Here is a 441,137-nt window from a genome sequence, read left to right on the forward strand (position 1 = left end):
TTGGTGCCCGGCATTTCTATGACACTGGACATGCGGATGACTGTGTGGGGTAAGAGCAATGCACTCCTGTCATTTCCGGGAACCCCGTTTGTACATGACAAAAGGTAGCGAGTTTAAGTACTCATCCTTCTCAGTATCTGCTAATGGGTGAAATTACAAAAGGTGTCCCAGTACAGTTACCTTTATCTAAAATGTGTAGGAATTTGTAGAAATCGGCAATTTGTTTAGGAACTTTGATATCTTGTATGTGTACCTTTCTCTGACTGCACACGGAGAGTAACTCAGCAGGGCCTTCTTACATGGAGGGTGACCAGCAGGCCATGCATCACTAATAGGGAATGTAGATCCGGGCCTTCACAGCAGGCTACATTCTTGTCACTCTCTCCCTTACATCTTAATGCCCACCAGAAATACAATTTTTATTTTCGTTACTTTTATTTACTCTTGCTTTTCCAACTCAGTATTCCACCCTATTGCCACCCTTTAAATCCTCTTAAAGCAGCTGTGGGCAAACTACGGCCCGCGGCTGGATCCGGCCCGTTTGAAATGAATAAAACTAAAAAAAAAAAAAAAAAAAGACAGTACCCTTTTATGTAATGATGTTTACTTTGAATTTATATTAGTTCACACAAACGCTCCATCCATGCTTTTGTTCCGGCCCTCCGGTCCAGTTTAAGAACCCAGTGTGGGCCTCGAGTCAAAAAGTTTGCCCACCTCTGTCTTAAAGTGTATTCAAATATCTGATAGATGTTGATTGTCCTACAACTTGTTCTGTCATTTAACCTTTAACTATTTTGGCCAGATAATAGCACACACACTTAATATTTTTCTATCAGGTTCATACATTAAATGAATTCTCACTAGATTTATATTTATGAATAATGACAGGTTCAGCCAATGTCTTGCTTTTTTGCATATTACAACCTTGTATGAGTGTGTTTGATACACTTTTATTCCCCTTAACTCCCCCTTCATGTCCATCACTGCCTGCAGCTGTGGTGCTGTGCCTGTAGCTATGGTGCAGTGGATCTTCTCCATGTCCCAGTGCACATGTTCTTGATGGTGACAAAGCTCTACCACATTTTCTTGCATGTTACCTTTTAGTTTTGTCCCTTCATATTGGGCTTTCTTTCAGAATTTTGTTGATATTAAATGTTTACTGTCTTGTGTGAGCTGTCTAATTCCTAACTCCTTATATAGTTCTTTAGGCCTTTCATTGTGTCCATACTTTGCTTCTTTTCAAAGGCTTTTGGTTTCTCTATTCATTTATTGGGTCAGGCATTAAAAATTTTAAATCTATATTTCAGTTGCATGTCTTAAATTTTCAACCTAACTACCTTACTTGAATTTTCCCTTTTCTAAAATTAAAATATTTTCAAGAAAACGCCTGTTTTAGTGTAACACCACATTGAAGGGGTTAAGAACACAGATTGGAGTCCAAATACCTGGTTAAAATCCTTGATCCCTGACTTACTGACTAAAACCTTGGTCAGATCACTTAAGCTTTTTGTGCTTCTGTTTCTCCTTTGTGAAATCAGTAATGATGGCATATATTGTGTAAGGTTCTCTGGGGATCAAAAGAATTAATATAGGTTGTCCTCTTGGAACAGTGCCTGCCATGTAGTAAGCACTGGTGAACATTCGCTGTCTCTCTCATTATTGTCTTCATATTTCTGAGTTGTGAGATTGGTTTTTCAATGTAGCTGTCATTACTGAACCCATTATTTTATGTATTTGCTTTTCCAAAGTACATCATGAGGGTTAGATGTACTGTATAACCAAATTTTGAGCTATGTACTGTGTGAGCATCTAATGAATACAATGAAATTAGCAAGAGTCGTAATAATACAGAGTCTAAAATGTTATGAATTGGAATTTAATTGGTACCTCCTTTTGAGTTGTGATTAAAGATGACAAAAATGTTCTTTCCAAGTTCCTGACACAGTCGTTCTTATCTGTTCACTCATAACTTCTCTGTTCAGGGAATGTGTGGAATGTTATTGTGGAGTAACCACACTTCCTTAGGAGTAAGTAGGCCAACACATTTCAGATGTACTTGTGATCAGTTCCGCTTCCCTGAAGGATGATTGCTTTTTCCTCCTGTGTTCTGCCTCCCTGCAAATTTTACCAGGAAAATTGTTCAGAACTGATAGAGGATTTGAACAATTACTTAATCAAAAGTGTTAGCATTTGTTTGTGTAATTTCTTAGCACTATTTTAATATGTAGGAAAAAAAAGATTAGTAAATTGGCTAGACAAAGAAAGATACTGCATTCAATTGATAAAATTATCATTTGTACATTAGGGTAAACTTGTGTTTTGGTTAAGTTCTGTTAGCCACATCAAAATTTAGCATGCTGGTTTAAAATTAAAACTTTTTTAAAATAAAGATTACCAACTCTATTTTAGGAAATTTATTAAGAGGAAGAACATTCAATTACTACTACTAAAATATCTTCATTTCTGTTCTTTAACTTTTATACATGCTCATATTTTTTACAGCTCAGTGCTAATGAACTAAGAATAATATTCTGCTTTTTAACTTAGTCATCCATCATTAATTCTTTTTTATTTATTTATTTATTTATTTATTTTTTAATTAAATCTTTATTGTTCAGATTATTACATTTGTTCCTTTTTTTTCCCCCCCCATAACTCCCCTCCTCCCAGTTCCCGCCCCACCCTCTGCCCTCACTCCCCACCCACTGTCCTCATCCATAGGTGCACGATTTTTGTCCAGTCTCTTCCCGCATCTCCCACACCCCTTTCCCCCCCAAGAATAGTCAGTCCATTCCCTTTCTATGTCCCTGATTCTATTATAATCAACAGTTCATTCTGTTCATCAGATTATTTATTCACTTGATTCTTAGATTCACTTGTTGATAGATGCATATTTGTTGTTCATAATTTGTATCTTTACCTTTTTCTTCCTCTTCCTCTTCTTAAAGGATACCTTTCAGCATTTCATATAATCCTGGTTTGGTGGTGATGAACTCCTTTAGCTTTTCCTTATCTGTGAAGCTCTTTATCTGACCTTCAATTCTGAATGATAGCTTTGCTGGATAAAGTAATCTTGGTTGTAGGTTCTTGGTATTCATCACTTTGAATATTTCTTGCCACTCCCTTCTGGCCTGCAAAGTTTCTGTTGAGAAATCAGCTGACAGTCGTATGGGTATTCCCTTGTAGGTAACTGAGTTTCTTTCTCTTGCTGTTTTTAAGATTCTCTCTTTATCTTTTGCTCTTGGCATTTTAATTATGATGTGTCTTGGTGTGGTCCTCTTTGGATTCCTTTTGTTTGGGGTTCTCCGCGCTTCTTGGACCTGTAAGTCCATTTCTTTCACCAGGTGGGGGAAGTTTTCTGTCATTATTTCTTCAAATAGGTTTTCAATATCTTGCTCTCTCTCATCTTCTGGCACCCCTATAATTCTGATGTTGGTACGCTTGAAGCTGTCCCAGAGGCTCCTTACACTATACTCGCATTTTTGGATTCTTTTTTCATTTTGCTTTTCCGGTTGGATGTTTTTTGCTTCCTCACATTTCAAATCATTGACTTGATTCTTGCGCTCCTCTGGTCTGCTGTCGGGCGTCTGTATAATATTCGTTATTTCAGTCCGTGTGTGCTTAATTTCTAGTTGGTTCCCCAATATAAGATCGAGGGTCTTATTAGTTTTCGTGTAGATCTCATTAAGTTTATTGGCAGCTTCTAAACAGTTCTTGAGAGACCTTAAAAGTGTGGTTCTGAACTCTATTTCTTCCATTGACAATTTTGTCCTGTTTCTTTGTCTCCGCATTTTGTTATGCTTCCTTGGTGCACCCCCTAGTGGTCTTTGTTCACAGTCTTATAGATAAATCTTGATTGTTGTAGCTAATTCCAGGGAGGGTTTGACCTCCAGGCCAAGTGGCTATGAGAATCAGCTATGTCAGCAGTGAGAGAACTTCTGTCCTCTAGGGAGGTGCTAATCTAGCCTTTGCCTGAGGCTATCCGGCAAATGCGTCTGTGCAGGGCTTGGGCGGGGCGGGTCGCACAGGATCAACAGGGTGGGCCGGAGAGAGCAGTTATGGCGGCTCTCAGTCCTGTCCCCAGGGGCTCTGCCTCTCTGAGTCCCAGCACCCGCTGCAAAGCTCGGAGAGAAAGCTGCACTCGCTCTGACCGAAGCCAGACAGTCCCGCCTCTCCCGTTTGAGTCTGGGTCCCTAAAGACTCGCCCGGATCTGGTGCTCAGAGTCTGCGACTCCCTCCCGATTGAAAACAACAACCGCGCCCTCCGCCGCCAGCCCACTCCGCGCACTCCGCACCTCAGAATTTGACTTCAGCACTGCGCCTCCTCTGAGTGTCCGTGTGCGTTTCTCTTTCCTCCTAGTTGTAGGACTTCCACTCAGCCAGCGTTCCTGTGGTTCTGGGTGATGTCCCTTCCGTTTTTTGGTTTCCCTTTTGAAGTAGTTGTTCAAAGCAGCAAACTCCGGCGTTAACCTATGCCGCCATCTTGGTTCTCCGCCCATCATTAATTCTTGTATCCTGAATAGTCTTCCTACTGTTTTTCACAGTTGCCTAAGATTCTGTGGAATTAAAAAAAATATATTATTTTTTAAATATATTTTATTGATTTTTTATAGAGAGGAAGGGAAAGGGATAGAGAGTTAGAAACATCGATCAGCTGCCTCCTGCACACCCCCTACTGGGGATGTGCCCGCAACCAAGGTACATGCCCTTGACTGGAATCGAACCTGGGACCCTTCAGTCCGCAGGCCAACGCTCTATTGACTGAGCCAAACCGGTAAGGGCTTATTTTTATTTTTTATTGATTTCAGAGAGAAAATGGGAGAGAGGGAGAAACATCAATGTGAGAGAGAACCATTGGTTACCTTCTGCACGCACCCCAACTGGGGATCAAACCCAAACCCTGGGTATGTGCCCTGACCTAGAATTGAATCTGCCAACCTTTTGGTGTACAGGAAGACACTCCAACCAACTGAGCCACACCAGCTAGGGCAATTCTAATGTATTTAAATGGAGAACTCAGGCATTTGTTTCTTTTTCCCTTTTTTTACAACAATCCAGTTTAGAACTTGTCGTTGAGCCGTGGATTGACGGGCTCTGGGCTGCCCTCACAAAGCATTTTGTGTCAAGTAAAGGAATAGAAGAGATGAGTGTGGCTCTCACAACAGCATCGACTGCCTCCCAGAAGACGGACCCTGTGAAACCAGAATTAATACACATCGAATCACAAGTTGAACTTCTCAGATTAGATGACTCGGGAAGAAAGGATTCTGAGGTTTTGGAACAAAATGCAGTGAACAGAGATCAATCAAGTGCTTTGATATCAGAGCTTGAGTCCTCACTTACCCGTTCAATACCCCCACTTTCCCAGGCCTCTCTGAATATTCCTGCTTTACCACCGGAATATTTACAGGTGCATTTGCATGAGTCTCCTGGCCAGGTAAGCAGTCTTGCTTCAAGCTATGTATTATCTTACCATAGATGTGGGTTTTTTGTTTGTTTTGTTTTGTTTTGTTTAATTAGATTACAACAGAATTTAACAATCTGTGGCCTGCTGACCAAACATGACCCACCACCTCTCTCGTGGTTTGTAAATAAAGTTTTATTGGAACACAGCCTATCCATTCACAAGCTCACAGCCACACCCATCCATTCACAAGCCTCTGTGGCTACTCGTGCACTGCAGTGGCAGAGTTGAGTATTTACCTCAGAGGCCTGCCCCCATGCACTGTAGAAGCAGTTGTATTATTACATTACTTGTGTCTTTAAAGAAGTAAATGGTTAAGAGCTCAGTTTTTCCAATATTTTGGAGAATTAACTTCTTGGTTTCTTATTTTAGATGTGAGTCAGAGAAAGGCAAGTTGTTGTGGGCAGTCAGGATAGTATCTCAGCAGCTCATCCTAAAGGAATCCTTTAGAGTAAAATCTTTTCCAGTGTGGATTTTGGTATCCTGGATGCTCCATTTTAGGGATTATTATTTTTCTTGATAATATCTTATAAACTTGTTTTTATCTATAATAAGTCTTTTTATTTGTCTAAACTATTTTTTATATCTACTAAATAACTTTAAAGTGGTCTGTAACTTTTTGCACTCACATGGAATAATAGCTAACTTCTCCCCATGGCTGCCAGTATATGGTTTCCTGAAATTTCCTACAGTGTGCTTATGGTAAATTTTCAGTGCAACCAGTTTGTTAATGCAGAGCCAAGTCTGCTTTCTTAAGATGCCTGATTGAAGTTCTACACAGGCTTTCTTACTTAAACCACACCCTCAAAGCTGCAAGAGTGATTTGTAGTTCTTTATTTTCTTTTTCTTTTTAATGAAGAAACACTTAGACATTTGAGAAACAAGTTAAGTACAACTTTCTAATACATTAGAGCTATTTGCAAGCATCTGATGTGATAGCACTTTTTAGCATCATATTTTGGGGGTTGGGGGTTATTGATTTCAGAGAGGAAAGGAGAGGGAGAGAGAGACAGAAACATCAATGATGGGAGAGAATCATTGATTGGCTGCCTCCTGCATGCCCCCCACTGGAGATCGGGCCTACAACCCAGGCATGTGCCTTTGACCAGAATTTAACTTGGGACCTTTCAGTCTGCCGGCCGATGCTCTATCCAGTGAGCCAAACCGGCTAGGGCAGCATCATCTATATATATAAAAGCCTAAGTGACCGGATGACTGGTGGTCACGCACTGACCACCAGGGGGCAGATGCTCAACACAGTAGCGGAAACCACAGGCATGGAAACATGAAACAGACTGATGAATCTCAGAGGGAAGGGGGCTGGGGGGGGCCGGAGGAGATTAACCAAAGATCTTACATGAATACTAGAGGCCCAGTGCACAGATTCATGCACTGAAACCAGCTCTCAGACATCCCCCAAGGGATCCCAGATTGCGAGAGGGTGCAGGCCAGGCCGAGGGACCCCACTGGTGCATGAATCCGTGCACTGGGCCTCTAGTATTTTTGTAGTGTCTTTCTAAAGCAGTCAGATAAACAAGTGTGTTTTTACATAGATAACTATGGGTTATGGTTTTTTTATGCTGCATTATTTTTGTGAATTGTTTAATTAAGTGAAGTAATTATAATAAAGTACATTTTAGTCAGATTTGGAACTAAGGAAAGAGGATTTGGCTCTGCTTTAAAAGATTGGCTGCACTGGAAATTTAACCTGAACATGTAAAAAATTTCAGGGACTAAGTAAATATATGCCTTGACTGGTGGGTGCAGAGTGCACTGACATGGTATAGAGGCCCCATCTCTACTCTACAAGGATGGAGATGTGAGCGTGGCAGCGCGAGCCATGGTTAATCTGACAAATCGCTTCAGGAGGAGGAGGGTCTGCTAAGAGAGTTCCTCTTACAGTAGGTGTCATGAAATAGGCTAGAGTTGTTCATCAGGAATATGGTTAAAAGATTTTTAAATCTCAACTATTTAAGGAAAACTTGTGTAACTCTGCTCTAAGGACACACTTAGAGGGAAAGCAATTGTTAAAGTTTCTCTTATTAAGGCATCCTTTTGGGACCATCACCTAGGGCCGTGGTCGGCAAACCACGGCTTGCGAGCCACATGTGGCTCTTTGGCCCCTTGAGTGTGGCTCTTCCACAAAATACCACATGCGGGCGCGCATGTACAGTGCGATTGAAACTTCGTGGCCTATGCGCAGAAGTCGATATTTTGTGGAACAGCTGGTATTTTGTGGAAGAGCCACACTCAAGGGGCCAAAGAGCCGCATGTGGCTTGTGAGCCGCGGTTTGCTGACCACTGACCTAAGGGAATGGGTCAGGGGAGGAGAGGATGTCCCTGTGCCCCACATAATATCTGCGATTCAGGCTGTCAGCCCTGACCCTCTTCCAGCTTTCCATGCAGCCACTTATCCAAAATGAATTCACTACATTTTGTTAAATGTAAGTTTCTACTTTTTAAAATTTACTGGGTGATTTTGGTTAATAAAATCATATAGTTTCAGGAGTATAGTTCTATAATACATCATTTGCATATTGTACTATGTGTTCACCATCCCAAATAAAGTCTCCCTCCACCACCAGTTATTTCCCCCTTTACACTCTTTTAACAGCTCCTACCCCCATTTCCCTCTTATCATCATACTGTTGTCGGAGTCTATGAGATTTCTTTTGCTTAATCCCTTCACCTTTTTCATCCAGCCTCCAATCCGTTCCCCTCCGATAGGTGTCAGTCTGTTCTCTGTATCCATGAGTCTGTCTCCACTTTGTTTGCTAGTTTATTTTGTACATTCGATTCCAAATATAAGTGAAATCATGTAGTACTTATCTCTGATGGGCCAGGTCCATCCATGCTATCTCAAAAGATAAAGTTTCCTTTTTTTACAGCCAAGTAATATCCCATTGTATAAATGTACCACAGCTTTTTTTATCTACTCATCTACTGATGGGTAATTAGGCTACTTCTAAATCTTGGCTATTATAAAAAACTAGGGGCCTGGTGCACAAAGATTTGTGCACTGGGGGTGGGTCCCTCAGCCCAACCTGCACCCTCTCCAATCTGGGAGCCCTCAGGGGAGCCCTCTCCAATCCAGGAGTTTCTGTCTGTCTTTGCAATCATATGAGCGAATTGCCCGAGACCCAACCCAGTTTGGTTTGTTGCTCACAGAATAATAAAGGCATTTTTTTTTTTTTCTTTGCTTCATTGGTGGAGATTTCCTGGAAGTTTTAAGATATCTTCACTTTAATTTTTCCTAGACACTCTGATTTTACTTATGTCTCTCACCGTTGCTTTCCTTCCATCCCACACCCCAACAGTAACTTGCTCTAGGCTCACTTTGCTCTAGTGCAGGGGTGGGCAAACTTTTTGACTCGAGGGCCACAATGGGTTCTTAAACTGGACCGGAGGGCCGGAACAAAAGCATGGATGGAGTGTTTGTGTGAACTAATATAAATTCAAAGTAAACATGATTACATAAAAGGGTATGGTCTTTTTTTTTTTAGTTTTATTCATTTCAAACGGGCCGGATCCGGCCTGCAGGCCGTAGTTTGCCTACGGCTGGTCTAAGAGATCTGTCTGCCACCAGAACTACAATTCCCAGCATTCCTGATGCTCCCCATGCTCTGGGCTTCCACTTCAGGTCCTGGAGCTGCCACCAGAACTACTATTCCCAGAATTCCTGGTGCTCCCCGCACTCTTGGTTTTCCCTTCCTGCTCTGTCTCTGTCCCACAGCCTCCCACTCTGCCAAGTCCTCCAAGCCGCCAGCTCCCTCTCTGCTCTCCGTCTGGCAGCTTGGGGAGCCAAGATCCCCAAGCCGCTCCACTCTCTGCCAGCTCTCCCGCTCTGCTCTCCACCCGGCGGCTTGGGGGAACATGGCTCCCTCGGTTGCTGGGAGCGACCGAAGGAGCCATGTTCCCCCAAGCCTCTGGCTCTCCTGCTCTGTTCTCTGCCCGGCGGCATGGGGGAGCAACCGGGGGAGCCACGTTCCCCCAAGCTGCCAGATCTCCTGCTCTGCTCTCCGCCCAGTGCCTGTGTATGCAAATTAACCTGCCATCTTTGTTGGGTTAATTTGCATACTCCTGATTAGCTTGTGAGTGTAGCAGAGGGACAGTCCATTTACATGTTTCTCTTTTATTGTATAGGATGCTGCAGTGAATATAGGGGTGCATATATTCTTTTGAATTAATGTTTCTGGTTTCTTCGAATATATTCCCAGAAGTGGAATTTCTGGGTCATAAGGCAATATTCCATTTTTAATTATTTGAGGTAACTCCATACTGTTTTCCACAGTAGCAGCACTAATCTACATTTCCACCAACAGTGTTCAAGGGTTCCCTTTTCTCCACATACTCGCCAACACTTACTTGTTGATTTATTGATGGTACCCATTCTAGTAGGTATGAGGTGATATCTCATTGTGATTTTAATTTGCACTTTTTTGATGATTAGTGACATTGAGCATCTTTTCATATGTCTATTGGCCATCTGTATGTCCTCTTTGGAGATATGTCAATTAAGGTCCTTTGCCTAATTTTTATTAGATTATTTGTTGTTGTTTTAATTAGGACTTGGAAACATCAAGTTGGAAAAGGTGTAAAGATGGTACAGAATTGGATTTCTTTATAGTTTCCCAGGATCTGTGCTGTCTAATACAAGCACCACTAGCATGTGTGGCCACTTAAATGTAAATTCTTGAAAATTAAATAAAATAAAGAATCCAGTTTCTTAATCACACTAGCCGTATTTCCAGTGTTCAGTGGGCACATGGGACTAGCGCTCCTTATTGGCTAGTAGGGAACATTCTTGTTATCGAGAAAGCTCTGTTAAACATCATTGCCCACAACTGAGGGTTCTTTTGACCATCCAGACAGACATCTTCCTGTCTTAAACATCTGTCCTTTCCTTCAGAATCACCTCCCTAAAATATGCATGCATGCCGTTTCCTTCTGCATAGCTTATTAGGAAGACTATTGGACATTTACATGAGGATGCTAGTATCTGGTATCCATATCTCAGAAATTCTAAAGTCTAACAGACAAGGCACTTAAAGTATAGGTGAGCTTCTCTTCTGAAAGATGGAGGAGCATCTGTGTGTAGTCACTTACCTCAAAGAAGAATACGTAAATAGCCTGGATACTTTATAAGATCCTATAGATCTCACCTAGTCACAAAGTGAAGCAGTGGTATTATTGAAAATTGCATTTAGTCATATTTTATCACATTTGTTTCTCAAGGAGGAAAGCCAAGAATCTGTGACTTCAGTGGATCCAGTTTTTCAAGTTCCAGTTTCAAAGGCAGTTCAGCTGACTACAAATGATGCCATAAAAACCACTCTTCTAGTAGAATTGGACATTTCAGTAAGTTGCAGAATTTATTTCTCAGCACAGTTATGTTGTCAAGAAGCGCAGAGAGACTTGTGTGGTGTTCTAGAATGTACACTCAGGAAGAGTGAGTCTGACAGGACACCTGCCTTTTATCCTTAACCCATCATACTTCTTCCCACTCACACCTGTTTTCTCCTCACTCTGGGAGGGCCTAAAGTGAGCAGTGCCTCTGGAGGGGAATCAGATTGGGAATAGTGTTGCTGCCTTACACATTAAGCCAAGAAAGAATCATGGAATCACAACAGTATTTTCCATATGAGAAGAGCCTGAAAGAAAGCTGATTATTACCTGAGATCAGCCAGCTAGCTGGAAATAGAGTTCAGACTATACAGTCATAGAAAAGTTCATTTTTCAGTACTAATTTTCATTCCTTTGAGAATCTGAAGAAAAAAAACAATCACTGACCCCCTTTCCAGAGAAATGATTAAATAAATATTTTCTGCAGTTTCAGGAAGCAACATGTACTTTATCTCTGAACTCCATCCACAAGCCCCTCTTCAATGATCCCCCAATCCATTACTCAAGAAACTGATGGATAATCCTGAGACCTCAATACCTGAGTACTTCTTCCAGTCTTATAACTCAAACCTCTGTTTTGATGAAGGTCCTGGGAAGTGCAGTGGGTTGTGATTTCAGAAAAATTAGGGTGTATCCAGACTTACGTAGATTTCATTGAGTTCCCTAATAGTAAAAAAGAAATACAACAGGCATCAAATTTTTGCTTATTTATTTGTTTTGAAAGTTATTAATATTCCATGTTGTTAAATATTCTGTACTCATCAAATAAAACGTTTTGATGTGTACAGAATATTTAACAACGTGGAATATTAAGAATATTCTGCTGTTCTACACTTTTGTCCTCATAAAGAGTTGGCCAATTGGTGGGTCCAGTCTGTCTCTCTCGCAGGCTAAGGGTGTGAGCCTGTGTGGTCAGAGGCCCCTTGCAGGACCCTGGCCTGTGTAATAGACAGGCAGTGGGAAGTGGCTCCTCTCCAGCCTATGTGTGTTCACAGCCAGATGGTATAACATTGTCAACTAGTGAAGGATAGAATAGTGTTCTCTCCCACTCTATTTCTCCCCAAAGGAAAAGAGTAACAGAAGGAAATTGAAAACTAATACAGACAGCCTGGAATAGTTTCTTTTGTTCATAATGTGTGTGTGTGCCTGTGTATATATGTGTGTATGTTTTCATAGGAGAGTTTTTATACATGGATTACTAACTTACTGAGGTCCCTTACTCTTTAGAAAATGAGGAAGTTCTTCATTTTTATTCTGTAAATACTCAATGATATAAAGCAAAATATTGGATAAATGTGGAATTTCATTTTTAAAATAACTCCTGATAAAGTATGTTCCTTCAGTTTATTGGTCTTGTTAGCTTTTTTACAATTAGAATCATTTTTTTCTACTTTATGTATTAAAATGGTCATTATAATAAAACTATGATTTTGTTGTGCATAACTGAAATCTTTAATTAATTTGAGATTTTTTTGTTGGTTCTTCTCTAGAAAACAGATTTTTCCTACCAGCCTGGGGATGCCTTCAACTTGATCTGTCCCAACAGTGACTCTGAGGTACAAAGCCTCCTCCAAAGATTGCAGCTCACAGACCAAAGGGAACACCTTGTCCTCTTGAAAATTAAGGCTGACACCAAGAAGAAAGGTATGTCCCTGATCTCTTTCTTCAGGTGTCCTTGGGCCAACAAATCAGAGGTGGCAAATGCAAGTGCACCTCTCCCAGGCTCCCATTCAGCACCAGAGGGTCAGCCACATGCCAGGCCCTGGCTGGTGTCACGGGATTCTTGACCTTCACGTCAGTTACAGAGTGAGATGATGGTGCGTTTTATGCTTATTGGACACTTACCAACGTTAAAAGGGGATGTAACTGGTCTTAGAGAAGCAGGTTGGTTAGTTGGGCTGATTTGTTGGTTTGCTTTTTGCAATAAACATTATTTTGGGGACCCTTTCCCCCTCCCCACGTGGGAGTTCGTTCTGTGGGACTCTTCCCCCTCCCTACGTGGGAGTCTGTACTTGTTCTTTAATAAATTTCCACCTTTGCTATAAAAAATAAATAAATAAACATCATTTTGTTTCTAAGTTCACATATTAAAATGTCATACAAGAAAAACTTCTTTATTATATGAACTTTTTAAAAAAAATTGTTTTCCTATTATGTTTATCATGGCATATTATTTAATATAAATAATTGCTTTTATTCATAATTAAAGGAAGTTATTTTTGTTGTTGTTATTTCTTAGTCTTGAACTTGAGCTCAGTCAATTCTACCATTCTTTTTGAGAATCACACACCATGTTAACAGACCACTGCCACAGTTAGCTTTCTGTTCCTTGGTTTTGGGTAATTTTCTTTCCTTTTTTATTTGGCATACCTAGATTTGGTCGTGATAGCTATTGAATTTGTAATTCTTTTATTTTTTTTGGTAAGGTACGTTTTTCTGCTGTATTTATTTTGGGGAAATTTTTTGACTGAATAAACAATGTCGCAAATCCTACTGTAACACTATAATGTAAGGCATTACTGTTACTTATGTTTTTAGAAATGCAAAACATTTTACTGTTTATTTTCTGTGTCACGAATGCCTTCCTGTCTCCCTGAAAAGGAGCAGCCTTGCCCCAGCATATACCCGAGAGATGTTCTCTCCAGTTCATTCTTACCTGGTGCCTCGAAATACGAGCAGTCCCTAAAAAGGTACTTTTCTTTCTTCTTTGGGGAACTGTTTACAAATATGCTTAGCTCTGTGGTTTATTAAATAGACCTGGTAACTGCCCTTTGAAGGCTTAGAAAATAGGATCTTCACAGCATGCTTTCAAAATTAATTCCCAAAGGTGTGTAGAATCTTTACAGTTGTCATAGGCAAATATTTTTATATTGTGATTACATTTAAATTTTATGTTTTCTATTGAAACAAGACTTGTTATATAGAGTTTTTTGTTAGTCTTTTACTGGACATTAACTTGATGTAGCACATTAGTGATGAAAGTGACCCTAGATGATGATCTTGTGTTATCCAACTTCACATTGACAGCTTGTCTCTCTAAAGAGGGCAAGAAACTTAGGAGAGTGTAAGCTCCCCCTCCCCCACCCCAGTTGTCACCTAATTAATGTTGTTAAGCTTCCTTTTATGTAAAACTATGGATATATTTATTGTTAAGTCAGAATTCTTCAGGAAGTATTGAAAGGTTTTGGTAGGCTACATTGATATTTAGATGAATTTGGAGATAGAACTATCCACTAGATGTCAGTGTTAGGCCCAGAGCTATATTTTTAAAAAATGTTGTAACAGTTTTCTTCTAACCATTTCCCTCAAATGATGTTAAGGAGTAAAATTTTACAGCCTGTGCTTTGCCAAACTGGTATGACCAGTGAGCATAAACAGTGCTGTTATTAGGCTAATGGTGCAGTTTTTATTCTGTTTTATTAATGTGTTTATTGCATTTGTCACCTTTGGGAAGCAAGCTACTCTAGAGAAAGGTATAATCCTTGACATGATATGAGCAAATTTAGGATTCACTGTGCTGAAAGCTTTAGAATTTCATAAAGTATGTAAGCCTTTATATATATATTTTTTCTTACTACAAAAGTAATATGCTCATTGTAAACATTCAAGATACAAAAATAGCTAGCTCAGGAAGCAAAAGTCCCTTATAATCAAATCCTCAGAGTTAATGCTTGAATTTTGTTTTATTGAAAAAAAAAATTAGGTCCTATAGTATACATACCATTCTGTAACGTGCGGTTTTTTATCTAAAAAGAAATCAGGAGTTTGTACACCATAACATGGAAAGATTATTAGAGATAAAATAACAGATGACATGGATGCACCATAATTAAATTACTGACTTAATCATGGGCAGTTGGTTCTTTCCAGTTTTTCACTATTAAAAACAAACAAACCAGGTGGCCCTAGTTGGTTTGGCTCAGTGAATAAAGCATCGGCCTGCCAACTGAAGGGTCCCAGGTTGGATTCCAGTCAAGGGCACATGTCCGGGTTGCAGGCTCTATCCCCAGTAAGGAGTGTGCAGGAGGCAGCCGATCAATGATTCTCTCTCATCATTAATGTTTCTATCTCTCTCTCCCTCTCCCTTCCTCTCTGAAATCAATAAAAATATATATATTTTTAAAAACCCCGGTGAACATTCTTTCACTATATTCATCTTTGCCACCTGTTTGAAATATTATTTTACACAAATTTTTTGGAGTAGAATTGCTACTTTAAAAATACTTATATTTTAAATTTTACTAATGTTTGTCAGCTTATTTTCTACAAACAGTGCAGTATATCCTATTTTAGTGCCAATAAAGTTTTTATAATTCTAAAGTGAAAAATAACTTAAAGGATTTACAATTGCCATTGTTTTGCTGTAATTTAGGAATTTCATTGATTTGAGAAATTGATGCAAAGTGTTACAGGTAAATGTTATTACCTTACCATAGATTCCTCCAGAGTCTTGGATGTTTATTCATTCTACTGCATTTCCCGAGTGCTTGTTGTGTGATTGGCATTGTGTCTGGCACTTTGAGAAAGCCATGTGATGTGTTAGTCTCTGGATCATTTAGGCAAGTTCATAACTGAGCCCGTGGAAACCCGTGACCCCACAAGAGCAGCAATCTAGTCTACCCTGTTGAGGGAGTCCAGGACACACAATGTCTGAACCGTGGAATAAAAAGTAGCAGCATCCATTAGCATTTCAGATAGGATTTGATGCAAATAACTTGCTGAAGTGCCTTCATCCTAAATAACCTTGAGTAGTAAGAGCTGTATTTGCCATTGAATGGATAAGCTTGGAATTGTGCGTTGGAATCGTAAGTTGTTATTAGCATATTAGGTCCTTTGCCCAAGTGTTTGGACTTTGGCTTCAAGACTTTGTTTTGCTTTATTTGTTCATATTTTCCTCTTTCTACAATGAATCTGAGTGACTAAGTGTCCACATACTGCAGGGCGTTGGATGTTCTCACCCTCTGTCTCTTCAGCCTCATGTCCACATTCCTCTGCACCCAGATTGAACTGCACGTGGTCCCGTGCCTTCATGTAGCCATGCCATCTGTTTAGCTTTCTTCACTCCCCTGGTTTCATGTGGCCAGCCTTCAGCTCAGGCTTGCATTCTGTGAAGTCCTAACATCCTGTGTGTGCCCCTTTGGGGGAGGTAGCCTCTTGCACGCTAATTACTCCTTGACTTCTGTTGCTCTCACTAGCTGTGAACCCTTCCGGGCTAGATAGGTGTCATTTTGTCCCAGTGCCTATCACATCAAAAGCACTTAACAGTTGCCAAATAAATGTAGAAGTCTAGGTTGTCATCATCAGCTAAGACAAGAACAGTGTTGCGTACTGAGACAAAATGTTGAGTTATGAAACTTCTTGGTCATTTTTACTCAGATACACCTGACATGTAATTTGAGATCATACTTTTGACTGAGGAGGTCAGTTTAGGACATAAGAAAGGTAAACAAAAATAGAACATAAACGTGGGTTTTCTTAACAGGCTGACAAAGCAAATAAGCAAAGTAAATTTTCTTTTTCTGACCACACTTGTAAGTGGCTCTCTCACTTTTCCTTGGATAATCGGGCACATTCCCAGGTAGATGCTAACAGACAGTCTAATAGCCATAACCCCAGAGCACGTGGAAATTTAAGTCTGCTTCCTTTGCTTGGGTCACAGGCATTTCTGCGAGCCCTTGTGGACTGTACCAGTGATGGTGCGGAAAAGCGAAGGCTGCAGGAGCTGTGCAGCCGACAGGGAGCGGCCGATTATAACCGTTTTGTGAGGGATGCCTGTGCCAACTTGTTAGATCTCCTGCTCGCCTTCCCGTCCTGCCAGCCTCCGCTCAGCCTCCTACTCGGTGAGTGGTCACAGTCATGGCCCTGAGCTCCAGGGCAGCACTTGGTGCTAAAGAACAATGGCTGCTGGCATGTGGCTCTTTGAATTCCATGCGGGACACGTCTGAATGATCTGTGAGCAGGAGGTAAACATCTTACAGTTTGTCTTCCAGGCGCCGTGACATCAGAACTGCCTTCTAGAAGTCAGAAAGTATCCCTCTCCCAAGCTTTTTTCTTTCCTTTTTTCTTCTGTTGTCACCATCATTTTCTCTCTTAATATAGCCTCTCTTTTTTATTATTGTCAGTATTATAGACATCCCCTAAATCTTTTTTGCTCAGCATTCGGTGTATTTTTATTTTACTGTTTTTCAGAAAGCATTTTTCTAAATTTTATCTAAAAACGAGCTTTCTAAGAAAAAAATGATTTAAAAAAATAATGAACATTATATTTAATTGATGGCGGTTGGTGAAGTGTGCAGGAAGTGCTTTGTGTGCAGGAAGCAGAAGGAAACATTTTGTGGGCAAGTCCAGATTTAGGGTTCTTTAAGAGCAAAGGGCGGACTCATCATGTCCTCCCAGTACAAGGGGCATTATTTAGGGTGTTTCTAGGTGTTAAGCTGGGGGAGACCTGTCACAGAATATTCACATGTAAGTTGGTCCTGTTTTTTGTTGATACCGTCTATTGGGGTTCTCAAACTCCACAGAAGATTCTCTCTGAGGACCTGGTCCAGGGGAGGAAGGGACTTTCAGTGGAGTCTCGGTGACTCTTATTTCCCTACGCTTACAATTTTGTCATCTGCTCTCTGTACCTGTAGTGATACGTATAAAATCCCCAAAATTTGCATTTATCTTTGGTGGCAGGAAACGTGTATTGTACTTTTTATTGTTGGGCCAGCAAGGTGCCTTTTGATGCCAGTACATTTAAGGACCCTCTCCTGTACAAGTCAGCCCAGCTTTCTTGTTCCTTATATTTCTTAGTATTTTGATCTCTTTCCTCCTCCTCAAAAGTGTTACCAAATGAGGCTGCTCTTCCCTACTTCTCTGTGTTCACACAAATACTCCCGCCTTTTTATTTGCGTTTTTTTAGGCTAATAGAGGGCTTGGGGTAACATTCAGAACACGTGCAGGGAAGTCATATGAAGTCTTGGGAAACTCTCAATCATAGTAAAGTGTATTTCTTTTTATGGATTTCCAACTACCTTTTAAAACTTTTATATATCATTTATTACACCTTATTAATAAAAGCCTAATATGCTAACTGTCCTGTCAGCCGTTCAACCAATCAAAGCGGAATATGTTAATGATATGCTAAGGCCACTCAACCGCTCGCTATGACATGCACTGACCACCAAGGGGCAAACAGTTGACCGGTCGACCAGTCGCTAGGATGTGCACTAACCACCAGGGGGCAGATGCTTTGACCAGTAGGTTAGCTTGTTGCTAGGGTCCAGCTGATCAGAACTGAGCGAGATGGGCCAGACATGCCCTGGAGCCCTCCCGCGGTCCCTCCCCAGCTGTCCACCTCCCATATCCCTCCACAGCCCTGATCATGCACCGGTGGGGTCCCTCGGCCTGGCCTGTGCCCTCTTGCAATCCAGAAGCCCTCGGGGGATGTCAGAGAGCCAGTTTCGGCCCAACCCTGGAACGACTGGTTGGTATGATGCACACTGACCACAAGGGGTCAAACGCTCAACGCAGGAGCTGCCCCCTGGTGATCAGTGTGCTCCCACAGGGGAAGTGCTGCTCAGCCAGAAGCTGGGCTCATGGCTGGTGAGTGCAGCTGTGCTGTCGGGAGCCTCTCCCACCTTCTCAGTAGCACTGAGGATGTCCAACTGACTGCTTAGGCCTGCTCCTCACAGAAGAAGGCACAGGTCGGGCTGAGGGACACCAACCCCCACCCCTCCCCCACCCCAACCCCCCAGTGCACAAATTTTGTGCACCGGGTCTCTAGTAGTTATATAAAAAATTTGAGCCCTGTATGAAACCTTTTTATATTTCTTAAAACTAAGCCATTTTAGAAAGGTCTTTCCAAATGTTTGCTAAGTAACTATAACAAATATGACATTGAAAATTTTTACTATTACCAATATGACTTTGAAAGTTATTACAAAGATAAAATTGAAAAATTCCAAAGCTTGTTAGCACATGATTAGATATTCAAATACTGATTTCTTAACCTTCTTTAAGAGTGCCTATGTATCTTGAAACCACTATGTTTCTGGATAACCTGATATGAAGTGCCTATCCCACCCTCCCCTTTGTTTTGTTTCTTTTACTATCATGTAAATATAAGAAGGAAAAATATTTTAAGCCTCAGTAGTTCCCATAATTTGTAAAATAGTGGTCTTTAATCTTTCTGGGGTCATGATCTTACTTCAAATCTGAAAACTCTGAACACTCCCCTCAGAAAGCTGCACACATACACTCAGAAAATTTAATGGGTTCCTTGACCCTTACCTGCACTCATGGACCCTATTCTGTAACATCCTTTAGTTTTAGAAATCAGCCCTTAGGTAGAAATACTGATTTCAGATTGAGAAAATACAGTAAATCTGGTTTACTTTAGGAATTGGAGAAAAGTATTCAATAGTATTTTATTGTTTCTTTTTTTTTCCTTTCAATAGTATTTTACATTGTGCATTTACATGTGCTTAAAATATTATTTAAAACTAAAACTTTTTTTAATATATTTTTATTGATTTCAGAGAGGAAGGGAGAGAGAGAGAGAGAGAGAGAGAGAAACATCAATGATGAGAGAGAATCACTGACCGGCTGCCTTTCACAGTCCTCCACTGGGGATCAAGCCCACAACTCGGGCATGTGCCCTTGACCGGAATTGAACCTGGGACCCTTCAGTCCTCAGGCTGATGCTCTATCCACTGAACCAAACTGGCTAGGGCTAAAACAAATTATTTTTAATATTCTAAATAAAATAAAAATCAAATGAGAACTTGAATTTTTTTATCCCTTATGTAGCATTTATTTTCAGTAGCTGTGAATTAATGATTGCTTATTTTTCTTTTTTTCTAGAACACCTTCCTAAGCTCCAGCCCAGACCATATTCATGTGCAAGGTACTGATATTTATTAACATGATATATAGTATCTTCCTCCCAAAATGTTATGGAAGTCCAACTTCCAAATCCTTCGCATTTATTCAGTGAAATCTTACCCGATTGTGGTGACAATAGCAGGCATAACGAGGCGTGAAGCTGACCAGTGTCAAGTCTCCCATCCTCCCCGAGGTCACAGAGTAGGGGCTCTTCAGTGGGGCCATGCTCCCACTTCTCTAGGTCCTCCTCCTGCCACCGTTGTTGTGTGCCCAGTGGCCTTCATGGTTCAGTGGATAAGGGTGGGGAGGAGCGTGAAAAGTGTATGATTCTTATCTAGTCTTGAAGGCAAACAGGTTATTAGAAACTTCCCAGAATGTTATCACAAAATGTGGGGGTGGGGGAGGCTTTTAAGTAGCAACAGAATTCTTCTCTCTGAGGAGTCAGAAGGTACATTCGCGCTCAAGGGAATACAGGGAGGAGCAAAAGTAGGTTTACAGTTGTTCATACGGAAATAATACAATAACTTATCAGTAATAACACAAAAATAATTCTGTTTCTTGTACTCACAACTAAACCTACTTTGCCCCTCCCTGTGTTCTCACTGCAATAAAAAAAGCTTAGGCTCTAACCGGTTTGGCTCAGTGGGTAGAGTGTCGGCCTGAGGACTGAAGGGTCCCAGGTTCAATTCCGGTCAAGGGCGTGTACCTTGGTTGTGGGCACATCCCCAGTAGCGGGTATGCAGGAGGCAGCTGATGGAAGTTTCTCTCTCATCAATGTTTCTAACTCTCTATCCCTCTGCCTTCCTCTCTGTAAAAAATCAATAAAATATATTTTTTAAAAAAAAACAACTTAGTTTGGCCTGAATGTTTTAGTCTTAACAGTGTTTAAAAATGTGTGTGTCTTTGCAGCTCAAGTCTGTCTCACCCAGGGAAGCTTCACTTTGTTTTCAACATCGTGGAGTTTCTGTCCAACACCACACCCGTGGTTCTGCGGCGAGGCGTGTGCACAGGCTGGCTGGCCACGTTGGTTGAATCAGTTCTTCAGCCGAACAGGCATGCATCCCATGCAGACGGCGGGAAAGCCGTCACTCCACAGGTGCTAGGAGTGTGACATGTCGTCTCCCTGCATTATCCATTAGATTATGCCATACTTGAATTTTTAAATCGCTGTTGGAAAACATTGCTTTCACTCCCTGTTAAGTGGTCCATGCATTTCATAAATGTGTAAGCATGAATTTTATATGATACAGTCTTTCTCTTTCCTTGTCATATTCATAGAAGACTTCTGTGAATATTCTTGGTAGATTGGCACAGGATGAGTCAGGTGAATATTAAAAACAGCCTCATTTTATGTTTAGGCTGTATCCTGTGTCCCAGATAATTCCTTTTAGGAATAATAATTCCTAAAATAATTCCTCAATTGACAGAGACTGATTTTATGTCCTTCAGTCTGGGTGGTAGGAGTTTCACTTGCCCCTGCCCCTACCTTTTTGTCAGCCGTGGTGTGTAGATTTGGAATTAGTGCTGTTAGTGAGGAAACTGTGGAGGATCACTTTTAAAACCCATAGAGGAAAATTTTATTTGATTTATTAGAAACAAACTGGACATATTTCTATCTAGATGTAGTGACATCTTTTATATTTTGATATAGCACTCAGCAGAATCTCATTCAAGACCACATGCATAGGCAGCAATTTAAAGTTGTCCCTCCAAGTCCATAAGGAAGACTGAAATTTAAAAAACAAAACAAAAAAACTTCAGGCTTTATTGTAAAGTCTTCTTTCTCCATGGCATTGAAGAAATGGCTGTGTCATTTGTAGCATTATCTTATGACTGGTGGTTACTACGTTATTGGAGTTGAAAAGGTCACAGACAGCCCTTAGGGAATTAAGACCTCTGGTATATACTTGATAGTGCCTACAAGAAGCCTGCTGGTTGAAATTGCCCTTTAACTTAGTATTTTCTCAGTCTGCTGCCTGAAACAGAAGTGCTTTACTCATGTGTGTCTGTCTATCTGTCTGTCTCCATCTGTTCCTCTCCTCCCCCCTCCAAACTCCTATATTTATTATGTCACAACAAAATATTGAGAACCTGAGAAAATTCCTTTTTTGAAGAAAAATAGTACTAATGTCAAAGTATTATGTCACTTCATGATCATATAAAAAATAGCTGATAATCTCCAAAGAGTTAAAAAATAAAATATATCCATTATGTATCACAAACACTCATCAGGGGTGCCTTTCCCCTATTCTTTCTTTCCTCCTGCCCTTTTCCCCCTCTGTCTTTCCCTACTTTAAAAGATTTTTATTGACTACCCAGTATGCAGACGCCAGAGGTGCAAGTAGAAAGGATATAATTTAACACTAAGTTTCATGGTGCTTAGTATACCATATGCTATTAGGAAGTGTGGAGAATGTTAAGGGCATGACCCTCCCCCCGCTGGTAGGTGATACAACTGTTCACAGTTATTCCTGCCCACCCGCCCATTAATGTTTAACCTCTGCCATATCCGAGCAGGACCTGGTGGTGTGGTGTGACTTCTTCCCTCAGTCTTCCCTCTGACGTAAGGACAGGATTGTCCAGGCCTGCTCCTTGGGCAAGATCCCAAGTGAAAGAGATCCAGGTAGCAGAGCCTACCTGCAGCCTTTAAAGAGAGCCAGAGTGTGTGGTGCTATGGACCCTCTGAGACTTACTGCAGCAAGAGCCGGCTGCTGCTCTGGTCTCCTCGCAGCACCTAGAACATAGAGAGCAGGCTCTCACTAGCCATCCCTGCCATGCCCATCATGTCCGCCTTATTTTGTTTTGTGAGACTTAATGACTCATTCTAGGGATATGTGTTTGTTGATTGTCTTTTCCACCCACTAGAATGTGAGTCCCATGAAGATGGATTTGGTTTTGCTCCTTTCTCTGCCGGGGTCCAGCCCCAGCGGGTCCAGGGGTTCCCAAAGGCGTAGACGGAGTCGGCGAAGAAGGAATGACATGGAGACAGTGTTCAGTTGGTCAGCAGCCTAGCCAGGATCTCCAGCCAAGTTCTGGTCTTGATCTCCAGAGAGGTTCTGCTTCACATCTCCAGCCAGGTTCAGTCACCAGGTTCTAGTCAGGTTCTCTTGCCATGTTCTATAGTCAGGTTCAGTCCAGGATCTATTGCCATGTTCTCTCCAGTGAAGTTCTTCTGTCTCCAGGCTCCGTGTAGGTTCTGTCTTCTGAATTCTGTCTCATGAGTTCTGTGTCTTGCTGTCTAGTTACATCTGTATTTATACCAGTTGATTCAATCCTATCAATCTCTATTACAAAGGTTAGGGTGTTTCTTATCTCCATTCCAGGGAGTAAAGATTATGTAGCTTAAGCATGATTGTGCATAGTTAAAGTGATTAATTACCCGCCTGGCACTTAGTTGAGGGGTTTTATTCCCTCCCTAACTTCAGGGGAGTCAACCTTTCTCGGAGAGGTGACCTTGGTTAAAACACAGCGCCAAGAAGGTGAGCAAACATATTAAGAACCATATGCCATATATGCCAGGTCCCTTGAAACAGCAAGGATGGACCGGCTCCCGGCATTTCTCTATTCCTCATACTTTTCATACTGAGTACCTTCAATAAAATTGTTGAATGAATCAAATGAATAGACTCATTTGAGGGGTCTTCAAACTACGGCCTGCGGGCCACATGCAAATACAAATATTGTATTTGTTCCTGTTTTGTTTTTTTACTTCAAAATAAGATATGTGCAGTGTGCATAGGAATTTGTTCATAGTTTTTTTTTAAACTATAGTCCGGCCCTCCAACGGTCTGAGGGACAGTGAACTGGCCCCCTCTTTAAAAAGTTTGAGGACCCGTGGACTAAGGTGATATTAATTACAGTCTCATTCCAAAATGAGAACAATGATTTGACACAGCTCTGCCAATTCTTCTCTTAAAAAGTAAGTCCTGTCGATGAATTTCATATGATTTTCCTTGAATTCAAGGTTGAAATATATACAGTAAGCTTGGACTATAGAGTGGATTCCTATGTTTTTAACTCTTAGTGTTCACCCAGCATAACTTGGGCATGTGGCAAAGTGAACCTGGAAAGAACTGATTACCTTGTAAGCGCCCCAGCACATGATTTAGAAGAAAAATAGTGAAAAGATTTTATCTGTCTCCATCACTTATTCTTTTAGTTTTGCACAAACACTAGTAACATTGGACCCAGCATACCATAGCACAATCTCTAAATCTTCAGAGCAAGCTCTTACTTTCCCCTTTAGTTCCTTAATTTTCACTTAAAACTTTTCACCCCATCTTAATATTAATGTTGTGTGTGCAAACTTGAAGAGTCGTGTCTTCATTGTTTCTGCTTATCTCCAAAATGCATGTAATAGGTTGCATGCTAGGAAACAGATCTTATTCATGGAACTAGAAAAAGATTATATAAGTCATGTTCTACCTCAGAAATATCATGCCTATCATTTTTAAAATACCATAGATGTGGATGGAAAATAAAAATGTGTAAGACAGGCTTATTTCTCTGTAGTGACCAATATGTTTGTGGTTTCAGTAAGATGTAATGCTGCTGTTTAATTTTATGATGTTTCTTTTAGGGGAATTTGCACTTTCTCCTTTCTTTAGCAAATATCATGTCGGTTATAGGATTTGTCTAGGTTTTCTTTCATACTTATGACTGTTGGGTTACTGTTGCAGATATTCATCTCTCCTCGCACAGCAAACTCTTTCCACTTGCCAAATGACCCCTCCGTCCCCATCATCATGGTGGGTCCGGGAACTGGCGTAGCGCCCTTCATTGGTTTCCTGCAGCATAGGTAAGCGCTGTCTGGCTGGTGAGCACATGAGCACATGGATGCCGTGTGGTCCTGGGTGGGAATAGAACAGAGAGCATTTTTGTTTCTCCCTTGGTTTTTAGGATAGTATTGGATTTTGCTTATAAAGTTTTTATTTGAAAAATTTATAATCAAATGTGTGATAGCATAACAATTTGTCACCATGGGAAAAGTAAAGATGCTGTCTTCTGGAGATTCACTTTGTGCCGGAGCTTCCCTTCTCACTGCAGCACTTTCCTTTTCTCCCTGGGGGGCACTCGCTGCTGGAGACAGCGTTTCCAGCAGAGCTTCATGCTGTGATGCTGTGCAGGCTGTCCCATCTATTAAGTAGATAAAATTGGTGGTGACAGCACCAATTACACCAGAAGTTTCAAAGTTAAGCCTCAAACATCTATAATATTCAATGGATGATACTAATGGATATAATTTTTTCTGAGAACAGAATTGTTTGTTTGAAATAAAATAAATAAAATGTGTTTCTCTCCCCATGTGTAAAATAATAAACAGCTTTTATGTACTGTTCCCCAGATACGAGAGTAATGCAATTTGGACATAATCTGGACATAATCTTGCTGTCATTTTACTCTTTTACCTTAAGAAAGCGGAAGAGTGATGGCAGACACACTCGGCATGTCTCATTGGTGTGCCCGGCATTTCTGACGCTCCACAACAGAGCGTTCTTCCTTTCGAAGCCCTGTGCCGCTTTCCAGTGTATTAACTAAGTGTTCATTTTGTTCATACGATTGACATTAATATTGAATGTAGAAGTCAGTCTAAGTTTACAATGTGGTGGTTGCATTTTCCGTGTTACCAAGATGTCCTGTAGAGCTCCTAGGTGTCTACAGCTCAGAGACGCTGACTCATTGCAGTGTCTGCTGCAGGGCCGAGGTGCCCTGAGGAGAGTAAAATGTTAAAATGTTATTTCAGTGAGTGAACTTCCAGAGACTTCAAAGGTAGAGTTTACGGACAGTTCTGGGTTGGCTGGTGGAATTTCCTAGCCAAACAGAGAGATTGGTTGTATATACATATTCCTTAAGTTAAACATCTCACCTTTCTCTTTCACGTAGAGAGAAACTCCAAGAACAGCATCCAGACGGACACTATGGGGCGATGTGGTTGTTTTTTGGCTGTAGACATCAGGAGAGGGATTACTTATTCAGGTACTCTACAACTCTAGTATTGTCTGCCTCAACCACAGGGGTGCGATTCCCATTGCAGACTTTTCAACCTTAAATCACAAACCTTCCGGTGTATTTCAGAGAAGAGCTCAGACATTTCCATAAGCATGGAATCCTAACTCACCTGAAGGTTTCCTTCTCAAGAGACTCTCCTGCCGGGGAGGAGCAAGCCCCAGTGAAGTATGTGCAGGACAACATCCAGCTTCACAGCAAGCAGGTGGCAAGGCTCCTCCTTCATGAGAACGGTTACATTTACGTGTGTGGGTAAGCAGCCCTCATGCTCAGGTGCCAGGTAGGGGAGGCAGGCAGTGATATTTACTAAAGGAGCAAGGCACCAATCGGGTAATAACCCAGACACGGAGGGAGGAGAGATTAGATGCTTAAGTACAGGAAGAGAAATATAAGTTCTGAAATGACTTTAACATATATTTTACTGTAAGGGGCAGGTCAGATTCAGTTTCTGAAGTGCTAGTGTCCTGTCCAACACTTCTTTCATTTAACAAATATTCAAGTGCCTACTGAGTATTTGGCATTGTTCAGATGATGAGAGGTATGAAGATAAATGAGATACACTCCCTGCCACCAGACAGGGCATTCCCTGGGTGGGGAGCAGGTGACCAGATGCCTGCAATATAGCAAATGCTCTGCAGGGGACTGCAGGGCATTGGGGAGGGGGCACCTCACTCTTCCTGTAAATGAACAGAGCTGAGACACGTCAAAGCATTGAGAGAAGGGCCAGGCACATGGACGTTCTCAGTAAGTGGGTCTGCCAGTGCGTGTGGGTGGGTGGGTGGGTGGGTGGGTGGGTGGGTGGGTGGGTGGGTGTGTGTGTGCATAGTCACACACACACATATGAAGCCTTAGACCTGTAAAAAATCTTGCCCTTGGGATGCAAGTGCCACTCTGTGACTTGAGAATTGGGGAGGGAATGAGAGGTGAGCAGAAGCCAGATGGGAAGGTCCTTCGACACTTAAGGTTTGGGCCGCTCCCAGGACACGGACATTGAAGGAGAGGAGTGTCAGCTGTGACCAGTGCGTGTTAGAATGGTCACTGTGGGAAGGCCTGGTGTTGGGGGAGTGATGGGACTGGGGCTGGGAGACATCTGGGGACTCTTTCTGGAGAAATGGAGGACTAAAGTGTAGTGATAGGGGCGCCTTAGGTTCATGAATTAAGGAAGATTTGGTAAAAATTCCTGTGTTAAACATTGGTACTATTATTTCTTTTTTCTAGAGATGCTAAGAATATGGCCAGGGATGTAAATGATACCCTTGTGGAAATAATAAGCAAAGAGGTTGGAGTTGATAAACTGGAAGCAATGAAAACTTTGGCTACTTTAAAAGAAGAAAAACGCTATCTTCAGGATATATGGTCATAAAATCAGAAAATGAAGAAAGTTACGGGTTTTTTTTTTTGGCTGAAAGTACTAAAAGACAACTTCACTGAAGTTTGAGACTTTCGATTTTTAAAATTAAAAAAAAAAATTTAACTTTTCTTAGGGAGAGTGGGGAGTGGATCACTTAATAGAATAACTAACTTCCAGTTCAGTTTTCCTTATCCACCCCTAATCCTCCTTCCCTCTCCAAACCAGCCTGTGGCCTGTAGGCCCCCTGAGCTGAGGGGCAGCCCTCACTCCTCCCCAGCACCTCCCTCCTGGGGCCACTTCTACATCCTGGGGAACTTCAGAGAGACCTGACCAGATCGCAGGGAGCCTGTATCTGTGCATGTGGTGGTTTCCCAATGTGGGATGTGGGCACCAGAGTCCCCCAGGCAAATAGTTAAATCTGGGAACTCATGTTGCCAGTTTTATAAATAATGTAAAAATAACTTATCATTCTTATATGAAATGTACCATAAAGAGTATGTGTTAAAATGACACATGTATAGTATATCTGATTATGTTTCTATTACATTATCAAATGTTTATTTTCATTCCCAAAACTATATTTCTGATAACAAATGTTTTAAGGTAATGCTTATAGGGAATTTTTTGTGTGTGATCCTAGAAATGTAAAATATATTTTGAAATTCTACTCTGGCATATGATTTCTTTATCTCAGTTACTTTTTAACATCACTATTCCAGAATTTAGGAAAATTTGCATTCAATTTACAGATGTGAGCAAAAACATATAGTGAAGCTACAACCTCTTTTTCCTCCCTCCCACCCACCCCCCAATCTTTTTATTTCTCCTTTTGGCATGTTTTGTAGTTTTTCCACAGAATTTAACTTACCTCCATGATCACTCAAACTGTATCTTAGGCTTAAAATGTCTACTTAAATTAATGAAAAGGAAAGAAAAAAATGTTTAAATTTTACCATTTTCTTACCATGTTATATCTTCACTATGTTAAAATGCAGAAACTGGAATACAGAATGTCCTGTATATAACTGTCATTCCTTCCTTTTCACTGTTTTTGTTATTTAAAAAAAAAATGCTCTTTCTTCATTGTTTAACTTAGTATAGTGCCTCAGAATCTCCGTGGGTGATGGAGGTTGCTGAAGGGTATTTTCAGTATACTGTCAGATATTCATCAAAATTTGAAGAGGAATTGGTCAGGAAGATTTTGTTGCCTTTAACTTGCAGTTTGGCCACGTGGGTCACAGCATCCCTGGCGAAGCAGTCCGCCAGCTAGGAAAACAGAGAGATCACTCATGGTAGGCATGCGCCTTCCTGAGTCCTCCCATGGGCAGCGTGCGCTAGGACCTGTTTTGGGGACTGAAGATACAGCCAGTGTCATCACCACTCCATTTATTGCAAAGCAGACTGCCCAGCATCTTTAAAATCACATTAAATTGAAGAGAAAATGCATAATGGTACTTCTCTGTGTATGAATTATATGTTAATTTCTGAGCATTCACCCTTTTAAATTTCAATTTTCAGATACATATAACCAAAACTGATCTTTGTTCAAATATTGCCAAGGACAAGTGCAATACTCATTCACAGAAGGCATCTTTTATCCCTCCCCTCAAACCCCCTAACTTCACCCCCTACACACACACACACACACACACACACACACACACACACAATATATGAGGAACCTGGCTTAAAAGTGCTTGAAAACCTTGTGGGTCTTTATGGCTCAAATTCTATTCACAACACCACCACACTTGGGTCTGGGTTTTCTGAAAAGGCCATACACACTCCTCCACCTCCACATGCAAGAGGAGACCTATGGGGCTGTGTCGGGAGACAAGGCCTGTCCAGGAAGACAGAGGCTCTTGTCGCTTGTTCTATTACCCCGCAGGGGCCTGGGATCTCGGGACCGAAAGGCCAGTCCCCAGACACATGGAAATAATTGCTAAGAGATGGGAGCCAAAACAAGTGACTAGGAACACAAAGCAGAGAAGCTTTGCAAAGGGAGCAAGCGGCAAACTGACGAGGGAGTTGAAGTTCTCCAATTTACCTTAATACTAGATGCAGCTATTTTTTTCAGCTTTTAAAATTTAGCCCCGAGGGCAATGCAGTTGGAAATGACAGCAGGATCCCATAATGTTGACTTTGAACCTCAAATGCAGGAATGACTCAGGACTGGGTTCTGTTATAAATGCCCACATAAACCTCACATTTCCAACAGCTGTATTCTCCTCACACCCCCAATCGGTTCTGAACCTGGATGCACAGATTGGGGGCGGGGACCATTCCATGAGATAACGTACATATCAGTGTGGGTATTCATTGCGAAATGGATTGGGGGATACATATTGTAGGAAATGACATGGGCGGTTGTGTGTCTCAGCTCCTTGGTGTTACATGACTGGAAAGATTGTGAACGTGCACATTTAGGCTTTTATTTGAAGAGACATGGGACATAAATTTCCAAATCACAGGGCTGGTTAGTGGGCTGTGGCACCAAGTTGGCAAGGGTTACATCCCTCTGAGGCCCTGGTCCACTTCTGTAGACTGTTTCCTCCTCTGATACACGCTATGGTATTTCTCCTTAGTGTGTGGGTTATGCAAGCTTGAGCTAATATAGACAGAAGAGGGGAGAAACTATCAGCAAATGTTCTGTTGAGACAAAAGATGCATACTATTGTTTTTGAAATTATAAAGTTCTAGGCAAATGCCTGCATTCTTATTGACAATATGCAGTAAGATGGTTTCCATAGCTTAATGACTATGTTTATTTGATCTTAAGAATGAAAGTCTTTCCTTTAATTATTTTAATAATATTGGGGGGGTTTTTTGGTTATGTGATTTTATACAAAAAAGGGGAGTCACTTTCTCTAAGAGATTCTGATATATTTAGGAATATGGAAACCAGTCATGACTTTTATTTTAGAGAAGAAGAGGGTCCTCATGTCTCAGGCTTTTAAAAAAGAACCATAACATCTACTGTATGCCAGCTCGAGGCACAGGGCCCGGCCATCTAAGTCATTCGTACACACCCAGGGTATCATCAGTACCCCAGCGTGAGACAAAGCAAAGGCCAATCTTTGGAAAAATACATTTTAACTCGATTTCTCACTGTTACTTTTACTCCCTTATTTGTAGTGAAAATGGCATTATTCTAGACCAGGGGTGGGCAAACTTTTTGACTCGAGGGCCACAATGGGTTCTTAAACTGGACCGGAGGGCCGGAACAAAAGCATGGATGGAGTGTTTGTGTGAACTATTATAAATTCAAAGTAAACATGATTACATAAAAGGGTACGGTCTTCTTTTTTCTTTTTTTTCTTTTTTTTTTAGTTTTATTTATTTCAAACAGCCGGATCCGGCCCGCGGGCCGTAGTTTGCCTACGGCTGTTCTAGACAGAATTAGTAGCTTTCACCTTTACACCTCAGTAAGATAATAGGGACAGAAATGTAAGAGTGTTTCTTGTCTATTTAACATGATCTACTTTTAATTCTCATTTTCTAAGTGAAAAATCAGGGCAGGGGAGGACAAATTTGTGCACTACTAAAACAGAGGTTTATCCTTGGCTGCTGAAACACAGGTCTGTCTGCTCGTTGGCCTCTTCATTGTGGGTTTCGTGTGTGACCTGGCAAAGCATGCATGAGCTCCAGAAGGAGCTTTACTTGTTCTGGCAACTTCCCTTGAGGCCCCCTGGATTGGTTTTCCTCTGCAGGGGATGGACAGCAGTGACTCTGACACGGAAGAGCTGAGGCAGGAGCACGGCAGATCACAGGCAAGCACTGTCCAGGGTTCCACGGCTGGAAGTGAGCATTTTACCTCAAGCTGGGGATTTCGCTGAGGCTGGTGTTATGGTTTCAACTGGAGGGACAGTGCTGGGCAGCTTCCTCCCACTCCTCAAGGCACTCCTGACCAAAAACAACCCTGTGAAAAGATAAAACACAAAGTGAAAACATCAGCACTACAGACTGTTTATCATATAACAAGTTTCTAAAACGCCAAGTCATACAAAAATAAAGATCTTCGGGTATTTTTAAAGAAGGGCTTTGTCACCCCAAATGCAATGGGCCTAGTGGGTCTGAGGAGCTCTGGGGGTGCTGGGCCAGGCTCAGCGACATGAAGTCACCCAGCTTGGGCGTTTCCTTCCTCATTTGCCCATCCACGTTAGGCATGTTTCTGTGCCACAGCTTCTGAAAATGCACTTGGGCCGCCTGAACTCTCCTCCTTCAGGAACTTTTCACTAAGCCCACTTAAGTAGATTCTGACTAGAATTGGCATTAATACTGGGGAAATAAAGGGGAGTCCTTGTGTGTGTGAGGGGCAGGCAGAGATTCTAAAGAAACTGAAGAGGAATGAGCAGGGAGAGGGCGTGAGGGTGTCCTAGGTGTTGAGAAGCCTTGGTTCTTAGCAAGGGTTAGTTCACCATGATCTGGGACAAGCCAGGGGTCTGGCCCCATTGACTTACGGAGTAATGCCCAAGAGAAAGGAAGTAAATGTAGAAAATGGTCAGAGAAGTAGGAGACCTAAAAAGAAGGGGACCCAGGCACCCCAAGCCGAGTGTTACGGAGGGTCCCAGTGGGGACCCATGATCTGTGTGGGTAGAAAGAACCTTGGACTCGACTGGATCAATTGCTCAGAGTGCAGGGGGATGGTGGTGGGGGGAGGGGGTTTCTGATTTCCTGCAAAATGGTGAAAAAAGTCCTAGGAATCAAAGCCTATGTGACTGTCACCACTGGAGTCTTTAGGAGTTAGTGGGACTAAGGGAACCACGAGGCCACGGTGAAGCTTGGAGATATATATGAGTGGCTTTACAATGTTTCCCTGGTGGGTGCACTATGAAAAGAATTCGAACGGGGATTTGCTTTATTTGTGGTAGCTGTAGGGGCTGAATATTACCTGAAAGAAAATGAGCATCACTGAAAACAGTACCTGAAAGTATCTTAGTGGCTTCTTTTTTTTTTTGGCATCTTAACTATTCTAAAAATAAGACTTCTTCAGTAAAAAAAAAAAAAAAAAAAAAAAAAGGAAGATGATGGTTCCTTTTTGTTTATAGCACACCACCTTGTTACTCTCGTTTCTTGCTCCCCGCACTCCCCACTCCCACCATGAAAACCTAAGCTCAGTGGTAAGATTACAGTGGTGAATGCTCATGCTGGTGAGAAGGCTAACCCCTATTTTTGTAAAAACTACTGTTTGAAATTCTTTGCTATTAGATGATTCTTATTCTGTGAGTCAACTCTGTTATTTTTAGATGGCCCCTTACTCTGTAAATTAACTTTGCTTTCTAGCTACTTGAATAATAGGGAAGATAAACTTGGCTGTCTGACCTTGTAGGCTAGTCATCTGATGTAAGGTCTGGAAAACCCCTTATTTGGGAGACAAAGGGGGTGGAAAGATATAAATAAGGAAAGCTTCCTCCATGTTTTTGCCCAGAAATTTGGGAGACATTTCCCTCTGGGCCCGCTGGTGAATAAACGGTGTAACTCCATTTTTCTGGGCACTGCTTGGTTTTTCTCCAGTCTTTTGTAAGCATCATTTCTTCCATAACACTGGTACTTCATCAACTTTGTTTCAGCCATTAAGTCCCATCAGCCAAAAAACTGATTTCCTCCATCTCATCTTTCTTTTTTAAAATATTTATTGATTTGAGAGAGAGACATCAATTTGTTGTTTCAATTTATTTATGCAGTCATTGGTTACTCCTTGTTTGTGCCCTGACTGGGGATCAAACCCTCCACCTTGGTATATCAGGATGATGTTCTAACCAACTGAGCTACCTGGCCAGGGCCCTTAATCTCATCTTTTTAAATCTTCATTCCAAACCAGGCTCTTGTTTGTAGAATAGAATTTTAGTTCAAATTGCAATGGCTTTTATAGGTTTATTTTTCTGTTGTAAACAAAAAAACCCTATATTTTGAAGCTGTACCATTTGAAACATGCCTGCCAATAAGCAAGCAAACAGACCACCACTGGAAGGGAACTTTCCTCATAAGGAGCAAGGGGGGCATGGCTGTGGTAACTTGAATGGGAGCGTCACAGCCCTTGGGAGTTATGGGTAAGGATGGAAACACATCATAGAATGGCATCGCTCTAAGTGCAGTGGCTTTATTAACATACTAGGGGCCCGGTGCACGAAATTCGTGCACTGGGTGTGGGGTGGGGGGAGTGTCCCTCAGCCCAGTCTGCCCCCTCTCACATACTGGGAGCCCTCAGGCGTTGACCCCCATCACCCTCCAATCGCAGGATCGGCCCCTTGCCCAGGCCTGACGCCTCAGACAGAGGCGTCAGGCCTGGGCAGGGGACCCTCATTTCCCCCCATCACTGGTTCTGCCCCCAGCCCAGGCCTGATGCCTCTGGCCCAGGCGTCAGGCCTGGGCAGGGGACCCCCAGGCCCCTCCGATTGCTGGCTCTGCCCCTTGCCCAGGCCTGATGCCTCGGCCAGAGGCGTAGACCCCCATCACCCTCCGATCGCCTGATTGGCCCCTTGCCCAGGCCTGACGCCTCCGCCAGAGGTGTCAGGCTTGGGCAGGGGACCCCCATCTCCCCCCGATCACTGCCTCTGGCCCCCACCCAGGCCTGAGGCCTCTGGCCCAGGAATCATGCCTGGGCAGGGGACCCCCATCTCCCTCTGATCGCTTGCTCCACCTCCCGCCCAAGCCTGACGCCTCTGACCCAGGCTTCAGGCCTGGGCAAGGGGACCATCATATCCCCCCAATCCCCGGCTCCGCCCCCCACCCAGGCCTGATGCCCCGGCCAGAGGAGTTGACCCTCATCACCCTCCAATCACCAATCACCGGATCAGCCCCTTGACCAGGCCTGAGGCCTCCGGCAGAGGTGTCAGGCCTGGGCAGGGGACCCCCAGCTCCCCGCGGTTGCAGGCTCCGCCCCTGCCCAGGCCTAACGCCTCTGGCTGAGGCGTCCGGCCCGGGCAGCGGGGACCCGCAGCTGCAGCGGCCCCGCGATCGTGGGCTCCGCTTTAGGCCCAGGCAAGGGACCCCTAGCTCCCTGGACTGCCAGCTTCGACCGTGCCCAGTTCCCATCGCTGGCTCCACCAGTACTTCCTGCTATCACTGGCCAGGGCGGCAAAGGCACCTGATTCTCCAATCATGGCTGGGGGGCAGGGCAAAGGCGGCCCCAGGGCCGCCTTTGCCCTGCCCCCCAGCTCTTAGCTCCCCCCTGGGTTTCCAATCACTGTCAGTGGCAGGGGGCTGCTTCCTGCTTTCCCTTTCACCTCCCTGCATTGTGCCTACATATGCAAATTAGCCGCCATCTTGTTGGCAGTTAATTTGCATATAGCCCTGATTAGCCAATGAAAAGGGTATCGTCGTACGCCAATTACCATTTTTCTCTTTTATTAGATAGGATTAGGTAGAATACAATTCAATTATGTAAGGCTCATCCAACAAGGATTTATTTAAATTTAGCTTGTGCCCTTGAAACATCCTGCTAGTCTGGCCTTTGTAAAAGACAAACCTAACCTATTTATTTTCCTCCTCCCTCCCTCAACCCTTGAGACAAATAAATAAAAATAAAACTGGTAGGCCAGACCAGAAGACTGGATATAGCTATGATTCAGACTTGGCTAAATATGTTTGGAGAGACATTTGTGTTTAAGGTCATGAGGGACCAGTTAATACAAGGAGACAAATGTGTCTCCAAGAAGAGGCTGATGGTATAAAGGAGTTAATTGATACTTTAACCTGCTGTATAAAGGAGTTCATTGATACTTTAACCTGCTGTTTCTCCCGAGGGTGGGCATATACAGTTGAAACTTCTTACATTTATGTTATAAGGTTTCCTTTATTTTATTTTAAAAGCATGTATTTATAATCAAGTAGTATTAACTTTACCCAAGGAACTAAAAATAGTAGGGGAACCAAGGAAGGTAAACATATTTCAAGGCCGTCTTTATTAAGAAACTCCTTGGGCAAGCAGAAATGCTTTCCAATTGCTCACATCAAATTCTAGGTCCTAGTTAACTTCAGCTTCTGCTGTTGAATTGTCCTGTAACTGGAGTCTTCTGTTTCCTTAGAGAGTAGCCATACCAGAATTCCTTGGGAGAAGTCACTAATAAACACTCCTTAAAGGCACAAGACAAAGGGAGGCCGAGAGCATGTGAATGTTATGTCATAGGGGGAAATCGGGACATTCACCAGTTCATCTTCAACTTACGACATGGAATCTATCGTATAGAAACACTCGGCACATAGATGTTTGTTGTATAAGGGGTTTATTGTAGTACTGTTGGCATCGTGGACATTTAGGAATAAGTTACATGTCCATCATTATGGAACTGATTCGGTTGTTTGTCCATACTGTGAAATACTTTGCAGCCATTAAAAAGATTGCAATAGCGGCAAATGCCCTGATTCTCAAGGCATATTGTTATGTGGAAAATGCAACTTAATTTTCAAAAGATCATCTGATGCATTCGATTTCTCCTGAAAACAGGAAGTGTTAAATTCGTAAGGATACGTTGAACCCCTTTGTGTGGGTAGCTCTTTGGTGTCTGACTTCATCCCTCCCACCCCTTTCAAGAATTAAAAAACAAGAGAAATAACATCTATGACAACCCCACTAATTCATGCTCAGGTGACTTAACTGGTTTAACCTTTTTGTCCTGCCCTCGCAATTGGAGGGTTTTCTCCCTGTCCCTTGAGAGCATATCTACTTCTTTCCATGACTCCTTAAACCTGATTATTTCCCTTAGCCAGGCTGCTCCCGGCCCATATGTCCACTAGGGACTTAGCTCTTCCTATTTAAAGTTTTATGTCCATAGAATGAGTGTAGGATAAGCTTTCCCTAAATTACTAATTTCTTTTTTTTTAAATATATATTTTACTGATTTTTTTATAGAGAGGAAGGGAGAGGGATAGAGAGTTAGAAATATCGATGAGAGAGAAGCATCGATCAGTTGCCTTCTGCACACCTCCTACTGGGGATGTGCTTGCAACCAAGGTACATGCCCTTGACCGGAATCGAACCTGGGACCCTTCAGTCCCCAGGCTGACGCTCTATCCAGTGAGCCTAAATTACTAATTTCGATGAGGGAAGCTGATGAAGGGTTCAGAGTTCTATTGGCAGTTAACAACTATTTCTTTTGATAACTGGCTTGGTTATTTTACCACAAAATGAGGAAAGTCCCTGGAATCTAACTATAATATACTAGAGGCCCCATGCACAAAATCTGTGCAAGGGGCTCGGCCCTTGCAGCCCCAGCGGCTTTGTCTGGAAGATCATCCGGAAGGATGTCCGGAAGGTCATTCAGCTGTTCAGTCTAATTAGCATATTAGCTCTTTATTATATAGGATACAGACTGTGCTCTAGAGAGGTATGAGCCAAGGAAACTCTTCTTACCCTGTGATTCAGTGATCTATTTTTCACAAATCCATGTTTGCTCCAGTTGAGATGTCCACAGCTGGGACAACTCAACTGGAGGGCTGGAGGATTCACCTTAAAGATGACTCAACCACATGGAGGGGAATTGATGCTGACTGTGAGCTGGGAGCTCAGCAAGGGTTGTGGGCCAGGGGCCTCAGGTTGTTTCTAGGTGGGCCTCTATACAGGATGGTTGGGTTTCCCTACAGTATAGTTACTGGGTTCTAAAAGCAATCATCCCATGAAAACAAAGCAGGAGTGTATTATATTTTACCTAAAGGCCCGGTGCACAAAATTCCTGCACTTGATGGGGGAGTCTCTTAGCCTGGCCTGTGCCCTCTTGCAGTCCAGGAACCATCGGGGGATGTCTGACTGACGGCTTAGGCCTGTGGGGAGAGGCTCCCGCCACCGCCGCTGCACTTGCTAGCCGTGAGCCCAGCTTCTGGCTGAGCGGTGCATTGAGCATCTGCCCCCTGGTGGTCAATGCACGTCATAGCAACCATTCTCACCATGCGGTCAATTTGCATATTAGCCTTTTATTATATAGGATGACCTACCCTTAGAAGTAACGTAGGGTCCATTCCACCATGCCCTATTGGTTGAGGCAGTCTTAAGGCTTACTCAGGGTCAAAAGGAGGGGATATAGACCCCGTCTCTGGATCAGGGGCAGAAGTCGGCCATGGATTGGCCACACCTTGGTTTTAAGAAATAGTACTGACAGAATTGATTATTGGATCTGAGGAAGAATACAATAGCAGTTGAGCAAATGCAAAGACTAAGAAACTGATCTTCCCAGATCATTCTCAACTAGATCTTCTGCAGTTTGGTTGATAATGAATTTCCCAAAACAAAGTAACACTTACCTTCAAATGCAAATGCAAAAGAATAACAATTTTAAAAATTAGCCTAACCAATCAAGCAACTCTTCAAAGAAAAATAAAACAACCCAATTTCAATGTCGGATTTAGGATTATTTATTACTAAAATACATTTGACTTACCTAAGCCTCTTTTTCATAAGAGAAGGAAATAGGGAATTATACCACATCATCTTATTAATTAATTAAAGGATGCAAGGTAAACATTTATTAATATTTTGAGTTAAAGAAGATATAGTCATTATTAAGATTATTATGAACATTACTATGTTACCTACTAAGGTAACTTTTTGCATCCTCATTTTATTTTGGTGGAAAGAAATAATCCAGCCCTAGCTAGTTTTGCTCAGTGGGTAGAGCGCTGGCCTGCAAACTGAAAGGTTCCAGGTTTGATTCTGGTCAAGGGCACATGCTCGGGTTGTGGGCTCGATCCCCAGTGGGGGACTTGCAGGAGGCAGCTGATCGACGATTCTCTCTCATCATGGATGTTTCTATCTCTCTCCCTCTTCCTTACTTTCTGAAATCAATAAAAATATATTTTAAAAAAAGAAATAATCCAGTTGAGATAATTCCTATTTTAGTTGATTAAGTTTTTATTAAAAGTAGTGTTTTTGTATACGAACTCTGTTGCTTTTTTGTGTGTTTTAAACAGAGCAGCTTTCCTTATGCAGATATAAATTCATTTGGAATAGTTTCTGAATTTTGTTAGTGAATTGATAGGGAGGGAATTTGGTGGTGAGAAGGTAATAGGGATAAATATGGAAGGAAAACTGTTGTGGTAAACCTCATGAGGGTATCATAAAAATGCCATGCAGTACAGGAGAGTGAGTATTGTGAGCTTCTAGAAAAGGGGCTGTATAAATGCAAAATACAACAATTTTATCTTTTAAAGGTGGGTAGAGATGGGAAAAGATTATGGCAGATAGACTAGTACCTTGGAAAAGATCCCGTCACCTGTTGGCAGGAGAGGGAGGGAGCTCTCCACTTCAAGAGGGGTCATAGCAGAAAGCTCCTTAGGAAATTTCCTGTCAGCTAGGGACAGTGACATGGACAGTTGGCAGAAAGTCACTCCTTGCTGACGCAGAATGTTCACAGAAATGAAGCTAAATGAAGTATGGTGGCCCTTGGAGAGGAACATGTTTGTACTGGCACTGGGGCAAAGTAAGCAGAGATGACTAGATCTATGCACCAGAGAAGAAAAAAGAGGAACCAAACCCCCACAGAATAGGCAAATAGGCAAGTTTGCCTTAGGCGAGGAGCGAGAGCAAAAGAAATGACTGGGTAGGTGGTTTGGGGCAGCTGAAACAAAGCATGAAGAAGTTCTTAAGTATTGATACAGACAGCTCTTCAATATCAATTAAGTGGGGGGGAAATCGAGATATAAAACAATGTGGACTATGTACTATGATTTGCATAAAAAAGGAAAAATATTATTTTTATATTTGTTTGAATATACATTTAAAAATTCTGGAAGGGTATCTAAGAATGTAATATTAGTTGTTACCTAATTGTGTGTATATGTGCTCAAATATTTTAGTACCGTTACTACACAACAAATGACCTCAAATTTAGCAGCTTAAGACAACAAATACTTATTATCTCACAGTTTTTGTAGCTCAATAATACAGGACTGGCTTAGCTGGGTAGAACTGGCTCAGAATCTTTCATGAGGTTGCAATCAAGATGTTACTAAAAGCTTGACTGGGGCTGGGGGATCCACTTCCAAGATGACTCACTCACATGGCTGTGGGCAGCGGGCTTCTGTTCCTTTCCAACTGGACCACTCCATAACGCTGCTTGCATCTCTTCATGACATGGCTGTTGGCCTCCCTCAGAATGAATGATCTTGAAACCTGGCCAGGTAGCTCATTTGGTTAGAGCGTTGTCCCAATATGCCAAGGATGTGGGTGGGTTTGATCCCTGTTCAGGGCACATGTAAGAAGCAACCAATGATGGCTTCTTGGCCTTTTGGCTAAGACCAAGTGAAGAAGCAACCAATGAATGCATAAATAAGTGAAACAACAAATTGCTGTTTCTCTCTCCCTCTCTAAAATCGATCAACATAACCAGAAAAAAAATATTTTTAAAGGGGGTAAAAAAAGAATGATCTGAGAGAGAGAGAGATGGAGATGGAGAAAGGGAGAGCAAGGAAGAACCTGAAAAGACTTTTATGACCTAGTCTAAGGAGTCACACTCAGTCACACCTGCCATGTTCTATTCATCCGAAGAGAGCCACTGAGTCTGGGGAGGGGAATTAGGTTTCACCTTTTTTTTTTTTTTTTTTAAATATATTTTATTGATTTTTTCAGAGAGGAAGGGAGAGAGATAGAGAGTTAGAAACATCGATGAGAGAGAAACATCGATCAGCCGCCTCCTGCACATCTCCTACTGGGGATGTGCCCGCAACCCAGGTACATGCCCTTGACCGGAATCAAACCTGGGACCTTTCAGTCCACAGGCCGACGCTCTATCCACTGAGCCAAACCGGTTTCGGCGAGGTTTCATCTTTTGAGAGAAGGAGCATCAGAGAATTTGTTGGCATATCTTAAAACCACCAAGGGAGGGGAAGGGGGAACTACTGGGTGAATAAGGGCAGGTCTGGAAGATTTTCACTTGTTAATGTAAAAAACCATTGAAACCTGTAAAGATTTTTTGAGTTTATTTGAGCCAAACTGTCAACATATGCCAGGAAGCAGAACCTCAAGGAACTGAGATAATGCTCGGGAGAATGGCGGGTTACATCTGTATTTGTACATTACAATAAGGGACATAGGTGGGTTACATGAAATCCATTGGTGATAGACTAGAGAGGTGGGAGAAAGCAAAGCAGGGAAACCCCTGGGATTGGATAAAAAGTAAAATGATAGCCACATACTTAGGTGGGTGCAGGAATAATTAACATGATAATAATGAAGGAATTTGTGGTCTCTGTCCTGGTGCCCAGCACATTAGGTTGTGCCCCAAGGGCTCCAGAAAAAGGGAGTTACAAGTTGCCCAAATATTTCAAGGATATGTTATCATAGATGCAAAAGACAGATAGGCTCAATTAAGGTGAAGGTTGACCTGTCAGTGAAGATACCAGCCTAGGATGTAACTACCCACCATAACTGCTTTTAGTTAAACTTTAATCTCAGACCATCCTTTGTGGTTACTCTAGGTCTCTGAGTTTGCAAGACTGCCATGCAGGCCTTCCCTGAGCTTGTCAGGTTAGCACGTGGCACTTTCGTCCACACACTGTGTCTATGTTTATCCTTCAACTACTCATTTGACTATATTAACCAATAAAGAAATTAATTACATTATTTAAAAAGGAAACCTATTTAATCTATTTGGGAAAGAGCTGGGGGATGAAAAAGAAAAAGCTGAACAGGATGTGAGTAGGAGAAATTGTTTGAGGTGAGGTTGACCTTTGTCCAGATAATAGGGAAAATAAAAAGGTCTACTTTGTCCTCACCCTGCCCCTCCTCCCCGCACCTGTGGATTCTGCATTCTGGATTGCCAGGGCTTGGGGTGGTGACAGGTATGATCAGTTTTGGACAATGGTTTTTCGAAGCAGGGAGAGCTCTGTAGTAAGAATATTCTACTGGACGGCTTGACAACTGGCATTTTTCATTTATTACAGCTTAAGTGCTGTTACAACAATATGTTTCTATATAAACCAGTCTGTGGCCACAGCCCGAGGTCATTGTTAGTGTTCAATAATATTGGATGGCATGCAATGCCATTATTAATAGATAATGTTCTACTTACACGCTCCACCCTGCCGGCCTGTCATTCCTCCAGTCTGGTTTGACATTTATTCTTTAACCTAACTTGCATAAATTGTCAAGCACGCCAAGAGGATGTAACCTTGTGATTAAATTGAGGGAAATTTAACGTGAACAAAGACGCATGATACTCAACAGGTTTATTGTCTCTTTAAAGTTCATCAAGGGCGAGTGAACCGCCGTGGGCAGCACGAACTGTCCTCCCGGCGCTCGTGGTCACTTTACGAGGCGGGAGGAGAGGGGAAGTGTTACAAACAGAACTAACTAGTCAATGTGTCCTGACCTCTTCCGTACAGTCACACACCCAGAACACACGAAAAGCCCCTTCACGCCATTAGGTGCGGCTGCTCCTGCAGAAGGGCCAGGGAGTGTGGGCAGAGCGCGCCTGCACTCCCCCCATCCGCGGCGACCCACGTCCTTTCTGGGTCTCGCGGGGACCCCGGGGTTTCAAGCCGGGTCCCCGCAAGCCCGGCCGAGGCCAGCTCCGAGGATGGTGTTGTCCGGGAGCTGAGGGCACAGCTGAAGACAGAGCGGGGTACCCCTCGCTAGGCCACATCCCTCCGACTCCTGGCTCCAGCCCTGGTTTCTTGAGAAGCGAAGGGGTAGGCTGATGGAGGGAGGACGCCAGCGAGTATGGGGAGCGCTGGGCGGAGACCACGACCTGGAGCGGGAGGGGCGTGGCCTGCGGGAGGGGGCGTGGCTCGCGGGCCCCCGCCGCCGCTTCCGGCGCCCTCGGGCCAGCCCCACGCCGGCGTGCCACATCCTCCGGTGACGTCAGCCGGCGCCGCCATATTGGAGAGGCGCCGCCGCCGCCGCCTCGGAGCTCCGGCTGCCTCCCGGCTGCGGCCGCAGGAAGGAAGGAAGCCGCCTCGCGCCGCGCCGACGCCCGGCCGCCCGCCTCGCCCCCGCCGTCTCCCCATGATTGCCCCCGGCCCCGCTGCCGTCGGACGTCGCCCCAGCGCCCGGATTTAACACGGAGGCCCGGGTCGGGGGCCGCTGGGGAGGAGGAGGGAAAGCCGGTCGGTCCCGCGTCCCAGTCGGCCCGGCGCGGCGCCTCGGCCGGAGCCATGACCTCGCTGACCCAGCGCAGCTCGGGCCTGGTGCAGCGCCGCACCGAGGCCTCCCGCAGCGCGGCCGACAAGGAGCGGGCGGCCGGCGGCGGAGGCGGCAGCGGCGAGGACGACGCGCAGAGCCGCCGCGACGAACAGGACGACGACGACAAGGGCGACTCCAAGGAAACGCGGCTGACCCTGATGGAGGAGGTGCTCCTGCTGGGCCTCAAGGACCGAGAGGTGCGCGCAGGGCGGGGTGGCTGGCGGGGCCGGAGCGTCCGCCCTCCGAGCTCCCGCGCCCGGGGACGCCCGGCCGGCCCGGTGCCCCCAGGTCCTCCCCGCACAGATGGCTCGGGTTTTCCCTTCCTCCTTTCACCTCGCTCGGTTGTGTCCGACGCCCCGGCTGTGCATTTCCTCCTCGCCCCGCCCCGTCCGCGCGGTTCATCGCCCTTTGGCCCGTGGACACGCCGGGTTACAGTCCCCACCTGGAGGCGCGAGTTAGAGCGGAGCACCTGGAGCCGCCAGCCCGAACTCCCGGGCTTTGCGGGTTCCAGCACCTGGGAGGGCCGCGCGGGTCTGCCTTTTGGGAGGTTCAAAAGCTTTAAGGTGGACTGTTTGGGATTTTTTTAAAGAAATGTCGGTGAAATGGTAATGGGCAGAGTTGTTTTACTGATAAAGTTAAAAGTCCAACAAAATCCTCATGACACACTTGCTGGAAAATGACTCTCTAGGGAACCTTGTTTTGGGTGGAAGGTTATTTTTAATGTTGCTTTTACATTTTTATCAGTTGGTGTTCTATTCCTCAGACAGTCTGAAGGAAGGGCTTTTTCGTGGGGTGCGTGGCGGCTGGAAGTGCCAGGCTTGTGATCTGATGGAAGGCCTCGCAGCCTTGGGTGGGCTGAAGTTGCCATCGGTGTTTTTGTTCAGACTTTGAAAGATTATATTCACCCAAATATCTTATGAGAGTTTTCACACTTAGAGTTGGGAAAAAAAAACAAACACGCTAGTGTACACCTTATATATTCATCCTCCTGGGTTCTGTCATTCGAATTTTGCTGTATTTGTTTTTTTAATCACATATCCTTCTGTCTACAAAAATGATTATTTTAAGAGGATTCCAGACTGTGGGGGAGATGGTTCGTCTAAATCATATGTGGCAAGGTGGTTTCAGAAGCATGGACACCACAGACATTTTGAGAAGTCAGATACAAAAAGATCTGTTTTTTTTTCTTTTTTAAGAATTTTAAAATTATAGCTGACATACAAACTTATCTTAGTTTCAGGTGTACCTAAGTTTTGATTGTAAGAACGTTTTGTCAATTCACAAAGGTGGGCAAAAATATTTAATCCTTCTGAAACAACTTAGTCTTCACCAAAATGTATCATATATAGGTGAGGTTACATGGACTGTTGGTGGACTCCTGATATTTAGTAGTCAAATGAACTAAAGTTTACCTGGATAGAACTGTCTAGAACAGTGGTTCTCAACCTTCCTAATGCCGCGACCCTTTAATACAGTTCCACATGTTGTGGTGACCTCCAACCATAAAATTATTTTCATTGCTACTTCATAACTGTAATTTTGCTACAAATCGTAATGTAAATATCTGATATGCCGGATGTATTTTCATTGTTACAAATTGAACATAATTAAAGCATAGTGATTAATCACAAAAACAATATGTAATTATATATGTGTTTTCCGATGGTCTTAGGCGACCCCTGTGAAAGGGTCATTCGACCCCCAAAGGGGTCGCGACCCACAGGTTGAGAACCGCTGGTCTAGAGCATTTGCAATATCCAGATTTTCCATTTGCTGAGGTTTTACTAAGATCACATGAGAAAGGTTATGTCCCTCTGGCTGCGAAGTGGGCTAGGCTGTCTGGAATTTTTTTGTTCTTTGGAAAAATAAACTACATGTCTAGTGTCCTAGAAATATGGTTTTTAGAAGGTATTCAACTTGCCTTTTTAGGCTTCACAATTTAGAATCTTGGTAGTAAACATTTTTCTTTGTTTATAATAATCATCTTTTTTCTTTGGGACAAAAGTAACATTTTAGGCAAAGAAAATGAAAAAGGAAGAAAACAAGTCATCCTCATTCCTGAATTTTGGTTTTATAGTTTTTGAGCGATTTCTATGAGGGAATATCTTGATGTAAAACTAAAACTTAAAAATACTAAAACTAGCTTTTGGACTTTTGGGTTACTCAGAGTGAGAAATTATGGTGTTTCAAGTATGTGTTACTCAAAATGTTTAGCATATCAACATGCTATTGTCCTGTGATAGATTTTCATGAAGGTAATATAAACAATTTGTTCGTTGAACTTATGATTCTCTCTCATCATTGATGTTTCCATCTCTCCCTCTCCCTCTCTGAAAATCAATAAAAAATATAATTTAAAAAATAGTATTTAGTGGGAGAGGTGGGGGTGGCTGTGGAGAGGTTAGTTGGGGGGGGGGGAGAAGGAGACCTCTTTAATACTATATATAATACTTTAAACAATAAAGGATTTTAAAAAACATTTCAATATTATTTCAGTATATAATCAGTATAAAAAAATAGTGCTTAGAAAATTTGGACAAGTTAAAGTTCTTTGGTAGCAGATAATTGAAGCCATCAGTTGTGTTTGTGTCAGGAGTCACAAACTTGGCCATGTCTTGCCCAAGGTCCAGACACTAGCTAATTCTGAGTATTTCTTGCTGATTTCAACAACCACCATAGGGAACTTCAAATTATCTGTTGTAGGCAGGTCCCAGGAGTTGAAGGTGGGTGTGGTTGGGATTTTGCACTACTTTAGCTTTAGGTTTTAATGATTAACTTCTGTATTTTTTTCCTGTCCTCATGTCTTTACTTACTAATAACCAGCCCTGTTAACTCATCCATTCATGTATTTCTCCTTTGGAGGTTTCCCCCATGTCTTCAACTTGTATCACTCTTTTTAGAGGGGTAGGAATTACTCTCTTACCCAGAGCCTAGGCATTTATGCTTGTTAGTATTAGATTATAACGTACTAAATTTGATATTAACAAGCTCATAATACAAGGTGGGGCAGAAGTAGGTTTACAAACCTACTGTAAACCTACTTCTGCCCCACCCTGTATATAGTTCAGTGAACTTACTGCTTTAACTTTTTAATTATTTTAACTTAGCATTCATCTTTGTAATATCTGGGTACTTTAAATATATTTAAAAGCTAAATTTTAAGGTTTGGCAGATCATTATGATGGACACATTTTATATATGTAAGCTAATCTTGTTTGAAATAAAAATAAAAAATTGTGAAATGTTTTATTTTGACTTTTTTTTTTTAAATATACTTTATTGATTTTTTACAGAGAGGAAGGGAGAGAGATAGAGAGCCAGAAACATCGATGAGAGAGAAACATTGATCAGCTGCCTCCTGCACATCCCCCACTGGGGATGTGCCTGCAACCCAGGTACATGCCCCTGACCGGAATCGAACCTGGGACCCTTGAGTCCGCAGGCCGACGCTCTATCCACTGAGCCAAACCGGTTTCGGCTATTTTGACTTTCAAAAGGTGAGATTTACAGCTTTTAAAAAATATTTTTGTTGAGCTCTAGCCGGTTGCTCAGTGGATAGAGCGTCGGCCTGTGGACTAAAGGATCCCGGGTTCAGTTCCGGTCAAGAGCACATGCCCAGGTTGTGGGCTTGATCCCCAGTGTGGGCCCTGCAGGAGGTGGCTGATCATTGATTCTCTCTCATCATTGATGTTTCTATCTCTCTCTCCCTCTCCCTTCCTCTCTGAAATCAATGGAAATACGTGTAAAAAAATAAAATAAAACAAATGCCAGAGCCCTTCTGGGAATTCCTGTGCTCAGTCTGGGCGGAGCATCAAAGACATAGGTATGGAAGTAAATCTTCAGAGGCTACAGCAAGGACGGCAGATTGGTTTAAACTTGAATTCAACTTCCAAATAATTGGCACCATTTCTGTATTCTTTCCTGTTTGAGGGGGAGGGGAAGCAAATGAGCCAGGTGTTTTCCTTTCCCCAACTATTTAATTTTCCATAGATGCCTGAGTGTTTTCAGAATGCCTCATTGAGAATTACCTCAAATAACTGGTGTCATGTATTTTTAAAAAAATATATTTTTGTTGATTTCAGAGAGGAAAGAAGGGGGGGGGGAGAGAAACATCAGTGATGAGAGAATCATTGATTGGCTGCCTCCTGCACGCCCCCCATTGTGGATCAAGCCCTCAAGCCAGGCATGTGCCCCTGACCAGAATCCAACCTGGGACCCTTCAGTCCACAGGCCAGCGCTTTATCCACTGAGCCAAACCAGCTAGGGCGGTGTCATGTACTTTCAAATATCTTTGTTGATTGCAAATCTTGGTGATTTAAGATTGGATTTGATTATTTTAAATGATGAGGTGTAATTTAGAGTGAGCCTGAGGAATAGCAGAAGTGGAAAGAGGTGCTGTAGTGCTGGTCTGAAGTATATCCTTTATTTTTACATATTTTAAGCTCTCTGAGCCTTAAAGTTCTCAAATTGGAGAAGTAGTCCTCTCTTATGTTTGTTATGTTTGTTCTGATTGGACTGCTACAGACATTTATTGTTTTACTCTCCACCAAGAATTCCCCCAATTTTTGTCTTGCTTTTAAGGCATTCCCCATTGTGTGTCTAGCCCAAGATGCCCTATTGAAGCATTTACACCTTCCCTTTTTGTGGTGCAACCAGGCCTAGGCTTGTCCTATCAGACATTTCCTCCCTGGACTTTGGCTGTTGAGAGCAAACTAGGCCATGAGGTTTTTTTGGAGAACTATCTTAGTAGTGTCAGTATATGCAAGTTTAATTTGATGAGGTTTTCTGGAGACCTATCCAAGTAATGTCAGTGTGTACAAGTTTAAAATGATGGAACGGACTTTTCATGGCTTTTAAACTGGCTCCAAAGATTGATCCCAAAGATAGATGCATTCCATTTTTGGAATAAGTTTTCCAAGTTCACTACTTCGAAATACAATACTTGTCAAGATGTATAATTTTTTTAAAAAATTCTCCTTTCTATATATGCAGTGATATACACCTTCTCAGCGAATCAGATTTGATGAGTAATTCATTCAACAAATATTCAATATTTCAAGATGTGCTAAGATTTTAGTAACTTAAAGGATAATAAAGGCTTCTGAGTTTTGGATTTTTTTGATTCCTTATAAATACAAATAATCATTCCTTCATAATTTTGAAAGATTTGAAACTTTTTTTTTCATGTATTTAAGAGTAGGCACAAAGTCTGAGAGATACAGAATCTCAAAAATTAGTTTTTGGAGTTTATTGAACCATTTGTACCTTTCAAGTGAGACATTGTACTATCGAAACCATTTTCAGTACCTTGGGTTCTTTCACAATGTGGCCAGAAAACTAATATATGATAATTATTAACTTTAAATTTTCTGAGTTGCCCTGTATGAATCATTTGAGATTATCTTTTAGAATGTTTGAAATTACTTTGTTCAGATTTTGAAATACTTGGAGAATTTTTTTGATATTTAAGAAATAGTTATAGTGTCACCTTCATATGTCTCAAAATACTTTAAAGCAGCGTTCGCCAACCTCGGACCACCTGTTGGCAACGCTGCTCTAAAGACATCATGTTTGTCATGTTAACCTTTTGCCCCAACACTACTTTATTATCCAAGCATACTTTCGCTGCTTTCTATTAGCATACTTTTTCTGCTATTAGAGTAAATGTATCATTCAGAGTTGCTATGGGATTTTATTTTCACAAGAGTCTCCTTTTGAAGCAGCACCTTGAGACTGTGCTTGTCCCCGTGTTTCTTCCATTTAATAAGTGTAGTGACAAGTACCAAAGGTAGGAACCTGGCTTCATTCTGAAATTGATGTACTGAAGTTTTAATTTAGGTATTACAGTGATGTGTAGGAAGTAGGCTGTTTTTCTTTAGATGTTTGGTAAATTTCTGATTTGTAAGAATACAATTAATATTAAGGTACATTACATTACAACAACAACAAAAAAGCTTCTGGTTAAGTATACACTTAAGTTTAAAAACTAATGTTTAGCCCTAACTGGTTTGGCTTAGTGGCTGGAGCGTGGGCCTGTGGACTGGAGGGGTCCCGGGCTCAATTTTGGTCGGCCTGGATTGCTGGTTCAATCCCCAGTAGGGGGCGTGCAGGAGGCAGCTGATCAATAATTCTCTCATCATTGATGTTTCTCTCTCTCCCTCTTCCTTCCTCTCTGAAATAAAAAATATATATGTTTAAAAAAATAATTTTTAAATGAAAAAATATTTTAAAACTAAACTTAATAAACTGCATTTGGTTTACATATTCCTTTTTTTTTTTTAAAATATATTTTTTATTGATTTTTCACAGAGAGGAAGGGAGAGAGAGATAGAGAGTTAGAAACATCGATGAGAGAGAAACATCGATCAGATGCCTCCTGCACATCTCCCACTGGGGATGTGTCCGCAACCCAGGTACATGCCCTTGACCGGAATCGAACCCGGGACCCCTCAGTCCGCAGGCCGACGCTCTATCCACTGAGCCAAACCGGTTTCGACGGTTTACATATTCCTTTAATGAAGAAGTTCTTAAATTGGAGTTTACAGATGGTTTTTACAAACTGAACACTCTGCAATTGTTTTTTGTGTGTTTTCCTAGAGAAAGAGGACATAGCTTTCATCAGATACTCAAAGCATATCGTGAACCAGAAGGTTAAAGATTACTGAATAGGAACTGTTTCTTTGTTTTAGTTTTAAGTTTTTCCATTGTCTTTTTTTCTTCCTGAAAATTGACTAGAAAATTCCAAGTTTTAGGGTTGGCAGTGAGTTGAATTCTGAGTTACTTGAGATCTGAATCCAACATTTCTTTTTTGTGTGTGGTTTAACACAGGAAAGGTTTATTTATCACTCATGAAGATTTTAATACTGGTTGGACAACTCTGCAAGGCAACTACTGATGATTCTTTTTATTCTTATGCTCATTTTTTAAAGCCAACATTTCTGCAGCCTGGCCATCTTGCTAAAGGGCATTCACAAGCTGTGTAACTACCACATCTATAATTCTAACAATTTCCATGCATTCATCAAATATTTATTGAGCCAGGCCCTTCACTAGGTATAAACACTAGGAAGAAGATCTCTATTTTCATTTTAGTTCTGTGGCTCAAAACTCTTACAGTAAAGTACAAAACTAAATTGTGTTGCTATTTTGATAGTAAGTATCTCAGCCTGACATATCGCTACCACTCAATAAATATTAAGTAAATCATGTATTTTCAGTGGTTTCCTTAAGGGAGTGAAAATTGGTTCTGGGGGTGGTGGTGAAAAGTTCTTGCTCTTTTTATGTATAAAGCATAGATAAGCATAAGTATCCAAACACATATACAGGGAACCCATCTTATTAAAATGTAATGGGGGAGAGGTTAGGGAAAAAAATGTCTGAAAAAGCTCCTTTAGGGAGCGATACTAAAAAAAGTTGAGAAACACTGAAATTAATATTGAAAATAAAAAGTTTGTGTATAGCTGAGGTTTAGAAACCTTTTTCACTGATAAGAATTTTTATTGTAATAGAATTTGTCTTTAGTAGTTGGAGGAATAGTTGTAGCATACTGAACTGTAGGAAGTTCTGAGTTAAATTTTTTTGTCAAGATGATTCTTATTGGTTGATAATGTGTAGGTAAACTTTTGTGCTCCCTCACCGATTTCCTTATGGGAGGACTGGAAATTAAAGAACAGCATATAAATTGTTAATGGTTATTTTTTAAAAGCTGTAAGTCTCACCTTTTGAAAAAGTCAAAGTAAAACATTTCGCAATTTTTTATTTTTATTTCAAACAAGATTAGCTTACGTATATATAAATTGTGTCCATCACTAATGACCTGCCTAACCTTAAAATTTAGCTTCTAAATATCTTTAGAGTACCCAGATGTTACAAAGATGAATGCCAAGTTAAAATAATTAAAAAGTTAAAGCGGTAAGTTTACTGAACTATATACAGGGTGGGGCAAAAGTGAGCTGTGGGCTTTTTTCTTATTTAAAATTATTACTTTAAAAATATCTGTTTCAATCATTTGTATTATTTTAAATATATTTTATTTATTTATTTATTTTTTTTTTAACAGAGGAAGGGAGAGCCATAGAGAGTTAGAAACATAAGTGAGAGAGAAACAGCTGCCTCCTGCATACCCCCTACTGGGGATGTGCCCAGCAACCAAGGTACATGCCCTTGACTGGAATCGAACCGGGGACCCTTCAGTCCGCAGGCCGATACTCTATCCACCTGAGCTAAACCAGTTAGGGCTTTTTTTTTTTTTTTTATGTTCATACTAGGGGCCCGGTGCACAAAATTCGTGCACTGGGTGTGGGGGGGGGGTGGGGAGTGTCCCTCAGCCCAGCCTGCCCCCTCTCACATACTGGGAGCCCTCAGGTGTTGACCCCCATCACCCTCCAATCGCAGGATCGGCCCCTTGCCCAGGCCTGACGCCTCTGGCTGAGGCGTCCGGCCGGGCAGCAGGGACCCGCAGCTGCAGCGGCCCCACGATCGTGGGCTTCGCTTTAGGCCCAGGCAAGGGACCCCTAGCTCCTGGGACTGCCAGCTTCGACCGTGCCCAGCTCCCATCGCTGGCTCCACCTCTACTTCCTGCTATCACTGGCCAGGGCGGAAAAGGCACCTGATTCTCCGATCATGGCTGGGGGGCAGGGCAAAGGCGGCCCCAGGGTTTCCAATCACTGTCAGTGCCAGGGGGCTTCTTTCTGCTTTCCCTTTCGACTCCCTGCATTGTGCCTACATATGCAAATTAACCGCCATCTTGTTTGCATATAGCCCTGATTAGCCAATGAAAAGGGTAGCTCGTACGCCAATTACCATTTTTCTCTTTTATTAGTGTTGATTGTCCCACCTTGCCTGCGGGAATTCCTTTGGCTTTAGTGTTCTTTTGATATGACTTATTAATCTTTGATAACTTCTTTCTTCTGGTCAACACCAGCAAAAGTTCCAGGCTCACCTTGTATGTATCCTGCTCCAGACCTGGAATCAGTCATTCCCTCAAGGAGTCCTAGTTTCTTTTAGTGGGGAATGGACCACAGTTTGGTTACTGGGTGTATTCAGTGTTCCTGGGCTCTCATTGCTTCTGGGACTTTCCAGTATATAGATAGAAACAAAAAATATATGAAATAATCAGTGCACATGTTTTGGATTCAACTTTAACATGGATTTTTATTTTAGTTACTGGATTTTACAATTCTGTTCTCTTATTGAAAATATTGGTTCCTAAAATACTAACTTACTTGCATTGGCTTACTACATGTATGAAAATAGTTTTAACCAGTTAACTGCCATGTGTCCAAAATAGAAACCATCCCCACACACCACGATATTTTGAATTTAGTTTAAAAAATCAATTTGCAATGAATATTATAAAAATATATTGCTCACAATTCGGACGTTCTTGAATATTTTCAGTTGAAAATCCTCTGAATATTTTCAGTTGAAAATCCTCATAAAAAAATGATTTTTTAAACACTTATGGTGTACAAAGGGTTGAAATAGTCATGTCAGTATTACTACCAACTGACTATTGAGTTTAATCTAAAATTTCTTTGTAGTACTTTTTTAGTTAAAATAATGCATTCTAAAGCCAGTTAAAATAATTACTTTTTCTGTGTAGTTGTATCATTAAGAAGTATGTACTTAGGTTAGTTCATTTGTTTTCATTAATTAAAATTTTTTTTTCTGTTTGGAATGTGTGTAACTACATTACAAGTTAGAAGTCTGATTTTCTTTTTTCTTTTTTAATATATTTTATTGATTTTTTTACAGAGAGGAAGGGAGAGAGAGAGAGAGTTAGAAACATCGATGATAGAGAAACATCGATCAGCTGCCTCCTGCACACCCACCACTGGGGATGTGCCTGCAACCCAGGTACATGCCCCTGACCGGAATCGAACCTGGGACCTTTCAGTCTGCAGGCCGACACTCTATCCGCCGACACTCTATCCACTGAGCCAAACCGGTTTGGCAGAAGTCTCATTTTCATTGTTGTCCCTTCTACCTTCCCTTATTGGTAATTAAAAAAAAAAAAATGGTTTGGGAAGTGTTTCTTAGCACCTCTCCTCCTTATATAAAAGGTAGCCTACTATATATGTTGCTTGGCATCTTCCTTTTAACTGGAGATTGTTCCACATCATTACCTAGACATCTGTTATGGCCCATTGTATTCCATTATGTATATGCAGTGGAACCTTGGTTCTTGAACTTAATTTGTTCTGGAGGACTGTTCGAAAAGTCATTTGTTCGAAACCTGTATCATTTTTTCCCATTAGAAAATATGTAAATTGAATTAATCTGTTCCAGACTCCCAAATGATTCCATTTTAACCCTTATAAAGGGTGTCCCAAAATTCACACAAGATTTGAATTTTGCGTGAGCATTAACAACAGCAACAACAAAAAATAAAAACCTAATTTTACTTGGTTTATTGAGTCAGATTCTAATATCTGTTGCCCTTTGATTTCAATCCCTTCAATTTGATAAGCATTACCAAGTACCAATTATGGCCCAGTAGCAGGGACAATGAAAACCAATGAAGACCACAGCTTTGCGTATGTTTCAGCAAAGCCGTGGAGGCCATTTACCCAATGTGCTATTCCATACATAACCCTATACTGTATACTTTATGAATCAATAAAAAATTTTACAATTTTTAATTATAAACCTGTGTTTTCTATCAAAATTACTTCTTGGGTGAATTTTGGGACACCCTATATATAGTACATGTCTAATGTAGTCTTTAATATATAAACACACTTATTAAATTTAAGCATCCCCTGCTAGCATTAAATGAATCACTTTCGGCACTCGTTCTAGGGGTGTCTTTGAGGAAGTCAGTATGCAGCATCTTCACTTTTACATACATGGCTACCTCTGAAATGCAGTCACTGGTGGCTGTTTTTCATTCAGCAAAAGCATTCTCTGTTTTGTTGCCTGAGAGATACTTTTTGTCATACTGAGGTATCAGCATAAAAGGGTTGTCAAGTCAAAAGTTTGGTTGACAACAAGAAGTTTGTTTTGACAACATAGACAGTTTTCCGTGAACAACTTGGTCGAGAATTGAATTGTTCAAGATGGGAGACAATTGAGAACTGAGGCTTGACTGTGTATCTTCATCTATTAATTTGTCCCTTATTGATGGGTTTATGGGTTTTCCCCCAAGTTTTTGCTACTTTAGATAATGTCACATTTAATAACTTTATGCATATATTGTTTCATATTTATGGGGATGTTTTTCAGAGTAGAGTCCTAGAACTAGGATTGTCAAGTTAAAGGGTATGTGTGATTATTCTAGATTTCCAAATTCCCTCAGTAGGGGTGATGTCATTTTTGCATTCTCTTTGCAGTATATGTGAGTGCCCATTGCCTTCATTTTGCCACAGAGTATGCTGTCAGAATTTTGAATTTTTGCCAGTCTTGATATGTAAGCATTGTCTCATGTAGTTTTAAAAATTGTGGCAAAGCCCTAACTGGTTTGGCTCAGTGGATAGAGTGTCGGCCTGCGGACTGAAGGGTCCCAGGTTCGATTCTGGTCAAGGGCATGTACCTTGGTTGCGGGCATATCCCCAGTAGGGGGTGTGCAGGAGGTAGCTGATCGATGTTTCTCTCTCATCGATGTTTCTCTCTATCCCTCTCCCTTCCTCTCTGTAAAAAACCAATAAAATAATTTTTAAAAAATTGTGTAAAATATATACATAACAGAATTTATTATTTTAACCATTTTTAAGTGTGTAGTTCAGTGGCGATAAGGACATTCTAATTGTTGTGCAACCATCACCACAATCTATTTTCAGAACTACTATATCCTCCCATACTGAAACTACCCATTAGCTTGCCATTCCCCTTCCACATGCCCCTGTCAACCCACCATTCTGTTTTCTATGAATTTTACTATTGTAGGTACTTCATATAAGTGGAATTATGTAGTGTTTCCCTTTTTGTCCCTGTCTTATTTCACTTAGCATAATGTCCTCCAGGTTCATCAGTGGTATAGCATGTGTCAGAATTTCCTTTCTTTTTAATGTTCTATTGTATGTATGTACTTTGTTTATACATGCATTTTTTGATGGACACTTGTTTTGCCCATTCTTTATTTTTATTTGTGTTTTTTGTTGAGTTCTTAGGTAATTTAAATGTGCATCTTTTTATGGATGTTTGAGTATTCTTTGTTTTTTGTGTGAATTATTCTAGTCACATTTTTTGCCCTTCTAAAAATCGAGTATTGATCTTATTTCATTTAAGTTTTAGGAATAATTGTGTATTACAGATATTAGCCCTTTATCTGTGATATGTTATAAATATATTTTTCTACATTTTCATTTGCTTATGGTTTTTGCCATGCAAACTGGAAAAAAAAAGTGTATTATATAATTTATCAGTCTATTTCTTGTAGATTTTGAATAATAGTTGAGAAGTTTTTTTTCCTTCCCAGGTTATGAAGGTATTCACCCCCATTTCTTCTTAGCACTATTGCTTCATTTTACATTTCAATACATTTGCATTTTATTTTGAAGGTTAATATGAATAATGAATCCAGTTTTTTTTTTCTAAATGGCTCTCTAGTTGTCCCAATACTATTGATTAAAATCTCCATCTTTTCATCTTACACTGATAGGAGATAAAACCTTTATCGTGTACTAGATTTCATTATGTTCTTGGATCTACTTTAAGACTTTCTTCTTTTTTTTTTTTTAATATATACTATTGATTTTTTACAGAGAGGAAGGGAGAGGGATAGAGTTAGAAACATCGATGAGAGAGAAACATAGATCAGCTGTCTCCTGCACACCCCCTACTGGGGGTGTGCCCAGCAACCAAGGTACATGCCCTTGACTGGAATCGAACCTGGGACCCTTGAGTCCACAGGCTGATGCTCTATCCACTGAGCCAAACCAGTTAGGGCAAAATATATTTTATTGATTTTTTTTTTTTTTTTTTTTTTACAGAGAGGAAGGGAGAGGGATAGAGAGAAAGATCGATGAGAGAGAAACATCGATCAGCTGCCTCCTGCATACCTCCCACTGGGATTGTGCCCACAACCAAGGTACATGCCCTTGACCAGAATTGAACCTGGGACCCTTCAGTCCACAGGCCGACACTCTATCCACTGAGCCAAACTGGTTAGGGCTTTCTTCTTCTTTTTTTATAAAAATGTATTGATTTCAAGAGAAGAAGGGAGAGGGAGGGAGAGAGAGAAACATCAGTGATGAGAGAGAATCATTGATCAGCTGCCTCCTGCATGCCCCACACTGGGTATCAAGTCCGCAACTCAGGCATGTGCCCTTATCAGAATCGAACCCGGGACCCTTCAGTCCGCTGGCCAACGCTCTATCCACTGAGCCAAACTGGCTAGGGCAAGACTTTCTTCTTTTGATCTGTTCATGTGCCAGTATCACATCATTTCATTTCTAGAGGCTTTTAAATCTATATTCTTATCTAGTAGGACAGTTTCCACTTCTGTTTCCCAAATATTGCTCCCTCTTCTCCCAAGTTTTCTTGGCTAATCTTTTTTCTTTTTCTTTAGGAACTTTATTTTTAATTTGTATAGCTCCAGCAAAAAAAAACAAAAAAAACAAAAACAAAAAAACACACACACACAAACCACCAGTTATTGTTTTACTATTTTTTTAAATCCTCACCTAAGGATATGTTTTTATGGATTTGATTTTTTCGAGAGACAGAAAAACATCGAAGTGAGAGAGAAACATTGATTGGTTGCCTGTATGTGCCCCAACTGGTCATCAAACTCAAAACATAGCTATGTGCCCTGAATGGGAATCGAACTCACAACCTTTTTGTGTACCACAATGCTCCAACCAGCTGAGCCACCCAACCAGGGAACTAGTTTTATTTTTATTGGGATCATATTAAATTTATATTAACTTAGGAAAAACTGGTAACTTTATAATGCTGAGTCTTTGTATCTAAGAATAAGATGTTTTCCATTGTCCAAGTCTACTTTTTAGTATTTCAAGAGAGTTGAAGTTTCTTTCATGTAGGTTTGCTTAGATATTTTCTTTTTGGGGGGTTACTATTGTAAATGAGGTCTTTGCAAATATTTTTGCCTTTTATATTTTATTGTTTGTATATGAAAGCTATTGATGTCTGTTGATTTTATAATCTTGGTACTTTTCTAAATTCTCTTACTGTTTATAGTAATTTTTCCATTAATTCTTTTTTATTTTTCTGGGTATTCAATTATATCACCTGCAAATATTGATAGTTTTCCAGTTCTTAAGTCATTATTTGCTTTTGTTTAGTCTAGTATTTTTAAATCTGTGTTTAGCTGAAGTCACCTTCATTCTCTTGATCAATTTTTTCCCCAAAACTTTCCCACTCAGTTACTTTGAAATAATTAAAAGTTCATGTAAGATTTCAGAAGTGACTTCACGCAAGGGTTGTTAGCTATCTTTTTGGTAACAGTTTTATTGAAATGTAATTTACATACCATACAGTGCAAAGATCACAGAGTTTTGCAACCATCACCACAATCAGTTTTAGAACATTTTTATCACCACACCCCCCCCAAGGAAAACCCAGACCCTTTAGCCCTCACTTTCCTTTTTCCTCATCACTGTCAGCTCTAGACACCCATTATGATAGTTTTCTTAAGCTGTATAATAAAATTTAGCTTAAAACAGCAAATATATATACTATCTCAGTTTTTGTGGATCAGGAACCAGGCATTGCTTAACTGGGTGCTTTTGGGTGAAGATGCCTCATGAGATTGCAATTAAGTTGTTGGCCAGAGCTTCAGTTTCATCTGAAGGCTCAACTGGAGGAGGATTCTGTTCCTTGCAGGTTGTTGGACTGAGAGCCTCCGTTCCTTGCCTTATGTGTATCTATATAGAACAACTTGCAGCATGGTAGTTGGCAAAGCAAGGGAGAAGAAGGCCCAAGGTGAACATCACAGTCTTTTTGTAGCCTAATTGCTGAGGTGACATCCTATATAATAAATAGGTAATATGCAAATTAACCCTCACACCCTCACAAGATAGCTGCCTATGACCAGGCCGGCGGGGGGGGGGGGGCAGTTGGGGGCAATCAGGCTGGCAAATGGGGGGGGCAGTGCAGTTGGGGGTGACCAGGCCGGCAGGGGGCAGTTGGGGGTGATGAGGCTGGCAGGGGGGGCAGTGAGGGGCGATTAGGCTGGCGGGGGGGCAGTTGGGGGTTGGGGGTGACCTGGCCGGCAGCGGGGGGTAGTTAGGGGCGACCAGGCTGGCAGGGGAGGCAGTTAGGGGCAATCAGGCCGGCAGGGAGTGGGCAGTTGGGGGTGACCTGGCTGGCAGCGGGGGGCAGTTAGGGGCAACCAGGCCAGCATGCAGAGGCAGTGAGGGGCGATCAGGCTGGTGGGGAGCGGGGGGTAGTTGGGGGTGACCTGGCCAGCAGCAGGGGGCAGTTATGGGCAACCAGGCCAGCACACAGAGGCAGTGAGGGACGATCAGGCCAATGGGGGGCTGGGGGTAGTTAGGGGCAACCAGGCAGGCAGGCAGGAAGGTGAGCGATTAGGAGCCAGCGGTCCAGGATTGTGAGAGGGATGTCTGACGGCCGGTTTAGGCCCGATCCCCGGGATTGGGCCTCAACTGGCAGTTGAACATCCCCCGAGGGGTCCCAGATTGGAGAAGGTGCAGGTCTGGTTGAGGGGACCCCCGCTGACCCCCACCCCTCCGTGCACAAATTTCGTGCACCGGGCCTCTAGTACCATCATATTTGCCATATTTTATTTCTTAGAATCAAGTATCCAGGTTTAGTGTGTATTCAAGAGCAGGGGATTGCATGAGGGCATGAATACCAAGAGGCAGGGATCATTGGGAACCATTTTAGAAGTTGCTTCTATACAAGGATAGGATAACTCCTCTTTTTTTTTTTTGAAATCTTTTATTTTTTGGCTTTTTAACCCATATTCTTTTTGATGACAGGCCATCTTCTGTAGGCTTCATTAATTATCTCAGCATACTGGAATGTGGGATTTTTAGGAAATAGTGGTGATTTTTAGGTTTCCATGGAGTCCAGCATCTATCAACCAGAGAGTCTTTAACTTGGATTTTAAAATCTAAATGTATTACACACTTACCATGCCTGTGTAACTATTAAGAGTGTGCCAAGATATTTCCAAATTTTCTTAACAGTTTGATATTTAGAAAGATTTCAGTGTCTAGTGAAAACTTGAACTTTTTCTTGTCCTCTTTAAAATTACATGTAATAGTGCCAAACACCAGTTTTCAGGTACTTCATTATAAGTGCTTATATGTTAACATTCACCAGACTGTTCTTTATATGCTAAAGAGTTTTTAAAATACCCTTGATGATTTGACTTGCAAATGTTTTTTTTGGAAATTAAAATAGGTCATGTATACTGTTTTGCTCTAAGTCACATTTATCCCCTTAGGGAATTCTTAATTGATTAGAGTCATACTTGCTGAGTGCTTGAAGTCTACCTCTGTCATTGTGTAGATGAGAAAATGGAGACTTAAAGAGGATATTAAATGACCACCTTAAAATCCCTTAAGTATTTATGGGGGGGGGGGGGTGGTCAGTGTTCAGGTCTTTCAACATCTGGTCCAGCTACATTCTTCTTATATCTCAGTGACACTCTGTGAAGATTTTTATTACCTAATCAATTTCTCGTTATAGTTTTATTCTGATTTTATATTTCTTGTTGAGCCATTTTTGGTAATTTATGTCTTTTTTTTTCCAGGAACTTGAACATTTTGTCTAGATTGTCTAATTTATTGTCATGAATTGTTTATAATATTCCCTTCTAATTCTTTAATTTCTGTCCTTTTATTTTTTATTTTGGTAATCTTATTCTTTCCCTTTGATTGCTTTGAATTTAGTTCTTTTTCTAAAAATATATATATTTTTATTGATTTCAGAGAGGAAGGGAGAGGGAGAGGGAGATGGAAACATCAGTGATGAGAGAGAATCATTGATTGGTTGCTTCCTACACGCCCCACACTTGGGGATCAAGCCCACAACCCAGGCATGTGCCCTGACAGAAAATCAAACCATGACCTCCTGGTTCATAGGTTGATGCTCAACCACTGAACCATGCCGGCCAGGCAAATCTCCCTCTTCAAAATGATATTTTTGTTTATTTCCTTGTTACTCCCTTAATCTAAATTCTCATTTTCCCAAAGCCTTCATTCTCAGGGGTGGTAACTTCCTTAGGCTAAGTCTTTGTGTCAGTAGTGAAGGCCCAAGGATCCTGATGGTCAGTTATCTTCTGAAATACACAGATTAACAACCACTGTGGCCTGACAAAGTACCGACTTTGAGAAAGTGCCAGAACAAAGGGTCTTAGAGTTTAGGCCTTCTTAATCCTAGGCCCTCCATTCTTGAGAGAATGAATTTGCCTGCTCTTCTTTTTGCCAAGATGTCCCAAGGAGATCCTGGGAAAGTATCTGGGGTGTGTATCTAAGGCATCCCTTGAGATAAACTTTAACTGTGCAGGTGTGGGATGTTCATGTAGTTACTAGCGAAGAGACTACGAAAACAGGACCAGAGGGCAGGCTTAGGACCAACAAAGACCAGAGGCTTTAATTTAAATTTTAAGCGTACGAAAAATAATTCAATTAACTTCCGGAGGAATCACACCACATGAAACATGCAGTTGCAAATCACACAGCTTTTTTATTACACAAATTCCTGAGCTGTGGGTACAAGCTTAGTTAGGGATCCCTGTGGTGCTGTCCTCTAGGGTCCTACTACAACACAAGATTATGCTATCCTGTTCTGACTTTTAACTAGAACCAGTTGTAGCTTCTGCTTCCTCTTCAGAGTTGGGTGCTTTAAGCTGATAGCTGGCAACCTTGCTGGCAAATTCATGGCGTCATAATTTAGACAACTCCCAGTTATTCGCTCTCAAAGAATGCCCCGACTTCATCTAGTTGATTCCTGATAGACTTGAGTAACCCCAGATCCCTAGGTGTCTTATCAATCTCATTGTCTGGCTGTTCTTTCACTTTGGATATAGGCTCTTAAATTTCTCTTTGGAGGCCCATCTGATCGTTTTACTATTTCTCATTCAGAATTTAAGGCATGAGCTCATACATAAATTTTCTAATATAGTCTTCCAAAATTAACTTCGTATTTTCATCGTAGACTGGATTGAATGAATGATACTCTAATTCTTCCTGAGGCCACATTGGGCTAGATGGTTTTTCCTGAGCTGCTTAACTTGCACATAGTATACTGATAATAAACCACTGTAATCTGAGGTTAACTGTGTTGTCGAACCCTGGTCCTTGCAATATGGAAGAGTTTAATAAACACATAACTTAATGAAGAATGAAAGATACTATATATTTAAACCTCTGATTTCTAAAGTTATTCATCTACAGGTAAGGATAAGTAGTGAGAAGACGGTAAACCCCTGAAGATCCTAGATTAGTAATGCATAGTGATTGTATTTTTTTCAATATTGTATTTAAAATTATTATGGCAAGGTATGGGAGGTAAAAGGCACCAAATGGTTAAAAATATTTCTATTTTTGTCTCTGAATTAAAAGTAAATTAGCTATTTTGTTTCCTTTTTTTAAATAGGGTTACACATCATTTTGGAATGACTGTATATCATCTGGATTACGTGGCTGTATGTTAATTGAATTAGCATTAAGAGGAAGGTTACAACTAGAGGCTTGTGGAATGAGACGTAAAAGTCTATTAACAAGAAAGGTAAGAGGAGTGCTAAATAAATACATCTTTATGAAAGAGTTTGTGCTGCCTAAAATGAAGAGTTTTTCTACTAATAGCTTTCAAAAATTAAAGAGGAAGTTGATTTTAAAGTTAAATCTTTATTAAATTATGATTCTGTATCTTTTTTTCATTCTTGGTTTCCTGGTTCTTTGTGTGTAACGAGTAATGTAATTCATTGCTATGATCACTGGTCATTGCTTCTCACATATTCAAAAAGACTCCACACTTTATTTCCTGCTTCTGAAAGCTGTAATTTGGAAAGACTTGACATAACTTTCATTGTGCTTCTTGGGGCCATGGTGTTTCAAAACTTTTTTCTTTAATAGAGTGTCCTAATGAAATCTAAAACGTTTAGGTCAGAATGGAACCTTTCTTATTTATCCTCACCTGAGGATATGTTTCTGTTGATTTTATTATTTTTAATTAAATCTTTATTGTTCAGATTATTACAGTTGTTCCTCTTTCCCCCACACCCCCCCCCCCCATAGCTCCCCTCCACCTGGTCCCCACCCCACCCTCTGCCCTCAGCCCCCCTCCCCCCGTCCTCATCCATAGGTGTATGATTTTTGTCCAGTCTCTTCCTGCACCCCCCCATACCCCTTTCCCTGTGAGAATTGTCAGTCCACTCCCTTTCTATGCCCCTGATTCTGTTATATTCACAGGTTTATTCTGTTCATCAGAATTTTTATTCACTTGATTTTTAGATTCACTTGTTAATAGATATGTACTTGTTCAAAATTTTTATCTTTACCTTTTTCTTCTTCTTCCTCTTCCTAAAGAATACCTTTCAGCATTTCATATAATACTGGTTTGGTGGTGATGAACTCCTTTAGCTTTTTCTTATCTGTGAAGCTCTTTATCTGACCTTCTATTCTGAATGATAGCTTTGCTGGGTAAAGTAATCTTGGTTGTAGGCTCTTGCTCTTCATCACTTTGAATATTTCTTGCCACTCCCTTCTGGCCTGCAAAGTTTCTGTTGAGAAATCAGCTGACAATCTTATGGGTACAACCTTGTAGGTAACTAACTGTTTTTCTCTTGCTGCTTTTAAGATTCTCTCTTTGTCTTTTGCTCTTGGCATTTTAATGATGATGTGTCTTGGTGTGGTCCTTTTTGGGTTCCTTTTGTTTGGGGTTCTCTGCGCTTCCTGGACTTGTAAGTCTATTTCTTTCACCAGGTAGGGGAAGTTTTCTGTCATTATTTCTTCAAATAGGTTTTCAGTATCTTGCTCTCTCTCATCTTCTGGCACCCCCATAATTTGGATGTTGGTACACTTGAAGTTGTCCCAGAGGCTCCTTACACTATCTTCATATTTTTGTATTCTTTTTTCTTTTCCGGTTGGCTGTTTTTTGCTTCTTCGTATTTCAAATCTTTGACTTGATTCTTGCGATCCTCTAGTCTGCTCTTGGATCTCTGTATAATATTCTTTATTTCAGTCAGTGTATGCTTAATTTCTAGTTGGTCCTTTTTCATATCCTCGAGGGTCTCGCTAGATTTATCGAGGGTCTCACTAAATTTATCGGTGGTTTCTAGAAAATTCTTGAAAAACCTTGTAACCGTAGTTTTGAACTCTATATCCAGTAGTTTGCTTTCCTCCATTTCTGTCATTTGTGACCTGTTTCTTTGTCTCCGCATTTTTTATGCTTCCCTGTGTTGATAGAGTGGCTTTCTGTGCCAGGTGTCCTATAGGGCCCAGTGGCTCAGCCTCCCCAGTTACCTGAGGTGGACACTCTTGGTGCACCCCCTTGTGGGCTTTGTGCACAGTCTTGTTGTTAAGTCTTGATTGTTGTTGGTATCACTTGGAGGAATTGACCTCCAGGCCAATTGGCTGTGAGAATCAGCTGTGTCTGCAGTGGGAGAACTTCTGTGCTGGAGACACCCTTCTGGGGCAAGACTTGCTTCAGTGGGGCTTTGGTGCTCACTGAGTCTGCCCCCTGAGTGTGTCCCTTATGGATCCGAGGAGTTGTAATTGGATGGTCCCACTCTGACCACTGGGTACACTGGCTCTTGGATCTCTAAGGAGGTACTAATTTAGCCTCTGCCTGAGGCTACCCAGCAGGAGCTATGGAGAGATCTGCAGATTCCTCTTCTTTGTTTGGGACTGGAGTTAAGAGCTGTCAGGAGCTTGTGTCTCCCTCCTGATTGAAAAAGACAACCTTGTCCTCAGTTGCCAGCCCTTTCCGCGTGTGCCTCCGTAACTCTGCACTTTACTTCTGCACCTCCTCTGAGTCAGTGTGCTTTTATCTTTCCTTCTAGTTGTAGAATTTCCACTCAGCCAGCCTTCCTGTGGTTCTGGGTGATGTCCGTTTTGTCTTTTAGTTGTAGTTTTGTAATTTTGAAGTGGTTGTGCGAGGCAGCAATTTCAGGTGTTTACCTATGCCGCCATCTTGGTTTCTTCCTCTATTGATTTTAAAGAGACAGGAAGGGAAGGTGGGGGGAGGGGGAGAGAGAGATAGATAGATAAAGAGAAACATTGATGTGAGAGAGAACATCGATCAGTTACTCCCTAACCTGGGACTGAACCTGCAACTTAGTATGTTCCCTGACTGGGAATTGAACCCAACCTTTTTGGTGTATGGGTTGATGCTTCAACCAACAGCCACCCAGCAAGGCCCAGAATGGAACATTTTTTTATTGATAATGCGATGGAGATTAATAATCATATAGGAAAGAAAGCCATTAATGATTCTTAAAAGTTTTATACAAAGTAAACATAGTATATATAGCAGAAAAATCTTTTTCATGGGACTTTAAAATTAAATTTAATCTAGGCATTTAAAAGTAAAATGAACTGGCATAGGATTAGTTTTAAAATTACTGTTTTAGCTGGACTGGCATGGCTCAGTGGTTGAGCATCAACCTATGAACCAGGAGGTCATGGTTCAATTCCCAGTCAGGGCACATACCTGGTTGCAGGCTCAACCCTCAGTGTGTGGTGTGCAGGAGGCAGCTAATTGGTGATTCTCTCTCATCGATGTTTATATCTCCTTCTCCCTTCCTCTCTGAAATCAATAAAAATATTAAAAAAAATAAAATTACTGTTTTATATAAATATATCATAAAGCTGAATATAATTTTGTTTCATTTTACTGTGCAGCCATAGAATTATGGGGGGGGGATCTTTAAGAATCTGCTGTTACAGTTATTGGTGAAATATACACAGAGGTTGCTAGTAATTTTAAGTAATTTTGCATTAATGTATGGAGCCCAGACCTGGTTAAAAGATATTGATATGGGTTTTTGTACTGATATTGAAACTTTTTTGTTTGGGAACAAGACCAGTTTTGTGTTAGTTATCAACAACTTATATTTATTTAGTGCTTAAGTCTACCATGTGTTGAGCTAGATCCTGGAGATACAATGGTGATCAGGAGACACATGTTCCCTGCCTGCCTGGGCTTATTGTTTCATTCTACCTGCTTTTGAGATCTTAATTAGGTAGATAATTGATAGGTCTTTTGAAAAAATACTCCAATGTAATTTAATTTACACACTTAAAATAATTAATGATTTTATTAAGGTAATATGTATAGAGTAGTTATAAAGTCAAATTGTACCAAAAGGCTTATAACAAAAAAGCAGTCTTCTTTACCTTTCTTCACTCCTTAGTCCTGCTTCTGGGAGGCAACCAGTTTCTGTCTTCATATTAATTTCCTAGGGCTGCCTTAACAAATTCCACACACTTTGTGATTTAAACCAACAGGTAGTTATTATCTCACAGTTGTGGAGGCCAGAATGTGCTGTGCTCTCATTGAAGGCTCTAAGGGAAATTCTGTTCCTTTCCTCTTCTAGCTTGTGGTGGTTCCAGGCTTTCCTTGGCTTCTGGCCTCATCTCTCCGTACTCTTTTTTTATGTCGCCTTGTCTGTGTGTCCCTCCTTTGTATGCCATTGCAGTTAAGGCCCATCCGGATAATCTAGGACAGTCTCATCTCCAGATCTAATTAACTTAATTTTATCTACAAAAATTTAATGGGGATTAGCTTTGGGGGTTAGGACATGAACACCTTTTAGGGGCAACCATTTAGCTTGCTACAGTTCTCTTATTTATTTTGGCATTTACCTCCATATTTCTAAACTTATACTGCCATTTCTTGGTAAATCAATTGAGATGCTGTTTACTCTCCGAATAGATGCATATTTGGCTCTCTTACATATCACCTCTACGCCCGCCCCCTTTCTAATAGAGTATGTCATAATTGTTGGCACAACAGTAATGACTGTTTTATATCATTACAACTATGTTAATATTGTTTTCTTTAGTTAGTTATATCCTGTGATATTTTCCTTTCTTGTATGGTTTTTTCCCCCCCTAAAGTTAATAATTCTATTTTTAACGTTTTCTATGTAGCTGTCCTTTTTTCTTACATGCTCCATCAGAGAAAACTTAGTAGTATTAATTTTCAAATGTTTAAATTTATAATTCCATTAACTTCTTTAAAATTCACATTTTGCTTCAATCTGAGCCGGTAATACTTTGGTTCTGCTGGAACTTCCTGTCACATTTTTACTGCTTTCAACCCCCTGTTTTCTGGGTCTAATTAATTTTCTTCCATCCTTGTGGGAGGAAACTGTTTTGAGACTTTGTGTACTTGAAGATGCTACTTCAGTTTTATTAGACAGTTTAGTTTTATTTGACTGGCAATAGGATGTTAGGTATAAATTATTTTTCCATAGAATTTTTTTTTAACTTATCTGTAGTGTTACAGATGTTCCCTTTTTATCCCCCTGACCCCTTCTAGCCTGTATTGGCCGCCCCCGCTCACCCCCCATCCCCATCCCAGGCCTTTACCGCACTATTGTCTGTGTCCTTGGGTTCTGCATATAATTTTTGAACATATTTCTCTATTGTCCTCTAGTATACAGAGTTGCCATTAAAGTTTGGTGCCCTTCTAATTTTCATTCTTGGTATGATATCTGCTTTTTCCTTTCTGGAAGCATTTGGTATTGATTATCTATTTATCCCTGGTATTCTGAAATTGTATGATTTGCCTTGATGTGGGTTTTTTAAAGTTCATTATGCACTCCTTCACTGTGAAAAATGTGTGTCTTTTGGTTTTGGAAAGTTTTCTTATATTCTTGTATCTTTTGCCCTCCGTTTTCTTAACTCTGTAAGCTGAATGTGGACCTCTTAGCTACTCTTTTTTATTTTTTTCCTTTCTGATTTTTGTTTACTTCCCAGCATTATTGAGGTATAATTGATGTTCTCTGACCTCTCTTATCTTTAAATATCTGTTGAGGGTGTTTTGTTTTTTGTGTTTTTTAAATCATCACCTTGGCTCATGTTTTTCTTTTCTAGGAGTCCTTTTTTCATTTTTTTAAATCATGGCTTCTCATTCTTGTTTTATGAATGTATTATCTTTAAAATATCTGAGGATATTATGGCTCTTTTGAAAGTTTTCTTTGTGTTATCTATGACTCATCAGAGTTCTTATTTCCTCTCTTTTGGTCTCTTTGCTGCTGAAGGCTTTCCTTCAAATGTCTTGTCATCCTTGGTTAACTGTTCAGGAAGAATGAAATTCCCTCCTCCAAGGGGGAAAAAAAGAACTAAGTAGAAATTATATGTGTGAGCACAGGATATTTGCTAGTGGTCTATATACACTGCTGAATTTTATTATGGAGTTTAGGACATCCTCTATGAGTCGTTGAAGAGTTTTAAGCAGAAACAATGGAATGATAAGATTTGCCTTTTATAAAGATCAGTGAAGAGAATGGATTGAAAATGGCTAAAACTCATTAGGAAACTTAATCCAAGTGAAAGATAACTAGATTAGGTAGACTAGAATAATTGCAATGGTGATGGAGAAAAGTGATCCCTCTGAGACAGATTTAGGGGACAGAATTTAAAAAAAAAAATCTACTTATACCCAGAAGTTGGTGAACGCATGTGGGCATATGGTGGGCATTGAACTTAGATTGTATGGATTTAAGAAGTGATGTGGCATGACCCCAGTTATGTAGACATACAGTTCTTTCTCCCAAGGTTCTTCTTTTTTCTTATTCTCTCAACAGCCCCCTCCCCCCCCACCACACACACACTAAAAGCATGGTCTTGAAGAGCACTGTCCAAAGAACTTTCTGTGATGATGAAAATGTTCTGTATCTGCATTGTCCAATATGATAGCCACTAGCCACATTTGTCTGTGAGCCAGACACTTGAAATGTGGCTAGTGCAAATTGAGACATGCTGTGAATAAAAACAAACGGCATTTTTGAAGATTTACTATGGAAAAAGAAGGATGTAAAATATCTTAATTTAAGAATATTTACTGCATGTTAATATTTTGGCTATAGTGGGTTAAGTCAAGTATATTAAAATTAATTCTACCTGTATCTTTTCCTTTTTTAATGTAACTAAAATGAAAAAAAATAGCTTTGTGGTTCTTTTTTAATTTTTTAATTTATTGATTTTTTAAAGAGAGAAAGGGAGAGAGATAGAGAGCTAGAAACATCGATGAGAGAGAACCATCAATCAGCTGCCTCCTGCACATCTCCCATGGGGGATGTGCCCACAACCCAGGTACATGCCCTTGACTGGAATCGAACCTGGGACCCTTCAGTCCGCAGGCCAACGCTCTATCCACTGAGCCAAACCGGTTTTGGCCTTATTATATTTATATTGGGTCACACTGTCAAATAGATATAGTATATATTTTTTAATCTTTCAAAAGAAGGTTACCTTTTTTGAGCAAAAATGTAAAGGACACATTGTTGAGGACAGATTTTAAGAGGAGGACTGTTATATTTAAAAAATAATACTGTTAAATTTCATAACATTTTAATAGCTAACAGATTCACATTTGATATTATAGAATTTATACTAGAAATTTGTTGTTTAGGCAGCAAGAACATTAATGAAGGCTGTAGAGATCTACTACTTGGCTAAAGCAGTATAGTAATTTTCTGTCTCATTCCCCAACTAGATTTTTCCACTGTTAAGGTGGATTCTATATCCCAATATAGTTTAGAAAAAAAACTGTTGTATTTAAAAATGTTATGTCATTAAGCCTATTGGTATTTTCTTCAAGTTGTAAGAACTTTGAAAAAACCTTTCTCACCTTCACAATTATATTTCATTATTTAAATCTTTATTGTGGTATAAACTCTAAGGAGTCATGTCTTAATTTTTACTGCTAATTTATTAGCCAGTTGTTTTAATAATCACTGACAAATTTATTTCTCTACTGGTGTAAAATGCCACCTTTTTCATATACAGAATTGTTACATATAATTGTTTCTGCAACTAATAAATGTTTAAAAAATGAATTTCTGGGTCAAATAGCCCAAGGTTTAGTAATGAAAGGAATTACAGTTAGTATCTTCTAGCATTTTGCTTTACTAATTAAGATTACTTTCATTCATGATTGTAGCTAATCTGGTTAGGTTAAATACCGGATTTTCTTAATATAGAATTAATTTAAAATCTGAATTTTGCTATTGCAAGTACACTTGGGGCTTTAGCCATAAAGAATTACTTACATAATTACTTAAGTTTTTCATTCAAAGAGATCAAGTCAGAGAAAAGGTATCAGTGGGTCATTTTATTCGTGTTGCTTACATTTTAGGTGATCTGTAAGTCTGATGCCCCAACAGGGGATGTTCTTCTTGATGAAGCTCTAAAGCATGTTAAGGAGACTCAGCCTGCAGAAACAGTCCAGAACTGGATCGAATTACTTAGTGGTGAGTTTCTGTGTATAAACTAGAACTTGAATTATGTTCAAAAGTTTTTTTGTGAAAGTTTAAAATCCTTTCGAATGGAACTTAGACACAATAGCTAAGAGTTTGTTTAGTTATTTAGTCTAAGTTGTAAGTTAGTGACTGAATGGGGAAAATAGTGTTTTTAATAAGTTCATGCCTTTTAACAAGACTGAGCAGCTGTTGAATGAAATGGAATATTATTATTTAGAGCTCCCATCATTCTTTATCAGAATTACCTCATGTCACCTTATTCTGGGTAGGTTAGGTTAAACTGTGGTAACAACCCCAAAACCTTAATGGCTCAGAATAATAGTTTATTTCTCACTCATCTGTTGGTCAGTCACAGGCCACTTCATTCTCACTTTGGCAGGCAGTGGGACTGTCACCATCTTGAGCATTGTCACTGTTGGGAAGGGAAGATGAGCATGGCAGATCTCTCAGGCTCTTCAGTTTCTGCTCAGAAATGACACATGGTTCAGGTTTCATTGGTCAGAGCAAGTCACATGGCCTCCTCTAAGTTTAAGGAGATAGGAAAGTGTGAATGTAGTGGAGAAGAACCTGAAATAATTTGGTTGACAGCATTAATGCTACTATTATATTATTTGTGTATTTGTCTAATCTTCTAGATAGAGAGATCTTTCTGTACAGGATCTAAGTTACCTTGTTCTTCCTCTCTACTACTCTTATATAAAACATATCTTCTGCACACAGTTGACCTTGAACAACATGGGTTTGAACCCTATGGGTCCAATTATATGTGGAATTTTTTTCAATAAATGCTGTAAATGTATTTTTTCTTTCTTAAGACTTTATTTTTTAAAAAAATATATTTTATTGGTTTTTTTACAGAGAGGAAGGGAGAGGGATAGAGAGTTAGAAACATCAATGAGAGAGAAACATCTATCAGCTGCCTCCTGCACTCCCCCTACTGGGGATGTGCCCACAACCAAGGTACATGCCCTTGACCGGAATCGAAACTGGGACCCTTCAGTCCGCAGGCCAACGCTCTATCCACTGAGCCAAACCAGTTAGGACTCTTATGACTTTCTTAATATTTTCTTTTTCTGGCATACTTTATTGTAAGAATACAGTATATAATACATATAACATATGAAATATATGTTAATTGACTTTATGTGTTACAAGTAAGTCATCTGGTCAATTGTAATAAGTGGATTTTAGACTGCTCAGGGTTCAGCACCCCTACCCCATGCATTGTTCAAGGCTCAACTGTACATGTATTGTTATTTCATGTTCAAATGTATTGCTGCTTAAAGTAACTTTTTGTTTTGTTTTGTTTTTAAAGTAACTGTTTTAAACAACATGTGGACTTTGTTAGAGATCAGTAATTAACATGTCATTTCTCTCAGTTTCTCAAATAATAGTCCCTATTATGAGGATATTCTATTAGTAAAAAAATTTGAGTTTTACATGTTTGTTTATTTAAAAATTGAATACACATATTACATTCTTAGCTAAGAGGGCAACAATGGGCACTTTACATTTAGGACAGGGTGCATTCTTTTTTTGTTTGTTAATCCTCACAGTAGAAGGGTGGTGAAGGCCTGGGGTGGGGACTAGCTGGAGGGGATTTATGGGGGGGGGTGTATGTAATACTTCCAACCATTCAGATTAAAAAACAATCCTCACATGAGGTTATTTTTTCCATTGCTTTTCAGAGGGGAAAGGGGGAGAGGGAGGGGAAGAGAGTGAGAGCAATGTGAGAGCAAACCCACAACCCAGGTACTTGCCCTTATCAAACCTGAGGCGTTTAGATGCGTGGGCCGACACTCTGACCATTGAGCAACACTGGCTAGCTAATCAAACTTATTCACAGGTTGTTTTGATAATTTTGAAATTTTGTTTTTGACTGCCTTCTTGTAGATCTGCTGGTAAAGTTTTTTTTTACCTCATTCAGTGAGGAAAAACTTGAATTCTTTCCCTTCTTTGTGCTTTTGATATTGGGGATAATTTATAATTTCTTTTGTAGGGATCTTAAAATTACCTTGCACATTTGATGAGGATTTGTTTGGCTAAAACTAGTTGATATGAACCCACAAATCCACTTACTTAACACATGAAAAAACAGTATAGCACTGTGGCCCACCCATTGCCAACCCTCTCTGGTTAGCCTTCTTCCACTTTTGCCTTTGGGACATCTGACAGACTCACAGAGTTTAACAATAGGGTTCTCTGAAAGTGAAGGAACTCAAAAAGAAGTCCTTGGAGCTTTAGTAGTTGGAGGAGGAAATAGAACTTGGTTTAGGCCTGTGAAGGATCAGAATGAGACAGAAAGAGGGAAGCATTCCTATTCAGAGGGATTACAGGAGTACTAAAATGGGTGGCCCTATCCACTGTCTTTTTGCTACTTGGTTTTCAAAACGATGTATTGATACTTACATAGGTGGTAGGGAAAAGAGAATGAGTAACACGAGTTGGTCTGGTGATTGCTTCTGAGGCAGAGAAGGACACAGGAGGCATCTAAGGTCCTGACAAAGGTTTCTTCTTTACCTGGATAGAGAGATACTCAAGGGTTAATTTTATTATTTACACTACATCATACATGCTAAAACCTACTGATATATTATAAATATTATTTTTATATATCATTAATTTAAAATTTGATAAATATACATATATTTGAGGCAAAGACTTAAAAAGTGTTTTAAAAACTGTTTTTAAGAATAAAAGTTTCTGGCCTGGCCAGTGTTGCTCAGTGGTTGAGTGTTGACACATGCCTGGGTTGCAGGCTTTGTCCTCATTTGGGGGTGTGCAGAAGGCAGCCAGTGAATGATTTTCTCTCATCATTGATGTTTCTATCCCTCTCTCCCTCTCCCTTCCTCTCTCTGAAATTAATAAAAACATTTAAAAATGTAATAAAAGTTTCTGGCTTTTTGAAATCTTAAGACATGTAGTTGATAAATTTGGTCACAAGGTGTCACTAGACTGCCAAATTTCTGAACAGCTGCTTTTAGTTTTGTAATAAGATGTCAAGGAAGAGAGAAGTTTTTTGTAGTGAATTATGTAGGTAGCTGCCAGTATGTCATTTCCACTGAAGTAATTGTTAGGCAGAGGACATACTCTTTGAAGAACTTTGCCTCTCTATATGCTTCTCACAAGTTTGTTTACAAAAAGGTAAATAAATTCTTTAGGGACTGATGAATAATAATATGGATCATAGTAACATCTTTTAATCTAGAATTTTTAGTACTATTTCTTTATCAGGCATTTATTACAAATATTTGAAAGTTATTTAATATTCTGCTTAAATTGAAGCAGCTAAATCTTTAGTAGTTAGTATAGATTAAATCTTATTGTATCTTCCTTTTACTTACACAACTACCCTTCTCCCACCCCAATTTATACTGTTAATCTATGCTAATCTCAGGGGTGACTTTATTTTTTGTATTTAGCTTACTTAATTTGGTTCTTTTATTTATTTATTTATTTTAAAATATATTTTATTGATTTTTTTACAGAGAGGAAGGGAGAGAGATAGAGAGTTAGAAACATTGATGAGAGAGAAACATCGATCAGCTGCCTCCTGCACATCTCCTACTGGGGATGTGCCCACAACCCAGGTATATGCCCTTGACCGGGATCGAACCTGGGACCTTTCAGTCCGCAGGCCAACACTCTATCCACTGAGCCAAACCAGCAAGGGCAAAATGCCTTTTTATTACTTCCTCTGAGGCAGGAGCGATTGCCCATAAGAAGGTCCACTCATAAATGGAGCACCTTATTTGACAGTGGGTCTGTCTGTGTTCAGACTCTTCTCATTTTTAGTAGCAACACTGACTTGTCAGCATATTTTGAAATTGAGAAATTTCTTACAGCAACTTTGTAAGCATTACTTGTTCCATTGGTTGCAATAGATAAGATTTAATTATAGATAAGTTGTAGATAAACCTTAGTATAACTTTAATATAATAGACAGCCATAAACTGCTAATCCCATTTATTTCCCATGAAAAAGAAAAAAGTCATTGTATAGCAGCATTGGTGGTGGTGGTGGTGGTGGTGGTGGGGAGGTTGTTTTGTTTTTCAGGTCTGCCAAAGAGAAATTTAACTTAGGGTTTCTCAGAATAGTCTTATGCACATATCACCCCATGCCTTTGTTTGGGAATAAATGGCCAAGATATTCTCTAAGGCATAGCTAGGAGATGAGCAAGTTGAAATCATATCCACCAGTCTGGCTCCATAACTTGTTATAAGTTAGTATTTCATTTATTATTATATTTTTCTTTTATACAATTAGGTTTTAAAGTCTAATAGGACCCCTAAATACATTTTAGCTCTTTTTTGAAGTTACCAAGGAAATTGAATGCAATGGTTGTTTGCCTTTTGCGGAAGCTAATTTGCTAGGTTTTTTAAATTGGAAAGTGAATGTTTTCTTTAAATGCAGGCAGTAACTTCAATTTACTAATAATTCATGGTACCAACCCTTTATTATTTGATAATTGTTTTCAAGTTCCTAGTTTTACAAAGTTATTCACAAAATGAAAAATCACAATTCAGATCATTTACTCGTTTAAAAAAAAGGTCTTTTCATATTTCCTTTAAGTTATTTAGAAATTTATAATAACCATTTTTTTTAATTCTTTTGAGAATTTTTCCTCCATTAATTTTTCCCCCGTTAATCCTCACCTGAGGATATTTTTCCCATTAATTTTTAGAGAGGGGAGGGAAGGGAGGGACACACACACACACACACACACACACACACACAAATGTGTGAGAGAGATATTGATCCATTGCCTCCATATGTGTCCTGACTGGGCCTGGGATTGCACCTGCAACCTACATACGTGCCCTTGACGGGGAATCCAACCCATGATCTTTTGGTGCTAACTGGTGAGCAACACAGGCCAGGGCTGAATTGTAAATATGCTGCAGTGAACATAGAGGGTGCTTATATCCTTTTTTATTAGTGTTTTAGAGTTCTTTGGATACATACCCAGAAGAGGGATTGTTGGGTTATATGGTAGTTCCATTTTTAATTTCTTGAGGAACCTCCATACTGTTTTCCATAGTGGCTGCACTAATTTACAATTCCACCAACAATGCACAGGGTTCCCTTATCTCTGCATCCTTGCCAACACTGTTGATTTATTGATGGAAACCATACTCACAGGTGTGCGGTAATATCTCATTGTGGTTTTGATTTGCATTTTCCTGATTTGTAATGTGGAGCATCTTTTCATATGTCTATTGGCCATCTGTATGTCCTCTCTGGAGAAATATTGATTCAAGTCCTCTGCCCATTTTTTAGTTGTTGTTTTTGTTTGTTTGTTTGTTTTTTAGGGGGAGGGGTTCTTACATATTTTGGGTTTTAACCCTTATCAAATGTATCATTGGTGAATATCTTCTTCCATTCAGGAGGTTGTTTTCGATTTGTTGATAATTTCCTTCGCTATCCCAAAACTTTTTAGTTTGATGTAGTTCCATTTGTTTATTTTTTCTTTTGTTTCCTGGGAAGACATTTCCAAATAAATGTTACTGAGAGCGATGTCAGAATTTACTGCCTATATTTTCTTTTGTAAGTTTTATGATTTAAGGTCTTACATTTAAGCCTTTTATCCACTTTGAGTTGATTTTTGTATGGTCTAATTTCACTGATTGTGCCCAGCTTGGGGCTGTTGTCTGGTGGAGCTATGAAATTGCAGTTGGTTGCTGCTTGGGAGTGGCTATTCTGCAAACCAAGTCTGCAACTTGTGTGGGGTTTATGGCTGCTTGTTGAGGCTGTGTTCCAAGGCCAGACTGGTCACTGTGTATGCCAGGCCTGGGCTACTTGATGATAGTTACAATGCAAGTTCACACCTATTGCTGCTTGTGCCAGACTTGGGTAGCTTAGCTAGAGGTACAGGAAACACCATGGACAGCCACTGCTTGTTTGGGTTTGTGGACCTGCAGGCTGTTAGATAGGTTAGGGTCTCAGGGAATCACCAGGGCAGGACAATGGTGTTTCCAGGTTAATGGAGAGCTTTGATTTGGTGCCCATCTATGCTAGACTGGCTGGCTGGGTTGGGGGAGGGCTCAACAAAGGACCAATGGTATCTGCCAGCACTCCCTCCCTGGGAGAGAGCTGTCTCAACCCCTGCTCTTCCAGCACTTTCCCTGAAGCTAGTCGATTTAGTTTCTCCCTATATATCCTTGGTACTTTTCTAGCTGCAGCTCCTACACTGGAGCCATGTGAGTGAGTTGGTGAGCTAGTGCGACTGTGCGGCCTCTCAAGAGGAGCGCCCGGGACTCCAGCAGCCCTTGTTCTCACTTGGATGCTGTCCCTGCTGGTTTTCACAGCCAGATGTTATGGGGACTTCTCTTCCCAGCACTGGTGTCTGGGGCTGGGACCCCTTACTCCTTAGTGGGTCCTCCACAGCTTGAGTATTCCTCTGATTCTTAATTGCCACCTCATGGGTGTGGGACCAGCTTAGTTCATGTCTCTGCCTCTCCTACCAGTCCCTTTGTGGCTTCTTCTTTATCTCCTCAGGTATAGCATTTATGTTCAGCTAGTCTTTAGGTGGTTCTCAATGATGTTTGTTTCATAATTTAGTTGCAATTTTGATGTAGTAGTGGGAGGAGGTGAGCACAGCACTTACCTTCTCTTCTATCTTGACTGGAATCCAATACCTACATTTCTAACTTCTGAAATATTTTGTTTAGGTGAAACATGGAATCCATTAAAACTGCATTATCAATTAAGGAATGTACGGGAACGATTAGCTAAAAACCTGGTAGAAAAGGGCGTATTGACAACAGAGAAACAGAACTTCCTACTTTTTGACATGACCACACATCCCCTCACCAACAACAACATTAAGCAGCGCCTCATCAAGAAGGTACAGGAAGCTGTTCTTGACAAATGGGTGAATGACCCTCACCGCATGGACAAGCGCCTGCTGGCCCTCATTTACCTCGCCCACGCCTCGGATGTTCTGGAGAATGCCTTTGCTCCCCTGCTGGATGAGCAGTATGATTTAGCCACCAAGAGAGTGCGGCAGCTCCTCGACTTGGATCCTGAGGTGGAATGTGTGAAGGCCAACGCCAACGAGGTTCTGTGGGCGGTGGTGGCGGCCTTCACCAAGTAACTGCCCAGGGGGAAGCCTCCTCCTCCCTCTCAAGTAAACCAGTAGTTTTTCTGCTATTGACTTCTGGTTTTCTGCAATTTATACTTTCCCACACTATAATTGGCTTTTGTTTTATGAAATGGTAGGTGGCTTTTTTTTTTTTTTTTAATATGTATGCAGGATTCTGCTGGTACGAGAGGCCTTCCTCTTTCTGTTTTAAAAAGTTTTACTGCCATATTGGCATTCCATTCCTTCTGTTGCCATGCTCACTGTTACCTGTTCTGGATTTCTGGTATGCTTTGACTTTCAAAGTAACCTCCAGTCTCCTCACATGCAGACCTTCGGATTACCTCAGTTTGAGTTTTCCCCTATATGCATGTGCATCTCCCATTCTGCCTACAATTCAGACAGAAATCACAAAAAGGCCTTTAACTCACCAAAGGTAAATATCTGTATCTATTAGGATGTTTTATACATAGACCTCAGTTGAGATGTATACTTAGCAAAGTTATTTTTAAATTGAAACAACACAGTAAACAATATAAAATGCCCCTTTGATTTTGTGTCCCATGTAAATCTGTTATACAACTTGTTATAATTTTAACTATTAAATCATAACGGTCCAACTGTTTCACAAAGCCAGTTTGGGATGGGCTGCATTCCAGTTATGCTGTATATAGTTTGAATTATATATAAATTGTCCCTTCTTCTGGCCACACCTGCCTCCATCTTAGTATTTTGCAAGATTTAATTTCTTGTACACCTGGTGTCCTCACTTGCTTCAGTTACTATTATTTGATGGCAAAATAGACCTTTCACCATTGAAGGAGAGAGAAAAGATATGTGTCTGGTCCCAAGATTTTTTGAGCTGTGCCATTCATGGCACTCTTCAGCTGTGCATCTCCTTTTGCAAATACTTTTGTCTTACTGTTTTTACCATTTCTATATGGAAGAGGCTTGTGACCAGTACTAATCTTGAGTACAGTTTTTTTGTTTTTTTGACCACAAGTAAATTAATGTTTGCTCTTAAATGTCATTTATCTACTCACAATTTCTCACAAAGAAATCAAATGTCATTTATAGCAGATGTTGCATGTAAATTGTTATCAAGTAATGACTACAGTTCAGATGATTAAGAATTTTATAACAGAAAGCTCTGCTATGTTTTAATTTTTATGTACAATTATGACAATTAGCACATTATAGAAATATAAACCTTTGCTTTTTACTATTTCTTTATCACTGTTTATCAATAATATCACTATTGGTTTCATAATGTAAATAGTATATATTGAACAAATTAAATGTCAAATTTTTTATTACCATAGTTCATGTTAATAGTGAGGCTTTCAGGTGTCTAGAGTTTTTTTGGTTAACATTCAATGCAAAACTACTAGATGGATTCCCTAATATGTATACTATCTTTTTATCTGAAGAAATAAACTATGATCTTGAAAGTGCCTGAATCAGAGCAAGCATGTCATTTGTACTTTTGTATTTTACCTTAGTTTTCTTTCTAAGGAAGTTTTACTGAGCCTTAGTATAGTGTGGTAATATTTTAATGTAGTTGTTGGAGGGCCTTTTTTTTTTTCTTTCTAATTCTCACCTGAGGATATGTCTTTATTGATTTTAGAGAGAGAGAGGAAGGGAGAAATAGAGAAAGAGAGAGAAAGAGAGAAACATCAATTAGCTGCCTCCTGTGCGTCCCAACTGGGGATTGTACCACAACCTAGGTGTGCCCTGACTGGAAATCAAACCTACAGCCTTTTTGATGTAGAGAATAACACTCCAACCAACTGAACTACCCAGCTGGGGCAGTAGGTTTTTTTCCTAGGGTCAGATAGTAAATATTTTAGGCTTTAGGCCACATATGATGTCTGTTGCAACTACCCAACTCTGCTGAATGAAGGTTGCCATAGATAATGCAGATAAATGGGTGAAGCTGTGTTCTAATAAATTCTTAGTTACAGAAACAGGCAGCTGGCCATGGGCAGTAGTTTCCAGTCCTTTTTTTAACCCATGAGAAAAGACAGATTTTCTGTCCATTAAAATAAACTCCTTACCTCCCAAAATTATACTACTGGTGGAAACTAAGTATAAAAACTATCAATTTATAGTTTCTTCCCATAAAATGCATACTGGAAACTGCTATCAGTATCTTGGCGTTTCTTTTCAAGTGAAGATTTATTATTTTTTTCCCTTGAAAAGATTTTAGAAGTAATGGATATTTTTCATTTCAGCAGCAACTATCTCAGGCAAGGGAAAGGCCTGCCTGAACTTCTGCCAGTGTTTGCTCACACCAGTTCTACCTGTGTGTGGCCCCAACTTCATCACCTGCTTCTGTATTCAGAGAGAAAACATAGTACTACCTGGATGGCAAGCTGATACCTAGAACTCTTTTCTCCTGTAAATTGCTGCTGTTCACAGTCCTCTGTATAGCACAAATGGTGTGGCTCCATGGAAGTAATTACTCTGTGTGGTAGAAGCAGTATTTATGCCACTTTTTAAAAGTCTTCTGATCCAAGAATCAGGCAGTGAATTTTAATAGAAAATTGTAGAAAGATCTATTGTGCAAAGAATTAGATGCTGTGTTTTTTTAAAAATATATTTTTTATTGATTTTTTTACAGAGAGGAAAGGATAGGGATAGAGAGTTAGAAACATCGATGAGAGAGAAACATCAATCAACTGCCTTCTGCACACCCCCTACTGGGGATGTGCCCGCAACCAAGGTATATGCCCTTGACCAGAATCGAACCTGGGACCCTTCAGTCCGCAGGCCGACGCTCTATCCACTGAGCCAAACTGATTAGGGCTGCTGTGGTTTTTTGATTTCATATATTGTTTGAGGTGTATTCCTTAAAATAATCATATCTGGGAAAATGTTCTAACCAAAGGGAGAAAGGAAACAATGTATGTTTTTGTGCCTACTAGTTAAATACTTTATATTTCGTTTGGACCTCCCCAAACCCTAAGAACTGCCTTCATTTATTGAAGAACAGGCCTAGAGAGGATGATTTACCCAATCTTACATTATCTGGTAAGTGTTTGAGCTTTAAGTCCTAAAATGATTGGCAGTAATAGCATTCCACTACAGTTGATCCGTTCTTATTTGGGCACTAGGAGCGGGCTTCTTTTCTCTAACAGACAAAAAAAATAGGCATGCAAAAAATTCTCACACGCAAACTACAATGATAACGGGACATCCCTGCTTTATTACAATATCTTGGTATAACTCACATTTTGGGGGGATGAAAAAGTTGAATAATTCTATATGTTCTTAGGAGAAAAAAGGATTACCAGGTGTCAAATGGCCAAGAAAGTCCCTGGACTGCTGAAGCAGGATTGCCCAGTGGTCTCTTAACACATTCCATCACTCAGTTCTTCCCATTGTTTGTGAATAGATGGGTACAATACTCTTTTTCAGTATAACACACCTTTGAATTTGGTCATCACCCAAAGGAAAGAGAGGCTGGTGTCTGACAGTTAAGTGGCAATATTGGGCCAATAAGTAATGACTACTTTTGCCCCAGGAGCATGGAAACCACCAGTCACAAGTCTGTAAGGTACTTATTTCATGAAATTCAATTCCAACTCTCCATCTTGTATGCACTTACTATATATTGTCAGATAACATTATTCCATTTCACTTTCATTCAGGTCAAGATGACTGACAGTCTAAGGTAAATTCCAGTTCATCACAGCGCATCAGGTCCTCGAATAATATACCTGACTCTTGTAAGTTTTGCACAAATGTCATATATTCTTTAATAGTACCAGTGAGGTAGTATTAATATTCATAACCTTGCAGGCTGTCCTTTAAAGGGGTGTGGATGGTAACATGGTTAAATGTTGATATGTATACAGTACTTTCTCAGTCCAATGCTAGAATTACATGGGTGTTTACTTCTGATAGACCAGTGTTGTGCAATTTTTCCAGTAGCATCATCATATACTGGTGTGCAATTTACTTTTTATACTTATATTTTTATATTGTGGAGAGCTTTCAGAATAAGCACATATCATTCTTTTTAATCATTGTTGGCTTCATTTTATAACTTCATTAAATCTCCCATTAATGGACATTTGGATTAGTCTCATGTTTTTCATTATTGCCAACAGTATTTTAATGTACATATGTCTTTTTATTTGTCTGACTTCTGTAGGAGGAATTAATAGAAAGCCAAATTAATTTGTAAGATTGATGTTAACATACACGCCCACCAGTAATATGAATGCTGGTTTCCCTATATCCTGGCCAGTACTTAGAGGGTTTCATCAATCCTGGTCTTTGCCAAGCTAATAGATAATTGTCAACTTGTTTTAGTTATTGGGGGGTTGGTTATTTACTGTCTTTATTTATAAAACCTTTAAAGATAGTTTGTATTTTTCTCTCTGAATTAACCTGTTTGTGTTCTTTACCCATTGTTCTAATGGGCATCTTTTTAAGTATTGATTCATCAGGACTTTTAATATATTATGGATATTAGCCCAGTGTCTGTGATACTGTTTGTTTCCCCAGCCTTTGGAATTGGTGTATGATAAGTTTTTCTTTCTTTCTTTTTTTTTTTTTTTTTAAACATTCAGTCAAGTGTAAGGTACAGTGTTGAGCATGGAATCTGTGGAGACCTTAATTAGCCTACTAATGACATTTGCCTAGTATTCAGGTTTGTGATATGTATTACTATAAATTTTGGGGGGGTATGATTAAATATTACAAGTATAAAAATCATAAACAATCATAAACTTACGAATACATATGTATATAAGCATTTCATGTACTTTTTATAATTAAAATACAAATGGAAGATCACATAAATAAATGGTAGGCTAATGAATTATTTTAAGGCAAATATGTTTGCGGCCATCACTCAGGTCAGAAGTAGAACTTGTCGGCTTATCCAGAAGCTGCTCAAGGCTTCCTTCCAATTATAATCTTCTGGACCCAACCAGTGTGCATCTCTAATAATTTTGTTCTGTTTAGTTTTGTTTTTCACTTGATAAGTGATTTTAAATTTTTCCTAACTTATAGGTCCCATCCTCCCCCCGCCTCCCAACCCCGTCTTGTTTTTTCCCTTGTAAAATATTTGTTGATGAAATTGGATCACTGTCCTGAGAGTTTCCCAAAGTTTGGATTTTGCTGATTGCATCTACATGTAGTTTAATGTATCTCTGGCTTTTTTTTAAATTTTTTATTTAAAAAATATATTTTATTGATTTTCCACAGAGAGAAAGGGAGAGAGATAGAGAGTCAGAAACATCGATCAGCCGCCTCCTGCACATCTCCCAGTGGGGATGTGCCCGCAACCCAGGCACATGCCCTTGACCGGAATCGAACCCGGGACCCTTCAGTCCGCAGGCCGACGCTCCATCCACTGAGCCAAACCGGTTTCGGCGTATCTCTGGCTTTTGTACTTTCCAAGAATTGGTAATTGGATCTAGAGGCTTCGTCAGATTCAGGTTTGTTTGTGTAGGCAACACAGTTTCATCGGTGATATGTGTTCTTCTATCAGGAAATGTATAGCATCTCTACTTTATATAATATCTCTACTTTTATGATGTTAGCATTCTTGCTGTTCAGTTCTTACTAGATCCTGTTTAATGGGGTTGTTGACTGGTGTTTTAATTCCTGTCATTTCTTCATGAGAGTTTTTCTATAAAGAGAAACCTCACCTTATCTTTATTACCTTTTAGTAGTTTGTAGAGGAAAGGTAGGATACATTATAAATTTTATTTACCAGTTTTCAAAATCAAGTTGGTTTCTCAGCATTCTCCAAAGGTTACTGATTTGGTTTTTTAAGTATTATGATTTTATGGAAATAAACATTGTGTTTTATCATAATCAGTTTTCTTCATGAGAACCAGGATTCTTTATATGGAAAAATGAAGATACAGCTTTAAGATAGAAGATAGAAAACCTTGTAGTTCTAAATTTGAATAGAAAGTATCAATGTAAACTTAAAAGGTACTTCCCCCACCCCCTTTTAATATATATTTTATTGACTTCAGAGAGGAAGGGAGAGAGAGATAGAAACATCAATGATGAGAGAGAATCATCAATTGGCTGCCTCCTACACGCCCCACTAGGGATCGAGCCTGCAACCTGGGCATGTGCCCTGTTTGGGAATTAAACTATGACCCTCCTGGATTATAGGTCAATGCTCAACCACTAAGCCACACCAATCAGGCATCCATTGTTTTTTTAGAGAGAGGAAAACATCGATATGAGAGACACACATCAATTGGTTGCCTCCCGCATGTGCCCTGATCAGGGTCAGCAGTTGAGCCTGCAACCAAGGTATGTGCCCTTGACCCGAATTGAACCTGGGACCCTTCAGTCCACAGGCCTATGCTCTATCCACTGAGCCAAACTGGCTAGGGCTTCTCCCCCTTTTTTATTGTGGTACAATATACATAACATAAAACTTACTGTTTCAACCACTTTTTAGTGTATGATTCAGTGCTGCCACTTTTTGTAATTGTGTTGCACCTGCATTATAAGAACACTGTTTATACAACATAGTCTCTCCCTTTAATTTACCTTAATCTTAACTCTTCAAATAAACACATACTCAATGCTCACCATCATTCCTTATATTATTGTCTATCCAGTCATTTTGGTTGTCTTGCTCATTTGTTAGTTTCTTCAGAAAGGGCTTTTGAGCAAACACTCCTTGCATTTCTGTATAACAACAGTGTATCTGAAGCCTTTTATTTGAAAGTCAGTTTGTCTGGATAAATTTCTTGGGTCACAGTCTTTTTCTTTTTTTTGGCATAAGGTATACTGTCAGAGTCTGATTCAAATATGATTTTCTTTCTCTCATGAATGCCTATTCTTTTTGCTTGAAGCCCACAGGATTTCTCCTCCAATTTTCCCCCGTGCTACTACAGTGTGTTGTTATGGGTTGTTCTGGAATAGGACATGGTATGTTCTTTCAGTATGTCGTGTCAATGTCAAGTCTTTTTTTATTCTCAACTTCAGGAAAATTGAAGCTCTAAGTGTTTGTTCTGTTCCCTTGTTTAAGTGTTCTTCTTTGGGGACTGCTATTATATATCTTCGTTATTTGTCCGTTTTGCTTGGGTTCTTTTCTTTATTACTGATCTTTAAACATTTCACCCTTTAAAAAAACATATTTTATTGATTTTTTACAGAGAGAAAGGAAGAGGGATAGAAGTTCGAAACACCAATGAGAGAGAAACATCAATCAGCTGCCTCCTGCACACCCCCTACTGGGTATGTGCCCGCAACCATGATGCCCCTGACCGGAATCGAACCTGGGAACCCCTCAGTCCGCAGGCCGATGCTCTATCCACTGAGCCAAACCGGTTAGGGCCATTTCACCCTTTTTATCTTAAGAAATTATTGTATTTATTCACTGTGAATAATCTTTTTAATTTAGTATTTTCTGAAATTTTTCCCCTTGAATTTTAATACCCATTTTAAAATGTTTTCTAATTTTTTTATATTATTCATATTTTTATGTCGTTTTCTTGATGTATTTTAATTCATTTTGAGGTATTGTTATAGTTTTCTTTGGTCTCCCAGCATGTGTCTGTGATGCTTTTGTTGTCATAGGGGTGTATTTGTTCCTTATTCTCTTTTTTCTTTGTGTGGGATTTGACCTAGATTATCTTCTATTGCCTATTTTTACATGAAATTGCCTTTCCTGTTCTGTTAGAAAGGACAAGTGGGTCAGGGTAGCTTTTCTAACTATTCTCTGACCTCTCTCTTCTGTCGAGTGTAAAGAAATACGTCAGCTTACTTTCTGAGATCTGGTTCTGCCCTCCTTTATCTGGGCCTTGTTTGTCTGGACCTCTATTGTTCTTGTTCTTCTCAATTTGGATTCTGTTCCTGTAGTTTCTCCTCAGTCTGAGGAACTGGCAGGTTGATTTTGAGTGTGCATAACCTGCACCAGCCCTCGCTACCTTCTTCAGGGACCTCATACACTTGCCTACATTTTTTCACTAGGTTTTGAAAAACTCCAGTTTCAGCTGCTGCCCAGTTGCTCCTCTGAATTCCTGTTGATTATGGGGTGGGGAGTCAGAGTGTCTCAGGACTCTAGATGCCCTGTTGCTTCCTTCTACTTGGCCTTGCACAGATCCTGATACCAAATTTGTCTTTTTGGTAGTTTGTCCCCACCCACTTGTATATTTTGGGGAACTTGGGGGTACTTTCACACTAAGTTCTGTTACAGATGTTTACACCAAGGTTTTTCAGTACTAGTTGCTCTCTGTGTATGTGTGTGGTTTTAACAGTAGGGAGTAGGGAATGGGTGGGATGTGAGATTAAAAACTACATCACTCTTCTGCTCTCTTGCCTGAATCTGCTGGGATAGTGCCCAGTGGTTTGTTAAATTATGAGTCTGTGGTTTTATAGCTTCTGAATTGACCATCATATTCATTTTATAATTAAAACAATATATTTGGCTTTTTAGATTTGTTTTCCTTTCTTTTTTTAAAATATATTTTATTGATTTTTTACAGAGAGAAAGGGAGAGGGATAGAGAGAAACATCGATGAGAGAGAAACATCGATCAGTTCCCTCCTTAACACCCCCTACTGGGGATGTGCCCACAACCAAGGTACATGCCCTTGACTGGAATCGAACCTGGGATCCTTCAGTCTGCAGGCCGATGCTATATCCACTGAGCCAAACCGGTCAGGGCATTTTTTCCTTTCTTGCTTTTAAATCTGTGACTACTCTGCAATTTTGTTATCAGGGATATACTTTGTTGCAAGGATCCAGCTTTCACCTCCACCCAGCCACCCCCAAATAGCTAATTTATCCAAAACCAGTTATTGAATAATCTTATGTTTTCTGCCACCAATTTAGAATGTTACCTTTGAATTTTCTTTGAATTTAGAAATACTATCTATACATATATTTAGCTCTTTTTTCAGGTGGCTTGCATGTCCAGTTCAGAAGAAGAAGAGCACTGTTTTAATTATAGTTCCTGATAATGTTGTGATAATGCTATCTCCTTCCTACAATACTTTCAAATTTCTTCTGGCTATTTTCACATGTTTATCCTACCTAATGGAATTTAGAATAATTTTGTCAGGTTAAAAAAGTCTTTTGAGATTATGGTTGGAGTTACATTTATTTATAGATTAGTCTTGGGAGAACTGAAATCTTTATAGCATTGAGTTATTCTGTTCACGAATAAGCTGTATCTCCCATTTGTTCGAGTTACCTTTTTTTTTTTTTTAATATATGTATGTTATTGATTTCAGAGAGGAAGGGAGAGGGAAAGAGAGAAACATCAATGATGAGAATCATCGATTGACTGCCTCCTGCATGGCCCCTACTGGGGATCGAGCCCACAACCCCAAGCATGTGCCCTTGACTGGAATCGAATTCGGACCCTTCAGTCCATAGGCTGATGCTCTATCCACTGAGCCAAACCAGCTAGGGCTCGAGTTACCTTTTTTAATGTGTCTTAATAGAATATGTTTGTGTTTAGGTTTGCTGGTCTTGGCTAATTAAGGTTAAATATATTTTTCCATTGCTGTTGGAATTAGGTGTTTTTTCCCATATGTTCTGTTGGTTATTTAGGTAAGTTCTTGTTTTGGTGAGTACTTTTTGATAGCCACCTTACTAAATTGTAATATTTTAATCATTTTTACATTGATGTGTTTGAGTTTACATGTACCTCACTATATCATGTACCCCTTTTAAAAATGTTTGTCTAATTGTATTGGCTTGTACTTCCAGAACATTGTTGTTTAACTTAGTGAACATATTTTCTGAGTGTATTCCTGACTTTAATGGGAATAATAATGAGTCAGGGTTTAGAGAAAAAGAACGTGGTCGTTGTGAAGAATGAAAGAAAAAACTGACAAGGAAACTTTAAGAGCCCAGTTGAGGTTGGAAACCATGAATTTATAGCAGCATCATTTGGAGTGATTGTGGTATTTTCTCTAGGAATCGGTGTGTAAGAACCAAGAAGTGGGCTCGTTGGAAGGATCCAGGATTTAGTTGGGGTGAGGGAGCTGAGCCTGTGGGCTGGATGGGGATTGTTGAGCTCACCATGGCGTCTGGTCTGAGTAGATATGGGAATGAAGGGTGGGCTTGTTGAAATTGAAGACAAGAGGCAGTAGTGGGAAGAAGGGTAGTGCAATCTGGAAGGTCAGGAGGTTGTGAACAATTTGGATTGTGTGAGATTCTGAGTGTGGTTGTGGGAAAGAGTGGTTGACTTGAGTTCTGTTGCCTTTGTACCTTTCACCCACTTAGGTAACAATAAACATTTACTATCTTGATAATTTAAAAGGTTATTCTGTAGTTGCAGAACTAGAAAAACAAGTAATAAGCAGAGTGTTTATTTTTTTAAAATCACTTAAAAAAAGTTGTTTACAGAGATGTGGGTTTACATAACTTGGCGACATTTAAAAATGTACAGGCTATTTCATATTATTGCACTTAACTCTTTAATAATATAAGGCATTTTATTTTACATAAATAAAGGATTATGTATATCATACAACAGGTGTGGTGCCAATTAAGTCAACCATAAAATCAAATGAGATGTGTCTGGTAGAACATAAGTGAAACTCAACCTTCACGGTCTATGCTTGCAACTACAATTTACATGTTATAACACATATTTAGCCTCATAGCTTATTGTGAATGACCAGTTAAAAAAAACAATGAAAGTTTTAGTAGGATAATACCATTAGTGTTCACTTCAGGAAGTATGGGAATTTATTAGACTAATTAGAAATACTAATCATGCCCGAACACTGAAGATAAATAAATAGCTCTCTATCTTAGGGTCAAAAACAGTTTTGCTTCCTCCCTTATGTTCCAACCGTTAGCCAGGGAACCATTCTGGCAAGATCTACTAGAAATGGCTGATGACTTTAACGTATTTTAATGAGCCAGAGGTCTACCCTTGCACTCCTCAGATTTGAGTGAGGATCAGGGACTCCCAGGAGGAGACCAGCCCATTGCTCTAGAAATTCCTGTCTGTTCACAAAGGACTGTTTCTTAGGAGGCACAGCTGGAAGAGTAGAGGCAAAAAATAGTTTTCAGTGTTGATTTCAAATAGTTGCATGTCAAGAAAACAGAAACCACAAAACTGACTCCAGAGACTTAAAAACAATCTAGCATGCACCTTGTACTGACTTTCTATAGTATCTTACCTGGAATTGTAGTGAAAGTAGAAGCTAAATTAATTAGATCTTTCTAGCTCATTCCTGATGAGAAATCGGGGCTCACACCAATCAGATATTTCACTCCCATCTGAGAGACCTCTCTGGGCAACTCCATAGAGGTTTACTGGGATTAATCACCCAGAAAAATGATGCACAAAGTGACAGCTCAAGTGCTTCCATGATCCGGGGGTATGATGACTTGTGTTGTTCTCTCTAAGCCATAGACTCAAGCTATAGTTTTTGAAAGAAGCTCCAACATAAAACCTTAGCGTCGTCATGCGCACAGGTACAGTCTCACCTGTATTCCCTGGACTCAGTCAGCTAGTGTGTGCCCCCCCCCAAGGATCTGGGTTGTAACTACATAGTAGTACTGCTCCTTTACCTTGAAAGTGACTCACTTTCCTCCATTTTCCTCCATTTTGGTAAAGGAAGCTGATGACGGTTTGAAGTATGAGGGGAGAAAAGCCAATTTTGTAGCAAGGAACAGCACCTACAAAGTTCATGCTTCGAAAGGAGAGCAGCTGGGACAAGTTTCACTAGCAGCGTGAGTTACAGTGGTCTGCAGGGAAACAGTTTTGACAAAAGGAATAATTTGCAAAACAGAAGCAAAAACTTCAGTCACTGCAGAGATATGTCATAATACCCAGGTCAGGAAAAGTGATCCAATGCTTAGAAACGATACATTTTATAAGCTTGTTGGGAAAGGGAGGGAAAAACAACAAACAGTTCCCTAAGTGGATCATTTTAACACGTTAAGCGCCCAGTCAGTCACACTATACTTTTCGTCCAGAAGACAATACAGGCTGGGCGCTTAACGATCCTCTCTATTTGGATGGTAAATATAATGCCTATGTTTATAAATCCAAGGATACTAAAAAGATATTTGATTTCTAAAAATTTAAATTACTGTTAAGAGTACATAAAATATAGAAATGGAAACCCAGTGACTGATATTTTTGCCTGCTTTTGTGTTGACCAGTCTTGAATTCAAGCACTTACTCAAGATAAGTTCCAAACTAGATACAAGGTGCTTTCCAAGCTGGAACTTTCTGCTCATTGTAAGCAGCAAGTTCATGGCTATTTAGTACAGTTTATCAGAACTGCATTTCTGCAAAACAGCCTTCCGATCGACACTTTTAGACCATAACCAACACTTCACTGTGATCAGTAACTCACTGAGTTGAACTCTGCAGCCATATATTGCACTTTACACTCACTAAAATATACCACTTTCTGTATTTTGTTTTTTCATTTTTGGATAATTCCTGAGCTCAGCCTAACCATTAGGTCATAAATTGATTATTATATTTTAAAGTCTCATTTTCTTTTCAGGGTAACATACAGACCTACAGTTCTGTCCATTGAATGTGCTTAAAGCATTGGTATTTGCTTACAAAATTATAAAAAACTAGAGTCCATTTAGTCATGACATTTGTGTTGTCCCTCAGCCTGTGTAGACTCCCCAGTTGTCCCGATTGGGATGTTGGGAGAGGTGGCCAAGAGAAGCGAAGGATGTTTGAAATGAAAGAAGGCACCCTGCCATGTCTTATATCCCCATTAGTAACAGCGAAAGGTCAGGGACAGATACCGGAACAGAACGAACCCTCCTGGCCTAGGTGATCCAGGGAAGGCTTCCAGAGTCGAGCATCATCTGTTAGTAAAAATGTGGAGATTTTTATAGTCCTTGCCTACACCAGTGTTTCTCTGCTGTTTCGAGACGTCCTTCTGACTTGCTGAAATACGAAGGAAACAGAGAAAAGCAGATTCTTATAAAAAATGTGAGTGTCACTACTCATGCTTATTGCAGGAAGAATTCCTATGCTTTCTAATTACTAACTGCACAGGTCCCTCCGGGACAGACTTCATAATATTCCAGGCATCGAAGTGCATGAGCCCAACCAGGGGTTTCCCATTAATGGCAAGGATTTCATCCCCAGCTTCTATTGTTCCAGCCTGTTCAGCTGCACCACCTGTGAGAGCAAATACAGAATGAGGGCTTGGTACTTCCATGGTATTCACAATGAAGTCTAAGTAAGCTAAAACCATCAGTGAGAAAAATCTCAAAATATGTTTATAGTCTTAGGAGAGAGACCCATAAAAAGAAACCTGACTTTAAAAAATCAAATCTGTAACCTTTTCTGTGAAAAATCTAAGCAGCTGAGAAGATATTTCAAAAGAATAAAAAATAAAGAGAAACTTGAACAAAGGAAATCAATAGCTAAAATCCAAATGGCCAATAAATGCAGGGAAACAGGTTCAACTTCTGTTAACCCTTTGCGGTCGTTTGTCTACTCTCAGCCACCAAAGCTTTTTTACCGTTCCGGTCGTATGTCTGCTCTCAGCCACCACAGCAAGGAACCGTACGAATCTTAACTCTAGTCATTCATGTACCAGTTCATAATTTCTCTGAAAGCTCTTAAGTGTCTAAGCGACCTGGTCACGAACCAAAACATTGCCCCGACAAATCAGAGATATCAAAACTCAATATAAACAAACGTGGTCGTTCCACACTCGCCATGCAAAACATCGTGGCGAGTCAGTTGCCTTTTGAGAGTGAAGAAATCGACAAGCTTTGGAGATACTTCGCAGAATTTCAAATAAAGCTTTACAAATTAGGTTTAACTGTAATTAGGCATTCTCGCTTGTTAAGATATTTCAAAATAATACTCCAAAATGGCAAAAAGAAAGTTACCGAAAGAAATGTACTGCGAATCTGAAAGTAACGATGAAGAGTTTTATTTTGGCACCTTGAATACTGACTCTGACGTAGAAAGTGATAACGTTTGTAGTGATTCTATTAGTAGTGACGTAGTTCCAAAAAAGAATTAATAAATCTTGTTTATCCTTCATAATCTTGCATGTTATGTATCACTGCTCTTTCAATGGAAATTAATTCCGACCAGTACGACACCCATGTCCAAATTTAATACGACCGCAAAGGGTTAAAGTTCCTAGTACTTTTTTAACGTATGGTACTGCGTAAAACATTTTCCTCTATGAAGAGGGACCAAACAAAATTTACATTAAGTATCTAGATTCGCTCCTTTTTCCATGGGCATGAAAAACGAGAACACTCGTGAGCGGTCCTTAACAGATGGCGCGCTGATCACGAGAATTCTCGCTTCATATTACAGTGTTTTACAAAGTATCATACTTTAAAAAGATGTTAGCTTGTAAGAACATGTAATAAGTAACTTCAAAATGCAATGGATATTTTATTTTAAAGCGTGCCTTTAACATTTATGTAAAATGTTTTTTCGTTCAATAGAAACTTATCTGGCCATTGGGTAAAGCTAGCAATAAAACTACTAGTCCACAATGTGTTAAGACTGCAATTTCCAGACTATAAGAAAGTGAAATGGGAGGAAACAGTAGGTCTTTTCATGAACTTGAACTAACAATAATGTGGGTGTGTATATACCATATTTAATATAACACTGATGCTGTTAATATTAAATTTAGTAATAAAACAGCACTAATATTTAATATACTAATTATTAGCATTGTCTTATTAAAAATTAGTATTAGGTTGTGTTATACTAAAGACAGTATCTGCTTCTATCATTAACATAAAATGCTTATGTCCTTGAGTGGGTTGGATTTGAACTTTTCTTCCAGCTATATTTCTATTTTATCAATCGTTATAACCAACTAAAATCATATATATATTGACATCAAATATTTAACAATGATTTTCAGAAATTTAGGATGGAATAGCTATATCTGTTTTTTGAGCCGTAAAATTTCTGAGAAAATTATTTTCATATTTGGGAATTTTTCTTTTTTTCTTTTGGGGGGAATTTTTCTTTCAATGCCCTTTTTTCCATGTTAAGTGCACAGCTATTGTGCACTTCTTCACTACGACTGTGTTAGATGTGTATGTGGAAAGCTTATAAACTTGCTAGACCATACACAAAGCTGCAGTACAGAAATATGTTATAGCTTCTAAGGAGTCGAAGTAATCTCCAGTCACGGCTGGGCATGTAAGCACCCAGTCTCCGAACTTGGATATCGTAACCAACATCTTTAACCCTTTGCGGTCGTATTAAATTTGGACATGGGTGTCGTACTGGTCGGAATTAATTTCCATTGAAAGAGCAGTGATACATAACATGCAAGATTATGAAGGATAAACAAGATTTATTAATTCTTTTTTGGAACTACGTCACTACTAATAGAATCACTACAAACGTTATCACTTTCTACGTCAGAGTCAGTATTCAAGGTGCCAAAATAAAACTCTTCATCGTTACTTTCAGATTCGCAGTACACTTCTTTCGGTAACTTTCTTTTTGCCATTTTGGAGTATTATTTTGAAATATCTTAACAAGCGAGAATGCCTAATTACAGTTAAACCTAATTTGTAAAGCTTTATTTGAAATTCTGCGAAGTATCTCCAAAGCTTGTCGATTTCTTCACTCTCAAAAGGCGACTGACTCGCCACGATGTTTTGCATGGCGAGTGTGGAACGACCACGTTTGTTTATATTGAGTTTTGATATCTCTGATTTGTCGGGGCAATGTTTTGGTTCGTGACCAGGTCGCTTAGACACTTAAGAGCTTTCAGAGAAATTATGAACTGGTACATGAATGACTAGAGTTAAGATTCGTACGGTTCCTTGCTGTGGTGGCTGAGAGCAGACATACGACCGGAACGGTAAAAAAGCTTTGGTGGCTGAGAGTAGACAAACGACCGCAAAGGGTTAATTGTTTGTTTTTGTAAATAAAAATGTTATAATTACTGAAAAACAACACCTAAAGTGCATTATGATGATTTAAATAACGTGCAGTTTGCCCAAAAACGTGCAGTCCCTGGCGTATGTCTTAAGAGATTTCTATGTGGTACGCAATGTGTTAAGTACCCCTGACTGGCTGTTCTGATGTGAACATACCAAGCTAAGTAATGTCATCAGTAATAACTCAGATTAAGAACAGGGAGACAGGAACATGGAGTTAGAGATACAGTGTAGAAGTTAGGGGCACAGACTCTAGAGCCAGGCTACCTGGGTTCACTCTTGGTCTGCTACTTATACCTGTGACCTTAGGTGTGATATAGTACCTTTATGGTAGGATTGTCATGTGGATGACATGAGTGAATATGTGTAAAACACAACAGGGCTAACACACATTAACCCTATCCTCCTATATAATAAAAGGCTAATATACCAGTAGACTGAACGGCAGAACCACCAAACAACTGGTTGCTATGATGTGTCCTGACCACCAGGGGGCGTGTGCAGAACATGGCAGGCGTGGGCTGCGGTGGGATGGTGGAGCAGGTGAGCAGGGGCGCCAGACCCTGTCATTGGGGCGAGACTCTGGTTGTTACTGAAAATTATTTGCTTCCGGGCACCGTAGTCCCACCAAGCACTCGCACCTGTTGCCAGTGCTGGCCCCACTCGCATCCGCTACTGGTGCCCAGCACCAGTCCTGATCGCTCGGCACCATCAGCGGGTGCTGCTGGCCCCGATAGCTCCTGAGGACTTCTCTACCTCCCCCTGCTCCTGAGGGGCGATTGGGGCTCGCACCCACAGCTGGCGCCGGCCCCAATCACTTCATGCCATCAGTGCATGGGAGCAGTGGCGGAGCCAGCAGATTGGACCAGGGGCCGTGGTGGGAGGGGCCGGGCCAAGATCTGCCCCTGTGCCTACCACAGCCTCGCAGCCCACAGTTCCAAGGTGCATGAATTTGTGCACTGGGGCCCTAGTATGTTATAAAGCAGTGATGGCGAACCTATGACACACGTGTCAGAGGTGACACGCGAACTCATTTTTTTGGTTGATTTTTCTTCGTTAAATGGCATTTAAATATATAAAATAAATATCAAAAATATAAGTCTTTGTTTTACTATGGTTGCAAATATCAAAAAATTTCTATATGTGACATGGCACCAGAGTTAAGTTAGGGTTTTTCAAAATGCTGACACGCCGAGCTCAAAAGGTTCGCCATCCCTGTTATAAAGCATGAAAAACACTTCAGATCTTTTAAAACAAATTTGATTTCCAAATGGAAGGGGCACTGCATACACAGAAATTGATAGATAGTGGACGGTGGATTGTGTTTTCTGGGACATTACCTTTGTACACTCTCTTGATGAACAGGGGCCCATCCCCAGACATGGATGATTTTCCTCCATCCAGGCTCAATCCCAGCCCAGCCGAGGTCTTCAGTACTTCAACACACAGAGCGTCCTGTGCAGCTCCTCTTCTCCCTGCAGTGAAGATGGAGACAACAGGGACACTCACTACCTCCTGTCGTGTCCCGTTTACCTTGAAGTGCTGATGACAACATTTGAGACCAGTGTTAGGGTTGGTCTCCCCTCCTGGCTGTGTTCCTGCAGTTCCTGCACCTCTGCTCTTCTAATCAACCCTCTGCAAGGGTGGAGCATGCCTTTATGCCCAAGCAGAAATCTCCAGAGGCCCCCGTGTCGGTGCACGTCTCCGTGAAGACTGAAGTCCCACTTGGGACCCAGCCTGTGCTTCAGAAGCAGTGCCCATTCTGAGTCAGCGCTTAGTGTGGCTTACTGTGGAGCCTGGGACGACAGTGCAGCGACTGTCTTTAAACGCCCTCCTTTCTGGATGTTCCCAGGACAAAACTCAGCCTGGAGCTTCTCTCACCTTTCAGTCTCCCTGAACAAGGGTTTCTTGTTTTACTTACCAACCACTTAAGGCCTAATAGGATGGAAATTCAAAAGGGCTTCCTTAGGACATTGAGAAGCTGTCAAATGGTCATTTACGCCTTCAATAGTATGGCTTTAACTACTGGGTCGTTTTTAATAAGTTATTTGTAACACGGCTTTTGTTTGAAGCATCCACAAACACTAGACTTCACTACATTTAATTTCTCTGACCCAACTAATAAGGTAATGGCCATTATTTTCCTTTGTGTTCAGCCCGAGTCTATGCTGCTCACACCCTGCTGGCTGGTGAGGGGGTTGTCTTACCCATTCCCATTCCAGGCTCCAAGGAGATGGTCTCTCTGGACAGTGAGCCCTTCCCGTTGGCTGTGTGTGGCTCCTGCCGGGTGGAGGGCCTGGGCTGGTCATTTCCTTTCTTGATGACCACGAGGACATCTTTGTGCAGCTGTGCCTGGTGCAGAACCTTCAGGACATCCCCATGGGCCAAGCCAGCCAGTGAGGCACCATTGACTGACAGGAGGAAATCCCCTCGGTTCATAGTCCCTTCTTGAGAAGCTGCCCCCTGAGAAAATACCCTGTGGACCTGGGACAAGGACAGGACAAGCCAAAGTCATTTATGACCTCCAGTAAAAGCCAAGGGTCTGCAGTAAAGGAACCTTCTAATGGCAAATTTCCCAAGTCATGCAAACACTTGGTGTATATCAAAAACACATTCAGTGTGAGGGGTGGAATGACAAACGTCAGTGCCCAGCAGCATGTCTGATAAGTGCCTAACACTCAAGGGGGCAGTAACACTACAAAGAGGAACAGGACCTGACCTTGTCCAGGAAAGGTGGCATCTCCCTAATGATCTCACAGGCTTGAGTGATGCAAAACTTAAAGGTGGTGGTTCTTAAGTAATTTCATAAGCAAAAGCGGGTATGGCCAGTTAATTCTAATGTCTTTCTGAATAAACAAAGTATTGAGGTGAATTCGAGGCTATACATAATTGTGTTTATGTGTATTGGCACCTAATAGGTCACTTAGCCTGTTTATGTGTGAAAAGTCTTATCTTTGTCGATGAAAATATTATGTACTGCTTTTCCTCCTTTTGTTCAGGTGGCCGTGAACAAACTCCAGCAACCTGTGAACTCACTGACGGGAGTTTTGTCCTACTCGAACTCAGAACTGCTTCAGCATGACTTCCCCGAGAGCATCTCCACATCCTCACTCACCACAATTGCATTTGGCTCCTCATCCGTCCCTCCTGCCACACTGAATCCCAGACCCGAGCCTTCTTTTTTGGTCAAGACTATAAAGCAGACATCTTCTTTATTCTATTGAGAAGAAACAGAAGGAAAAAGTATATTCCCTGTGCCAAGAGTAACAGGTGAGTACTGACACAAAGCCCCCTAGAGCTACAGTTTATCCCCAGGAAACCCAGTGGTTCCTCAGGAGCTTTCACAGGGTTTCAACTAGAGGAGCCACGACTCCACTGTGCTGCGCTTCTGGGTGGTGCCTTTACAGGTTTTCGAGGGTCCAGCCTGTAGCTACAGAACCACGGGAAGGAAGGCATGGCTTGAGAAGCCAGTCTAGCCACCAAATGGTGTCCTCCCAAATTTGATCATGAAGGGAATTCCTTATTCTACAGTTATGTCTATAGTTCAGCAGCAAAGGGAGACGCGTAGGTGCCAAGAGCCAGGTAAAAGCACGCTGAGGCTACGTGTTCTATGCCCTCCACCTCCCGTGCTCAGTTCACTGGATTCCACGTGCAGTCAGTGAACCAGTACTCATAAAATACAAAGTATGTTTAAAGGTATAAAGTATGTCACAATATTAGAGTACATTAGAGCTGTCAACTCCTGTATCGGACATTCTTAGTAGTGTTCTAAGGTTAAGAACAAAAGACCGCCCATGTTTCAAGCACTGATCTAAAGATACCTTGATAAGAGATTTTAAAATAAAAATGAGCTGTGCTAATTATACTGAATTTTGAGTTCTTCCACCCACACGCTAGAGATGACTCAAAACATTTTAAAGATCTGCAGGGTTTCCCATCAAGTGATATATAATCCATCAATTTCAGGTGCTCTCAAACAGCGATAGAGGAAGAATTTAATAACCTTTAAGGATTGCTTTGACAAGAGAAAGTGAAAACGTTGGAATAGAAAACCACCTCTGTATTGTGCTGGAAAAGGAACCCAATATTTGAAAAGTGTTGGTTCTATTAGTTAAGTCCTAAGACCTAATCTTAGTCATTTTACATTTCTCTAAAGTTCATTCAAACCAAGGCTCCATATGCTAACAACACAATGTCCTGCAGAACTTTTTGGGGGTTGGGATTTCCACGTTATGGGCAAATTCGACCATATATGTGCTCAGGCACCATTCAATGGAGAGAACGATGATAGCTTAAAAAAACGGGAGATGTGGCCTGCAGATGAGCTCCATGCAGTTGCTCAGAGGTAACGTTTGATGCTGAAATAGGGCTACTTCTATTTAAATGTATTATTGGAGCAAAGAGACAATACTTGAAAATGGGACTCTCCCATGTCCCGGGACACATTATCACCAAAGCTTTAATTTATTCAAATTATTTACAGCATACTGAAAGCTGATCGATCGTCAGGCCGGATTTTGCTTCTGAGAAGCTCAGTACAGCATCAGGAAAGCTAGAATCACCATCAGGGACTCCCCAAGGTTTAGCTCTCCAGAAACCAGAAGACCAGGGCTTGTTTTTTGACTCTAGTCTCTCACAGCGCCCTCAGAAGCCAAAGAAACTGTTCTGAACAGTTCAATTTTCAGCACCCACACACCATACTCATTGAGAAAAAGCAAGGCAGGAAACTTCTGGTCTAAAGATGGCAGAGTGAAGACATCTGTACTCGCCCAGAACCAACTGAAGATAGCTGCATGTTGATGAAAACAAGCATGATCTTCAACACCATGCACAACACCTGCCTGCCTGGTGGTGAATAGGAACTGAGGTGAGGGAGGCCCCAGATGACTCCAGGTGGCGCTTGGCATCCTGTGCACACACAGTCTACTCTGGGGTCCCTCCCTTTTGTGAGGTTGGTTGAGACCATTTTATCCAACATGAGTACAGGTGGCCCCTGGCACAGCGTGATCAGACCTTGACTGGAAATCGCCAAGTGAGTCCACGTGCAAAATGCTTACTGCAACAAGTGGAAGGAGGAAGGAGACAATAGATTAGTCCCTTTAACTAAAAGTGAAAAATGCTAGATGCCTCACGGTATTTCCTGGCTGCACAGACCCAGACCAGCAGGCGGAGAACCAGGAGAGGCCGCTAATGGCCACTGGTCTCATCCCACCCACCTCCTCTCCCTCTGGCTCACTCCTCATTGGAGGCCAGTGTCACAGTCCTTCTAGTGTTAGAATTCTGGATGATATCAGTGACCCAGGTACTCAAGGAAAATTGTTTATACTTGCTTTTTTCTCTAAGTAGAAAATTTTCATTTCTTAGGGTTCGAATCTCTGTGGATAGTCCCGAGAAGTATTCTAGATAGGAACCCCTGGTTTGTTACTGTTACCGTCACATCCAATTTTTTTATGACTATTTAGCTTCTTTGTCTGGAACCCCAGGCTTTAGAAACTCTTACACTTGGAGCCAGGGCAAGGCCACACAGGCATTAACTCATCTGCCCAGCAGGTGGCGACCTTGACAGGTAGTTTGTGCTCATTCTCCACCACAAGTACCTTTGAGGACTCTCTGCAGACAAACTCCAAATGCAGGGTGGGGTGGGGAGGTCAGTAACTAGTCCCCACTGGGGAATTAAATGAGCAACTGCACCAATCTGGCACCTAAAAACGCAAGACAAGGTTTAGCTTCTACGGCAGTCTGCAAGCAAGTGAGATTGGGCTGTGAGCTCACAACAGGAGACCTGGAGAAGGGCTCATGGACCTCTGAGTGCGTGGCCGTACCTGGGTACTGACGTGGCAGCAGTTCTGTGTCCCTGTGTTCCCTGCATTTCACTCACCTCTGATTGTGCTTTCGCTTCCTGCATGAGAGTCAGGATGGTAGATTTCGACCTCGCCAATGACAAAACAGACTGTAATCTTTGCTGGTCCCCCGCTGAGACTAGAAGTTGATCCAAACTAAATAATATAAATACATTAGGAGAACATTAAAGAAAAAACAATTTCTCTATTTTGTAACGGCGCATTTAAAACGATCTCCTTTAGATTGTATTGTAGGTATTTTCAGTGGAAATAACTATGGATTCAGGGATTCCCCAAGGTGTTAGGGGACCAATGTGGTAAACAAATGTTGTTATATTAAAAAATATACAATGTATAGGCTCAAATGAAATGTTTTAAGATGTTATTGATTTCCTGTTTAATTGCAGTCACCTTCACAGATCCCAATTCTTCCCTGAGGCGCAGCCCTGTCCACCACCATCTCTGAGCAGTTCCCTAGTGAGAAGCCTCTCCTGAGCACAACATTAGGACAAACACGCCCCCTGCAGGCACCACGTCTCTGTAATGGTATTGAAAACAAGGGGCTAAATGTGATGTTGCTATCCTGGGCTGGATGCTGGAGCAAAAAAGGACATTTTGGGGATTTATTCAGTGACGTCTGAATCAAGTCTGTAGTAATTGTGTTCCAGTATTAACTTACTTTGATTAATGGATGGTGGTAGTATATGATGCTAACATTAGGAAGAGCTGGGTGAGCGGTGCATGGAAACTGCATTATCTTTGAAACATTTCTATAAATCTTAAAACTAGTGCATAATAATAATCAAAATAAAGGGCAGATACTTACTTAACTGACCAGCTTTTTCCAGAGGGCAGCTCCCGGGTGGTTTCACTCATATTGGCTGAACTGGGTGCCCCAGGCTCACTGGCTTTAGGCCTGCTTCCACCTGGACAGGCCCTGTCTGCCCCCTGCACAGGACACAAAAGGGCAGTGGCCCCATTGAGGCCTCCGGCAGGGGAGCCAGGAGACCTCCTGGGCACGATCTCCAGCTCTGTTTTGAAGAGCACAGCTGTGGGCCCTGCAGGGAAGTCCTCACTGCAGAGCTTGTCAAGGTCGGGCATACTCAAGGCCCTCAGCTCCTGGAGCTTGGAGCGGGATACCGGCGAGGGCTGGGTGTGGCGCACTGAGGACTTGTTCTTCTTGATGGGAGAGGCCGGGGTTACCATTGGGGTGGGGATTCCGGAAGGACCAAGCGATTGCTTCGTGTCGGAATCAGGGCCCTTGTTCCTGGCCTCCACCGGGTGATGCCGGGGGACGGTCAGTGTCATGCTGGACGGGGACTTGGTCATCTGGGGGATGAGGGTGCTGGCTTCGCCCTGGCTTTCGCTGCAGGAACTCAGGCTGCGTCGCAGTGACCTCGCTGCCAGGTCACTGGGATGGCTGAGGCTTCCTGAAACTACACTGCCAGAGGACCGTCTCCCAATGGGAGGCTTGGAGCTCACAGACAAAAAAGCGGAAGCCCCAGACTTGGCCAGGGACCGGTCCGAGTTGGCCAGGTTCTCAAAGGACTTGATCCTCTGCTTCACCGAGAAGAATGAGGTAGATTCGTGGGGCCAGTGCTGCTCCAAGTAGTAGTGTCTTCTGGTGACTCGGATTTTGTCGGTGATGAGGCAGCTCGTGTCCTGCACTGAAAGGACGTCCCCTTCGTCGGTGGTTGGGAGGGCCCGCGACGTCTCCAGCAGGGGCTTCACACTGTAGACGCCCGGTCCGTTAGCCAGGCCGAGACCTCCGCCTCTGCACCCCTTGGCCTCCGGGCCGCTTGTCCCGGGGATCTGGCTGTCCCGGTGGGAGCGCCCTGGGCTGTGCAGGGAAGGCCCTTCCCGTCCAAAATGGCTCGAGAACTGGGCTGGCATGGAGTAGGTCCTGGTTGCCGGCCTTGGCGTGAAATAGGGATGCTCATCCATAGGGGCCGCTGCTGTGCTGTTCTTGGGCATCTCCGGGCAGGCTGGCACCTGGCTCGACTTCCCCGGGGAGGAGGCGGCCAGCTTCGCCACGCTGAAGGAGCGCTGCATTTCCGGCTCCACCGGGGCGGCGCGGGATGCCAGTGCAGGTCCGTGGTTTGGGGACGATTCCACTGGCTGGTGGCAGAGTCTAAGTTCACTCTTCTGACCGTTGCTCGGGGTCACGAACCCTCCCTGTCTACCCCTTTCCGCTGGCGTGTCACCACATGCATTCTTTGGCATTCTTTCAGAAGAAATTTCAACTATTTTCAGCTGGTTGGTTCTTTCTGGGGGATCATTAGCAATTGTGTTGCTTCCTTTGTCACCACCAGTCACCCCAGGTTGGGCTGCTTCGGGTACTGAATACGTGAGCTGCTGGCCCTGCTGGGGAGGTGGGGGTTCCCGCCGGTCCACTGCTGTGGGCGTGCTGCTCCTCGAGGTGGCGGGACCTGTCCCCGAGGCCGCCTTGCTCTCTGGTCCACACTTAGGTCTGGGGGCGGCCGGGCTGCCTCTGTCGGGTCTGGAGTGCACAGACGCGTGGAACCTGTTGCCCGCACCTTGCTCAGGAAGAGCCCTGGGGGAGGTGAGGGGCGAAGCGAGTGGTCTGATGCTCGTGTCGGAGGCTGACAGCCTCAGTGACCCCGAGGCTGCAGGGGGTGGCTTGCTCTCCGGCGCACACTGGGGAGACCTGGCAGTGGCTGCGGCATTTTTGCCAGGTTCCTCGTGGTCAGCTCCGTGGGACCGGTGTGATGTGACCTTGGAGAGCATTTTGTGGGAGGCCTGGGGTGAGACCAGGGACCTCCTGGGGTCCGTCCCTCCGGCCTTAGGCATGTTAGCTGCAGGGCCCTCGGCGCTGCCTTTGCTTTTGCTCTTGCTGCTCAGCCTCTTCAGCTTAGCACCGGACTTGGGTTTCTGACCGTTACTTACAAGGGTCTCCACAGAACTTTTTTTAGGTGGTTCTTTATTTTCAAGATTCAGTTTCAGCGGAGGAGGACTATTCGGCACAGCAACCCCCTTTCTGTGGCTTGTGCTCAGCACCTGACTTTTGGAGTCAGGACTGGTGGCTGGCATGGCGGGTTGCCCCTTGTCAGTCCTGCTCTGCAAATGACCACCTTGGTTGCTTTTATTGATCTCTTTAAACCAGGCCATGATGGGCCTCCTGGAGACCAGTTTTGGTTTCTGTAGCGGGTCCTCCAGGTCTTGGCTTTTGGAGCTGTGCAGGTTTGCCAGGGCACATTCCCCGTTCTCAGGGGCACCTGCACTTTCAGTTGCATTCACACTTGTTTCTTGTTTTTCATCTGTGGTTTCACCATCCAAATCGTGTCCCAAACCATTCACCATGTTGGGAGAGCTGAGGGCAACCGGGGCGCTGTGAAGATGCCTGGCGGCTGCGGAGGGCTTGTGGTTTTCCACAGCTGAGCCAGTGCTGGGGGCCCCCTGGTGCTGTGGAATCTGTGGGTCCACGGGAGGTTCATGCCCCTGAGCACTTCTGCCCCTGAGGGGAGACGGCTGGGCAGAGCTCGGGGTTGGAGGGCACGAGGCTCCCGGCATGAAGTAGGCTCTCTCACGTGGACTTCCCACGGCCTCACCCAGAGCACTGTGCCGCAGGGGCAGGCCTCCGGCTGGCACAGGGCAGGGCGCCTCCTGGGCAGGCATGGGCCCCGCCATCGAGGTTGGGGTGGGGAAACCCCCTGTGGAATAGATTTCAATTTGCTCCTCCTCCGATTCCGTAGTGTCTTCCCTGTGAGAAGACCCACGAGAACGAGTAGGTGACCGGGTGTCCCTGGTGCAAGCTCGCAGGGCATCAGGGAGCGACTCGGGGTCAGAGGATGAGTCCTCGGCGTCCCCGTACATGGAGGAGAGAGACAACTCCATGCTGTCAGCAGTTCCTGACAGGGATGCGCCGTCCTCGTGAAAACTGCTGAGATTTCTAGAATAGTTGCTCAGAAAGTTTTTGTTCACAGTAAAATGTTTGTCAGGATTAACTGAATCCAAAACAGAAGGCTGGGAGGTCCAGGGGGGGTGAGGGGGTTGGCACGCCGCCCAGGCCCTCTTGGGGGTGGGGGCCTGGTTCCCGGTGGCTGGCTCAGCTCGGCGGGCGCATCCTCCTGCAGCTCCTGTGGGCAGCTGACCCTGAGCACTGCCCTCCGGCCTCGCTCGGTGCCCTCTGTCCGGAGACGGAAGTCTTCCTTCCGAGGCATCCTGCTCCTCGAGGCATCTGTCCACATTGGTCACAGGGCAGTGGTGCTCCGAGGCACCACCACACCCCCCTCTGGCCCGGTCAGTGGGTGACGTCCAGGAGTGGCTGGCCTGCGGTGCCCTCCCAGGCTCGGAGTCCGTTCCCTCAAGCCCAGCAGACTTCCAGGAGGGTGCAGGCACGAGGGTCCCTGCCAGAGTTTGGCTGTGGTCGCCTGCAACTCCTCGTGTGTCCTGGCCTGTGAGGAGGGCTGGTGACAGGACAGTGCTGGCTGCAGCCGCTCCTTCTGCCCCAGGCCCTGCTCCCCCAGGGGCAGCTGCCTTGCTGGTGGTGTCGGGCCCGCCGGTGTCCAGGGGATGAGACCCTGCTGTCTTCCCTGGGGAGGTGCTGTGGACCCGGGCAGGGCTGCCTTGACGTCTGTCCTCAGACTTGGGGGCCCTGGGCGGCACTGGCTCTCTGGGGTCCTCAGGCCGCCTCCCATGTCCTGCATCCATGGAGGTCTTGCTGGGGTCCGGGTGAGCAGCCCCTTTTTGCCCTGGGGAAGGGACAAGGTCTGGGGAGCCATCCAGTCCTGTGTCAAGAAGGTAAACAGAAGGTGGAGTGGGAGGGGAGAAGAAAAAGGGGAAATGTGAGAAGAAAAATAAAGTAAAATATGGAAAACTGTAAGCAATCTGTCTTTTTGGTCTTTTCAGAAAGATATTCCACGGGCAGGCAGTCCTTGTGTTCACCACGTGTCTCATGTACTCTAAGGCACACGCCACAAACGGGTGAGGGGTGTCGCCGGGACGGAGAGGCACACTGCCGTGGCGTGAGACGCAGGCAGCTTTTATGTATGGTGAACCTGTGTAAGGGTTTTCCCACCTGTTCAAATTCTCCACACGTAATGATTTTTAGGGGAACTTCTACCCTCCCCTGTAGAAGCATAGCGAATGGTAAACAAATCTTACCCGTCCCAGGGTATTGCCCCTGGTCTGGTCCAGCTTCGGGCAGGCTCTCTGGGAGGCGGCCAGCTCCTGGGTGGGGCCCATGCCCAATGGTCAGCTTCCCCGGAGAGTCCTGGCACAATGACAACAGCAAGTCACTGTCAATAGCTCTCCAAGACGTCATACCCAGAGGAGAGCTGGTTTGGGAAAATTCAGAAATCCCAGACTAGGGGCCGCAGAACGGGACTAGAAACTGCGTGGTCTGGTCACTCTTCCCAAGCCTCAGCTTTTTCAACTGTCCACTGTGGGTGATCAGGGATGTGCAAATCAAAACCACAATGGGATGCCACCTCGTTCGTACCCATTAGGATGGCTATCAAAGAAACAGAGCCCTGGCTGGGTAGCTCCGTTGGTTAGAGCCTTGTCCGGATATGCAGGTTCAGTCCCCGGTTAGGGCACATACAAGAATCAACCAATGAATGCATAAATGAGTGGAACAACAAATCGATATTTCTCCCTCTCTCTCCCTTTCTCCTTTCCTTTCCCCTCCCCCCCCCCCCCATTTTAAAAGAACAAACAAAACCAACCAAACCAGAAATAACAAGTGTTGGTCAGGAGATGAAATTAGAACCTTGTGCACTTGTTGGTAGGAATGTAAATTGGTGCAGCCACTTTGAAGAGTGTGAAGGTTCCTTAAAAAAACTACAATAGAACAATCATGATCCCGCAATCCCACTTCTGGGTATATTCCCAAAATTTGAAAGCAGGGACTTGAAGAGATATTAGTACACCTATGTTCATGGAAGTATTATTCACAGTAGCTAAAATATGGAAGCAATGCAAGTGTCCACTGATAGAATTAAGAAACGTGGTCTACACGTACAATGGAGTATTAGTCTCAAAAAAAGAAAAGGAATTCTGACATGCTACAACATGGATGAGCTTTGAGGACATCATGCTAAAGTGAAATAAACCAGTCACGAAAAGAACTGTATGATTCTACTTACATGAGGTAGGAAAAGGAGTTAAAATCCTAGAGACAAAGTAAGGGTGGTGTGCAGGGACTGGGGAGTTACTGTGTAATGGGCACAGTTCCCATTTTACAAGATGAAGGGTTCTGGAGATGGATGGTGGTGATGGTTTAATAACATTATGATTATTATTACCACTGAACTTTACACTTAAAAATGGTTAACATGGTAAACCATATTATATATATTTTACCACAATTTTAAAAATTGAGGGGAAAAAAGGGGCGCGGGGGGGGTGGGGGGGAATGAGAAGACTTGCCCTAACTCAGGATTTTAAATAAAAGGCAGTATTAAGTTATAAAAACAACATGCATCCTACAAAAGGCTATAGATGGAAGGAATTATCGACATTATATCACATATCGATACCCAAGCCTGTCAACTCAGCTCCTCAGTGTGGTAGTTAGGGGGAGAACTCATCTGGATAAATGACATGGGCATTTAATATTTCAGAATTTCACTTTAGCTTCCTTCCTTCCATCTAGTATCTACTGTAGAAAAATTTTGAAACTAACTTTCTAAAAAGTCAAATCAGATTTACTTTAAATGTACCCTCTGGGATAGAGTCAGAGAGGGGCCCAAAGGTGGCAGCAGAGGAGAGGGGTGAACTGACAGAGGGCTCTCAGCTGCTCTTGTGACATGTCCATCACCTGCTGCAGAACCCTCCGGTCAGGCGTGGCTGCAGTGCAGGATGGCAGAGGGTCCTGGCCTAGACGGGTGGCTGGGCAGCACTCTGCCCCAGTGCCACTGGGTCGTACGCTTTGCAATGGTTACTCTAGGTCATGCGAATCTCCTCTCAATTTAAAAGGCTTTAAAAATGGAAGACAACCCACTGACCAAAAGAGAAAGATATCTTTTCCTAGCTTCCAGTATTTGGAAGTAAATACTGTATGGCAATGCATTCTATTTCCTTTCTCACGTATAAATAAAATCAAATTTTGGAACTTCTTTGGTGCACAAGTTTTAAATGCCATTCAAAGTTCGTATTGGGAATATGAATCCACAATGGCAAAGGCCCTTATTATTATAGATATAAATCGTTATGAATAAAAATGCCAATTTGGCTTTAGATAGTTATCCAGAACTTGTCTGGTACTTTTTAAAAGGAAAGTATCATTTACCCATTAGCTGAACATTACATTTTTAAACACATGTTCTAGTTGGAGGCAGTAATTGTTTAGGAGGGGAAAAATGTGCATTTCCACTCTTTCTGTAGGGTTTGGAAAACCCCTTCTGTTGAGTATAGTTTTTATGACTTTGTATTTTCTGGTCTATTTACACGTATGCTATATAAACCACTTGAATACACATCTTTATAAATATGGCCTTCCAAGTCACCTCAGCTCTGCTCAGACAGAAACCATATAGTTGAGGAGATCTTCAGTAAAATTTTTTCTCTTACTCTCTCCTTGCTAAAGGGAAGGTATTCTGAAATTTTTAAAAATGAGCAATTTGGTAATTTTGGGTCATTCTGACCGAGGTGTAACCAAGTAATAACATAATATTAACTTGCATTTCATGTGGTGGCACGATACGTTTCTTTCATGTGACACAACAAGGCTCCGAGTAGCTTTAATTACACATAATCACTGTAGAAAGTTAAATAAGATAGGGACCATTCAGGAGTTAGTCACTGTTGCCCTATGTTTGATGGTTACCCCAACTCTGTGAGTGGATCAGGGCACACGGCATCCCGACTTCACGGCCAGACAACTGTGGCTCAGAAAGGCGCGGTAACTTCCTCAAGTGGCCACCCAACCAGTCAGCGGAGACACCGGGCCAGACCAGCGTTTTCCTCTACCCGCCTCGCACTGCCCTTCCATCACCGACCACAGGACCCATGCACAGGTAAGAGCGATGATATCTTTTGGCCGAATGATCTATGACTGAACACCTGGCCCTTCCCCTCCCAACCTGCTGACACATTCCGGAGCAGTCAGTGCACTGAAATGAGTGACTGTTGACAAAAGATAATTCTCCAATCATTGTCCTTGCTTTTAGGCACACACCCTGTGCATTATAACACTCTCCACCTTCATTCACACAGCATCCACCTAGATCCCAGGTACCTAGGAGAAACTCAGTTACCTTTTCCACAGCTCCACCTGGTAGGAAGCCAGACATGGTCTCGTGGATGGAAGCGGCCTGGGCCTTAGATTCCAGATCCTGGGGATCATTACCTCCGGCGGTCAGGTTTACTGTCTCGGACGCAGTGGGCCTGGCCGAGGCCTCTGGCCCCTTGCAGTGTGGGCTGACCCTGGCCACTGGCCTGTGCCTGCACCCCAGGCTTTCACTCCTCTGCTGGGGGGCACTGGCGCTGTCCGCACTCACCAGACTCTGGGTATCAGCTTTGTATTCCAATTTGGGTGAACTCCTGGACCCCGGCAGTTCCTTCCTCCTCAGGCAGCCAGAGCCACCCTTGGGGGCCTCTGCAGAAGACAGCGGGTTGGCTGCATGGGGAGGAGTGTCCCCCAAGTCCCCTGGGACACTCTCCAAGCTCAGGGAGCTGCCAAGGAGAGGCACCGAGGAGGCCTTGCTGACCAGTGTTTTCTGGGGATGGTCCTCTCGGTTGTTGACACCCATGACCTTGGGAGAGGTCAAGCCATGCCTAGAGTCGTCCTCTGTCAGAGGCCTGCCGGCACCTGGGAGGCTCCCTGGGAGGGAGATGCAGTCCCCTTCGCCCTCGAACTCCTCCTCATCGCTGGCGTCGTCCGCGTAGCAGCCCACCTTCTTCTGGCGGCGGAGAGGGTTGCGGAGGACCTGCGGGCTCCCGGGCAGACTGGCTTGTCTGGCGACTGTCACCTGCTTGTGGAAGAGCCCAGAGCCCCGCTGGCTTCCTAGACACACAAGGCTGTTGGCCCTGGCTTTTCCTGGTTCCTTGGGAGCTGGTGGGGAGAGAAAGTCAGATGAAATAGCTTCCCATCCGGCCTGATCTTAACAACTTAACCCCTGAGCATTTCCACAGTCACATGGCCCTCTGGTGCCCTCTGGCCACTGGGCACCAGGCTTTAACGATACGGCTTTCTGAGGTCTGCAGGGGCAGAGAGGACAGCCGGGAGTTTTCCTGCTGGCCGCCCTTCTGTGTTTTTATTTTTGTACCTGAACCTCTGAATTGTTGAACTTAAATGTGGGCGCTGCCTAGAGGCAGGAATGCATTGTCACCATCAGGATCTCTAATGCATGGCTGGGCCCAGCCCAGATGCTGCTGCCGCTAATCCTCTTTAGGAGGATGTCAGGGACCAACAAGTGCCCCAGGCCTGGGCCTTCTTACCACCCGAGGTCCTTCATCAGCACAAAGGCGGCGGACTGAGGGCAGGTAAACTCCCAGCCTGTGGGCACAGCTAAGCCTGAGGTTATCATCTACAAATGAGTCCCACCCCCGAGGGGAAGCGAGGCCTGGGCTGCTAAGCAAACTCTACACATCTTGCTAAATAGAGTGAAAAACGACACATGCTTCCACCTTGAAGTGTTCCCATCAGACTAGAGTGAGCTCATCCGCTGCTCCAGACGAGACACAGGGTGATCCTCCCCTGCCTCTCCTAAGACGGGCACTTTCATGTTCACACATCAGAGACAAACTGCAACAGGCCACCACAGCAGCAAGTCTGAGAAATCCCTACCGCTCATGTCAGAGCCTTTTCTCATATTATACTGAGAATCAATGAGACTAAATGTCTGTCTCTTATAAGTTCTGAATCTTCCACTGCTTTCTAAAAATAATTAGTCAGGGTCTCGGGAGGGAAGGGCCTGACATTTGGCTGGTATTCCCCTCAAACGTAGGTCATTGGGGTGCCAAACCCTGGATGCCATACATTTCAAGACTCCGCTATGTACATAGCACCCAAAGGCCACCTTCGCCACGGGGGGTAGAATGCGTGCCCAGCCCATTCACTGCAGAATCAAGTGGCCATTTCAAAAAAACAAACACTCTGGATTTAGTCAGGCTAGAAAGATGGCTTCTGCTCGGCCAGAGGCCTGGCTTCCCTTTCTCTGCATATCACAGCGCTGTGGTATGCGGTAAGCCAGCATGGCAGGGCCGGGGAGCAGTCCCTGCTTACTGGAGGGGCTGCAGCCGCTCCCCACGTGCTCCTCGTCCTCCGAGCCCGCCACCACGAAGTCTGCCAAGGGGCCTGCGACGTCCGGGGCAAAGTACTGGGAGAGGTCGGCTTCAGAGAGCAGGGAGTCCTGTTGAAGAAGACAGTGTTGGACGGTTTGGAAGCGGGATATTCTCAACATTACTTCCTATCTTTCCAAGAACACTTTGTTCTAATCCATGGTCATTCGGAGCAGCTGTGGCGTGAACACCCACTTCCATTTACTTTGGGATGGCTCAATTAAACGTTTAATGAATCAAAAGCCAACGGTTGCTGCCAGACAACATTTTTTAAGGTTCTTTTTTTGTTTTTTGCCAAATGTTTGGCAATGCTGAGAAAAGCCACAGCAGCCATGTATCAACCCTCCCAGGAAAAACAGTGAGGAAGCGATAGGAAAACAGAATGGAATTCCAAGCCACTGGTGCAGCCTGTTGATGAAACAGAACCCAGGGGAGCTTGGATCCTGTGCTCAGACCCACTGGGACGCAGGAACAGCCAGCCGGGAACGATGCCACCGTCTCCTTAAAGACGCAGGCCCCCCCAAATCCAACCAGGGCCCGCCCTCTTCTTATGGAGCATTTAGAAAACTATTTTTCAAATTGCAGTTCGGTTCTTTTATTCTGTTGCTCTATTTCTTTTCCTGAATGAATATTTAACAAAAGAAACACATTCATATTCTTGTTCTCAAATCAGCATTGTTGCTATTTCCTGTGTAAAGTGGCCAAATGACTCACTGGACAGAAATACAGGCTGGGCCCTCACATTTGATTTCTGGGCTCCAGGAATTTGTTCATGGGCTAGTGGAGTGAGGCAGCAGTGCACCCTGACTCACCTTTTTTGCGAGAGAGGGACTCTTCAAGGGGGTACCTGTTGGGGGAAAAATTCACCATGTTGTCAACAAAGCTCCAATCTGTACAAATAGGCTCACATCCTTAACTAGAAAAGGAGGAGCCAAACACACTAAACAAAGCCCTCTCTGCTTGACTAGCACTGATGGGCCAGGTGCACAGGTATCGACATGCATGCGGTCTACCTGAGAACCCGTCCCTATCCCGCCCCACCTCCCGAGATTCTGCTCATGCTTTAGGACTTAACTCAGGTGCTACCATCTCCATGATGATCCCAGTTGGGAGGCACTTCGTCTGAATCTCAAAAGTATTTTATGCTACTCATACACCAATTCCCAGGCACACGGTATAATCAAATTATAAGTAGATTCATCTCATCTCTCTTCCTCGGCTCTTTCACTATGTACAGGGCTGAGACCCTCACTGAGCCGACCCTATGGTGCTCAGCACGGCTCCTGGATAGGAAATGTGTGTTGAGTGGGTTACAGGATGAATGAACAAAGGGACACCACCCAGGAAACTCACACAAGAGCCGGGAAGAGGGATGAATATCTATTTTAGACTTTAGTTGAAGGATGAAAAGACTCAGCATGGAGACTTTAAATTATATGCCATGAGCCAAGAGATCTTGGGCATGAGGATCATGGCTTAATAACATCTTTCATAAATGACCGAGGGGCTCCGCTGGGAGCATGAGAGGGACAGCTTTCAGACAGGCCGGGAGAACGGGCTGGCTGAATAAAGGGCCCATTATGGCTGTGCCATAATTTTAAATATATTAATGATGGATGCAGATAATCAGGGTATTTCATGGTTTCCAAGAATTCCTATGCCTCTCCTTTCCTCTGTCAACCAGCAACTCATGGCTCAGTGCCCTTTCCTCCCATCAATCCTGACGTGAGTAATATCTCAAGTTCAGACATGTTTGCAGTTCCTTTAGGTTCCATTCTATAGGACTCCATGCTTCCTGTTTTAAATTCATATGAAATTCTTACTATCTCGGTCCTCCTCCGCCTGAACTGTTCCACGTGGGAAGGGGAAAGCGTGATTTCTGCAGCCTCTATTGCCTTTCTTAAGTTGAAACTTTTAATTCATGTCAAGAAACCCCAGGTTTTTGGATACTATACTCTGCAGCTAACAACAGACACACCAAACAGCTGATATTTTGGTCTCGCTTCATGTTCAGTGAGCACAGGTCAGATGAGTTGCACATGAAGCCATGAAATGCTGCTAACTCATTTTTGCAAATCATCTTAAAGTGATCTAAGAGGCATGCGTGATTAGAACTCTAATAAAGCAGATTACACAACTGCAGATATCAGAAGCAGCCGCTAAGGGAAAGCATAGCATCTCTACGACAGCAACTTCTGTCCAACGTGATAATCGCAGAGAGTGAACCCAGCCCTACTACACGGGAGTGCCCCTTGGGGCACCTAATGAGACGCTTCCGAAGGCTGAATGAAAATGTGCGGGTACAGTACCTAAGCCAGGAGAGGAACTGGCCTCTTTGCTGTCCTGGTAAGTGCTGCGTGCTATCACTTCATCCATTTCCTGCTCGGAAACCTGGATTTCAGCAGAAAGCACAAGTTAGATGGGTTTATTTACTTATTTTCCCCAACAAAAAGGAGCTAGAAACAGGCAGAAGCTGAGCAGAGGCAAGAGGAGAGAAAACCAGGGGCCAAGGGTCCTGCTCGTCCCCTGAAGCCATCGCTCAGGGCACAGAAGACCCAAACTGGGCTGACTGGCTGCTTGAAACAATATACTCACAAGACCTTCCGTTGGCTCCCAAGTTCGTTAAGCAAAGCAATCAAGTGCAGAGGCTGGTATCTGCCTCTCTTTGGGACACTCACTTCTAACTCTTTTTTCCTAAACTTTATCGAAACAATGTCAAACTTACATCGTGACCCGTCAACTGTACATATTTTATCACGTAGCTCCTAAAAACAAGGACATTCCCTTAAATAACCCTGGTACTATTATTAAATTCAGGGAATTCAATGCTGATACAAATGACTATCTACTATACCTACATTTCGTGTTCCAGTTTAACCAACTGTCCTAGAAGTCTCCTTCAGAAACACCACTCAGACTGGAAGTGGTTCCGGGAAGTTTGATGCTGGCCTGCGATAAGGGTTTTCCTGGAGAATGCAAATCACCGAGGCTTTCCTCAACTACATCTCGCCAGGGAAAAATGTCACCGAGCTAAATGCTGTGCACAGTGACGTAGCATTTACATTCTGTGCAAGCCCCTTATCTGCTGGACTTCAGTGCGCTGTCACTGACAAACGTTTCTGCATAGTTGTACTTCACGGAATTCCTTTTCTTTTTGGCAATCTGGAATTCAGTGCATGATCTAGGGTCATGTCCCTTTGGTCTCCTTTAAGCCAAAGCAATTCAGAGCCCTTCTTTGTCTTTCATGATACTGATATTTTGGAAGAAATGAGACCAATCCAAACCCTCAAAGGATGTGCCTAAATAGTTTCTTCATGCTTAGATTTAGATTATGCATTTTTGGGCAGAAAAACGATAAAACTCGTTTCCTTCTCAGTGCATCACAGCAGCACGCAGGGTCAGTGTGTTTCATAATTGGTGGTAACTTTGATTACGTGATTGGGATGGAGTTCAGCAGATTTCTCCACTGGATTTTTATTTTATTTTAAATTTTTGGTCATTAATGGGTCATCTGTAAGGAGATAGCTTGAAACTATGTCAAATCCTGCTCCCCAGTGTATTTTCACTCAATGGTTTTAGCTTCATTGAGTATTCTTGTCTGAATCAATTCTTATAGTGAAGTTTTCAATATAGTGATTTCACAACTCTTCTTTTCCTTCTGTATTTATTGGTATCACAGTGGGTTCATAGATCTCCACCCCCCACCCCCCGCCCGCCATAAGTTGTTATCCACCCTGTCATCATTCATGAGAAGACTTTTTAAAAGCCTGATACATGCTAAACTTTGAGATGTTTTAAAAGACAATTACGTAAGTAACTTTTTTAAAAAGTAAGGCTTATATTTTAAACTTAGAATGATAATTTTGTATACTAAAATAACATTTAGTCTAAATAATATTTGGCTAAGCATAGCAATCTGTCTTAAGTGTGTGTTTCTATACAGGATTTAGCATTACACTGAACCACAATCACATCATGGCCTTTATGTAATACTTTATAGTAGGATTTTTGGAAATAAAATATGTACACACACATGCACAGTGGCATATACACTTGCTTACACACACACACACACCTTCATAAAGCAAAGCGCAATTTTGTATAAATAAGTCAGGGAAAATGTCAGCTAAAGCAGTGGTTGCAACTTTTTCTTGATATTAGGCCTTCAAGATTTGCAATTGTTTTTCAGAGTGGGGGGAAAAAATGGTTGGGGTTTGAAACGAGTGAAAGATTTCCTGGATAATTCGAATCATGCTTGAGAGCCCAGCACCAGTTAAAAACAGACTTCTACTACCAATACTTTCTTCTACTTAACGTAAGCTAGACGCTGCTGCTGAGCGGGTCCAAATCTCAGCTTGTCTAGACCTGGAGGGTTTGAATATCCCAAGCGGGCAGCCACTGCTCCAGCCGTTAGAGAAACAGAAGAAAAGAAAATCCTTGTGGTATTTCTCTTGGAACAACATGAAAATTAAGGAAGCACATACATTCAGTATCAAACTGTACGATTGGTATGAAATGCTGGGGTAATAAGCAGCACAAAAATACATTAAACATAAAATGGAACCTTGACCAGAAGAAAAATATAGTATGATGTTACAACTGAGCACGCCATGTTTACCTAGGTCCTAGGTGGAAAAGTGAAGTGCAGCCAAACAGTTACTGTGGTTTTGCTGGCCATTATCTCCCGCACCATCAGGAGGGCCATTTCATTGCGGCTGGAAACACGACTCAACCTGCGTGTTCAAGGATCACAGACCACAGTCCCCCTGGATCATCATGCTTTGTACTGAAATGCCATCTTTGTTTGCTTGTCTGACTGGGTTAGCAAATCAGGCAGATGCTTTTGGGCTGAGGTGATGTGGACCGCTGAACAGACCGTGGCCTGCGTTGCAGTGGAATGGACTTGAAGTCAGCCGTGCCCTGAAGCCATCAGACTGCCAAGCACTGAGCACTGAACTTTCTATTGCATTGCTGAGGGATGTGCCAGCTCAGCCACAGCTTAGTGGACTGCTTCCTGAGGTGAGGGGTGGTGTGGCCATGTGGGTGGTGGAACCCAAGAGAGGGCTCTGGAGCAAGGAGCTGAGGCTGGTCAGGCTGTGATGATGAGGCAAAACGATGTTAGAAGCGACCCAGAGCGTCAAGGGGAGAGCGGGGAAATGGAGTAAACAGGTGCCGAGAGAAAGTGTCAGGACTGCAGAACAGAATGGAGAAAAAGGGGAATGACAAGGAAAAACAGGGGAGAGGTAGAAGAACTTGATTTTATACTAATGATTTCCAGGAAGCTTCTATGGAAGACATTTTTGAGAAGGCACGTAGACCAGAGAAAACAATGGCGGGGGCGGGGGGTGGGGGTTGGGGAGGAAGCTGTGGCGCTGACTCTGAATCAGTCTGATGACAGCCTCTGTCCAAGCACCGTGGCTGACATCGCCTCGCAGGCCCAGGATGGAGGCACAGCCGGAAGCACTTACTGGCACTGGGAGAACCAGGGCCACAGTGAACACCAGGGACACTAAGCACGATGCTGTGACGTTAATGCACTAAGGAAATCCCAGGCGTGGCACCTGGGAGGACCCACAGCATCTCTTGGCACAGACTTCTTATTCTTAAAATGGCATACAAGCTCAGCAGCCTGGGACCACTTAGGACATAATCAAATAATCCTGCAAACAATACAAGGGAGGGGCTGGTGGCCACAGGACAGGCAAGGAACGAACTGGCGTGACCAATGAGCATTCTGAGTTGTTAAAAGGAAAGGACTAAATGTTGTAAAATACAACCTGATGACAATGTTAGAGACAAACTAATTTTAAACAATTTGTACATTGAGTGCTCAAAATAACAAAAATTAGCATTCAAGGAGGGTTGAGTTGAACTTGCTGAGGTGTCTTGTGACTAGCTGAAAAAATTAAAAGCAACTGCACATGTTTAGAAGAGATGACCAAATAACAGCAGAGGCCTAGGGGACAGGGGTTACGATAATCTGCAAGTTCAATAGGGGTCAATAGAGTGATATCGGTGCTAAAAAATATTAGTGGGCTCTTAAACCTAATTACAGAAGTATTCTGCTCAAGTCAGGAATGGCCTGGGCAAGTCATCTTGTGTAATGCTCTCAGATACTCTGGATGCAGAAACCCAAGATAGGTTAAGTACCTCACCAGAGATCATCACATGGCCAGCTGGGGTTAACCAGACCTGGTACTGCTACCTTCTACCAAATTTTACATTCACCAATAACACTGTCAGAATTGTCTAATAAATCTTCCTGAGAACATGAAGACGAAGAAGTCCAGATCAATGATTCATTTCCCCCGTGTAGCTGTCACCTGAGCCACTGTGTGGCCTCAGGCCGATTCCCATCGCTAGCCGAGTGCACTGCCCCACCCACCAAAGAGCATGTGTCTCACTGTAATGTGTGTGTCACTGCTCCTGGACAAACAGCCAGGCCGTCTTCCCAAACGCAGAACAGTATGAAGTCCTTCACCTTTGGATTAGGGTGCCGGCCGATGACAAGGCGCACGGGTCCTGGAGGGCATTTGCTCAAGATGGCGTGGACTTTGCTTAAAGCAGCGTGGCGGACGTTGACCGAGTTCACTTCCAGGATCTGATCTCCGCGGCTAAGGAGGCAACATAATCAACACTGTGTTAATAGTCAACTTTTTATAAGGTTTTCTTCTGGGAGAGGTTTCTAACAAGGAAACTCTTCTGAATAAAGAAGTAGTTCATCTTTGCATATATGTAAAAGAGCAACACGTTCATATAAACACACTGGATTTTAAATTGGCAAAAGTCATTATGCTTATCTACCCAAATTTTCAGAAGTAGTAAAAGTAAATAAAACATAGTAAGGACAACACGCAGGCTAACATTTCTTGAGCACGTAGTGTATGCCAGGCACTGTACAAAGCCATCCACAGAAGGGTGCTTGAAGGGGTATTATTAGTCCCATTATGTAGAGAAGACCACAGGTTCAGAGAGGTCAGCTAGAGGTCACACACTGTTGAACTCAGGTCTGTCTACCTCTCAATCATCACGTGATAGCCCCTCGACCACCATCCATTTCTTTCTTCCTACCATCTTGAAATGATTATTGTAATATAATTTAAGGAGGAAATATCTGAAGCTCAAAGGTTACCCAAGAATTTGTAAAAACGTTTCAAATTTGAACAAATGAGAAATTGAAGACAAGATGCCCATTTTTGACTTGAAATTATAGGGAGAGAACTCAGGACAAGAGAACAAAGACTCTTTATATGGGGTTTGAAGAATGTTCATTTGGCAGGCTCCAGACATATGGAACCATTCAAGAAAGAAACATCATCTTGGGATGTCATTAAAGGATTTTTTTTCCTTGGGTTCTAAAAGTATATTTTCTTTAATGTACTTTGGATGATTTGCTAACTTTTTTTTTCATATGGAAATTCACTCTGATGATTAACTAAAAACATAATATAATCTATTAACAGGGCCCCAAGATGGCAACCTCAAGGAATGTCATTTTGATAATTCCTCAACTGCTCAAGGACTTAGAAGCTTAGTGGGAAGAAAGGTGATACTGTTTGCACAGAGTGCTTCGTGCAATACATGTATGTTCTTGTGAAGTTTAGATGGGCACAGACCCATCGCAACTATTATATAACAGAATACCTAGGCATGTCTTGTATAAACAGGATACCCATGCTACCACGCAGCAGCTAGCTGGATCAAGAAATCAGACACGCAGTGACTTCAGACAGTAAGCATCTCGACATCACCACTCAGAAAGGAATGAAACAACAGAAAAGGTTCAAGAGATGATGCTGAGTAATAAAGGCATGATTTGAGGACTCTCTTGTACCCAGTGATCCTGAATCATAATGAGCAAGTCCCAGCATCTCCACTGAATTTCCCATAACTGATTATAGAAGTGAAAGGAAATATTTAGAGGATCACAGTTATCTGTATAGAGTTGTGTTTTGTCATTTCTGAAACTGAACTTCTGTGTCCAAATAGAACAACATCTGAAAAGCCAAGATCCAGAGTTCTCTAATTCAACCAAGTTTCACTTATATTAGCTTTTCACCTTTGGAGATGCTATTAATTATAATCCAGGCTATATTTCTGCAACTAATACAAAGATTTAGAATCACATAAAGGAATGTAACAGGGCAGGTATCTGACGTGTACGTACTCAGAATATTTACGAACATGCCAGGTTTACTACATACCTGAGATTGCTCTCCATCTTGGCCACGGATCCCGGGGCAAGGCTGTGAATGTAGATGCCCGGAGGGCTGTTCTCCAGGGCCAGGCAGCAGGCGCCAATGCCCAATCCAACTCTGGGCTCTGCCAGAGGCATCATTCAAAGAAAACAACAACATCAAAAAACAAGCGTGAGTGATTGGAAACTGCATCAATGGATATTCAGACCAATAGCCATTTATTTCTTGACCAGACTCAGAATGTGAATCCTGCCTTTCTTTGCCCACATTGTCACATTCTGTTCATTAAATCAGTCCTGGCAGAAACATGGCTGAACCGGACTGGGAATTATTCAATGGTCTACTCTGCTTAGTTTGCAAATCTATTTTTTGGAAATAGGCAGAGTCGAGGTAATATATTTTATTTTGGATATACAACTCTAGGTTTTCTTTTACCTCGTTTTAGCACCTAATCCCTTGATATTTAATTGAGCTTCACATTTCTACAGTGGGTGGGGAGGGGGAAAAACAGAGATGAAAAGCAGTCTGATTTGGGGGTCACCCGTGACTTAGTTACTGGTGTTAACTGTATTCTTAACTATGATCTTTTCTTCTTTAAATTTTTATATTAGCCCTGGAATTAAGCCGGTTAGTGGTTTCTTTAAACAGGAGTCTTGGACACACGGCGATTCATCTGGGGAGAGCTCATGGGCCTGTGGGCTCCTGGTAATTTCCCTTCACTTTAGAAAATGACTGACATCTCCACTTTTGATCCCACTGTCCATTTAGAGAATACCATATGTTTTGGGTAGCAGGTCATCCCAAAGAAACGATTCATAGGGAAAGTATAAAAAGTTCACATTGTTATATGTGAGAACGTGTAACGAAGGTGAGCACCAGCTGGCATCACCTTTGTTGAGCGTTACTTCCATGACAATTCTGTCCTTGGGCCCATGGGCCTTCCGACCCAGGGATGAGGAGTTGCTTTCATCCGAGCCCACCGCCGAGGTTCCCCCGCTGGCGTTGAAGCTTGGGGAGCTGGATCTACTCATGTGTGTCGGGGTGGAGCAGGGCGTGAGGCTTGGACTCAGTAACTTCGTGCGTACGGTTAACACAAACAATCCACTCCGGATTTGCTGAGGAAACAAAAAGAAAGTAGGGCTGAAACATTCAGACCGTCCCTATGCCAAAGGGTGAAAAACAACACTCAACCCAAACCCAAACCAGAAGGAGATGAAGAAAAACATCAGAAAATAAAGGAGAGCAATAAGAATGTCGTTACCTTAAAGGTATGAATGGCTTCTTGAAACGTCAAGCCCTTTATTGGTATTCCATTTACATCTAGGATTTCATCCCCTGGTGACCAAATAGGAGAATTACATTAGCGTCAAGCTTTAATTTAGGGGAATCTGTCAGAATGCGAATAGGATACCACAGGGTCCCTGATTTACAACTCTATAAAGTGAATACTTGCATCCACGTTCCTTAGCTGAGCTCCCAGGAATGTCACAAAATGGGGCAATGAATGCATATTTCTCTACAGTAACTCTGTATCTCCACGTTTAATTAAAACAACTATGGGAAGCATCCAAGTCTTATTCTTCAGCCATTGCCAAGTTTAATATCCGATGTCCTATGTTTAGAGATCAAACTGCAAAAACGGAGTCCCAAGTCTTTCCTCATGGTCTTTGTTTAAAAACTTAAACCCACAGGCAGTGAAGCATGAACGCACACATGTGAGAAGCCACTCCCATCTCTGGGCCCAGAGAATCATCACAGAGCAGGGGAAATCGTCTCAATAACAGAGACAAAAAGAAAACAAACAAAACAAAACCTTGTGAGATATTATTTAGGAATGGCAGCCCCACCTCTAGAAATAGTCTAGATGCCCAGCCTTAGTGGTGCTCCAGGTTCTCCATCATTAAGCGGGCACGCTACTATACGCTTCTGTGTCAGAAATATTGTAGGCTAATGTCAAACTGCATTCACAGTCTCCCCCCTCAGTCCCCCATCCCAGACTCATCTTCAACTCCAAGAAGGTATAGTTAGGTCATTTTCAAGCTGTTGATAGTGTCTGCTGGGAATAGAAAAGAACTTGAACATCCTGTTGACTTACCAGAGTTTGTTCTAGTTTGTACTCTTGTAACATAGTCCGTTTTTTTTTTTTAAAAAAAAAAATAACAGTTCATCAAAAACGCTACACAAAGGGACCCCGAGAGAAGAAGAGATGGACCTTGCACAGCAGTGTAGGACGGAAGAGGGACTTCCCTTACCTATGACAGAGTGCAATGCAGCACAAGATCTCTCAGTTCCCCTCCGGGACGGCCAGTCCCAGGAGCACACTGCACCTGATCAAAGGAACCCCATCCCTGAGTGTAAAATGTAGCCACTCCCCATGCGTTTGTTGGTGCCTTCCCTTAATGCAACTGCAGAAGTTGTAAAATAAGTGACAGAATCTGTTTAAAATCTCCTGGCACAGCTGATTACTCAACGAGGTGAGGTTTTGGGTTTGTTCCCACATGGGAAAAGGATGGAAACATTAAAATGATTGCTCAGCCTTTAAAAATCTTCATACAAGATTTAAAGACGACAGACCATTCAACAGGTTGAAAATCCATTTCAACGACTTGTCTTTATTGTAAATGATACAGATGGGGAAAAAGAGTATTAGGAAGACTCGCGTGCTATTAACCTTTCCTAACGATTGATTTCGCCTCCGTTTGCTGCAGTCCACCAGTGCTGCAGGGAGACTGTCAATCAAGTGAACACGGGGCACATCCGCTATGAAAATGCTCTGCTGCTAGAACTTTCCGTTGTTCTGTACACAGACACAGACACCAGCTGGGAGCCAAGGCTTCCTCTAAGAGAGGGAAAGAACTACTCTGCCATCAAAATATGAAGCCTGCTCACGTCTCATCATTAGCATCCAGGCTTCCAGGGTCACGCTGCCTGAACAAGGAGACTCCAACCCACTTTATCAGTTAAAAAACAACAACTGTAAGCTTCATACAGCAGCACCTATTTTCTGGGCCAACTGAAATGAGCAGCCACACTGTTTTTTAAGGTAACTGGAAATATTGTGATTTAATCATCTCATGAAGGAAGTGTGTTCATAAAAAGGAAGAAAAATCAGAATTCATGAACAAGGTCTGAGGATCTAATGTATAGCATGGTGACCACAGTTAACAATGCTAAGTTATATTCCTGAAAATGGCTCAGAGAGTAGGTCTTAAATGTTCTCGCCCTGCACACACAGGTGACGTGAGGTGATGGAGGTGTTAACTAACTTTACTGTGGTAATCATTTCACAACATGTCATGTCATACACCTTAAACTTACACAGTTATCGATCAATTACATCTCTGTAAAGCGGTGTGTGTGGGGAAGCACGTGTTTAGCATGTTTATGTGAGTGGTAAAATGGTAGGTGCTGTGGAGAACGTAAAAGATGTGTACGTATCCAGTCCACAAACTCTCAGAAATCTTCCAAACAAGAAACCTGATCAAGGACCAAGGGAATAAGGTAGATATTTAAAGACCCGAATAAAAATAGCAAGCCACTTTTCACATATCTCATTTAATCCTCACAACAACTCTTCAAGGTTGGTACTAATTCCCCATGTTTTTAAGTGAGGAAAATGAAGCTCAGGTTACAACTGTCCAAGGTCATGATGTGGAAAGTGCTGGATTCAGCAGGCTACTCCGCTCCCAAGCCCACAGCCCCAACTGCTGTGCATTCACCCCACATCTTGCAAAGGGGCAGATTCCCATGGAAGCAGAGCTCACCCCCACTGAGGACACCAAGAGGCTCTCTCCTACCTTCCTTAAGTCTTCCATCCTCGGCAGCTGATCCATTTGGGAAAATGGTCTTGACAAAAATCCCCATCTGTCCTCGAATGCAGTCCCGACCTCCGGCAATGCTAAAGCCAAGGCCCTGCACCCAAAGCAGACGGAGGTCCAGGTTGACACTGCAGTACTTACCTGAGGGCATCCTCCCCATTTCAGTATTTAACTGCAGTGTCTTCCCCAGCCACGCCCATAGTTAAGGCAAAAGGGTGTGACCATCTCACTCAGAGGCCCACAGGAAAGGACACCTGGGAAGCCACTCACATACACATAAGGACACATAATCTATTCCCCTTTAAACGTTTGTTAATTTCATATAAAAACAACAATAATAAAAAGTAACCATTTAGAAAATATATGCTAACTTGCGCCTGAGGGCTACAGCGGGCAGAAGAGCGCTCACCTTGCCCTTCTCTTTGTACAGCCCGATGATGGAGATGACCGACGGCCGGATGAGCCTCCACGGAGACTCCACCTGCGTGGTGCTCAGGGAGCGGGTGGACTTCTTCACAATGTGGTATTCCTACAGTCAGCAGACAGAAGGCCAGAGAGTCCCAGCTACCCTCTGGTCCTCTGGCATCAGATACATTCAGATTCTGAAAACCTCAGCTGTCTTTGGGGTGAGGTGCCCATTCCTCCCTGGTCCAGCGGCTTTAAGAAAGTTTGTTATAAAGAACACTGGAGAGCCCTGGCCAGGTGGCTCAGTTGGTTGGAGGATCGTTCCATACACCAAAAGGCTGCGAGTTTGATTCCTGGTAAGGGCATGTACCTAGGTTGCGGGTTCGTTACCCAGTCAGGGCACGTATGGGAGGTAACCGATCAATGTTTCTCTCTCACAGAGATCTCTCTCTCCCTTCCTCTCTCTCTAAAAACATATCTTCAGATGAGGATTTAAATAAAACAAACAAACAAACAAACAAAACGCTTTAAATAGAAGCAGAGGAATAGATCCTCCTGCAAAATGGCCACACCTTCTTCCTCCACAGAAAGAACGGCTCAGAGGCCGCAGACATCTGTTATTTCTTTCCTTAACTGTACTCCACGGATCCTGCTTCTGGCTTTCTGGAATGGAGTCAGGAACCAGAAACCCAGAGGCCTCAGAGCTGTACGATGACCACCCTGGGTTTAGGGTCCCCCCTGGAAGTCACCCCCTCCCCCCAACCCCCACCCCAAGTTCATAATCATGGTTAGGAATCATTCCCCATTTTAAGCTTAATTCTCTCACTCAAAAACTTAGTAAGCCCTTGTTTCTTATAAAACCCAAACCGCAAACCCAGATAACTGTTATTCTGCATAAAACATCCCGCTGAGCAACTGCAGCAGGTCCAGGTCTAATCCCTCACATGTGCACAATAAAATATTTTCCAGAGCAAATCTCCATCTCAATCCTGTCCACCACTCAGTATATACGTGTGCAAGCAGGGCACACCATTATAACCTAAACAAGAGAGTCTACAAATCTATTGCTAAAACACTTCTGCAGTCTAGCCCCTTGTGATTCTTCTTAGAATAAATTTCTTAAATGACAGATATTCCATTATAAGCAAAAAAAAAGAGACAACTTCATATTTAATATGAGAAAAGAGACATCAGAAATAGTTTGTATCCTTAATGGATGTATTCTACAGTCAAAGGTAGAAATGAGATGTCTGCTAACATTTTTGTATTCCCGGCGGCTTAGAACAATTCTATTTTGCAGTTTTACAAACTATCTGCCAGCTATGTTGGCCTCCCAGACTCTGTCTGATTCAATAAATAAATAAATAAAATAAAAAAAGACGTTGGCTTGGCAAGGTTACCACCCTTTTACTGAAACCACTGTGGAAAAGGCCCACACAGCCCAAGGGTGTTCAACCCCTGAGCACACAGCTGCATGTGTGGGTTCGTAAGGGAACTCTCTCTGATCACCCATCTCCAGCAGCACCAAGTCCATCTCCCCCTGGGGAACCAGTGGGAACCTAGGCCTGTGGTACCTTCTAGACCTGTGCTGTCCAGTATGGCAGTCACCAGCCACCTGTGGCCGTCTATGTTCAAATGAAGATAATTAAAATAAAAGACAGCCCTGTCTTGCCAGCCACTTTTTATGTGCTCAGTAGATACCTGCGGCTACTCTTCGGGGTAGTACAGGTACAAAACATTCCCGTCATCGCAGACAGTTTTAGTGGAGTGCTCTATTCTAGACAATACTTTTTAGTGGAGGAAGAGAGAACAACAAAAAAGAAAGGTGAGAATCCCGAGAGAAAAAGAGAAGGGTAGAAAGTAGAAAGAGAAGACAAGAGAAAGGACAACTCAAAGAGGTTAAAAAAGTATTTTCCCTCAATCTTTACGAGCCATGTTTCCTTGTTCCTTAAAGCCTGGTTAGAAATAGGTATTTAGAGGCTATAAATATGGTCAGGCTTCCTCAGTAGGCCACTATCTCAGGGCTAGACATCCTTGGCCATGACGGCAGCCAACCCTCTCATTTCCACACTAACTGAACCAGCCCGACCACGTGGCTCCTTCACTTTCTGGTCTGATGGTGCCAGGACTCAAAGAACCTTCTACGGGTTCCCCAGAGACTGAGTCTGCTTCCAACTTGGTTATGAGATGTCTACCCAGTTTCCCCTGAGTTGAGGATGATGTAATTGAGGAAGAGTTCCCGTTCAGGGCAGGGGTGAGGACCGTCCATCCTGTGGGCCATATAAGGCCTGCGAAATCATTTGGTCTGGCCCTGCCAAGGCTTTAGGGGTGAGTTAATTCTATGTTTGACCAAATATAGCAGGCTAACTTTTAAGGTGATAATTCTGTATGGCCCACGAATGATGTTGTAAATATCCCAATGGCCCTTGACAGAAAAAAAGGTTCCCCACCCCTGACTTATGGGGGCAGGCCCTGGAATATTAACATCATTGCCCACTTTACCCCTCTCTGCAGCCCCCTCTGACCCTGGCTATTTGAGTCATTACTGTGTAACAGGCAGGATCCCAGCACAGCACAGGCACACACACACCACACACACACACACTTCCCTCTCTCACATGACCCAACGTCCACCCACCCAGTTGTTAAACTGACTCCTGACATGTACACTAAACCAGTGATGGTGGTTCACCAGACCATGAGGTACCATTGTCTCCAGGCAGCTGAAGACAGCTCTTGGTTCTAAAACACACAGTAGGAAGGCGATCAAGATGTCAAGATCCAACAAGGGATTGTTTTCATCTACTGTTTTCAAATAGTAGGCTGACTTCTTTCCAGCCTCCCCAGACAGTGCTCACTCCCTGTATAATAGCTCTAGTCCCAAATACTCCCGGCCCGCATAGACAAGCAGTTCTTCCGAACACAGACGCTCTTGCTGTCTTTGAAAGGATAAAAGAAAGCCTAGAGACACCAGGGTAGAAGCGTACTCTCCCATCCCTGACTGGTCAACTGTGACTGCATGAGAAAGCAAGAGGCTCCATGGCACTGACGACCTGTGATCCCGAAGACTCCAGCAGCTGGGGTAGAGAGTGCTTCCGGCCATCTCGGGACACCTCCAACATCCTGGCCCGGGGGTCCCCGTTTCGCACCATCAGCTCATTATATTCTTCAACAGACTCTAGACGGTGTACACCCCCTGGAAAATACAGGGGAAAGAAGACATGGCTTGATATGGGGTGAAAAGAAGCTTAAGAGCAAACATAGGCACAGATTTGTTGCATTTATACCCACACTCATGGTTTTCAGAAGGTCTGCTGTCCAATTCTTTCAAAGCACCAAGCTCACCACATTCTGCCATCAAGCTCTGCGAAAGTTCAGTATGTGTTGAGGCCATTGATGCCAGATTATTAAAAAAAAGTGCCAGTTTTTAAAGGAACCAGTTAAGGGCAATGTATATATTTCATCCAAGTCAGATGTAGCCATGGTTGATAAGGCAATAAACAACAGTGAGAATGCTTGAGTGGATGGTTTTCTAATGATGGAGGAATATCACTTTGTGGTTGTTATAGTTCCATTGTTGGGGCAGATGGGTGTTTTTCATGTATAATAATGACTTTTAAAATAAACTTAAAAGAATTATAACAACTTACAGAAATGTGCACAAATACGTGTACAGTTCCATGAAATTTCACAAAGTGGATGTACCAATAACCAACACCCAAACCAAGAGACAGAATCTTGCCAGAACCCTGAAGCCCATTTTTGTGCAACTAACCACCCCTCGCCCAAGGTAACCATTAAACCTATTTCTAACATCATAGATCACTTTTGCCTATTTTCAACCTTTATATAAATGAACACAAACAAGATGTACTTTTGTGTGTGTGTGTGTGTGGCTCTTCATTCTTAGCATTTGTTTGTGAAAGTCCACCATGCTGTTGCATACCCAGAGATCATCCATCCCACTTCTGTGTGCTATTTCATTGTATAAACATACACAATTTATTATCTATTCTTCTGCTGATGGACATTTGGTTTACTTCCAGTTTTTAGGTTTAGAACAAGGATCAGCAAGCTTTTTTTATTTTTTTTTTGTAAAGGCTAGATAGTCGATGTTTTAGGCTTTATAGGCCACAAATGGTCTCTGTTGCCTATTATTTACAAAACTTTCTAATAACCCACCAAAAATGTAGAAAGCATTTCTAGCTCATGGGCTATACAAATATAGCTGTGGATGGTAGTTTGCTGACCCTGATCTAGAATATGCTATTACTGAAAAATCTTGTAGATGTCGTGTCTGCTGAATGCAGATCTAGGAGTTGCTGGGTTACAGGTACACATGTACCTTACCAATGTCGTATCCCCAGTGTGCCTGAGTTCTAGTTTCTCTACATCTGTGTCATACTCGGTGGTGGCAATCTTTTTATTTACTTATCTTATTTTATTTATTTATTTATTTATTTTAGTGGTGGCAGTTTTGTAATTTTAGCCACACTGGTGGATATAGAATGGCATTTCATTGTGGTTTTAATTTACATTTCACTGATGACTAATGAGATTGAGCTTCTTTTAAAATATTCATTGGCGGTTTCTCTTTTGTAAAGTTGTCAAGTGCCTTATTAAAGTCTTTTGCTCATTCTTTTATTGGGTTTCTGTCTTTTGTTGTTGATTTATAGACTTTAAATTTTCTTTGTTAATATATTTTGGATATTTGGATAGATCATGGGATCTATGTATTATTGTAAATATCTTCTCTATGTCTGTGACTTGCCTTTTCACTCTCTTAATGTTATTTATTTATTTATTTTGGATGGGCCAAAGTTCATAATTTTAACACAGTACAACAAATAGATTTTTTTCTTTTTGGTTAGTACTGTTGGGTCCTGTTTAAAAAAATTTTTATACTGATTATATTTAAAGACACCCTTGCCATTTAAAAATAAGATAATTTAAGGAACTTAAATCTTAAATCATGTTTAATTACATTGATTACAATAGCCATAATCATATTACAGTGTTCACATTATAGTTGATATCTGCGATTTTCAACTTTTTTCCTTTCATGGCACATATAAACTAATTACTAAGACTCTATGGCATAACAACAAAAAATCGATTTTTGCCAATCTGACAAAAGAATAGGCATAATTTTGATTCATTCACATTGAATGGCTATTGTGTTGGCTGTTGTCATTTTTTGACAATTTAAGGGAAAAGAGGTCAGTTCCCCTGACTAATAGTCAGGTACTGAATGTTTTAAACATTCTTGCGGCACACCAGTTGAAAATTGCTTCACTATATGTTGTGTGTGTGTGTGTGTGTGTGTATGTATCTGTGAATATAACTATACACATATACAGATTCTTTGAAATATCAAGCTATTCTAGACCATGCGATGTTTTATTTGAAGACCTAAAATTTCAATTTACCTAAAAGTTTTCATGGGATAAAACAAGCTGATCCTGTACTCTTTTACAAATAATGTATTGATGAATTTCTAATAGTGATGAAAAAAAAACAACCAGAATAGGACTGACAGTTATTTTAAAATGGACATCAGTAAAGGCCCAGCTTTTCAAAAGCTGAATATTAGCTTTGTTATACAGGTTTTCAAACACCTGAAATCCCTTTGCAGTCAAATAGAATTTTCCATTTAAAAAGATCACAAGCCTAAGGCATGAACATGGATAAATCAAAAACACCAAAATTAAAAGGGAGCCCTGCTGGCAAAAAAGGAAGGCATGAAGTAATGAAAACTCAGGTTAGAATTTCAGAAAAAAAATGTTCCACGAAATTGCTTCAGTCATTTTTGGAGCCAGACTGGGCAAAAATCGTAGTGTAAATGGCTGGAACCTCTTTACAGAACCTCCTTAATAATTCATGACCAGATTAATCTATCTTGGCATGCTTACTCATCTGAAGCAGATTTATTAGAAGAACATTCCTTTGGAGCTGACAGGGAGGCACTTGCCATCCACAGAAGAGAAACCACATACGGTGGTGTCTGTAGATAATGCACTGATATGTGATGACCACAGTGACTCGCTTTAAGAAACTATGAAATAAACACCCAAGTTTACAGGACAGACAAACGAGGAGCTCATCACATTAAAACCTCTGTATTCAAATGTCTGTAGACAGAACATATTTCACAGCACTGAACGCAGACCCAACTCCTTAAGCCTCTTTAACAGGTTTCCAAATTGCTTTTCCAGTCTTATCTCCCACTACCTGGCCGCATGAATTCATTGCTCTAGCCTGCTGAATCTCAAAGGAGAGAATCTGTCCAAAACCGGCATCCTTTCCAAAACTCGGGAGCATATAAATATCACTTGACGCTTTACCCGACTTCGCCAGCACCGCACCTCCCGCCCCAAGCGTCTCCTTTCCCCTAATCGCTCTGACAAGCTCTGCTGGGCAGCGGCCCTTACTGATGAATTACTGGATCTTGCAGATACATGAGGAGGGAAAACAGTCGCCCAGAACGTCTCTTGACCAGTTTTCCCCATTGCCCCTCAGCATTTCTCGTGCATTTTTTCATGCGTCTAGAGACCACCGTTTTCCTTCGCTTCTGCTCTACCAAACCCTGCCAGGGTCCTGGCCCTCCAGGGTGTCCTGCATCCGCTGAATGCCTGAGCGCCACAGCCCACAGGCTTTGCACCTCTGCCTGTGCCGTGGCCTCAAGTGGTTGGGCACCTTTCTGTCTGAACCCCCCAGAGCACCTGCCCTCGAGAGGCAAAGGGAACAGTGACGATGACAAGGATGATGTGACATTAACGACAACGGTGACAGCGGTGGCAGCCACCTCACGGTGCGGCCTACTGCCACCACCCCTCGGGCTGGCACGGCCATGTGCATCCCCTCAACTCAGCCTTACCCAGGGCCTGGTGCTCACACTGATGGGCAGAATAAAGGAAGAAACAGAGAAACAGACATGAAGCCCCCTGTCCCAGGCCACACAGCTAGGAGTGGCAGAGCCGGGCAGTGCTCCTCCCACATTCCTCCACGGCCCTGTCATGGCCCTGAGTGTCTGGGAAGGACACAGGAAGAGAGGGTGGCATCCATTTGTGGCACAGCCAGGCCTGGATTTACTGCTCAGTTGAGTGCGCTGCTCATTCGAAACAGAATAAACAGAGTTAGGGAGCCATGGCTCTGGAAGGTCCTTGGTGAGACCCCCTCCCCACATCTCTATCAGTGAATCCTCAGACTGGGGAACAGGATTCTTTCCAAGATCCTCAGATCCTGTAAAGACAGGTGGGTGAGAAGACCTGTCTGGGAGCAGATCTTCTGGGTGGCACGGAATGAGTGACCTTTGGGATCCCCTTCACTTCTCTGGTCTCACCCATTAAGTGAGGAGCGTGACTGCCCTGGTTTCAAAGGTCCCTCATAATTCCCCAGGGCTCAGTGTCCTCCCCTGGGAACGGTTTCTAAGGTGCTGATCAGCTCTGCCAAGACAGCTGACCTATAGATCTCCTCTCTGCCCTGGTGACTTCCCGCCCCAAACACACGCAGGATTTCCCTCAGTGGTGCCTTGTTCTCTCTCCACGTGAGGAACTTCGGCACCATGTCCCTCCTTAGCCTTACCAGCCTCTGGTCATCACACTGTGCTCGTCACAGACCCACATTCACGCAGATATATCCTGCCTAATTACCCCGAGTTACAAATGCAAAGCAACCCATTTTGTTATTCAAAAAACAACAGGGATGTGTTTCATGGTGCTAGAATAACTCAATAGAAGGCCAGGCAGTGGGGGAGGGGTGCTCTTGGTCAACAGGCATAGATTTGAGTGGTGGGAAGAGGAAATGGACAGTTTTGGATGTTAACATACATGCTTTGTGCTAGCTGCTTTCGTGTGAGTTTATTATTATTTAAAAAAATGGGCTCAACCTTTCAGCATCAGTGTTATCATCAGTGAGGAAGTGGAAGTTCAGGGACATTAAGTAACCAGCCCTAGGTCGTTGGGTAACAAGAGCTGAGGGGCAGACTTGGTTCTGCGGAGCTTCCCAACTCTTCCTCTTCCTGTTCTAACAGCTGTCATGCGCCGACGGGTAGCCGGTGGACTGCTCCACAGGCCACACACACAATGCTGAGGGCCCACACCACGTTCAGGGCCCATAAAAAATGGTTTAATTTCTTTTAAATTCAGAAGAACATAATAGTAATGAATAGCTAACAAGTCCAGCTTGTAACTTTACACCAACACAGTCATAAAACATAATTGTTAGTATACGTTTAAGACAGGAAAGAGCCAGCAAGGCAAAAGTGCCTGGGATCCACGGAAGTCATGGGGTCCCAGCACTAACTTTCCCCCTGAGGACACAGGCCAGCTGCTTTAAGGATGTGCCCAGGAAAAGTCAAATCTGCTTGTTCCAAAAGCGGCAACTCCACCCCTCTCCCCACTTAGTTGAAATGCAGATTTCATATTATATAAATAGCTCTTTGCCCCTGGTTCTGGTGGAACAAGGGCTTGGGAGAGAGGTGTGCTTGCTGAAAAATAGCCATCAGGAATATTCCACAGCAAAAGGGTCACCTGAAGTCCTATGGAAGTAAATGAACCAAACACACAGGAAATTTAAATCTAAGCAGAGACAAACAGAGATGTTGACATTCACTTTATTATGACCCAAAAATATGCACATGGGAAGCCAGGCTGAATGCAGTTTTATGCCTGGGACATGAAGTATCTAAAGGAAAAACAAGCCCTAGCTGGTTTGGCTCAGTGGATAGAGTGTCGGCCTGTGGACTGAAGGGTCCCGGGTTTGATTCCAGTCAGGGGCACATGCCCGGGTTGCGGGCTTGATTCCCAGTAGGAGGAGTGCAGGAGGCGGCGTGCAGGAGGCAGACGATCAATAATTCTCTCTCACCATTGATGGTTCTATCTCTCTCCCTCCACTCTTCCTCTCTGAAATCAATAAAAGTTGTGTGTGTGTGTGTGTGTGTATACATACATATATATATGAAAACACAATTTTGGCTCTGGGAGGGTAGCTCAGTTGGTTAGTGTCATCCTGATGTGCCAAGGTTGGGAGTTTGATCCCCAGTCAGGACACATACATGAATCAACCAAATGCATAAATAAGTGGAAAAAAAAATCAGTGTTTCTCTCTCTCTCTCTCTCTCCCCCTCCCTCCCTCACCCTTCCTCTCTCAAATCAATAAATTTAAACACAGAAAAAGGTAAAACAATTTTGAGAGTTTTAAAAAATACATTTTTATTGATTTCAGAGAGGAAGGGAGAGACAGAAACATCAATGATGAGAGGGAATCAATCATTGATTGGCTTCTTCCTGCACGTTGGACCGAGCCTGCAATCCAGGCATGTACCCCCAACGGAATCAAACCTGGGACCTTTCAGTCCACAGGTCGAGGCTCTATCCACTGAGCCAAACCGGCTAGGGCCAATGTTGAGATTTTTAAGGAAAAAAAAGGGGTCATCCTGCTAATGGTTATATATTCCCATTCCTGAGGCTAGAAGTTCATTTTCAGAAAGATGGTATCAGATAAAGAGCTTCACTTACCCGAAAGACGACTTTTGAGCTTCATTTTACTGTTGCCCTGCTTGGGACTTTCCAGGTTTCCCTTGGAATCCTCAGAGCCACACGAATCACCTGCCCCAGGGATCTGAAATGCAGAGAGCACAGAGCTGATGTGGGAGGTTGGCGCAATCCCTTCTGAGACCTTATCTCAAGGCTCAAGGAGCAGCAATCTAGGTATCACGTGAGAAATTAGGATCAAAGCACAGTCTGCTGATAGCCTGGAATCGCGCTGGCCAGTTCTTCCTCTGCAGGCGCCTCACGGCACAGCACAGAGCCAGGGAGGGTTCACAGTCTGTAGGCCTCTAGGGGGGTCTTTTCATTTCTTGAGAAAACCCGCTGGACAAGATCACCCATGTCGGTACAAAGCCACAACCAGAGCCCAGGTCTCTTGACTTGTGGGCTAGTGCTTCTTCCGACAGTGCAAGTCGCAACAAATATTAAACCAGAAATTGAAGCTTAATTCTAAGGTTCTTAAAATACAGCAAAATCTTGATTTTGTGGCAGCCAAATAATCACACCCCTCAGGTCAACCGGATGTCCCATGTGCTACACTCCTGAGGACTGATTACCTCCCGGAAGCCAGCATTGCCCAGGCTATGGAGGTGTCCACACAAGGTCAGCCCACACATCGGTGAGGTGCATGTCTACACTCTGGACCTCAGAGTGATGCAGGAAGGAGGATCCCAAGGGCCAGTGGGTCCTCCTCCTGAGAAAAGACAATCATGCTTAAAAACAAAACAAAAAACACACACAAACTCTGTTTATTAGAGAGGAGACTTATGCACTGAGAGTTGCTAAAATTTTGGGGGGATAAATTTACATGAACAAAACTCATGAGATACATCAAGCAGGGAGCCTTCCCACTTGAAATTTTATTTTTCTTTGAGGTCCTGGAGGAAATAAAGTCATATCAATTAAAACAGGTAAGACACACGTGAAGGAACATGTGTGCATTTTAAAATGACAGCAGACATCCTTTAACACTTAGCAGTCATTGGAACATCATGTAATTATAATGTAAAAAACCTCTGAATTTTAATGGGTAATAAACATTATACATTGTGTCTAAAATTCTGTATATAAAGATGTATAACTAAGCACTGAGAGTAATTTCCCAGGTAAACGACCTTTTAAGTGGGAATTGTTTATATAGATAATGTATATAATACACACAATTTGGAAGATTTCCTCTTCGCCCTCAAGTTCAAGTATCTTTCTGGATGAGAAACAGAGATTAAAAAGGTCTGAGAATTGAGGCGATGCAGGCAAACTGAGGGAGGGGCTTTAGGAAAAGAAATTATTCCTAATATATAAAACCAAGATAAATTTGGTGAGTTCCTATTACAATGTCAGGGATTGGCAGGTCTCCAGGTTTAAATTATGAAGTAAAGGCAAGAATAGGATCCTGAAGATGATTTTAGAGATTCTCTAGAAAGATGCCTTTCCCAGCCCCAAACCGTGAGATTAATTCATACATTGTGCACACACACACACACACACACACACACACACACACACATCTTGGAGACATGCCAGAGACCTGGGGCACAGAAGGAGACATGCAAATAGAAACAACCTGGGAGAAGCCTGGTTTAAACATGTTATGGAAAGAACCTGTCACCAGACTGTAAACAGCAATTACAGGAGGAGGAGTTAAGTTCCTGGTTCTTGCTGGTTCCACCACCTGACCCTGCGATCAGTCTACAGAGAAAGGTGCTTCTTAGATTTGCAAGTCATTACCTCCTCTGGTGCCCGGTAGGTGGGCAGTTGTGACACAGTGGCCAGGGCCCAACCCATCAGAAAGCCTGTTTGAGAAGCTCATGTTGAGGGAGCTTCTCATCCAGTCTACGGTTTCTGGATTTAGGAAGTTCCCTCCATCCATTCTCCCCTCTGTTTTTCCCCCCAGCAGAGCCCCCGGTTTTCATACATCAGAAGTTCTGAAGGTAACACCAGCACCCATAGGAATAACCAAGAAGAAAAGTGGCCTGCCCACGGTTTCTCAGCTCACCAAAGGTGAAGGCTGTGACTTTGTATTCAGTCTACTGATTTCCAGCATCATGTATTACCAGGGTGTTCTTCCCCTCCATCCTAAAATGCTTTTACATTAATAACTTGGGATGATCAATACTGAACCACACTGTATAATTCCACTCAGCTCTATTTTTCCCCACTTAATTTTTGCAGCAAACATGTGTCCCAAAGTAAATAACATCTCCATTTGACAGATGAGAAAATAAAACTGGGACCCTTGTATATAACTGAGACCCTTTTGTGTATAAGGTAGATCCAGGATCTAGCACAGACTGTGTGTGCATAAAGTCATCCAAAATGAATGGTGCACACAGGCACTGTGTCCAATCTGAGTCTGTGATGCAAACACAAACGCCGTGAACGCTTCTTGATTTTCAGGGAGGTGGTTTAGAAGAATCACAGCCTTAAAGAACAATCTTTTACTTTCTTTTTTAGTCCTCAAATGCACCAGAGAATGAAATGAGACTTGGTTTCTATGATCTATGTAATACCAGTAAGATTTATTATACCAAAGAAATCTCCTGGTAAAGATTGTATGTCATATTACTATGGAAAGCCTGTAGCTCAAACCAATTAAGAGTGGACCAGAGATCTTGCAAAGTGCTGCGGAAAGCGTTGCAAAAGATACACTGGAGAGCTCCAGGCAGGGGTGAAATCTCATTTCAGACCCCTCTCAAAGTGTTGGCATAGGGCTCTGGATTTCAATGAAAGCATGTCCTTCTGTAACCGAAAACTGGCCTGGCATGATTTTAGGTGGCTGGCAACTCAAAAAACAGGAAGTAGGCTGCTTAGATACATTAGTTCCAGGTTACTGTAGGGAGCAGCAACACACGAAGTGCAATTTTGATCACAACATGCCTCTCTTTAGTCTTAGGACTACTGTCTGACAAGGTCCACACTCTAAGAAAGTCCCCTCTTTCTTGTTTGTTTTTTTTTTGTTTGTTTTGTGAAGCACAGAACAAATCGAACTCTTCTGGAAATGATGCCATTTTAGTTGTTCTAAAAAGAAATGTGCAAAAAGTTCCCCTGGAAGGCCTTTGGCTCAGAGAAACAGTTAATACAATCTATTATTCATCAGCGATTTCTAATTCACGTGTCATACAACAAAGCCATTATATTAATGGACTTGGATAGAACTTGCCAATTTCCAATTAGAGCGTCTCTGTTCCCACACCTGTAACCTATGAGGTTTTCTCTCAGTGAATAAGAATGTGTAGCTCCTGGTTTTATTGTGAGGTGGTAGGGCAGAGGGGTTACGAATCCACTTGCCTGGGCACAAATCATTTATTAGCAACTCAGGAACATTAATGTCAACATTTGTGAACTTCAGTGTCCTCTCATCTGAAAAATGAAGCTTGATTTAATAATTAAATGACAAGAAAGAAAGAAACAAACAAAAGAATTAAATGACATAGGCTTCTGATTAAAGATAGGCAGATTTCCATCTTGAAACCATACTAAAATGATAGGGAAGAGATTTTTAAAATGAAAGACATAATCCCCACAAGGACAAAAGGAGTAGACAACAACAGCAGCAAAATTCTAGAAGTCAGTAAGCAGACAAATGTGTGGAAATGGATCCAAGCTGAGAAAGCTGAATCCTAAATTGGAATTGAGGAAGACCCTAAAGCAACTCGGTTTGCACACACAACACATTTGCTGACAGAGGTTCTCTGCAATTGGGAATGAAGGTAAGGCCGGTTGTATAAGAAACAGCTGAAAGCAAATCAGTTTTAACTGATTTTGAGGGAGACTCCCAGGGTCGGGATGACCTAGACAAGCCTTGGTGTTCATCAGAGTCACCTAGAGAGTTAATAAAAGCTCAGGCTTATGGACATGGGACAGGACCTGGGCCTCTGTAACTCACCACTGCCCTAGTCCATGCAGGACTGAGCTGGAACCTCCCCAGTCCTCCCTGCCCTCCCCTGAGCTTACCCGGAGATGGAGAATGGGGGAATGAGGGTCCCAGCTGCACCAAAGTAGCCCACCAGCCAAAATATGAGGGAGAGTTGTTGTCTATTCAGAATATAGGTATTTAACCAGCAAGTGTGGAATCCTCTGTCTCACTCTCTGTATGAAGTGACACATGAAGTGTATGCAGTCTAATGAAATTCACATGTACCTCATAAAATAGGAACAAAAGTACTTATTTCTAAATGGTTAAAATTACCCTGTAATTATCTTACAGGCTTACTATGAAGATTAAACAAGAATGCATGTGAGAGTACTAGGAGAGTACCTAATGTGTATAATGGGGGTATAGTGAAGCTTTAGTTAAAAAATACAAAAATAGCCCTGGCTTGGTGGGTTAATTGGTTGAACATCATCCCATGCACCCAAAGGTCACCAGTTTGATTCCTGGTCAGGGCACATGCACAGGTTGCTGGCTCGATCCCCAGTAGGGATTCTGCAGGAGGTAGCCAGTAGATGGTTCTCTCTCACATGGATGTTTCTCTCTCTCCAAAATTAATAAAAACAAATTTAAAGCAAACAAACAAAAACAAAACCCCAAACCAAAAACCTTAAGCTTTTTCCCTACCAGATCTTAGGGTGCCTCTGGATTTAGTAATTGCATAGACTATGATTATAGCTCTAGACACCATATACATTTCAACTTCATACCTATAGCAGGTAACAGATTTAATTAACAAAGAAAGCAAAAGAAATGGGGGAACAAAAAACACACACACACAAAAAGCCAGCTTCTTGAATTGAAGTTGAAGAAAAAAATTCCATAAAGTTATTGAAAACCTAACAGGTAAGAAGACAGCTTTATTTATTTATTTAAAAAAATAAATAGCTTTAATATATTCCAAGAGTCATAAATAACAACTAGACTGGCTGGCGTGGCTCAGTGGTAGAGCATCAACCTATGAACTAGGAGGTCACGGTTGATTCCTGGGCAGGGCACATGACTGGGATGTGGGCTCGATCCCCAGTAGGGGGCATGCAGGGGGCAGCTGAACAATGATTATTTTTCATCACTGATGTTTCTATCTCTCTCTCTCCCTTTTCCCTTCCTCTCTGAAATCAATAAAAATATATTAAAAAATAACTATACTAAAAAATACTATTCGCTTATATAACCACACTATACAAATTCTATTACTTGACTTAGAGAGTAAAAATGTCCACATAATTATGCTGAAGAATATACATGATGTATACCTATTTGAAGGCATAACGAATTATACTAGGAAGAAGACAGTTTCAAAGGCATGTGCTTAGAGAACTCAGCTTTCAGAAATCAGGGTTGCCAGGACACCACAGAGAATTTGAGGACATGCTCTGGTCTTACAAGCAGAATAGAAGCAGTGCAAGAGAGATAACAAATATTTGATGATTTGCTACAGGAACAGAGCTATTTCCTTAAGAAGATGAGATCTTAGATGACAGACTGGACATATACAAAGGGAAGGTGAGATTGTGAGGTCCAAGGTAGAACAATGTGTAAGGAAAAGGGAGATGTGCCTAACTGTTCTTAAAGTGAGCATTACAAAAGTGGGGAGACACTTAGCCAGTCCTAAGTTAGAGAGCGTGACTGGGACCTAAGGAAATCCAACCGAGGAAGAGAGGCAAAACCACAGAGAACAGAATGCAAAAACTTCCCCACAGGGGTCTCAGGCCTGGAAAACAATGAGAGATGTGATTTATAAACTGCAGATAAAGAGTCCGAGTAAGAGGATTTAGGACAACTATACCCAGAGGGATCAGATTTAAAGGAGAGGAAGACCAGAGAGAGGAAAACAATAAAATAAAAAATTCCTGGATAAATATATATGTATATATTTTTTAACTGATTTCAGAGAGGAAGGGAGAGAGAGAAAGATAGAAACATCAATGATGAGAATCATTGATCAGCTGCCTCCTGTACCCCCTCTCCTGGGGGATCGAGCCTGGAACCCGGGCATGTGCCCTCGACCAGAATCGAGCCCAGGACCCTTCAGTCTGCAGGCCGACGCTCTATCCACTGAGACAAACCGGCTAGGGCCCTGGGTAAATTTTAAAAGGACATAGTTATTTTTGTTGCCCTGATGGAAGTGGCCTGAGAAATGGGAGCCAGGAGGGACATAATAGGCCAGAACTTGATGTTGGTCTGGTGGCAGGCTATTTCCTGAGTGGAATTAACCAAGTCAGAGGTGGTGGTGGTGGAGATACAATTGAACAATGGATATGCTAGTAAAAAGGGGACTCATCGATTCATCTCTTTCACAACGATGGGCCCCACATGACAGAGTCTCGAATAGTTTTTAGAAAAACGTATCTACGTCAGAAAGTAAAGGAATAGCAGAAGTAAGAAAGGCACACAGGCTCGGCCAGGAGGGCGAGGAGAGAAAACAGGGGTCCATCCAAGCTGCAGGTTAAACAGGGACTCGAAGTGAGTCTTCCCAAAAGGAGACAGGTGTGAAACACTAGAGGCATTTCCAATTCCTGCCCAAAAATAGGTAGCAGAAAGCAACGTGGCTTGACCCCTGGAACATTCAAAACCCACGGAAGGGCGACTTGCCGAGGAGTGGTGGCAGAGGCATTCGTCCTCACTAGCTCATTCGGGAAGCACGCCTCAGAGTCACCAACAACGGGTCTGTTCATGAATCCACAGAGGGTGTTTCTCGAGCTGAATAAATAGGGGCGAGAGATCGGCTTCCTCCGAGCTAAGCCCTTCTATGTCCAAAGGCAGTGGACATGGAAAACGTGGCCCAGGACGGAAAATGCCTGCTTCTGAGAATGTGGAAGCTCTCTCCAGGACACCATCCACACCCAACGCGGCACACCACGGTGCCCCATACTTTTGTCTCAAAGTGTGAGTGCAAAGCAAGAAGCTCTTGAGCTCAGCCAGTGTGGCTCAGTGGTTGAGCATCGACCCATGAACCAGGAGGTCACAGTTCTATTCCTGGTCAGGGTACATGCCTGGGTTGTGGGCTAGATCCCTAGAAGAGGGCGTGCAGGAGGCAGCTGATCAATGATCCTCTCTCATCATTGATGTTTCTATCTCTCCCTCTCTCTCTGAAATCAATAAAAACATATTAAAGAAAAAAGAAGAAGAAGAAGCTCTTGAATATAAACGAAAAGCACAGTAAATAGAACCAGGTTGATTCCTCCCCCCAGATTGGGAAGATTCCTGCAAGCTGAGTTTAAATTCATAGTCACAGACTCCAAACAACTGCTATAGACTGACTGGCATCTTTGAGAGAAGAATATTGTCATCACCGACCCTCCTTTGTTTGACATTACTGAGTGTCTGCTGCAGCCTGTGGGGAGACATCTCTCCAGGGTCTCTCCCATTCCTGTGTCTTGTGAACAGAAGCACAGGCTCTTTGTACTGTGGATCGTCTATTATTTCACAGATGTTTGTAGAGTGACAATGTCTCAGGAGAAAGCCGTAGATTTGTATACTGTCCAGAAGGATAAAGATAATGCCCCGCTCTGGAGCAAAGAGCAATCAGGTTTGCTCCCAGCCCATCATAGAAGATTCAGGTTGTCTACGCTCAGGGTTACTCAGCTGTGAAGCAAGTCCACTGTGTGTCCACCCACCTGAGCCCCTCTGCATCACTCCCAAAGGACTTGTGTGTATGCGGGTGGAGGGGGAGGAGGCAAGGGGGAGATTATGCAAACATGAAGCTCTAAACTGGATGGAATCTTAGGCTGGGATTGGAGAAAGCAAAAAACGGCTGTGCCATAACAACGCCATTTGTCTCTGACCCAGGAGTCTCATGTCTCCTGCCAGCATCCATTCATCTGCGGAAAAATTTTAGACATTTTACAATTTTTGACATGGCCTTTGGCAAAATTCAGTAAGTTCCTGGGAACAGAATTTTGCCTGGGACCACTGTCCAGGAGCTGGGGATTGTCTCATTTTTCTAAATGTCAAGGGTATGAGGCCAATGTTTTGATACCATTGTGAGTCTATTTACTCTTTGTCCATTTCCATTTCACTAAACAATAAAGCACACAAGAGACCTGCTGTTTAACAAATTCAACTTTCTTGGAGCTGAAAGAGCCATATTTGTTCCAGGGGCAAACAGCCCAGGCTACAGATGCTGAAAACCACTACCTCTCCCCAGCACCCAACATCAAGAATCTCCTTGGTTAATACATCAGCCAGAGAAAGATACATACTGCACCATATGATTTCACTTACATGTGGAAACTAAAGAACTAAATAAACAACAAAACTGAAAGAGACTCATAGATACACAGAGAGACTGATGGCTGCCAGAGGGGAAAGGGGTTGGGGCCCTGGGTGAAAGAGGTGAAGGGACTAAGAAGCACACACTGGTAGCTACCAAATAGTCACAGGGAAGAAAGCAAAGCATAGGGAATATAATCAATAATATTGATAACTATGTGTGGTGCCAGTCGGGGTACTAGAAATATCAAGGAGAGCACTAAAGTATATGATTGTCTAACCACTAAACTGTATACCCAAAACCAATCTATATATATATAAAACCCTAAGCGACCAGTCGCTATGACATAAACTGCAGGGGGCAGGTCGGCCGGCCAACCTCCCATGGCCCCTCCCTCCCCTCCGGCCCCCCGCACCCTGGGGCGGGCCTAGCTGTACCACACCCGTGCATGAATTCATGCACTGGGCCTCTAGTACATAATAAAATTAAAAAATATATATCCTTAGTTAAGATGGAGCAAAATAAGAAATAGGAGAGATTGAAGGAGGCCATGAAGTGCTTTGGTTTTTAACTCAAAAGGTCAAGGGAATTTAAGCTTGGACGTTAATTACCTTAGATTTTAACGTCTCTGGGTTATAATTTGCAAGGGGATTTGACTTGGTTGGCATTTTAACGACCCGACTGTCTTTACGTTGACATTTTTATCTCAGTGCAGAACCTCTGAAAAGCTGCACTGGACAATGTGGCTGGAAATAATTGTGGACGAGAAACAGCACAGAAATTGAGCTTTAGCTTCTGGCAAATTTTAGGCTTTTGGGGGTGGGGAGCAAACATCATCATCTACTACGAGAGAGGCCCTTTGGTCCACACTGAGAGTCTGGTACTTAGAAATGTGCTGTAACCGCTGTTCAGAGCGCTGATGAGGTCTCCGTGAACACACCGTGACTAACACATTGTCGAACTCCGGGGCGTCGTCTGTCTTTCTCAGCTAACTCTTGAAGCCTTGCAAACAAACCATGCAAAGCGTGGCTTTTATCTCCAACCATTTCCATTGCACAAGCACATCTGATCCCAAGGAAAACAGGAGGAGGACTGGTTGCACCCAGTTTTTATGACTTCTAACACTTGGAAAAAAAATAATCTGCAGATGTGACAGAAGACATCCAGGCTCCAAATCCCTAGGAAGCCGTGTTGGCTCCTTCCCTGGTCAGTATCCTCGGGACAGTGGAGCCTGGTGGTTTCCCTTTCATGCTTCGGCCACACCAGGGTTGTTTGCAGGCTGCCAAAGGAAGCTCGTTTTCCAAGTCCCTGGGGCAGATGTTTGAATGGTCAAAGGAGAACCAGAGGCCGGGGCTGGGAATAAATAACTATTCAGAAAAAGGGAATGAGAACAACCATAAATCGGCCCCAAAGTAGCAAGAAGCCCGCGGGCGGGCTGCAGAAATTAAAACACAAATCTACTGTGACACTAGACGTGATGTTTTCCAACAGAGAGAGTTCAGGACTGAAGAGGAAAACAGTAAAACCGAACAGTCAAACTCGCCAAGCACCAGCATGCTCGGTACACGCAGAGCCTCAGAGGCAGCTGGGTGGAGCGGTGCTGATGTCCACTGAGGCTCTGGGACTGTGGCTTGGCCAATGAAATAAGATTGTCCTTGTTCTAGCTGAGCCCACTTCCGGATTCCTCCCACGTATCATCCCCAAACAATTTGAGCCCACTTTGTGGGTGATTTGGATGATTTTTATTCATGCAAATCAAATAGCTCTCTTGGTCCCTTAGGAAGTCCAGGCAAATAAATCACCTGTAATAACTAGGCATGTGGTCAGTCATTGGTGCTGTTATCCCCTCCTGCGATGGATCTGCATGTGTCACCTTCCCAAGGAGAGGTCAGTGTCCTCAAGTGACTCTCAGTTCTTCAAAAACAATAGGAGAGGCAGATGGCAAGAAGGAGAATCTGTCCCTTCTTGGTACTGATTTCAAATCAAAGCTAATACAGACTCTACGAAGCCGGAATCTCACGCTTGCCATGTTCCCATGAGTTAGTGGGGAAGAACACTGTGGGGCTGGCATTCTCTGGGTTTGTGGGCTGGCTGCTACAGGCAGACCCCTGGTCACTCAGCAGGAGCTGGCTGCTGGCTCTCAGTGCACACAGCTCTGGGAGCAGGACTAGGATATGCCTTTCCCGAAATTCCAGTGATAAAATTTTGTGTGTGTGTGTGTGTGTGTGTGCATCTCAAGATATACAAAAAGTTGAGGGAGGAAGGCTATCGAAAAGGTATGTAAAAGAGACCAAAGAAGTAAACAGAAGGAATGGCAGGAAAGAAAATAAGGGGTGGATGTCAGAGGTGGCCAACTACAGCAGCGGAGTCAACTCCAATTCAGCAGCAACGGTAGACACACGCCAGGTTCTCCCGGGGGTTTTTCTTCTACAAATGTTTCAGAGAAGTTTTACATGATTACGGGGTTTATTGTAAAAGAAAGGGATTGTTTTAATCGGGCACACCACGTAGACAGGTTTCAGATGAAGAGTAACTGGTCCTGTTGCAGACACCGGTTAAATTTTGGGCGGCTGTTGAAGTACCAGGCAGTCTTCCCTATGGCCCTTTGCTGCCTTTTCCAGACCAACTCGAGCTGCACTCTGAATTCTGCCTTTTCCAGGAGTGGTGTCGGGTTCATGCCAATTTGCTGAGAGATATTTCTAAAGGCCTCTAGTTGGTGAGGCAAGTGCCGGGAAGCTGAGATGAGCCTGTGGAGGCCACATGGGCAGCAGTAATAAAAGGCTGTCCCAGGCTCACACATGATCATGGACAGCAGAGATTGGCAAAGGGCTGCCCAGGAGCCAAATCTGGCCCAATACCTGTTTGTGTAAAGTTTTATTAGCACACAGTCATGGCCATTAGTTTACTTATTGCCTGTGGCTGCTTTTGCACTAGGCCCCACATCAGGGAGTTCACAGACACTGTTTGGCCAGGAGAGCCTGAACTGTTTACAATCTGAGCTTTACAGTTGCCAACCTCTCATTTACAGGAATGGCTCATACCCTCATCTACCCATCCCTATCTAAGGTCACTGCAAACAAACGGGAGAGTTTTTAGGAGCCATAATTGAACACGCTGAAGGGAAGGCACTGACAAGTACAGACGTCTTCAAGGAAGCTGCAACCGGAGGGAGGCTTACTGGTCTACCGAGGTATTTCCTCTAAAAACAGCTTTGCCATCCAGGCTTTGAGAATTATACTTTCAATTTCATTTTAAAAAGATACCCATAAGAAACTCATTTGAAAAGACAAGGATTCTCTTTTTAAAATTCACAGATTTTGCTAAGTGTCCTTGCTTTAATCAGATTGATGTACTCACAAATACAGGGCCTGAGAGAAATGGGAAGGATTTTGTTTGTGTTGCGGTCTTTTTGTTGGTGATGGTACAGGGGGGACAGGGGAGAAAATGACTTGGAGAAGAAGAGGCTGCTTGGGAACCCAGAACCTTAGGGGATGGAGAGGCTGTGGATACCACAGCAGGAGTTTAGAACAGTACGAGGGCACTAGGGTCCAGGCAACCTGTGAAGAGGGAAGCCAGCAAGTGAGGAGGAGCAGATAACTGGAGGCTGGAGGGTTCAAAGGAAAATATTGCTTAAGATCAGCCCCGCCTTCTGAATTTAAAAAAAAGTGAGGAGGAAAGTAATTTCCTCCTTCTCTACCACCACAGAGCCCTTGGCTCACCAAGTGGCAAGCCCAAGGCCCAGCACGCCCACTGGCAGTGGGCCATGCTCCCTTCCTCCACTGACCAGTCACAACGCTGCTTCCCACCTTCCCATCTGCATGGCCCCTCTCCCTCTGTCCAGGCTCTGGCTTCTTTTGGGCTAAAGGCTTCCAAACCCACCTCTCCACCTCCAGTGTAGTCTCCGTCTAGCTCACCACTTCAGGGACCTTAAAACAAAAACTGGGGCCCTCAAAAGCTCTGTCACTCAATGTAAAGCCATCAGTGAGTCACAGTACCTGTAAAATATGTCAGAATTCCTTAGTCTGGAACTAAAAGCATGGGCTAAACATTTGCACTTGATAGACTATTTGTTTACTTTTGAACAGGCTTTAAATTTTTCTACTGGTGGACCACTGTACATGTTATTTTTCTGCTCTAGAATGTTACCCATTTTAGTGGGCGTTCCTGTGGAAACCCCATGGAATAGTCAAACACCCCATCCACTGCACCCTCCCTGATCCCTGGAAGGAATAAGATAACCCTCCTTTAGGTTCTATATAGCAGCGGTGGCCAACCTTTCGAACCTCACGGACCACCAGTGGTCCACGGACCACCGGTTGGCGACCGCTGCTATATAGCATATGGCTCCTAAGAATTTATTGCACAGAACAGGGGAATACAAAAAATACAGAAAGAAATGTAATTCATTATGGAATATAACACACTATTACAAGAGAGGAAGACTGTGTTGTGTCTTTGTACCTCCCAAAGCACCTGGCTCACATGGTGGCAAAGTCAAGCTTGCTGAGTTCTGTGTTGATTCATACTGAGCCTGGTTGTGGGTACCTGAATGCCAGCTTATCAACTTCTGAGGGTGTATCTGGTATTAGTGGGAGGAATGTTAGGAAGAATTAGAAATGTTTGCTCTGGTAGCTGAAGGGGGTGGGTGGTCGTGGTGGTGTGTGTGTGTGTGTGAGATGCAGGCCACCTACTTGCCACCACTAGCTTACAAGATAACTTCCCAAATATTCATGAACATACTTGTTTCTAGGGGAAATAAATGTGAAACAACAGTGTTACCAGCACATTTTGAAAAATCTAGCTACCTTACCCATTTATATAAATTAGGAGGTGTCTTTCTGATTTTTAAGTGCTAAAATGGGACGGATGACAGATGAGACTGGCAATCAGAGAAAGTCGAGACGACAGAAGGCTGAGCAATTAGGAAAGTCTCTCTGAGGAGTGAGGGGCTTCCGAGTCCCAGTCAGGAGTGGAGGGAAAGTCATTTCAAGTGAAGAAATCCAAGCAAGAGCCAGAAGGGAGAGGCATGGTTTACCTTTTCTGCCAATGTCATTCACTGAGCGAGTCAGTCACTTATGTAAAAAGCTGAGCAAGGAAAACCAAGCAAACAAACAGCAAACGAAGACCTAGGCAAGCAAACGCTTGGGTGGGGAGAATTCTATTCATTTTAAGCAGCTCTATTTCTTTGAGAAATTTCTGTCCTGGATTCCACAGGGCACCTTCGCTATCTTGCATTTTGCTTTGTTTTTACTTCTCAGCTGCGTGCTACCGTGTTGGGTAAGGTGTGGTGAAAAAGAGAAAGATACCAAAAGCTCCACACCTTCCACTGCTCACGAAGTCTTCAGATGAGGTGTGTGTTGTTTTGTTTTGAGCACTCATTGCCTATTAGTCTACCTGACCTATGCACCATCAGAGGTGACTCCATGCACTGTCAGAGGTGACGCCGTCATCTGCCTTAAAAAAACCAGCACAGTAACTGGAATGGAAACTAAGTGGGGAGATCCTGTTTCTCCTACGAGAGTAAGACTCTGACTGTGTATCAGCGCCATCTCTATTTCAAGTCTCAAGAGACACATACATCTCAACGATTCCTGTTCTCTTAAAGACTGAGCGAAGCTCATGAACGAATTAGCTCTATTACCTCAGATAGAAGTGCATAAATGAGTCACATCTACTGCTTTCCCTGTGTAACTGCCATCATTTTGTCTACGGCAGGAGACATTTTTATTTCAGTTTCATTTCTGAACTGCCACTTTCCTTGAAGTCAATATATCCTACTTTACATTCCTATGTGAGAACTAGAGATTTGAACTCCATCCCCCGCCCCCAAAACACACACAGATAAACTCAATTCGTCGGGGTGATATAGAAGGAGCATTTGTAACAGGGGGCAGTGCTGAAAGGCAACCTGTAATCAGGGGTGGGCAAACTTTTTGACTCAAGGGCCACAATGGGTTCTTAAACTGGACCGGAGGGCCAGAACAAAAGCATGGATGGAGTGTTTATATGAACTAATATAAATTCAAAGTAAACATCATTACATAAAAGGGTACGGTCTTTTTTTTTTTTTTTAGTTTTGTTCATTTCAAACGGGCGGATCCGGCCCGCGGGCCGTAGTTTGCCCACGGCTGCTGTAATGGACAGGAAGTAACTTCCCTGAAGGGAGAGGTCCCTTCGAGACTTCTACGGTATTATTTGCATAAAATAAATTGGAGGGCAAAGAGACTTTTTACATGCTCCAGTAGCCCATGTTTTATTTTCACTGAAATTTGCAGGAATTTTTCAAACCTGAACGACACTAACAAGTTGACTGCACACTCAGGGGATTTCACAACACTCCGCGCTGTGAGGCCAGGAGGCACTCCCGACACAGGGTCATCAATTCAGCCCAGGATTACCGCACTAATGCACACATGCACGATTAAGCACAAAACAATCTCAGAGGAGATGCACATCTCTACTAAGCGCTAGCACTTTCCTCCCACACTCCAAGGGGCCAGCGGGCTCCCCCCACGTGGAAATGGCCATCCGTCCCCAGGGTGCTCACCCCACTTGGAAGACCACTGCCGCACGAGGCTGAAGAACCGCATTTGCTTTTCTACGCAGATCACATGGGCTGTTTACTTCCTTGAGAAACGCAAACTGCTGGGATGAAAATGCAGCACCGAGCCAGGTAGCGAGTTGGAACAGGCCCCGGAAACTGTGCCATGGGAATAAGCCTAATTCAAACTTCAGCAGTTTCCTGGGCAATTCATCCAGGCCAAATAATTATTCTTATCTTATACTAGTATTCCCTCTCCCACCCATCTAAATAATCACTTCATCTCCTTAAATCTGAAACCAAACCAAACCAAACAAAAGCCACCCCACGCGTAAATCTTATTTTCGTTGGCCAGCAGTAATTGCAGCCTGGTCTTTCTTATCTCGCTCTGGCAATGAGACATACGGCACTGAGCTTCAAGCAACATCTTCTATAGGGCCGTGCCCTCGGAAGTGTGGCTCAGGGAATGTCTAAGTGAACTGAGACCTACATGGGGAAGTCTGGGACTTTGAGGGGGACTAGGAGGAAGTTCACAGTTGGGGGCAGTGGAGAGAAAAAGGTACAATTGGGGAATTGGGGTCAAGTATGTGTGTGTGGCTGCCAGCTTCGGGCTAGTGCCGGGATAATACAGCATCTGCATCAACAGCTGCACTCTGTGCACCAGGGTGTCCGACAGGGTAGTGAGAACCTCGATGTGCAAGCAGGTCTGTGTTCACGAAGACCCAGTGTGGCTGGGAGACCTGTGCCTCCAGGTTTCCTGTGCGCACCGCGCACACCTTGGCCTCACACCCCGATCCTAAATTATAGAGAGGAGGGAGGCAGTCGGGAGCCTAAAACCTCCCCTTATCTCAAAACCACGCACATAGAGGTTTTGGCCTCATCCAGTCCTCGGCCAAGAGGAACCCTGTCCCTGCACTGTGTCATGGAAATTGCCATACGGCCAACAGAGGGTGTGCTTGAACCTGCTGCTCCCCCAGCAGCCACCATCTCCCAAAGGTTTGCTTTTCAAAATGTGGGCGAGCATCAGGAGGACCTGTAATGCTTTTGAAAATAGTCTCCTGGGCCCCACCCCACTCAGACCTGCCGAACAGGCCCCTCCAGTGGGAAAGCTGGGGGTCCGATGGTCAGCTACATCATGGGAATGCTTTTCTTGGTGTGTTCACCTTTCCTTTCCCGTCTCTTTTCTGCTTTTCCCTCGTAGCTGACTAGAGCCATAACGTGACTTGTCCGGGGAACAAGCTTGCTACCAGTGGAGCTCAGAGGCCTCTCTCACCACGGATGTCTAGCCTATAAAATGCAAAGTTTGGACCAGCTAATCCCCAAGGACTTGTAGCTCTGGCACTGTAGCTCGATTCGCCAGAACCCACATCTTAGAGATGGGCAGGCCCATGGTCCTTTCCCTGGTGCCTTCTGCCTGGTCTTTTCACTCACATCCCTCTTCACCAGCTCCCTGGGGAAGTTCCTTCCTTGGTCGTTATTGTTGATTTGTTAAAAATCAAGCCCGAAATTCTCTTTGTAGCTGCTCGCAGGTTTCAACATGAAATCTACTCATTTGTTCATGAGGTGCTGCCACAAATGTCCTACTTCAAAGGAAGAGACCCTGTCCTTCCAATTCCATACTCAGAGAAACGATTGCGACATCACTGCTATTTGTGTCTGAGATGAAACGCCCAGAAGGGAAAGGCAGACAGACTTTCTAGTTTTCAGACACAAATAATAAGCACCTACTATGTGTCATGCCTATTTTAAATTCATGGTGTGCTAGGGAAGACGGGCAAGTCAGTGGAAGACAACCAGATCTTATGAGGAGTCTGCAGGTGCATTAGGAATGACAGAAGTTATAGCAACCATCTACCTGTCTGCCCACCTGTCCAACCAACCATCCATCCTATAATGCATGCTGAGAGCTGACAGTGAGCACTTGGGATACAGGAGTGAGCAAAGCTGATGTGGGCGCTATCCCCATGGATCCTCTACTAGTAGAGAAAGATGACATTAACCAAACTGTCACATGAACAAACGTATCACTATAATCTGTGTTAAGAGTCACCTCTTCTAGGAAGTCTTCCCAGATACACACATCCTTCATGCCTAAACCCCATCATGCAATATGTCCTGCCAGTGTCTCTGCATTAGTAGCTTCTCTCTGTGAAGATCAGATTGTCAGTCAGACGCTGGAAGCTTCCTGTTTTAATACTAATGCACATTTGGTGCTCACTGGTCTTTGCATTAAGCTCTAAATTCAATTCACCAGAAAAATCTAGCTCACGCCCACTTCCCATCCAGGGCAGCTTGATTTAACCCAAAATGGTACTTTCAGATGCTGCAATACAAGTTCTCAACACCCAGGCACTTTGGAAACATTTAGAGTGAACACTTGATCAATTATTCAATTCAAACAACACAGGAGCGCCTCTCCTTTCTCTTTGCATCTGGATAGGTATCTGCCCGAGAAGATGCTGACTTCTCCTGAAGACTGTTACCCGGGCTCTCACACCTCTGGATGCTGCCAACAAGCAAAGGCTCAAACCCCAGTGTCAGACTTACAGAGTCGTGAGGTCCAGCTTGCCTCCCCTTTCCTTTTGAGAGACGAGGTCCTTTATTCCTGCTTACGCCCTGATCACCTCAAAGTTTTCCAAGATCTTCCCAAACTAGTGATTCCAACAACGTTAGCACTGCTTCCCTGATGTCGGAGGAAGCCGGAGACAGGTCTGCTGATGGATGTGCTAAGCAAACCCTTCCTCACTGAGCTTTGACAACAGCAGATTTGCAAAGGCAATCAGTACTTATTTTTTTGTTGTTAAAAATATAAAAAGGGAGACAGGCTCCTAATCACTGAAGAGGCATCACCCATTTCACGCTCTGTTACACTGGACCTCTTCTTCTCCTCTTCATTTTAAAAGCAGCCTCTCCCTCAGAAGGCCAGAGCAGGGATCGTTTCCCCCCTGAAAAATCTCATTAAAAAAAGAAAAAAAGAACTATAATCATTTACACTTGAGAAAGGATACCCTTTTTGAGTAGCCAATAAGAACACAAGTGCCACAGCCGTTTTATTGGAGGGCTCTAACATTCTCAAACGTTAGCCCGAGTCTAAACCACCTGGAAGGTTTACTGAGAAGCAGACTGCTGGATGCCACCCTCAGAGTTCTGACTCAGCAGGTCTTGGGTGGGACCTGAGGATTTGTCATGTTTTTTTTTAAAATATATCTTTCTAAAAATTCAAATACCATTCTGAACACTCATGGTCCAAGAACATTTAACTAATAAACAAAAAAAACAACAAAAAAAAGAAAGAGATGTTAAAGATTGATCTTCAAACATTATGCCAGTGATGCCACGCTTGCCTATGATCTCACTGACAGAAAACCACATCCACACCTCAGAGGCCATCAAACCATTCGGAAGAGCTTCCTTAACTGTGAGCTGCTGGATGCTGCCAGTTTGGGCACTGCTATTTTTTTTCAAGCTCTGAGTAGCTGTAGGGATCTCAGCAGGGGTTGGAGGAACCAGCTCCACCTTGGCATAGCGCCCAATGCAGCCAGTTGAAGCTTCGAGGAAGTCACAGCACGGGGTGGGGGGGGGGGTGTCTTTCCTTCGAGGGTACGGACAAACTGGGACACGATTCTAGGATGGAAAGTCTGTGGCCTTGAGCAGCCAGCTGAATGTCACCCCCTCCCCTCTGTAAGGTGAGGATTTGTATTTAACAAGTTTCCAGTTAACACTGCTGCCAGCCCCCCCACAACCCCCCAACCCCCCCCCCCCCAGCCCCGGCGCCAACTGCTGCGAGATGGGTGACAATCACACAGATGACTGGAATTTCACCGCCCATCCCCATTTCCCTTTTGCCTGCCTCCATTCTTCAAACTTGATATTCACCATATGGTTTTATCCGAAGCATGGCTGGGGCTCTCTGAAAGGAAAGTCTCATTTGCTGCGTATTGTAGCCATGAAAAAGAAATCACAGGGGGGCTCCTGGCAGGCCTCGCGGTTGTATTACACGTGCTCAGCCTAAGCGCTTGGAGCGCACCACCACGTACAGGTGCAAAACCAGTCAGTGTCTGAGTGGAATTGGCAGCAGGTTTAATCCCTCTCATCTGTGGAATAAAGGGCTTGGTAACCTAGTTGACTAAACAGCACCAGGTTTCTTTCATTTAAGGTGGTTCATTAGTGCTTAAAAATTCTAAAACAAAGAGCCTTGGATTGTACACATAGAACTAAAAGTATTCATATACATAGTGCCCCTCAAAATGTACACACATACTTTAAATAATTATAAAGGCAGTATTTATTAAAATACATTTCATTTCCAAAATTGAGCTATCAGCCGCTAAAGTGTAGATACGTTATTTTGGGACACCCTGTATATATATATTTTTCAGTAGTTCAGCATCTTTATAAGGTCCTGAGGGCAGCCTGTGACATCAGGAAGATCTGTTCCAGCTGCCCATCTCCTGGTCTTGCAGGCTCTGTCTCAGGCCCGGTTCTCCTGGTGGAAACCGGACCTCAAAAGAATGGCCCGCAAAGGACAGTGTTCAGGCGCAGGGGGTAAGCCAGGGAAGAAGCCTGGTGTCCCCTCCTCTCTGAGTGCTCCACTCCCCTATGGAGCAGAAGCAGAGCGGGGTGAGGTGGCCTCCAAGGTGATTGCGGGTGTGAGACTTAAAGGCCACCTAAAGTTCCCCAAGTAAAGTGTGTTGGGCAGAATGCATTGAAATTCCTTTGGAAAAACCACAATGATCTATAATAATAAAAGCGTAATATGCTAATTAGACCGGTCAGCTGAACGACCTTTTGGACCTCCTTCCGGACAACCTTCTGTACAAAGCCGGGGCTGCGAGGGCTGAGGCAAGCCAGGATTGTGAGGACCGATGCAAGCAGCAGCTGCAAGGGCTAAGCCCCCTTGCACGAATTTCGTGCACCGGGCCTCTAGTAAGCATATAAAACCATATGTGATTGATTGGTAGCTTTTTTAAAAAGAGATAATGACATTGGTGATGATGGGAGCTGGGTACTACCAGAAGTTTATATTAGTATAACCCCCCTGGAGAGAGCCTCTGACCAAGCAATTCTGAGGGGTTCCAGATGGCAGAAAGGGAGCACCCTGCCTGGGGCTGGTTGGATGGGGAATAAGGGCTAACGAGAGTTTAAACAGAAAATGATACAAAGCAGAGACCACGGAGCCACACGGTGGCCACAGTTAACCGAGAGCCCTCCCAACTGTGCCGGGCAGCGCCTAAAGAGTAGACCACATGGGCTCCAGGCTGTGTAAGGAAGAGCTATGCGCCATGAAGAGTTCTGGTTTGATTAAAAATTTAAGACCTATCTATACAACTTTGCATGAACGAGTTATGGTGTTATTTTAACATTCCACTTTCAACCAGGAATCATTCGGTCTCAGTTTAAATTCACAAACAACAGTCCTCAAACACTCTATCAAGAGTAGCAATAAAACCCTTGTATATATATTATTAAGCATCCTACCAATTGATATGCTCACTGAACTTAACACCCAGTTGCTCTCTTATCGTGTTTCCAGTTTCAATGTTTTTTCCTTAAACAAAAAGCCTTGCCCTCATAGGTCTTTCTGGAAGATTCTAACATAAAATAAAGAAAGAAAAAAAAATGCAACCACGGTCCTTTGCCGTCCTGGTCCCTATCACACCATCTCAGGCTTTAATCCCTGGCCCCAGCACTCCATCTCCAGCAGAGCCACCGGGAAACCGCAGGCACTTACAGCTCCCTGGGTGGAGGACGGGCCAGTTCCTTCGTCCTCTTCCCCGTCTGGCTCCTGGTCTTCGTTGTCAGTCCAAGAGGATACGTCCTCCACCGAGCTGGTCAGATCAGGCAAACTCTTAGACGTTAACCTCAGGAGGTCCTCGGCAGAGGTTTCCTATGGGAACACAAAGGTCCATGAATTACACGATGCCACCAGCAGTTCCAGGTCAAGGTCAAAGAAAACCAGCAGAGGCGGCTATGGGTGGTCACATGCTCCCAACCTAAACACTATATGGAACATATGTTCCACACTTCCAGGTTTGCAAGGTTACCTCAAATGTCAGGGGTGTGCACCCAATTTCAACACAAATCATTTTTCCCCCTGAAGAATCTGTTTCTTAGATGAATGTTTCTATGGTTAATCTAAGATCCTTGAACTTGTGATCCTCTGATGCCCTCCCCTGTCTTGCTTTCAGGATACAGTTTAAATCCCTCATTGAAGAGGACAACATCCTAGAGATCTGGCCTCTGCCCAGCTCTCCAAACTCATCTCCCACCATCTTGCCTTCCATTCCAGCCACATTTACTTCCAAATGCCCAGGCTGTCCCTGGCCCTATCACTGCCTTTTCTACCAGCAGCCCTCTCTGCCTAGACCACCCATCCTCTCATGACTAAGGCCTACTTGGGCAAAGTGTGAGTACCCTTTCCCGCAGGCCTTCCTGGATCCCATCAGGAGGCCTTCCATTTCCCCTCTCTTCTCTAATGTCTTTTACTGTTTCTGTTACTGCCTTGCAGTGCATGACTTGTCTATCTCCCCCGCTTATCTGAGAGTTCCCCAAACTGAACACCATTTCTGCTCATCACTGTGGGCCCAGGCCTAGCACAGAACTCAAATACCCACCGTATCCTCCTCTCCCCTCTACTCATCTCACTGGCATATGTTCATGAGAGAGATCAGATTGTTTATTGAATCACAATGTCAAAGTGGAGACGGATGATGTCTTTGCAATAAATGCAGCCCTTGAACAACTTTTCAAGGTCAATGAAAATAAATGGAACCAGACTCCATTAAGGTCAGACCTATAAGGGGGCTTCATTGCCCACTGTTATCTTGCTTTTGCATTCTCAGTTCTATTCATCCTTTGAAGTTGAATGGGAAAAACTTTCCAAATTTTGGGGGGTTTGCTGGTCTCTAGTTTTTAGAGAGTTCTTGTCAGTATTTTCTAAGAAGAAAGAAGGAGAGGTAAAGTTTTTAAAACTCCTCCCTCCCTAGTCACATTTCATAAAACCCCGATGAATTTTGAATATATGAGAGGGCTTAAACATTCCCTAAATATGAATCTGTGGATTCAGTAAATTAACCCCATGGATATATTCCAGCACAGGGAATTTTCTTTTTCTGTTCCTTTTCTTTCACTACAGCCTTGCTCACAGTCCAGGTGTAGCAAGCAAACCTGTTGTTGTTGTTGTTTTTAATTGATTTTTAGAGAGAGGAAGGGAGAGGAATAGAGAGATAGAAACATTGATGAGAGAGAAACATCATTAATCGGCTGCCTCCTGTACACCCCCCCCCCCCCCCCCCGCTTACAGGGGATAGTGCTTGGGGAGGGCTCCAAGTTCACACCACCATCGGAAATATCAAAAAAAGCACAAAATTACCTACCTTGCTGGCCACGACCAGCTGAACCATTCCAGTGGCTGAGCGAAGGATGGCCACAGCTTCCTCGTGGGACAGCCCGACCAGTAGGTGACCATTGATGACCAGCAGCTCATCTCCTAAGGACAGTCTGCCATCCCTGAGGAAACGGAGATGGGAGAAAACTCCCTTAACAAGACATCCTGGGCCTGAGAAGGGACATTGTACTGGAGCCGGGAGGGTGGTGACAAGAAAGTTAAAACCAGGCTAAAAGGAGGCAGGGGCAACCCGAAGCATTGGGATGGGAGTGCTTTATGCTTTGGTCTGGCTCAGTCCAGGTTCCCACTCAGAGGAGTATGCTCCGTCATCTTAGGTGGTCACCTCAAAACAGGCACGTTCGGAAGTCACCACCATGTAGCGTGGGATTAATGCCAATGAAATGTCCCATTTGGGTGGAGACCATGATAGAGGAAGCCAGCCCTGAAGGTTATAGGATAGTCAAGTCATTCTTAATCCTATTTGCCATCCTTCCTCGGACTCAGTCCTTAGTGTTTCATTGAGCTGAGTGCAAAGAGAGCAAAGGCATCCTTCCCTAACCCATGCCCTCTTTCTTCCAGGTGGCATACCCCTGGTCAGATTTCCTCTGTGGCACCTAGGACACCACACTGCATGTGTCTGTCCACCTCCGCCTGCCCACAGGATTGTAGGACCTTGAGGATAAAGTCTCTCAGCTCCTTTTCATCCTGTGTCCCTAGAGCCAAGCTTCATCAGAAGAATGAACACAAAAATGAAGAAAGAAACTAATCTATTGCTGTTGCAGGTATCAGACTGGTTTACAAACGTAGGTGTGCAAATATTCTACGTCTTTCTTTTCTTTCAATTAAATTACAGCTGACTCAGAGCTTTCTTCCCTGGGCTGGCAGGGGCACAGTTGTCATGGGAACTGGCTCCCCTAGGGTGAGTCAAGGGTCTGGGGAGGCATACTCTGCCAGAAGGTTGGGCAGGCCCCTTCATGGTACATCAATAGTCTCGTGGGTTCCAACTGAACCCCCCAAGGGTCTGGTCTCCCATGATCCCAAAGGAGCCAGACATTTTTCATCTTCATTGCTAAATAAGGGACAGGAAATCTTGTGAGGCTGAGAAACTCCCGGATTGACTTAACCACAGCACCACCGAGATCATCCCTATTCCCATCCCCTTATTCGTTTCCCTCTTTCATTCCATCTTGCTCTCCTGTTATTGACCAGAATGCCCACATGTGAACTAAACACCCCAGAAGCAGATAGACAGACAGACACACACACAACTCCCAGCTAAGGGTGAAGAGAAATGAGAAACCCACTATAAACAGCTCACAGAGAAAACAGACAAGAACAGCTCTATGTAAGCTTATCTCTGGGCACAGGAATTTCCTAATTGCCAACTTTCCAAAGACAGACTCGAACCTAAGGCCTAGGATTAGTGGGAAAACGGCTACCCAATGGGAGTTACTTAAAGCATACATCATTTGGGAATTTAATGATGCTCTCCTGGATAAAAACGAGCTTCATTCTTCAATAATTACTGTCACACAGATAAATGACAAGTGTAGTAAATCTTATCTCTACTTTATTAGCCTACTTTCTAGTTAGAGGACTGCTGAGCAGGAAACACTTTGCTAGTCTGTACCCTGGTTCTCTTGTTAGTTTTGCATTCTTTATACTAAATAACCTTCAGCTCCTTCAACTCCACCTCATGAGATCTACTTCTGAGTGCCCTCTTGGCCCTGGACAGGCCAATACTGTTCGGGTTTGTCATATCTCCCTCAGTATCAGGGTACCTGGCTGAACAATATAAATTCCAGAACACTACATTCACCTTCCTCACCGGTGAAACTCTATATGCCTACTGTATACATGTGGGCATGCAACATGCACATACCCCACCGTGTCTTGCAAACAGTAGATGCCTTATGTACAGCAAGTCCTTGAATAACATTTCATTCAACATCGTTTCATTAAAATGTTTACGAGGTGCTGTAGGAACTTAACTCGTGTTTACATCAATTAGCCTATGGTAAAACTGGCTTTGTTATACATTGTTCTGCTTAAAGTTGCAGCACCTATCGATGTTAAGAGAGGATTTACTGTATAAGGTAGCAATGAGCTAGCATGGCAAGGGGACCGCTACATCCCTGTAATTACAACAGGACTTTCTTTTTTTGTATGAGCTCTGCCTAAGCACTGTCCCTCTTCCTATTGCAGATGATTGTTCAGACTGGAAAAGTTTTGAGGTATGAATTTTTTTCAGGTTACAAGGAGAAAGGTTCACATTTACTTTTTCCCCGTCACATTTGCAGGACAGAGATACGAGTATATACGTGTGCGTAGAGTCCTGACACCACATGTGAACTGTGGTCAAATTTAAAACCAATCACTTTCCCAAGTCATTAGCCACTGTCTTCTGGAAATTAGGATGTCAGGATGTGGTATTCTGTTATCTGGCACAGTCTGGATAAGAAACCACATATGACTGGCATCCAAAAGTTAGGATAAGTAACATTCGCTTGGAACACAAAGTGGACTAGAAAGAAATCCCATTTCTCCTTGATGGTTTGGGGAGCCTACAATATCCCCAGCAATTAGCCACTTCCTGTGCTCAGAGGTAGGTTTAAATAGAACCACTCAGGCCTGATGTCCCTCTGTGCTCCAGCATAACCCTTGTGAACTGTAATGGCCAGTGCTTTGACCAAGTGGAAGTCCCAGGGCCCAGGGACAGGGAAGGGAGAGGATAAGGAGGAAGAGAAAGTAAGAGAGTTAACTAGTCACCTGTGAGCGGCACCTCCTTCCTTCACTTGAGTGACAACGATAGCGTGAGGTGAGCGCTTTGATCCTCGGCCTCCACTAACCTGAATTCCCAGCCCATCCGATTCTTTAAGCAGTTCCAGCTTCCATATCCGGCCAACTTCCTCCTTGGAAGAAAAAGTGAGCACGCCATGAAGTACACAGACAGATGCACAGCACTGAGGCAGGAGAGGGGAGCTGTTGGATCATGTCTAATACTCATCACTTTTCAACAGGCATCGCAGGTGACCACAGGAGACAAAATGCTGTGGATTGGAACAAGTCTCGCTGGCAGTGTTGTCCAATAGAATGTTCTCTGATGATGGGAATGGCCTATGTTTGCACCATCCAACTTGGAGTCCCAGCCACAGGTGGCTATTCAGTGCTTGAAGTGTGAGAGGCAACTGACACAATGAATTTTAAACTTCATTTAATTTAAATTAAATAGCCACCTACTTAATTTAATGGCTAGCAGCTATGATACTGGACAGCACAGCAGGACTGATTATTGAATTCCCTGAGCAGGATCCTGCTAAGCGAAGCTGCTTGTGCCTGAAACCCAGATACCACTGTGTACACAGCTAGTAATTAATAAGGGAAGATGAAAGGGAGACAAGCTAGGTCCTGGCGCCATAAGACTTCCACTACACTGAGCCCAGTTCTGCCACTTAGTGCTTCTGAAATCACCTGATGCCTAAAAACATCGGTTTCCTTGCCTCTAAAGTGGGGATAATTATTAATATTTCAGGTTTACTACTAAAGTTAAATGAGATATTTATGGAAATAGGTGGCAATGATCCCAACCCTTAGTTCCCCATTCTAGGTACATAATAAATGTTGACAGGTAATCAAATATTACTTATAGTAGTGAAATCTGCATATATGTTAAAAATATCACATTGAATTGAATCTAAAACTTCCTTAGAACATACACCAGTAAATGAGATCTTTGATAGGAGAAACCAAAACAGTAAATTAGTTGATGAATTTGTTATCAACTTCTACAGACATTGGTATATACACTCTTTCAATACCTTAAAAAATTCTCCAAGTCACAAAAATTTATCCTCTTAAAAAAACGAATAAAGGTCTCTAAGTCCTCTGGACTACTAACCTCTGGAACACCTTTCTCTCTTCCCCATTCAGAAACAGCCTCCCTGGCCCTCAACATCTCACTTACTAGTAGCTCCACTGATTCAAGAAACATCCTTGAGAATCACTTAGCCTTTCTGATTCAGTTCGTTCATTCCCCAGGGACTTCTCATTTCACTCCAAGGACACAAACATATTCCCACTGCAAAGTGTTTGAGTTCCCTCAGCTACTTAGCTATTCCGAGAAAAGAAAGCAAAACCTGCCCCGGTGGTTTATTCTGAGTCTTATTTGGGCTCACACCTACAGTTCTTTTTAGCTCTAGACACATGGGTATGGGTCCCAATGCATTCTTCATCTGCTTTCTTCATCCATCATGAAGGTCCAATGGAACCATTAAGGTCCCCTATGGACAAAGCCATCATCCCCCTAGAAATAGGCAATCTGCCCATTCAAGCTGCTGGCAAAAGAGAAGGAATGTGAAGCATTTAGAAAATCTGAAATACATACTGTCAGAAACTAAAATGAAACTTTATGCAATAGTAAAAAAACAGATGCTAAACGGTCACTGATGTGCAGCAATAGGAATGTCTGGGGAAATTATTACCAGACAGAGACCTGTTGGATCCTAACTTTTTCTAGTGCTGCTCAGTGGGGCTCCATTACCCCGGCAACATGCAAGTGGGTGCCAACTGTCTCCTTCATTGGCTCACCACAGACACACGAAGCCTGTCTGGCCAAATGTAACTTCAGAAGTCACTGGCTTACCACAGCAGTTCATGAACTTGTCAACAATCTCTATATCATCCCATCAGTTCACTTAGGATTCCACAGTTTTTGGTTTGTTGCCTCTGACCTCTGGAACACCTTTCTCTCTTCCTCATTCAGAAACAGCCTCCCTGGCCCTCAACGTCTCACTTAGCTCCAATGATTCAAGAAACATCCTTGAGAATCAGTGCTACCAGAAGGATGGCAACTTTCAACGCTTCCAGGCCATGAGAGCCTGTGGCCTATCAGATGGATGGCCTCAGAGGGAACAAATTCAGGGACACACTGGTTCTCTGTTGTCCTGGCTCACTGGGCATCCCACACCAGCACATGGGGCAGCCTGTGGCTGCCTCCCTGGGCCTCACGACGCAGTTGAGAAGCTAGAGCAGACAGTGACCTGACTTGATTTTTCCTTGGAAGATATGCCAATGGCTTCCGGAGTCTTAGAGGTGTGGGACAGTGCTCTGCCCTCTCCCAGTAGGAAAAGCCATGGAGCTCTTTCCCAAGAGCCACAGGGACCCCTATGAGAGTCTAGAAATTTGAAAACTCATTTGGTTTTAGCCCAAATTAGTAAAAGCCTATCCATCCCCACTAGTTACACCACCATTTCCCCTGCCCTACTGTTCTTTTGTTAACGTGTCCAAGAACACGTTAGGTATGCCTCATAGGTGGTGTGACAATACTAGATTTTTAAATCCTTTCAGAAATAGGACTTGTGATAAGAAACATGCAAAACTATGATAACTGAGAAAGAATAGCCTCATGTATTCTTGACAGAAAGTTAAACACACTTTTTGTCAAAAGCACCCACACACTCACTTCACACCCTCACTTCATACTCCTGCCCCTGCCCCACACGAGTTAAAAGCAAAATAAAATACATGTCTAATAAAAATGGCTTCAGAGGGCAGAAAAGACCAGTCTGTAATATAGTCTTTAGCTATACCAGTCAAGAAACACACCACCCCTCACCCTTTTATCCAATAACATATTTTGTTTATTTTATTTTAAATTATTTTATTTAAATTATTTTATTTTAAAATATTTTATTTTAAAATATTAAAACAATATTTTTATTGATTTCAGAGAGGAAAGGAGAGGGAGAAAGAGAGATAGAAGCATCAATGATGGAGAGCGAATCATTGATCGGCTACCTCCTGCAGGCCCTCCACTGGGCATCGAGCCTGCAACCCGAGCACGTAGCCTTGACCGGAATCGAACCCAGGACCCTTCAGTCCACAGACTGACACTCTATCCACTGAGCAAAAACTGGCGAGGGCTATTTTGTTTTTCAATAATTGAAAGTAGGAACTCTAAGGAGAGAGGTCACAGAAAGCAATGCAAGTTTCCTTGCCTTGGAATTTCTTGGTCATCTAATCAGGAGTTCAGAGGTACACAAAGGAAGGCAGAGACAGGAAGAGGCAGATGTTATCAGTCTCAATTGTACAACTGTCAGTATGGCATTAAATTTATCTGCCTATAGCTGAAAGCAGTGCTCAGTTAAAAATAAAATCAGTGTTTGAAGTTTATTTGGCAAAAGCTGGTACTGGCCAACAACCAACTGGCCAACTTAAATATGATAATACTAAGTATTATTAATATTATTACTGCCTCCTTACAGTTCGTCCTCTTGGGTATCTTATACACACTTCAGTATGGTCAAAACAGGATTCTCCTCCCCCAACTCCTGACTTACCTATCTCAATGGGAAAAATACTAGCATCTCCTCAAGATAAACAGGATACACTACCCAAAAGCCCACGAGTTATCTCTGATTCCTACTTCTACTCCCTAACCCAAACCACGAGCAAGATCTGTAAGCTCTACGAGCAAAATAAACCCACATCCATCTCCTTCTGCCCCTCTTCCCTGCCACCATCCTGTCAAAGCCAGAGCATCTTTACCTTGGGTTATCACAATAGTCTCCAATCTGGTCCTTCTTTTTTAATTCTTCATCTCTACAACCCACTACTCTCCATTACACAACTGGGGTGAACTTTCAAAAAAAAAAGTCATGATGCACTCAGCTTAAACCTTTCAACAGCTCCCTTAGAATGAGGCTAGCTCCTGGTGATGGCATACACCACTCTTTGTAATCTAGCCCTGCCCACATCTCCCGAGCCACCTCCTAGTGCTCTCCGCATCACTCACTGTGCTTCAGTTCCTCTGCTCCTGGAACATTATCATCCTTGCCTTAGGGCAGCTGCATGTGCTGGCTGCTCACTGGGAACATCCTGCTCCCAGATTTCCTGGGCTACCCTTTCTTGACACTCTTCAGCTCAAACACTGCCTCTTTAATGAGGTCTTTGCTAATATCCAGTATCAGTGAGCCCCCCACCCATGACACTGCCCAGCCACCACCTTTCACTTCACCCTGTTTTGTTTCATTTATAGAACTCGTCACCATCTAACTTTCTCATTTGTTTTATTTGCTTATTTATTGCTTGTGGCTCCTTCCATGTGATAAATGCCACGGGAACCTTGTCTCTCATTTACCAATGGGTTCTAACAACTCGAACAGTGCCTCACACATAACAATATGCATAAATGCCATGAAATTAACAGTTCTAAGATGTTTATCCACAAATCTTACAGTTCTCCAGAAGTTATTGAGACTGACATTAAGAGGCTCACTCAGATGCGAGACCTGCGTGTTTGCCAATGTTCAGCGTGTGAACACTGATCCAGCTGTAGACACAATTGAGTTCTGAAACAGATCCTGTCTAGACAGATGGCTCAGGCTGCGGTTCCCTTCACATGGGCTTAAAGGGCAGCGAGACTTTGTCAGTCTGGTGAGAAAAAGCCAAACCACAATACTGGACGCTATGGACTCCTGCATGAATGCCGCCAGAAGTCTACCTATTCTATTAAGCGCCAAGGACTGTGTGAGCATACACGTGCACCTCTTCATGGAGGCAAACAGGGGGTTTGTTTACCAAACAGGTTGGCACATTAAAGGGAGCTGTCTTGGCAGCATTTAAATGACCTCATCTTCTTCTGGAACCCAAAATAAAGTTTTACAACAGCATCTTTGCCCCAAATGTGAGAAGACACATCACCCAACTAGAATTTCACTGCAGTAAAAATTCTGGCTCTGATTATAATCCTATTCTGAGACTGCTTGCTTCTCCCTTCTTATTTAGAATAGTCTGTAAGCTATGAAGAAATGTGTGATCACAATGTCAAAGTGGCCATCCCTTAGTCATCAGACCAAAATGCTGAGGTGAGAAGGTGGAAGCTCAGAGAAAGGACATGGCAGCTGGAGAGCTGGGCTGGAACTCGGGTCCATCTCTCAGGCCTGGTGCTCTTGGGCGCCTTTATTAACTAATTAGAGGCCCGGTTAACGAAATTCGTGCACTGGGGGGCCTGCACCCTCTCCAATCTGGGACCCCAGAGGGATCGGGCCTAAACCGGCAGTTGGACATCCCTCTCACAATCCGGGACTGCAGGCTCCCAACTGCTTGCCTGCCTGCCTGCCTGCCTGATCACCCCCTTAACCACTCCCCTGCCAGGCTGATCAATGCCTAACCACTCCTCTGCCTGCCTGGTCACCCCCAACTGCCCTCCCTTGCAGGCCTGGTCGCCCCCAACTGCCATTCCCTGCAGGCCTGGTCACCCCCAACTGCCCTCCCCTGCAGGCCTGGTCACCCCAACTGCCCTCCCCTGCAGGCCTGGTTGCCCCAAACTACCCCCCCCCCCGCTGGCCTGGTCACCCCTAAATGCCCTCTCCTGCCGGCCATTTTGTGGACACATGGAGGCGGCCATCTTGTGTGAGGACATGATGGTCAATTTGCACATCACCTCTTTATTATATAGGATAGCTACAGAGCACCTACAGGTGCAAGGCACTGAGCTAGGACAGAGAGATAAATAAGGTCTTTGCCCTTAAAGTCTATTGGGAACACATAGCCAAATGGTATTTGGAATACGTGGGATTCATGCATTGATGAAGATAAGCAGGGAGTACTGCAGGAGCCCAGAGAGATGTCTGAAGATGGGGGCAGTTAACAGGGGTGTTATGGACCCTCCTTGAGAGGGTGTTATTGTGCTTGGTTTCCAAGAAAGGTAGAAGCTAAGCTACATTGGGGAAGGGAGAAGACAGTATAGCGAGAGCAGCATCTGCAAAGGCTCACAGTCAAGAGTGAGCATAGCCTTTTGGGAAAACAAAAACTAAAACAACAACAACAATGATAACTCACCCAGCCCAAATCAAGGAGGCAGAGAGTTAAGGAGGGATCAGATAATGCTGGGCCTCACGTACTATGCAAGCCAAGATGCTTGGCTGTTACCCCAAAGGCAAGTAGACCCGTCAGAAGTGTTTAAGTGGTAGTGTACTCGGGCCTGCCAGTGCATGCACAATGAAGTGCCCTCTGGTTGCAGTGGGGACAGTGGATGATGCGATGAGAGTGGGGACAATGAGAGGGGTAGGAGACTACTGTGACCGCCCAGACGAGACATGAAAGCAGCCTGACCCGACCTAAGGTTGTGGGAGTGGAGGAAAGAGAAGTGGGGTGAGCAGGGAGATCCTAAAGGAAGCAGAAGTTGGCAGGGCTCCGTGATTGAGTGGACAAGGTGTCAGAAAGAGGGCAGCATTTCAGCTGACTCCAGGACACCACTGTCCCCAGCTTGGGATAAAGGCATTTTCCAGGACATGGGATTGTCATTGCAAAACCAGGGAAAGTTCTGTGCAAACCAGGATGAGTGGTCACTAGTTGAGGCAGGTTTCTGGTTTGGGCAGCTTGTGGGTGGTGAGACCTGGAACGCCGGGAGCAGACTTAGCGGTGTGGGAAGGGATGCACTGAGGTTTAGGCATGATGTGAAATAACCAAGATAGAGACATCCTGCAGGCAATTGGTAGAAACTCGGGGCTCAGGAGAGAGGTGAAGGTGCAGACACGGACTTAGGAGACACTACCATGTAGCACACAAGTTCACTCAGTGACCATGGGGCTTCCTAGAAGAGGATCATCCAATGCCGCTTCTGCTTGCTGCAAACACCAGGGACCACCCGGGAGACGTCCTGCATGTCCTCTCCTGAGTTTCCCATCCTGCCCTGAAGAGGAAGACCTTCCTGAAGTCTGCTAGAGGCCTAAGGAAGGTGTGGTGCTGTATAGGGCAGGTTACAAGTACTAGGGGAAGACAAAGGTTCCAGGGACACATGCGCCAGCGGTGAATAAACTCACCTGCCTGGCAAAGGGTAGGATCGTTTCTGTTAAGTGACTACCTTTGGTTGTACTGGTTTTTACCATGCAGCATTACAAAAATACACATAGGTCTAAACAGGCTTGCAAAAACCGGCACCTTGGGTGAGTAATGATCTCTACTAGACGGAATAAGTCACTGAACACATTTCTAAAACTGCTTATCTATGTCCTAGGAGATCTTTATGTTTTAGATGATGGGCCCAACTTTTGTATTTTTAAAATATATATTTTATTGATTTTTTACAGAGAGGAAGGGAGAGGGAAAGAGAGTTAGAAACATTAATGAGAGAGAAACATCGATCAGCTGCCTCCTGCACACCCCCTACTGGGAATGTGCCTGCAACCAAGGTACACGCCCTTGACCGGAATCAAACCTGGGACCCTTCAGTCCCCAGGCCAACGCTCTATCCAGTGAGCCAAACCGGCTAGGGCTAACTTTTGTATTTTTAAAAACGAATCTGGTTGCATCCTTATCATTATGTGTTAATTTTTTATAGAACCATATAAAATAGGTTTTTTTTTTGTTAGAGAAAACATTTTCCTACAGCTCTGGGATACAGGATATAAAAGTATATAAAAATCAGTAACAAATAACAGACTATGAAAAAGGAGCACCTGACAATTAAAAGTGGTCTGAATGATCACTATAAGCCTTCTCTGTAATTTATTAAGTCTTTGTAGATATACTAAATCATTAATAAAGCAGAAACGGAACAGTTCTGACATGTTTAATCTCCCATTATTCAAATGGATGGAATTTTCCCCCTGAAAGGCTTAAGAGGCAAATAGCTAGTTTTTGTTTTTTTTCTGGAAATTCCATTTTAGCACGACCTTGGGCTCATTCTGGAGTAAAAAATAAAAATCCACCCAGTCCAAGGACCTAAGTAACCTTCTGTGAAGATCTACTGGTTCCAATGGGTACTATCTGAATGGGGGCGGGGAGGCGCGGGGGGAGCCACTTCTATCAATTTTTGGATAAATGTATCTAATGATGACACTTTTGGGGGTTGAAAAGGGTGCTAAAATATTCGTGTCTAAGAATATTTTGACTTTCCAAGACCAAGAGTCAGTAATAAAGTCTATAGATTATGGACAGGGATGAAGAATGCTAATTCCAGCTGGCAACTCTCTCCTTTCTATAGGCATATGGCTTTAAAAAAAATGCCCCAACAGCAATAGATCAAGTTTGTTTTTCCCCCACCATTTTCTTTGTATTTTCTTGGATATATGACCTTGAGTGCAAACGTCAGGTACGCTGATAGTTGTACTCTTCAAGTAGTCTAATGCAGAAATTCAATTTTATGTTATTTGTCTTTAATTAAGATGAGCAGAGGCCCAGCCAGAGTGGCTCAGTGGTTGCATGTTGACCTAGGAACAAAAAGGTCACGGTTTAAATCCGGGTGAGGGCACATGCCTGGTTTGTGGGCTCGATCCCCAGTGAGAGAGGCAGCCGATCAATGATTCCCCCTCATCATCATTGATGTTTCTATCTCTCTCTCCCTCTCCCTTCCTCTCTCTAAAATCAATAAAAATATATATATTTTTAAAAGATGAGCAGAGGGTGGTACTTTCTGAAAAGTTTTGTGTTTTTCTTTCTTTTAGGAGCATTTCAAATGATTTTCACTTATCCTACAACAAATGAAAGCCTGCTCTTTAAATTGTATGAGAGTCGACCTTAAATTTTTGCTACCTTAAGCCTTCAAAATGATTAAAGATGTCAATACTCTAACTTATTTTTTTCATCTTAGGCTTTCTACATATTTACAATCTAATCATTGGGGGGAAATCCTATCATAATATAGTACATATTGATAAGGAATACACAGGTTGTTCCTAAAACGTGTATACACACTTTAACAGCTGATGGCTCCTTTGTTTCGTTAAGGCCAGACTAAGCTTTGAACAAAGGAAATTCATCCTAAAATGCTACTAGAAGTTTGAAAATGCAGTTGAAGTACAAACACTGCCTTTATGATTATTCAAAGTGTGGATACAAGGGTATGCCCCGCCCCCAAAATGTATACACATTTTAATAGCGGATAACTCATTAAATTTTCACATTTAACTGATTTGAAATAATGGGTGAAGCCAGACTACGCTTTGAACAAAGAAAATTTATCTACTAGATTTTTTTAATGGGGATACATAAAAGATAAAGTTTATCGGACAAAACCGGCAACAGTTGACGAACTGAGGGTGCACAAATACTGAACGAAATGATTCTTGATGTTTGCGATTCCACTGCTACATGGTATCAGCAGTGCCAGGACCAGAACAGGCATCAGTTTGAAAACAGGTGTTGACAAAAAATTATTCATTTCTGTAGATTCTTTTAATTTTTGAAAACGAACTGAATTTATAATCATTCAAAATATGTATACATTTCTGGGGACACCCTGTATTATAACACAGGCGTTACCTGCTTTTTCTAAAGTTCATGTTATGACACTATGCTTTTACAAAAGGCCTACAGCAGACCTGTTTGCACTCACTGAAAGAAATCCAAAGAGAATTTTTGCTTTTATGAAAAAGAGAGAAAATAGTGTCTAGTGCTTGTTTTCCAGGGGCGGTTACAGAGGCAGTGTGCACCCGGAGTAGCGAGAACGGCACTGCTTTTAATATGCTAATGCTATTTTAGATTTTGTGTGTTATTTGTATGATTTGGTAGGTTATTTTGGGGGCCAGGGAATGAAAAAAAAAATGTTTCCATATCAATTAGTAGGAATTGCTACTTTGCTTTAGGCCATTTTGGCTTATAAAAGGTTTATAGGAATACTAGAGGCCCGGTGCATGAAATTCATGTACAGGTAGGGTCCCTAGGCCTGGCCAGCGATCAGGGCTGATAGGGGCCTTTCGGCTGCCAGCTGGGACCTTCCTTCCCCGGCTCCTGGCCAGGGCCTTCATTCCATGCCACCCCCTGGTGATCAGTGCATGTCATAGTGAGTGATCGAACTCCTGGTCTCCCAGTCGAACTCCCCAGGGGACACTTTGCATATTAACCTTTTATATATATAGATTCTACTTTTGGATGGGGGAGGGACTGTATGTTTATTGACCTTAATTTTGGGGGAGGGGCTTATAATATTTTCTTTGCCCTTCATCCTTTTTTGGGAGAGCATAACTTGGTAGAAAAGTCATTGATAGAAACATTGATTTTTCTTCTAATCTGTTTACACATTCCATCCACAAAGATACCTCCCTCGGTGCAAGGCTTTAAGACAATCACCCGGCTCCTCAAATGAAGGAATGTGGTCCATTAAGAGAGGGTTATTTTGATTATTCTCAACCCATTATACAGATTGGCTACAATTGCAGAAATATACATAAAACAGCCTTTAAATTACATTCATTCATAGGGTTCCACATCCCAACAAAGCTGAACTGGATACTTCCCTCTGGGCTCATTTTCCACCTTTCCAACTCTTTCTCCCATCACTAGGGTGCCTCTTTAGTCGGAGAAGACACCAATGAGGAACCACTTAGGATCTTATAGCTTCATTAAGAATCCACAGGAGGAGAACAGTATGGAGCTACCTCAGAAGACTAAAAATGGAACTCCCATTTGACCCAGTGATCCCACTACTAGGAATATATCCCAAGAAACCAGAAACGCCAATCAGAAAGGATATATGCACCCCTATGTTCATAGCAGCACAATTCACCATAGCTAAGATTTGGAAACAGCCTAGGTGCCCATCAGCAGATGAGTGGATTAGAAAACTGTGGTACATCTACACAATGGAATACTATGCTGCGGTAAAAAAAAGGGAACTCTTGCCTTTTGCAACGTCATGGATGGAACTGGAGAGCATTATGCTAAGTGAAATAAGCCAGTCAGAGAAAGATAAATACCACATGATCTCACTCATTTGTGGATTATAGAGAACAACATAGACTGATGAAAAGGGACAGACCCAAAGACTGAGAAACAGCGATCAGGCTATCAATCCCCAGAAGGAAAGTAGGGGAGGGCGGGGGTAAGGGGAAGAGATCCACTGAAGGACTTGTATACATGTATATAAGCCAAACCAATGGACATGGACAACAGGGGGATGGGAGCATGAGTTTGTGTGTGGGGGGGAGGTTGGGGGTTAATGGGGGGGATGAGGACACATTTGTAATACCTTAACTAAAAAATAAATAAATAAAAAAGAATCCACAGGAGCCCTATCCAGTTTGGCTCAATGGTAGAGCATTGGTCTGCGGACTAAAGGGTCCCGGGTTCGATTCCAGTCGGGGGCATGTGCCCAGGTTTCGGGCTCAATCCCCAGTAGAGGGTGTGTAGAAGGCAGCTGATCAATGATTCTCATCATTGATGTTTCTATCTTTCTCTCCCTCTCCCTTCCTCTCTCTGAAATCAATAAAAATATATTTAAAAAAAAAAGAATCCACAGGAGACCTAGCTGGTTTGGCTCAGTGGACAGAGTGTTGACCTTGGAGTGAAGGGTCCCGGGTTTGATTCTAGTCAAGGGCACATGACCAGGTTGCAGGCTCGATCACCAGAAGGGGGTGTACAAGAGGCAGCTGATGAATGATTCTCTATCATCACTGATGTTTCTATCTTTCTCTCCCTCTCCCTTCCTCTCTAAAATCAATAAAAATGTATTAAAAAAAAAATCCACAGGAGTATCTGCCAAGAGGATTCTTGGAAAGAGCATGCTCAGCCTACAGAAATGTAACTTACAAGAGAGAGCTGGATACAACAGGGGAGATCATTTGAGGCTAGAAACAGGCCCTTCAGAATATACCACATCTGCTTTGCCTTTAGGTAGTAAGACCAGCCCTGACCATCACAGCTGGATATCATAGTATCAGAGATGTTTGTGAAGTTCCTAAACTTCGCTGGAATTCGGCAGTGTAATAACACAATCCCATGAAAACGTCACTGGTTCTGAAGTGTTAAAAATAAAAGCAGATGCTTCCCTGCATGCTGGACATCCTTCCTGTGTAATACCGAGGCTCGGATATTTATGCTATCAACTGCCACCAGGAATTCTTGGCCTCGCAGTGGCAATTCTCCTGGTGACAGCAGTGATAAATAATGATGCAGTTCAAGTACTTCATCTGGGCCTCATATGACTCAAATTATTCCACAGAAGGCTTGCATTTTCCACTTAGGATCACTCAACTTGCTCTCTATTTAAGTGGGATGAAATGACTTGGACTTTTGGTTGTTATTGCTATGTCCGCTGATCATTTATCTTAATAAATGTGTTGGCTTCTAAATGTAAGTTCACCTTAGACATATTTTCTAAGCTTTAAAAAAGCAACTTCTAAAAAACATTACTTTTACAATTCAGGTTCTGCAATCAAACCAAACCTTACCTTCGCCAGGCAGTCACTTGATTGGAAGTCCGTTTTCCCTGATTTTGAGAAGTGGCATTTATCATTGCTTGTGGGCAGAGGAGTGTCTGTCTTTGGAACTCTAGGCTCTGTCCCTCTGTCCACTTCAGACCCGTCTAGATGGGATGCAGCCACTTCCTTGAGAGAGTCTGGGCCATTTTCTAGCTGAAAGGCATGGCCATTTCCAAGTTCTGGGTCTGGGCCATTGTCCAGCTCAGAGATGGGGCCATTGTCCAGCTCACAGCCAGTGTGGCTCTTGGATTCTTCAGTGGCCTTGTGGATAGAAGGCCTGGAAATGACTCCAAACTTTCTTGTTCTTTTCCCCTTTTTCACGGTTCGGTCACCCAGCTCCAAAGTCGGTGTCTGTCCTGGCTCCGAGCTGTTGCCACTGTTGCTGCTGTAAGGAGAGTGGACCTTGTGCTTGAAGCGGCGCAGCATGATCAGGTAGAGAAAGCCGCCATTCCAGCACTGCTCAGCCAGGTAACTGCCGCAAACACAAACAAAGGAGTGGTTAGGATCCTCCAAGCGGCCCTCTCAGTGCAGTGGTGGGCACACTCAGTGCCCCACACAGGACCCATGCGATTAAGCAGATGGAGACTTAACACTCGTTTCATTCTTTTAATCTATATAATTGTGGATGCTAAAAAGGACTCCAAAACAAAGCAGAAAAACCAAGTGAACTAGAACTTACTAATGAAAGGACCCTAGGATAGGTAATCAGAGAAGGATGTTCCTATTAACAGAGCCAATCCTAACACACCGTTAAATTAAAAAGGAATCCTCCACTCAGCAATTTCTTGCATCAGAATTATCCCAGCCGCCCATTCATACGGTTCTGATGTAGTAACACTGCAAGCTCCTGGGGTAAAATAGATTGGGGGAAATGCAAAGCTTTGCTCTTACGATCAAAAAATCAACAGCACAACAACAGGAACCTCTGCCTCACAGCAGTTAAAGGAAAAAGAAGGCGGGGGGTGGAGTGGTGTTGGCTGGTATCGAGATGCAACGGGCAATAAGCACTGGCATGTGTGTCCCGCATTAAAGGGGTGTCAGCTCGTTTCTTGGTAATGGTCTAGTCTGGATTGTCCACAGCACACGTGGGCCATCACTCCCAGTCCGGGCCTCGCATGAAAAGGAACACTGATAAAGTGGACAGCACAGACCCAGGGACCAGGACAGAAAGGCTGTGCAAACTGTGTGAACCAGAAATAGTGGGAGGAAAGAGGGACCCTTAGCTTGAAGCAAAGAAGGGCCAGCTCAGTTGCTTTTTCATGTATTTCAGGGCTGCCAAACACAGAGAAGCAGGAAATAATGTAAACGAGACAAAGCACATGAAGCCCAACACACAATATTACTCCAGATCTTAAAGGATAATAAGAAAACAGAACATCAGATGAGATGAGTAATTAGCGGTGATCACACCAAGTCATTGAAGCTTCAGCAAAGAAAATACTTGCTCAAAGTCAGGAAACCAGGCTGGGCTGGACCCTCTACCCGCGCCATCCAAGATAAGGAAGCATGAACCCCAGATGAACCCAGGGACATGCCTTTGCCACTGGAACCTTGCCACATTCTACACATCACCGGTTCCCCTGCAAACAGTGTCAACAGCCAACTCCTTAACGAGTCAGACCTGCTGCTGGTCTTCATGCGCCCACCAAGGAGAGGCCTTCATCTTCAATCAGTGAAAAACAGAACTTTCCCAAGTATACCAACTCAGCTACACTCCTTCTAGGCCTGAAGTCAGCCCTGCGAGCTGGGGCAGTTAGTGCATGGGGAGGGGGCCAGGTGGTAAGGAAAGATGACCAGCTGTGTTTAAAATGGCCAGAGGCATATACTCCCCATACCTAATGCAATGACAGTGACTACCTAACTGAAGAAGAGAATAATTCTGAATTTGCCATGGAGTAAAATGAACAAAATAGAAGGGCCTTTAACCATCAACCGAAGCTAATAGAAACTCTCTTTGATCCTAGGCTATAATCCATGGTAATGAACTTACACATAAAACCCAGGTAGATAAAAGATATCATATAAGACTCAGACTGTTCTGTGACATACAGTGGGAGGAAGAGGTATAAAGACCAGTCCACTGGAGTTTAGTAAAGAAAATGAAACCTGGTTTTCAGCATAAATTTTCTACAGTGTTTAGATTTTATTTCCTTGGATTGTCGTGGTCTCTTTTCTCACATTAGAAAAAATTCTTGTAAAGGTATAAAATCCTAACAGCGGTTGGCCAGCTTGTAAGGGTTTCTTTGAGCAAACCACTACTATGAAAACAATGCATATACTGTACTCAGATGTTATGGAAAAACAGAAGTTAGGCAGTAGTAAAAACAGGACCAGGTTGAGAATTAGATGCCCAAAGTCCTGCCTTTGGCCCAACCGTGTAAAACAATGGTAATTTCCCCCAATTTTTATCAACTGATGAATATATACACAAAATGTGGTACATCCATATAATGGAATATTACTTGGCAATAAAACTAAGAAGTATATGCTACCACTTAGGTGAAGCTTGGAAACATGCTGAGTGAAAGATGCCAGACCACCTATATGATTCCACTAATTGCCCATGTCCAGAATAGGCAAACCCATTAAGATGGAAAGTAGATTAGTGGTTGCCAGGAACTAGGGGGAGGGGAAAATTAGGACTGACTGCTAATAGGCACAGGGGTGTTTTTTTGGGGAGGGCGGGGAGGAGATACTGGGAATGTTCTGGAATTAGGTAGTGGTGAATTAGATATATCCACTTCAAGTAAAGTAGAATTAGATATATCCACTTTAAAATGGCGAATTTTGTATTATTTAAATTATGTTTCAATTAAGAAAACAATAGCAAATAAAATAATATTGGCCAAGTTTTGAGTTCGCTTTTGAGTAGGTAAGCCCTAAGAACTGTTTACAGAAGAAGAGCCTGAGACTCAGAAATATTGATTCACTTGCCCAGGTTCCCATGACTGCTAAGCAGGAGACCCAGGCCTGTCTGATTCCCAAGCCCGTGTGATGTTTGCTGCGCAATTCTGCTTCTTCCACTGTTACCTTCCCAGGCGCTGCAGTCGCCTCATCTGTAAAATGAGGCATTACAATGGGTCACCGAAGTTACTTTCACGTTCTAACAATTGTGGACGCTACTGTCCCAGGAAGAGTTCTGGGGGCTAAAGGAACAAGCCTACCAATAATCCCGTACATGCCAAGGACAAAACACCACCCTGGAAAAACAGAAATGTTCTTCTTGCATCCAAGTTGTCTAGGCCTCTTGGACATTTCCCAACAAACTGAGAGAGATTTCACCTGAGGCGGGGGCGGGGGGGGGGGGCGGTGAGGAAGCAGAGGGGTGGGCAATTCCTTTAAAATTGTTTCTGGGACTCTACCTTTTATACCGAAACTCTGAACAACTTGGTGGGTTGTACATAGGGACCTTCTTTTCAGCATCCAAAAGTCTGGCCCATTGACTCAGAGTATCTTTCCCATCTCTACTCTGCGGGAGCTCTACGAACCTTGGACGGTTTCATGACTGAGAGTATTTTATTCCTTCTGCAGAGTCCACACTCAGCAACATTACAAAGCAAGAGGAGTTTATCTGTAGTTCAGCACCATCTCCCTGTCCTCTCCTGGCTTCCTAGCAATAAATAAGACCCTGACACCTTCAGGGAACTGTATGACAGGTTGTTTTATTTCTTCCTGGACACAGAATTTTCTAAGGTCACCCCAAAGACAAAGTGTAGTGAATGAATTATGGGCACTCTAGCAAGTTGGTCAGAAAGAGATTTTTAGGCAGAGGGTCATTTTCTTACAATTGTTTGAGAATCACCTTAAATACGATGCCCCCACGTTCCCTATTTCCTAACATTTCCAGCACCTTCCTGGCTAATTCATGCTTCCACATCCCCTTTTCTGTTCAGGAGGATTCTTAGCCACTATTAGAATCTGTAAAGTTCCAAGTCAACCTTTGAGAAAGAAGAAATGGAATACAATCACATGACTTAGAAAAAGTCTTGCCCAGGCCAGTATGACTCAGTGGTAGAAACACATCCAGAAATGAGATTCCGAATTCTAGCTTAGAACGTTGTCCCTGGAATGTGTGTGGTTCTTCATTTCAGTCTACCTTTGCAGGCGTCTTTTCAGAACAGATCCCTTCCTTCTCCCTTCCCCTAGAAAAGTGTTCTATACAAAGAAAGTTTTGAGTACCTCCTCTGTTTCTTGAAGCTCTGTCATAATTCCAGAGTCTGGGCTCTCCAGGGATTGACAGGTGAGATTGGTGCTTGGAAAAGCTGAAATCTGGAGTTTGAAGAACATGAAAATGGGGAGGTAGGAGGCAAGAGAGGGAGGTATTGGAAGGCCAAAGACACGCATTATTTATCCATGCCCTGATTCCATCAAAAGAGGGTTTGAGGGAGCTATAAACGTTTGATATCCTGGACTGTTTGGCCAAAGCCCTTGGAAGGAGCAATCTCCAGGTGTCTTTGAAAACCATTTTGGGCATTCAGGCCTCGATTCCTGATGCCTGGCACACAGTGTGAACCCACAAAGGGGTGCTGCCAAGCTGAACCACGAGTATCTATCTGTGTGTAATTGAGAGTAACCTGGCACCACCACCGGGCACTGGCCTGTACCACAATGCCATGAAAACATGGTATAACTCAGAGAACACATAAAAGAATTCTGAACTCGGACTTTTCACCAAAGCACACATTCATCGGACTATGCCAGGTTCCCAGGGGACAGCAGGAGAATGAACACTGACTACAAGAAGATGTTTATAGACAACAATTATGACAGAGCCTGGGTTTTATGGAATGGAACCAGCTGCTCACAGCATCTGGTCTAACACACAGGACAAATGGAGATCAATTTTTCTCGCCTAAGAAGTAATGGGAGGCTGAAAAGCTGTTTGTGGTCCTCTGAAAACCTGCTAAACCTAATTAATCCAGAGGGCTGTCTGAGGTGGTGTGTGAATCTGTTGGTTCCCAGAGAACAATGGTTTGAGAGGAAGTGTTAAATACATAGAGATTACTTTCCCAGTGAAGTCTTGGCTGGGAAACAGAGGAAGGCAAGTATGGACAGCTCTGTAAGAGAGGATGGGACGATGATGATCATTATTTCCTGGAGTCATTAGTAACCACATTCCCCCAGGGCAGTCTCTCTCAGGTGTTGCCTCCCAGCTATGTTGAATCTGGGGCATACTTCTCCCAGATTCCACAACCCTCCTTAGTAAGAGCCAAACTATCTTTGGAAGACTCTGAAAGTGGTGCTGATAAGAGTGAATGATATCCTGGATGCTCATAAGGCCTTTTCTGAAAATCAGTCAATGTACTCCTGGGTGCCTGGGGGCGGTGGCGGCAGCCAGAGAGAAGCAGCCCAGGTCCCAGGTGCCAGAGGGAAGCTGGTGCCGGCAGCCAGGGGAAGGAAGGTCTATTCTTGCACAAATTTTCCTGCATCGGGCCTCTAGTCTATAATAACCTATAATAATAAAAGCGTAACATGCAAATCGACCAAACAGCAGAATAACTGTCCAGATGACCTTCCGGACGACCACACTATGACACACACTGGCGCCAGGCCAGCCAAGGAGGGTGCGATGCAATTAGTTGGGGGAGCCCAGGACATCGCCCCATGGTAGCCCCATAGAGAGAGGCCCAGGCCACCAGCCAGCAATGTGATGGGTATGCGGGGCCAGCCAGCAATTGCCCCTCAGAGGGAGGCCCTGGCCAGCCAAGCAATCGCACCCCATGCCTGTCACCTGCAGAGGGAGGCGACTGGTGGCGGGGCGGGGGGGGGGGAGGGCGTGAGGGGAACAGTGCTGCACAGATGGCAAGCAGTGGCAATGGCGGGGGTGGGGCCAGCTGCTGGCAGCCAGGGGACGGAAAGCCCCGATAGACCCTGATGGCTGGCCAGGCCTAGGGACCCTACCCAAGGGGTCCCGGATTGCAAGAGGGCTCAGGCCAGGCTGAGGGACACCCCCCCCCACACACACACACACGAATTTTGTGCACCAGGCCTCTGGTAGTACAATATTAGCCTTTCAAACCCAAACCAATATCAGCTACCAAAACTTGTTGCCATCACCACACAACAGTGAAATTTAAATCATACCCATATATACACCAGCTCAGAGGTCCACGTTGCCCTCAGGGAGATGGAGCTTGGGGAAATAGCAAGTACAAATAACACTAATACTCTGGCCACTACTATTTCCATGAATAATACGCTGTCTTTTCATCTCTGACCCAAGAATAGTGTGTCTTCTGCCGACATCCATGAAACCATGGCAGGCTAAGCTGTTAGCTTACTAGTAGAGTAAAATCACAGTTCTTGACATATATAGCAGGACAATACACAGAACTGGTTTATAATTGGTCTTGTTCCCCAAAATCAAACTTATAAAAAGAGCTCAATGATATATCATTCTTGACTCTATTCACTTTTAAATAAGTATCACTATGCACCCTAAATCAAACCAATACTGAAAATAAATCTTTAAACAGAGGAATGAAGTGGAGTAAGAAAGAAGGTGGGCGCTCTACCCTTGGATTCCACAAACACTGATCGAATTCAGTGTGTCAGCCTCGCAGGCAGCAGCTACATTTGTGTCCAGCAGCACTAAGCGTACACCCCTCTGGCCTGTCCCTGCTCAGATTCCATCTCCTGCGACCACAGGCTGCACTATCTGTTCTGTGCTGAAGCAGAGCTCTCTCTCTCTGTTTCCTGCTAAGAGCTTCTGGATGGAAAGGGGTGGAGGTGCGGGGAGGACACTGCAGAAAAGCAATGGATAAGAAGCACCTAAATCATATGACCAATGAAAACATTATTTTGATTTCCATGCAAAGAGATGTCACTGATTTTCATGTTTATCTTGAAAGCTCACCTCTCAAACTAACGAGACTGGTTTGGATTCACAGCTCTCATCGCAGAGAATCGCCACTCTAGGATGCACTGTGCACGTGCAACTCCAGGACAGCTTCACAGGAAGGAACCAGAATATCCTGGAGCAGTAAGTTCACATGAACTTTCACTTTCCCTCAAAGGTTTTCCTGCACCTCATTTCTGCATCAATCAATAAAAGCTTTTCTAACAGTACCCACTTCCCTTTTGGAAGCAGGAATTCAGAAGCTAAATTAAGTAAAAATGACTGATCAACAATGAAAACGGACCTCGTAAACCACACTGTGGAGATACTGGCTCTCTAAAGAGAATCCAAGCTTCTACTTGGAAATGATTGCACTTCTGTATTCAATTGCTGTGAGAGAAGCAGGGTTTTTAATAACAATATGAGATCAACCTGCAGTCCATACAGAATCAAGTTAGAACTCCAGCCACATGGATTTGCTAACTCATCCTGGTGATGGTCACATTTTCCCAGGGTAGCGAAGGGAGAGCTGGTCAAGTCAGACTCCTAGGTACACGAGTGAGTCAATCTCACCTCACCGGGGAAATGATGAGCACCAGACTGTACCTGGGAACTCGTTTCACTTTTGTTCTCATGACATAATGCTATTTTCTTGTTTATACAATTACTACTTAGTTTTTTCCAATTCATTCGTTCATTGATTCACTCAACAAATCGTTACTGAATACCTACTAGATGGCAAACACTGTTTTAGGCACTTGGGGTGCAGCAGTGAGCAAAACGGCTCCTGTCCCTGTGGAGCTTGCAATCTAACAGGGGAGACAGACAGTACGCAGCAGACCTGCTAAAATAAGCATCTGACTCTACAGTGCATCAGAGGGCGAGACGTGCTGTGGAAAATAGAACACCTTGAACAGGAAAGAGAGGACTGAGCATGCCAGGAGCTGGAAGAGTCGGGCGGAATCTGAAACACGGTGGCAAAGGCAACAGCCGCGGGAGAGTGCCTGGAGCAGACACTTGAAGATGAAAGAGTTGGCTATGCAGCCGCCTGGAGGAACGTTCCAGACGGAGGGAAAGCCAGTGCAAAAGCGGTCCATTGGAAGCCGGTCTGTGTCTAGTGTGTTTGAGGAAAATCAAGGAGGCTTTGTGGCTGCAGGGGAGTGAAGCAAGGAGGGCAGGAAGATCAGAGGGTAACAGAGACCAGTATATTGTAAGGTCCCATTAGATGTTCCAAGACTTTTGTGCAAAATGGGAGCTGTTGAGTTTTAAGCAGAGGAGTAATGTGATAGACAGTATGTTTTGAAACAACCCTTATGTTCTGTGTTGAGAACTTGGCAAGAGTAGATGGAGGGAGACCAGAGAGACCATCATGTTCGGAAATTCCAGGGAGACACAGCTCAGGTGGAGCAGCCGTGGAGATGGTAAGAAATGGCCCGGATTGTGATCTGCTCTGAAGGTCAAGTCAACAACTCTTGCTTTTGGATCACATACAGGGTGTGAGAGAAAGGGAGAGGTCAAGGACGGTGTCCAGGTGTTTGGCTTCAGCAACTGGAAGGATGGGGTCCTATCACCTAGGCTAGTAGAGCATCTCATCCATCCCTACCCCTCACATTATTCCAGAAAATACCCCATTCCTTCCGGTTGAGGCTATGGATACCCAGGTAGCCCATCTACCTCCAAAGTTCCTCATGTGACCCACTCGGCATTCTTTCCCAGTTGGTCTTCTTGATTCTTCCCACTGGTCCCCTATCATCGAAAACCAATGGCTTCAAAAGGAAGCCTTTCCTCATTAACATCAACCAGGCAACGGTTCCAAATACCAAGTTAAAGTAATAGTGTCATGTAATATGTACTATATGCTAATATATTCAAGGCTCTGTGCATTCATATCGACTGCATTTAATTTTTTATTTTCTCCATGTTGTTTCTGTCTAAAACAGAATACTGGGGTCTGCTGGACCCAAAGTCTGTTCTGTACTTTGCATGGATCGATGCTAATGAAGCTCCATTCCTCCCCTATGTCCTGCTCCCTGGCCGGGCAAAGACACTGACTTCATATCACAGAACTCTTTGCTATGACTTGCCTGAGGCTGAAAAAAGGCCAGGCCCAAACAACAAAAAGCCCAGGTCGGCCCACCACCCTTGCCTGATATCCTGCTGTCCAGTCCTCCCAGGTACATTTCCTAAAGCAATGCCTGTGCTTTCCCACAAATGGCATTTCCCTTGTCCTCCCTGTGGGAGAGGCTACTGTCAATGCTCAAGTATAACTGAAGGCAGACCACATCCCACAGATTATGCTCAATTTGGTTTCTAACCTCAGGGCCACCAAGCCCTGAAAAATGTGTCAAAATGTCTCAGACTGCCCTAGCCGGCTTGGCTCAGTGGATAGAGCATTGGCCTGTGGACTATAGAGTCCCGGGTTCGATTCCAGTCAAGGGCACATGTCCGGGTTGCAGACTCAATCCCTAGTAGGGGGCTTGCAGGAGGCAGCCAATCAATGATTCTCATCATTGATGTTTCTCTCTCTTTCCCTCTCCCTTCCTCTCTGAAATCAGTAAAAATAAAAATAAAAAAGTCTCAGGCCCAGGGACTGAGTTCCACATGGCCCCTGCCACCCCCCCTGGTTTCTCCACAATGAAAGCTGCTGGAAACTATGGGAGTTAACACACACTCTCTCCCTTCATGCTCCCATTTTCCCCAAACCAGCCAAACTTGAGAACTCACAACCAGCCAACAATCCTCAAGCCCTCACACTGCACCATTCAAAAGGCGGCCACCTCCTTCCCTTTCCCAAGAGGGGACTGTAAAGAAGGGAGACAGACTCCAGAGGGTCTGTGGCCCCCAGAACGCACAGGATGCTACTCTCACACTAATTCAAACATCGATGAAATGTCTGTACCCTCCAGCTCCCTCCCCTTTCAAGTGGATCCAGCTCCGTCTTGAAGCAATTTCCCCAGCTCATTTCAATCCTTCCCGGTCTGGCCCATTGGCTTGGCCACAGCACGCCCCCACCTCGTGCCAAGCCTGGTTTCACTTATGTCAAAACAGCTTCCATCAAAATAGTGGGCTTCTTTTCTGAATTTCTTTCACTGTTTTGAAGTCAGCAGAGAAAAGATACTTAAGAAATTGCAAAATGACTACCTCCATCATTGTGTTCTGGCTAATGTCTAACACCGCTTTTCTCCCGAGTCTCTTCTGTACAGTGTACTGAGGATTTTTTAAAATCTGATTTTCCTTTTTCTTTCTTCTCAAAGGCTCTCTGGCAGGCATGGTTGGCTGATCAGGTCTCCTAATCTGTCGAGGTTCATTTCTAAGTTGTGCAACCTTCCTCTCCCAGCAAAGGGTGCTTGCTCCCTAAGAAGCTGGCTCTGTGGGATGTTTTCCCCATGTTCATCCCTCTGCCTGATGCTCTAGGATTCTCATTGGTTTGGAGAACTTCAATTACAAGAAAGCCAGATCAACACAACTCCAGCCTAAGAAAACAGATGAGCCAAGTCCTTACAGATGTGGATAGAACACACTTTATATCTTGGCTTCTAATCAGTGCACTTTTCATGTGTCTGTTGACCAGTTGTGATTGTGACATCATTGAGTATCTCTGTGACCCCTGGTTTAGTTATGTTCAGATGAGAAAAATGCAGAGGCATTTATTTGTCTTTATCTCCCGGGATGTTAAAAATAACTTCAAGCGAAGCATTAAAGAAACTGTAAATTATTGCATGCATAAGCATAAATGTTGATATGGAAATGCAAAGCCTGCTTTTAATGGTGTGTGTATATTAGAAGCTCCAAAAAATAACATGAGTTAAAATAGACAAGGGGGACAGGTACCAATATTGATTAAGCTGGTAACTACATGCTGTGGACTGAGTTAACTGTGCACACACATCATCTCATTTCAATCTAAATCAACCCCATAAAACGTTGACATTATGATCCATCTTTTAGAAATGTGATAACTACTAGTAAGGCTTAGTTAGAGAGATGAACTTGCCCAAGGTCACAGAGCTCCTATGGGTGGAGCTGGGATTGAAATTCCCACCTGCTTGTAAACAACCCTGGCAATGACCCTGGGAGGCACTGTGGTCAAGTCCCGCCCTATTGTTGTTTATTATGACCAGGTTTGGATCCAGAAGGGCTGCAACTTCTCACAGCCAAGAGGCCTCTCCCCACCTTAACACCACTTTAATGTGTGTTAACACCCAAAATATGTCCCACACCCATTAAAAAAAAATAAGGGGGGGCCTTAGGGAAAACCAGAGGTATTTCAGACAGGCACAGAACATAGGTGAGTGTTTGGGAGGGGTGAGGTGGTTTCTAAGGGTGTGGGTGGAAGTGGCCAACTGCCCCATCCATCTCAGCGACGAGCTTGAGACAGCCCTCAACTCTGGAAAAGCAGAGGCAATGCTTGCTCAGATTCCCTAGAATCAGAGGACTAAGGTACCAACTTGGCCGCCAGCCCAGCCAAAGCCAAACAAAATGGCAACAGAAGATGTGCCCCTCCAAGGTTGGCCTTTCCCCTCAAGTGCACTCTCTCCTCCCTCGCCGCACCCCACACAGTGCCCCGACTCCCTAGCAGCGCTTCTCAGGCAGGGCTGTGCACGGGACACCTCTCCCTCCTCAATGAACTGCCTCTCCCGACTGCAGTCAGTCTGCACACCTTCTGGCTATAAGTAAGAGGTGTCTTCATAGGATACCCAGTGTTCCTGTGGATTCCTTTAGAACATAATGTGCTGCCAGGTGGCCATGGGCCAACACAAACCAGAGTAAAGGAGAAGCAGTCAAACCCCTGGGGCTTAAGTGCCATGTAGATGCCCCTTCAAGTAAGGACCTGATGTCCAGTGGTGAGGAGTTAGTAAGCCCATGGCCTCCAGCTGGGAGCCTCATCAGAACTTTCAAGTCAAGGTCGCGCTCTTCTGGAGTGAACCCTGGCCAATGGAGAACAAGACGGGGAGATTGGGCTGGCCATCCCACACCGGGTAGGGGCACATCTCCTGTTAGCCATTTTGTTTGGGCAAGCTTTGCACCAGAGCTCCCCATTGGGCTGCCCCACTTTATCAGGTCAGCAGCACAGAGTGCCAGCTCCCCCTGCCCAGTGCTTTTCCTTTCACAGGTGTTATCCCAACAGACGCTCTGCACTCTGAGCTCTAACGCATATCTGCTTCCTGGAGGACCTCAGGTGAGAGAGGACAATATAATGAGAATAACAAAATATTTCCCAAAAGGAGATGATGGGAAATAACAGTAGCCAAAAAAAGGCCTGGCAGAAATGAATAGGACTCAGCTTCACTGGGCATACAGCAGCCGGCAGAGCATTCTTGAGAAGTCAAGTTGGATGAATTGTGTTCACAAGGAGTTCCTTTGAGTCTGTTGTATGACAGCAGGAAAAACCAATAGCAAAGGCTCAGACTGGGACCCTCTCTACTCAATACCTAAACAGCTTCACCAAAAGTCTCCAAATATATTTGGATATCGTGATACTGAAGTGAGATTACTCCTGGTTCAGGTGTCAGCATTGCCACTTGGTCCCCTTGGGCAGGACACAACTTTAGACTAATCTCTTAGTCTCATGTACTAATGGGGTTGGGAAGGATTAAATGGGATAATGAACTAAACAGGCTGTTTTGCTGGCTGGTTTCCTGTCTGGCACATGGTAATTGCCAATAAACGATCATTCCTTTCAACCCTTTGGAAATTTGCTGGGTAATCATAGGCCAGCTATTGTCCTGGATGGAATCCTGAGAAGGCAAACTTATGGAACAGAGTGGTCAAAGCCAAGTCTGTGGTCAGAACGGGTCAAAGAGAGTCACGGTTAAGGCGGGAAAAAGGAATCTCTGGAAAAAGCGAGTTCAGGCAGAGAGTCAGAAACAGATTCGAAAACTAAAGATGTGGAGAGGTGGGCAAATGTGCCTTCGACACAGCCCGGCCTGTCTGGCCCCTCTGAGAGTCTTGTGGCACTGTGTGTGTGCGCCCATGTGTTGGAGAATTAGGCTAGTGTAGATATTCAGGAGAGGGAGGGGAGGGGAGGGGAGGGGAGGGGAGGGGAGGGGAGGGGAGGGGAGGGAGCTGGGAATCAGGCTAGTGTGGACAACCAGCAGTGTGTGTGTGCTGGAAGGTTAAGGTTAGTGTAGTCGATCAGCACAGACTCTGACCAACGGCAGGCCTTATTGTCTGCCAGAGAGATGAGACAGATGTCTTTCAAAACACAGATCAGCAATGGCCTCCTGTTTCACCTCCATGTCCATCTGGCCAGGGTCGGACTCCCAGCTCCCAGAGCAATTACAAGCTTCAGGCCTGCCCTGAACTCCGGATGGTCCCAGCGGTCCTGGAATGGCCCCAGAACTCAGGGTGGAGTCTGGGAGGCTGCCCATCCCACCAAGCTGTGACACGGGCTGACCCCTGAATATTTTGTAAAATATGTGCGCTGCTCACACTGATATAAGCAACTGCCATGAATAAATCAGATGCACGTGTGTGCGAGGAGAGAGCCTGCCTCTGCCAGCATCCACTTCTCCCTGACCCACCTTTCCTGCATTTATCCAAATATCTGGATGACAAGCCTCCCTTTTGGCTCAGCTATTTCCTTGACAAGGGCGTCTTCCACTTTTCTGAGGCAGGGGTTTCCAAAGCCTGGTTGTTTTAACAGTAAATGTTCCAGCATATTACAGTGCCATGAGATGGTCAACATGATGATGTTTTTTAAATGTCTAGAGAGGGTCTCTGCAGACACACAATTTCAACTCCAGGGGAAAACCCTGCTGGCATGAGTAGTCGGCTCCTCTGCTTTTGCCAGCAGGTGTGGGCACTGGGGTCGCAAGCATGTTTTAGAATATTAGGAACTCACTTCCTTTCAGGAGTTCTCAACAGGAAATAGCTGGCAGACAGCGCACACTAGACTTGGAACTCTCCTACTCAGAGCAAACGGAAAACATCCAAAAACAAAACCAGAGCCATGAGCTGCCTGGAAAAACAAACACCCCAAAAGGTCTTTCTTGAACTGCACACCAGGAAGAGTGTGATCTGCAAACGGGGAGAAACAAGAGCATGGACCCGAGGACCTCCTCAAACCTCTGGGGGGAGAGCACATGCGTTTTCCACGGTGGCACTGCTCCATTTAAACTCAAATATTTCTCACAGATACAGGGACATCTGAGCTCCCCGAGGTGGGTTGCAAACTGCACCCGTTTCACCCCGGCCATGGCTCTATGGGGACAGCAGCAGTCCTGGGTCAGGGGTTGGGCATCGAATTCTCCAGATACTGACGGGCTGCATACGGGCTGCAGGAAAGACCCAGAACATGTGTTGTCAAGAACACAGCAACACCCTATTACTAGGGATTTTTGTTGCTCTTAACGAACACTTTGCATCCTGAGTTCTCTTCCGTGACTTCCTCCTAAGGAGACATATTGCAGTCTTTTAAAAGGAGCTCCTTATAGCCTGCTGAGAGCATCAAGGTGAAATTTATTTATTACCTTCCTGGTCTAACTTCCTCAAAGGATTTATGTATTATTGCCACCACCTGCTCTCAAAAGGGCCTCCTCCCAGTACTTGGAGCAAAAGGAGAGGATCCCAGATAGGAGGTGAGGAGAAAAAGTTAAGTGTGAGGAAGCAGATCTGTCTCAATACGGCTGTTTCTTAAAGAGCCGGATTTAAATGACCAGGCACAAAGCATATCAGGTCCAGTTTCATTCAAAACATCCTAAAAATATATAAATAAATATGTGACTAAGTCCAAAGTGGCCTCTCACTTGGACTGTTTCAAATGGCTGACAAGTTGCAGCTCAAAGAGTCTACAGACCTCGTCTAAAGAAAATGTTGTTTTTCCAAGTTTAAATAACCCCCAGGGGCAGAGGCGAAGGACAGAAGGGTAGAAAGTAACTGGGAGGAAGAATAAATAAGAAAAGTGAATTGTCAGATTTCATTCTTTTCTTAAATCCCAACAGGATCTAATTGAAGCGATATTTTAATGTCCTACCTTGGATTTCACACAACACATAGATGTCCCTCAGACACCAATGAGCCCAGCTACAGACCTCTCGGCAGCTTCCACAGACAGATGTGGGGGCTGAAGAGAGACAGCACTCAACAGCCCCAGCACCCTCACCCCGAAAGGGGAGGTCCCGGGGAGACATTCAATAGCAGATCCAGAAGGGAGTCAGTCAGTCTTGTGCCAAAGAATATTATTTTTCTGAAAATTAAGGAGATAATATAAAGAAATAGGTTCAAAAATAAAGTGCATGCCCTAGCTGGTTTGGCTCAGTGGACAGAGCGTTGGCCTGCGGACTGAAGGGTCCCAGGTTTGATTCCCGCCAAGGGCACATGTCCAAGTTGCAGGCTCGATCTCCAGTAGGGGGCATGCAGGAGGCAGCCAATCAATGATTCGCTCTCATCATTGATGTTTCTATCTCTCTCTCCCTCTCCCTTCCTCTGAAATCAATAAATATATATATTTTAAAAAAATAGAGTGTAGGCATTGGGCTCGGTGCCGACAAAGTGGTAAAGAAGGCAGTTGGTCCCTGCACTCACGGGTTTCACAGTCAATCTGAAATTAGTTTTAAAAATCAATGTCAATTACATAATTAATTATATAAATCATATTATTGAAATAAAATTTTATATAATAAAAAATAGTAATACATAAAATGATACTAAAATTTACTAGGGATTGGGTAAATATTTAATAAAATAATCAATATACTAATACATAAAAATGAAAATACGTAATATAAATTTTTAAAAATGATACCAAATTATATAAAAAATGTTCCAACAGAAGCATATGTTACTTCAGAAGCTTCTAAAAGTGGAACTGGCCTAACCCTCATGCACTGTTGGTGGGCATGCAGATTAGTGTTGCCACTGTGGAAAGCATTATGGGAGATCCTCAAAAAATTAAAAATGGAACTGCTTTATGACCCAGCCATTCCACTTCTGGGTATATATCCAACGAAACCCAAAACAATAATTTGAAAGAATATATGCACCCCTGTGTTCAATGCTGCATTATTTACAATAGCCAATCTATGGAAACAACCCAAGTGCCCATCAATAGATGAGTGGATAAAAAAAGGCCAAGAATTTGACATGGAAAGTCTCTGGGCTTAACAGTGAGTATCCCCCTAAAATTGATGTCTACCTAGAACCTCAGAATGCTACCTTATTTGGAAATAGGGTCTTTGCAGATGTAATAGGTTAAGGATTAAGATGAGATCAACTGGATTAGGGTAAGTCCTAAATCCAATGAAAGTGTCCTTATAAGAGACAGAAACAAACAGACAGAGGCCCAGAGGAGAAGGTGATATGTAGATGAAGGTAGAGACAGGAGTGATGCATCTACAAGACAAGAAGTGCTGGGGATCACCCACAACAAGCTGAGAGAGGCACGGGACACCTTCTCCCTCAGAACGAACCAACGCTGCCTGCAACTTGATTTTGGACTACCAGCCTCCAGAAACACGAGAAAACACATTTCTGTTGTTTTAAGCCAGGAGTGGGGAACGTATAGGTCATAGGTGATATAACGCCTATGAAATCATTTGTATGGCCCTGCCAAGGCATTAGGGGTGGGTTAATTAAATGTTTAACCAAATATAGCAGGCTAATTTTTAAGTTGATAATTCTGTATGGCCTGTAAATGATGTTATAAATATCCAAATGGTCCTTGGCAGAAAAAAGGTTTGCCACCCCTTTTTAAGCCATTGAATTTGTGGTGCTGTGTTCTGGCAGCCCTAGGAAATGAATACAGCCACCTTCCCTCCCCTGAGCTCTTCCAAGACTTTTTGACTCTTTCACAATAAGATGCAATCTTGCAAAATCTCCAAGATCTGCTTAAAATAATTTAATGATATTTTGCATGATTACATAGGCAAGTGATTTTAAATAAATATATTATGTTGATATCCTATCAAAGTACTTTAACACTATCGAGACGAATTTCCCAACCTCACAAGTGATGCACACAGTTCCATTTACTTCAGATTAATCCATTAGAACAAAGATGATGTACCAACTAATACATCATCCAAAAATATTTAAAATATGTATTTTAAAATACAGAGAAAAATTACCTTGTGATACCTTTGGAGTTAATAGAAAAAAACAAACAAAACCCTGCCATCTTAATTCCTGGATGTTAAGAATTTTTGCATTTGAAGCATATAAAATGTCGTATTGTGTTTTTAAAAGTATGATGCCGGGAGCCGGTCCATCCTTGCTGTTTCAAGGGACCTGGCATATATGGCATACAGTTCTTAATATGTTTGCTCACCTTCTTGGCGCTGTGTTTTAACCAAGGTCACCTCTCCGAGAAAGGTTGTTTCTCCAGGTAGGAATTTTTCCCTGAAGTCAGGGAGGGGATGCCTCTCCTAGAAAGGTTGCTTCCCCAGGTAGGAATTTTTCCCTGAAGTCAGGGAGGGGATGAAACTCCTTAACTAAGTGCCAGGCGGGTAGTTAATCACTACAAACAATCATGCTTAAGCTACATAATCTTTACTCCCTGGAATGGAGATAAGAAACGCCCTAGCCTTTGTAATAGAAATTGACAGGATTAGAATCAACTGGTATAAATACAGATGTAACAAGACAGCAAGAGACAGAACTCAGAACACAGAACTAAGGACACAGGGCTTGGAAGACAGTACCAAGAGAGACAGAGCCTAGGCACAGAACCTACACAGAACGTTCTCTAGGGACAGAAGAACTTCGCCAGCGAGAGCATGCTGGAGGATCCTGGACAGGGACTGGCCTCGGAGCCTGGAGGCGGGGCCTGGCGAGAGAGCATGGCAGGGGATCCTGGACTGAACCTGACTGCGGAGATTGGCAGGAGAGCCTGACTAGAACCTGGTGACTGAACCTGACTGGAGTACCTGGACAGAACCTGGCTGGAGATCCTAAGCAGAACCTCTCTGGAGATAAGACCAGAACTTGGCTGGAGATCCTGGCTAGGCTGCTGATCAACTGAACACTGTCTCCGTGTCATTCCTTCTTCGCCGACTCCGTCTACGCCTTTGGGGACCCCTGGACCCGCTGGGGTTGGACCCCGGCAGTATGATGTTAGGAATCTGGATGACAAGATGAGAGATTTGTAGCTGCAACTTTTAATAACGTCTCAAACAATACATTGCAGGGGTGACTACGTAGTCTTTGCTCCAATAAATAGCAGCTACACTGGCTAGAACAAGACACAGCTGCTATTTATGGCTCTTGATTAGATGAGCGGGCTGAGATCTGGTGAAGACCATCTTGAGAAGAACCACCCTTGTCACGTTCCTCATTAATGTGAGTCACGAGTGTCCCCATACTTCTCGTCTTTCATGACTCATTAAAGGCGCAGCAAACAAAGAGATCCCCAGGCAGGGAAGGTGATTTTAGGGCAGAACCACTGCTCACGGAGTCATGAGAACACCAAGTGTTTTCCTATTGTTCAGACCCGCTTGAGATTCTTAAACCATTTTGGAGGGAAAATGCTTAGCAATTATTTTATTTTCTGATTTTCAGCCACACATTTGAAGTTGACTCCATGACCACCTTTGACAACAGCAAAGGAGTTCCATGAACCAGGAACACCTGTGCCAGCTGTTGGAAACTCACAGGCCTGAGATGAGCGACCTCCCGCCTGCAGGTGGGATCTGGTGGTACGGGGAGCTTCACAGAGCTGGAACCACTGGTTGGTTATTTTCCCCTGGGTCAGAGCCAACAGCCATGTCAGCCTCTCTCCTCACTGAACACACTTCAGAGGATTTTTTAAAAAGCAAACAATAAAGATGTCAACGTATGTTATCCATGTTTCACACAGGTTTCTAAAGGACCCTAAAGTTTGGAACAAACTTAGCTTTCCTCTTAGTACTTGCTCCTATCATCTGACAGTTTATCAGGGCTCACGTTCTAACTTGGCGATAACTCCTTCCTCTTCCCACAGCACTGGAGATGGACAGCCATCCTGTCAGCCCATACGGACAGACGTGTCACACAATAGGATAAAAGACTTCTAGACAGGTGGACAAACAAAATGAAACAGAAACTCATAGATACAGAGAACTGACGGTTGCAGGAGGGAAAGGGGGTGGAGGAAGGGGTGGAAAAGGGGAAGGGGATTAAGAAGTACAAACTTCCAGTTATAAAACAAGTCACGGGAAGCTTAGGGAACAGAGTTAATAACATGGTAATAACTATGTACGGTGACAGATGGTTACCAGATTTATTGTATGCCTCAGGTATACAAATATTGAATCACTGTGTTGTACACCTAAAACTAATATAGTACTGTATGTGAATTATAATTACAAATAAGTAGATTAAAAAAAAAAGACAAGTCATTTGCATTGCTCAGACCCCACCTAAAAATTCCTGTGAAGGGAGGAGCCCCCATTCATACCTTCCCTAAGAAATGCCCCCCTTTCTAATGGGTGCCTTCATCTCACAGGGCTATTTTCCCTATTTGCTACTCCGAACATCACTGTGTAAGGATTCACAGCCTCGTATGGAGGGGAGAGGTCAAGAGAGCAGTGCTTGGGAAAGTGAATCTGTGGAGGGATAAAGGCCCTCAGGACTTCGGGGTTAACATTAGACAGGACAGTTTAGTGCCCTGTTACTATTATTAACACTACCTCACTTCGGTATATGTCCTTACGTCTCACGAGGGTCACTATTAGTAGAAGTATGACCACTATATGACCACTGCAAACTTGAGAGGTAGGGAAGGGAGATGTGACTGGCTCCATTGTACAAGGGATAACATTTAGGAATGGAGATGAAGAAGCTTCAGGACCCACCTGGACTCCTTCCACCCCCTCCCCGCCCCAAACCATCGGAGAGGCAGGTCCTCTCTAGAAGTTCCACAGGATACAGGTCTTGGGCATCCTCCAGAACCTGGCCACAGACTGATCACACCTGACTTGGCACTTGGTGATTAGATTAGCCCAGTGGCTCTCAACCTTCTGGCCCTTTAAATACAGTTCCTCATGTTGTGACCCAACCATAAAATTATTTTCGTTGCTACTTCATAACTGTAATGTTGCTACTGTTATGAATCGTAATGTAAATATGTGATATGCAGGATGGTCTTAGGTGAGCCCTGAGGAAGGGTCGTTCGACCACCAAAGTGGTAGCGACCCACAGGTTGAGAACCACTGGATTAGCCAATAGTGGTTTTCATGTGTATGCCATGCCAATCAACAAGACCGTGTGTACCTTAAAGCGGGTTCACAGTCCTTCTGCAACCCCTTGTCCCTGCCTCCCCCATGTTCTACCCCAGAGTGTAGCGTATTTCTAGCCAACAGTCACTATGCATTTAACAACAGAATGGAATCCTGATTTTCAAAACATAAGAGAATTTAAAAAAACAACACACATTTACACATGAAGCCACAATGTGAATCACTGTGAGGAAAGGGTTTAAAAGCAATAGTAGCTACTAGAATTTATATGTGTGTCTGTCATGGCCCACATGCTATGTTAACCACATAGAGAAAACTATGCAATTCGTGACTACATTCTTACAGAAAGCTCGTATGGTGAAGTCTATTGAGTAAACTGTGAAAATCACTTCTTCATACACTTTCAACTTTTACCTGTGTATTGTCTTCTGTAAGTTTACCGTTTCTTTTTCTCCTGACTTCCTGAATTTACAGTGTTGGAGCTTCCCCACCCTAGATAATAGTCTGTTTTCTTTGAATACATTCACAGATTTCAGTTTTATGTTTAGCTCTTTATCCCACCCGAAATATATTTATGTATTTAAGGGCAGGACCTAACTTTATATTCTTCTCTAAAAAGTTTTAGCTATTTTGATAAAATTCACTAAACAGACTGTCATTTATCCTCCAGTTTTGTAATGTCTCCTTTTCATACACCCAATTTCCGGACATGTATGGACCTATTTGGGATTCCCTACTCTGTTCCACTGGTCTACTTGTCAATTCCTGTGCCATACTGGTTGAATTACTATAGCTTTAAAGCACAGTTTGCTAGGTGGTAAACAATGCTCCTCATTGTTCTATTTTTTCCAAAAATCTCTTAGCTATATTTACTCACTTTCATACAAACTTTAGTTCATCTGATCAAGGTTCCAAAATACATTTTTTTCAGATTTTTATGGAAACTGCATTTATTTATAAATAAAGCAGGGCGATACCAGAATCTATTATCTTTAAGGACTGTCTGCAGAGGCCATTTGCTAAGTTCAAGAACTGTGGTTGTGATATAAGCTAAGATCGCCCCCATTAAAATGCAAACAACTAATTCACCTAGCCAGCCCTAGTGGTCAGCTTTGAAATTTGAGAAAAAAATCTCAACACTGTAATCAGTACCCCACAGTTTCAACTGAGGTTATGAAATTCAAGAAGGTTTTATTTGAAAGTTATGTCTTACCAAATCATAAATCAAAGGTGTACAGAGGTTACAAATTCAGACATTCCTATCACGTAATTATTTCAAATCACCCTCTCCTCCATTCCAACCTGTATTTCAGAGTGCAGTGTTTATGAAATAACTATAGATCTCTTGGCATAGCTATCACAAAATTATTACCGTAGACATTTAGTGGAACAAATCCAATTTTAAACTGAAAACAGTACTTTAAAAGAGATTTTAAAATCCTGGCATCCTAGTTTATGTAATAATTACAATTCAATGGAGAAGTCATAATATTAGGACAGTAACAAAGTTCCTTTAGAGATGCTTGACCAGACTTTTCTTTAAAGAAAAAAAACAACAACAAACAAAAAACAAGAAATGTTTAAACTTGTTTCAAAGTGCAATGAGAGACAGAAACAAGACCTGTATTCAAAACAGACAAAAATCTAGTGATGATGCTTGCGGGCAAAAACAAAAAGAAAAAAAAAAGAAAATACACATTTTCTGTGCAAATACTCTACTTTGCATATTTTTTCCAGACTTCATGAGATATAAAGATAGCAACAGAGTATGACTAAAGGGTAGCGATCATACACAAGAGCACCAATTTCTCTGTCCAACAGACGAAAGCCTCTTTCAAGAGATGTTACACAGACCTATAACATCAGATGTAACAGCACATTCAAGGAGTGAATGGAAAAACCAACTGTGCCACATTCATACAATGGAATACTACTCAGCAATGGAAAGGAATGGCCCAGCTGGCGTAGCTCAGTGGTTGAACATCGACCTATGAACCAGGAGGTCACGGTTCAATTCCAGGTCAGGGCATATGCCCAGTTTGCACGCTCGATCCCCACTGTGGGGTGTGCAGGAGGCAGGTGATCAATGATTCTCTCTCATTGATGTTTCTATCTCTCTCTCCCTCTCCCTTCCTCTCTGAGATCACTCTCTCTCCCTCTCCCTTCCTCTCTGAAATCAATAAAAGTATTTTTTAAAAGATGTTTCTATCTCTCTCTCTTCCTCTCCATTCCTATCTGAAATAATAAAAATATTGTTTTAAAAAGAATGGACTATTGATACATGTAATAACATAGGCTTTCAAATGCATTATGCTAAGTGAAAGACGTTAGACTAAAATGGCTACACACAATGTGATTCTATTTATATGCCATCTGGAAAAGGCAAAGCAATAGAACATATCAGTGATTGCCAGAAGCTGGAGGTGAGGGGGTTTGACTACAAAAGAGCACTTTTAAGGGGGATGGAATGGTTCTTCATCTTGAGTACGGTGGTAACTCACATGACTTGTGTTTGTCAGAATTTATAGACTGATACATCTAGAAAGGTCTTTCTTATGTTAGCATAATGTTTCAATTTTGTACTTACAAGTATACTCCCTTTAATCTTTTCTTCTGAAATTGGGGAGAATTTATTATGTTAAAGAGTGTAAGCAAATTATACCTCAATAAACTTATCATCATCATTTAATGATAAAATACCCTTGCAAACCAAACCCTCATCCTGTCTTCCCATACCCTCCTCCATCCATCAATAGGGAAAGAGAAAGATGTGGCCATACGGAAAGATGGTGGAGAAAGAGGGGACCAACTCCACTTCCTTTGCCTGCGTAGAAGGGGAGATGAACGTCTGTGTGGCTATCCAGCACCTGATCATCCTTTGGATTTGGGAGACGCTCCCATTCTATGCGAGGTGGTGAAGAAGGGACATTTATTCTGCCCCCACTCCCAGATACCAGTCCACTGGCATGTGCCTTAGACCTGGCCCACCGGAGGCTCTTGCCTGGTTCTCTGGATCATGAAGAAGTGATGTGAAGACTCAGGGGCAGACAGAGGCTCGTCCCAGGAGTCTAGTAATGGTGGTAGTATGCTAAGGAGACTCTGTACCATGGTCTTGGATGTGTTCTTGGTTCTTGCCCATTCTCTCAAGCTCAGATCTCACTTCCATTGGCTCCGGTGAGCCACCCAATATTATGTCACTAAATTTCTTTTCTGCTTAAATGTGCCAGAATTCTGTTGTTTACCACTTCAAAATCCTGTTAGGATCACACATATTGGGAAATGGAGGTTTTAAGAGCTACTTTGCATTATCTTCTTGTCAAACATGAGGATGAAACTCTTTAAAAATTACACAGTCCCTAATTTTGTATATGGAAAACTGTGTGAGTTTAAAAAAAATAAATAAATTAGGTTCTCTACTCTACTTTTACCCCTACCCTGAGTGCTTCCAAGACTGTGAAAAACTAAGTCAGGGTTGATGGTGGTGGTGATAGAAGCTGGCATTTTTTATTTTTTTAGCCCTGAAGTTTTCTAGGTAACTCTAATGCAGACTCTTAGTCTGACATTTGGGCTCCTAAGCAAATTAAAATGACTTGAACCACTTAGCACAATTTATCTATATTACTAAAGTCTTTTCAATTTCCTCTGTTTCAGACCAAATATGACCAACGTACAAGTATCTACAGGGTAAATCTCACCTCTCGCTCTTCTCTTTGTTGGCACATGGCTCCTCCTACAAAATCCACACAGCCCTGTCACACCCCCATACTTCTACTGTGTACTTTCACCCTCTGGGAATGCTCTTCCCATTCTCTCTGCCTACACAGACCCGACTTATGTATCAAGGTCCAATTTAGGAATGGCCTCTCTCATGAACTCTTTCCCATCCATTCCAGCCTAGGATTTTCATAGAATTGTCTGATCTCAGAGTTCTCTAGTAAACACAAGCCATCTATATCATGTCATTAAATTACATATTTCTTTCATTAGAATTAAGTTCGTATATTTTCTTTCAAATTTCATTGTATTTACACCCTGTCTCTCCAAGTCCATACGTTTTCTTCAAGCAACTCTAGAGAGACATATGTGGTGTTCAATATCATTAGGTTAATTACCATGGACCAAGTTCTCTCATTCTTAAGCAGTGCCATTTCTTGGGGAGAAAAGTGAAGCTCCGTCCATTCTAGGGATATCTCTCTTTTGGAACAGCTGCAGGGACTTTTTACGAATATTAAAATCTGTCTGTGTTAATCTAGTCTGGAACACAAGGTTGGAACTCATCCTCAAAATGACAAATCTTGAAGCACTTTCACTCCTTGGAGCAGCAGGAAAGACAGTCCTTGCCTTCGAGCAGACGGAAGAACATCCTGCGACTTACATGTACCGACGCGCTCACCCAAAAGATTCCTGGCTCTAGAGCACAGCTGGAAAGTGGCCATGAAAAAGGGCATGGGGTGTGAAATGATTCACTAATGGGCCATTAGAGCTACTTTAATCAGGAAATTCAGAAGTGATATATTTCTATGGGAATCCTCATTCTTCCTCCCCTCCTCACCAAAGCAAGCCTTTCATTGGGTTACAACAGAAAAAGGCATTTCTTCTATCTATTTGGCACCACTCAGCAGAAATGTAAAGTCTTTGGGGGCAACAGAAAAATACTGGTGATGAGGAGACCACCTTAAGATCATATAATTCTTTGCATTCCCCCCGCCCCCCCAAGCCGTCCACATATGTTGTTTTGATTTTCACAACAATTTTGTAAGGGAGGTAGCACAGGCAGAATTATCCTCATTTTCCAGATGGGGAAGATGAGGTACTGAAGGATGAAGAGGTCTAATGAAGAGGTGGGGGGGACCCCTGTGCATTCCAGGGGCCTCAACTGTCCTCTGTGGAAGCATCAGGATGGCTTCCACAGGATGACATTTTTAGTGCTAGAACTGGGGACAATGTTTGGGTTAAATGTGGTCCACATCCCACATATCTGGGCATTTGATTACTGTTCCTCTAATGTGATACCCCAGAAACAAGGCCCCTGAGAAGCAGCGGGTCTGTATTGGGTGTGGCCTCCATACAGGAACCCAGATGGCATCCCCTGATGTCAGTTCAGCCATGAAACCTGTTTCCATAAAATGAGGCTCTGGGTCTGAGATAACAGGTCTATAAGGGGGGGGTGGGGAGGGGGGGTTCAGATTTGGCTGAATATAAGGATAATTTGGGAGCCTTTTATTTGAAGAGGAAGAAGAGAGAGACTATTTTGCAAGGTGACACACCATTATTACATACATAATTTAAGCAAAAAAAGGAAAGTATAAATAACAACTAAAACAGGTCCCCAATCACCTCTGCCCACTGGGGACAGGACAGCAGTGACACAAAAGCATTCTGCAGAGGGTGGCGCCCATCAGAGGGATCCCTCAACTCCTGTGGAATGCTGTACATGCACAACGCTAGGCCCTCTCCCGGAACTGGGGCTGGGGGCCCTGCACTCTGCACTTTATGAAATGCCTCTTGGAAACCAGGGGCGTCAGTGATCAGTAGGGAGTCTTCTTGGGGAGACTGGTATGAAACAGCATGTTTTTCAGGAAGAACTCTCCCAGTCCCAAGGTGTCATCTATGTTTCTTCAAAGCTGAGATCACCACGGCTGGGGTTACGGGGAATTGGCCCAGAAAGTAGAAATAGTAAGAAAGAGTTAAAAGAAGAAAAAAAATAATAAAGAGAGTTAGAAATAGTAAGAGAGTCACCCTGTAATGACTTTTCTCCTACAGAAGCCTCATCTGCTACCCCCACCTCCCACAACCCGCCCCACCACACAGTCCCCCCAGAGACAATGCATGAATGGGCAGGTGGGCAAGGAGGCCCGGAAGCACCTGGATCCAGTCCAGGAGGACAGGTGAGGTTTCAGGCTGGAAGGGCCTGGAAATATGGAAGCTGAAACTGAACATCTGGGGGGTCACTTCGGTGGAGGAAGGGATCAGGGAAAAGAAATCGGGGTGAGGGCAGGAATGGTCTTGGGGGGCTCTAGTTAAGGCCAAGCCCAGAGCATGAGGGAATGGCATGAGGGAAAACCCCGAGTCTGGGTGTCTGGAACATTCCTGCGACTTGTTCCATATTGAGTCCTCATACTCAACTACCTCTCTCCTGAGAAGCTCGGGCTAAGATGGCAAAAACAAACAACAAACAAAGATGGCAGTCACATATTTAATCACCGGAAGGGTCCTTCCTTCACTAGGGATTAGTAAACTGGCTTAAAAAAATTTTTTTTATTGATTTCAGAGAGGGAGAGGGAGAGAGACATAGAAACATCAACGATGCGGGGTAATTATTGATTGACTGTCTCCTGCACGTCCCCCACTGGGGATTGAACCTGCAACCCAGGCATGTGCCCGGACCAGGAATCAAACCATGACCTCCTGGTTATAGGTCGATGCTCAACCACTGAGCTATGCAGGTCAGGCAGTAAATGGCTTTTGGATGTCAGTCTCCCGGGAGCAGCACATCAGTCCCCTCTGGTACCTACACAGAATTGGATTTCCGGACCTCTGTGGCGACCCTAGGAAGCCACCAGCTACCTGTGCGGCAGAGGAGGCTGACCAAGGCCCGCAGCACACCCTGCGGAGACAGCAGGTGAGAACTGGGGGCGCTGTGGTCACTGAAGACAGCTGCTTGGGCCTCGGCGGCGCAGTGACGTTTTCCTCTCAGACTCCTGCCAAGGGCCCTTCCTCTAATTTGCAAATGTGCATGGAAGTCTTACAGTGATATACAACTAGCATCATCTAAAGACACCCTTAATAAATCACCCCTGGGGGAAGGAGGGCGCCACACGCTGAGCTCCTCGGAGCAGAGCATGTGGTCACGAGGTGTGTGCAGGGATCAGATGGTGAACCCAGGCGGCGGCAGGCGGGCAGCTGTGCCGCGGCTCCCAGTGCACCTGGCCGCAACCAGGGCTGCAGCTGCAACTGCTTCCTGGCAAGGCATTCCCACGGCAGAGCCACCCCAGAGGCTGTTACCGTGCCCTTCCCCCTGGCAGCCTCTCCCAGGCCTGGCAGTTACTCCGGGCTCTGCAGCACAGGACACTGAAGCAGGTGAGGTTTGCTTGTCTTTTGAGATTCTCTCTCTTTCCCTCTCCTGGGACATCTCTTGCCACTACCAAGCGTTACCATAGTTAAGCCATTTCCTACAAGTAAGATGGATTACAATGACTGGAAGCGAGTTTGGAAAACAGGCATTTACTTGGTTTGCTGTGGGACTACTGCGTGGCCACTGTGAATCTGTTAGAGACACGGAAACCTCAGGCCCCAACCCAGACCCACCGCATAGGAATCTGCATTTTACCAAGATCCCCAGGTGCTGCACAGGTTAGTCTAAACCCTGCTGTCCTGGATAAATATTTTTCTCTTGGTAAATAAAGATGTAAATAAATGTCAAACGGGTAGCCTTGAAGACAGGTTTTCTCTGTTCCTTTGTTGGGTCGAATCATTTCCTTCTCCAAGAGCTACCGCATTTGCCTTTTCGGCTTATGTCAGCTGGCTTCCACACAAGTTCCTACCACAGAGCTAAGCACTTAGATGTTTAATAAGTGCTTCTGATCGAATCCCGAAGGCTGGGGTCTAAGTGTTTTGGAAACAGACACGCCAGGCTACATTCTGAATCCCATCACCAAGAGTAACGAAAACAATCCCATTTCGCAGGAAGCTGACTGCTCTGTGTGCACAGGCACTTCCAGATGAGTGTGGGTTTAATATAAATCACTGACACTGTGTTCTGAAAGGCTCCCTCTGCCCTGCCGGAGTCCGGGGCAGGCTCCCTGCCTCTTGGATCATAAGCACCTTTTCGAGGTAGTTTTCTTGCCAAGAATAAGCAACAGTTCCCACAGCCATGTCAACTGTGGTTCTCAAAATAAGATCCATTTTCAGAAAAATGCCAAAATCGATTTGTCCCTGAATTTCAAAACTGTAGATCCAAGGCCCCCACGCTGCTCTGCGGGCTGTTTTCTCCTCACACTCAACCCAAGTGCCCTGAAGGCACAATGGAATCAAGCACACCAGCCTCGGGAGCTCACCTGGCACCTGGTTTGAACTCTGGCTGCAAAGGGGCTACTACACAGCAAGGCACTCCTCTAACGAAAACAGATCAAGGGAACACGTTCGGGCCACGTGTTTACCAAAGAGAAGAAAGACCTACAAATGTGAGACACAGTGTTACAGAGAGAATTTTGCTCAAAAACAGCCACGTCTCCAGGCCCCTGCGAGCACCGCACATTAATTTCAGCTCGCCACCCTCCTCCCTCACTAACACACGCATTGCTCATGCTTAGCATTTCCTTACCCAGGTGTGCGCATCGGGAAAGGATGTCCGAACCCTGCAGTCTGAACAGCCTGTGATGAGTTAGTTGCATTATCTGTATCTGGTTCTCCACCTATCCCGGTTCAGGGCCTGGTAATCTAAGCCACGATCGCAAGAAAGAAAATAGGCTGGAAGCCCAGGAAACCTCATCGATTCGAGGGTCAATCTGTGGATAGCAAGAGTCTATCACAGCAAATCCTATCAGAGTAAAATTTATTTTAAAAACCAGCACAGTGTTATTCACTATCACTGGCCCTAAAAGGGGGCTGACTATATGGAATGTTTGATAGCTCTGCTTCAAGACTGTGTAGGTTTTAGACGCCAGTTGCTGCTGAAGATGAAGAACCCACAGTAACAAACAAACAAACAAATAAAAACACTAAAACTGATATCGTCGCCTCTCCCTATTCTGAAATCCTAGTGGGAACAATGTCATTAATTAAGTCTTCAGAACACCATAGGGACGACTAACGTTCCTTCTAGTGAGACTGGAAATAACTAACTCCACTCACTGTTAAGGTGAGGTGTTCAATTTTTGTTACGGTAAGAAACTCGTTAAGAATGTGTAATTAGTTATAGACATAAGAATGTCTGATGCCTTGGCATCAGGAAACCAACACGCTGTCCACCACGCAAAGTTTGGCTGGCCACTGGGAACCCAATAAAACCTTCACACACCAGGATGTCTCCAGGTATACCGCTCGGCTCAGCTCTGGCGCTCCATTCTCTTTCACATTCCTTGACTCACTTGAGGGAGAAACTGAAGTCAAGCAAGTTCTAGCCTGTAAAAAGAGTTGTGCAACGGACTCAGCTTTGCAAACCCCAACTGCAGCCCTCATTTCTGCCACTTTCTTCCCTGCAGTGCTCAGAGGTGATTTTCTGTTTCCCTTCCAGGACTGGATTGCTCCCCTGCCAACACTGTCTTGCATCTGTTATAATAAAATACCTGTGATGTTTTCCAAAGCCAGCAGCTTACTGCCAACAGGCAACCCTCTACCCCACAGGCAGCCGTTTGGGAGTTTAAGTCAAAGTGCTGCAAGGTGAAGTTGACAGGGGCTCCTTGGAAGACAGACCCTCTTGCTGGTAGAGCCAGCCAGTAGGAGAAAAGAAAAACACTTTGCCAACGGGGCGGAAACAGCAGCAAAGGCAAATTAAAAAGTTTCTGTCCCATGGAGAGCACCATGATGAGGCCCGAGACTCATGCCTTTCAAATGAAGGGCAGGGATGGTGCATTTGAGTTGCCCTGGCCCCCACCCCCCCACTCAGGGCACTTCCATTTATGTTCTGATTTCGGTGGGAATTCTAAATTGTTCACTGCAGGACCACTTTTTTTTGGAGGGGTAGGGAGGAGAGCTCATAAAAATATATCAGTTTTTATTAAAAGGGCAAGGCCTGGAGAAATATACTAGATAAACATAAGGCCACCTATCTACTCTGTAAGGAAGCAATGTGTAACTGTTGTTTTGCACCGAAGCCTGAGGAGTCTCACTGAAATAGAGGCCTTTTAACGGAACTGATTCTCAAGGGCCCCGGTGGCCCTTTCTCAGACTTGCCCTTCACTGCCAACTTCCAACTTGGTTTCCATTTTCTAATGTAGGGAGAAAAATAGTGTGGAAATGAGAAAGGCAAAAAAAGATGGTCCAAGTGTGTCTTGCTCTAAGCCAACCTGATAGCCTCCAAACCTCAAAATTACAAACAACACAACTGTGGGGGGAGCCTTGTCTTTGACCAAAGGAGTCGCTTTTGGTCCCTCAGAGTGTGGATTCCCTCTGGTGCATGTGAAACATAGGTGGGGCGCTTCTTCAGGAACGGATGATAAAAAGGGAGGCAGACCCAGAGACCCTGGTCAATTGCTGTTCTGGTCTGACTCACTGTAGAGGGACCTTATATCTAAGCCAAGACCATACGCTCACATCGTGCCCTGTGGAGTCATAGTGTGGCTGCACACAACGCACACCTGGATTTCACAAACCAAGGCCACACGGGGCCGATGTGCCCACAGGGACAGCAAAGCCATGGAAACGTCTCCTAGTGGAGCCCAATCAGCTTCTCCTGCTAAGCCGAACAGGTGCATGTCAATGGAGGAGGAATGCTCTCATCTTTTCTAAGGAAGAGACAGAGCTCCACAGGGACCTCCAGCGTGAGAGGGATTTTGTGCAAAAGCCTCTGATCCCACTGCAGGAAATGTATAGAAACCGGGTCTGGAAGTGAGAGGGTGCGTTGCCTACAGAAGTTCTTAAGAGGGGCAGAAGTTATTGACCCTCTTTTATGGAAAAGGTCTCAAGTTTTCTCTTTGTAACTCAGAATCGTAACTTCTTTGTGCTCAGCTGTTCCTCTTCTCTAGGTTTACACACATATGAACACATCTAGCTCAATCTTCTATCCTATTCACCATCAGGACAAAGCTGATACAAGAGGTCAAACTCCAGCCCTATTCAGATAGCCAAAGGGCGGGGGCAGGTGCTCCAACTCTGAGAACACTCTGCCTTCCCAGCATTCTATAAATACGTGGGCTAAGTAAGGGCTAAGTTTACAGCTTGTCTTCCACTTTAGCTCATGATAAGACTTTGCCTGCCTGACTGCTCTGTCTTTTCATGAGCCAGCTTGGGCGCACGCTTCAGAAGTGAACAGGTCCCTCTTGCTACCTTGAAATACCAGGTGGTTCGAGAGTAAGTGCATGCAGAGAAAGCACTTACTCATCCTCTGACCATGGCCTTCTGGGAACCCAACATGACTCTTCACCCCAGAGCCTGCCCATGGAGCCGGGCCACACAGCAGCACCACACCCTCTTGGGCAATCTTGACACATCCCCTCACATGTTGAGATTTCTAACTGCCCATCACTTGCCGAGTCCAGGCCTCCATTGGCTTGGTTTCCAGTTGAGTTCCAGCAGTTACGCAAATCAGGTTTCTGAGGGTGTCTGAAATTCCAGTGCATACAGGAATAGCAGGTTGCTTAATCTCTAAACTCAGAGCCAACCCCCTTTCCAAATACAGACAAAGGTGCTGCCTGGCTCAGGAGGTGGATGAAAGGACCCGCCCTTACAGCTGACATCGACAGGTCAAGTGTGTTGCTGCCATCTTGTTTCCAGGTGCCAGCTCCCATGGGCACCACGCTGAACATAGCTTCACCCCTCCTCACTTGTTTCCATCCGTCAAACTAGGCCCCACCCCCATTCTTCTCCACTGAAAGCATCTAATTTGCAAATACAGGAGGATAGATGACGGAACTGTCCTGTGGGGGAAAAACTATGCCAGCTATTTTATTTTTCTTCTTAAACTGTAATGTTTTTGTGAAAACTTTCCTGTATTTCCGCAACAGACTATAGCTTCTTACAGAAGCCAGCTCCATGTCCAGGCCAGCATACTGTGCTGGCTCGCAGAGAATGACATGTTCTGGGGGAAGGCTGGCGGGTCTACAGTAAGCTTTGTTAGACAGCAATAAAGAAACTGTTCTAAATATGAGAAAACATGATATCCACTTAACACTCTCTCTCTCTTATTTTTTTTCAAAGTGGCAACACCAAACCACGTAAATTGTAGAAGTCTGGCCAGAGACAGTTCTCAAGAGAAAGAAGGAAGTAAATCACTTTTGTGTGAGTTAGCAGAGTGTTGGTCCCCATCAGGTTCTCTCAGCAGGGGACATGGTCAACATGGGTGTGTCTCATAGGTATCTTCATGAGCAGCTGCACCAATGAGGGGGCATGGGGGCGGGGGGGGGGGGTGGGTGAAGATCTAACCATAGACCCAGAGTTCATGTCCATTGTTCAGACCTTGCAGAAAATCTTCAACTTCCTTGCCCCAAAATCTACCCTTCTGGATAATGCTATTTAACACAGACTGAGTAACTAAAATAATTTTCCAAAATAATAGCCCATTCAACTGTGAAGGACTCAATGAGTTGCATCAGCCCACGGATCCCACAGCTCATGAGTGATGTTAACCAGGGGTTGGCAGCTATTTTCTCTAAAGGCTCAGATAGTAAATGTTTTAGGCTTTGCAGGCCATATCTGGCTGTGTCCTGTATTCTTTGTTTCTTCAATGTTTTAAAATGTAAAATGAATTCTTAGCCCTAGATGGTTTGGCTCAATGGATAGAGCGTCAGTCTGCGGACTGAAGGGTTCCAGATTTGATTCCGGTCAGGGGCACATACCCGGGTTGTGGGCTCGATTCCCAGTGGGGGACATGCAGGAGGCAGCCAATCAATGATTCTCTCTCATCATTGATGTTTCTCTCTCTCTTTCCCTCTACCTTCCTCTCTGAAATCAACAAAGATATATTTTAAAAATAATAAAATAAAATAAAATGCATTTTTAGCTCCAAGATCTACAAAAACAGGTTGAGACAACCTGGACTTGGCCCACAGGCCATAGTTTTCTGACTGATTTCAGAGTGGACCCTGGAAAGGAGCCTATCCCCCAGCTCAGCTTAATCCAATGCAAACAGCACCTGGGACAGACAGTGTGAAGGATGGGAGACAAAGGGAACCTACCCAACAGGTGGACAGCAGGTGAGAACAAGAGTTTTTTAAAGACCACAGGAGGTGCTGTTGTTCCCCCCCCACCCCCCCCCCTGCGCACATACACACACAGGAGAGAGATTAGCAATAAAGTACACAGGCCTGCCTTGACTAAGCACAGGCATCTCCCAGCCCTCCAGGCCTAAAAGACAAAGCCACAAGATTTGGCCACCATAGCATGAGGACAACAGCCACCCAATGAGCGCCAAGCAAGCAGCTCTCACCTCTGCCTTCTCAGGCACACCCCTGTGGCAAACAGGCATTCTCAAAAGCTCAAATCCAAGAGCGCCAGTATTCAGGCTGGTCTATTTAACTGAAATCAAGTTCTCTACCTAATTCTGATGTTCCTGTCACTCTGACCACACATGCCATTTCTGACCTAACCCATGTTAGCTCCATTCAACAACACTCTGACCACTTCATTAGGGGGAAACCCATGCAAAATTATTCAGGCGCCGATCAGAAGCCAGGCCTGGAAATGGCTCAGAAACCCAGGCTTGAGATGGTCTTCATTCTGCTCTGCTTCTCTTATTCTGAGCCCCCACCATGGCAAGGATGCTCTGAGACTCAGCTACAACCACAGGAACCACAGGAACCACAGACCAGCCTGAATTATCCTCGCGTGTGGCTGCAATCCATGGCCCTCCTCGTTTATTTTCTACTGCTGAGTATGACGTGTCACTGTGACCATTTCTGACTCTCTGCCCCTCTTTCCCTCCCCACTCCCCATAACAAATATTCAGGACCCACACTTTCCTTGGCAATTCCCTGCCTTAATGGAGAAAACATTAGTCATTCAGGCTTCACCTTGGACCCGTCAGTTCTGGACATTTTACAGCTGCTATACATCTACTTACAAAAGTAGCAGAAATGAGCAAAGCACCGTGCTGGCTCTGAGTAGGAAAATATAGCAATGGTCAAGCCTCAAATCAGTTTCTGGCTGACTACCTTCAAAGTGTTTGCTCTAAAACAATGTCGGCAGTTCCTTTATCACCCCCAAATTTAAAGTCAGTTTCAATTTAAACATGACATGATTTGGGGTGATTTTTTTCTTTTTTTAAAAAGCAACCCCTAGAATGTAACTGTCATTTAGCCAAACTAGTAACAGAACAACTCCTGCTTGGACCGATAGCACAATTCAGGCTAAGTCTGTTTCCTATGTCAATATCATCTACTCGCTTCTCACACACTTCTTGGAAGACAAGTGGTGTTCAGAGAGATGATTCTCTTCGCCTCTCAGGTCTTCTTCCCTCCTACCTGCTTCACGAGCGGGTCAGATGCGTGTTCTCCTCTGTGCTTCACAGCCTCTTCCCTCAGACAGACTCCAAAGTTTGTTGCGGTTCATTTCCCTTCTCCGTTCAGTTCTTTAACGTCCTGGGTTACTAACTATCAACAGCAATGCAAGCCATGCCAGTGTGCGCTCCGACACCCGCCGGCCTCCCATGCTTCTTAACTCGGGAGCCGATTCTCTGTCCCCTCCTCCCGGCTTCACCTCCTGAGCTCGAGGGCCCCACCCACAGCACTCAGATCATTTTTCATTTATGAGTACATCCTGCTAAACTGTGTTTGTAAGAGACTGAGCCAACCCTTGCCTTGCGAGCGGACTGAATCCGTGCTGCTAAAGACGACTTTAATTTTCTGGGAGTATGGGGCCAGGGGGCATTCAGATCATGGCAGAGGTCGTCCGGGGCTTCCTCCTGCAGGCACTGGCAGATCACCTCTTCCATCAGCACAGCACGCACACCTCGGTGATGGACTCACAGTAGTTTCATTATACAGACAACCCTACACCCTCTGAGGTGGACTGAAGACTTCAGGCACAAGAAAACAAAAATATAACAAAATGTGCAATTCACATACATAAAAAATGTGAAGCCAGCGCAGGGAAGGCCTGGGGAGGGGATGGGAGCAGGCGGGGAAGGGTGGGGGAGAGGGGACATCTGTAATACTCTCAACACTGAAGATAAGTTAAAAAAAAAAAGTGAAGCCAGTATGACAGGCCAAGAAACTTTCTACCCCGAGACCTAACACTTCACAATGAATGAAATATTTTGCACGTATTAACCTTTTTCGGTCCAACCTCGAGGCTGACTCGACAGACCAGGCACTAGGAGCAGGTCCAACGTCGAGCAATAAGAACATTAAAAAGTTCAACATTCAATCCCGTCAATTGATTTGGACCAGACTGTTTGAATTCCAAAAATAACATTGGACCGCAAAGGGTTAAAGTGCCAGGTTTTTTTTATTGCATTCAAATGGGAATCAAAATTGAGACTTTAAATAATTTTAAAGAGAAGCTCATTGGTATATAAGGGCTACTTATCATGATGACTCCAACACATCTACCACATTCCCATCTTGCACCCCAGACCACTACTAGCAAACACAGAAGACCAGTCAGCCCTTGAGAACACTTACTCCTGTTAGAATGTCAGCAACAAAAAGATGATTTGATTTTTACTCTCTACAATTTTGTCAGGAAACAGAATTTTTAAAAATAGCCTCCTCCAAACCAACACACACATGCATCGTGACTTCCACTATGTGTAAAACTCATCTTATTTTGCAGCTGGAGCCAAAGGGGTCTTTCATGATCCATCAACCAGAGACAGTCTCCCAAACTCCAAGGCCTTCATGGTAGATGTGAAAATTTACAGAAACTATTTAAATGAGAAAAACATATTGTCATTAACGTACTGACAGTCCCTGAGCAGCTACAATCACCAGGAACAAAAGAGGAGCCGTCGGTCTAAGGCCATGCTCCCCAAAACCGAGGAGGACTGTTAGGTTTTATGATTAATCCTTGTCATTTCTAATCTATTCATTTCTTTTAGAGTTTCATCACATATGGGTTTCCTCCTTCTGTTCCCCATACTGTCATAAGCTGGTCCCAATCACCACGGGAAGTTCTTCAGCCTTCAAATTTGTTTTTTAATTTTTCATACATTTAAAAAAACATGATATATATTTCCACACAGGCTCCAAGTGGATTCTAGTCACTCTAACCTCCCAACACCACATCCTTAGGGAAAAGGACAACAAAAACAGGCAAGTTTTTTTCTTTACAGTTTCCCATTGGCCAGTTTAACAAATGAGGGAAGGGAAAAAAGCCAAATCCCCGCTAGGTACACGGTGTTTCAATGGTGGGCAGAGAAAGAACCGACGGGAGGATTAGTGCCCGGTCTCCAACCCAGCCCAGCAACCAGAGGCCAGTCCAAGTCTTCCTCTGCCATCCAGGGGTCTGAACGTGATCACGCGGGTGACCTCCTGGGACGTAGGCTCCTGGTTTAGGAGAGGGTCTTGCTCTGAGTGTAAGCTAAGGAGAAGGAAGAACTCTGTCCTTTACATTTTTTTTAAAGAAATAAGGGAAGAAGGGGGTTAAAACTTTTCTTGGCCCATGACCAAGCTAGTCTTCATCAGAAGTAAAATTTGCCTATAGAGTGTTTTCTCCAGTTGTCAGTTTGTGACATCTGCCAAAAATCTATGGTGGTGAAACCTGTTATTCCACCTCTCTTTGTCCCATTCTCTCAACAAAGGGTGGATAATATAGATCACATCGTTTTTCTTTAAGGGATATTACGGCTCCATTTACTTATAAAACTAGCCATGCAGCGTGTATCAGAAGGCAGCAAGTATGCAAGCCATTGGTCAAAGCACCCAAGTTCGGAGTCTGGAGCTCTGCTTTCCTCTCACCCACCTTGGTTCCTGGGTTTGGGAGGCCACTGTACCTCCCCCTCTGTAATCTGGCAGGGACCCGACAGATTGCTTAGTTCAACCTTGTCACTGTGGGGATGTGGAAACAGAGGCCCAGAGAGAAGTGAGAAAACTTGCCAAGGTTGGCACATGAGTGGAAGTACTGAGATTAGAACTGAAGTTAGATCTTCCTGGTGCCAACTCCAGGACGGCATTGGGTGGACAAGATGTAAAACCACAGGCAGGGGATCAGTAACGGCTCTCCGGGTGGTCAGGAAGCCCGGCCTAGGGGCACACCTGAGACTCTCCCATGAGCCAAAGCAGAGGAGCAACAAACAAAGGCAGCATCAGAAGGCTGGGGAGATGGCGAGCGGCTCCAGCAATCCCCAACAGAGAGAGGGATCAGCAATGCCACAGAAGCCAGTGGGCACCTCTGGGTCCACACCCAAAGAACGGAAAATGGGGGCATGAACGGGTATTTATAGCAGCGATGGCCCAAAGGTAGAAGCAACCTAAATTGCCCATGAACTGATGGGTAGATAAACAAAATGTGATCTATATATATATATATACACACTGAAATATTATTCAGCCTTAAAAGGTTAGAAAATTCTACACACGTAAAAGAGAAATGAACCTTGAAGACATTGTGTTAAGGGAAAGAAACCGATCACACAAAGATAAATACTGCATGATTCCACTTATGGGAGGCACCTAGAACTGTCAGATTCACAGAGATAGATATCGAATGGTGGTTGCCAGGGGCTGGGAGAGGGGAGAATGGGTAGTTCTTGTTTAATGGGTACAGAGCTTCAGTTTTGCAAGATGAGAAATGTCCTGAGGATGGATTGGGGTGATGGATGCACAACAATGTCAGCAGATTTAATGCTACAGAATTCTATACTTAAAAATGGTTAAAGTGGGCCCTGGCTGGTTTGGCTCAGTGGATAGAGTGCGGCCTACGGACTGCAGGGTCCCAGGTTCGATTCCAGGCACGGGCACATGCCCGGGTTGTGGGCTGGATCCCCAGTAGGGGGCGTGCAAGAGGCAGCCAATCAATGATTCTCTCATCATTGATGTTTCTATCTCTCTCTCCCTCTCCCTTCCTCTCTGAAATCAATTAAAATAGTAATAATAATAATAATACTCAAAATAATTTTTAAAAATGGTTAAAGCGGTAATTTTTACATTTTATGTGTACATACATATATTTCAAAAAGCCAATGCCGTCTGGATTTTGTTTCCCTTTGGCCACTTCTGCGGCTCTCACGCTTCGTACTAATTAAAGAGGCAAAGTGCAGATGACCTCTTGCCGTAAGGTAAAGTTCACAAACGACTTGAGGACAGGAAGCATGAAAGTTCCCTTCTCTCTTTTCCCATCTCCTGGTCAAAAATAACTCCCAGAAGTTACGAAAGCAAACAAGGTGCTCGGTTTGTTTCCATGTGCTGTGATGGGAGATGATGATGTCGATGGCGGTGGGAACCCCTGCAGCCCGTGCACGCTGGGAAAGCCTGGCCTGCAAACTCAGAGAACCGGCTCCCTTCTGACTCCCGATCAACAGGAGGGCTCACACACACCTGCAGAAAGCTCGATGCAGCGGCTGCCTGCTTGTTCCTCTGTAAAGCTCCCTTAGAGCTCACACGTCCCTCACCTCATGCAAATCAGCAGCACAGACTGATGCCAGCATGCCTTTTTGGTCCTCATATGTGCACAGAGCTGTTTCTTAGCTGTTGAATCTGTCCAATTAGACCGTACGGCTAGCTCTCTCAGCCTCCATCCTTGACTTCCCTCCTTCCTCCTGGCTGGCCAGGTGAGACCTGGAGGGGCACGAGCATCTCTCTCTCCCCGTCCTGGCTTTCCCCTCTGCATCCACAGCAACCACCACCAAGAAAGAGCTGCCAACTCCTCCATCTCCATCTCTTCAGAGCTTCAGCCCAACCTCGGCCCGCCTCCTGCCCTGCCCCAGCTGGCTTCCTACCGGCATCTGAACTCAGCATGCCCTAAAATAAACCCATCAGGCTCTCTCTCAAGCCGGTGGCCCCTCCTATATTTCCCCTTTTAATTAATGTCAATTCCCAGTCACTCAAGCACAAATGAGTCACCCGACTCCTCTCTTCCCTTCACATTCGGTGGTTAGGTCCTGTCAACTCTACTCCTTAAATCTTTCACCCGTCCCCTTTCCTGTACTCTGTCACACTCGTGGGCCTTGGATCCAAACTAGTCTCTCTTCCTCAGTTGTTCACTCCAATCCATTCTGCACACGTTGATATCTGATAGCAAAGACATAACAACTGCTTGAAATGTTCTAATAACTTCTTATTGCCCAAAGGATAAAGCTCGTTGTCTGGTACCCGAGACCATTGCTGATCCAGCCCCAATGCCCTTATCACGAAACACACTGATTACTGCTCTTTTTCATGTTGTACCTATGCTTCCACATAAACCAGTGTTTCTCAACTGGGGAAGATTTTACCCCTGTGGGGAGAGAAAGGGCTTGCTCCTAGCATAGTGGGTAGAGGCCAGATGCTGCTAACAATGCTCAAGATAGCCCCTTGCAAAAAAAAGAACAAGCCATATAGGTTCTTAGAGAGCTTGCTTATGCTGTATTTATTATTACCACAATGGCTCCCCATGCCGGGGGCTGCAAACATAAATGTTGTCAGGATGCAGAAAATTAAATGAATGTGAGAAGCAGGTTAGGCAAAAGCAAAGGGTGGTACTGAGGACTGGAGCAGACATGCCCTTCCTAAAGCATTCAGAGCCAAAATTCCAAACACCCTGAGCTGAATCATGCAGCCAGGGGCTGGGTTTGCAGCTTCCATGAGGCTCTTGTGCAGGGTGGAAGTGTTGGATCAATATTTACAGAAAAGTTCCCTCTTGTATTTCCCTCCAGAGCCCTGCCCACTCCTAAGTTCTATTAAATAAATGGAAAGACAGGAAAAAACTTCCTTGTCTCAGGTCCTTGATACAGTTTCAATGTCCATTTAAACTTTCATTCCCCAAATGTTCTTTCTTTGTAATCCTTCTAATGACCCTACTCTAGTTTTTCCAAAAATGCCCTCTGCAAATTACCAGTTTGAGGACATACTTATGGAAGGAGAACTCAAGGTCAAATACGTTTGCCAAGTGTTGCATGCTAGTCCTTCCTGTGACCGGTGTGTCCACATCTTACTTTATAAGCAGTTCGCACCCCTGCCTTTTTATAAGATAGCTTATTTATGGGAAACAAGTGATTTGGGGAAGACTTTTTGGAGCACTGCTAGACATTCTCCTTGGCCATCGGTCTTATCCACCTTCAATTTTTGGTTTAAATTTCCATCTGTGCCCAGCCGGTGTGACTCAGTGGTTGAGCGTCAACCTATGAACCAAGAGGTCACTGTTCAATTCCTGGTGAGGGCACATGCCCGTGTTGTGGGCTCATAATCTCCAGTAGGGGATGTGCAGGAGGAAGTAGATCCATGATTCTCTCTCATCATTGATGTTTCTATCTCTCTCTCCCCCTTCTCTCTCTCTGAAATCAACAGAAATATATTTTTAAAAGAATTTCCATTTGTGTGTAGGGAAGTGCCAGCTCTCCTAACTCAGCCCATCCATCAGGATGGGACCCTTCTCTCCTTACTATTTACATCTACATAGCCTGTCTCCATATCTACATGAAGGTGGGCACCTTGAACTTGGCCATTTTGCTTCAGGAAGTGCCATCCTGGGTAATGATGGCGGAGGCGATGAGAGTCACACCAGGTCAGAGAGTACCTGTCACTGAATAGGAAGTGCACATGGGTGAGCCCCAGGGGCTGGGTCCCGGGCAGGGACATGTGTCTCTTAGGGCCATTGGTCACTTCAGCCAGCTTGTCAAGGCCCATTAATGAGGACTGGATTAATCCATTCAATAAGATGAGCATGTTTCTCCTGGTCACAGATGGAGAAAAGGACCAATCACTTTGGGGCAAGGAAAATCTAAGTTCAGAGGAACAGAAAAACTTTGAGTTTCACCACCAAGTGCCTCTCTCACAGGCTCCGCACAGAAAGCTGAACCGAACACGCCCAGACTTCAAGGCACTGGCGTCCTTGGCCCCCAGCCGGGGACAAACCACAGACCTACCAGCAGCCGTCTTAGTCATGAGTTAAGTGCCGAGCCCCCACCTTTTAGCCTGGCTTGTCAGTCCAATCAACCCTTTGAATTAGAAGTAGTTTCTTTCTCCAACCCCATTACAACTTGAACTCACTCTCGGGGATCCTGCCACAGAGCTGAGCAACCCTGCCGATCGGGCCCTGAGTGTCAGTGGTAACTCACACTCATCTGGGCAGAGGGAACAAATGGTTTCCTTAGCCAATGTCACCAGCCATATGCAGCTTGAGACCTCTCTCGAATGCCTCTCAGGGCCCCGGGCTCTCTAGGAATCAATTTTTGTGAACATCCCTGCAGACCGTTCCCCAAAGCTTCAGTACATGGTCTTGTTGGTGTCAAGACGTTGGCCATCTTTTAAGACCAGACACAGACAAGTAATTAGTGAGTGTCTCCTCTAAGCACAGGTGCTGTGCAAACTCAGGGGACAAGTGGGACCCTGTCCACATGAAAGATTCCCACCTTTGCAGGGCAACGTGCTAAATGGGAAGCAATGGATAAAAGCAGTCAGGGCTCCAGGATTTCCATGGGGAGGTGTCACCATGGGCTGGTAATCAGAAGCAACTTTCCAGGGGAAGTGGGTCTTTAGAGCCTTAAAGGCTGCCTCTAGGTTTTGACATGTCCCACAATTCCACATTTCCCCTTCCCTGGTGGATAAAAGAAAAGCGGGCAACTCCTCACGGTCACTGCACCTCGAGACAATGGCATATAGGCCGATGCACCTGACTTGGCACCGCCACAGTATGCAGAACATGCCAAATGACAGGCTTATTAGCAGACATTCTGGGAAGGACATGAACTGGACAAGCGTGACTCAGGCCACCATCAGGTCCACTAAGACGTCACACAAGGAAACAAAAACAATGGGCCAGGGCTGGGATTGCCAACCCTTTCTACAGTGACACTGTCAGATAATGAAAGTGTTGCCATTCACTTGGTTTTCAGGAACTTATGGTGATATGGATGCTTAACGACCCCACCACGACTCTCATGTGTGACGTGCGTAGATTGTAGAGACACACATCAGAAGCAGGAGGCAGAGCTCCGGGTGTGGTTCCAAGCAGCAGGAGAATAAGCTTGAATTTCAACTCTTGCCGAGGTTTTTTTTTTTTTTTTTTTTTTTTTAATATATTTTATTGATTTTTTTTTTTTTTTACAGAGAGGAAGGGAGAGAGATAGATAGTTAGAAACATCGATGGGAGAGAAACATCGATCAGCTGCCTCCTGCACATCTGGGAGATGTGCCCGCAACCCAGGTACAGGCCCTTTGCCGGAATCGAACCTGGGACCTTTCAGTCCGCAGGCTGACGCTCTATCCACTGAGCCAAACCGGTTTCGGCCTTGCCGAGGTTTTAAGTGACCAAGGGGACCGATCACCCTATGCCGCTCGGTCACCTGACCAGAGTGCACACGCATCGCTCACTGGGCTGCGCTGCAGTGCGTTTCAGAAGGGCTGGTGAAACTTGCGTGAACTGGAAATACGGTTTTCTCAAAGCAGTTTCTGTGACTCACCGCTTCCTTCCCTCCCTGTTTCCTTCTGCTTGCTCGTGCATGTAACAGTGGCAATGGGATTCCCTGCGGCACTCAGAGTCTTCAAGGTTTTCTGCGCCCAGGCTGCAATTTCCAGATCTCAGAATAGTTCCTCTTAAAATTGAAAACAACAAAAACCCACCAAGCTTACCAAGTCTACAATCTGATTAAAAATTATTAGCCTTTCTTATTCAGGTGGGGAAGGGTGGAGTGAACCCTTAGAGGAAGAAATCTATCAAAAACCATACTCTGCTCAATGACACGTGGGCTCGCTGCACTTCTAAGGTGTTTCTCATCTCTACCAGGAAGAATCTTCTCTTGGAATCATGTGTGGTTCTGTGGGGTAGGAAGGCGCCTTACAAAACCTTGGCTTTCAGAAGCATGGGTGAGGAAGCTGGGTCATGTATGGAAATTTCTTTCTATAAGCCTCCAAACAATCAGTTACTTGTTTCCCCTATTTTTTTTTTCCCACCAGAAGAATTTCTCTCAATAACTGGAGGAGATTTCCCATGGGACTCAGGCAATGGTGACTTCCAGGTCTTAAACTTATCTAAAACAGTTTAAAAACAAAAGACACAGGAATGTGCCTGGCTGGCCTGCAACAATGCAAATCCTGGCAGTAAGACCAGCAGCCACAGCACGAGGCTTCTAGGCCTTGCAGGAGGGTGGGCATGAGGGTGAAGTCTCCTCGGTTTTTACTCAACCAACTAAGAATACGGGGTCCTCCCAGCATTGACCAATTCAAATTTGATTTTTAAAACTTATGAAGAAAAGTTTGTGCAGGGTTTTCACCATCTAAGTCGCACACATAATATCAGACTCCATACGAAAATAAACTGGGTTCAAAAGATTCACAAATTTCTGAGATCAGCAGATCAGGCACGATCAGGATGGTACAGTTGCAAGAAGGGTGGGGAACTGGGGGTCTGGGTAAAAGGGTGAAGGAATTGAGAAGCACAGATCGGCAGTCATGGGGATGTAAAGTGCAGCATAGGGAATATCGTCAATAATACTGTAACAACTATGCTTGGTGCCAGGTGGGTACTGGAAATACCAGGGGGACACTTTGTACAGTATATGATTTATCTTAACTACTATGCTACACACCTGAAACTAATACAAAATAATATTAAGTGTAAACTGTAATCTAAAAAAAATTATTTTTAATTTTTAAAGGATTAAAAAAAAGCTTCAAAAATTACTTTAGCCACAACCACTGTGTGTCGTTCACGCACAGAGTTCAGAGCGCCCGCGGAGGGCAAGAGGCCTCCCGGAGCCCTGCAGGTTGATGGCAGAGTGTGGAATCTTAGTTTAAGTAACTTCCCTAAGTCACAGAAGGGGAAGATACTCAGGTCTGTCCGGCCCCAAATCCTAGGTTCTTTTCTCCCAACTCCTATATGTTCTTTCCATTTGTCACAGAGGGTCTAAGCTGGTCCTCGATGAAACCTCTTGGGGGGCAGCATATTTTGTAAAAAGAGAGTGAACTTTGATTAGACAACCATGGATTAAACGCACTGTCCCCCGTTTACTAGCCAGATGAATAGTTCACAGACATTTCTATGCTTCAGCGTCCTCATCTGAAAAAGCACTAGTCACTTACAGAGTTTTTGCTAAAATAGAGAGATGACATGTTTTAGATGGTCCCTGTGCTGGCCACACACTGGGCATTCAATAGATGGTGGTTATAGAGTCTATTTGCTCCTCTGTTTCTTCACTGAAGTTTCCTCTCTGCTCTGTGCCTTGTTTAGCTCACTAACCGAATCCTACATGGCCTGTCTTGGTTCCCTAGTCCGAGGCTTAACTGAAAGTGCCAAAGCGGAAAGTGGGAAGGAGAGCAGCGAGCTCATGAAGGGCAGTGTTAAAAACCCCGGAGTCAGCGCTGTGTGGTCCCCAAAGGGGCTGCCAGCTCCCTTCAGGCCAGTGGCCACTTGACAAGAGGAGGAAAGGGGACCACAGGCCGCCCAGGGTTCTCCCGAGAAGCCACTCGGAACAGCCACCCGGAGTTCCACGGACACCATCTCGGTCATCCTTCAGGGTAACTGCTGTCTTCACCAAGACCAGGGCTTGTAAAGACTATGGCTTCCCTCAAAGGCCGCGGAGAAGCCTGGACCAGCGCCATCAGAGCTGTGCTAGTGAAACAAAGGCTATCCCGGTCCCGGCACCGCGGGAGAGGCTCCTGGAATGCGCCTCGGGGAGACTTCTGCAACACCCCTAGCGTTGTCCACGTGTGATTCCAGATGCTTCTCTCTCTGCTTTAACCTCTCGATCCCAGGAGGGCTGTACACCCACGACTGCTGGTTCCACAGTCCACGCAGAGGCTAACATTTGCAGCTGAACCTTTTACCCAGCTCAACACCCCTGCTTGCCCCGAGGCACGCCCTTTAGCCCCATGGGCACCTCTGCTCTGAGCTCTGGGCAAAGTCTTCCAGAATGTCTCTTTCCTTCTATACATCCTCCAGTGGAAAGGTTCCCTATTTTGATTTCCTTCCTCGCTCTCCTTGACCACAGGTTAACAGTATCCTCCACCCAATCCTGCGACTCTTGAGTTTCTCTGGATCCAATACAAACTCCTGACCGTGGTCACTGAGCCCTGCACCTGACTGACCCCTCTTCCTCGCCACCCCACGCGTCTCCTCTAACCTTCCAAAGGCTGCTGTGCCCCACCTTTGCTCAAGCGGCAGTGCCTGCCTGTCTTCATCAACCTCTTCCTCCCACGCCAGCCACCTCTTTCCCATGTTTGCCAACAGGGCTCTCGAGTTCATAAACTAGTGACACGGACTGTACCACCCATCACGACAATCAGCACAAGGAGCCTCGGTAAAGACCGACTGATATTGGTAGGAGGTCCACACCTCTATCCTATTTCACACTCAAGGAAACGGCCCCATCCTTCCTGGGCCCCCCTCCCTTCCCAGGCATCTGAATTTGTTTTTCCCTCTCTGGCCAAATGAAATGCTCTCACCAAGGAACAGCCGGGCACAAGGCCTCCGAACAGGGATCCTTGAAGGAAACAACCGAACATATGCATGTCAGAGCCTTGCAAAAGTGGTGCTCAAATCAGAGCAAGCCCAGGCTAAAAATAGGCGCCCGTGAATGAGGACATCAGACGGTATCAGAAGGCACAGCGGTGCCACGCCCAGCTCACACGGTCTGCTTGCTGGGCTGGGATGGCCGGAGACCCGGGTTTGAGGCACAGGTGGACTCGCTTACATCTGGCTCAGAGGTACTTAGGGACCCAGTGGGAGCAGAAGTCAGGCCTCCATGCCTGGCTGAGGGCACACAGAGGCCCCTCCCTTCCCACATAACCACAACCCCAGCGGGGAAGCCGACCCTCGGATATGGCCAACTGGCTCTGAAGGACCCCGGAGAGGTGTGCCTGCCCCAGGCAGCAGCCGCCAGCTCAGACACCCATGCCCTGTTCTTGGGATGGACCCATTACAAGAGCTTTTTATTTTGTACACACAGTGCTCTGCATCTAGAAAATATCTGGAAAAAATAAATTCCAGCATGAAAAAAGCCGTTTGCCTTCCAAGGATGCAATGTTGGGTTTCATGAACATCTGTAAGCCACAGGAGCCTATGTGGGGCCTGTGCCCTCTCCCGAGAGGCTCTCCTGCACGTGCCCACGGAGACACCCGCAACCCTTCCAATCCACCTCCCATACAGTCTCCTCAATAGGCTCTGTAGAAAGAGTCCCTGAACAAAGGACTGGTCTGAAGGTGTCCAGTGAAAAAGGAAAATCCCTGCTGACTGTGGAAACAGGACTGTGCCCAGGGAGAGGCCAAGCACTCACTAGCCTGTCTGCAGACTGCTGGCCCTTTCAGCTGCTTTTCAAAAACATGTCTGAGAAGAATAATGTTTGTTTCTACCCAGGGTAAGTGATGAAACAAAAAAACCGAATTAACATATGCACGAGCACACAGGCCAATCACAGCTCCCTTCCCCTCACATCCTCAGCGCCAGGCATGACACGCTCAACCCTGTACACAGATGAGATGGTGTGCTCAGGGGCCTGCAGTGTGTGCTCAGGGGCCTGCAGGGTGCTGCCAGTCAAACCCGAGATGCCCTTCTCTCCCCCCAGGAGTTGTCTGGAGAGTTTGCCTGCCTCTGAGCCGGAATGCCTGGGGATAAGACTCAGACAAAGATGGTTCTCTGGCTAAGCACTGGGAGGACAAGCCGCAGGCTGTGGGAGACCCCGGGCACAGAAGGTCTGTGGCTCGTTAACAGGAGTACAGATGAAATGTAGGGAAGGCCACAAGGTTGAAACTGATCTAGAAAGGGCCACCTGTGCCCAGGATCAGCTTTTCTAGGGAGGACTGGACAGCTGCAATCTAAGAAAACCTGGCAACGTCAACTGAGAGATGTTTGCCCAACTAGAGTGCAGGCAACAGGAGGGCAGGTGCCCAGTCTTCCCAATATGTCTTTGCATTAGTGCACAGTTCTGGAAACATCCACCATGGCTTCCACACCTTCGTTAAATTTATTGGGTTGACACTGTTTAACACAATTCTACAGGTTTCAGGTGCACAATTCCACAACGCATTGCCTGTACACTGTATTGTATGTTCACCACCCCCAGAGTCAATGCCCTCATCCACCCCGGGCAATCACCACACTGTTGTCCTCATCCATGAGTTGTTTTTTTTCTCTTTTTGGGGGGGAGGAGGGTGAGGGGGGAGGGGTTGAGAAAGTAAAGATATCCAGTGAAGCCCCTCCTAGGCCTTTTAAAAGAAATAAAAATGTATAGCGTGGGGCAAAAGTAGGTTTACAGTTGTGAGCATGCGAAAGTGTATTCTTATATTATCAATTATTGTATTATTTTCCATACAAACCTGTAAACCTACTTTTGCCCCACCCTGTATATCTGAAACTTTGCCTCTCCCCCAATGACGACTAGGCATGTTTTCACCACTGAAGTATTTCTCTGTGTCCTACATTTTGCTGAACTCAGCTTCTGCATATGCTCATCCCCGCCAGGCTGACCGTGAATGTTTCATGCCGAGCCCACTTCCCTTACATGCACATGTCAGAATTACTGAGCTCAGGTTTGCCTCCCTGCTTCCTATGTCAATTCCGTGTTATGTACACAGAGCGCCGCCTCGATTTCAACTGAGTTTCTAGCTGGAATAAAGTCAGCCTTTGTCACTGAACTGTTGCCTCAGTTTCTTCACTGAAGAAAAGGGCATCGGCCAGGACACCAGACTGCATTGGGTTACCCTCACATCTGTCCTCCGAAAATGTCAAAGTTGTCCCCTCAGACGTGTCCCGTCCTCTCAGAAAAATTTGTTTCAAAATGTGATCCCTGTGTTAAGAACAGAATCTTTAGCATGAGTCTCTGGGAATGGCACTGCCTGCACCAGTCTTTTCACTAGTGAGTTTAATTTACAAAACTCCAAGGGTTTCACGTTTTGGAGCTGCATGGGCATGTGCCACTGGAACGGAGAATTCTCCTCGCTTTTCAGTTCTGGGATCACGTGGCCTTGGAGAAGCTCATCAAGGCCTTCTGGGGCTGGGTTGGCCCCACTGAAGACTTACGAACATTGATGTGTGTGTCACCAAGATGCAGGGAGTGACATCTGGCACCAGCTCTCAGCAGTAGCGAGAGAGTACTGTGGGCCACCTGTGCCCAGGATCAGCTTTTCTAGGGGGGGGGGAGGGAGACTGGACAGCTGCAATCTAAGAAAACCTGGCGATGTCAACTGAGAGATGTTTGCCCAACTAGAGTGCAGGCAACAGGAGGGCAGGTGCCCAGTCTTCACAATATTGTGAAGAGGGAGAGGGGGAAGGAGAGTGACCCAATTAAAATGCAAATGACTCCTCTTCTTGTTGCTGCCAAATGAGCTTTGAAGGGAAATGAATACATAGGGTGCAAGTCCCTGGCCAAATCAGGACTTCAAGATGACCAGGAAAACGGAAACCAAGATCCTTCCTGCTGACTTTCCCTCGAATCCTAGACACGGGAAGGAGGGAGTTCAAGACGCCCATTTGGTTTCCTTTCCCCAGCCAGCTTGACTTAAACTTTGAACTGCTTATTCACCTGATGACGCAAACGAAGACTGACAGAAACCCATGTGGGCAGCGAGAGCCCTGGAGGGAATGGCCCCACACAGTGGGATTGTGGCTTCTTAAAACTGGAAAACAGTGTGCTAGACGCTATGTCCAGCATCTGAACCTTCACCTGTTACAATTACTCTTAGGGTCTTAGCGTTTGTGTGTTTCCCAATCTTGCGGACTAGGTAAGTAGTCAGAGACATGGATTGCATTTGTCTGAGGTCGCCCAGCGGGGAAGCAGACCATCAGAACTTCCTGGGTTCCTGTTCCTTTCACGTCTACACTATTCCGCCAATCAACACATTTCCGAGTCTCTATTACTGTCAGAACTTGGGCCTCCAAGTGATGCTTTTCTCAGGTGGACACCTGAAGCCTAGAAGAAATACACAATGTATTTCTTTTTCTTTTAATTTAAAATTATTTTTATTGAGTTGTCGTCAAGAAACTCTTATATTTGGACTACAGCTGTTTGACCAGGAGGGAATGGACTGTCATTAAGCTTATTGTAATGAAATATAAAATATGAGGCAAGTCTCTGCACATCACTCATAGTCATATGTCTTTAAGGAGAGCAGAACAGTGCGTTTCTTATCAAGAAGGACGATGCCACCCTTTTCTCATGTTATCATGGTGCTCAGGATGAAGGACCCAGCACACAAAGCCGAGAGGCTCCGGGGATGGAGGTTGGGGATGGAGCTTCAGCTCGTGCCTGAGCACCCCACCACCAGATGATCTCCAATGAGCACCCCGACCCCAGAGGAAAGGCTTCCGCTGTAAAACATGAGTTGGGAAAGTACCGCCATGCTAGATGGACGCCTCCACGGAGCGCTTCCGTTTGGGAGGTGAGTAGTTTTTCTGGAGGACGCGCAGTGTGGCCTCCTGTGGGTTGTACCAGCCACAGTCGGAGCAGCAGAGCAAGGGGAACAAGTCCCAGCGCTAAGAGGAATTTGGGACTGTCACTCGTCAGTCTGATGCAGTGCAGCCAGGGTTGGGCTAGAACTGGGTGAGTTAAGTGCGGTGGACACTGTGCATTGATGCATCAACTCCCAGTGAGTGGAAAATCAGAAAAACATACATTTCTCATCTCCCTCGCATCCGGAGAGCAGACAGGGCAGCTTGTTTTCACCGACCAGATCTGGACGCTGAACTGGGCAGGGCTCGCCCGCTGAGCCCCAGCTGGTGGTGCTCACGGTGGAGGGAGGCACAGTTCGGCGGATTCCCCTTCAAGTCCCGGCCTGAGCAGCGAGCCGAGGAACGTGGTTTTCCGCTAGAACAGTCCCACCGTGTGGTTTGGCTCTTCTCCCGGCTCCACAACATGCGAGTCTGATGCCTGGTCCTTCCCAGAAAGTCTGTGAACCACCTAACATCCTTTAACACGTCCCGCTCTGCTTAAAGGAGCTACAGGAATTTCTGTGGTTTGCAGCCAAAGGCCCTGCTGGCTCAGCAAGGGAGAAAGCAGGGAAAGAAGAGGAAGCTGGAAGGGCGGTGGGAGCCCACTGGCTGGGCAGTGCAGGGCCCACATGTGCCAAGTCAGGGCTTCTATGCCCAGTGCCCTGTGCCCGGAGGCCACCCCGGGTCACCCACAGCCACAGGCTTGAGTTGGTTGGACAGGGTTGAAATCTCACTCCACTGCCCAATCTCTGTACTGTGCTGGGCAATTTCTCATACCCTCTGAGCCTCAGTGTATTCATCCACAAAATGGGATAATGCGCTCTGCCTCACAGGGTTGTAGAGAGACTAAAGCTGGGAAATGTGTGTACGCAGCCTAGCACAGTACCTAGTAACAAGCTGTTCCAGAAAGAATACAGCTACTGCCCCAAGCTTCACCAGCTGACTTGGCTGGCAGGGTAATACACAGAAACATACCAAATACATTTTTTCATCTAAAATTCTCCTCATAAAAGAGGACGTTGTCTTATATTTCCGTCTATATAATTATGTTATGAACCACTCTTTCAACTGCTTTAATTTGGGCGACAAAGCACTATTTGGAGAAGACACAATTATCTCAGACTCAATCAATGTCAATTTTAGATGCTTCTAAACAGAGGTCAGAATTCATTTAAAATAAAGAGGGTAAAGGAATTCACTGGTGAATCTAACAGTTACTCGTGGGGGAAATGACCTCACGGTTAAATGCTGGACTTCCTTGCAGCAGAGCAGCCTGGTGGTTAAACGCATGAACTCCGGTCCGTTACAGCCGAGTTTGAGTCCTGGCTCTGCCTTTTGTGGGCCGTGTGACTTTGAGCAAGATACTTGACCTCTCTGGACCTCAGCCCCCTCAGTACAAGGAACTAGAGGTGTCTTTCTCACAAGGCTTGGAGGAGTGCAGGAATGAATACACGTGGAGCATCTTTGAGCGTTGGGCACCTACTAAGTGCATATATAACTATGAGATCTTCTCAATTACAGGGTGAAGGAGCTGGAAAATTGTGCTGGGGTTATGTGAATGGGCCCCTTTGGCTGTGGATAAAAGCCCCAGTGACAGCACTAACACATGGACATCACATTGCCATCACTCATGACAGAAATGAAGGTGATAAGCCCTGAAATACAGACTTAGATGAGGTAAAATGTGGCTCTGAGTGTGAATAAATTTACTTCACAAACTATATACGTGGGAAAAAGAATATCCAAAATTAATGTTGCATTTAAAATTTAAATGTGTGCAAATTAAATTAATAAAGTTATATTATTTGTACACTGAATAGTATACTTTTAGTAGACAAAATATACTATTCCGTATATATATTTATGTTGGTCAAAAACCTGTTTATAGAAGATCTTGCTTATGTATGGAGCTTGTATTCTATTATATATGGTAAAAAAAAGTTCTTACTCTCTAATCAGCACAGAAATACAAAGTGATATCAAGAAGCATCTTAAAGCACATGTCCCTGCTCCTTTAAATTCATGCTCTTATGACCCCAATTCCTGCTTTCTGCTTAGATTTCAAACAGAAATAAGCAGCATCAACCCAAAATAAAATGGAAGGAATATCTCTTCATGTGTCTTAAATTTATGTATTCTCCAAAATGGATAAGGATGTTACCCAATTGTATGTACCTGGCACCCTCATCATGCCTTCATTTTCTTGGGAGTGGTGTGGGGGTAATAAAATCCAACAAGATTTTCTACATTCACAAAGCATGGACCACAGAAAGTATTATATTTCACAGACTCTTCTTTCATCTCTACTTAGCTGGAAATGGAGGATGAATTCAGCCAGATTTTCCATACCAAGAAGTTTTAGTGGTTCTCTCTTTTTAAAAAATTAATCTTGGAGAGAAGAAGGAGAGAGAGAGGGAGAGAGAGAAGCATCGATGTAAGAGAAAAACATGATCAGTTGCCTCCCCTGGGATCAAACCTGAAACCTGGGTATGTATCCTGACCAGGAATTGAACCCACCACCTTTTGGTGAATGGGATGACGTGCCAACCAACTGAGCAACCTGGCCAGGGTGGTGGTTCTCTTGAAGGCAATGAACAGGAAGGCTGGCGGGCGTGCCAGCTGGAACATCTATGTTTGTGATGTAGGCAGGGTAAGGAACGAGGCCACTGAAAACACTAAAAGGCAATCAGAACTAAAGTGTCAACAGAGACAGTTGTCCATTCTATCAAAATAAGCCCCTGTATGTGGACCTTTTTCTCAGTTCTGTTTATGTGCGATTATAAGCTCATGCTAACCAAGCATTCTTCCCCGAATGATAAAGTTTGTACAGGTCTCAAAACTTATACATAACATTAAATATAATTCCTATTGGATATCAGATTATCCAAATGTGGAAAAGTCCAAAAAAATTTTTTTAATATACTTTCATTGATTTCAGAGAGGAAAAGAGAGGGAGAGAGAGATAGAAACATCAGTGATGAGAGAAAATCATTGATCAGCTGCCTCCTGCACGCCCCCTATTGGGGATTAAGCCCACAACCCAGGCATGTGCCCTTGACCAGAATCAAACCCAAGACCCTTCAGTCCACAATCTGACGCTCTATCCACTGAGCCAAACCAGGTAGGGCAAAAAGTCCAAAATTCAAAGATATTGTAGGCAACTTAATTATTAGATTTATCAAATCATTGATAAAGCCAAACTACATAGATAGCAGTAACACACAGTATGTTTTACTTCTGTGGAATTTCTGTTAAAATTACCCCCATTTCACACTTCGCAACACACACACACACACACACACACACACACACGAAGAGCCCCTGAAATTGGCCCAAGTTTGGGGGTGGGGAGATGCTACTGCCGGCAGAGGAGCCATGTGCTCCGGGCTCTGAACGGGTCGTTCCAAACCTGTCGAGTCACCTGAAATGCTATGAATCAGAGCTGCCAACAGTCAGCCGCATCAGAAGGCATCCATACCCGAACGAAGCTGCTCTGACTCTGGGAAGCTCTCAGTGGGAGGTGTAACTCTGTCTCTAGAAGACACACTGCCGACTAAGAAGAATATTCAGAGAGCCAGCATGAGGTTGTATTTAACAGTGTTTACCTAGGGGTCTGCGGGGTTGGAAAATGCAAGTATCTTTCGATGGTAGACTGAACGCAGCCCCCAAAGGCAGAAAATACAGCCAGAAGCATGCAGACTATTCCATCACCTTCAGTTGCAGTGGTTCTCAACCTTCTGGCCCTTTAAATAGTTCCTCATGTCGTGACCCAACCATAAAGTTATTTTCGTTGCTACTTCATAACTGTAATGTTGCTACTGTTATGAATCGTAATGTAAATATCTGATATGCAGGATGTATTTAGGCGACCCCTGTGAAAGGGTCGTTTGGCCCCCAAAGGGGTCGCGATCCACAGGTTGAGAACCGCTGAGTTAGAGGAAGGAAAGTAACCCCAGCATCCTCGGGATTTAGGCAGACAGGGAAAGAGATGATCAAACCACTTAGGTTTAAGCTTAGGACACCTGCACGATAGTAGAAAGATTTGCTTGCATTCTTTCATCATTTCGAGGAGAAGGGAGACTGATCAGACGTAACCCCTTAGGTAAAAACAGACTCTCGTGTATAATTGTATAGGCCGCTAATTGAAAAGACAGGTAGCTACATTTAGCATGTGCTGCTTCTTTTCTGATACTTAACTGTAAGCCCAGCTTAATTTGGTGTAATGTAGTGTAACTGTGCCCAGAGTTCTTTACCTGTACCTTTTCTAATAATATTCATCCCCAACCTCCTTGAATTAAACTCTTCAGGCTCAAGTCCCACATCTCAGCTACTAGGTGATAATGACAGTATTGACTAGTATTCTTCAGACAACACACTGGCATGTTTACAAATACTGGTTCATTTAAAAGGCCTGAGGAAATTACATTTCCTTGACATCAACCATGACCAAGCCTTGCCCATCGTAAGCACTCCATAAATAAATGTTTGTTAACTGGATGACTGTTGACTAAATAAACTTGTCCTTGATTTTTAACATCTGTGGCTGATTTCATTAACTCTCACCAATTTGTAGTTTATAGAAAGTTAAGGTGCAGTAAGTTCTTATTAATAACTAAGCTTATAAGAAATGACATAAGTCATGAATAGGACTTATTGGTTATTATATTGCTGATTTTTAAATCTGTACTTGGGCTTATTAAAACATACACTCGCAATACACACATTGCTTTAAAATATTCAAAACATATATTTTTAACTTACTGGGGATGACTTTTCCTTTCTTATTCTCTTTTCACCTCTAACTCACATAATAATATTTAAGTTTTATTTTTGAAATGATTTTTTTTCTGAGTACACAGCCCCTTGTCAGATATCTGATATGCAACTATTTTCTCCCATCCTTTTCAGCAACGGTGCTGGAACAACTGGAAATTCACATGCAAAGGAATGAAGTTGGGCCCTTCCTTACACCATACACAAAATTTAACACAAAATGAATCATAGACCTAAATATAAGAGCAGAAACTATTTAAAAAAAACAAAAACAAAAAACTAACGACTGAGCAATAAACATACAATCCAATTGAAAAATAGGCTCAGGGTGTGAACATATGATTCTCCAAAGAAGTTACACAAGTGGACAATAAGCACATGAAAAGATGCTAACATCATCAGTCATGGGGGAAATGCAAATCAAACCCATAATGAGATACCACTTCACATCCACTGGGGTGGCTAATAAAAATGCAGGTAATAACAGGTGTTGGCGAGGATGTGGAGAAATTGAAACCCTGATGCCTTGCTGGTGGGAATAGTGTGGCCATTTTGGAAAAGTTGACCAGTTATTCAAAATGTTAAACATGGGATTATATCACCCAGCAATTCTACTCCTAAGTATATAAAAACATATGCCCACACGAAAACTTGTATATGGATGTTCATAGCAGTATTACTCATAATAAACAACAAGTGGAAACCCAAACACCCATCAAGTGATAAACAATAGGTAACCTGTGGTATAGTCACACATTGGACTACTGGTGATAAAAAGAAGTAAAGTACTAATACAGGCTACAAAATGGATGAATCTTGACAATATTACACTAAGTAAATGAAGCCAGTCACAAAAGACCATATATTGTACTAGAGCAGCCGTGGGCAAACTACAGCCCGCGGGCCGGATGCGGCCAGTTTGAAATGAATAAAACTATTGAAAAAAAAGACCATACCCTTTTATGTAATGATGTTTACTTTGAATTTATATTAGTTCACACAAACACTCCATCCATGCTTTTGTTCTGGCCCTCCGGTCCAATTTAAGAAAAAGTTTGCCCACCCCTGTACTAGAGGCCTGGTGCACAAATTCATGCACAGGTGGGGTCAGGCCAGCCGGTGAGGGTTTGGGTTGGTGGGGGGGGGGGGGGGGGGGAACCACAAGTAGTTGGTGGGCCGGCCCCATCCCCTGGTCGAACTCCCAGTCGAACTCCTGGTCTAACGGACAATTTGCATATTAACCTTTTATTATATAGGATGATTCCATTTATATGAAATGTCCAAAATAGGAAATTTATAGAGATAGAAAGTGCATTAGTAGTTGCCAGGGGCTAGGAAGATTGGGGGAATAGGAAGAGTGACTGCTAATGGGTTCAGGGTTTCTTTTTGGGGTAATAGAATGCTGTAAAATTTAGATGAATATGCTAAAAACCATTTAATTGTACACTTTAAATGGGGGAATTGTATGTATGTTAAAAACAAACAGAGCCTAAGAGGACAGAGGACAGTGCATTCCCTAACACTATACTGTCCCTCACAAAGGCACTGAAGATTGAGGCCAAGCATTAAATTCTCCAATTTTAAACAGGCCAAATCAAGATCAACTAGAACTACCTGGGTAACAAAGTCACCTTTTCTTACAGCAGTTGACCTAAATGCATATTTTAAATGCTTGGCAAGTAGAAAGCTCTTAGAAAAGTCAGCTCTCGCCTCTAATGACCTGTCTGTCCCCTTTCCTAACCTAGCTAATGCTTGGGCAAAATTAGAGAAAATTATCAAACTATTTTAAAATAAGAATAGTAAACATCTGTCTAGGGAGATTTATGAAGACACATTTTAGTAAAAAATTAATGAGTAAAATAATCTCTCTAAGCACTCTTGCTGGGTTTTTTCCATCTCTTCACCCGGCATGCCCTCACAAACTTTGGGACCCAGCAAAAAAGAAAAAAAAGAAAAAAAGAAAGACACTTGGTTCCTACAAGCAAGTCCATTATATAAATAAAGAAACAAAAATTTAGGGAAATAAAACTAGTTATCAAAGTCATAATTAAGAGAGAGCGTCAGTGCTCCTGGAGCTCACATACTCTTCTACCTCTGTCCCCCAAGAAACTACTACAGAGCATTTTACAAGTGAAATCACCTAATTATGGTCTCCAATATCATTTCCTCTTGGCGGGGCCATGCTTCCTCGGGCCAAGGCAGACAGATGCTCAACATCAGGAATACAGTGAAGAGCATGAAAGCGACTAGGCCCCTCTGGAGGCTGTGTCCCTCCTCGCCTTTCTTGGGGAGCAGACCCCACCTCAGAAAACCTGGAGCGGACCCTCCTTCCAGGCCCCATGCCCCTGACCTTTCACCTTCAGGGCAGGGAGGAAGTCTGACCCCAGCAGCAATAAACAGTGAGCTTACAATTCTGTCTCCATGTAGACGGCTTTCTATAGAGGAAGGGAGAGGCAGCACATCCGTGAATGAGTCCAGCTGAGATTGGACATGTTCATGAGCATTTCCTGACTGCCCAATGGAGTCCCGGGAGACCTGCCTGGGAGCTGGAACTGAGAGGAGCTACCAAGGACACACACCACCCATCCCAACTGCTGACCGACTGCCATTCGCAACTACTGGCACCATTTATGACACCCTTTGCTGTGAACCATGTGTCAGCATGCCATCAGCTTCAGGTGTATGCTTTCATTTAAGTCCATCAACAAATCTGCGTGGGAAGCATAGCTATGATTGTCAATCTATACTAATAAAAGGGTAATATGCTAATTAGACTGGATACACTGGACATCTTCTGGACGTCCTTCTGGAAGCTGTGAGGGCTGAGGGCAGGCAGCCACAGTGGTTGCGAGGGTGAAAGGCAGGCAGCTGTGGTGGCTGGCAGTGGCAGCAGCAGCAGGGTGATGGGGGCGGCGCCTTCCCCTGATAGGCCTGGTCGCCTCCCGCAGAGAAGCAGGCCTAAGCCGTCAGTAGGACATCCCCTGAGGGCTCCCGGACTGTTAGAAGAAGCAGGCCAGGCTGAGGGACACCCCCACCAGTGCACGAATTTTCATGCACTGGGCCTCTAGTTTCTATATAAACACACACAGGGAAGCTAAATAACTTGCCCAAGGCTCCATCAGACAAGGCAGAGGAGCGATCACAGAGGGCTGAGAGGGCAGCATGAGCATACAGAGTGGACGGGGAAGGATCACAGAGAGAACCAGAGCCACCGGAGCCGCCCATTGATTCTCCAATGGCAGGAACACGGTTTCCATGTAGGGATGAGGGACACTCGAGACTCATTTTGCCAGGACTATCTTCTGCATCAGCCCAACACGGTCCTGTGGCCCAAGGTGTGAGTTACGCCAGGTAGTATCATCCCAATATGCCAAGGTTGTGGGTGCAATCCCAGGGCAGGGCACATAGTGGTTTAGGTGTTATTACAGTAAGTATTTTAAAATATAAATATGTTTCTGCAGGAGGGCAAATATTTTAACCCTGCATTTTTCACACAGGACTAATGGTTAGGCCCATTTTAAAGAAGAAGAAAGAAATTCTTATCAGAGCCATATATCCTTAGTTTGAGTAATATTGACTTAAAAGATAAAATCTTATTTTAACACTATGTCTTTAATTTGTAAATTATTGCTGCAAAGGGGCATCTTCCCTTAGTAACTGGCAAAAATACTTTTGAAAACATTTTTGTAATAATTTTCTTTAAAAAATTATGCATCTAAGGATTTAGAAACCCTTAAGAATCATAGCTTTGATCTATTTAACAGCCTCTATCCAACTACTGTACAGCCCCAGCACAGGGCTTGGCACATAGATGTTCAAGGAACTTTTTTTGAGCTGGGTAAAGTTCAAAGTGGAAATCACTCCAGGTGGGCAGGCCCAGGCACACACCAAGCTGTGACTCTGGTCAGCTGGGTTTAAGAAAGAACCACAAGAGAACATCAAATAAGAATGTGAGGCATTGGTCAGGTACAGCATCAGCCCTACATGCCAAGGCTGTGGGTGCAATCTCAGGTCAGGGCACATACAAGAATCAACTAATGAATGCATAGATAAGTGGACCAACAATTGATGTTTCTCCCTCTGTCTCTCCTTTCCTCTCTCTTTCTCAAATCAATATATTTTTTAAAAATAAGGCTTTAGAATTGGATAAGATAATCAAGTCACCTGGGATGGGCTAACTCTGCCCCTGGTCCGCACCAGGAAACTAGCTGATGAGCACTAACGAACCCCTTTCTCACCCCACAAATGCCTCTGTGCCTCACCTGGTAGAGTAATTTTTACCTTCTGTCACAGTACCTGGGAGTGTCAGAGAGAGAGAGAGATCAGAGGCTAGCCTGGTCCCATGGGAAAATGACAGGAGATGAGGTCAGCTAGTTTTGGATCCTACCAGTTGCAATGTCTGTGTTCTTGGACACATTTCTTAAATTCCAACTTTTCATCTCCTCATTAGTGCATCGGAACAAACAGCTATGTAGCCGTGTTGCTGGAAGGAGTGCATGCTGTGAATGTCTGTACAAGCTCCTGGCCCATCACTGGTGGGTAAGAAAGCTAGTTCCCTAATAGGAGCAGGAGGAGAGAGCCATCAGCCACGGTAACTAAGAAGGAAAAAATTCAGGACACGAAAAAAGCCTAAGGCCAGGAATAAACACGACAGTCTTTGGGGTGGGCTTGGGAGAAGACTGGGAGCGAGGAGAGGAAAAGGGGAACTGCCTTCTAGGGGGAGGCGGTGTGCTGGTTTCCTGGCTGAGTGAGGAACAGAGGATTTACCACGGGTCCATGGAAGTTCCAGGCAGAATTTAACGTCATTCCATTGGCTCAGAAAAATGAGAGGATCCTCTTTCTGACAAATCTCAACAGAAGACATGTTGGTGAGCAAATAATGACCTGGCAGAGGAAAGAGGGGAGTGTCAGGTACAAAGCATTTGTACTACCAGCAACGTGGACCAAGTTCAGGTGAAGAGGTGGTTTCTGAAAGGCTCCTGCCTGTGCGGTACCCTTTGGTTTGACTCCTGGGATGGTTCCCTCATCTACCTTCAGGGATTCACTCAACTGAGGATAGAGCCACACTCAGGACATTGCCATTCAATACTTCAGGTCACTCCCGCTCATCCCAGACTTAATTTCAGGCTATGGTAAAACCAGAATAAAGTGAAATCAGCGTACACTACAATTATGACTATGTTATTATAAGTATGCATGCAGACAGGGCCTAGAAAGTTTGGAAAAGCAAAATATAGTCCATATGTGCTGGGTGGTAGAATTGAGAAGTTTCCCCTTTAAAATTATTTTTTAAGTTGTTCTGATCTTTTTACTGTAATACTTAAAAGCTGGGAAGGTAAAAAACAAACAAACAAAAAAACACCCCACACATCAAGTCAGGAACAGCCCAATCTCATCCGTGCCACTTAGCCTACGACAGGAGAATTCGGACTGAGACCACTGCTGAAACCATACACAACATCACCCTGGCTTCCAAACCATTCCAAGGGGCCAGGTCAGACACAGCTGCAGCCCATCAAGTCCAGAGCTTCAAACTGAAAGGCTCAAGACTTAATTTCTCTTGGTCAAAACATCAATGCAAATTTCACCCACAGACAGCACCCTTATAATGCACTTTGCTGATCTCAAACTAAACCCAAGAATTTTTGGTAACAAATAACGAAATCAATGTTTTCCCTCCGACTACTCTGAGACTTTTAGTAGTGCCACCGCACACAGACACAGACACACAGACACACAGACATACCCACTTCCCTGAGGAGGAACTAAACAGATCCAGTATAGGGAGGAGACTAGGAGGAGAACCTACACAGCCTGGCTTTGACCTTAAGACAGACTTCAGGACACAGCCAATCACTTTACATTTACTCCACTGCAAAGTCACCTACACCCACTCCAACTCATTACCCACATCTCTGAGGTTTTGGTTACACAAACCAGGTCAGTGTTGGACTAGACAGGAATCTGGGGATAGGATGATATCAAGGATATATATAGGCCTTACAATATGTGCCTCAACCAAGGCCTATACAAATAACCTCAAGGGCAAGCTGCAAGGTTCCCCCCTGGTCAATGGATACATGTTCAATAGTCTCAAGGTTAATTTGACTCTGCTTCCTTCTAAAAAGCCTTTCCTTACCTCCCCTCCAGAACCTCCTCCCACCTCAATACTTTGCTCATACCCCCGTTTCAACATTTATACCGTGGTATTGCATTTCCTCATACGCCTATATCCTGGCCAGACTGCGAGTTCCTTGAGAGAAGAAACCAGATCTTCTTTACCTGTGTGCACCCAACACAAGCGCAGTGCCTGGCACATGGGAGATGCTCCATGTGCCCTGTGTTCCTTGGGGCATCCTGGTTTAGATGATTGTCCCCGTGTAATGCCTAGTGTCACCTTCACCTTCCCAAAGTGCATGGGTGTATATGATAAAGCCTATGACCACCCTGTCAATAAACAGCAGATGAATGCTGGCTACTGGTTTTATGAAATTAATGCTTGTTCAGCTTTAAAATCACCTCCCCATTATTTGCTCTGGTTATTATAGGTAGATAGGCAGATAGATAGGTGGGTGGGTGCAGGAGTAGGAGATAAACAGGCAGCCTGACTGAGAAGCAGGTAACCCATAAATCAGTTTGGTTAAGAACTGGACAGCATGATGATAGCTTTGATTTGCCTTCTAAATAGCTAGCCAATCGTTTGACAACAGTAGAGGGACAGTACTTTTTCTAGCACATTGGCATGGTCTGGGCACTGGGTGAGCTCAGCAGTGGCTAGAGTGTGCTGGTGGTGATGGGCAAAGCCACGCTGGCTTTAAAGCCACACCAGGATGGCAGAGAAGCGACGGTGTTGGCGAGGGTTCACTGCCCCAGGGCCCAGCATCCTGCCCAGGAAGCCACCCCTCTCAACAGGGGCCCCTAAAAATGGAAAAGTCCCTGAGCTTTCCTTACAGTCCTTAAAACTGGACTAGCAAGAACCCTTACAGGCATCTGAGCTGGAACCCGTGAATGGACTCGCAGCAGCAAGGGCCACGTTAACACAGTTGCAGGAAGCACTGGGGAAGTCGGGATTAGCCAAGTGTAGGCCATTGGTCCTGAGGCCTGGCCTTTCACAGCCCAGGAAGGACAGAACCAGCCCCCGGGACTCTCCCCACTTGTAATCGGCACAGACAGAGCCACAGAAAGAAGGCCAGGGAGAGGGAGGACTCCACCTGTCTGGCCCATTTCCTCTGGTAACGGAGACTCTGCTCCTTGGATTTAAGGACCCAGAGAGATTTCCCAACTCTCGCTGCTCATTACGCCTGTTTGATTGTAAAGGAGAAGATTAAATACACAGCCCATGGCCAAGGTCCAGATGTGAAGCAAGGCCTCCTTTGTGGTGGGGTCCCCGCTAAATAGTACTTCTAATTAACATCTAAAGCTGGGCTCCGCGGGGCTGTCAGAGGTGGGAGTCAGGCAGAGGGGCCCTGGCCCAGGCCCAGCTCTGCTCTGTGTAAGTCTGAGCCCCTCCTGTGGCTTTTCTGGGTCTTGGTGTCTTCATTTTTCTGTCCTGGGAGGAGACTGTGCAGCAAACTGCTGAGGTCACAGGGTATTCATTTAGGAGCTCAGGAGCAGCCTAAAGCCTCTGTGCAGCCCGTCCTGTCCAGTGCGAACCCACTCACCACGAGCAGCTACTTGAACTTGAGCTAATGAAAATTTAAAGTTCAATTCTTCGGCCACACTGGCCACAGTCCAAGGGCTCCGGAGCCACATGTGGCCAGTGGCTGCCACGCTGGCCTCTCAGACAGAGGCCACGGCCTTCATCTGGAACGTCCATAAAAACTCTGGAGAGAACACCAACCCTGACACCGCTCAGGAGGCTATGGTCCAGGTGTAGTTCTATGCCTACAAGGAGGAAACTCTTCATACCCACATAGTAGGGCCACAACCAGGCTCCCAACTTCTTCAAAGAAAGCAACAGACCCTCCTCCAAGCCTGCCCCCCTGACCCCCAATCCACCGCCAGGTGCTGGCAATTGAGGGACTTTTCTCCTGAGAGCTCCCCTGTCTGTTCTACACAGATCACCCTTTCTGATCTAATCTATTATTTACACACTCCTACTTTTAAGAAAATGCATTTTCAAATATTCTCTCAACAAGAGTGTTAGGTCCATGCAAACCCAGGGACCAGGGAGACCCAGTCAGTCACTTCCTTCCCCCTGCCTGACAGGCCTTCCCATACAGCACCCAAAAATGGCCCACCCCAACCATTTCACAAAACAGAAGGACACAATCCCCCCCAGGGCCAAGTGTTAAGAGCATTCCAAAAGAAAATGGCCCCAAACAGAAGCTCCTCCCCTCCAATCTGTTCTTCATCGGCCATGGACTTATTGGCTCTAGCAATAAATCAATTGCCGAGAGAAAGTAAAACCATGGCCCCAATGTAAATACGTGTTGGTAACAATCCTTCAGTGTGACACTTCGGATTTCAAGTGGCTGGGTGGCCTGCTCAATGCCTCATTAAATGGCAACTTTATAGCATTAAGAGGAAAAGGCTCTGGGATTTTTCTGTAAAAACGTATAAATCAATCTTTTCAAAGACAAACAATAGAACAATTCACAGAATGTGTACGATTGGGGAAGCGGGGAGGAGGGGCAAGCAAACTGAGGAAGGAGAAATTGAGAAGCAGGGAACGGTTGGTCTCTAGTTTTTCCTGGCAGTAGGTTATCTTGACTCTGGACATTTCCATTCTGCCCAATATTTGTTTATCCAACATCAGATGGGACTGCGCTTCCAAATGGTGAGGTCCAGGCCCTGTGTGCCAGCGTGTGTGTGTGTGTGTGTGTGTGTGTGTGTGTGTGTGTGATCTCAAACTAACAATGTCTTTGTTCATTTTCCTATCCTTCACAATATTTATCATAAAGATTTCCAAGAAGTAGACAATTAAAATCAGCTAAGCTTACTGACTCCTCTCAGTGACAGATTTTGTGTTAAGAAAAGCTGTATCATCAAAGTTGTATGCAAGCCACTATAGTAAAGCTTGGAAAAACACTCACCCTTCTGTCCCCCAAATAATTTAACATGCCTTGTGGAGTGTAAACGAGCAAATGAACAGTTAAGCCCACAAGGACACCACAACCTTGCAAATCCTAGCATTTGGTTTTGACCAACCTAACTCCATGTTGTTATTTATGAAAGTTTCCATGAGCATTATCTGCTCCATCCAAACCCCACTGCTCGAAATGGCCCGAAACAGCTGCACCCTTGCAACCCAGGCTTGGAAAACAGGGTTGTTTCTGGCTGATGTGCCCCAATCACCAGCGCTTGAGGTCAACCCCACTCTCACTGCCCTTCAGCTAAGCAGCCTTTCAAAGCTATGTGTGGCCCCCAGTGGGCAATCCATTTAGCTTAGAAAAGCTAAAAAACAAACAAACAAAAAAACACCCCACAAACAGAACTAAAGGTTAAAACCAAAGAGAGTTCTGAAATATAGCGCACACATGGCCCTCTGCATCAGTGCTGGTGGCAATCTCAACTCTGTCCTCCTAATTAGAAGTTTTCTGTGTAGCTACACTTAATTCTGTCCAATTCTATGGAAAAATCAGCCCCATTGTTCCAAAAGAACAACAGGCAACTGATAATGAGCACAGTGAGACCAAGGAAGAAGACTGCAGATCTCAGGAACGGTGTTTTCTGCTGTTGAACGGGTTTCTCTGGGAAAGGCCGCCATCTTGGTCCCCCTTCTCCATCCTCAGGTCTGTGCTTCTCCACCTCGAAGACCAAATGAAACCGAGTGTGTGGATTCATGAACTGCTCAGATTCCTAATGTGGTCCCTCCACCAACATCCTGAGTCCCTCCTCCAAAGACTGTGTCTGCAGGGCACAAAGTTCGAGGCAAGCATTTTTCAGGCGAGAGTCATTTTCCTAATACAATTCCCACTTTGTCACTGCCTCCGCCTTCACCCCATATATTGTGTGTGGGGGGTGTGTGTATGTGTGTGTGCGCGTGCGTGCGCACACACACACAATGTGCTTCAGACTATTTAGAGTCGAACAAGCCCATATTTACAACATCCACCTTTCCCCGGGCATGTGGAATTGCCAGAACATATCAGAGTGGTCCAAATGCAGAAATCCAAAGTAAGAATGAGTCCAGCTCCTATCAAAACTTTAAGGACTCAGGAACGGAAGGAATGTGCCCATTCAAACACTCACCAGTAGGCATCCAAGAGACTTTGACAGAATCTAATTGGTGCATTAGTACCTCTGGGCTTGTGTGGGAGTCACTTGGTCCTAATGCAAGCATTGAATTCCACCCCGGGCAGGAGCGCCAGGGACGTGGCAAAGGTCCCGGGCCCTGGCCAGAGGCCCACGCCTCACAGCGTCCTTCACAGAAGCAGCTTCCTGCAGGGAGGCTGCTGGTCCCCCGCCAACCCTCAGTTCTCAGAAGGCTGGAAGGGCAAAGGGAGGAATTCTCCAGCTGGCAGACCCTCAACTCGAGAGCAGAGAGGGAGTCCACGCAAGACAGAGGAAGGAGAGTCAGGGAAGGAAGAGACCCACGGGAGGCACGTCAACAACCTGGCGATGGCAGATCCAACCGGAGCAAACCTCAGAGTTACATGACCAGTCTTAGGGTCCATCTACAGCAGGGACACCCTTTAAACAAATGGGCTCTTAATTGCTTAAGATAGACATGCATACATTCTTTCTGCGTGTTACTCAAACTACAGAGATAAACTTTCACCTTCTTAATTCCCCACTCCTCCCCACCAGATAACCACTACTTTCTGGTTTTCATCTAGACCTCTTCTGTTTGCAGTATTTACATAGTGTTATATTCTCCTAGGAAGCAAGTGTGTATCACTTTACGTAAATCGCCATATATTGTACTTACCATTCTACACTGTGCTTTTCTCCCCATTTAACAGGGTTGTTCTGTCTCCACAAAGAGACCCACTTAGTTCTTTGAAACTGCCACAGAGCAGCCTACAGTATGTGGACTTACCATGCTTTATTTACTCACTCTTCTTCTGATGCTTCCTGTTCATTCCCTCCCCCTTTTCAACCAGTTCTGGAATAAATACATGCTCAGATGCAAGTAGGTTACTAGAACACAATTCTAGAAGTAAAATCACTGGGTCAGAAATATGGATAATGTTAACAGATCCTGACAAAATACCCGGGACAAGTTTGACTCCCAATGACAGTATGTGAAGACAATAGACCACCCTTCGCCAAGATTTTGCTTTCCAAGGTTTCAGTTACCGTTCGTTGGTCAACCACCATTGGAAAATATTAAGTGGAAAATTCCAGAAATAAACAATTCCTAAGTTTTCAATTCCACACTGTTGTGAGTAGCACGGTGAAATCTCGCACCGTCCTGCTCCATCCCACCCAGAACGTGAGTCACCCCTCTGAACAGCTTCTCCACACTGTAGATGCTACTCTCCCCTTAGTCACTCAGTAGCCAACTGGATTATCAGACTGAGTGTCGCAGTATCACGGAGCTTGTGCTTAAGTAACCCTTATTTTATTTAATAATGGCCCCAAAGTACAACAGTAGGGATGCTGGCAATTTGAATATGCCAAAAAGAAGCCCTGAAGTGCCTCCTTTCAGTGAGAAGGTATGTATGTACGGGGAAAAACAGATACAGGGTTTGGTACTATCCCAGGGATTCAGGTATCCACTGCGGGGTCTTGGAAAGTATCCCCCACAGAAAAGGGAGGACTAGTGTTCTCATTTCCCTAAGTTTACCCACACCTGACTCTATCATCCTTTTCATTTTTGCCCAAGTCTAACCTTAACCCTCACTGTCCAGACAGGACGGTGGACATAGTAGGAAAACCCTATTGCTTGAATTTGCCTGTTCCTGATTAACTGAGAGATCAAGCATTTGGTCTTACTGGCCATTTGCATTTTCTCTTCTATGGGTTGCCATTTCCTACATTCTGCTCATTTGTCTTTGGGGTCATTTGATTTTTCCCCTCATTAATTTATAGGTTTTTTTAAATATATACTTTTATTGATGTTAGAGAGGAAGGGAGAGGGAGAAAGAGAGATAGAAACATCAATGATGAGAGAAAATCTTTGATCGGCTGCCTCCTGCACACCCCCTACTGGGGATCGAGTCTGCAACCCGGGCACGTGCCCTTGACCAGAATCTAACTCGGGACCCTTCAGTCCACAGGCTGATGCTCTATCCACTGAGCTAAACCAGTTAGGGCAATTTATAGGTTTTAATATGTTCTATTAATCTATTGTTCTGTTTGTCTTGTACATTTATCTCAGTCTTTTTTAAATGTCCAATTACAGGTCTCAATAAATATCTCCAAAACCATTCACTGTAGCTAAAAACAGAGAGTGATCCAATTGGCACTTTCAAAAAACCTCAACTGCATTTATTGATTCTGCTACAATAGCTATCCATCAGTGGGTGGCTTAAAAAGTGGGATGCAGGAAGGAACGCCTGGATAATCCAAATGGAATCCCTGAAAGCAACACCACTGAGCACAATCCCACCCTCCGCCTCCCTCCTCTGTGGAGTCCCCTGGCCTCTGGTTGTCATGCCTGTTTCCAGGACATCCGGCACATGAGGGCCCCTCTGCAAATACGGCACCGACATGGAGGCAGCCGAGTCAGCAGCGCGCTGTCTGAAGTCACTCTCACCTGCTGCAGTGCTGATCGCCACTGTGGGAACTGGAGGAGGTTAGCTGTTGTGGGACCCAAGTTTCAGGTTCCTCCTCTGTGAAGTGGGCACAATAGGAGGCCCTGCACCTCCTAGATTTTCGAGAGGTTTGGGGTGAATGCATGTATGTTGCTTCACACGATGCTACACGGAGCCACTGGAGTTTGCTTTCTCAGTTACTATGCTGTGCAGAGCTGTCAACGGTTACGATGGTTTTTGCATGCTCCTAACAAGGGGACAGAGTCAAACTAAACATTTTTAAATATGTGGAAATGGGAGGAGATGAGCCAGCATTGTTAAAAATACATTCCTGAGAGAACAACACTAATTTACAGAGCAAGTCCAATGCCACCATAATGGCAAACAGAAGACGTAGGTCTTAGAACTCCTGGACCACAGAGGGAAGGACTGATGGAGAGAGAGCCTTCTGTCAACGCCAACCTGCTGATGACAGATCCCAGTCCCAAACCACAGCCAGAAGCCACCTCTCCAGCTCCGAGTCTGAGGTTAGAGGGGCTCTGTTTACTCCACTTGGCTGCAGGGACTTTTACAGCTTCCATCTGCTCCCCAGGCAATCACAAAGAATGCCTTCTGGCCCAGGCCCACCCGCCCGGGAACAATAACCATCTCATACATTGGTATTTAGTTACAGGGCTCTGAATGCCCGATAGCCAATCAAAATAGGATTCCTGCAGATCAGATTTTGATCTTTGTCCATGACGATACTGACTGAAGCCACCCTGGAAAAGCAAAAAAGAGCAAACATTCTGTTCATAGAATTCTGAACACGTCTGCTTCCTATCCGTGCTGAGGCGGTAACTGAAGCAGTGACAGAAGGCACTGGGCCGTCGACCCACAGGCAATCCACGTGCCATGGAGTCTGACACATCCTAAAAGATGTAAATAATGATAGAAAAATCTGTGCCTTCAAATTGGCCAAAGCAGGAAAAACCTTCTGGATTTGAAGATAACGTGTAAATAAAAGCACCCATCATCACTTTGGTCTTTGAAAGTCAAGTGTGGTTGGAGAAAGTGGGAGAAGTCTCCTCAGAACCCCTCCCCTCCCCCATTAGCAGCACTGAAGTCAGACCTGGGATTTATCACACACAGTTCAGCTTGGTCTTTTCATCTTTGGGGTGGGGGGGGGGCAGAGGCGCTTTCTTTATTTGACAAAGATACTGAAGATAAAGAGAAATGCTCATCAGAAAAACCTTTCGAAAATTTGCTTTGAAAGAAAAAATCCCCAATCCTTACAGATCTCTGAATGTTTGCATGCTCAGAACAAGGGGACAGAGTCAAACTAAACATTGTTAAGTATGAGGAAATGGGAGGAGATGAGCCAGCATTGTTAAAAATACATTCCTGAGAGAACAACACTAATTTACAGAGCAAGTCCAATGCCACCATAATGGCAAACAGTAGGCGTAGGTCTTAGAACTCCTGGACCAGAGAGGGAAGGACTGATGGAGAGCCTTCAGTTAATGCCAGAGGGGAGAAGGGAAGGGGATGGCCCCTGAAATGTAGGCATGAAATGCCAACCAGTCGACAAGCCAAGTTTGCCTCTTGCCAAAACAATCTGACATTCTTGAGTTCTGGGCTCTTAATTGCTACAAGAAGAGCCCTAGAAAGAATAACTTTCAGAATAACTCGCGTTGCTCTCAATCCTGCCTTCTATTCTCTTAAAAAAAAAAACAACAGTGTAAGACAACTTCTTGGGCCATATTTGAGGAGAAATTTCCATTCTTAACACCTGCTCAAGCACACCAGCACCGACAGGACAGACTCTACCAATGGTGGCCGTCCCAAGAATGGTCATGTCAATGTCACAGTCCAGCTACTGTCCACCCTCATCACTGCACAGGGTCATGTCTATGCATCTACAGGCAGCCTTTAAACACAGGGTGGACCATTTTCTACCAAATTTCAAAATAAGCTGAAGCCACTTGACCACCAGAGGCCCAGGAACCTTACAGCAGGCTGTGCCATTCAGGGTCTTGAGATTGGCTATGCTCTTCTGAGAGTCAGAAAAAGAGGAAAACAGTGCTTTCCAGCAGAATTCTGGGAAGCCAGGATGGTTGATGGGGACATTGGGAAGAGATGGTGCTAGTTCAGGATTCCCCTTCTCCCCCCCAAATGAACCCGCTGTGGGAGGCATGGACCAGAGACCACTTCCGGAGGATGGAGAAGAGGCCCAGGGAGGCCTCCCAGGCACCTGGGCTGCACACGATTCAGTTCCCACCAGTCCTGAGCGATCTGCATGGGTGAGGTTCTGGGGTGCTTGTTGGGCCCATAAATCAGTCCTAGAATTTTCTCCTCTATCTCATAAAACAAAATGCAAACCACTTCAAATCCCTGGACTCCAGTTTATCCGTCTCTTAGGACAGAGGCTAGAGCCCTAGTTAACATCCTCATTAACAAAAACAGGCCTTTCAGCCAAGTTTGTCAAGCAATTCCTGTGAAACAACTTTCCTTCTGACCTGCCCTGTGATGCTAGGCATGAGCTTATCAGACGCGCTATGATTACAAAGAACAGGGCACAGCATTTTAAAAGAAATCATGAAAGAGAGAAGGTCAACTTTCTGGCAAAGGACGAATAAGTCTAAACTATTAATAATCCTATGCTTCCCATCAGAAACATTTCAAAATACCCGACATTTAAAAATACAGTGATGATATTTCATGACAGTTAACACATACTGAAAGCTTAAATTAGCAGGTGCATACAATACTGCAATGAAGCCTCACAACCCCCACGAATCGGTATTACTATGACCTCCAGTTTTAAAAAACCTGAGGCCCAGATAGAGCCCAAGGTCGTGCGGATGTGATCGTGTGGGAACCTGGGCAGGCTGGCATCAGAAACCAATGGTCTGCTTATACATTGAAAGTTTGTAAGAACTGAATTTGAGGCCATACCTAGCCACCACCCAGAACTGGTGCCCCACTGTCTGTTTTCGTCTTTATCTCCCCTGGCACACAGCCCAACTCCAGAGTCAACGCCCTCTGCATTCCATTACGCTCAGGGCACACTGTGCAATGGTGGATGACAATGTAATTTAACAGTTTATAATTCAAAACATAGTGAAAACCTGCAGTCAGTATTTTATATTTAATTATCAAGACAAACCTCCAAACAATTAGGATTAATAGGAGGATGTTGCAAATTGCTGGAAACCAAAATCCGAATTCAAAGATCAGTAGTGTTCCTTCAACAGCAGGAACCAAGTACAGAGAGAGGCAAAAGTCTAAAAGCAACATCGCCAGGATGTTACAAAGCAACATGGAAGGACACAAAAGGCTTGGAGTAACGGAGTGGCGAAGCTTGTTTATGGACAGGAGAAGACAGCATTTTAAAGCTGTCAGCATTTCCCAATTCATCAACAACTTCAGGGAAGTTTCAAAAAGATATTTTCAAGAATTCTGGAAAACTTGAACAAAGTTCTAATACTTATATGGGAGAGTATAGGACTAAGAATAACCAACACAACTTTCAATAAGAAGTACAGAGGATGGACTCACCTGATCGGATATTAGAACACCATGGCAGTTCAGACAGTGTGATACTGATGTAGGACTAGATAAATGATCAGAATGGAATTAAGAGCCCTGAAACCAGCCCATCTATTTTTGGGGTCTATATGATACTCCGGGGCAAGGGCAATCTAATCACTGGGCCAGGTCTGCAATCCATTTGAAATTTATTTTTAATCCATTTTAATTTGGTTTTCGCTTCTAAATGAGGTAAAGATCAAATTACATGTTTTCTACATAAATGGAAAAAACACCTAACCATGAACAATTAGTGGAAGAAAAATACAGGAGAGAGAATTTTCTTAAGACAAAAAGACAGTTAAAATGACTCCATTAACATTTGTTATGCTCCACAATTTTTCTCAAAAAGTAAAAAAAATATAGAGTATAAAATGTAAGAGGCAATATGATACCATTTATGCCAATTAAAACACACACACAATGCATATCTTTATCTCTAAATAGATGAGAGTATTTAACATCCAGGATATGCACCAAACTGGAGTGAGAGGGAGAGGGGCTGAAGTGAACTTTAGTTAGGACTAATTATTTTTTTGGGTTTAAACAAAACCTTAAAGGCAAAAATGGAAAACCACTAATGGCTATTAATTCTGAGTGGCAGGAATATAAATGTTTGTTAGATTATTTTTGTATTTTCTATATATTTTATGTTTTTAAAGAAAGAATTCTCAATATTCAAATATTAAATCTAGAATTTCTTTGTTAACTTTCTTATCAGCCCAGAGAGGTTTTTTTTTCTTTTTCTTTCTTTCTTTTATTTATTCATGAAAGAGAGAAATACCGATTTGTTGTTCCACTTATTTATGCATTCATTGGTCAATTCTTCTTTTTTTTTTTTTTTTTATTAGTTAAGGTATTACAAATGTGTCCTCATCCCCCCCACATTGGTCAATTCTTGTATAGGCCCTGACTGGGGATCGAACCCCAAACTGTAGTGCACTGGGACCAACAGAGCTCAGAGTAATTTTTTATCTATAATGTTATTTACTTCAAAAACACAGAATATAAACAGTGAAGACAAATAAATGCAGTTGCGGATCCTAACTGTGATGGTTAATTTATGTGTCAACTTGGCTAGACTCTGGTGCCTAGATGTTTTAACACCCAGTCTAGATGTTGCTGTGAAGGTCATCTTCGATGTGATTAACATTTCAATCAGCAGACTTTTTGTGAAGATGACTCTCCATAATGTGGGTGGGCCTCATCCAATCAGGTGAGGCCATAAGAGAAAACTGACTAAATAAGGAGTTGTCCTTAGGAGGGCAACATAGAAACCCTGTCTGAATTCCCAGCCTTCCTGAATTACAGATGTCGGACTTGCTACCCCACAACTGTGTGAGCCAATTTCTTAAAATAAACCCCCCCTCCACACACACACACCTCCAAATACATATATATTTCCCCTCCATTCTGTTTCTCTGGAGAACCCTGACCAATACCAATGTTGCAAGTTTTGGGATAGCCATGATTTCTCAACAACTAAAATGGTGCAGAATTTTTACATTTGAAAGGATAGAAAAGCATGCTTTGGGGGAGGAAGGGGACAATGATAGGCCCGTTCGCACTGACACACAGATTAGACACATCTTGTGTTTCTTTTCTAGGAAAATATATATCCTGGGAAGATCAAGTTCTTTGGCTGGTGGCTTTGTGTTGGAGATGTGTGTGTTTTTCTGAGAGGAAATTTCCCTATTGGCCTATGATTACTTGTTGTCCAGATGCTGTGTGGGGAGGGCACACATCCACACTCCCATGTGGAGGGTGAAGCAGGGCCAGAGGAGTGAGGCCTGGCCTCCTGTGCCTGTGATTTTTCCTGAGAGAAATTCTCCTTGTTTACTTCACCAAAACCACAAGTTGATGGGCTGCCCGGGATGGACGGTGCTCCACAGACTGCTTCTCCCGACCCTATCAGCAGGGTCAAGGGCTCCACTTGGCACAAGAGCCCACACTGCTCTTACTCGGCTCATGCCACCTCCTCATGCCCGTACATTCGGATGTAAGGACCCCTAAATATAAGATCTAAATGTCAGTTTAAATCCCTTCCTGATGGTAGAGAAAATATATTTGAGTCACTTGAATGTCTTGCATTTCGGTTCATTTCACTTTTGGTTTGGCCCTTGCAAACCAGAAAGTTCAAGTAAGAAACAAAAGTGGAGTTACTGAAGCAATGATTCCAGCATTTATTGTATAAATACTTCTTGACATAAGTTTGCATTTTCTATAGAGTTAGAGGTGGGCAAAGGCCATCTCAGCTGGATCACCCAGTGACCTCAAGTATAAGTGACCCCTGACTACCCCAATCAGAGAGAGCTGAAAAGATTGGGGGGAATTTGGTTAGATACATTTAAACGATGTAAATGAAAGAATCTATATCCTTAGATGCAAACTTTCCATCTAAGATACTAAAAATGTAAATTTGAAATATTTACCTTAAGCTATTTAAGATATTAGTATGGCAATATACATACTTGTATGTGCATAAATATTATATACACAAATATTATGTAAACGCCATGTAAGTGAATGTAAGTGAATGCTAACTTCGAAGTATTCCTTGCTTCCTCCCACCCCTGACTTAGGAAAACATTTATTGCCAAGTCCTCAGCGGCGCTGGCACTTTTACACCTGCTCCGGGGATTATGGGTATATTTTGAGTTTTCCAGAACATATCCTCTTCACTTCTACTTTAGTTAGTTGGATAAAGTCCTTAACTTGTTCCATTTTTAAACCGTCTTTAAAAGTCTTGTTTATAAAGAAATCCAACACTTACAACTGTGAGGTCAGACACCCAGGAATATTACTACATTTTTTTAACCTTTTTTTTTAAAATACGATTTCCTCAGTTGACCTCTATACACATCCAAAACCAGGCCTGACTAAGGTCCTTTCGGGCTAATGTGTTCCCTAAGTAATACTTGGAGGTTCAAAATAAAATAATTGTGAGGTCCTCTCACAGCATGAGGCGACTTCCTCATTTCTGATATCTGGGGTTTTTTTTTGGGGGGGGCAGTGGGAGGCTTTGTTTATAACTTTGTTTATTTGGGCATTTGAGGTAAGCTGTGTAACTTCATTTCCCCCTCATCTGCCTTTTTTCCTCAGCAGGTTGCCATGGCAACTCGATACTTAATGACAAGTGGACTTTCTCAGGGTAGAGTTGGGGACTCCATGGGAATCTAAAACGTTGGGTCTAGAGGCCCCAGAAACAGGTGCCTCTGCCACAGGACAGATGGGTGCTGCCACACGAGCCAGGCCCTGGCTTTCTGTCTTGTATGCCTTCCTTCTTCTTCTAAAAATAATTTACGCTGCTGGGAGGTGGTGCCTGTAGTGATGGCAGGAGAGCATCTGCCATAGGGAGGTCCCCCAGATCCCAGCCCAGCTTCTGGAGAGGGTGCAACTCGCCCTCCCTCTTCCCAAAGATGCCCTAGCAACAAGGTTCTGAGCTCAGCTCTGCACTGCTGGGCACTGCCACTGCAAAAGCAGCCAGGGAGGTGCAGGGGGCAGACAGGGAGTTTTCTGGAACGTTCTGAAAAAGGGAGTTTCCCTGATGCCTTACCTATTACGGAAAGGGGCGGGGGGGGGGGGGGGAGGATAAGGATGAATACATACCCACAGTGTGATGCTGTGATTTACAATAAGAAATACATATTTGGTCTTTGTCTACTGCTTCTGGCACAGACCTCCTAAAACCCCTGTAATTCCCTCTAGAAGAGCCATAGGGCATCTTATAATATTTAGTTCCAGAAACAGCTCCAGAGGAATAAAGGTGAAATGGGTATTTTTTTGGTTATTCAATCACATCTGGGTTTATGATAATGTGGTGACTTTCTGGAAAAGCCTTAAGGAGGGGAGCTAGTTGCCAGGGAACCCAGGCACAAGTAGAGGGTGGAACTTTCAATCCCAGCCCTGGACCTCCAGGAAGGGGAGAGGGGCTGGAGAGGGAGCCCCATCACCGGGGGGGGGGGAAGGGGGGGGCGGGCGATGATTTAATCAGCCGCAGCTAAGGGGAAAGCCTCAGGGTTGGTGAACACACGGTGATGCTGTACCCCTCCCCCCACACCTTGCCCCATGCACCTGCCATCTGGCTGTTCTTGAGTTGTATCCTTTCATAATAAACCAGTAATCTAGTAAGTAAATTGTTTTACTGAGCTCTGTGAGCTGCTCTAGCAAATTAATTGAATCTGATTAACAATCCTATTCATTAACAGGAGGAGTCGTGGGAACCTATTTACAGCCAGTCAGTCAGAAGTAGAGGTGACACTTGGACTTTTGCTGGGCATCTGAAGTGTGTTGGGGGGCGGGGGGCGGGCGGTCTTGTGGGACTGAGCCCTCACCTGTGGGATCTGACCTCCTCCAGGCAGGCAGTGTCTGGACCGAACTGAACTGGCGCACACCCAGCTGGTGTCCCACAATTGTTTGGGGTGGAAACCTCCCCCAGCACGCACGCCTGGTGACCAGAAGTGCCACAAGTGAAAGAGGACTTTGAGAGTATTGTCTATAATGAAAACGAAAACAATAAACAGAGCTGGCCTTTACAACAGGGACAGTGAGTCATGAGAGAGGAAAAGCAAGCGGCAGGAACTGAGGGAATGTTGCTGGAACTGGGCTGCATTCAGAAAAGCTACCTCCAGGGCAGCTGCCCAAGTCTGGATTCTCACCAGCAGACCTGAATGGGTTATGTCCTAAAGTAACACACACACACCCAGCACTTGTGAAAGGGTGACAGTTCTCACATGAAAGATGGGAATGGGACTTTCTCCTTGGGTTTTCCTCCATTAAAAAGACTAACCTTTGCCCTGGCCAGGTAGCTCAGTTGGTTAGAGCATCATCCTGATACACCAAGGTTGTGGGTTTGATCCCCGGTCAGGGCACATGCAAAGATCAATGAATGAATGCATAAATAAGTGGACCAACAAATCGATGTTTCTTTCTCTTTCTCGCTCCCTTACACTCTCTAAAATCAATCAATCAATTAATTTTTTTAAAAAGAAAAGAAGACTGGGCTTTAACCCAACCCTTATTTTGTGACTAAGAACAACAACCTAAATAAATTACCAGTTGACAAAGCACAGCCAGAAAGGAGCAGCAGCAAACCCAGCTCTCAGGGTCCAGGAGCTAAATATCATTAGGGCTTATGTGCCCAGCACCTTGAGGAGGACTTTACATGCAATATCTCAGTCCTCACCACTGCCCTATGAGGGAGTGACACGCTATATTCCCATTTTACAGTTGAGAAAACCAAGGCAGAGAAGCTAGTTAACTTTCCCTGGAGTCATTCATGGCAAGAATGTGGACCAGTTGGGTTTGGAACATCATTACTTCATTGACAAGGTTTTGTTTGTGGAGTCAGACAGAACTGAGAGTGTGATCTACCCCCTTATACCAGCTATGCCATTCTGGGTATATCACAGCTCTTCTGAGCCTCAGTTTCCAGTTCTAGTAAAATGGGCATAACATGTAGCTGTCTGGGTGTGAGTACTTTTAGTTAAGCCCCTAGCACCAACCTGACAAACAGCAGGCCCTCAATAAAGATACTATCTCCCCTTCTCACTCCTTAGTCTTCCTGAACCCAAGTCTTACAGGTGAGAGTAACAATTTATCACCACCCCCGCCCCCAGCTGAGGAACACTAATTACTGACATTCACATTATCACATGCAGACCTGGGCCAATCTGCTTTGCTTCCGTTCACTACGGAAAGGCTTTTTCTTGTCCATCTCAAACCAACGTGAAGCTGTGACTTAGAGGAGCCAAAGGTTTTTGGTTTTGTAGGGAACACCTATCCTCGGGTCCCTGTGCTAAATGAACTCATGCAGGCCCATGGTCACAGGAGCAGTGACCATCGTACACCCCCCGGGGCGAGTCTGCAAGCACACCTGGAGATCGACCTGACCTGGAGATCACACCTCTGCAGAAGAGGCTGGAGACTGGCTCCAGTAACTGCAGCACTTAGTTAACTAACTCACCCAACCCCACCCCAACCCCTCACACACCCACATACACCATTGCTCCAAGTTTAAAGATGGTGAAGGGAGAGGTTCAAGAGTGGCTGTGGGTGGGTTGGTCAAGTCATCCCCCATCAGCAATCAACACGTGGGGCTCATGTTGGAGCCGGGGTTAGAATCCACCGTCTGCATCCTATTAGGACCTTTTATGAGCTCAGAGCATGACTATCTGGTTTGCATTTGCAACACAGAGGGAAGCAATAAGGGGCAACAGAGAGGTTTCCTAAACTTTAGGACCTAAAGGATACCTCGTGGAGGTTAGTTTCACCAGAAAGCACCTATGAGACAACCAACCAGTGCAACATGAGGGAGGTGGGGAAAGGACCCCTAGGCAGAGAGTCAGGGCACCAAGTCTGGCATCATTCATACCACCTACTACCTTTGCAGGACAAAGCAATGAACCTTTCTGTCGGAGCAGCACCTAAATGATGAATTTCAATTAGACACGCTCCAAGATTCCTTCTAGCTTGAAAATTCTATTATTTTAGTTCTTAATAAACACCGTTTACAGACTCTGAAAAATCGTTAATGCGAACACCTAGCATATTGTGTAACTGGCATTTGGTAATTGTTTACTGCTTAAATTAATGAACCTATGCTGATAAGCATACAAATAAAGATTATTTTTTAAAATCCAATCACAAATATATCATACCCACATATATTCCACATATACACGTGCCCTCCTAATTTTACGTTATTATCTGACCTCAAGAGTTGCGAATGGCTGTACCTCTGTATGCAAAGCAATGTACAGGCATACCTCATTTTATTGCGCTTCTCTGATATTGTCTTTTTTTTACAAATTGAAGACCCTCGACCAGCAAATAGATTACAAGCTGCTGAAGGCTCAGGTGATGGTTAGCATCTTTCAGCAATAAAATATTTTTAAGGTCTTTACATTGTTCTTTGACATAATACTAGTTATTATACACTTAACAGACAACAGTACAGTGTAAACATACAGTTAGTGTACAGAGCACCTGGAAACCAAAAGCTTCATGTAACTCGCTTTATGGGGATATTTGCTTTACTGCGAATAGATTACTGGTCTGGAACCAAACCTGCAATATCTCCGGGGTACCCTTGTACTAGATGTCGTAGGGAGAGGGCAGAATAATCCACACCCCTGCCTCCCAAGGCTAGTAATTCAACAGGAAAGACAAAAGACATAAGCATATGATGACAACTCTCCGACAGGACGAGACATAATTCGAATGCAGATGTACTAAAGGATACGGAACTGGCCTTTCCGAGCTAGACGTGACCATCAAGATTTTATATGAAGAAGAGATGGATCCACACAACTCCAACCTGGGTCCCAGCAGGAAACAGGGGCACACTCAAAAGGGCTGAACTGAGAGTTTTCTGCAGGGACTATTCCCAGAGGTGCAGGCAGGATGAAGCACCCAGGGGACCGGAAAGTAGTACTTCCACCAGGTCTGAAAGGCCAGGGGAGGAGGCAGTGTGAGTGGGAGCCACGAAAGGGAGCTTAGAAGAAATCGTTCTGGTCAGAACCTTCGCAGGTTCCGGGGACAGTGGAGAGGGGGTAAATGCTCCAACACTGTCTCCTGCCTTGTGACCGGCCTGTGCCTCCCATTGGCTGAAGCCAACCACAACCAGGACAAAGGGAGGCCAGATGTTGTTATTCACAGAAGTCGGTCTCCTAGTACAGAGAAGGAAGAGGACAAATTGGGGAGTAGGAGGAGGAAGGAGGAAAACACACCCACACCCACACTTTAAATTACACATACATGTATATACATTAGAGATGTATTTAGGACAAGCATGTCTTTGACTTTTCAAAAAAGATTATTTGTTCCACAAAAGGGTTTTGTGTTGTTGTTGGGTGTTTCTTTTTGTGTGTTGTTTTTTACCATAGGATTAATAAAAATTTAAATATCAAGGTCATCTAGCATATCCCAGATAATTTAATCTACAAAAGCGGAAACTTCTTAAACTGCAAATAACTTCTACAGAATGATCATATTGTTTGAGGCATGGTGTGTTTGTTGACATAGGGCCTAACAAGTGAAACCACTAAGACAACCGCTGGCCAGACAAAATGGTCTCATAAGAGTTTTCCTTAATCCTCTATCCCCAATTTCCAAAGGTAAAACAAACTCCAAACTTTGCACAGCAACACATTTTTCCATTTATATTTTCTATCAATTGTCAATTAAGACAAGAATCCCAGAGGTCAGCCAAAAGTCTTAAATAACAAATCAAAGAGTCAGATATATTATCTCTGGATGCAAAAGTGCAAAATGCCATGTTATGAGAAACCACCTGGAAAATGGCACTTGGCAGGCGACATTCCAGGGATCCGCATTTCGGACGGCAATTGCTGGCCAACTAATGCTTAACCTTTAACAGGGACCCTTGGAAAAAGTTCCAAAAGTAGTAAAGCCTTCATAACGCCATCTGTTTTTAAGAGTTCTACTGATGGCAACGGGAACCTGAAACTGGATGAGGGTTAGCATGGCCCTTAAGGATGGGCCCAGCGATGGCAGAGAAGGGGATGGAGGAGAGTTATAAAAATATCTCATGGGCATCCCCCAAATAGCGACCACATATGTGAGGTTTCTCCAGGCCGTCCCAGTCTCAGCTAGTCTAGCCCATACTACTTACATGTCCAATCCTAGGGAAATAGTCACACAAATTATGGTTCTTTAACTCAATGGGCAAATACACTGCCATTAAAATTAATGAGTCTGTAATGACATGAAAAATCCCTGTGTTTATTCATTCACAGTAGCATGAGAATCTCTATTGTATACTACAGATGGAGGAAGGGAGTCCAAGCTATGATGATGAATTACATGGCATACATGTCACACAGCACAGAATGGGCTTCCGAACCAGACTGCCAGCACTGGAATCTTCGCTCTGCCACTGAAAAGATGGACAACCGTGAGCAAATTCCCAAATCCTGTGTGCCTCACATGATCGCCACCATCAAACAGAGATAACAAGAGCACCTTCTTCACAGGATCATTATGAGGATGAGATAAACTCAGACATGTGGAGCTTATACCTGGCAAGCAGTAAGCGCTCAATAAATCTCAGCTATGTTACAATTTGAAGTGCCCGTCCTTACCGTCTTGGGTTACAGATACAAACAGGAAAACGATGGTATGATGCTAAGTGCAATCAAGGGCTTCCCTTCAGGCTAACATTTTATTGGGAATGGAAAAAATTAGGAGGCCTTCCCATTCATAAAAATAGAGTGTGTCATTGCTGAGTGAGTTCACCTGGGGAAAACAGGAATGGACAGACTCCTTTCTCCTGCATCCGGTCTTCCTGACACCACGGAGCCCTTCCGGAGTTTATTTCATCTTCAAAGCTCCCCAAAGGCTGGGATGCACCAGGACAAAGGGGGGGACCATGGCGGAAACAATCCCGAGTGTGCAGGCAGACTGGCCAGCCTGCACAATCACAGGAGTGAGAGAGAACCAGCACTTGGCTTTTCACAGGCTGGAATGCAGGTTTCTTCACAGCGCTCGCATGTTAAGAACCATCTTCATTTTCGTGACCACCCGGGATGTTCTCTCACTGGGATGGAACAAAGAAAGGAATCCCCTTTTCCCAGCTCAATGTCTTCTCTTGAAGTTGGAAGAATAAAATTACTTTCATCTGCCTGGAAAATAGGCAGAGTAGGGAGGAACCAGGCAGCCCAGAACTTCTGTAAGGTGAGCCCATGGTCTGCCTTCACTCTCTTTGGGAATGAGACAGGGCATTAATAAACACCCACCTGTATCAGTTTGGTAGGAAATGACACCAAACCCTGATTCAAAATGGCCGAACTGGGAGGAAATTAATCACCTCCTGGGGTGGGAAGTGCCGAGGAAGGGTAGGGCTCCAGCCACGTGTCCCAACTACCGGATGGGCAGCCGAGCAACCCCCCACCCCAAGCTGGCTTCACCCTAAGGCAGGGGGCAAGTACTGCTAAGCTGTTCCCCATGGCAAAGGGCCAAGGAAGCAATGGAGTCATTTCTTTTTTGTGTCTTTTTCTCAGTAACGAGCAAACCTTCCTTAGAAGCTCCACAAGAGACTTTCCTTCACACCTCATTGCCCAGACTTGGCTCACACACTTTCCTACACTTGTCTCTGGGGTGTGGGATGGAGGCACCAGATCCGAGTGGGCTAATCATCTCAGGGAACGGATACTTCTGAGGCCACAGCAGCACGGAAGCACCTGAGGGCTTCGGGTGGGGACCAAAGAAATGAAGGTGAACAGATTTCAATGACGTCAACGTGCTGCACTGTTAGTTATTCTCACAGATAGCATTCTGATAGCGAAGCACCAAACACATTCAGAAACGCCTCTGCCTGACACCCCACACATACAAAGAAGCATAACTAATGACCAGATGGAGAAGACATCAACATACCTCGTATACACGTCCAATAACCACTCTATTCACACCCCGGGGACACTTGTAACGACTTTCCGCTGATGTGACAATACAACCCGGCCCATTGGCATTTCTGCCCCAAGAGGACACTCGCAGGGGTGTAAACACAGAAGAACTGAGAGCAGGGCGAGTTGGGGGCACCAGGCAGGAAGACTCAGTCACCAATACCCAGGATGGAATGAGAGTAAAGGAAAGTTTTAAAGTGTGGGGGAAGGGTTTGCTCAACTCTCAAAGAGAACAGAAGAAACTATGATTGCAACAACATTTTGGAAGCTGGCAAATAGTCAAACCAGTGGTAACTGACTTAGCAGATGAGAGAAAGCTGAAACCCAGCCCAGCAGTGCGGGAAGCAGGCTGGGACTCACACCACAGCGCTCCAGAGAGCCTCTGGAATTGGGGACACGGGCACTGGGGGGCAGAGGGGCCCCCCGAAAGCAGGACTGGCTGAAAGTCTGCACTTGAAGCTGTCACACCCCTCGGCCCCCTCCTCTCTCAATCCTAGCACCAAAGCGACTGCCTGTTCTGCAACCTGTTTGCTTTGCTGATGCAGAGACACCACGTGTGTCTGAGGGGCCCGGTGCAGCTTTACAAAGGGGAATAAGAGAAAGTCTCAGTACCAAATGGACTCCTGTTCTCCTTCCCGCATCCGGCTCGCAGATCCCCGCAGCCCACCGAGTCCCCTCAGTGTGAGGATTTCTCTTCCCCGGGTCAGTTTCTCCTGAAAGGAAAGCCCTTCCACCCACAGGTGGGAGCCCTCCAGGAAAAGCTCTCAGCAGGATAACCCTGCAGCAGGGGTACCCGGGCCAGCTGCACATTCGAATCACCTGGGGAGCTTTTAATGCTCTCTACTGCGTGGGCCCTAGAAAGATCGTGCGCCCTTCATTCTGTTACTCAGCCAATACACGTGCAAAGTTCCCGGGGTGCCAGGCATTGCTCCGGATTCTGAAACCCTGTTCTGGTGTTGTTCTTGGTAAGGAGGAACTATTCCCGGGCACAAGCCCCATGCGTGCATTCAGACCTTCCTGTTAGCTTTCCAGGGACCAGGCCAGGGTCAGCAGACATTTGAGGAGAGACTTTAACATTCAAGATTTAAAAACAAAAATACTAAGAAGGAATCAGGACGAGAACCCACGCGGGGAGTGGAGGGATGCTTCAGAGAAGCAGTCACTCTGCTCCATGGAGGCTGGCAATCTTTTCAGCTGGAAACGGAGGACAGGATGTTATACAAAGAACACTTCAGAGATTTTTCAAGAGTTCTTGACAATTAGAAATTTGATAGTAGACATATGGTTGGAAGGTAAAATGAGGAAATTTCAAAACGAAAAAAAAAAAGAGGAAATTTCCCAGGAAGTGAACATTTTTCTTAAAAAGGAGACAGACTAAGAAAATAAGAAAATTAGAGATTCCATCCAAGAGGGCCGCCCCCTTCTAATTTAACAGGTGTTCCAGAAGAGAAGGAGAAATTTTTCATTCCAAAAAACTGGTCTGAGTTTCCAGATTGAGAAGGTGCACTGAACGCCAAGTAAAATGAATGAAGAAAGACACAGCAAGGTGCATTGAAATGAAATCTCATTACAGAGAGAAAGGGCAGGATAAAGGACAAGGATTCAGAGAGGGGGAAATAACTGTATTTGAAAGCAGCAGGAATTAGTGTGATGTCTGACATCTCAACAGCAATGCTGACCCTGGAAGAGCAGTGCTTTCCAAATTCCGAGGGAAAGGGATTTCCCATGTAGAGTTACCACCCTTTCAAACGATAAGACTTTAAAAGATATGAGAGAGAGAGAGAGAGAGAGAGAGAGAGAGAGAGAGAGAGAGAGAGAGAGAAAGGGAGAGAGAGAGAGAGAAAAGAAAGAGGAAGAAACAAATAAAGAGGAAAATAAGGGGTGTAAAAAACAGGGGATGCCACCTGAGAAGAGACAGCCTGAATCTCAGGGATGACGATGATGAGACAGGATGACGCTGCCCATCAGGCCTCATGAGCAGCAGGCCCAGGGGGAGCAGCAGGCCGAGGGCCTGGGGAGCAGGAAGAACCAGGAAGCACATGGAAACATGTGCGAAGATTTTAAAGTGGTTGTCTCTGGGGCATAGCAGCTGAGGTTGGTGAGGCTTGTGATTGATGTTTCCACTTATAAGCCTGGTGGTACTATCTGATATTTCAATGACGTCCTGTGTATAGTTTTGATAAAGAAGGAAGGGAAGCTCAGGCTATGAGTCAGATTCCAGAATGAGAACCCAAACAAGGATCAGAAGAGGTCCCTGAGTAGTGTCCTGGAGAACCCACTTCCAGAAGTCAGCAAAGGTACTTGGTGAACCCTCTGGGCAACGAAAGAGTTGAAGAAGGTAGGGACTGATTTTCGACAGCATGGATGGACCTAGAGGGTATTATGCTAAGTTAAGTAAGTCAGACAGAGAAAAACAAATACCATATGATTTCACTTATATGTGTAATCTAAAGCAAACAAAATAAAATGAACAAACAAAACAAAACAGAAACAATCTCATAGATACAGAGAACAAATTGACGGTCACCAGATGGGAAGGGTTTGGGGGATGGGCCAAAAAGGTGAAGGGGATTATAAATTGCCAATTATAAAAAGTCACGAGGATGTCAAGTACAGCATAAGGAATATAGTCATTAATACTGTAATAGCTATGGATGGTGCCAGGTGAGTGTACTATATTCATAAGGAATATAAATGTCTAATCACTATGTTGTACCCCTGAAACTAATATTGTATGCCAACTTTAATTAAAAATCAATTTAAAAAACAACAGCAGGGCTGAGCACGTGGCAGAGCAGGTGAGAAGAGAACGCCATGTCCCAGGAAACAGGCCATAATGGGTCACTATTTCCCTTCAAGGAAACAGTTCCTATGTGGGACCTGCACGGAGTTGCAGAAATCAGTAGGAACAGGATAAAAGGAAGCTCCATGCCAGGCATGGACAATTTATGGGGTGAGAAGACAAGCAGGCGAGCAGTTTTGGGAAATGTTCCTTGCTCTTTCCACCGTCTTCCTTTCACTCTAGATTAGGGAGAGGTTGGCTCTGTCTCCTCCATTAACCCAGCAGTGCAGGCTCACACAGCTCAAGGCTGAAAGCCCCACCAAGCCTGAAACCCTGAGTCCACATGGGTTCCCCAGTCACCTTCCTTGGTACATCCTATTTGTTTCTTCCATGTGTGGCCCACTCTGAGAACTTTTTTCTTTCTTTTATTTATTCTTTTAAAAAAAAAAATATATATATATATATATATATATATATATATATATATATTATTGATTTCAGACAGAAAGGGAGAGGGAGAGGGAGAGGGAGAGGGAGAGGGAGAGGGAGAGGGAGAGGGAGAGGGAGAGGGAGAGGGAGAAAGAAACCTCAATGATGAGAGAGTATAACTGATCGACTGTCTCCTGCATGCCCCACAGTGGGGATGGAGCCTGCAGCCTAGACATGTGCCCTGCCTGGGAATTGAACCATGACCTCCGGGTTCATTGGTGAAGGTTCAACCACTGAGCCATGCTGGCCAAGCAGACTTTTTTCCTTTCTTTTCCCAAAGCCCACCCTACCTCAGGGCTACACCCTGGAAGCAAGGGCTTTGACTAGAGCAGGGGTGGGCAACCCCTGGCACACGTGCCAAACATGGCACACCAGTAACTTTTGCTGGCACGCAAAATCCTCTCTTATAATCTTCCATTTACAACTTTTGTCTTAATATCGACTTTTTTATTTTTCAGATAAATTCAGTGTAGGTGCATCTTAGATAAATAAATAATTTTACATAACAAGTTATCTTAAAGACCATAGACATGGATTGACGAGAGAGGGGAAGAGCAATTTCTATGCCTCTGCCTTAACTCTCCCTGCCTTCCTAGATCCGACCAGTGTTTTGGTTTCATCCACATAACGCTTGGGAGTCTTTGTTCTCAGTGATGAATTTTGTTGTCTCGTAATAGGAGTAGCCTGACAGATGAAAGTAGTAGCTCGTGCATATCTCTGAAGGTCACGAAATAGAAACCTGATGTAAAATCTCTGTCATCAGTGATGCAGCAGCAAAAGTCCCATTGATAATATCAAATGGAGTCATAAAGTTTTCTGTCGGACTATCAGTGTACATGTATACATTAAAAAATGTATTTTTCATCATATATACTGTGTTTTTGTCGCTCGAATGAATTTTATTATTTCTTCAAGGTTCTTCACATACGTACACCTTAAGAGATATCAAGTAGGCGTAACGTGTTCTCAAAAAATTAGGGTTGGCACGCAGAAGAATTTTGAGTCAGAGATTTTGCAGGTTTTGGCACGCACTCACAAAAAGGTTGCCCACCCCTGGACTAGAGCTCCTGAAAGCAATTAACTGGGTGGGTCCAGTACCTTTTCAACTTCATTAACACCTCAGGGGGTAAAATAGAGCCACTGTACATCTACAGGTTAGGGAGTATTTTATGGTCAGAGTAACACTGCAGGGTGGGACCATCCCCTTGTACCTTACTTTTCAACTTATATGCAGTGATTTCCAAGTGCAAAGTCAGGAAGTACTGTATTTTTATGTGTATTTAAAGATACTCCTATATTATTTACAGAGGTAATGCCATCGCTCTTTCTTTTAAATTATTATTATTATTTTATTTTTTTATTTTTAAAAAAAATATATTTTATTGATTTTTTACAGAGAGGAAGGGAGAGAGATAGAGAGTTAGAAACATCGATGAGAGAGAAACATCGATCAGCTGCCTCCCGCACATCTCCCACTGGGGATATGCCCGCAACCCAGGTACATGCCCCTGACCGGAATCGAACCTGGGACCCTTCAGTCTGCAGGCCGACGCTCCATCCACTGAGCCAAACCGGTTTCGGCTAAATTATTTTTAATATATATTTTTATTGGCTTCAGAGAGGAAGGGAGAGGTAGAGAGAGAAACATCAATGATGAGAATCATTGATCGGCTGCCTCTTGCACCCCTCAATTTCACCCCTGTATTTATTCACTGCCTACCAGAGAGTAGCAACATGACAGAAAGTATCCTTCTCTTTCCAAACATCTTTCATCTGGAAAATCTTTGATTTGTGGATACTACAAACGAAACACTGTATGAATCAGTGGTGGGGGGAGCTGCCCAAGCACACTGTTTAGTAGCCCGGGGCTAAGATCCCTCCTCCAAGGGGTTCGTGACCTCCGGAGGGGTCATAAACTGTTCCAGCTGCTGGAAGACGCAGCTCTGCTCTTCCCCAGACCCCTTCCTTGCTAGCCAGCCACCTGAGGGGCAGGGGAGAGAGCACCGAAACAGACGCGGGGTTCCTGGAACCGCGCCCCCCCCCCCATTCCCGTCGTGGGCTTCAACAGCACCTCTCATCGGGTGTCTTGGAGAACCGTGGCCCTGGGGCCCCTCCAGACTTGCCCCGTGAGTCCCCCTTCACACACACCCAGGGAGCCTCCTTCGGCTAGTAATTGACAAACCCGTTTCAGCTGGGCTACTCCTCCCAGGGAACACAGACGTCTCCAAACACGCCAACCCAAGTAAAAACAAGGCGCTTACTCGTCAGTGATCTGTGAGATGCACAGCGGAGGCCCTCGGAGGCTGGCTGCTTGCGTTTCCCTGAGGCTGTGGCTCACTTTCCACACTTAGGGATCCAGCCTCAATCTGCAGCCCAGCGCGATGGGATGCGGATGCCCGAGGTTTCTGTTTGTTACGCAGATCCCTACCTCCAGTTTTGAAGTCATCTTCGGGGTGGGGGTGTCCCGTCCGACGCCTTCCGCGGAGCCCGGGCGGGGGCAGCGGCGGGAGTAAATCCTCGGGGCTGGGCGGGCGGGCGCGCTGGGCGATCCTGACCCTAATCACCTGCGCGGGGCGGGCTCTCCGCCCGGGACGCGGGCCCGCCGTGCGCCCCGGGGCTGCCCTCCCGCACCATGGCTCCTGCAGGATTCTCGGAGGCTGCTCCGTCCGCCGCTGCCCGAGAGAGCACCCCTCCTCCCTGCTGCAGGCCCCGTAGGGGAGGTGGTGGAAAGGCTGTAACGGAATCCCAGCCCGGCTCGTCACTCCCCTGCTCACTTGTCAAAACTCCACAGCATTCCAGACCCTTCCTAGCCACTCCCCTCTCGTGGAAGAGGAAACCGCCCCGGGGAGGGTCTCGGAGGGTTTAGGGGTGCAGATGCAAGTGCTCGGAGCTTCCAGCGGTCACTGGGAGCAGGTCTGAAGGAGAAAATGCCCCATCCAAATACCCTCGCGGGTCCCAAGGTCTCCTTCCAGCCGCCGCTAGAAGCTCCGCCCCCACCCCCCGCATCAATTCATTTCTTAACCGCGCGGTTTCACGCGCCGCGGCGGCAGCAGCACGGTTCTTACAGAGGGTGGGGTGGGTGGGGAGGGTGGGGCGAGCCCCAAACTCGAATCACAACCTTCACATTGGCAGGATGTCAGGAAACTTTCCAGAAATCCCCCGTTAGATTCTGCTGGAGTAACCAAATTCACCGCTGCTGAATTACAATCGCCGGTGACTGCACGCCTTAAGCATTTCCATTATACCTTCTCGGCTCCGCGCCCCTCCCGTCTTCTGGGGGTTCAGTCAAGTCATCCCCGGAGAGGCATGAACCGGCTTGGGCTGTGCAGCCATCTCTCCAGCTGCAAACTGATGAGGAAGCCCGACCCATGAGGCTCAATTGTTTACATCACACCCACTGAGGGCTTCCTGTCTTAAATTAATGGGAAGACAAATAAGACAGGAAAAGAATGTTTGCTTTTCTTAAAGCTGGGGTGGGGGCCAGGCAGAGAGAGGAGGAATCGCCCCACATTGCACTGCGCAAAGAGGTTGCTGCAACTGTATTTCATTCCATTTTTCTACTTTACACTTGTTGAAAAGTGAAAGCATTGCTGTGCCAAACCTCAAACCATTAAGGGACTAGGGCTGGAAACATTTTCACCTGGCTTCGGGGAGGGGTCCAGGTTGGAGCTACCAGGGCTGGCTAGAGGTGAGGAGACCTCCTGTGGTGAAATGCACACATTTCTGCCCAAACTGAAGCCCGGAGCCTGCAGGGACCTGGACGGGTGCACACACTCACCACACTCCTTGGGGTTCATACCAGAATCTTGCCTTGTCCCACTCCCCAACTCTATGCCTCTAAGCAAGGGTCCCCCTCCTGGGCAGCCAGCAGCCCCTGAAAGTACATTAGCTTTGCAACCGACAGATCTGGTGGAATTCGAAGCAAGTAATTACAAAGGAGTTGGCAAAAGAAGGCTTCCTTCCCAGTTCCATTACTGCCATTGGAATGGGTAATTCCAAAAAGCCTTGGGAGGGGCCAACCATGTCAAGACCCGCCTGGACATCTGCCCACTCTCAGAAGCAGCCCACAGAGCGCCTGGTAAGTAATCATCGTAATCACCAGTCTGGAATTACCCCCAGTTGCTTCATTCAGGTTGGCACAAGAGCAAAGCGGGAAGCAGGCAGGACTCAAGCCCTGACATCGCCCCTTTGGAAGTACTGAGGGGAAACAAACCCTCGATAAAGTGTATCTCAAGGAGGTATGGGTATCGCAGCCAACGCTGACACGTGGAGTTAGGAGCGCACTACATGTGCCCAGTGAGAACTAGCTTTGCAAGTCTCAAAATATTGCAATTCCTGGGCCAAAGCAAGTTAGGCTGATGATTGTAGAAAAAGCCAAGTGTATCCAAAGTCTCTCACAGAAAGTGTGTGCCTTACGAATATTACAAGGGTCTCAGTGAATGCTAGGTCCTCCCCATCCCCTTGTCCTTTTTTTCTGCTCTGAGGTGGTAGCCCTCACGGATTCATTAACATACTTTTTATGAGTCATCTGGGCGTCTGATAAGTTGTATGGGAGTTAAGTACAAATTGAATGATTTTCTAATAATTTCAGATGTGCTCCTTTTCTTCCTTTCTCGTTGCTTTCTGCACCGATAGTTTCTTCATGCTGTACTTCTAACTTTCTCCTCTTTCAACCTGGTGTGCAATTTATGATGTGCAAACCAATGCTGTTTAAAGTAAATCCATGATCTCAAGCATAATGCAAATAAATATTCCCCCTTCCCCCACCAACTTTGTTGCCTAAGCTCAGTTTAGGGTGTGTATGTGCCGGGAATTAAAATGTAACCACATCTGTAGAAGATCTTAATTTCAGGAAAGCCTTGAATGCATATGACATTCTCATCAGCAAAGGCCAGAAAGATATGATCTGGTCGGTCTTTTCCCTCACGGGGTCTCACTGCTGACTGGAAAAGAGATCAGTGGCTCAGTACACAAAGGGGTGATTAAAATGTGGCCTCCAATTTTAAACTGGGTCTGGTTTAAATAATACTTAAACTTGCTATATGCACAGCCCCAGGGTCTAAAGATAAAATTAATTTGAATGGGAACTGTTGATGTGTTAGGAGAATCCAAAGTGGATCCAACGCATGAAGGAAATGCTTCATTAAAACCAGTTCCGAGTTCAGCATGATTACAAAAGCAGTATCCTGATGGGTGAGGATCAAAATGACAAGCACAAATGGGTTTACTATCTACATTGGAGGAAACCTGACAAAGACATGAGGATCACAGCAGACCATGCAGTTAATATGAGTCTGCGCGTTGTACTGATAAGAAATAGGCTGCAAGACACTGGGGCGAATTCACATGGGTGGGAGTCTGACACAAAAGGGAGGTGCCTTCCCCATAATAAAGAATTTGGCAGCAGCCTCTTCTCAGGGTCGTATGTCCAGTCTGAGGCCCCTTATTTTAGGGGAGATGTAGAGACACTGGAAAGGTTCCAAAGGAGAACCTAAATGATTAAAGAGACAGAAAATAGAACCTATGAGGGAAGGTTAAAGGATTTGGAGTTGTTTAGTCTAGAGTGAAAAAGCGCTTAAAGGCAAATGTAACCGTCTCCCATTTGAAGGGTTATTATAAAGAGGATGCGGACCAGCTGTTCTTCATCTCTACAGAAGACAGAAGAGGTAAGAGACTCAAAAGCAAGATTAAAATTTAGGTCAGACACAAAAGCACACTTGCTTGATATAATAGTAACTGACGACATGGACATCGCTGTGAGGGAGATCTTTACCCATCTGACTCCACCTGAAATGTTAGTCCTGCAGGCTTAGGCAGAAGCCAGGCTAGAGAATTTCTTTCTTTTCCTTCTAGAGCTGCAATGTTCCTCATTTCTCCACTGAACGAGGGAGAGAAGTTCCTGAGTGTCCGGGTTCCCTAGTTCACGACAAGGTGCCAGGAGATTACAAGGCTGCCCACAAACAGATGCCCACATCTCATTGGACCTTTGTTTATGGGGATGGGCATCTCTAAGAGTGTGTCCAACTTCAGACACTGAATAGATGATAAATATATTTTATAGATCACTCCCCTGTAGAGTTTCTATATAGGCAGCATTGCTTTTCATTTAGTGGGCATACAAATATTAGTTGATGATAATGATAATAATGATAGCTCTGAACCTTACTATAATTATGTTGGGCACCGTCCTAACTACTTTATGTAAATTATTTCTCTGCCTTGTTGTTGTTTTGCTGTAACCCTGTGAAGTGGTAATAATTAGTAGCCTGAGTCACAACGAGGTTAAGTAACAGCTAGTAAACGGTGTAATCCCAATTCAAACCCATTTAGTGTGACTCAAAGGATGTGCTTAAACATTACACCACTGCCTCCCATCATTAAGTATTTTTAGCTCTTGGGAGGAAGAAACACTGTAAAAGGAAGCACTGATGCTTGTTGACCCCAAATGATCAAAAACCAAGCCTTCCACGGGTTTATATTGCCCGAGGAATGCAGTAGTTTTTCCCAGCACAACAGAGGAAGGAAGGACTGACTTTGCCTTCTGACCAGAAGCTATCCCCCACAAAGCTGAAGAATCGGATCAGGGTTCACGTGTATTCTATTAATTAGAAACACTTGGCTGCTATAATCTAACCTCTCAGAGAGTAGGCCTTCCATGAATGTTGAATGAATAGAAATGCATTATAATGGTGATGCTTTAAGACAAACTGAACTAAATTGAGTTTTTCCAGCATACTAGTAGTCAAGGCTCTGGTGGGTCATTCATACAGACCTCTTATCAGATGTTCCTAAAATCTTAAATTCCAACTGTTTCCTTTAATTCAGCATCCATGAGAAAGCACATGGATGGGTCACATATTTTCCCAATGTTAACTACTTTCAGATCAAGAAAAGATTTGTAATAGGGTTTATTGAGTGCTGTTGTGTATCAACAATAGATGATTCATGAGAGAAACAGACATCAAAATGATTTTTAGAAAGGCAAACGAACCACACACAAACAAAAAATTAAAAGCCTTGATGCAAATTACTCCAAAGGAAAGATATTTTCCCATTAGGACAATTTATCCTGAGTCTATAAACAGAGAGGGGCATAATTATCCAAGTGTTTGTTAACAGATCTAAACCTTATGTAGCTATAAAAAGCTGGAGAGAGGAAGAAAGAGGAAATTCCCAGGAGATCCCCAACCACATCCAGGGCCTAACAGAGCTCCATAAATACAAAGGCCAGCAGTGATACCAAGGGAAGAAACCTCAGGGTTTTAACCTAAGCCACAGAAATTGTCTTAAATCTAAACAATGACAATTCTATCCAATACACTTCCAGCCCACACATGGGCAGGGTGATGACTTATTGGTGTTCCAGATGTAATGAATAGAAACATGTTGCCCAGAAGAAGAAAAAAGTATTCAATAAACGTTGGTTGAACAAATGGATGAGTGAACCAATGTCTGAACAGATACCCAGGCTGCCTCTTTCTGTCTCTGACTCTGTTGGGAAGATGTCTTTGTTACTTCAAACCCAAAGCTCCCACACAAGGGTTGGACCATTGGATGCTGGTACTCTGGAAACAGTTCATGGAACCAGAGACAGGTTTTCGACCCAAAGATATCAATTTGTGAACTTGCCATAAACACAGGAAGGGGATTGCAGTAACTGTGGACCATCTTTGTAGGCCTGGATTCAAAAGCTTCCATTATTTACAGTACAGATTCTCAACTCTATTTTGTCAGAAGTCTGACAAAATCAAGTACTAAGTAGCAAGCATTATTGAGCACTAACTGGATGCTGGGTCTTGCTCTCAGCCCTTTACATATTAACTCATTATATGCTGATTACAATCTTGCAGACAACACAACTGGGCCAAAAGATTACTCAGTTAGCTCATGGATCTACAACTAGTAAGTAGAGAAGCTGGAACTCAAACTGATTCCATCTGGAACACTTGATCTTAACTGCTACCCAATGCTACCTGTATAAGCCTTACCTCCTACCACTCCTCAACACATAATTACTGTCCCAGTCAAAATATTTACTCACAAATATTGAAAGAACAAGCCAATCTCTGCAGATGTGTTCCCTGACCTCCCTATCCAACTGTTACCTCTCTCTTCTGAGTGCTCATGTCACCTCTTGGCTGATGAACACAACTGTAACTTACTTGGCTCAGATCACATCTCTGCAACTAGATCTTAAGTTCCTTGTGTGTTGGATGGCAGTCTGGGGATGTAGTGGAATAAGAAAGACCTAGATTTAAAGTCTAAATCCCATAATTATTACCCATTGGACTCTGGGTAAGTCATTTAAGATGTCCTACTTTCCTATTCAAACCATATTCCTTAAGATGTAATGAATAGAAACATGCTGCCCAGAATATAAAAGGTATTCAATAAACATTGGTTGAACAAATGGATGAGTGAACGAATGTCTGAACAGATACCCAGGCTGCCTCTTTCTGTCTCTGACTCTCTGTTGGGAAGATGTCTTTGATGCTTCAAACCCAAAGCTCCCACACAAGGGTTGGACCATTGGACACTGGTACTCCGGAAACAGTTCATGGAACCAGAGACAGGTTTTTGACCCAAAGATATCAATCTCTGCAGATGTGTTCCCTGACCTCCTTAATGGAATGAGAAAGTGTAAGTGAAGTGTCTAGGATAGTGATGGCAAACCTATGACACGCGTGTCAGAGGTGACACGTGAACTCATTTTTTGGGTTGATTTTTCTTTGTTAAATGGCATTTAAATATATAAAGTAAATATCAAAAATATAAATCTTTGTTTTACTATGGTTGCAAATATCAAAAAATTTCTATATGTGACACAGCACCAGAGTTAAGTTAGGGTTTTTCAAAATGCTGACACGCCGAGCTCAAAAGGTTCGCCATCACCGGTCTAGGATGATGCCTGATATTGTAGGCCAGTGGTTCTCAACCACCACCTATTATGACCCCAAGGGACATTTGGCAATGTCTGGAGATATTTTTGGTAGACACAACTGTGGGGAGGGGAGCTACCAGCATCTAGTGGGTAGAAGGCCAGCAATTTGGCTAAACATTCTAGAAAGCACAGGACAGGCCCCCACAACAAAGGATTATCCAGTCCAAAATGTCCATAACAATAGTGCTGAGGTTAAGAAACCCTGTTATAATCCATTAGAAATGTATTAAAGCCTGGCCAGTGTGGCTTAGTGGTTGAGCATCAACCCATGAACGAAGAGGTCCCTGGTTCCACTCCCAGTCAGGCACATGCCTGAGTTTTGGGCTCGATCCCCAGCAGGGGGCATGCAGAAGGCAGCTGATAGATGTTTCTCCCTCATCGATGTTTGTATCTTTCTATCCCTCTCCCTCCCTCTCTCTCTAAAATCAATAAAAACACATTTATAAAAATAAAAATTTCCATTTTCTTCCCTTTCCTTATTTTTTACAGTACTGTGCTTATGGTAGGTATCTAGTAAATCTTTGTTGAGTAAATCATTGCACAGATGGGCACATGAATGTATGAGTACTAAAATATTTTGCTAGTAAACACCTGAGATGAGGGTGAAGTCTAGTCAAGGCAGGGGTCTGGGTGGGAGTTAATGAAACTAGAACCAGAACTTTCAAATACCCAGGTCCAATGAAAAGAATTCTGAAATAAATCCAATCTACTACTAGGGGCCTGAACCCAATGGAAGTGATGTCAGAGTTGGTCCTAGGAGAGCTGAAGACCAGAACGGCAGCTCCTCCCCATTTGTCCTCCTCCCATGTGACTTGCTATTTTACTCTGCAATTGTCCCTTCATCTGAATCTAATGCCCACTCCAAAGAATAACACAGTAAAGGAGGCAGAAGGCCATGGAAGAACGTGTTCAATCTCTCCTCTCATGTCTCCCAGTCATCTCTGCAACAATCACATGCAACCTGGGGCCCAGTCAAATCAATTCTCATCAAGAATGCAAATTAAAAAACACAGTGGGAGCAAAAAGGCTGTGCAGTTATTACTTGAAGGTTTAGTAAGATCAGTTGCAAGAATTGGAAACCCAGGAATAAAACGCCTACATTCCTGGAGATAACATTAATTACTTTAACACAAGCCAGAAACAGAGAGATAGAGAACACAATTTCTTCCATCTCCCATTCTCCAGACACGGTGGCAACATCTGCTTCCATTTCCATCCTTTAGAGCAGTGGTTCTCAACCTTCTGGCCCTTTAAATACAGTTCCTCATGTTGTGACCCAACCATAAAATTATTTTCGTTGCTACTTCATAACTGTAATGTTTCCACTGTGACGAATCGTAATGTAAATTTATGATATGCAGGATGGTCTTAGGCGACCCCTGTGAAAGGGTCGTTCGACTGCCGAAAAGGTCGCGATCCACAGGTTGAGAACTGCTGCTTTAGAGTCACAAGAGAGATTTTTGTGTACTTGTATATGAGAAATGTTAAAACTTAACTGTAGTTTCCAGTCATCTTTAAGCACCTGTGGGAGATATCCTGAACTAAATTACCTGCGTAGAACTGTGAGAACAAGGCAGGTTCTTGTTTGCCTTGGGTCCCTGAATACATCTCCCCACCTCTCCACTCTACCCACCTTCACCTGGCTAATCCCTTCTCCCATCTCTGGACTCAGTTTAGAGTCCAGGGATAGGTCATCCCTCTCCAGGGATCCCACTTTGAGCCTCCTCTAGAATATATCCAGGCCCTCCTTGGTGCTACCATCGCATCCCAACTGACCATTCACTAGTCTGCTTACCCTTCCAGACTGTAAAATCTTTTCGGGTGAGGTCATGTGGCCTTGCTTACTATTTTATTCCCAGGGCCTAGAATTGTGCCTGGCATATATGGGTGCCCCATGAGTATTTGTGGAATGAATGAGTATAAATCAGGAGACTTCCAAATGCATATTCCCACAACTACTTATTGAGTGCCTAGTATGAAACAGATATTGGTTTAGGTGCTGGGAAAACAACTCTTACTACCTTGATATTAAGAGGCAACAACAACTGTAAAAGTAATCATAGCTAATGTTTACTGGATATTTACTATGTACCAGGCATTAGGCCAAGCTCTTGTATATATTCTCTTTTAATCCTCCCCCTAAAACCTATGTGGCAGACACTATTTACTATTCCCATTGTACTAATGAAGAAAACACCAAGCCACTCCTATGGGCCTTAATGTGAAAGAATTTCTGACATTGAGGTCCCCTGGGTCCTATTCACATGGGCTTAACTCACAGCAACTAAGAAAAGGTCACCTGTGAATTCACGCATAAACTTTGCTGATAACTATCCCCTTGCCTGGGAAGTCCCTATCCACTCCGCATATTATCTGAAATTTATTGTGAAATATTTTGATTTGGACTATCAAGTGATGACAACTGTTGTCTACACTGTAGAGGCCGTGCGCTAATGTGTGAAGGACACTGAGGGCAGCAGAAATACCACTGTCTCGATCTGCAGCAGAAGGCTCTGAAGTTAGCAATGGAGGGGAGAAATAGTGTTTCATCTGTGGAATAAGAGACTTTTAGGTGGGTTAGAAAGGTTCGTACCTCTGTCTTTGTGGGCTGAGCTGTAAGCATCCAGAGAAGCCAGCTCCCTAACACCTCTGAGTGAAGCTGCAGCTGTGGAAATCCATAGGTCCAGGGCCCCCCCAGTTACTGGAGGATTCTGCCTGACAATAAGGTCAGGTGATTCTCTGCACAAAGGACTGTTGCATAGCCCTTCCGAGTGAACCTTCTGGGAAGGGGCTCATTGGAGCCCCTACAAGAACAAGCAGCAGAGATGCCACCACATTTATAAAAGCAGGCTGCGGGGCTATTCTGTGCCCGCTTGGTAATACCCACTCTATGCATGGCAGGAGGCAAGGACTTGCTTCCATGGTAAACCACTGCTTTGGTAACCTGCAACCATGTCCATCAACAACCTTAATCCCGTTTAAACACATTCCTGTCAAGCACATTTGATTTGATGTTTTCTCTTCAAGGACCCCATACGAGAGTATTATAGACCCATGTCCTTGTCTCTGCCTCTTGGGCCCGTGCCATGTACTCAAGCTCCTGTTCCATCCCCCCAAGTCCCTACCCTGTTCCCTGGACCAGAGGAACTCGTTCCAGCTCACAGAGGTCTTCACGTTGACCTCCCCCTGAGAACTGGGCTTGGCCATTGCAGCCACTGCCCGCCTCTAGGCCTGGCCCACACCTCCGCCCTCCCAGCTGGCTTTACAATAGTGAGCACTATGTTCCCCAGAAGGGCCTTCCGGACTCGAAGGAGAGCTAAAGCAGGTTAGGATCACAGGGACCCTTCCTTTCCCCCAAGGTCTCCATCTACCAGGGGCTGGTGCCCTTCCTTCCACAGGCTTGAACAAACGCTGCCAGAGAAAATACAGGAAACCCAGTTAAATTAGAATTTTAGATTAAAAAAATAATACTTTTTAGCATAAGTATGTCTCAAATATTGCATAGGATTTTTCCCCCTAAATCTCACAACACTAATTTGTACTTGCTACTCCATTTTTAAAAAATCACACCAACATTCATGTAAATAATTATACAGAAAACAAAACATTCATACATTGTTAAAACTTGGAACCCTTGAAAATACCCTTTGTGCTCTGTTTCTCACTCTGATAGACGCCTTCTTACAAGGATAGTATTTTTAGAGAATTTTTATAAAAATGTATTTGAGCCAAACAGAGGATACGCTTGGAAGCAAGATCTTAACAGAATGAGAAAAGTGCTTCCAAGGAGAGGTTTTTAATCATCTTTTTTATAGCTCACTTGGAGTCCTTCACCTCTGCCCAACCTTTCTCACTCGGTTTATAATTCTCCCCTGATCAGTCTTTGCTTCACCTTGACTTGCTGTCTTATGATGATATATCAAAACATCTCCTCTTTACAAGTCAGTGAACCACATTAAAGGAATATCGAATGGCTAGTAAGTCGTTTCCCCAATTCTTCCAAATTAGCCTCAAGAATCAGATTTCCCTTCCTGATTGTCCCATGCTCTCTAACTCTAAGAAAGCCTTCCAGAAGAGCAACACCAGGACTCCAACCCCAGTTTTTATCTGGCCCACCACTGCTGCCCGTCAGGTGGAGAAGGTCCTAATTAGGAAAAGCAAAGAACCAGATAAAGCTCCAAACAAAGTTCTCACAAAGGAAAAGACTGGATTCTTCTCTGGGTCCCAGGGGCCACCTCAACCATATTCTTTACAAAAGCTATGCTACTCTCCAGCCAGCATGGCTCAGTGGTTGAGCATTGAGCTATGAACCAGAAGGTCACGGTTCGATTCCCAGTGGGGGCATATGCCCAGGCTGCAGCTTGATCCCCATTGTGGGGTGTGCAGGAGGCAGCTGATCAATGGTTCTTTCTCATCATTGATGTTCCTATCTCTCTCTCTCCCTCTCCCTACCTCTCTGAAATCAATAAAAAAAATATATATGTTTTAAAAAGCCATGCTATTCTAGAGAGCACACCAACACCACCCCAAGAAGTGGAGAGTTTAACCCATTTATAAATGCATGTCTGGAGGGAAAGGGCATGAAGGGGCACCAGGCCTGGAATTACTTTCAGTTTTCACAGAGAGTAACTGGGGTTGCAAGTAAGACTCAGAGAGGGAAGCAGGGTAGCCAGCAAGATCCGACAAGACATGGATGCTCCCTGGGTGGGCTGGTTAGGAAAAAAGGAAGGACATTAGTGAGATGAGGAAAGAGTTGTTCATGTATCAAGGTGGGGGTAAGGGGCGGGGAGGGACACTTTGAATGACCTGAGTCTCAAGGAACATCATTAAAAACAGCCATGGTGGCCCTGACTGGTTTGGCTCAGTGGATAGAGCGTCAGCCTGTGGACCAAAGGGTCCCAGATTCGATTCCAGTGAAGGGCATGTACCTTGGTTGCGGGCATATCCCTGGTGGGGGGTGTGCAGGAGGCAGCTGATCGATGTTCCTCTCTCATTGATGTTTCTAACTCTCTATCCCTCTCCCTTCCTCTCTGTAAAAAAATCAATAAAATATATTAAAAAAAAAAACAGCCATGGTGGTAGAGAGGTAAGTAATGTCATTACTATTTAAAACTTCCACCATACTATTAGTATTATCATCACTTTCAATGAATTATCACTTCGTTTTCCATGAGGAAGGTAAGATCATTATCATACTCACTCCATAGAGCAAAACATGTGATGAGAAGGATGTAGGAATGTCTAGGGACCCAGGTTTCCGGCCTTCTGGTCTAGGGTACCTTTTTTGCCTAGCTGATAGTTGTTGCTCTATTAGGAACCAAGTGGACCCTGTCCAGGAAGCTGCTTTCAAACTCATCCTGGGACATCCAGAAGGATGTGCTGGGATTTGGAATGGGGCTGTGTTAGGGTGAGCAGGCCAGTGGGAAGAGGGAGGCATGGGATTGGATCTTAGCTCTTCTTTGCCAACCTGGATTCTCTCATCTATAACTGGGGAGGATGACAGTTACCTTGCGGAGGTGCTGTAAGCTGTCAATGAGCTGGCGCATGTAGAGTGCTGGCACAAGACTGCAATAGGCGTAAACGTTATTATTAACAGTGACTCTAATTGCAGGTTCAGGAATCTAAGTTGTGTAGGGGAGCTCAAATATATGCAAATCCCCACTAAAATAGGGATGAAATGAATGAGAACTGGTGGCTTTTCAAAGCTACCAAAAAGCTTGATGAGTTACATGTTTTTTTTAAGTGACTAGGGAGAGTTACAAACTAATAATAGTTCGCATCTGTTGATTGCCTGCAGTGTGCAAGCCGATGTGATAAGCCTTCACTGGCATATACTCATTTAATGTCCTGTCATCTCATGAGTTTAGGGATTGTTCTTCTTTTCTCCATTTTACAGCAAGGGAAACCTTGGCTTAGAGGGATTAAGAAATTGCCCAACATTACACATTTCCTAAGTGGCAGGATCAGGTAGCCCAGCGGTTCTCAACCTGCGGGTCGTGACCCCTTTGGGGGTCGAACGACCCTTTCACAGGGGTCGCCTAAGACCATCGGAAAACACATATATAATTACATATTGTTTTTCTGTGATTAATCACTATGCTTTAATTATGTTCAATTTGTAACAATGAAATTGGGGGTCACCACAACATGAGGAACTGTATTAAAGGGTTGCAGCATTAGGAAGGTTGAGAACCACTGAGGTAGCCCAACCAAACCATTCCTGTAGGGGTGTGTGAGTGTGTGTGTATGTGAGTCTGTGTGTGTATATGTGTGAGTTTTGCATGTGAATTCAGAAAAAAATACACCAAATATGAGCAGTGACCACCTTGGGGTGGTGGGATTACAGGTGATGCTCACTCTCTCCTTTAGGCCTTACTGAATAGATGAGTATGTACTGCTTTATCATTTAAAATATTTTCCACTTTGATAGAAAATACTAGGTTTAAAAAAATAAATGAGGTTTCATATATATAATGAAAATGACCGCTCCTTAGAAGCATTTGGTGGTGTAGGGGGATGCAAATAGCCATGGCATTGTCAAGGTCCACTGCAATTAAACATTCAAGTTTTCATTTCAACCAAAGAAACCTTCAGAATAAAATGAGCATCTTGAAAATAAAATTAGGTTTCATCCTGCCACCTAAAAGGTCAGGTTCCATTAGCTCTGTGTTTTGGGCAGAAGATCTGAGTTCTAAATCTTAAATCTGCTTATGATTTGAACATCGACATTTATCCAAAGATTTTTTTTTCCAATTATTTGCTCTCTAACACCACAATGAGTTCTTAAAATCTGTTTTGTTTTACTCTTTTTCCCCTTTGCACAATTATTTATTACTTGCGAGCAAACTCCTTTCTTCTATGGCCATTAGTAAAGAAGATAAAATGATGAAAGATCACCAAACAAACATTCATCATACTGTTTACTCTGAACTCTGAAGTCTCCTTCAAGGAGAAGAGCGATGATAAATTAAGATTCCCTGTCCCCTGTAAACAGAGTGAGTCTTCAAAGATGACCTCAGTGCGGGGATAACGGAATTGAAAGCAAATAGAAAGAATTAAAAATTGATGGCCTTTCCCTATTTTTCTACCTTAGGTAACAATGCATGAGGAGCATGAGAGAGCTGCCTGCCCTCCAGGACTGGGCCCCTGTGTCTTCCTGGTGAGAGGGGACCCCCAGATCATGGGAACTGGAGTGCAGGAGGGAGCTGTGCTCAGAAACCAACAGGGAGGATGGGGGAGGCAGAGGCCATGCCCTCCCTTCCGTCCCATTAGAGATTTCTCGGAAGAGGAGGTTAAGAGGCTCTCCTGTGAGCAAGTGGTTTGGAGCTCAACTAAGCAAAGGGTCCAGGTTGAGTTCACAGACCTCACCACTTGGGAGGCCCACACCTGGGATTATCTGGCTGGGCTAGATGTGCAGGCTGTAACTTGAAGGTGGCAGGGAGCTCTTATAGCCACATTTACATGGACATGAGATCACTAACTTAATGGAAAACCAAGGACTGGGAAGGCAACAGAGATGCCTTGTTTGCCTTTGTTCTATTTAATTTAATTGCAGAGAGCAATGCCTCCAGGTAAGTTTTAGGAAACTCCCCTGCATAGTCGCATGGTTGTTCACCTGTTGGAATTTTGGTCATTTTCTTTACCAAAGTAGAAAAGTGGGATTTGCTATTAGAGTCTTCCAGTCTGTGGAGACCTGGGATGCTGGCTATTGGAGACACATGCTCACTCACGCCAGGCTCTCTGGGTGGCACTTCCAGTTCCACAGGTTTCCAGTTTAAAATATTCCTGGGGTCCATCAAGTCCGGAAACATGGAGTATCATTTTTACTACTGTTTTGTTTATTTACTGATTGAAGACCTTGACAGAATTTTGTATATTTTACCTAAGTTTCCAGAATTAACAGACACCATATATTCTCACTCATTCTTTCATTTTATTTTTCAGCTCTTCTTTCTACTTCTCCAGCCTCCCTCATTTTATTCTGAGTCACTGTTTCAGTCAGGGGCTGAGCAGAGAAGCAGAACCACTAGGACTAACACATAATGATACACTTGACCTCACACAAGTGGGAGCCAGATAAAGCGTGCACATAGGCTGCTGCTTGTCTGTCTGGGGTGGGGCCCCAGTGTCAGGAAGGCAGGCGACCAGGAAGGAAATACACAAGTGAGGGAGAGCCAGGGCCAGGGAAAGTGTCAGGATGAGCTGGACCCCAAGAGGAAGGACCGGGACCATCTGCCGCCCCAGCTTCCACTTGGATGGTTTTGCTGATCAGCAGCAGGAGCTGACGTCCTTCACCATGGATCTGAACACACTCTGGCCTGAGGGTCAGGGGAGCTGAGGGAGAGCACCCGGGAGGAGCTGGGACGCGAATTACCGGAGAATGATGCCCAGTGCTCTATACCAACCTTCGGAGTCCACGCCATGCGCACACACAGCTGCTGCTTCACTCGCATATTCCAAAGCTTGCAAATCTTGTGCACAGGCTTCCTGCAGCCCATACACACCCAGCACTGTGCAAGGACGACTTGGGAAACGAAGCTCAAACTGAGTTAGTTCCCTCCACCCAAAGGAAGCCCACCACAGCCTCCACCTCACACTCCGGTCCTCGGGGCAGCGGCCCCAGAGAGAGACCCCAGAGCGAGGCTGTGCACATTTGATCTCCAGCATATAGGGCAGGGATCGGCAAACCCGTTCCGTGAAGGATCAGAGGATACGTATTCAGGGTTTGCAGGCTACATATGGCCTCTGCCTCATTCTCTTTATGGCCTTTACAAATGTAAAATCCATTCTCAGTGGGCAGACGGGAATTTGCTGTGTCCTGGGAAGAAGCCCCCAGGCCCAGATGGGGAGGCTCTTTCTGGGGACCTAGAGGGAGTCCCTTCACCTAGGGGCTTGGATCTTCTCACCTGCAGAATGAGTATTTTGGAATAGTTCGGCATCAAGAATGCACACCAAAGACATAGTGAGTCTGAATTCTGAGGGAAAGGGTCCCAGCATTTGTAATTTCAATATAGATTCTTACTGGAATATAGATTACAATAGAGATGATTATTATTACAATATATTCTTCTGATTGAGAATCAACTTAAAGTATACCTCTCCTCTTCTTTCAAAAGTGAGTTAATATACATAATTTATTTTTTAAGAGACTAACACATTGCCCTAACTGGTTTGGCTCAGTGGATAGAGCGTTGGCCTGTGGACTGAAAGGTCCCAGGTTCGATTCCGGTCAAGGGCATGTACCTTGGTTGTGGGCACATCCCCAGTAGGGGGTGTGCAGGAGGCAGCTGATCAATGTTTCTCTCTCATTGATGTTTCTAACTCTCTATCCCTCTCCCTTCTTCTCTGTAAAAAAATCAATTAAAAAATATTTTTTTAAAAAAGAGACTAACACATTAAAAAAAGTTTTTTCCCCTTTATTGATTTTTAGAGAGAGAGGAAGGGAGAGAGATTAGAGAGATAGAAACATTGATGAGAGTGAAACATCATCAATCAGTTGCCTCCCACACATCTCCTACCGGAGATCGAGCCTGAAACCTGGGCATTTGCCCTGACTGGAAATCAAACCAGTGACATCTTAGTTCCTGGGTCAACGCTCAATGGCTGAGCCACACTGGCCGGGTAAGACTAATACACTTTTAAATTGATGAGAGAGAGAGAGGGGGGGGCGGGGGGTGTGGGGAGGGGGGTGTGGGGAGGGGAGAGGGGAGAGGGGAGAGGGGAGAGAGGAGAAAGAAACACCTATCAATTGCTTCCCATACACACCCCTACCTGGGATCGAACCCACAACCTGGGTATGCGCCCTGACTGGGAATCAAACCAGTGAACCTTCAATTCATGGGACAACGCTCAGCCAACTAAGCCACACCAGCCAGGGCCATGATTTATTTTAATAGTCCTGGATAGATGAGATCCTCTTCAAACAGAATTTCTAGAGGTGATCATAAAAGCTTTGTCTCCACCTCCACACTTACCAGTAGAGCACCGCCATGAAAGGAGAGATTTTAAGAGAAAGGATTTAGATTGAGTTGTGAAAATTTGCAAGAATCCTGTTTGTTTGTTCTTGCAAAAGCAATAAACTTATAACTTGTTTATAGATAAAAGACTGAAACAAGCTTACACAAATACCACCAGTTTGCTATTTTTTGTAAGGATCCATTTCAATCTATTTCAAAACATACAAACTATGGTAAATTGGGAAACACCAACACAGACTGTCTTTTTGCAAACACAGCAACTGAAAAAGCATATAACCTATTATACTTCTATTTATTTTTAAGTAGACAGTTATGGAAATTCCAAATCTGGATCCACTGGGGTTGAACACTACATTCTCAATGACTGATGCTTCTGCCAGAAATAATGGGGCTGGTGCAGGACCAGTCACAGAAGATACACAAACCCAAGGCTCTCATTTTAAGAAGGAACATTTATTTTACTCAGCAAACATTTATTGAGCTTTCATTGTGTGTTATGTGCTGTTCTGGTTAGAGATGCCAACCCAACCCGTGACCTCGAGGCTGTTTTTCCCCTGTGCCATGATAAAATGCTAACCATCAGTTCTAGCAATCACTGAGAGGTAAAAGGAGCTACTTTCTGTAACTGTCCCTAGATGAATTCTTCACTCTTGGTCAGCAAGGCAGGGTTCCTGAGGCTAAAAGACAACCTTTTAAAAACTTTAAATAGAGAGAAGCTCATCATGGAGAAGAAAGGTGGAGAAGATAGTTGAGGGATATTAGTATGCAATGGTCTCACATGATAACAATCAAATCAGTGATGCCCACACATCAGTGACCAGCATTCTCCTGCATTGCCCTTGCATTGTGCAAATTAGAAGGAGTCAAGCATAGAAATACTCTGAAATAGCCCGAACCGGTGTGGCTCAGTGGATAGAGCGTCGGCCTGCGGACTGAAGGGTCCCAGGTTCGATTCCGGTCAAGGGCATGTACCTTGGTTGCGGACACATCCCCAGTAGGGGGTGTGCAGGATACAGCTGACGAATGTTTCTCTCTCATTGATGTTTCTGACTCTCTATCTCTCTCCCTTCCTGTCTGTAAGAAATCAATAAAATATATTAAAAAAATAGTAAAAAAAAAAAAAAAAAAAGAAATACTCTGAATTGTCTTGCTCTAGATCATAACATATACAATGTTCTTTGCCTCAAAGAGAGTTTGAGTTCACCTGCCTGGGCTATTACAGTTATGAAATACCAGCTGACATTTCTGAAAAGCAAATATTCTGAAGAGTTCTAGTTTGTTCCCTTTTGACCACTCCTTACTTACAGCAACTAGTAACTGAATGTAATGAATCTCTTAAAGATATATTTCCCAATCACAAAACTTTCTTTTTCTCCACAAGCTGAGGCCACCCACCACCTTTTACATTTTGAATACCAAAATGAAAAAAATCACCACAGATAAGGACCACAAAATGTTCTAGGGACCAGAAAGATATGCACAAAGATGTCATCATTAAGCCACATCTATTTGTTGTTAATCCTCACCTGAGGCTATTTTTCCATTGATTTTTAGAGAGAGTGGAAAGGAGGGGGGAGTGACAGAGAGGGAGAAACATTGATGTGAGAGAAACATTCTCTTTTTTGAAAAAAAATATTTTTATTAATTTCAGAGAGAAAGAAAGAGAGAGAGATAGAAACATCAATGATGAGAGAGAATCATCAATCGGCTGCCTCCTGCATGCCCCCTACTGGGGATCATGCCCGCAATCTGGGCGTGTGCTCTGGGAATCAAACTGACCTCCGAGTTCATAGGTTGACACTCAACCACTGGCCGGGCATGCACTTTTTTACTCACATTCATAAAGAAAAGAGGAGATGTGAAAAAACATGTATGTACATATATTGGTTTGAATTCTGGAAAATTTGACCTCTGTTCTCTTTTAAAGCACTCTTGTATTCTACTATGATGAAAACTTCCTTATAAAGACAGAATTGCTTTTAATCATTTTTATGAGTTATTTCAAGTCCTTTATCTTTGTTCAACCTTTTCTCTCCACTCATAGGTTTTCTCACCCCTTGGTTATTCTTTATACCATTAAATTCAACCACATTGACCCCTTTTCACTTCCCAAGCAATTACTCTTAAATGTTCTTAACACTGTGACTTAGTACATCTTGTTTCAATCTCCATCATAACATCTCCTTTTCCACTGGCTGATGATCCATGACAACGGAAAACACTAAAAGGGAGCTGGGTCCCCACACCTCATAAATTGTCCCAAGGAAGGTCTTCATCCCCCTTGCTTTCCCACTGGGGCAATTCCTCAAGAGGAGCCACTTTGGATATAAATATTGAGTCGGAATTATCTGGAAAAACCTTGGTCAGGAAAAGCAAAGAAATTTGCATGAATAGATAATGCTTCTTTCTCTCAAAGGCCTCTGAGAAACTCCCTCAATCTGTACAAATCATAATGTTTGGATATTGTGCAAAAGTCCCACCTCGTTTTATCCTGAGGAGATTCCAGCTTTCTACGTTTATGTTGATGATCAAGTGTGTCTGCATGTCTTGAAAAAAGGGATAGAGGAGAATTATAGCCAATCCTCCAGGGCCTAGTTTAATGATGGGAGAATGGTTGTGATGATAGAAGAATTTTGGGAGGCAGGAGGAGTTAGACAGAAATAAGTGGGTGCCCTAGATAGGTTAATTAATTTAAAAAGTTAACAATTAAAAACAATAAATCTAACAAGTAAAATAAAGAAAAAATATTAGATTAAACATATAAAGGGAGTGGTTTGGGGGTAAATTTGAATAATTTTAGTCAAACAGAGAGTTGGAAAAAACCATGATGGTTAACTAGACAGTCAAATTATCTTGTAATAATTAATAACACTTTATTTTGATTGAGGTGTGTTAATAACTGGAAAGGTATGAAGGAGGGTTCTTTGGTACTAGTAAAATTCTGTTGCTTGATTTAGGTTATAGTTAATATAAAAATTCACTAGCTGAACACTTATGATTTGTGCCTTTTTCTTTATGTATGTTATACATTTTTTAACCCTCACCTGAGTATGTTTTTATTGATTTTTAGGGAGGAAGGGGGGGGGGAGAGAGAGAGAGAGACATCATCGGTTGTCTCCTGTACACACTCTGACCAGGGATCAAATCCTCCACCTCCATCTGTCCATCTGTGCCCTGATCAGAATCCAACCCAAAACTTTCTAGTATACAGGACAATACTCCAACCAACTGAGCCACCTAGCCAGGGCATATGTATGCTATACTTTTAAAAAATATGTATGTATTTTGTTGTTGTTTTTTACAGAGAGGAAGGGAGAGGAATAGAGAGCTAGAAACATCGATGAGAGAGAAACATCGATCAGCTGCCTCCTGCACACCTCCAACTGGGGATGTGCCCACAACCAAGGGGATGTGCCCACAACTGGGGATGTGCCCTTGACTGGAATCGAACCTGGGACCCTTCAGTTCGCAGGCCGACGCTCCATCCACTGAGCCAAACTGGTTACGGCTGTATGTTATACTTTTTAAAAAGTTTATTGGAAGGGCACTTCTGGAATGATAGAATGAGGGCTTCCAAAAATCCATTCCATCATAAAAGCAACAAGAACACTGGAAAAAAATGACCAAAAGCAACTTTTTCAGAACTCTGGAAATTAACTAAAGGCTTGAAGTAGTCTAAAAAGCACTTATTCAAGAAAAATGGGGAGGGTTGGGTGGTGGTAAGAGATTAACCAAAGGACTTGTATGCATGCATATAAGCATAACCAATGGACACAAGACACTGGGGGGGGGGCAGGGGAGGCTGGGGGAAGGTCAAGGGGGAAAATAAAGGAGACAAATGTACTGCTCTTTGTAATATTTTAAGCAATAAAATGCCGGGGTCCTGCCCCAGCGGGTCCAGGGGTTCCCCAAAGGTGTGGACGGAGTCGGCGAAGAAGGAATGACACGGAGACAGCGTTCAGTTGATCAGCAGCCTAGCCAGGATCTCTAGCCATGTTCTGGTCTCGATCTCCAGAGAGGTTCTGCTTCAGATCTCCAGCCAGGTTCTGTGGCCATATTCCCTCGCTAGGTTCTCCAGCCAGGTTCTGTCTGAGATCTCCAGCCAGGTTCGGTCACCAGGTTCTAGTCAGGTTCTCTTGCCAATTTCTATAGTCAGGTTCAGTCCAGGATCTTTTGCCATGTTCTCTCCAGCGAAGTTCTTCTGTCTGTAGGTTCTGTGTAGGTTCTGTCTTCTTGGCTTTCTTCTAAGTTCTGTCTCTTTCTGTCTTGTTACATCCATATTTATGCCGGGGTCCAACCCCAGCGGGTCCAGGGGTCCCCAAAGGTGTGGACAGAGTCGGCGAAGAAGGAAGGGCACGGAGACAGTGTTCAGTTGATCAGCAGCCTAGCCAGGATCTCTAGCCCGGATCTCCAGCCAAGTTCTGGTCTGGATCTCCAGAGAGGTTCTGCTTAGGATCTCCAGCCAGGTTCTGTCCAGGTTCTCCAGGCAGGTCCAGTCACCAGGTTCTAGTCAGGCTCTCCTGCCAATCTCCGCAGTCAGGTTCAGTCCAGGATCCCCTGCCATGCTCTCTCACCAGGCTCCGCCTCCAGGCTCCGAGGCCAGTCCCTGTCCAGGATCCTCCGGCATGCTCTCTCCAGCGAAGTTCTTCTGTCTCTAGAGAACGTTCTGTGTAGGTTCTGTGCCTAGGCTCTGTCTCTCTTGGTCCTGTCTTCCAAGCCCTGTCTGAGTTCTGTCTCTTGCTGTCTTGTTCTGAGTTCTGAGTCTTTCTGTCTTATGAGTTCTGTCTCCTGAGTTCTGTGTTCTAAGTTCTGTGTGTTTCTGTCTTGTTACAACTGTATTTATACCAGTTGATTCAATCCTATCAATCTCTATTACAAAGGTTAGGGCGTTTCTTATCTCCATTCCAGGGAGAAAAGATTATGTAGGTTAAGCATGATTGGTCATAGTTAAAGGGATTAATTACCCGCCTGGCACTTAGTTGAGGGGTTTTATTCAATCCCTAACTTCAGGGGAAAATCCCTACCTGGGGATTCAACCTTTCTCGGAGAGGTGACCTTGGTTAAAACACAGTGCCAAGAAGGTGAGCAAACATATTAAGAACCGTATGCCATATATGCCAGGTCCCTTGAAACAGCAAGGATGGACCGGCTCCCGGCAATAAAAAAAAATGACTGGAGTTTGGTGTTAACTTACACTATTACTATCCATGTCTCCCCAGCTCCACATGGCCTTGAAAACCAACAGCCTCACAACTAAACAAGCAGCCTAGCTGTCACTGGGTCCAAACAAGTTTGGAGGTTCTCAAAAACCCTACTCCCAGAGAACTCAGTATTTGTCCTGTCTGGTAGCTTTCTGAAAAGCTCCATTTTCAGGACTTATCTTTGTTTGATTTGATTCAGTGCTGACTCTGCAGGAACAGCCCAATCCCTATGTAATTTGTTGAAAACAATCAGTGACAACTGTTTAACTACCTGAGAAAATATTTGCAAATCATATATTCAATAAGGGACTTGTATTTAGAATATATAAAGAACTTTTACAACAACAACAAAAGGAACTGACATAATCTTTAAATGTGTAACACATCTAAGTAGACATTTTCCAAAGATACACAAGTAGCCTGAAGCACATGAAAAGATGCTCAACATCATTGGTCATCAGGACATGCAAATCAAAACCAGAATGAAAAACGTCACATCTACTGGATGGCTGTAATAATAAACAAAGATAATAAGTGTTGGTGAGAATGTAGAGAAATTAGAATCTTCATAAACTGAGGTGGGAAAGTAAAATGATACAGCCCTTTTGGAACATAGTTTGGCAGTTCCTCAAAAAGTTATGTATAGAGTTACCATATGACCATCCGTTCTATTCCTAGGCCTACACCCAAGAGAACTGAAAACATATGTCCACACAAAAACTTGTACACCAATGTTCACATTGCTTGTATTAGTGAAAAAGTGAAGCCCTAGTGTTTGGCTCAGTGGATAGAGCGTCAGCCTGCGGACTGAAAGATTCCGGGTTTGATTCCGGTTGTCAAGGCATATGCCCAGGTTGTGGGCTTGATCCCCAGTAGGGGGCATGCAGGAGGCAGCCGATCAATGATTCTCTCTCATTGTTGATATTTCTATCTTTCTCTCCCTCACCCTTTCTCTCTGAAATCAATAAAATATATTTTTTAAAGTGAAAATGACCCAAATGTCTATCAAATGATGGATGGTTAAACAAATGTGGTATATCCATATTATGGAATACTATTTGGCAATTTCTGAAACATGCTACAACATAGGTAAACACTGAAAGCATTATGCTAAGTAAAAGAAGCCAGTCATAAAAACCTTCATATTGAAATGTCTAGAATGGTCCGATCTAGCCAGTCAGAAAGTAGCTTAGTGGTTGCCAGGGGCTAGGAGAGGGGCAAATGGGGAATGACTGGTGATGGGTATGGGGCTTCTTTCTGGAAGGATGGCCAGGATGGAAGCTGATAGAATTATTCCTGTACACTCCTTACCAGGGAATAGTATGTTGTCTATTTAGGGCAAAGGTGCTCTCTATTGGGACAGACATTCTATTTGTGATATGGTTATGAACTGACAGAGCAGCCTAGCAAAAAGAACTCAGGTCTTGGAGGCAAGTAAACCTGGGCTCAATTCCAGGCTCTGTTCCTTTCGCAGGTGTGATTACTTGATCTTTCTCAGCCTAAATTTCCTCATCTCTAAATGGACATAATATGTACCTTTTACATCATAAGGTTGTTGTAAGAATTAACTGAGAAAGGTATGTAATGCACATGGTTCACATGGATGTTTGGTAAGTAATCTAAATGATCACATCTAATCCATAGGTTTTTCAAATATCTTGTAAAAATATGTAGATGGGCCAGTAGTTGTTTTCAGACCTCTCAGAAGGCCCTGACAAGGTCTGAAACCTCATTCCTACCCTCCCAACTTGGCAGCACTGGGCTGGCTAGAGAAAAGCAATAACTCCTCCCCCTTCCACAGCTCCCACTCCCTAGCAGCCACCAGCCTGACTGGAAACATAATTACCTGGAGTAACAGGTATGAGACAGGAAATACCTCACTGCTAGGAGAGAAGAGGAAAACAAGTAATTTATACCCATGTCAACCAAACACATTTCCCCCTAACATTGCCACATTTAATTGTTTTTTCCAATTTAAAAGGAGTGCATGCCCATAAGACAGTAAATTGTGCCCAAGTACAAAAAGTAGAGAAGGGCTGACGGAATTTGAGCTGGTTCCCATCCCAATGAGCTGTATCCTCATGAAAAGAGGGAAAAAGTAAAAAGCTTTCATTTTGTTTGACATCTGTAGAAGAAACAAGTTACAACGCTAGAGAGTAATCTACAATTGCTGGGGGAAATTTGTGATTAAGACATAATTTATGTAAAGCAATCAGCATAGTGGCTAGAACACTGTTTATTTCAAACATCCTTTTCGTAACACCTCTCTCCCTGCAGTGTGCACTAGTGTGGAATCAACTTAACTGAAGAGTGCCCTCCAGAGGTCACTGGGAGTTCAATTGTGCCGACAGTTGAAAGTCAAAAAAGACCAGAGACACACAATTTAATTTTCTTTTACGTGACGTGAGTCAGCATTCAAATTTGGTGTCCTAGGACTCAGTAGGACCTCACTGATTTGCCACCCACCAGCAGCCTTTGGCCAGCACTTACTTGTTTTTAAAAAATATATATATTTTTATTGATTTCAGAGAGGAAGGGGGGGGGGTTGGTGGGAGGGAGGGAGGGAGAGAGAGAGAGAGAGAGAGAGAGAAACATCAATGAGAGAGAATCACTGATTGGCTGCCTCCTGCACTCCCACTAGTGATCAAGCCCGCAAGCCGGGCATGCACCCTTGATTAGAATCGAAACTGGGACCCTTCAGTCCGCAGGCTGAGACTCAATCCACTGAGCCAAACCGGTCAGGGCTGGCCAGAATGTATTTGTTGGCAAGGGATACTTTACGAGGACATGGAACTCTCAAGGAAACAAGCCCGGTTAGGTGCCGTGGGAACTAGGGCTGGGAACCACGGGCCCCCGAGCCCCTGAAAGCTGTTGTCCGGTCCCTCTGTCTCTTGGGACAGTCTCTCAGCCGCCCTCCTCCCTGCATGTCCTCTCTGTGTTCCTCACGGGACCAGCTTCCTCTTGCTGCCTGCCCTCTGTAACTTCAGGCATGTGGCTCTGGCTCTCTGGACATGATTCCTGACCTTTCAGCTCATCTCAAGCAGCTCCGCAGCCTGGTCTCTCGCTGGCCTGATTCCAAATTCCCAGGAGACAAAACTGATTACCAGTCAAGTCCACTGGCTGGATTTAGTTTATCCATCCCTGGTGGATGGCCGGTGGGTGGAGGTAGAGATGTGTGGGAGTGTGTGAGTGTAGAGGGAGGGAGCTAGGGTCAGGGTCACATGGTACAAATTTAGCACATATAGAACATACAGAACTGCGGGAAGCACGTCAAAGAGTCTGTTTTATTAACAGCAATATTTATAGTTTGCCATGTGCTAGAGAGTTTTATAACCATCATTTCATTTAATCCTCATAGCCCGATTATCATGTCTCACCTTCAGAAGTAACTAACTGCTGATAACAACGGTTGTGTTTCTTCCAGGAATTAATCTGATGCATTTTATTCCCATTTTAAAAATGAGGGAACCAAGATTTAGAGAGGCTGAGCCAAGATTTAAACCTGCCTGTTAACCATCAACCCCTCCCTGACCCAGCGCAGTCCCTGGGGCAAGGTAGGCAATGGTGAGGCAGAAGAAACACCAGATTTGGTCTTGTTTTCAGGGAGTTTATAATCGGATCACAGGAGACAAGATTTCCTGTGAAATGCCTAGTAAGTGACATGAGAAGGACTAATGTGCTAAATTGTATTAGTTTTCTGCTGCTGTGTAACAGATGGCCACCAGTGTAGAGGCTCTGGAGCTTTTAGTTGCTCACAGTTCTGTAGGTCAGATGTACAGCACACCGGGCAGGGCTCACTGCTTAGTGTTTCTTAAGACTGACATCAAGCCTGGCTGGTGTGGCTCAGTGGTTGAGCATCGACTTATGAACCAGATCACAGTTGGATTCCCGGTCAGGGCACATGCCTGGGTTTTGGGCTGGTACTCAATAGGGGGCTTGCCAGAGGCAGCTGATCAATGATTCTCTCTCTTCCTCTCCCTCATATCTGAAATCAATAAAAATACATTTTTAAAAAAAGATTGATATCCAGGGGTTGGCTGGGGCTGGCGGACCTCTTCCAAGCTCACTAGTTGTTGTCAGAGTTCAGTTCTTTGCTGTCTTAGGGCCGAGCTTCCCATTTTCCTGCCAGATGTCAACTAGAGATGGCTCTCAACTCCTGGGGGTGGCAGCTTTCCATCACCAGTTCACAGTGTGGATGCCTGCTTTCCTCCAGGCCAGCTGACTGCCCCTTCTGCTACCAGCCAGAGAAAACAACACTGCCTTTCAAGGGCTCATGTGGTCAGGCCAGGCCCACCCAGACAATCTCCCTTTCTTAAAGTCAACTGTGTCTGATGACATAGCCTGAAACTGGGGGAAATTTGACAAGTTCACAGTCCTGGGGTTATGAGGACCTGTACAAGGTGGGAATCCTGCTGACCACACCCATGGAAATAGATGACATGTGTGTGTGTGTGTGTGTGTGTCAGAGCTGTTCTCAGGAGGGAGAGAAGAAAAGATTTCATGGAAAGGGATTTGAACTGGGCCTTGAAGGACGGACCACACCAGAAAAGACAGTGTTCCCCTGCGATCGCCTCAGGAACTCAACTCCAGGACTCAAGATAATTTGGAAAATTAATGGGTAAGAATTTCAAATAATATTAGAAGAAATTTCAGCGCTGACATGGAGGAGGGAGCTAGTATGATGAGAAGTTGCAACATGATCAAAATACTGATGAGGCACATAAAAATAGACAGAAGAACAAAAACAGAACACCCCGAGATAGAAATGTATGTATGTGTGTATGTATGTATCACAATAAAGCAAGCCTCAAAAATAATTAAGGAAAACTAGTTATTAATAAATGGTGTTTGGATAATTACATAGCAACTTAGTGGGATGGGAGCTAAGAGGGTGAAAATGGGGGACATCTGTAATACTGTCAGCAATACAAAAATTTAGGTATATATTATCCACTATACTACATCAAAGTAAATGCCAGCTACATTAAAATGTTTGAGTTATATAGATCAATTTAAAATATAATCATGGAAATTGGTAGAAAAGTGTTTTTAGGTATGAGAAGATGCCCATAAGTTGGTGACCAATTAAATAAATCATGTTAGAATCCTTGGTGTGCTAAAAAGAATGAGGGAAGTGAAGTATTTTTCTGATTTGAAACAGCCTCTAAGATAGGTTCTTAAGTTATTTTTAAAGTAAAGATGCATAATAGTGTGAATAGTGTGTTCCCATCTGTGTAAAAGAGAAATTACACAGAGAACTTGATAATGCTTAGAGAATCCTTGGAAAGATACCCCTAAACTAGTAGCAGATTGGGGCCCTGCAGTGCAGTTGGTGGTAGTGACTAGAGAATGGGGTCTGAATTGAGGAGACACATCAGTCACTGTCCTTCTTTCATATTCAGATGCTTTGCCACATGCATGCATTACTTTCCAATGAAAATAACTGTTAAGAAAGGTAGCCTAAGATATACATATTGCAGATGAACAAAGATGAGATGAAATTAAACCTGTTGCATTAGTATAGTGGTTTGCATGGTCATAGATTAGATCTTAACATAGAAAAATTAAATTGGGAATTAGTGTAGAACTGCAAGCCATTCTTTCTTTTAAAATGCTATTTTCAGTGTTGTTGTAGTGTTGCCACTGAAATAAATTAAGATTAGTGTGCGGGTTGGGCCTGGGTGCCTGAGGAATAAACTAATAGCTTTATAAAATGTTGCTCTGGAATAAATAAGTGGAAGAATAATGAGCCAAGGAGCGCTCACTAAATGATCCAGGGAGCAGGCAGCTAGTGACAGGAGTGAGAGGAGGGAGCCAATGTGTGTGTCTGGTAGGACGGCCGGGCAGGACACTCCACGGTGGGAACTCGGGGGCCACCTGGAAAACACGTGAGGAGGAACCGAAAGAGCTTAGGAAGAAGGTTCAGCTAGCAGAGCCCAAGGACACCAGCCCTCTGGAGAGCCCGTAGCGGGCACAGGGTTGATGAGAAACATCACACAGAATCTCAAGTGAGACATTTCTTTAGGGAGATAAGGCTAATCTCTGTACCTATTGATGACTACTCTAAAAATGTTAATTTCTCATTCCTCTTAGTAAAAAAAAAAAGTGAGCATGCACCTCCATTATATGTACATTTATTTAATGCCTGCATGCATCATTGCACTATACATTATAAAACATGTGAAAAAGGTATGTAAAATAGCTATACTTAACCTGAAGTGCTTTAATAAAAAATAATATTCAGTGACCATTATTTTTAGGAAAAGCTATGTTGTTAAATATACATCACGGTTTTTAAAAACTTGGTTTACCTGGTAAGACTTTGGGATGTAATACCACATACGTATAATTTAAAGTTCAAAATAAATGGATGTTGGTCTTAAGGGCTGCCACAGCTAAAGACATCTCATAAGGATAGGTGGGTCCAAATGGAAGAAGCATGCCAGTGGCAGCATTCAATCAACCATAATACGCATTTGTTTTCCAACTCCATCCACCCCTTGCGCAAGGTTTTGGTTGAAATTTTGTGTTAACTTTCAACTTGGTTGAGTTTTTCTAGAGAAGGCATTGAAATGTACTGTCTTTTAAAAATGATTTTCAACATAAAAATTCTCAAAAATTCTTTGGAAGATTTAAAAATTGGAAAATTTTGTTCTCAAGGGTCCAAATATTACTGAGAAACTTTTTGTTGGCAAACAGCATATTTGTAAAAAAAAAAAAAAAAAAAAAAAGTCATATACATATAGGAACATTTCCAAAAGTCTGTTTTGAAAATGCTCTTTCCATAGCACGAGTTCCTTTCAAATAGTAATTACCTTCTTATTTGTTGTTACATCATCTTTACCTGGGAGACACAGGTTATGTATACTGTGTTTTTCTTGATGACCTCCAGAAAGCAGGTCACTGAAAATCACTGGTTTTCATACGCAAGGTGGACAAAGGAAACACTTCTCTTTCCGTAGAAGGAAAAAGTGCACTCACCCTCTAAGTTCGATTCCTCTGGTAAGTGCTGGGCTTCAAGATAAACATCAGACCTCCAAACAGTAAAATATTTTCATGATCATGTCCCATCTTATTACATAGTAAAAATTCTACTAATTTTTTTAATCCTTAGCCGAGGGTGTGTTTATTGATTTTAGAGAGAGAGGAAAGGGCAGAGAAAGAGAAACATTGATAGGTTCCTTCCTGTACACATCCTGACCAGGGATCAAACCTGCAACCTAGGTATGTGCCCTGACTGGGGAATCAAACATGAAACCTTTCAGTGTACAGGACGATGCTCCAATCAACTGAGTCACCTGGCCAGGGCTCTACTAATTGTAAAGGCCTTATTTTTATAAAATTAACCATACTGATGACATTCTTTAGTATTTTTGGCATTTCTGTCTTTAGTTTCTTTGCTGTATTATCTTTCATTGGGCCAATACAGTCAATCAATTTCATGTTTGGACTACTTCTGTAAGCTACTCTGAATTCATTTTTATTCTCGTCAAAGCAGCTGTTATCTTGTATAATTTCCCCCTAAAGCATTATTTTAAGTAGCCACGTCACTGACTTTTGAAAATATATCTGTTCTGATATCTCTTTTCTTTAGTGACTCACAAATAGGTAGTTGTTCGGTTGCATTATTGAAACAGAATTAAGCAGTGGCCCTGGCTGACATGAAGTTGTTCTGTAAGGTTTGCTATGAACTAATGACTTAGTGATCAAATTGGGTAGTACTTTGTGAATTATGTGGATTTTAAAAGTTTTTTCTTTTTTTATTATGCATCGTATCAAATCTACCACCGTATTACTGGAAATTGAGACTTTATGTAATTTTTATATGTTGTAATATTTCTTTAAATAAATCGTTCCTATAAATAAATAAAAAATCCTCAGCCTGGCCAGCCAGCGTGGCCCAGTGGTTGAGCATTGACTTATGAACCAGGAAGTCACAGTTTTATTCCTGGTCAGGGCACATGCCTAGGTAGGGGGCTCAATCTCTAGTGTAGGGCATGCAGGAGGAGCCGATCAATGATTCTCTTCTCTCTCATCATTGAGAAGGTTCATCTTCTCTCTCATCTATCTCTCTCTCCCTCTCTGAAATTAAAAACAAAAAGTCCTCAGTGAACGTCATCCACAGGTCCTGGGACTTTAAGCAAAATGATGTGTAACAAAGCCAATTTAACCAGAGGCTAATGGATGTAACAGGAGGTAAGTTGCTCTGGCATCTCATCCATGTTATAATGAAATGACTTTGAAGGAAACAACATTGTTCAAGGACCTGCTGTATATGTTATTTGGAACATGTGAGGAGCAGCAGTACTTTCCTCCAATTTCCTAGCAAACCTCCCACACTGCATGCTGTTTCTTTAAAATTCCAACAATGTTTCTATGCATCTTCTAGCAGAATTTGCCGACAAAATTGGGCATTTTATTTTGTAGCTATAGTTTTCCATGCTTCATTTTAGCTGTTTTCACCACAGCAGGAAGAATGAGTGATTTCCTAATGGGATAAGATTTTTTGCCTTAAGCAATTAAGTAAAAAAATTTCCAAATAGGCTCTTAAATATTCAGTTTAGTAAAATTCTGGCCTAAATTTAGTACTGCATAATTTTAAACATTTGCCAAACATTTACAACAATTTGTATTCATGTTCCAAAAGGTTAGATTTTATTTTTTTTTAATTGATTGATTTTAGAGAGAGAGGAAGGGGGGAGAGAAACATTGCTGTTCCACCTTTATATACATTCATAGGTTGACTCTGTATGTGCCCTGACCCAGAATGAAACCCAAAACCTTGGCATAGCTAGGCTTATGGTAAGGGTTTTCTTTAATGATAGAGGCTGGAAATGCATATTTCACAGTCTCTGCATAGCTTCAAACTTTGTTTTGTCTGATCTCTTTTCAATCTGAAAAGATTGTCATCATCTTACCTCATAATATGGCTGAGCACATACCAGTAGTAACAAAAGGGTCAACCCAGCCATTTTCTTATGGTTTGCTTATCTATAATAATAAAAGTGTAATATGCTAATTAGACCGGATGTCCTTCCGGACCTTCCAGACAAAGCGAGGCTGTGAGGGAAGCCCAGGTCCCGGGTGCCAGAGGGAAGCTGGTGCCGGCAGCCGGGGGAAGGAGGGCCTACTCCTGCACAAATTTCGTGCATCAGGCCTCTAATTACATGTATAATAATGAATTATATACTATTATAATTAACTATCACCAAATAAAAAGATAAAGTTTTTCAGGGGGAAAAAAAAAGAATTGATATATTATTTTATTAATAATACTGGAGGCTCAGTGCACAAATTCGTGCATGGGTGGGGTCCAGCCAACCCTCCCCAATTAGGGCCGATTGGGCCGGACCGGCTGAGGGGAGGGGCCATGGGTGGTTGGCTGGCTGGTCCCGCCCCTGATCTGGGGGGGAGCTGATCGGGGGGAAAGGGCCGTAGGCGGTTGGCTGGCCGACCCCGCCCTCAAACAGGAGGGGGACCAATCCGGGGCAGGGCCAACTGGGAGGAGGGGCCTCAGGAGGTTGGCCAGCCAGCCCTGCCCCCTGGTCGAACTCCCGGTTGAACTCCTGGTCGAGAGGACAATTTGCATATTAGCCTTTTACTATTAACTAGAGACCCGGTGCACAAAACTTGTATACAGGCAGGGTCCCTAGACCTGGCCTGCTATCAGAGCCAATCTTCCCTGGCTGCTGGCAGCTGGCAGCTGGCCCTGCCTCCCCCCGCTGTTGTTGCCGGTCACCCTCTGTGTGTGGGACGACCGGCAGGGCAATCGGGGCCCTGGCACCACCTGTGTCCACTGCCACCCACCCTCGGTTCCCGGTTCCCCACCGGCCGATCAGAGCCTGGGCCTGCAGGCTGGGGGCAGCTCCTGCGCTGAGCATCTGCCCCCTGGTGGTCAGTGCATGTTATAGCCAACCAGTTGTTCCACTGTCCGATTTGAATTTTATGCTTTTATATGTATAGGTAATATATTAATTATATACTATATTATGACTATAAATATACTATATAACAATATATAACAATTCACATATTATAAACACATAATATAACAACATATAATCTATATATATAAAACGCTAATACATAAAAAGGCCAAAACAGCAGAACAACTGAATAACCTAACAACCATGATATGTGCTGACCACCAGGGGGCGCATGCGGAACATGGCTGGCATCAGTAGCAAGTGGCAGAGCAGAGAACATGGCGGGCATTGGCTGTGACAGGATGGTGGAGATGAAAGGGGGTGCCAGACCAAGGCAGGGCGCTAATCATTGTCATCGGGGTGAGCCTCTGGTGGTTACTGAAAATTCTTTGCTCCCATGTGCCACAGTCCTGCCCAGCACTTGCACCTGCTGCTGGCACCAGCCCCGCTCCCACCTGCTGCTGGTGCCGGAGCTTCCACTCGCACCTGCTGCCAGTGCCTGGTGCCGGCCCCAATCGCCCCTCAGGGATTTTTCACCTCCCCCTGCTCCTGAGGGGCGATCGGGGCAGCAGCCACTGCTTGCACCTATTGACAGTGCCAGCCCCAATCTCTCTGAGCCATCAGTGGGTGCAAGCGGGGCTGGCACTGTCAGCACATGGAGCAGTGGCAGCGGGAGCAGGGCTGCTGGCAGACAGGGAACCGGGGGCCACCGCGGGAGGGGCTGGGGGGAGGCATGAAGGATGGGCTGAGACCCACCCCTGACCCACCGCAGCCTCACGGCCCACAGTTACTTTCAAGGTGCACAAATTCGTGCATTGGGCCCCTAGTAAATATATAATTAATACTATTAACACAATAATATATTGATACTCTTTTATTCCCCTCAAGAATTTTAGTTTATCTGTCCATTTGGTAAAGATCAATTTAGTTAAAATGAAAGAATTTAATCCATAAACCTACTTCACTGAGTAAGGCTACATGAAATAAGTAAAAAACAAATGAACGAGTGAGGGGCCTTGGTGGGTCGCCCCTTCTTCCTGTAGGACATGTCACATAGCACACAGGGCATGGGGCACTCTGACATACAGAGTAAGGACACCAGTGTTGATCCATAACTAAAATATTAGTCAAGCTGTCCAGCTGGTGTGGCTCAGTGGTTGAGTGTCAGCCCATGAACCAAGAGGTCACTGGTTAGATTCACTGGTTGCAGGCTCAATCTCCAGTAGAGGGCGTGCAGGAGGCAGCCAATCAATGCTTCTCTCTCACATCAACTTTTCTATCTACCTCTCTCCTTCCCTCTCTCTCTAAAAATAAATAAAAACACATTAAAAATATTAGTCAAACTCAATTTCCTAATTTTTTTTTAAGATTAAAAAAAGTCTTGGATGCTAATAATTTCCCCCCTTACCTTCTGTATCTTTTTGGGCTTCCTACCTGGACAATGAACTTTCTAGAGCAGCAATTTTTAATACGAATATAACAGGAATTTTTTAAACATGCAATACCTGACTGCATAGTCAGGGCCACTGACCTCTTTTCCCTTAGATTGTCAAATAAAAAAAATGACAACAGCCAACACAATAGCCATCCAGTGTGAATGAATCAAAATTATACCTATTTTTTTGTCAGATCAGCAAATACTACAATATATTTTTTGGTGAGCTGCAGAATTTTAGCAATTGGTTTATGTGTGCCATGAGATGGAAAAGGTTGAAAATCACTGTTCTAGAGCATGAACCATTTCCTTTGGCTGCCACTTAAGTCCTCCCTGCCCATTCTGCGGGGTCAGACGAGGACTTCACAGGAATGGAGATCTGGACGAATAAAATCCTCGAGTCAGGGAAAATCCTCAAGACGTGCCATGCAGCTGGACAGAGACCTGTACCTCATGGAGCTTGAATTGTTAAAAAGGACACCACTTCCCTTTGCCCTGTAATAGCTCAGGCCTCCTTCAGGGATATTTGTGAAAATATATCTGTGATCCCCAAATCAAAAAGTTTCTTAATAAACCCCAGCCCATTGAAATGGAATAGCCTTCAAGTCTAGCCTAAAGGGCTGAGCAAACACATTTCAGCTATGGAAATAGCACAGCCCTCCATCTCCGTTCCAGCCCCCAAAAAAGCAATGGCTAAATTAAGTCCAAAAGACATTGTAAGCGATAGAGTCATCCTTTCTCTGGTGAGGAAGGAGCCCTGAATAAGGTAACTGTGGGATGAGTCAACTACTAGACCACCGCTGACCACTCTGCACACAGGTTTCTGTGGCTAAGAGATACAAAAAACCCAGAGATTCACATTTTTGAGTGTTGCTCTGTGCATTTCTACATTGCTAAACCCTGTCATCCAAAAAGCCACTAGTAGTCACACCTCCATTCCCATTTTATATATAGTGTTGCTGAAACTCACACCCTCAAAATCTTTGGAGGAGAATCATATTTCAAAGAAGAGTCCCATGAAGGAATCTATATATAACTCTTTAAAACCCATTGTAAATTGCACGAGAGATATACACGCGTATACATACTTCTGTCCTGAAAATAACAGATTTTATGCCCCTCTAGGAAGAGGCAGCAACCCTTGGTCAAATACCGAAAGACAGAAATTCAAGTATTTTAACCTCTGTGCTTGGCCAACCAGTTCATTGGGGACAGCTGGGCCAGGCGGTGTGGTTATCTGCCTCTGCTTCAGAAGACAGATGGAGTGAGGGCTTGGAACTCAACGGCCTTTTGGGAAAGAAAAACTCAAAAGTCATTTGAGGGCATCTGGTCCTCAAAACAAGAAAGGAAAAATGCTTAGCACTTAATTTAACACCTGGACATAAAAAAATTGAAATACAAATCAAGATTCCTGAAAATGGTCCAGGGGTGCCCCCAGAGAGAAGGGTATGAAGTCAGGCCCATCACGCCATAATCACATTAAGATGCTTTAATCTTTCTTCTTTTAATGGTTTACAACTACAATTCCCAAAAGCAGTGAGAAAAGTTTCAAAGCGAGTGTCTGAAGTGGGATGTTTGGGTTTTGCGTCTATCGAGGCTGGCCAGTCACCCGCGGTGGCTCTGGTGGCAGGACCGGAGGTGAGGCAGGTCACTGGGATGACATTAAAGAGCATCTGTGGATGGACCTCTACAACCTCAACCCCGTTTAAATCCTGGAAAGTGGCTCTTGTCATGTAATCTCTTCCCTCATAGGACGAGTGGACCTTGAGGAGCCACTCTGGAAGTGGCTCTGGACATCGCTTGCAGGCTGGTACTGAGGGTGTGCCAAAGTGGTCAAGTTTCTGAAAGAATGCACCCATTGGCCAGCAAAGGGTTTGCTATTGCTCGGCTACTCACACTTTTTTTTTTTTTTTTTTTTTTTAGAGAGAGAGAGAATGGAAGGTAGGGGAGAGACACAGAGAGAGAAACATTGATGTGAGAGAGACACCTTGATTGGTTGCCTCCCGCATGTGCTCCAACCAGGGCCGGGGATCGGGCCTGCAAACGAGGTACATGCCTTGACTGGGAATCAAACCAGAGATCGTTCAGTCCTCAGGTCAATGCTCTATCCACTGAGCCAAACTGTCTAGGGCAACTCACACTTTCTTAAGGCCTTCTGATTCCGGAGGCCTGAGTTGGACTGAGGCAGTTGGAACTTCCCTCCACCAACCATCACGAAGATCTTAGCCTGGTGGGTTTACCAGACTAACCACTCATCTCTCTATAGGGGACCTGAAGGCTGTGAGCGTCAGGGGAGGATGCCCTTGCGGGGAACCGGGATGGGGCACCTCCTGAGGCCATCATGAGGACACCAGGCACCCAGAGGAGGGGGGTGGTGCCTGAGTGGCTTCCTGCTCAGGGATGGCTCAGGTGTTGCCATTCTATGAGACCTCTGAGGGCAGAAACCGTCATCCTAACAGCACAGTTGAGAAACCCATAGAGCCTAATGGGAGATAAACTCGACTCAAGCTCCCAGCACTTTCCCGAACTGTGCTCTGTTTCAACCACAAGAGGGCAGATGTGGGTGGAAGATCCTCTGAAGAGCTGAGGAGAGCGCAAGCTCCCTCTGTCCATGCCAGGGGCCAATCGGTTCATGTTTAGCTGCTATTAGATAAACTCCTGTGGAGGAGAAACGTTCGAGATGTCATCACCATCCATTTAGAGACTGGCTATAAGAAAATATGTATAGAACATGTAGAAAAATCTTGATTTTCTATTTGTTTTCACTGTCAACAGTTAAGTTGTTAAGAAAACACACAAACTATCCTAATGTCATTGGTTACTGTTTGTAGTGTTGAAGAGAAAGTTTTAAAATTTGAGTCAGAGGCTCTGAATTCTAGTCCCCCCTCTATTCTTAAGAAAGATAACTGGACCCGGGAAACCACCTGCTGGAACCTCCGTTTCCTCCTCAGGACAATGAGAAAACAGGACTGGGATGAATTCTGGGATGCCACCCAGAAACAAAGACATGAAATGAACTCGCAGTGGGGAGAGCAGGCTGAGCAGCATGCAGTGGGCACATGCATAAGGTCTGCACGCTTCATGTGCACAGCACCCTTGGGGAATGGGCTGTTCCACATGACGAGTTTTCCAGATAATTGAATTTTAAATGCTGAAACTGGTTTTCCTTTAACCTTTTGTAATGGAAATCCTCCTAAAGTGTATGACATGCTTCTCTGGCCTCTTAAACATCATTTAACCTTTCCTGACTGATCTCCAGGTCAGCATGATGACCACTTCTTACTACAACTACATGCAAATGACTGGAAATGGGGTAGCCCTTTCACAGCGACAGCAAGACCTTCCCCTGAAGAGAGCGCAGGTGCCTTTGGGCATGTGCAGGTAGGCAGGACCCTCCTGCTAAATGGCCCCAGAGACCATATTAAAAAGCTATAATTGGCAATCCTTCCTTTCTTCCATCTCCTACCTCACCACCTGCAGTCATTTCTCCAAGTAACACCTTCTAGCAGCTTCTTGACACTGGGTTTTAAGTCTGCTATAACCTAGACAGAACTCAAGGTTGCCATGGGTAACCGGGGCCTGAGCTTGTAACAACCCTAAATTTAATTTTACACACAATTTAAAGCCAGTGGGTACTGTGCTGAAGATTGCCTCTGGCCAGGGCTGATCTTCAGCTAGTCCACCCAGTATGCAATGCTTCTAGACCAGTTGGCCAATCACCCTGAGCCCCCAGGCCCTCCAGACAGCCCAGAAACCGGTTCTTGCATGTGCCGACATTCTTTCCAATTGGCTAGTACCCACGCCATATTGGTTGCTCAATATTGGAACATCAGCCTGGTTTCTGGGTTGAAGATTATTCTCTCCTGCTCAGTGAATTGCCAGGGTTGGAAGCTCTTCTCTGTCCCTCAAACTCAAAGGCCTTTTCTCCGTTACATTGCCAATCAGGTTGGGTGTTAAAACCTTTGCCTGGCTGGTGTGGCTCAGTGGTTGAGCATCAACCCATGAACCAGGAGGTCACGGTCTGATTCCAGGCCAGGGCACATACCCGGGTTGCGAGCTTGATCCCCAGTGGGGGACATGCAGGAAGCAGCCAATCAATGATTCTCTCTCATCATTGATATTTCTCTCTCTCTCTTTCTGAAATCAATAAAAACATATATATATATATTTTTTCTTTTCATAAAACATATATTTTTAAAAAGCTACCTTTGATTGAAAACCTACCATGTGCCAGATGCCTAGTCAGTACATTATATAAGTCACCTTATCTCATCCACTAAAGGACCCTGTTGGGGAATAGCATCAGCCTCCGTAGCTGAGAAACCTGCCCCCCACACGGCCAGTAAGTGGGTCTGGGAGCCAGGTCCACCCCTCTGAGGCATGCACTTTGCACTGCCCTCGGCCCGAGTTTATGAACGCACAAGCAAGTCCAGTCAAGGGTCACATCCTGAAAAATATATTTTAAGTGAAACATGGGCCCTTTTACTTTTCAGAAAAGGCTACTTGTTTTTCGTGTGTGGGTTGTTTTAATTAATTCCACATTTTGTTACCAATTTGGAACACTCTGTCCTCTGGGAACAGAGCGGGTGTACTTATAGGAAGCTAGCTGAGGGAGGGAGGGACTAGGCTATAAAGTGTTTGTAGGATCTAATTTAAAAAAGCCTTCCCGGTTCTCCCTGCACCAAACAAAAGTAAACAGAGCATTCTAGAAAGGCCAATCTTCCCCAGGGTAGGGGTGATAGACCCTCAAACAAAAACTTTGCTCTGTGTGTTACCAGCTATGCCTGCAAAACGGAGCATGTGCTATCAAACATAACTAAGATCCCTCCCCCTTCCCAAAAGTTCTCTATAAATTCACTCCAGAGCGATGCAGTTCCCACTCGAAAAATGAGGGGCTCTCAGAGCTACTGGCGGACCTGGAAGCAAACTGCAGACCTCAGGAGTCTCAGCCAGTGACAAGGCAGCAATGGCATCGTCTGTGACTTGGGGGCAGGCACAGATTTAACTTTGGAGCTGGCTCTGGGGTACAGAAGGATGCCAAACCCATGGCTATGAATGCTGTTGTCTCCCCTGGGAAGAATTTTTCAAATTGACCCTAAGCTAATTTTCAAAATAAACAAACCATGACCTCATCTTCCACATTTTGCACCTGCTCCTCCCACAGCTAACACACACACACACACACACACACACACACAACAATTTTCAATGTTCTCTTCCAAAAACATTCACAGGGCTCTAGTTTCCAGAGTAACTCTTATGGGGGCCGGGGGGAGACTGACGGAAAAACTGACCAGCCATAGGTGACAGGGTCAAACATCGGGTGTATTCGTTCCCTAGGGCTGCCATATAAAAGCACCACAAACTGAGTGGTTTAAGCCACAGAAATGTATTGTCTCACCGTTCTGGAAGCGAAAAGTCCAAGATCAAGGTGTTGGTGGAGCCACGCTCCCTCTGGGGGACAGGGAATGATATACTCCGGGCCCTGATCCCAGCTTCCGAGGGTTGCTCGGCTTGTGGCAGTGTAACTCGCATCTTCACACATCTTCTCCTGTGAGCAGGTCTTTGCCCTTTTTATAAGGACACTATCCTACTGAATTAGGGGCCCATCCTACTACCACCTGGCCTCATGTTAAGTAATTAAATCTGCAATGGACTTCTTTCCAAGTAAGGCCATGTGCGGAGGTACCAGGGATTAGGATTTCTTCATATAAGTTTTGGGGCGACACAGTTCAACCCATAACATCATCTAAGATAGTTCTGAACTCAAAATCGAACTCAAGAGAAGGATCAGAATGAATTGCCCAACGGATCACCTTATATTATGATTGTACATAATAGTGTGGATGATTTCTCATGTTGGCAGGATGGGTGGGAAGTTGGTGTGTTGACCCCTGAAATCTGTTAATTGCAAGGGTGAACGGAGGAGAACCGTTGGCTGATGCGGGCTAGTTCCTGCTCACCACATTTCAGGACAACACCTACTAAGGCATGTGCAAACATTTAGCATTGAAGGAAACCCCGCCACTTACCTGGCCCCACTGACATCAACTCCGACCATCAGCTGCCCATTCAGGGAGAGGATCTCATCGCGCAGTCGGACCTTCCCACTCTTCCCTGCCGGGCTGTTCTTCCTCAGCTCCGTCACCCAGATGCAGCCCACGTCCAGCACGGGGCCCTGGTGGGTCTTCCTCTTCTTGCCCCCCCTGCGCTTTTCTCCATAGTCCCCGAAAACGGGGATGTTACCGAAACTGAGGCCCACCGTCTCCGCGTCCCCCAGCTCCTTGGTGAGGTACACGGTACAGATCTCCATCCCCGGGGGGCTGCGGTCAGGGGGGACCGCGCTCTCATCCACGGTGAAGTTCAGCTGGATGTACTCGCGCAGCTTCTGGATGGCCGCCTGGCACAGCCGCTGCTCCGGCCCCTCCCCGCCCTCCCGCAGGCTGTTCTCCAGCCACCGGCAGAGCAGGGGCAGGTGCAGCACCGCGTTGTCCTGGGTGATGGGCATGGCGCTCACTCCCAGACACCAGCATCATGAGAGGACCTGCTCCTGGGGGCCGGACCCCGCGGGGCCCCACGTCCCTTGGGGACCCTGGCTGTCATTGGCTGTGTTCATGTTCAGGCTGGCAGACGAGGGGGGGTGCTGGCTTGAGACGGGGCTGTTTGCCGTGGCAAGAGGAGGACCTGACACACACCGACAGTGGGATGATCGTTGCAACTGGAGTGCTCAGCGAGGGACAGAAGGAAGCCTCCGACAGGTCTTCGCTTGGTTCATATCACTGCAGGGCCCGTGCAAATGGCCCAGAAATGGGATAGCCCTTCATCAGCGACAGCATGGCCTCTGCCGGATTCATTCACACCTGGAAGAGGAAAAAACAAAAAATTCCTTCCAGTCACAACAGTGAGCCTTCTCACACAGAACACAGGGCCTCTTGTATGACTGAAGGCAATGTTTGCTTTCCGAGCCAGAAGCCTTAATGCCGCTCCCCATCCCTCAGCTCGGCTCCCTCTGCGCAGTAAACACAGACACACAGATAGACAGACAGACAGACACACAAACACACACACACACCCCTCCTTCAGACAGACATCTCTGGAACACTGGCTTTCTCCAGGAAGTTTCCCTCACCAGCGGGGACATGAGATGACTTTTGCCAGGACAACCCCCATCAAGCTCACATCCAACAGGAGGCTGTGTGACAAGACATAGAAGATCGCAGAGGGGTTCTGGAAATATTTAAGACCTTACATTCCTAGGAAGCTGAAATCTATCTCCATTTGCCCTGATCTATCCAACAGCGTACACAGGGAGGCTCTCCATTCCAGAACTATGTTCTTACAATGCTACCGAGAGGAGCAATAACAATCAACCGCACAGAGAGACTCCAGGACAGCACCAGTCCTGAGCTCAGCCACTGACTCCACCTTCATCACATAGGTCCACAGGACATCCTGTCCCTTGGCATCCTACAGCTCTTAGTCTCCTTGCTTCCTTTCCGTTGGAAAGCTGTTAATACCAAGCTACCCAAAGCCTTCTCCTCCAGAGAAATGTTCCCCCATGCTTCTGGGTGAGAGGACTCAGCCCCTCCCTGGCTGGCCCTTGAATGCAGGTCTTAGTGCCATGATGCGCTCACCAGCCTGCAGGCCTGGCTGCAGCAGAGGGCTGGGCTGTCCTGTCCCCACTGAATCCTGCACAGTGCGGGGCACATCACTGCTCCGCCGCAACCCCCTCGCCCCAAAGAAAGGTTAATTGAATTTCATCACCAATCCTTCTTCTCCACCAAAGAAAATTTTCACCTTCATCCCCTGTAAATGCAGAAAAATGACCCCTTTCACTCTCTTCTCTGAACCTCACTTTCGCCCGGAGAAAGTCAATATAAACTGTGCCATCAAAGATGGAAAACATTCTTCACCTTCTCAGGAAATGATTTAACAAGAAATAATAATAAATGGGAGAGGTGTCAGAAGCCATGTCAATAATAAATAACCTTATTACTCAGTAACCATAAAGAAATGTCTTGTTGATTTTCCAGAGAACTCGAGGGCCAGCTATTAATGGGTTCCAAGTAAATTAAAAGTTTAGCAAATATCATCTACATAAGCACATGCCTACTAAAAAGAAATGCAAAAATAAAATAAAAGATAATCCATAAATACACAAAAATGGAATGTTCCCTTTGGCCAAAATAAGTAACACCTCTCACTGAAAAGTAATGCCATACTGACATATTAAGATCCTATGAATAAGTCAGAATATTTTCCATCAGGCCTAGCAACCTTTCTAAGTCTCCTTTTCCTCATCTGTAAAATGAGAAAGTTAAGCTAAGTGATCTCTAAGGTCTCTCAAATGCCACAGAGAGATTCTCAAATGCAGTGACCGTGTTGTTTTCAACAACATACTCCCTACCCCGGCACAGTGCCTGTCACCTTGCAGACTCTTGATGACTTCAAACAATTTTTTAAAGATCCTTTACATTCAAATTTTAATGGTCCATCATTCAAAGTGTTAGTCTCAGTTCCAATAGTTCCATACACATGAAAACAGAGTAAATATCTTGGGCAAGATACTCTTTAAGTAAATCTGATTGAAGAAAACCAAACTTAAGAGTAATCGAGAATTTTTTCTTCCTGATGTCAACTTGTATTCACTCAATACATATTTATTGAACATCAATTAAGAACCAGGCCTTGATCTTGGCACTAGGAATATACTGTCAACAAGGCAAATTCGTTGCCCTGAATGAATTCATAGACTAGTGGGGAGATGCATAAAGAAATGGAAACTAGCATGTAATAAGTCTATGACAACCCTTTTAATAGAATCGACAGACGTGCACTCCTACAGCCATGTTCATGTAATCAGCCCCTAGCCCTGGGGTGGGGCCAGAACTGGGTATCTCATGCAGGTGGAATAGAGTATCTGCTCTGAGAACTGAGCCCCAGGGCCTAGAGAACAAGGATCTAGCCAGGGGTGGGCAGACTTTTTGACTCGAGGGCCACAATGGGTTCTTAAACTGGACCCGAGGGCCGGAACAAAAGCATGGATGGAGTGTTTGTGTGAACTAATATAAATTCAAAGTAAACATCATTACATAAAAGGGTACGGTCTTTTTTTTCAATAGTTTTATTCATTTCAAACGGGCTGGATCCGGCCCGCGGGCTGTAGTTTACCCACGGCTGACTAGTCTCAAGTGTGTGGTGAGAACTATAACTTGTGAACTAGGGACTGTGGATGGCAATATCCTACCTGCTGTGTTACTTGAGTAGCAAAAGGGCCATCTTGCCAAGAAATAAAATTGACCAGTAGAAGGCAAAGGTACAAGGCTAGGGAAAGAGGGCGCTCTGGTTCCCCGCAGCCGTCCTGGTCTTAGCTGCAGCCATCCTGATGGGGGATGCAGTGCTGACCCTCAATCTGAAAGACTGTATCAACCCTTGCAATAAATTACATTTTTAAAAGTTAACTACTTAAAAGAAAGAAAAATGGTAAAGAAAAACTGAACTAAAAAAAACCCAACCCATACCTTTTAATGAAAATGAACGCTACGTTGAGTTGTTTTCTATAATTTGAAACTCAAAAGTTGTTAAATGACACATTGGAGGAGCAAAGCTAATTGGCTTAGCTTGGAGCAGTTGTCCATCTGTCGTCCAGCCAGTTATGGCCAAGGGGATGGAGTCATGAGTTTCCCATATGGTGCCAGAAGCCCACCCTCTGGCCTTAAGTATGGTGAGGGCAGGGAAGGAGTTTTCAGAAAAATGAAAAATTATTTCAAGTGTACAGACACCCTCAAGGACCACAGCTTTTACTTTTAAAAAAATATATAAATATATATTTTTATTGATTTCAGAGAGGAAGGGAGAAGGAGAGAGATAGAAACATCAATGATGAGAGAGAATCATTGATCAGCTGTCTCCTGCACCCCCCCTACCGGGCATCGAGCCCACAATCCAGGCATGTGCCCTTGGCCAGAATCAAACCTGGGACCCTTCAATCCTCAGGCCAACGCTCTATCCACTGAGCCAAACTGGTCTTACTTTGATGTTCATGGGCTATACAACTTTTCAACTCCATACCTATAATTGGAAATTTTCCGGTAATCCTTCCAGCCCCCTGTTCTATAAATGGCTTTTCCTGGGATTTTCTATAAACAAGGGAAGTAGAGCTATTCCGATCCATCTCAATAATTTGAGATGACTCAGGGTATAAGAAAAGGTGCACAATTTTTCAACAGTATGTAAAGTCTGGTTCTTCCACAATATCCATGAAACATTCCAGTGAACAAAACGTTGACACAGAGATGATACAGAAGGACAGAACTCTGCAAATGGTTACAGATACCGACATCCCTGTTTGGCTGACCCCGCAACGGTCTCAAAGCCTCTCATCCTGAAGATCAATCCACGTCAACAGCGAGCAGAACTGTGGACGTGGAGGTCCGAGGCCTGGTCCCACTCACTTCTATCATTTATAATTCTCCAGTTAGTCTCATCCCAAGCAAACAGCCATGATAATTTAAATTAATGTTGAGTAGCCTGAAGCTGACAGCCTTAGCATTCAAAATAAATGCTTCTGTTACTAAGGTAATTGATACTGTGTTTAATGTCTACCAACTTTCTTGGATCCCCTTTCAGTTAACTTGTGCACTCACAACAGGGAGACGTTACTCACGAAGGGGGTGGAAACTAGTTCGAGGATGGGGGGGGGGCTGAAAAAGTCTTAGCTATTCTAAAGGTCAGTGCCCCACCTTACAAAGCTCAGTCCTATCTGGGGGGAAAAATCTTACTCCTTAGTATTTAATTTCTGTGTTCAAGAGAATTCAATTTAATTTTTAATTTTAACTTAAATACATTAAAATCTTTTCCCCGGGGTGAAGAGAGGGAGACAAGAATGAAAATGGCCAGGAAACCCTGAACTAAGTAAAACCAATCATCTGCCCAAAGTCACAGGCCGAATCGCCCAAAATGCAGAGGCTAAGCCTTGAACCTGACCGCAGTTATCCAGACCTCACTTCAGTGTCAGATGCACAGTAGGCTGTCTTGTTCGAACTCCCTCTTTCGAAGTGTCCTGGATTCTTGCCGCCTTCCTATGCTGACCTCTGCTAAGTTCCTAGTTCCTAAACCTTCATCTCATCTTCCTCCCTTCTGGACTGGATTCCTCTTTTGACTTTTAGAAAATGCTCCACATTTTAAAAGAAAAAAAGTGTTGATTAAATACCTACTAGTCATTTATTCAACAGAGGTTCATTGAATGAGTGCCCATCACTTGTTGGGCCCTGAACAAAACAGACAGCGTTCCTACAAACCTTCATGAAATAATGATGAATTAGTAAAGGTAAAATGCTACAATGTGGGATGGTAATTTGTACCATGAAGAGAACTGTGACTGTGGTCATGTCAGAAGCTAGTGAGTGACAGGGGATTTGGAGCAGGGGGTGCAGGGGGGGAAAGGCCCCTCTGAAAAGAGACCTGAATAAATGAGACCGAGAGAGTACTTGTGGGAAGGCTGTTCTTTGACAGGGGGCAGAGACTCCAAGGTGAGAGCCTGCTTGGCTGCCTGAGGAGGAGAGATGACGGGTGTGGAAATGCCCCCAGTGAGCTGGATTGGATGCTTCCCCACCATCTTATTCTCTCCTCCAACTCTCACAACCACCTTGTAAAACAAGGGCATCTGACTCCATTTCACCAACACTGGCAGGGCTAAATGTTGTTGATTCACAGCTATTATTGAGCTCCTACTTTGATTTGGGGGCACCAAAAACAGCAATAAAAAAACAACAACACAACAACCCAGGGCACCTGGTTGGCGTGGCTCAATGATTGAGTGTCAACCTATGAACCAGGAGGTCACGGTTCGATTCCCGGTCAGGGCACATGCCCAGGTTTCGGGCTCAGTCCCCAGTAGGGAGCATGTGGGAAGCAGCCAATTGATGATTCTCTCCGATTATTGATGTTTCTAGCTCTCTCCCTCTCCCTTCCTCTCTAAAATCAATTCAAATTATATTTTAAAAACAAATCAGGGCATGTTTCTTAAAGGGCTAAAGGCACACATGAATTCATGCAATGGTTTACTAGTACCATTGTGCAGTCCCAGGTGTTACAGACAAAGCCACCACTGCCTGAGAAAGTGTAAATATGAATGACTGACTCCTTTAGGTTGGCTTATGTTTTGGAAAAGCAAGGCACTGGCTAAGTTTTAACTATCTACATGGCTGACTCTAGACTAACCAGATGGCTGTGCATATGAGACAGAAGAATTTGATCCAGCCTTTATGTCATGCAACAAGGGTTAACTGTGCCAGGCACTGCACTAGGCTGGGGAGGAAAGATGAAGAGCCCATGGGGGCTGGGGAGAGAGAGAGCGTTAACTAAAGTGTGCGAAGGGCGACGATGTGGTACATTTGGGGGCACATGATGAATTCTGGAATATGCAGCTTTCCAATGTCTATGCTGGGATTTTAGGGGATGAGAAAGGTGTTCCCATATAAATTCCAGAAGGTGAGGACCTCGAAGGGACCTCAGGGATTGCTGCATCCAGCCTTCAATTTTACAGACGAGAGAAATGCACAGTGATATAAGACCAAGATCCTTCCATTTCTGGGTCTGATAACCCTTGAAAAACAGGGGGAAAACCTGAACGAAATGAAAAAGGATGATGTGGCAGCTATTTTGAAAATCTAATACTTGAAGATATTGTATTTGCTAAAACATGAATCATCTATCCAGGTAACAAAAATACGGGAATGAGTAGAAATTAAAAAATTCATGAGACATCATGCATGTTCTTTCTCAAGATGAGTGCAAGAAAACAGATGGAGACCAGAACATCAAAATGAAGATTATACACCATTTGTTTCCTACATTTTTGTAAAATACATTTGCTACGGCTTCAGATACGGAAACAAGTTTGCACGTGTGCAGTTTAAGATGGTTTACTCCGGATTTGGCCAGTCCTGGACTAATAAGATTCTTGGACTAATAAGATTCCTGGAGTTTCGGTATCTTAGTTCTAAAGGAACATAATGGTTGGGGAAAGAGGGCATTTATGAGGTACTGTTTATATTGTGAATTTCCAATTTAATACTTTGAAGCAGTTGCTATCTACCGAGTGGGTAATTGGCTGAGACAATCACAGCTTCGGTCAGCAGCAAGATAATCATGAGGGCACCGTGGTTGCCCATTTTAATGTGACCTTCCTGCTCACCTTGTATGGACTGGGCAGCCATGATGCCACCCATCTGTCATCCGCAACCCTAGAGATCACGCCCTCAACATACAGCATGCATTACAATAAGTTCTTCTTTAATTAGACTAGAGTTATTGTTTAAAAAATAGTTATTTTACAATATTTTACAAGTGTTCCTTTCAGAGCAATTGTGCTGTTGAGATGCTTCCGGTGTTTAGGCTTTTGGGTAAATAATCCACTTAACTGTATTTGAATTCTCAGCATGGAACTGCATAGGCTCTGACCTCATCCTTAATTAAGAATGACTCAAATATTTATAATGGCCAGCAGCATACTCTGCTATTACCTAACTGCAGGTCCCCAGGCAAATCATTTAACATCTTTGAGCCTCAGTTTCCTTATCTGCCAAATGAGGTGATTCTACTGTTTCCTTCCAGTTCCAGCATTTTCCTGGACTTTGGAGCTGAGTTAGCAAGTCAGGGAGGGAGTCACTGGCCTCATTAAGAAGCATATACACAACACATGGAAGCTTTAAACTGCAGAAGAGATGGGCCAAGCTGCTTTATCAGATTTTGAGTATCTGCCAAGACAAGGGAGGAAGGGGGCCCCTGGAGTGGTCTTACATTCACGTGCTTAGAACCAGCGTTCAGCTCGTCCAGAGGCAAGAAGAAATATATCTTACAGAATCAAAGGTCTTTGGTGCAGCAGAAAGAACCAAGGTTTCAAGAAGGGAGGAGGAATCAATAGGAAATCCGGTGTTCCCATTGAGGCCCCACAGATGCTCCGATTTGGCAACCGCCTGAATTGTGCAGAGACCGGCCCCCACTCCCTCCCCTCCCCACCACTTGCAGGACCCTGGGCTGGAGCGCCTGGTGCAGAGGGAGTATCCTCAGAGGAAACCAAGGGATCACAGAGCACAAAGGTCCAGCCCTGGGCCTCTCGGAGAAGCATCCCATTTTCCCAGACCTCCCTGTGGGAAAGACCTCAGACAGTGATCCTCAGAAGGCAAGTCCAAGTCCATGGGAGTGAGAGAAAAGAGAATCCTCATCTGACCTCTTCCAGGCAGGAATTCAGAATGAAGGAGAAGGGAAGATGGCGAAGGAGTGCAAGATACCAGTCCCCGCACTCTCAATGGCCTCCACAGCTACTCGTGCTCCATCTTGGTTTTAAAAGGGGTGGGAGAGAAATACAGCAGAGAGAAAGTGAGATGAGATGGCAGAGACGGAAAGGAACTAGGCTGGAAATCATCAAATTGAGATTCAACTCCGGACACTGCCGTGATGCCCTTGGGGAGAGGTCCCCAGATATGAGGAGGTTGGACCCACTATCTTTTAAGACCCTGCTGGCGCTGTGTCAATGTTAATGTGTGGGGACTGTGTGTAGGTAAAAGATGTGGCTGAGGAAGGCCACGGGTAGGTCAAGGAGATGCTACAAGGAGACCCTGATCTTGGTTGACTCCCCACCATCCAGGTCTACAGGCCCCCAGGCTCAGAAACATGAATTCTGCCTGCACATTGAAAGAGCACCTGCCTATCCAGAGTGGATATACTGCTACCAGCAAGAAGGCTCGCTCATTAATTTCCCATTGAAAACACAGTTATTAAGTGGGCAGGATGTTTGCATCGACCTGATCAATGCCTGCTTCTCCTGCAGGCAGGACGCAGAGGAAGGCAAACCTCAGGACAAGGAGAACCAGGTGAGCACAGGAGGGCCCCCGCTGAGGCATAATCTCTGCCTCTGCAGCCTGGGCTTTGCAAAGGACACTGCCACTTAGCCTAGACTCCCCTGCGCTAGACAGCACCCGAAAAGGCATCGCCAACATCTGGTTCCTGGAGCTTTCCCTTCTTGCTCTCTGCACGAACTCCACCCCGCTTCTGTTCCCACCCCTCTCTCCAAACTACGTACCACGGCACCAGTGTGTGTCCATTTCTACTCTCTGAATTACGGGCACAATCACATTTTAGCCCCTCGTCCCTAAGATGACTCTAATTCCAGTTTTGGATTCTATTAGTTTCATGGACAATTTCTTAATTTGGGCATTTCTGGGGCTGACGATTCAGCCACATGTGAGGTATTTCCTAGTTTCATTCTCAACACAGCAATTTGTCTTCTGTGTTTCTAAGTTCAGGGCTGTGGGGAAGGGTCTCACTATTGCCCCCAAGGACCAAGGACACCTTCCCGATTTAACAAAACTGCAGAAACTACAAAGGGCCCGTGTGGAAGGTGTAATGGAGAGACTTGGAGAGCCGTGGGTTGAGCCCCGGGCACGCAGCGGGCCTCTACAGCGCAGCTCACACCTGCTCAGAACAGTTCCCCGGGCAGCGTGCGAGAGGCAGGACAGGAGGGCAGAACCAGAGCCACCAAAGAAAAGCCAGAGGAGTCCATGTTCTCGTGACCACTCTTGGCCCCAGCCCTGCTGAGGAGCCGTATGCCGCTGAAATTGCAGACAGCTCCGGCATTTCCCAGGGCCCTGCGGCCCTGTGACTGCCCCCGCTTCACTGTGACACAGATGGGGGAACAGATTGAGAGGGGCCCCCGATTCAGTCCACAGAGCGCTAGGTGCCCGTGGTGTCAGTCGGCAAAAACTCACTTCAGATTGGAAGCAGGTTCTCATCCAGCAGGCAAAGTCTCTTGCCAGGAAAATAGGAAATTGGAATTTAAAAAACAAAGAAACAAAAAACAAACCTTTAGCGTTCTCTGCATTGGAGATAAGGTAGGCACTAGGGCATGTCTCTATTGGGGGGACACGTAGCCAGTCGGGCCCATTATGGGTTTAAAGCTTTAGGACAGAAATCTAGTCTTTACTTGGCTAAGCCTGCGGAGATAGATGCTGTGGGAAACAGACGCCCCCAGGCACCCTGCTGATCTGGGGAATTACCAACAGGAACAAAAATGGCTATTACCTGCCACCCACCGAGTTCCGAGTTCCGCTGAAGCATTTTCAACAGGCTTTAGGCACCCTGGTCTTTTGCCTGCAGGCTCCACATCACTGCCCCTGGAAGCTGAGCGCCTGGACCGTGCCAAGTCAGGCTCTACAGGAATCCTGCGAAAAGGACTGAAGACCTGCTCTCAACCTGAAATCGTAAGTCTCTTTGCCCGAGGAGGTGATTAAAAACTTGGCCTACCTCCCCGTGCGATGCTCCTGCCCCCTGCCTGGCGGGCCCCAGTGCTGGCCCTGTTCTCTCCTGCTCGTCTAGTCATTCTCAACCCACGGCTCTCCAAGTCTCTCCATTACACCTTCCACACGGGCCCTTTCCCACGCGTCTCATGACCAGAAAAGAAATGGAAAGAGAGGCGCCTGTGCTTCTGGGGTTCCTGGGTTCTACAAGATAAACACTGGTTACGCCCATATGGATTCCTCAGGGAGGAATAATTCATTCATTCACTCATTCGTTCAACAAATATTTATCGAGTACAATAAACAGTGACGTTCTTACCCTCAGGAACTTAAACCCTGAACCAGTCTTCCCAGGCTGAGCAGAGCCTCGGAATCACTGGAGGCCATTCAGACACCCGCCTTTCGGGGAAGGCCGATGTAACAGGGCCTTAGAAACCACTGGCTGGGTGAAGGAGAGGTGCTGGCCACTCTATGACTCAGAATGGAGACCCCAGGGAGAAAGTCAGCTCTCACATCCTCATGCTAAGGAGACCCTTCATTTCCCACCCCTGCAAGGTTGGTAGATTTAACAAATCAGAACACATAGTGTTACATATGAATTTCAGATAAATAATAAGACATGTTTTAGTATAAGTATGTCCCAAATATCGTAGTATGTCTTGGTATGTGTATGTCCCATGCAATATTTGGGATATACTTAGATTAAAATGTTATTGTCTGTGGGGCGCGGTTACGGTGTTTTGGCCAGGTTCAAGCCTCGGACTAATGAAAGGACAGGGTCCTCTCATTGCCACGTGCAAGTCCCAGTTGGAGGGCAGGGCCCTCCCAGCACAATCATAGCCAACGGCTGTGGTTGTAAGCTTGAACCTATGGTCTGAACACGTAGCCCCACGTGCCTTGTGATAGAGTTCGAGTGCATGTAGTTGAGTGAGGTTGAAACTCACGAGAATGCTGTAAACAATGTGATCACGCCCCTACTTTGCCTCGTGGCATCTGCTATAAAATAAAGACACGGCTTGTGGGCGTCGTTGTTGTCTCCTCATCAGGGAGCAGCGTCCCACCGAGACCCAGCTATTATTCTCTTGTCTGTCTTTCCTTAATTCTTTCACCCCCCCACTCGGGATCACCCTTGGTCGTGCTAGCATGGCACAATTGTCTATCTGATATTTATGTTTAACGAGGTGGCCTATATTTTATGTGGCAACCCTACACCTACCCCATCCAAAAATGAAGCCCTGAGAGCGGTTGACCTGCATGCTGTGTCCGCCCTCTGTGGAGTAATCCACCCAGAACCTCTGTCTCTGCCTCAGCAGGCCTCTCACTCCCTCCTGGATGCAACTCTCAGCCGTGGGCCAGGGCACCCACACTCTGCAGGCGGAGAGGGAATGAGTCAGCCCTGGGACAATAGCTCACCAGCCCACTCAGAGGAACTGCTCTTCCCGGCTCCCTGTCATCACAGCCTCTGGTCTCATGTGCCCAAACCTGCTGATCCCAGCCCAGCTGCCTTTCTTGAATGGCCCTGCTTGCCTGGACTCTGTAAATGCTGGTCCTCTCTGGCCGGCTGGCCTCTTGTCCCTCTTAACAGAACTGCGTCATTAGGAAGAAAGGAGATAAGGAAGAGAAAAGTGTTTGACGTGAACACAAGAGGTAATCTCTGGGGATTGTCATACCATGATCCTAGGACTGTATCCTCCTATAGGATTACAAACAAAGCTGTTCTGATTTTATCAGTTTTATTTGTCTGTTCCTTTGGGTAAGATTTTATTTGAACAAAGGTGAGTAGCTGAAACCGATTCAAAATCACTATACAGTTGGCAACCAATTCTACAGCTTATTTTGAGGTGCAGAGGACACTATTGACTGTCTACCCAGCATCCGTTCCCTCTTTTTAACCCCTAACAGAATTCTGATTTTTGTTCAGGGTGGGGCCTAACTCCGTGGTCGGCAAACTGTGGCTTGCGAGCCACATGTGGCTTTTTGGCCCCTTGAGTGTGGCTCTTTCTAAGCCTTAGGAATACCCTAATTAAGTTGATCACAATGTACCTACCTATATAGTTTAAGCTTAAAAAATTTGGCTCTAAAAAGAAATTTCAATCGTTGTACTGTTGATATTTGGCTCTGTTGACTAATGAGTTTGTCGACCACTAGCCTAACTGATCAATGGAAATATCCTTCCCTTGCAAGCAATGGTTTCAGGAGTGGGCAGGTGACCCAACACTGGCCAGTGAGTCATGAGACTTGCCTCCCAGGGCTCTTCTGGAAAATGCTGCCTCACTCCTAAGAGAAACTGCCAAGGCATGATGGTCCCTCTTCTTCCTCTGGATGTCACTCAAAGTCAGATGTCTAGTGTCGCTGCTGCCATCTCGATACCAGCCTGATGGTGCATAATGCTGAGGTGGCACAAGCGGAGAGAAAAATGAAGTTGGGACCTTGATGACATGTGAACATCCTTCTGTTGAAGCCAGTTTGGGTTGGATTTTTATTACTTGCATCCAAAGAACAAGCTGCTATAGATGTGGTTTTGTGCTTGGAGTGCCTATTAAAAGCTAATGTAAAGCAGACATGAAAATTTAAACTTCTGAGACTTGTGGCAATAAAGGTGGACATACCTGCCTCTATTTCTACCTGGGGTGAGGGGGTGGGGTGGGGGGAGAGACATAAATTTGCTCATCCTTATTTCTGTAGAGCTAGTACCCATAGTAGGAGTGAAATTGACTAGCTTCCCTTTTCTACAAGTTTCAATAAAAATAACTCTAGTTTAATGTTTGTTAATAAAGTCTAGGTGACCACTTGGAAGTAGATTGGTGGGGAAGGAAAAATAAGTTTAAAATAAAAATATATGTACTCATCCCTCTGGCAAAATCTTCATATTTAAGCATCCCCAGAACCATAAGAAACAGCGCCTGGTGTCTGATTGCCTGATGCGGTTTATCTGTGAGCAAAAGGCAAAGGTAGAGAGCTGAGTCCCTTGGGCAGTTTTAAACTGCAGACTCTCAGAGCCCTGGGCAGAGCCCTGGTTCAGGCACACCCCACTCTGTCCTCATGCACTTGACTTTTCCTACCCCCTCCCTCCCCAGTGAGTGCTGAGCTAGCCCCCTGGTTTTGAGGGTGGATTCCCACTTTCCACTCACACTGCCTTCTCCTGTTTCAAACATGTTCCTAAAGCTATAAATCAACTCTTCTGAAAAGGGCTGGAGGCCTGACTCTGGCCTGTCGACTGAAAAACTGAGCTCGCTTCTCAGAAAAGCCACCAGAAACTAAGAACATCTTCAACCCACCAGCAAAGGCAAAACTAAAGTCATGGATGGCTCTAGGCCAGAAGCTCTTATTTCAGGACAGCAAGACTGAAACATATAAAGGAGGAAAAGAAAATATAATATGGATGAACCATGGGCACCAACAAAACAAACACGTGAAACTGGCAAGAGGATGAAAACAGACATACCAAATCGAGGCCAATTCATTCCATAAATATTTACTGAGTGCCTACTGCCCCGTGCCAGGCATAACCACGAGTTGCTAAAAATACAAACTGAGTCAGTTCTGTTTCTGTTCTCAAGAGATTCCTAATTTTCCTAGGGATAGACACATAAATAACTTAGGATAAATCTTAAAGAATGGAAGAATTCACAAAGTGGGAATGGTGGGAGATGGGAGTTATTTACACAAGGCACTTTGTACAGAATTCTCAGAGTAAACATGTAGGTAGTGTGTTTATGCAAAGAGAATGAGAGTGGCAAAGAGGGTGTGCAAGGGTGGTCTGTGGGGGCGGGAGATTAGTGTCAAGGGCACATTTAGCCTTCTCTCCTGCTCCAAGGAGTTTGACCTTCCACACGTAGGTCATGGGTTTTAATTGGTGGTGGTTTTATTTACTGAATTATTTAAGCAACCAGATTTGGGATTTCATTTTAGAAAATTATCAATATCAGAAAATGTTCACCATAATATGTGAGGAAGCAGGTTATAAAGTGGTTTTGATTATCAATTGTGTTTAAGAATGAAAATAACCTCTGAAGGATATTCACTGAAATAGCTGATTTCATGTCGGGGAATTAAGGCTATGAACCTTTAAATTTCTGGGTTTCCTAAGTGCTTATTAAAACATATTATTTTGCTGATTTAAAAAAATTGTATGTGTAAGGATACAGATTGAGTGAGACTAGACCACAGGGAGGCCAGTTGGCAGACTGTTCTCATAGCTCAGGTGGGATATAATGACTGCCTGGAACATGGCAGTGGGATGAGGGAAGGAGGTAGCTTCTTGGGCCATTTCTGAGGCAGAGTTGGCCAGTCTAGGTGACCACCTGGAAACAGGTTGGTGGGGAAAGGATAGAGAAGAGAAATCAAAGATGACTCAGGGGATTGGAGAGACTAGGGGGCTTAACCAACTGAGAGGTCCCTTGTTCCTGCTGGCTCTGTCCTTTGCCTCTTACACTCCGGGTGTCTGAACTTGACCTTCTTGTCAGGGATCCAAACCAGATTTCTTGCCACCCTCTGTTCACACTGGACGTGAGTAGAGGGAAAGGCCATGTCTTTCCTTCTTGTTGTGACAATGGATTCCCTACTTCCCTGCGCCCACCCACAGCAACCTGCTTCCCACACCTATGAAGTCTTAGTTGGAAACTCCCTGTCTCCACTCACTGGGCCTGGGAGAGCCAAGTTTGATATCAGAAACTCATAAAGCTCAGCCTCTTTTAAGGCAATTAAAACTCCAGTGTGGGAGACCTTGGCATCCAGCACTTTTTCCACCTAGCCAACTCTTCCCACAGATCCAGCAGTCTACCAGCTTAGGGAGGCCAACACATTACCCCAGAGCCAAGCAGGAGATGACGCCACACACACACACTGCTGCTTAGCGAGTGCAGTTCTCACTCCCCCTTCCCCCTGCAATATCCCAAAGCTCCCATTCAACAAGGAAAACATGGATATGATTAGGAGGTTATTTGTGGGCCAAACAGTTGCAGCCTGATTCTCATCAGACAGACAGGAGGGGGGCCAATTTCCATCAGAAACGCCAGGGGAAATGAGTGACAAGTATAGAAGTGAGCTGGCGGGGCCAGGAGAAGGAGCTGCAAAGGAGAAAATTGCCTCTATTAAGTCAAATCCGTCCTGGGATAATGGACTGCAGACTCAGTTCCTGGCCACCACACTCTTTTGCTTGATCGCATTAATCTGTCTTTTTTTCCAACTACATTTTTATTCCTGCCACCTAATAAAGTATAGGTCCACTCCCTACTCATATAAGGATCTATGGAACATGAGAAACAGATAAATTCAAACTAGAGGGCAATGTTTACAATCACTGGAACAGGCTAAGACCCAATTCTCGATTCCAAAAGGGAAACAATTTTAATTCAAAAAGTAATTTGACAGTCATATACTTTACAAAGGGTCCCCCTTGACCACAATACTGTACACCTAAAACTAAGACAAAATAATGAATGTAAACTCTACTTGAAAAATAATTTTTTAATTAATTTGATAAAGACAACTTTCAAAAGTTTAGGCATAAAGACTTATGCTAGGAGGGAGAAGAGCGAAATAGGATGAAACTTGGTCAGTGGTGTATTGGAGCTGGCTCTCGCTGGTTCCTGATGGCTGATTATCACATTTTCAGGAATTTTGCAAGTTGTTGACACAACGTTGGTAGTTTGAAATCAGCCATGGTGGCAACATTTACACCATGGAAATTGGCAAATGCTGCAAACCAGGACAGCCTCTCCCGTAGTCGTTTGTTAAACACTAACCAGCACACCACTGAGTATGACCTTTTCCTTTAAGGGTCTATTCATATACACAATAATGTGTGTGTGTGTGTGTGTGTGTGTGTAAAAAGTCAGGAAGTAACCCTTTTGATTCTAGGTGGTGAGACTAACAAGTAGTTTTAAATCTTTATTTTTACAGTGAACATGAATTCAATGTATAAAAACCAACCTTCTTTTTCCTTCTGAGCTGTCAGATTCACCCCTGTACCCTCCTTCCTCTTTTTTAATCTCTTCCTGTCCTGGCCTCCTAGGTTTTTATTCTCTGCAGAGGGTGGTGCTGAAATCCCAAACTACTCAGATACCCCCAGGCAGACAAAACTCCTGTTAATAAGAACAGACTCCAGGCTACAGGTGGAGAGAGCCCACATGAGGCTCAGCAGTGGCACTGAGTGGCCGAGAGTCCTCTTCCCTGGGTGCAAAGCTGTTATTACTGGTGGCTTAACAGAGGAGCAATGACCAGCTGGGGATAGCAGGAATTTCAGCCCACGTGATCCCAGGCTCTGTAGAAGGGACAACATCATCTCTCCAGCTGTTCATATCAGGTTTCACTAGCCGCACACTGGCCATTCCTATTGTTTGTAAAACAGGGTGACCACTCTCAACCTTTCACATCTTAGTGAAATATCACTGTATCCTTGCCATAGCTGGGTGTTCTCTCAATTTAACAGACATCAACCCAGCACAGAAAGCCCAACTGACTAGCCCAAAATCACATCGAGCAGAACTGGGACAACAACCCCAGAGCAGAGCTGGGACAACAACCCAGGTATTAATATTGAATTTCAGGGTTTTTCCCGCTCAATTATATTGAACGGTTCGTGGGACCCTAAATTTCTAACAGTATTTATATAATAAAAGCTAAGCCACCAAAACTTCCCCTACCTGGTGAAAGAAATAGACTTACAAGTCCAGGAAGCGCAGAGAACCCCAAGCAAAAGGAATCCAAAGAGGACCACACCAAGACACATCATAATTAAAATGCCAAGAGCAAAAGACAAAGAGAGAATCTTAAAAGCAGCAAGAGAAAAAAAGTCAGTTACCTACAAGGGAGTACCCATATGACTGTCAGCTGATTTCTCAACAGAAACTATGCAGGCCAGAAGAGAGTGACAAGAAATATTCAAAGTGATGAATAGCAAGAACCTACAACCAAGATTACTTTAAGCTATCATTCAGAATTGAAGGTCAGATAAAGAGCTTCACAGATAAGGAAAAGCTAAAGGAGTTCATCACCACCAAACCAGCATTATATGAAATGCTGAAAGGTATTATTTAAGAAGAGGAAGAAGAAAAAGGTAAAGATAAAAATTATGAACAGCAAATACATATCTATCAACAAGTGAATCTAAAAATCAAGTGAATAAAAAATCTGATGAACAGAGTAAACTGGTGACTATAATAGAACCAGAAGCATGGAAAGGGAGTGGGCTGACAATTCTTGGGGGGAAAGGGGTGTGGGGGTGCAGGAAGAGGCTGGACAAAAATCATACACCTATGGATGAGGACAGTGGGAGAGGTAAGGGCAGAGGGTGGGGTGGGAACTGGGTGGAGGAGAGCTATGGGGGGAAAAAAAGAGGAACAACTGTAATAATCTGAACAATAAAGATTTAAAGAAAGAAACAAACAAAAAAAACCTAAGCCACAGTTATGGCAGAAAGACCAGCCGCTATGATATGCTCAACGCAGGAGCTGCCCCCTGGTGGTCTGTGTGCTGTCACAGGGGGAGCGCTACTCACCCAGAAGCCAGGATCATGGCTGGCGAGTGCAGCTGCATTGGCAAGAGCCTCTCTGGCCTCTGTGGCAGTGCGAAGGAGCAGCGAGTTAAGCTGTAAGGAGCGAGTAGGCGGGCTAAAAGGAGCGAGGGATCCCAGACTTCGAGAGGGCACAGGCTGGGCTAAGGGACCACCTCACCCCCAGTGCACAAATTCCATGCACTGGGGCTCTAGTAGTTAGAATAAAAGTCAAGCTCCCATTTTCTCATGAGTAAAGAAATCCAAGAAAGCCTTTTGGAGTAACGGAAAGGGGGCTACTAACTCTAATTTAACTTGGTTTTGGAGCCAGTTTATGGTCTTTACAGGAAGGTAAGATTCCACCAGCTTTCCCTACTTCCCACGTACTGCCTGTACAGGAAACTTTGTGTAAATGCTGAAATTATTGCAGGTGTTGCCTCTTGACCACTTTCAATTCTTCCTAGTAGTTCCACAGACTGTGAATCTAAAGGCCCACCTGCTGCCTGCAAAGTCCCCTGCCTCACGGGAAGACGAGAAGGCTGGTCAGGAAGGGCTGTCTAACATAACACTCCATGGTACCTCCTCAAGCAGACAGTGGACGGCGTGTGTGCCCAGTGTGGTCCAGCTCTGGCCGAGGGGCTCCTTGCTCAGGTTACTCAGCTGGCCTGCAGAAACATCTGGCTGGCCTGTGATTGACAGAGCGGCCTGACCCTGTGCAGATAGGACCCTTCTACAAACAGGAGGGGCTGCCCTCCAGGCAAAAGTATCTGGGAAATCGTGGAGAGCTTTAGAAAAAAGGCAGCTGTTGACCAACCTTTTGAGCTAGAAGAGTTTTAAAATTTTTATCCAATCCAATATCTTTAGATGCTGTTGCCAGGGGGTCAAGGAACCACCTAGATATGTAAGTAGCTGGGGCTCAGGTGCCCAGTCCGGCTCCTCCCCGCAGTCCCCAGTGCTGACTGGAGCACGCCCACTTTTATTTGATTTGCCCATTGTGCTTTCTTATCAAAATTTTGTTTCAAAAAAGAGTTCACAGTTGGGTGTTCTCTCAATTTAACAGACATCAGCCCAGCACAGAAAACCCAAGTGAGTGGCCCAAAGTCACATGGCCAGGAGCAGATGGCCACTACTTAAAAAAAGTAAGTGAGTTACTCATCCTAGCTAACGATGTTATTTAAGAGGTTGAAGAAACTGAGGCCCAAGGAGGAAAAGTTCAGGCAGAAGTGAGTGGAGGAGCCGGGTCATCCCACTACGCCCACATCCCCTCTTGTTTCCACCGTCCTTAAACTTGGCAGGCAGATGACCTTGGCTTCGTGACATACTCCCATTTTTTTGGTCTACCACAGCCCCTGCTTTAACGGTGAGGAAATGATCTAATCGTTTTCAGTTTTGGACCTGGCTCCACTACCTGTACCCGCCTCCTAGTTGACTTAGGTTTCCTGTCCATGGACTCGGGCCAATCCAGCAACAGGCCTGCCAGACCCTGTGCTACCTCCACAGCCTCTGCCTCTCCACACAACGCAGGGCTGTATCGACTTTGGTGGTCCTGGAAACTGCCAAAAAACCCCTATCCACCTGGGGTGTAACACACTGTAATACTTAATGCCCGTGCACAGTCTGTCTGATTCAGTGTGGCTAAAGATGCTGATGAAAAACCTAGGAAGACCAGGTAGCTACACACAAGATAAGCACCAAAGTATACTGCAATATGCACACACACTGAGATCGCCAAGAGTCCTCCATCTTCCCATGAAGAGACAATGCCTATGTCATTCTCTGTGTCCTCTCCTGTCCAACCCAGAGTGGCAGAACTTCGCCTATTGTCATGGAGGTTCCCAACTGGTGAACAGCAAACACATTAGCCTCAAAGTTCATCCCCAAGCAGTTCTATTAAATTGTGCTTATGTGCACAACGAAAAAATTCTTCCCTTTACAAACTGCACCACTGTGGTGTTTCCTTCAACAGCAAGCTTCTCTAATAACCGTACACTCTTCTTTACATACACATACACAAAATGCAGATTTTACAACTTCCGCAAAAAAAAAAAAAAAAAAAAAAAAGGTGCAAATGAAAACTGTAGGTAAACGAAAGTGAAAAAACAGAAGACAAGACCCGGAGCTGAGGCCATTCATGGCTCCTTGACTTTTTTCTGACACTGAGAATCTCAGAAAGCTGGAGCCCCGGGAAACCGCCCTGCATTGGTACTTTGCACAGAAGCCTCCCTCTGCAGGCAAGTGTGTAGAGTGCTCCAAGCCACTCGGTTCCTTTGTGCCAGGCTATTCTGGGGTGGCCACTGCTATTCGCACCTCTCTGGAGGGATCTGGCCTGGTCCATGACATCCCACAGGCCTATAAATCAGCGGAGTTGCTGACTCCTCTGGACCATCTGAGTATCCAGTCCTGTTTCCAATTCCTAACCCGACAGCAGCCAATGCACTGGGATCTGGGAGTGCTGTAGTGTTCCCTGAGGCTGCAACTCTCAGGATGCATCCCCTCACCCAGAGATGCCCCCAAAACACTCTCTTCAAGTCCAAATGCCTGCCATTCAGCTGCAAATCAAATGCTCTGAAGCACACACAAGGGACCCACCCAGCGGGCCTTGGTGCCCCGGCTCACTGAGCCCGCCTGGGGAGACTTTCTTCAAGCCTGTGGGAACCCCAGGGTGTAAAGATGGTGTCAGACCCGAGCCTCTGACACAGATCGGCTGGCTTAAGAAGCTGTGATAAAACTAAATGATCTGACACTTTCTTCTTCATCCTCTTTTCTTTTCCTTTCACAAACAGAACAGGCTGCAAATGTGACCTACTTTCTCTTTCTTTGTGATTATGCAGAACTCACAAAGCTTTTCCTTGAGCCTGACTAATATTTTCAGTGACATGCTTTTCATCTTTCGAGAAAGGAGAGCCCGCCTCGGCCTGCCAGAGCACATGAGTCTTGGTGAAATGACCGACAAGGGCACGGGAGGTACAAAGACTCCGCTGTGGGACTCATGAGAGACTTTCACTGAGCACAAGAAAAAAAAAAAACAATGAAAGAAAAAGCCAGGTCTGGTCCCTGGAAAGGCATTTGCACTCTGTGTGAAAGTTTTCACCAACAGGAATCACGATGTTATTGATGAGCGAAGTGCCTCCCAAGGTCCTCAGCGCAGCCCAGGCCGGGGACCGCAGGCTCCGGGCGGCCTGGAATCTTGCCCGACTCCAAACCCACTCAGGTACATCCAAACTCTGCATTTTTGCACTAAAAATTAATTGCCTTCTTCCAACTCTTCAGTGAATCAGCACACAACAGGGTCTTTTTACGTTAGAAATAAAAACCAAGCACCCAGCGAGGGTGGAAACCTGGCTCTATTATTCAAAATTAAGTTGATATTGACTTCTCCCCGCTCTTTTTACCTTGGAGGCTCTGCACTTTTTCATGTCTGATCTGCTGTCTGTTTCTAAGAGTGAAATTCCAAACTACAACTTATAATTGGTAAACATTTGCTTGGTGACTTTCAAAATGTCGCTGCTGGCCCAACCTCTGGCCCTAGGGTTCTGATCCAAAGCTTCCCTTTCATCCTCAGTGAGGTGAGAAAGTCCGCTCAACACTTACCCAATACATTGTCCAAAACAGAATCAGACTTGCAGCTAGGACCCAACTGTGTTTGCTTCTATCCAGGTTAGTGCAGCTTCAAGCCACATCCAGGCTGTCTGGTCAACACTGACTCAGACATGAGCCGGACTCACGGGGTCCGGAAAGTCACTGTGCCAGAGTATGGAGCACCAGCTGCACGTCCTTCAGCAATGTGAGGGCTGGGTCGGCTCCTGGGTATCACCTCCCGTAATTCCATCTGCACTACTGCTAAATAGTCCTCATTCATTCACTCATTCAGAAAGTAGTTACCAAGCGCCTCTGAGGCAGCACTGTGCTCAGGCAACACAAAGGTGAACAAAACGGCCACTGTCCCACCTTTCAAGAATGTGTGAGAGCCTCTGCCTCTCCCTTCCCCTTACATGTGCCCATGTGATTCCCTCTGGCCCCCCATCCTGGTCCCTGCTCAGCACCATGTGTATTTCTCAGTGCAGTTGTGACATTTAGCAGCAAAAACTGGAGGAGAGCTGCTCAGTGGCAACAATTTATCCTCCTTCCTGTTTAAGTTCTGATCACACTCCTAGTTCTACCCACCAGAGCCTCGTCTATCTCTTGCTAGTTTCAGCATCTGGAATCCCGCTCTGTCTCGCACCCGGGCAGGGATGAGCTGCAAGCTGCCAGCCGGCCCGCCACTGAGTTCCACCAGCCTTTGGAGACTCTGGTGCCAGCTGTTTGTCTGCACCACAGCGTGCTGTTGCTGGTCCCCCTGGATATGAAACCTCACCTGGTGGACAGAGACCTAACTCCAGGTCCAGTTCCATGCAGGTGGCACCACCCATCCTCCTGCCACTGGCTGGCCCGGCCTCTGGATGCAATGACAACTCTGGAAGGAAGAGCTGACCTCACAGGTGAAAAGGTAGACTAGCCAGGAAGAAGGTGTTCCAAAGAGTAGACCTAGTTGTTCCCAATTTATTACTCTGCCTTCAGGTATGCTACCAAAAACTATTTGGCAAAGAATCTCTCTCCTCAAAACTGGACAAAGTGAAAATGGCTAAACAACAGTTGGCATAAGGGACCTGGATAAATCCTCTCAGGAAGAATGCATCAAAAGCAAACAGGAGACAAGCCAGGAGCCATGTCCTCAGGATCGAAGGAGAAGGACCCTGAGCTAGCAGACAGGACTACACTGCCATCCCACACGGCCCTACACTGATTGGCCGGGAGTGAGGTCACCGGCAACTTCTCACTCTCTGAGCCTCGTTTCCTCAGTGTTAAAACAGCAGGTGATATAAGGCTATCTGAAACCTTTATTTTATTTTATTTGGGGTGGGGGGGGCACTTTTCATATATTTTTATTGATTTTAGAGAGGAAGGGAGAGGGAAAAATAGAAACATCAATGATGAGAGAGAATCATCGGTCAGCTGCCTCCTGCATTCCCCACACTGGGGATGGAGCCCACAAGCTGGGCATATGGCCTGACCAGGAATCGAACTGTGAACCTCCGGGTTCATAGGTTATACTCAACCACTGAGCCACGCTAGCTGGGCTGAAATTTTAAATAGTCCTCCTCTTACTTCAAGCTAGCAGATGGATTTTTAAAATAAAACATTGTCAAAATGGGTCAATTTCTTGAAAAAAACCACAAAAACCCAACAAACAAAAACAAAGCACCCCACCCCCAGCACGTAGAAGAGAAATGAATACACAATATTGAGTCATCTAGTGTGAAAAGCCAACTGAGACAGACAAGGCCTTTGACCAGAAGAGCAGGCACTGAGCGGCCACGGTTGTTCTACCATCGACGCCTTCGAGAGCCACCCTCCGGAAAAGGGCTTCCCTGATCACATCCGTGAAAATCACTGTCCATGGCACACTCTTCTTAAAGTCATCATCCCTACTGCCGTCTCTCATGAGTCCTGGACCACTGAAACCTGTTTAAGCTTAACCCAGAGCTGTTAAAACTCATCTGACCAAGGAATGAGTTTTTTATATTTACTTATTATCATCTTTCGGATGTAGATATACGAGTTTCACATTACAGGATATAGTACTATAAAATAAAGTTCGGGCTTTAAAAACACAACAACAACAACATAAAGAAAGTGCCCAGCAAAACCCAAGCGGGCATAATCTTAATTTACCCATTCGACTCTTGAGCAACAGCTCATGGCTGGCTACATATTCAAAGTCACAGCCCACTAGGCCTTCTCTTTCTTACTCACTGACCCTTGGTCACTGCAAAGATACGGTCCAGCTGGGCAAAGTGGTGACCTCAGTCTTGGCCAGCCACTTCTTATGGGGCCTCAGGACACACAGCACGCTGTCAGCAAACCAGCCAGCACAGAACTAAATCACGGTGATGTCTTCCTGCCTGGGGACGCGCCTCTGCCTGCACGGAGACTGCTGGGGACAGCTAATTGCCTCTCAGCTCAGGCTGCACAGCTTTCTCACATCCGCCACTCCCCAGGGTCAGATTTTCTCGAGCTGCATTTTTCAGAGAATAGGGGGGAGGAAGGGGAAAAGAGAGACAGCAGCGGTGGGCAGGAAATTGCTCTTTATCTTCATTATAACTTAAATCACCATCTTCAAAATCCTTCACTTAAAACAATAAAAAGTCCTTTCCCAATTTTCGGTTTAGGGTGTAAGGATGAAGGCTGAAACTCTAAATTAGAGGGGGGGGGGGTTGTTTGGGAGTGAGAAGAGCAGAGTGGCTTCCTCTCTGGGCTCTGACACTCTGGTCCTCATCAGCAGAAGTGTTGAAGAAGTGGACAGCAGGTCCCCGCCCTGGACTTCTGTCACTCGTCTCCCTAATGCCCCTCTCCCTGGAATTCCACGGCCAGACCATCCTCCTTTCAGTGAGGTCTCTGCTGGACCTATTACACGTTGGTGTATATTTTACTATCAGTGGGATGTCTCCTTTCCTATAGGTCCAAATTCTCTGAAGACGGACTGCATGCAGTTGGCTATTTCCAACTTGTAGTCAGTCCCGTGACAGTTTCAATGCGGCTGGTCTCGAGTCACTGGCTTGCAGGAACCTCTTAACTGGATTTCTCACAAAGGACTCCGTCCGCGTACAGTTGTTGAGCCGATGTCCCCTTGGGGACAGGAAGGTCAGAGGCTTCCTAGTCCACCATCACTGACATTACTCCCTCTTGGTCTCCTCAAAGTTTCCATGTTTCTACTTTCAAATTACACTTAAGAGCACACACATGTCATTAACATTCATATGAAGAATTGGCCAGTGGTTGGTTCCCTCTTGGTTCTCTCCCTCCAGGCCAGCTCCTGAACAGCATTCTCTCTGTGGAAAGGGGGTGGTTGTGGAGCTTGGTGAGTTTATTTCTTTTTGGTCTGCTCTAATCAAGAAACTGAATAGTGTAAGGGCAGAGCTCCGTGGCTGAAGTGGATGGCATGCAGCATGCTGGGGACTGGCCTGGAAGGCTGGGGACTGCTTTCCTTGGGACACAGGTCAGCCTGATGGCTGGTGGCAGGGCCGGAGGATGGCTGCGACGCCTGGCATGGGAGGCTCCATGGGGAGGAGCAAGGTCACAGTGATGCGGGCAGGGTTCACCCTGACACTAGGAGTTACTGAGGGCTCTTCTCAGAGCCTCTCAGCTTCCGAGAACACAGATAAAGACGTCTCAGTCACTGCCCTCACAGACCACTAACTCTTATTCAAACGAAAAACACATTTCTGATTTCTCATAACTCCCTAAGTGCTTTAAGAAACCACATTCTTAATTATCCACTCTACTGAGCTCCACCTTGATTTTAAGTCAAATTATTCCCAGTTTGCTCATTGCTGAGGGGAAGTGTGTGGTAGAGGGATAGGGGGCAGCAGGGGGAGGAGGCCTGAAAAATGCCTATAAATGTCAGGCCAAGTTTAAACAGCTGAGGAGAACACCCCAGGTGGGAAGGACACAAGAGAGAGCAGACTGCATTATCTCTCAAGTTCAGGACTCCCTCCCCAATCCTGATATTATTTACTGCTTCCATCTAATGAGCTTTGATTTGTGGCCAATGACGGCACACAGCCAGCTGCATTCAGCAACCACATGACACGTGGCTTCCACGGAAGTTGATACACAACTGTGAACTAGTTCAAGTGTTGAACAGTCACACCACAGGGAGGGAAAAGCCGGCATCAGATGGAGTGACTGTGCAGAAGGCGGATCCCATGTAAGTGTGGAGGTTGTGAATTATAAGTGCAGAGTCATGAATTAAGCTTGAGTAACTGAACTTCATGAAGCTTGCCCTCCTATCAGGCCAACTACCATCATGGTAGTTGTCAGACCAGCATCACAGAGATCTGGGTCTTGAAGACAGTTGAAGGTTGACCCACTGGGGGCAGCCCCTGGTCCTTGAAGAAGCATGTGGCTGTGAAACTCTTACAACAAGAATCAGTCTTGGTCAAACAAACGTTGGTGAAAATGTGGAGAAAATGGAACTCTCTTACATTGCTGGGGGTCATGTAAAATAGTCCATGGCAGTTCCTCAAGAAGTTAAACACAGAGTTATCATATGACCCAGCAATTCCACTCATAGGTATATATCCCAAAGAATGGAAAACAGGTGTGTAAAGAGAACTTGCACACAAATGTTCCTAGCAGCACTGTTCACAACAGCCAAAAGGTAGAAACAATACAAATGCCCATCAACTGATAAATGAATGAACAAAATGCAGAATATCCATACAGTGGAATATTACTCAACCACGAAAAGGAATGATATACAGATACATGGTACAACATGGATGACACTTAAAATGAAAATGCTAAATAAAAGTAGCCAGTTATAAAAAGCCATATATTGCATGATTCCTCTGATATGAAATATCCAGAATATGCAAATCCATTGAGACAAAGAGCAAATTACTGGTGCCAGGGGTTGGAAAGAAAGGGAACTGGGAGGAACTACTTCATAGGTATGGGTTTCCTTTTGGGATGATGAAAAAGTTCTGGAATTAGACAGTGGTGATGGTTGCATTACACTGTCAATGTACTTAATGCCACCGGATTGTATTTTAAAATGACGAATTTTATGCTTCATGTATCTTCTGCACACAAGAGAATCAGTCTTGCTCAATTATGTGCCTGCCTTCCCCCAGCACCCTGCCCTGTCCATATGCCTGCTGGTATTGACTTCTAACTTTGGCCCATGGCCTGGGCTTCTTGGCCTCTATCTGCCAGGTCTCGCTATTATGTCAGTGATTTCCAAGTGCCAGATCCCCAGTCTGGCCCTGACACTCATATTAGGGCCTTCAGATCACCTCTTACCCCAACATACAATCAAGAGAATGTGGTCATCACTTCAGTATGACATTGCTGCTAAATCACTCTGGTCTTTAAAATATATATGTCAGTACAGTCTATTCTATTATTTTGCTCATGACTTTAAAAATTAAAAATCATCGACTCGCATGACAGATATCCAGCAGCTTGTCTGATATCAGTTGGCCAGGGTGCCTCAACACAACTGCCCAGACCTCTCAGTTAACTGTTGGTACCATGAAAAATTACGATGAGTTAACTAATTTCATCCACCTCCAGAAAGTACAAAAGTGCATATTAAGCCAGAATGCATGAATTGATAGACCACTGATATTTAAGTGGGATTTTTCCTGTAACATTGAACTGATTGGCCTGAGATTGGTCAGCAAAAAGACATGGTCTTCAAGGGATCATGTTCATAGAATCCCATCAGATGCCTGTTTGCAATCCAGACGTCCAGGCTCCCAGACATTCTGATTCACAAAGTTTCCATAAGGTCTCTTTGGCTCATATACTTAATCCTTTAATGTCTGCTTCATAGTCTCCAACTTGTGCACAGACTCAGCCTTCCTGCTTTCCCAGAGCTATAGACACCAGCATCCCTCTACTGCCCCTAGTTGAGATAGAATGCCAGAAAGTATCAGGGGCAGTTTTGAGCCCTTAGCTCTCGTTTTTTTCTCTGAGACCTCTCATGCAAACTTCAACATAGCATTTCCAAGTACCTTTAGGACATCTCCAGTGGGAGACTCTGCTGTATCTTCCAACCTAACATATCTAGAAACCACACCGAACTTTGGACTTTTAGGCCTGTCTCCTCCCCCTTTTCCCACTGGGCTTTCTATTGCTCTACAAATCATATTCATCCCATTCTTTGACATCCACCTCTAGTCCCACTTTCTCCCAAATGTCTTCATGATAACCCTAGGCACGTCCAATTTCTCTCTTATTTCAGCTATTCATAGCGCTTACTGCTGGCATCATACTCCTTGACTGCCAATCACATACTGCCTGTGTTGCTCCTGATCATCCCTCCAGGCCTGTTTCATGGAAACTCCTAAAGTTATTTCACAGGAACTGTGTTGGTTCACTATTGTTCAGGCCTAGCATGTTGTCTAAACACTACCTAAGAATTGCAGTGAGTTCACATTAGATGCTCAGTACAAATATTTTTTAATGCAATTGTGCCTGAGTTCAACGTAAGAGCCACTACCCCAGTGGCCATTTTCTCCAGTAAGGGCAACCCTCCTCTACTTCTGGTCTGCTTCCTTAAAAAGATGAAATAATGGCCAAGAAACACCCTCCCCATCCCTCCCCCACCTCCCTCACCTAGAGCAGGGTGCCCTCAAGCCTCTCCCAGGGGATGCTTTGCAAATGCAGAGCCCTAAGGTTGGAAGATGCCATAAACCATATCCCTTTTGGGATTTCATGCCACGTATACTCACTTTTGGTCATTTTTAGGCATGGGAATAAACAACACAGACAGAGTCCCTGCCCTCAGCAAACATAGCCTATGAACGCTCCCGAGAAGTCCCTCAGGAGAGATTTTAGGTTTAACTGTCTTTTCACAAGCTATACTCTCCCTCCCCGCCCTTTTTAAAAAGCACCTAACAGTCCTACGGGCCACAGGTTGGGCATCAGGAGAGGGCCAGCACATCAGGCTACTCCCAACTGTTGGGTGAGGAATAAAGAACTGATCTTTTTATTTCCCTCTAGGAAGCCCCACGCCCCCCTGAAGCCTCCTGGATGAGCCCAGGATGTGTGCACTACCAGCTTTTCAACGCGTCCTTTCTAAAACACATGAGTAGGGTGGTCCCAGTACACATCGATCCTGCAGCAGCTAGTTCAGGCTGTTCCCTCCCAGGCACCCTGAAATAACAGCAGTGAGTAAGAAAGTGGGGAGTGGGTGGGCCCCGACAAAGGGAGGTGGGGGCCATGATTAGAAGAGCTGGCGTGGGGGCTCGCCCATCTCGGGTTGTAAGAGTCGTACTAATGGGGTGAGAACTGGGGCAGAGCTAACAGCAGAAAGGGTGAGAAGCTGCTGAAACACTGATGTGGAGGAGGAGGAGGGGGAGGAGGAGGAGGAAGGAGTGGGGTACATAGGCAGGCAGGACCAGAACACGCTGTAACTAGGGAACACGCGGGAGGGAGAGGTGGGAGGCTGCTGGGGAAGAGCAGAATTCTTTCTCTGATACTTGATGACTCTACCATTTGCTTTTAAGGCAGGGACCACACACACTTACCATACTTTGGGAAGAAATGGGTAGATTCAGAAATGGACACATTTATCCTCCTGGGGGTGCCTTTTCTGCCCTTCTGCCTCTACAGAGAGAAGATGAAGGAGATGGTTAAGATGGGGAGGGGCGGGAGGAAGGAAGACCCTCAACTTGAAGATGACGTGATTATGGGCTTGTACCAAGTAGCCCTGTCCTGGGCACTCCCATCGCCCTCCCATAATGTCCCCGCTCCCCTGTCGGCCCTCCCCAACTCAGGAGTGGTACAACCACACCGATGCCATGCCCAGGTGTGCCCTCTCCTCCGTGGTTCCTATCCAGGCTCCCTGTGTCTGCCCAGCTCTGGGACATCCCCTCACTCAGCACCGTCCTGTGCTGAAGGGCTGTCCAACCCTAACCACTTCTACTGGGAAAAGGTTAAGGTGTTGTGCTTCCCAGCGGTGGCCAGGTGTGGTTTAAGGCAGGTAGTCTTCCAAGGTGCTCGAACTGATTAAACAAAATTTGTTGAGCCCTGCTAAGTGGCAGAGTAGATATAAAATAGTTGGGCATTGTCCCATGTACAGAGAGGTGGCCAGTTTGATTCCCAGTTAGGGCATACGCCCGGATTGCAGGCTTGATCCCGCTGTAGGGGCCTGCAGGAGGCAGCTGATTGATGTTCCACTCTCACATAGATGTTTCTCACTCTTTCTCCCTCTCCCTTCCTTTCTCTCTAAAATCAATCAATCAATCATAATAAGATCTTAAGAAAAAAGAAAAGAAAAAAAGAAGTTGAGGCCCAGGCCCTTGAAAAGTTTAGAATGCAGTGTGATCGAGAGCAGGAGGGGACACCCCCTGGGAGAGGCGCCTGAGAACCTAGAGGGCTCCTGGACAGAGCTGCCAGCAGACTGGCGGACAAGATGCACAAGACAGATGAGCCCCCCACCGGGCAGTCACTGCTGTGGGCAGAGGGACCAGACATGTGGAATGAATTAGGGAGACAGACAGGAGCTGGAATTAACAGAGCAATAAAAACAAGAGCTAATTCCCCCTCAGAAGCCAGAGCACTTTATAGGGCGCAAGGCTGGCTGACAGGCCCCGCTGACCCCCCACCCTGTGTGGGGCCCGCGGAACACAGCCCAGCACAGCTGGCGGCTCAGCGGGAAAGAAAGGGATTGAGAGCTGATGCCGCTGATGGGGAATGGCTGCCTGGACATGACTCTCACCGCGGTGTCCTGGCTTGGGTTGAACCCGCAACAAAACCACCTTGACCACTCGCTTTCACTTGGAGACTTTTCCTTGAGACTGTGCAGTGTCAACAATCCACCAGCAAGCTGTCATAGCCCCTGGGAGCTGCCATTAATATATTCTTAATACCCTATAACCTGCTGGTGCTTGTTGACTCTGATTTGACACAAAATAAAATTCTAAAATATATACAGTGGTGTTTTTATTTCTTCCTTCATGTTTGCTTAATTCACTGGATTATTCATTGCACTAAGGGTTCTTCCAACTCCTGCCTCAGGGGACATTGTGTCTTTGACTTGGCCACCCGGCATGGCCACGCTGCTCCATCCTAGCCACAGCAGGGACTGCCAGGACTCAAGTTCACGAGGGGGTGGAGGCATGGTGCTCTCACCCTGGTCTTTGGATCTTGAGGGAGAATATGGAGATGGAGAGCAGTTTAGCAGGATCCCTCCAGGGGGAAGCACTGAGAGACAGAGCAGCAGGATGAAGGCCTTGGATGCTGACTGGGTGCAGTGTCTCCCAGACTTTCCCTGCTAGTGACCCCGGCTGTCGTCCTCCCATCCACCTTGACTTTCCCTTCCTCAGTTCCCCGTTGGCTCTGTGGAGTACCCAACATCCTTCCAATAAATTATCTTTCTGCTTCAAACATGCAGAGAAACTGTGTTACTCCACCAAGGGGTATTGTGTACCCACGGCTGACCCAGCCATAGCCCTGCAGTGGCGACAGGACTCCGTGTGGGCTTTGAGGGAATGGCTGGTCAGCACTGTGTGAGGTCTTTCCAAGCACCTCTCCCCCTTCCTTTTATTTGATAATCTACCAAATAGGCAATAATAATGATAATACTGGTCGATGGGTGCTGGGATGTATGAGGACAGAACTGGAAACGGTCCTTGCCCGCAGAGAGCGGCCAGCCTTTGGCTCTGTCTCAAGAGTGTATACTGGCCTTTAGAAAAATCCAGAGGTTTTCTCAACCCCACCTTCACTCCAGGCTCCCTGTCAAGACCACACCAATGGGAAGCATGCGGCCACGACCTTGAGCTCGGCACAGACACCTCCCCCAGTCCCCTTCTCTCACCGCTGTCCCTGCCTTCCTCCATCAGAACCAACCTTGTCCCTGCCCCACGCCTAGTGAGTCCCGGGCTCACCTGGAGGTCTAAATCACAGCCATTAACATGTGAGTAGCCAGCAATGTAACAGTCAAGATTTTTGAAGAAATCTGAAGGCCATAGTCTTCTGTCGTCAAACTTAGACCCCAACATTTTGCCCCTAATTCTCAGAACTGGAGTCGATGTGGGCAGTTGTTTCTGACCACGTCTAACTCTAGCGCAGTAATACGCGGCCTCTCTGCTGTAGCCTCCACGACTCATTCTCCTCCCCTCCCTCCCTGCACTGTCACACCCTCTGTCTTCACCAGCTGCTAACACTGACCACATAGAAACTGCTAGTCCATTGCCCCGAGAGATTGGGAGATTGTGGAAAAGGCAGCTCGGTTTCCCTTCCCACGAAATCTATCCTTCCTGTTATGTTCAGTCCTTTTTAAGAATGTGTACTTTGAGCATCAACCTATGAACCAGGAAGTCATAGTTCAATTCCCTGTCAGGGCACATGCCCGGGTTGCGGGCTCGATTGATCTCCAGGGTGGGGTGTGCAGAAGGCAGCCGATCAATGGTTCTCTTTCATCATTGATGTTTCTCTCTCTCTCTCTCTCTCTCTCTCTCTCTCTCTTTTCCTTTCTGAAATCAAATGTATATTTTTAAAAGTGGGGGGGGGGGGGAAGAATGTTTACTTTGAGAGAACAAACCTGTTAACTTCTGTTGTTTATCGCCCCCTGAGAAATATATAGCACCCCACCTAAAGATGGGAAGGTGATCCCCCAAGTGTCCTAAGGAAGGTGATCTAGATAGCCAAAGCCTACCGGTACACGGGCTTGGAGCCTGCTGGAGCAGAGTGCTCGCGGCAGGAGAGAGGGAAGCAAGAATTCAGCTCTCCGATCAGCTCTTTGTAGGTGACATTTGTACAAAATAGGGTGGGTGTCCTCCTTGTGCTGCCTTCAAACTTGGCAAATACCACCTTCCCCCAAACACTGGTCACACGGCCGGCCATCGCAGACTTCCAGGCCCAAAGACACTCCGGGCTCATGTTTCCTCTTTCACCCCCAGGCAATCTTCCCACGTTGTAATTTGCTCCCTGTCTACAACAAAAACAAAAAACCCTCCAGAAACGGTGCTGGGAGCCAAGACAGCCCAGAACCCAGCACAAACGAGGAGCTGCTCGCCATCGATGGTGAACTGACCACAAGGTCTGAGCGTCTGTGGTGTGTCCGCAGGGCGGGCACCAGCGGCGGGGCTGCTGCTACCCTGTCATTGCCTGCGCCGCCTGTAATTTTCCGGCAGGACGCCCCACATCACACAGCACCAGCATCCTTCTCCGCGCTTTTTATAACACAAATGCCGAGTTTCGCTGAACAAGCCCGCCCTTGTCCAAGCCTCAGCTATCTGTTGTCTAACATATGTAGATTGGTATTTTTATTGCCTCCTGAACACACCGGATTTCCCTCAAGGAAGAGCTTGGTGTCACTTCACAGAGACACGTAAATCATCCACTGCAAGCGCTGGCAGGGGCCTTTGTGGTCCTGCCCTCCGACCTCCTCCTCCATCCGCCACGGAAACGAGGCCAGGAGAGGTGAGTCCCCTTTTAAGCTCTTACAGACCATTCCAATGAGAACCCTGGGCCCTTTTCACTTGAAGAAACCAGTGTACGAGGCTGAATCTTTTCAAGACATGCTCTGATGGCCATGGTAAGAGGACAAGAGGAAAAGTTATTTAAAATACAGAAAGAAGCCAGCAGCCTGGTGATAGCCAATGAAGTTAATACATCCTCCCAATTAAACCTTTGAGGCAGAGCCAAGCAGTGGAATTTGAGTTTCTCTGCTGGTCTTCCAACTGAATTCCTGATGAGCTGAGGGGTGACCCAAAGGTGAAGAAGAGAGAAAAGATAACCAAGAGCCTCAAGGGTCCAGCTCAGACCCCTATGCCTGGGCACACAAGGATGCCCATCAGCCTCCCTGTCCCCCAGTGGCCCATGGCGAGGGGGCACAGGACCCCCTCACCTGCGGTCTGTCAGGATGGGGCGGGGGGACTCGGTCCCTAACAGCTTTTCCCTCCTGAGGAGAGTGTGCACATCCACCAGTGACTGGCTGCCAGGGCTGCCGGCAGGGGCTGAAAGGCACCACATTAAGCCCAACATCATTATTATTAAACCTGCAATTTAAAACCAATTATGCTTTGCAGAAGACTGCAGCCTCCATTTAAACCACTCCTGGAGGAAAATGAAAAGCTCGTTGCACAGAGTTCAAGGCAAGCTCCAGAAGCCCTTCTGCCGCATGAAGCTGGGACTGAAGCACAGATTAATAATAGTAACCCCGGGGTTCCCACTCGGATGGAAAGGGCGATGGAAAGCAAATGCCAGAGAAGAAAAACAAGATGCAAACATCTTCCCTTTACCGAAAAGCAGCTAGAGCTGGAGATTTCAAAAGAAATTTACTTACTTCCCTCAGGGAGGGGAACCTAACATGTAAATAAGTGATACCAAACTGGTAGCCAGGCCCTCCTGTGGCTCGTGGGGGAGGGGGGGGGGGCGGCGGCGGGGGGGGGGGGGGATCACTTGCTAACATCTAGAAATCAGAATTTTCCATGCAAAAAGTCTGACTTTGCAGCTCCTGTTGACAAATCAGAATATCCAGAAATAATACCGTGGCAACAATGTTTAGAGCCAAGGCTCGGTTGTCAACTTTAGATGAACGGATGGGCACATGCTCTCTCTTGTTCACCCCAGTCTCCACCACTCCCTACTGCCTCCCCACAGAGAACCTGCTTCCATGCCACTTAGTGTCTTACAAAGGGTTACAAAAAAGTTAAATCTTCCTTAGAATGGTGTCTCTATCGAAAATTTTCTTATGCTTGTCCTACTTCATTTATTTACATTCTCCGTCTGACATATCGGTAGACATTTGATTGATTGATTCCTAACCCTAATCTCTGTTCAAAGACAAGTGTCCTGCAGCTGCTGAAACTATCAGTCATACAGGAAGTCAATTTCAACTTGAGTAATATTTATCAAGTGCCTTCAGGGTTCAAGGGACTGAGGTGGGCCTCGGGGGAAGGACTCAAATAAAATTAAGGCCCATCACTTCCCCATGGGCATTTGGGCTCAAAGGACTGGGTAAAACCCTGGAGACGATGACCTCATATGAAAGGCAGAAACCACTCTGGGGTTCAGAGGGGGCAGAAACCGCCTCTGGCTGGAACATCAGGAAAAGCTGCATACAAGGAAGAAACAGCATTTGGAATGGGCTTCGAGGAAGGGCTGGGCTTTGCTAAGGGCAGAAGGGAAGCAAGAGATCTGCTCGAGAGAGAACAAGGTGGGTATCTGCAAAGGCAGAGAAGATCCAGGGTGTGTGGGGACCAGGAAGGACCCCTCCCCCAAAGATGTCTAAACTCGGAAAGAGAAGGGTTGGGCTGTTGAACGGCTGGGTTTGTTCCCACCTCCTCTCCCGGCCCAACTCCTGCAGTGGCAGAGGCAGCATCTTAACTGCCCTGAGCATCTGTGCCATGCACAGATGGCAACTGAGTGATGCAGGGGGCGACCCTCACGATGTCCTCTGCCCCTGCACTGGGAACACGCAAACCACCTCCAGATGCAGATACCACAGAACGGGGCTATGTCTGTGCTACCACCCGGCAGTGCTGGCTGCTGTGGACTCCATTATTTAATGCAGCGCCCACTGGGACCCAGGCCCTGCCTAGGGGTGTACCCAGTATATGGCGTGGTCCCTGCCCTCATGGAAAGGGAACTGACAAGTAGGAAATTAGCCAAGACGGGGGTTTAGCATCCTCTTTCCACTCAGTTGCTGAGGAATACGTCTTGGAATTCAGGTTTAGCTTCCCACCCTAAAACCCACAGTCTCTACCCTCAAAATTCATCCCGAGGCCAATCTCTTCTCATTATCTGCATTGATGCCATCTTAGCCCAAGTCCCCTCCCTGGACCTCTGCGAGAGCCTCCAGACTAGTCACCCTCCCTCTGCCCTAAACCCTGAGTCTATTCTCCACACTGGAGAAAAGTCCATTTTATCATGATACTCTTCCACCAAACAGCAGCTATTATACTTGGAATAAAATCTGAAGTCCTCACAGTGGCTTTCAAAGTGCTAAGTAACCCTGCGCCTGACTACCTCTTCCCCTCATCTGCCTCCCCTCTCTCCACTCCGGAGAGCTGCTGTCATTCGAATACTTACTGAGTGCCTACCAAGCACCCAGCCTCAGGCCCCTTGCACTGGCTGTCCCTCTCCTGTGCCTCAAGTCCACGTGGATCCCCACACGTGACTCACTCAGGCCTTCCCAAATATCCTGCCGAGAATGGCGGCCCTTGCTATTCGGCGCCTCCTCCGCTTTGGTTGCCTCCTAGCACCCTCCTTAGCAGGAGGGTCTGGGTTATAACTACATTCGTGCATTGTCTTTTCTGCCTGTCTCCTCCACTAGTCGGCTGGCTCCCTGGGCTCAGGGCCTTTGTTTTGTCCGCGGTAGTGTCCCCCACATTGAGATGAGTGCTGGGCACAGCACAACAGCTCACTAACTACTTGCTCGGTGATTGAAATGAGGGCTGATCTGTAGGAGAGCTAGTGGTCCAGAAAAGGAGGAAGCAAGGGTGAGCGGCCCCGGGAGACTCGGGAGGAACGGGCGCCAGAGGCCACCTGTGATGAAGCGACAGGCAGACAGGAGCAGAGACTTCTTCAAGTGGAAGAAAAGCCATGATCCAAAGGGTACAAGTGGGACTTGGCAAGGCAGGGCTGGAGAGGGCAAACTGGCCCACGTAACCCCAACAGTCAGCTCTTGGGGTTTCCTTGCCGAAGATGAAGTTGGATAGGAAGTGCAGGCTTAGCGGCTTTGAACATCACCTGCCCAGGCAGGGCTCATCTACAGAAATCCCGATTTAGGAGGTCTGGGGTGCGAACCAGGAATCTATCTTTAACAGGTTTGGGACCACTACGCAGAGAGGCCTGCAGTCTCAAAGATACACAACATCAGAGCAGGGTGCCAATTTCTTACCGAACATTATCTCTTTATCCCCACTGAGAGCCTCTCTGGAGGGGGAGACAGGGAGAGCCTAGAGGGGGAAGGAGCAATGCTAGGGGTGGGAAGCCTGCCGGGCAGCCCAGGGATGCTTAGGGGAGGGCATGAAGGACTAGGTGGGCACCGAGGGGATGGAGACGTTGGAATCACACTCAATGCCTTTTTAACTCCCGAATCAGCCGGGTACGACGGAGACAGATGTCTACCCCAGACTTACTGCCAACCTAATTACTTAACCCTCAGTGCTTCATTTCTCATTCACTCCCTATCCTACTCATAGAAAACAAACAAAAGTCAGAGGGCCTACTCTGTGTCCCTGATCTGGGCCAAGGCGCACAGATAGAACATCAGTCCTGCCACTCCAGGCACACGTGATTTCACCGGGTAACAGGGCAACAACTTCAAAACAGTAAACCCGATGCCAGAGTTGCTGCAAAGATTTAAGAAGGGAGTAGAAATGAAGGGCCCATATAAAATAGAAAGTCGAGGAAGGCACTTCCATCTTGCTGGCTTGCATAGAGCTGCTCCTAAATGTAGTAAGTGATGACAAGGGACTGGTGCACCCCAAGATTAGTCCCTATGTGCTGCTCCAGGCCTGGGAATCACTGTCCTAGAGGAGAGAGAGAGAGAGAGAGAGAGAGACGAAGACAGTCAACTCATATAAGACACTTGGGCACGGTGAGAGCCCAGCCCCACGGAAATTGCAATGCACGGAGAACCTAAAACCTTCTCTGTGTCTTTGGTTTCAACCTCCACCCCAACCAAGTGTGTGATGAGAGCTGCTGATGGCAGCAAACTGGAGAGATTTAAATTTCATCTTTTAATTCTCCCACCCACCCCCGCCAGGAATGCCTACTTGCAGGAACAGCCTACCCAGAAAGATGGCTAGGAGACAGGCAGCAGGAGCGAAACATCACATCTCCTGCTGGGGGTAGGTGAGGGGGTGTCAGGAAGACCCTGAGGAGGAGCCTGTGGGTAGGAACGGGAGTGAGAGGGAGTGAGAGAAAGCTCTGTGAGCTCCGTGGGGCTTATTTGGGCTTCAATCAGCGCAGCTTCAGCACTCTGTGTTGGGGTTATGTTATGTTTTGATAAAAGGGCATCATTTCTAAAAGTTTGATGGCCAGTGATCTGCTCTACCCACCCACATTACAGATGAAGAATGGGGTGCAGAGATGGGAAGTGACATGTCTACAGTCACACAGATCATTTGTGAGGCAGTCAGGACTGGAATCCAAGTCTCTGACTCCAAACTCTCATCTCATATTGTAGCTGAACACCACCACCACCAAAGCAAAAACTGGCCGCATTGTAGCAGGCCAAGGACATTGCTTGTCAGATCAAATATCTTGAAACTCAGCCTGGGAAATGGGGCCAGCTCTCAGGTGGCTTGTCTGAGCCAGGCCAACAAGCTTAGCAGGAAAACAGACAAGCAGACATTTCCAAGAAGGAGTCTCCGCCATCAGGAGTCAGCTGCCCGTTGCACCAGTTTTAATTTGTGATTTCAGTGCCACACAGCCCGGGTTTATTGATGGCAACCTAGAGAACGAGGGAGGGGAGGAGGGGAGGGGGGGAAACCTTCTTGGAAATAAAAATAGATCCAGAGTTTTAATAAAGAAAAAATGTCTAAATACCTAGGGAATCCCAACTCTCTCATGCACAGTAAACAGACGGCTGCAATCATTCACTCCGGGAGTGTAGGCCATGGTGAGAGCACATGGTGGAGAATGATGGCCAGCAGGTCTCGGGGGCAGGCTCATGGGCTGGGCTTCTGGAAAGCTAGCTCCTTGAGGTCAGGTTGCACAGCCATTCGCACCACAGGGCATGGGGAAGGCAACCCCGGTGCCTGGAAAAATAAAACGCATAGATGGATTTGATGGTCCTGCCCCTGGGGAGCAGAACCAGCACCGAGATGCCCTGGAAGCCAGCCATCATTGGCAGGAGAGTCTCCACGCCATGAGCTCTCTGTGAGCCCCCCTGCACAGTGTGCTGAGGACAAAAGGGGGTGGGTGCTGGAGTCACTCATCGTCATGTTGGGGTGTTAAGACAAACATGCCCCAATCAAAGGGCTCCTTGGAAATCATTTAGAGCACAGTGGGAAGTAAGAGAAAATTTGCCCAAGTGGCTGCTGAAACTCAGGGTGAGGATGTTTCCGGAGAAGGGTTGTTTGCAATGAACAAAGTGACATGGTCTTTGTTTGCTCCTATTGTCCTAGGATCATAGCAACTCTTTTACTCTCAAAAGTATCCTAACTTGATTTAAAAAAAAAAATCATATGATCCCACTAGTCCCAGGGCCCTTTATAACACACTTTCCTAAGGGTGATCATTTACTAGTAAAATACCATTTTTGAGCACAATTTCTTGTCTGTACAAAGGATGACGAACCACTGGCAAACCTGTCCCCTTCCCACTCCCATTCCCATGACAGACATTGTTAATGGATCACAGATCGCTTTCCCACTGATCCTAAACAAAGCCATAGAATCTTCTCAAAACAGCTCCCCAGATAATGAGTTGACTCCTGAGTTGATACTGATTTGCCCTCGCTGGTCTGTATCTCCTGTGGTCAGGAAGCCACTCAAAAGGGCTGCGACTTCCTGAGGCCACGAACACAAAGGCATGAAGGCCTTGCCCCAGATGCACCTAGACATTGGTCTCGGTCAAAGCCACGACTAGGCTCTTGTTTCTTTGGGGACTGGCAGTGACTCCAGCCCAGGATGGCTGGAATCCAACCAACCGTCCCTGACTTTCAAGCAGACCCAACCAGCCGGAGCCCCACGGTTGTAGTTAGAGCCCTATATTTGGTCACGTCGGCTGCCCTGAAGGACAATCTGTTCAGTGGCTTGCTATAATGCAGGCCCTCCACTTGGCTTTATGGATCAAGTTTCACTCGTTTTTGGTTCTTCCTCCCAGATTTTGGTAATGGTAGAGGCACAGTTCAGACAAATGTTGCTACAGTTTAACAGGCTGCCTTGTAGGACATAGCCTGTAGTTCTTGCAGTAGAAAACACACACACACACTCATTCACATAAATTAGGGGACCCCTTACTTCAGAAGTACATGGTGAACACTGAATATTTTCATTTTCACTACGACAGACAGGACACGAGTGTGACTTGAAACAGAAGAAATGTGACCGTACAAGAACTCTTCTCCTCCAAAGACGCAAGACACTAAGACGGACAGGCTGAAGGATAATGGCACCCTCCTCCAGGAGTGGTCAAGATGCTAATGAGTGTGGAAACCTGACAGGTAGGTGCTCAGTGAAAACGCGTGTGAAGGTAGCTTTGGCCGCATGTTTACTGAGACCTCAAAGAGGATGTCTCCCCAGGCGGTGTGTGAGAGCTCCTGGGGGCCAGGAGGGGGTGGGGTGGGAGGGGTGGTGGGGGTGGGGGTAGAGAGACCTTTAACTTCTTGAATCATTTATTTTTTTCAGCAAATTTATTGACCGCCTACTATATATCAGGCACTATTCTAGGTGCTAGAAATAAAATCATAGACAAAACAGACAGAGATAAAAGTTTCCTTGTATCTCCATCTCTAGCTCTTTCTACACACACACACACACACACACACACACACACACACACACACAGCATGAACAGTATTTTCATCTGCATGGTGGGATTATTGTTCTTTATGCCCCTTTTGGGCCAACCATATTTTCTCATTTTTATACAACAAACATGCAACACTTGCTAAAAGAGGCAAAAATGGCCTTTATTGTTATTTTAATTTTTTGAAAATATGTTTTTATTGATTTTAGAGAGAGGAAGGGAGAGGGGTAGAGAGATAGAAACGTCGATTGGCTGCCTCCTGCACACCCCCTACCGGGGATCAAGCCTGCAACCCGTGCATGTGCCCTGACCAGGAATTGAACCCGTGACCTCTGGGTACATGGGTCAACGCTCAACCACTGAGTCACACCAGCCGGGCCCATTTATTTTTTTTTAAGGTGTCTGGAGAGTGAATCCCTCCCCACACAGAACTCAAGATGGCCAGGCCTGAAGGAGAAGCATTCCAGTTGAAAGGGCAGCTGTGGTTTAGAGCTGTGTGGCCCAAATGCCCAAGCGCTGTGTGTCAGGAATATTTTTAGAAAGGGCAGGACCAGACGGTGTGGAGGATCGGGCTGCAGTGTCGTCTCCCCAGGAAGCAGCCACAGCCTTCAGGAGCCGCCCGGGGCCAGCTGTGCTCCCCGCACTGACACACCGCACACCCTCTCCAACAGCATCGAAAGCTCAGCCCAGCAAGAACACGCAGCTGCCCAACAGGCTCCCAAGGATCAGTAAGATTTGCAGTTGCTGCAGGCAAATAATTTCTGTTATCAGACTCTACAGGCAGGAGAAAGTGAGAGGTTAAAGCCGAGGGCTGCACCTGTGGTGAGGTGGACTGTCTTTTTCCAGATCTCTGAAACGCACAGCTTCTGGGGGAAATCCCGTGATCTACAAATAGTTGCAATCTCGCTCACATTCCCAAAGTGTCATTGTCATGCTGTTCTTCAGGTCTGTCGTCTTCCGTTGTGAATGAAGCTTGTGCTTAGGGGTCGGGCGGACCTGGGTGACCCTGAGCAAGTTACTTAACCTCTCTGGACCTGTTTTTTTTTTTTGTCAGAAACATGGGTCAGTGTCTGGGGGTTTTGTGAGAATTAAGCAAAAACAATCCATATAAAGCATTCAGCAGAATACCTGGTCTGTTACATGCTCCGTACGTGCTAATTGTCATACTAGTTGTCACAGGATAGTTCAAAAGCAGACTTATTCAGCTAAAATTATTGGTGCATTTTACTTCTGAAAGCCACTGCTCACTAGCCTCCCCACCAGAGGAAGGGAAAGAAAAGAAATGAAACCTAAAGAGTCACATTTGCATTATGTTAGCTACTCCTACCAGCCACATAATGGGAGGAAGAACTGTAACAAGTGCTAAAAATGAAATTATGAAATGACCTGTGGCTATTTCTGTCCCCACTTAGTATCTGTCAAAGGATATGAAGACACACAAAGGATGTACAAGTGTGAACTCTGCCCAGTGTCAGATTTTCCTCTGATTCTACCCACCCCTCTTCTAACCACAAGCTGGCTTCCCCGAAGCTTCATGAAATAAATGGCCGCGGCTCTCCCAGCTCAGGGTGTGAGGGGGCTTACCTTCAGGTTAGGCAGCACCAGGGCCCTGGAATCCAGCCCCATTCTGCCACTGACTAAACAAGTCACTGCCGCTCTCCAAAATACAAGGCGACTGAACTAGGGATCATCTCTAACCTCTTATTCAGTGACATGAGGGTATGTGGTTCTATTCTCACAAGCAAGGTTAAGGCCTAAACTATCTTTGCCTGTGGATTTTATAAAAGTCTCATCTCTTTTATGGTGCAGTTGTTCACATCAGGATGAGCAAATGAGTCCAATGTCAAGTTGAAACAAGGTTATATGGCTGCCGGCAGACTTGTGAGAGTCAGGGCAAAACGCCTGTATTGGATTAGGTCAAGTCAACAGGTATTTATTGAACAGCTACTCACAGTCAGGCACTGTAGCAGACTCCCATGCAATATCAAGATATCCACCAGCTCCATAGGGGCGTGAGCAGTGATAGGAAGAGAAGCCAAAAGCAAAAAAAGCCTACAGATTATTTTAATGATAGTTCTTTGTTTAATCACAAAGTTAACATAAATCGTTAAATGTTTTATTGAAGAATATTTTCCATCCCATGAATAGCTAAAAATCATAGTATACCTATAGCAAAACACAAACACAGAATCACCTCCATTTTAGATTCTGATTTAGTGAATTCCTCTATACCCAGGTAAAACCATCTTAACAATTTTATTCCTAAAACTGCAACCTTAAATCTCCTTTGTGTACTTTATAATTTGGGATATTTATTTATTTATTTATTTATTTTGTTGCTAATCCTCACCTGTGAATATGTTTCCATTGATTTTTAGAGAGAGAGAAATATCGATGTGAGAGACACATCAATTGATTGTCTTTGCACATGCCCCGACAGGGGATCAAACCTGCAACTGAGGTACATGCCCTTGATCAGAATCGAACCCAGGACCCTTCAGTCCCCAGGCTGATGCTCTTTATACTGAGTCAAACCAGCTAAGCAATTTGGGATATTTTTAAATACAGAGTTTATGTAAATTGGTAATGGAAGGTCATTAGTGGGCCCTTCTTGGTTATCTCCGTAGGCTCCCATCAAGCTATGTGCTCTCATCTCTTCAGCTTCTGTTTCATAGTGAGAAAAAGACACACTATCAGAGCCAAGTGCCAGGAGGATGGCAGGAAGCAGTGAGCCAGGGACTGCACTAAGTACCCCATGCCCTCCCAGATGCGCACACGAGGCAAAAACAGTGAGCGATGCCAACACAACTTCAGAACAAGTCCCCATCCTTCCAACCCAAAAGCAACGTCTAAAGTCCCCCCAGTCTCTCCACCTTCACCCCCCACAGTCTGGAGCTGCCACTGTACCCAAGAGGGCTGGCAGAGGGACGGAATGCTCCATTGGAAAGAGTCAAATTTGGACAAGTATATCTATTGGGTTTGATTGACTCAGAAATGTTTCAATCAGTAAAACCCTTGGAGGAAGGGATGGAAACTCAGCCTGAAGAACAGGGCAGAAAAGGACATTTATCGACACGTATAAATTAAAAATCCACGGGGAACGGAATTAGTTCTCAACATGGCTGCCTCATTCATACCATCACCAGCAATCTTGATTTTCCTGTCTTCAATTTTGCTGGCTTCAATTCCAGTTGGCACTGCATATGGGAGCAAAGACGGCCACCAGCAGTCAAAGCTTATGTCCCACCAGTTTAGAAACCCCAGCTGAGAACATGGAGTCTTTCTTAGGGGTTCCAGCAAATGGACTCTCCTCGTCTGACTTACATCACCCGCCCATCACTTAACAAGACACGAGTTACACAGGTTCCTGGAGTCAGAGGGTGGGCAGACTACTTCGGCACATGGATGCGGGTGACAAGGGCATGCTCCGGAGGAAGACAGGGGGAAGGATGCCAGGAAGACAAACCAAGGATACCCCCCAACCCTTCCACAATCAGGAGGCTTAGCAGTCTGACTGTATTAACCCCAGGATTTTTCTATTCTCAGTTCGGTGCATACTAAATACCATTTGAGGTGCTGTTAAAACATGCAGAGTTGTTCCCAACCAAGAAATGGAATGTGATCAGCACCTTGGGGACCCCCTGTGCTCCCTTCAGGCACTAACCCCCTAATTTTAACCAACATCCCAACTTCTAACACCATAGATACGTTTTACCTGCTATTATACTTCATACAAACAGAATCACATAGGATGTACTGCTTTATGATTGTGCAATTTTCTGTATGTACATTATATACTTCAATCAAAAGTTTCCTTAAAAAAAATTCTTTAAACAACAAAGAATTTAAATTTAAAAAAAAAAAGAGCTGGTTGGATAGTTCTCCTACCGTATCAACATCATAAACTGTAACTTTCAAGGATTTCCTCAGCTTTTCCAGAAATGGCCTTCTCTCCAAACAAAACAATCTCTTTGATAGCAAATTCTCCCAGCATCTGCAGTAAACCACAGGTGGCCAAGGTCACGGGCAGTGGGGCCCATGTGAGGGACGTGCCATGCTCTTCAGCCTCCCACCTCATCTGCACAGCCTTCCAGCCTGGAGTCTGTCCTCTCACATCAGCCTTTGCTGGCCTTTGCCTCTGGACGGCAGAGGTAAGCAGAGAGTAGCTGTCAATCAACCAAGCGAGGGTCTGCCAGCAAACCTTTGAAAGCTCACGGATAGGAGAGAGAGAGATGGCTTTATTGGGTCATTCCAGAACAGTGGTCAGGAGCCCCTTGAAGAGGAATGACAGTTACACACTCTTCCCCTGCCTCTCCACACTGAAGCTCATCTGTGGATAAACCCCAAGAGTCTGGATTCCAGGTGAAAAACTTCTCTATGGGGCAAGCCAACAGGTGGCACTGGCCCAAAATGGTGGCCATCCTCAGAGGTAGATGTGTGTGCACAGCAGACCAGGAGCTACACCATCCAAACCTAGGCTGGTGTTCCTCAAAAAGCTCTTCCCTATAACTGAGCCATCCCACTCAACCAAATATTCACAGCTGCACTATTCGCAACAGCCAAAATGTAGAAGCAAACCAAATGTCCATCAACAGATAAATGTGGTACATCCATGCCATGGAACATAATTCAGCTTTGAAAACGAATCCAGTTCTGATATACGCTACAATAGGAATGAACCTCAAAAACATTATGCTGCCCTGACCAGTGTGGCTCAGTTGTTTGGAGCATCGCCCTGTACATGGAAAGGTGGTGGGTTTGATTGCTGGTCAGGGCACATACCTAGCTTGTAGGTTTGATTCCCAGTCGGGACGCATACGGGAGGCAACTGATCCATCGATGTCTCTCTGTCTCTCTCTCTCAAAATCAAGGAACATGTCCTCAAGTGAGGATTAAAATAAACAGAAACAAACATTAATGTAAGTGGAAGAAGCCAGATATAGAAGGCCACATAGTGAGTGAATGATTCCATTGATATGAAATACCTGGAATAGTTGAATCCACAGAGTGCAGATCACTGGTTGCCAGGGGCTGGGGGGAGGGGTACATGGGGAGTGATTCCTAACGGGTACAGAGTCCTTCAGAGGGGTGATAAAAAAATTTCAGAACTAGAAAGAGATGATGGTTACACAACATTATAAACATATTAAATGTCATCGAATTGCAATTTTATGTTTTGTGAATTTTACCTAATAAAAGATAATAAATAAAACCAATGCTGAGTAATCACCCAGGTTGCCAGGAAAATATGGAGCCCCCTCATTCTAGTTCTATTAATCAGGCATGTCCACCCCACAGCCACCTCCTGGGGTTTGGAAATTTAAAATAAGGCCAAACAACAACAACATCAGCAAAAACACCAGCCACTCTGAATACCACACCTCCAGGCTGGAAACAGGAGAGGCAGATACAATCAACTGCCTGTGTCCAAAGGCCAAGGGCATTCAGCTTGAAAACACCTTGGGAGTTCAAACAGAGGCTGGCAGTAGTGTTTTCCCCTAAACTCAAAACATTGCAAAGGAATTCACCCTAGACCTATTAGGAGACACATGACCTTGAGAAAACCTGGCGGTGCTTGAAGGCCTCAAAATAATCTATTTCATTTAGACAGACCCAGCAATTGGCCTGGCCATGAGAACCATTACCCAAATACCCACCCCCTATTTCTTTCTTTAAACGTTTATTGATTTCAGAGAGAAAGGGAGAGGAAGAGAGTGATAAAAGCACCAATGATGAGAGAATCATTGATTGGCTGCCTCCTACATGCCCCACACTGGGATCCAGCCCACAACCCAGGCATGTGCCCTTGACTGGAATCGAACCTGGGACCCTTCAGTCTGCAGGCCTATGCTCTATCCACTGAGCCAAACCCACCAGGGCTACTCCCTTGTTTCTTTATGCTTCTTTTCCTGTTGAGAGCAAGAACGCATCAGTAGAACCAGATAACCAAGCCATTCTCAGATTTTAGAGTGTTATAAAGTGTAAAAGACTTCATGGTCTACACTATGACAAAGCTGGTGACTTCCCCATTCATTGTGAGACTCGTTCCAGGACACTCCTGAGAACACTGGTCCCCAAGGTCTGTTGTGTGGGAGGGCCCCTTAGCCATTTGCTAGGTAGAGATTTCTTTTTCACCCCAATCCTCCCTCTCTCTCTCTCTCTCTCTCTCTCTCTCTCTCTCTCTCTCTCTCTCTCTCTCTCTCATACACACACACACACACACACACACACACACTTAGTGATGGCTTGGCTTCCTGGAAGTCCCTCCTTTCTTAGATGAATTGTCCTTATGACAGAGGGGAGGTTGTGACCCTCACCTGTGGCCCAGCTGAACAGAGGTGCACTTCGTGTCAGAACCGCGTGCACCCACGACTCAAGGGTAATACAGTTGGGTCCTGCAGGAACCAGAGGGATGTGCGTGCAAAGGGACAACATTACTCAAGCACTCTTGTCAAAGCTGCTCCGCGTGGTGCCCAGAACCAGAGGGCAACAAGAAATACGTCATCCCCCTAGCTAACTGTAAAATAGAAATTCCCATTCCTTAGAGGCAAGAAGAGTTTTCACTCCTCCTCAACTCAGTCTTTGCTAGCAGTGTGGTAGGCAGTTAGCCAGGAGCAGAGCAGGGCAATGGGGCAGGTACAGAAGGCCACCAGGGCAGGAAGCCTGGGTGCCTAGCAAAGGACAAATGCACGGTGGGACCCTGCCCCCAGAGTGGCCTTTCTTCCCCTAGCACGTCGCTAGTCATGCGGTTTGAACCTCTGGCCCCTCCTCCCTATAGATAACATCTAGGCCCAGTTGTATTTCAGCGCCAGGACCAGAAAAGCAGCAAATCCAGGCCAGTGACCCCATGGCTGACCTCAGGGTCAGTTGCATTAGATAATAACCCCCTGCCTGGTGAAATAGCGAAGACCTAGACCCTCAAAGGACACACCTGGAAAGCTGCGGAATATTCCATTGAGATCTTCCCCTAGGACCTCCCCTAAATCTCCACCTTAAAATCCTTAGGACAGCGGGCCCAGTGCACTCTCCCTCCCAGGAGCACCCCCAAGCCTTCCCCTTCTCCCTCTCCCTTGCCCTCCTCTAGGCTCATTACCATTACCTTCCTCACTCCCAAGCTCCTAGGGCCCTTCCTTTGCCTCGATAACATGTTTCCTAAGCCCATTTCTGCTATGAATTATTTCTTTTACCTCTGTGTTTTTCCAAATGAATGTTCTCTTATAGTTTGAGTCTTGGCTCTGAATTCTTTCTGAGCCAGAACGTAACTACTGAGATTGCTGACCTCACTGGTCTAACATAGTCTAACAGCTGGTGCTGTTTGGACGCCCACAAGAAAAGTACATAGGATTTAAGAAAAATCAAACAGTAAGTATTGATGAAACACCAACTCTGAGTATGACACTTGAGATGGGAAGAGTTAGTTACACAACACACTCTTGTTCCTAGAACGTAGACTCACTTTGGGTGGGGAAGCCACATATATTGAAAACAGACATACACATTTTGTCAAAACAACCCTGAGGTAAAGAGATTGTTCTTAACTTGGTGGATGGATGGAAAAAACTGGGGACAGACCTCAAACTCCTAACCTCACATTCCTTCCAGTGTCATGGAAAAAGCAGTCCCTGAAAACAGAACAACCTGAATTTGAATACCATCTTCACCCTCTAGGCTTTGTGACCCTAACAAGATACTAAACCTTCTCAAACCTCACTCTTTCCATCTACAAAATGGGCAGCATGCCACCTGTGTAGGCAGGGTGGTTGTCGGCATCAAATGAGATATAAAGGTAACAGACCACAGAAGCTGTGCATCTTATACTAGTTGCAAATTAAATACCGTGTGACAGATAAATTAGTCCATAATAATTCCTAAAAACAGCTATGGATTGGAGCTGAGAATGCTACATGAACTATCTCAATTAATCTTCCCAACAATCCTGTTATCAGTCATTTTACAAATGAAGTTTAATTTCATGGACTTTGCATTTGTTAAGGCAAACTAATGTTCCAAGAAGCATGCAACTCTTGCCCTGGCCTGTGTTGTTCAATGGTTAGAGTGTTGGTCCCTGCACCAAAGGGCCTTGGGTTCAATTCCCAGGTAAGGCCACCTCCCTGGGTTGCAGGTTCCACTCCCGGGTGCGTGTAGAAGGCAACCAATTGAAGTGTCTCTCTCAAATAAATGTTTCAATGTCTCTCTCTTTTTCTCTCTCTCTCCTCCCTCCCTTCCATTCTTTCTAAAAATAATCAATGGAAAAAATATCCTCAGGTGAAGAGTAACAAAAAAAAACACAACAAAACAAAACAGAAGCATGAGCTCCCCCCGCCGTCTCTCTCAAGTTTTCTTAGGCTTGACAGATGCTGTAAAGCAGCATCCTAGGGGGTGTGATCAATTACACACCCACCCCACCACCTTCAGTACTTGGCCCACCACCATCAGCACTGGACAAGGAGCATCCAAAAACAAGAGCCCTTAGATACCCAGACTGCTAGGTGACCTGCACCAATGCGTTTGTATTTTGTATTTAGCTTACAGTGCATTCCTCTGACGTCTTTATGTCCATCCCGTGCACAGGACAATTACTTCCCTCAAAGAGGGGAAGGGATTCTGCCCCTACAGGTCACTTGGCAATGTCTGGAGATGTGTTTGGCTGTCACAAGTGCATGTGTGGGCAGGGAGGGGTTGTGATGCTACTGGCCTTTGGTGGATAGAGGCCAGAGATGCAGGTGGGTATCCTACACAACCCAGGACAGCCCTCCTCCCTCCACCCCCACAGAGGCATATCTGGCCCAACATGTCAGGGGTGGTGAGGTTGAGAAACCGTGACTTAGGGGCAGAGAGAAAAGATTATTTTATTTCCTTCTAACTATTGCACTTGCCCATAGGTGGTTTGTGACCTTTCCTGGGTGATCTTATAGCAAGAGCCCAGCTTCATGAAGTGCAGGCTTGCACATTTACAGCAGGAGACAGCACTGGAGGGAGAATGAAATGTGGGTCATCCATATTAGGGGAATCACAGGAGAAGCGCAGAGTCTGGGAATCCATCCCCAGGGTGTGCTGCAGGCGGTGGGGGTGGGGCAGCCTGGGCCAAGTCAGAGACAGCCAGTAACAGGAGCAGAGAGAGTGCTCCTCAAAGGTGGAGGGAAGTGGTCTGCAGAGCGCTCGAAGATGCTCTATTCCCTCGTGAAACATGTGCTGAGCACTTCTGGGCCAGACGCTGTGGCTACTGAGTGAACTGGGAGGACCAGAACCCTGCCTCCTCAGAACTCAGATTCTAGGAGAGAGGGATGATAAGCAAACAAATGCACGGTTCAGTGCCAGAAGAGAAATAAACAGGAAGCTGCAAGAAGAAAATGCCAGGTTGGGGAGAGCACCATTTAGACAGAAGATCATGGAAATGCACGTGGAGGAAGTGCCATTTAAGCTCCAGACCTGAAAGATAAGAAATCAGCTCCTTAGAAGGGAGAGTGTGGGAGGGCACGGGTGCAGGGGCATCCTCTCTGTCCAGGCATCGGGCAGGGGTCCCGAGTCAGGAACCTAAGGAATGGCCACTGTGGCTGGCCGACGGCCGAAAGGAGGAGAACGGTGTGGAGTCTAGTCAGGGGCCTTGAATTTGACGTCAGAGCAATGGAAAGCCGGCCCTGGAAAGCTTTATGCAACAGAGAGATATTTCTGCTCTGAAATATCAGTTGGCCACAGGGAGAAGAGGGGCTCGAGCTGACCCAGCCTGGAGCAGAGCGCTGGTCAGCAAGCCTTGGTCCAGGCACGAGGTGGAGGGGCCTTGCTTGGGATGGTGCAGGGCACCTGGAGAGGAGACAAATGGATGGAGAGCCCACAGGGCTTTCTGGTGGAGACTGGTGGCCAGGCTTCTGCACTAAGGCAATGGCCAAGGGCTGCCTAACTTACCGAGAAGGGAAGATGTAGAAGATAAACAGATTTAGGGGTAAGTAGGGTCCCATACTCCAACTCTCTAACCAATGTGTCTTAAAAATATCCTCGTTCTTCTCCTCCTCCTTATTAATAAATACTAATTTGTCAAATACAACATTAAAGCACTGCTACTAAGATTCACTTTTTAAGAAATCTAAGGTACGAAATTTGCAAAGCAGGTGTAATTTGATTGCATTTGAAATGTTATAAAAAACAATCCTATCTAATAAAAGAGAAACATGGTAATTGGCGTATGACCACTACCCTTCCCATTGGCTAATCAGGGCAATATGCAAATTAACTGTCAGCCAAGATGGCGGCCGGCAGCTTGAAACTAACATAAGGCTTGCTTGCTTCAGTGACGGAGGACTCCAACGTTCCCCGCCTGCCCCTGCAGGACTCTGAGCTGCAAGCAACTATGTAACAAACATAGAAGCTAAACAAAACCCCAGAAACCTGCCGGGCTTCAGCCAGCAGGATCGCAACATTGTAAGCAAAGGCCAGAAACCTACTTTCAGCAGCGGAGGCCTAAGAGCTGGAGCCAAGCCTCAAAGCTAAAGCTGGCCCAGAATAAAAAAAGAAAAAATAATAAAAGGAGCGGTTGGGAGCTTCAGTCACCCCCAGCCTGAAAACAGCCCTCAGCTCCTCACCCAGGCTGGCCAGGCACCCCAGTGGGGACCCCCACCCTGAAGGGTGTGTGACCAGCTGCAAACAGCCATCATCCCCTCACCCAGGCTGGCCAGGCACCCCAGTGGGGACCCCCACCCTGATCCAGGACACCCTTCAGGGCAAGCCAGCCGGCACCCACCCATGCACCAGGCCTCTACCTTATATAGTAAAAGGGTAATATGCCTCCTGGCACCAGAATCAGCATGACAGGGGGCAGCACCCAAACCCTCTGATCGCCCTGTGGCTCTGTGTGTGACAGGGTGCGGCATCCCAACCCCCTGATGAGCCCTGCTCTGTGGGTGACAGGGTGCGGCGCCCCAACCCCCCCCCCACGGGCCCTGCTCTGTGTGTGATGGGGTACAGCCATAACCACCCCATCGGCCCTGCCCTGAGTGTGAGAGTGGCGGCACCCCAACCCCCTGATCGGCCCTGCTCTGTGGGTATAGAGGGCGATGCCCCAACCCCCTGATGGACCCTGCTCTGTGAGTGACAGGGGGAAATGCCCCAACCCCCTGATTGGCCCTGCTCTGTGCATGACAGGGGGCACTGCCCCAACTCCCCAATCGGCCCTGCTCTGAGCCCGACCAGGGGCTGCACCTAGGGATTGGGCCTGCCCTCTGCCACCCAGGAGCAGGCCTAAGCCAGCAGGTCGTTATCTCCCGAGGGGTCACAGACTGCGAGAGGGCACAGGCCGGGCTGAGGGACCCCCCCTCCCCCCCGAGTGCACAAATTTTTGTGCACCAGGCCTCTAGTCTATAATAATAAAAGCATAATATGCTAATTAGACTGGACGTCCTTCCGGACGAAGCCAGGGCGGAGGGAGTGAAGCCTGGGTCCCAGGTGCCTGCCGGTGGCCGGTGGCCGGTGGCTGGAGGGAAGCCCAGGTCCTGGGTGCCAGGGGGAAGCCAGTGCCAGTGGCCGGGGGAAGGAAGACCCACTCTTGCATGAATTTCGTGCATCAGGCCTCTAGTATATCAATAAAAATCATAGTTATCATGGGTCTTGTACTTTGTATTTTCATTAATGCTTTTATCATAACATTTTTTAAAGAAAAAAGGTCACTCCTTTGGAGTCAGGCTTTGTAGTTCCCAACAGCCCCCCTGAAAACGCACAGCATGTTTCCTGCTGGAAGCCCTAACCTCTTAGGACATTTGAGGGGAGCAGAATTGGGGGGGAATAGCACACGAGCTGAGTGGATTATGCCAGCCCCATTCAGGATGCCCTGAGCACTTTCCAGCCAGCTCCCCCATCAGTCCTCACTAACAGATTCAGATTCCAATCTGCCTTTTCTTCTTGTTCCATCAGTTTCTGTCTATGAAATCTGGTATACTCACTGCGGAGGCATGCTTAAAGTCAGACAGTGAGGGTCCCTGTTCTTTAGCTCTGAGCTGTTCCTCTTTTGCCTCAACCATCAAGATGAGCTCAGTCATCAATCAACTCCTCCAGGAAGCCTTCCTGGACCACCCCAAGCTGTTAATACCTTTTCTGATCTCTTATCATGCCATAAGCATGTCTTGATTTTAGAACTTGTCCTGCTACAATTTTTAAAATATATTTCTGTTTCCTCCATTAGACTGGGAGCTTAGAGTGGACACCTGCCATACTTTTTGTCTACCCAATGAAAAGTTTCCCATGTTTGCAGAATCTCCCATCCTGTGATCTCATACCTTTAAGGTAGAAGGCAGAAACTTGCTTTCTCAGCTCCCCTTCCCAGCCAGGCATGTGACCTGGACTCTGCCAATAAGACTGAAGGGACACGAAGCTGTGGTTCCTTGTGGAAGCCATTTGGGCAAAGGCAGCTGCAGACACCCAACTTTCAATGACACCAGGAGCAGATGTCTGTGCTCCGTGTCCAGCATTGGTGCCCGGGCACCAATAGGGACAAGGTCTCCACTGGAGCAGGGCTTTGCCTGACTGGCACTTTGCTTCCAAGCCAGTTCTGCCTGCGCTGAAGCTAATGTAATAAATCACCTCTCTGCTTAAACCAGCTGGAGTGGATTCTGTTGTTTGCAGCCAAAATTCTTCACTGATAACTGGGGTCCTCGAGGTAGGGGTGGAATCTCATTCATTTCTCTATCACTGTCCAGCAAAGTGTTATGCACGTCCCCCATCCTCCTGCCAGATTGAATTTAAGCAAGAATATTGATTTAAGCATTATTGAAGGTGCTCCATCAATTATGTTAAATAAATGGACAAATGGAGGGAGAAGCCAGATTGCAGATGGCTAGCCTCTGGAATCACCTTTCTTTCATTAGAATGCGTTCTTTGTCCTCTAAGTCTTGCGACTAATTAGAGAAGACACACAGGAGTGTTGCTTCCCATCTCGATTCTCAACGTTCCCCTGGAATACGGGTGATGCTTCCTTTCCTAAAAGCAAGTAATAGTGAGTTTTTCCCAATACATACAGAAAATGTATTCAATACGTGGAATTTTGCCAGCTTCAAGTTTTCACAAAGTTTTTAAAGCTCTGGCACCTGCTACTGTTTTGTCAGCAAGTACAGTAGATGAAAAAAATGATTGAGCGAGTAAGCAAATATTATCGCAAAAACTCAAAATTGCTCGACTGCTTAGTTCAACAGTTCCTGCTGCCACGTGCCCATTTTATTCACTGGGATTTGAGATTCCACACTTACATAGTATCCTAATTTTCTGCTACCAAAGTTGTCCTTACTTAGTTCATACAATGGAATCTGGCGATTTAGCATGTTACTGAATGGGCACCACTGACTCACAAAATCTTGGCCACCTGACATTTTTGAGAACTGCAGCTCTAGGTCCCCACCACCGTGCAATCCTGTTATGCTGTGTCCTCCCCCCCACCCCCCCGCCGCCCCAGTACTCAGAATGTGACTGTATTTGGAGCTATGGCCTTTGAGGAGGTCACTTAGTTAAAACCAGGCCATCAGAGTGTGGCCCTTATCCTTATAGGAAGAAATATGCCTGGCATCCTCGTGAGAAGAGAATGTGGACACACCAAGAGACACCAGGGGTGTGCACACCCAGAGGGAAGGCCACGCGAGGAGGACACAGACGGAGGACATCCACCTGCCAGCCAAGGGGAGAGGCGTCAGGACAAACTAAACCTGCCGACAGGTTGCTCTTGAACCACTGGCCTCCAGAACTGTGGGAAATAAGTTTCTGTTGTTTAATAAGGTACCTACCCAGTGTATGGTAGGTATCTCATTAGGGCAGGCCTAGCAAACTAATACAGCGTCCTTGTAGCTTCCTAGCCTCAAATCAGACACACCCGGAGCCTGAACTGGTTTATCCCCCACACTCCAGGCTGGGAAGGTGGAGGAACAACTCGTGACTGTGCTGTGGGGCACACACATGGATGTTCTCTGTGAATCACAGACCCCCACCTGCGTTCCCATCAGAAAGTCATCCTCAATGTGCTCTCCCTCCCATCTCTTTTCTAAAAATATATTTTTTAATGATTTCAGAGAGGAAGGGAGGAGAGAGAGACAGAAACATCAATGATGAGAGAGTAAATCATTGATCGGCTGCCTCCTGCACACCCATTAGTGGGGATAGAGCCTGCAACCAGGCATGTGCCCCAACCGGGAATCGAACTGAGACCTCCTGGTTCATAGGTTGATGCTCAACCACTGAACCACACCGGCTGGGCTCTTTTTTTTTTTTCTTAAAATATATTTTTAATTGATTTCAGAGAGGGAAAGAGAGGGAGAGAGAAATAGAAACATCAAATGATGAGAGAGAATCATTGACTGGCTGCCTCCTGCCTGCCCCCCACTGGGGATGGAGCCCACAACCCCAGCATGTGCCCTGACCTCCTGGTTTATAGGTCAACACTCAACCACTGAGCCACGCCAGCTGGGCTTCTTACCATCTCTTTAGAGCACAATTTCATCGGAAGAAGTGACCTTTAAATTCCACTAACGTGACAGTTACCCAGAGGAGCTGACAGCAGCCAGACAGCACTGGCCCCTTGGGAAGGCCCTGAGGCGAATCAGGAGGAGGAAAGACCCACAAGGAGATGGGAAGGGCCTGGGACAAACTGTCTACCTCCCATTGCCTCTGGCATTGTGATGGCTCCAGGCCCCTGCCAGACACACAGTTTCTAGGGATAAGAGAGCATCTTAAAAGGGACTCCGGGTGGCTAAGCCCCTGGGAGGTGAAGAGGCTCCTGCCTCACCCCACCAGGCCCCTCCCAGATGCCCACCAGGGGCTGGTGCACAGCTGCTCTGAATTAGCGCCCAGAGCTCTGCTGTGTAGACAGAAATGGGGGGTCGGGGCGGGGGGGGGCTCTGGCTCTGACTCTAACCAGACTTCCAGGAGGGGCATGAGGGGAAGCCGGGAGGCAGTGGTTTTCCTTCCATGAAACCACATGGCGTCTCCTTGCAGTCAGTGGAAATGAAGAAGAGGCGACAAACTTGGTGATCACTTTGGAAGGTGGAATGAGCAGGACTTGAATGCTGAAGGGTAAGGAGTAAGGAGGTGGGGGCAGGGAGAAGCAAGGATCACACAAGTTCTGGCTTAAATGGCCGGGCACACCAGGAGGTCATCTCTGGCAGAAGGAACTCTAAGAGGAGCAGGTTTGGAGATGACTGTGGCTGTCGGTAATGGCAATCATCGTGTTATAATAAATGTATTTATGTGCTTCTTTCTCTACTAGACTGTGTGCTCCTGAAGCGCAGAGGCGGCATTTCGGGCAATTCCATGGACTCCTGGCACAAGTGTGGAGCATTCCTTCAGCACTTTCAGAACAAACATCAACTGAGGGCCTCCGTACCCAGGCCTGTCTGCAGGACTACGCGAGCTCTAGGTCACAAAGGCCAGACACAGAGCTAGCACTCAGTATGTGTTTATTACCTCTTGGGTAAATACTTTAAAGGATGGTGCCTTCCCTATAATTCCTAATTTGCTCTATCCTTGATGCTCTGGCATCTGGGACTTGCTGACTCTAGAGAGACTCCTCCTCCGAGGGCTACAAAGTGGAAGATAGCAAAACAGCTGGCTTGCACACCTCCCCTTTCATATGCAAACCAACCAATCCAGAGTCCGCACCCACAACCAGCTCCTTCAGGAGCTCTTACAGGCTGTCCCCTGCCCTAATCACCCAGGACCGCATCACTGCAGTTGTACCAGACACCTGGGACAGTCTGACACCTTGGAGCCCTTCATTCAAATTAGTCTCCGCACCTCACCCATGCCTTTCAGCAAAAATCACAATAAAGGCTTGTACCCCCACTTTCCCTTTGCTCTCCTGCTTCCTGCCTTCTGAGCCACCCTGTTGCTTCCCCATGAGGCCCTGTGCCGTGTGGTGTGCCTCCCGTCTCCAGGGTCTGTGCGTATATGCTTTCATCACGACAGTCATTGCCGTGTCTGCATCTCTCATCAGACATCATTAAAACAAATCCGGGTACATTTTTAAACAGATGGCTAAATGTGAATCAGCATTCAGTAACTATAAATTCACAACTGATCCTTTCCAAGCAGCACAAAGTACATCTTCTTCAAAGGACTGGAGAGGTGTTAGCTCTCTCTACCATTATGTCCAAAATGGATGGAAGTGAGAAAGGCAGCGAGTTTGGAGAGATGGACCATATACAGGTAGCCACAGTCTAATGTGAGGTCATGGGTTTAGGGCCAGAATGAAGAATGGCCCCACCACACGCCCTGCAGAGCTCTGCACGGGCTGGGACAACAGAACTCAGGTGATCAGTTAACACCAGCTGCACCATGACCAGGAATCTTCCTTTCCAGGTATGATTTGGTCAGAGCCATGCAAACCCACAAAACAAGATGTGGGAAGCATCCCTTTGATGATATCTCTTTCTTAACAGTGGCATTAGAAACTCCCATTAATCCAGAAAGATGGCATGAGCTCATGAATACATAAAGCTTGCTGCACAACATCTGGTAGCAAGTGAACCCTTGAAAAATTATAGTTGTTATTGCGGTTGTTCTTGGCGATTGCTAAAAGGGATTCTCTAAGTGGCTTTTCTAGTAAACAGTATTTAGATGACCAATTATCACAAAGACAGTAAAGTGAAATTCAACCTTATGACTGGGCTGCACATACTTTCACCTTCCTTTGATGCCTTGATGATTCTGAATGCACTTTAAGATCTGACCCAGCATCCAATATGTTATAAATAACATTAATTGTCTTTGTATCTTAATGATCATAAAATAGGCCCTGGTTATATTTGGATGTACATGAGATAATTCAGTGGGGATGCTGGGGATCACAGAACCACTGGGCCAGGAGGAAGGGTGACTTACCTATGGGGCATATCTGCAGAGCTATGACCTTCCCAGGTATGTCAGGTATGTGTATTAGAGATAAAGTTACATAAATTGTGATGTACGCTTCTTCACATTGGTGTCCAGGGATTTCATATGCCTAGACAGATGAGCTCAGACACAGCAATACACAACTCAAAGGAATTCTGCCAAATCCACTTTCTCAGTTTTGAGCTCCAGATATGGGAGCTGAGTGCCAACACACACAAGCCGTCCAGAGGCAAGAAGGAAGCGGGAGTGGGCGAGGTTGAAAAACAGGGACACTTCATCACTCGTTTCCATTCCCACAAGACCCCCGAGAGCTTCTCCTTTCTCCTCCACCTCACTATTTCCCCTCTAGGGTCTTTAGACATCCCCCTCACCTACCAGAACATTAACTTAAGCATTTTCAGACTGATAATTCAAACCACTGATCCTTTCCAAGCAGTCCAAAGTTCATCTTCTTCAAAAGACAGAAGAGAGGTTTAGTTCTATCTACCATTACATCCAGAATGGATGGAAGTGAGAGAGGCAGCTAGTTTGGGGAGATGGACCAAAGCCATATATAGGTAGCCCCCAGGCTAATGTGAGGTCATGGGTTTGGGGTAGGCATGAAGAACGGCCCCACCACACGCCCTGCAGACCTCTGCACAGGCAACAACAAGGACCATGGGAACCCAGACACATGGAACCCGTGGACACGTTGTCAGGAATTACCTGAGCAGCAGCACAGGCCTCAGCCGGACCTGGCACCTGAGGCTACCTGACCAACAGCTCTGCTTTGGCCCTGGATGGCCACCCCTGATCCAGGCAAACTCCCCTGGCAAAGCCCCCTGAGCCGAGCCTGGGGGTATTAACCCATTTCCACCGCCAATGCCTGCTGGCAGGGAAATAGAGTCAATAGTATATTCAAATCCTCTTATGATGCTCGTCTTAAGTCACTACCATCACAAGACACACCAGCTAAAGGAAGGATACCAAGGTGTATAAGAACCTGACTTGACTTCAATTATCTAACAGCCTCGTTAGGAATAATTAGTATGCCGATGTGAAGATAATGAACAATGTATGGCAGTATCTAATGGAAACAATGCATGACAGTATCTAGAGATAAAACCTCCCTCAGCCTAACTTAGAGAAATCCAGAAACTAGGGCGGCCCAGCAGAGGTTGTGGGAGGAGGCAGGCCTTGAAGGCCAGGCAACCACTGAGAAGGCAATGAGCCCTGCAAATGGGGGCAGGTGGGAAACACATGGCAAATTTAGAGACTAATTAATACACCTGTCTCACTTCCGTTAAGAGCATGGCATCGTCAGACTCCGATTTAGAATAAATCTACTCCTCCGTCCCACACAGATGCGACTAATACACCATGGCGGTTGCAGGATCCTTCTCAACACTGTGCTCTAGGAAGCCGCTAAGAGCCAATCAGAGTTAGCGCTCGTGATAAAAACCATTTCACTCTCCCTGAGAGAGGATGCGGTAAACTTAGCTGGGCGAGGAATTGGGGGACTGGGAGTGTCCAGATCACCGAGTCAGGATGGTTTCCTGGAGGTAAGAGCAAAGAGGGCTCATCATGCTGGTTACATCTCACTCCTGGGACCAGAAGGAGGTGTGATCTTGAGGGACCGTTAGGCTGACACTCTCGCAACCACAAAGGCCGTCTGGGCATCGTTACTGCTGATGTGACCCCAGACTCCAAATCCTTCCAAATTCTGCCAAAGGGGCCTGTAGTTAGTTATTCCCCAAAATAGGCACTTCAGTTCCTTCTGCTCCTGTCGCACAGGCACGCCCCCACTGAGAATGAGTCTCTTCCTCCATCCCTTGCTCCATGACCTCTCTATCAGTGGGATGTGCAGGACATGGCTGTACCGGGTCTGGCCCTAGCCTTTAAGAGGATTAGCAAGTCCCGCCTCCTCTCTCTTGGGGGCTCAGAACCGGAACCTGGCACAATGGCACCTGGAGAGACCAGATTCCTGGACCCTCGGGGCCAGCCCAGCCACTGAATCCCAGTCCATGGGGAGCAGAAATTGCCCAGCTAAATTCTGCCCAAATTCCTGGCCCAAAGAATCACACACAATAATACAATGACTGTTCCCGTAAGCCACTAGGTAGGGAATGGGTTGTACTGCAGCAACAGATAACCAGGGTAATTTGTGCACAGGTTCCCCTTCACAGACAACTGCAAGCGCTTTTGGGGGATCCTGGTTCTCGTACTGATCCCTGCCAGCCCCTGGGCCTTACCGTGTCCAAGACAAGTCAGGGACCTGCCGTCTGAGCAAGATGCCACACTTCTGATCACTCACAGCCTTGGTCTCAGCTCACCGCCCACTTTTCTCCTTTGAGTCGCCAGGTACAATTCCTGAAGAGCTAAAGTTAATCACTGACTTCAAGACTCAAAGGTTCCAAGTGTGGTCTATTAGTTATTCTTTTTCTAAAGGATACAAAGGGCAAACCTCTCCTCCTTCTGAGGCTGGTGCCTTGGAGAGCTGCAGCCGGTGCTTGGCCTGGAGGGGTGGTTCAGATCCACCAGGGAAAGCCTGTGAGCCAGCTACAGATAACCCTCACCTGCTCCAGCCACGTGCAATCGCAGACTGGGGATGCACCTGGCCTACTGCAGCTCAATGTGGCCCGAGAGCTCACAGTGTCCAACCAGCTCATTTGTCAGAGGACGGCACGCAGGCCTGAAGATGGGATGTGGCTTGTTCAGGGTCAAAGACTGTTTCAGCACAGACTATAGCCAGGCCCCCAGGTCATAGCCCAGGAATGACCTATTGCATACCCTCTGGTTCGTGTGTGTGTGTGTGTGTGTGTGTGCGTGTGTGTGTGTGGTCTTTGCACCATCCATCCTTAAAACCACTCTTGTTTTAAGGCGATACACATAGCCAAGCACAGCTTGCTTCTGCTTTCGGGTCTCTCCAAGAGCTCACGGAAAACTGCAACCAAGGCAAGAGCAAAAAGGCCCTCTCTATTTTTTACTCTCCTTCCTACTCCCCAACACACACACACACACACACACACACACACACACACACTATCTCTGGGTATAGTACATTTTCTGGCTTAGTAGTGCGCATGTACATCCTCTGCCCTTTAATTAGGATGGGTTGCATATTCTGGTGCAAAGCCACAAGGGTTGAACCTTGCTGATTCCTGTTTTAGCAAAAAATGCAAATTCAGATAGCTCTACCCAGAATTACCTACTGATGACCATTCTGCATGGACCCTGACACCCGCAAATGCCCTCTGCTGCTCTGACCTCAGCTTGAAGACTGAGGAGTGGGGGCATCCCAGAGGGACTTAGCAGGTAGGTCTCCTCGAACAGCAGTCATTTTCTCAAGGCATCGTTGGAAATTATTGCGACATGTACTTCTGATTACCAACGATGACGTCCTACCTGCCAGACACTCTCTGAGGTGCTTTCCAAATGGGTTATCTCTTTTAATCCCCACAACAAACTGATGAAACGGTAGCCACTAATCTCTTTTCTTTATCTATAAAGCAACTGGGGCTCCAAGAAATTTAGAAACAAGCTCAAGGTGACCAGCAAGTAAGCTGCAGAGATGGAATTTGAACAGAAGTCCAGCCAACTCCAAAATCCATAATCTGAACACCATACTATATTGACTTATGTCAATTTATCTCCATATGGTAAAACCATCACCCATATGACAGTCTCAGAGTGGTCCTGGGATTATAGAAATAGCCCACCAACCAAGTGGAAGTTCAAATAGTTCACTCTTCCAAAAATTGAGATATAATTTCTATTTGCTTTAGAACATAATATTAGTTTCAGGCATACAACATAATGATTTGATATTTGTATATATTGTGAAATACAATTCATGTTCTTTACATGCATTTTTCAAACACCACTGAGGCTTTTCGTAGACCACAGCTACGGCTCCTAAATCTCCCGTTCACCTGTAAACCATCTCCTCCACGTGCTGCTTCTGCACTTCTGTCTCCAAGATTTGCCTCAAAGCTTCCCCAGATCAAAACAGAACTCAGAGGGAGCAGCTGTTTCCTTGTGCACACTCTCCCAAAGTGGCGCGTTTCAACCAGCTTTCAAAGGAACGTTTTGACGTTATGGCTTTGGGAAAGGTACTAGAGCAGTGGTTCTCAACCTTGGCTGCACATTAGAATCACCTGGGAATCTTTTTAAAATCCTGATTTCTGGGCCTCATCCTCCGGAAATTCTGTTTGTTACTAATGTTGTGGCCCCACCCCATAACAAAGAAACAGAATTTCCGGAGGGTGAGGCCCATAAATCAGGATTTTAAAAAGATTCCCAGGTGATTCTAATGTGCAGCCACGGTTGAGAACCACTGTACTAGAGGAAGCTTGATGGAACAGAGGCATGGCGAGGGAGCTTTTCCTAAATGTGTTTCTCAGCCATTCAAGTTATGTTGGCCCCAGGTGTGCATCCTCTGAAGCGAAAACCTGTTCCTGTTCAGACCAACCTGGCTTAGCCCTTACAAAGACCTAACAGAACCAGTCAGGGGAGGCAGGGCCCTCCGAATAGGTGGGCAGGAGAAGAAACGTGTGCCCTCCCTGGGTAGGCAGGGATGCAATGGGAGAGAGGCTGGGAACACAGTCTATTAATACTTTTGTTCTGTCATGTTTCCATCCTGGGTTCGTTTATCTGATTGACTGATTGATTGAGTGACTGTTTCCTTTCCAGAGTCCACAGTGAGAATGCTCTGAAAAGTTCAGGAGGATATAAACACACAGAAGCTTGGCATATGTTTTGTACGCTGGCTTCTCTAAAGGGGAAGATGAAAACATGTAGGCCAGTGGTTCTCCACCTTCTGGCCCTTTAAATACAGTTCCTCACGTTGTGACCCAACCATAAAATTATTTTGGTTGCTACTTCATAACTGTAATGTTGCTACTGTTATGAATCGTAATGTAAATATCTGATATGCAGGATGGTCTTAGGCGACCCCTGTGGAAGGGTCGTTCGACCGCCAAAGGGGTCGCGACCCACAGGTTGAGAACCGCTGATCTAGGCGAAAAAGAGCTGCCGTCCATTTAACAGCAGCCCAAGCTAAGAAATGGTTTTCCATCACAAGGCTTATTTTTTTCCAGTCACTAAATGCTTTCTTTAAAAGCAAGAGTTGGTATATATAAAAGTTAAGAGAATAAATCCTAAGAGTTCCCATCACAAGAAAATATATTTTTCTTTTTGGTATCTATATGACAGTGATGGCGAACCTCTGACACGCGAACTCACTTTTTTGGTTGATTTTTCTTTGTTAAATGGCATTTAAATATATAAAATAAATATAAAAAATATAAGTCTTTGTTTTACTATGGTTGCAAATATCAAAAAATTTCTATATGTGACACGGCACCAGAGTTAGGGTTTTTCAAAATGCTGACACACCGAGCTCAAAAGGTTCGCCATCACTGCTCTATGAGATGACGGATGTTGACTACACATTGTGGTCATCATTTTACAACATACACACGTAAGTGAAATCATTAGGCTGAGCCCCTTAGTGGTATAAGTGCTGCATGTCAATGATATCTCAATAAAAGGTGGGGGGAGCAAAATAGGTAAATTTTTCTTGGTTTTATTACTGCCTACAGGCTCATGATTTTAGACGATAGAATGGAATTAGTACAGTTATTCCTATAGCTTCTTGGAAAACACCGAGAAATCCCTAATTTCATTTGATCAGAATCATTTAGAAATAATTCGTGAAAACGACTAAGGCCATCGGGACTCGAGTTTAGGCAACGAAGGTTGGAAAAAGAAGATCCAAGCTGAAGGCTTTCCTGAATGTCTCATCTAGGAAGCATGAGGTTAGGCCTGAGCCATAGTGACCCCCAAATGACCTTGACCTGCTGTCAGGTGAGAGCCCAGGCGTAGGTGCGCCCAGTGCACAGTTCTCTGGGAGTGACTGGTGCTCCCCTGACTCAATCAATGCACACTCTGTACATGGCAGCCCGACTTTACACATAATGATGTTCAGAGATAGTATTTCCTCTTATGACAAAACAGAAGCAACAATTTTGCCTTAAAAATAGATTTGGGGTCTGCAGAGTCAGTTGAGAAACAATAATCAGAATCCAAGCCCAGAAGAGCCGAAGAAAACCACATGCCCTTGGTCCTGCCACGTGGCCCCTCCCCTAGGACACCAGTTTCCCCTGGGCCGGTTATGGTTTGGACCATATGCCTTAAATGAGGGGTGTGCAATGACTACTGCTGTCCCCCTACCATCTACCCCGTGATGTGCAATTTCAATTCATAATTGTGGGTGAGTTATATCTGTGCTCACAGTGGGGCAGGGAGGGGCCATGGGGGTCAGGGACATAGATAAATAGGTTGCAAAAGATGGAGTGAAAAATGCCAGACCAAAATTGAAGAGATTGAAGTCCATGGGTTCAAACTGTCCCACTGAACATGCCCTTCCCTGCCACCCAGTCTGGGACCATTACATCCCTCAGAACAAGGGCCACCATGAGCCACCTTCACTCCCAGATATGTGAAGTCAAACCGACGATGTTTCATTTCTCTTCTAGCAATGAAAAGCGCTGTGAGGCCTGGGGGTGTAGTAGCCAGCTTCAGGCTGTCGTAACAAAACACCAGACCGGGTGGCTAAAACAACAGAAATGCATTTTCTCAGAGGTCTGGAGGCTGGGAGTCCGAGATCAAGGAAGACGCCTGGCCACAGAAGCCCCTTCTCTCTGTGTCCTCTTGGAGAGGGAGATCTCTGGAGTCTCTTCCTCTGTTTGTAAGGACACCAGTCCTGTCAGATTAGGTTCCCACCCTTCCTACCTCATTTCATCTTAGTCGCCTCTTTCAAGACCCATTTTCCAAGTAGTCACGTCAGGCGTGAGGGCTTCAACATATGAATTTTGGGGGGGGCCATGATTCAGTCTATAACAGAGGGTTTAGTTCTGAAGAGCAAATGATGGGAGTATTTTGCTTTTAAATAAATCTGGCTTCTGCCAGGCTCTTACAGCTCTCTCCTGTGCCCTCTGCAAAATCAGGAAGCTGCTCTTCACACCCCCCTCGTCTACCTGAAGAATATGCCTTGCTGTCACGCCCACTTAGCGGCTGGCCCTTCTACCAGCTGCCCATGGCAGTCCTGCTCCGCTTTTCAAAGACACAGCCTGGTCACATCCTGCCCCACTGCCTGCTAAACCTCTTCTCTATTTATAAATCGAGGCCATTTCTGAATATGTTACCCTACATGTCTACAAGGAAACTCAGAGTCAAAACTCCTTCTCACCACTAGTAACATACACAGGACCATATGGCACACATCTTGCCTAGCCTTTTCATTCATTCATTAATACAAAAAATATTTACTGAGCATCTACTATATGCAGTCATTAACCCAGTTGTATAGAATCCATCAGTAAACAAAACAGACGAAGAATCCATCCTTCATTCATCCTATCCGTATATTTTCCTTTGTCCTGATTTTGCCTGTTTTTAAAACATTTATTACCCTGTGCCTATTTCAATCATATTTTACCTGTACATATTTCCAATCTTATACTATATAAGTCTATAGTCTTATTGTACTGTATATTTTTTGCAAGGGTCCAATTGCTTTAACAAGAAATTGCTAGGGACATAATAAGGAAAAAGTCGATGATATGTACAAAGTCCCAAGCACACTGTAAGAGCTCAATACTATGTAGCCTTCTATCTTTTTAAATCCCAGATACTCTTAAAGATCAACCTCAAATCTCCTCTCTCTCTCCAAAAGTCTTTAATGGTGCCAGAAAAATGTCAGAATTTTCTCTACTTTTACTGTCTCCCCTTAGTACATATTCATCCACTGTATAGTTGGACACCTTGTTATAGTCTTTCATATGTTATTTTCTAGTTCTTTTCTGTATGCAAAAACAGGCTTCCTTGGGAGTAAATTGTAAACTCATTAATGTGTATTCTTAATCCACACAATACAATCTAGGTTTACACAAGAGAATGTTCAGTGTATGAACATTTCTCTCGAACATTCTCTCTTGCCTTCTCACTCTCTATTTTATTTGTAAAATCTGGGCCCTCTTTACAAAACAGGACATGGTTCCTTAATTGGGGTGAGGGGAGTTCTTCTGCTAGAACATCCATCATTTAACGTGGGGGAAAAGCAATACTTCGAACAAAAGAAACGTTCATGTAATTAAGAGGAAAGGACAAGAATGTCGCAGTCTGTTCTATAATAGGAAAAATCTGCAGTCAAAACGTTGGAGGAAGAGAGCACTGGCTAAATCAATTGGGGTGCATCCACTGGAAGGAGAATTAGGCATTCACTTAAAAAAACACATTTGAAGGCTCTTTAATGAAATGGGAAGAAGCGCACAATGTGTGATTGGGTGGAGGGAGAGCAGTATTCAAAACTGTAGCATATTCTATACACATATTCTATATACATATCTACAAACACATAGAAAAAAGACGGAAAAGAAATGTCTCAAAAATGACAGTATCTATATGGACGGTTAAATTCTTGATGGAACTTTATGTTTATACAGATATTTCTTTGAGTAAGGGTTGCCAGCTATCCTGTGTGTGTGGGGTCAGGCCCTTGCCCCTGGTCCTGAGTTCAGAAAATATCCCTTTAAGTAACGAGGGCTGCATTCTTTTAAAGCACCCTGTAATTTAGGCTTCCCAAAAAACCAATGGATGCTCTTCACAACTAAGGAAAATGCTTCTCTGGAAATAAACACTTCCATTCAGAAAGGACGAAGCCCACTGCCATCCCACGTATGGGTGGGGCTGACAAGACCAGCCAGTGGCAGTGGTCATATCCAAAGAGAACAGGGAGGGCCACCCATCTGAAATAAAGTGAATGTGAGGGCACAGGCCACCCTGCCTCCGTTCCTCTTCTCTGTCCCTGTAGCCTGAGAAGAGAATGCATAGCTGCTCTGTGACATCCCGCCTCATTCCCCCAGCCAGCATCTATGTTGGTATTTTTAACAAGGCATAAAACTTGAAATTCTATTAAAAACACATGTCTCTTGTTTCAAAGCATGGTTAGCGACAGCCACTGATATTCAGTAAACACACCATCCACCAGAGGAACATGCTCATTGAACTCCAACTCTCAAACTCCGAGTCTTATAATTTTACAAAGAAACACAGGATCTTCTGGCTGGAATGAGGTTTGAGATAATCTCTTGGGCCTTCTCCAGAAGACTGTACAATCTGCTTGAAAACAGCATTTCTCAAAGAGAAGAGAGAAGTTGAGTAGGGCAGAATTTTGAAGAGTGGGAGAAGGGCAGAAAAGAGATGGCTAATGAACTAGAGTGGAAAAGTGGGATCAGAGAGTTGGGAGGCTAGGTCAGCTCCTAGATTTATTGTCAGCCGACACGTGTCAATGAAAAAGTCCCAATTCAAGCAAGGGTTTTGGATAGACACTGCATGGACTGAATGTTTGTGCCCCCTCAAAATTCACACGTTGAAGCCCTAACCCCCAGGGTGGTATTATTGGAGGTAGGGCCTTTGGGAGGTTATGAAAATTAGGTTAGGTCATGAGGGAAGGGCACTCATGACAGAATTAATGCCCTTATAAAAGGAGGTAGAGGCACAGGGTACCTCTCTCTTTCTCCCCAAATGCACCAAGGAAAGCCATGTGAAGACATAAGGAGAAGATGGCCGTCTGCAACCCAGGAAGAGGGCCCTGACTAGGCACCAAATCCGCAGGTACCTTGATCTTAGACTGCCCAGCCTCCAGAACTGTGAGAAATGAATGCTATGTAAGCCACCCAATTTATGGTGTTTATTTGTTTGTTTGTTTTTTATGGCAGCCTGAGCTTACTAAGACAGACACCTTTAATATAAGGGAAGATTTGAGCCCGGCCAGTGCGGCCCAGTGGTTGAGCATCGACGTCTGATGGTTCAATTCCCAGTCAGGGCACAAGCCCGGGTTGCAACCTCGATCCCCAGTAGGGGGCTTGCAGGAGGCAGCCGATCAATGATTCTCTCTCTCCCTCTCCCTCTCTCTTTCTCTCTGAATCAATAAAAAAATAAATAAATAAAATGAATAAAAGAAGGGAATATTTGAATTTGCTGCATGCTAAGGTTCATTCATTGGTGAAGGCTTGGATCTTGCCATTAGACAAACTTGACTTCCAATCCGTTTCCCCACTGAACAGGGTAACTTGTCTAAGACTTACTTTTCCCATCTGCACAGTAGGGGTAACAGGGATGCCTCCTTCATGGGATTACTTGAAAATTAATGAAACCAGGAATGGGCCACTAAGAGAGGGCTTGGCGGGTAGTACTCCATAACTCCTCCCCTCCTGCTAATGCCCAGTAATGCTGTGATAAAGTTCATGAGAAAGTCAATGTGAAAAACATATAAGCCAAGGCTAGGGTGGGGAGAGACAGACAACCAGCCAGCAAGTCACTGAGAACTGACCGTGTGTCTGAGCTGGAGTTGCTGTAGGAACTCGGGCCATGTGGCTGCTTGGAAGGCAGCTCCGTACACGCAGATTACCAGGCACTTAATTGCTTCCCCAAATCCTGATGCCAGGGAGGGTGGGAGAAAAGGGAGGGAACCTCCTGATCAGATATTTTAGACTCCAGGAAAGGAGACAGAAAGCTTTATTTATCTGGGCTCCCCAGCTTGCTAATTAACTTGGGACTGGAAACTATTCTCATGTGTCAGCGCCCGCACATCTTCCCGTTATTAGAAAAACATCTGCTCATTATCCCCATGGTTTCCAAACGTGAGAGAGGGCGAGAGCTGCGTTCCCAGATGCAAATGGGTGACATCAAAGCTGCCTGAGGCACTGGTGGTCCCGGGGTGGGGAGATCAGAACAGGTACTGGGTTTTTCTAAATAAAGCAGGAAGAAGGCTTTCATCTTTAGGCTTCGGAAGGGATTGTGAGCAGCAGATACCTGTGTGTATACCAGAGGCTGCCATTTAACTGGTGAAGAGGAAGCCCTTGTCCTCAACTCTGCCCCCTTTCTGTGTATACCCCGGGCTGCAGTCACCGGACAAGTATTTAGAGGATCTACTGTGTGCTCAGGACTGGGTCTGCACCACTCATCCAGGGGCCGGGGACACGGGGCTCAGATGGCAAGTGGCTCTGGCATAAGAAGGATATCAATCTCGGAGGCAGCCTGTGTGCAGCCTGGCTCCTGTGTCCAGGTCCTGAGGCACTGAGAGCCTGTGGACCTGTAGCCCCCGCCCTGAAAGATGAGAGCCTAACCGGAGAGCATGTCTCGCTCCTAACACCGTGGGAAGGTTCCCTCCTCTTTCCCCACCCGAACAAAGGTGACCAACCATCTAGGTTTCCCAAGGTCTGGAGTGTTTCCTGGGATGTGGGGCTCCCAGGGCGGGGATGTGGGACAACCCTGGCACACTAGAATGAGGTGATCATCCTGCTCTCGTCCCCTCCCCTTTCCCTTCTCCCCCGCTTGGTTGGGCAATGGGTTCACCCTTCCCTCACTGGGAGACTGATATATAGCAGCTTTAAAAAAATTTTTTTGGTGGTGGTAGTGGTGGGGAGGGATTCGGTTTCCTTATATATAAAATGAAAAGAAAATCCCCCTTCTCAGGGATGCTGGGGGTTTTGTCAGGGCTTTGCAGGGAATGCTGCTACCCTGGCTTACATGAAGGGTGCAGAGGAATGAGGCCAGGGGCCTCCAAATACCAGGCCTGACAGCTGGAGGCAGGGCCGGGGTGGGGGGGGGGGGAAGGGCATAGGAACACAGGGAGGGAGCAAGGGAAGAGGGATCAAAGCAGGGTCTTCAGATCCGAGATTTCCATCCATTGAAAAGCATCTGTTTAACTCATGGGCTTCTCAGCTCTTCTCCTCCCACTGTCTACCCACCCTTTCCTTCCAAACTTGGCCTCCACCTCTCTCTCTGTTTCCGCCTTCCTCCTGAAAGGCCCCACCATCCACCCTGGCCCGAGCCCGACATCAGGCATTATCTTTGCTTTCTCCCTCTCCTCGCCCTGAGAGGAGCTCGTCACCACCTCTTTGTGCGGATTGGAGTCTTCCTCCTGGTCTGCACCTCATCCCCTCCAGTGCAATCCTCTCCTCTGACTTGGGCCAAGTCACTTCCCCCTCCAAGGGACTCTTGTCTCCAGTCTGTCCCTGTCCGACCGGCCTCCACTCAGAAGCCAACATCTGGTCTTCCCAAAGCACAGTGCTGATCCTCAAAAACCTTCCAAGTTGGGGGGATTACATTCAGACTTGTTCATGCATCACCCCCTTTCTAACCTGGCAGCTCTGGGCCCTCTGGATTACATCCTTTTCCCCCTCACTCCTCACCCTCTATTTTAACCACAACGAACCACGTGTGGTTTCCTGGACACTTCGTGCTATGTGATGCCTCCATGCCTTCAAAATTCAGCTCAAAAATGGCTTCCTCTGGGAAGCATCCCTCACCCCCCCCCCTCGTTCTACTGGGCAGCCTTGTGTTTCGATGCTTTCTCTCTGCCCCCGCCCTCTCTACCACTGCTGCTTCCACAGTACAGGCATTGACTTGTCTGCCTCCCCCACCAGAATATAAACCCGCCAAGGGCAGGGACCTCACATCACTTTACTTCCCATCCCTCAGGGCAGGTCGGCACTGGGAGCACACTAGGCACTTATAAAAGCAGTGAATGGAGAATGAAAGCAGCAGCCTCGTGCACACAACACAGTAGCAAAGCCCAGAGCCAAGGGGTGTTCCGGAGCAGGTCTTCCCCATCGAGAGACAGAAACTACTCCAAGCCGAGATAAGCCAGCCTTCTGCCATCGCAGCCTGCACAACCAGGTGGGGGACGAAGGGGATAGCGAGCAGCTTGGGCTTTGGCCCCAGAGGACCCAGGGCTGCTATCTCTGCAGGTGGTCTTTGTGTGACCCTGGGCCACCTGCTTACCCTCCTGAGCCCTGGGTTCCTCCTTTATCACACAGGGATCAAAATAACATTGCCCATGGTTTTTTTGGGGGGGAAGGGGGGTAAATGAAATTTGGCACGTAAAATGGTCAGCACTCGGCAGACACGAGGGCTGACCCGGCCCTTTCAGTGTTACCAAAACAGAGTCTGAGCCTAATAAAATCTGTGTTCCCAACACACACAGACAGCTCCTGCTGGGGAGACACAATCCAAGAAACAGGGAAGGAGGCAAAGGCTCGCTTCCGGACTGTAAACCTGGAGGTGCCGGGCATGGCCCAGAGCACCCCGACACAGGTCAAAGGTCTTCAGGCTCCTTGACTTGGAACACAAGCAGCTCACAGGCTCCATGCCAACGTCCCCCTCCCCTGCCCCCATTGGGTTGGTGCCAGAGGAACAGATTAGAAAGTAAGCCCAGCTGGCATGGCTCAGTGGTTGAGTGTTGACCTAGGAACCAGGAGATCACGGTCAAGGCACACGCCCGGGTTGCGGGCTTGATCCTTAGTTGGGGGCATGCAGGAAGCAGCTGATCAGTGATTCTTTCATCATTGATGTTTCTATCTCTCTCTCTCCTTCTCCCTTCCTCTCTGAAATTAATAAATATATATTTTTTTAAAAGAAAAGAAAACAGGCTCTTCCCTGCCTTCCCCACTTTGAAGATCACCATTTTCTGCAAAGAGAAGCAGAAGAAAGTCTGAAAGAGAACCTGAAGAAATGGAAACAATTACCTCCAGGGACAAGACTCCAGGTGATCATTTTATCTTCTCAATATTCTCTTCTATTTTCCAAACTTTCTACAGTGAATTACTTCTCTAGTCTGCAAACATTGACAATGCCTGTGTTATACTTAATAGAGGACCCATTCCCTGAACCCAGCAGAGTCATGCCCCTGTGAGCACAATCACACTGACACATCCAGTCCTGCTCTGGAACCTCTGAGGCCCGGGTTCAAGGATCCTTCTGACCATCAAGCAGAATCAATCCAGACTTTGAGAGGTGAGCTGAATAAAGAGCTCCCCCAACACAAGATGTAGGCTCACTCAGGACCCACAGTTGTCTCTCTCATCAGTGCTTGTGGGTAAAAGAGCCCAGAACTGGGGACAGATAATGGGAAGGGAGAGGCTGAGGTTAAGACACTTCATAGAACAGGTTTCTAAGGAAAATTTACCCCTTGTTGAAAGAAAGCAGTGAGAGAAACGTTGCAACTTGCCCCCAAGTTTAGTCTTTCGGGCTCAGTTAAGATAAGGTGTGGAAGAACTCTCCTAGTAGAATCTCCTTTCCTGCACCTGGGCTTTGTACATTAACTTGTTTATTCATTTGTTCATTCATTCATTCATTCACTCACTCACTCATTCTTTCATTAGTCACTCACTAAGCCCTTCTAGGTACCAGACACATAGGCATTGTGTCTATGGGGCAGTATGAACAACTAAAACTATCTTCCCATATTCCCACCACCGCCACTCAAGAGGAAATCTTAAGAAGCAATAATAGTAGCTAGGCATTTGTGTTGATCAGGAATGTGGAAATGAAAAGGACAAGGAAAGATAAGGCATCTGGCAGGAGAGAAGAACTCTGGAGAAGAGAATGAGAAGATGTCTATGTAAGATTTTGAAGATAGTAGGTTCCTCTCTCTTCTCCATGAAATCTTCAGTAAAACGCACACCCTTCACCAAATGCTTTTGAAGCTGGATTGTGCAGGATCTCAAGACGGGAGGCAGCTGAAAGCAAAGGGTGACCAAAGAGGTCCAACAAGTCCTTATTGCACCCAAATAGAAAGACACTATCCCTGCCCTCAAAGAGTTCATGGTCCAGTGGGAGGGACCCAGCAGAGACATGGGTACCGTAGGTGATGTATGCTCAGGGAGTCGCCAGGGCCTCCAGCAGGCTCTTCAGGGGCTTAAAAAAACTCAGTAATCAAGACTAATGAAGTGTTTCATAACATCAAAATTAGTGCAAAAATGCATGCTAAGAAAAAAAGTCAAATTTTCAAATAAAGACAAGATCTGTGGACAGGGCTGGGACAGGTGAAGGTGACTGAGGCTGAGTCATGTAAGACAGGGTCGGATTTTGTCTTTACTTCCAAATGTTGATATTTGGTTCAAGGTAGACTTTGTTTCATTACATTTCATTTTTTTAAACGATTGCACTAAAATATCATTTCTCTTGATTACTGCATATGTTGATGCTCCTTTATTTTGTGCCTAAGGCGAGGGCCTGAGGGCCTCCCTGTCCTCACCTTAGCCCGGCCCCAGGGAGCAATAGGGAAGGAGGGAAACAACTTGGCCTGAGAGACCAGAGAATGCTTCTCTGAGAACCCAGCACTCAAGGTGCATTCTGTAAAATAAATGGAATCTAATGTATGCAAAAAAATAAAATAAATAAAGGCACCCTAGCCTGAGGGCACAGCCTACAGGGATGTGAAAGAGCACGGTGTGCTGGAGGGAAGAGCCACCAGCAGCACGTAAGGGAAGTGCCCAGTCTCATTTCATCTCACAGGTACGACAGCAGGCTGAGCAGGCGACCACTGAGTCATTCAGCATTTACGGAGTAAACCCTATGAGTAATTACGAGAAAATGTAAAAGTTATAAGCTCTCCCCTGTAAGAGCTCATGTCAGCCAAGACACCCTATGTAATTTCCGGCTTTTCAAACACACATTGTTTTTGTTTTTGACATTTTAAATGTAACCGTCATTACAAAAGCATGATTTAGGAGTTGCCCACATATTCCCTAAAAACAATATTCAATCTGACAGTGATGTGGTTTCACTTCCGTTTCAAAAAGGGCCTTCACAAGGGAGGGGAAGGTGAAAATAAATGAATGGGACTACATCAAACTAAAAAGCATCGGCACAACAAAAGAAACTGACAACGAAACAAAGAGGCAGCCAACCAGATGGGAGATGATATTTGTAAACAGTAGCTCCAACAAAGGTTAAATTTTCAAAATATATATAGAACTCAACACCAAACAAACAACCCAATCAAAAAGTGGGCAAAAGACCTGAAAATACACCTCTCCCAAGAAGACATATGAATAGCCAATGGATGTATGAAAAGAAGTTCAACCTCACGGCAATTAGGGGAATGGAAATCAAAACGACAATATTACACCTATTACAATGGCCACTATTAATAAGATAGGTAATAACAAGTGTTGGAGAGGTTTTGGAGAAAAGGGAACCTTCATTCACTGCTGGTGGGAATGTAGATTGGTGCAACCACTATGGAAAGCAATCTAGCGATTCCTCAAAAAGTTAAGAATAGAGCTATCATACGACCCGGCAATCCCTCTTCTGGGTATATACCCGAAAAACTCGAAAACATGTATTCACAAAGATATATGCACCCCTATGTTCATTGCAGCATTATTCATAGTGGCCAAGACATGGAAGCAACCAAAGAGTCCTGCAATAAAGGCCTGGATAAAAAAGATGTGGTACAACCTGGCCGGTGTGGCTCAGTGGTTGAGCTTCGACCCATGAAGCAGGAGGTCACAGTTCGATTCCCAGTCAGGGTAAATGCAGGGTTTCCGGCTCGATCCCTGGTAGGGGGTGTGTGAGAGGAAGCTGATCAATGATTCTCTGTCATTGATGTGTCTATCATCTCTCACTCTCTGAAATCAATAACAACAACAACAAAAAGATGTGATACATATACCCAATGGAATACTACTCAGCCATAAGAAAAGATGAAATACTGCCATTTGCAACAACATGGATGGACCTCGAGAATATTGTGCTAAGTGAAATAAGTCAGTCAGAAAAAGCTAAGAACCATATGATTTTACTCACCTGTGGGATACAAAACTGAAACTCGTGAACAGAAACAGCAGTGTGGTGGTTGCCAGCGGGAAGGGAGTGGGGGCAGAAGGAGGCTCTAATATATGATGGCAGGAGAAGATTTGACTTTGGATGGTGGGCACATGATGCAATATACAGATCTTGTAACATAAAAACCCACGCCTGAGACCTAACCTATATGATCATGTTGACCAATGTCACCCCAATAAATTTAATTTTTTAGAAAGGGGGCCTTCACAGGTGATATCTCATTTGCTCCTCTAACTTGGGCAGCATGTTGGGGTTAGTTTTCCACATCTCTCATTTTCCAAAAGGAATCGGAAACTCAGAGCATTTAAGCAACTATCTCAAAGTTTTCTGACCAGAAGGGCAAAAGCGGGACTAGCATCCAGGTCCCCTAAACTCCTGTCCCTTCACTGCTTGTGTAGGAGGAATGAGCCAGCAACCTGAGAGCAATTTCTCTCCAGTTCCAAGCGAACTTTGCTAGGAAAGCAACTCCTGGCTTCGAGCTCTCTGCTGGGGGTTGTAAAAGAATGGCCAGGTCCAAAGCTTCTTCAGTGCAGTAGACAGAAAGAAAACAAAGCAAACGCTTTCCCCACTCTCCCCCACCCCCACCTCCATCTCCAGATTCAACCCTCCCCCCAGCCTCCAGCAACCATTAACTCCACAGCAGGCCCCTGTCACTCGAAGCCTCTCAACAGGGATTTCACCTGCACACCAAGGTCCCTGCCAGATCCAAAGGCTGCCTCTTCCCAGCCTGAAGGTAAGAAACAAACAAGCTGTCAAACCTTAGTCAGGCAGGGCCTGGGGAAACAGCAGCATTTCCGGCTGCAAGGGGTGCCATCCCAGCAGCAGCCTGGGGGAAAGGCCTGGGGGAAACGCTGCCTCCCAGCCTGAACATCTGCGGCATAACCTCAAAAGGCTTGGGGGGGAACCGGTGACTATTTGGATGCAATCACTGGATCCTGCACAGCATCACGGCTCCTCTCAGCCGGGCCTGGATGCCGGCGATGGGCCTGCTGGGCATGTCATCAGCTGAGCCCTCACAGAAGGTCCCGCGCCTCATGGGGGAGGCGGGCCACTGTGAGGAAGGGCAAGGGCCTAATAGACCTGGGGCAGAAGGCCATGGGGGTGTCAGAGCGATGGACCAAGGGGCTGTCCAGAAGGCAGTGAAGGGTAGGAACCAAGTCAGGCCAGAGCCCAGTCCCCTCTTCGGCGCCACCCTAACTGCTCCCCCAAACCCTCAGTCTTGCCTGCACTTCTTTACTGATTTGTATTGTCATTGCCATGATCATCATCATCACCATGGGTCCCATTTACTGAGTGGAGTGGTGGGACTGTGGCTCCCCCCAAAGATATAGCCACATCCTAATCCCAGGAACCTGTGAGTGGGACCTTAGTTGGTAGAACACTGGGTCTTTGCAGGTGTGATGAAGGATCTTGAGAAGATGCACATAGCCTGGGTTATGCAGGCAGGCAGACCCTAAAACACAATCCCACACATCCTTACAATTGAGAGGCAGGGGGAGATTAGAACGGGACACACAGAGGAGAAGGCAGAGGAGAGGAGGAAGCAATGGGACCACGAGGCAGAGACTGGGATGACGCTGCCCAGCCAAGAACGCATCCAGCAGCCAGAGCTACAAGAAGCGAACAAAGATCCTCCCCCAGAGCCTTCCGAGGCAGCCCAGCTCTGCCAAGGCTTTGATTTTGGACATCTGGCCTCCAGAGCTGGGAGAAAATGAGTATCTGTTGTTTTGAGGCACCCAGTTGTTTTGACAGCCCCGGGAGAGGAATCCACTGGGCACCACTCCACCACCGTCATCCCAGGTGGCACTGTACTGCGCACACACCGAGCCTCCACCACCATACTCCAGGCACCGGGCAGTGTGTTAGGCACTTTGCAAGGTGGTCAACAGCTCCATGAGTTATTTCCATTTTACAGATGAGGAAACTGAGGTGTCATGATATTAAGGCACTTGCCAGGGTCGTTGAGGACTCGGCTGAAACCCCATCCCATCTGGACTGCTCTTTCCAGCGAGAAGACCACAAATGCAGAGTCTTACTTCGCTGCAACCACCTCAAGAATTGGCACTTAGGAGTCCAACTCATTTTTTATCCCAAATGATGATATTTTTACCAGAGTTATCTCTGATGCTTGCTCTTTCCAAAAGTCAGGGGATGACTCAGTGTGGGGCCGCGGGACGACGTTTCAAATGACCTGAGCGGCATTCTGATGCGTTTGCCAGCACCTCAATAGCTCCGATGGGCCCACGGGAATTTCCTGTTCTCCTTTCTAAGGATGGACTTTGAGTCCAACACCCCACCAAGAAACGCCTCCGCAATGACTACTGGAACTTCTGTCCTCCTTTGGAAGAGATGAAGATTAACCGCACACACAGGAGAGAACATCAGAACCTTCCAGAAGCCTTCTTGGCCCAGAGAACAGAACACCAGAGAAGATCCCTGAGGCTTCTGCAGCCACGGGGAGCAGAAGGGAGGCGCCCACTCAGCAATGCAATCACCACCACAGGCCTCAGCAGACGCAGTCAGGAGGGCGGGGCTGCAGGACTCAATTTCACAGCATTACCTTTAACTCGTTTAATTAGACGCACCACATGTATGGGAGGACTGGCTGGCCTGGCCCACAGTTTCGCTTGCACAGCAACATACCTCACGCGGGATGTGGCTGCATTTAGAAATGGGTCTCGACAAGTCCATCCTGAACCCCACAGATGCTGGGCCACGCAGCTCCCAGGCCCCGGCCAGTCCACGCAGACAGAGCAGTGGCCTGATGCTTCCAGGACTGCTGCCTGGGTAACCAGAAATGCTAATTACCTCAGGGAGGCTGTACACTCAGTAGAAACTGCTGAGAGAGTGGCTTTGCCTTGCTGTGACCCAGCTAACTACCTCATTCCCTCAAGTAGAGCAAATATTACGCCAGCTTTGCAGTCTATTCATTCAATCTTCATTGAGAAGAAAGGAAGGGAGGGGCCCTGAGAGGTCATTACCACCTTCCACCTCAGAGGGGTTCCCCTGAGGACTCAGGAGTGAGAAGACAGCTGTCAACCCCTGGATGTCCCAGCACACGGTGCCTGTGGCCTGCTCAGCACCCGCCCTTGTCACCTGGTCGGGAAAAGTGGGCCAGAGGCTCAGCACCAATTCCTTGGGATTTGCTACAAGATTGGGGGGGGGGGAGGGGGAGTAGGGTAGTGAGGAGAATAAGGGGCATTAAGAAGCATGGGCTGTTAGCAAGCCTAAGGTTCCGGCATGTTCTATGGAGGTCAACTAAGTCAATGGCAGCCAATCTCATGAGAAGGGGCCAGCACTGCCAATCTCTTTACTGCCTTCCCAGGGGACTTGTTGAGTCTCACCAGGGCCTTTGCTTACATGGGTCCACAGTTCCTATTTGCAACTCCCAAATCCAAAGAACTTGGGCAACTGAGTTTGTTTTGTAAGGCATTCGACAGCAAAACTTTGCTGATCTGAACTGTCTTGAGGCCATTTGGAGTCTGCCTTCATCCTACTCTTGTGATATTCCTACATTTTTCTGCTGAGACATCAATTCATTTGATTTTGAGGGGCTACTCCAAACCCTAAAGGAAATGGTATACAACAGATTATATGCACTGCGTGACCTTTCTAAAGATCCATAACAAAGCTGAGTTCTGAAGCACATCTGGTCTGGGGGTCCCAATGAGGAATTGGACACGCAGGTCCAGGCTGAATGAGCTGCTGTGCTTCTCTCACCCCTGGGAACCCTTTACTGATGAGTCTGACCTTGCTGTGGCCTCCTGTACTCGGAAGGCTTTCTTGAAACTGGGTGACTTAGTGTGGACTTGCTGGTGGACTTCCGGTGCATTGTCAGTGGGCGTGTATGATTTTGTCTATTTTTACGTCTCAAATGAATTCCCAAATGATCTCTGGGATCTAAAAGCCTGTGTGAGTTCCTTTAGCCTCATGCACCATGTCCACAACCCTGGTCTGGCAGGTGTGCGTGGACTCTGAGTGTACAGGCCCTCACAGCCCAGGTTTAAGAGCCCGGCAACTGCAGGCAGGTGACTAGGAAAGTCTGGAAACAGTAAGAAAATTCAACAAGGTGACAGATTGCAGAATTAATACATGAAAATTGTTAGTTTTAATAAATATCAAAATAACTGTTTGAAAAATACAATGGAAACCAATATCCCCATTTTCAATAGAAACTAAGAATGATTTTTTAAACTTTGATATATTGATATTTAGTAAGAAATATGACTGACCTAATAGAGGATACTTTAAAATTATCAATAAAGAAATATTGTTAGTTTTTTGGTACAATAATGATATTAATGTATTGAGGCCATTTGGAGTCTTTCTATTAAACAGAGTATGTTTACTTTTGTGGATGTTCAAAATTCTACATATTAAAAGTTTTTTTAAAATTATAGAGGGACTAGCAGAATATTTTAAGTTAAGGAAAGGCCTCACTTGCTTTTAGACAATGAGGTTCAATGATTCCCCCCCCCCCAATTAATCTATAAATTCAATGTGAACCCAATTAAAATACCAACAAGGAGCACTTTTAGAAAGTTCCTCTGGAAAAATAAACATAAATAGTTAGAAAATTTATGAACGAGAAGGGGGTGATGGGAGTTAGGGCAGAGAAAGCCTGGTCTTAGGAACATTCAAACTTATTATGAAGCTACAATAATTAAAACGACTTAGCCATGGTGCAAAATCAAATTCCAGAAACAGGTTCAAGTGCCTACTATGTGCCAAGCACTGGTCAAGATGTTGGAAATCGGCACCTAAAAGAACAAAAACTCTAAACTTTAAACAAGTAAATGAGTAAAAAAAGTAACATAGTGATAAGTGTTGCAGAGAAAATCAAGCAGGACAATGAGGTAAAGAGTGATGAGGGTGATGCTGGAGTTGAGACCCAGGAACTGGCCATGACAAAGACCTAGAGGGTGCCCATTCCAGGCAACCAGAAAAGGAAAAGCAAAGCCCCTGAGGCTGAAATGAGCTTCAAGAGACAGACAGAAGATCATGGGTGACAGAGAAGAAGGGCAGGAAGACAAGCAGGGCCAGAGGAATCAGGATTTTAATCTAATTGAGATGGAAAGCCAATAGAGGGTTTTAGTCTGTAGATCTGATCTGAGAAGCATTTTTAACAATTTATTCTGCCTACCGTGTAGGGAGAGGACTCTACAAACACCAGAACAGAAATGTAGTTCTGGGTTTTCCCAGCAATGGCCTACCCAAGAGATAATGTTGGCACAAACTAGGTGGAAATGGTAGAAATGTTCACCAGCGGTCTGATGAGGGATACTGTTTTGACATAGTGCCATTTTGCTGATGGGTTAGGACTGAAGAAGGAAAACAGACAGGAATCCAGGATGACGCCCAGTGTTTTGGTCTGAGTCACCGGGTAGACGATGGTGCCATTTACTGAGAAAGAGTAAATGAGCAGGAGCAGATTTGGCAGTGACAGCAGGAAATCAAGGACTCTATTAGCCTGTCTACTCATCACTGGAGATTCCTGTCAGACGTCCGGGAAGAGCTGGTGGTAGGCAGGTGGCTGCCACATGAGGATGGAGCAGAATTCCCAATTCAAACTCAGAGTAAAGTAATTTCCAAAGCGATGTTTTAAATATTGGTGCATGTACATAGAATATGGCCCTTCTTACTGGGAGTGTAAATTTGTGCAACCTTTCTTAGGGACAATATGGCAGTGTTTATCAAATTCGCAATGCATGTGTCCTTTGTTCTGGTATCATACTATCTGTATTAAGTTACCCAACAGATACACACGGAAGAAATGGTATGTACAAGTATGTGCACTGCATACTCACTGCAGTAAGGAATTAAAAACAAACAGTATATCTCAATGGAGGGCTGGTTAAATAGATGATCAACATCCATAGGACGGACTACTTTGCAGGTGATACAAAAGGCAAAGGAAACCTTTATGAGCTGATAACAAGCTATCTCCAAGATACATGCAGGAAAAAACATCAAAGTGCAGAACTCCTTGTGTTTTATTATCCGTCTGGGTAAATAGGTGTATCAACATATAACGGCTCTGGGGTTCATTGTTTTAATTATTCTGCACTATTTGAATTTTGTAAGCATGTACATATTTTCCATTAAGAAAACACCCCAAAAATCTATCTGAACAGTGAAGTCGTCACCTTTTTGTTTTCTTTATACTTCTGTGTATACTTTTTAAAAAGCAACCTAACAAGTGTTATTAGAAACATAAACTTCACAGAATATGGTCCCCCATCCTACCTTCTAAGACTACAGACAAATCACTTTAAATCAGCATGAAAATCTTATAACCTTGTTTCTAATTCTTTCCCCCCCATGACATCCTGATCTGAGATGTTGCACCTCCAGGCTCTGTTGGAAGCAGCCCGTACCCAAAGCAAAGCTGTACACGTTGCAGGAGCTACAGAGCTGCCAAAGAGGGTGTTTAAGGAGCAAACTTGAGGGTCAATGAAAATTGCTCATAAACACCAGATGGTAGGGGTCAGGCAGGAGATCACCTCAAAGAGATAAAGTCTGGGCTCTGCTCATATCTGGAGAAAGAAAGGACTCGCATCTGATCTGGAGGGAGAGTCTATGGGACTCCTGTAGTCTCAGTGCACACTCACACAAGAGCAGAAGGGGGTCTTTCTACTCGGCTCACGGACAGGGCGCCGGGGGAAAGGAAGGAGAGGAGTGAAGGATTCAAGGAGTAAGGCAGCTTTTGTTGAACATGGAATGTCATGGCCTGTGTGAAATTCACCTGTGGGGCTTCTGAGGCTTAGCTACTTGGAAATCACCAAATGTCCAAGCCATGTACCTGTGTTTTACACACACACACACACACACACACACACACACGCACACACACAGAGCCTAAAGACTGACAATGTGGGTCAAATGGGGGAAAAGGAGACATATGTAAAACTTTAGACAATAAAAAAAAAAAAGACCGACAATGTGCTAGTCCTAGTCATCCATGCAGGAGAGGAAAAAAACTCCAGAATTCAATTAAATGGTTATTAAGAATTTTAAATGGACAAGGAAAGTACCCAATTAGCCCTTATTTTTATATTTCTCAACCTTTAAAACGACACACCTTATTTAAATACAAGTTAAGAGTATCAGTTAGTGCAAAGTCTTCTTTGTTGTAATAAAGCCTTGCTTTTAATAGGAATTCCACCCTCCCAATGAAATGCCTTTATGGGAAGCCAGGCTGCGGGTCACTCAGGCACTGAGACCCTCCAGAGGGGGCAGTCTGTCCTGACAGTGGACATAACACCTTGGCGGGAATACACCTTTTAGCACTGGCCTTGCAGACTCTACCTTAAAGTGCCCACAGACACGAGAGCATCCTATTCAAAGGTGGACCCCTCTCACGGCCAAGTCTAACCTACCTCCCTGCCTCCGACTCAGCCTGAGTGGCTCTCCCCTCCTCCTCAGACCTGCAGAAGTGCCTACATGCCCAACAGTAGCATCAGCCCCTCGTTTCTACCCCTCTCTCTCACCTCCTCAGCCTTCACCAATCCCAGTCCCTTCAAACTTTCCTCTGGGGTTTAATTTTCCAATCGTATAATTATCTCCATGGGACTTAGGGAGAAGAAAGAATGTGGTGTTCCAAAAAAAATTACACCCTTCCTTCGGTCCTCTATATTTTCTGCCCCAGTAAAGGGATCTAAGCGATGCTACTACAATATATTTACTTGGAGTAAGCACATTTCCCGCAGACTTTGAAATTTACTGTTGCCTTTAGGGAGAAACTGTGGCTCAGGGGAGCTAGGTTTTTCAAATGGAGGTTCTATGTGCACCCAGAGCCTCAGATGCCCCGAGAGCACCAGAGGAGTCACAGCAGGGCACGGGCTGTGATGTGACTGGTTACCAAGTGGGCATGAGATAAGGTGCCCCAGGCCGAGGTTGCGGGAGACGGGGCTGTCCAAACACCAAATAACTCAAGCTTATCCACACTGTCCCAGGGCCAGGACACAGGAGTCAAGGTTTAACGAAGTCCAAATGATCAAGGAAGAAAACATCTACTCTTGGATTCAAACAGTTGCTTAAATAAGCTTATAAATAACTTTTTAAAATGTCTGATTAGCCATATTTTCAGGTACAGTTTTTATTATAAGGACTCATTTTGGAAAGAGTTTCATAGTTTTGAAATTTTTTAACATAGCATTTTGTGATCCAGCAAGGTAGGAAAAGCAAGTGGTGATAGGGAGACAGACAGACACATTTACTAGTATTACATACATATATTATTTTATACATGTTTTATAAGTATATTAGGAGCCCAGCACACGATTCGAAATCGCACAGCGCTGCCCACCCTCAAGTCACCGGTCCGGCCCTGCCTCCCTCTCCAGTCCTTGAAGCAGCCACTGCCGCTACTGATCAGGCCCTCCCCCAGCGCAGGCGGGCAGGCAGAAGCCCCTGCTGCCCCGCCCCCAACGCTGAGCGCAACCTCCTCCTGTCCTGTCGAGCCATTACGGAGTCCCGGTTAATTAGCATATTTCTCTATTTTTATATATAGATTATATGTAGAGATATAGAGAGATAATCTATATATATATATATATACTAGGGACCCGGTGCACGAAATTCGTGCACTGGGTGTGTGTGGGGAGGGGAGTGTCCCTCAGCCCAGCCTGCCCCCTCTCACATACTGGGAGCCCTCAGGCGTAGACCCTCATCACCCTCCAATCGCCTGATTGGCCCCTTGCCCAGGCCTGACGCCTCCGCCAGAGGCATAGACCCCCATCACCCTCCAATCGCCTGATTGGCCCCTTGCCCAGGCCTGACGCCTCCGCCAGAGGCATAGACCCCCATCACCCTCCAATCGCCTGATTGGCCCCTTGCCCAGGCCTGACGCCTCCGCCAGAGGTGTCAGGCTTGGACAGGGGACCCCCATCTCCCCCTGATCACTGGCTCTGGCCCCCGCCCAGGCCTGAGGCCTCGGCCAGAGTTGACCCTCATCACCCTCCGATCACCAATCACCGGATCAGCCCCCTGACCAGGCCTGAGGCCTCCGGCAGAGGTGTCAGGCCTGGGCAGGGGACCCCCAGCTCCCCGCGGTTGCAGGCTCCGCCCCTGCCCAGGCTAACGCCTCTGGCTGAGGCGTCCGGCCCGGGCAGCGGGGACCCGCAGCTGCAGCGGCCCCGCGATCGGGGGCTCCGCTTTAGGCCCAGGCAAGGGACCCCTAGCTCCCGGGACTGCCAGCTTCGACCGTGTCCAGCTCCCATCGCTGGCTCCACCCCTACTTCCTGCTATCACTGGCCAGGGCAGAAAAGGCGCCTGATTCTCCGATCATGGCTGGGGGGCAGGGCAAAGGCGGCCCCAGGGCCGCCTTTGCCCTGCCCCCCAGCTCTTAGCTCCCCCCTGGGTTTCCGATCACTGTCAGTGGCAGGGGGCTTCTTCCTGCTTTCCCTTTCACCTCCCTGCATTGTGCCTACATATGCAAATTAACCGCCATCTTGTTTGCAGTTAACTGCCAATCTTAGTTGGCAGTTAACTGTCAATCATAGTTGGCAGTTAACTGCCAATCATAGTTGGCAGTTAATTTGCATATAGCTCTGATTAGCCAATGAAAAGGGTATCGTCGTACGCCAATTACCATTTTTCTCTTTTATTAGATAGGATATTACAGGAGGAACATGAAGCTCAGAGAGCATTCGTTTCTTTTCTAAATTTTTTCTTATTGAATTTATTGGGGTGACATTGGTTAATAAAATAATTTAGGTTTCAGATGTACAAGTCATCCGTATATCATATTGTGTGTTCACCACCCCAAGTGAAGTCTCCTTCCATCACCTTCTATCCCTCCTCTACCCTCTTCTACCTCTTCTAAACCACCTTCCCTCTGGTAATCACCTTACTCTTGTCTGTGTCTGTGAGTTTTTGTGTTTGTGTTTTTATTTTCTTGATCCCCTCACCTTTTTCACCCAGCCCTGGAGTTTTGGTTTCTAGAGGGTATAAGATCAATAGAGGCATACCTCATTTTATTGCACCTCACTTTACTGGCCTTCACAGATACTGTGTTTTTACAAATTGAAAGCAAGACCCACCACCAGCAAAAGGATTGTGACTCGCTTTATTGCAGTGGTCTGGAACTGAACCCGCAATATCTCTGAGGTATGCCTGTAAACAGAAGTCCCTGGATTCACACCCAAGCTGGACAACAAGTCCTGTGAAATTTCTATGACAGCTATGATATCAAATGAGTCAATACCATCTGCTGTTCACAACCCAAGATGACAGATGACAGTCAAGTCTTAGTTGTTATTAGAGAGGGAAAATGTACTCCTGTAGGAGAGCCCCACCATCAACAGGATTCACTCTGTCTTGCTTTTCTAATGCCCTGAGCTAAGATATTCTGATATTAAACAGCAGTGTTACTAAGTGCACCGCGGTATCCTGGATCGGATTCTGGCACAGACAAAGGCCATTAGTGAAAGCGGAATAAAGCCTGTGGCTTAGTTCATAGAAATGTGCGCCATGGTTATGTGAGACGTTAACAATAGGGGAAACAGGGTGAAGGGTATATGGGAACTCTTACTATCTTGGCAGTTTTCCTGTTCATCTAAAATTATTCCAGAATTAAAAGTTCATTAAGTAGATAAGTATCAAAAAACCAACAGGCTTAAACCTTTCATGTTTATCACGTTAAAGGAAGAAAACCAGTAATTTTCCACCCAAGTGGTAGCTCCATACTCAGAAGCACTTAGTGATAACCCAGCAATGCTATCCATTCGTTTATGGAAAAGGCAAAATCATCTGCATGGATGGTGGCGATTATTTTGCAGGTTTGACCTTGAGGGGGAAATCCTGGGAAAGAGTTCAGAGTTGGCCAGTTCCCCAAAGAGACATCAACTATTGTCTCCGAAGCCAAGACGAGCTGGAGAAGCACAGGCTGGACGGGTTGCCTCCGTGATCTCTCCAAACTGCAGGAGACCAACTGGCAGACCGGGCACAGGCTCCCTGCGCCCACAACAGGAGGTATTTACAAACCCAGCAGGGCCTGGCGCCTGGTCAGGGATTTCAAGGACAAGCCGGCAGCATGTGTTTCCAGAGAGCAGCAGAGTCATTAAGCCCTCACGTCCAGATGAGACGCCTGGCAGGCCCAGGCTGCAGAGCCATGGGCTCGCTCCCGTCTGCCTGTGTGTGCGTGCACCACCGGGGTCTGGCCGCAAGAAACGGACGGCATGCCGGTCAATTCCAGGCGGCACAGGAAGACTTATCTTCCCGAGGCTGACATGTATGAGAACTATTTTTAAAAATAGGTCTTCTAAGAGCAAATTTCCTCCCAATCCTCAGGGGGCGGAATCCACAGCCAGCTCACTCTACCTTCTGTTAGCAGTTGGCCTGGAAGGTTTGATTTGGACATTGCAGTATTCTGATTTCCTCTCTGATGACATGAATGGGTGGAAGCCTTTCTCTCATATTGTCTGCAAAACAAAGGTTTGCAATATGTAATAATAACATATATAAATATATAATGATAAAGCAGATTCCCAACATCTGTTCTAGTCCTTCGATCTGACAAGAAGCTTGGCTATGAAAGGAAGCTGGAGTCACCAACAGACTTGTCCCCTTGGATCCAGGCAAATTCTGCTGACAGGCGGCCAGTGGAAGGTCTTTTCCTCTCCAGGCTCACCCTCCATTCAGCTTTTCCATGACACCTGCTCCAACGGTGAATGGATGAATGAATGAATAGGAACTTGACAAGTCTTCTCCACCATCTCATGAGTGCAAAGCACATCATAAACATAAAACATATGAAATAATTCTCTGTCAATTACCTAAGAAAGATGCCGTGGAACAGCGGTTGCCAACCTTTCGGACTTCATGGACCACCATCCATGTCAGCATGGAAGATATATTTAAAATCTTTAGAGCTGAACAGTTAAGGGTGTGATGATAATTGAGGATTTGATAAAATTTTACAAATTTTGGGTGTTTATATAAGTTTAGGCATTCCACAGAGCCCTTGAAGGTGAGTTTAACAATCCTTGGTTGATGTCTTGGTACTATGAGACCTAAGAGACTTAATAAAAAGAGGAAATTTCAAAATTTTCGTATTTATTTATGAGGGGAAATAGTTAAAAAAAAATATGTAGAGCCCTAGCTGGTTTGGCTCAGTGGACAGAGCGTCAGCCTGCGGACTGAAGGGTCCCGGGGTTCCATTCCGGTCAAGGGCACAGGTTGCAGGTTCGATCCCCAGTGGGGGCATGCAGGAGGTAGCTGATAAATGATTCTCTCATCATTGATGTTTCTACCTCTCTCTCCCTCTCCCTTCCTCTCTGAAATCAATAAAAATATATTTTTAAAAAATTAAAAATAAATAAATAAATATATAGATATAAGTGCTTGACTCTCCAAATTTACAGCCCATTAGCTGGAGGTCAAAAATATCTATTTCCTCATCTGTAAAAAGGTTCTGTTTCATAGGGCTGCTAGACAGAGTAAATTAAACAAGCTAATCCTGTATTTATAAACCATGGGGACAATGCCTGGCACATAGTAAGCACTGCCTAAGTGCTTGTTACCAAAAAGTACAATTCAGCACAACACAATACACTCCCTCACAATACAAGGACATGTGTCGTAACAGGTCACAACACCCCAAGATACTTGTGATGAGTCTCAAGTGCCCTCAGACACAACATCTCTTGAAAGAGCAGCTGTCTCACCCACTTTTTAATACCCTCAGTTTTTAAGAGGGAAACTTTTGAAAGCATAAGCTACTGGAAATGTCTTTAAGCATAGCGGCTTTGCAAAAGTGAAGAAATGTTTTGCTTTCCAGAAGAAACCTTGGAGTCTGCGCCAAACCAGCAAAGATCTCTCAGTCAAGCGCAATGAAAACAAGCAGCACCTGTGAAGTCATGTTAATGGGAAGATCATGCTCTGGTAAGTATGTCTGCACACAAGGCAGAGTCCCTCTCCTTGGTCAGGTCAGTGAACAGTGGCTTTGTAACCGGAGACCACCATCTTGCCCACCTCTCTTCCCCTCAAACAGTCTGGCAGGGCAACATTTTTTTTTTTTTTTTTAACATCACCAATGAGGAGGAGCGGGAGGAGGAGAAGGAGAGGAAGAGTTACCTAATGAGGCAGGATCCTAGTTAATTTTCCCTGACATAACTTAAAAGCAAAAATAAGAAACAATTTAAAACACCAGGACTACAGGGGTGCTGTGATGCAGGACTGAGCCCAGCTGAGGAGGGCCCTCAGCACTCGGCCCTCAGCAGCTGCTTCCAAAGTCCGACAGAGGCCTGGCTCCTGGATCGCAACTCGGAGGGGTTGCCTGAGACCCTGGCTGAGACCCTGGCTGAGACCCTGGCTGAGACCCTGGCTGAGAACACAGGGCAGCCCAGCTCCACTTCCTGCCTCTCACCGATGGGTTCTGATCATGAGATATGCCCTGGAGTTTCCCAGGGAATCCAACATGCAACACTCGGTATAACTGGCATATAATAAACTGCACATATTTAAAGCATTCAATTTGAAAACTTTTTTAACACTATGTATAAATTCATGAAGCCATCATCACAATGAAGATGATTCCCACAGGGATGGGGGGTCTCACAGGGATGGGGTCTCACAGGGATGGGGGGGTCTCACAGGGACGGGGGGTCTCACAGGGATGGGGGGTCTCACAGGGATGGGGTCTCACAGGGATGGGGGGTCTCACAGGGATGGGGTCTCACAGGGATGGGGGGTCTCACAGGGACGGGGGGTCTCACAGGGATGGGGGGTCTCACAGGGATGGGGTCTCACAGGGATGGGGGGTCTCACAGGGACGGGGGGTCTCACAGGGATGGGGGGTCTCACAGGGATGGGGTCTCACAGGGATGGGGGGTCTCACAGGGACGGGGGGTCTCACAGGGATGGGGGGTCTCACAGGGATGGGGTCTCACAGGGATGGGGGGTCTCACAGGGACGGGGGGTCTCAGAGGGACGGGGGGTCTCACAGGGATGGGGTCTCACAGGGATGGGGTCTCACAGGGATGGGGGTCTCACAGGGACGGGGTCTCACAGGGATGGGGGTCTCACAGGGATGGGGGGTATAACAAGGATGGGGGGTCTCACAGGGATGGGGTCTCACAGGGATGGGGGGTCTCACAGGGATGGGGGGTCTCACAGGGACGGGGTCTCACAGGGATGGGGTCTCACAGGGATGGGGGGTCTCACAGGGATGGGGGTCTCACAGGGATGGGGTCTCACAGGGATGGGGGGTCTCACAGGGATGGGGTCTCACAGGGATGGGGGTCTCACAGGGCCGGGGGGTCTCACAGGGATGGGGTCTCACAGGGATGGGGTCTCACAGGGATGGGGGTCTCACAGGGATGGGGGGTCTCACAGGGACGGGGGGTCTCACAGGGATGGGGTCTCACAGGGATGGGGGTCTCACAGGGATGGGGTCTCACAGGGATGGGGGGTCTCACAGGGATGGGGGGTCTCACAGGGACGGGGGGTCTCACAGGGATGGGGGGTCTCACAGGGATGGGGGGTCTCACAGGGATGGGGTCTCACAGGGATGGGGGGTCTCACAGGGATGGGGGTCTCACAGGGATGGGGTCTCACAGGGATGGGGGGTCTCACAGGGACGGGGTCTCACAGGGATGGGGGTCTCACAGGGATGGGGTCTCACAGGGATGGGGTCTCACAGGGATGGGGGGTCTCACAGGGATGGGGTCTCACAGGGATGGGGGTCTCACAGGGATGGGGGGTCTCACAGGGACGGGGGGTCTCACAGGGATGGGGTCTCACAGGGATGGGGTCTCACAGGGATGGGGGGTCTCACAGGGATGGGGGGTCTCACAGGGACGGGGGGTCTCACAGGGATGGGGTCTCACAGGGATGGGGGGTCTCACAGGGACGGGGGGTCTCACAGGGATGGGGTCTCACAGGGATGGGGGTCTCACAGGGATGGGGTCTCACAGGGATGGGGTCTCACAGGGATGGGGGGTCTCACAGGGACGGGGTCTCACAGGGATGGGGGGTCTCACAGGGATGGGGTCTCACAGGGACGGGGGTCTCACAGGGACGGGGTCTCACAGGGATGGGGTCTCACAGGGATGGGGGTCTCACAGGGACGGGGGGTCTCACAGGGACAGGGGAGTCTCACAGGGACGGGGTCTCACAGGGATGGGGTCTCACAGGGACGGGGGGTCTCACATGGATGGGGTCTCACAGGGATGGGGTCTCACAGGGATGGGGTCTCACAGGGATGGGGGGTCTCACAGGGACGGGGGGTCTCACAGGGATGGGGCCTCACAGGGATGGGGGTCTCACAGGGATGGGGTCTCACAGGGATGGGGGTCTCACAGGGCCGGGGGGTCTCACAGGGACGGGGGTCTCACAGGGACGGGGTCTCACAGGGATGGGGCCTCACAGGGACGGGGGGTCTCACAGGGACGGGGGGTCTCACATGGATGGGGTCTCACAGGGATGGGGGGTCTCACAGAACAGTGATTTGGTTCTTTCTTGGGCTTTAGGCTCCCACAGTCCCAAGTATGAACCCTCCATGTCTTTTGGCTCTGACCGAAGACAGTGTTACTGAACCTCTCTCTGCCCTCATCTGTCCTACTAAGGCAACAATAGCATCAACCTCAAAGGGCTGTTGCATTGATTAAATGAAATCATGGAAATTAAGCTCCCAGTACTGTGCCCTCAACAAATTACAGTTGTTAATGTTTTATGATTATGACTCCCAAATGTTTCATCTGTCCCAGAACCCTTCCCACTCCAACTTCTGCCTTTCTCTAAAAGGTCCCACCATCACCCTCAAAGTCACCCCTATTCAGAGGCATCCAGTCAGCAGCTACCTTTGTCTGATCCTCCTCCCGCTCCCTCCCCCCACCATGGCCACCACCCTAATCCAGGCTCTCATCTCTCAATTTCACTTTTATAATTGTCCAATTCGGTGGTTTCTAGACATCTGGATCTCATAGACAATAAAAATCTTACAAATTATTTTTGGAACTAAAGTATTTCTAACCTGGTGTGTGTGTGTGTGAGTGTGTGTGTGTGTGAGTGTGTGTGTGAGTGTGTGTGCGCGCGCGCATGTGCCAATAAAGATACTAAATAAATATCATTGAGAAACACCATAGTTTAATGACAAGACAGTTTAACCTCTTCCAAAGTAGAAAGACCATAAGTGCAGCATAAATCTGTTTTTAAAATGAATACATCTAGCTTTAAGAAAAGCTAGCTGCATTCATCTTATTTTCCTCATTTATCACCCAACTGATAGAAACTCCTGTAACTGACCAGCACCTGTCATTTCAGACTGCATTTGGAATCTGTTAGTCTAAGTCAGGGGTGAGGAACCTTCATTGGGATATTTATAACATCATTCGTAGCCCTAGCTGGTTAGGCTCAGTGGATAGAGCGTCGCCCTGTGAACCGAAGGGTCCCAAGTTGGATTCTGGTCAAGGGCACGTATCTCGGTCGCAGGCTTCTGTCCTTGATCAGGGTGCGAGCAGGAGACAACCAATCGATGTCTCTCTCTCACATCGGTGTTTCTGTCTCTCCCTCTTTCTTCCACTTTCTCTATAAATCAATGGAAAAATATCCTTGGGTGAGGATTTAAATATATATATACTAACCTGCTATATTGGCTAAACATTTAGTTAACTCACCCCTAATGCCTTGGTAGGGTGAGACCAAATGATTTCCAAGGGCCATATGTTCCCCATCCCTGGTCTAAGTCATCTTCTCCAATGTCTTAGTCTAGGCTGCTAGAACAAAAATAACGTAGACTAGGTGGCTTAAACCACAGGAGATTTATTTGTCACAGTTCTGAAGGCTGGGAAATCCCAGGTCAAGGTGCCTGCAGATTTAGCTCATGGTGACGGCTCTCTTTGTGGTAATGTCCTCACATAGCAGAGAGAAGGAGAGAGAGAGAGAGAGAGGGGCCACCGGCTCTCAGGTCTCTTCTTATAAGGCCACCGATCCCATCCTGAGGGCTCCATCCCGTGACCTAATGACCTCTCCAAAGCCCCATCTCCAAATACGATCACATTAAGGATTAGGGTTTCAACCTATGATTGGGGGTGGGGCACAAGCATTCAGTCCACAGTGCTGACGAATCACCCCCCTCTCCTTCCCACACAAATCTTTCTACAACTCACCTTTTTTTAAAAAAAATATATTTTATTGATTTTTTACAGAGAGGAAGGGAGAGAGATAGAGAGCTAGAAACATGGATGAGAGAGAAACATCGATCAGCTGCCTCCTACACATCTCCTATTGGGGATGTGCCCGCAACCCAGGTACGTGCCCGCAACCCAGGTACATGCCCTTGACCGGAATCGAACCTGGGACCCTTCAGTCCGCAAGCCGACGCTCTATCCACTGAGCCAAACCGGTTTCGGCTACAACTCACCTTATACACACAACCTTCCTGCTGAACAGCCAAGGGTCACATCCTGTTGTCCTGGGTAGGGCTCATCGAACACAACATCCCAAACACAGCCGGAGGGAGACATCCACGTAGTAGTTGGCATTTTAGAGCTCAAAGTGCATTCTCCCCTAGAAGCAGGGATGCATGCAGTGGGGACACCCCACCATCACCCCAATAGTCTGTACTGAGGGGAGCACAGTCCTGTCCTCACAAAGAGTGGCTGTGGAGAAGAGCTGGCGTTCCCATCTGAGACACCCCAGCGGGGACCCTGGCCACCCCCATTCAGAGACCAGGGTGGCAGTTCCCTGCTGCCCTCCTTTCCTGACACTGGGACACCTCCTTTGGGCGACTGTCCCAGTACAGCGCCCACTCTTCCTTCCCCACACTGTCTCAAACCTGCTCACTAAGGCATGGAGAAAAGGTTGCCTCAGAATTTGTACTGCTGGTACAATAGGAAACAGACAATGGCTAAAAATAACAACGGGCAAGGTGACAGCATTTCTAGAAGTCTACAGAGTTCGTTACCGGAATAATTCCTGGATTCCGTGGTATGCAAAGGCCCCACCCCAACCCCCCACATCTGCCTTAGGCTTTCCTGCTCCACAACTGCAGCTGCTTCTTGGGCTCTGAGAACCATCCCCTGAACCCCAGCCGCCCTCCTATAAAGCTCCTAGAAGTTCAGGTTGGCACACCTGGGCTTCTTGCCTTTCATAAAGCAGGTTCCCTCCTCCTTTCTCCCTTTAAAACACAAAGTTAAAAAACACAAAAGACTCAAAACTGCAAAGTGGGCTCTTTGGGGACTGAGAAGGCCCTAGTGAGATCCGTGTGTGCATCGAAGGCACACTCAGATCTGCTGTCACCCACAAAGGAGAGCTAACTCCTCCCTGGACAAGCAGGACAGAGGTCCCAGCACTGCTGGAGGGACTGCTGGGGGAGGGAGAGCAGCCCCCACAGCTTTCATTGACCTGGGGGAATGAGAGGGAACTAGAGGAACCATCCAATGTTATCAGCAATTGTAGGAGACATCTTTGCCCCTTTGGGTCCAGCCAGAGCGCTCCCTCACTGGGGTGAGGACCACTGCTACTCAAAGTGTGGTCAGCAGCCAGCGGTATTAGCATTACCTAGGAGCCCAACAGAAATACCGACTCTCAGGCCCCAATGCAGACAGACCTACTGAGTTAGAATCTTCCTCTTAGCACGTTCCCCGGGATGTGTCTGTGCATTAAGATCTGAGAGACTGTTCTAAATCACTACGTCATTCGACCTCAAGCTGGAGTGATATGCCTCCCAGGGGCCATGTGGCAATGTCTGAAGACACTCTGGGTTGTCACTACTGGGAATTGCTACTGGCATCAAGTGGGAAGAGACCAGGGATGCTGCTAAACCTCCTGCCATGCCCAGGGGGGTACCCACAACAAAGAATTATCTGGCCCCAAATGTCACTGGTGCCAACTGAGAAACTAGCTGCAAACAGCCAGGTGAGAGTTGGGTGAAACACCCTAGAACCTCGTTCCTCCACGTGTGGGCTGCAGGCCAGCAGCAGCAGAGGGGGTCTCTGATTCAGAACCTGGGGCGGGGGGGGGGAGGAGGGGAAGGGGGCGGCAGAAATCTGTTTCTACAAGCTCTCCACGTGAACTGCCTGCATGTTTCTTGCTCCTTGAATTTTGCAGACCATGGGCCCCTGCCCTCGGGATGGCGGTCAGGAAACATGGGCTCAGCCAGGTCAGCCATTCGTCCAAGATTTCACACCAATAGCAACAGCCATTAGAATGGCTGGCTGTAGTGGATGTGGGCGGCGTGCGGCTGGCACCAGCCTCTTTGCTACCCAACTTCAAGGACAATGGATTAAAGGTTCCCACTGCTGTGAGCACACGTGCCAGGCTCATGACCCTGATGCTGACCACAAGAGTACTGGCATGACTGCATGCAAGAAAAAGGGAATTCAAAGCTCTCAGAATCAGCCCGGCCGGCGCGGCTCAGTGGTTGAGCATCAACCTATGAACCAGGAGGTCACGGTTCGATTCCCGGTCAGGGCACATGCCCAGGTTGCGGGCTCAATCCCCAGTGTGGGGTGTGCAGGAGGCAGCTGATCCATGATTCTCATCATTGATGTTTCTACCTCTCTCTCCCTCTCCCTTCCTCTCTGAAATCAATAAAAATATAAATAAATAAAAAACGAAAAAACAAACAAACACAACTTCTCTTTTTTTTAAAAAAAAAAAAAAGCTCTCAGAATCAGAGGCCAGGCAACACTCGATATGGCATTACTGCACTATGTCCTAGCGCTGAAAATAAGGAAGATGCTGGTAATAGAGAACTATATTAAATATATCCGCAGCTCTTCAGGGGAAGCCTTCCCAGATTTCCCCTTGTTTTTCTGTTCTCCATTCACTGTGCTCATCTCCCACTGCCTGCTGTACTGTGAATTCTGAGAATCCCCTTGCCCATCGCAGGATGAACTCCTTGAGGACAGGAACTGTATTGTAGCAGATGTTGTGATCACAGCCCCTGGCCGGCCCTCCCTGGAGATCAGAACTCTGTTCCCAAACTTACTCTAGGCTTCTTCTCTCTGTGCCTGAAGGAAATGCCAGGAGTGTGAGTCCCCAGAAGCAATCTGCACACAGGAGGCACAGAGTGGGAATGGGTAGATGAATAACCCCGCATCCACTCACCTCGGTGGGAGAATTCTGAGGTGCACTCTGCATATGGCTCTTAGAGACCCACAGAGGGAATGAGCCGCCATCCTCATAACAGTAGCCTCATTAGCACACCTTTTATCAGCTCTCCCTTCCCCTCTCACCTCCTTATTCCTCACCAGGATTGCTGCACCCAAATGAACTGTCTGCATCCAAATCCTTGTCTCAGGGTCTGCTTTAGCGGGAACCCAAACTAAGACAAGTATTTTCTTCATTGAATCCCTGGTATTTAGTGACCTCGCTAACACAGTAAGTGCTCACAAAGCTAAGTATTTATGGATGTTTTTTAAAAAGTCCTGATATGTATAGAAAATCCAAAAGCAACAGCAACCAAAAAATTAGCAAAAAGCCCACTGGTAGCCTGGCCAATAGAATCCAAAATGTATCTACATTTCTTCTCCTTGAATTTTGGTCAAAATTCTAAAGAGTCTCTTAACTACGGTAACAATGTAATTTGTTAGCATCATGTAGGAAAAGAGGGAAGCTCGGTGGCCAGGAGTTGAAGCCCAGGCTACAACTCACATTCCTAGCCCTGATAACTGCCAAGTGACCTGAGCCTCCATGTTGTCACCTGTGAAGGGGGAAATCATAATAGTACCTGTTTGCAGGGTTGTGGGGAGGATTTAATAAGATAAAGGATTATTAAATGACTTCGTCCTGGCCCAGCTTAAACCCTCAACCAATGTTCTCAGCATTAGCGTTACTATCCTTGTAACTGGGTTGCCCATGTCAGGTGACAGATGGGAGCAGAGCGCCAGGTACATAATACTCAGCAGACAGTTACTGTGTGAATGAATGAATGAATGAATGAATGAATGAATGAATGATATTCCAGAGTGGAAGGTAAAAAGCCTGCAACCACTCCTTTTGCAAGAGCTCCTAAAATGTTTTCGTGTTCATTAACCCCACCTCTGTTACTAAAACCGTATGAGCTCAGGACACTCCCTCAGTCTCCAGTCCTATAGGCACCACCTGTGAAACAGGTTAGCACAGAACTTCACTTAGAGATTAAATAAATCCCAGGAAAGGAAGACAGGAGCCACTCCACAGCTGGAGGCTGAATAGAACAGCACAGGCAGCCACAGGCAGGCAGAAGTGCTCAGCCTGGGCACACTGACAATTACGGTGGGTAGTCCTTTGCTGTGGGGCTGTCCTTTGCTGTGGGGCTGTCCTTTGCTGTGGGGCTGTCCTTTGCATTGTAGCAAGTTTAGTTGCATCCCTGGCCTTACTCACTAGGTGCCCCCAGAACCACCAGTGACAACCAAAATGTCTCCAGACATTGCCAGTATGCACTGGGACAAAATCACCCTTGATAGAGAACCCTGTGGTAGAGGTTTACCTCCCTCAGTGAACCAATGTTGCAGGGCCAGTGGCATGGGGTGGAGCACGTAGGCAGTGGGACATTGTCAGTTGGCCTGGGTTTTTATTTACTAGAGGCCAGTGCACGAAATTTGTGCACTGGTAGGGTCCCTAGCGGCTGCCACTGCTGGCTGGGTACTCCCTCCCTTCCCCTGGCCGGCCCCACCCCCTGGTCGAACTCCTGATTGAGGGGACAATTTGCATACTACGCTTTTATTATATAGGATTTTAATCTCCTGGAATGCTATTTCTACCTGTTTCCATCTTATCCTTCATTTTCGACTGCACTTCATTACAAAGCAAGCCCTCTGGAAACAACCAAGCACTCACATAGATTTTGAACTATTTTGTTTTCCCCAGTCTATCATTAGCCTTATTTGCAAATAAGATTGATGTTTTTAAAGCTCATCTGCTTGCAACCCCGGAACACAATCCCCTCCCAGGTTGTTACCATCCATTTATGACACGAGGAACAGCAGGAGACCTAAACTCCAAACCCAAATGATCTTGGCATGCAAATGTGTCATAAAAGCCCAACCTCAGCAGAAGATTTGAAAGGATTTATTAGCAACAGAGCTGCTGTTAAGGAGGCTGATCTGAGCGGCTTTCCAGGCGATGGTCAGAGCTGCTCTACAACGGGCAATCAGACCCAAAGTTCTCCGCTCAGAGTCAGAACCCTCCCGCGGGGCAGAGCACTGGCCCGGCTGTGGGCTCTGAGGAACAGTGGTCCTTACCATTCCACTGACTTCCCAATGGCTTTCTCCAAACAACCATGTCGGCTGCATTCATCAGTTCCTTCCTCCACACCAAAAGCAAATTCCTGTGCACTGGAAACTAGGCCTGCATACATGTATGCATTAGACCAGTGGTCTCCAACTGGTGGTCCGCGAGGTCAGAAAGGTTGGCGACCACTACATTAGGCTACAGCGATGAGAAATCAAATCCTCAGGGAACTCCAATCTCTCTACAGCCTTCCCCTCCCTCCTTCAAGCAGGGGTCACACTTCTCCAATGTAGCCTCACTCCCACACCTCCTGCCCTCCGATGGTCCACTATTGCCTTGCCCTGGGTGAGCCAGCAGCCAGTCCCACTGCCTACGTGCTCCACCCCATGCCACTGGCCCTGCTGGTTTCTCTTCCTCAGGGCCCTTGCACGTGCTGTTCCTTCTCCCCAGATCCCTTATCCCTTGGATCAGTGCCTGGCTGACTCTGCCCTTCTCAGGTCTCTGCTTAAATGTCATGTTCTCAGAGCAGCCTTCCTGTGCAAACTATCTAGCAAGCTCCCTCCATCTTTGTAGCCCGTGAAGTTGCTTTATTTTTCTTCTAGAAGCATGCAGTTCCTGGAGTTATGCTATATATTCATTAGCTTACTTATGGCATGTTTGTCCTCCCCTCTCCTGCTCCTGGAACATGAGTGCTGTATGGCACCGGGGCTTTGAATGCCCCGCTCATCCCTACAGCCCTGTGCCTAGAAGGGTGTGTGGTGGGTGCTCTGTAAATAGTTGGTCCATGCAATTTACACTTGCTAAGATCTGGAAACAGCCCAAGTGCCCATCAGTAGATGAGTGGATAAAAAAGCTGTGGTACATTTACACCATGGAATACTACGCAGCAGTAAAAAAGAAGAATCTCCTACCCTAGAGACAGCATGGGGGGACCTGGAGAGTATCATGCTAAGTGAAATAAGTCAGTCAGAGACAGACAAGCATCACATGATTGCATTCATATGTGGAATCTAAGTAACAAAAGAATCTGATGAACATGGAAGCATGGAACAGAGTGCAGAATCTCAGAGGGGAGGTGGGGAAGGCTGGGTGGGAGGCAATCAACCAAGGACCTTGTATGCATATATGCATTGGCCCATGGACACAGACAATGGGTCAGTGAGGATCTGATGGCAGTGGGGGCGGGGGGGCCAGCTGGAGGGGGTCAATGGGGGGAAAAGGGGGACATGTGTAATACTTTCAACAATAAAGAATTAGTAAAAATAAAATAAAATAAAATAGCTGGTGCATGAATGAATATCTGCACTTGGACTGACAAATCACAAGACACAGAGCGGACCCCTGGGAGGCAGAATCTGAGGGCTCCTGTAGGGCTGCTAGACAGGTACTGCTCCATCGACCTCAGGGACCTCGCCCATACCCTGGGTTCCCTGCCTTCAGTTTCTGTACCTGTGACTATTCTCCCACGGGAGAGTCCCTTCCCCCACCCCCCACCCCCGGCCCCCCAGCTTCAGAAAACCACGCCTTTGGGCCAGTGCGGGGAAGAACAGAGAAGCAGATGGAATTCTGCGGAGAGCCAGTGGAGTTAATCCTTCCTACAGCATCCTGCCAAGGTTTTTCCTGAGCACCCAGCTCACCGGTCTATTTTTAGGTCCCTCTATTAGGAACCTAAACAGTAAAAGCAGCCATTGCCTCATAAACGCAGGAACACAGGATCAGCAGGCCCCTCGCATGTAGGAACTTGTTAGGATAATCACAAAAGGCACTTTTCCTTGAGATCATTAAAAATAATTAGTAAGAAAATACTTTTGAACAAGGAGATGAGTTCCGCTGAAAGACAAGCACGCTCATTTCTTAGACCCAAAAAATGAAAATCCCATCTTCCTTCCCAAGGCCCCGGGCCTGTTGGAACAGGAAGATGCGTTCCATGATTGCTTCCGCTTTGGAAGGTTCTACATGCCCTCCGGCCTCCACGCGGAGACTGAGGCTGGCTGGGTATCCTTCTCCCCCTCCTGGTCAGAGACGATGCCTCCCCAGAGGCGGCCTCTGCCCTGTTTGGGTGGCCCATCCTTAACCAGCATTTTTCTCATTTATTCTCTAGAAACGCGCCCTGAGAAACAGCTCCTGAAACCTGTTGGAAGAGTAGGTTCCTGAGCCGAGGTGGCCTGGAAGCCCCATGCTGCTGCCCCACCTCCAAAGGGCTGGAGCTCTCACCTCCAAGCCATTGGGAGGTTGTAACAGTCCCCGCTCCCCTCCACCATCATCCTAGGCCTTCCTTACCTCCCTCAGCTCCTATGGCAAACTTCCTTTCATCAGCAGGAGGGCCTCCTGTGGGTAATCAAATCCAATAAATAGAAATCTTCTTGCTTTGCCTTCCTATGAGGCCAGAACGCATGCGTGCACACTGGAGTTGAGGGTTGAGGAGAAGCTTCTTGGGAGACGTGCCCTATGAGTCGGGAACACTGACTGAGCCCAGGAAAGGGCAAGGTGGGCTGGGAGGAGAGTTCTAGGGGAGGAGAGAGCACGTGTAACGGTGTGAGAGGCAGAGAGAGAGAGTGGTGCACTGGGAACTGAAATCCAGATCAGGAGGAAGAGCGGGGAAGGGACGAACAAGAAGTGGCAACTCCCCCACCCCCAAATCCAGATTAGGTGCCTCTCTTCTGTGCCTGTGTATTGTCCTAATTGGCCTCCCTCACCCCCCCACCCCCCCACCCCGCCAAAGTACTCATCAGACAATAGCAGAGATGGCCAGCCAAACGCCACAGTCCCACATGGTCCCCTTCCAGATTGCAGACTCTCCGTGGGCTGCTCCTCCCAGTCCTCTGGGCATCCAAGCGGGGCTGTGTGCTTAGTTCTTGCCAAGGAAATGTGAGAAGTGACGTGTGCCACTTTCAAACCAAAAGCATTTCAGAAATAAATGTACCTTCTTTCCCTTTCCACCAGTTGGACACAGAGTACACTGCAGTCCTAGGAAACTGTGGGGATGCAAGATGCAAGGAGCCCAGAGCCCTGAATCACTGTGTGGAGGAGAGCTACCCGCTGACGGAGAATTCTTGCCCTGGGCTTTTAGGTAAGGGAGGAAGAATTCTGTGGTATAGTAAGCTACTAAAACCTGGGGGATTAATTGTTACAGCAGCTAATATCACCCTAATACACAGACCAGGTAACCCTTACTTATTTAATTATAGGTAACCTCTAGATGGCAGGAGTCCCCATTGTGCTACCAGCACCTAGGATAGTAAATAAACATTAGTTGAATGGAAATAGTCTATTTGATGAGAAGGAAGACCATCCCAGAATCCCTGAAATCCCAATAAAGAAAACCTTCTTACTTTGTCAAAGGCCACACACACACACACACACACACACCTAAGTTCCTGCACCAAAGCCACATGCAGCTGATGACAAAACCTGCTCTGGCTGTCTTGTGATTCATATGACAGCAGAGACCATCCTAGAAATAACCCTTGCAGGATTCTGTTCCCCAGCATGGGTGTCTATCACATAGAGCCAAATACCGCAAAAGAAAATTGGAATAGGAAAGAAAAAGTCATCAAGGAAAATAGGCCAGATTTCTCATGATCTCACCCGTGAGTCAGATCTGCGTTTGGGATAACAACTAACCAACTAGACTGGAACAGTCTGTCTGCAAGATGTTGGCCTGCCAACGGCAACAGCACAGAGAAGGCACACTGTTCAAATGGACTTAAAAGGACGAATCTAGTGCCCTTGTTTCTCTCTTTTTCCTTCAAAAAAATATCCCAAAGTGAAGCAGCCTCCTATTTAAAAATAAATCTTTGGCAATTAAACTATAATTACACAAACAAACACACACAAAGCACTGATTGCCTAGGACCTGCATCTTGCCATGTCGGGAGGTAGGAAACAGTCCTACAGAAGAGTGTTTGCTGTGTGGCACTTAGAAAGCTGCCTCACCTCTCTGGGCCTCGATCTGTTCATTTATAAAATATGAGATTATAATCGATGATCTCTGACAGTCTACAGAAGAAATAATTGTCGGTGGAAGGGAAACTGAATTTTTCATGCCTTGCAGGTTTTTTAATATTCATGGAAACGATTCCCAACAGAAACAAGGTATTTTTTTATGGGTAGCTTAATTTAAGGGAATGTATTCACTTAGAACAGAACACGAGGTCCAAGGCATTGCAGACACAGTGGGTCTTGCGTAATGAGAGGCAGAAATAGGATGATTTGTTCGCAAGTAACAGGCAATATGTGGACTGTTGAGCTATGACAGTGTCAGGACATTTCCTTTTAGAGATCAAGGAAACTTTAAGAATCATTAAGCACAACTGCTTCATTCTAAGTGTGGAGAAACGAGGACCTAAAGATGCTACTGCCAACGCTGAACAGTGGAGGTACCTGTGCTCACACCGTGCTGGCTGCTGGTCTGTTCCTCTTTTCGCTCTGCCCCCGTCCTCCCTCCCAATCCTGCTTGGTGCCTCGTACAATGACAACATTAACCTCTGGCCCCTCTGAAAACTCTCCCTGGAAAAGGACCCACAGAGGAGCTGGTCATTCTATCTAACGTGAGGCTTGAGATTGCTTGCTGGATTTTAATTCCCGACGCCTCGCCTAACCCTCAAGCCCACAGGCTAAGAGTGCTTTCTGAGAATTCAAACAATAAAGCTGGGATCAGGTGAAGGATGCAGAGGTAATCGCATACCTCAGAGTAAGAGGATAAGTGCTCCTTAGAGTTCTGGGACTGGCAGCTACCTAGGGCTATAAAAATAGCCTCTCGCGGGTTATCGCCAGCCGAGTCTCTATAGCTTGGATTTCAGGTCCTTGACTCAACTGTCCCCTTGGACCCCTTGCTCCCGCCCAGGCACTGTCCTAGACGGATTGCTTCCCATTTTGATACTTATCTGCAGTTTGAACCACATCTCTGGTCCTTCCAGGACAATGCAGTAAAGGCAAAAATGGAAATGAGGTAAATATTTGCTTCCCTACTCTTTCTCTACCTCAGCCCACTCTCTCCCTCTCCTTCAAGTTTGTAAAAGAAAGCCCAGGATTGCCCCCTTTGGCATCTGTCACACAGCAGGATCCTATTTTAGGCGACCCAGGGCCTCTGGAGCTGGGACCTGCATTTCATTAAAGGCGGTTCTAAGGAAATGGAAGAGTAAACCCCTTTACATGCGTTCCTTTCCAAGCCTCTGGGAAATGGAAGTGGTGGCCTAGAAAGAAAATTGCATCTGATTATTAGGATTGCTAGTTATAATAATAAAGGGGAAAGGTAATGGGCCAATAAATGTGGGGGCATCGTTAAGAAGAACTTAAGCTCCAAACTTAGTTAAGCTCTGGATTTAAAAAAAAAAAAAATTGTTCCTTTCTATTACCTTTAAAGGTCTCCTGTGCCAATGAGGATATAGAGCCGACTAGACTCTACTGAGCTGAAGTCTGTTTCCAATGCCAACTGGAATGCAGTGGCTTCGCAAAAACAGTGGGTTTGGGGGACAGCGGACCTGCCTTGGAAGCCTGGCCCTAACACTGACTACCCCAGCTGGGTCACCTCAGAAACATTGCTTGCCCCTCTGAGCTGCTGGCTCCTCATCCATACAATTGGACCAATCATCTACTAGGAAGCAGAAATGAGATGCTGGGGACAAAGTATACAGGAGGGACTTACTAGCTGTTGAATTAAATCTCAGAGTTGTCAGAGGCATTAGAAGCCCCCCAGCCCAGTCCGGCAAAACCAGTCCTCGGCCTGATGCCTGCAGTGAAGGGACGCTTGTACCCCTCAAGGCAGTCCACACCACTCTGAGACTGTAATATCAGAAAAAATGCCCAAGCGTGGAGCTATATCTGCTTCCCTTAATCCAGTGGTTCTCAACCTTCTGGCCCTTTAAATACAGTTCCTCATGTTGTGACCCAACCATAAAATTATTTTCGTTGCTACTTCATAACTGTAATGTTGCCACTGTTATAAATCGTAATGTAAATATCTGATATGCAGGATGGTCTTAGGAGACCCCTGTGAAAGGGTCGTTCAACCGCCAAAGGGGTCGCGACCCACAGGTTGAGAACCTCTGCCTTCATCTGAATGCTTTGGCTCTAGTTCCAACTTCTGAACCAGAAATGCAAATAAGCCTTAGCAGCCCAGCACAAGGGAGCCATTGAAATGCTTTCCTCGGTCATCCACTGGGTCTTCGTGGCAAACCTCCCATGTGCAGGTTGACAGAAGCACAGAGAGGTGAGGGGTGAGTCCAGATTCCTTGTTTGTGGGGCTGGTTCCGAAGGCGTGCCATTGGCCAAGACAGGGAACAGAGGAGAAGGAGCGGGTTTGCATGGGAAAGGTGGTGAGCTTTGGAGTAGCCAAGGGTCACCCAGGTGGAGACGGTAGGTAGACACTGTACATGGGAGTCCAGAGCTCAGGAGGAGGGTTGGGGTAAAGGTACAGATTTCGGAGTGATAAGGACATAGATGTGGCTGAAGTTGAAATGTGTCTGAAATGCCCATGGGCGGAATGAGAATATCAATGTGTAAGAGGCAAAGTATAAAACCCAATAAACAGTGGAGGGAGACATACGTTGTTGCAAAATAAATTAAAGGGCTCCATGGAGAGGAGCTCAGAGGAAGGTTAAGACAAAGTATGAGTTGAAGAGGTAGGAAGAAAACCGGAAGAGAAGAGTTGTCAGAGAAGCGGAGAATGGTGCCTCTTTAAGGAGGACCTGGGCAGCAGCCTCGACTGAATTAACTACCGAAAAGCTCCCCGTGGATTTGGCTCTGGAGGCCCACTCGTGATCACAGCGAGGGTATTTCAGTGACGGGCTGGGAATGGAACTAGGAATGCAGTCCATCGAGGAATGAATGCGAGATTAGTGAAAACAGCCAATACGGACCACGTTTCCAGGGACCAGGGTTGTTAAGGAGATAAAGGCAAAGGGGTCTTGCAGAGGGGTGAGATTTGCAGATGGCAGAGAGGAACCGAGGAGAGCCAGGGAGAAGTTAAAGACAGAGGGGGGAGACACACGAATCAAGTATGATAGTTAAGCTGAGCCTGGAAATAAAATGTTCAATGAAAAGAGGGACATTTTCTGAGGCAGGAAGGAAAGAGTACAGACTGGATGTGGAAACAGTTGGGAAGGGAGGAAGCAGAACAGAGGGTTGTCCACTGATTCTCTCTGCATAGAAAACATTAAGGTCCCAGCTTGGAGGGAGAGAGGAGAGTTAGAATAGACCCTGGGGGGAGGGGTGGCATGGGAAGGCAACTGAGATCCTGTGAAGAGACTGTGCACCTGTCTTCCCTGTCTGTGGGGCTGATGAGTTTAGAGGCCCTCGTTTTATAAGTTCACCTACCCAAACAGATGAGATTTCACTCACAGAAATGCTTATCAGTCAGGATACAGGGGTAGGAAATGCAGGTGGTTGGACTTATTTGGGGTAGGGATTTTAGATGGCGGGGAGAGCAAAAGGAAAAAAAAAAGATTTAAGGAGTTTAAAATATTAGCAAATGAGCAGATAAAGCCTGTAGGGGTGTGGGCTGGAAGGAGACAGCCTTGGAAGGCAGCTATGATCTCTCCTGCAAATCTCTCCCACTACCTTCTCTGTCCTGGACCCCTGCCTCTGAGTATGTTACTTTAGACCAGTGGTTCTCAACCTTCCTAATGCCGCGACCCTTTAATACAGTTCCTCATTTGGGGTGACCCCCAACCATAAAATTATTTTCGTTGCTACTTCATAACTGTAATTTTACTACTGTTATGAATCGTAACATAAATATCTGATATGCAGGATGTATTTTCATTGTTACAAATTGAACATAATTAAAGCATAGTGATTAATCACAAAAACAATATGTAATTATATGTGTTTTCCGATGGTCTTAGGCGACCCCTGTGAAAGGGTCGTTCGACCCCCAAAGGGGCCGCGACCCACAAGTTGAGAACTGCTGCTTTAGACCATGCATTGCCTGGAGCAGCACAAAGTAGCTAGAGGTGTGGGACTAGGGCAGAGGGTCAGCGCGCTGTTTTGGGGCCCCTGTCTGGAATTTACCTCGATGAAAATCACATCACAGGGTTGTACACACTGATCATATGAACGTCCCATGGTTTACACAAAGATCTCCATGAAAGCAGGTTCCTGATAATCCCGTAATAAACGCCATTGGTTTTTTTCAGACACAAGTGCAGGGCTTTCCTTGAGTCCCTTGGCTGACTCTTGAGCGTCTTGGCCTATCCCGGGAGTCTATTTTGGTTCTGATTCTGGTGTGAAATGAGGTCACTGTGTTTCCCAGATCTGGGTCATGAGCAAATGGGATAAACATGTCACCCACATTTCATGCAAGTTGATAACAAGGTTGAACAGAAGCAGGATAAATCCAGTGGCAAAACTGTACTGATTGTCACTGCTAGAACCTTCTCTCTGGATGGACACCCACACATCAACCCCTTCGCCCAGGCATTTAGCCAGCTGGCTACAAATCACCAGGTGCTGCTACTGTCCTGTCCACATTTCTCCATCTAGCCCACAAAGATGTCCCAAGGGGCCATCCAAACACCTTGCTGAAAAGTCCAGATACGCTGTGTCAACAGCTTTCCCATGATCTACGGGTCTGTAACCTTATCCCCATTGGATAAAAACACAATGAGCTTTTCTTTGCTTGTGTCTTGTACACCTACAACCAGATGGAAATCGGTTTATGACATTTTGCAGCTTTATACCACTTCCTGTCTCACCATGACATCACTTTTCCCCAGGCCCAGGCCTTCAAAAGGCCACAAAGGTGCTAAGAACTTAGTTTCTAAACCTTCCTCTTACTCTAGTGGATCAGGTTACCTGATCGCCAGGGCTGCTGAAATGAAGAATGCTAGCTTGCTAATGAGACTAGAATAGAAAAACCCCTACAACAGAGAGGAAAGGGCCCTATGAGGTGGACCCACTTTGCCTCATCTTGGAGCTTCCTCCCAGCAGCCCTAAAAGGCAGTTTAAATTATATTTCCTTGAATCTAATTTTGAAAAAAAAAAAGCCAAATATGATTGTATCTGAACTTTCTTGGGTACATCATTTTCAAACAGGGTGCTGCAATCTTAGGATTTTAAATCTTACAAGATATGTATTCAGTTGCCATTTAAAATGAGAAAGATATAGAGCAACAATGAACCACAGTGAAAAATGCCAGGGTGTTTACGAAGCGTATCATCCCGAATTACACCGAGGGCGACACCCCTTTCTGTAGGCACTCCTTAGATCCTGCCGAAACATTCAACAAGAATAGTTTAAGCAATTCATCAACATCTGTTTACTGTCTGCTGCTGGGGATACAAAGAGGTGACAGCATGGTCAGGAACCTCAGAGAGTTTGCAGTCTGGGCTGGGTGGGCATCAAGAAAAAGAAGGCACTTTGTGCCCTGGCTGGTAGCTCAGTTGACTGGAAAGTCGTCCTGTACACAAAACGTTATGGCTTTGATTCCCAGTCAGAGCACATACCTAGGTTGTGGGTTCTGGGTTCCATCCCTGGTCGGGGCGTGCACAGGAGACAACCAATCATTGTTTCTCTCTCCTTCTCCTCCCCCCTAAAAAAAGGAAGGAAGGAAGGAAGGAAGGAAGGAAGGAAGGAAGGAAGGAAGGAAGGAAGGAAGGAAGGAAGGAAGGGGAAGGGGAAGGGGAAAGGGAGAAGGAGAAGGGGAAAAAGGAAGAGGGAAGGGGAAGAAGAGGGAAGGAAGGGAGGGAGAGAAAGAAAGAGGGAGAGAAAGAGAAAGAAAGAAAGGAAGGAAGGAAAGACACTTTGAGCAAAAGGTTCACCAACCTTTACATTATATGTGCTGGATGCCAAGTGAATGTGCCAAGCAGTGTGTGCACCAGACAGACGTTCCAAGAAGCTGCCTACTGGAGTGGGGAGGGAGCGCGGAGAACACTTTTCAAAGGGAATGAGACTTCTCCTGGATCTTAAGGGACAGGCAGAACTTAGGCAATGGGTAGGTGGGCATTCTGGGTGGAGGGTGTGGAGTAAATTATACTACTCATGTAGATGAAAGGAGTTTAAGCTGTATCCAAATACCCTTTTATTTTTCAAACATCCATATAAAGAGAAAAGCCTTATGATCACCTGGGAAATGAACAAAGAACACACCTGGCTGCAGTATGGGGTCTGTGCCTCTCCACAAAGTCCAGCCAAGGTCATGCAGGAACGAATGTCTACCACATCCCCTCTAATGAGATTCTCCGATGAAACCCTAATATGCTATCATACACAGCAACAAATTTCACTAAGTCATCCTCTGCGATTTAAGTCTTGAGACTAATGGATTTTCTAAGAATGCAACAACCTATGCCATGGAGGTAAAGTGCAAAGGAAGAAAAACAAATAGTGGTTTGCAACCCTGGCTCCACATGAGAACCACCTGGGAGCGTTCAGAAAATACCAAGGCTTGGACTGTACCTCCTACCAATTATATCACAATCCCTGAGGCACCAGCATTTCAATGAAAAACACCAATGATTCTAATTCATTCTCTCATCAAATATTTTGAGCATCTATTGTATGCCAAGCATTGTTCTAAGTGTTGAAGATACACGAGTGAATAGAAAAAGGACCACCCCGCCCCCTTAAAAAATGTCTTCAGAATTTACATTATAGTGGGGAAAGCAGGCAGGAAAGCAAAGTATGTCACTAAAATATATGTTAAGAAAGCTGACAGTGTGCTAAGGAGAAAATAAAGCTGAGAGGGAGACAGAAGTCTCAGGCTGAAGTAGAGTGACATGGAAGATTTCTCCGAAGGTGACATTTGAACCAAGACCTGAAGGAAGCGAGGGAGCAACTCAGCTACATGAAAGAACCTGCCAGGCACAGGGAATGGCAGGTGCAAAGGCCCTGAGGCAGAAGCATGTCAGTGTGGCTTGAGCTGAGTGGGAAGGAATAGAGGTGAAGTCAGAGAGGGAAGGGGAAGGGGAAGGGGGAGAACACCGGGGCCTGGCAATCTGTGTAATGAGTATGGCTTTACTGAGTGAGATGGAAAGCTACTGGGAAGGTTTGAGCCGAGAAGTGACGTGATCTGATTTCCATTTTACTAGAATCATTCTGTCTGCTCTGCTGAGAACAGACAGTGAGGGAAGAGGCAAAGCAATAGCAATTGAGCGATTCCTAAAATAGTCCAATTGAGAGATGAGGACAGTTTGGATAAGGGGAGAGGTGATGAGCAATGGTCAGACTGGGTATATTTTAAAGAACTGACCACAGGCAAGTCATCTGGAAGGGGCAGGGTGGGAACCTGGATTTAGACATTAAAAGCTGACCATCAGACATTCAGTGTTATATTACCTGAATGATGGTTCAGGTTCTCCCCACCCAGACATGCGGGTCTGACACTAGTTTCATCCATTTGAAAAACTTTCATAAAGGATCTACTGTGGTCCAGGCACCGCCATAGGGGCTTGAGTCACAGCATCAAACAGACATTGTCTCTGCCTGGAAGAACCTTCCAGTCCAGTGTTTCTGAACCACAGCTGATACCAACTCAAGGGGCGGCTCTGGCTTCACTGGACTACAGTTCACACCCCAGCCAAACCCACAGCACAGGGTGATGTCGCCCAGGTTCACCCGGGCCTCGATCTGTATCGATCAGCCAATATGCCAAGGGGATGCTTAGCCAGTTCCAAGTTTCCATCGGAAGTGGGCTCACTATGTTCTTGAAGGAATGCTTTTTCCATTGTTCCTTCCCCGTCCCCGAAGGCAGGTAAATAATTCGATACAACTGATAGTTCAAGACAATCAGAATTTTATTTTTATTCTCCATGTACAGAATATGAAATAACATACACATATATACATATGTACACATTTTTTCCTCTGTGCCAAGTGCTAAACAAATATGATTGAATGGAAAAAAAGACCAAAAATAGGCAATGAGGACAAAATAAAAGCTCTGAGAGAAACCTGAGCATAACTGATAAGACTACCCTCTTTCAAATGTTGCTGAGCTTTCATATTTTTCAGTGCTTCTGTGGGAAGCTACCTACCTCCTATTTGCAGGACCAATATCATGAGCAAAGTTTACGTGCTGTGTCAAAATGAAGATGGGGAAGAAGAAAGAGTTATACAAAATAATCAGTACAACTACCCTAGTTCCGGCATAGATTGCAACCAATGGTAATCCAGAAGCACTTCTTGATTGGGGGGGGAGGGGACAGGGAGAGGTGATATTTCACATGAGAGCAGACACATACAATTCCACCAGGGCTCCATTGTGACTACTCCTCTCTCTGTTAGCAGGAACAATGAGCAGCTCCTCTTTGGTTTGTGCTAAAAATAAAGGAGACTGCCAATGAATGACACTTTACATGCACAACCCTCCAGGTAAAGTTCTGGTTACCATGGCAAACCCCACTCATGACAGCAGAGGCAAAGCGCATGATGGATCAAATGGCCAGGGTCCTGCCTTCCTGCAGGAAAGCAGCTATAGTTGCCAGATACACTCACCAGCCACTATAGCCCTTTCTATGAATAAAAGCCCAACCTATATTTGTGGGTCTTGGCCATTCTCACCATTACTATTTGCCTGAAATAGTAGCCTTTTGTCTGATGTTTACTTTTCAGGATGCTGATGTCATTCTCAAGATGGAACTTATTTTTAAAAAGAGGTTCAAGAATTTAATTAAAAAAAGGAGAACCAAGATGGCGGCATAGGTTAACGCCGGAGTTTGCTGCTTTGAACAACTACTTCAAAAGTGAAACCAAAAAACGGAAGGGACATCACCCAGAACCACAGGGGCGCTGGCTGAGTGGAAGTCCTACAACTAGGAGGAAAGAGAAACGCATACGGACACTCAGAGGAGGCGCAGTGCTGAAGTCAAATTCTGAGGTGCGGAGTGCGCGGAGCGGGCTGGCGGCGGAGGGCGCGGTTGTTGTTTTCAATCGGGAGGGAGTCGCAGACTCTGAGCTCCAGATCCGGGCGAGTCTTTAGGGACCCAGACTCAAACGGGAGAAGCGGGACTGTCTGGCTTCGGTCAGAGCGAGTGCAGCTTTCTCTCCGAGCTTTGCAGCGGGTGCTGGGACTCAGAGAGGCAGAGCCCCTGGGGACAGGACTGAGAGCCGCCATAACTGCTCTCTCTGGCCCACCCTGTTGATCCTGTTCGACCCGCCCTGCCCAAGCCCTGCACAGAGGCATTTGCCGGATAGCCTCAGGCAAAGGCTAGATTAGCACCTCCCTAGAGGACAGAAGTTCTCTCACCGCTGACACAGCTGAATCTCATAGCCACTTGGCCTGGAGGTCAAACCCTCCCTGGAATTAGCTACAGCAATCAAGATTTATCTATAAGACTGCGAACAAAGACCACTAGGGGGTGCACCAAGGAAGCATAACAAAATGCGGAGACAAAGAAACAGGACAAAATTGTCAATGGAAGAAATAGAGTTCAGAACCACACTTTTAAGGTCTCTCAAGAACTGTTTAGAAGCTGCCGATAAACTTAATGAGCTCTACACGAAAACTAATAAGACCCTCGATCTTATATTGGGGAACCAACTAGAAATTAAGCACACACGGACTGAAATAACGAATATTATACAGACGCCCGACAGCAGACCAGAGGAGCGCAAGAATCAAGTCAATGATTTGAAATGCGAGGAAGCAAAAAACATCCAACCGGAAAAGCAAAATGAAAAAAGAATCCAAAAATGCGAGGATCGTGTAAGGAGCCTCTGGGACAGCTTCAAGCGTACCAACATCAGAATTATAGGGGTGCCAGAAGATGAGAGAGAGCAAGATATTGAAAACCTATTTGAAGAAATAATGACAGAAAACTTCCCCCACCTGGTGAAAGAAATGGACTTACAGGTCCAAGAAGCGCGGAGAACCCCAAACAAAAGGAATCCAAAGAGGACCACACTAAGACACATCATAATTAAAATGCCAAGAGCAAAAGATAAAGAGAGAATCTTAAAAACAGCAAGAGAAAGAAACTCAGTTACCTACAAGGGAATACCCATACGACTGTCAGCTGATTTCTCAACAGAAACTTTGCAGGCCAGAAGGGAATGGCAAGAAATATTCAAAGTGATGAATACCAAGAACCTACAACCAAGATTACTTTATCCAGCAAAGCTATCATTCAGAATTGAAGGTCAGATAAAGAGCTTCACAGATAAGGAAAAGCTAAAGGAGTTCATCACCACCAAACCAGGATTATATGAAATGCTGAAAGGTATCCTTTAAGAAGAGGAAGAGGAAGAAAAAGGTAAAGATACAAATTATGAACAACAAATATGCATCTATCAACAAGTGAATCTAAGAATCAAGTGAATAAATAATCTGATGAACAGAATAAACTGTTGATTATAATAGAATCAGGGACATAGAAAGGGAATGGACTGACTATTCTTGGGGGGGAAAGGGATGTGGGAGATGTGGGAAGAGACTGGACAAAAATCGTGCACCTATGGATGAGGACAGTGGGTGGGGAGTGAGGGCGGAGGGTAGGGCGGGAACTGGGAGGAGGGGAGTTATGGGGGGGAAAAAAAAGGAACAAATGTAATAATATGAACAATAAAGATTTAATTAAAAAAAGGAGAACCAAGATGGCGGCATAGGTTAACGCCGGAGTTTGCTGCTTTGAACAACTACTTCAAAAGTGAAACCAAAAAACGGAAGGGACATCACCCAGAACCACAGGGGCGCTGGCTGAGTGGAAGTCCTACAACTAGGAGGAAAGAGAAACGCATACGGACACTCAGAGGAGGCGCAGTGCTGAAGTCAAATTCTGAGGTGCGGAGCGCGCGGAGCGGGCTGGCGGCGGAGGGCGCGGTTGTTGTTTTCAATCGGGAGGGAGCCGCAGACTCTGAGCTCCAGATCCAGGCGAGTCTTTAGGGACCCAGACTCAGGCGGAAGAAGCGGGACTGTCTGGCTTCGGTCAGAGCGAGTGCAGCTTTCTCTCCGAGCTTTGCAGCGGGTGCTGGGACTCAGAGAGGCAGAGCCCCTTGGGACAGGACTGAGAGCCGCCATAACTGCTCTCTCTGGCCCACCCTGTTGATCCTGTTCGACCCGCCCTGCCCAAGCCCTGCACAGAGGCATTTGCCGGATAGCCTCAGGCAAAGGTTAGATTAGCACCTCCCTAGAGGACAGAAGTTCTCTCACCGCTGACACAGCTGAATCTCATAGCCACTTGGCCTGGAGGTCAAACCCTCCCTGGAATTAGCTACAACAATCAAGATTTATCTATAAGACTGCGAACAAAGACCACTAGGGGGTGCACCAAGGAAGCATAACAAAATGCGGAGACAAAGAAACAGGACAAAATTGTCAATGGAAGAAATAGAGTTCAGAACCACACTTTTAAGGTCTCTCAAGAACTGTTTAGAAGCTGCCGATAAACTTAATGAGCTCTACACGAAAACTAATAAGACCCTCGATCTTATATTGGGGAACCAACTAGAAATTAAGCACACACGGACTGAAATAACGAATATTATACAGACGCCCGACAGCAGACCAGAGGAGCGCAAGAATCAAGTCAATGATTTGAAATGCGAGAAAGCAAAAAACATCCAACCGGAAAAGCAAAATGAAAAAAGAATCCAAAAATGCGAGGATAGTGTAAGGAGCCTCTGGGACAGCTTCAAGCGTACTAACATCAGAATTATAGGGGTGCCAGAAGATGAGAGAGAGCAAGATATTGAAAACCTATTTGAAGAAATAATGACAGAAAACTTCCCCCACCTGGTGAAAGAAATGGACTTACAGGTCCAAGAAGCGCGGAGAACCCCAAACAAAAGGAATCCAAAGAGGACCACACCAAGACACATCATAATTAAAATGCCAAGAGCAAAAGATAAAGAGAGAATCTTAAAAACAGCAAGAGAAAGAAACTCAGTTACCTACAAGGGAATACCCATACGACTGTCAGCTGATTTCTCAACAGAAACTTTGCAGGCCAGAAGGGAGTGGCAAGAAATATTCAAAGTGATGAATACCAAGAACCTACAACCAAGATTACTTTATCCAGCAAAGCTATCATTCAGAATTGAAGGTCAGATAAAGAGCTTCACAGATAAGGAAAAGCTAAAGGAGTTCATCACCACCAAACCAGGATTATATGAAATGCTGAAAGGTATCCTTTAAGAAGAGGAAGAGGAAGAAAAAGGTAAAGATACAAATTATGAACAACAAATATGCATCTATCAACAAGTGAATCTAAGAATCAAGTGAATAAATAATCTGATGAACAGAATAAACTGTTGATTATAATAGAATCAGGGACATAGAAAGGGAATGGACTGACTATTCTTGGGGGGGAAAGGGGTGTGGGAGATGTGGGAAGAGACTGGACAAAAATCGTGCACCTATGGATGAGGACAGTGGGTGGGGAGTGAGGGCGGAGGGTAGGGCGGGAACTGGGAGGAGGGGAGTTATGGGGGGGAAAAAAAAGGAACAAATGTAATAATATGAACAATAAAGATTTAATTAAAAAATAAATAAATAAATATAGCCAAGCACATTTCTAGTGATCCTTAGAAATGAAAGAAAAAAAAAAAAAAAAAAAAAAAAAAAAAAGAGGTTCAACAACAGGGAAGGAAACCGATCGTGGCTGTCTCCTTCTCCCCGGCCTACAACCGTGGCCGCAGTCCCTCTGCACCCCATACCTGGCGAGAACCTGCCCTTTGGTGTCTGCCATGACTGGTGATGGAGAAATGGACCAATCTTTGAGCAAGACCTAATGGTGAGGGTCTTGTACCAACTGATCTAAAAATGTGCTCACCCTAGGTTTCTATCAGCTGGGTTAGGGATGTGGAGGCAGAAAAGACCAAACTACATAAAAGTGCTGGTGTGTAAGGAAAAACCAGGAGGAAAATCTTAGGACTTCTTATGAATGCAAATAAATTCCACTTTTGAATATCAGGAGGCAACCTAGTCATCTCTGCCTTTCCTGTTTACGGGTTCAAGGAAGAGGGTTTAAACCATGAAGTCTCCAGCTGGATCAGAACAAGTCTTGAGCCTATATGCCCAAGTACAGAAGAAAAAGAAATGAACTTCTTAGCTTCTCAAGCCTAAGCCCCAGGGACAAGTTTTCAGAGAAACAGTGCATTTAGAACTTAAGGAACTATATTTCTTCAGTGTTTTAACAATCCGTGTCCTGGGTTTATGAGCAGGAAAATGAGTTAGAAAACTCAGACTCAGAGCTCTGTAGGGACGTTGGGGATCCGGGCATTCTGGCTTCTCCAAAGTTCTGTATGGAATAATGGATAAGAACACAAGCCTGTGAGTCAGAGAGATGGGGTTCAAATTCTTGCTCCAACTCTTAATAGATGTGTCACCTCAAGCAAGCAATTTAAACTATCTGAGCCTACTTTCCATCATCTAGTAAGTGCTCAATTTGTTCAACGGCTATTTATTGAGTGCCAGGCACTGGAGAAACAGTGAACAAAACAAGGGCCCTGCTTTGATGGAGCTTACATTCTGACAAATAAATCAAAACTTCATTTTAAACAGAAACAATGTGAGAGCGTGCCTGGGGTGGCCATTTTAGATTACATGGTTGTAGAGAAGGAGGCCTGAGAAGGTCTGGGGAGAGAAGCTTCCAAGCACAGGCAGGGCCCTGCTGAGGGGCAGAGCTTGGCATGTTTCAGACAGAAAGAAGGACGGTGTTTCTGGGCTCAGAGCGTGAGTGCAGTAAGTGTAACAAACAGAGGAAATCGCTGGTGATGTGGGCTAGGGCAAGCGGCCTGGGTCGTATTCAAATGGCAAAGAAAAACCCCCAGTTTTAAGCTTGGGAGTGACATGGCTTGATTTGTGTTTTAAAAACTCACCTCTAGGTTTTCTGAGGAGAAAGGAGTAGGGATCAAGAGTGCTATCTGGAGACTCAGTTAGAAGACTACTGCAGGAGGAGTCCAGGGACAAGGCACTGGTGACTTCAAGTAGGGTGGCTGCCAGGGAAGGGGGAGAGGAGGCTGGAGACTGGAGGAAGGGCGAAAAGGACTTACAGATTTAGTTGCTGGGTGTGAGGAAAAGAGAAGAATGAAGGGTGGTTTCCAGGTGCTTGAAATGAGCCTTTGGGTGGATGTGGTGCCATTTACAGAAAGAAGGAGGAAGAGAAGGAAAGAACTAGCCTAAGGGAGAAATACCCAGGATTCCACTTGTATCATGCTAGGTCTGAGACGCCGAGTACACGCCCACGAGGAGATGCCAAGTTGGCAGCGGTGTATATTATCTGGAACTCAGTGGAGAGGTCAAGGCTGGAGACATAAATTTGGGAGATAACAGTACATAGAGGTAGGTAATGCCTTGAGGCAGGTGAGATTTCCCTCGGCAGGGGCATAGTTAGAGAAGAAGACCCAAGGTCAAGTTCTGAGGCAACATCATAAAACAATGACTATTAGTTGTTGTTATTTTCAGTACACTGGGAAGGACAATGCTAGTCAATTGTTGGTATCTGCATCTTTTTGTCCATCTATCTGCCCACCTATCCCACCATCCCTTAATACCATAAACAGCCCTAGCTGTTCTGGTTCAGTGGCAGTGGATAGAGTGTCAACCTGTGAACGGAAGGCCCTGGGTTCGATTCAGGTCAAGGACATGTACCTTGGTTGCAGGTTCCCTCCCTGCCCAGGCCCTGTTTAGGGCTCGTCAATCGATGTGTTTCTCTCACATGGATATTTCTCTCTGTCTTTCCCTCTCTCTTCCACTTTCTCTAAAACTCAATGGAAAAATATTCTCAGGTGAGGATTAAAAAAAAAAATACCATAAACTATCATTGAGCACATTTAATTATTGAGAGGCAGGAAAGAGTAGTGGTCATGCATGCAAATTCTAGAGCCAGTCTGCGGTATTTAAATCCAAGCTCCTCCCACTCCTGTTATCTTGGAGAATTTGCTCAGCTATATTGCACCGCCACTTCTCCATCTACAAAAGGAGATGTAGTAAGTTGAATGGTGGTCCCCCAAGAGATATGTCCATGTCCTGGTACCTCTGAATATGACCTTATCTGGCAAAAGGGTCTTGGCAGATGTAGTTACGTGAAGAATTTGAGGTGAGATCATCCTGGGTTATCTGGGTGGCCCTAAATCCAATGATTTATAAGTGTCCTTATAAAAGACACACAAAATGGTGACACGCAGACATAACAGGAGACACAGATACACAGAAGAGAAGGCAATGTGAAGACAGAGACAGTGAGGAACAGCCACAAGGAATGTCCAGTTATCAGAAGCTAGACGAGGCAAGGAAGGATCCTCCCCAAGAACCTCCACAGGGAGCATGGCCCCACCAACACCTGGAATTCAGACTCCTGACCTCCAGAACTGTGAGAGAACAAATTTACGTTGCTTTATGCCACCAAGTTTGTGGTAATTTGTTATAGGAAAGGCATATGGAGATAATAACAATATGCATCTCATCGTTATGAGAATTAAATGAGTTAATATATGCGAAGTGTCTAGACTAGTTCCTCCAATTAGGGAACATTCAAACAATGTTAATTTTTGCCCATGTATTGGACATTGTGCTGGATCCTGAAGAGTATGGGGAGGAGGCAGGTCATCTTCACAGACCCTCAGGATAAAGATGGTACCCAGGCAGCTGAGCAGGGGAGGGACCAGCAGGTGGAAAGGGTGCTCAGGTGCCAAAAATTGCTGAATGCTGCTCCCCAGCAGTCACCAATACAGAAATGAATAAGGCTTCCATCTGCTCAGGTTTTTAAAGACAAGTAGTGGGTCCAGAGAGGGGTTAATGCAACCCTTCACGGTACCTCCCTCTCCTCGCACCATCTCGCCGCCTGCTCTCTCCTGAGGATCCATGCTGCTGAGGACGCTCGCAGCACATTTCCTGGGGACAGCTGTCCCTACTTTGAGCCTAATGATATTGGGAATAACGATGACCAGGACGGGGCAGGGCTGGAGAGTGGGCAGTGACAAACCGTGGAGGAGGGCGATGCAATTTTGTATGCTGAGTGACTCTGTAATAATATTTGCATGGCTACTTTAGCCTTGGAAGTTAATATTCTTCACCAAGAGACCCATATAGCACAATCTAGTTTTACCCAAATATCTATAAAATACACTTTGCCAAAGTGGGTAGGGGGCAGAATCCAACTGAAACACAGCTGAAATCAGACATTTTATAAGTGTCCATTGGCCAACGCACAAAAATGTACAGAGTTTATTGACATCTTGCTTTACTAAACTCGGCTCCATTTTCACCTTCGTAGGTGTAACAAAAAGAATCGTTCAAAAACTTGAAGAGATTGTAATTGCTGTATTTGGTCACCTGCATGCAAATGTAAGCAATGTTAGGAACAAGTTAATGTTCCTGGTGATGAAGGGCCTTACTGGGTGTTCAAACTTGTACACAGCAACCTAATGTAGTACAGCTAACCTGAAAAGCTAGGGCCTCGCCACCCTCCAGAAACAGAGGCTTCTGTGATATGGGAATTACAACACTACCTGAGGCCATGCAAGCAGGACAGGCAGGTTCCCATGAGACAGGCATCTGCAAAGTGTTGGCCTTTGGTGAAAAGGACAAAAGAGTGGTGTTTATTCTGTTTCCCCCTAGGTATGGCAATATCTCATTAGGAGTGAAGTAGCTAGACAGGATCCCAGGGGTCCCAAGAAAGCCACACTCCCAGGCAGGTGTCTCCTCCTACCACCTTCCTCTGGATGCCCAGAGGCTGCCCCTGTGAGGCAGCCCAGTCCCCCACCCTCTACTGCATCCACCATGATCCAAAATTACCTCTCTCCCACCCCCTCCCAGCACACTGCTATTCCCTTAGCAGGCTGGTCTCAGCCAAGGCCCCGAGTGGCTTTCCACTGCACTAAGTGTGGCCTTGCTTGGGATAGGAGTCACATTCTGCATTGTATCACTGCGTCTTTATTTTTAGCAAAGCAAGATGACACTCTTTGGAGGCCAGGACAACAGGGCGGGAGGTGGGGGTGGGGGGCGGGTATTTGAACTCAGATGATTGGGTTAAGATAGCAGAGTTAAAGTCTAGTGTATATACTAGTAAAGCCAAGTACTAGAGGGGTCCAGGTGTTGATAAAAAAAAGAGTCCATTCCCCCCTCTCCGGCATGGCTCCGTGGTTGAGCATCAACCTGTAGACCAGGAGGCTGGGGATCGATTCCCAGTCAGGGTATGTGCCCAAGGTTGCGGGCTCGATCCCCAGTGTGGGGCATGCAGGACCCAGCCGATCAATGATGCTCTTTCATCATTTATGTCGTTTTCAACCTCTCTCTCCCTTCCTCTCTGAAATCAATAAAAATAAAAGGAGTCCATAATGTGCTCAGGTCAAGTCCATATCCACTCCTGCTAAAACTTCAAAAGTCCCCACATTCTGTTAAGGGCCACATATACCATGGAAGCCCCGGCTGCCTCAGGAGGCTGTTCCAACACCCCAGGTCCTGCCTGGAATGAGCCAAATTTACTTCAACCTCAAGGCAAGGAATGGACTGGATCCTTCAGGGACTTGCAAATCCTTAAGAGTTTGCAGTTTTTTTACCCTCATGTGGATAGCTAGGCATTTCAGGCTGCTTCAGACAACAAAACTTCCCCCTTCTCCTTGCTATGATTTCATCTAAAGTTTGAGACAATAGTGTGTGCAAAATTAGTCCTCTTTGCTCTAAGTCAGTTCCCCAAGCCCCACTTCTCCAAAACCTCCTCATGTGTCCTAGAGTGCTTTATGAGCCACAGAAATGCTTTAAAACCTACAAACAAATCATCTGAGAATAACTTCATCAGCCAGATGTTCAATGCTCTCTGGTTTCATGGGATGGCTTCGCCAACGGGAGTTAATTCTTCAGTTTCTGATTTTCTGTTCGCTCAGTGTGTTCATGTAGGTAATGAACGGCTCAGGAGGCCAGCAGGAGCTCTCAGAATGGGGACTGTTTCCTGGTGGAGAGGATGCTGGGCATGGGCAGGAGGTCACAGCCAGGGGCAGGCGTCTTCCCGGAGCTGGAGAAACTTAAAAGACAAATGTGTCTTTTCCGCACACTTAGTGCCTTAACAAACCATCTCTCGGCTCAGCCGCCTTATCAGACCACAAAGGGCCTCTTCAACTATTGAATTTTCAAACTGTAAATGCTCCCAGTGTTTTCTTGAACACATTTGTAAATAGAATGCAGAGCTCTTTGGATCCGGGGCAATTCAAGTCTGGACCAGCCGACCTACCTGGCTTCAAGTCCTGCCTCTGCCCAGAACTGCAGAACCCATGGGAAATATATGCTTTCTCGATTCTCTCTCCCTCTCTCTTTCTCTCTCTCTTATTTCCCCCCAGATCTATAATATGGCTATTATAACATGAATATAACATTTTTAAATGCCATAAAAGGATCTATCGTTTTATATGCAACCAAAGGACAACATAATCTAGACATAGACCATCCAGGTGGAAAATAATTTGAGAAGATACTTTTTCCTTAAAAATCTTCTTTTTCTTAAAAAAAAACACAAAAAAAAAAACCTGCACATATTCCCCTGATACCATTTAATTTGGCACACATCTATTGAATGTTTACTAACTCCAGCTAAGTGCTCCTTTCCTCCCCTCTTCACAAATAAGTGAGAATATTTATTTAATCTTTCTAGGTTTAATCATAAGTGTATTAATGAAACCAATGGGACACACAGATTTTTCATTCTTCTTCACCCACATGCATCTTGTACAACTGCCATGAAAAGACAACTGAAAATTGTGCTTTTAGCTCCAGCTGTACTGGAATGAGGCAAGTTCTCAGCTTTTCTCGGCCCGCAGCTTCCTAAGTGCAGAAATTAGCAAGTGTGAATGCATCACCTCTTCCAAACCACAGATGAGCCAGGAGACTGGGCAGGCTCTCCCAGCTCTGAGTGCTGGCAACTTGACCTTTGCATAAGAAAGGGAAGTGGAATGCAGATGTATCCACTGAACCAAGCCAATAGATAAAAGGGCAGACATCCTGAAAGATTCCTTAAAGGGGAGGCCAGGCTGCTTAGAGCAGTCCAGTTTTTCACCCAAAACTAAAAGCAAGCATTCGTTGGGTCTACTAAAAAACCCTGCGTTCAACTGAGCTGTCCCAGACTTCGAGAGAGGCGAATTCATGTCTCAGCACACTGTCAGAGGGACCACCACCAGGTACCAGACACTACTATGGAGGTGTGTGCACATACCTCAGTACCTCTTTTTTTATTCCTCCTTAAGGACAACCCTATTGTACCAGTTTTGCACATGAGGAAACTGAGGCTGCAGAACTGCGAGTGACCTGGCCAATGAGAAGTTCTCTGCAACTGGGCTAGATTCCAGCCCAAGTTTCTGACCCCAATTCCAGAATCCTTCCTTTCCCTCTGGCTGCCTCAGCTGGTGCCTGGTGGCCATGCCAGATGCCAGGCTCACCTCCCCTAACTGACAGCTGCACATCGGCCTTTCCCCAACACTCCCCCGGGATGGTGCAGTGACCTCCCCGTCCCAGCAGGTGCTCCGCCCATTCCACCAAGACCAATTCTTCCCTCCTCTCCACAGCACTACGGGGCTCCATCCAGGCCTCGCCCAAACCTGGCTTCCCTCCTCCCTTCCAGGGAAGGCAGATGCCAGCTTCTCTTCCCCTGCACCTGCCCTGGCCTCTTCCCTCCCAAACGCTCCTTATCTCATCTCCATTCTCTCCCACTTCTCTTTTGTTTACCACACATGCCTGGGAGGGGGGAATGAACCTTCCTACAACACTACCACCCCCTCCAGCTATTCTCCGATTATGTTTAACTGGCACAGGACTGAGTTCCTCCAAGTCTTTAGCTCAGCCTCTTCTCCCATCATTCTCCTGAGGATCCACCTCTCAGCACGCACCTGATCTACCTGGGTTCTCCTCCACAAAGCCTTTCTGATCTCCTCAGTCAAAAGTGTCTCCTCCCTACTCCTAAAATGTTTTATTGAGACCACTCTTCAGGTGCATTATTCATTGCATCATCCCGTCATTCCTTCATCCAATAAACACAGGACACAGTCTATGGCACACATGCACTGGTTTGGATCTGAGCTCCCAGTACACTTACCTCACTTCTCCTGAGAGACTGGAAGTCTGACAGCAAGGAGGGAGCCCCTTTCATCTCTGTGTGCCCCCAGAACCTTTAGGCCCCTGTGCACAGCAAACCACAGGTACTCCCAAAATAAATTGCTTGAAATGAATAGAGAAATGATCATGTTTCCCTAAATAGTAAACTGCCTTAAGTGCATGCAAAATCAATTTCAATGATAGAGATTTAAAGTATAATTCAATATTTTTTTTCCAGGAGCACATTAACAATGTCAAGGGAGGTGCATTTATATACTTTACAAGGTTCTGATTCTTCCTCTCTTAGCACCTGCCATGATTTTACTCCTACATCTCTCCCTCCTCCCCATACACACACTCCCAGTGGTTCGTGGCCCATTCTAATGGAAGGAGGAATTGATGACGCTAGAACCACCTACAGCCACGAGTGTGTTCTGAGACATTCTATTGCCCCCACAAGCAGCCCTCCCATAGCGCACCTGCCAACCTGTACCAATTTGACACCCACCCAGAAGTCAGACCAGAAAAGCTGGCGCTGTAGAAATACCAGGGCCCTAGAGCCCAAGTCCAAGGCAGGCCGAGTGTGGGATGCCCCACTGGGGAAGGACCAGCACTGAAGGTCCAGGGGGGCTCTTCTTAAAGCAGATCCAGGTATCCCTTTCTGCGGGCATTCCGCCACCACCTCCAGCAGCCTCCTCATGATTCCTTGAGGGGAACACATCCACCCCAGGCACCAAGAGGCCGATGCCAAGCCTTCCTGTCCCCATCACTCCACCTGCAGTCCCAGCGCAGGTCTGCAGCTCTGGAATGCCCTCGCGCCTGCTATTCCACTTTCTGCGCCAGTCCCTGCCAGACCTTGCCCTCTTCACACTCAGGGTCCCTTATCAAGATCTCTGCACCTACCGGAGCCGCTAAGGTCCGGCTTCTGGCAAACTCCAGCCAGGGCCCTGGACCCTCCTCCTACTCAGCCCAGCATTGCGGGAAGGCAAGCAGCCCCAAGTCCTAAAATGCCAACGCAACCCCAAAGACAGAGAGAAGGGGAGGCGCCAGGTCTTCGGAGGAACTCCACTTAAGAGGGAGGACAGGATTTCCCCATCAGTGCGTTCCCTATCTCCCTGGCAGATGCCAATAGCCGCCCCAAAGATGCCCTTGCTCTTTTCGAGCTCCCCTCTCCCCGCCCCCCTCCCTGGCCCCGCGCACCCCTTCCGCAGGCAGGAGCGGGCGAGGTCTGAGGAAGCGCGGGAGGTGGACCCCCTGCGGTACCGGAGGCCGGCGCACCTGAGTGCCTCTGCCCCGGAGGAAAGGGCCAGGCGACGGCCCAGGGATGGGGACACGAAGCGCAGGGGCTCCGGGCCCTGCCCTACGGGTGCCCGGCAGTGCGTCTCGGGTGGTCCCGCGGTCCCGACCCGCTCGGTCCGGCCTCTGGCCGCGGCCGCGTCCTCCCCACCCCCGGGCCGACGCCAGGGGAGTTCGCGCCGCGCCACCTGGGACCCGGCTTCGGCTCCCCACTGGCCGCCCGGCCGCGGCTGGGATTCCCGCCCCGGCATCTGTCACTAAACTTTCCGGGCGCACGCAGTCTCGGAGGCGGTCCCGCGCCCCCACCTCCGAAGCCCAGGTCCCTTCACCTGCTCGCGGCCCGTCGGAGGTTCCCGCGGCTTCTCGCTCGCTCGGACTCAGGCGCCGCCCGGCGGGACCCGCGCCGCTGCCGACGCCGCCGCTGCCACCGCCGGTGCCGCCGCCGCCCGCCCGGAGCTGCAGCGCCGCGGCTCCCCCGCCGCCGTGGGAGGCGCAATCCGGACGCCCGCGGCCCGGCGGTCCCCGCAGCCGCCGCGCACCGCGTCTCCCCGCCCGGGGCCGCACGCTCGGCGCCGGGAGCCCGCGCCCTGCTCGGCTCTCCCGGCCGCGCGGCGCTGGGGATGCGCGGAGCCCCGAGGATGGGCGGGGATTCCCTCCCACTGGCGGACTCGAGGGGCGGGAACTCCCTTCCCGGAGTGACAGAGGCGGGGGGCGGGGATTCCCCGGCTGGAGTGACAAGGTGGGCGGGGATTCCCCGAGCCCGGCGCCCCGCGGGCCGCGCGTTCCCGGGATCAACCCGGAGTCCTGGTGCGCTGCCTTCAGAAACCGGAGTGTCTGGGCAGGAACGGATCCGGGGAGATGGCAGCTCAGCATTTCCAGATGGCGGGGCTTTGGGCGCCCTCTAGGTGGAGGAGAGCGAGCCAGGGGACTTGGAGTTGCCTTTCCACGGCACCGAGAAAAATGCCAGTTGCTTTAGAAAAGAATGGGGCGGAGGCCAAAGAAGACGGGGTACGACTCACCACTCCCCGCAAGCCACCCAGGGGCTCGGGTCCTTGGGGTGCCAAAGTATATCTGACCCTGGTATGAGAATTTGGGGGGAATCTCTTGACACCTCAGAGCTACTTAACCCCACCCCCACCCCCAGTTAAGCCTCTGAGGGAAATCCTCGGAGGCCCGTTTCGTGGCCCTGGGGGAGGTGTCGGTCCTTGTGCTGAGTGGACTGTGATGCGCACGCCATTAGCCCTTGGCCTTGTTCCAGGTCACCGGAGGACCAGAAACCTCGGGCTTTTCGGACCCTTCATGCCCATGGATTTTCAGGAAGACCTTCAAATATTGTTGGTTCTTTTTTTGTCATCCTTGTCATTCTGCCTACCACAGGGAGAGGATGATAAGAACATAATAGGGAGACTGCACAGCTCTGCAAATTAAGCTCTTAAGAGGAAAAAGCTGGTCTTTTTCAAGTGCTAGCAGATAAGAGTAAAAACATATGAAAAATTACAAAACCCGGGATAATGAATAGTTGAATAATGCTTTTGACATTTTCTGCAGAGCAGTAATTGGAAATCTTTGCTTTGGGGGGGGATGGGGTGGGGCAGGGATCTGCTGCCGCTTTGCCCAGCAAGGCAATAAGCTCTGGTCTCTTGGAAGAGAGAAAAGCATAAATCACCTGCACAGACTCTGCAGAGCTGGCCGCAGCATCAGGGACCAGGGGGGTCCCAAGGCATTTCGAGATGGTATTTTTGGCAGAGGTTGGGGCGGGAGAATACTTGAATTCAGCTGTTCTTCAGCTTTTATAATTTCCAGGCCACTGAGATCAGTGTCTGCACCAAACCAGGCTGCATGTGTTACACGCTGTGCAGTCTCAGGCACCCAGGGCTTCGCTTCCTCTCTGTAAATAGAGAAAATACTGACCGTGCAGGATTGTTGCAAGGATGGGCGGTAACATAGCTACTCAGCACAGCATGTAGAAGGTATTCGATAAAGTGGCACCTATTCTCTGGAAAGGCAGCATTGGGACACCACAGAAGAAAATCCTTCCAGAATCAAACAGTGGTTTCTGTTAGTCCAAGTCCCAGCTCCATTTTCCACCGCTGTCTCCCAGTCACACAAGCCATGAAGGACATATCTCCTGAGCTTCTGTACCCAGAACCTACCTCCAAGCATTGCTACTTCTCACCCAATCCATCCCCAACCCCTTCATTCCAGCCATGTGCTCCTAACCTAGAACTTCTGTTCCCTCTGCCAGGGCATTCTCACCCTCCTGTGTCTGCTGAAATCCCACAGTTAAATGTCACTGCTGCAGGTTTCTTCTTTCCCATTAATTGTTGCAATGGTAGCACTTTCTACAAGTTGCTAATATAACCTTGTCGTAGGCTGTAGGAATCAGAGTGATATAGCAGGCAGTTAGACAGCCATGAGTAGAGTAGGAACATAGGACCTTGCCCCCAGGGTAACCTTTCCTCCCCAAGCATATTGCTGGTCATGTGGTTCGGACCCTCCTGGGACCTTTCCTCCCCTGGTACATCACTAGTCATTCGGTAGACCCCCTTAGAGGAGGAACAAGGGGCTGGATGATAGCCTCATAGGACTCCCTTGCACGACCACTCCCTTAAGCATTAAACCCTCAGAAAAATGAGGTTCTGACCCTCACACATCAAGTAATCTTAGGAACAAAGCCTCCATTCTGTTGACCACAGAATTTTGGTCTAACTAGAGGTAACATCTAGGCCTCAGTTGTGTTTCAGCTCCAGGCCCAGAAAAGCAGTAAGGCCAGGTGGGGTGACTCCATGGCTGACATCAGGACCAGCTGCGATGACTAATGACCCCTGTCCTGGCACCAACCAATCAGTGGAGACCAAGACCCTGAAAGGATACACCTGGAAAGCTGATGAATATTCTGTTGAAATTCTCCCTTGGGACCTCCCCTAAAACCATGGCCTTTGAAAAGTAAAAAACAAAACAAAACAAAACAAAAAACACCTCAGGATAAGAACTAGCACTGGTTCTCTCTCTTTCTCTCTGGAGCACACCTGAGTCTCCTCCCCACCCCCCCACCCCCCCACCCCCCCACCCCCCCACCCCCGCCTTCCCCAGGTGCATTACCTTTACCTCTCTTTCTCCTAAGTTCCAAGGGCCCTTCTTTTGCCTCTGTAATCAGTTTCCTGGGCCCACGCAGCCCAGCGGACTCACTTCTTTCTACCTCTGCGACTTTGTAAATAAACTTTCTCCTCCAATTTGAGTTCCTTGGCTCTGAATTCTTTCTTTGCTGAATTCAAGCACCCAGGTTGCTGAACCAAGATCCAATCGCCAGTAACTCCTGGTGCCATTTCTCCGCTGACAATAGTGTTCCCTCTCACACATCGTCAGCTTGTGAGTTCCTGGAGGTAAGAGAACCTAGACGTTGTTATAGAATAGTAAGAAGCTAGGAAAATTTCAGGACAAGTGAAATGGGGAAGCTGAGACATAAGCAGCAGTTTGTATCTACCTAGTAAATCCCTAAACCAAGGACACTTAAGAGTAAATGGTTTGCACTTCTCCTTCCTAACCACAGGGTAAATAGTTTAACCCACCCTACTCAGGGAGACAGACAACAGAAATCCAAGTAAGTGCCATTTACCAACCACGCCCAAGGACAGACAAATTAAGAGAAGAAAGCACAGCTGTGCCATTCCCTTTCCCCTCCGCCACATCTTCCCCCCACACCTATCTCCTAACCAAGTAACTTCTTAGGGACCCCATGAGACTTGCAACCAGGGGAGCAATGGACAGTGGCAGCTCGTCCCAGGCTAACCCCCTGAACCTCTCTCCAAGGCCTCCTTTTCCCTCTTTCCTCTGATTTCCCAGGGAGCCAAGGCAGCACAGCCTAGGATCTCCTGTTGCTTCATCCATAATCTTCCTTGTTTCACTGCCCTAAGTATGTTTCTGCTGTGGTCAATAAATTCTTGCTTGCTTGCTTTTCTACACTTTGTCTCTTGACTGAAACGTTACCCTCAAGAATACAAAAACCGAGGTCTCCTTATCTCTTCTCGTCATCTCCCTGGTAACAATATTGTGTCCCCAAAACCTAGTGTGACATAGTATCTAGCCCAATAGCCTCTCAATAAATATTTGCTGAATTAAAATGAATTGTTAAATATACAGATGTATATGATATATATACAATAGATGCATATGTCATATTTTATTTTCTGTCTTCTTTGGACATGGCTCTGCTTACCAGCTTAAAGTACTTCTAATTTCAATCACTTTTCATCCAATATTTTGCAACGAGTGTTTGGCAGGTTCAGGTCCTGGCCTGCTAATAATAGCTCACCTCGAAAGGGGTCAATCAAATGCATGAAAATTTGTTTTGCCCTTGCAGTCTTGCCAATTTGAAAAGCTCACCACTGAGGGCATTTATTTCCCAATGTTTAAAGTTCAAAATTAAGTTCTTTCTGCCCCCTTGTTAAATATTTAGTCACAGATAAGTAGTTCCTTCCAAGCTGTCATATTAATTTATTGCTCATCCTATATAATAAAAGCCTAATATGCAAATTGTCACTTCAGGCGGTCGTTTGACTGGGAGTGTGACCAGGAGATCAGGAGTTCGACCACTCGCTATGAATGACATGTGCTGACCACCACGGGGTGGCATGGAACAAGGCAGGTGGCAGTGGGCAGCAGTGAAGGCGCTGCTGGCCCCGATGGGCCCCGATGAGAGCGGGACTGCAGCGGGATGGTGGAGCAGGTGAGTGGGCAGCGCCAGGTCAAGGCAGAGTGGCAGGTGGGGCTGTGGGGCCTTGAGGCTGGGGGTGCAAGCTGGGGCCCAATCTCCGCAGGCCACCCTGAGGGACCTCCCACCCCACCACATGAATTTGTGCACTGGGCCTCTAGTGAATACATGATATGGAAAAGGATGTTGGATATAAGACGTCTAAGGCTTAGTTAAGGACAAGAGAAGATGAAAATAACGAACCAAGAAAGCATATTTTCCTGGGAGACACGATGTCAGTGATAAGTAAAAGAACGCAGCACACTGAGTCCAGGTCAACTCTCAGGGACTGCAGTGGCATTTGGTTTCCCTGTGAGCTTTCCCTCTATGGAGAAGAATCTACCCGCCAGGCAGCTGGAACTAAGTCTCATCACCAACTCAAATGAAATCTTGAAGGCTGCTTTCCATCTTTTCTGCTCAGCAGCTCTTCCAAGCATGTTGGGGGGTGGGAGTATTGGAGAAGGCTTAGTCAATAACTGGCTCAATTCCCTTTCTTATCCCAGCCTCTGTAGCTTCATTTTATCTCCAAAACAGACACAAGCTTGCTAATTACCCTCCTTTTAAATATATATATATATATATATATATATATATATATATATATATATGCTTTTATTGATTTCAGAGAGGAAGGGAGAGACGGAAACATTAATGTTGAGAGAGAATCAGTGATTAGCTGCATGCCCCACTTTGGGGATTGAGCCCACAACCTGGGCATGTGCTCTGACAGGGAATTGAACCGTGACCTCCTGGTTCAGAGGTTGATGCTCAACCACTGAGCCACGCCGGCCGGGTCCTTCTTTCTTTCTCCTACAAATTCCTGGCCACTAAAACTTCCATTCATGAACTCATATTGGAATGAGCCATCCCCTGGTCAAGGAAGGGCTTAAAAGAAACACATGAGGAACAGTGACAGTAAAACATTAATTCAGTGGATCCTAATCCCGAATGTGGTTAAGGACCCACAGGAGATTTGAAACAATTCAGATTCCCTGGTGCCTCAACCCCTCACCCTCATTATCACACACTGAATCTTCCTCTAGGCTCTGATTCTACATTTTTCACCAGTGCCCCAGTGATTGTGATTTGGATGGCCTACACAAGTAGAAACACCAAAATAGAGTGACATTTAAAACTGAGAGGGATCCGGGCCTGTCATGAGTCAGTGGTTGAGCGTCAACCTATGAAGCAGGAGGTCACGGTTTGATTTCTGGTCAGGGCACATGCCTGGGTTGTGGGCTTGATCCGGGGGGGGGGGGGGGGGCGTGGGGGGGGGGGGCGTGCAAGAAGCAGCCAATCAATAATTATCTCTCATCATTGATGTTTCTATCTCCATTTCCCTTCCTCTCTGAAATAAATAAAAATATACTAAAAAACAAACAAAAGAAACTAATAAGGCAACTAAAAGAAAGAGAGGAAGAGCAGTTCAGCTCCGATTAACATAACCACTGCTTTGCAATCAGCATATCTAAAGAGCAGCTATTTTAGTTCCACATACACACAGGTTTTGTTTTATAGTTGGCCGGTGTCTTTATTTTGAATTTACACAAGAGACGGGACATGGGGTTCCCCTTGGGACTTAGACCGTCTATAGCACTGGCACAATCCCCAGAGGTTGGGAAGCTTGTGTCTCCCCAATTGCCTGTCCCCACCCTATTGCAATTCAGTCAAATCACCGTGTTTCTAAATTTGTAGACTCTTTAGGTAAGATGCTCCCTAACTCCTCATTTTGTGCACAACACATTCCCATTCCTAACTTCTATCTCCCCTGCTGATTATTCTCCTTGTTGTGTTCTGCTCTACTTACAAAAAGGCATGCTTCTAAGTCAATCATATGCTATTTTTACTCCATCATCAGATATTTCTTCCAGATATCTTTATGTTAATAACCTTGAAAAAGGCAATTATAAAAATAAACATATTGCTTGTCTCTCTTCTACTTTCTTTTTCTAATTGTACAGCTTCGCTTCTCATTGTCTCTTGCTAATCTTAGCACTCGTCTTTACTAGAACAGCTAAAATGGACATGGAAATAAAAGTCAGGTAATGATACCCAGCCTACAAAAGTAACCGAGAGCCAGCGCCGTGTTCTGTGGCCCATCGCTACAACACATTAAAGTGCAGAGCAACCTCAGGCAATCTTCTCTAAAATGGGAATAGTAACTCCTGCCTCTAAAGGCCTCATCAGGATCTTGAGTCCCCAGTGAGATCATAGATGTGAAAGTATTTTGAAAATATTTAAATACCTCTTCAAAGGAAATAGGGTGAGAGCAATAGCAATTTAAATGGCTATTTCAGCCCGGCTGGCGTGGCTCAGTGGTTGAGCGTTGACCTATGAACCAGGATATCACGGTTCAATTCCCAGCCAGGGCACATGCCCAGGTTGTGGGCTCGACCCCCAGTGGGGGGTGTGCAGGAGGCAGCCGATCAATGATTCTCTCTCATCATTGATGTTTCTGTGTCTCTCTCCCTCTCCCTTCCTCTCTGAAATCAATTTTAAAATATTTTAAAAAATAAGTGGTGATTTCAGTTCATCATATAATGTACATGAATAAAATGACTTACAATGTACAGCAAGATTCAACAAGGGGGGTTGATAAGCAGTCGATCAGTTCATCATTAGGGATGTATTTGCAGGATGAATGAATTTGTGGGCCAAGCATCACACATACATTTTGTGTCTCTGCTGCCTTCAGGAGAGATGAACCCGCCAAAGAAGTCCCTAGAACGTAGAACCTTTGTAAGAACAATAGGGTGAAAAAGCCAGATGTGGTAAAAACACAAACATTGTCTGTTGGAAAATATATAAAAACATCTTATTTTTGTTTGGTTTTGGCAAATGCTAATAGTGACCTCCTTCTGTCTAATTGCCCATTGGAATGGGTTCCTCATAGGGCTGCCTCTTGAAAAACAAATCCAGGGATCAGGCTCTTTCCTGGTTGGCCTTTATTTAAGCCATGGGGTCCTTCTGGTTGATAGAGCACCCTGAAAAATATTTAAATGCCCATTGTTTTCTGTTTCTTAAATTTTACCATGAATCCAGAGAGAAGTGAATCATCTTTTCTGCTTTACCATGTACTTATCAACAAAGCAAACAACCTAAGTTGTTTTTAAATAATTTGCTTTTGTAACTTAGGCATTCAGACCACCTGGAAACAAAGAGAGAAGAAACAAAAGAATGAAGGTTGACACAAGATGACAAGATCTTACAATTCTAGGGCCCAAAGGGGACTCCTGAGGAATCACCTTGCTTGGCTTGGTTCTGAGACTTGCCTGGAAGTGCTCCTGGTCGGGGGAGGCACGGTGTCCTTGGAAAGCAGCGGAGAAAGATTCTGTGGCTCAGGGGCCTCTCTTTCTGCCCATCATTTTGGAAATGCTAATTCTATCTAGTGCATAAAATATAATGCCCGGTGTTCACAATCAAGATGCTATGTCTCAGGACTATGGGCTCTGGGATAGAGTGACTTCACAGACGGAGGGCATCCACATTCCCTTGTCATTGAAGGGTGCACACATATCTGTCTCATGCCAGAGTAGAAGAAATATTCTCCAGTGAGGGCAGCAGACTTATAAATTAATTCCTTATGATAAATTCCAAATGCTCCTAAAAGAATGATGTTTTTCTTATTAAAGTCTTTTGAGATGTGCATCATCAGTCAGAATGTCATGGGGCTTATCAATATTGTATCTGTTGCAAAGTGTTTTTAGAGATCAAAAAAGTTCATAGAAAGTGTAGCAGTGCAGAACATCGTATCGCAGAGTTTCTCAAAGTTGGTTTCTCTGTGCATACATGTTGTTTTCTATCAAGGACTCACAACTGACTCCAAAACTGATTCCCCCCTGGAGTTTCTAATGGCAAACATTTTTCTAAAATCATAATGAGTGATCCCAGAGGTATCAGTTCACATTAGAGTTTGCTGCGAGGCCAGAACCAGGGTGAGTTGGGAGAGGTGCCTACCGTTCAAAATGTAAAGGCTGCACACTCACTCTCAGGGATGTGGGCTCACTCTGGGCTGTGCCTGACCCTGAGAGGGAGGAACTCCTTAATGTGCCCTCAGTGCCTCTCTGGCCTCATCCTGGCCCTGGCCCAGGTTCCCTGACAGAACATCTAGAATGCAGAAGACACCTGACGGTTTTGGACGCTGATTCAGCAGGGGGAAGTGTAGCAATAGTGATTAACAGCACAACTGTTGAAGACCTGTGTAGGCTTTGCTAGTGACCACAGGGGTGACCTGGGGCAAGCTGGGCCCAGACAGCACGTCCCATGATGCAATGCTGCACTCCCTGCTCCGAGCCCCACCTCAAGGATGACCAACACATGCTGCTATGCACAGCTGTCAACACTTTGCAGACAATTAGCGGAGGCAGGTCTGACACGCCTACATCCACTTTCCACTTTCTACACCTCAACTGGTAAACTTCAGGCCTCACAAGCCTCTAGGAGACATGGGAGATGAGGTAAATAATGCTGACTTCTTTACTTTTTCATTGGTCCATCCCCACTGGACGCCCCTTTTGGTTATTTGACATTGGCGCTGCTCTCAGACCCAGAATATTCTGCCTCCATTCCAACACAGTTTCCTCTCCACACTGCCTGCCACACGGCCCACTCCATCATCAAGCAGCATCCGCATTCCCTCAGCCTCTTCTCTAGACTCTCCTTCCTCCAGACTGTCACCCTCCAATGGTGACAGCTTCGCCTGCCGCTCACTCTAGTGGAGTCTATTTGGTCACAACAAACATTAACTGACAACTCAAGGTCAGGTATGGTGTGAGGGCTCCGTGCTTTTATTGTATGGCCGTCATTGTCACCACTTTCTTATCTAAACTGTCTTGTGCTTTGGTTGGAAAACTCCAAGCCAGGGTGAAACTGGCCAATACCTTTCAGTTGAAGTACTGACAGAAACAAAGAAACAAACAAACGAACATAGCTGGGTAGATGGTGAATTCCTGGTTGCCCATCACCATAGGCTCTGAATGGTATCCGCTTCTATTTCTCTCGTCAATGCACTCTCCTACTTATACAACAAGTATTTCAAACATTCTCCACTGTGTTCCAATTTTTTAAAAAAATATATTTTATTGATTTTTTACAGAGAGAGCCAGAAACATCGATGAGAAAGAAACATCAATCAGCCGCCTCCTGCACATCTCCCACTGGGGATGTGCCTGCAACCCAGGTACATGCCCTTGACCGGAATCGAACCCGGGACCTTTCAGTCCGCAGGCCAACGCTCTATCCACTGAGCCAAACCAGTTTCAGCTGTTCCAATTTTTGACTTTTCTGGTCTTATCGTTGTCTTGCCATCTGAAGATGATCTTACTTTCTAATTCTCAGATAAAATTTAAATGTTATGACATAGGAGTTCCTTTAACTTCCTACCTCTAGATTAATAGTTCTTTCCTAAATCAGCACACACCTTCCTCTTCCTTCTTGAATATTCCACAGATACCTCAATCTATGTAAGTACAAATTGAATTTATGCTCTTTCCCTCACACTTCTCCTCTATTGTTAACCACCCCAGTATACAGAGCTCTAAATGTTCCTTACTCCTCATCTCTAAAAAGTATACGTTTTTTATGAGAGAGAGAGAAACATTGAGTTGTTGTTTCACTTAGTTATGCATTCATTGGTTGCTTCTTGTATGTGTCCTGATCTGAGATTGAACCCATAACCTTGATGTATTGAGATGATGCTCTAACCAACTGAGCTCCCAGGCCAGGGCCTATCAACACTTTCTCAAGTACCTGTAGGCTCTGCTCTGGCCCAAGCTACCTTTATCTTTTGTCCACACTAGGGGTTGGTAAACAAGTTCATTGGAACACAGCCACACTCTTCCATTTTCAGATCGTCTATGGCTGCTTGCCCTACAAGTGCAGAGTTGAGTAGGTGCCACAGAAACCTTATGATCCACAAAGCAGAAAATATGTGCTTTCTGGTTCTTTACAGTGATAGTTTTCCATCCTGTCCTTGATCCCCACTATTGCAAGAACCTCCTAAAGACACCCTGCCTGATACTCTAGTCTCAGGCTCTGCCTCCCTAGTACAGCTGGTCGTCACATCCCCATGCCTGGAAGCCTTCCAGGCTTGAGCATCATGCTCGGGATGAAATGCGATGTCCTTAGCCTGGCTACTTGGGTCTTGTGATCGGCCCATCTCCCTCTCTCACCCTCACCTTGTCCCATTCTCCTCCTTGTTCACCATGCCCAGCAGTGCTTTCTACCTCTTGGTTCTGCCAATGCACCCTTTCATGCCTCAGAATTTGGGAAATTCAATTTTCTCAGCCTTGGAGGCCCTTTTTCTCCCTCGATTTCCCCCTCCCCCAATCCCTACTTTTTCTTCAGGACTCTGCTAGGCCTCCCCTCCCCAAGGAAGCCTCTCCTTCCTCCTGGGTGAGGTTAGGTGCCCTGTTTCACAGCACTGTGTACTTTTCTTTTAAAGAGTTTATCCCCAACTGCTCTTAATTCTTTGTGAAATCATTTGTGTAATGTTTGATTTTTTAGATAGACGGCAAGCGTTATGATAGAAAATCTCCGACTATCTGGTTCAGAAATGTTTTCTTTAGGACATGACACAGTGCCTGGCACAACATAGGAACTCAGAAAATATTTTTTAAATAAATGGATGAATAAGATTGTGCTGATGATACAGAGAAAAAATATACACATGCCATTTAGTTACTTGCCTGGTACTGGCAAAAGTTAGATAATATTCATATTTTGGTATTATGCTCTTTTTACTTTGAAATGCTTCTAGACTTCTTGATTCAACAAAAAAGGAGTTACCTTAAAAGGCATTTTATTCTTGTAACACATAGCAGGAATCGTTTTTATTGATTTCCTCTGTTTGGTTGCCTATAACAAGCATATCTGACTTTTTATAGTGCGAGGCCTCTAAAACACCACCGTATCCAATCCTAGAAGCCAAAAATCACACCGGTGTGTGTATCCTCGGCTGCATAGTCCTTGCTGCCCTCCAGATCTACATCCCATCACTCTCCCCTTGCTCCATGCCTCCGGAGGCTGACCTCCTGTGAGCTCTGTGCCTTCTGCCTTCTGTTGGGTTTGACCAATGGGCACCACCAACCAGAGACTAAAGGCAGGGCAGCAAGAAAAAGGCACTCTCCACCCCGCCCCCCCCCCCCCCCCCCCACACACACACCCGCTCCTCTCCTATGCGGGTGTTGACAGCGACTCTGTTTCTCTACCCAAGGTTGTAGGTAGCTCCCACTAGGGGACATCTCTTACCTGCCACTCTCACTGGGCCCTCTCTGTAGGTACTGCTTCCTCTTGCTTCTTCTGGCCTAGGGTAGTTACAGCTCCTGCTGCTGCTAGCCTTGGCATGCTTCGTTATCCCTGAACTTGTCCACGCCTTCGTCAGTTAAAATCTCCTCAGTTATTCCTGTCTCTGTGTGCAGTCTGTTTTCTGATAGGATCCTGACTCATTCAATTCCATCGCCTAGAGCAGGGCTGGGGAACCTTTTTGCTGCCAAGGGCCGTTTGGGTATTCAGAACATCATTCATGGGCCACGCACAATTATCAACCTAAAAAGTGGCCTGCTGTATGTGGTCAAACAGTTAATTATAATTAACTCACCCCTAGTGCCTTGCAGGGCCAGGCCAAATGATTTCATGGGCCTCATACAGCCTTCGGGCTGGCCGTTCCCCACCCCTGACCTGAATCAATAGAATGAAAGCATGTCGAGTGTTCTGACGTGCTTCTCTGGGTCTGTCAGCCACCGCTAAGTAGTTCTGCAAGCTTGGCTGATGTGGCTTACGTGCTATTACCCCCATTTCTCGGGCGGACAGCAGGATCTGGAAGCCCTCGAAGGAAGGGATGTAGCCACACTTCCAGAGCCTGGAGGTGGCAGAGGCAGAGGCAGAGGCAGAGGCAGAGGCAAAGCTGCACCTCAGCGCTGAAACTGGCACATGGAATGCAGGGCTCTATCCCGGCTACTTCCCTCCCAGAGGACTACCTGCCAGAATCTGGACAGCGAGGATCCCAGATCAATCATTCTTGGAGACAGAGCTCCTGCGTGAGTCTGCGCCAGGTGAATTCTGCAGCCGGTGGATGTGCAGCTGGCTCTGTGCCCCCTTCTGGAGCAGGTCTGGGAAGCATTCCCAGATGGCTTCTGAATGCCACGGCTTTTTCTGGCTGCATTCCTGGGGGAGGTGAGAAAACACACATAGGTCTCCTAGCTGCAAACCCAAGCAAAGAGCACACTGTCATATCTTTAGCAAATGATAGCACACAAACACAGAAAGCCAAAGCGCTGGAGAGAGCCATATCCACCCAGCTAAGTAATTCGCTCTTTAGAGCCACGGGGCAGCCAGGGTAGAAGATTGTCTATCCTCTTTGTGGAGCAATTGTCCTTAAAAACGACCTCATGGGCCTTTGAACAAATCACAGATTAACCCTTCATTATAGTCTCTTAATTTCCTCTTCTGGGAAGTGGGGTTCTGTCCATTGGTAAGAAGGGGAGCAATTACTCACTAAGGTAAGCAAAACTATGGGCCTTGAATTTTAAAATCCTAAAATACAGAACTATTACTGAGTTATCTCCTTTTGTTTAGGTAGGAGGCACCTCCCATAACAAGGCAGCACGAGTCCTAGTTGAGAGTATAGACTCTGGAGCCAGACTACCTGGGTTGGAATCCCAGCTCTGCCACTAACTAGCTGTGATTTGGGTAAAGTAACTTAACCTTGCTGTGCCTGTTTTCTTACCTGTAACAAAGGGATAATGATAGTATCTACTCCATTGGCTTGACATGAAATTAAATGAGTTATTATATGGAAAGCACTTTGAACAACGTCTCTTATGTGATAGACTACCTATAGAAGGTAGTGCGGAGTAACGTTATTTCAGTAATTATATCCATGTATCTTTAGATAGACACCTCTGGAGTATTGATCATTCCATAATTTTATATCTTTTTTATTTGTTTGTTTATCTGTTGCCCAAATAACTTCCAGGGTGAAACAACAGATCCTAAGGAAGCTTTGCAGCACTGACAATCCTTAGGTCAAGGGGACTTGGCTGTGTCTTAACTGTCATCAGGAAGAGACGCTACCTGGAATGCTAATGTTTGGAAAAGCACATTCTGGCGCACAGATTCTGCCTGGCAAATCCATCAGTTATGCCCCAAGAATAAGGGGAGCGCCAGGTGTCTTACCTGTAGGACTGATCTAGGTGATGAGATGCCTTTTCAGCAGACCATCCATCACTGATAACTGAAGGCCTAGTCCAGGTCCCCATCCATCACTCACAAAAGCCTTTATTTAGGCTGTCCCATAAGGCAAGCACAGCTTTGTGCTTCTCAGAGGCTGGAGTAGTGTGTGATCTTCCCTCTCCTTTTGTCTTTTTCAAATTCCTATTGGAAATCAGTATCCCGCCGGGTGTTCCATAAGCGAGCATTGGCTTCCTCTGCTGGCTTTCAATTAAAACACGAGTCTTCCAGGTCTGAGGAGCAGCTCACTCTCCAGCAGGCTGTCCTCCTCTTAGGGAAATCTCGATTGACTGACGTTCTTAAAGAAAACACTTCAGCTCCCCTGAGAAGACAAGTGACTGTCCTTCAATAACTCAGTAATAATGGCTGTTTCCTATTGAGTACGTACTATATGCTAGGCACTATGCCAAACACTTTATATACCATTCTCACTTAATTCTCACAATCATCCTAGGAGATAGGCACAAGAGTTCATTGTCTGAGTCTATAGGGCAGTGGTGTCCTGTAGAAATGTAATATGAGCCATCCATGTGATCACATATATCATTTGAGTTTTCTAGTAGCCACATTATAAAAAGAAACAAGGAAAGCTAATTTTAATAATATATTTTGTTTAATCTAATATACCTGAAAATAGACATTTCAACATACAATCAATATAAAAGTTTAATGAGATATATTACATTTTTTGTATTAGGTCTTCAAAATCTTACTTCCACATAATAAATGTAGAAGGAATAAGGGAAGAGGAAAATCACTATTTGTCAAAATCACAGTAATAATTGTTGCACACAAGATCCTCCTATGCATGCTAAAATTAGAGAATGAGAAGTTGAGGAAAAGTAGAATGTTTTCATACTCTGAAAATCTCTCTCTCTAGGCATTTATTAATATCAAAGGGAGAAACAGTGACTTGACAGGGGAGAAACCCAACAGACACCATCTTAACAAAGAATTAGCATCACCAGTAATAGGACATGTCAACATTGTAGGCACCCAGGTAGGATGCACAGAAGGGTACATCACTTCTGAGATCTTACCCAAAATCTAAACCTCAATCTAATCAGGAACACCTCGAACTGAGAGACAGGATACAAATAACTGTCCAGCACCTTTTCATGAAAGGCAAGGAAAGACTGAGGAACCCTCACAGATTGGGAGGGACTGAGGAGTTGTAACAACCAAATGTCGTACACAGAGGATCCTGGATTAGATCCTGAAGCAGAAAAACGATATTAGTGGAAAAAACTGGTGCAAATTGTTTTTCCCCTGCCTCAGGTTTATTTGAACAAATAGCACAGGAGGACACCTCCATGCAGCCCAGCGGTCCTTCCGTCCTTCCATCGGCAGATAGAGGCCTCTACTGTGGAGCTTTCATGTGGGGCCTGAGCACCACTGGGGGCCTGAGCCAGAGCCAGAGCCTGAGCAGGAGCTGTAGCCATAGCCTGGGGCTTGGTTTGAGTGTTGGCCTTGGACTTTGGCCAGCAGAGCCTGAGACCCTTGGCTACGCTGCATGGGCATGTTTCTCAAGCTTGAAGTGAGCAATGTAGGCAAGTTGACTGAGCTTGTGGCTGCTGCCCTTTGGGGTCTTGGCCTTGACCTTTTGGGGCTTTACAAGGGCCTTGATAACCTCAACGCGTGCGCTCATGGCCCAGGCGTTGTTGGCCTGCATCTTCTCCAGGCTCTTCCTATTGTAAGTGGGTATTCCTCAGGAACGCGGGGTCCATCCCCTTACGAGATTCACATTGTTGTGATTGGGGTTTCTCGATGCCGTTTCTGTGACATTTCAGGACTGGTTTGCATGCTGCGGTTCTTGGCCGTGGCCATGTCTGCACCGAAGCCCATGACTCTCCACAACCGGTGCAATTTGAATAGGTCTATCGTTAAAAAAATCACGTGCCAATGTTTCTTTCCCGGTTTTGACCATTTACCCTAGTTGTGTAAGTTGCTAACATTAGGGAAATCTGGGTAAAGGTTGTGCAGGAACTCTGTACTAGTTTGGCAATTTTTTCTGTAAGTCTAAAACTATTTCCAATTAAACAAATAAAAGAACACAGTGCAAGGAAAATAAAAAAGCAAGTTGCTTACAAAGTATCTTTGCAATTATTTCAAAAGATGCAGGAGTCTATGAAGTTGATGAAAAGATGGAAGTATTGCTAAAAATACATGAAAAACCACGGACAAACTAGGTAAAACAGCATTTGGAGAAGAAAAATCAAAGATGGTAACAGGATGTGGGTTCCAAAAAAACAATGATTTAAATGTCAAGGAATTTTGAGAGATCTTTGGGAAAATGAATTAAGCTTTCTAATATGGTTGCCAAAAAATTCTGCTATAAAATCACCCATTGAGAGAAGGCTGTTGTATCCTGCCACAAATCATTTTAGTTCAAAAATTATGCCAAAACCTCCACGTGATATTTACTTGTGTTCATTCTAAGAATGAACACATAGATGCAATTTTAATTTATGTTCTGTTGCAGAAGATACCATTTTATTTTCATAACTTCATTTTTTAAAATATCTATTTTTATTGATTTCAGAGAGGAAGGGAGAAGAGGGAGATAGAAACATCAATGATGAGTGAGAGTCATTGATGGGCTGCCTCCTGCACACCCCTACTGGGGACCGAGCCCACAACCTGGCCATGTGCCCTGTTCAGGAATCAAACCATGAACTCCTGGTTCATCAGCCAATGCTCAACCACTGAGCCATACCAACTGGACTGAAGCTTCATTTTTTAAATTTTAAATAAAAACCTCACTTAAAATTTTAATCATCTTGAATGGCTTGACCTTGATTTATTCCAGCCTCGATTATCCTTGAACTATGTGCATTTCCCATCAGTTAGTGGGAGATCCAGGACCGAATCCCAATGACCTGACCCTTCAGCCCAGGTTCCACGCTCCATGCTCCTGTCTCATGCAGTGAATGCGGGCACTTTCCACCCTGCACAATGGGGCCACCTCTTTGTTCCCATTACCTGATCAAAGTCACGCAAAACAAGTTCATGTCCTTGGTGAGGAAAAATTGCCCTAGAATGTCTTTTTTTTTTTTTTATTACAGTCCAGGAATTTGTTGAGGATGGGCAACTCAATGAAGAAAATGGATATGAATGAGGCCATTTGTCTCTAAGGCCATGAAACCTGCAGATGGCATTCATTTTGAAATAAACTCACTGAATCCTAATTGAGAAACAAAACCAATAGCTAATGAAGTCATTCAAAATGTTTATAGTGTCCAACCTGTGCTCTTGAGAAATGAGACTTGAAGAGGCTGGGAGACTGAAGAAGGGAGACACATGTCATCAGAAAGGATCTTCCTACATTTGAAACTCAGTAGCGAATGATATGAACAGAAGACTAATAAGTTATCGTGAGGGGTGAGAGGACGGGTGCAAAACAGGTGGGAGAACCCTGGAGAAGCCAGGCACGAGAACATTCTCAAATGGCCCCCTGCTATCCAGGAGCAAGCACTGCTTTCCAGTGATACACACACTCACACTCACAATGGAAACAGGTGATCTCAATGGATCATTATTAAAGTGCAATGTGTTATTAGTCTGTCCCTAGCCTTGAGGTGGGGAGGTTTGCCTTGGAGAGAAGCTCTTGGTCATAGGAATGAAGCCAGGCATGGCTATTTTCTGTGTGTACACAGGCTGGCATATGGGTCCGTTTAGAATGCATCTTTATCCTGAAAAGACCCTCAAGACAATTGGAAAGTGGCCAATCTCCTAGTGCCCTATTGTGCTGACAGTTGGAAAGATTCCATACTGGGGCCAAGCCAATGTCAGGAACCTGTGGTCTGATCTGTTCTTTTTCCTGAAAGTTGCAAGAAGATTGGGACCCTTTCTATTGGCCCCGAGTGGGCTGAAATCCTGGTAGGGCCACTCTCATCCCAACCACAGCGCTACTGCCACAATTACCGAGGAAAAGAAGGGATGGTGGGAATGAGGAGGGTGACAGCGGACCCTTTCTTGTTCTATGCTTGTAGCTCTTTGATAATTCTTCACAGACCTTCTAGTCTGGAGATTTCCTTTTGCTGAGTGTCCCGGCTGTGATTCCTCAGATGGTAGTTTAGCGGACACTACCACGCACCACTTGCTGTGCTCCCCCTTCAGGGAGAGTTCTCAGCTGGCAGCCCTTTTTGGGAGTTGCCTTCGCTAAAAAGAGCTGCACACCCCCTTCTTGAGTCAGAATCAAGATCTAGGCCACTTGCCCAACGCAGGACAACTCTGAAGAGTTACCCCGCTTCCGAGTGCCCCACGGGGGTGGCTGAGGCTTCCAAGAAACTGTCACAGGCCACCTCCTCCCGCTGCCCCACTCGGCGCCCTTCCCTGGGTGTTGATCCCAGCAGCAGCCCTGATCAACTCGCCACACTCAGATCTCCATCTGGGAGTCAGCTTCCTGGAGCTCCCAGCTCCCAGCACACCCTCTCCTGCATCTTACTGTCCCCCACTGCCTGCCAGGATGGCCCCTTGTCAGCTGACCCTCGGCCCCTCTTGGCATTTCTTCTCTACTTTGGCTTCTCAGCCTCCCTGCCCTGGGTCCTTGGTCACTTGGGTCTCTGGTTTCCAGGGAAAAGTTCCCATCCTTTACGCATGAATATTTACCTCATTCTGCCAAAGGAATACAAAATCAGCCTGCTGTCACCATACATACCCATCCCCCCTCCACCTGCAGCTCCCCAGGAGACTGGCAGCACCAGGTGGGGGCGCAGAAGAGAAATGCCAATGTGAGCCTCTGGCTTCCGGTGGCTCAACCGTCCCAGAAACCCCAGCTGACTAGGGGGTGGGGTACCCTGACTTTAGTCACTCCTGGGCCTCAGGTTACATGCAGCCTTAGTTGCTCCCATGGTATATCTTTGGCCGGGATGCTCTGCTACCCACCCAGGTAGAGGTGTCAGGTGAGCACAGCAGTGAAGAGCCATGCATCCTTTCCTCTTTTTTTTTTGGTTAACCCTCACCTCCATTGACTTTTAGAGAGTGGAAGGGACTGGGAGAGACAGAGAGAGAGAGAGAGATAGAAACTTCAATATGAGAGAGATACATTGATTGGTTGCCTCCTGCAAGTGCCCCAACAAGGGCTGGGGATTGAGCCTGCGACCGAAGTACGTGCCCTCGACTGGGGAATCGAACCCAGGACCCTCTGTTCTTGCCTTCGTGAAACAGTTGCCTGGAGAGTAACTTGAAGGGTAACTGTGAGGATCAAGTCTAAGGGGTGAGAAGAGAGCAAGCAGGGCCAGAGAGAGATGTGCATTCAGAATGACAGTGTGGACGGGAGGAGAAATGAGCTCAGAAACCAAAAGAAGCACCCTAACCGGTTTGGCTCAATGGATAGAGCATCGGCCTGCGGACTGAAGGGTCCCGGGTTCGATTCCGGTCAAGGGCATGTACCTTGGTTGCGGGCACATCCCCAGTAGGGGGTGTGCAGGAGGCAGCTGATCGATGCTTCTCTCTCATCGGTGTTTCTAACTCTCTATCCCTCTTCCTTCCTCGCTATAAAAAAAAATCAATAAAATATATATATATTAAAAAATAACAAAAGAAGCTAGGGTGACACTGAACAGAGAGGGGAGGGAGAGGAAGGGAGGGGAGGGGAGGGGAGGGGAGGGGAGGGGAGGGGAGGGCAGGCACTGAGCAGAGAGGGGAGGGGAGGGCAGGCACTGAGCAGAGAGGGGAGTGGAGGGGAGGGCAGGCACTGAGCAGAGAGGGAAGGGGAGGGGAGGGCAGGCACTGAGCAGAGAGGGGAGTGGAGGGGAGGGCAGGCACTGAGCAGAGAGGGGGGAAGAAGATGCTGTAGGTAGATGACCCAGGGGGTCAGGGACTCAAAAGGGGGAATACGATAAGACGTGGACTAGGTACGGTGGTTCAGTAAACCAAAGGCACAAACCCTGGACACAAAACAGGGTTTCTCTTTTTTCCAGAGCCTCTGAGGAATTCTGCTAGGTGTGGGCAACACCTCAAAGCTACTCTGAAAACAAAGAGCTGCACAGACTCTTCCAAATTCAAAACAAGGCGCTTGTTATAAACAGCCTCAGCCAAGGTGCCAGCGTCTCATGGCACCGGAGTATAAGCGGTATCAATGGTTTGGCCCCAGGAGCTCAGGCCTGACACTCTCCATCCTCACTGCTGGCCACAGGGGCCAGCCCACACTCCTCATGAGGGTTGAGGGCCCTGTGTATTTTCCTGTGGGATCTACAAGCCCAGCCCCTCTGGCAGCCCTTGCCTGCGCCTGGCACAGTGTGCTCTGCCCCACGCGTCTCCCCACACAACCCCACCAAGACCAGGGAGCACATAGCGCTCAGCTGCAGTTTGTTCTTGACTCTCTCAAGAAAATAACTCTTGGCTCTTGGTTCCTGAGCGTTGGGAGAGCTTCTTAGAGAAAGAGAAATGCAGGATGCCGCCCAGGCTCCAGGCTTCTGGTGCGATGATAAATATAGGAAGCAGCAGCTGCTGGGGCCGCCGTCGCAGTGGCTGTGACCTGGGAACACCGCTGAAGCCACACCGCACTCTGCCCGAGTCGGAAGGCCTGGCTGCTAGGATGCACTTGGTGTCCGGCTTTGTCTCGGGGGCTATGTGCTTTCCAGCACTCACATGACACTGACGTTCAGGAGGTCTCCCCACGGAGGATCATACAGGCACCGAGGGCTGTGGCGGAGGCTCATGCATGTCTATTAATTAAACATTAAGGCTCCCTAAAGGAAAACCACTGACCCAGAAATGAAGATGAGCACTGTGGGGAAATTTGTTTAAAAAGCACATATTTTCCATCCACTTGTCCATTTTCTAATAGTCCTTCCAAGTGTGTCTCATGCCCATCGTATCTACATAGGAGTTCTGTTGCCTGGATTTTTTTTTTTTTTTTTTTTTTTTTTTTTTTTTTTAAGGAGGAAAAGAGTAACTTATGAGGGAAGATGAAAGTCAATAACTGTATGCCAGTAGTAATTGCTAGGAATGTCACAATGTGAAGACACGAGTATAATGCCTCAGTCACTGAAATAACTTAAAAAGCGTTGTCTACGCTGCATAAACGCGGGGAGGGTGCCACCCTGAAGCGGGAGAAAGACTGTCAAACACTCTCGGCGACTTGGAATTGGCCTCCGCACCCAGGGTGAAGCTGGGTGATGGCACAGGCACATTTCCTCAAGTCTGCCTGGCAGTCAGTGATCTAGGCTAGGACGCGGTGCCATGCAAGGTAAAAGGAGAAGTCGGGGCGATGGAGGAGGGAGCGTTCTCTCGATGCTGTGAGCTCTTCCATGAAGGAGACGCTTCTTGCTGAGAGGTTGGCAGAAGCAGATGCTGCTGACGCTCCCACGGCCCCCCACGTAACTCCCCCATAAAATCAAGCCACTTCCTGGCGGGGCATCACGCTCTGATCTCATAGTAACAAGAAGACCCTTGGGACTGACTAGACAAAGCCAAATTTCTGAATGAATGAAAACGTACTCAATGGATGTCCTTCATTTCCCACGTGGCTGGCAGGACTTGGGGACCGGTGAAACAAGTCAACATTACTCGCCCCTGGTTAAACAGGAACACAAGCCTTCCAGCCCCTATGTACAGGAAGTGAGGCCTCTTGGGTTGACAAAAAGTAGGTCTACCCATGAGTGTTACCATCTGAAGATTGTAATTGTTGCCTCCACCAGTGGGTGAGCTGAGTAGCTGGGCCAGCACTCTATTATGCCCTGGCAACACTCAGGGTCTTCATTCAAACACCTGCAGGGTGCCTTGTACGTGCAGGCATTGAACTAGTAACCAGAGCGTATACCAAGAGGCCCCAAGTCCTGTTTCTGCACCAGGGTAGGTAACGGGCTCATATGCTCAAGTGGGATTTTCCCTTACGGTGGCCCAGCTGGTTGCCATGGTGGCCACAGGCCCAGTATAGAGCCAGCCTTGTTGCCCGATGGGCCTGAGGTCGGGCCTCTCCAGCCTCCACGTCTTTGCTCACTACTGTAGAGCAGTGTAGAACTACTGAGAGCTGAGTGACCCGGGGTATCCTCAGCTCCACCTGGGCAGAATCCCTCAACCTGCCTGAGTCATAGGTTCTTCATCTATAAAAAGCAGGTTAAAAAAAAAATACCCTGGGTCCCACACTGGGATAGGGTGTGGAAAAGTGTTTTTAATAACTGCCAGCACCGTGTGACTACACAGTTTTACACAGATCTGGACTCATCACTTGAATAGATCCTGTCATTTAATACATTTCTGGTCTCTGCGCAAGCACTTGCCAAACATTTCCCACAAAGATAAATACCAAGGGCAGAAGGTGAGGGAGACTCATTACCAGGCAGAATATCCCTCTTTTCGCCTCTCTTTTAACCTAAAAGGGGCCCGTGCTTACGTCCCCAGATAGTGAGATGAGTGTGGATCCCCTGGCACAGTTCTGTCTGACACAGCAGAGACCTGACCTTATGGAGTGAATTAGTGTAGCTTCTTATGTTTTTTTCATCAGCCACAAATATGTCTGCCCCTAGCACAGAGATATAAAATTACATGCTTTCAGCTCTTCTGGTGTTTTTATTTTGTTTTGTTTTACTGCTTATATTTAGGTGCAACTTAACATTGTCACATTATGTGACCTATTTTCTATCACTATGGGGTAGGTTGGGGGGGGGGGGGGCAAGCTCAAAAGGAAGGTATTTGCATTGCTTAATGACATCATCTGGCCACGAACTAATATGAGGTCTGACACATACACATGCCTTTAGATGTCATGAATAATTTCTTAACAATCAGGCCATAATTTATACATCCACATGAATATTTTTCTTCCAGAAATATCCGAGGGGAAATTTTTTAATGTTGTTTTTAAAATGTTCTGAAGAATACTCTTACAAGAGGGCTATTTGAAGTTTGTCACTTTGAAAGTACAAATTTGAGTGTGTCTAGAAAAGTCAATGGCCTTATTTTATTCTCATACATCATGCACTTATCTTTCTTTTGTTAATATAGCAGGGTTTATATTCAAATTATTCAACAATTGGTACAGTGAGTATACCCACTAGGCAGAAGAGATTGGCTTACATGTGGTGTCAGAGCAGTGATATGGAATAAAGGATCCACATGCCTTGAGTGGCTTGGGACATTAAAACCCTATGATTACATATGGAGGACACATTCTACCTTCGAGAACTCTTGATCTTAGACTATGTGGTAAACTCAGATGAACTGGGGGAAGGACAAGATCACTCAGGCAACAAATAGTTCCAGCAAGAGTTCTTGCTCTCCACCCAGAGAAAACGCAAGCAGAGGGCTTAGGATCGCTTCCAATATTAAAGATTTGTTTAAGCTCATTGCCCCACTCATAATGACATATTGCAATAACAGTGATGGCCCTGCTTTTCATAATGGCAATACAAAGGTGACTGACTGCTTGGACACTTCTACCTATCATAAGTGAAGTCACTAAGCCATTTAGCCAAAACCCAAGGTTTCGCTTCTATTGCTCTAAGTAATTACTTTTGGGTAAACTTCATTTAATGGCTCTAGTTGCATTTTGTGCTTTTCCAGATCATCGCTCTTCACAATTAACCAGTTGGCTCCACATTTGCTATTTTGAAAGGAAGTCTACTGCTCTATTCCTGACCTTGAGCCCAGACTCTCCTTTGCCTAGTGACATTCCATGCAGCCCAATAGCACCCTCTATGCTCGGCCAAAAGAACAGACTCACTTCTTTGGTGTGTCATATTCCAGACATTTCTGAGTTGTAAGAATCTATTTTCCATCCACTACTTTGTTCTTTTTTGACTTCATTCAGGTTCTTCCTTCAGCTGGGTTCAGTCTGGAAGAAGTTTAGAGGCTATTTCAACACAGGAGGGTGACCAAGATTAAAACAATAATATTACAGCCTTAGATCTAACAACAACCAAAATGTTCTTCTTCCCTGTTGCTCTTTATCTTTGTTGTAAAGTCAACATCAAATAAAAAAGGACTTATCCATAATCTCTAAACAATCGTCTCTTATATGAATGTATGTCATTCCCTCAATTTTGTATCTCTATCATTGCATTTATTACATCATATTATTTGTTCAACTTCTAGAATATGAGTTCTTCAAGCGTAAGGTCTGTGTTTCATTGATTTTTATGCCTAACACAGGGCCTGGTATATCATATGAATTATAAATATAGGTGCGTGTGTACGTGCAGAAATGTGTGTAAGAAAGCAAGAGACTCAAGTCACTGCGATACTCATTTGTAACGGTTACATGTCTCTTATAGTTCTAAGAAGTCATTACCAAGGGACTTTATCCTGAGATCTGTTAGTGTCCTTTCAGGATTAGAAACCCTGGTTATCTCATAGCATGAGTACCTCCTTTATGCAAATGTCAGCCAAACCTATGCATTCCAGAAGCAGCCCCAGCCTTTATTATTATCCTAAGAGCCACATGGAGACTATAAAATACCCAATTAGATGTATACTACAGAAAAATAAAAGTTACCTTGTTGGACCACTTTAAAATCCAATCCATATGTCCCTGGGGGATTCATTAACTGTTCATGACTACAGAAGAGATTTCTGGGCACCAAGCCACGCCTTCTGCAGGGTCATTTTACTCTCATCTTGGACCAGCAATTATTACTCACTCAGCTTGGTCTTACCTTACTCAGGATCTCCATAAACCTGCCTTAGAGTAAACAATTCTTAACATTACCTACAATGCTTTCTCCTAAATTATTTTATGATCTTTGTACCTAAATGTCTGTTTTTTTAAAAAAAAAATATTTAGAATGTTCTGAATCCCAAGAGTTCAGATTTTTGTGCAAATTTTAAAATTTGCACTCAATTACAAGGCCTGAAGCCCATAACCTTAGGGTTCTTTCTGTCTTGTCTCTCTGCGTTTTTATCTCACTGTATGCTGTTTGAATAAGAGTAAGAAGCATGCAGTGACTGGGGTTGAGTGGCTGTGTAGACTGCTGTCCTAGTTAGATAATGTCACACTGTTGGGCAGAGTGTCATGTCTACACTTAGTCAAGGTCAGATCAAAACTCTTCTACACTTTTAAGCCAAGAGAAAACTTCTCTGAAGATACATTACAAATACCAAAGAACATGTTCCAACCTAACAATAATTACTGCATTAAGGGGAATTCCATATAATTAAAAGGGAAAAGTAGACTGCAAACTAGAGACATATTATAAATATCTGGGAGGATAACTCTTGAAAGCTGCCTGAGCCAATTTTTTAGCTCCACTTAATTTCATGAATAATTTAAAAACAAAACAGAGGGCTTGCCATATAGAAAAAAGTGGGTAAATATTGTCCAATGGTTGCATGAATACTTTTACACTCTAAGATCTTCATGGCTATTAATTAATCGCATTAGGTGAACATCTCTCTTTGCAAGCGTATATAGACCCATGTGGCCAATTTGGAAATGTTTTATTCTATACTAATAATTACCACTCCTTCGAAATATCAGAATCCCTCATGAATGGCTTAAAAGATTCAAAAGTTCTCTTGAACCATGTGACTTTATAGGGTCACCTGGATAATCCAGGCTGCCATCCCCAGGCGGGGCTGACCAGTAGAACTCTCAATGATGGAAATGCTCTACATCTGCATCATCCAATGCAGGAACCACAAGCCACATGTGGCCACTTAGCACTTGAAATGTGGCTAGTGCAACTAAGGCACTGAATTTTAAATTTTATTTAATTTTCATTAATTTAAATTTAAGTAGCCACATGTGGCGAGGCTACTATACTGGAAAGCATGGCTCCATAAAAAGATCATAAAAACAAAATCTGTAACACGGGAGAACACGTTTAAAGGCCTCACCAAGTTTGCTCCCCCATGGGGACAGTTTGTTCATTTCTCTTCTGCCTTCCTTTATGGTGATCATTTTTGAATTTTGTAGTTTTAAGGATGGTAAATGCTACTCCATCTGCCAATTCTTTGCTCTCGTGGTTCTTAAACTTGGCTGTGCATCAGCATAACCCCCCGAGAGGAGATTCAGCAAGTTCGGGAGGAGACTGGGCATCTGTGTTTTTTAAGCTCCATGGACGATTCTGATCTGCAGCCAGGCTCGGGAACGACTGCTTTACACCAGAGATCCCAAACCAGCAGCCCCTGGGCCAAGTACACCCTCAAAACATATGGTCATTCCACATTGTGTTTTAAAATGTTTTGAATTAGTTGCCAACTTCCACAAATTATAATTTTTTATCTAAAAAAAGTGGAGTAGAGTAAAGGCTGCCCCCCTTTGGATAGAAAGCATAACATCTGTGGTTCAACACTACTTACCCACCAGGACAGCTCCCAATAGGCACTGAGTTTGAGACCCCTTCCTTACTCCATATCTATGGAATACTTGCCCCAACAGGCAGCAATTCCTTTACATCAATGCTCCTGCTGGCGGGAGCACCAACTACTTTAGCCATGGGCTGCCTGTAATCATCTTGGCAGGCTCAACAATATTCTCCTACCATCATGTAAAACCCCTGAATAAATGGTGGGAGATTCAGTAAGACAATGGGTCTCAAACTAGGACGGAGGCCAATCCTGTTCAGGGACACATCATTAAATTTAGGGAAAAGATTGTCTTATTTTTTATATTTTATACACCAAAGTCTCTCACCTGATGCACTATAAGGTCAGCCAATAAGACTGCCAGGGAGTGTATTTCTGATATGGATTTTTATCTCTATTTTGAGAAAAACTTTTTATAACGCTCATTTTTTACCCAGCTTTCCTTCCAATATATTTGTATTCAGCCATGGTTCTCAACAGGGAAAATAACTGATCAGCCCTGACCAAATAGCTCAGTTGCTTAGAGCATTGTCCTGATATGCCAAGGTGGCAGGTTCAATCCCTGTTCAGGGCACATACAAGAATCAACCAATGAATGCACAAGCAAGTGGAACAATAAATTGATGTTTCTCTCTCCTTCCCCTATAAAAATCAATCACTAAAAAAATTTAAAACAAAACAAAAAAATAGTTGAACATACTTGTTTGCCTTTTCTCTCTTGAGAATCCTCTATAATGAATCAAAGTGTGTAAACCCAAACGATGAGATGAAATGGAGGAGGGCCATCAGTTAGTTGCTGAAAACCTGATAGAGGAGTGCTAATTGATTTGGAAAGGCAGAGGAAGGCATAACTTCAGAGTATTTGTGGAAACAATAGATCTTCCCAGAAAAAAACATGTCTGCCAAACATCTTGCCATCAGTTTTAGGGATTTCACAGGCCTCTGAATCCCACCCACTGATTCCCAGTAGAAGAAAGCATCAACGTGAAATAAGACATACTATTTGATAAACACTTATACTGGATACAATGCACCAAAATGTCAGCTGCCTGGGACAAACACTATGATTCAAGTCAAATACTATGATTAGGCTTTATTATCACAAGGCACACCTTTAGGCTTTAAGTAAAATGCAAGGAACACAGTCTCACTCCCAGGCTCATGTTAAACTAAGTGTCATCTAGAACTTAAGATTTCTCAGCACACGATAAATCTGTGGTATTTGAATTTTTAAACAAATCCTCAGAGACATCTATAAAGAGCTGAGACACTTCCTGAAATTGCACTCATGCACACATTGCAAACAGTCCCTGATGCCTTAGCCTGGTCAGTCTCACTCATTCGGGACTATTTCCCTCCTGTTCTTTCCCCCTGAGGGCAGTGGGTACTGTCATGGAGGTGATGAATTAGGATTCACTGTAAGGCAGGAAACATGCAACATGAAACAATCTTCCTTTCTACCTGGAAATGCCTGCATCTATTTCTACATCTGACAGGTATCAGAGGTAAAGTGAAGAAGTTCATTGTTGTTTTTTCACAAGATGACTTGCAGTTTTCTGTTTCAGCCACTTTCAATCATTGAGAATGTTTAGACTTTTCACACATCTCAATTTCCCTCCAAGTAATGCAACAGATATTCCTTAGAATCTCCCTGTGCTCATCATTCTCCCTTTGTTGCCTGTGGCTGCACTCTCCACCTGCGCTGGGCCCTGGCAGGCTGGCCACTGTGCACTGCCCCTTCCAGGCTCCCCTGACAACTGGCTCCCAGTAGCCAAGGGGATGGGAAGGTGGGAGAAGAAAGGAATATTGGGTTATTTCTTTCTCTCTTCCTTCCTGTTTGGCTAAGTCTCAGTAAGTCGTTGCATTCTTCCACAACCAGAGGTTCTGCTGATGGCTCCTCAGTTCTCTTGGGCTTCAGGAATTCTAATTTTCCTCGTGTCCCTCTTGTCCTTGGTGTGGTAATGGCTGCCTGCTATTGCTTGCCTGGGTATGCCTTGCTATCCTTTTTTC

At 45.1% G+C, this 441,137-nt stretch overlaps 3 protein-coding genes, 1 long non-coding RNA gene and 1 pseudogene across 24 annotated transcripts in view; 3 read left to right on the forward strand and 2 right to left on the reverse strand.

Annotated features, from left to right (window-relative positions):
• Positions 1-27,759, forward strand: part of MTRR (5-methyltetrahydrofolate-homocysteine methyltransferase reductase) — a 33,531-nt gene extending 5,772 nt beyond the window's left edge. For 4 of the 6 annotated variants that reach the window (XM_059694699.1, XM_059694700.1, XM_059694701.1 and 1 more), the window contains exons 4-15: positions 1-49; positions 5,059-5,437; positions 10,700-10,822; positions 12,358-12,511; positions 13,469-13,557; positions 16,527-16,707; positions 19,715-19,757; positions 20,645-20,831; positions 24,415-24,533; positions 25,619-25,711; positions 25,811-25,993; positions 26,960-27,759. The exon at positions 1-49 is cut by the window's left edge and continues 69 nt beyond it. In XM_059694699.1, coding sequence (XP_059550682.1) covers positions 1-49; positions 5,059-5,437; positions 10,700-10,822; positions 12,358-12,511; positions 13,469-13,557; positions 16,527-16,707; positions 19,715-19,757; positions 20,645-20,831; positions 24,415-24,533; positions 25,619-25,711; positions 25,811-25,993; positions 26,960-27,104 — 1,745 coding nt within the window. In that variant the 3' untranslated portion in view covers positions 27,105-27,759. Of the gene's footprint in view, positions 50-5,058; positions 5,438-10,699; positions 10,823-12,357; positions 12,512-13,468; positions 13,558-16,526; positions 16,708-19,714; positions 19,758-20,644; positions 20,832-24,414; positions 24,534-25,618; positions 25,712-25,769; positions 25,994-26,959 lie in introns of those variants that run through there. The other 2 variants (XM_059694705.1, XM_059694706.1) reach the window with 2 other exon arrangements.
• A 14,126-nt stretch (positions 27,760-41,885) lies between these two features.
• On the forward strand, positions 41,886-77,113 carry GOLPH3 (golgi phosphoprotein 3). Its single transcript, XM_059694725.1, has 4 exons — positions 41,886-42,401; positions 60,736-60,867; positions 68,449-68,563; positions 75,244-77,113. The coding sequence occupies exons 1-4, from the start codon at positions 42,177-42,179 to the stop codon at positions 75,666-75,668; spliced, it is 897 nt and encodes a 298-aa protein (XP_059550708.1). The 5' UTR covers positions 41,886-42,176; the 3' UTR covers positions 75,669-77,113.
• Positions 77,114-85,950: 8,837 nt separating this feature from the next.
• Positions 85,951-413,491, reverse strand: PDZD2 (PDZ domain containing 2). 16 transcript variants are annotated; one of them, XM_059694710.1, is made up of 25 exons: positions 413,227-413,490; positions 292,205-293,032; positions 166,835-167,336; positions 154,434-154,576; positions 151,654-151,786; positions 150,009-150,164; positions 129,560-129,662; positions 123,095-123,237; positions 120,046-120,165; positions 119,616-119,730; positions 117,080-117,153; positions 116,708-116,933; positions 115,825-115,942; positions 114,102-114,234; positions 109,930-110,011; positions 108,433-108,467; positions 107,565-107,691; positions 105,595-106,391; positions 102,500-102,608; positions 98,202-102,123; positions 97,414-97,531; positions 94,651-94,752; positions 93,743-94,019; positions 92,876-93,010; positions 85,951-88,533 (listed from the first exon to the last, which is right to left on the reverse strand). In XM_059694710.1, exons 2-25 carry the CDS (start codon positions 292,678-292,680, stop codon positions 88,448-88,450), a joined length of 8,232 nt encoding a protein of 2,743 aa, XP_059550693.1. In that variant the 5' UTR covers positions 292,681-293,032; positions 413,227-413,490; the 3' UTR covers positions 85,951-88,447. The 16 variants fall into 16 exon arrangements, 14 of the variants coding, with proteins under 14 accessions (XP_059550693.1, XP_059550692.1, XP_059550694.1 ...); XM_059694709.1 differs by having other exon boundaries at positions 85,951-88,770; positions 413,227-413,489; XM_059694711.1 differs by lacking the exons at positions 292,205-293,032; positions 413,227-413,490 and adding exons at positions 195,876-198,883; positions 200,974-201,581 and having other exon boundaries at positions 85,951-88,770.
• LOC132233662 (uncharacterized) lies at positions 87,229-97,730 on the forward strand. Its single transcript, XR_009452691.1, has 3 exons — positions 87,229-87,344; positions 94,535-94,805; positions 96,019-97,730. It is a non-coding gene; the product is annotated as an uncharacterized LOC132233662 (long non-coding RNA).
• LOC132232513 (ATP synthase subunit g, mitochondrial-like) lies at positions 145,817-148,156 on the reverse strand (annotated as a pseudogene).
• Positions 413,492-441,137: the final 27,646 nt, after the last annotated feature.

Source organism: Myotis daubentonii, chromosome 4 (genome assembly GCF_963259705.1).
Source record: "Myotis daubentonii chromosome 4, mMyoDau2.1, whole genome shotgun sequence".
In the NCBI taxonomy this organism is placed as follows: Eukaryota; Metazoa; Chordata; class Mammalia; order Chiroptera; family Vespertilionidae; genus Myotis; species Myotis daubentonii.

Coding starts and splice junctions, on each gene's coding strand:
- GOLPH3 (XM_059694725.1), top strand. CDS start 42,177: ATGACCTCGCTGACCCAGCGCAGCTCGGGCCTGGTGCAGCGCCGCACC. Junction 42,402..60,735: donor TGGGCCTCAAGGACCGAGAG/GTGCGCGCAGGG, acceptor TTTTTTAAATAG/GGTTACACATCATTTTGGAA. Junction 60,868..68,448: donor AAAGTCTATTAACAAGAAAG/GTAAGAGGAGTG, acceptor CTTACATTTTAG/GTGATCTGTAAGTCTGATGC.
- PDZD2 (XM_059694709.1), bottom strand. CDS start 292,680: ATGCCCATCACCCAGGACAACGCGGTGCTGCACCTGCCCCTGCTCTGC. Junction 167,337..292,204: donor GTTGATGTCAGTGGGGCCAG/GTAAGTGGCGGG, acceptor TGTTTGCGGCAG/TTACCTGGCTGAGCAGTGCT. Junction 117,154..119,615: donor GGATGGAAGACTTAAGGAAG/GTAGGAGAGAGC, acceptor TTTGGTCACCAG/GGGATGAAATCCTAGATGTA.